The following is a 576,716-nucleotide window of genomic DNA, read 5'->3' on the forward strand; positions in this document are numbered from 1 at the left end:
AGTGTTAGTACTAGTGGTGTCTGTGTGATTGCCAATGTACCAATGTGAGAGCACAAGACGAGAAATATGTTTTTTCTGCTGAGCTGCGACTCTACCCAGAGCCTAGAAGCCTGCCTGCTGAGGGAGGCAAGGAGCTGACCTGGCAGGAGTAGAGACTACCCAGGTGAAGAAGGCCCGAGTATTCTTGGATGGGGATCAACCAGAGTAAATGACTGACTATAAGGGAGTGAAGATAAGAATGATCCAATATAGAAGGGCCCATCAGCCTTTCTGAAACATTTTATATCTGAATAGCCACAAGACTTCTGTCGATCTTAAGCATCATATGAAAGTGGCAGTCTGCCACGACTGAGAGACTGGTGCTTCCGCTGCCAAAGTCTGAGTCAGATAGCTCATTCAATGCCAATGTTGGAGACCTGATGAACCACAATTGTCAAAGAACATCTTAAGATCAACATTAGTCCGGAGGTTGCATTTATCGTAGAAGCGTCCCCTCTACACTTGGCATAGGTAGGCACCCAACGTTGGTGATGATTGCTGCTGTAGAAGCCGCTACAATGCAAATGCAAAGTTGCAAGTTCTGAGTGAAGCTACATCCACAACAGTACAGGCTGTACCACAAGAGTGGGACCACTCAACATTCAGAATGAGAGACTAACTGCAAATCAAGATCTGCAGAGGAACTTTAGCTGAACTGTTGGGCGCAAGCATGCCTTGGGGTGATCCTCAAATATTGCACCTGTGCCAGATCAGTGTAATATTATGCATTTTGAGAGAGATTATAGATGTTTCAAAACTCCCTGAGAGGGGGAGGATCCAAAGGGTGTAATGCCTTGTGGAAGATTGCGAACAGGACTACATCACTATTTTTTGTGTTGCTTAGCACATGTAATAACACATATTATAATTACTTATATGTGAAGTGTGTCTTTATGTTAAGTTTGATTATAGTTAGTGATTCTTTAGTTATAGTTAACCATATGTAAAGTAAGTTAACATTAAGTTGTCCACAGTAAAAGTAGGCCTAATTTAACAATTATGGCTGAACATTGAAAATGTGGTTTTGGCTCTTGTGTGTTAGCTCACTTTTATTCTTGTTTCAGGGACCAAACTAACTGAAGTAGTTTGAATAGTGAATACATTGATTTGTATGACAACATGGAATTTGAATGGTAATGAACCTGAATAAATGGTTTCATGCACCTGTGACAAGAACAGTATGACCAGGATGTACCAGCCAGTACAGGATATCTTGTGAAGTCCATGCAGGTGTGAGCTTTCTTTGTGTGATGCCTGCAAAGGAGAACAAAGACGCTTTATAGCGAAATGCTAGACTTTGATTAATTCCTGACTGTAGGGGCCTGTAAGGATTTGTATTTCACTTTAGAAATTGTCTGTTTAATTTAGCTTTGTTGGGTTAGTTTGATTCGGATTGACCTTGTCCCCTTTTGAATGTAAATGCTCCTATCTATTCTTCTGAGATCAGATGCCACTTCCCTCATGAAACTCTATGCTGATTTTGCCCTACTCATAGAGTCTATCTTTCAAGCAAATCTATTCTTTTTTGCATTATTGAACATTCATTTGTTCCATCTTTTAGAGACTTTGGACCTCATTTACGAGGAAATGGTGCAGCATGGTGCCACAAGCAATTTTGCTGCGCTGAGCTGTGTAGTTTCCAAAATGCAGGGATGAGTCATATTTACCAGAATAAGGTGCTTGCTTGTGTTTTCCTCTTCGCTGGTGCTAAATTATGGACCTAGTGCTAATGGAGCTGCACTTGAACCTTGGTGCAAGGATGCCTGCGTTGCAAGGGTGATTGTTTATGTGCAGGAAGGGACACCTTCCTGCCCAAATACAATCATTAAGGGTGATTTGCTCCTTCTACGAGTGCTATAGAATGCAGCACACATAGAAAGAGCAAAAAACAAGGAGAAATAAAAGTATTTATCCTCGTTGCACCACTTCAACACCACCCCTAAGGAGGTGTTAGTTTTTGGCACTGCCTCAGATGTACGTTTCCTTGTAAATCTGGGGCAGTGTCAAAAAGCAATGGGTGTTCCATGGATATGCCAACAGCACACCCATTGCACACCCCTTTGTAGCAAAAAAATGCATTAGGGCGTCCCATATTTACAAGACCTTGTTAAGCCATGAAAAGTGGCTTAATGCCGCCTTGTAAATATGGAGCAGGATAGAGCTCCACCAGAGCGTCACAAAAAGTGACGCTCCGGTGGCTCAAGGGACTTGTAAATGAGCCCCTTTGTTTGCTGACACCTGCTGCTTAAAATTCCCCAACCCTTCTTTGAGCTTTAGCTTAGTTTTAGGTAGTTTCCCTTCAGGACACCCAAATATTATTAAATTTTCATATGGCTATTTTTAATTACCTTGTCTTTGTATTTGCTATTTTGACCAGCTTTGGATTAATCAGACTAACTTGTAACCAAATGATTATTGTTTTATGACTAACGTGACTGATTTGTGTTTGTGGCTTTGCTAATCTGCTCATAAACCTTCATGGTTTGAAAACATACTACTTTCTACTGTGCTTATGGGGCAAAACGCGCTTCACTGTCATGCATATATTGTTGAATGGTTGCTGTTATGCCTCAAATCGACAAAAAGGTCCATCCACTTGAGTGCAACTTGTACTTGAATTAGAACCTAGACTTTGCATGGTGCAAACACAGTCTCCAGCTACTTCAAGAGGAAAGATGCTGTCACTCCTGGTGACTGACACTGCCTGTTTGATCTCTGCCGTTAAGGAATCTTCGAACAAAACAATGACTGAAGTTGGTGCGATATGTTTGTAGCCCACCAGATGGCAGCATGACGTCAGGAAAGCTCTGGCAAACGAACAACGTTAGTTTTTTTCGTAGGCATCTCTAAGGCATCGAAGTCCTTTCAATGAGCACTAGTTACATTACAGAAGGACATTTTACATGGCACAGGGAAGTCAAGTGATCTGCCCAGTGTCACTGGTATATGAGCTAACACTGAGCCTAGACGCTGGTTCGTCAGTTTTGTTTGAGGACGTGGTGTGTCCTTATTGTTATGTTCGGGCTGTACCACTATGAGGGGTCCTTGCCCTCTCCTAGCTGACTGTTTTTCCTGAGCAGCATATTGCATGCCCCTGCCGTAAGGGGCCAATTTAATAAAATGGCCAGTGGTTTCGTGCTAAAGGCAATTATCACTAACATCCCACTGCGTACGTGTGGTTTGTGACCGAGTCACGAGTAGGGTACCCCCCCTACCCTATACTCCAGAGGACCCAACACTTATTAAGAGATTGTTTATTTTTCGTTTTTCATTATTAATGTACAAGTTACTTACCTTCAGTAACGAAATATCTGGTAGAGACATATTCTAGTTGCAGATTCCTTACCTTAGAATTTTCCACCAGGCGTCAGACTGGATCCAGAGATATTTCTTCAAGCAATACCCTTGCGCATCGGTAGGTGGCGTCAGTCGACTCCGTAGGCGTTGCGGCCACCGTGATGACGTTGGGAGTAGTACATAGACGCCTCCCTTGCAACGTGATGTCAGTTTCTTTTAACGACTTTCCACGCCAGAGCGCAGAACCGCTAAGAACACTGAGATTGGTGCGCCAGAGCTAAGGACATGTCCCTAGAAAGCAGTTCGCAAGCGGAGTGGATGGGTGGGCGGTAAGGAATCTGCAACTAGACTATGGCCCTCATTCTGACCCTGGCGGTCGGTGATAATGCGGCGGCCAAGCCGCCAACAGGCCGGCGGTCCAAAATATGCAATTCTGACCCTGGCGGGAACCGCCAACACAGCCCGCCGCATTAACACTCCGCCCGCCACGGCGGAACAAACAAACAGCGCGGAGGTCCCCGCCAACAGCCAGGCGGCAGACAATGTACCGCCCACCCTATCACGACCCACCAATCCGCCACCTTTTCCGGGGCGGGAGCACCGCCGATAAAAACACGGCGGAAACAGACTACGAACGGGAAAACGCTCACCTCTACGCACTCCACGCGAGATTCCGGCAGTATGGAACCCGAGTTGCAGGTCATCCCCGCACTCCTATACCTGCTCCTGTACCAGGAGCACGCCAGGCGGCGCGGAAGACATCGGTGAGTACTGCACCTACGACACAGGGGAGGGAAAAGATTACCGGCACACACCCACCCACCCATACCCACTACAACACACACATCAATGCATTCCCACAGATCACTGTCACAACCCACAAACCCCCCCCTCCGAAATAATGCAAAGACCAAAAGAAGAGATCATAAACGGGCAGATATATTGAAATATGGACACCAGTAATCCCAATAAATAAATAAACTATGTACAAAATATATACAGCTACTAAATGTAGTCCAACCACTGTCCGTGGACCACAGGGGTCCTGTGCAAAGGGGCAAGGCCCAGTCCCACGACAAGAACTCCACGGAGAGAACACTGCAGGGGCATCAGAAAGAAAATAGGACAGGCACCTCAGGGGGAAGCGAAGGGGGGGCACCTCAGCCACTTGAGTACACAACGCCAGATCCACGAGGGGACTCCATGACCACTGGCCCATCCTGGGGAGAGCAAAGCCACAGTCCATACAGTCCATACAGTGGGTGGCCTGCCCACTGGGCCATCCTGGGGAGTGCAAAGCCACAGTCCATACAGTCCATACAGTGGGTGGCCTGCCCACTGGGCCATCCTGGGGAGTGCAAAGCCACAGTCCATACAGTGGGTGGCCTGCCCACTGGGCCATCCTGGGGAGTGCAAAGCCACAGTCCATACAGTCCATACAGTGGGTGGCCTGCCCACTGGGCCATCCTGGGGAGTGCAAAGCCACAGTCCATACAGTCCATACAGTGGGTGGCCTGCCCACTGGGCCATCCTGGGGAGTGCAAAGCCACAGTCTATACAGTCCATACAGTGGGTGGCCTGCCCACTGGGCCATCCTGGGGAGTGCAAAGCCACAGTCCATACAGTCCCACAGTCCATACAGTCCATACAGTGGGTGGCCTGCCCACTGGGCCATCCTGGGGAGAGCAAAGCCACAGTCCAAACAGTCCATAACAGACTCCACTGCCACTGGAAGAGGCATGTTGGCCAGAGGACATCCTGCAGCCCTGCCCGAGACAGATCCTGCCCTGCCACGTCTGCCAAAGGGCCAGCGGTTCTTGCCTGGAAGGGCCCAGTTCAGCGCTTCTTGCCTTGAAGGGCCCAGTTCAGCGCTTCTTGCCTTGAAGGGCCCAGTTCAGCGGGTCTTGCCTTGAAGGGCCCAGTTCAGCGGTGCTTGAGACGGCGGTCCCCAGCGGAGCGGTGCTGGAGACGGCGGGGCCCAGTTCAGCGGTGCTTGAGACGGCAGGGCCCAGTTCAGCGGTGCTTGAGACGGCGGGGCCCAGTTCAGCGGTGCTTGAGACGGCGGGGCCCAGTTCAGCGGTTCTTGAGACGGCGGTCCCCAGCGGAGCGGTTCTTGAGACGGCGGTCCCCAGCGGAGCGGTGCTGGAGACGGCGGGGCCCAGTTCAGCGGTGCTTGAGACGGCGGGGCCCAGTTCAGCGGTGCTTGAGACGGCGGGGCCCAGTTCAGCGGTGCTTGAGACGGCGGGGCCCAGTTCAGCGGTTCTTGAGACGGCGGTCCCCAGCGGAGCGGTGCTGGAGACGGCGGGGCCCAGTTCAGCGGTGCTTGAGACGGCGGGGCCCAGTTCAGCGGTGCTTGAGACGGCGGGGCCCAGTTCAGCGGTGCTTGAGACGGCGGGGCCCAGTTCAGCGGTTCTTGAGACGGCGGTCCCCAGCGGAGCGGTGCTGGAGACGGCGGGGCCCAGTTCAGCGGTGCTTGAGACGGCGGGGCCCAGTTCAGCGGTGCTTGAGACGGCGGGGCCCAGTTCAGCGGTTCTTGAGACGGCGGGGCCCAGTTCAGCGGTTCTTGAGACGGCGGTCCCCAGCGGAGCGGTGCTGGAGACGGCGGGGCCCAGTTCAGCGGTGCTTGAGACGGCGGCCGGTCTATGGCCAACTGCTCATTGCCTGGTGGTGCCCTCCTGGGCAGCGGGGATGGTGCTCCTTCAATGCCCACCTGGGCTGTGGGTGGTGGGGCCCTCCTGGCCAGCTGGGCTGGGTCCTCCCTGGGCAGCGGCTATAGGGGTGGTGGGCTCCTCCTGGGCAGCAGGCCTGCAGCCTGACCTCTCCGACTTGCTGCCCTTGCCCTCCTTAGTCGGGAGTCTGTGGCCCTTTCCTCCCTTTGGAGCTGTGGCTGGTGACTGTGTCTGGGTGGTGTCCGGGGGGGATGTAGAAGCCGGGCTCCTGCGGCGCCCCTTCCGCCTTCTGCTCCTCTTCCCAGGGGGTGGGCTGGCTGTCCCCTTGCTGCTGGGCGAAGATCCAGACATGCGGGCTGGTGGGCTCCAATACCCCTGCACCCTTGTCAAGGGGGCTGCAGGGCTGGTGGTGGCTGAGGTGCTCTTCTTACCCCGACGAGAAGGAGGGGGGGGCTCAGGGTCAGGAAAGAAGTTAGCAGTGGCGAGGAAGAGTTTCTTGGGACAATGGAGAGTGGTAGGTACAGTGGGAATGGGAGTGGAGGGAGAGGATGTGGTTGTAGGTGAGTCACGTTTGCTGTCTTTGGGTGCAGGTGCAGGAGGGATAGGCTGTCGTGAGGTGGATGGCTGTTGGGTGGGTGGGTGGCTGCGTTTGTGTGGTGTGGAAGAGGGGGTGACAGACACAGTGGGAGAGGACACAGGGGACGTGTAAATGGCAGTGGGGGTGGTGACTGCACGTGTGCGGACTGGAGTGGAGGGTGTGCTGGTGATGGAAACACTGGCTGATGGTGAGGTGAATGGAGGTGTGAGTGTAGACGTCACAGGGAGGGAGGAGGGAGACGAGGAGGTGGGGGTCACAGAGGTGGTAGTGACTGTTGGCATGTCTGCATCGGAATGTTGCGTGTGTGAATGTCTGCGTGATCTGTGGTGCTTATGTTTGGATGAGCTTCTCTTGGGTGTTGAGGTGTGTGCAGGCTGGTCTGATGGTGTGGGTGGGACAGGCAGAGGAACAGGAGACTGGGAGGAGGGAGTTAGTAGAGGGAGGCAGGAGACAGGGACAATGGCTGCCGTTAGTGCTGAGGCCAGAGCCTGGAACGATCGCTGATGGGCAGCCTGACCCGAATGAATGCCCTCCAGGTACGCATTGCTGCGATGAACCTCCCTCTCCACCCCCTGGATGGCATTCAAAAGGGTAGTCTGCCCAACAATGAGCGTTCGGAGGAGGTCAATGACCTCCTCACTGAGGGCAGCGGGGGTAACAGGGGCAGGGCCTGAGGTGCCTGGGGCGAAGGAGATGCCCGGCTTCCTGGCAGAGCGGGCACGGGGCGAACGCTGAAGGGCTGCTGGGAGGGCGGAGATGGTGCGCTGGGTGGCGGCTGTACCTGTAATGGCGGGGGGCACGGATGGTGCCACCCCCGCAAGGGAGCTCCCTTCCGAGGACGTGTCCGTGTCGCTGCAGGCTCCAGTCGTCCCCGTTGAGGAGCTCCCCTCGCCCTCCGTCTCACTGGTCCAGTCAGACTCTGTGGCATGGCCCTCCTGGGCCATGTGAGATGCAGCTCCCTCCTGCCCCGATGCCACTTCTCCTCCGCCTGATGATGCTGATGCACACAAGCACAGAAAGACAAACAAAAAGGGGGGGGAGAGAGAAATAAAGGGATATTGAGTACATGGATCTCCGGTACAGTTAGCGGACATGACAGACACAGATGCCCCCTGCACTAAGTTGCGCACTTGGGGTCCGCTACGCATTCCGTGGAACATGCCCTACACGCCTAGAGTTGACAACTGCACCCATGGATGACACGGCCCAGGGATGGCTGTACTGACAAACTACTGAGGGTGGTGGCTGGGGACACAGGGGCTTACGGGGGTGCCCAGCCTACAGATATCGCCCTGGCCTAGGGGGACCCACAGCCCTCCTCCCCCACCCAGACACCTCCACTGCTCGACAACAGAGTAGATAATGCTTGTACTCACCCCCTTGTGTCTGCTGTGCTGCCCTCACGCGCCCATCCAAATCAGGGTAGGCCACCGCCAGGATCCGGAACATCAGGGGGGTCAGTTGACGGCAGGCACCCCGCCTACGTTGGGAGGCCATCCCCAGCAGAGACTCGGCGGTCTTCTTGGTCCCGCGGCGGATGTCCTCCCACCTCTTGCGGCAGTGGGTGCCCCGTCCATGGTGGACCCCCAGGGTCCGGACTTCCTTGGCGATGGCACGCCAAATCCCGATCTTCTCATGGGCGCGGACCTATGTGACACGTACAGGGAGGGAGAAATACCACGTTCAAGTTTGTCTGCATTTTCGTTGCCAGTGGCCCAACGCCCCCCATCCCCGCCAGGCCCCCCGCCATGCCCCCCGCCAGCCCCAACATGCCCCCCATCCCCGCCAGGCCTCCCGCCAGCCCCAACATGCCCCCCATCCCCGCCAGGCCCCCCGCTAGCCCCAACATGCCCCCCATCCCCGCTAGGCCCCCCGCCAGCCCCAACATGCCCCCCATCCCCACCAGGCCCCCCGCCATGCCCCCCGCCAGCCCCAACATGCCCCCATCCCCGCCAGGCCCCCCGCCAGCCCCAACATGCCCCCCATCCCTGCCAGGCCCCCCGCCAGGCCCCCCGCCAGCCCCAACATGCCCCCCATCCCCGCCAGGCCCCCCGCCATGCCCCCCGCCAGGCCCCCCGCCAGCCCCAACATGCCCCCCCCATCCCCGCCAGGCCCCCCGCCATGCCCCCCACCAGGCCCAACATGCCCCCCATCCCCGCCAGGCCCCCCGCCAGCCCCAACATGCCCCCCCATCCCCGCCAGGCCCCCCGCCAGGCCCCCAAGCCAGCCAGTGGCCCCAAATCCAGATTGAATTAAACTCACTTGTTGGTCTGGAGGACCGTAGAGTAGCGCATACTGGGGGAGGACCCCATCCACAAGTTTCTCCAACTCCTCTCCAGTGAAGGCAGGGGCCCTTTCCCCAGGCGCAGCAGCCATTGTCCCTTCCAGACCGAGGTCACAGCAACACATGCAGTATAGGTCCTCTCCTGTGAAAGTTCAAGTTGCAAGTGGATAAGTAGATAGAAAATGGTGGTCACGTCCGCGGCGGTGCGTACCACGGCGGTGCGTCCCGCCACCGCCGGTGCCCTTCACCATTGGCTCCTGAAACCCATAGGCTTCAATGTTAACCAATGCGGCTTCGCGCTGCGGTCTTCGCCCGCCGCCCGCCGCGGTGTGCCACGCCAGCGCATTGACCTCACATCCCATTGTCACACTTCACAGATCAGGCAGCCGCCATTTCGAGGGTCCACATGGCTCAATTTCAACTGCGTCACACAGGCCTAGGCCTTGCATAGCCACTCAGACACGCCATTCACTGCATAGAGAATCGTTTACTGTGCTAGCTGTGAGTACGTACCTGTGGGTTGCTTGACTGTGTGCTCCATGTTGTCCTTCCTAGGCACCGTCCGCTGGGTTTGGCGAGGAGACGGATGAATCCTCCCGTGTACCGACCGCTGGTGGACCTGTCGACAATGGAAGAACGCCACATTATCCTGACCTACCGTCTTAACCGTGCCACTATACATGAACTGTGTGCCCAGCTGGAGCCCGACCTGATGTCCCCCATCCGCCAACCCACAGGGATTCCCCCTCTGGTGCAGGTCCTGTCAGTACTCCATTTCTTGGCAAGTGGGTCATTTCAGACAACAGTGGGAATTGCTTCTGGGGTGTCTCAGCCCATGTTTTCGAAGGTGTTATCCAGAGTGTTGTCTGCCCTGATGAAATACGTGAGGAGCTACATCCTTTTCCCTGAGGTGGGCGAATTGGCTGCAGTGAAAGGTGATTTCTATGCCCTTGGACATATTCCCAACGTCATTGGTGCCATTGATGGGACCCATGTGGCTTTGGTTCCCCCAAGAGACAGGGAGCAGGTGTACAGGAACAGAAAAAGTTACCATTCAATGAACATCCAGGTGGTGTGTTTGGCTGACCAGTACATCTCGCATGTAAATGCCAAATTCCCAGGGTCAGTGCATGACGCCTACATCCTGAGGAATAGCAGCATCCCTTACGTGATGGAACAGCTAGAGAGACACCGTGTATGGCTATTGGGGGACTCTGGGTACCCCAACCTGTCGTGGCTACTGACCCCAGTAAGGAATCCCCGGACCAGGGCAGAGGAACGGTACAATGAGGCCCATGGGCGTACTAGGAGGGTGATCGAACGCACCTTTGGCCTCCTAAAGGCCAGGTTTCGGTGCCTGCGTATGACAGGTGGATCCCTAATGTACTCACCTAAGAAGGTGTGTCACATCATCGTGGCCTGCTGCATGCTTCACAACCTGGCTTTGCGCCGCCAGGTGCCTTTCCTGCAGGAGGATGGTCGAGACGGTGGTGTTGTGGCAGCGGTGGAACCTGAGGAGAGTGACGAGGAGGAAGACGGCGGGGCTGAAACAGACAACAGGGACAGAATCATTGAACAGTACTTCCAATAGGACACAGGTAACAATTCAAAGATAATTTAGTAAATGTGAACTACTCTCCTGCATCTCTGCTGCCTGTCTATTTGCCCCAGTGTATGATGACTGAGTTGTGGCTTTTCCCTCCCTATTTCAGATCTGGGGTCCCCACTATGAGTCCTGTGCTTCGTTTCCCCATGGACTACAGCTTTGTGGCAGCTGTTTGTTGACTTCACTATGTACAAGGACATATTTGCACTGTCATGTCAATTACAATATTTTGAAATCACAGCCAGACTCCAGATAGTTTTGTGCAAAATAGGTGTTTATTTAAGTGCTCAAAATGGGATGGGTGGTTTCAAGTGGGTGGGGGCTATGGTGAAGGAATGTCCATGGCAGAGTCCAGAGTAACAGTCACACAGGTGCATTGTCCAGAGGCCTGTGGAGAGATGGAGCATGGGCAGTTCAAGGATGGACAGGGTGACAATGTGGGACAGTGGGATGACATCAGGTGGTATCCTTTGCTGGCGGGGGTCTTGACATCCTACTCTGTCTTCTTGCGAGATCTCAGGGCCCTCTTGCGGGGTGGTTCTTCTCCTGCAGGAGGTGGGGGTCTGGTGGGCTGCTGCTGTGCGGGGGCCTCCTGTCCACTAGCGCCGGCGGAGGTGGTTGGCTGTTCTTGGTCCAGGCTAGTGGCAGGGGCCCTTTGGTGTTGTTGAGTGTCCGTCCTGGTGTTGATGAGGTCCTGCAGCAGCCCTACCATGGTAACCAGGGTGGAGGTGAGGGCTCTGATGTCCTCCCTGTACCCCCGATAGTGTTCCTCCTGCAGTACCTGGATCTCCTGGAACCGGGCCAGTACCGTCGCCATCGTCTCCTGGGAGCGGTTGTATGCTCCCATGATGGTGGTGAGGGCCTCGTGGAGAGTGGGTTCCCTGGGCCCGTCCCCCCCCTGTCGCACAGCTGCCCTCCGAGTTGCCCTGTTTCCCTGGGCCTCTGCCCCCTGGCCGGTGTGCCCACTACCACTGCCCCCAGGTCCCTGTTGTTGTTGGGGTGGTGGGTTATCCTGGGTGCCCTGTAGTGGTAGACACACCGCAGATTGACGCGCCATGGAGACAGAGGCATGGGCCCGCTGGGTGGGAGCTGTGCTGGTGTTCCCAGAGGGGTTTGGGTCTGTAGTGGCCTGGGCCTGTGTGAGGGGAACCGACTGTCCAGAGGTCCCCGATGGTCCGGGCTGGTCATCGGTGTCCAGGTCGACAGAGCTGCTGTCATCGCTGACGGCCTCTTGGGTGGGGGGGGGTGGAGAATTCTGGGCCCTCCGCGGCGGTGTGTTGACGGTCGGGTCCTGCAGGGGTATAGAGGTATGGTTATAGTTTCAATGTGTGGCATATGGGTGTATCTGTGGCTTCCCGTGTCCCCAAGTGCTGGCATTCGTGTGTGGGGGCTTTGGTGAGGGTGGCTTGTGGGGGGGATGTGTATATGCATTGGGCATGCTTTGGTGATGGGTGTCCATGCTTAGTGGACGCATGCAGGCCTAGGTTTTTGGATGTGTGGGTTGTGATGGTGAGACATTGGCAGGGAATAGGTGTGCTGGGGGTGGGGTTGAGGATGGTGGTGGGGGTGAGGATGGTGGTGGGGGTGAGGGTGGGGGTGAGGATGGGGGTGGGGGTGAGGGTGGGGTTCGAGGATGGGGGTGAGGGTTGGGGTATGATTTGGCATGCAGGTGGGGGGGAAGCAGTATTGAAGCTTCAACTTACCAGTATCCATTCCTCCGCCGACTCCTGCGAGGCCGTCAGGATGCAGGATGTTCAAGACTTCCTCCTCCCATGTTGTAAATTGTGGGGGTTGAGGTGGGGGTCCTCCGCCAGTCTTCTGCACGGCGATGTTGTGCCTGGATACCATGGAACGCACCTTCCCCCGTAGGTCGTTCCATCGCTTCCTGATGTCTTCCCGATTTCTGGGGTGCTGTCCCACAGCGTTGACCCTGTCGACAATCCTCTGCCATAGCTCCGTCCTCCGGGCAATGCTGGTGTATTGGATCTGTGTGCCGAACAGCTGGGGCTCTACCCGAACGATTTCCTCCACCATGACCCTGAGTTCTTCGTCTGAGAAGCGGGGGTGTCTTTGGGGTGCCATGGGGTGGTGTGTATGATGTGTGGGGTGGAGTATGTGTAGTTAAGTGTGTTGAGTGTGGTGGTGTGTGTTGTTTTGTGTGTGGATAGTGTGTGGGTGATGGTGTTGAGTGGCTGTGGCTGCTAGTTTGTGGATGGTGGTGTCTCGCTCTGGCCTTCTTTCAGAATTTTTGGTCGTAGGGGTTTGTGGGTGATGTGGGTGTGTGTTTTATATTGTATTGTGTGTGTGGGAGTGGTGTGTGTATGTGTATCAGGTGTGTGGAATTCAAATCGGCCAATGTGGCTGAGTTTTGTTCGTTTGTGTGTATTCTGACCGCGGCGGTGTGTCCCGCCAATGGAATACCGCGTTTGAAAGACCGCCGCGTGGATTCGTGGGTCGTAATGGCATGGGCGTATTTCTGTTGGCGTGACGGTGGAGGTTTTGTCACCTCCACTTTTCCGCCGACCGCTGGTCTGGCGGTCTGTTGTGGCTGTCGGATTTTCGGAGGTTTGCCTTCTGCGGGTCAGAATGACCGTGGCGGGTTTCCGCGACCGCGGCGGGATTATGGAGGATTTCTGACCGGCGGTAGGCGCCTTTTACCGCCGAGGTCAGAATGACCACCTTTGTCTCTGTCAGATATTTAGTTACCGAAGGTAAGTAACTTGTACATCTGATAGAGATTTCTAGTTGCAGATTCCTTACCTTAGAATAGATACTGAAGCAATGCCATCCTCGGTGGTGGGCTGCAAACCAAGATCATACTAGAAAGTCCTGTAGGACTGAGCGACCAAAATAGCCGTCTCGACTGTCCAAGCAGTAGTGCTTAGCAAACATGTGCAGGGATGCCCACGTAGCTGCCTGGCAGATATCCAGGATAGGAACTCCGCATGCTAACGCAGTGGAAGCAGCAGTTTCTCTGGCAGACTGAGAACGCAAGCCTTCAGGAGGTTGCCTCTTGGCCAAAGCGTAGCACATTTTGATGCAAAGAAGCACCCATCGAGAGATGGTACGCTTTTTCACTGCCTTCCCTTTTTTTCGCACCCACATAGCCAACGAAGAGTTGATTGTCCACCCGGAAATCTTTAGTACAATTGAGGTAGAACCCCAACACTCTTTTTGGGTCCAGACGGTGGAATCTCTCCTCCTCATGGGAAGGATGTGGGGGTGTGTAGAAGGTAGGCAAAGTGATGGACTGTGATGGACTGGCCTACATGAAATGGTGTAACCTCCTTAGGAAGGAAGGAAGCTCTATTGCGTAACACTACTTTGTCAGCATGTACAGACAAGTACGGGGGTTTTGAGGAGAAGGCTTCAAGCTCACTCACTCTGCGAGCAGAGGTGATAGCAACCAGAAAGACAGTTTTGAATGTGAGGAGCCGCTAGGGACAATTATGCATTGGCTCAAAGGGGGTACACATCAAATAAGTAAGTACAAGATTAAGGTCCCACTGCGGCATGATAAATGGAGTGGGAGACAATAAGTGGGTTAGCCCTTTTAAGAACCTACTCACAATAGGAGATTTAAAGAGTGAGGGCTGATCAGGTAGCCTAAGAAAGGCGGAAATGGCAGATAAATACCCTTTAAGGGTGCCCAAAGCAGAGCCCTACTGAGCTAAAGAAAGAATGAATAGAAGAACCTCTGACAGAGGGGCAGAAAGGGGATCAACAGATTTGTTGGTACACCATGCCACAAATTTATTCCAACAACAGGCGTATACAGTTTTAGTTGATGGACGCCTGGCTGGCAAGATAACATTGCAGACTTCGGGTGGAAGGGCAAAAGCCGTCAACTGTTGCCGCTCAATCTCCATGCATGAAGGTGGAGGTTGGACAGTTCGGGTGAAGAACCGTCCCCTGTTGCTGCGACAGAAGACCCACCCGAAGAGGCAGTCTGAGTGGAGGATCGATGGACATGCTCAATAGCTCTGGATACCACACTGTTCGAGCCCAGTCCTGGGCCACCAAGATGACTTGGGTCCGGTCGTTCTTGTCAATAATCGATCCGGCGCCGGGGAAGGTCTCGAGGGCGCGACCGGCGCCGGTGCGGATCCGCACACGGATCCGGAGGTGGCCTCTGTGGCACGGAACCCGAAGGCCCCTCTGCCGAACCCCTTGGGCCCAAAGGCACCATATCGGGGTCGGCCCACCCAAATATGAGGCACAAGGCCTCGTAAAACTCTTTTAGTTGGACGGGGGTTGCTCGGGCTCCGGGAAACTCGGAGGATGGAGGCCTAGTGCGTGGATGCTCTTCCCGTGTCACCTCGGCCGATTGAAGGGGCAAAGTCGGAGAGTGATGGGACTTCAACTTCTTCTTACCTTGACCCGAGGATTTAGAAGAAGACGAGTGGTGATGACTCCGCAACCGATCTCGTGACCTTCCTCTCGCGCGAGACCGGGACCTACACGGAGTTGAGTGCTGGGCTGCCATTAGCTTTAGGGACCGCTCCATCAAAGCCTTTGGGTGCATGGCCTGACACTCGGAGCACGACTTTGGGTCGTGGTCACGCCAGAGGTACCACAGACAAACGCGATGATGGTCCGTCACTGGCACCGTCCGATGGCAGTCCTCACAAGGCTTGAACCCGGTCTTCGTGGACATCTCGACGCACCAAATTCACAGACAAAAATCTTCGACAAAACGGTCAAATTCGGCCCAAAAACAGCCTAGGGTAGCTCTTCTCCGGATTAGCGCGTGGCGCGGAAAGAAAAGAACTGACGTCACTGTGCGAGGGCGGCGTCTATTTACTACTCCTGACATCATCACAGTGACCACAACGCCTACGAAGCCTGCAGAGTGACCAACGCCACCTACCGACGTGCAAGGGTATTGCTCGAAGAAAAATCTCCAGATCCAGTCTGACACCTGGGGGAAAATTCTAAGGTAAGGAATCTGCAACCAGAAGTCTCTATCAGATACATATTTAATAATAAGTATTTTCATTTTAATCAATGTGTTTTGTGTTAACATGGCGACTACGTAACAGCGGCATTCCAACAACTCTTTATTTATTTCCATTTAGATATTCATGCCTTATTTATATTGAAAATTGAATAGACTTGTTTTAAAACAAAAAAGATATTGTAATTAGCCAGTGTTTCTCTGTTGGAGATATTTGATTCCGTTCTTTCGACATTATACTCTTGAAGATTGATGTATGTACTTTTAAGAGATGAAAAAGGGTGGGAAAACAGTTGCTGAGACCGACCAGGCACATTTATGTAAACATAATGAGCTGATCTTTTTAATTTTATGAATACACAACAGTAAAATAGCACATATCTCTAGAGCTAAATAGGAAAATGCTACATCTGCAGACCTCTAGGCATCACTCGTGTCAACCGAAAATGACAAAAAAATAACTAAACAATTAAACAAATGTTACAGCAAAGCCAAACGTGGTTTCTTCTCAAAACATAACAATCTCAGGATATGTACACAGCAAAATAAGGTAGTTCACTTCACACAACAACGAATCATACGTTGGAACTTGAGAGTCGTAACAATAATTGAAGGTACGCCAGTCATCTTGGAAAGCTGAAGAAATATAAAGCACTGTAAAAAACATTCCTAGAGGTCTCCCTTGCATGGACATGTATGGGTCGACATTTTTATAGTAATAGTGAGCCTCTACATATGCATGCACACATTTGGGTAACCATCCTGGAATGCTGTTCATCATACTTTATTATTTTACCGATCCAGTGTGGTTTGGAATGGTAAAAAAATAAGGTGTGCAGGGAATGCCACACACATTAAGATGAGTGTGCAGCCTGGTAGCTGCATGCTTGGACTAGTGGGCGCATGCAAACGAACAAAAAATGTGCACTGGCACAAAAAATAAGTGTGGGTTATTTCAGGTGTCTATGCTGAGTTACATTTCTGGATGCACAAGTGGACAACACACATATAAGAACCCAGCCCAACGGACAAAGGGCGTTAAAGCACATATACCCAGCACACACTGAGGCACATATTCAGTCACAGGTGCCAGCTCCTTTTAAGGAGCGGAAGGGCATTGACCCACTGCTTTCTTCCACAATCCACCCTGGAAAGAAAAATATCTACTGTTAACTGTTAATTCAAATTTTTGGTGATTTTAAATATTCGTGTTTGGTGGGGCTGCAGTTATTTGTATTGGTAATCCCATTAAGAAGGGGAGAGGTATGCCTGTCATAAAGAGCAAAAAGTGCACATGACAGACTGACCGGTTTCTGCACTCGGCCAGCCTGAAATGCGTACTTCAGGCTTCTCAGCTTCTAAATTCACTCTGCTTAGACAGCAGGGAACAGGCCAGCTAACGCAGCTTTCTGTTTCTTCAGTAGGGGGCCTTATTGCCTTGTCCATCTAATCTCAGCCCCGTTTTGTTGCTATTTAATGAATTAAATAGCATGAGAGCTACATCGGCCTTGGCTCTTTGGACCTCAGGAAGCTCCAACTTGGGCACGCCACATCCAACAGTGCAGGGGCAGGAAGCGTACACAACATGGCCAATTATTAAGCTTCTTTATTTTAAAGCAAACAGTGATTAGCCAATGTGATTTTTGTCATCCCCTTCTGGGCTTCCTTCAGGAAGTATGTGCACGGACCTCAGAAATCCTTGCTGACAGCAGAACTGTCCATGTGGCGGGCGTCCCAAAAACATGGGCAAACTTTGCTTTCTTTTCTCCTAGTGCTGCTACGTGGTGACACACACTGCAGACAAGTAAAGAGCTTCTGCCAACATACCAGACAAGTACACATTAGTGTTGTTATTTCAAATGAAATAGCCAAGATGTGAGATGGGTGTGCATCCTGCTAATAAACATTAGCTGAGTTGGACTGCCTTTTAAGAAAAAAACACAGTGTGTGAAAAAGGCATCTTGAGAAACGCCCTCTCAACATGTTCACATTTTTTCACCACTTGCTAAATGGGAACTGAATATTTCGTGTGGCACATTAGAACTTGCCTTCCTACCCGATCAGAATCATGTTTTGGCATCATGTTAATGTGAAGCATGTCTGCATACAGTGGCCTGCCCAGTGAATGTGGAGACAGTGTCCGTTACCCACGGAACCCCCTCGGGTCCAGTGGTGTCACTCGCTTTGCTCACTTGGTGACAGTTAAAGGTCACTTTTATGCCCAACTACTTTCAAAAGCCACCAGCCACCACTGGTTTTTAGCTTTTTTTGCTATTAGTATTATTATAGGTAGTAGTAGTAGTAATAGTACTACGACTACTACTACTTGTTTTTTTTTGCATGTGATCCTGGATTTAATGCAGCCATTCTAAAACCAGTAATATTCAACCTGGGCCTTTAAATATGCCTCTTTTTGCTATAATTGATTTAAAATCAAAATGAAACTAAGATGCCGCACGTTGCCCTTCTTGTCTATTTGATTCCACTTACAATTTCTTGTTAAAACATATCTAGAAATGCACCTCTTGCAAGTACTGTTCGGCCAGTTGTATTCACATACTCCATGTTTCACCATCTTCAATTTAACTCCTGGACTGCCTTCTTTTTGCTCTCTCCCATGCAACCTTGGTGAGAGTTTAAAACATCCAGCTACAGACTTCGGGGGTCATTTTGACCCTGGCAGCCAGCGGTAAGGTGGCGGGCACACCGCCAACAGGCTGGGGGTGTCCCGCCAGCTATTATGACTGTGGCGCAAAAGCCACGGCCATACCACCGGCCCCTCCACTTTACCGCCAGGTCTCCGCCTGGCGGTCATAATCCCTAGGGCAGCGGTGCAAGCACCGCTGCCCTGGGGATTATCAGTCCCCTACCGCCAGCCTGTCCGTGGCGGTAAACACTGCCATGGAAAGGCTGACGGTAAGGGGACTTGGGGTGCCCCTGGGGGCCCCTGCACTGCCCATGCACTTGGCATGGGCAGTGCAGGGGCCCCCAGGCATAGCCCCATCGCACATTTCACTGCCTGAATTTCGGGCAGTGAAATGTGCGACGGGTGCTACTGCACCCGCTGCACATCAGCATTGCCGCCTGCTCTATTACGAGCCGGCAGCAATGTTGATGTGACATTTCCGCTGGGCCAGCGGAAATGTCATAATAGGGAGGCAGGAATACCGCCGGCAATTGCGGTATTCTGTCTCCCGCGGCCTCGGCGGTCTTCAAGGAAGACCGCAGAGGTCGTAAAGACCCCCTTCATTCTTACAAGCTTCGATTGTTGACTTGGCCATCTCTGCATGATCACACTCAAACATTTTACCTTCACCCTTCATGTTTTCTGATGATGTGTGTGCTTAATGGAACTTGAAGACTGAGAAACCACATTGGAAGAAGCCAAATCATGGAAATCAATTTTAAGAAAAGGCAATTTTAAAGAAATAAAAGGAATACAAAATTAAAGGAAACATTTAAAGGGAAGATACTTTTAAGGAGAAATCCAAAATTACATTAAACTTGGGTGTTTACTGTTTAGGACTACTGCTGGGTTTTTGGGATCAGGGATAGGTAATGTTTAAGTTAATGAGGGTTTTTTAGAGGTCAGGAATAATTGAAGTTCTGGCATTTAAAGGCATTTTAGGGATCAGAAATTGGATGGAGTGTTGAGGTGGTGGGATTTTTTTAGGGCTCCCAGATGAGTAGTGTTTAGGTGTTTGATGTGTTTTTGCTTTCAGGGATGGGTGGAGTGAAAGGCTGATGAGGGGTCTTAGGGTTCATGGATGGGCAGAGTTTAGGGTTGGTGAGGATTTTTAAGGTTTATTTATGAGTAGCAGCTGGGGTGGTGAAGAGTTTTTTGGGTTCAGGATATGGTGGAGTTTAGGGTGGTGAATGATTGTACTACAATCAGGAGTGGCTCGTGGTGAGTTGATGGGGTGGGCGGTGCGCAGCGGGTGGAGAAAAAATAATAAAAAACATTTACCTGATTCCCCGCCGCTGCCACCACCGTGCCGCTCCTCTGCCTCCACTGCAGCTGCAGGCACAGGCTCCCAGCCTGACCTGTGGCCAATCCGAATGCTGCTGTCAATGCACTGGCAGCATGACAGCAGCATTTGTATTAGCCGGAGTGCTAAAGCCAGGGTGCGCTGAGGCAGAGTGGGAGTCTCTGCTTGCTGTCACCAACCCGGCAACACAGTGTTGGATTGGAGACAGCACCCTGCGCATGTGTGTTTGGCCGGCCCGAGACGGCTGGCCAAACCTACATGCGCACTGAGGGGAGTGCTGTACACTCCCCCTCTGTGCTCGCTATAGCCCTTGGCCCTTCCCCTTTCATAATAAAATGATAAGAAACATAGTTTATTATCATTTTATTGTAAACATTTTGCAGCTGCTGGCTGGCGGGGGGGGCAACGCTCCTCCGCCATAACGGAGGAGCTGCGCCTGATTATGATCCAAGGATGGGTGAAGTTTAGATGTAGGAGGGGTTTTTTGAGTTCAGGGATGAGTAGTTTAGAGTGATTAGGATTTCTTTTGGGCCATGGATAGAGGGTTTTAAGGGCGGGGAGAGTTTTTAAGGATTAAGGAATCAGTGGAATTTGGGTGTGCTGATGTCTTTTAAGAAGTATGGGATGAGTGGGGTTTAGGCGAAGAAAGGGATATTTATGATTAATAAGTGGGGGGAATTATGGTAGCAAGTGATTTTATGGTTCAAGGAATGTGGATTTTTGGGGTAGAATGGACTTTTATGCTTCAGGGATGATTGTAGTTTAGATGTGGGAAAGGGCTTTAAGGGGCCGGGATTGCTAGTTCTTAGGGGTTGTGAGGGGTCAGCGATGGATGGTGTTTATGGGTGGTGAAGTGTCAGCAAGTTATAAGCTTTCATAGTAACTGTTTAACAACGTAAAAGGTGTAAATATGCAATAATGAAGTAAAGCCTTGAAATAAAGTTCTGCAACAACATTCTTCCTGAAAGTAAGATTTGCAACTATTGCATTTACACTTAGACAATAAGAATTCAAGAGCCAATTTCAACTAAAAAGACATTCTATAAATTGGTTTCTATGAAAATATAAATGCCTTTGCACTTTACCCTTGCTAACTAGTGATAAAATGCTTATACTGTCCCCCTAAAACATGGCACAATTAGCTTACACATGACTGATGCATTTAATTTAAGTCCCTCATATATGGTACCATGGGTACCCAGGGCCTGTGACTTAAATGCTACTGGTAAGTAGCAGCACTCATTGTGCCACACAATAAAAGAAGCCTTTTAAAACATATCTCAGACCTGCAATTTCAACTGGTGGCACAATTGCAAACATCCAATTTTACCTGGCGAAATAAACCTTTTGCCAGGCCTAAACTTTCCTTTTTAACACATATAAGCCACCCCTGGAGTAGCCCTAGACTGACCACAGGGCATGGTTCACTGCATTTAAGAAGCAGGACACATGTTTTTAGGTTTTAAAAAATCCTGGTGGTGAGAAACTACTACATTTTTTTTCACAACTGTAAGGTCTACCTCTCCTATAGGCTAACATTGGGTTACCTTATTACATTTAATAAGTGCTAACTTTTGATTGGGAGCAGGTTGAAATTTTGTATTTGTATTCAAATGAATTGTAATTTAACATTTAATCGTGAAATCGGATTTTACATTACAACTTTGAAAATGTCACTTTTAGAAAGTTGCCATTTCCATACTCTAAACTTTTGAGGTCTTCTTTGAGTGTCCAGCTGCCTGGGCCTGTTAATTGCTCCCCTGTCAGGAATGTGTATTGGGCCCTGACAGCAAACAATTAGACCTGGGCATATCTGGGAGAGGTCCAATCTGCCAGGATGGGAGGGGCAGAGCTGTCCCTGCCCCACTTACATTTCAAAGGGCTGCCTCCAGCACTCCCACAAAATAATTTGACATCAGCTTTGGTCAACCTAGACTTGTTGGAGCCTGGGCAGGGTAGGAAAGGGGAAGCAAAGAACTTTCCAGAACAATTTGTGGAGGTGGACTAGAAGTAATCCGACTTCAAAGGGTAGCACCAGGTATAAAGGTATAAATGTTGGACCTCCTAAGCCACTCATCATTACACTCCTGGATCTGTGGACATTACAAAAGAAGGACTGCATTTTTCCCTAGAGGACTTCCCTGCTGCTGGAGGTCTGCTTTGTCTTCAGAGGGCTGCTCTGCTGCTGTGAGGGGACTGCCATGCTTCTTGAGGCCAGCCTTGTTCCCCAGAGGACGGCTCTGCTGCTTGAGGCTGACTTTGTTCTTCAAGGGACCGCCCTGCTGCTTGAGATCCTCCCTGCTTTCTGAGATGAAAGGAGATACCCTGAAACTGATCCCAGGATGCTTGTTTCCGGTCCAGGGAGGACTTGGCCTGACAGTTCAGGCTGGACTGTTCCCATGGGGAACAGGGTCAAGACTGATTTGCATATCAGCAAAAGAATTGATGGATTAAACCCAGATCTGTGATTTGGGGTGAATGTTTGATTGGTTCCACATTCGGTCCATCATTTGTGTTTGTCTGCTTTCTGAGAAGGCAGAGTGGACCCATTCTCTTCTTTCCTGAGCAACCTGAGTGACTTCAAGTGTCATTTGGCTGACCTCCTGTTCTGAGCTAGAGGGACACAACAGGCTGCAGATGCATCCCTGTACTGCCCAACTGACCTAGTACAACTGGCCCAGCCTGGACTTGCAACTCTACCTGCCAAGACATGCAAATGGACCTGTCTATGCCCTGTTGCCCTTTACGGGAGTGAGTTCCTAATCCCCAAGAGGGAGGTGCCTCCCAGATCCTTGGCTTGCATCAGTTGTGCTCCTCCTATGAAATCATGAAGTTTTGAACTATGTGTGCAAGACTTTGAGATGGTAGTTGTAGGAAAGTGGAGTATTATGTGGTGTGGGGGTTAGTTCTCACCATGTAATATTCTCACAATACCCCAAAGGTGGTCCTTAGATTCACACTAGTAAATCCTTCCCTAAGTCCTGATAGCGTATCAAAGAGCAGTCAAGCTTTACCTAGGGCAGGGGTCGTTAAACTGGGGGGACTGCATATGATCCCAGTGGGGGTGCCAGGTTCTATCCAAAAGAAGCATTATGCTGATACCAGGGCTTTGTTTTAAGCTAAAACATGGCCAGCAGTAAACCGTTTGGTAATGGGCCATCACTAACATGTTTTGTTATTTGTATCCAAGCTCGGAGTATATGCCAAAAGGGAAGGGACTCTAAATACTCTTCAAAATCCCAGCCATCACTTCTAATAATCTTGAACACTGTGAATACTTTTACACACTAGTGGGGCCTGCCTAGCCAGAATAGTATGTGTAGCATCATGTATTTGATTGCATTTTTAAAAGAGTAAAAGAACAACTGCAATGTTTAAATAAGTCTCTTCATATGTAAACATTGGCAATTCATTTGGAACAATTGTAAAAAAATTGGTGGGGGCCATGATGCGTTTTTTTACCCATTGGAGCATAGAAACATTTGAAGACAACTGACTTAGAGGAACATGTGTTAAGCATTTTAGAGCACCAATCTGGACAATAAGTCATTGACATGACTAGAAAAAAATCTGTCACCAGTTTATAAAAATAGAGCTTATTTTTATCTTAATTTAGACAACAAAACAAACAGAATTGCATAAGTATAATTTTGATTTTTTAGAAGTAAAATTAAGTCACAGCAAAAATGGCATTTAAATGTTGCATTGAAATCCATGGAGAAAACACCACTGTCTGCAAAACAGTCCTTAAGGAACGAGTTACATGGAACCTTTGCAGGGTAAAGGTTGTGCATTTCCTAGGACCAGATCATGACAGTCAGTTCAGTTTTACTTGGCCTGTGGTGTACAGGTGAAGAGTTGTCCAGGCTGTCTGTGGTGCTTACCGGGATTCACGGTGGTGCTGATTTTACCACTCACCCTGCAGTGCTAACAAAGGGATGCAAAGTCTCAGCTGGGGTTGGGTTGCAGATGTTGGATCAAGGCTGCACGATGTGCCCTGCACTTGCAGCGTTGAGTGTGGGGGTTACCGGACTAGCAACCACAAGCCTTGGTAGCAGTAAAGGAGCAGAAAAGCTTTGGGAATTTCACAGGGTCCGGTGGAGCAACGCATCGGCCTCTAACTTGAGGACAGGCAATACTACAACTCCCAGAAGACACTGGACCACCTGGCTTTCATCAATCCCATGGCAGGCCCGATAGCCTATGACTCTTCGGATCCTGTGCGCGTTTTTACCCGCAGTTTGCAAGGGACTAGTGCCACTAGTCGAAGGGAGACTGAGGGTGTTTTCAGCTTCCACAGGTGTCAATCTGGCCAGGAGTGTTGAGTTTCAGCCAAGGATAAGGGTGTTCATGCTGTTCCCTGCCTTTTGCCTCAGGGACAGAGTATCCCTCTTTTGCTTTGTTGCAGTAGGCAAAGTCTGGTCCTTCCTTGAAGTTGGTCGATCAGGTCTGAGGCTCTGGTGTGAGGGGTGTCCCTTAAATCCTGGATTTAGGGGAGTTAGGGGTGTGGAGACTAGTGGCCAATGGGCAGCTAGCTCCTACAGCTAATCGGACCCTGAGGTGACCACATCCGGTGGTTTAGGTCACATTTTCCTACCCAAAACCATGCATTCTGCCACTCCTAATATGGCAGAAATTAAAATGTAGTGTACAGACTGAGCTGCTTACCCTAGAGGTGTGGTCAGCCTGCGGGGGTTGTGCACTATCCTGCATACCTAATTTCCCTCCTGACCACAAGCAAATGTGCCCGGGGGAGGGGGAGGGCTGTTTCCTCCACTGGGGACAGCACAGATGGCTATCAGAGGTGGTGAAGCCTTTGAAGCTCACTGCCCTGATGTGCCTATTCACTAACCTGGCAGTGGTGGGGGGGAGATGTGACCTCCTTCCTGCCTCAACCTTTGTCTCTGACTACCTGGGAGTGCACACACTACCTGGCATGAGGTCAGGAGCCTGTCCTTGTGGCAGCAAGTGTGGGCTGACCATCCAAAGCACAAAGAAGGTGGGCAAACTGATGGGCAACTTCAAGTGTGCCACCTGGGTGCATGCCAGCCCTCCCTTGACACCAGATTCGTGTTGGGGTAGAGAAATCATGTTGTTTGACACCAAAATTGATGAATCTAAGCAGTACCTTAATGGCGCTATCGACCCGAGTCAGCTTAAGGCTCATGTTAACCTATGAACCAGCCTGCACATCTCGTGTCCTTGAATGGAAAGAACACTATGGAGGCATTTCGGCTTCTGCTTACATGCCTGCACCTTAAAAATAATGCACCATGCCTCCTGGGCTGCAGAGGCCTTCCTTTGGGGTGTCTGACATATATGTAAGGCAGTGCATTGGACTGTGCCACTCATGGTGTGGGCACAGTTGAACTCAAGCAATTTGCACTGCTCTGGCAGTCTGCAATGGCACTTCCACAATCAGCAATTTGTGTGGGTCACCTTCGGTAGCACAAACTCGTGCTGCAGACCTGGGGACCCCTTTACCACCTCTGCCCTGCATACCCTGGGTACCATTTACCAGGAGTGGATAAGAGGGCAAATTGCTTGCCAATCAGGGAATTACCAAGTCGACAAAACAATTAAGGGAGAGAGCAAAACCACTGGGGCCTAGTTAGCAGGCTTCCAGTTCACTAACAGAGTCATACACAACAGCATTTGGACAAAACGTGGTGGTGACCATACGTAAAGAGGCACTTTCCTACAGTAACTTTTTAACTAAGACTAACTTGGTTCCTGTATCTAGCCCGCACTACATTGTGGTTGACCTAACCTTGTGACTTTGTCCTGGTTAAGCGTGACCAGAATCCATCAGTGCTTTCTGCTTCATGGTGCTATTTTTGCTTAAACCTTTAAATTTGCACATCTCCGTTTCCACTTATTGGACTTATGTTGTTTTGGCTAATTTTATTTATTAAATTTTACTCTCCTGTTCTAATTTAGCGTGGGATATTTCTTGTGTTGTGTTTTCACTTTGTTACTGTTAGTGTGCCGGATAAATACTTTACACTTTACCACTAAGTTAAGCCTGATTGCTTTTGCACCAAGCTACTATGGGGTTAAGTACAGGTTAATTTAGCCACTTTTGTAGTTCACCCTGACACATTGTGGTTGTTGCTTGAGAAAGGTTCTCACCCACCTCAATCAAAAACCCAATTTCATACATCAACTATATACACTTTCCCAAAAATACTGTCTCATTATTTATTTTTTTATCACAAAACCTTCTGCTATGTTGATTGACTACCTTTCACACAATGCCTTCAATTTGATGCTAACCATTTACAGAAGAGCTGCTTTAAGCTATGCTCAAAGTGGTCAATGGCCCTGTACCTCCATCTTCCATGTGGCCCCTGGCAACGTTATTGAAACATAAATCATGACCCACAACTCTTACAAGCCCAATCACTGAAATACCAATAACACCACCCCAGCTGCCTGTCTACCACTGTCTATCTGTAACTCACAATGCATTCTACCTTAGCTCTCGCACTCTGCCTCACCCGTCAGTGTAAGCTACCTCTCTGTCTCCCGCTATGTATGGTTCTCTCTAACTCTATCTCTTGCTACCTTTCTGCCTTACTCTAAAATCGTACCTATCTCTCCACCTCTTTTTCCGTATCTCAGTCTCCCTCTTTATAGTTTAGAAGTATTTGTGGCTAGTGTACCTTTCTCTCTTTAACATGCTCCTCTACATCGTCTATCTCTCTACCTTCCTTCCACCTCTGCTTCAGTTGTCTTGATATACCATTCCTCTGTCTTTTCTTGCCTTGCATTTAACCCATTTCTAAGCAGAGTCTCAATTCACTATCTAGCAAGATAGGTTAATACATAAATACAGAAGAAAATAATCAAGGGAGGGAGATAAAATGAATGAGAGAATTAACAGATTTTACCGTATGGAATGGTCAAAATCCGCAAATCATTGCTTTGATTTTTACTTTTAAAGCAAAGATGACGATTGTGAAGGGTGATTTATTTGTGATTACAAATATTCAGCGAATACGAGCTATGCTCACATGTCTGATTTTAGTAATATGCAATAATACACTGACCACTAACATCTGTTATACATTCTCACCAGGAAACAAGTGGTAAGTCTCTTCGAATAATGACCATAAAGTAACTGTGTACCAGGAAAAGTCTTCCAAAAATAGCAATGATGCCAGCAGGGGCTGAGCCCAAGAAAGAGGTCCCTACAGATTGGTTCCCTAAGGGAGGCTTTCTCTATTCATCCTTTTTTGAGAATGTAGAGTTCTGAAAGATTAACTAGAAGGGGTAGTTCCCCTTTATGATTCGGTTCAGGATACCCCACTGGAATTTGATTTGATTACAAAGACTGGGTATTTGAATGCTACTGAGACAATAAATGCAACTGAATCAAATAAACAGGGAGAAAATGAATTCCCCCCTTTTATGGAAGAAACACAAAGGATCAGAATCAAAAACCTTACTTCCTTTGGATGATACTCTCCCAGATGTTATAGTAATGCTGCCTCAGTCCTCCCCAAATATAACATCTGGTACTAACAGAGGTACTTTAGAGCTGTTTAACAGCATGCTAAGCAGTAATCCATCAAAAGATCAGGACCTCTCGGGTAGTCCTGATCAATGCTTAGAGGGCTCTTTCTGCAACCTAGGTGAATATGTCAAACATTCGGAAGTCTCCGAGCATTTCTGGGAATACACAAATCAATCCTCAAACCGCTGAAAAGACAACACAATTCAGATCATTTTCTATGAGCGCCTTCTCCTGCTCTAAATGTCCTCAAGTAATCTTTTGCCACTGACTAATCCAATAATAGAGAAAACCCTGCGGTTTGGCCAGAACCATCTGTTGGTCATGGTTCAGGTACCTACCCCCATGCTACAATGTCCAATGACTCAGGGAAAAGCAAACCTGGAGTAAATATGGCAACTCAAGCTAGTTTATCAGATGTTAAAAGCTCCAACTCAATCAAAACCCTTCGTAGGTAATCAAGTTAACTTGAAACAGTTTTTTCCTTAAGCAAACTCTTTTCAGAGGATTAATCAACAAATCCATTTCAAGTCGTAATGCTGGCTTGCTATACCATTTTCGAAAAACGATACAGGCAGAATGCTAGAGACAAGCAAAGCAGGAGGAAAAAAGGACACATAAAAAGACCCAATGCAGATCAAATTTTAATCTGCCATCAGGGAGTATATTGGGTGAAAAAACAGCCTAACAAAGTGGTTCCCAATCTGTGCGCTGCGGCTCCCTGGTGCGTCGTCAAAACTAGCCAGGGGCGCCGCACACAGTTTGGGAACCACTTGGAGGTGCTTTGAATCGGTAGCTTTCATCATGGTATTTATTGTAAACAGAACACCCTGCATTAACTATTGTGACCAGCAGAGGACGCCAAAGTACCATTAATAATATCCCTATGACAAAAGAACAAAAATAGTTTCCAATAAATGATTTTCAGCAACCTGAACTAGAGAATAAAGAAGACAAACTGTAAATAGTGTAGGAACAGGTAAATAGAGAAAGACATGAGACTCCAGAGCGCCCAGCCTCTGTGAAAAATCTGAATGTGGGAACAATGAAACCAGAGTTCATTTCTCTGGAGCTGACAAAGCAAGATGGATACCAGAAAGACATAGGGGGTTATTCTGACCCTGGCGGCCGGTGGCCGCCAGGGCCACCGACCACGGGAGCACTGCCAACAGGCTGGCGGTGCTCCCACGAGCATTCTGACCGCGGCGGTTCAGCCGCGGTCAGAAGCAGAAAGTCGGCGGTCTCCCGCCGACTTTCCGCTGCTCGGGGGAATCCTCCATGGCGGCGGAGCGCGCTCCACCGCCATGGGGATTCTGACACCCCCTACCGCCATCCTGTTCATGGCGGGAAACCCGCCATGAACAGGATGGCCCGTAGGGGGTGCCGCGGGGCCCCCGTAAGAGGGCCCCGAAAAGTATTTCAGTGTCTGCTTAGCAGACACTGAAATACGCGACGGGTGCAACTGCACCCGTCGCACCCCTGCAACTACGCCGGCTCAATTCTGAGCCGGCGTCCTCGTTGCAGGGGCATTTCCTCTGGGCCGGCGGGCGCTCTTTTGGAGAGCGCCCGCCGGCCCAGAGGAAATGTCTGAATGGCCGCCGCGGTCTTTTGACCGCGGTGCGGTCATTCAGCGGCGGTACCCTGGCGGACGGCCTCCGCCGTCCGCCAGGGTCAGGATGAGGCCCATAATGTATGAAGGTGTCTGAGAAGAAAAGAGAATATCCAAGAAAAACTGAAAAATAATAACTGACCCATTCTAGCACAGGAAGGAGATGTCAGAAGCAGCCGCCACCAGTCACCAGTCACCAGTTTTGTCAAAGGAGGAGATGTGGCCTAGCAGTTAGAGCTGTTGACTTTAGAACTGGGGAACCAGGCTGGAGTCCTGGCGTCGGCTACCATCCTTTGATTCTGTGCAAATTACTTAATCTCATCAGTGCCTATTTAAAAAAAAAAAGCCTGACCCTATGTAGTGTCATCTGGTGCTCTTCTAAAGCTCTCTAATGCCCTCATGAGTTTCGACTCCATTAATTTCCAGGCTAAAAATGGTAGTACTCCCGAGGCTGGAATTACGTTCCCCCACCTGCCAAAAAAAAGTAACATAATGGGGAGCCATGGCCAACACGGCCATTAGGTCAAAGGAGTCGGGGATCGAAAAAGTTTGGGAACCACTGAAAGTTATGTTTAATGACAGTTCTGTGGCGCACATAGCAAGGCCATTGTTAGAAATGTGGTCTCTGGCAGTCAGTTTACACTCTGCCCAAGCAGGGACCCTCACTCTAGTCAGGGTAAGGGAGAAACACCTAGGATAACCCCCTTGGTAGCTTGGCACAATCAGTCAGGCTTATCTCAAAGGCAATGTGTAAAGTATTTGTACTATCGCACACAGTAACACAGTGAAAACACCACAAAAGCAGTGTAGAAAAATAGCCAATATTTATCTGAGTAAAACAAGACCAAAATGAAAATAATTCCAACATACAAAAGCAAAGTTATGATTTTTTAGAGATTAAACTTCAATATGGTGCTTAGAAACACAAATGCTTCAAATTGGTGATATCATGGCATCGTGATGGAGTTGTTCCCACCAATTTGACGCCATTGGCACTGGTCAAGGAGTTGCATGGACCCCCAGATACAGTACCTTGTGAAAATGAGGAAACAAGCCAGTGCACAGAGTCGGGGATTGAGGCATTGCTGTATCCGGTGCGGCATCTGTTCCGGTGCTGCGGAGCAAAGAAGTGGAGGCGTCGGTGCAAGGTATCAGGTCCTTGCTGTGGAGGTGCAGCAGCATTGGTGCGAAGCGTAAGATCCTTGCACTTCCGGCAGGGTCGATATCCGTCGTTTGTGACATGGTGCGGTGACCTCACAGGGTTGTGGTCATGACACAAGACTGTAGGAGCCGTGGCAGAAGCGGGTGTCACGTACATCGGTGACACATCACTTCAGAACTCACTGAGTCGTGGACTTCGGCAAGGCTGCCGTGGCGTCAGGTCTCCCGGGTCATGTCACTCCAGAAGGGGAACCACGGCTTCAGTAGCAGGCGGCGTCACTGGATCCAACAGGGACGTCAGTCTGGGTGGCGTCCGAGGTCCGTGCACTTGGTTTTTCTTGGTTTTTCACCAGCTTCTCCTTTCAAGGGCCCAGGGACTGGATTAGGCAAGGATGCCTGATCTAACAGCCAAATCTACAAGCCCACATAGAGCCACCTTGCATGGCTTTTCATGTCCTTGTAACTATAGCCCATGGTCTTTCTGTCTTCACTGTTGTGTGATTCCACCCCTCCTGTGTGGACTGGCCATAAAAAGTTGGACAGAGAATGCAATGTCAGCAACTACAGTAGAACTGTGCACCTGAAATGCATTTGGCAGGTTTATCATCCCCAGCCATGGTCATCTATGAATCCACTATCACATATTTTCACAGACTTTGGCATTTTGGCCATGGCTCCTCTGTCAGCCCATCTATCATGTGGTCCATTTACGCCTGGCAATATATTTACCTTGACATTAGTCAGAGGCAACTGGACATGCTACAATTCAAATCTAGCTTCCTGAACTATCCTTTATATGACTTATGTTTCCTTTGTGTTAGGGATGCACATTGAACATGGCATTGTATACAGTATCCTACATCACACACAATCCTTGTACTATTCAATAAGCTTACCGGATGAAGCTCACTGGTAATATTTGGATCATTGAAGCTCTCCACCTCTCTGACTGTTTATGGGTCTGGTCTACCTACAAGACATAACATGATACATTGCACTGTAAATGTAGAATGCATATACTGTCGGCAAGTGAAGCACAGTACATATGAATAGCAATTGGCTATGTAACTCTTCAGGTTAGAATGAAACAAAAAAGGCACAGTTGACATGCCTTAATGACACATATCTGTAAGACAGGCTGAAGTGTACACACACATATGAGGAGCCAAAGCATGCATCTGGTGGCCAGATTGTGGAACAGATCTAATACCTAACTACTACAAAATGTCACAAGGGTAGCTAACTTTCATGTCTCTGTTCACTTAACGAACTCATATAGTTGACCACATCCACCAGCGATGTTGTAGTTGGTGGATTGTCTACTCACTGTGGAACAGATTAATCATATGTTGCTGTACCTTCCCCCACCAGGTCTTCCACTCCTGCATGTCGTATCCTTGGATCACCCATCCACCACAAGCTATAATGTTGGGGAGATAGTGGGTTATGAGCTACAGGAAGCCTCTAAACTCCTGGGCAATCATATTCTGTGCCCTTCCCAGACATGTCCTTCCTCAACAACAGTCTGACCCCCCAAAATCCTAAAATACCCACAAAACCCACAACTACCTAAGAACAATAAAACCCCAAAAGACATACACCCGAAAATACACGGTGCAAAACAATACATTAAACAAATACAAAACACAAATTAAACTTTAGAGACAGTAAAGGAACAGCACACACTACAACAATTGCAAAAAAGACACCAAGGCACTCTCTAGCATAGCCAAAACACAACCAGTACCAAGCACAGACAGAAAGATTGTGGGGCAAAGTGAAAGTAACTTAATAGTTTCTGGTTTGCAGCAGGCCAGAGCCATTGCTTCATTTCCTGGGTGGATACGTCACACTTTTAGCTAATGCGTCATTTTTTTGATGCTTGCAATTGATATATAGCCAATGCATGAATTACACATCACCTGAAAAGGCACCATGCGGTCATTCTGATGCATCATTTGGGGAGCATCACATCCACCTGATGCAATAGCTGCAAAAATTCAAGCATCACAGCATTACACGATTGCATCTTTTTTTTTAATGTGTAATCTTTGTTGAAATGCATATAAACGAGTACATATATCAGTGTATTGCATAGGACTAATGGGAGGGCATTCTTGTTGTATATGAATGTGTTAGATGTGCATGTTGAGAGTGCCTATATGTGTGACTAATTGTATCACTGGTGAGCCACTACCTATAGTGGACATTTCATCTATTTATGTAACACAGCTTACAAGAGGTGCAAGCTGTACTAAGTCTGAAAATGCACACAATTTAAATTTTGCACTAAGGCTAGGTTTGGGGCGGAGTTGCATTGTCCTGGTGGCTGCACAATGAAGTATTACATGGATAATTTTTTCACAACGGCTCCAAGTTGCACTGTGCAGGCTGCACCGAACTGCCATTTCATGTGCTACAGAGATCAACTTTCAGACTAATCATTATCGCTATGCAGTAAAGCAAGGCAAGTTGATGCACTGCATTTTGTGGTATGGAGAGGGCATAAATCTATCATGAACATGAAGAGGAAATGATTTGCCTGGGTCTTCTTGCACTGATGCAGTGCAGGAAGACTAGCACCAACGCAGACAACCTTGCAGCACGGTGCAAGGCTGTCTGTGCTGTTTGCACAATTGTTTATGTGGTGGAAGGGACCCCTTCCTGCACAAAAACATTAAATTAAGTTGTTTCTTTTTACCTTTGTGTGCTGCATAATACCATTCACATGGAACTAGTCAATGACAATGGCTCTCAGTACGAGTTTGGAGGGCGGTGGAGGCTGCACGCCAAACTCGTACCTCCATCAGGCTGCCTGTGCGGCTTGAACACCTTCGGCCCTATTAGGAGTTCACCGCAGGGCCGGAGGGTGGAAACATCGTTTCCGCCTGCCGGCCCTGCAGTGAACAGGGCCTTAATATTGATGCCGGTTTGTAATGGAGCCGACGCCAATGTGGCGGTGCGGCGTGTGCAGCAGCACCCGTCGCACTTTCCACTGCCCATAATTTGGGCAGTGGAAAGCGCAACTGGGCTGTCCATGGGGCCCTTGCACTGCCCATGCCTAGTGCAAAGGCAGTGCAGGGGCCCCATGTGCCCCCGGCACCCTCGTTCTGCCAGCCTTTGCATGGTGGGGCTACCGCCATGCAAAGACTGGCGGAAAGGGAACTTGGAGGATTCCAACTGCTGAGACCACCAGGCTGTTTGCTGGCAGAAACCTGGCGTGTCGGCATTCCGACCGTGGGGGATCTGCCATGGTTGTAATGTTGCGGTCGGACCGCCACTTTGGTGGCAGTCCTACCACAACCATGACCCTGGTGGTCTGGTGACCGTCAGGGTCATAATGAGGCCCAATGTCACAGGCATATTTCTCTCATGGTCATACCATCCTCAGTGATGCACTGGTAAAGTTTCAATCCATGGGTTACATACCTTATATAATCAGTTATTGCCTGAAATCCATGGGTGGATGCATGATCGTTCTCCACATGGAACACATTTCTGAACGCAATGTAATGCACTTCATCACTGGATTCAGATTTGGATCAATTTATTTTAGGCACATACAAGGGGTGTCAGATTGCCACTTCCCTGGCTTCTGGATTGAATGTGGACTTTTTGGTTAATGGATACATAACAGCAGTGGTGCAATGGTACCACAAAATGGTAAGCGACTGAGGCTGGAATGTTCTAATTTCTTGACACTATGCTGTTCAAATAGAAGGAACCTGCCCCACAGATAACTTCCTTTCTTGACTGTTGTGATGCACAGGACTCTGACTCATACTGTTTGTGTAATGCAAAGCAAACATCTACAACTGTGCATGACCTCATGATCATTGGGTAAGGCAAGAAAGCATGAAGCACAGCTTGAGTTGGTATCAAGGCAGTGTGGTATGTGTGTTGCAGTGTGTGTTGACAGACAGACTCATGGAGTTTGACACTGACCTAGGTCCTTAAGATCACATGAACCTGGTGTGGGGCCCAATATCCACAGAAGAGCCATAACAAGGTGAATCTTTTTAAAACATGGTTGTCTTACAATTTACAGTGTGTGTGGCAACATGCAGCACACATGGTACATGCCAAACGAAACCATGTATGGTTTATGTACATGAAGCTGCATAGTTGACTTTGATGGAAGTTGGTGTCAGATTGGATGACGGCATTTTCCTTTTATGCTACTCCATGTTTTAATACTAAAAGTTACTTTACTCATCCTGGATATCCATGTGTGTTGGCTGTCAAAGCACCCTGCAAGTCACACACATGACACAGAGTAGGTCAAGGCATTATTGATGTGCCTTGATTTATATGATAGCCATGAGGCCAGGATGTGCCACACAGGCTGATTTCACATGCCCTCATGGATATGTTAAGGAGCGTGTGCCACCTGAGGTCCATGTCCATATGTGCATACCAGAGGAAACGAGATAGAGAGAAAGAGAGAGTGCTGTGGGAATGAGAAAGTGGGAAAGAGACAAAAAAAGAAAAAGCGTTTGTGTGTGTGTGTGAGAGAGAGAGAAAATACGATTGTGTGGGAGAGAGGATGTGTGTATGTCCGTGAGAACATGCATATGTGAGAGAGCATGTGAAACTTTCAATAATAGCTGCAAACTAATTAATAATCAAAACTGTGCAAACACGATGAATTCAAAAGCACGCCCTGCTATATTTAAGCACGTTTTGAAAATTACTAACCAAAGTAACACTGCAAACACCAGATTAAACTGATGCGCGCAGTGCTATATTTAAGTACGTTTTAAAAATTACTAAATGAAAAAACTGAAAACACGAGATGAAAAGCAAAGAGCACACTGCGATGTTGACCTGACATGGTGTAAATGTAAAATAAAATTGATCTGAATGTTTCTGTGAGTGATGTGTGTGAGACAGAGTACGAGTGTGTAAGAGAGTGCACTTCTGTGTGGGAGAAAAGATGTGTGTGTATGTGCGTGAGAGCATGTATGTGTGAGAAAGCATGTATGTGTCATGAGGACCAATGTAACAGCATGGAAACTTTGCATGATATCGCTGCAGAGTAATTAATAACCGCAACTGTGCAAACATTAAATAAATATAATTATTAACCAAAACTGTGCAAACATTAAATAACAATAAAGCAAGGCGCGCACTATCTTAAAGCACGTTAAAAAAAAATATTAACCAAAGCTGTGCAAACACAAGTTAAAGGCAACGCACGCAGAGCACCAAAAATATAAAAAAATTTAAACCGGCTCTAAACATACTGATTGCCACAGTGCAACTACAAATACAAAAAAAAAAAAAGTTCCACAAACATATAAAAAGGAAACCTGTGTGTGAAGATTGTACTTGGTCGCTGCACTTTGGGAGGGATAAACACAAAAGGAGGCATGATAACTGCATGCCCGAAACCAATAGCAAACAAAGAATACAATTATGACAAGCACACAGCCAATAAGAAGCCAAGAGCTGGGCATAGAGCCCATAGAGCAATTACATCAGTCTGAGAGACAGCGCATGCGTGCTGCCTAGGCTCGACCTAAAAAAGAACGTAACACATATAATTGTCTTTAAAACCTCACAGTGGGTATCACATAACTGCACACAAAAACAAACAAAGCTACATTAAGTGAAACTGTGCTAGCAGTGTGATTTGAATTTTTTAATTGTCCATTATTTTTTAGCAACGTAGTTAATTATAAAATACTTCAAAAATGTAGGTCACATTTAAAAGCTCTACAACTCTACTCTTTCATTTCTGTCACACATCAGAAAACAAAGAAGTCTTCTCTCGAAATACTGAACCCTTGTTTTGAAAGAAAACGCTAAGTTATTTGCTAAAAAGGAACACTTTAATATGTAGAAATGCCAGGTCCTCAGCTCTCTTACATACATTCTTATTCATTTATAAAATATGTACCTGTTAAAAAATCACAATAGCTTGTTTCAAACGTTTTCCAACTAGGTCCGCTGAAACAAATCAGTGCTGGATTACAATCAAGTTTTCTAAGATTGTTTCCAAAACATAGAAAAAAATGAATTGACTCAAAGAAATGAAAACTTTACATTAAAGACTCTATAGAGAAAATACTGTATTAATGCAATGTACCTATTAACAACTTAAAGTACATAACCATAGACATTATGATAAATTGGTTTATTAAAATTGTTGGTTAGTAAAATTAAAAATGTATTAGGAGATAATTTGCAACGGGGGCTCAGAAATTTCGACTGCCTAGGGGCCTCCACAGGGTTTAAACCAGGACTGGACAGGATGCTACAGTAGAATTGGTCTTGAGTTCACCATTTCAATTATCTAAGTGAGCTTCTGATGAAGCATGAATATATTAAGGAAGAGAACAATAAATGACCTACATCATCACCAAGGCCAGACTGGGAACCCAAAGCAGCCCTGGCAAAATTTGTCAGAATAGCCCCTATGGGGTGCATAGCGAATGAGCTTGACCACTACAATGGGGCTTGAGGGGGTTCTGCCCCACCAAGAAAATTTGGGGAAAAAATGGCAAAAACTGTGACTTCTGCAACACATTTTCATTAAATATTCAACTGTGTTAGTTTTTAAAACACAGTAAATGATGACCTTAGAGTGCATCAGGATACCACATTCTTTATTGGGGATCTTCAATTAATCCCTCACCACCACCCTCTATTGGTGCTTCTCTCTTTTCTCCATAGCCCCTCTCTCACATGTATTTCATCTGTTTTCTAGTGCCTCTCTTACCAGTGTAAGGTGTTGGAGCACTTTACATCACACGCACATACAGAGACATTGAATCATACATTTGTAAATCACTGTATAGAAAATGTTACATAAGACAAAGGGGACTTCAAGATGTAGGATTCACATCAACCCTACTGGTAGGCATTTTTTAAGAGTGCTTGTTCTGGGGAAGCATAAACTCGGGATTCAGAATGTAACACATTGGTTATAGTTGAGTTTACTAACAATTTATTTCTACCCAAACAAGCCCTTTTTAGCAAAATTAGGATAATCAAAGACAGGGATAAAACACATAACTTTCTAACCTGTACAATGCAGTTTGCATGCAGCTCTTCAATCACAGTTCTTAGCTCACTGTGCTGGAATATGATTGTAACTTATGAAACTGCACAGTAACACAAGGATTTCTGTGAAAGAAGCAGTATTCCATTCAGAATTGCACATACAATACTGTTCTGTGACCTGCATAGTGCACATTCTTTGCAGCAGGCATATTAACCCTCTTTGCTACCTTGCATGAGTAAAAACTGCCACTAGACAAAATTCTGATCTCTCTCCAGTAGGTGCATTAATCAGACCAGAGTATCTTGGCACATTTATTGTTGCCTAAAGACCCGTTGGATACACAAAAAACTCTGCACTGTTTTTAAAACTGCTGTACTGCTCCAAAACCGGCTCCCAGTAACAAAAATGCCTCCCCACCCTTCCAGCCTCCTGGGGAAACACGTGGTACCCGGTGGCCAGTCTGGCCTTGATCACCACCCAAAGATCAGCCAATGGTTTAGTGAGGCTTAATCTAAACGCTAACAGACGTTGTTCATTCTTTTTTAAACATTTCCTTGATAAATGTCTCTTAAAATGTGGTTCTCTTACTTGAAACTCCATGGCATCACTATCATGACGGAAGCCTTTAGAGCTTCCCATTTCTCATGAAGTTACCTTTATATGTCTCCATGGACCATTTTCCATGAGCTTTGTCAACTGTGCGGAAACAGAGCTGCACAATTTTGCACCATCTGTGCTATTGGTTGAATAAGGAATGGAACAAACAGATTCCCCAAAATTATTTCAAGTGCGAGAGATGTAATGTAGTTAAGCGATGTTCACTTCCTTTGTTCAGCATTCAAATAACATCAGATGCAAATATGAGATCATTTTATTCCTTATTACCACACCCATCTCAAATATAGGTAGCAATTAAGTCTGCAAATAATCTTTCTTCCTGATTTGACTTTTCCAATCCCTTGAATCTAATCATTTTATTTTTTACCTGATAGCACCTCGCCAAGAGCATCAGTATATAAGTCTAGTTATTTTCTGAACTGCAGTCATTGGTACTGTGAAGGTCCTGGGGATTGTGAATGTTTTTTCAACTCCTTAACACAATCAATTCCTTATATAGAGTTTCTCCCAATCTCAGTATACCCCCTACTGCACCTCAATAAAACTGGACATCATTTGATTGAAAGTGCTTGAACATCATTGGATTGGAAGGCCTATGACATGACTGGTTCAAGTTTTAAAACCTTACATCAGCCACTGAACGCCAAAAGTAAAGCATGATGAAATAACAACAAATTCAATTTGATTCTTACTTGCATTATGTGAAACATAGACATTTTCGAGGAATTGTTAATTTTAATCAACACATGTCACTTCCAGTGTCACTTATTGGCCATAAGGAACGTTCAAAACAAAACGTGTTAGTTTAAATGAACTATTCTGTGGGAGTTACACGTGAAAGATGTCGAATTCCATCCAACAAGGAAAATGCTTTATTAATACGATTTGGACCACTGAACAACAGTGGAGTAGCAACACTGCATTTGCGCTTTTGCAGTCAAGGAGTCTGGTTCAGTGCCAACAGTTGGACAGTGAAGAGTAGTCATAATTAGGTGTAGATGGCCAACTCGCACCAATATAATAGGATCAATTAAACATTTTATTCACAGAATGCCGTGCAGATCTGACCAATCTTGTAGAAAGAAAAGTAAAGTAGAGTTTCTTTACACAAATACACTAGGAGAGTGGTACTTTTGCAGTACAACCTACTCTTTTGCTTAGCATTGTGCTGAAATGTCCATGACCAGTAAATCAAGAAAACAATTGAAGATGAGTGGTGTTTTGATGAGATCTTCCACACAGTCCATTTTACTGAGATCCTCTGCAGACTGTCTTTTGTGAGAAATATCACCAAGATAGTTTTAGCAAGAGAAATAGACTTGCTTTTAGATGATTTTTAGAGGGGACTAGTGAATCTTTTTTAGTCACAGACTTTTATAGATACAGTGTTTGGGGCCAGTTACACAAACCATATGTGCAGTACTGATACGAATAATGCTGCAAATCGGAACAGACTGGTAAAAAAAACTTGTATACCCTTATAATAGGCAATATGTGGTTAAATAACATACCCGTATTTCTGCCATTTTTTTATTCATTGTGTTTTCTTTAAGAAGGGACAGGAAATAGTGAAGTAATTTAAGTTCTAACTTTGGAAAACTGTTGCTGCCCAGACCCTACTGGCAGGATAAAGTTAAAACATGTAAAAAGAATGTGACAGTGCACATTCTGCCTCCAACTGCATGTCGGTTCTAACAGCCCAATGCACAATCCCAATCACTCTTTTTCAATAAACCTCCCTCTTGCTGGCTTCAGTAGATGTCCGTTTGGGATGCGACTGGATATTCTGATAGACAGTCGTCTCCGTTAACTTTCCTTTTTGCAGGTTCATAGGGTAATCCTCCAAGTGATACCTGTCCTAAAACAAAAGAAAATGCAATTATTATTTCCCGTCACCTTTCAAAACTTTTTACTACACAGCTTCTGGTATTTCTGTAACATTCATTGGTTTATTTTGACTACTGAACATGTGGCAACAAGCTCAAACCTCATAGTGAACTTAAAACAGATCAGTGTGTTTATCTTCACCAGAACTGAATTCGTTATGATTAATTACATAGAAGTAAAGTAAAAACACTTGTTTAAAAATCCCCTGAAAGGTTCTATACTTGCTTTGTGAACATCCACAATTGTTTTGTTAGGGTTCCTCATGATGCTTATAAATATCAGCTTTAATGTAACCAGTAATGCCATACTATACAAGCATAATTGTAAAGCATTGTGCTATTATTTATTTTTCAACCCATTCAATGTATCAATAATATTTATTTCATGGATCTCAGAAGGATGAAAGGTTTGGTGGACTCACTAAGATTCGAACCTTTGACCATTTGTTCAAGTACCAACTCCTACACAAGGAACATTAGTCCAATAACCCATCAGAATTGAAATAGGAAGCTTGCTGTGGCATCGTTTAGTGGTAGACATCTAACCTTAACTTCAAATCAAAATGTAATTTAGTTTGACAGCCTAAGGTTTAGTTTTAACCTTGGTCTGACAGTCAGGCGTAAGTTACTGTCAGATGGAGGAGCCGGCTCAAGTGATGGACTTGAAGAAAAGGGCACTTAAAGGGCAAAGATAAAGGGGTTGAAGTAAAGGTCATAACACTGATAAAGACAGAGTCGAAGTAATGATAAATATTGATGATGGCGTTAGAAGTAAATGGGATGAAGCAATGGTAGGTAGAATTAGTCAGGTTGAAGTACTTCTATAGTATAAAACTACCATAGGTAGGTGCCTTGCAATCTATGTGGTTTTACCCGTTTACTCAGTTATCTTTTGAAAGTTTTTTTATAGCTAGTTTTTGTATAAACAGCCCTATACAGAGACTTTCATAATTTATCTTTATTATTAATATGTATACAACACGTTCAAATATTTACACATACATTTACAACATCACGTCTTTTGCATAAAAACTGGTATTGGCATAAAAATGATTCATGGTTGTTGGACCTGGCCCTTTTACAGGGTTATTCCCCAGACTTTTTGCCTTTTGCCTCCTTATTTCTCTGACTTTTGTTGGCTGATGTTATGACTCTGAGCACTTTTTCACTGCTAACCAGTGCTAATGTGCATGTGCTCTCCCTTGGAAAATTGGTATGATTGGCTTATACCTCATTAGCATATCTATTTACCTATAAATCCCTTGTAAAGTGGTATCCCTATACCCATGGCCTGCAAATTAAATGCTACTAGTGGGCCTGCAGTGCTGCTTGCGCCACCCACTGAAGTAGCCTTTCAAACCTGTCTCAGGCCTGCTAGCGCAGGGCCTGTGTGCGCAGTTTTGTGCCACAGAGACCTGGCATCTAAATGTACTTGCCAGGCCCAGAACTCCCCTTTTACTACATGTAAGTCACGCCTAAGGTACGCCCTAGCTAGCCCTATGTGCAGGGTGCCATGTATGCAGAAAGCAGGACATGTGCCAGGTTGCGTGGCCTGTCCTGGTAGTGACAAACAGCCTAGCGTGATGTCTCACTGCTGTGAGTGCTGCCTTCTTATAGGATTGCATTAGAAATGTCCTGCCTTATGTGTAAGGGGTATTGTCTGATTTATGAGGGGGAGCGTAGGCATGTTAGGTATGGTGGTAATGGTGGTAAGAAATGCTGTTTACTGGTGTAGATGTATCTTTTATTACTATTACAGAAATGCCACTTCTAGAAAGTGAGTATTTCTCTGTGCTTATGACTCTGGTGTTTTGAGCTTGACTCCAATCCACGTCTGGGTAGACTGAGAGTTGGGGCTTTGTGCATACTTTTCAGATAGCCTGTACACAGGGAGGGTAGAGGTGTCACAGAGGTGCATCTACATATTGTATGGTCTTCCTGGGCTGAGAGAAGGGAGAGGTGGGGAACCTGCATTTGTAAAGCCTGTGCACTGGCCTCGCACAATAGGGTAATTTACCCCCCACTGATGTTTGGAGCCTGTGCTGGAGGAGAGAAAGGGCACTCCCAGTACCAGTTGTAACTGGTTGGAACCCCCTCTCCTCATTGTAAGAGACACTGCAAACTGAGTATAAGTACAGGGGAATTTTCCCCACAATTTGGACATTCTTGGAACTGAACAAAAGGCTGCTGGGAGGGCTCACCAGGAACCGCCATGGACTGCTGCTGTTGTGCTGACCTGTGACCCACAGGAGGAACTGCCACTGCGTGCATTCACTTTGTGCTGGCCTGTTGCTGGGCCCCACTGTCCTGTGCTCTACGTTGTGTCTCCCAGGGACTGGGTGCTGTGCCCCTGCCTCCCTTCCCACCTTGCTCTTCAGCGCAAAGGAGCGCTGTGCCCTGATTACAGAGCGCACAAGGAGCACTTTTTCTATTTGAACCCCTTTTGGGCACCTGGAGAAGCGCCTTGCTGAGTCCTCCAAACGCGCCAGAAGAAGTGCCCTGTCGTTTTTCCACAAAGCGCGCCTGGAGGAGTGTTTCTAAGGGTCCTTGGAGGGAGAATCACCACTGCAACCCGGATTACTCAAGGGCGTCTGAAACGCGCATCTTCCCGTGCCCCTGGGGCACAACACAGTGCAGATTGGAGCAACCGAGCTCCCAACAGTACCCCTGGAGCGCAGGAGCAAGTCTAGTGGTGCTCCCGAGGCACAGACTGGCATCACTTTTGGTTGCGCTTTCACCGCGGCGGCCCAGAAAGAGTTCAGGAGCAGTACGCGCACCACGTAGGGTGCGTATGCTCCCAGAGCGGAGTGAAGCACAGGCTCTGAAGAAATTGCGGTGCACACCTTCTCCTTTCCCTCTTGACGGAAGGGGTTTCCAGCCTTGGGAGGTTCTTCCTCCCGAGAGGCAGTTCATCTTGTTGCAAGACGCAGGCCGCAGGCCGCAGGAAGCAGAAAGGGAGTTCCATTCCCCCCCAGCCACTGCCTTAGGGGCACAATCAACCCGTAACTTACCTGGCATTGTTTGATGGCCCCCCCTTGGTGGTAGGGCCAGTGGAGGGTGGGGGTCTCTGAACTCGCGGGCCCCACAAGGGGCCCGTTAAGTAAATTAGAGAGGGTGCTGACCGCTCCTCTCCCGCAGGAGCCGAACTTGGCCCCCCTTGAGTGCACAGGGGCGCCGGAGACCCAACCTTATCCTTCCAGGCACTAGGAGGGCCTTGTTCTACAGAATCAGGTACTTTTGAGGACACTGGGAGGGTGGTATGCTCCAGGTTTATGTTTCTAAGGACATATATTTGCTACAATGTCCTGTTGCGGGTATGCTACGCTCATGTATGTTTTTTTTTTCACGTCTTGCCATAAAATTTTATAATGTTCCTGATATAGGCCTTTATGATATTTTCTATGACAAGTGCATTTATTGACTGTGATTCCTGACTACTGCTTATGTTGCAGAATCCTGAGTACTTACATGTTCTAATGTGATAACTGCTTATCCTTGCAGACTATTAGTAGCTTGTGTAACATTCTGACAACTGCTAAGGTAGCAGGGTATTACTGACGTGTAATGTTTGGTCTTATTATGTTTTGTGCAATACAGTTTATTTTTACATAGCTCAGTATTGTGTTTACTTTGTGGTGTACATACTGCGTTACGTGTGTTGTGCAAACGCTTCACACATTGCCTCCAGGTTTGGCCTGACTGCTCGTGCCAAGCTACCAAGAGGGTGAGCAGGGGTGTTATCTCGGATGTGTAACTCCCTTGCCCTAACTAGAGTGGGAGGGTTTTGCACGGCTTAGGCGCATACCCTAGCCAACCAGAAACCCCATTTTTAACAATGGTGATTAGTCATTAGGGGCAGGCAATGGAATAGTGAAGTCCAATCAGTATTTCAGAATTAAAAATGAATAATCAAATTGCCTTCAGTGAAATGCATTTTATATAAAGTAGCCACACTGTGAGAAACTGGGGCTGATTGCAGAGGCCCCCTAACTTTTTGCCCCCATTTTCCACTTTATGCTGGTGTTTTCCTGACTCTGATGGTGCCCTGGGTACTGCTAACCAGTCCCAGGGCCTGTGCTCTGTATAAAATGGATATGCAAATTAGGCTAATTATAATTGGCTAAGTAAACCTACCTATAAGTCCCTAGTATATGGTAGGGCATGTAGGTTTAGGGACCACAGCATAGGTGGTGCACACCTAGGTGCATTGCTGAGGTGCCCAGTGTCATTTTAAAAGCAGGCCTGCCTTGCTGGCTGCTTTTAAATTAAAGTTATATGCAAATTCGACTTTGGAATTAAAGGTACTTCCAAAGTCTTAAACTACCTTATTTTTACATATAAGTCACCCCTAAGGTGTGCCCTATGTGCCCCTATGGCTGGGTGCCATGTAACTATAAGCAGGGACTTTATAAAAATAGATTTATAAGCCCTGGTGAGGTAAAAACAGCCAAATTCGTTTTTCCCTCATTGAAGTAAATGGCCTTCATAGGCTAGATTGGGCAGACTTTATTTAAAATTTTAAAGTCTCCTTAAGTGTTACATACCAAGAATTTGGTATCAAATTGATTGTTATAATAAATCCCACAACTTCCAGTTGTTGGATTTAATATAACTAGTGCAGGTAAAAAGTTTAGACTTTACCCAAAAAGTTGCCAATTTCAGCTCTGCATTGTTTTTGCTGCTGTGCTCTGATTGGCCAGCCTGCAGCAGCTTCTGCCAGGCTACTTTAATGAGGTGTGAAGTGGCCTGACTTCACACAAAGGAATGTGCTTGGGGGAGATAATCTCCCCTCAGCAGATGGGGAAGCAGGAAGGGGGAGGGCTGCCAAACTGGTCTTCAAAGGCAGAGAAGGACATCTGGAGCACCCAGCAACACCCCCACATCCTGCAACCCCAGACAGCTAGGTGCCCCCTTGATTAGATTAGGAGAGGGCAGGAGAGGGGTGTGTTTATGATTTTTAGCCACACCAGTGGGTGGGCTCAGCCAGATCTCTCCTCCAAAAATCAGATTCATCCATTTTGGATTTTTAGAGACTGTTGCCTTCTGGGATGGATTTTTGCCACACTTCCCAGGAAGTGGTCATCACAGGGGGACGACCCTGTCCCTGATTGGAGGACCAGGGCCCCCCTGCTTTTCACCCAGGAGCAAGGATAAAACTGGCAGACCTGCACCCACGCCTCAGATCCCCACCAAATTTCAAGAAGAAAGAACTACAAGGAGAAGAAGGACTGCCCTGCTGGACCCCTGGCCTGCACCTGGACCCTGCACTCAGAAAGACTGCACCAGCTGCACACTTGGGCTTCACCACAAGAAGGACTTTGCCTGGCTTCCACTGGTTCAAGGAGGGACTCCCTGTTTGCTACAGGTGAAAAATTGCTAACCAGAGTCCCCTGCACCAACTCCCGAAAAAGTGACCAGCTGACCACTGTCCAGTGGCCAAAAAGGAGTTTGTGCCAGGTGCATTCTGGGAGTTGAAGTCCGCACTTCCCAAGGACCATCACAGAACTTCTGGACCCTTGGGGTGAGCTGTGGACCCCAAAAGAACCTTAAAAGAACATCTGGGTGAAGCCCCAGAAGTTTGGAAAAGATTGGAGAAATTTTGGAAAAAAGCTCCATAAAGTGACCGACCCGACGCGGAAATTCTAGCCGGCTTGCCTCAACCGCGACCCGGCCTGACTTCGTGGTTCGTCCCGGTAAAGAAAAACATCCAAAAAAGAGACTAAGTCCGAACGTAAAAAGTTGACCGGGACCTTCCAGCCATCGTATCCGAGAAGGGCTCCACGGACGTCGGATCAAGATCCAGGTTTACCCCGGTCGAAGGATTTTCATCTCGAAAAAACGACTAAGTCCGAAGGTAAAAATCACCACCGAGGAAACCGACTTCGCGTATCCGGACAAGGGCTCCAGGAGGTCGGATCCAACTGGCAGGTTCGTCCCGGTGAAGAAAAACTTCAAAATAAAGACTAAGTCAGAAGGTAACTTTTTAACCGAGGCTTCCCGCGACCTGTAGCCGAGCAGGGCTCCATCGCGGTCGGCCTGAAAGTTTGACTTTGTCCCGGTCCTGGTGCAACCAGATGACCCGATTGGCGCTTTTTGTTTCTATGCGCTAGAAAATAATAATACTTTAAAAATTCATATCTCCGGTTCCCCTGAACCGATTTTAATCGTTTTTGTGTCATTTTAAAGATAAAAATATAAGCTATTTTTATAAATTGGTTTTGGATTTTTAAACTGTTTCCTGTGTTTTATTTAATTACTGTTGTGTGATATTTGAATGCTTTACACTTTGTCTCCTAAGTTAAGCCTTTATGCTCGATGCCAAGCTACCAAGGGTAGAGCTGGGATTAATTTACTGAGACCTAACTGTACTTTTGTGGAGGTTTGTGGCTTGTTGCTAGGTGTAGGTACCTACCTGCCCTACCAATAACCCATTTTCCAACACACACACACTAACACAAAGACACATATTCTCCCTCTCTTTGAGAGGAGCCATTTCCAGTGCACGACGCAACTTCACAGAACTAAAAAAAACAACAGTGTATCAGATGTTCTTCTTTTTTTCTTAAGGTACAGTGCTCTGTTCATGGTGGCAAAGTATGTGTGTGTATGGCAGTGAAGGGGCAAATCAAAGCAGACATCAAAAGGTTTCTACAACAGACCATTCTCCTTCTTTGCAGCTGTGCTGATTTGGTTTGATTTAGATATTGGTGGCTGGATTACTCCGTCACATTGGTGACAGATATCCCGTCCACTAAACTCTAAATCCCATAATTTCCTATGGGATTTAGATTTTGGCAGATGGGATATTCTTCATCGTTGTGAAGGAGTAATCCGTCCACCAATAGCTAAATCAGCCACTAACATTTAGGGCCGGATTTAGAGTTTGGCGGAGCGGGTTACTCCGTTACAAACGTCCGCTATCCCGTCTGCCATATTACAATTCAATTATAGTCTATGGAACTTGTATTATGGCAGATGGGATATCAGTCACGTTTGTGACAGAGTAACCCCTCTGCCAAACTCTAAATCAGGCCCCTTGTTGATAAACATTTCAGGGCTGAAACTCTAAAAGGATGGGCTGGAGGAGGAAAAGCTCTTTCCTGACCCCAGCTCAGCCAGAGGGGAGGGACCCTGGGTTGGGAGACCAGTTACAGGGGGGCACCTCTGAACTGGTGGGTGAGCTGACCAGGACGACTGACACCAGCTCCCTGGCAGTTCTGGATTCTGGGGGTGCCAATCCTTCTTGTAGGAGGCGTAACCCTAGAAGGAGGGCCAATAGGAGAGACTCTCCCCTGACCAATGTTCAGGTTATGGGACCAGTCCATAGCCTAGAAGACCAGTGGCGGGGGGTAACTCCTAAACGTGTGGGAAGGAGAGTGGAGAGAGAATGCTAGAGAGAATGCCAAGCACCTGGGGGTCCCGACCCCCCACTCAGAAAGGTTTCAGAGACCAGAGGCCCCGGGATGGCCTGGGACCTGGCTCTGGCCACAGACAACTAAGACGCCTTCATGGGTTAGCTTAGATTGTCTGGAGAGCATAGACTGAGGGATTCAACTGGGTTCAGATTGGCATAGAACTGGATCATGCCCCTGCAGTTGTGGGCCAGGGTCCTGGTTCTATCGCCCCAAGCAGGAAAGTCCATCAAGGTATTGATTGGTCTCCCCTGGCTTTAGGCTGATAGGGGGTCATGTTGGACCTGGCCCTTTTACAGGGTCATTCCACAGACTTTTTGCCTCCTTATTTTTCTGACCTTTGTTGGCTGACGTTATGACTCTGATCACTTTTTCACTGCTCCTTGGAAAATTGGTACGAATGCCTTATACCTCATAAGCATATCTAATTTACCTAGAGGTCCCTTGTAATGTGGTATCCCTATACCTAGGGCCTGTAAATTAAATGCTACTAGTGGACCTGCAAAGCTGCTTGCACCACCCACTGAGGTAGCCTTTCAAACCTATCTCAGGCCTGCTCGTGCAGGACCTGTGTGCGCAGTTTTCTGCAACAGGGACCTGGCATCTAAATTTACTTGCCAGGCCCAGAACTCCCCTTTTACTACATGTAAGTCACCCCTAAGGTACGTCCTAGCTAGCCCTATGGGCAGGGTGCCATGCATGTGGAAGGCAGGACATGCGCCAGGTTGCGTGGCCTGTCCTGGTAGTGACAAACAGCCTAACTTGGTGTCTCACTGTTGTGAGTGCTGGCTTGTCATAGAATTGCATTAGAAATCCCTGCCTTATGTGTAAGGGGTATTGGGGGTCATTCTGACCTCAGCGGTAAAAGGCGCTTACCGCCGGTCAGAAGACCGCCATAATACCGCCGCGGCGGCGGTATGCCGCTACGGTCATTCTGACCCACAACTGCCAAACCTCCAAAAATCCGAACTCCACTGCAGTCCGCCACATCAGCGGTCAGTGGTAAACTGGAGATGACCAAACCTCCACCGCCACGCCAACAGAAATACGCCCATGCCATTACGACCCACGAATCCACGCGGCGGTCTTTCAAACGCGGTATTCCATTGGCCGTACACACCGCCGCGGTCAAAATACACACCCAGCACCAAAACACAGCCACATTGGACAATTTGAAATACACACACCTGAAACACATACACACACCACTCCCACACAATCAATACGATATAAAACACACACCCACATCACCCACAAACCCCTACAACCAAAGATCAGAGACGAAGGAGAGAGAGACACATCATAGAATATAGAGCTATACACACAGAGGCACACTACACCATCACACACACCACATAGAAGCACAAAGCACCACACACCAACACACTCATCACCACATACACCACCCCACACCTCATCCACACCACCCCATGGCACCCCAAAGGCACCCACGGTTTTCGGACCAAGAAGGTGGAGGAAATTATAAGAGTTGAACCCCAGCTCTTCGGCTCACAGGTGCAGCACACCACTATAGCCAGGAAGGCGGAGCTATGGCAGCGGATCGTGAACAGGGTCAACGCGGTGGGACAGCATCCCAGAAATCGGGAGGACATCCGCAAACGCTGGAACGACCTACGGGGGAAGGTGCGCTCGATGGTGTCAAGGCACAACATCGCGGTGCAGAAGACTGGCGGCGGACCCCCACCCACCCCACCAGAATTCACAGCATGGGAGCAAGAGGTCTTGAACATCCTGCATCCTGAGGGCCTCGCTGGAGTAGCCGGAGGAATGGACTCTGGTAAGTCGAATCTCAACTACTTCATCCCCCCCACCCACCAGCATGCCAACCCACACCCTCACCCCCAACCCCCCATCACACATCCTCCCTGAGAATGTCTCTCCAGCACAACCCACCCAACCCAACACCAACCCCTGCATGCCACCACAAACTATGGACACCCATCACCTAAGCATGACCACTGCACATACCCATCCCCCCCCCACAAACCACCCTCACAACACCTCCCCCAAGGGAATGCCAGCACTGGGGGACAAGGGCACCCATAAATCGTACGCAATTGCACACACAGAAACAATAACCATACTCTCTTACCCCATGCAGGACCCGAACGCCAACACACCGGTCAGGAGGGTCCAGAAATGTCCATCCCACCCCCGGAACAGGCCCCCAGTGATGACAGCAGCTCTGTCGACCTTGAACCTGATGACCAGCCCGGACCATCAGGGACCTCTGGGCAGTGGGTTCCCCACACACAGACACAGGCCACAGCAGACCCAACCCCCTCTGGGAACACCAGCACAGCTCCCACCCAGCGGGCCCATGCCTCTGTCTCTAGGACAGGTCAATCAGCGGTGTGTCTGCCACTACAGGGCACCCAGGCTAACCCACCACCCCAACAACAACAGGGACCTGGGGGCAGTGGTAGTGGGCACACCGTCCAGGGGACAGAGGCCGGGGGAAACCAGGCAACTCGGAGGGCTGCTGTGCGACAGGGGGGGGAGGAAAGGCCCAGGGAACCCACTCTCCTAGAGGCCCTCACCACCATCATGGGAGCCTACCACCACTCCCAAGAGACGATGGCGACGGTACTGGCCAGGTTCACGGAGATCCAGGCACAGCAGGAGGAACGCTACATGGGGATCAGAGACGAGCTTAGGAACATCGGGACCGCAATGGGGACCATCGTCCTGGCCCTCAACCGGATAGAAGACACGTTGCGGGACCATGTGGCACCACACAGGGCCCCTGTCACTAGCCCGGACCAGGAACAGCCTACCACCTCCGCCGGCGCTAGTGGACAGGAGGTCCCCACACCCCACACAACGTCAGGCCACCAGAACCCCACCTCCTGCTGAAGAACAACCACCCCGCAAGAGGAGCCTGAGATAAAAAAAAAAGACAGAGTAGGATGCCAAGACCCCCGCCAGCATGAGATACCCCCTGAAGTCATCCCACTGTCCCACATTGCCACCCTGTCCAACCTTGAACTGCCCCTGCTCCATCCTTCCACCGGCATATGGACAATGCACCTGTGAGACTGAGAACTGGACTCTGCCATGGACATTACTCCACCCCCACCCATCACCGTCTTACTATCATGGACCAATATCTAGCACTAAAAATAAATCACTTATTTCACAGAAATCAGTTTGGAGTCATGCTGTATTATTTACAAAAGTAGTACACATTACAGTTCAATTTGTGTTCTGTCAATTGGTGATGACAACATACCAATGTCAATACGCTGTAGTTCATGGGCAAACCAAGCAGAAGTCACGCACTGAGTCACACAGCACTGAGAAGGGAAGGGAAAATCAAAAATTAGTTAAAAAGAGCTGGGGGGAAATAGAGAAAGTAGAGATGCAGGAGGCTCTAAGTAAATGTGAAATGGCGTGGATGATTCTTACCTGTGGGCTACTGAAAATACTGTTGTATAACAGTTTCCCTGTTGTCTGTGTTCTCCCCGTCGTCTTCCTCCTCTTCACTCTCCACAGGCTCCACGGCTTCTACAACACCACCATCTGGACCATCCTCCTGCAGGAAAGGCACCTGGCGTCGCAAAGCCAGGTTGTGCAGCATACAGCAGGCCACGATGATATGGCACACCTTCTTTGGTGAGTACATTAGGGATCCACCTGTCATATGCAGGCACCTAAACCTGGCCTTCAGGAGGCCGAAGGTCCGCTCGATCACCCTCCTAGTACGCCCATGGGCATCATTGTACCGTTCCTCTGCCCTTGTCCTGGGATTCCTCACTGGGGTCAGTAGCCACGGCAGGTTGGGTTAACCAGAGTCACCTATTAGCCACACATGCTGTCTGTGTAGCTGTTCCATCACATAAGGGATGCTGCTATTACGCATGATATACGCGTCACGCACTTACCCAGGGAACTTGGCATTTACATGGGAGATGTACTGGTCTGCCAAACAGACCACCTGGACATTCATAGAATGGTAATTTTTCCTGTTTCTGTACACCTGCTCATCGTCATTTGGGGGTACTAAAGCCACATGCGTCCCATCAATGGCACCAATGATGTTGGGGATATGTCCAAGGGCATAGAAATCAGCCTTCACTGTAGGCAAATCACCCTCCTCTGGGAAAATGATGTAGCTCTGCATGAGTTTCATCAGGGCAGACAACACTCTGGACAAAATCTTGGAAAACATAGGCTGAGACATTCCAGATGACATGGCCACTGTTGTCTGGAATGAGCCACTTGCCAAAAAATGGAGCACAGACTGAACCTGCACTAGAGGGGGAATTCCTGTGGGTTGGCGGATGAGGGACATCAGGGCTGGCTCCAGCTGGGCACACAGTTCATGGATAGTGGTTCGGTCAAGTCGGTATCGGAGTATAATATGGCGTTCTTCCATTGTCGACAGGTCCACCAGCGGCCGGTACACGCGAGGATTCCTCCTTCTCATCGCAAGTCCCAGCGGACGGTGCCTAGGAAGGAGAATATGGAGCACAGAGTCAATCAACTCACAGGTACGTTCACCACAGCTTGCACAGTACACGATAATGTATGGATTGCTATGCTTGTATGTGTGGCAATGCAAGGCCTAGGCCTGTGTGACGCAGTTGAAATTAAGCCATGTGGGCCCTTGAAATGGCGGCTGCCTGACCTGTGAAGTGGGACAATGGGATGTGAGGTCACTGTGCTGGCGTGGCACACCGTGGCAGTAGGCGGCTGAAGACCGCTGTGCGAAGACGCATTGGTTAACAATGATCCCTATGGGTTTCATGAGCCAATGACGATGTGCGCCGGCGGTCGCGGTACGCACCGCCGCGGTACGCACCGCCGCGGACGTGACCGCCATTTTCTATCTGCTTAATCACTCGAGACCTGATCATCCACAGGAGAGGACCTATACTGCAAGTGCTGCTGTGAACTCGGTCTGGAAGTGACAATGGCTGCTGCGACTGGGGAAAGGGCCCCTGCCTTCACGTCTGAAGAGTTGGAGAAACTTGTGGATGGGGTCCTCCCCCAGTATGCGCTACTCTACGGTCCTCCAGACCAACAGGTAAGTACACTGAGTGCACATTGAATGGGTTATGCCTGTGTGGAGTGGCGTGGATGTAAGTTGGTGGGGTGGGGAGAAAATGAGGAGTGCAACGCACGGCAGATGAGAGAATGTGCCACATGGCAAGGTTGGGGAGGGGGGGGCATTCACATCTAACATGCAGAAAAATGACGTTTTTTCTTTCCCACCCTGTACATGTCAAACAGGTCAGCGCCCATCAGAAAATCGACATTTGGCGTGCCATCGCCAAGGAAGTCCGGGCCCTGGGGGTCTACACCAGACGGGGCACCCACTGCCGCAAGAGGTAGGAGGACATCCGCCGCGGAACCAGAAAGACCGCCGAGTCACTGCTGGGGATGGCCTCCCGACCTAGGAGGGGTGCCAGTCGTACCCTGACCCCCCTGATGTCCCGGATCCTGGCGGTGGCCTACCCTGATTTGGATGGGCGCTTGAGGACATCACAGCAGACACAAGGGGGTGAGTATCTGCACATTCTGCTATCTTTACGCGCAGTTGAGGCGTCTGGGTGGGGGAGGAGGGCTGTGGGTGACAGTAGGCCAGGGCGCTTTCTGTAGTGTAGTCCCCTCCCTTAGACATGGCCCTGTGCCCCCGCCCCCCACCTCTGTAGGGTGCCAAGTACAGCTATCCATAGTCCTGCATCACACATGTGCGCGTTTGTTGTCCCTAGACCTGTTGGCTCAGTCAGAAGTACTGAGTAGTGTACCCCGATTGCGCGGCTTAGTGCATGAGTGTAGGAAAGTACCATCTTGCCTGGCATGTTACCCCCATTTTTCACTGTATATATGTTGTTTTAGTTGTATGTGTCACTGGGACCCTGTTCACCAGGGCCCCAGTGCTCATAAGTGTGCCTGAATGTGTTACCTGTGTAGTGACTAACTGTCTCACTGAGGCTCTGCTAATCAGAACCTCAGTGGTTATGCTCTCTCATTTCTTTCTAAATTGTCACTAACAGGCTAGGGACCAATTTTACCAATTTACATTGGCTTACTGGAACACCCTTATAATTCCCTAGTATATGGTACTGAGGTACCCAGGGTATTGGGGTTCCAGGAGATCCCTATGGGCTGCAGCATTTCTTTTGCCACCCATAGGGAGCTCTGACAATTCTTACACAGGCCTGCCACTGCAACCTGGTGAAATAACGTCCACGTTATTTCACAGCCATTTTACACTGCACTTAAGTAACTTATAAGTCACCTATATGTCTAACCTTTACCTGGTAAAGGTTAGGTGCAAAGTTACTAAGTGTGAGGGCACCCTGGCACTAGCCAAGGTGCCCCCACATTGTTCAGAGCCAATTCCCTGAACTTTGTGAGTGCGGGGACACCATTACACGCGTGCACTACATATAGGTCAATACCTATATGTAGCTTCACAATGGTAACTCCGAATATGGCCATGTAACATGTCTAAGATCATGGAATTGCCCCCTCTATGCCATCCTGGCATTGTTGGCACAATTCGATGATCCCAGTGGCCTGTAGCACAGACCCTGGTACTGCCAAACTGCCTTTTCTGGGGTTTCACTGCAGCTGCTGCTGCTGCCAACCCCTCAGACAGGTTTCTGCCCCCCTGGGGTCAAGCCAGGCTTGTCCCAGGATGGCAGAACAAAGGACTTCTTCTGAGAGAGGGTGTTACACCCTCTCCCTTTGGAAAATGGTGTGAAGGCAGGGGAGGAGTAGCCTCCCCCAGCCTCTGGGAATGCTTTCTTGGGCACAGATGTGCCCAATTCTGCATAAGCCAGTCTACACCGGTTCAGGGACCCCTTAGCCCCTGCTCTGGCGCGAAACTGGACAAAGGAAAGGGGAGTGACCACTCCCCTGACCTGCACCTCCCCTGGGAGGTGTCCAGAGCTCCTCCAGTGTGCTCCAGACCTCTGCCATCTTGGAAACAGAGGTGCTGCCAGCACACTGGACTGCTCTGAGTGGCCAGTGCCACCAGGTGACGTCAGAGACTCCTTTTGATAGGCTCCTTCAGGTGTTAGTAGCCTATCCTCTCTCCTAAGTAGCCAAACCTTCTTTTCTGGCTATTTAGGGTCTCTGTCTCTGGGGAAACTTTAGATAACGAATGCAAGAGCTCATCAGAGTTCCTCTGCATCTCTCTCTTCACCTTCTGATAAGGAATCGACTGCTGACCGCGCTGGAAGCCTGCAAAACTGCAACAAAGTAGCTAAGACGACTACTGCAACTCTGTAACGCTGATCCTGCCGCCTTCTCGACTGTTTTCCTGCTTGTGCATGTAGTGGGGGTAGTCTGCCTCCTCTCTGCACCAGAAGCTCCGAAGAAATCTCCCGTGGGTCGACGGAAACTTCCCCCTGCAACCGCAGGCACCAAAAAGCTGCATTACCGGTCCCTTGGGTCTCCTCTCAGCACGACGAGCGAGGTCCCTCGAATCCAGCAACTCTGTCCAAGTGACCCCCACAGTCTAGTGACTCTTCAGTCCAAGTTTGGTGGAGGTAAGTCCTTGCCTCACCTCGCTGGGCTGCATTGCTGGGAACCGCGACTTTTGCAGCTACTCCGGCCCCTGTGCACTTCCGGCAGAAATCCTTTGTGCACAGCCAAGCCTGGGTCCACGGCACTTTAACCTGCATTGCACGACTTTCTAATTTGGTCTCCGGCGACGTGGGACTCCTTTGTGCAACTTCGGTGAGCACCATTTCACGCATCCTTGTAGTGCCTGTTTCTGGCACTTCTCCGGGTGCTACCTACTTCAGAGAGGGCTTCCTTTCTTGCTTGACGTCCCCTCTCTTTCCTGGTCCAATTTGCGACCTCCTGGTCCCTCCTGGGCCACAGCAGCATCCAAAAACTCTAATCACACAATTTGCAGCTAGCAAGGCTTGTTGGCGTTCTTTTGGCGGGAAAACACTTCTACACAACTTTACACGGCAAGAGGGATCCGTCCTCCAAAGGGGAAGTCTCTAGCCCTTTTCGTTCCTGCAGAAACTGCAGCTTCTTCTGTCCAGTAGAAGCTTCTTTGCACCCGCAGCTGGCATTTCCTGGGCATCTGCCCATCTCCGACTTGCTTGTGACTTTTGGACTTGGTCCCCTTGTTCCACAGGTACCCTAGATTGGAAATCCACAGTTGTTGCATTGTTGGTTGGTGTCTTTCCTGCATAATTCCTTTATCACGACTTCTTTGTCTTTTGGGGAACTTTAGTGCACTTTGCACTCACTTTTCAGGGTCTTGGGGAGGGCTATTTTCCTAACTCTCACTATTTTCTAATAGTCCCAGCGACCCTCTACAAGGTCACATCGGTTTGGGGTCCATTCGTGGTTCACATTCCACTTTTGGAGTATATGGTTTGTGTTGCCCCTATCCTTATGTGTCCCCATTGCATCCTATTGTAACTATACATTGTTTGCACTGTTTTCTAAGACTATACTGCATATTTTTGGTATTGTGTACATATAACTTGTGTATAATTGCTATCCTCATACTGAGGGTACTCACTGAGATACTTTGGCATATTGGCATAAAAATAAAGTACCTTTATTTTTAGTATATCTGTGTATTGTGTTTTCTTATGAGATTGTGCAAGTGACACTTGTGGTACTGTAGTAGCTTCACACGTCTCCTAGTTCAGCCTAAGCTGCTCTGCTAAGCTACCATTATCTATCAGCCTATGCTGCTAGACACCCTATACACTAATAAGGGATAACTGGGCCTGGTGCAAGGTGCAAGTACCCCTTGGTACTCACTACAAGCCAGTCCAGCCTCCTACAATGAGGCACCTGTGTCTGTCCTCTCCGCCAACGGTGTACAAAAGGCATGCACTCAACCTGTTTTTATTTCTCCCCCCACCCTTTTTCTTCAAAATCTTGTACATGTGTGCATTAGCATCATCAGGCGGAGGAGATTTGGCATCGGAGCACGAGGGAGCTGCAAGTCACAAGGCCCCGGTGGGCACTGGAACAGACACCGAGGGCACCAGTGATCCGGAGGGCGAGGGGAGCACCACAACGGGGACCCGTGAAGACACCAGCGACACGGACACGTCCTCGGTTGGGAGCTCCCTAGCGGTGGCGGCAACATCCGGGCCCCCGCCTCTACAGGTACAGCCGCCACCCAGCGCACCAGCACCGCCCTCCCAGCAGCCCCTCAGCCTTCGCTCCGTGCCCGCTCGCCCAGGAAGGCAGGCGTCTCCTTTGCCCCTGGCACCTCAGCCCCTGCCCCTGTTACCCCTGCTGCCCTCAGTGAAGAGGTCATTGACCTCCTTCAGACCATCATTGTTGGGCAGACTACCCTTTTGAATGCCATCCAGGGGGTGGAAAGGGAGGTACATCGGAGCAATGCCTACCTGGAGGGCATTCATTCGGGTCAGGCTGCCCATCAACGATCGTTCAATGCTCTGGCCTCAGCACTGACGGCAGCCATTGTCCCTGTCTCCAGTCTCCCTCTTCTAACTGCCTCCACCCTTTCTCTGTCTCCTGTTCGTCAGCCTATCCCATCCACACCATCAGACCAGCCTGCACACACCTCAACACCCAAGAGCAGCTCATCCAGACACAAGCACCACCGATCCCACAAACACTCACCCAAGCAACACCCAGATGCAGACATTCCAACAGTCACTACCTCCTCTGTGTCCCCCTCCTCCTCGTCTCCCTCCTCCCTCCCTGTGACGTCTACAGTCACACCTGCATGCACACCACCATCAGCCAGTGCTTCCATCACCAGCACACCCTCCACTACAGTCCGCACACTTGCTGTCACCACCCCCACTGCCATTTACACGTCTCCGGTGTCCTCTCCCACTGTGTCTGTCACCCCCTCTTCCAAGACACACAAACGCAGGCAGACACCCAAACAACAGGCATCCAAGTCACGCCAGCCTACGTCACACTCACCTGCACCCAAGGACAGCACACCTGACTCTCCTACAACCACATCCTCTTCCTCCACTCCCATCACCACTACTCCTACCTTTTACCTTGGTCCTAAAAAAGTTTACCTCTCTAACCTTAACCTCTTTCCCTCCCCTGACCCACCCCCTCCATCTGCTAAGAGTCCCAAGAGCACCTCAGCCACCACCAGCCCAGCTTCGAGTGTCAAAGTGGTGCATGGGTTATGGAGTCCACCCTTTGGCGGCAGTGACACTTCAGTCAGCAGCAAGGGGACAGCCAGCCCCCCCCCAGGCAAGAGGACCCGGAAACTAAAGGGCCGCCGTGAGAGGACTGTCACGGCTGCCCCCAAGGAGCTAACTACGGCCACTTCACCTGCCACAACATCCAGGGGAGGCAAGGGCCTGAGAGCACCATCTAAGGAGCGAAAGGGCAGCAGGGCGGAGAGGTCAGCCAGCAGGAGCGCGGAGCAGGAGGGCCCCACAAGCCCCATCCCGGCTGCAAGGGACGACACCAAAGGGCCCAGGACTCCGTCCCCGAAGGGGCCTGCCACTGCACGGTCGGAGGGCGAGTGAGCAGGGTGTCCAGGCCAGGTCTGGCTCCCTAGACTTACTGGAAGAGCACCGCTGAACAGGGCCCCGCCGTGAAGACAGGCACCGCTGAACAGGGCCCCGCCGTGAAGACAGGCACCGCTGAACAGGGCCACGCCGTGCAGAAGAGCACCGCTGAACAGGGCCCCGCCGTGAAGACAGGCACCGCTGAACAGGGCCCCGCCGTGCAGAAGAGCACCGCTGAACAGGGCCCCGCCGTGAAGACAGGCACCGCTGAACAGGGCCCCGCCGTGAAGACAGGCACCGCTGAACAGGGCCCCGCTGTGCAGAAGAGCACCGCTGAACAGGGCCCCGCCGTGAAGACAGGCACCGCTGAACAGGGCCCCGCCGTGCAGAAGAGCACCGCTGAACAGGGCCCGCCATGCAGAAGAGCACCGCTGAACAGGGCCCCGCCGTGAAGACAGGCACCGCTCCGCTGGGCCCCGCCGTCTCAAGCACCGCTCCGCTGGGCCCTTCCTCTCAAGCACCGCTCCGCTGGGCCCTTCCTCTCAAGCACCGCTCCGCTGGGCCCTTCATCTCAAGCACCGCTCTGCTGGGCCCCTCATCTCAAGCACCGCTCTGCTGGGCCCCGCCGTCTCAAGCACCGCTCCGCTGGGCCCTTCCTCTCAAGCACCGCTCCGCTGGGCCCTTCATCTCAAGCACCGCTCCGCTGGGCCCTCCTGTCAAGCACCGCTCCGCTGGGCCCTTCCTCTCAAGCACCGCTCCGCTGGGCCCTTCATCTCAAGCACCGCTCCGCCGGGCCCTTCCTGCAAGCACTGTTCACGGTTCACTGTGCCCACCATGCATCCTCCTTGACCAGTGGAGAAATTTATCCACCTGATGGACTGTGGCTTTGCACTCCCCAGGATGGTACAGTGGGCAAGCCACCCACTGTAGAGACATTGAGAGACTGTGGCTTTGCACTCCCCAGGATGGTACAGTGGGCAAGCCACCCACTGTAGAGACATTGAGAGACTGTGGCTTTGCAATCCCCAGGATGGTACAGTGGGCATGGTGGGCCCTTCGTGGATCTGGCGTCGTGGACTCATGTGGCTGTGGTGCCCCCCCTTCCCTTCCCCCTGAGGTGCCTGTAGTTTTGTCACCAGATGCCCCTGCAGTGTTCTCTCCAAAGGACTCAGGTCTCCTGTGTGGGCTTTGCCCTTGTGTCGCTACACTTTGGCCCACGGACAATTCGAAATTGGTAACATGTGCAGGACTAATTGCTTCGGTTATCCACTGCTGTGTATATAGACTTTTTAAAATGTAAATATTTTTGCTAGTTGACCAATACTTATCAGAGGCTATTTTGTACATAAATTTTTATTCCCAATTTGATTCTGTCATTGCATTTTTTACGGGGGTTTGGGTGGTGTCACTGTGACTTGTTGCTCTGCATTGGTGTGTACATATTGGGAGGGGGTGGGGGTCGCATATGTGTGTGCCCGTAACCTTTCGTCCTCCCCCCTCCCGTGTGTCGTAGGTGCAGTACTCACCGTTGACGTCTGCGCCGGAGTTCGTACTCGTGGTAGATGAGCAGGTAGACGAGAGCAGGTATGATGTTCAATTCGGGTTCCATGCTGTCCTCCTTCTTCGTGGAGTGCGTAGAGGTGAGCGTTTTCCCGTTTGTAGTCTATTTTCCGCCGTGTTTTTATCGGCGGTGCTCCCGCCCCGGAAAAGGTGGCGGATTGGTGAGTTGTAATACTGTGGGCGGTACATTGTCTTCCGCCTGCCTGTTGGCGGTGACCGCCGCGCTGTTTGTTTGTACCGCCGTGGCGGTCGGAGTGTTAAAGTGGCGGGCTGTGTTGGCGGTTCCCGCCAGGGTCAGAATTCCATTTTTTGGACCGCCAGCCTGTTGGCGGGTTGGCCGCCGCTTTATCACCGACCGCCAGGGTTAGAATCAGCCCCATTGTCTGATTTATGAGGGGTAGCGTAGGCATGTTTGTTATGGTTGTGATAGTGTTAAAAAAATGCTGCCTGCTGGTGTAGGTTTAATTTGTATTACTATTACAGAAATGCCACTTCTAGAAAGCATGCATTTATCTGTGATTATGACTCTGGGCTTTTTGCATCTTGACTCCAATCCACGTCTGGGCAGACTGACAGTTCAGGTTTTGTGCGTACTTTTCAGACAGCCTGTACACAGGGAGGGTGGAGGTGTCACAGAGGTGCATCTACATATTGTATAGTCTTCCTGGGCTGAGAGAAGGGAGAGGCGGGCACACCTGCATTTGTAAAGGCTGTGCCCTTGCCTCACACAATAGGGTTGTTTACCCCCCACTGATGTTTGGAGCCTATGCTGGAGGAGAGAAGGGGCACTCCTAGAACCAGTTGGAACTGGTTGGAACCCCTTCTACTCCTCCTTGTAAAACACACTGTAAAATTAGTATAAGTACAGGGGAATTTTCCCCACAATTTAGACATTCTTGAACCTTGAAGAAGCTTACCTGAAGCTGGACACTGGACGCTGCTGAATGGACTCACCAGGGCCCACTGTGGACTGCTGCTGCTGTGCTGATCTGTGACCTGCCTGGTCACTAGGAGGAATTGCCACTGCTTCCATCCACTTGTTGCGCTGGCCTGTGGCTGGGTTCGCCAGCCATGTGCCCCTTCTTTATTTTTGTCTCCAGAGGAAGGGTGTAGTGGGTCCTGGCTCCTGTAACTTACTGCAGCACAAGGAGTGCTGCTTTGATGGCTTAGCGCTTGGAGAGTGATCCTGTGTGACCTCTGTGCGCTTTTACAAGCACATCCTGGTTGCCAAAAATCACCGCCGCAACCCGGGTGTTCCAACTCTGAGAAGCGCGAGCGTCACGCGCTCCCTAGTGCCCCCGGGGCACAGAGAAAGGAAACTGGAACAAGCGAGCTCCTATCGGTGCCCCTGAGATCAGGATCGCTCTAAGGAGCACCCCCGGAGCACCACCAGGCTCATGTTTGTGAGACTCGTCATGGCAGCGGCCCGGGGAGAAGGCCTCGAGAAATGCTGGGGTACCACATCTTGCACATCAGGTAGAGTGGGTGGGAAGCCTCACCTGAGGCCCCCGCTCCACCAGGCCCCAATGACATCCAGGACTTCAGGGTGGAGAAGGAGGCCTCAACGGAGGCTCTCCACCCCGCCCCATTTGTTTTACCACTCGAGAACCGCGGGTGGGTGAAAGCCTCATCGGAGAGTCCCCCGCACCGCAGGATCCCTCGGTTCCCCCTTTGTGAACGGGGGTTGTCCTCTGTTTTCCCTTTCCTCCCTTGTTGGAGGGCCCCTAGCGGCCTAGGAGGGAACCCAAAGTACCACGGGACCCAAGAGGGGCTCCCATCGAAGAATCGGAGAGGGCGCAGACTGCCCCTCTCCCACATGAGCAACACACTGCCCCCGTTTGGCGCAGGGAGCCGCCGGGGACCCCCCCTGCCTATCCACATCACAGCACTAGAGGTGCCTTGGCATGATAAACCAGGTACTTTTCGGACCGCTCATAATGAGTCTAATGTTCCTAGTATGGGCCTTTTGAATGGATTAAGATAACCTGTGTTTTTCCGTGCCATACATGTACGGATGTGCCTTTTAAGGTACAGACATGTTGGTTTGTGATGATTACTTGCCATATGTGCTATAATGTTCCTAGGATGTGTTTATGACAAGTGCATACCTTTATTTACTGATTTTCCTGACTACTGCTTATGTTGCAGAATCCTGAGTACTTACGTGTTCTAATGTGGCAACTGCTTATTCTTGCAGAGTATTAGTAACTTGTGTAACTTTCTGCCAACTGCTAAGGTAGCAGGGTATTACTGACGTGTAATGTTTGGTCTAATTATGTTTTCTGCAATACAGTTTATTTCTACGTAGCTCAGTGTTGTGTTTACTTTGTGGTGTACATTTTGCGTCACGTGTGTTGTGTGTGTTGTGCCAATGCTTTACACATTGTCTCCAGGTTAGGCCTAACTGCTCGTGCCAAGCTACCAAGGGGGTGAGCAGGGGTTATCTTGGACGTGTAGCTCCCTTGCCCTGACTAGAGTGGATGGGTTCTGCCTGGCTTAGGTGCATACCCTAACCAACCATAAACCCCATTTCTAACACCGTCACCTTTCAAAACTTTTTACTACACAGTTTCTGGTATTTCTGTAACATTCATTGGTTTATTTTGACTGATGAACATGTGGCAACAAGCTCAAACCTCAAGGTGAACATAAAACAGATGAGTGTGTTCATCTTCACCAGGAACTGAATTTGTTATAAATAATTAGATACAAGTAAAGTAAAACAAATTGTTTAAAATCCCCTGGAAGTTACTTCATTCCATTCTTTACTTGCTTTGTGAACATCCACAATTGTTTTGCTAGGGTTCCTCGCAATGCTTATACATATCAACTTTAATGTAACCAGTAATGTCATACCATACAAGCATAATTGTAAAGCATTGTGCTGTTATTTATTTTTCAACCTATTCAATGTATCAATAATATTTATTTCATAGATCTTAGAAGGATGAATGGTTTGGTGGACTCACGAAGATTCGAACCTTTGACCATTTGTTCAAGTACAGATCCCTACACAAGGTACATTAGTCCATTAATCCATCAGAATTTAAATACAAGGCTTGCTGTGGCATTGTTTAGTGGTAGATATCCAACCTTAACTTCAAATCATTATGTAATTTATTTTGACAGCCTAAGGTTTAGTTTTAACCTTGGTCTGACAGTCAGGCTTACGTTACTGTCAGATGGAGGTGCAGGTTGAAGTGATGGACATGAAAAGGGCACTTAAAGGGAAAAGATAAAGGAGTTGAAGGAATGGCCAGAGCATATAATGGATTGAAGTAAAGGTCATAACAATGATAAGGAGGGAATCGAAGTAATGATGGATATTGATAATGGTGGTTAGAAGTAAGGGGGATGAAGCAGTGGTAGGCAGAATTAATCTGGTTGAAGTACTGATATACTAGAAAGCCACCCTAAATAGGTGCATTGCAATCTATGTGGTTCAAAACATTTACTCAGTTATCCTTTGACAGTTTATCTTTAGTTAGTTTTTGTATAAACAGCCCTATACAGAGATGCTCATAATTTATCTTTATCATTAATATGTATACAACACATACAAATAAATGGACATACATTTACAAAATCACGTCTTTTGCATAACAACTGGTATTGGCATAAAATTGATTCATGGTGATTAGTAATTAGGGGCTGTTAGAAATGGGGTCTTTGGTTGACTGTCAGGTTACGCCCTGTTCAAGCAAGGACCCTCACTCTAGTCAGGGTAAAAGAGAATCACCCTCAGCTAACCCCTGCTTACCCCCTTGGTAGCTTGGCAGAGCAGTAGGCTTAACCTCAGAGTGCTAGGTGTAAAGTATTTGTACCAACACACACAGTAACTTAATGAAAACACTAAAAAATGACAACACCAGTTTAGGAAAATAGGAAATATTTATCTAAACAAAACAAGACCAAAACGACAAAAATCCGACATACACAAGTCAAGTTATGAATTTTTAGAGATTAAACTCAAAAATAGCACTTAGAAACTTTTATGCTTCGATCAGATGTTAACACGGCGTTGTGACGGAGTTCGTTCCCAACAAGCCGACACCAGCGGCGCAGGACATGGAGTCGTGTAGACCCCCAAGTACAGTACCATTGGTGAAGAATGAAAACAAGCCGATGCGCAAATTCGGGGATCGCGGCGTCTGTGTGAAACGTTGAATCCGTGCACTTCGAGCAGCGTCAGTCACGACGTGGTGCGGCGACTTCCACGGAGTCGCGGGCTTCAGCGGGGCTGCTGCGGCGTCGGGCCTGCGAAGAGCGTCGCGTTCCAGCAAAGGTAACGGCGTCAGGTGCAGGCGGCGTTACCGGATTCAGCAGCGGCGTCGGTCCGGAGTCGTCCGAAGTCGATTTCTTTGGATTTCCACCAGCTTTCCTTTCAAGGGCCCAGGAACTGGATAGGGCACCACTTGTCGGGGTAGGAGTCCCTCCAGAGACTCCGGGTGCTGGCAGAGAGAAGTCTTTGCTGTCCCTGAGACTTCAAATAACAGGAGGCAAGCTCTAACTCAAGCCCTTGGAGATTTCTTCACAAGATGGAAGGCACACAAAGTCCAGTCTTTGCCCTCTTACTCTGGCAGAAGCAGCACTGCAGGAAAGCTCCACAAAGCACAGTCACAGGCAGGGCAGCACTTCTTCCTCAGCTATCAGCTCTTCTCCAGGCAGAGGTTCCTCTTGGTTCCAGAAGTGTTTCTAAAGTCTGTAGATTTGGGTGCCCTTCTTATACCCATTTTAGTCTTTGAAGTCACCTTTCTTCAAAGGGGACTCACACCTACTTGTGAAATCCTGCCTTGCCCAGGCAAGGCCTCAGACACACACCAGGGGGTTGGAGCCTGCATTGTCAGAGGCAGGCACAGTCCTTTCAGAGGAGAGTGACCACTCCACCCCTCCCTCCTAGCAGAGATGGCTAATCATGAAATGCAGGTTACACCCCAGCTCCCTTTGCGTCACTGTCTAGTGTGAGATGAAAAACAACCCAACTGTCAACCTGACCCAGACAGGGAATCCACAAACACGGCAGAGTCACAGAATGGTTTAAGCAGGAAAATGCTCACTTTCTAAAAGTAGCATTTTCAAACCACAATCTTAAAACCAACTTTACTAAAAGATGTATTTTTAAATTGTGAGTTCAGGGACCCCAAACTCCACATGTCCATCTACTCTCTAGGGGAATCTACACTTTAATCATATTTAAAGGTAGCCCCCATGTTATCCTATGAGAGAGACAGGCCTTGCAACAGTGAAAAACAAAGTTGGCAGTATTTCACTGTCAGGACATATAAACCATATTACTATATGTCCTACCTGATCCATACACTGCACCCTGCCCTTGGGGCTACCTACGGCCTACCTTAGGGGTGCCTTACATGTAAGAAAAAGGAAGGTTTAGGCCTGGCAAGTGGGTACACTTGCCAAGTCGAATTTACAGTTTAAAAATACACACACAGGCACTGCAGTGGCAGGTCTGAGACATGATTACAGAGCTACTTATGTAGGTGGCACAACCAGTGCTGCAGGCCCACTAGTAGCATTTGATTTACAGGCCCTGGCACCTCTAGTGCACTTTACTAGGGACTTACTAGTAAATCAAATATGCCAATCACGGATAAACCAATCACATACACATTTTACAGAGAGAGCATATGCAATTTACACTGGTTAGCAGTGGTAAAGTGCCCAGAGTTCAAAAGCCAACAGCAACAGTTCAGAAAAAATAGGAGGCAGGAGGCAAAAAGATTGAGGATGACCCTGCATAAGCATAAAAGTCCAACAGGGGCAGACAACAGAAGAGTGAAGTTCAATCAGTATTTCAGAATTAAAAATGAATAATCAAAGTGCCATCAGTGAAATGCGTTTTGTATAAAGTAGCCCCACACACACCAACACAAATACATATATATTCTCTCTCTCTTTGAGAGGAGCCAATGTGGTTTTCCCATCATTTGACAACTCTGAAGAGGAAATGTAGGCATCTAGAGAGGAAATGGATGAAATCCTTAAAACAGGAAGACAGGGAAGGGTATAGACAAGCAATCAGGCATTACCATGGAGATATAAGGCTAGCGCAAGCCACCTATTATGGGGATAAGATTAAACAGGTTTCGGGATCCCCGAAAGAAATCTTTCGGGTGTTAAAGGAGATGCTTTACTGTCCTACTTGTCCTGAAGCAACGGTAGCATCAGAGGAACATAGTAACAACTTGGCCACATTCTTCTTACAGAAGATTGAGGATATCTATAAGAATTTCCCAGGGGAAGGAGGTGACAATGTCTGATCAGACCAGTGAGAGTAATGATGGCTCTGCCATTTTACAGTGTTTCTCACCTATCTCGGAAGAAAGCACTGCTTTGCTTCTGAGCAAACTGAAATCTGGTTCTCCTTTAGAGCCAGCTCTCCCTCACATACTAACTCTTGGAGCACCTGCCACAACATCTGTTATAACTGGGCTTTTGAATAGCTCCTCACAAAGTGGCAGGGTCCCTGAACAATGGACGCATGCAGTGGTCAAACCCCTGCTAAAAAAAACTAACCTAGATGGGGCAGAATTCAACAACTACTGTATAGGCCGATATCACTTCTTCCAACTATGACAAAAATAATTGACAAACATGTCAATACGCAAATTTCCAGCTTTCTTGAAGATCATAACATCCTGCATCCCACGCAAATGGGCTTTAGACCAGCCCACAGCACTGAATCGGCCATGACAGCTGTTACAGAAGAAGCTAGAAAACGGATGGATCAGGGTCTGGTAACAGCTATCATAATGCTGGATTCAAGTGCCGCATTTGATACCGTTAATCATGGTCTCTTGATCCAAAGAATGGAAAAAGCTGGAATTAAAGGCCAGGCACTTAAATGGATGAGATCTTTTCTTCAAAATAGATCCTTTCAGGTTTTAGATCGCTCTTTTTAACGGAACAGTTTAGATCACATTGTGGGGTACCCCAGGGCTCATCGTTGAGTCCTACTCTTTTTAATATTTATATGGCTCTACTAGCAGATTTAGTGGAACCCTTTGGTTTGTCCCTGATATCCTATGCCGACGACACGCAGTTGGTGGTGTCCTTTTCTCCGGTCAAGGCTGCAGACAACTCAGATTTGCCAGCTTGCTTGCAAGCTGTCTCGAGTTTGATGACTGATATCAGGCTCCAACTTAACAAAGAAAAGACAGATATAATGTTCCTGGGAAAGCTTTCCAACCCGGCGAAGAATATTCTGCCGGCTATACAGCTGGAACATCTACCCCATCCGAAGGATCATATTAAAGCCCTAGCAAGTTGCTTAGATTCCAAACTAACACTAGAGTACCAAGCTAGGATGCTCTCCGCCTCCTGTTTTGGATTATTGAGGTTACTTCGAAAGGTTATTGGTTTGCTTCCTCCCCTGGCCAGAAGACTTACGCTACAGGCCCTTATTTTATCTAGGCTGGACTATGGTAATAGTCTTTTTCTGGGCTCACAGGAATATGTGATCAAGAAACTGCAAACAGTAAAAAATGCAGCTGCTCGGTTACTGTTTAACATGCCAAAGTATACATCGGCAAAGCAAGTTTTGACCACCTTGCATTGGCAGCAAGTAGGGAAAAGAATTAAGTTTAAATCTTTGTGTGTTTTTCACAGAGCCCTATATAATAGAGGCCCACATCAATTGAAAACTTTAGTTTCATTTTATGTCTCTACGAGAGCTCTAAGATCTTCTTCCAAAGCCATAGTCGTGCTCCCCAAAGTAAAAAAATCAAGATGGGGTGGTAGATCGCTGAAATATCAGGGAGCCAAATTGTGGAATTTGCTTTACCTTAGCATCCGGGTGATTAGGAAGGAGTTGGAATTTCAGAAGGCCATTAAAATCTGGCTTTTCTAATTCTAATTTAGTATTTAATTCCAACTATTATTCTTGATGATCCAGTATTTTCCTGCTTGCTATGAGGCCAGTCTCCTTCTTGGTGATACGAAGCCTCCGGGTAGTTTGGCGCTATATAAAATACAAGAACATAACATAACAATGCCAATGTTTTTAAGGTACAGTCCTATGTACATAGTGGCAAAGTGTGTCCGCATGGCAATGAAGGAATAAATCAAACCAGTCATCAAAAAGTTCAGACAATAGGCCATGCTCCTTCTTTGAAGCTCCGTTGATTTAGGTCCTGATTTAGATATTGGTGGCTGGATTACTTTGTCATAGTGGTGACGTATATCCTGTCCACCGAAATCTAAATTCCATTATTTCATATGGGATTTGGATTTCAGCGGATGGGATATTCATCATCGTTGTAATGGAGTAACTGTCCATCAACATCTAAATCAGCCACTAAGACTTAGGGCCTGATTTAAAGTTTGGCGGAGGGGGTTACTCCGTCACAAACGTCTGCCGAATTATAATTCCATTATAGCCTTTGGAACTTGTATTATGGCGGACGGGATATCAGTCACATTTGTGAGGAAGTAACCCCTGCCAAACTCTAAATCAGGCCCCTAGTTGATAAATATTTCAGGGCTGATTCTCAAAGTACTTATGAATACTAGGAAGTTACACTGTGAGTGTTCTCTTATGTGCCCTAACATGCTTTTATGATTTGACTTTGAAACATTTAACTCTCTATTAGTAAGAGTCAAACAAGGGAACTCTCCTTTCGTACAAATTGTATATGAATATTCCATCAATATCCTCATTTTATTCCCACTGCAGATGTTTGGGTGTGAATTAAAAAAAAACAGTATATAAAAAAGGAGCACTACTTTACACACTCCAAAATGGCTATTTGCCTAGGCCACTTATTTTGTACATAATGTTTCTTTACAGGTGCATACCTGAAGGTGACTATCCTTTGGTTCAGAAGTATCATTCTACAACCTCATAGAGCTTGTACTGTGCATTAATAACAACCAAATTATCAATTTTTTAAATCCATGTTTATATAGCTTTAACCATTAATGATTTCTGTTTAAACTTTTTGTTTTCTTACATTTCTTTATTGGTTTCACAATTTAAACACATTAATAGCAGCGGGCCAAAACCCAGCCCGGTACACAGTATTAACATACCGGAGGTCCCCAAACACACCCACTGTGCCCTCAGAGTCCAAATTTGAAATGAAGAATGACTGCATAACAAAATGCTTTTCAACAACACCCCAATATGTGACATTATCCCGCACCCAGGGGAAGGTGAACAAAGCATAAGGACAATGCTGTCCAGCAACCATCAAGGAGGCACTCGCACAATAGTAGCAAAAACAACACAGAAGTCCAGTGTGCCTCCATCCTAATACGTAGCTGATCGCTCTGCTGCAGTTTCTAGAGCCTCATCTCGTGGGGAGGGGTTCTTTGGTTGTTTTTCGCCTACAAGATGAGGTAGTGGTCTCAGCACACCAACTCCTGCATAGAGCCACACCTTCTATGGGTCTTCGCTGGAACATCAGATTCAGCCTTTGGTCACTTTAAAATTATAAGGAGCCAACCCTTTATCTCCGGGGCATCCGGTGACTTCCAGGCCATAGCAATTTGTCTGTTGTACAGTATAAATGCCAAATCAAAGAACCTGTGAAGGTATTTATTACCCTTGGCACATGGACTGTTAGAAATGGAGTCTCCGGTTGGCAGTCAGTTTGTACTCTGTCCAAGCAGGGACCTTCACTCTTGTCACGGTAAGGGAGGTACACCCCTCAGATAACCTCTGCTCACCCTCTTGGTAGATTGGCACAAGCAGTCAGTGTAAGAGGCTAGCTTGGGTTATAGTGGGTACCTGATGGTACTTACACCTTGTGCCAGGTCCAGTTATCCCTTATTAGTAGATTAGTAGTCTTCTAGCATCTTAGGCTGATAGAGGTAGCTATAGAAGAGCAGCTTAGGCTGAACTAGGAGACATACAAAGCTTCTACTATACCACTTATATCTTATAGGTACTATATCATGAGAAACACAATACTGAGGGTTGCTAAAAATAAAGTTACTTTATTTTAGTGACAATGTGCCAAAATATCTCAGAGGATATATTCCCTTAGGAGGTAACTAAAATGAACAAAATATACAGACAAACCAAAATCAGGTTAGTAAAACAGTCAGAAAGTAGTGCAACACTGTAGAATACAACAGGATGCAATGGGCCTAGGGGCATCACAAACCATATACTAAGAAAGTGGAATGCGAACCACAAATGGACCCCTAGGCTAGTGTAGAGGGTCACTAGGAGTGTAAGAAAACACTAAGGGTGTCCAAGATACCCCACCCCAAGACCCTGAAAAGTAGGAGTAAAGTGATACTACTTCCCCAGAAACACACTAAACTCATGATAGAGGATTCTGCAAAGACCACAACAGACTGTAAGGCACTGAAGATGGATTCCTGGATCTGAGGACCTGCAAAGGAAGGGGACCAAGTGCAAGAGTCGTGAAAGTGTCTATGTGGGGGCAGGAGCCCACTAAACCCCGGATGAAGGTGCAAAATGGATGCCTCTGGATGGAAGAAGCTGAAGATTCTGCAACAACAAAAGGTGCTAGGATTTTCTCCTTTGTAAAGAAGATGTCCTGTGGAGTGCTGGAGGATGCAGAGTTGTTTCTTTGGAGAAAGACCACAAACAAACCTTGCTAGCTGCAAAGGTCACAGTTGAAGAAAAAGGGTGCTGCCTGGGCCCAGAAAGGACCAGGACGTCGCCACTTAGGAGAGGAGACAGAGGGGGCCCTCAGCAATGCAGAGAGTCCATGCAAAAGAAGTCCTTGAACACCGCTTCAAGAAGACTGAGCACATTGGTCATCTCAACACTACAAAAGAGGGTCCCACGAAGTTGGAGGTCAATTCAGAGAGTTGAGCAATGCAGGATGGAGTGCTGGGGACCTGGGCTAGGCTGTGCACAAAGGATTCCTTGCAAAAGTGAACAGAAGCCCCAGCAGCTGTAGTTCACGCTGTGCACAGGATTACTGTCTGGAGAGGGAAGGCAAGGACTTACCTCCTCCAAATTTGGGCAGTTGGACCACTGGACAGTCTGGGTCACTTAGGTCCACCACCCGTGTTCCAGGGGCCACGCTCGTCACGATGAGAGGGGTCCCACAGTACCGGTGATGCCAAAGTTTGGTGCCTGCTGGAGCGGTGGGAAGATTCCGTCAACCCACGGAAGATTTCTTCATGGCTTCCAGTGCAGGGTGAAGGCAGACAGCCCTAAGAGCATGCACCACCAGGAAACAGTTGAGAAAGCCGGCAGGATTAGGCGCTACAATGTCGCTGGTAGTCTTTTTGCTACTTCATTGCAGTTTTGCAAGCATCCTGGAGCAGTCAGCAGTCGATCCTTGGCAGAAGTTGTAGAGAGAGGTGCAGAGGAACTCTGGTGAATTCTTGCAAGTCGTTATCTGAGGAAAAGCCCAAAGGAGAGACCCTAAATAGCCCTCAGAGGAGGATTGGCCACCTAGTCAGGTAAGCACCTATCAGGAGGGGTCTCTGACGTCACCTGCAGGCACTGGCCACTCAGAGGCCTCCACTGTGCCCTCACCTCTGGATTCAAGATGGCAGAGGTCTGGGACACACTGGAGGAGCTCTGGGCACCACCCCTGGGGTGATGATGGACAGGGGAGTGGTCACTCCCCTTTCCTTTGTCCAGGTTCACACCAGAGCAGGGACTGGGGGTTCCCTGAATCGGTGTAGAGCGGCTTATGCAAGGAGGGCACCATCTGTGCCCTTCAAAGCATTTCCAGGGGCTGGGAGAGGCTACTCCTCCCCAGCCCTTAACACCTATTTCCAAAGGGAGAGGGTGTAACACCCTCTCTCAGAGGAAATCCTTTCTTCTGCCTTCCTGGGACTGGGCTGCCCAGACCCCAGGAGGGCAGAACCCTGTATGTGGGGTGGCAGCAGCGGTAGCTGCAGAGAAAACCCCAGAGAGCTGGTTTGGCAGTACCCGGGGTCCACAGTGGAGCCCATGGATGCATGGGATTCGCACCTCAATACCAGATTTGGCATGGGCGGACAATTCCATGATCTTAGACATGTTACGTGGCCATATTCAGGGTTACCACTGTGAAGCTACATATAGGTATTGACTTATATGTAGTGCACACGTGTAATGGTGTCCCCGCACTCACAAAGTCCGGGAAATTGCCCTGAACTATGTGGGGGCACCTTTGCTAGTGCAAGGGTGCCCTCACACTTAGTAACTTTGCACCTAACCTTCACTAAGGGAGGGTTAAAATATAGGTGACTTATAAGTTACTGAAGTGCAGTGTAAAATGGCTGTGAAATAACGTGTGCGTTATTTCACTCAGGCTGCAGTGGCAGTCCTGTGTAAGATTTTTTCTGAGCCCCCAATGGGTGGCAAAATAAATGCTGCAGCCCGTTGGGTTCTCCTGGAACCCCAATACCCTGGGTACCTCAGTACCATATACTAGGGAATTATAAGGGTGTTCCAGTGTGCTAATTAGAATTGGTGAAAATGGTCACTAGCCTATAGTGACAATTTTAAAGGCAGAGAGAGCATAAGCAATGATGCTCTGGTTAGCAGTGCCTCAGTGACATAGTTAGTCACTACACAAGTACAGACATTCAGGCCACAAACTATGAGCACTGGGGTCCTGGCTAGCAGGATTCCAGTGAGACAGGCAAAAATAAACTAACATACACGTAAAAATGGGGGTAACATGCCAGGCAAGATGGTACTTTCCTACAGTCAGGCTTATCTCATAGTCATGTGTAAAGTATTTGTACCAACACACACTAATACAGTGAAAACACTACAAAATGGACAGATCCTACGTTTAGAAAAATAGTTAATATTTATCTAAGCAAAAGAAGACCAATACAATAAAACTTCAACATATACTGGTAAAGATATGAATTTTTCAAGATTAAACACAAAAATAATGCCTGGAGGCACAAATGCTGCAATTTGGTGTAATGATAGTGTGACGGAGTCATTTCTCACAATGCGACACCACTGGTGCGGGTTACTGAGTCGCACAGACCCCTAGGTACAGTACCTTACGCAACAGTGAAAAAACAGGCCAGTGCACGAAGTTGAGGAGCGAGGCGTCACTGGATCCGATGCAGCGTCAATTCCAGTGCTGCGGGCTGAAGGAGCAGAGGTGTCTGTGAGAGGTGTCCGGTCCTTGCTGCAGAGCCGTGGGGGTGAGGTGGCGTCGGAGCAAGGTGTTGGTCCTTTACATCTCCAGCAGGGTCAATGTCCAACGGGGTCAAGACACTGTGGGTCAACCTCATGGGGTCGTGATCACGTCACAGGAACACAAGCGCTACAGTGGAGTTGGGTGTCACGAACGTCGGTGATATGACACTCCGATCTCACGAGTCCTCAGGACATCAGCGGCTACAGCCATTTGTGGCCTGCGTTGTCGTGAGGGTGTCGTGCTTCAGCAAGGTCCACAGATTCAGGTGTAGGTGGCGTCAAAGGTTTCGTGCAGCGGAGTCATTGCGAAGTCGCTCAGTGTCGTCCAATGTCATTTCACTGGGATTTTTACCAGTTTTCACTTCCAGGGGTCCAGGAACTGGAATGGCACCACTTGGCAAGCTAAAGTCCACAGCCAGTGAACTCAGAGACTGGTTGGTGAAGTCTTTGCTGTCCTTGAGACTTCAAAATAGGAGGCGAGCTCAGTCCAAGCCCTTGGAGATACCTCTCAACCAGGAATATATCACAAAGTCCAGTCTTTGTCCTCATTCAGGCAGAAGCAGCAACTGCAAGCCAACCCTGCAAAGCATAGTCACAGGCAAAGGGACAGTACTCCTCCTCCAGCTCGTCAGCTCTTCTCCTTGGCAGAGGTTCCTCCTGAGTCCAGAAGTAATCTAAAAATCTGGGGTTTGGGGTCCACTACTTACACCCCTTTCTACCTTTGTAGTGGGCAAACTTCAAAGGGAAGTCTACTTTGTTCACAAGACCTTGCCTTGCCCAAGCCAGGAACCAGACACACACCGGGGGGTTGGAGACTGCATTGTGTGAGGGCAGGCACAGCCCTTTCAGGTGTAAGTGACCACTCCTCCCTCCAGCCAAACCCAGATGGCCCATCAGGATATGTAGGTTACACCCCGGCATGCTTTGTGTCACTGTCTAGTGGAGATGCACAAACAGCCCAAATGTCAGTCTGACCCAGACAAGGAATCCACAAACAGAATGGTTTATACAAGAAAATGCCTCCCTTTTAAAAGTGGAACTTTCAAACTTACAATCTAAAAAACAACTGTATTTTTAAATTGTGAGGTAAGAGACCCCAAACTCCAATCTCTATCTGCTCCCAAAGGGAAACTAACATTAAACGTTATTTAAAGGCATCCCCCATGTTAACCTGTGAGAGAGATAGACCTTGCAACAGTGAAAACCCAATTTGACAGTATTTTACTGTTAGGACATGCAAAAACAAACCAGCACATGTCCTACCTTTAACATACAACGCACCCTGCCCAGGGGCTACCTAGGCCCTGCCTTCGGGGTGCCTTACATGTACAAAAATGGGAAGGTTTGGGCCTGGCAAGTGGGGACACTTGCCAGGTCGAATTGGCAGTTTAAGACTGCACACACAGTCACTGAAGTGGCAGTTCTAAGCCATGTTTACAGGGCTACTCGCGGGTGGCACAATCAGTCCTGCAGGCCCACTATCAACATTTAATTTACAGGCCCTGGGCACCTCTAGTGCACTTTACTAGGGACTTACTAGTAAATCAAATATGCTAATCATGGAAAAGCCAATTACACATACAATTTGCACAGAGAGCATATGCACTTTAGCACTGGTTAGCAGTGGTAAAGTGCCCAGAGTCCTAAAGCCAACAAAAAGAGGTCAGAAAAAATAGGAGGAAGGAGGAAAAACATTTGGGAACGACCATGCAAAAAGGGCCAGGTCCAACATGGACTAACGCCCAACAAGCACGATTCCGGAGTGGACACCACCACACCCTCATCCAGTGTGGAGGCAGTTCGCACAACCTCGTCCCACACCTGCCCAATCACCAGCACACACACACACCATATGAAGAAAGTCTGCTTCCAACACCCCACATCTGGGGCACCCAGAATGGGCAGCCGGGTACATGCGCGCTATGTGTCATGGTGTGAGGTACATTTGATGGAGATAGTTCAATTGGGTATTTTGAAAGCATGGGTTGTGAGATAACCCTTGACTTATTGCAGGGCCTGGGTCCATTGTTGTAGGAAGGTAGGCTCTTTCTAGCCTTGTTACCCTCACTTTTGGCCTGTTTGTGAGTATATGTCAGGGTGTTTTTACTGTCTCACTGGGATCCTGCTATCAAGGACCCCAGTGTTCATAGTGAAAACCCTAAAGTTCACTCTTAATGAAATAAAGCTGATTGTCTTGTCAGGATGCACTGTGACCAATGGAAGCGAAACTACCGGAATATAACATTGTTTGGATGGGTTAAGCATTCTTTTGATTAAAAAATCTACTATGGGTCCTGAACAACTGAGCCAAGAACTACCACATCATCACTTAACTCTCAGTGGTATTCTGGGTCAGGCACTCCAAGGCTTCTTGGGGGGACGTAAGGGCAAAGTGTACCTAAGTATATAACTCTGAATACCTCCAGCAACCCCAATAAATTAATGTACATCCAGATAGTCAATTAGATACTCACTTGTATGACATAAGTAGTATTTATAAATGAACACAAGGTAAAATATGGGGAGACAAACAATATGAACAGTCTTCTTAAGATTGGAATTCTCGTACTGTCCTGGTAATAGTTGTTACTCATTTATGTGAGGCAACATTCACACTAGGCCCCACTAGAGTAGGATTCTTAGAAGTTCCATACTGGCTTTCTAGAAGTCAAAGTGCCACAGTGCCATAGCCTTATTAGTCAGAGCAAGATTCCCAGAGGTCTGCAGCCCAACGATTAGTCTTACCCGCGTCCACTGCTGTTGCAATATGCGAGACCCCAGAAGCTTTAAGCAGTCTAGCGTCACAGTAGACTGGATCAGATGCTGCTGAAGAGCTGTGGCTTCTTCGCTGCTGGCAAGGCACCTGGCATCCACAGTGGTGATGCTGTAGGTTTCTCAGATCCTGAAAGCAGGTCTTGGGCAGTTACTTGGTCTCCATTGCTCAAGTCAATGCTCTGGGCGTGCAGGTGAGAAACCTCCGCTCTTCATTGTCACACACTGCACCTGACGGACGGCCCTCATGCTTTGCAGCGGTGTGTCAGGGTGATGGTCCTTGCTCTTCACAGCAGTCCCCTCTGGCATTTGGGGTCGCTGTCTAGTATGGCACTAGGGCAAATGGCCTTATTGGTGTGTTAATGCTTTGACTTCTCCATGGCCCCCTCTACCATATGGGGTCACTAACTTGGGTGGGCAGCCAGATCGGTGAGGCACTTTTCTTCACTGTGGCCCCCTTGGAAACAGGGTTGCCAAATTGAATGGGTGAAAGGGGAGATTGGTGCTGCAACACTCATCTTTACTGCGGTCCCTTCTGCCATACGGAGTTGCTGACTTAGGCCGCACACAGGTAGATGGCCCAATTATTGTGGCAATGCCTTTCTTCTTGGCAGCCCCTGTAGATTTGACCCGCAAAGGCCTGATGGCCCAATCGTGCGGCAGTCCCTCACAACCATAAATCTCTCCCGCCGCTTCAGTTGCCCACTCAACCGGAAACCCACTGGCCCTTGCTCTATCCAGGTACTCTCCCCCTCCTCACAGAGTCCTCAGATCCTGGCAGGAAGGCCGATGCTGGCATTCTACACTCCTTGGTAAATGATCTTGATTCTTCTGGGTGATGTCCTTTTACCCAACTAGTAGACGTTGGTCTCCAGCCCTGATCAAAAAAGGCAAAAGCCTTGCTGAGCTTCTCTATGTTGATGTACAGTCTCAGCTGGCTACTTGAAAGTGTACCGTTTGGGAAATTCAAGCTCCCCTTTTTTTAATCAATTTAAAGACACAGATGGGGTTCACTCCCTTTCTCTTGGGAATCTGTGGGGTGGGTGTTGCTTCCTTTGAAGTGCCCACTCATATGTTCTGTCCATTATCCAGGAAGCAGACCGTCCCGGAAGGAGCATCTCCAACCTTGATAGCCCCACAACACAGGCCATTGGAGTGTCTCGAGGATTGCACCTAAATGTCAATCCAAGGGAGTAGCCAGAAAATTAAAGACATTTTCAGAAAGGAATGTTCCTCTAAAAATGACAGTCAAAGCTTTTCTCGCACTCATTGACGACTTAGCACTCCCTGTAAAGATATATCATGCCAGGACTGTAGATAACTCCATTCCACTGGGAAAATATTTGCAGTCCATGTTTTCCTTCAACGGACCACTAAAATGTAGAACTTTAGTTTACTTGGTTCAACTGATGTGTGCCTCTTTCTCCCAGAAGGCACTGGTCTAGTAAAGGGATGATCATTACTGGGACATGGTGCTCAACCCCATGACATGGAGTTCTTATATCATAGCCTCAGAGAGAAGGCTGAGTGAATGAGAGTCTTTGACAGGCAAAGAGTGGTGCTGAAGCAGATGTTTCAACAAGAATTATTAATGAATATTCATTTATTCTGAGTGATGAAATTGTGTACAAAATGTAATAACGTAGGAAAAGTAATGCACGCACTTGAAAATGTAACCATGAAGAGTGGCCGCCAGTGTACTTATTAATGGCTTACTAAAATGAAATATTGAGCCTATGTTTAATTAATGTAGTTTTATGTCATATTTAAGGTTATGGCTTATGTATTAGTCGTATTAATTGAAAGCCTTAACTTGGCATAGTTGCACGGCCTCATGTCAAGCTGCATTTCTTAACACCCATCTAAAATAAATGCCTAGACAATTAAACTGTGAATTTCCACTGTACTGTCATAGTGTGTTCGTAGCTAAAAGTTTTCTCATGAGAACTGCTCACTAGAAGATGCTGTTCTTGCAACTTGCAACATAACAAATGTAACATGTGTAAGACTGACTTTCCCAGAGGAGAACAATAACTACACGGACTGGAGTATAAGCTGCAACAATATTGTTACCTGACAAACCGGATGATGAGGACATTACTAAATGGATCCATCCTAAACATGTGAACCGAGAACTGGAAGAATCTTTAGATTTGTGATTTTAGTTTTATTGGACAAAGTGCTAATATGTGATCCCTTGACCAATAGGGTTATGGGGAGTAGTTTTAGGAAATCTAACTTAGCCGCACTACACTGAGGAGAACTCAGCCATTTGTCATTTTGCCATTTGCTACCGCCATTCTTTACGAACTGCTCAACGAGTCACTTTGGCTCCAGTATTTGACTAATCGCGTCTTGAGAAGAGACGTGCTTAACTTTAATGCTTAAAAGACTTTTGTCCTTTCAGAACTTTGCCTGATGCCTCCCTGATCAACTGATGCCCTGGGGACGATGACTGACACCTCTTGCTGATCTGCTAAGGATTAGGTATATGGATGTAATGTGTGTCATTCATGCTTCTTTTTCTTTCTAGGTACCAACCCCAATATTTTATAGAGCTACAGTTAGATGTTTTCCAAATCTGTGCTGACTAAATTGTTTTGCATGAAGCCCAGCATCATGATGCTAATCTGATGTCAGTTAAGGAGCTCTCTAATGAAGACTGCTATATAAAATATCGATTGAGGTCTTTATTTTGCTGAATTTAAATGTATAGGATATCGTTTGAGCAGATATTCTTGCTATAAATTTGTACCGTAATATCAGAATGTGTAGTAGTTCAAGCCTTAATTAGATTGCGTTTCTTTGGACGTTTTGGACCGCCAGTATTGTTTCTGTATGCTTATTATTTGATTTTGAGACTAACCTACGTGACCTTAGCATCGTTAATAAAGGGAAAGAAATATTCTAACTTTAAACTACAGGTGTGGTTATTCATGACTGAAAGATCATGGTGCGTTAATTACTGACTCCTATTGATCACTAATGATATTGATTATTGTTGATAAGAATTGATAATTGATTGCTGATTTGTGATGGTACGAGCCTATATGGTGGGAACATCTCACGCGTTATTCAAAAGGTCCATCGATAAATTTGTGCCCCCTTGTAAGTTTACTTATTAAGGTCCGACTCGCAATCAGGAGATGGTAGCAGACTGATGGTGTGTCTCCTCACGAGCCCATCGCAGAAGCTCAGGTTTTGTATTGAGAAGTTGCAGATGCCCACAAAGATAGTAACAGCTTGAAGGCTTGTCTCCTTAAGAGCCCATCATAGATATTCAGAGTAGGTTTGGATTTATTTTTTGATGATACAAATTGGAGAGAAAATGTGTCCCTAGGTCCCTGAAATGACTTTCCAAGAATCTCGGATCCCACCAATAGTTGTTTGAGGATGTTCTTGGCGTTATAGTGATAGTGTGAATGAAGTAGGTTTTGCTCTTGCACAGCTTATGCAAATTGCAGGTGAATTGTGAGGTTTGTGAGGGTTTTGGGAGTTTGCATACTCCAAATGAAGTTGTAGAAGGAGTGGGCGTACTCCGCAGTGTGAGAGTAGGAAAGTCATTGAACTTCATATGTGTGTGGCGCTTTGTGCTAAAAAATTGTCCACATGGTTGTTGATGTACGGACCCTGCGTGGTCTAAGACACTGGAGTACATGGAAAAGTGTATGAGACACTTGGTTTTATGTTGTAATTTGTCTGATTTAATAGGTTGATCAGGCGTGGTCGACAAGTCAGATTGTGAGTTAAAGTGAGTGAAAGAAATTTCCGACTGAGACATTGGCGAATCCTATGTGCACCTGGACAGACCAAGTGGTAAGTTGAGAGTCAAATTTGCGGGTCGAATTTAGCTTGAGAATCAGGGAATCTGAGAAGAAAGGAGTAGCTGCAAGAGCGAGAGCCATCATCAAAAAATCTGTAAAGATCCGAAGCAACTGCATTACCTTTCCTGTAGTAAACCAGCAAATTGGGGTTTTGGTATTTGGTTAGTGCTTGCAGTATTTTGCATTAGTTTGTGTGAAAAATTGAGTTGGGAGGACAAGCTGTGATAATTTGTAGGCCATAGTACATGTGAGTGTGACATCATTGGAGCCTTGCTGGGATAGGTTGGTTAGTGAGAAGGGTCATGCATGGATTGGAAGCCGTCCTTGAGGCGCAATTGGTTGAGAAGTTAGGTAAAGAGAACTCTGGGATTAAAAGTCACTTCCTGATTTAATTTTTGAACATAATAAAAGTGAAAAGATGATATTTTTCATGGCTTTAAAAAGTGCCTTGAGGGGAGATACATACATTCCAGCAAGCATAGGGGAGATTGCACCCCGAGGGTACACCAGCTTACAATGTAATGAAAGAAAAGGGTGTTGCGCCATGTCTTTGGCTAAAGCAATGGTGCAAAGTGACAGAGAAAGAGAGAAATTTAGCATTTCCTCAAAACTGGACTTTCAATTTGAATATTTTAGGGAATCTAAGGATGATGCTGTACAAGGCAAAGCCTTTGCCGAGGCCAGCACAGTTTGAGGCTTTATCGACCTGGGAGCTAGTAGCCCGACAGCAACAACAACAGAAATTCGAGAGGAGAATGAGAAAAGCAGAAAAACATTTACAGAGGTGAGATGGGACGATTCGCAGAGGATTTGGAGGATTGAAACACTACAGGGAATTAAGTTGTTTCCAGTGATCACACACGACATTGAGAGAGAAGGAAGGAAATCTACAAAAAAGACAGACAGAAGCCCTTCTGAGAGTAGGGAGGCTAGTAAATCTTAAACAGTGGAGGAAGAGTCAGACGATGATGAATTTTTTTACACCTTTAAGGAATCCTCCACCACCATATGCAGCCCATGAGTGGTCCAAGTACCAGTGCTGATCCTTTAGCCCCAACACAAGTTAGTGGGTTAGCAAGTCTGGTGTAGGTTAATCCTGTCCCGACACAGGGTCCGATGCAGAGTAGTCTTATCGCGCCTACTACTCCAGTAGTACAAAATCAGGTGCAACCGCCTCCGGTCCGGAGAATTTACCCTGATGTGCCTATTTTAGAAACGCCCACCAACCTGATAGTGCCAGCGGGACAGACTTATGCGAGACCAATTTTGGTTCAGACAGAACCAACTCCACTTTTGCTACCCCAAGTGCAGCCACAAGCCATGCCGAGATTCACTCCAGTAGCAGCGACACAGTCAGATATGTCATCAATGATGAATCAGAATATGGAAGTTAGTCTCCCACAGAACTTAGGTACCAGACCAACCCCAGATGCTATATTGCTACCTATTACTGTTAGTCCGGCTTTACCCCTATTTGCACAAAAGAAACCTATTGTATGTGAACAGGGAGTAACGACACAAAATGCAATGGGCGGAGGGCGTACTGAGAACGCTCAAGTAGTCTCTCCTGTGGGACAGATCTTTGATGGATTGAGGTCTTTGCTGGATCTTAGCCCATTCGGAGTACCTCAGGATACCATGGAAGGGTCAAACATTAATCAGAGTTTGAAACTACTGACACCGCAGACCCTAAAATGAAGCTGTGCAGCAGGTATCACCTGTCCAAGCCAGCAATATCTTGTTGCAAGGGTTGACAGTTCAGCAGTTGATTGAATGGTTAGATAAACTGAATACCCCAGAGAGTGCTCTGAAGGGAGAGGAGTACTTGAATTACGTTAGGTTAAGCATGGAAGCAGTAGAGTTTATTGAGGGAATTATGGGTGTGAATAGGTTAGAATCCTACACCAAAGTAGAATTGAGATATCTGTGCCTGAAGATTACAAAGGAAGTGAGCAATGTACATCAAAAGTTAGCAGACCTGGCAGAAAAATACGGCATAGAAATAGAGAAAACAAAGCATTTGAAAAGGAGCTACAGGTTAGATTTTGAATCTAAAGATTTTGAACACATGAGATCTGCGGGAACGAAAGCACACCTTAGAGAGTTGCTTCAAGGTGCTCAGCTTTGGGGAGCATTAGACAAATGGGAAGGCAAATGGGTAAAGAAAAGAGATAAGAAAAAAGGAGATTCGGAAGAGCTGACTGCCAATGTGCAGCAGGATAAGGAAACAATAAAGATGTTACCAATGAGGGAGATTCCGGGAGGGAATTTTGTTCATGTCGCTTGGAGCAGAGGTGACATTTTGTCATTTACGAATGATTACCCCAGATTGAGAGAAAAGCCGATAGAATGGTATCAGCAGTCAGACAGGTTCATGAAGCTTGCAAAATGCCTTTGGGAAGATTTGAACACTCTCTTAGAGATTGTGGTTCCAGCTGATCTATGGATAGAGTGTAAAAGGAGTATAGATTGGCTGACAAAGGAACCAGAGAGAGATAAAAACACAGGTGCACCATCTCCTGAAGTAATGAAATATTACATGGTGATTGAATTCCTGAAGACAAGAATTTTGCCCAAAAACATTGATAGGCAGAGAATTGACAGGACAGCTCAGGAAGCAAAAGAGTCTATACATGCGTAGTATGAGAGATTGTTGCAGGTGTTAAAGCATTACAGTGGTACAGAGACAATTGAGGCAAAGGACATGATTCATTTTGTGTTCAGATTAGTGAAAGGATTGAAACCTTTAATTAGCCAGATGATTATGAGTCATTTGATTTGCTGGCAGGCAAAACTGATTGATGAGGTATTGCAGTATGCAAAATACTGTAGTAATGACATTGAAATGAAGCAGAAAAAGCTAAAAGAAAAGGCGATGGTGATGCAGATTAGAGTGTCCCAGACAGGCATACAGGGAAATTTTCAGCAACAGCTGCCACAGCAGCAGCAGGTAAATATGGTGCTTCAGACCCAGGTGAGAGGTAGAGGCCACGGAGGTAATATGAATCGTGGTCCAGACTTGGGTACTGTAGTAGTTCAGAATGATGTGCAGGAAATGAAGAAATTGTTGCCTTGTCATACTTGCGGAGCCGTCAGACATTGGAAATGGGAGTGTCCGATGTTGATGCAGGAAGGTAATGTTCAGCAAACTAATGATGTCAATAAATTCCAGAACATGAGAGGACCGAGAATGAAAGGTCCAAATCCAAATTTCCAAAATAATGTGAATCCAATGCAGAATTGTCAACCCATGCAGCAGGTGCAAATGCCACATGTCTAAATGACACAGTTGCAGCCTATGCAACAGCCGGTTCCCATGGTACCTAGACAGCAAATCCAAATACCTCAAGCCCCAATGGAGCAGCAGCACGTGATGCCTCCTGAACAGGTCACAGGTCAGAGGCCTGGCCAGAGTAAGATTGGAATGAACGATGATTGGGTGAGTGAGAGTTCAGAGGAAGAAGAATGTTTGCTTGCAGCTTCATTGGAAGTAGATCAAAGGGGTCCCTATGTAAAGGGAAAAGTCGTGGGTCACAGAATTTAATTCCTAGATGACACAGGAGCTACACACTCTAGAGTGAGAAGTGAAGAAGTTCCAAACTTGCCCCTTTCAGGAAAGACGGTCTAGGTTGTAGGAGTAGCGAATCAGTGTTTGACCAATCCAATCACAGAACCAGTTCAGGTTAAAATTGGCAACTTTACAGGAATGCATAGATTTGTGATTCAAGTCCAGTATCCCTATTGGGAAGACACAAGGTGCTTGATTACCTGTTTAAATGATGGAATCAAGATTCAGACAAATAGTGACGATGAAGATGGCCAATCCCCAGAGACAGAGTATGAGACAGTAAATGGGAAATATCCTCTAATTGATTTATTTCCTGATGTTCACAGTAAAAGAGCGTCACCCTGATATACAGGGAACAGTTAAGGAGAAAGTGTGGGATCTGATAGGGAAAGAGATTGGTTTGATAATAGGAGTTGAGCCGATTAAAGTTTCTGTGAAGCCATTTGCAGTTTTTCCCCAGATTCCCCAGTACCACATGCCACAAGATATCCTTATGAAGGTTGCCCAAATAATTGCAGACTTTGTGAATCAAAGGAGTTTTGAAAGAAGTATTGAGCAATCCATGTAATTCACCAAAAATTGGGATTGAAAAAGCCCTGTGGGAAAGTTCGAATTGTTCAGGATTTGAGAAAAATAAATGATATTGTGATCAACTGTTGCCCCGTTGTGCCAAACCCAGCTGTGATAATGTTTCAGATACCATGTGATTCTGAGTGGTTCACAGTCATTGATTTGTCGCAAGCTTTCTTTTCTGTGCTTCTTCACGAGGACAGACAATTTCTCTTTTGTTTAAAACTTTTGGACTGAGTTTACAATTGGTGTCGAATCCATCAAGGCTTTTTCGGAATCACCCAAAAACTCTATTTGGGAGCGAATAGAGATGCGTGAGGGCTCTTGCTCCTTAAGAATCAGGCCCCCCTGAGTTTCTCTATTTTTTGGAACAGTGTACCTTTCTGTTTTTGTGATTAACGACATTGGGAGCTGTACACTGGACCACTAACCTCCCGGTCCCGCCCCCCTCTTTTGTCTTGTTTTCAGAATCACCTTCTATATTCAATCAGATCTTGAAAAAGAATTTGGAGTCGTTGGAATTGCCTTTCCAATCGACCTTGGTACAGTACACTGAACAAGGAACAAGCGTAAGTATGACTTGATTGCCCTGTTGAACCATTTGGGAAAGAATGGACATAAAGGGGGTCATTCTGACCTCGGCGGTAAAAGGCACTTACCGCCGGTCAGAAGACCGCCACAACACCGCCGCGGTAGCGGTAAACCGCCACGGTCATTATGACCCGCAACTGGCAAACCGCCAAAAACCCGACATCCACACAAGTCCGCCACACCAAAGGTCAGCAAAAAAATGGCGATGAGCAAACCTCCACCGTCACGCCAACAGAAATACGCCCATACCATTCCGACCCACGAATCCACGCGGTGGTCTTTCAACCGCGGTATTCCATTGGCGGTACACACCGCCGCGCTCAAAATACACACACACTTACAAAACACAACCACATTGGACAATTTGAAATACACACACCTGATACACATACACACACCACACCCACACACCCATTACAATTTAAACACACACCCACATCACCCACAAACCCTTACTACCACAATTGCGACTGAAGGCCAGAGAGAGACTGAACAGCTTAGAGTAGACCATAACACAGAGGCTAAACACAACATCACCCACACAATTACAACGCACAAAACACCATACACCACCACACACATCACACTCCACAACACATACAACATCCCTCACCTCATCCACACCACCCCATGGCACCCCAAAGACACCCCAGGTTCTCTGACGCAGAACTCAGGGTCATGGTGGAGGAAATAGTACGTGTAGAGCCCCAGCTATTTGGGGCACAGGTGCAGCACACCACAATTGCTAGGAAGATGGAGCTATGGCAAAGGATAGTCGACAGGGTCAACGCGGTGGGATAGCATCCACGCAATCGGGATGACATCAAGAAGAGATGGAATGACCTACGGGGGAAGGTGCGTTCCATGGTATCAAGGCCCAACATTGCGGTGCAGAAGACTGGCGGCGGACCCCCACCTACTCCCCCAGATTTCACAGCATGGGAGGAGGAAGTCTTAAACATCCTGCATCCTGAGGGCCTCGCAGGAGTACGCGGAGGAATGGACTCTGGTAAGTCAAATCTTAACTACTACTTCCCACCCCCACCCCACCTGCATGCCAGCACATACCCCCACCCTCACCCCCACCCCCATCACAACAACTCCTTGCAAATGTCCCACCATCACAACCCACCCATCCCAACACCTAGACCTGCATGCGACCACAAAGCATGGACACCCATCACCAAAGCATGCCCACTGCACACACACATCACCCCCACAAGCCACCCTCACAAAAGCCCCCACAAGGGAATGCCTGCACTTGGGTACACGGACACCCACCCATCACACGATATGCCACAAACAGAAACAATAACCATACCCTTATACCCCTGCAGGACCCGAACGCCACCACACCGCCACAGAGGGTACAGAGATGTCCATCCCACCCCCAGAAGAGGCCCCCAGCGATGACAGCAGCTCTGTCGACCTGGACCCAGATGACCAGCCCGGCCCATCGGGGACCTCTGGACAGTGGGTTCCCCACACACAGCCACAGGCTACAGCAGAACGAACCCCCTCTGGGAACACCAGCACAGCTCCCACCCAGCGGGCCCATGCCTCTGTCTCCAGGACACGTCAATCAGCGGTGTGTCCGCCACTACAGGGCACCCAGGTTGACCCACCACCCCAACAACAACAGGGACCTGGGGGCAGTGGTAGTGGGCGCACCGTCCAGGGGACAGAGGCCCAGGGAAACAGGGGAACTGGGAGGGCTGCTGTGCGACGGGGGGGGGACAGGCCCAGGGAACCCACTCTCCAAGAGGCCCTCACCACCATCATGGGAGCATACCACCACTCCCAGGAGACGATAGCGACGGTACTGGCCAGGTTCCAGGAGATCCAGGCACAGCAGGAGGAACGGTACATGGGGTTCAGAGACGAACTCAGGAACATTAGTTCCGCAATGGGGACCATAGTCCTGGCCCCCAACCAGATAGTCACCACATTGCAGGACCATGTGGCACCTCAAAGGGCCCGTCACTAGCCTGGACCACGAACAGCCTACCACCTCCGCCAGCGCTAGTGGACAGGAGGCCCCCACACAACGACAGGCCACCAGAACCCCACCTCCTGCTGAAGAACAACCACCCCGCAAGCGGAACCTGAGATCTCACAAGAAGACAGAGTAGGATTGCAAGACCCCCGCCAGCATAAGATACCCCCTGATGTCATCCCACTGTCCCACATTGTCACCCTGTCCAACCTTAAACTGCCCCTGCTCCATCCTTCCACAGGCATATGGACAATGCACCTGTGAGACTGAAAACTGGACTCTGCCATGGACATTACTCCACCCCAACCCATCACCGTTTTACTATCATGTACCTATATGTAGCACTTTAAATAAATCACTTATTGCACGTACAATAACAGGAGTCTGCTCATATTTTACTATTATGTATCACCCATAACGGTGCTATTATGTTCTGTGACATTGTGATGACAACATACCAATGACAACAAGGTGTAGTCCATGGGCAAACAAATCAGAAGTCACGCAGTTGGTCAAACAGCTCTGAAAAGTGAATGGAAAGTCACAATTCAGTTAAGAGGAAATGGTGGGGAACACAGAAAGTAGAGATGCAGGAGGCCTGAAGTAAATGTAAAATGGCGTGGGTGATTCTTACCTGTGTGCTACTGAAAATACTGTTGAATAACTGTGTCCCTGTTGTCCGTGTCGTCCCCGTCGTCTTCCTCCTCTTCACTCTCCACAGGCTCCACAGCTGCTACAACACCACCATCCAGACCATCCTCATGCAGGAAAGGCACCTGGCGTCGCAATGCAAGATTGTGAAGCATACAGCAGGCCACGATGATATGGCACACCTTCTTTGGTGAGTACATTAGGGATCCACCTGTCATATGCAGGCACCTAAACCTGGCCTTCAGGAGCCCGAAGGTCCTTTCTATTATCCTCCTAGTTCGCCCATGGGCCTCATTGTACCATTCCTATGCCCTGGTCCGGGGATTCCTCACTGGGGTCAATAGCCAGGAGAGGTTGGGGTAACCAGAGTCACCTAATAACCACACACGGTGTCTCTGTAGCTGTTCCATCACATAAGGGATGCTGCTATTTTGCATAACATACGCGTCATGCACTGACCCAGGGAACTTGGCATTTACATGGGAGATGTACTGGTCAGCCAAACAGATCACCTCGAATGATAACTTTTTCTGTTTCTGTACACCTGCTCACTGTCTTTGGGGGGAACCAAAGCCACATGGGTCCCATCAATGGCACCAATGATGTTGGGGATATGTCCAAGGGCATAGAAATCACCCTTCACTGTAGCCAAATCATCCTCCTCAGGGAAAACAATGTAGCTCCGCATGTATTTCATCAGGGCAGACAACACTCTGGATAAAACCTTAGAAAACATAGGCTGAGACATCCCTGATGACATGGCCACTGTTGTCTGAAAAGACCCACTTGCCAAAAAATGGAGTACTGACAGAACCTGCACCAGAGGGGGAATCCCTGTGGGTTGGCGGATGGGGGACATCAGGTCTGGCTTGTATGTGTGGCAATGCAAGGCCTAGGCCTGTGTGACGCAGTAGAAATTAAGCCATGTGGGCCCTTGAAATGGCGGCTGCCTGACCTGAGAAGTGTGACAGTGGGATGTGAGGTCAATGCGCTGGCGTGGCACACCGTGGCGGTAGGCGGTCGAAGACCGCGGTGTGAAGGCGCATTGGTTAACATTGAACCCTATGGGTTTCATTAGCCAATGACGATGTGCGCCGGCGGTCTCGGTATGCACCGCGGCGGTACGCACCACCGCGGGCGTGACCGCCATTTTCTAGCTGCTTAATCACTCGAGACCTGATCATCCACAGGAGAGGACCTATACTGCAAGTGCTGCTGTGACCTCGGTCTGGAAGATACAATGGCTGCTGCGACTGGGGAAAGGGCCCCTGCTTTCACTTCTGAAGAGTTGGAGGAACTTGTGGATGGGGTCCTCCCCCAGTATGCGCTACTCTACGGTCCTCCAGACCAACAGGTAAGTACACTGGGTGCACGTTGAATGGGCTATGCCTGTGTTGGGTAGGGTGGATGTAAGATGGTGGGGAGGGGAGCGAATGAGGAGGGCAACGCACGACAGATGAGAGCATGTGCCACATGGCAAGGTTGGGGAGGGGGGGGCCAATCACATCTAACATGCAGAAAACTGATGATATTTCCTTTCCCACCCTGTACATGTCAAATAGGTCAGCGCCCATCAGAAAGTCGACATTTGGCGTGCCATCGCCAAGGACGTCCGGGCCCTGGGGGTCCACAACAGACGGGGCAACCACTGCCGAAAGAGGTGGGAGGACATCCGCCGCGGGACCAGGAAGACCGCCGAGTCACTGCTGGGGATGGCCTTCCAACGTAGGAGGGGTGCCAGTCGTACCTTGACCCCCCTGATGTCCCGGATCCTGGCAGTGGCCTACCCCGATTTGGATGGGCGCGTGAGGACATCACAGCAGACACAAGGGGGTGAGTATCAATCAATCAATCAATCAATCACATTTATAAAGCGCGCTACTCACCCATAAGGGTCTCAAGGCGCTGGGGGGGAGGGGGTCAGTGCTCGAAGAGCCAGGTCTTGAGCTGCCTTCTGAAGGGGAGGTGTTCGGGTATGGCGCGAAGGTGACTGGGCAGGGAGTTCCAGGTCTTCGCTGCCAGAAAAGAGAAGGATTTTCCTCCGGCGGTGGTTTTGCGGATGCGGGGAACGGCTGCCAAGGCCTGACCGGTGGAGCGCAGAGTGCGCGGAGGGGTGTAGAAGGAGACGCGGGAGTTGATGAGTTTGGGTCCGAGGTTGTAGAGGGCTTTGTGTGCGTGGGTGAGGAGTCTGAAGGTGATCCTCTTGTTGACCGGGAGCCAATGGAGTTTTCTCAGGTGTCCGGAGATGTGGTGGTGGCGAGGTATGTCCAGGATGAGTCGTGCTGCGGCGTTCTGGATCCGTTGAAGTTTCCTCTGCAGCTTGGTGGTGATGCCGGCGTACAGAGTGTTCCCGTAGTCCAGGCGGCTGGTGACGAGGGCGTGGGTGACGGTCTTCCTGGTGTCGATGGGGATCCAGCGGAAGATCTTGCGGAGCATGCGGAGGGTGTTGAAGCACGCTGAGGTCACCGAGTTGACCTGTCTGGTCATCGAGAGGGAGGAGTCCAGGATGAAGCCGAGGTTGCGTGCGTGGTTGGTCGGTTGGGGAGTGCTGCCTAGGGCGGGGGGCCACCAGGAGTCGTCCCATGCGGAGGGGGTAGGGCCGAGGATGAGGACCTCCGTTTTATCTGTGTTCAGTTTCAGTCGGCTGTCTGTCATCCAGGTCGCTACTTCCTTCATGCCGTCGTGCAGTCTGGTCCTTGCTGATGTGGGGTTGTTGGTGAGGGATAAGATGAGCTGGGTGTCGTCGGCGTAGGATATGATGTCGAGTCCGTGTTTGCGTGCGATGTTTGCCAGGGGGGTCATGTAGACGTTGAATAGGGTGGGGCTGAGGGAGGATCCTTGGGGTACGCCGCAGATGATCTCTGTGGCTGCGGATCTGAAGGGGGGGAGGCGGACTCTCTGGGTCCTTCCGGAGAGGAAGGAGATGACCCATTCCAGGGCCTTGCCTCTGATGCCGGCGCTGCAAAGGCGGTCTATCAGGGTGCAGTGGCAGACTGTGTCGAAGGCTGCAGAGAGATCCAGGAGAATGAGGGCCACGGTTTCACCCTTGTCGGTCAGGGCTCGGATGTCGTCCGTGGCTGCGATGAGGGCGGTTTCGGTGCTGTGGTTGGCCCTGAATCCGAACTGAGTGGAGTCGAGGGAGTCGGAGGTTTCCAGGGTGGCGGTGAGTTGAGCGTTGACGATTTTCTCAATCACTTTGGCGGGGAACGGTAGGAGGGAGATAGGCCGGAAGTTTTTGAGTTCCCGGGGGTCTGCTGTAGGTTTCTTTAAGAGGGCGTTGAGTTCTGCGTGTTTCCAGCTTTCAGGGAAGGTAGCAGTGGTGAGGGAGGCGTTGATGACGTCTCGGAGGTGGGGTGCGATGATGTTGTCAGCCTTGTTGTAAATGTGGTGAGGACAGGGGTCGGAGGGTGATCCCGAGTGGATCGAGTTCATGACGCGGGTGGTTTCCTCGGTGGTGGTAGGGTTCCAGGCGAGGATGGTGGAGATGTCGTTTGCGGCTTTCAGCACATTCTGCTATATTTGCGCGCAGTGGAGGTTTCTGGGTTGGGGAGGAGGGCTGTGGGTGACTTTAGGCCAGGGCGCTTTCTGTAGTCTAGTCCCCTCCTTTAGGCATGGCCCTGTGCCCCCGCCCCCCACCTCTGTAGGGTGCCAAGTACAGCTATCCATGGTCCAGCATCATCCATGTGTGCATTTGTTGTCCATAGACCTGTAGGCCTAGTCACAAGTACTGAGTAGTGTACCCCGATTGCGCGGCGTAGTGCAGGAGGCTTCTGTGTCTGTCCTCTCCGACAACGGTGTTGACAATGCATGCACTCAACCTGTCTTTATTTCTCCCCCCACCCTTGTTCTTTATCATCTTGTGCATGTGTGCATTAGCATCATCAGGCGGAGGAGAATTGGCATCGGAGCACGAGGGAGCTGCAACTCACATGGCCCCGGTGGGCCATGCTACAAACACCGAGGTCACCAGTGATACGGAGAGCGAGGGGAGCTCCACAACGGGGACCCGTGGAGACGTCAACGACACTGACACGTCCTCGGAAGGGAGCTCCCTTGCGGTGGCGGCAACATCCGTGCCCCCCGCCACAACAGGTACAGCCGCCACCCAGCGCACCAGCCCCGCCCTCCCAGCAGCCCCTCGGCCTTCGCTCCGTGCCCGCTCGCCCAAGAAAGCGGGCATCTCCTTCGCCCCAGGCACCTCAGGCCCTGCCCCAGTTACCCCTGCTGCCCTCAGAGAGGAGGTCATTGACCTCCTGAGGACACTCATTGTTGGGCAGTCTACCCTTTTGAATGCCATCCAGGGTGTGGAAAGCGAGGTGCATCGGAGCAATGCATACCTGGAGGGCATTCATTCGGGTCAGGCTGCCCATCAACGATCGTTCAATGCTCTGGCCTCCGCACTGACGGCAGCCATTGTCCCTGTTTCCAGCCTCCCTCTTCTAACTGCCTCCACCCAGTCCCAGTCTCCTGTTCCTCAGCCTATCCCATCCACACCATCTGACCAGCCTGCACACACCTCAACACCCAAGGGCAGCTCATCCAGACATAAGCACGACAGATCCCACAAGCATTCACCCAAGCAACATCCAGATGCAGACATGGCAACAGTCACTACCACCTCTGTGTCCCCCTCCTCCTCGTCTCCCTCCTCCCTCCCTGTGACGTCTCCACTCACACCTGCATGCACACCACCATCAGCCAGTACTTCCATCACCAGCACACCCTCCAGTACAGTCCGCACACATGCAGTCACCACCCCCACTGCCATTTACACGTCCCCTCGGTCCTCTCCCAGTGTGTCTGTCACCCCTTCTTCCAAACCACACAAACGCAGGCAGCCACCCACCCAACAGCCATCCACCTCACGACAGCCTACGTCACACGCACCTGCACCCAAAGACACCACACCTGACTCTCCTACAACCACATCCTCTTCCTCCACTCCGATTACCACTACACCTACCCGTCCCTGTCTTTCCAAATTGATTTTCCTTTCCAACCTTGACCTCTTTCCAACCACTGACCCACCCCCTCCATCTGGTAAGAGTCCTAAGAGCACCTCAGCCACCACCAGCCCTGCATCGAGGGCGAACATTGTGCACGGGTATTGGAGTCCACCTTTTCCCATTGCAGATACATCGGCCAGCAGCATGGGGACAGCCAGCCCACCCCCTGGGAAGAGAACCCGAAAAAAATAAAGGGCCGGCGCGAGAAGGCTGACACGGCTGCCACCAAGGAGCAAAGTCGTGGGCCGTCACCTGCCACAACATCAAGGGGAGGCAAGGGCCAGAGTGCCTCATCGAAGGAGGGCAAGGGCAGCAGGGCGGAGAAGTCAGCCAGCAGGCTCGCAGAGCAGGAGGGCCCCACCAGCCCCATACCGGGTGTGACGGAGGACACCCACGGGCCCAGGACTCCATCACAGGAGGGGCCAGCAACCGCATGCTCGGAGGGCGACTAAGCAGGGAGTCCTGGCCAGGCCTGGCTCCCTTGAAAGACAGGACAAGCACCGCTGAACAGGGCCCCGCCGTGAAGACAGGCACCGCTGAACAGGGCCCCGCCGTGAAGAAAGGCACCGCTGAACAGGGCCCCGCCGTGAAGAAAGGCACCGCTGAACAGGGCCCCGCCGTGAAGAAAGGCACCGCTGAACAGGGCCCCGCCGTGAAGAAAGGCACCGCTGAACAGGGCCCTTCCTGTCAAGCACCGCTCCGCTGGGCCCTTCCTGTCAAGCACCGCTCCGCTGGGCCCTTCCTGTCAAGCACCGCTCCGCTGGGCCCCGCCGTCTCAAGCACCGCCCCGCTGGGCCCTTCCTGTCAAGCACCGCTCCGCTGGGCCCTGCCGTCTCAAGCACCGCTCCGCTGGGCCCTTCCTGTCAAGCACCGCTCCGCTGGGCCCTTCCTGTCAAGCACCGCTCCGCTGGGCCCTTCCTGTCAAGCACCGCTCCGCTGGGCCCTTCCTGTCAAGCACCGCTCCGCTGGGCCCTTCCTGTCAAGCACCGCTCTGCTGGGCCCCGCCGTCTCAAGCACCGCTCTGCTGGGCCCCGCCGTCTCAAGCACCGCTCCGCTGGGCCCCGCCGTCTCAAGCACCGCTCCGCTGGGCCCCGCCGTCTCAAGCACCGCTCCGCTGGGCCCTTCCTGTCATGTACCGCTCCGCTGGGCCCTTCCTGTCAAGTACCGCTCCGCTGGGCCCTTCCTGTCAAGCACCGCTCCGCTGGGCCCTTCCTGTCAAGCACCGCTGGCCCATTGACAGTACCGGGTCTGTGTCGAGCTGGTGTTCACGCTGCACTCTGGGCACCCTGCCTCCTCCAATACCAGTGGAGTCGGGTATCCATTCGATGGACTGTGGCTTTACACTCCCCAGGATGGCACAGTGGGCAATCCACCCACTGTAGAGACTTGTGAGACTGTGGCTTTGCACTCCCCAGGATGGCACAGTGGGCAATCCACCCACTGTAGAGACTTGTGAGACTGTGGCTTTGCACTCCCCAGGATGGCACAGTGGGCAATCCACCCACTGTAGAGACTTGTGAGACTGTGGCTTTGCACTCCCCAGGATGGTACAGTGGGCATGGAGGCCCCTCGTGGATCTGGCGTCGTGGACTCATGTGGCTGAGGGGCCCCCCCTTCCCTTCCCCCTGAGGTGCCTGTACTTTTCTCATCTGATGCCCCAGCAGTGTTCTCTCCAACGGAATCTGGTCTCCTGTGTGGGCTTTGCCCATGTGTTTGTGGACATTGGCCCACGGACTGTGGTACTTTGACAAACTGAGCAGGACTTATTGACTATGTATATAGCTTTCGCACTGTTCATATTTTTTTATTTTAGATTTCATTAAGATAATTTTCCATGACTTCAATGAACCTATTTTATACATAAATTTAAATTATCATTTTAATTATGTCTTTGCATTTTTCCAGGGGGTTTGGGGGGTGTCACTCTGAGTTGTTGCTCTGCATTGGTGTGTAGATAGTTGGGGGGGGTGGGTGTGTCGCGTATGTGTGTGCCCGTAACCTTTTCTCGTCCCCCCTCCCCTGTGTCGTAGGTGCAGTACTCACCGTTGTCGTCTGCGCCGGCGTTCGTACTCGTGGTAGATGAGCAGGTAGACAATAGCTGGTAGGATGTTCAATTCGGGTTCCATGCTGTCCTCCGTCCTCGTGGAGTGTGTAGAGGTAAGCGTTTTCCCGTTCGTAGTCTGTTTCCGCCGTGTTTTTATTGGCGGGGCTCCCGCCCCGGAAAAGGTGGCGGATTGGTGAGTTGTGATAGGGTGGGCGGTACTTTGTCTGCCGCCTGCCTGTTGGCCGTGACCGCCGCGCTGTTTGTCTGTCCCGCCGTGGCGGTCTGAGTGTTAAAGTGGCGGGCTGTGTTGGCGGTTCCCGCCAGGGTCAGAATTAATTTTTTTTTACCACCTTCCTGTTGGCGGGTTGGCCGACGCTTTATCACCGACCGCCAGGGTTGGAATCACCCCCAAAGTGTCCAGCTGAAATTGCAGTATTGTCAGAAGGAAGTGAAATATTTGGGTCACTAGATTGAGAAAGGATTAAGGAAAATATCCTAGGAGAGAGTTACGACCATATTACAGATGAATCCACCGACCACACAGAGGGATGTCAGAATGTTCTTAGGGATGGTAGGTGACTGCCACCAATGGATTCCCAATTTTTCAGTCATTTCAAATCCATTGCAGAAGCTGACCCATAAAGAAGTCACCAATCCCACAGCGTTGGACCAGGATGGTATGAAAGCATTTACTGAGTTGCGAGAATGCATGTGCAGAGCTCCAGCTTTAGGTATGCCTGACTACACAAAACCATTCAAATTGTTTTGTCATGAGGGTGATGCATGTTCTTTGTCTGTCTTGACACAGGTCCATGGAGGTGTAAACCGGCCAGTAGCATATTTTTCAGCTACTTTGGACCCGGTTGCAGCAACCTTAGCAGGTTGTCTGTGTGTAGTTGCAGCGGTTGGACACAGCCTCACATCGTGTGAAGGTATGGTGATGGGACATCCTATTCTTTGGCAATAATGGTCCCTTAGTCAGTTGAAGTTCTCCTTATCCACACCAAGAGTCAATGTTTGACAGGTGCAAGATTGACTCGTTATGAGACAAGTATTTTAGGATCACCAAATGGGTCGCTGAAAAGATGTACAATGCTGAACCTGGCAAATTTACTTCCAAGTAAAAATGTTGAAATTGAAAAGTTAGAAGACATTGAGCATGATTGTCTTGAGGTAACTGAGTTGTGCACAAAACCGAGACCTAACATTAGAGATACTCGATTGGAAGAAAATGACCAAATTGTTTTTGTTGATGGTTCCTGTCTAAGAGACAATGCAGGGTTACTGAGAGCAGGATATGCTGTGTGCACAATTTCTGGTATCCTGGAAGCGTCCTGCCTTAAAGGAGTGTATTCTGCACAAGCAGTGGAACTGGTAGCCCTTACTAGAGCGTGCCATGTATCTGCTCAGATAAAAGTTACCATCTATATGGATAGCCAATATGGATTCGGAATACTTCATGATTTTGGCCAGTGGTCAAAGAGAGGTTTCATGACCTCTTCTGGTACACCAGTGAGAAATGGTGAGAGAATTAAAGAATTGCTACGAGCTATCCAAATGCCTGAAGAAATTGCCGTGGTGAAATGCAGTGCACATCTGAAGTCACAGGACTTCGTGGTAATGGATATGCGGATCAAGAAACAAGGTTTTACGCATTGAACTGTATATCGTTCAAGGATAAATGGGAACTTCTACCTGAGGAAGATGAGACATGTTAAAGTTATGCATTAAAATTGATTGATACAATGGAAGAATTGAAAATGTTGCAGAATAATGTTGGCAGGGAGGAAAAGCGTTCATTGTGCAAAATGCAGTGTGTACAAAGACAAGATAAATTGTGGGTTTTAGAAGAAGCAAAAATGGTTTTGCCTAATAGTCTGTTGTCTCAGATGGCTAGGTATTATCATGGTCAAGTACTTGTTGGGAGGGATGCTATAATTCGGTTGTTCAAGCATGATTTGTTCAATCCAAAATTTAGACAGGTTGCTGAAGCAGTTTGCCATTGTTGCATCATTTGCCATCAAATGAATGTGGGAAAGAGACAGTGGTTAATTTGAGCCACATTGGAAGAGCAGGAGGTTCATTCAGCAGAATGCAAGTTGATTTTATTGAGATGCCTGTTTGTGGAAGTTTGAGATATGTGCTGGTGATTGTTTGCATTTTCAGTCACTGGATTGAAGCTTACCCTACACGAAGAAATGACAGCCTCACAGTGGAGAAAATACTGCTTATGGAACTGATACCACGTTTCGGGTTTCCGATCTCTTTAGAATCAGATAGGAGTAGTCACTTCAACAATGAACTAATTAAATTATTGTGCACAGCATTGAAAATTGAGCGGAGTTGCATTGTAGTTACCGCCCAGAAGCATCAGGTCTAGTGAAACAGATGAATGGTACCCTGAAGTCAAGAGTTGCCAAAATGTGTGCATTCACAAATTTGAAATGGCCTGATGCATTGCCTTTAGTTCTGATGACAATGAGAAACACACCCGACCGGAAGACAGGATTTTCGCCGCATGAGATCCTTATGGGATGAGGTTGCCAGCGGTGCCTGCAAATGCACTTGTCAACATTACAGATGATATGGAGTTGGACTACTACAAAGGTCTGGCTGACGTGGTCTGCTCTTTCTCTCACCAGGTGGAAGTCACCACATTGCCATCAATCCATGACCCAGGGCACAGTCTAAGGTCCGGAAACACATGAGGAAAACGTGTATAGAACCTCATTGGAAGGGCCCGTTCCAGGTGGTCCTGACAACCACAGCTGTGAAGTGCGTTGGAGTTCCGAACTGGATCCACACCAGTCACACAAAGAAAGTGACATGTCCTTTAAACAGTGAAGACGCTGAGTTGTTGAAAGGCCCAACAATGACAGGACAAGTCTTAGGACCGGAAGAAGAAGAAAGAGGAACTGATCCTGATCTGAGGCCATTGAGGACGGTTTAGTCACACTTGTGAGAGACGAAGGAGAAAACATCCAAGGGGGTGACGGTGAACCTATCTCAATTGAGGCAGCAGGAGAGCCTAATCAGAGGAGGGCTTTCCCAGAAGCAGACGATTTTGAGAGACAAAAAGAGCATTTGCTAGACCCCGAGGGGGAAGGAGTTGAGGTGGATCAAAGCCAAAGTGGTCTAACTCCTCCTGTACCAGTTGCAGGTCCGTCAAGAGAAAACACCATAGAGCAAGAAGAAGAAGATTCGAGCTCAGTCCTGAAAAGAGCATTTGCCAAAGGTCCACTGAAAGGAGAAAAGTGGACAAAGTCACAAGCAAAGAGAAAGGAAGTGGTTGTCGAGACAACAATCGAAGAAGAAGTAGGCACAACAAGGAAGGAAGATCTGAGTGAAGGAGAGTTGCAAGGCGATCGAAAGTTGAACCGAAAGAGAATAGCAAGTCGAAGATACGCAGGTCCTGAATTGGCGTATGCAACTACAAGTGATTGGCAGAAAGAGTTTTTGGGGGTCATTCTAACTCTGGCGGGCGGCGGAGGCCGCCCGCCAGAGTTCCCCCCTCCAGAATACCGCACCGCGGTCATTAGACCGCTGCGGTTATTCTGTGTTTCCCGCTGGGCTGGCGGGTGACCGCCAGAAGGCCGCCCGCCAGCCCAGCGGGAAACCCCCTTCCCACGAGGAAGCCGGCTCTGAATGGAGCCGGCGGAGTGGGAAGGTGCGACGGGTGCAGTTGCACCCGTCGCGAATTTCAGTGTCTGCATGGCAGACACTGAAATTCTTTGTGGGGCCCTCTTACGGGGGCCCCTGCAGTGCCCATGCCATTGGCATGGGCACTGCAGGGGCCCCCAGGGGCCCCACGACACCCCATACCGCCATCCTGTTCCTGGCGGGTGAACCGCCAGGAACAGGATGGCGGTATGGGGTGTCTGAATCCCCATGGCGGCGCAGCAAGCTGCGCCGCCATGGAGGATTCATGTGGGCAGCGGAAAACCGGCGGGAGACCGCCGGTTTTCCTGTTCTGACCGCGGCCAAACCGCCGCAGTCAGAATGCCCTGCGGGGCACCGCCAGCCTGTTGGCGGTGCTCCCGCCGACCCTGGCCCCGGAGTTCAGAATCACCCCCTTTGTCTTTTTGTTTTGATTGAGAAGTTCCAGGTCCCTATTTAGGTACTTAAAGGAAGCTAATGAACTGAACTGTTGAAACAATCTGAGAAAAGTGCAAAGAGAAAAAGAGACTGTTGAAAGTAACCGGATAAGACTTTGACAACCCAATTTGACTTTTGAATCTTATTTTGACAAAGCTGCTAAACCAACTTTTGACAAAGGATCCTGGAAGTGAGACTGAAAGCTGTATATAACTGCTGAAAGAAGATTTTGTTTTTTATTTTTGCTGCAATTTTCTAAATTCCCCCTTCTGCTTTCTGATTCTTTACAGATCATGAGTAACATTAGCCAGCATGGTAGGAAAAATAGGCGCTGTAAATACATGAGCATTGGTTTGACAATTGTGTGTGGGATATTGTTTGTGGTGTTGATTGTGGGTATGATTGTTCTTGACAAGAGCAAAACTAACCATACTTCTGCTTTGGAAACGACTACTGCACTAACAGCTATAGAAATGTTTAAATTAGATGAGAATTATCTTCATAAGGGTACTAATGCAAATTGGGAACTTTCTTCTATTGTCTTCTATCACTTATTGAGTGAGTATGTTGAGACAATGGATGTGAAGAATTGTTTTGTGTGTACACAGATTCCTTCATCATTTCAAGAAGGAGTTACACATCATAGTTTGCCCCTCGCCTATGGAATAAGTTGTAGTTTGTTACTAACAAGGTTCTATAACCAGGAGTACATTCAGTACTTCTACTCAAACAATGATGTTGTGTTTTCGTTTGTTCCTATAATTAGGTATTTGAGTAGAGTAGCTAAAGATAATGACATAGTATTAGTTAGCGGTTTCTTTGAGCCTACATTGACATTTGATACGGCTTATGCACACCGCAACAACCTAACATGCTTGCTTACACCTTTAGAAAAAAGTTTCTTAAATCATACAGATGGCAGAAGAAAGGCGTTGAAGTAGAAGTTAGAGAAAGGCTTAGAGAAAAGGACTTACAAGAATGATTATTCTTATAGTGCAACTAAAACACAAGGGAAATTAGATCTAGATGCGCAACTCGTAGGAAAACTTTGTGTATATAGGCCTTAATCTTCCACTGATACTTTATTTGTGAGAATGAGTGAATGTAGACATGTGTTTTTGTTTCAGAGTAAGTGGACATTTATGCTGAATGGACAGGATCCAACAATTCCTGGGATATATTACATCCTTGGTCCTAATGCTTAGTATCCTCTTCCAAGAGGATGGTATGGCACATGCTATTTGAGAATAGTTTTCCCAAAGATTTTTCAATTGGATAACTTGAAAAGGTTTCCAAAAATGACTCCATTACATCACATGAGACAGAGGAGGGAGTCTCCTTCTGGTATAGTGGGAGATATATTTGAAGCAATAATTCCTTCGGCAGGAGTTGTTCTGAATTCAATAAAGATTCTAAAGTTGTCTACTATTGTTGATAACATGTTGACAAATTTTTCAGGGGCCGTACTCTGATAGGTACTCAACTTGCTGCTGAAAGAGCTGTGACTCTTCAAAATCACCTTGCTTTAGACATTCTTTTAGCGAAGGATGGTGGAGTTTGTAGAATGCTTGATTCTAGGCATTTTTGCTTGTACATTCTTGATAATAGTAAAGAAATTAGAAGCATACTTACTAATTTGACTAACGATAGTGCTGATTTGAAAGAATTAAAAGAACCAGGTGTTTGGGAGAAAGTTGGCAAAGGTTTTGCTTCGGTGGGAAATTGGCTCAGTAACGTTTTGAATGGGATATTATGAAAAATAATACAAGGAATATTAAGTGCTGTGATTTGCTTGATTGGAATATGGGAAATATGTAAATTGTGCAAACTAGTTAAATTAAAGAAGACAAAGAATAATAAGAGGAGGGAAGAAAAGAAAAGGGAAAAAGTGTTTAGGAAAAATTAGAAAAGGGAACGAAAGTATGCAGAAATTGAGCTGGAAACATTTTAGCTGATGCAAAAATTTATGTGGGAAGGCTTAGTGAGATGACACATTTAGTCATCAGAGGAGGGATTGCTGAAGCAGATGTTTTAAAAGAGAATTATTAATGAATATTCATGTATTCTGAGTGATGAAATTGCTTAGAAGATGTAATAACGTTGGAAAAATAATACAGGCATTTGAAATTGTAACCACAAAGAGTGGTCACCAATGTTAATATTGATATGAAATATTGAGCATTTGTTTTATTAAAGTAGTAGTATGTCATATTTAGGGTTATGCATTATGTACTAGCATTATTAATGGAAAGCCTTAACTTAGAGGAGATCTTGGCCTAGTTGCACAGCCTCAAGTCAAGATGCATTTCTTAAAACCGTCTAATAAATGTCTGCCTAAAGAATTAAACTGTGAATTTCCACTGGGCTATCATAATGTGCTCGTAGCTAAAAGTTTTCTCATGAGAACTGCTTACTAGGAGATGCTGTTCTTGCAACTTGCAACATAAGAAATGTAACGTGTAAGACTGACTTTCCCAGAGGTGAACAATAACTACACTGACTGGAGTATAAGCTGCAACAATATTGTTACCTGACGAGCCGGATGATTAGGACATTACTAAATTTACCAATCCTAAACATGTAAACCGAGAACTGGAAGAATCTTTAGATTTGTGATTTTAGTTTTATTGGACAAAGTGCTAACATGTGATCCCTTGACCAAAAGGAGTTTTGGGGAGTAGTTTTAGGAAATCTAACTTAGCCGCACTGCACTGAGAAGGACTCAGCCATTTGTCATTTTGCCATCTGCAATCCCCAATCTTTAAGAACTGCCCAACGAGTCACTTTGGCTCTAGTATTTGCCTAATTGCATGTTGAGAAGAGACGTGCTTAACTTTAATGCTTAAAAGACTTTTGTCCTTTCTGAGCTTTGCCTGATGCTGACCAACTGATGTAATGAGGACGAATACGGACACCTCCTCCTGATCCGCTAAGGATTAGGTATATGGATGTAATGATTTTTGTCATTCATGCTTCTTTTTCTTTCTAGGTACCCACTGCAATATTTTATAGAGCCATAGTTAGATGTTTTCCAAATTTGTGTTGACTAAATTGTTTTGCATGAAGCCCAACATGCTGATGCTAATCTGGTGTTAGTTAAGGCGCTCACTAATGAAGCTTGCTATGTGAAACAACAATTGAGGTCTTGACTTTGATGAATCTAAATGTATAGGATATCATTTGCGCAGATATTCTTGCTATTAATTTGTACCATAATATCAGAATGTGTAGTAGCTCAAGTCTCCATTAGATTGCGTTTCTTTAAACATTTCGGACCGCCAGTATTGTTTCTCTAGGTTTATCATTTGATTTTGAGACTAACCTATGTGACCTTAGCATTGTTAAAATAGGGAAATAAATATTCCAACTTTAAACTACAGGTGTGGTTATTCATGACCGAAAGATCATGGTGCGGTAATTACTGACTCCTATTGATCACTAATGATATTGATTATTGTTGATTATAGTTGATTAGAATTGATAATTAATTGCTGAATTGTGATGGTACGAGCCTATATTGTGGGAACATCTCAAGCGCTGGTCAAAAGGTCCATCGACCAATTTGCGTCTCCTTGTAAGTTTACTTATTAAGGTCTGACGCGCTATCACCTGTTTTCAACTTTATTATTCATCTGCAGCTGAAAGCAGACTTATTTGCCCATTCTCTAAGTGGGAGTCTTACATTATGAATTCAACTGAGAAAAAGGGGAGTCCCTGTGGTAGAGCAGAGCAGAGCAGGAAGCGGGGCTGTGTCTTAAAGAGCTTTCCCGCTCCCTACCTCTCATTGAGTTCTAAGCCAGGGGCAGCACATGCAGATTCTCCACCAAGTGGTTCACCACCATAATTAGATTGAAAACATATCAAAATAGTGGTTGCGTTTTACTTTAAATACATTGGCCCTCATTACAACCCTGGCGGTCGGTATTAAACCGGCGGTAATACTGCCAGCAGGCCGGAGGCAACAAAAATGGAATCATGCCCACGGCGGAAACCGCCAGCACAGACAGCCACTTTAACAGTCCGACTGCCACAGCGGTAGCAACAAACACCGCAGCAGTAACTGCCAACAAAGAGGCGGAAGACAATGTACCGCCCACCCCATTACAACCCGCCCATCCTTTGGCTTTTCCGTGGTTGTAGCAATGCCATCAAAAGCACGGCATAAACAGTACTTTGAAGGGAAACCACTCACCTCTCGACACTCAAGGAAGAACCAGGAAGCCATGGAGCCCAATCTGCAGGTCCTCCCCATGCTGGTGTACCTTCTCATATACCAGGAGTACCGACGGCGACCACGGTGAGTACTGCACCTAGCACATAGGGGCGGGAGGGAGGAAAAAGAGAGTGACACACACACGCAACACCCTCACCCCCACCTTCACCCATAACACCATACACACAAACACATGCAACAACATCACATATGTACCCAGTAACCCTCTGGAATAATGCAAGGGCAAAAGGAATGGAGTCAAAAGAGTGTAATAGAAGTAAGACTTAGAAATACGTTAATATTTAAAAAACAGTATCCTCAAAATATACAATATGTACAAAGGCGGGACAATGTCCACTCACAAATGTCTGTGGCCCACTGGGCCAAAATACATAGGCCAAGCCCACACTTGACTCCTGCCTCAATACGGAGAGAACACTGCAGGGGCATCAGTTTGAAAACACACAGGCACCTCAGGGGGAAGGAGGGGCACCTCAATCGGAAGATGGGACAACACCACTGCTCCTGGAGGGTGCTCCATGCCCACAGCGATGTCCTGGGGAGTGCAAGGCCACAGTCTCTCAAGTCTCACAAGTGGGTGCCCTTGGCAGATGGTGGTGTCACCTGGGGTCTGGCAGCTGGAGTCTTTGAGGTGGCCTTAGTGGGTGGTTGTGGCTCCTTCCCCTTGCTGGATGCTGTCCCCTTCTTCACCTTGCCAGGTGGCGAAATATTCCTTGCAATGGCAGGGGTTGGTGGCACACATTAGCTGGGCTGACGTGTGCCCCTTTGAGCCTCTGACAGCTGCAGGAACCACAGTGGATGTGGACTTGGTGGCTAAGGTGCTGGGCTGGGTTCTCGCCACCTGGGCCGAGTAGAAGGACAGGGGGGAGTGGTAGGGAAGAGTTCAATGTTTGCCAGGAAAAGCTTCTTAGGGACATTGGGGCGGGAAGAGGGTAAAGGTTTTGGAGTGGCGAAATAGGGAGTAGTTGTAGGAGGTGCCAGTCTGCTGTGTTTGGGTCCAGGTGCATTAACTGGATGCTGTTGTGAGATAGGTGGCTGTTGGGTGGGTGTGTGCTTGCGTTTGTGTACTTTGGGAGGACACAGTAGGCGAGGACACGGGATGAATGCATGGATGTGGGGGTGGTGACTGCCAGTGAGGGGTGTCTAGTGATGGGTGTGCTGGTGATGGAGGTAGTGTATGAGGATGTAGTGCATGCAGGTGTGAGTGGAGATGCTACTGGGAGGGAGGTAGACGATGTAGGAAAGTACCATCATGCGTGGCATGTTACCCCCATTTTTACTTGTGTGTCAGTTTGTTTTTGCCTGTCTCACTGGGATCCTGCTATCCAGGACCCCAGTGCTCATAGTTTGTGGCCTAAATATGTTCCCTGTGTGATGCCTAACTGTGTCAATGATGCTCTACTCACCAGAACCTCAGTGCTTATGCTCTCCCTGTCTTTTAAATTGTCACTGCAGGTTAGTGACCATTTTTACCAATTCTGATTGGCACACTGGAACACCCTTATAATTCCCTAGTATATGGTACCTAGGTACCCAGGGTATTGAGGTTTCAGGAGATCCCTATAGGCTGCAGCATTTCTTTTGCCACCCATAGGGAGCTCAGACAATTCTTACACAGGACTGCCACTGCAGCCTGAGTGAAATAATGTCCACGTTATTTCACAGCCAATTTACACTGCACTTAAGTAATTCATAAGTAACCTATATGTCTAATCCTCACTTGGTGAAGGTTAGGTGCAAAGTTACTAAGTGTGAGGGCACTCGGGCACTAGCCAAGGTACCCCCACATTGTTCAGGGCAATTTCCCCGGACTTTGTGAGTGCGGGGACACCATCACATGCGTGCACTACACATAGGTCAATACCTATATGTAGCTTCACAATGGTAACTCTGAATATGGCCATGTAACATGTCTAAGATCATGGAATTGCCCCCCTATGCCAAATCTGGTATTATGGTGCCAATCCCATGCATCCCGAGGCTCCAGCATAGAGCCCGGGTACTGCCAAACTAGGTCTCTGGGGTTTTCTCTGTAGCTACCACTGCTGCCAACCCTCAGACAGGTTTCTGCCCTCCTGGGGTCTGAGCAGCCCAGTCCCAGGAAGGCAGAACAAAGGACTTCCTCTGAGAGAGGGTGTTACACCCTCTCCCTTTGGAAATAGGTGTTAAGGACCTGAGAGGAGTAACCTTTCCTGGTCTCTGGGAATGCTTTGAAGTGCACAGATGGTGCACTCCTTGCATAAACCAGTCTACACGGTTCAAGGATCCCCCATTTCTGGCACGAAACTGGACAAAGGAAAGGGGAGTGACCACTCCCCTGTCCATCACCACCCCAGGGGTGGTGTCCAGAGCTCCTTAAGTGTGTCCTAGACCTCTGCCATCTTGAATGCAACGTGTGACGGCACAGTGGAGGCTTCTGAGTGGCCAGTGCCAGCAGGTGACGTCAGAGACTCCTCCTGATAGGTGTTCACCTGGTTAGGTGACCAATCCTCCTCTGAGGGCTATTTAGGGTCTCTCCTTCCGGATTCTCGTCAGATAACGAATGCAAGAGCTCACCAGAGTTCCTCTGCATCTCTCTCTTTGACTTTCGCCAAGGATCGATTTGCATTCCACTTTTGGAGTATATGGTTTGTGTTGCCTCTAGGCTTATTGCATCCGATTGTATTCTACAGTGTTTGCTAACTGTTTACTTACCTGATTTTGGTTTGTGTGTATATTTTGTGTATTGTACATACCTCCTAAGGGAGTATATCCTCTGAGATATTTTTGGCACATTGTCACTAAAATAAAGTACCTTTAGTTTTTGTAACTCTGAGTATTGTGTTTTTTATGATATAGTGCTGTATGATATAAGTGGTTTAGTAGGAGCTTTGCATGTCTCCTAGTTCAGCCTAAGCTGCTCTGTTATAGCTACCTCTATCAGCCTAAGCTGCTAGAACACTAGTAATCTACTAATAAGGGATAACTGGACCTGGCACAAGGTGTAAGTACCATCAGGTACCCACTATAAGCCAGGCCAGCCTCCTACAGATGAGGAGGAGGAGGAGGGGGACACAGTGGAGGCAGTGGATGTTGGTGTGTCTGCATGGGGATGGTGCTTGTGTGAGTGCCTGTGAGATGAAGTGTGGTGCTTGTGTTTGCCTGAGCCACTTCTGTGTGATGATTTGGCTGAATGTTGTTCTGAAGGTGTGCTTGGGATAGACTGGGGTCGAGGGGATTGGGACTGGGTAGAGGAAGTTGGAGAGGGGAGGGTAGAGACAGGAACAATTGCTGCCATCAGTGCGGAGGCCAGAGCCTGAAATGCTCTCTGTTGGGCCACCACACCAGAGTGAATGCCCTTCAGGTATGCATTTGTTTGTTGCAAATGCCTCTCGACACCCTGGATGGCATTCAGAATGGTTGACTGCCCAACAGTGAGGGTTCTCAGGAGGTCAATAGCCTCCTCACTAAGGGCAGCAGGGCTGACTGGGGCAGGGCCTGAGATGCCTGGGGCAAAGGAGATACCCACCCTCCTGCCTGAGCCGGCACGGGATACACGCTGAGGGGCTGTTGGGAGGGCGGTGCTGGTAGGAGGGGTGGTGGCTGTACCTGTTTTTGGGGTGGGTACAGAGGTGTCCGCCACTGCCAGGGAGCTTCCATCGGAGGAGGAGTCTCTGTCTGTAGTGTCTCCTCCTGTCTCCGTCGTGGTGCTCCCCTGGCTCTCCATCCCACTAGTGCCCTCACCCTCAGTGGATTCGGCCTCCAGGCCCATGTGGGATGCAGCTCCCTCCATCGCCAGTGCCTCTGCTCCTCCGCCAGATGATGATAATGCACACAAGGACAGGGTGACAAAACAAAAAGGGTGGGGGAGAGACAGAGGATACACTTTGTCAATGCTAGCAACAACACTACCATTGGCGTACACAACACACATGCACTACCAGTTACAGTGCTAGTCACCAGCCCATGGGGTACATAGCATAACACCATCAACTGCATACCTGAAACAAAGAGGGCCCTGACCAGTAGTAGATGCCCACTAACACCATTGGGGTTGGAGTACTTCAGAGCCTGCCCAACAAGTGACCTACCCTGCCATGTTTGCCCTGGCCCAGTGGCACCCACAGTCCACATCCCAACCCAGGTGCAAAGTCATGAATCTGAATTTGTACTCACCCCCTTGTGGCTTCTGTGATGCCCTCAAGTGCCCATCCAACTCCGGATAGGCCATCGCCAGGATGCGGAACATCAGAAGGGTCAGGGTACGACGGGCACGCCTTCCTCGTTGGGAGGCCAGCCCCAGGTGGGCCTCCGCCATCTTCCTTGCCCAGCGGCGCAGGTCCTCCCACCGTTTGCAGCAGTGGGTGCTCCGCCTGTCAAAGATCCCCAGGGCCCGCACCTCGTTGGTGATGACATGCCAAATACCCTTTTTCTGATGAGTGCTAACCTGCAGGAAAAATACAGTAGAAAAGGGATTAGTCCTACCATCCGGACCGTCACACTCATGGCCCACCATATCCCTCCCATCCCCTAACGCACATACATTGACCACCATACATGCAGCACTCTGCCCAGGAGCCCTCAGCCCCCCTACATGTGGCTTACAGACACAGCACTCCATACATTCATGGCCCACGCATCATGCTCAGTGTACTCAACTATTTGTCTGGAGGACCATAGAGTGAAGTGTACTGGGGAAGGACTGGGTTAGAACCCCATCCACCAGTCTCTCCAACTCCTCCGCAGTGAAAGCGGGGGCCCTTTCCCCAGACACATGAGCCATTGTCGGTTCCAGACACAGGTCACAGCAGCACTTGCAGTGTAGATCCTTTCCTGTTGAAGGTCAGGTAGCAAGTGAGTGAATAGATAGAAAATGGCAGTCACGTCCGTGGCGGTGCGCACTGTCCCCGCCGGCGTACATCGCCATTGGTTCCTGAAACCCATAGGGCCCAAAACGATAACCAATGCGAAGTTGGGCGGCGGTCATCAACCGCCTATCGCAGAGGCGCACAATAGAAAATGCTATCACTCTCTGAACGTGTAGATGGTGTGTTTGGCGGACCAGTACATCTCCCATGTCGATACTAAGTATCCTGGCTCTGTGCATGAAGCCTTTATCTCGAGGAACAGCAGCATTCCTTATGTGATGGCTCAACTCCAGAGGCACAGGGTGTGGCTAATAGGTGAGCCCAGGTCCCCAAACAGTATATGTTGGTGTATGGGGTTGGCCCTAAGGGTGAGGGTCTGGCTAACAGGTATCCCTCGATATTTGAAGGTTGGTTACCGCAACCTCTGATGGCTACTGACCCCAGTGAGGAATGGCAGGACAAGGGCAGAGGAACGTTACAATGAGGCACATGGGCGAACAAGGAGGATAATTGAGAGAACCCTCTGGCCTCCTGAAGGCCAGGTTCAGATGCCTCTATCTGACAGGTGGATCCCTGTACTACTCACCCAAGAAGGTGTGCCAGAGAGGTGTGCCAGATCATCGTTGCATGTTGCTCAACCTGGCCTTTAGACGCCAGGTGCCTTTTCTGCAGGAGGATGAGCCTGGAGATGGTCTTGTGGCAGCGGTGGATCCAGTGAGGAACAGGAGGCAGAGGACGAAGATGTGGACAACAGATGTTCTCTCATACAGCAGTACTTTCAGTGAGATACTGTAACTTCACTTTACATTTCAGTTTTCTGTTGAACATTGGAAATGGTATCATGTTTTACCTATTTCTATGGCCACTTACTGTACCCTTTGGCATCTCTATTTCCAGATCTCTGTGCCCCAATCTGGCACCTGGTGTTTTTACTGTGCCCACTACAGGTCATACCAATGTATATATAACTGTACATATGAATTGCAATATTTACAGATTGTTGAACTAATACATATTTCAATCTAATGACAGACTCCAGAATTGTATTTGTTCCAAGGGTGTTTATTTATTTGCAAATAAGTGGAGGGGGTATTGCAATGGGCTGGGTTGCTGATGGAGGAAAGTCCAGGGTAGAGTCCAGCCTATTTGTATCACAGGTGCATTGTCCAATAGGGCATAGGAAGGGGAGCAATGGCAGTTCAAGGTGGACAGGGTGACAGTGGGACAGAAGGGTGACAATCAGGAGAGTTTTATTTCCAGGTGGGGGTCTTGGCAATGTTCTCTGGCATCTGCCTGGATCGCAGGGACCGTTTGCAGGGTGGTTCTCCTTCTGCAGGGGGGGGGTGATGGTGGCCTGTTGTTCCAGTGGCGGTGCCTCCTGTCCACTAGCGCCGGCGGAGGTGGAGGGCTGTTCTTCGGTGTGGCTAGTGTCAGGGCCTGTTGGTGTGCCACTGCCTCCCTCATGGTGTTGGCCATGTCAGCCAGCACCCCTGCAGTGGTGACCAGGATGGTGTGGATGTGTTTGACGCCGTCCCTGATCCCCAGGTACTGTCCCTCCTGCAGCCGCTGGGTCTCCTGCAACTTGGCCAGTATGTGGCCCAAGGTCTCCTGGGAATAGTTGTATGCCCCTACGATCCCTGCAAGTGCCTCGTGGAGAGTGGGTTTCCTGGGCCTGTCCTCCCCCTGTCGCACAGGAGTCCTCCCAGCTTCCCTGTTGTCCTGTGCCTCTGTCCCCTGAACCGTGTGCCCACTGCCACTGACCCCAGGTCCCTGATTGCTTTGGATTTGTGGGGTTGCCTGGGGTCCCTGTAGTGGTGGACACACTGCTGATTGGTGTGTCCTGGGGACAGTGGTATGAGCCCGCTGGGTGGGTGCTCTGCTGGTGTTTCCTGAGGGGGGAGGCTCTGTGGCTGTGGAAGGGTAACCGACTGTCCAGAGGTCCCTGATGGGCCAGGTTGGTCATCGTGATCCAGGCGTGCAGAGCTGCTGTCATCACTCTGGGCCTCTTCTGTGGGGGGACTAGATGTTGGTGGCACCTCCTGTCCGGTGATGTTGAGTGGGGGACCTCTGTGGATGTAAATGCAGTGTTATTTTATCTGTGTGTACCATCATGTGCATGGGTGTGTTTCCCAGTATGGTTGTGATAGCCCTGACAGCTTTGCCTTGTGTGTGTGTGGTGATTTTGTGGGCTAGGTGTTTCTCTCTAATGGGCATGCTTCAGTGATGGGTGTCCATGAAGGTCTGTGATGGGGTCCATGCAATGGTGTTGCATTCAGGGCTTGGTATTGGGGTGGGTGGGTTGTGATGGTGGGGCATATGTGAGGTGGTGGAGTGCTTGGGGTCAGGGCAGGGGAAGGAGTTTGTGATGGCATGCAGGTAGGGTGGGGGATATAGTAGTAAAAAGATGACTTACCAGAGTCCGGTCCTCCTGCTACTCCTGCCAGGCCCTCAGGATGCATGATCGCCAAGACTTGTTCCTCCCATGTTGTTAGTTGTGGGGGAGGAGGTGGGGGTACACCGCAGTCCTCTGTACAGCTACCTGGTGTCTTGCAACCATGGAACGCACCTTCCCCCATAGGTCGTTCCACCTCTTCCTGATGTCATCTTTTGTTCTGGGGTGCTGTCCCACGGCGTTGACCCTGTCCATGATCCTCCACCATAGCTCCATCTTCCTTGCAATGGACGTCTGCTGCACCTGTGATCCGAATAGCTGTGGCTCTACCCGGATGATTTCCTCCACCATGACCCTTAGCTCCTCCTCTGAAAACATGGGGTGTCTTTGGGGTGCTTTGGATGTGATATGAGTAGTATGTGTGAGGATGTGTGGGGTGATGTGTTATGGTGTGTGCTGTGAGATGTGTGGATGGTGTATGTGTGATGGTGTTGTGTGGCTCAGACGGAGTGGGTGCTCCTGGCTTGTCTCTCTCTCTCTCTATCTCTCTCTGTTAGCAATCTTTTTTTTCATAGAAAGGGTTGTGGGTAATGTGGGTGTATGTTTTATGGTGATGTGGGTGTAGTGTGGGTATGTGTGTCAGGTGTGTGTAGTTTGAATTGTACAGTGTGATATAGTTTTGATAGTGTGTATGTATTTTGAGCGCAGTGGTGTGTACCGCCAATGGTTTACCGCAGTTGAATGACCGCCGCGATGATTAATGGGTCCTGATACTGTGGGCGTATTTCTGTTGGCGTAATGGTGTGGGTTTTGGTACCACCAGTTTATCACTGACCTTTGGTTTGGCGAACTTGTGTGGGTGTCTGTATAGTGGCAGTTTTCTCTGTGTGGGTCATAATATCCGTAGCGGTATGCGCCGCGGTCACGGTATGTTGGCGGCTGTCAGCACAGCAGTAGGCAGCATTTACCAACAAAGTTGTAATGAGGGCCACTGAGCCATCTTCCAGCATAAGTGTCTCACAGTTGACAGGCCTGCCAGAAAATGTTCTGGTCAGCCCAGGGCTGGCTTTGGTGCTGGTCGTGCCTAGTGCTACAATCTTTGTTCGTATAATATGAAATATCTGGCCCCAAGGGGGAAAAGTAGCCTTTAACTCCCACAGCAAACAATTTCTTTTAAAACCCTGTGTACCCTCAAGTTTGAAAGAATGTTATTTGAATAGCATTTTATTCAATTATTAACATGAATCAACATATTTAGGTGCTCCCAGGATAACGCGCAGTGAAACGTGATTAGTGAAATAAATATGTGCCAAGTTTTACATACAATATATACAAATTGTTGTTAAAAATGTATAAGGAGTGATCTTCACAAAGACCCCTTCAATCTAGGTGTCCGGAAGTCACTCATTCCAGTCAAGAATAATCCACAAGAATTAATGTTGACGTTTCAACCCCACAAAAAGAACCAATCATTAAATGGTCATCATCAGGACACAAGTCATATTTTTCTCAGGTAGCACCTAAAATGAACCAAAAGAATTTGAATCGGTCTTCTTACTCAGCAGTGCAATGCTTAGGTGAACAGTAGAGAATAATCCCTCAATAAAGACAGTTTACCCTCACAACACCAAATAATGAAAACTTTTTTGCTTTTCATTCCAATGTGTCCAATTCACAATTAATGATTACCCTAAATGAATAAGCAAAAACAGTAATTCCTATTATTTTCCTTAAAAGTCAAAACTATCTAAGGTCAGTAAGGTCAAATGGCCACGGCCAGGAACAGAAAAGTCTCACACCTACTTACCCTTTATCACAAAATCAAGTATGATTTTCTGCAATGATTAATATTTTATCTGTTGTGTATAATAAGCCTCCTCTAGCCCATAGGAATTGTTGCATAAATCCAAAATCAATCCCACTGACAGCCTGAAAAAATTATTAATAATCCTCACTAAGTGGATGTTCAGCACAGGTTTAACTGAGACCGAAAAATAGGTACGTCAAAGAAAGATATACAAAGAACTTATTTTACACTTCATGTCTCCTATTACTGTCCTGTAATCTAGTACTATGTCTGAAACAGCAAGCCTTAAGAGTTTATCCAGATGTAAGTCTGTTAGCTTATTTCTGAGTTTACTCTTCAACAGTCCCATTGTGGAAATCATACTTTCACATCCAGGGGTTTTCAACCAGCCGGAACGGAAGGGTGAGGGCTCTGATTTGAGAAAATCGCCTTTTTATCTCTGCAGAAATTTCTGCAAGATATGCACCAAGGTTTAGCGTTGGCAGCATTTCTTGTGCATTTGGCAAAGGAAGAGCTTCTGCTGGGAAAGAAGCGATTGCTTTAACAAAGCCACTTTTGCTAAACACACCTTTGAGTGCAATGGGAAGTTCTCAGTATATCCTGCGTGTTGTCGCGTTTTGTAGAGCCGTTCCAGATTATGGCCCTCATTATGACATTGGTGGTAAGTTCCACTTACTGCCATGCTGACTGCCACCAACATACCACCGGCCCGGCGGATTACCACTACCCATATTATGACACACTCATAGCAATCAGTCACTATACAGCCACACACACTAGTTCGCCAGCCCAAAGGTCAGTGATAAACTGGCGGTAGCAAAGCCCACACCGTTATGCCAACAGAACTACTCCCACAGCATTATGACCCACGAATAACCGCGGCGGACATTCAACTGTGGTAAACCATTGGCGGTTCATAACGCCGTGCTCAAAATACACACACTCATACAAAACTACACTACATTGGACAATTCAAACTACACACACCTGACACACATAAACACACCACACCCACGCCACTATAAAACACACACCCACATTACCCACAACCCTTTACGACTAAAAAATATTGACAACTGAGAGACACCAAAAGCACCCACAGAACCAGAGCTACAGAACACCATCACCCATACATCATCCACCCACCTTACAGCACACACCCCAACACATCACCCTCACACACACCACTCAAACTACACCCATGGAACACAAAGACACCCAGGTTCTCTGAGTAGGAGCTAAGGGTCATGGTGGAGGAAGTCATTCGGGTAGAGCCACAGCTTTTCGGATCACAGGTGCAGCAGACATCCATTGCCAGGAAGATGGAGCTATGGTGGAGAATCGTGGACAGGGTCAACACCGTGGGACAGCACCCAAGAACAAGGGATGACATCAGGAAGAGGTGGAATGACCTATGGGGAAGGTACATTCCGTGGTAGCAAGACACCAGATAGCAGTACAGAGGACTGGAGGTGGACCCCCACCTCCTCCTCCACAACTAACAACATGGGAGGAGCAATTCTTGGCAATCATGCATCCTGAGGGCCTGGCAGGAGTAGCAGGAGGACTGGACTCTGGTAAGTCAAATCTCTATTACTATCGCCCCGCTACCTGTGTGCCATCACAAACCCCCACCCTCACCCTCACTCCCCTCACTCCACCACCTCCCACACACCTCACCATCACAACGACCCCTCCCAAAACCAAGCCCTGTATGCAACACCAATGCATGGACACTCATCACAGACCTGCATGGACAACTATCACTAAAGCATGCCCACTAGAGACAATCACCTAGACCACCAAATCACTACTCACACAAGGCAAAGCTACAGGGCAACACACTCATGCACAAGATGTCCCATGCAGAAACAATACCACTGCATCTGCATCCCCACAGGTCCCCCAGCCAACGTCACCGGAGAGGAGGTGCCAGCAACATCCAGTCCCCCCAACCCCCCCAGAAGAGGCCCACAGTGATGACAGCAGCTCTGGTCGCCTGGATCTGGATGATGAACTTGGCCCATCAGGGACCTATGGACAGTCGGTTACCCACGGCACAGTACCATACCACCACAGAGCCTCCCCCTCAGGAAACACCAGCACAGCACCCACCCAGCGGGCCCATACCTCTGTCCCCAGGACACATCAATCAGCAGTGTGTCCACCACTACAGGGACCCTAGGACACCTCACAAACACAGGACGATCAGGGACCTGGGGTTAGTGGCAGTGGGCACACGGTTCTGGGGACAGAGGCACAGGACAGCCAGGAAGCTGGGAGGACTGCTGTGCGACAGGGCGAGGACAGGCCCACAGAACTGACTCTCCAGGAGGCACTCATCAACATCCTGGGAGCATACCACCATTCCCAGGAGATGATGGGCCAGATACTGTACAAGTTGCATGAGACCCAGCGGCTGCTGGAGGGAGAGTACCTGGGGATCAGGGAGGACCAGAAGGACATCCACACCACCCTGGTCACCATTGCAGGGATGCTGGCAGACATGGACAACACCATGAGGGAGGCAGTGGCACACCAACGGGCCCCTGACACTAGCCACACTGATGAACAGCCCTCCACCTCTGCTGCCACTAGTGGACAGGAGGCCCGCCAAAGGACCAAAAGACCACCAGCACCCCTCCCCCTGCAGAAGGAGAACCACCCCGCTTATGGTCCCTGTGATTCAGGCAGAAGCCAGAGACTATTGCCAAGACCCCCACCAGGAAAAAAGACTCTCCTGAATGACACCCTTGTGTCCCACTCTGTCACCCTGTCCACCTTGAACTGCCATTTTCACCTTCCTATGCCCCCTTGGACAATGCACCTGTGATATACATAGACTGGACTCTACTCTGGACTTACCTCCGCCATCACCCCAGCTCATGCAATACCCCCTCCACTTATTAGTACTTAAATAAACTCCCTTGGAAAAAAATACAAGTATAGAGTCTGTCAAATGATTGAACTAGGTATTCCTTTAACAAGCTGTAAGCATTGCAATACAACTGTACAGTTATGTATACATAGGTATGACCTGTAGTTGGCTGCAGTCAACACACCAGGAGCCAGAGTGGGGCAGAGATGTCTGAAAATAGAGATGCCAAAGAGTACAGTAAGTGGCCGTAGATTTGGGAGACTCTGCCTGCCATGTACAATGTCAACACAAAACTGTCAATGTAAGGTGAAGTTACAGTCTTACCTGTGTGTCACTGGAAGTACTGTCATGATTGCTGTTCTGTTTTTCTCATCCTTATCTTCTGCCTCCTCTTCTTCACTGTCCACAGGGTCCACTGCTACCACACGGCCATCTCCAGCCTCATCCTCCTGCAGAAAAGACACCTGGTTATGCAACATGCAGCATGCCACAATGATCTGGCAGACCTTCTTGGGTGAGTAGTAGAGGGATCCATCAGTTAGATGGAGGCAACGAAACCTGGCCCTCAGTAGGCCAAAGGTCCTCTTGATAATCCTTCTTGTCCGCCCATGTGCCTCATTGTAACGTTCCTCTGCCCTTGTCCTGGGATTCCTCACTGGGGTCAGTAGCCAGGAGAGGTTGGGCTAACCAGAGTCACCTGCAAATATTGAGGGATATCTGTTGGACACACACTAACCATTATGGCCAACACCATATCCATACACCAACATATGCTGGGTGGGAACCAGGGTTCACCTATTAGCCACACAACGTGCCTCTGGAGTTGAGCCATCACATATGGGATGCTGCTATTCCTCAGGATAAAGGCATCATGCACAGAGCCAGGATACTTTTCGTCAACATAGGAGGTTCGCCAGGCACACTATCTGCACATTCATGGAGTGAAAGCTGAACACCTGTTCATTTCTCCGGGGGGTGGGGGGAACAAATGCAATATGTGTACCATCAATAGCCCTAATTATGTTGGGGATATGTCTCATTGCACAGAAGCCTGCTTTCACTGTGGCCAAATTCTCCACCTGGGGTAAAACGATGTAGCTGTGCATGTGTTTAATCAGGGCAGACAACACTCTGGTCAGCACTATTGAGAACATTGGCTGAGACATTCCTGCTGCCAAGTCCACTGTCACTTGGAAGGAGCCAGTTGCCAAGAAATGGAGCACAGATAGGACTTGCACAAGAGCGGGGATCCCAGTGGGCTGACAGATAGCAGGTAGCAGGTCAGGCTCCAATTGGGCACACAGCTCTGTGATTGTGGCCCTGTCTAGTCTATAGGTGAGGATAATGTGCCTATCACCCATTGTTGCCAAGTCCACCAGGGGTCTGTACACGGGCGGGTGTCACCATCTCCTATTCATCCGCAGCGGTTGTAATCTAGGGGGCAAAATGGGGAGAAGCTGGTCAGTATTTCACATTTCCAAACACTACGCTGATTGCATGTTGTGACTGTAACAGTATGTTGTTGGATAGGCCCAAATGGTGCCTATGTGCACTGTGACGCAGTAGGTGCCATGGCCTGCCCACCCCCTGAAATGGCATCTGCCTGTCCTGTGTGGATGGACATGTAGAAATGAGGTAATGCCGCTGACGTTGTGCGCCGTTGCAGGAGGCGGTTGAGTACTGCACTGCAACTCCTCATTGGTTGTCATTGGGCCCTGTGGGGTACAGTGGCCAATGGTGATGTACGCCGGCAGCGACAATACGCACCGCGCAGATGTGACTGCTATTTTCTATCTGTTCACTCACTTGCTACCTGACCTTCAACAGGAGAGGACCTACACTGCAAGTGCTGCTGTGACCTGTGTCTGAAACTGAACATGGCTCGAGTCACTGGGAAAACGGCCCCTGCCTTCAGCACTGCTGAGTTGGAGAGACTGGTGGATGGGGTCAAACACCCAGTACCGAATGCTGTATGGGCCTCCAGACCAACAGGTGAGTACACTGTGAGCACGATGCATAGGGCATGAATGCATGGAGTGCTGTGTGTGAGGGTCTCGTGTGGCGGGCGTTGGTGGAAGGGCTCTGGGCAGCATGCTGCATGTATTAGGGCAATGTTTGTGCGTAAGGGGATGTGAGGGCTGTGGTGGGACATGAGTGTAACAGTCCGGACGGTCTGACTGATACCTTTTTTCAATGTATATTTTTCTGCAGGACAGCGCCCATCTGAAAAAGGGTATATGGGGTACCATCGCCAAGGACGTACGGACCCTGGGGATCTATGGCAGGCAGAGCACCCACTGTCGCAAACGGTGGGACGACCTGAGACACTGGGCAAGGAAGACGGCAGAGGCCCAGCTGGGGATGGCCGCCCAACGAGGAAGGGGTGCCCGTCGCCCCTGACCCCCCTGATGGCCTGCATACTGGTCGTGGCCTATCTGGAGCTGGATGCGTGCTTGAGGACATCACAGCAGCCACAAGGGGGTGAGTACAGTTCCCCAGTATACCACTATGCATAGTGGGGTGGTCTCCGGGTGGGGGATGTGGGCCTGTGGGTGCCCCTAGGCCAGGCCGGACATTGCAGGGTACGTCCCATGTTGGGTACGGTCTGATGTACACAACCTCTTACCAAGCTACTAGGCATCCACTACTGGGCAGGGGTCTGTGGGTATCAGGTATGTTACAATTGGCACAAGCTATCCCTGTCCATGGGCTGGTGACTAGCATTGTGACTATTAGTGCATTGCCTAGTGCATAGGGCTGTTCCCTGTGTGTGTGTGTGTGTGTGGTGTACGCCAACAGTGGTGTTGTTGTCACCATTGACCAAGTGTAGCCTTTGTCTCTCTCTCCCTTTTTGTTTTGTCACCCTGTCCATCTGGGCACTAGCATCATCTGGCAGAGGAGCAGAGGCACCGGGGACGGAGGGAGCTGTATTCCACATGGGCCAGGAGGCCGAATCCACCGACTGTGAGGGTAGCACCAGGGCGGAGACAGGAGGGGACAGTTATGAGAGTGATACCTCCTCCGATGGAAGCTCCCTGGTGGTGGCGGACACCTCTGTACCCACCCCAACTACAGGTACAGCCGCCAATCCCCTTACCAGCACCGCCCTCCCAGCAGCCCGTCAGCGAGTTTCCCGTGCCCGCTCACCCAGGAGGGTGGGCATCTCCTTCGCCCCAGGCACCTCAGGCCCTGCCACAGTTAGGCCTGCTGCCCTGAGTGAGGAGGCTATTGACCTCCTCTGATCCATCTCTGTTGGGAAGTCAACAATTGTGAATGCCATCCAGGGGCTGGCAGCCCATTTGCAACAAACAAATGCATTCCTGGAGGGCATTCACTCTGGCATGGTGGCCCAACAGGGATCAATCCAGGCTCTGGCCTCCTCTCTGATGGCAACCATTGTCCCTGTTTCTAGCCTTCCAACTTCCTCTACCCAGTCCCATTCCCCTCAACCCCAACCTATCACAACCACACAGGCAGACCAGCATGCACCCAGGACAACACACAGGAGTGGCTCAGGTAAACACAAGCACCACACATCATCCCACAGGCACTCACACAAACACCATCCAGATGCAGACATACCAACACCTGCTGCCTCCTCTGTGTCCACCTCCCTCCCAGTAGCATCCCCACTCACACCTGCATGCACTACATCCTCACCCACTACCTCCATCACCAGCACACCTATCACTACACACCCCTCACTGGCAGTCACCATCCCCACATCCATGCACACGTCCCCTGTGTCCTCTCCCACTGTTTGTGCCCCCTCCTCCCAAAATACCCAAACACAAGTACTCAGACACCCAACAGCCATCCACCTCACTACAGCATCCAGCCCATGCACCTGCACCCAAACTCAGAAGACAGACACCTCCTACAACCACTCACTCTTCCTCCACTCCCAAACCTTCACCCTCTTCCCGCCCCAATGTCCCTAAGAAACTTTTCCTCTCTGCTGTTGACCTCTTCCCTGCCCCTCCCTCCCCCGTCCTTCACGTCAGAACCTAAGCCACGGCCACAGTAGAGTTGACAGCTACTGCAGGTGGGAGAGGCTCCAGGGAACCAGGCAGCAGCACTGAAAGTGTGCCTGCACCAGGTTCGTCTAGGAAAGGCAAGAAGGCACCACCAGCTGCCAAAGGGAAGGGCAAGGAGGCACCACCAGCTGCCAAAGGGAAGGGCAAGGAAGGCACCACCAGCTGCCAAAGGGAAGGTCAAGGGGCTTGCACCAGCAGGCGGGCAAGGATGGCACCACCAGCTGCCAAAGGGAAGGTCAAGGGGCTTGCACCAGCAGGCAGGAAGGACAGGAGGCCTAGTGCTGGGACTGAGCCTCCACCACCAACCATGGTGGTACAGCTGTCTTAGTCTGCAGGAGATGGGCTGGATTCTCCCCCCACCTCCGGCACCAGCAGCAGCCGCCCCAGTGGGCAGCTGTCCAAGGCTGCAGGGGATGGGCTGGGGCCTCCCCACCACTGCCAGCACCACCACCGGCAGCAGCACCCTGAGTGGGCAGCCGTCCGAGGCTGCAGGGGATGGACTGGAGCTTCCCCCCACCACTGCCAGCACCGCCACCAGCACCACCGCCGGCAGTAGCACCTCCAGTGGGCAGCCATCCGAGGCTGCCAGGGATGGGCTGGAGCCTCCCCCCACCACAGCCAGCACCGCTACCAGCACAACTGCCAGAAGCAGCAGCCCCAGTGGGCAGCTGTCCGAGGCTGCAGGGGATGGGCTGGAGCCTCCCCCCACCACTGCCAGCCCCAACACCAGCCCCGCCACTATCACCACTGAGCAGCCATCACCGCCGGCGGGCAGTGTGTAGTCCTGCCTCCTTGGGATTTAGTGCATCCTGGACCCTGCAAATCCTGTGGGTGTGACACCCAGGTGAGAGACTGTGACCTTGTACTCCCCAAGTGCTGCATCACACAGGGCAGAATGCCCCCTCCAGATCCAGTCGTGGCTATATTGGTTAATGTCGACTTGGTGTCTGCAGGTGTGTCAGGTGTAGTGTCTGAGAAGGTGGGGGTGGTGGTGGAGTCTGTGCAGGTAGTGGGGGTTGGTATGTCTGCAGGTGGGTGTGTCTGTGTGCTTGCTGGTGGTGGGTCTTGTGGTGCTTGTGTTTGACTTTGGTACCCTTGGATGTTGAGGTGGATGCATGCTTGTCTGTCTGTGTGCTCTGGCTTGGACAGGGAAGAGGGGTGTGGGATTGGGAAGAGAAAGATGGAGGGGGACAGAAGACAAAGGGTGACTGGCTGCTGTCAGTGCGGAGGCCAGAGCCTGAAAGGATCTCTGTAGGCCAGCCAGTGCACAAAGTGTGGCGAAGGAGACACCTCCTGGGTGAGCGGGCATAGACTGCTGGGTGGGGAGCTACAGGGAGGGCGGTGGTAGTAATGGGGGTGGTGGGCAAAGATGGTGCTAGGGTGGTCCCAGATGGGTCCGCCACCGCCAAGTAGTGTCCACTGGAGGAGGATTCTGAAGATGATGATGGCGGCAAGATCCAGTCTCCCATGTGACATTCCCCTCGCCCTCAGGACCACTGAGTTCCTCGCTGTCGCTGCTTACAGCACTCCAGGTCCTGTGGCCAGCAGCATCCCCACTCATCTGTGCCCCATCTCCTTTGCCTGCCAATGCTGATGCACACAAATGGAGAGAGAGGGAAGGAGAGAGGGAGAGAAAGGGTTATCATATTCCTTACATACACACATGTAAACATGCATACCTACAGGTAACCGTGTCCAGGCTAGGCTATATCTTTTGGCATTACACACATCCTACATCACGTCACAACATGTTACAACTATCCACCCCTTTGTCATCCCTCACACCCACATCAGATTCTAAGTAAGTTAGCACGACTTGAGTAATCCAATTGGACACCTGTAAAGCCATGCAAGCATGCTACTCATGCCGAGGCAGAAGTAGATATATCAAGCATATTCCAGATCATATCTCTCCATACTCCTATCACCTATTGGAAGAGCAGGTGACTGATCAACACCTTATTATTATTGTCCTGAAACAACACCTGACCATTCCAACTCAATTACTAACGTCCGTTGAAACTGTAGACTACCCAATTCACAGATCACACAGCACCTGCCATACATATCACATTGCTGGCTGACCCCCTATACATAGATGGCACCATAGGTACCTGAACTGATGAAGCCACAACAAGTGGGACTCTCAAACAGGTGACAACGGATGTGTTGAATACATGTCTGGAGAACAGTAATGGCATGACATTCACACATTCACAGAGGAATATCTGCACACACAAAACACAGATACACCACATCACTTCATTAATGCATGTGCAGCTACAATGGCATACATGGAACCCATGACACATCCATAGTTAATCACGGAGTGCAGTGTCACAACAACTACACTTCAGACAGCCACTCTTGACATCATAGGGCCCCTACCATTCCACCTGACATGCAGTTACTGTTCTAGGACTTGACAACATGAGTAAACCAACATCACTCACACCATACCTGACATGATTATCTGTGCAAAACTCCAGACTGTACAAATTTCATACAAAACTTACATTTACACATGACTTACATATAGACGTACAAGACTGCCAGTGCATTTACAACATTTCCCATTACAACAAATACCTGCTTTAGAAATAGTGGTACAACAAGACCATCACTTCATGATCACCTGAGTGAAGCAATACCTGATCCTCACCTGACCCACAGAGATGGACCTCAGGTCACATCAGCTAGGCCAAGGGTACCACAGAGTGTCCCACTCCACATGTTGTGCCCCCAAGTAACCATTGAGAAATGATGTATGCAGCATATTACCAAGGTTGATAAGGAATTGGTAGGTCATTTGCACACATTCCATTGACATCGCATATTGTAAAAGGCTGGCTCTGCCAAGGCACTTACCTCCTCTATAACCAACCCATTGGAACAGAGATAAAATGCCCACATGTAAATCTCATGGCAAAGCATGATGAGTCAGACACCTATTCGTCCAGATATCTGTATCACCCAATGTTTTAACTTCATGGTTGTGCTACATAATTGGACTATCATGACAACATGACGTGTTGAGGGTATATGTGTGGATTTTACTGTGTAGCTACTCAGAGGTACATAGGTGTCAGATAACTATGGGTTGCTTGCTTAACGTGTGATCAGTGCAGGACTGCACAGTCACCCACACATTTTCACTTATGTATGTGCTATCAGTCCTATCCTACTCACATGTCAGCCAATGTGCTGCAATGATGGTGTATGATGTGCATTTCCATGTTCTGTAATGTTTGTCAGCAATGCTACGCATCCCCTGCACAAGTTAGTTGTCTGCCCCTATACCACGTGCTGCTGACGTGTGCCTACTGCATGACTTATTGTACACTCTCTCCTCTAAACATAGATATCCTGTCATGAGTGAAATGAGACAACCACCAGTGTTCCGTCCACTGGTAGACCTGGCAAGCTTGGAGGACAGGCTTTTCATCCAGACCTATTGTCTGAATCGCCAGACCATCATGGATCTATGTAGACAGTTGGAGCAAGATCTGATGCCAGCCTATCGCAATCAATATTGCATACTTCCTATTGGTCAAGTATTTTCAGTGCTGCACTTCCTGGCCACATGGTCTTTCCAGAATACTGTTGCCTTAACAGGGATGTCTCAGCCCATGTTCAGTCTGGTGCATTCTTGAAACACCTGGACAGCTACAAACGGTTTCCCCAAAGAGCGGATATGACCTATATGAAGACTGACCTTTATCAGATGGGACAGATACCTCATGTGGTAGGGGCCATTGATGGCACCCATGTATCCCATGTCCCTCCCAGTGTCAATGAACAGATGTATAGGAAGAAGAACTACCAATCTATCAACGTGCAGGTGGTGTGTCTGGCAGACCTGTACATCTCCCAAATGACAGCCAAGTTTCCTGGATCAGTGCATGACTCCTACATTATGCGGAACAGCAATGTCCCACACATGACGGTACAACTACTCACAGAGAGGGCCTGGCTGGTAGGTAACTATGCATTGTTATGTGTTTGCATGCCATGTGACCTGTCATCACAATCTGGCCACTCGCCGAACCTTCAATTTAAATTGTTCTATCATTGTGTTCACAGGTGACTCAGGCTATCCAAACCTTCCATGGCTGTTTACACTAGTGAGGTACCTAGCAATACCAGGCAAACTATGTTTCAATGAGGCCCATGGGAGGACAAGGCGTGTAATCAAGCAAACTTTCAGCCTCCTGAAGGCAAAATTCTCATGCCTGGACCTATCTGGAGGTACTCTCCTCTACTTGTCCCACAAGGTTTGCCAAATCATCGTTGCCTGCTGCATGCTCCGCAATTTAGCCCTGAGGCGTCGGGCACCATTGTTAGCTGATGACAGGGCGGCAGCTGTACCTGTGGCTGCACATGGTGATAATGCATGTGATGAAAAGCCAGAGAAAGAAGGAGCAGCTGACTGTAGGACTGAGCGCATCGATCTGTACTTCCAGTGACATACAGGTATGTGTAGAGGGCCTTTTTTTGAGCTAGTTTTCTTGCATTCCCCTATTCGCATCTCCTCCCACCCACTGGCTGTGGGATTCATCTGTGGGTCTGCTACCGTAGGCCTGAGGTACACATTGTCAGTAGTCAGTGGTGAATGAGTACAGTTCTGAGAGGTGTACATGATAGCTAGCTTCTTAAATGGATCTTGGAAGGGCCTGAGACTGGTACTGTATAGGTCCAATCTGGGTGCCCATGAATTGGATGCTACTACAATAGGCACGCAGTTGATTCACTGTATTTGCCCTTACTGTGTCATCATGCCTTCCATCCTGCTGGTACTGTCTGTCATGCTCTTATTGCAGATGGGACGACAGACTATACCCTGGTGTGATATCTGTCCAGTGACATTCCTGTTGTCATGTGTGTCCTGCTGAGGGAGCCTCAGTCTGTTGGCCATTACACTGCCAGTTCGAATCAGGTGGGAATTACCAAACCACTGTTTGGGAGAAGGAGAATTGTTGCTGTATCATTAATCACACATATACAGTAGCTGTGGCCTCAAGTGGGTTATTGTTCATGCAAATGTAGTGACACGTGAAATAAAGGTGAACAGCATAGCATACCTGGTGATGAGTTGAATCATGGTAGATGGATTGATGAGAGTAGCTGCTACAACAGTTGATCACACAGGTCCAGTGTACTTGTACCATGGGAAAATTGAGTTCTGTCTCAGAACAGTCAACAGGGTGTCTCAGTGGCACACAAGGGTGACAACTCAGCATCTGCTCCAGCCAGATGTCTGGATGGGCGTCCACATCTGTGTGGGGGTTCTTCAGCTACAGAGGGAGGGAGGGTTATCTGAGGCTTCGGGTTCCCCTGGCATTGCCTCCATTCCACTAGCTGGAGCTGATTTAGAGGGGGCAGATGTCACGTTGTTAGTGGAAGGGGCCTGATGGTGGGTTGCTAAAGCATGCAGCATGCTGGTCATGTCCCTCAGCACCCCTACTATGGAGGCTATGGCGGCATTGTGTGCCTGCCACTGCTGCATGACCGCCTGGTGGTATTCCCTCTCCAGCCTTTGATTTTCCCCTAAAATGGTGATCTATCCCAGACTGTCCTGAGAAGTTTGGCATGCTCCCATAACTTGGGAGATGGTGTCCTGGTCAGTGTAGTCCCTTTGGTGCCCCATTCTCTGGCCCACAGTATCCCTTCCACGCACCCTGCCCCCAGGTGCCTGTGCCCCTGGCATGGTGTGCCCACTCCCTGTGTTGGCAGGACCGTCATTGTCTCGGTTGTGAAGGCCCAACTCAGGCCCCTGTACTGTGGGGCACTCAACAGATTTGACTGTCCTTGGAACACATGTTGGTTGGCTGTGATGTTGTAGCAACTGGTGGGGGGGGGATTGATGTGGGCAGGGTGAGGCTGGGAGTCGTCGACTGACCAGGTGTCCCGGATGGGCCAGGTAGGTCGTCACTGTCCAAACATCCAGGCGTGTTGTCCTCACTGGGGCCTTCATCCTGAGGAGGTCTGGCAGGGTTTGGTATCCTCTCCATGGTGGAAATGGCAGGGTTACCTGTGGATAAGTAAGACACAGAGTACAGTTCAGTAAGTGTGTTTGGTTCCCTGTTTGTGAGATGCAGACAGTGGCTTACCATGATTCCCTGCAATGACAATGACAGATGCTGCATAGCATACCTTGGTAGTACATACAAGTCTGTGACTGGAGTACCAGACTCCATGTTGGGTGCTGTCATCAATGATTTGTACATATGGCACTGCTGATGAGCTCTGGTACTATCTAATAGTTGACATGACTATTCAACTCTGCTATCCTAGTGAGTAGTCAGGCTTGCTAGTCGTCACACAATGTGGCTGCACATTGCACCATGATGTCCCTTTAGGGACACAGCATGTTTGTATGCTAGGGTATAATTCCTGGTTCTGGAAGTTGTGCATGTGCATGGATTCTGCCATCTTACTTTCCAAACCATGGTCAGTCCATTGCAGGCTTGGGGATATGGATCAGTGGCCATTTTGAAATGCCACTGAGCTGTAGCTGTGTTTTGCCTTGCTTGCCATTGTGGTGTGCCACTGCATTGCTTTCATTGCCGTGTACTGGTCCTCAGTCGTACAGACTAGTTGATGTAGGTAGTGGAATGGTCATACATGCATGAAATGTGACGTGATGTGCAATTTCCAGGTTTTCACATTGATGGGTTGGTGCATTGTGGTAGTCGTAGTGATAGGATTAGCCTGTGGTATCGCTGCGTTTACCAAGGTCTATGTGGGGTTGGTGGCATGCAGGAGAGGGGCATTATGCGATTGGCAGGTGGGTGTAGTGGGACCTTCAGTGAATTAGGGTGTATTTGGGTGGTGAGGAAGCATGCAGGACACGACAATTGTGTGACATGGACATTCTGTGTAATTACCAGACTTCAGTACCCCAGTTATTCCAGTCAGGCCCTCAGGACGCAGTATGTCCAAGACCTTTTCCTCCCAACATGTGAACTGTGGAGGAGGAGGGGGGGCACCGCTAGTCTTCTGCACGGCTGACTGGTGTCTCGATGCCATGGAATGCACCTTCCCCCGTAGGTCGTTCCACCTCTTCCTGATGCCCTCCCTTGTGCGTGGGTGTCTGCCCACTGAGGTGGCCCTATTGACTATTCCTTGCCATAACTCCATTTTCCTGGCAATGGATATTTGCTAGACCTGAGATCCGAACAGTTGTGGCTCTACCCTGATTATTTCATCCACCATGACCCTTAACTCATCGTTGGTAAATAGTGTTTTTTTTTTGTCGGGACATGGTTGTGTTGTGTTGACAGTATGTGTGGGGGGGTGGTGTGTATGAAAGGGTGCAGTGTTCGGGTGATTGATGGGGAGTGGGTGGTGCGCTGTGTGAGGGATGGTCGGTTGTCATGGAATGTGTGCTCATTATGTGTGTATTGTGTTTTTGTTGCTGGTGTGGGCTTCGTGTGATGTGTATGTGCCTACTCTCTCTCAGTATTTTGGTTTTGTTGCAAAGGATTGTAGGTTGTGTGGGGGGGGTTTTATATAGCAGTGTGTGTCCAGTGTGTGGATGTGTGTCAGGTATTCGAACTGTCCAATGTGGTGGTGTGTTCTGTCAGTGGTGGTTTCTGACCGCGGCGTTTGGCACCACCAATGGTTTTCCACCATGGAAGAATCGCTGTGACAATCTGTGGCTCGTAATCTGGTGGGCGGATTTGTGTTGGGCTGGCAGTGCTGGAATCACCTCTTTCCTGTCCTCCAGTATCCTGGTGGTTTGGGATTTTTGGCTGTTGTTTGGCAGCCTTCACAATGTGGTCCGTAATACGCCGGTCAGATCACCACCAACATGGTGGTCTTTTGGCAGCCACCACTGCAGCCATCTTTCCAAAAGACTGCCAGAGTCTTAATCAGGCCCATAGTGCCTGATTTAGATACTGACGGACGAGTTACTCCGTCACAACAGTGATGGATATCCCATCTACCAATATATAAATCCCATTATATATTCTATGGGATTCAGATATTGGTGGACGGGATGTCTGTCTCCATTGTGACGGAGTAACTTGTCCGTCAATATTTAAATCAGGCAAATAGGCCCTCATTACAATATTGACAGTATATACCGCCTACCGCCGCTGTGACAGCCGCCAAAATACTGTCACCGCGGCTACCAGTCATCCACCGTACTATGAATGCAGCTGGATTTCCGCCAGAAGGATGGCGGAAATCTGGCTGCGGCCATGGTGGCATATGGCAGTAAGGCAGCAGCGCCATGCCAGTAGACCGCCGCAGACTGTATCATGACCCATGATACAGCCTGGCGATGTTCTGCTGGCAGACGCTGCTGCTAGCAGCAGAGTCCAGTCTCCTGCTGGAGGACTCCCTGATATCAGGTAAGTCAGGTGCTCCGACAAGGGAGGGGTGTGGGGGGTATGGTGTGTGTGGGGGTGTGTGTATATGTGTCTGTGCATGCATGTATGCAGGTGTGTGATGCGTGTTGTCTGTGTGTGTGTATGGATGTGTGAGTGCGTGTATGTTTTGTTGTGTGTCTGTGTGTGTGGGTGTGTGGGAATGGATGCATGCATGCGTTGATGAATGTGGGTATGAGTGTGTGTATGCGTGTGTTCGATGGTGCGTGTATGTCATGGAGGGGGTCTGGAGAGGGAGGGAGGGAGTGGGGGACTGGGGGGCGGGGTGGGGGTGGCGGGGAAAATCCCTATCAGTGACAGGGAGGGGATTCCATGTCACTGATAGTGCCTACCGCCATGGTTTTCGTGGCGGTAAGCATGCCATGAAAACCATGGCGGTAGGCGGGGTCATAATCCCGCGGGCAGGCAAGTGATGGCCGCCGGGCTGGAGAGTGAAATCTCCAGCCCGTCGGTTGTTACCACTGTGGCGGATGGTGTGGTACATTGGCGGTTTGGCTTGAGCCAAACCGCCAATGTCATATTATGGAGAATAGTACTGCCAGCCTATGGGCAGTACTTTTCTCCATTTTACCGCCATCCACCAGGGTTGTAATGGGGGTGATAGTCTTTGTCAGGGAGCCTCGGGGGAAGGATTGGCTGCTAAGCAGTGCCTGTCCAACTCTTGCCCCTAACCGCTCTGAGATGAAGCGGAACGGTTTCCCATTGATGAGAAGGGCTTCGAAAGCTGCCATCTGCTTTAAAAAAAAAAATAACTGGAAAAAAATAACAGATTCAGGCTTCTGACAGTGAAATAGCTATTGGTGAACTGCAAGTCAATCAGGCATTTAGGTGTCAGTGCACACACTGACTGAAAAACATCCTGGCACATAGGCCAAACCACATTCAGTGGTTCAGAATCTTGGTTTTATGTCCTAATTGGGTACTTTCCAATTGTATTATGTCAAAAAATTAGTGTTTTATTTTCTTTTCTTTTTCATTTTCTGTAAATGTTTATCATCCTCTATGACTGACATTAGTGTTTAAATACCATAGATTTGTTCATTTGAGAAGATCAGTTTGTCTAATTTTAAATCAGCTGTATCGATACACACATTTAGGAAGATGGATGTGCGGCCCATTTCAGCATGGTTAAGACAAAGGCTACTAATAGCACGTGCCATTAGAACCGATTAATGTATATAGGAAGGAATGGCCTTGTGAATGGTATGTTTATTCGTGTCTCGGCTGGTGGGGTCTGGGGTACACAAAAGAAGGCAGGGCAAACATCTTACAGTTTAGAAATTAAACTGGATGTGTTTAGCAATGATGCAATAATGCATAACATTATTAAGTAAAACGAGACTCACATTTAGACTAATGTTTTCCTAACAATATTAGATTGACATACCTGTAGAAGATTATAAGAATCAATTTGCATTTTGATGCGGGGAAAAAGGCAAAGGGGTAGATGTGTCTCTGTATGGGTACATGGATGCCTAACTGCTAATATTTTCATACCTGAAAACATCGTATCTCAGGTAGCAAGCAAATACAACACCAAAGTGGTGTGAATCAGATTAGCTCCCTTTTTTCTGGATATCTATTGAATGTTGAAAGAATTGCCAGCTTAGGATAAGGTAAGAAACAAGCCACCTATATTTAATGACACTGGTAAATAAGAATATTACTGTACTTATACATTATTATTTGGTAATCTTTATGTTTATTTATACTTTCAACATAGCTCTATCCTGTGACCCAAGATGCTGCTGACAAGCAATTTAAAAAGAAGGTGCCCCTGACTCTGTTGTCTACACTTAGTCAACACCACCTCTAAGATCATCTAGGACAGACGTAACAATCAGTTTTTTGCTATGTCCATCCCTGAATCCAATATGCAATGGATGAAGAAGGTTACTGGGGTCAATAAAATGTTGAAACTGCTTAAAACTTTCTAACTCTTCAACAAGTAATTGGAAGAGAACAATTAGTTAAACATTAGTAGGGTCTGAGGAGGAAAGCCGAGATTCCTTTGGAAGAGGGTTTATCAAGGATGCCTTTATGTAAACTAGCATCCTGCCTGCTTAAGGAAGAAGTGAAATAGTATCCACAGCGTTAGATGGAGCAAGTGGTTTCATATTATGAGGTGAGCAATGTCCTCGGGGAGCTGAAGGATTTTGAACTGGTTGCTCTCTGTATGACTTTGGACACTCAGGTTTAACACAAGGAGAAACTGTTGACATGGTCAATTTTGGAAATGCCCTCAAGAGAAAGTTGTACCAGAACTGTTGAGTTTACATGAGAGAAGGTGTCTTTTTCTATGGTGTCCCGATGCTGGATATTTTGTCAATAAAAATCTTCAAACTAAATGAAGCCATAGGGATGTTAGCCTTTTTTACTCTTGGGACTACAAGATTGTCAATAACGTTAAAACTGGGCTCTAGATGATTTGGAAGCTTGAGTGATGCGTAGTGAGTAGCATTTCAGTTTAGCCAACTGATCCCCTGGCTGTAGAGAGACAAAGAATGAGTGAACAGTTGTCTTTACTCAAAAGAGTAAATGATGCGCCAATGATTTCTGCCCTCCTACCAATAAGTTGAAACAGTTGCAATTCAGTGTTAAATCAAGAATTTGTTTAAGATAGATTTATTAGAGCACTTTTGGGGTTTAAACGGGACCACTTTGTTGAAGGATTCAGTGAGGCTGGGTTTAAACATTGCTTGTCAGGCATTTATGTCCTATGTCAACGAAAGAAAGAGCAGAATACCTGAAGCATTTCTCCGGGGGGTGGGGGGAACAAATGCAATATGTGTACCATCAATAGCCCTAATTATGTTGGGGATATGTCTCATTGCACAGAAGCCTGCTTTCACTGTGGCCAAATTCTCCACCTGGGGTAAAACGATGTAGCTGTGCATGTGTTTAATCAGGGCAGACAACACTCTGGTCAGCACTATTGAGAACATTGGCTGAGACATTCCTGCTGCCAAGTCCACTGTCACTTGGAAGGAGCCAGTTGCCAAGAAATGGAGCACAGATAGGACTTGCACAAGAGCGGGGATCCCAGTGGGCTGACAGATAGCAGGTAGCAGGTCAGGCTCCAATTGGGCACACAGCTCTGTGATTGTGGCCCTGTCTAGTCTACAGGTGAGGATAATGTGCCTATCACCCATTGTTGCCAAGTCCACCAGGGGTCTGTACACGGGGGGGTGTCACCATCTCCTATTCATCCGCAGCGGTTGTAATCTAGGGGGCAAAATGGGGAGAAGCTGGTCAGTATTCCACATTTCCAAACACTACGCTGATTGCATGTTGTGACTGTAACAGTATGTTGTTGGATAGGCCCAAATGGTGCCTATGTGCACTGTGACGCAGTAGGTGCCATGGCCTGCCCACCCCCTGAAATGGCATCTGCCTGTCCTGTGTGGATGGACATGTAGAAATGAGGTAATGCCGCTGACGTTGTGCGCCGTTGCAGGAGGCGGTTGAGTACTGCACTGCAACTCCTCATTGGTTGTCATTGGGCCCTGTGGGGTACAGTGGCCAATGGTGATGTACGCCGGCGGTGACAGTACGCACCGCGCAGATGTGACTGCTATTTTCTATCTGTTCACTCACTTGCTACCTGACCTTCAACAGGAGAGGACCTACACTGCAAGTGCTGCTGTGACCTGTGTCTGAAACTGAACATGGCTCGAGTCACTGGGAAAACGGCCCCTGCCTTCAGCACTGCTGAGTTGGAGAGACTGGTGGATGGGGTCAAACACCCAGTACCGAATGCTGTATGGGCCTCCAGACCAACAGGTGAGTACACTGTGAGCACGATGCATAGGGCATGAATGCATGGAGTGCTGTGTGTGAGGGTCTCGTGTGGCGGGCGTTGGTGGAAGGGCTCTGGGCAGCATGCTGCATGTATTAGGGCAATGTTTGTGCGTAAGGGGATGTGAGGGCTGTGGTGGGACATGAGTGTAACAGTCCGGACGGTCTGACTGATACCTTTTTTCAATGTATATTTTTCTGCAGGACAGCGCCCATCTGAAAAAGGGTATATGGGGTACCATCGCCAAGGACGTACGGACCCTGGGGATCTATGGCAGGCAGAGCACCCACTGTCGCAAACGGTGGGAGGACCTGAGACACTGGGCAAGGAAGACGGCAGAGGCCCAGCTGGGGATGGCCGCCCAACGAGGAAGGGGTGCCCGTCGCCCCTGACCCCCCTGATGGCCTGCATACTGGTCGTGGCCGATCTGGAGCTGGATGCGTGCTTGAGGACATCACAGCAGCCACAAGGGGGTGAGTACAGTTCCCCAGTATACCACTATGCATAGTGGGGTGGTCTCCGGGTGGGGGATGTGGGCCTGTGGGTGCCCCTAGGCCAGGCCGGACATTGCAGGGTACGTCCCATGTTGGGTACGGTCTGATGTACACAACATCTTACCAAGCTACTAGGCATCCACTACTGGGCAGGGGTCTGTGGGTATCAGGTATGTTACAATTGGCACAAGCTATCCCTGTCCATGGGCTGGTGACTAGCATTGTAACTATTAGTGCATTGCCTAGTGCATAGGGCTGTTCCCTGTGTGTGTGTGTGTGTGTGGTGTACGCCAACAGTGGTGTTGTTGTCACCATTGACCAAGTGTAGCCTTTGTTTCTCTCCCCCTTTTTGTTTTGTCACCCTGTCCATCTGGGCACTAGCATCATCTGGCAGAGGAGCAGAGGCACCGGGGACGGAGGGAGCTGTATTCCACATGGGCCAGGAGGCCGAATCCACCGACTGTGAGGGTAGCACCAGGGCGGAGACAGGAGGGGACAGTTATGAGAGTGATACCTCCTCCGATGGAAGCTCCCTGGTGGTGGCGGACACCTCTGTACCCACCCCAACTACAGGTACAGCCAGCCAATCCCCTTACCAGCACCGCCCTCCCAGCAGCCCGTCAGAGAGTTTCCCGTGCCCGCTCACCCAGGAGGGTGGGCATCTCCTTCGCACCAGGCACCTCAGGCCCTGCCACAGTTAGGCCTGCTGCCCTGAGTGAGGAGGCTATTGACCTCCTCTGATCCATCTCTGTTGGGAAGTCAACAATTGTGAATGCCATCCAGGGGCTGGCAGCCCATTTGCAACAAACAAATGCATTCCTGGAGGGCATTCACTCGGGCATGGTGGCCCAACAGGGATCAATCCAGGCTCTGGCCTCCTCTCTGATGGCAACCATTGTCCCTGTTTCTAGCCTTCCAACTTCCTCTACCCAGTCCGATTCCCCTCAACCCCAACCTATCACAACCACACAGGCAGACCAGCATGCACCCAGGACAACACACAGGAGTGGCTCAGGTAAACACAAGCACCACACATCATCCCACAGGCACTCACACAAACACCATCCAGATGCAGACATACCAACACCTGCTGCCTCCTCTGTGTCCACCTCCCTCCCAGTAGCGTCCCCACTCACACCTGTATGCACTACATCCTCATCCACTACCTCCATCACCAGCACACCTATCACTACACACCCCTCACTGGCAGTCACCATCCCCACATCCATGCACACGTCCCCTGTGTCCTCTACCACTGTTTGTGCCCCCTCCTCCCAAAATACCCAAACACAAGTACTCAGACACCCAACAGCCATCCACCTCACTACAGCATCCAGCCCATGCACCTGCACCCAAACTCAGAAGACAGACACCTCCTACAACCACTCACTCTTCCTCCACTCCCAAACCTTCACCCTCTTCCCGCCCCAATGTCCCTAAGAAACTTTTCCTCTCTGCTGTTGACCTCTTCCCTGCCCCTCCCTCCCCCGTCCTTCACGTCAGAACCTAAGCCACGGCCACAGTAGTGTTGACAGCTACTGCAGGTGGGAGAGGCTCCAGGGAACCAGGCAGCAGCACTGAAAGTGTGCCTGCACCAGGTTCGTCTAGGAAAGGCAAGAAGGCACCACCAGCTGCCAAAGGGAAGGGCAAGGAGGCACCACCAGCTGCCAAAGGGAAGGGCAAGGAAGGCACCACCAGCTGCCAAAGGGAAGGTCAAGGGGCTTGCACCAGCAGGCGGGCAAGGATGGCACCACCAGCTGCCAAAGGGAAGGTCAAGGGGCTTGCACCAGCAGGCAGGAAGGACAGGAGGCCTAGTGCTGGGACTGATACTGAGCCTCCACCACCAACCATGGTGGTACAGCTGTCTGAGTCTGCAGGAGATGGGCTGGATTCTCCCCCCACCTCCGGCACCAGCAGCAGCCGCCCCAGTGGGCAGCTGTCCAAGGCTGCAGGGGATGGGCTGGGGCCTCCCCACCACTGCCAGCACCACCACCGGCAGCAGCACCCTGAGTGGGCAGCCGTCCGAGGCTGCAGGGGATGGACTGGAGCTTCCCCCCACCACTGCCAGCACCGCCACCAGCACCACCGCCGGCAGTAGCACCTCCAGTGGGCAGCCATCCGAGGCTGCCAGGGATGGGCTGGAGCCTCCCCCCACTACAGCCAGCACCGCTACCAGCACAACTGCCAGAAGCAGCAGCCCCAGTGGGCAGCTGTCCGAGGCTGCAGGAGATGGGCTGGAGCCTCCCCCCACCACTGCCAGCCCCAACACCAGCCCCGCCACTATCACCACTGAGCAGCCATCACCGCCGGCGGGCAGTGTGTAGTCCTGCCTCCATGGAATTTAGTGCATCCTGGACCCTGCAAATCCTGTGGGTGTGACACCCAGGTGAGAGACTGTGACCTTGTACTCCCCAAGTGCTGCATCACACAGGGCAGAATGCCCCCTCCAGAACAAGTCGTGGCTATATTGGTTAATGTCGACTTGGTGTCTGCAGGTGTGTCAGGTGTAGTGTCTGAGAAGGTGGGGGTGGTGGTGGAGTCTGTGCAGGTAGTGGGGGTTGGTATGTCTGCAGGTGGGTGTGTCTGTGTGCTTGCTGGTGGTGGGTCTTGTGGTGCTTGTGTTTGACTTTGGTACCCTTGGATGTTGAGGTGGATGCATGCTTGTCTGTCTGTGTGCTCTGGCTTGGACAGGGAAGAGGGGTGTGGGATTGGGAAGAGAAAGATGGAGGGGGACAGAAGACAAAGGGTGACTGGCTGCTGTCAGTGCGGAGGCCAGAGCCTGAAAGGATCTCTGTAGGCCAGCCAGTGCACAAAGTGTGGCGAAGGAGACACCTCCTGGGTGAGCGGGCATAGACAGCTGGGTGGGGAGCTACAGGGAGGGCGGTGGTAGTAATGGGGGTGGTGGGCAAAGATGGTGCTAGGGTGGTCCCAGATGGGTCCGCCACCGCCAAGTAGTGTCCACTGGAGGAGGATTCTGAAGATGATGATGGCGGCAAGATCCAGTCTCCCATGTGACATTCCCCTCGCCCTCAGGACCACTGAGTTCCTCGCTGTCGCTGCTTGCAGCACTCCAGGTCCTGTGGCCAGCAGCATCCCCACTCATCTGTGCCCCATCTCCTTTGCCTGCCAATGCTGATGCACACAAATGGAGAGAGAGGGAAGGAGAGAGGGAGAGAAAGGGTTATCATATTCCTTACATACACACATGTAAACATGCATACCTACAGGTAACCGTGTCCAGGCTAGGCTATATCTTTTGGCATTACACACATCCTACATCACGTCACAACATGTTACAACTATCCACCCCTTTGTCATCCCTCACACCCACATCAGATTCTAAGTAAGTTAGCACGACTTGAGTAATCCAATTGGACACCTGTAAAGCCATGCAAGCATGCTACTCATGCCGAGGCAGAAGTAGATATATCAAGCATATTCCAGATCATATCTCTCCATACTCCTATCACCTATTGGAAGAGCAGGTGACTGATCACAACTTATTATTATTGTCCTGAAACAACACCTGACCATTCCAACTCAATTACTAACGTCCGTTGAAACTGTAGACTACCCAATTCACAGATCACACAGCACCTGCCATACATATCACATTGCTGGCTGACCCCCTATACATAGATGGCACCATAGGTACCTGAACTGATGAAGCCACAACAAGTGGGACTCTCAAACAGGTGACAACGGATGTGTTGAATACATGTCTGGAGAACAGTAATGGCATGACATTCACACATTCACAGAGGAATATCTGCACACACAAAACACAGATACACCACATCACTTCATTAATGCATGTGCAGCTACAATGGCATACATGGAACCCATGACACATCCATAGTTAATCACGGAGTGCAGTGTCACAACAACTACACTTCAGACAGCCACTCTTGACATCATAGGGCCCCTACCATTCCACCTGACATGCAGTTACTGTTCTAGGACTTGACAACATGAGTAAACCAACATCACTCACACCATACCTGACATGATTATCTGTGCAAAACTCCAGACTGTACAAATTTCATACAAAACTTACATTTACACATGACTTACATATAGACGTACAAGACTGCCAGTGCATTTACAACATTTCCCATTACAACAAATACCTGCTTTAGAAATAGTGGTACAACAAGACCATCACTTCATGATCACCTGAGTGAAGCAATACCTGATCCTCACCTGACCCACAGAGATGGACCTCAGGTCACATCAGCTAGGCCAAGGGTACCACAGAGTGTCCCACTCCACATGTTGTGCCCCCAAATAACCATTGAGAAATGATGTATGCAGCATATTACCAAGGTTGATAAGGAATTGGTAGGTCATTTGCACACATTCCATTGACATCGCATATTGTAAAAGGCTGGCTCTGCCAAGGCACTTACCTCCTCTATAACCAACCCATTGGAACAGAGATAAAATGCCCACATGTAAATCTCATGGCAAAGCATGATGAGTCAGACACCTATTCGTCCAGATATCTGTATCACCCAATGTTTTAACTTCATGGTTGTGCTACATAATTGGACTATCATGACAACATGACGAGGGTATATGTGTGGATTTTACTGTGTAGCTACTCAGAGGTACATAGGTGTCAGATAACTATGGGTTGCTTGCTTAACGTGTGATCAGTGCAGGACTGCACAGTCACCCACACATTTTCACTTATGTATGTGCTATCAGTCCTATCCTACTCACATGTCAGCCAATGTGCTGCAATGATGGTGTATGATGTGCATTTCCATGTTCTGTAATGTTTGTCAGCAATGCTACGCATCCCCTGCACAAGTTAGTTGTCTGCCCCTATACCACATGCTGCTGACGTGTGCCTACTGCATGACTTATTGTACACTCTCTCCTCTAAACATAGATATCCTGTCATGAGTGAAATGAGACAACCACCAGTGTTCCGTCCACTGGTAGACCTGGCAAGCTTGGAGGACAGGCTTGTCATCCAGACCTATTGTCTGAATCGCCAGACCATCATGGATCTATGTAGACAGTTGGAGCAAGATCTGATGCCAGCCTATCGCAATCAATATTGCATACTTCCTATTGGTCAAGTATTTTCAGTGCTGCACTTCCTGGCCACATGGTCTTTCCAGAATACTGTTGCCTTAACAGGGATGTCTCAGCCCATGTTCAGTCTGGTGCATTCTTGAAACACCTGGACAGCTACAAACGGTTTCCCCAAAGAGCGGATATGACCTATATGAAGACTGACCTTTATCAGATGGGACAGATACCTCATGTGGTAGGGGCCATTGATGGCACCCATGTATCCCATGTCCCTCCCAGTGTCAATGAACAGATGTATAGGAAGAAGAACTACCAATCTATCAACATGCAGGTGGTGTGTCTGGCAGACCTGTACATCTCCCAAATGACAGCCAAGTTTCCTGGATCAGTGCATGACTCCTACATTATGCGGAACAGCAATGTCCCACACCTGACGGTACAACTACGCACAGAGAGGGCCTGGCTGGTAGGTAACTATGCATTGTTATGTGTTTGCATGCCATGTGACCTGTCATCACAATCTGGCCACTCACCGAACCTTCAATTTAAATTGTTCTATCATTGTGTTCACAGGTGACTCAGGCTATCCAAACCTTCCATGGCTGTTGACACTAGTGAGGTACCTAGCAATACCAGGCAAACTATGTTTCAATGAGGCCCATGGGAGGACAAGGTGTGTAATCAAGCAAACTTTCAGCCTCCTGAAGGCAAAATTCTCATGCCTGGACCTATCTGGAGGTACTCTCCTCTACTTGTCCCACAAGGTTTGCCAAATCATCGTTGCCTGCTGCATGCTCTGCAATTTAGCCCTGAGGCGTCGGGCACCATTGTTAGCTGATGACAGGGCGGCAGCTGTACCTGTGGCTGCACATGGTGATAATGCATGTGATGAAAAGCCAGAGAAAGAAGGAGCAGCTGACTGTAGGACTGAGCGCATCGATCTGTACTTCCAGTGACATACAGGTATGTGTAGAGGGCCTTTTTTTGAGCTAGTTTTCTTGCATTCCCCTATTCGCATCTCCTCCCACCCACTGGCTGTGGGATTCATCTGTGGGTCTGCTACCGTAGGCCTGAGGTACACATTGTCAGTAGTCAGTGGTGAATGAGTACAGTTCTGAGAGGTGTACATGATAGCTAGCTTCTTAAATGGATCTTGGAAGGGCCTGAGACTGGTACTGTATAGGTCCAATCTGGGTGCCCATGAATTGGATGCTACTACAATAGGCACACAGTTGATTCACTGTATTTGCCCTTACTGTGTCATCATGCCTTCCATCCTGCTGGTACTGTCTGTCATGCTCTTATTGCAGATGGGACGACAGACTATACCCTGGTGTGATATCTGTCCAGTGACATTCCTGTTGTCATGTGTGTCCTGCTGAGGGAGCCTCAGTCTGTTGGCCATTACACTGCCAGTTCGAATCAGGTGGGAATTACCAAACCACTGTTTGGGAGAAGGAGAATTGTTGCTGTATCATTAATCACACATATACAGTAGCTGTGGCCTCAAGTGGGTTATTGTTCATTCAAATGTAGTGACACGTGAAATAAAGGTGAACAGCATAGCATACCTGGTGATGAGTTGAATCATGGTAGATGGATTGATGAGAGTAGCTGCTACAACAGTTGATCACACAGGTCCAGTGTACTTGTACCATGGGAAAATGGAGTTCTGTCTCAGAAAGGTCAACAAGGTGTCTCAGTGGCACACAAGGGTGACAACTCAGCATCTGCTCCAGCCGGATGTCTGGATGGGCGTCCACATCTGTGTGGGGGTTCTTCAGCTACAGAGGGAGGGAGGGTTATCTGAGGCTTGGGTTCCCCTGGCATTGCCTCCATTCCACTAGCTGGAGCTGATTTAGAGGGGGCAGATGTCACGTTGTTAGTGGAAGGGGCCTGATGGTGGGTTGCTAAAGCATGCAGCATGCTGGTCATGTCCCTCAGCACCCCTACTATGGAGGCTATGGCGGCATTGTGTGCCTGCCACTGCTGCATGACCGCCTGGTGGTATTCCCTCTGCAGCCTTTGATTTTCCCCTAAAATGGTGATCTATCCCAGACTGTCCTGAGAAGTTTGGCATGCTCCCATAACTTGGGAGATGGTGTCCTGGTCAGTGGAGTCCCTTTGGTGCCCCATTCTCTGGCCCACAGTATCCCTTCCACGCACCCTGCCCCCAGGTGCCTGTGCCCCTGCCATGGTGTGCCCACTGCCTGTGTTGGCAGGACCGTCGTTGTCTCGGTTGTGAAGGCCCAACTCAGGCCCCTGTACTGTGGGGCACTCAACAGATTTGACTGTCCTTGGAACACATGTTGGTTGGCTGTGATGTTGTAGCAACTGGTGGGGGGGGATTGATGTGGGCAGGGTGAGGCTGGGAGTCGTCGACTGACCAGGTGTCCCGGATGGGCCAGGTAGGTCGTCACTGTCCAAACATCCAGGCGTGTTGTCCTCACTGGGGCCTTCATCCTGAGGAGGTCTGGCAGGGTTTGGTATACTCTCCATGGTGGAAATGGCAGGGTTACCTGTGGATAAGTAAGACACAGAGTACAGTTCAGTAAGTGTGTTTGGTTCCCTGTTTGTGAGATGCAGACAGTGGCTTACCATGATTCCCTGCAATGACAATGACAGATGCTGCATAGCATACCTTGGTAGTACATACAAGTCTGTGACTGGAGTACCAGACTCCATGTTGGGTGCTGTCATCAATGATTTGTACATATGGCACTGCTGATGAGCTCTGGTACTATCTAATAGTTGACATGACTATTCAACTCTGCTATCCTAGTGAGTAGTCAGGCTTGCTAGTCGTCACACAATGTGGCTGCACATTGCACCATGATGTCCCTTTAGGGACACAGCATGTTTGTATGCTAGGGTATAATTCCTGGTTCTGGAAGTTGTGCATGTGCATGGATTCTGCCATCTTACTTTCCAAACCATGGTCAGTCCATTGCAGGCTTGGGGATATGGATCAGTGGCCATTTTGAAATGCCACTGAGCTGTAGCTGTGTTTTGCCTTGCTTGCCATTGTGGTGTGCCACTGCATTGCTTTCATTGCTGTGTACTGGCCCTCAGTCGTACAGACTAGTTGATGTAGGTAGTGGAATGGTCATACATGCATGAAATGTGACGTGATGTGCAATTTCCAGGTTTTCACATTGATGGGTTGGTGCATTGTGGTAGTCGTAGTGATAGGATTAGCCTGTGGTATCGCTGCGTTTACCAAGGTCTATGTGGGGTTGGTGGCATGCAGGAGAGGGGCATTATGCGATTGGCAGGTGGGTGTAGTGGGACCTTCAGTGAATTAGGGTGTATTTGGGTGGTGAGGAAGCATGCAGGACACGACAATTGTGTGACATGGACGTTCTGTGTAATTACCAGACTTCAGTCCCCCAGTTATTCCAGTCAGGCCCTCAGGACGCAGTATGTCCAAGACCTTTTCCTCCCAACATGTGAACTGTGGAGGAGGAAAGGGGGCACCGCTAGTCTTCTGCACGGCTGACTGGTGTCTCGATGCCATGGAATGCACCTTCCCCCGTAGGTCGTTCCACCTCTTCCTGATGCCCTCCCTTGTGCGTGGGTGTCTGCCCACTGAGGTGGCCCTATTGACTATTCCTTGCCATAACTCCATTTTCCTGGCAATGGATATTTGCTAGACCTGAGATCCGAACAGTTGTGGCTCTACCCTGATTATTTCATCCACCATGACCCTTAACTCATCGTTGGTAAATAGTGTTTTTTTTTTGTCGGGACATGGTTGTGTTGTGTTGACAGTATGTGTGGGGTGGTGGTGTGTATGAAAGGGTGCAGTGTTCGGGTGATTGATGGGGAGTGGGTGGTGCGCTGTGTGAGGGATGGTCGGTTGTCATGGAATGTGTGCTCATTATGTGTGTATTGTGTTTTTGTTGCTGGTGTGTGCTTCGTGTGATGTGTATGTGCCTACTCTCTCTTTCTCAGTATTGTGGTTTTGTTGCAAAGGATTGTAGGTTGTGTGGGGGGGGTTTTATATAGCAGTGTGTGTCCAGTGTGTGGATGTGTGTCAGGTATTCGAACTGTCCAATGTGGTGGTGTGTTCTGTCAGTGGTGGTTTCTGACCGCGGCGTTTGGCACCACCAATGGTTTTCCACCATGGAAGAATCGCTGTGACAATCTGTGGCTCGTAATCTGGTGGGCGGATTTGTGTTGGGCTGGCAGTGCTGGAATCACCAGTGTCCTGGTGGTTTGGGATTTTTGGCTGTTGTTTGGCAGCCTTCACAATGAGGTCCGTAATACGCCGGTCAGATCACCACCAACATGGTGGTCTTTTGGCAGCCACCACCGCAGCCATCTTTCCAAAAGACTGCCAAAGTCTTAATCAGGCCCATAGTGCCTGATTTAGATACTGACAGACGAGTTACTCCGTCACAACAGTGATGGATATCCCATCTGCCAATATATAAATCCCATTATATATTCTATGGGATTCAGATATTGGTGGACGGGATGTCTGTCTCCATTGTGACGGAGTAACTTGTCCGTCAATATTTAAATCAGGCAAATAGGCCCTCATTACAATATTGACAGTATATACCGCCTACCGCCGCTGTGACAGCCGCCAAAATACCGTCACCGCGGCTACCAGTCATCCACCGTACTATGAATGCAGCTGGATTTCCGCCAGAAGGATGGCGGAAATCTGGCTGCGGCCATGGTGGCATATGGCAGTAAGGCAGCAGCGCCATGCCAGTAGACCGCCGCAGACTGTATCATGACCCATGATACAGCCTGGCGATGTTCTGCTGGCAGACGCTGCTGCTAGCAGCAGAGTCCAGTCTCCTGCTGGAGGACTCCCTGATATCAGGTAAGTCAGGTGCTCCGACAAGGGAGGGGTGTGGGGGGTATGGTGTGTGTGGGGGTGTGTGTATATGTGTCTGTGCATGCATGTATGCAGGTGTGTGATGCGTGTTGTCTGTGTGTGTATGGATGTGTGAGTGCGTGTATGTTTTGTTGTGTGTCTGTGTGTGTGGGTGTGTGGGAATGGATGCATGCATGCGTTGATGAATGTGGGTATGAGTGTGTGTATGCGTGTGTTCGATGGTGCGTTTATGTCATGGAGGGGGTCTGGAGAGGGAGGGAGGGAGTGGGGGCCTGGGGGACGGGGTGGGGGTGGCGGGGAAAATCCCTATCAGTGACAGGGAGGGGATTCCATGTCACTGATAGTGCCTACCGCCATGGTTTTCGTGGCGGTAAGCATGCCATGAAAACCATGGCGGTTGGCGGGGTCATAATCCCGCGGGCAGGCAAGTGATGGCCGCCAGGCTGGAGAGTGAAATCTCCAGCCCGTCGGTTGTTACCACTGTGGCGGATGGTGTGGTACATTGGCGGTTTGGCTTGAGCCAAACCGCCAATGTCATATTATGGAGAATAGTACCGCCAGCCTATGGGCAGTACTTTTCTCCATTTTACCGCCATCCACCAGGGTTGTAATGAGGGTGATAGTCTTTGCCAGGGAGCCTCGGGGGAAGGATTGGCTGCTAAGCAGTGCCTGTCCAACTCTTGCCCCTAACCGCTCTGAGATGAAGCGGAACGGTTTCCCATTGATGAGAAGGGCTTCGAAAGCTGCCATCTGCTTTAAAAAAAAAAAAGAACTGGAAAAAAATAACAGATTCAGGCTTCTGACAGTGAAATAGCTATTGGTGAACTGCAAGTCAATCAGGCATTTAGGTGTCAGTGCACACACTGACTGAAAAACATCCTGGCACATAGGCCAAACCACATTCAGTGGTTCAGAATCTTGGTTTTATGTCCTAATTGGGTACTTTCCAATTGTATTATGTCAAAAAATTAGTGTTTTATTTTCTTTTCTTTTTCATTTTCTGTAAATGTTTATCATCCTCTATGACTGACATTAGTGTTTAAATACCATAGATTTGTTCATTTGAGAAGATCAGTTTGTCTAATTTTAAATCAGCTGTATCGATACACACATTTAGGAAGATGGATGTGCGGCCCATTTCAGCATGGTTAAGACAAAGGCTACTAATAGCACGTGCCATTAGAACCGATTAATGTATATAGGAAGGAATGGCCTTGTGAATGGTATGTTTATTCGTGTCTCGGCTGGTGGGGTCTGGGGTACACAAAAGAAGGCAGGGCAAACATCTTACAGTTTAGAAATTAAACTGGATGTGTTTAGCAATGATGCAATGATGCATAACATTATTAAGTAAAACGAGACTCACATTTAGACTAATGTTTTCCTAACAATATTAGATTGACATACCTGTAGAAGATTATAAGAATCAATTTGCATTTTGATGCGGGGAAAAAGGCAAAGGGGTAGATGTGTCTCTGTATGGGTACATGGATGCCTAACTGCTAATATTTTCATACCTGAAAACACCGTATCTCAGGTAGCAAGCAAATACAACACCAAAGTGGTGTGAATCAGATTAGCTCCTTTTTTCTGGATATCTATTGAATGTTGAAAGAATTGCCAGCTTAGGATAAGGTAAGAAACAAGCCACCTATATTTAATGACACTGGTAAATAAGAATATTACTGTACTTATACATTATTATGTGGTAATCTTTATGTTTATTTATACTTTCAACATAGCTCTATCCTGTGACCCAAGATGCTGCTGACAAGCAATTTAAAATGAAGGTGCCCCTGACTCTGTTGTCTACACTTAGTCAACACCACCTCTAAGATCATCTAGGACAGACGTAACAATCAGTTTTTTGCTATGTCCATCCCTGAATCCAATATGCAATGGATTAAGAAGGTTACTGGGGTCAATAAAATGTTGAAACTGCTTAAAACTTTCTAACTCTTCAACAAGTAATTGGAAGAGAACAATTAGTTAAACATTAGTAGGGTCTGAGGAGGAAAGCCGAGATTCCTTTGGAAGAGGGTTTATCAAGGCTGCCTTTATGTAAACTAGCATCCTGCCTGCTTAAGGAAGAAGTGAAATAGTATCCACAGCGTTAGATGGAGCAAGTGGTTTCATATTATGAGGTGAGCAATGTTCTCGGGGAGCTGAAGGATTTTGAACTGGTTGCTCTCTGTATGACTTTGGACACTCAGGTTTAACACAAGGAGAAACTGTTGACATGGTCAATTTTGGAAATGCCCTCAAGAGAAAGTTGTACCAGAACTGTTGAGTTTACATGAGAGAAGGTGTCTTTTTCTATGGTGTCCCGATGCTGGATATTTTGTCAATAAAAATCTTCAAACTAAATGAAGCCATAGGGATGTTAGCCTTTTTTACTCTTGGGACTACAAGATTGGCAATAACGTTAAAACTGGGCTCTAGATGATTTGGAAGCTTGAGTGATGCGTAGTGAGTAGCATTTCAGTTTAGCCAACTGATCCCCTGGCTGTAGAGAGACAAAGAATGAGTGAACAGTTGTCTTTACTCAAAAGAGTAAATGATGCGCCAATGATTTCTGCCCTCCTACCAATAAGTTGAAACAGTTGCAATTCAGTGTTAAATCAAGAATTTGTTTGAGATAGATTTATTAGAGCACTTTTGGGGTTTAAACGGGACCACTTTGTTGAAGGATTCAGTGAGGCTGGGTTTAAACATTGCTTGTCAGGCATTTATGTCCTATGTCAATGAGAGAAAGAGCAGAATACCTGAAGCAAGTGAGAGAGCCTCCTCAGATCATTCTAGGTAGAACGAACTCAAGTAGTTCTCAATGGCTGGACTCTGCTGCACAGGGGTATGATGCTCTTTGGGAATGTGCATGGATAAAGGGACTCCACACAATGATCATCTATGTCATCAAACTGTAGGGAAAAGCCGTACGCTGCATGTCAGATGAGATAAACGCCACATCGAGAAGGTGGCCCTAAAGTTAATGGGGTCATGATTGAATAATGAGAGAATATAAAGCTCTAATTCTTTTAAAAAGTTCTGTTAGGTGCTTTCTGAGGATTCCAACCAAAAGTTAAGTCTCCTAAGACAAACGTATATCTAATTTTCAATGCAAGTTACCAATTTCATCTAACAGAGTAGAAGGCAACTCAGTTGAGGTTCGGGAAAATGCTGCACCAGTAATACATTTTTTGTGAATGAACCCCATTCGCCTTGACATGTTAAAATGTACCCAGAAAATAGATTTTCAAGTTCTGTCATCCTGAGGGCTAAGAGAGTTATGCAGATAATGGCCTCCCACCCCCACATCAATGGGAGGCAAGCTCATCCACTTTCGTCAAACAGCACTCCAACTCCCAATGCTCAGTAGTCTGCTGGTTCTTTAAAGAAAAGATTCCATCCTTCTCTATTATGGTCCAGGGGCCACCAGATGCATCTACCTAAGTAGCACTTACCATTCTTGGGTACAAGACAAGGGCCCCCAGACCTGTCTTCTTTCAGGCAGACACAGTTGGACCTGTACAGCAACAAGTTCCTTTGCACCTGTTCTTGTAAAAGTCAAGTTGTGTGCTGAAGTGCTGGTGGAAGGATGCCTTTCTTACAATCTAGTAATTGGTGAGATAACCTTATCTTCTAGAACATTTGCACATTGAAACCAGCACACCTTTTCAGAACTTCCTTTGACTTTATTGTAAATTCATCCCAGAAATCCTTGCTCTAGGCATCTTTAGGCTTGGACAAAGTAGAGGGGTATTTACTGAAACTGGAGGTCCTATCCAGGGTGTAGCCAGCGATATATAGCTTTTATTAAATTTATTTCTAAGACATATTTAATAAAGATTCAGGGCTATAAACCTTTGCAAGTATTTAAACAGAGTGCAGATAATTTTCTTAGCCTTTCCAATATCCAGCTTATGAAAAAGACAACTTTAATTTCTAATGGGAAAGGCTACAGGAACCTGTACAGTGAAGTATCACTTTTAATCCAGTTACTGAAGGACATGCTTGTCTAAATACTGGGCATGTCTTTCCTTTTATATATTCTGTAGTCCTGTGCGAGGAGCTCCACTCCTCTCCGCTGGCAGAGCTAACAGAGTTTTTGGAACTCCACGCTCCGCTTGGAGTTATCCCAAAAATTCTGCTAGCCCGCCAGCAGAGTGGAGCTCACCTGATGCGGCTGCAACCCATTATGGGCTGCACAAGCGCAGAGAGTCTGCACTTGCGCTGCGCGGCCCATAACTGGGCTGCAGTGTGCACTGGAGCAGAGGGAGGCAGCTGCTGAAGGGAACTCGTTGCCGTCAGATAACAAGGAGAGGAGGACCCCCTGGAAAGTCCCAGGTAGGCCCTCGTCTGTTTGGTTGTCATTGTTTGTGCACACAGGTGCACAAACAAGGACTGAAATGGCAGCTTATGCTTCCTATGGGCTTGGCCTGAATTCAGGCCAGGGACGTAGGCAGAGAAAGCTGCTGTTTCAGACCTGTTGTGCACTGGCCTACCTTGGGTTATAGAAACCTAAGTGTGCTTGTGTGTTTGGCCGGCCTGAAACAGCCGGCCAAACACACATGTGCACTCTCCCCTCATCCCCCTCCCACAACTCATACCTACCCCACCCTGGACACACTGCTGGCTTAGTTAGCAGATGGAAGATAAAACGATAATTAAATATTATTTTATCTTTCATCTCCTGGCTTAGTCAGGGGGGGGTGACGCTTCTTCCTCATTGCGAAGGAGCCACTCCTGACTGCCGTCCACATATAGCATAAGACTTTAATGCCACTAGTGCACTTTTTATGCCATACTGCTGTGGTCTTTATTAAAGATCAGAGATGTTAATTGGAATTAACCATTTGTCGTTATATTTAGTGGTCAACACACAATAACTTGTGCTCTTTAACAATCTACCACACCATAGTGTTCAATATGCTGGTACATCAAGTCAAAAAAAGGATGTTAGAATGCCAAACGATGTATTACCCATGAGGAATAGCAGGGCACAGTCCATCCCAGTGATTTCAGCCTATTGAGAGTTTTCTCTGTGTTCTATATAACCAGTCCAGCCTTAAAAAAAGACAAGATCCACTGACTAATTTGACTCTGATCACGCCTTTCAACCAGGCAATGAAAGTGGCACGATATACTTCTCTAACCCTGTGTTTTCTACCTACCAGAGTAAAATAATTTCAAGTCGACATGCACAAGCCTATGTATGTCCACTAGTTGTAAGAAAAAGTTATGTTTTAAACTCTTTTTTTCTCTTTCGGCGTTAATATTTGCTTACACTCAAGAGCTTCCGGGAAACCCCTTTTCTGTTATGAAAAAGCCCTGCAGAACAGCTCTGTATATTACATATTTACATGTGCAAGTCCCACAAGCAGGCTCTCTTTTCTACACTTCCAAAATAGATGACGATTGAGTTAGATTCCACTAAACTCATTGCGCCCTCCTCAGATACCTCAGAGAACAGTCTATGATGAACACTTGAAAGTTTTCATGAATGCTGAAACAAAATATGTTTGTGAAAAGTAATGAATAATTATTGAATATGTAAAGTTTTGTTTTTTTGGTTCTGAATGATCCCCTTTCCCAATCAATGTGGAAGTATCTGAAGATGAATCCCAGCAGCTGTTGCCTGTTTAGGCAGCATAGAACTGTCAAATCAACAATCATGAGATGAAAAGTGAAAAGATAACAGTTTTAGATTGTCTCAAGCCGCATAGCCTCTTAAAAGCACAATTTTGAGCATCTTCTCATCCATTTGAGATACAAATAATTATTTCTGTCGAAGTCTGCAAATTATGAAGTAGACACTATCCTCTCCATTCCTCCCTAGTTTACACTTCTCATCCGAGCATCCCCCATAGTCACAGACATTTTTATAACCATTTTCAGTTTTTATATGTTTAATCTCAGTGTATTTCAAATCTGCAAAATGTTTTTAAACTTGTAAAATGCTTTTTAAGTTATTGTCCTTAGCATAAAGGGATGCTAGGAAGAAGGGTTTTGTAGTGACTGCCTTTGCTTCATCTTGAAAATAATGTTGAGTAAACTCTTTCATAGCTCAGCTCTCACAGTCTATGAAAATGAAGGGCTATTGCTCACATACACAGACATTCAATACGCAATTGCTCCTTGATTTGACACTATGAAAATAACAATATAGAATTGTGGTAGTAAAATTATAGGCCCTTATAAAGGATTGTCTTGAACGTAGAAAGAAACCCAAACACCCAGACAGGTCAGGCACAGCTAGCAACTGAACTGTCTCATTTAAATGGCTAGAACCCATATGTGTCACCATGGATTGTAAACATGTCATAAAAGCACTTACAGCATCAGCGTGGCTAAAGCTGCTAAAGTACCGTATAAAAAGCATACTTGCATGTGTTTGTGTATTTTCTTGGAAAAAAAAAACTTACATTAAAGAACACTATGGTTAAATGCCAAGATCAGTAACTTCTCAGGATCAAAAATATCACAGATAAATTACTAGAACAATTCTACAGTTAAAATTTACAATTGGTAGGATATCCAACTACTACCTCCACTGCAGGACATCACACATGACAATGTTATTCAGCAGTGGTAATTTTGGTTTTGGAATGATACACTTTATGGAAGCCAGGCCTACATCATGAGATATAGTGAGGGTAACAGGTAAAGAGATTTGCATGCACTCTCACCTCTCCAAGGAAAATATGTAGATATTGTCAAACGCTTGAGGATAACTTTGCAAATGCTACTGGTAAATGAAGCTGACTTTTTTTTTATAATGAGATAAAATATAATTTTCACCCTTTTTGAAATTGCCCCATCACTGGAAGAGAAACGAGTGCCTAAACCCAGGGCATCACAGAACCAGAAGAAAAGGTTTTCAACAGCAGATGTTGACTTCATTCAGGGCAGTACTTAACTACAATGGCAGATTGAGAAAAACCAGACTACACACCCATTCATAAAAAATTTGAGTCCATCCGTGGACTTCAGGAGTTTTATGACGAGATAAGCAAATGTTTTAAATTTAAACAGAAACATTACTTAACAAATTTACCCCAAACATGAGCTACCTTTGCCTTATTGATTTTCAGTGGACATTATGGGACTCTGCTATCACGCGTGAAAATGGAGTGACAGTGCATCTTTTGTATTCCATGGAGTTGAAAAGAATACACAGTAAGTGGTTCTTTTAAAATATCAATATGACGCCTGCTAATACTTAACATTGATATCCGACACGTAATGCATGACTTACTCATTATTAGTGGACAATGCCACTTTTCTTTTAAATTAATAACTCACTATTTTAAAATTTAAACCTACGTTCACCTTCCGCCATTTGTTTCTCAGCCTAAATTATGATTATACTTACATTATGACTATTAAGTATTTTAGGGCAGCATAATATGACTACACTTCATAATTATAATAGCACCACTCGAACACGGCATCATTGTGCCACCTACACAGCATCCAATGAGGCATATTTTTAATACCCAGTATACATTTTCATACACTTAGCAGAATTTGATAAGTGTTTTTGAAACTCAAAATTACCTCATGAGTATATTAAGTCATATAATAAAAGCTGAACGAATGTCAACAGATTTCTCAATGAGTACATTTTCTTTGTCACGTTTTTGTAACCTACACATATTGTTTTTTCATATTATATAACTTGCTATTTGTCTGTGTGAATACATACTGTATGTTTGTATTCTTGTAAATAACAGTGATTGCAGTCTTGATAAAGCTCGATGCCAACCGTTCTGGTGTGAAATGTGTTAGCTGAGCCTTTGTATGTACAGAACTCACTATTTTTGAGCCGAGACAACTATGCTTTTAATTATTCATGAGCTTGTGGTTAAAAAAATAATAATCTTACAATACGTAAAAGTAAGAAAAAGGTGCGCTTAAGAAGTAACTATCACATCTGTAAGTATGTGCCAGCTTCAGTATAGTTCATCACAAGGTACCAGCACTCCCAAAAATCTCCTTACAATAAGGAATCCACTACTTGTTTGTTTATTTTTTAGCATAAGCCCACTATGAATTTATTACCTTACTAAGACTCAACTATTCACCTTCGTGTTAAAACTTGCACCTCCTGAACAGGATGCATATTGCCTGTGACCACACAAGTATGAAATGTACACTATACAGGTATTTCAAGTATCGATTCACCGGGACAGCAGGTTGAAAGTGGTCACATTACCCAAAACTCACCTGCTCAATTACGCCCGGAGAAGTCGTATTGATCTCAGTGTATAGGGTCTCTCCAAGGCTGGTTTTCAGCAACTCAACATAAGTAGAAGCTTTATGAAATATTAGAGAACATATGTTAGTGCTGGCATTTAGGAGACATTTGTCAATCAATTATAACATTTTGTCAATGCAATTTAGCATGCGCCTGTCTTTTCAAGACTTTTTGATGCTTGTTTCGATTTAGAAAAAAAAGTTCTTAAGACTATACAACGACTGAGCGCATTCAGTGCATCAGACGGACGTGGTTGTTCCATTGAAGAAAATAATGTATAATTTTCGATTTCTGTTTCAGTAAAGAAGCTAAGTACACCTCAGAATGGTGGTGACTGGAATAGGACGCTCAAGAGGAAGAAGCTGCAGGATATAGGAACTTACAATAGTGCCGTGGTGAAAAGACAGAAAACATCAAGTAAGAGATGCCATTGCAGCAACATACCAGACCCAATATTCAAACGAAGCAAGGACTTTTGTTATGGAAGGTCGTGGTGACTTGGTGCTACCTGGCCATGGGTCATATTATGAAGAGCAAGTTACATTATAGAAGCAAAAGTAAAGGGGTTGTGTTTTAAAAATGTATAATAAATGTTGCAATGTGAAAGAATCTTACACACAACAGACTCATCTGCAAAGACCCCTACACATGCTTGGTGGCTCGCCCTCCTCTTCAAGATGTGAATCTTGGCAGCTCTTGCATGATTAGGAAGCAAAACACTGTCACACGCGTGTCATCCCTTACAATCACTTCATTATTTTCACCAGTGTGTGGCAAATAATATTGTTTGCATGTTTCGATGAATAAGTTACAGAGCCATTGAAAAGCGTACAAGAATAATTGTGCCCTATTTCACAAGAGGATTGCTTGCTTTCCTTTTTTTGATCAGTATAAATAACGTTTCTTCATTTTATTACCATTATTGAACGTGAGTCGGAAATCTCTTCACTCACTTTCTCAAGAGAATAATGCCAATTTTGCAGTTTATCAGAACTTACAAAGAAAAAACGTAGATCTGAAGCACCAATAACAAGCTTTATCAAAGCCAATATGTTTAGCCTACATTTTTTCAGTTAAAAACCAGACCTATTGGCTTTGCCATTTCTTGTTACTTTACTGTGTATACTGCAGGTTTCATGAGCAAACAAGATTAATTAAATTGGAACACATACGCTAATGCATGAAGATGCATGATCCATATTATCTTTCTGTTTTTTTTTGTGTTCGTTGTCTGGCAAAAAGCTATAGTCGGGGCTAAAAAATAATTGTTCAAGAATTGTATAGTAATCACATTTTCATAACCTAATGGATGAAGATGTCTGACTCATAGCCTCTTTACATATATTTTTTTGTGGGTCTGTAGCCGGGCGCCTCCGGACGCCGCGGCTTCGTCAGAGAAGACGGACGCCGACGGATACCCCGGGGGCATCCCAGGAACTCCTGACGTGATGACGTCTAACGTCATCCGTCAGGAAGAAATACGCAAACCAGAAGACGGACAAGAAACGGAGAGAAGAGAAGAGAGAGACGCCGACACCGCGAGGAGGACCTCCGAACACCGCAACCCCCTGCATCCGGAGGATAACCCTGCCGCGAGAGAAGGAAGACGTACAAAGAACGGAACACCCAGGACGCCTCCCGCCCCTGTACAAGACAAGTCGGGAGACTGCCTGCAAGCCGGCCGCGTCCCTGGAGGGGCGTGGCCCGACCAGGTACGGACGTACCAAGGGTGGAATTGGGGCTACGGGTGGCTGACTGGTCGAAAGGACAACCAGGAGAGGGAGTTAAGGTCCTGCAAAGAGGGGGAGGTGGTATAAATGGGACCCCAGACCCTGCCTATAACTACAACCACGACCTAACCCAGAACCAGCAAGGAAAGCTAAGAGACAGGGGTCACCCAGGAGGACACTATAAGGAACTAAGAGGCATAGCTTCACCTATTCCCCCCCCCCCCCACTTCCTCGTCCCTCACTTCCTACTAACCATAAAAGAAACAGGAGATAAATTATATTCCCCACTTACCTGTACCTTGTTTTTCTTTCTTCTTTATTTTGGGGAATCCGGTCCCACTGATCGCCGGGGGAACAAGGCCTCCCTCCACACCGGACCACGCCATCCCCGGAACTCTCGACCCTGAAGAAAGGGGATTCATATTGGTTTCTGGACTCTGACAACACCCCAAAGCTTTGCGAGACAAGCTAGTGTCCCCTCCGAGCAGATAGAAATAAAAACACTAACCCCTTAAAACCCTGAGTCTGTCGCCTTATTCCAATATCCTTTCGACTCGGGATAAAGAACCCGCTACAGTGGTGTCAGAAGTGGGATATTGGAATTGGCGACAAGGGCTTCCAGGAAAATGGAGGAACAGTGTAGCATGTCTGATATGATGCAACAGTTGGCCTCAGGACAAAGACACCTACAATTAGTGTGGGAAGAGCAACAAAAAGAGGCTAAGTTGGAAAGAGAGGCACTACAAAGCGCACTTAAAAGCCAGGCTACTATAATGGCCAACAACCAGTTGGTTCATGAAACCGCCATTAAAAATCTCACGGATACAATAGCCGCTACTCGCGTGCACCCAAATGTGCCTAGTTCAGTCCTACAACGATATCAAGAAGGTGAAGACCCCGATGCCTTTTTCACCAATTTTGAACGAGTTGCGACTTCCGCTACCTGGCCACCGGAGCGCTGGGGCCAATATATCGCCCCCTTATTAACGGGAACACTCCAAGCCGCGTATCAGGCGGTAAACCCCGGGGGAACAACCCCATATAAGGATATTAAAAAGAGCATCTTGGAACGGGTGGGATTTGACTCTGAACATTATCGTGTCCGATTTAGAAAGGCTAAATGGGGACCCTCCGAAAATCCCCGGGCTCTATACTTTAGGATTAAAGATCTGGGTCTCAAGTGGTTGGGGCCCATAGGGACTAATCGGGAAGCCACGGGGTCTTGAAAGGCCATACATACAACAACCTCAGTGTTTCAGCTGCGGAGAATGGGGTCACATCGCTCGCGGTTGCCCCCTGAAAACAGAGAAACCAGAACCCATGGAAATAGGGGTCACGAGGGGAAGGGTCTTTTACACTGGGAGAAGGGCAACCCCTTACAAAAAGACACTGCTTATCAATGGGAAACCCACGGTGGCCCTTATTGACTCAGGGTGTAGCCAGTCAGTAGTCAGGGCTGATTTAATTAATAAGAGTCTCCACACGTCAGGACTTACGGTATCAATCTGCTGTATTCACGGAGAAACCAGAGAATACCCCCTGATCTGGACAACCCTCATCTGGGAAGGAAAAGAAAACCCCATAAGGGTGGGGTTAGTAGAGCAGCTGGTTGAAGAGGCCATTATAGGAACTGACTTTTCGGAGTTTCCCAAACTCTTGGAGAGTGTTCGCCCGGCCGAAGAACCGAGTACCTGGTGGAAGGATGCTCCTTTTTCCAGCAGTCCTCTGTCACCTCCGACGGTGCGACCCAAACTCTCCCGGAAGGAAAAAAGAAGGATCAAGAAAACCTACAACTCAGACAACCCCAGTCCCGCGAGGGTAAAAACAGAGGTTTTTGCCCTTACTACTCTTCCCCCCTTCCGGACCTCTCAAAGAGAAGACCCCAGTCTAATTCACGCCTGGGGAAACGCACGACCACGGACCCCACAAGACAAGGGTCCCTCGTTCACTGTAATTAAGGATCTTTTATATCGAGTCACTAATCAGAACCAAGAAGAAAAAAAGCAGTTGATAGTTCCCGAACCTTACAGACAACAAGTCCTACACTTAGCGCACAGCCAGCCAGGGGGTGGCCATTATGGAAGGGAGAAAACAGAAGAATATTTGTTGAGGAAGTTTTATTGGCCGGGGTTTTTTTCACAGATTAGGAGGTTCTGCCAACAATGTCCAAAATGCCAATTGATTGATCCAGGTTCACGGAGAAAGGCCCCCTTGCAACCTCTTCCCATCATTGATGTTCCCTTCTCCAGAATAGGGATGGACCTGGTTGGCCCCCTTTTACCTTCATCCAGAGGTTATCGTTATATCTTGGTATTAGTGGACTACGCCACTAGATACCCTGAGGCTATTCCCCTCTCTAGTATTAGCACCAAGAGTGTCGCCCACGCCATGATTGGGTTCTTTTCCCGAATTGGGTTTCCGCGGGAGATCTTAACAGATCAAGGCACCCAATTCATGTCCAACTTGATGACACAAATATGTCAATTATTAGGGATTAAACAATTGCGGACGTCGGTCTATCATCCACAAACCGATGGTTTGGTGGAGAGATATAATCGTACCCTAAAGACACTACTAAAAAAATCCATCTCAGAGACAGGTAAGGACTGGGATAGAAAACTTCCCTTAGTCTTATACGCAATCAGGACCCACGAACAAGCATCTACAGGCCATAGTCCTTTTGAGTTGTTATTTGGGCGACAACCCAGGACCCTACTAGACATGGCCGCGGAAATGTGGGAAGAGGAAGGAGGAGAGAAGACCCTTCTAAACTATACCCGAGACTTAAAAACTCACCTACATACAGTATGGGAAAGCGTTAGGGAACACATGGAGAGGGCCCAGGACAAACAGAAAAGGAATTATGATCGGAATACCCAATTAAGGTCTTTTGCCATAGGAGAGAAAGTATTAATCCTTCTCCCCAGTTCAGACAACAAATTGTTAGCAAAATGGCAGGGACCATACCTTATAACAGGCATAGTAACACCCGTAACCTACAAAATTCAGCTCAACGATAATCCTAATAGATCACAGATCTTCCATGTTAATTTGTTAAAACGATGGGAAGAACCTCCAGCCGAACCAAGGACAGGATGTCTAGTTAACACTGTTAAGGAGTTGGAGATAGGATGGTGTCCCACTGATCCGCCTGGCGAAAGGGAAATTCCTGTCATAAATACAGACCTCTCTTGTCACCAAAATAGACAGTTAGGCAAACTCCTCTATAACCATATCCCGGTGTTCTCATCGATGCCCGGTAGGACCCGATTGGTATACCATCAAATCATCACCCCCCCAGGGAAAACAGTACGGTTAAGGCCGTATCGTATCCCTGAAGCTCGGAAAATCCTCGTAGAAAACGAAATAGAAAAAATGTTAGACCTAGACATCATAGAGCCTTCCCAAAGCCCCTGGTGTTCACCAGTGGTATTGGTACCCAAGCCTGACGGGTCTATACGCTTTTGTATTGACTTTAGACAAGTCAATTCCATATCCCAGTTTGACACCTATCCTCTCCCAAGGATAGACGAATTATTGGAAAGGTTAGGAAAAGCCAAATACATGTCCACCCTCGACTTGACCAAAGGGTATTGGCAGATTCCGTTGGCCCCCGGTGATAGGGGAAAAACGGCTTTCGCTACTCCCTCAGGGTTGTATCACTTTAAGGTACTTCCTTTTGGGTTACACGGCGCTCCTGCAACCTTCCAGCGTCTCATTGATACCATATTACGACCTCATAACAGATACGCGGCAGCCTATCTGGATGACATCGTTATCTTCAGTGAGACTTGGGAAGAACATTTGGTCCACCTCGACAGAATCTTCTCGGCTTTAAGGAAGGCTGGACTAACGGCCAATCCCGCCAAGAGCCGACTAGTTTTTAACGAGATCTCCTACCTGGGATATCACATTGGTAAAGGCATACTATGTCCACAAATGAATAAAATCGAAGCCATCCTACACACTAAGGCTCCCGCCACGAAGAAGGAGGTTCGTTCCTTTTTAGGATTAGTGGGGTACTATCGAAGGTTTATTCCTCACTACTCCAGTTTGGCGGCCCCCTTGACAGACCTATTAAAGAAAGGACAACCAAACAACATCACGATCCTAAACCCGATCCAACTGCGTAGTTACCATACTTTACAAAGGTGTCTCACCACTCAACCGATTTTACGGTGCCCTGAGTTTGATAGTCCCTTTCATCTCCAAACAGATGCCTCCGACGTCGGAGTAGGTGCCGTCCTTTTTCAAAAGGACGAAGACGGAATAAGCCACCCCGTTGTCTTCATTAGTCGTAAGTTACTTCCCAGAGAACAAAGGTATCCCATTATAGAGCGGAAGTGTCTTGCCATTAAATGGGCGATCGAAAGCCTCCAATATTACCTCTTAGGACGGCCTTTCCTGTTATATACAGATCATGCACCCCTTACCTGGCTCTCAAAATATAAGGATACCAATAATCGAATATTAAGATGGTTCATAGAACTCCAACCTTTCTCCTTCCAGGTTTGCCATCTCCCTGGTGACCTTATGGGTCAGGCTGACTATTTATCCCGGTTCCCGGGTCTTGCGGGGCTCGAACAGCCCCCTTCATGTGAGGGGATGTGTAGCCGGGCGCCTCCGGACGCCGCGGCTTCGTCAGAGAAGACGGACGCCGACGGATACCCCGGGGGCATCCCAGGAACTCCTGACGTGATGACGTCTAACGTCATCCGTCAGGAAGAAATACGCAAACCAGAAGACGGACAAGAAACGGAGAGAAGAGAAGAGAGAGACGCCGACACCGCGAGGAGGACCTCCGAACACCGCAACCCCCTGCATCCGGAGGATAACCCTGCCGCGAGAGAAGGAAGACGTACAAAGAACGGAACACCCAGGACGCCTCCCGCCCCTGTACAAGACAAGTCGGGAGACTGCCTGCAAGCCGGCCGCGTCCCTGGAGGGGCGTGGCCCGACCAGGTACGGACGTACCAAGGGTGGAATTGGGGCTACAGGTGGCTGACTGGGCGAAAGGACAACCAGGAGAGGGAGTTAAGGTCCTGCAAAGAGGGGGAGGTGGTATAAATGGGACCCCAGACCCTGCCTATAACTACAACCACGACCTAACCCAGAACCAGCGAGGAAAGCTAAGAGACAGGGGTCACCCAGGAGGACACTATAAGGAACTAAGAGGCATAGCTTCACCTATTCCCCCCCCACACTTCCTCGTCCCTCACTTCCTACTAACCATAAAAGAAACAGGAGATAAATTATATTCCCCACTTACCTGTACCTTGTTTTTCTTTCTTCTTTATTTTGGGGAATCCGGTCCCACTGATCGCCGGGGGAACAAGGCCTCCCTCCACACCGGACCACGCCATCCCCGGAACTCTCGACCCTGAAGAAAGGGGATTCATATTGGTTTCTGGACTCTGACAACACCCCAAAGCTTTGCGAGACAAGCTAGTGTCCCCTCCGAGCAGATAGAAATAAAAACACTAACCCCTTAAAACCCTGAGTCTGTCGCCTTATTCCAATATCCTTTCGACTCGGGATAAAGAACCCGCTACAGGGTCATTCGGGAATATGGGGTCCAGCAAACAGCTAAAGCTATCTATAGTCGGAGCTAAAAAATAATTATTGAAGAATTTTATAGAAAACGCTCTGTAACTGAACCTTTCTGATACCAATGCACACTAGTGTAATTATTCTCATTTCTCACTACACTGAGGGCCTGTTGCACCTGGCCCTTTTTGCAGGGTCATCCCCAATCTTTTTGCCTCCTTCCTCCTAATTTTTCTGACCTGTTTTTGTTGGCTTTAGGAGTCTGAACACTTCACCATTGCTATCCAGTGCTAAAGTGCATATGCTCTCTGTGTAAATTGTATTGTTGATTGGTTTATCCGTGACTGGCATATTTGATTTACTGGTAAGGCCCTAGTACAGTGCACTCGAGGTGCTCAGGGCCTGTAAATCAAATGCTACTAGTGGGCCTGCAGCACTGGTTGTGCCACCCACATTAGGAGCCCTGTAAACAGGGCTCAGACCTGCCACTGCAGTGTCTATGTGTGCAGTTTTAAACTGCCAGTTCGACTTGGCAAGTTTACCCACTTGCCAGGCCTAAACCTTCCCTTTTCTTACATGTCAGACACCCCTAAGGTAGGCCCTAGGTAGCCCCATGGGCAGGGTGCAGTGTATTTTTAAGGTAGGACATATACTAATGTGTTTTATATGTCCTGACAGTGAAATGCTGCCAAGTTCGGTTTTCACTGTTGCAAGGCCTATCTCTCTCATAGGTTAGCATAGAGGCTGCCTTTAAATATGATTAAAGCGTAGATTCTGTTTGGGAGAAGATAGACGTGTGGAATTTGGGGTCTCTGAACTCACAATTTAAAAATACATCTTTTAGTAAAGTTGGTTTTGAGATTGTGTGTTTGAAAATGCCACTTTTAAAAAGTAGGCATTTTCTTGCTTAAACCATTCTGTGACTCTGCCTGTTTATGGATTCCCTGTCTGGGTTAGTTTGACAGTTGGGCTGTTTGCACCTCTCTTTAGACAGTGAATCAAAGGGAGCTGGGGTGTAGCCTGCATATCCTGATGAGCCATCTGTGCTAGGAGGGAGGTGAGGAGTGGTCACTTACACCTGAAAGGGCCGTGCCTGCCCTTACACAATGCAGTCTCCAACCCCCTGGTGTGTGTCAGGGGCCTGGCCTCGGCAAGGGAGGATTTTAAAAACTAGCAAGACTTTCCTTTGAAGTAGGCCTACTTCGAAGACAGGAAAGGGTATAGGAATAGCACCCAAACACCTGAAAATTAGAGTACTTCTGGAGTCAAGAGCAACCTCTGGCAAGAAGAAGAGCTGAGGAAAAGTGCTGCCCTGCCTGTGACTGTGCTTTGTGGAGCTATCCTGCACTTGCTGCTTCTGCCTGTGAAAGGGGACAAAGACTGGACTTTGTTGTTCATTCCTGCTTGTGAAGAATCTCCAAGGGCTTGAACTGAGCTAGCCTCCTGTTATTGAAGTCTCACGACCATCAAAGACTTCCCCTGCCAGCACCAGGACTCTCTGCTGAGACTTCTGCCCTGCCAATTGGTTCCCTATCCAGTTCCTAGGCCCTTCAAAGGCGAAGCTGGCAGACCAAGACTTAAAATCAGCGCACAGACCGCCGTCCTAGGAAATTATCAACGTACCTTCCGGGACACGACTGAGAAACGACACCCCGCCGGCTTTGCGGCTGAAATATATACGCTCCAACTGCATTGCGGCTGGAAGATGGACACAACGCGGCTGGAGGAACGGCGTGCAACAACTGCTGACGGAGGCTGATAAAGTCGCAACCCACACAGCGGGGTTTTCTGATACCGTGCGGCCGGATTTCCGATGCAACATCGCTGGGCGCTGAAAAACAACACAAAGCGTGCCCTGACCTGAGGTGCCTGTTCTGACCGATGCCTCAGGCTCCTGCGGAGAGAAGAAACGACGCAAGCTGACTTGACCAGAGGAGGAACGACACCGGGTCTTGCTTGCAGGTGTGAAATCAACGCATCACTGGCCTTTTCTGACAAACACTCGCCCGTGCGGTGTTATTCTGATGCTACCCGGGCACTTTTGAGAGCTAAGTGCGCTCGCAGTTTTCTAAAGGATTTAAGACTTGTTTGCTTTTGAATTCGTAACTTGACTTGTGTATGTTGGATTTTTGGTGTTTTGGTCTTGTTTTGTTTTGCTAAATAATACCCATTTTTCTAAACCTGTGGTATCATTTTGTAGTGTTTTTACTGAGTTACTGTGTGAGTTGGTACAAATACTTTACACATTGCTTCTGAAGCTAAGCCTGTCTGCCCGTGCCAACTTACCAAGGGGGTGAGCAGGGTTCAACCAAGAGGGATTCTCCTTTACCCTGACTAAAGTGAGGGTCCTTGCTTGGACAGGGGGTAACCTGACTCCCAACCAAAGACCCTATTTGTAACAGGGCCTGATTCACAAAGGTGAACTTACACTGTTGTGTAAAATTATGATTGTTTTCTGTTCACAAAGATATTTTATTAGTAGTATCTTTATGACTGCGGAGTCTCTGCACATACAAAGACAGGGCAGTTCTATCATTTTATTTGCGGAGACTCCACAGTCGTAAAGAAACTATTAGTAAAATACATTTGTGAAGAGCAAACAATCGTAAACGTACACAAATGTGTGAGTGTACTGGTGTCTGAACAGGTAATTTCAATATAGTTTCAAGACTAACACATTGCTTCGCTCACAGAGTGTGCATGTCTGGAAGCCATTTTGAAATGGTCGTCATCACTTTGGGCATCGGTGCCTGCAGCCATAGACTCCTTGATGGCAGCAGTGGTGGACATGCAACAAGACAGCTGTATTTGTTTTCTTTCCTGTACTCCATAAGGAGATAATGAAATGCCCTGAAGGCAGATGGAAAGCCACTCACTTGTGGTTCCCACAGCAGCCAAGATCACAGAGCTACTTGTGTTCCATTTCTTCACTGATACCTCTCAGAGATGTGTAGCTGTGTTCCTCCCACAGGAAGCCAATTGAATTAATGTAATTGGAGACTGGAGGTGGTGTGTGCCCAGAGGCGTTAACTGGCTTTGCATGGAGTGAAGTTGCTACACATGTGTCTCTGCAGGACATATCAGGCTCCAGTTTACTAACTTGATGCCATACAAAGGATTCACCACCTGCTGAATTATACCTATTATGGCTCATATTATTGTAAAAACATCCAAATAATTTGCACCCATTTTTTAAACCTCAACAGCGGCATTAAAATAAAAGCTAGATAGTCCTGCAAGATTCAATAATGTGCTGCACACATTGCAACAACAGACGGACAATCCACTGAGCTACCTAAACAGGCACATGCTTCTGAATCTTAAATGTAGGAAATTAAAGGTCATCTCTTCATCTGCGCTGCAGCAAGGACCACTAATGAGGGATTTCCTAGCTGCCTTAAAACATTTCATTATCTCCTGGTGGTTTATAGCACAAACACATGTACAAACAAGAGTAATGGCTCACTGATGGCCCCCTAAGAAACATTTCTGCTGGATTTTCCAGGAACCAAAGATAGTGTCATGCCTAGAAAATATTCAAGTTAATACTACAGTAGATTTACTGGGTTAGGCAACATATGCCATGTCACGCTTTTACTTATTAACATCTGTGGGGGGCAAATGCCAGATCCCAGCGAGAAGCGAACTGACAAGACCATAGAGCAGATTTACTAATATTTCACGCAACACAGCAATGAAACATGCAGAGCAGAAAGGCACAATATCTACTAAATTACGATGCTCTTCTGCTCTCTCCTTGTCCTAGCACACTGTTCGCTGCCTAGCACCAATGATGGCACCCTTGATCCATGCTGCAAGAGTGCCTGCGTTATGTGCAGGATTGCTCTGTGCAGGAATGGATACCGTTGTGTACAACAAAACAATCCTTAGAGGCATATTCCTCTTTCCGTGTGTGATGCTGAATACATCACACATAGAAAGTGGAAGTAACAAGGGAAACTGAAGATATTTCTCATAGTTACTTCTTCAATGGTATGCGCACCATTTTGGCTCAAACCCAAGTTTACAAGTCTTTGTAAATCTGGGTTTGTGCCAAAATACATGGCTGGGTGCATGGGAATGCCCATGCTCCACCCATGTAATGTCTACCCAATACAAAATACTAGAGGGCAGTGCTGTGCACTGCATTGCGTTACTTCGTATTCACTAAACCACACAAACCCACACAAATCAAATTTGCTTGGCTTAAAAAATACTAAAACATATTTTGCGGTGGTGCTGCACCACAAAACTGCCAGGGAAAGGCTGGAGGATTAGGGATCATTATCCGAGGGGCTAATGATTCCGACCACCGCCAGACTTCCTGATGGAGGCAGCTTGGCGGTGAGTGAGAGCTGTCGATGGCGGCCCTCAAGGTGTTCTTTATGTGGCGGTGTGGCCCGCCATGCCGGCTGGTGGGTTTTCCCGCCACCGCCGGCATGGCGGGCCACACTGCCAACTTCATAATGACCACCTTAATTTAGTTTTGCACATGCTTTTAGTCATGAATTTAAACACCTCCAATGAAGTGTCTCAGAGCTACTTGAGACCTGTCCCAAAACCATAGTGTACTACAGCCCCCAGTCGTATATTATTGAATTTCAGTAGACGTATAAAGGAGAAAATTATTTCAGACTTTAGAAATCTTTTACTCGATCTACTACCGTCTAGATGTGTTGAGTTTGATATTTCCATACAATTTTAGAGTAATAATGTCAGAACAAAAACTGAAGTTGAAAATAGTTGGTTAAGATGGTTGCATAGGTGGTCCACTGTCCGACTTTTTGTTGCAGTTTTGCATAGCACAAACTCCACCCAAAGGTATTGGATCACTTCACATCAGCACCAGTTACATTACACAAGGACACATTCCATTCTTTGCCCAGAATCACAGAATAACAAGTTGATGCAAAGATTCGAACTTGGTTCTCTAGTGCCAATGTCGGCAGCTCTTGCCATAAAGCCACATCTTCTGCCCTATTTTTTCCATGAGCATATGACAAAATGATAATCAGGCATGATTGAAAATTGATGAGGATGCGTCCTGTTAATGTGGTTTATGTGCTCATTTTCACTATGAAACTGTATTGAAGTGTGGGTTAAGGATAGAGGCACAAGAAGTGTATGATTTGCACACGGCCGAACAGTTTGATAAAGTTTCGCTTGCTTCAAGCAAATAATGTAACTTCCCCAATATAGCAAGATTTGGTGGCTAGAATGTAAAAGGATTAGATGTCAAGTTCAAGGACTTAAATGTATTTAACCAGGCAACAATGCGTGGGGGTGTTCGCCAACCTCAATCAACTGTCTACCTTTTAGAAGGTTCCGGTAAGTTTTTTAAAGTGACAAACTACCTGAATAGACCCTAGTTCCAAAAACTCTTACTGTTTGAGGGAAGGAAATAAAGGCAGAAATCGTCTGTGAAAACACATGTTTGTGCCCCTGAGCAGTAGGTGGGTACTGCGCAGTAATTATGGTGGAAACGCTATTAGGGACCATGGACCTAATATACTATTTAATTCCTATTGAATAAAACAGGCGTCCATTTTCTCTGTACGTGGCTTTAATTGGAACAGAAATTCAGAGGTATATTAGTCAATAGCTCACACAAGCAAAATGATGTTGCTACAGCCAGTGGGGTCATTTGTTGCCTCACTATTAAAAACTCCACCCACGTTGCTGTCTAAAGGCCTATGTAGGTGAGAAATTTATGAACGCTGAACTTTCTACCTAGAACGTCTTGATTTGAAATGAACCTCCATTTTTAAGTGATCTCAGTTTGTAGATAGATATTAAAGGGCCAAAGTTGGACCCCAGTGTAGTAGCGTTCCTGACTTTAGCAGTGTATGGCATAAATGTTGTATGGTGCCATTTGTATACAACTGCAAACCCCTCACAAACTCCCACACCACATTCTGGACTTTTACGTAGATACCTACTCAGCTTGTGATACATGTTGGCAAGAATGCTGGTTTGTAGTGTAGACTATGTATATTTGATGCTAAGTGTGAGATTTAAAGATATGCTTCACCTGATTTTATTAGCTCTGGTGCATGAAGATGAATAGGAGTACATTCACCTTCATGCATAAGAGCGTCTATGTCTATGCATCCTATTAGCTGATGGCAGGTTATATATAAATCCCTTTTTATCATGTAGTCTGCGTTTTGTAGAGCATGTGTTAAGGAACAAACAGGTTTTTATTGCTTTCTAGGTTTCTCTGTGGTTATTAATTGTCTTTATTTGTGCCAGGAAGGTGTTCAAGAGCTTTTGCTTCTCTACAAAAAAGAGCTTCATCCAATGCAAGATTCTGAAATCATGCAAGTAATGAAGCTAGATCCCTTCTTCCTTGATTTCCACGTTCAGCTAAAATTGATGATTTGCTTTTCCAGTGGTTTAAAAGTGTATGTTTTAGATAGAGTTCACAGTAACTGTGTCATTAATGCTCCCTCTAATCCCGGTCTAGCTATTAATTCACTTGTATCTAATGAGAATAAATGTTCATTTCTGTGTGTGTTTATCTTATAAATAAATTATAAAATGACCTTCAAATATTCTGAGAAAGTGGTTCTCCCACATCTGGAAGAAGGCAGGATTCATAATATGTATCATTTTAGTTGTAATGTGTCTGATGCGGTTCAACTACTGATATGTCTGCTTTAGGCAACATCACTCTACAATGGACAGATCTTCTTGGCTCCAGTGTATAGCAACTTAAAGGCCATATTCACTACGCTGTTCTCTGGAGATTTGTGAACTGTCCCCATTCCTTCTAGCAACCTCCTGTCATGCTAAAAAACTAAACTGGAGGAAATCCATTTCTCTGGTATCCTACAGATCCCTGAATTTGCAAAAATCTGATAACTTTCCCTCTTCATTCAACATTACTATCGTCATTGCTGTTGATAACCCCATCACTAGATAATTTCCCATTACCATCAAAAGCTTAATCGCCTTCAACAGGAGGTTCTTCTCTAAACACTTACTCTGGTCTACGGTATGACCATATCCCATAATCTTCCCCCCGCAGCACTCTAAGCTGGTGTAAACTTTGATTTAAATCCCTAGTCAAAATAGCTGGAATATTCATTATACAATTTACTCCTATGGACCCCATTATCACCTCAGAAAGTGAGCCCATCATAACATTTCACAGCCAATCAGCTACATGTTGTAGAGTAGCTACATACTACAGGTAATGAACCACAGAGCCTTCAACCCACCCTTAGACAATGGCACAAATAGTTTATGCAATGATATTCTAACCAGGCGCATCTTCCAATCGAAGGATACAAGTATCTTGCCAGTTTCTTTAAAGTATTTCTTGGGTCTATTCATTGGCATCACCTGCAACACATTCAACATCCCAGAGAGTAGGATCATCCATTGCAATGCCGGCTCTGCTCATCAGGGACATCAGAAACTCTCATTAGAATTCCAATGATTTCATCACTTTTTTCAGATTCCATAACCCTTCCTTTATACAGTTCTTCTGTATGGATGCTTTTCTACATTCCAAGATATTTTAATAGATCAACAGATGTCAGTATCAGCAGTACAAGCAGGCTGTCCAGTTGGCAACCAGGCAACATGAAAATCAGCGATTTGTCTGAGTTAACTGTTAATGCGGATACCATTTCAATCTCTTCGTTCACTTGTAGGACCATGGCGATTGATAAATGGTCTGAAGTATACACTAGTACATCTTATACATTTTAAATTCTGACATGTAGAACTCCTTTAAAATCAAACCCCAAAGTTGCAATCCTCCAAGTCAGCACACATCAGTGCAACCTCGCCTGGTCCCTAATAAGTAAACTTACAAGGGGACACGTATAGGTCGATTAACCGTTTGGATCGCATGGAGTATCCTAGTCATGTAGTGACTATCGAAGACAACAATAATCAGCATAAACTAACATTAATGAACATCTTCTCATGAATAACCACAACTCGGTGAAGAGTTAAACAATTTTTATTTTCCTATTGATTACAATTCTAAATCATCTGATAATTCATCTTTATTCAATCAACTTAATTATTAATTTGTTAATGGAAAAACATCATAACATAACTTGAAGAAAACCTATCTGTAAATGCACCTACATACACCAAAAGAATACCATCATTAATAGCAGAGTTTAGCAAATAGCTTGTCAGTCATTTGTCACTGTCAACGTCACCCCTCTCAGCCTACCTAACCAAGATTAGCATCAGCAGTTGGGCTTCATGCAAAACAATTTAGAGAAAACATTAACTTGGAAAAAGATCTATCTAAGTGAGAATTCTATAATCAGCGCAGTTGGTACCTAGAAGAAAAGGCACAAATTGTCAGTCACATTTTCACAGCTACCTATCCAGAATGGATCAGCAACAAGTCAGTCTTCGTCTTCAGGTCATCAATTAGTCAGCCACACATCAGGCTCACAGAGTATGAGCCCAACCACAGAACCTTGGACAGCGTCTCCTGACGTCATCAATTCATCCATCGCATCTACTGTTTCAGCCCCTGGTCATTACTTTTTATTAGGGTCTCCCTGTCCATCCCCCTAATTCCTAATTGGTCAGTGAGTCAACAGATATGACTTTAACCTATAGTATTTGTTTACCAAATCTACCAATTTTAATATCAGTCCTTTCACAAGATGCGGATTGGTCCACTATACGATGTCCTCATCATCCGGCTCTTCAGGTATCAAATTTGTTGCATGTTCCTCTTCAGTCAGTGCTTCCATTGTTCAAGTCCTGGGAAAGTACATTTAGCCTACTCTACACATAATTGTATCAAATTGTTTTCATCTCCTGTCCGCCGGTACATTGCAGAAAATTCTAGCCAAGCAACTTCAACATCGGGCAGTACAGGGTCATAGCAGCTTTTTGCAAACGCGGTTATTATTTCTGCTCTCTGAGTGCAATGCCTAGGAAGACTAGGCCTTGTTTCAGCTAAATTAGCACTATAAATTAAAGCAAAACATAGGTTGTACATCTCAATATGACATATTACTACATTATTCTTGTATATTTTCATCATTTCATACAGTTTCAGTTATATTAGTATATTCTTTTCTCTACGATTAATTTCTCTACAAATCTTTTCATTATTCAAGCACATAAACATTGTTAATATTTGTCTAATTAGCATATCTGCTTCAAACGTCCCTCCTCTGATGACTAAATGTCATCCCACCTTTCTTTACCAACACTTTTATAGTTCAGTTTCTGTTGTATTTTGTCTTCTTCTTAAATGTTCCCTATAGATTCTTTCCCTAGGTTGTTCTTCCCTCCTCTGATTATTTTTAGACCGCCTTAATTTTATTCTTTGCCATAATTTACATATGCACCATAATCCTAATATACAAGCAATCACAATTAATATTCCATGTACAATTTTGAATAATACCCCATTCCAAATTTGACTAAACCAATTACCCACTGAAGCAAATCCATTTCCAACCTTCTCCCAAACCCTTGGTTCCGTCAATTCTTTCAAATCCTTACTTGAATTAGTTAAGTTAGTGAGTAAGTCACTTATCTCCTTATCATTATTGGAAATATATGAGCAGCAATGCCTAGCATTAATCATCCTACAAACTCCGCCGTCTTTCGCTAATCATATGTCTAAAGCTAGCCTATTTTGAAGCGTCATAGCTCCATCCGCAGCTAATTCAGTATCTAACAGGAGTATTGCCCCTGTAAAATTTGTCAGCATGTTATCCACAATAGTAGACAACTTCTGTATCTTTATTGCATTCAAAATTACTCCTACAGAAGGAATAACTGCACCAAAAATATCTCCTACAATTGCAGAAGAGGTTTCCCTCCTCTGTCGCTTATGATGTAATTGTCACTTTTGGAAACATATTTAAATCGTCTATCTGATAAATTTTAGGGAAAACTCTCCCCAAATAACACGTCCCAGACCATCCTCTAGGAAGACGGTAATAAGCATTAAGTCCACAAATATAGTAGATCCCAGAATCGCAGGGTCCTGACCATTCAGCATAAAAGTCCATTTACTCAAACACTAACACATGCCTACATTCACTCGCACCCACAAATGGTGTCAGTACGTGATTTTGACCTATATATACACAAAGATTCCCTACATGTAATGCATCTAAAGCTAACTTCCCTTGCGTTTTCATAGCAGTGTAAGCATAATCATTCTTATAAGTTCTCTTTTCTAATCCTTTCTCTAACTTCTCCTTCAGCGCCTTTCTCCTGTCATCAGTATGCCCGATAAAGCTCTTTTCTAATGGTGTAAGCAAACACATTAAGTTATTCCTGTGTGCGTATGTGGTCCCAAATGTTAATGTTGGGTCAAAGAAGCCTCTAACTAATACCATATCATGCTCCTTAGCTATTTTACTCAAATATCTAATAATAGGAACTAATGACAACACTAAATCATAGTTGGAATTAAAAGTATTGCATATACTCTTGGTTATAGAAGCTTGTTAGTAGCAAACTACAGCTTATGCCATATGTTAATGGCAGACTATGGTACTGTTAGACTTTTCATCCTTGGCATTATCTCCCTTAATTTTATGCCTCTGTTCCCCAGGTTGTTGATGTGTGCTGGACTCTGATTTTACTGTTTTTGTCACTCTGGGCACTTTACCACTGCTAACCAGTGCTAAAGTGCAAGTGCTCCTTTACAAAATGTGTATGTAATTGGCTTATCCATGATTGGCATATTTGATTTATTAGTAAGTCCCTAGTACAGTGCACTAGAGGTGCCCAGGGCCTGTAAGTCAAATGCTATTAGTGGGCCTGCAGCACTGGTTGTGCCACTCGCATAAGTAGCTCTTTAATCATGTCTCAGACCTGCCACTGCAGTGTCTGTGTGTGCAGTTTTAACTGTAAATTTGACTTGGCAAGTGCACACACTTGCCAGGCCCAAACCTTCCCTTTTATTACATGACAGACACCCCTAAGGTAGGCCCTAGGTAGCCCCAAGGGCAGGGTGCAGTGTATGGTTAAGGTAGGACATATAGTAATGCGTTTTATATGTCCTGACAGTGAAATACTGCTAAATTCGTTTTTCACTGTTGCAAGGCCTGTCCCTCTCATAGGTTAATATGGGGGCTACCTTTCAATATGATTAAAGTATAGATTCCCTTTGGGAGTGGATGGACATGTGGAGTTTGGGGTCTCGGAGCTCACAATTTAAAAATATATCTTTTAGTAAAGTTGATTTTAAGATTGTGTGTTTGAAAATGCCAATTTTAGAAAGTGAGCATTTTCTTGCTTACACCATTTTTGTGACTCTGCCTGTTTGTGGAATCCCTGTCTGGCTCAGTTTGACAGTTGGGCTGGTTGCACCTCACACTAGACAGTCACACAAAGGGAGCTGGGATATAGCCTGCATATTCTGATGAGCCATCTGTGCTAGGAGGGAGGAGTGGAGTGGTCACTCACACCTGAAAGGGCTGTGCCTGCCCTCACACAATGCAGTCTCCAACCCCCTGGTGAGTGTCTGGAGCCTGGCCAAGCCAGGATTTCACATTCAAAAGAGACTTTACTTTGAAGTAGGCCTACATCAAAGGAGAAAATGGGTCTAAGAAGGGCACCCAAAACTACAGATTTTAGAACACTTCTGGAAACCAAGATGAGCCTCTGCCTGGAGAAGAGCTGAGAAAGAAGAGCTGCCCTTCCTGTGACTATGCTTTGTGGAGCTATCCTGCAGTTGCTGCTTCTGCCAGAGTAAGAGGGCAAAGACTGGAATTTGTGTGCCTTCCATCTTGAGAACTCTCCAAGGGCTTGATTTAGAGCTTACCCTGCGTGGTTTTCGGATCATCGTGCGGCTGGATTTCCGACGCAAGTACCGCTGGGCATGTAAAAACAACGCAAGGCATGCCCGGACCCGAGAGTGCTCACCGGATCGACGCATCGCTCTCCTACGGAGAGAAGGAACGACTCACCCCGACCCGACGAAAGGAGAAACAACGCAAGGTCCAGCTCATGAGTGGAATCGACACATCGCAAGCCCTTTTTGACGCACACTTGCCCGTGCGGGGTTATTTTTGACGCACCCAAGGTACATTTTCACGCTAACAGTGTTAGTGTGTGTTTGAAACTACTTAAAGACTCTTTTTGATTTTTAATTGATAACTTGGCTTGTGTATGGTGTATTTTTTGTCGTTTTGGCCTTCTTTTGTTTAGATAAATATTTTCTATTTTTCTAAACTGGTGTGTCATTTTGTAGTGTTTTTATTAAGCTACTGTGTGTGTTGGTACAAATACTTTACACCTAGTACTCTGAAGTTAAGCCTACTGCTCTGCCAAGCTACCAAGGGGGTAAACAGTGGTTAGCTGAGGGTGATTATCTTTTACCCTGACTAGAGTGAGGGTCCTTGCTTGAACAGGGGGTAACCTGACTGCCAACCAAAGACCCCATTTCCAACACTGGTGATCAGCGGTTGGGATTTGGACTTGTATTTGTACTTGACGTACAGTAATTAAGTGTACACTACTGTTTTGAGTGCAGACCACTACGTGACCACATACTACTTGTTTGGTGATCTTTAGTTTTAATCTTTTGCTTGGATTTTTCCCTACAGCCATTTTTGTGGTAACCTTTGACTTCTGAACTTCATTCAGAACTTTTCTGCTTTTTGTAACTTTGCACATTTTTTGACTTCATCTTGTCCCAATCTGGAGATGCATCAGTTGGAGCTCCTTTTGACCTGGAGAAATTGGATAGCTATACCAAGGCTCAGTTAAAAGCGTTATGTAAAAGGTTTGACTGTCCCATTAAGAGCTCATCCAAGAAGGAGGAGCTGCAAAAGGTGCTGAGGGCTTGGGTGACAGCCAAGAGCACTGGAGGGGACACAGAGGATGAGGAAGATAAGGAGGAGGAATTGCAGTCCATACACAATGGTATTGTGGGTGGGCCGGTTATGTCCAGGGAGAGGGTCTCCAGGGTAGGTAGCAGTGTCTCATCTAAGGGTCTGGCCCCTGAAGAATTGCAGGACAGACAGGCAGCGAGGAAGCACCAGAGGGAGTTAGGGAAAATGAGGATGGCCCTAGAAGAGAAAAAGATGTTGTTGGTTCATGAGCTTAGCTTGAGACAAATGGATCAGAGGAGCCAGTCTAGTAGGGATGGTGGCAGCCACATCACAGTGCAGCCTGAAAGGAGGGTGCACATTCCTAAAGATCTTGTGAAGGATTATAAAAGGGAGGACAACATATACTTGTAGTTTAAGGGGTATGAGTCTGCTCTCCACATGAATCTGGTCCCTGAAGCTCATGGGGGGGGGTGGGTCGGGTCTGTGGAAGAACTTTGAGGTAGAGGGGAGGGATACACTGACAGCCCTAGGGGATGCTCAGAATCTCACCTATTCTGGCATGAAGGATGCCTTGCTTACAAGGTATGCTCTTACCCCTGAGCAATACAAGGATAAGTTTATGCCCTACAAGAAGAATCCCAAACATGGTTGGAATGTGTTGATTCTTATTACAGGTCACTGGATGGTTGGGTGAAGGGTAGTAAGGTAACTACGTATGAGAGGCTTTACAATCTGATTGCTTGGGAGCACTTGTATAGTGTATGTTTTCCAGAGCTGCGCCAGCATCTATTTGACAGCAAGCTGACTGACCGCAGGAAGCTTGCGCAGGAAGCAGACCGCTGGGAGAGCACCAGGCTCCAGAAGAGGTATGGGGGAGACCACGCCAAGGGTGGGCAGGGTCCCTCTCCGAAGAAAGGGTGGGTAAGGGTAAACAGGGGGAGTTCTCTAAAGGGCCCCAAACTGATTCCCAGGGTAAGGATTTCCAAGCCCCCAGTGAGAAGAAGCCTTGGTTCTCCAAAGGGAAGCCAGTGGCAGGTGGTCCCCCATGTAAGTGCTATGCATGTGTCCAGGTGGGTCATGTGAGAGGGACCCCAAATGCCCCAAAAGTACACCAGCACCCACTGGTGCGCCGTACCAGGGTTTGGCCAGTGTGGCGCTTGAGGAGGAGTTGGTTTCAGATGGGTGGGAACCAGCTGAGATGACCCTTGTCTCACTAGGGGACAGAGAGATAGTCCAGAGAACCCTAGTGCCTGAAAACACTTAGAAGTACAGGTAGTGGGTGACCATTAATGGACAGAGGGTATAGGCTCTGAGAGACACAGCAGCCAGCGTGACTACAGTGAGGAGTCAGCTGGTGTCTGAAGAGCAGATTGATCCCCGGGTACTTCACCAAGTAGTCGCAGTGGACAACTCAGAGCGCCTGTGCAGAGTGGCGCAGGTTCCCTTTGAATTGGGGAGGGGCTCTCCGGTTCCTTGAAGGTAGCTGTGAGTCCAACCATACCTGTTGATTGTTTGCTAGGCAGTGGCCTGGAGGATTCCCCTTGGAAGGAGGTGGAACACAGGTCTCACTTGGAGAAGTTGGGTTTGCCTGGGTGGGTATGCGTATCCACCCGGTCAATGGCAGCCCGTCAGGTAATCAAGAGCCCCTGGAGACTGAAACAGTGGCCCAGGGGACCGCCAAGAAGAGGAATGGCAGGTGGCAGGGGAAACCGGGCCCCAGAAGTTCCCACGGTCCGGGAGGAGGCAGAGCCTGAGGGTGACACCCCAGAGCCTACAGGGGAACAGGTGGCTGAACAGGAGGAGGTCACTGAGCTGTCGAAGTGGCAGCAGGAAGGGGGGCCCACCAGGGAAGCATTCTGTGTAGCACAGAAGACATGCCCTACTTTGGAGGATTTGCAGCAGCAGACTGCAGACCAGGCGGCTGGCAAGGAGTCAGGATCACACCTGATTTATTGGGAGGATGACCTCCTGTATAGCGAGCCTAAGGTTCCTGAGCCTGGGTCAGCCCGTGTGCTGGTGGCACCCCAGTGCTTTAGGGCCTTCCTACAAGGGTTGGCTCATGATGTGCCTTTAGCTGGACATTTGGGGCAGGACAAGACCTTTGAAATGCTTGTCACCCACTTTTACTGGCCCCTAATGCGCAGGCACTCAGATGCACATTGCAGGTCTTGTCAGACTTGCCAGGCAAGTGACAAGAGTGGGGGGAAATGTAAGACTCCCCTCTAACCTTTGCCTGTTTTCAGTACTCCCTTTGAGAGGCTAGGCATTGACACTGTAGGGCCTTTGGATCCAAAGACAGCCCTGGGCAACAGGTTTATCCTGGTCTTGGTGGACCATGCCACCCGGTACCCAGAAGCCATTCCTTTGAGATCAATCACTTCCCCTGTGATCGGTTGTGCTTTGATGGGGGGTTTTACCCGCATGGGGTTCCCCAAGGAAGTGGTATTTGATTGGGGTACCAGATTCATATTCACGTATATGATGTCTCTGTGGAAGGAGTGTGGTGTAAACTACAAGTTCGCCACCGCTTACCACCCCCAAAGTAATGGTCTGGTTGAGAGATTCAACCGCATCTTAAACGGCATGATCATGGGCCTGTCAGAGCCCTTGAGGCAGAAGTGGGACATCCTCTTGCGGTGCCTTCTTTTCGCCTACAGGGAGGTGACTCAAAAGGGACTTGGGTTTAGTCCCTTTGAGCTAATTTATGGCCACCCTGTGAGGGCTCCTTTGAGTCTGGTTAAGGAAGCTTTGGAGAAAGTTCCCAGTAAACCCCCCCAGGATGTATTCAGTTACATGCTAGCTCTGAGAAACCAGACTGCCCGTTTCAGGAGCCTTGCTCAGGAGACCCTGGAAGCAAGCCAAAAGGGCATGAAATGCTGGTATGACCAGAATGCCACTCTGGTCGAGTTTCAACCTGGACAGAAAGTATAGGTGATGGCACCAGTGGAGCCTAGGGCGCTCCAGGATAAGTGGACTGGGGCATTTGAGGTGGTGGAGCGCAAGAGTGAAGTCACCTACATGGTGGACTTGCGGTCTCCAAGGAACCCTTTAAGGGTCCTGCATGTCAACCGCTTCAAGCCACACTTTGAGCGGACTGAGCTGTCAATGCTCCTTGCGACAGATGAGGGGATAGAGGAGGAGAGTGAGCCTCTCCCTGACCTCCTGTCTGCAGGAGAAAAAGATGGGTCAGTGGAGGGAGTGATCCTCTCCCCCTCCCTGACTGAGGAACAGCAAGGTGACTGTTGCCACGTGTTGGGACAATTTTCCTCACAGTTTTACCTGACCCCAGGAGTCACATACTTGTGCACACATGGTATGGACACTGGGAACAGTACACCCATTAAACAGAAGGTTTACAAGGTGACTGACAGGGTCAGGACATGCAGTAAGGATGAGGTATCTAAGATGCTTGCCCTAGGGGTTATTGAGCACTCCAGCAGTCTGGGGGCCAGCCCAGTGGTATTGGTCCCAAAGGCTGCTGCACCTGGTGCCACTCCAGAACTCAGGTTCTGTGTGGACTACCGGGGCCTCAATGCGGTCAGCAAGACAGACGCACACCCCATCCCCGAGCTGATGAACTCATTGACCAGCTGGGAGCTGCCAAGTACCTCAGTACGTTTGATTTAACATCTGGGTATTGGCAGATTGCCTTAACTGAGGGGGCCAAGGAGAGGTCAGCATTCTCTACCCCAGATGGAAACTTTCAATTTAAAGCGATGCCATTTGGGATGAAGAATGCCCCTGCCACCTTTCAGAGGTTGGTCAACCATGTGTTGGCTGGGCTGGATGAGTTCAGTGCAGCCTACCTGAATGACATTGCTGTGTTTAGTTCCACATGGGAGGAACACCTGCAGCACCTATGGAGAGTGTTAGAGGCCTTGCAGAAGGCAGGCCTCACTATTAAGGTGAGCAAGTGCCAAATAGGACAGGGTTCTGTGGAGTACTTAGGACACCAGATGGGGAGGGGCCAGGTGGCACCCCTACAGTCTCAGTGACACAATTCTGGCTTGGGAGCCTCCCAATACCCAGACTGAAGTGAGAGCCTTTTTAGGTCTCACAGGATACTACAGGAGGTTTGTTAAGGGATATGGTACCTTTGTTACCCCCTTAACTGAGCTGACTTAGAAGAAGCAACCCAGGAAAGTGATCTGGATAGATGATTGCCAGACCGCTTTTGATGCCCTGAAGGCTGCCATGTGCACAGCACCTGTGCTGAAGGCACCTGATTACTCCAAGGAGTTTGTTGTTGCTAACAGACGCCTCAGAGCATGGTATTGGAGCAGTACTCTCACAACTTAATGAAGAGGGCCTAGATCAACCCGTAGCCTTGATTAGCAGGAGATTACTACCCAGGGAAGGTAGGTGGAGTACCATAGAATGTGAAGCGTTTGCTGTGGTCTGGGCACTGAAGAAGCTATGACCCTACTTGTTTGGGACTCACTTCCGAGTTCAGACCGACCGCAGGCCCCTCAGATGGTTAATGCAGATGAGGGGTGAGAATCCAAAACTGTTGAGGTGGTCCATTTCCCTACAGGGGATGGACTTTATGGTGGAACACCGTCCTGGTACAGCACACGTCAATGCTGATGGTCTGTCTAGGTTCTTCCGCCTTAGTGATGAGAACTCCCATGAGGTTGGGTAGTTGCTCCCCACTTTCAGCGGACGGGGGACACGTGTTAGACTTTTCATCCATGGCGTGGTCTCCCTTAACTTTTTGCCTCTGTTCCCTAGGTTGTTGATGTGTGCTGGACTCTGATTTTACTGCTTTTGTCACTCTGGGCACTTTACCATTGCTAATCAGTGCTAAAGTGCAAGTGCGTTACAAAATGTGTATGTAATTGGTTTATCCATGATTGGCATATTTGAGTTATTAGTAAGTCCCTAGTTCAGTGCACTAGAGGTGCCTAGGCCTGTGAGTCAAATGCTACTAGTGGGCCTGCAGCATTGGTTGTGCCACCCACATACGTAGCTCTGTAATCATGTCTCAGATCTGCCACTCCAGTGTCTGTGTGTGCAGTTTTAACTGTAAATTTGACTTCTCAATTGTACCCACTTGCCGGGCCTAAACCTTCCCTTTTCTTACATGTCAGACACCCCTAAGGTAGGCCCTAGGTAGCCCCAAGGGCAGGGTGCAGTGTATGGTTAAGGTAGAACATATAGGCCCTCATTACAACATTGGTGGTAAATCCCGCCTACCGCCATGCAGAAGACCGCCAACACACCGCGGCGGCGGCGGAATTCCGCTACAGCTATTACGAGCCACAGCTCAGAAACTGCCAAAATCTAGACACCCACACAAGTTCACCACACCAAAGGTCAGTGATAAACTGGCGATAACAAAACCTCCACCGTCACGCCAACAAGAATACGCCCACACTATCACCACCACGAATCCACGCGGCAGTCTTTCAACCGTGGTAAACCATTGGCAGTACACACCGCTACGCTCAAAATACACACACATTTACAGCACACAACCACATTGGACAATTCCAAATACACACACCTACAATATAAAACACACACCCACATTACCCACAACCCCTTACAACCAAAGATTTTGACGAAGGCCAGAGAGACAGCAAAGCAAAGACAACACCAGCATACAGAGGCACACAACACCATCACACATACACATCCACGCACAAAACACCACACCCCCTAAACATCACCCCACACATCACACCACCCACACCACCCCATGTCACGCCAAAGACACCCCAGGTTTTCTGAGGAGGAGCTCAGAGTCATGGTGGAGGAAATCCTACGGGTAGAGCCACAGCTATTTGGCTCACAGGTACAGCACACATCCATAGCCAGGAAGATGGAGCTATGGCAAAGAATAGTGGACAGGGTCAACGCAGTGGGACAGCACCCAGAAATAGGGAGGACATCAGGAAGAGGTGGAACGACCTACGGGGGAAGGTGCGTTCCACGGTATCCAGGCACCACATCACAGTACAGCGGACTGGCGACGGACCCCCACCTCTTCCCCCTCAACTAACAACATGGGAGGAGCAAGTCTTGTCCATCTTGCATCCTGAGGGCCTCGGAGGAGTCGTTGGAGGAACGGACACTGGTAAGTCAAATCTTCACTATCATATCCCCCACCCTACCTGCATGCTATCATACACCTCCACCCTCACACCCTCCCCTATCACCCAAACTCCTCACTAATGTACCCATAACACCAACTACACATCCCAACCCCAAGACCTGCATGACACAACTAAGCATGGACACTCATCACTAAAGCATGCCCACTGCACATACCCAGAACACCCCCCAACCATCAGCACACAAGCCCCCACACAGGAATGCCTGCACTGAGGTTCACGCACACCCACCCATTATTGCACACCATGAAACACACACATGCAATAATCATGTATTCATACCACCGCAGGAACCCGAAGGAACTTCACCACACCAGAGGGTCCAGACAACACCTCTTCACCCCCAGAAGAGGCCCACAGTGACGAGAGCAGCTCTGACCAACTGGATCTTGATGACCAGCCCAGACCATCGTGGGCCTCAGGACAGTCGGTTCCCCTTGCCCAGCCACAGACCAACACTGAACTTCCACCCTCTGTTAACACCAGCACAGCACCCACCCAGCGGGCCCATACCTCCCTACCCAGGACAGGTCAATCAGCGGTGTGTCCACCACTACAGGGCACCCAGGCTAACCCAACACCCCAACAACAACAGGGACCTGGGGGCAGTGGTAGTGGGCACACAGTCCAGGGGACGGAGGCACAGGAACATAGGGGAACTGGGAGGGCTGCTGTGCGACAGAGGGAGGACAGGCCAAGGGAACCAACTCTCCAGGAGGCCCTCTCCTCCATCATGGGAGCATACCACCACTCCCAGGAGACGATGGCGACGGTCCTGGACAAGTTGCAGGAGACCCTGCGTCTACAGGAGGAGCAGTATTTGGGGTTCAGGGAGGAACTCAGGACCATCGGCTCCGCCCTGGGCACCATCGTAGGGGTGCTGACGGACATTCAAAAGACCTTGAGGGACACCGTGGCACTCCAAGGGGCCCCTGACACTAGGCAGGATGACGAACTGCCCACCACCTCCGCCGGCGCTAGTGGACAGGACGCCCCGCCACAGGACCACCACACCAGCACCCCATCCCCTGCAGACGGACAACCACCACGAAAGCGGGCCCTGAGATCCAGGAACAGGACAGAGCAAGATGGTAAGGCCCCCGCCAGGAAATAAGACCACCCTGATTGTTCCCCCACTGTCCCGCTTTGTTACCCTGTCCAAATCAGAACTAGCCCAGCTCCACTTCCAATGCCCAGATGGGCAGTGCACCTGTGAGACTAATAGACTGGACTCTGCCATGGACATTCCTCCACCATCACCCATCCCCATTTTACAACCCCCCTCATTTTTTTACACTTAAATAAACACCCTTGAAACACTAAACAAAATGGAGTCAGTCTATGTTTGTAATTTTGTATTATCAATTACAGTGTCATAATGGGTTACCCATTGGAAGGCAAACATACCAATGTCACACATCACAAGCCCTTCAAGGATGCAAGCAGTTGACACGTAGGTTACCACATTTGTGAAACTGAAATGGAAGGGGACAACTCAGTTAACAAATGGTGAGTGAATTTTCGGTACAGGATAGAGGTAGACGTGTGAAAGTTAATGTAATGTTAAACCTGAAAATGTACTCACCTGTGTTTCACTGGAAATATTGCTGTATGACTGACTCCCTGTTGTCGTTTTCTTCTTCCTCAGCGTCACCCGCATCACTGTCCACAGGCTCCACAGGCTCCACAGCTGCTACAACACCGTCATCTGGATCATCCTCCTATAGAAAAGGCACCTGGCGTCGCAATGGCAAATTATGGAGCATGGAGCAGGCGATGATGATGTCGCACACCTTCTTCGGTGAGTAGAATAGGGACCCACCTGTCATATGTAGGCACCTGAACCTGGCCTTCAGGAGGCCGAAGGTGCATTCGATAACCCTCCTAGTCCGCCCATGGGCCTCATTGTAGCGTTCCTCTGCCCTGGTCCTGGGATTCCTCACTGGAGTCAGTAGCCATGACAGGTTGGGGTACCCAGAGTCCCCCAATAGCCATACATGGTGCCTCTGGAGTTCACCCATCATATCAGGGATGCTACTATTGTGCAGGATGTGAGCATCATGCACAGAGCCAGGGAACATTGCATTTACCTGCGAGATGTACTGGTCTGCCAAACAGACCATCTGGACATTGGTCGAATGATAACTCTTCCTGTTCCTGTACACCTGTTCACTCCTGCGGGGGGGACCAGAGCTACATGGGTCCCATCAATGGCACCTATGACGTTGGGGATATGTCCAAGGGCATAGAAGTCACCTTTCACTGTAGGCAAATCCTCCACCTCAGGGAAAATGATGTATCTCCTTACGTGTTTCAGCAGGGCAGCCAACACTCTGGATAACACGTTGGAAAACATAGGCTGGGACATCCCTGATGCCATGGCCACTGTTGTCTGAAAAGACCCACTTGCAAGGAAATGGAGCACTGACAGCACCTGCACGTCAGGGGGGATTCCAGTCGGATGGCGGATTGGTGACATCAGGTCTGGCTCCAACTGGGTACATAGTTGCTGGATTGTGGCACGGTCAAACCTGTAGGTGACGATTAAATTTCTCTCTTCCATTGTCAACAGGTCCACCAGCGGTCGGTACACCGGAAGATTCCGCCATCTTCTCATATGTCCCAGCTGACGGTGCCTAAGAAGGACAACAGTGAAGAACCAGTCACTATTCCTCCAGGTATGTACCCACAGTTACACACAAGACTACACCAGACACAAAACCCTTCCTGTATGTGTGTTGAGTGTAGGCCTCGGTATGTGTGACGCAGTTGAAAATGAATCCATGTGGGCCCCTGAAATGGTGGCTGCCTGACCTCTAAACTGGGACAATGGGATTGTGGGGTAACAGCGCTGGCGTTGCACACTGTCGCGGTAGGCGGTCATAGACCGCGGCGCAATACTGCATTGGTTAACATTGGGCCCTATGGGTCCCAGGAGCCAATGAACAGGTGCACCGGCGGTGATGATGTGCACCGCCACGGACGTCACCGCCATTTTCTATCTGTTCAATCACTAGATACCTGACCATCGACAGGAGAGGACCTACACTGCTAGTGCTGCTGTGACCTCGGTCTGGAAGCGACGATGGCTGCTGCGTCTGGGGAAAGGGCCCCTGCCTTCACTGCACAGGAGTTGGAGAAACTTGTGGATGGGGTCCTCCCCCAGTACACGCTACTCTACGGTCGTCCAGACCAACAGGTTAGTACACAGGGAGCACGTTGTATGGGCTAGGCCTGGGTGGAGAGGGCTGGGTGGAAGAGGGAAGGGGGCAGAGTACATTGAACAGTAATGCATGGGAATGAATGGGCCACATGGCCAGAGTAGGGAGGGGGCCACTCACAATGACGGTACAGTTGGTAATGACTGTTCCTCTTCCCTTGTGCATGTCATGTAGGTCAGCGCCCACCAGAAGAGGGACATTTGGCGTGCCATCGCCAAGGAGGTCCGGACCCTGGGGGCCCACCAGAGACTGGGCACCCACTGCCGGAAGAGATGGGAGGACATTCGCTGCTGCAGCAAGAAGACGGCGGAGGCTCAGCTGGGGATGGCCTCCCAACGTGGGAGGGGGGCCCGTCGCACCATGACCCCCCTGATGTTCCGGATCCTGGAGGTGGCCTACCCGGACTTGGATGGGGGCTTAAGGACATCACAGCAGACACAAGGGGGTGAGTACAACCTCATTCTGCGGACTTTGCGTGCAGTGGAGGGGTCTGGGTGGGGGAGGTGGGCTGTGGGTGTCCCTAGGCCAGGTTGAGTTAGGTAGGCAAGGCCCCTCCATTATGTGGGCCATGTGGCACTCTACACCACCTCGGAAGAGTGGCAAGTTGAGGTATAGTTGCCCCTGTGGCATCCATGTGCGCAGATTTCCACCATTGCCATGTAGGCCATATCCTAGAAATTGCATGTGCAGAGGCCAGGAGCAGGGCGTTATGCATGGGCCTGCTGCGTCTGTCTTGTCCGCCAACGGTAGCGGTATGCCATGCACTGAAACTCTCTTTCTTCTGTCTCCCCCCCCCCTTTTCCTGCTCTCCCTGTCCTTTTGTACATCAGCATCATCAGGCGGAGGTACAGTGGCACCGGAGCATGAGGGAGCTGCATCCCACATGGCCTTGGAGGGCCACACCACAGACTCTGAATGCACCAGTGGGACGGAGGGCGAGGGGAGCTTCACGTCGGCCACCGGATCACCAACCAGTGACACAGACTCGTCTGCCGATGGGAGCTCCCCTGTGGTGGCGGCACCATCTGTGCGCCCCACTACTACAGGTACAGCCGCCACCTCCCCTACCAGCACCGCCCTCCCAGCAGCCCCTCAGCGTTCGCCCCGTGCCCGCTCACCCAGGAGGGTGGGCATCACCTTCGCCCCAGGCACCTCAGGCCCTGCCCCAGTCACCCCTGCTGCCCTCAGTGAGGAGGCCATTGACCTCCTCAGGTCACTCACTGTTGGGCAGTCTACCATTGTGAATGCCATCCAGGGTGTAGAACGAGAGTTGCAACAAAATGCATTCCTGGAGGGCATTCATTCTGGTCAGGCTGCACTTCAGCGAACCCTGCAATCTCTGGCCTCAGCACTGATGGCAGCCATTGTCCCTGTGTCCAGCCTCCCCCCTCCAACTTCCTCCACCCAGACCCAATCCCCTGTACCCCAGCCCATCCCAAGCACACCTACAGACCAGCATGCACACAAGTCAACACACACAAGTAGCTCAAGCAAACATAGGCACCACACACACCATAGGCACTCGTGCAAGCCTCACCCACATACAGACACAGCAACATACACTGTCTCCACTGCGTCCCTCTCCTCCTCTTCTCCCTCCTTCCTCCCAGTCTCATCTACACACACACCTGCATGCACCACATCTACAGTCACTAGGACTCGCACCAGGACACCCAGCACCACAAGCCGCTCACCTGCACTCACCACCTCCACTGCCATTTACACGTCCCCTGTGTCCTCTCCCATTGTGTCTATGACGCCCCCTCCCAAAGTACACAAACGCCGGCAATCACTCACCCAACATCCATCCACCTCAGGACAGCCTCCAGTACCTGCACCTGCACCCAAAACACCTAAAGTGACACCTCCTACAACCACCTCCTCTTCCTCGACTCCCAGACCCCCTCCAGCTAACCATCCCAGTGTCCGTCAGAAACTGTCCCTATGCCAAATTGACCTTTTTGCCCCCACCCCCCCCTCCAATTCATCAGTCCCATCGTAGCGCCTCAGCCAAAAAGCCTCCAGTACCAGTGGTGCGTGTTCCAGGTTTTTGGAGTGCACCGTCCACCAGGGCAGGCAGTAGGACCTGGAGCCAAGGCACTGGCAGCCCACCCCCTGTAAAGGCTCTGAAATTGGGGAGTGGACGACGGGACCGTGTCAAGACTCCTGGTGGGACAACAAGTGAAATGGGATCCAAGGCGATTGGTGAGTCAGCTGTAACTCATGGCCACTGTTGTCTGAAAAGACCCACTTGCAAGGAAATGGAGCACTGACAGCACCTGCACGTCAGGGGGGATTCCAGTCGGATGGCGGATTGGTGACATCAGGTCTGGCTCCAACTGGGTACATAGTTGCTGGATTGTGGCACGGTCAAACCTGTAGGTGACGATTAAATTTCTCTTGGTGGGGAAGGTCCAGAGGAAGTCTCCCCAGCCTGTTGTGAGTGTAACGGTGGAGAAGTGCGCCATCCTTTCCGGCGGTCCAGACACAACCACCAGCACCGTTGTCACTGGTCCAGACACCACCGCCAGAGTCACAGCCCAGGAGGGCCCAAGTATCGTCACTGGTCCACAGACCACCGCCAGAGTCACAGCCCAGGAGGGCACAAGTATCGTCACTGGTCCACAGACCACCGCCAGAGTCACAGCCCAGGAGGGCACAAGTATCGTCAGTGGTCCAGAGACCACCGCCAGAGTCACAGCCCAGGAGGGCACAAGTATCATCACTGGTCCACAGACCACCGCCAGAGTCACAGCCCAGGAGGGCCCAAGAATCGTTACTGGTCAGGAGACCACCGCCGGAGTCACAGCCCAGGAGGGGACAGGATGCCACAGCCCCGCTGGCCAATGATGTAACGTCATGCCAAACACCAATGTCCAGTGTGGAGATCGTCATGCCACACACCAATGTCCAGTATGGAGATCGTCATGCCACACACCAATGTCCAGTGTGGAGATCGTCATACCACACACCAATGTCCAGTATGGAGATCGTCATGCCACACACCAATGTCAGTATCAGAACCGCCATGTCAAAGCACCGCTGAACAGGGCAAAGACCGCCATGTCAAAGCACCGCTGAACAGGGCAAAGACCGCCATGGCAAAGCACCGCTGAACAGTCCTGAACCGCCACGGCAAAGCACCGCTGAACAGGGCAAAGACTGCCATGGCAAAGCACCGCTGAACAGGGCAAAGACCGCCATGGCAAAGCACCGCTGAACGGGGCATGCACCGTGTAGGAATGAATGTACCGCCACATCAGGCATCCTTATCCCATGTGCAGCTGGGACACTGACAGGACAGGAACTTTCACGGGGAGACTCATCCAGTCTGGGCACCAGTCCCCCTCCAGAACCAGTGGAGACCTGCATCTACTTGAGAGACTGTGGCTTTGCACTCCCCAGGATACATAAATGGGCATGGAGCCCAGTCGTGGATCTGGCTTTGCAGTCATGTGGCTGAGGTGCCCCCCTTCCCTTCCCCCTAAGGTGCCTGTAGTGTTTCTATCTGATGCCCTGGCAGTGTTCTCTCCGATTTTGGCCAGGTATCTATTGTGGGCCTCACCCATGCATTTTTGGACTGTTGGTGCACGGACATTGTTGTGTACATATCTGCACTACTTCTCGGATTGTATGTGTAAATAAGAGTGATTTAGAGATATATATCAGTTTATTTTTGTATGACATGTATATTGGCACATTACAATGTTTGACCGAAATTCGCTTTGTCTTTGCATTCTTCCGGGGGGATTGTGGGTTGTTAATGTGATATTTTTGACTGCATTGGTGTGTATGTTGTCTAATGCGTGGGTGGGGGTGTTTGGTGGGTGTCCCCCTGACTTTTGCCTCCCCCCTCCCCTGTGTCGTAGATGCAGTACTCACTGGTATCTTCTGCGCCTACGTCGCTGTTGGTCGTAAACGAGCAGAAAGACAAGGGCAGGTAGTATTTGGAGTTCCGGGTCCATGGAGTCGTCGTTCCTTGTGGGATGTGTTCAGGTGAGCGTTTTCCCATAGCAAAAGCTGTTTCCGCCGTGTTTTTATCCACAGTGAATCCGCCCTGGAAAAGGTGGCGGATTGGCGGCTTGTAATGGTGTGGGCGGTACATTGTCTTCCGCCTGTCTGTTGGCGGTGACCGCCGCGCTGCTTGTCTGTAACCCGTGGCAGGCGGTGTGTTTAAGTGGCTGTCTTTGTGGCGGTTTCCACCAGGGTCATAATTTCCTTTTTTTGTCCGCCGGCCTGTTTCCGGTATTACTGCAGCTTTAACACCGTCCGACAGGGTTGTAATGACCCCCTAAGTCTCTTCCCAGTAGGGATACTGGACTCGAGTCACATACTACAAACCTATGCAATCCCTGGTAATTACCAATCTCAACCTGCACTGGATCTATGATTGGATTTGTCAACAGTCTGTTTTCCACTCCCACAACTTGAACTGTTCTGCCTGAAAGAGGTAAATACAGGACTTCCACACTTCTTACTGTAGAGCGTGTAGCTCCTGTGTCCACCAAATCTGATCTACTTCTAAGGACGCTGCCAGCATACACGGTCCTTCATCCGAACTGTCACTCATCCTTTCTTGGTTTATTTCATCCTCACTGTAAAATAGGAATTGGTGTACTGTCATTACTTCTGTCTTGTCTCTGACCTGTGACCTGCTGAGTAACCATCATCTGTTGCTGTTCCATCGGGACTTGAGGTATCTGCATTTGCTATCTAGGTACCATGGGAACCTGCTGCTGTATTGATTGCAACTGTGTTAGTTGTGCACGTGGCACTTGCACCTGCTGCATGGGTTGGAAATTCTGCACTCGGTTCTGAACATTGGGAATAAATCCTTTCATTCTTGGTACTTTCACAGTTTGAAATGTACTGACATCACCACCTTGCTGAACAAAACCATCCTGCGCCATCAACGAACACTCCTGCTTCCAGTGTCCCACGTTTCGACACAAAAGACACAGTAACATCGTTTTCATCCCCTGCATGTCATTCTGAACTATCACAGTACCCAAATCCGGACCATGTGTCATGTCCATTCCACGACCTCTACCTCGCATCTGAGGCTGGAACAAAATAGTTCTCTGCTGCAGTGGCATCGGTTGTACTAAAGCTCCTTGCACTCCTGTCTGAGATGCCTTTATTTGCATCACCATTGCTTTTTCCTTCAGCTTTTTCTGCTTCAATTCATTCTCATCACTACAGTACTTCGCATGTTGCAACTCCTCATCAATCGGCTTTGCCTGCCAACAAATCAAACGGCTCTTAATCATCTGTCCTACTTCTGGTCTCAACCTTTCGACGAACCTGAACACAAAATGCAACATGTCTTTCGGCTCATTTGCTTCCTTACCACTGTACTCTTTAAACGCTTTCAGCAATCTCTCATAGTAGGTATGCTTCGACTCTTTAGTCTTTTGAACTGTTCGGTCAATTCTCTGCCATTCAATATTTTTGGGAGGAATTCTTGTCTTCAGGAACTCAGAAACCTTATAGTAATGTTTCATTACCTTAGGTGAGGGTGCACCCGTTACTCTATCCCTTTCTGGTTCACCTGTCGGCCAATCCACTGCTCTCTTAGATTTGACCCACAAATCAGCTGGAACCCCTATCTCCAATAATGTATTTAAGTCTTCCCACAGACATTGAGTTTCACACATCTGTCTGTCTGCTGATACCACTCAACCAGTTTGTCTCTCAGTTTTGAGTAATCATTTGTGAATGACAATATATCACTTCTGTGCCATGGGACATGAACAAACTGCCCTCCTGGAATTGCTCTCATCGGAAGCGCCTTCACTGATTCCCTTTCTTTCTGAACATCTTCGGACCCCTCTTGTGAATTTCGTTTTTGCTTATCCTTCTTCTTTGCCCATCTACCTTCCCACTTTTCCAATGCTCCTCAGATCTGAGCATTCTGCAACAATTCTTTTAAGTGAGCCTTCATTCCTGCTGATCTCATATGCTCAAAATCCTTTGCCTCAAAATCTACCCTGCAACTTTGTTTCAAATGCTTTGTTTTCTCAATATTGATGTCATGTTTTCCTGCCAATTTCTGATGTATTTTACTCACTTCCCTTGTAATTCTGGGGCACAAATGCCTAAGCTCTTCTTCTGTGTAGGATTCTAACCTGTTCACTGCCATTGTTCCCTCAACTAGCTCTGTTGCTTCTGTAGCTAACCTCACACAATTGATCTACTCTTCACCCTTGGATGTATTTTGAGGTGTATTTAGGCTGTCCAACCATTCACTCAATTGCTGAGCTGACAATCCCTGTAATGAGATGTTACTTGCATTCGGCACTGGTATCTGTTGCATCGCTGCACCTGGAGTTTGCGGCATCAAAAGTTTCAAACCTTGACTCGCATTCGGGCCATTTATTGCATCTGGAAGTGCCACAAGAGGACTAAGATCCATTAATGGTCTAGATCCATTTAAGGTCTGACCCACAGATGACATAATCTACACAGGATCACTCACTCCCCTTCTCACGAGGCTCTGTGACATTTCACTCTGATCTCCTGCACTTGCTTTCTTTTGTGCAAATAAAGGTATCGCTGGACCAACAGTAATCGATAGCGATATCACATCTGGAGCTGCCCTGACACTCACACCTTGTGGAAAAGTTACCCCCCATCGCCTGGTTCATTACTGGTGTAACATCTGACTGTGTTCCTGTTATCGGTGTAAACTTCGGCAAACCCTGTGGCTGTGCCGGAGGCAATAACATTGGAGTCGGCTCTGTCTGAAATAGCATTGGGCTCGGGAGCACTTGCTCCGATGGCACCACAAAGTTTGAAATCGTCTCAAGGACTGGCACATCTGTGGATGCATCTGCGCTTGGACCACAGTAGTAGTCCCCACATTAGTTGTACTCTGTACTACCCCTGGTAACTGTCCACTATCTGTTTGCACTGGTCCCTCTGTTCCCAATGCTTGTGCTGGAGCAGTTGTAGTGCACTAGTACTTGGACCCCCTGGTTGAGTCCCATAGGGTGGAGGTAGATCCCTCAACAACTGTGTAATAAGGTCCTCAACATCTAAGTCCTTGTCATCTACATAGGCTTTATCTTTTTATTTGTCTCTGCACTCACTCCCTTTAGCAGTATCTTCTTTCTCTGACACATCTTCCTCTGCGATTGCAGGAAACAACTTAATTCCCTGTAGCGTCTCTGTTCTCCACCTTTTCTGTTCCCAATCCCACCTAGCTTCTGCTAAGGATTTCTCCACTCTCTTTATTCTCCTCTTAAATTTCATCTCTTGTTGCTGTCTGGCCACTAGCTCCCAGACCGCCAAAGCCTCAAAGTGTGCTGGTCTCGGTAATGGCTTAGTCTCATATAGTGCCAGTCTCAATTCATCCAAAATTCTCAAATTAAATGTCCCATGCTCTGGAAACGCTAAAGCTCCTAACTTCTTTGTCATCTTGCACCACTGCTTTAACCAAAGACATGGTGTGACACCTCGCTCCTCCATCACAATATAAGCCAGAGAATTTTCCGATGGGGTTGGCTCCCCCACTGACACCTTAATGTAAGAATCACCCTTCATAGCACTTCTAAACACCTTGAAAGACTTCATTTTGTCTAATGTATTTATTTTGATTTAATAAGGAAATGTCTTTTACTCCCAAGATTCCCTTCACCCGCTTACTCAACCAATTGCCTCTTACGGACGGCTGCCAATCTGCTTGTGACTTCTTATCAACCAACCTATCCCAGCGCGGCACACTCTGACGTCACACTCACACACTGCGGCTGACAAAGTCTTGCAGCTTGTCCTCCTAAACTTCAACTCACACAACGAATGCAAATTATTGCGAGCAATTTAACCAAATACCACTAACTAAAACAAACCTGCTGGTTTACTACAGGAAGGGACACAATCGTTTCAGAGACCTTATGGATTTTCACTAATGGCCCTTTCGCTCATATAGCTATTCCTCTTTCTCAGTCTCCCACATTGGCAAGCAAAATTTGACCTGCGAATTTCACTCTCAGCTGATCAATGGGTCTGTCCTGGTGCACAAGGACTCGCCAAATCTCAGTAGAAATGTTCTCTTACTCATTTAACTTACACACCTGACTTGTTGACCACGCCCAATCAACCTACTAGACGAGACAGATTACAACATACAACCAAGTGTCTCCTACACTTGTCAATCTACTCCAGAGTCTTAGACCACGCAGGGTCCGTACATCACCAACAACCATGTGGATAATTTTTTAGCACAAAGCGCTACACACATGTGAAGTTCAACTACTTCCCTACTCTCATACTGTGGAGTATGCACACTCATACTAACCTAAACTGGAGTATGCAAACTCCCTACTTTATCGCACATACATCACAATTCACCTGCGATTTGCTCAAGTCTGTGCAAGCGCAACCTACCACTCTCATACTATCACAAGAACGCCAAGAACATACACATTCATTTCTGGGCTTAAAGTGACATCTCTTTGCTACAATTGCCATTTCAGAAAAACAAAATTCAAACCTCATTAAAAAAAAAAATACGAACAACTAACCCTAACTTAAACTACCACCATAACCAATAATCAACACACATTAGTTCTTCAAGGGAACTAACCATCAAGCTGCTACCAAAAACTGCAAGCGCACCTGGTCCTTAGTAAGTAAACTTACAAGGGGATGCATAGAGGTCGATGAATCTTTTGGATCACATGGAGTATCCTAGTCATGTAGTGACTGTCGAAGACAAAAATAATCAGCATAAACTACCATGAATGAACATCTTCTAATGAATAACCACAACTCGGTGAAGAGTTAAACTATTTTTATTTCCCTATTGATTACAATTCTAAATCATCTGTTAATTAATCTTTATTCAATCAATTAAATTATTAATTTGTTAATGGAAAAACATCATAACATAACTTGAAGAAAACATATAACCTTAAATGCACCTACATATGCCAAAAGAATACCATCATTAATAGCAGAGTTCAGCAAATAGGTCGTCAGTCATTTGTCACTGTCAACGTCACCCCTCTCAGCCTACCTACCCAAGATTAGCATCAGCATGTGGGGCTTCATGCAAAACAATTTAGAGAAAAAATGTATTTGGAAAAGGATCTATCTAAGTGAGAATTCTATAATCAGCGCAGTTGGTACATAGAAGAAAAGGCACAAATTGTCAGTCACATTTTCATTGCTACCTATCCCGGCTGGATCAGCAACAAGTCAGTCTTTGTCTTCAAGTCATCAATTAGTCAGCCATGCATCAGGCTCACAGAGTATGTGCCCAATGACAGAACCTCGGACAGTGTCTCCTGACGTCATCAATTCACCCCTCGCATCTCCTGTTTTAGCCCCTTGTCATGACTTTTTATTAGGGTCTCCCAGTCCATCCCCCCTAATTCCTAATTGGTCAGTCAGTCAGCAGATATGACTTTAACCCATAGTATTTGTTTACCAAATCAACCAATTTTAATATCAGTCCTTTCACAAGATGCGGATTGGTCCACTATATGATGTCCTCATCATCCGGCTCTTCAGGTATCGAAATTGTTGCATGTTTCTCTTCAATCAGTGCCTCCATTGTTCAAGTCCTGGGAAAGTACATTAGGCCTACTCTACACATTATTGTATCAAATTGTCTTCATCATCTCCTGTCCGCCGGTACATTGCAGAAAATTCTAGCTAAGCAACTTTAACATCGGGCAGTTCAGGGTCATAGCAGCTTCTTGCAAATGCGGTTATTATTTCTGTTCTCTGAGTGCGAGGCCTAGGAAAACTAGGCTTGTTTCAGCTAAGTTAGCACTATAAGTTAAAGTAAAACATAGGTTATACATCTCAATATGACATATTACTACATTATTCTTGTATTTTTTCATCATTTCATACAGTTTCAGTTATATTAGTACAATTTCGTATACATGGCTGTCATGCCCTGAGGGCACATTTTCAAATGTGCACGTTATTTTCTCTACGATTAATTTCTCTACAAACTTTTTATTATTCAAGCACATAAACATCATTAATAATTTTCTAATTAGCATATCTGCTTCAACATCAGTCAATCAGCTGCCAATGCGAAGATGAATGGGGAGAGAAAACTGCTTTGTCATTTACATCCAAATATTGAGGTGAGCCCTTAGGTCATCATGTTGATACATACCCCATCAGTAGGGCTATGTATAGCAACTTAACTGATTTCAGGAAAGTAGATCTCAAATTATACACTTTAAGGACTATACTCCTATATTCTCAACCTGTTGTAAGCCTTTCTGGTATCAAGACTAGCTAACATTCTAGGACTCTGCTCATTCTCTTGGTCTTCAATCGCACTCTTTTTCTAAATATACTCCTTCTGCCAGTATGGACCAGCCTATGATTCCCTGAAGTGATGATGGCTCTCTGATGTCTTCTATCTGGCCCACGTCATGTGCAGTGAACTCTATGGACAAAAGATATGGGTGTAAGAACCCTACAACTACGGCATGCTGGTCACAAACAAAGGCTGAATTTACAGGGGGTACAGTGGACAAATCACTGGTTCTAGGGCATGGCCAGAGATCATTACCTGTGACCAGAGCTGCGGCGCATGCTTGCAGGTGATTTCCAGAATGCTCTGAGGGTACGGGCATAGGACACAGGCAGTGGATGAAGGCCATACATTGTGTTCAAGGTCACTGCAGAGGGCATTTGGCAGTGAGTAATGGGCTCTATGGCCAAGTGGGGAGGAGAAATAATGTGCCTGAAGGCCATATCCTGCAAGCAGATGCTACTGCACACTACTAAAGGCAAAGTTGAAGGTCAAGAACATTAGGCCATGGTAATACATGATCTGGGTGCAGGAAATGACCAACGGTCACATCATGCATTTAAGGCCACAGCATATGAATGATGTCGGCATAGGTGGCTCTGCACTCAAGGTGAGTGGGGGCGGTTTGTGGCATAGGAGTATGGGGGGTAATTGGCTTAGACCAATTTGGTAATGTTTTAACAGCTTTAAACACTATGTAAAAACAATACTGTAATGTTCACAACGTTCCAAAATACTGCCCATTTGCCAAACAAATGAACACACTGGCTATGTTTGGGATATAGTGACACTGAAGGAGTAAGTGTATTGTATACTTCATCAATCAGTAAGGGGAGGTTCTGAAATAAACTGTTTAGGTAGGTTTTTGATTTTTAAAATATTTTTAATTAAATATTTTGTTTAATTTCAAAACAAAGTGATGTATGGATAAAGAAAAAAAGAAAAAAATATAATTTTTCCAAGCGAATGAAGTAAAACCTTTAAAAGATGCTGATGTCACACGCAAAACTGCTACCACAGCAACATCCCCAAGGCTTATTACTGGACAAACACCCTACCTTCAGATATGACATACAAGCTATCACTAGATCAGCAACATTCCAATTACACAAAGTCAAACAATTCAAGTGTGTTGAAACACCCTGAAATGCTGGATACTGCAGCCCAAATAATTTGAAAATAGTAGACTCACCCTCACAACTCTCATGTGGCTCTTGTGCATTACCAAGTGCTATACCCATCGATTTGTAAAACAAGAATTAAAGTTTTCCGGCAGATCAAAACCTGTCAGAAGGAGTAAGAAACTCTTAATTGGCATATCTTGCATGAAGAAGTGTACCCTTCACAGCTCCTTCTCAGACCAGGAATCTAGAATCTGGAATTTCCTCCCTAATGATATCAGAAATTCCAATTCAGTCACCGTTTTAGAAGTTTCTCATAAAACGGTACACGGTCAAATACCTAATTTCTTGAAAAAGCAGTTTAGCAGGTACAATACTATGATGTTAGATAAACCCATGTAACAGAGCGTATAGCACATAGATATGTAAGAATCAACTGCCCTCTGCATTTGTTTAGATGAAGACATTTATGTTCTTGCAAATTCACAAAAGCACTATGTAGAAACTGGCTTCCTATTATTCTTACAGTGTATGGGTCTAGTTACAAGTACGGTGGTCCATGGACCGCCGTACCTGCGGTGGCGGTCGGACCACCACAACCATGGCAGTCGGACCACCATATTACAATGCCACGGCTGTGGGGTAAGTCATTGTCAGCCATGGCGATGCCGAGTTCAGCACCACAGTGCTGATCACGACTTCTACCATCCTTTTCATGACTGAATCAGCACCATGAAAAGGCTGGCGGAAAGGCAGAAATTGGGCCACAGGTGGTCCCTGCACTGCCCATGCAATGGCAGACAGTGCGCATTCTGAGTGTGCTGTGTGTGGCAGTATTGGCCTTGGCTCTCTCTGAGAGCCAAAGCCAATGCCGTTGCACTGTTTCCGCCAGCCAGCCCGGCAGAAACCTCATAATATGGAGGTGGGGAGGCCGCTGGCCTGGTGGGGGCCTCCCCACCACTGTATTGGGGGCCAGCGGTCGGACCGCCAACATCGTAATCAGGCCCTATATTTTTTTTAGATGTTTCCTGTACCCGTGTTTCACCTTATTGAGCCTTTATCCTATACCTATGTAAATCATTGTACAGGCTGCTGTTTCTCTCTTACATTTTCCCTTGCTCTTGCAAATGATGTACCAACACTTTGTACAAAGTTGTTTAATGATAATTAAACTGCATATGCTCGTTTAGTATCAGAACAGCTTATGTTTATACCGCCTTACAGAATTTTGAATGTTTGTATGCTCTTCAGTATATCAAGTCAATCTCTTGCTGTACAGCATTCTGAAATACACCTCGGTCAATTCCGTGCTGTATAAAACAAAACAAAAGTAAATAAATAACTAAAATGGTGTGAGTCCTTAATATGATGGCAGAATATCGAAGGCATTTTAATTACTATGTAAAAATATAAATGCGTTTCTTTCCACTTTTAATTACTAAAATATAAATGTATTATTTGTTTATGCTATGGGTTGATGGGTTTTGCAGGTGTTTTGGAAGGGAAGATCTGAAAATCTACATATCTCAAATTGTTTGCTTCAAATATCCATTTTGTGTTTTTTTTTTGTTTTTAGTAAAACCTTTTGACATGTTTTATTATAAATAAACTACATTTGTTTCTCGTCCAAAAATAATTTATGATTTTTATTTTTAATTAAAAAAATGTTTCTAAAATTTTAGTTGTTACAACTTTAAAATATAAGAAATAAACTACTGAACTATTTATTGCTACAATTTATTTAACTATAATTTAATTTTTTTATTATTCATATAAATATTGTTAGTTATAATGGTTTTATTTTTAGTTAGTTTTATTTTGAGATCCGTTTGCTTTCAATTAGTAATACATTATTGATACAGATTTATTGTTTTTTTTTGTTTTTTATCTTTAATATTGATTAGTTTGGTGTGTGAACAGTAAATGTGACTCACAGGGAAAACTATTTTCTACAATGTTTATTTTGGTCTAGTGAATGCTTAATTTGCCCAGTCATAGTCCAACACTGTCAGTTTTGATAGTTTGGATTTAGAATATTAAATCTGAACCCTGTAGAGTCAAATCTTTCTACTATCCTGCTAGTTTGAGGAGGGAGTAGCAAATATGACCTGCAATACAAGTACAACACTTTTCTCAATATTCCATTACTTGGGAGTGGGAATAGTAAATCTGCCCACTCACATATATATGCATTTCCACCAATGCTGTTTGGACTGTAGTTGCAATAGTAAATCTGACCCAACTAAGTAAAAGCCTTTTCTCCAATGCTAGTTTGATTGGAGGTAGAATGGTAAATCTGACCCCTCTTAAATAGATGTGCCTTCCACAATTTTATTTAAACTAGATTAGGCATAGTAAATCTAATCCCACACTCCCAATTGTATGTTCATTTCTTAATAAGTAAAACCGAAAATTATTACAACATTGTTTCATATTTTTGTAGATTTATAAGACATGATTTTACATTGTTAAAAAAATGACAAATGTATTTGTGAAAACATTTAATGTAATTTATGGATTTTTTATGATTATCTGAAATTTAAAATACATATTTTCCTTAAAGACTAATTAAAAATAATGTATAAAATATATTTTTAAAACCCATTACAACCTTTTGAAATGTAAAATTAATTTTTATTAAATATATTTAATACTTTTAGATCAGTATTATTGGTTGCACTATATTTTATTATGCAATATTTTTGTTAATTCTAATTTTAATTTTAAAATGAAATTATATTTTATTATGTAATTTGTATAATAAAGTTTTTAACCTTGGATTTATTTGTAGGACGATATTTGAAACCAACATTTTTGTTACTGAAATTAGAAGTATGGGGTAACAATATTTTAATCTCAATATTTTGATGAGTCAATATTTTTATAATTGATATTCAGGGCTACAATCCAATAGAATAGAAAAATTACCAGGATATAAAATGAGGGTAATAGGCTCTGTAGTGCTTCTTTATTACTGGGTTTGCCAATTTACATGGCTCAACATGTCAGAGCAGCGTTGTTTATAGTCTACTCTACAGCCTGCCATACTCCACAATCACCTATATGCTATGTGGATTTTCAGTGACAGTCACTGGTGTCTTCTAGGTAGCCGTTTTCTTCTTGGCATATGGGTGCCACACTCTCCATTGATGCTAAGTATTAGTTCCAGCTGCAAGCTTAGTAGCTCACAATGGACTTTTCTACATATATTGTTAAAGGATTTTAATTCTAAGAGACATTTTATGTATATAATTAAAGAATATATAATAATATTCATGGGACAGTTTTTAGTTGCACCATAAGTACATAATGAACAAAGCCAATTAGAGTACCTTTCGCAAATATCTAGGATAATTAATCAGCTAGAATTGTGGGTACATTTGCCAGTCACACAATACTAATCAAATCTATCTTGCAGTGTTGCAGCACAAGGCACGGACATTCAAATGGCTCAGGGTATAAATCACACATATTTTTTCAGAACCAAGTTAGAGTATAGGAGTATAGTGGATGCATTAGGAACATCAAAGGTAATAATGGGGAAACATAAAGGTTGCAGCGCTCATATTAGAACAATTTTGCAGTTTCTACCTGTTGGAAATGGCCCTTTCTGCAGGGGGATCCACTTTTTGCCTTTGTCCTCCTAGTTTTTGCTGAATCCGTTTTTGTTGGCCTTAAGATGATTCTGGGCACTTTACCACTGCTAAGCAGAGCTAAAGTGCATGTGCTCTTTACTTAAACATGGTAACATTGGTTTACCCACCATTGGCATATTTAATTCACTTATAAGACCCTAGTAAAGTGCACTACAAGTGCCCAGGGCCTAGAAATCAAATGCTCTAGTGGCCCTGCAGCACTGATTATGCCACCCACTTTAGTAGCACTTTAAAACATGCCTCAGGCTGGCCACTGCAGAGCCTTTGTGTGCAGTTTAAAACTGCCATGTCGACCTGGCGAGTTAACTTACTTGCCATGCTGAAATCTTACTTTTTATGACATATAGGTCCCACCTAAGGTAGGCCCTGGGCAGCCCATGGGCAGGGTGCAGGCTAATTAAAAAAGTAGGACATGTACTTTTAAGGTTTGCATGTCCTGGTAGGGAAACACTCTTAAATTCATTTATCACTACTGCAAGGCCTATCGCTCTCATTGGATAACACAGGGATTGCCTTATTACATTTCTTAAGTGTTGTGCTGAGAAAAGGATTAAGGTACTTTTGCTCAGCTGGCCCTGCATGGGTTCTGTAGCCAGCCTGTCCTCCATCGTGGGCAGCCTGAACTCTTGACTTTGTCCCAATTCAGCGTGACCATTTTAACGCTTTGAGCGCTGTTGGACCTGGCTTTTTGACAGGGACATCCCCAAACTTTTTGCCTCCTTCCTCCTATTTTTTCTGACCTGTTGTTGTTGGCTTTTGACCTCTGAGCACTTTACCACTGCTAACCAGTGCTAAAGTGCATATGCTCTCTGTGTAAATTGTACTATTGATTGGTTTATCCATGATTGACTATTTAATTTACTTGTAAGTCCCTAGTAGAGTGCACTACATGTGCCTAGGGCATGTAGATTAACTGCTACTAGTGGGCCGCAGCACTGGTTGTGCCACCCACCTCAGTAGCCCCTTAACCTTGTCTCAGGCCTGCCATTGCAAGGCCTGTGTGTGCAGTTTCACTGCCACTTCGACTTGGCATTTAAAAGTACTTGCCAAGCCTAGAACTCCCCTTTTTCTACATATAAGTCATCCCTAATGTGTGCCCTAGGTAACCCCTAGAGCAGGGTGCTGTGTAGGTAAAAGGCAGGACATGTACCTGTGTAGTTATATGTCCTGGTAGTGTAAAACTCCTAAATTCGTTTTTTTCACTACTGTGAGGCCTGCTCCCTTCATAGGCTAACATTGGGGCTGCCCTCATACCCTGTTGAAGTGGCAGCTGCTGATCTGAAAGGAGCAGGAAGGTCATATTTAGTATGGCCAGAATGGTAATATAAAGTCCTGCTGACTGGTAAAGTCGGATTTAATATTACTATTCTAGAAATGCCACTTTTAGAAAGTGAGCATTTCTTTGCACTAAAATCTTGTTGTGCCCTTCAATCCACGTCTGGCTAGGTTTAGTTGACAGCTCCTTGTGCATTCACTCAGACACACCCCAAACACAGGGTACTCAGCCTCACTTGCAAACATCTGCATTTTGAATGGGTCTTCCTGGGCTGGGAGGGTGGAGGGCCTGCCCTCACACAAAGCACTGCCACACCCCCTACTGGGACTCTGGCAGACAGGATTGAACTGAAAGGGGGCTTGGTGCATTTCTTAGACACTCTTTGAAGTCACCCCCACTTCAAAGGCACAACTTAGTATAAAACAGGGCCTCTGCCCTACCTCATCAGACACTTGCTGGAGAAGAAACCTGAACCAGAAACTACATCCTGCCAAGAAGAACTGCCTGGCTGCTCAAAGGACTCCCCTGTCTGCTTTTCTACAAAGGACTGCTGCCTTGCTGTTGGCCTGCTGCCTTGCTGAACTCTGGTCTGGCTGTAAAAGTGCTCTCCAAGGGCTTGGATAGAGCTTGCCTCCTGTTCCTTGAAGTCTCAGGACCAAAAAGACTTCTCAGTTTCACTTGGATGCTCCGTTCGCCGAAATTTTCGACGCACAGCTTACTCCGCGGCAAGAAAAATGCCGCATACTGACGCTGATCGACGCGACGCCTTCGGGGCGACCGAAACTTTGGCGCACGGCCTCGCAAGGACCACGCCGCCCGACTTCTAAGAAGAAATCGACGCGACGCCTAACGTGAGCTCGAAACTTTGACGCACGGCCTCGCAAGGACAACGCCGCACGACTTCCAAGGAGAAATCGACGCGACGCCTGCCGTGAGACCAAAACTTCGACGCACGGCCGCGCAAGGACAACGCCGCCCGACTTCCAAGGAGAAATCGACGCAACGCCTGCCGTGACATCGAAACTTCGACGCGCAGCCCCACAGAACGACGCGCAGCCGGAAAACAAGCAGGAGAATCCACGCACAGACCCGGGACATCTGGTAATCCCCGCAATCCACATAGAGACTGTCCGCGCGCCGGAAAACGACGCACGACTTCCCCGCGTGGGAAATAACGACGCAAGTCTGTGTGTGCTGAGGAGAAATCGACGCACACACCATTTTTCCACGTATCTCTTCTCCTGTGGCCCTCTGAGGAGATTTCCCACTAGAAACCAGGTACTTTGTGCTTGAAAGACACTTTATTTGCTCTTTAATGACTTAAGACACTTTATATCACTTTTCAGTGATATCTTTACAAATTCATATTGCAACTTTGATCGTTTTGACCTGCAAATACCCAGATAAATATTATATATTTTTCTAAACACTGTGTGGTGTATTTTTGTGGTGTTATATTATGGTATTGTATGATTTATTGCACAAATGCTTTACACATTGCCTTCTAAGTTAAGCCTGACTGCTCGTGCCAAGCTACCGGAGGGTAAGCACAGGCTGATTTTGGATTGTGTGTGACTTACCCTGACTAGAGTGAGGGTTCTTGTTTGGACAGAGGGCAACCTGACTGCCAATCAAAAACCCCATTTCTAACAAGCGCTATTTGTTTCCAAATGCTATTTTTACATGTAATTTTTGAAAATGTATACCTTGACTTCTACTTATTGGATTTGTGTCATCTTGGTCTTGTTTTATTTATACAACAATCCTTTATTCTTTTAATCTGGTGTGAAGTTTTATGTGGTGTTTTCTCTGTGTTACTGTTTGATGTGTTGCATAAATACACATTATCTCTCAAATTAAGCCTCAATGCTCTGTGCGAACCAGAGGGTGAGCACAGGTTAAGTTTTGCTGTGTATCTGACATACCCTGACTAGGATTCCGGTTCCTGCTTGGACAAGGTGCATACGTCTGCCAACCAGAAACCCAATTCCTAACACTATGGAAGACTCTATAAAAACGAGGATGGATACACAATTGCAAAAGTTAAATTGAACATAGACCAAGTATGCTTAAATTCTTTATCTAAGTGAGAATCAGCCTCCTGGATACTCCTATATTGATCGATTCAATAACTACCGCAAAGAATGCTTTACTCAATGGCAAAGTCACCGATGAACATCTGCTTTCAACAGAATTTTTTAAAACCTTTTCAAACCAAATTCTACCATTAATCTCAAAAGTTATAAATGTTATATATAACAGACACAAAATTATCATCCTGCAAATATATTAAATTAGTAATTGTTTAAAACAAAAATGGTAAAACCACCAGAAAAGAGAAGATCATACTGACCTGATAAGATTTTAGCAGTGCAACTAGCTAAAGTAATAAAATAGCTGAAGTCTGAACAAAAACATGGTTTAAAACTAGTTGTTTTACCTATCAAACCAGCAACTCACCTAATACCTGGAACACAACAACCTCCTGAACACCTCTCAATCCGGATTCCGAGTCAACCACAACACAGAGACAGCTTTGATCGCAGCCACTGATGATAACAGGGCGTCCTGAATGGCGGTGGTACAGCAGCCCTCATCCTCCTGTAACTGTCAGCCACCTTCGGCACTGTCTCCCATCACATCCTTATCAACAGACTCCATCACATGAGAATCCAGGAAGACACCTTCAAATGGATCACCTCATACCTCACCAGAAGAACTCAAAGTATCCGCCTCCCACCATTCACCTCAGAACCCAAGAAGATCATATGCAGCGTCTCCTATGAATAGTCCCTCAGAACCACCCTCTTCAACATTAAGATGGCCCCCCGGCCAAAATCATAAGATCGCTCAGTCTCAACATCATCTCCTATGCCAACGACACCCAGCTCATCCTCTCACTGACAGAAAACCCCTAGACCATTAGAGAACAACGTCCAGAAATGTATGATGAATGTCACAGACTTGAAGAAGGACAGCTGTCTCAAGCACAACACTGACAAAACAGAAGTCCTCATATTTGGGAACAACACCTCTCCATGGAATGATGCATGGTGGCCTGCTGAACTCTGCCCATCCCCCTACCCTGACATATCCGGCCGAAACCTCAACATCATCTTAGAAAGCAAGCTCTATGTGAAGAAACAGGTAAACAGTCTCCTTTGCCTGCTTCCACACACTACGCAGCCTCCACAAGACCTTTAGGTGGCTCCCAGTCAACACCAGAAAGACTGTCAAGCAGGCTGGACTACAGAAACACGCTCTATGTAGGAATCAATGCACACACCCTGAAGAGACTACAGACAAAACAAAACTCAGGGCCCAGACTCCTCCTCGACCGACCCAGATGAAACCACACCACACCTTCAGAAGCTACACTGGCTCCTGATTCAGAAGAGATCTCAGTTCAATCTGTTGACTCACACATACAAAGCCCTGCAAAATGAAAGACCACAGTATGCATCAACAAATGCATGACCTTCCACCAATCATCCAAACACCTGTGGCCCACCTCCCTCTTCCTCGCAGCTACCCCACAGATCTGCCGTAGCAACAGCAGAGGATGCTCTTTCTTACTCCTAGAGGCCAAAGCCTGAAACAACCTTCTCCGGCACGTCAGGTCTGCCTCATTGAGCCAGCAATTCAGAAATGAACTCAAGGCCTGGCTGTTCAAATGAACATGTTACCTTGGAGCAGTTAGCAACTCCAGTGCCTTGAGACCCTCAAAGGCGATTTGCCCCTCTTTACGAATCCTGATTAATCCTGACTGATTGACCTTGTATATATCCTGACTGATTGACCTTGCATATTAATATAACCATTGAAACATGTGATATTGCTAAGGTGCAGGACCAGAAAGTTAGTACAACAGTCTTAGGTGCTGAAAAAACATTTTTTTATTGTCTGGATTTCATGTTTTCAACTTTTTATTGGTAGTTTATAAAAAAGCATTATAGGCTTTCAAGTATACAAAAACTCCCTAGCTGTATGAGAGGCTCAGTCCATTTGTTTTTAATTCTATTTTTGGGGTGCCATAGACAAGTGAATGCCGATCCAGATTATATCAACTGCACAGCAATGACTTTTATATTTTTCATTCATCCCTTTGTTGATAGGCATCAGAATATCTGATACAATACTTCGATCTTAATTTATAGAAAATTGTTTTCAATGCATGACAATGAGGATTATTAGAGAGCTACTCAATATATAAGTGACAAAGATGGAAGATGCTTCAAATACCCAAAATACACTGGTATCTAACGGTCGGTAAAGTATCTTCTCTCCCCGATATCGTTTACAATACAATGATACCCGCCACTTGGACTCATAAATCCACTCAAATACTGAGTCTGAATTACAGGGCACACATTATCCGTGAATTAGTTCTAACAGTACTTCTGTCATAAGGTCTAAAGTTATTTAATTTCAAAACTTCACTTTAAATGTCAAATAAGAAAATAAACTATTACAATGAATATTACCAAGGAAAATGGTGGGAAACGACCTAATGTTATGGACGAGAAGTCATGTATGGAGCAGAGGTTTTACCTGCTTTCATCCCTTCTTTTTTCTTTTTCTTCTTCTTCGTCTTCATCTTTAAGAAAATAAAAACCACAAGGATAGACAAAACGATGAGAGCAACCAGAATTATGAAATACCCAAGCATGCGCATCTCCAGAGGGGAATCTAGAATAAGAGAAAGACAAGTACATTGAATTGAAGCAGTTAGGAAGGCATGAACCCAGAGCTCACAAATTCGAACTATTGTATGAAAAATTGGCTTCTGGGTAAAACCCATCAAAAGAACAAGTTAAGATATATTATTGTTGTAAATTTGACATCTTGTAGCTCATTTGACTAATGCATCCACAACAGGAGTATACTGGCGCCAACAGTCACAGTAAAATCCCTGCTGGTCCACTTAGACTCTCATCCATCTGAGGTCGATACAATAAATAACATTGAATCGGGTAAAAATAAACTTATTTTATTAAGCATTAGACTGCCCCACGGAGGTGAATGTGCTCCTAGAAAACCCGTTTACTACATCAGTGTCGCATGGCCTTACTTGCAGTCGCCTAGGGAAGACTCTTGAAACGCTTCCATGGTTTTCATCGCAGACCATGGGTATCATAGTTTTGTTGAGAAGTACTACAGTATAGAAAAGGAATGTGCCTCTTTAAAACTCATGCCAAACTCAAACGTTCGTGGGTTTTCATGCTAAGGCCAAAGCAAACGTGGTGGAGCTTTACCAAGGTTGTTTATGTAGTTTATCTGTCGTTTTCTGGCAGATAAGTGTGTCTTAAGCAGCTTCTGGGAGCAGGTGCTGATGTGACACAATAATATGATCTGGATAAACTCTGAACCTAAAAACTAAATAAAATTACGTTTGTATTTTTAGGGGTAGAACATTCTAGATGAACAGGTACACAACGGTTAAAATCAGCCCAGGTTCATTAAATCATTTTTACAAATGTTTTCACTTTGTTTACTACTGATCCGAAGACCATTCTTCTACATTCGAAAAAGTGTTTACTTCGTACCCTATTACAAAGGCAGCAAAACAAGTGCAAAATCAGCGCAGGTGCAAAACTTTACATGGCCAGGCCCCCAAATGTCATTCAAGTTAGTTTACAGACATGGTCAAATCAGGGGGTTGGATTCAATTCAGAACAAGCACATCTTTACCATGCGGATGCTGATCGATTGGCTTTGTCAAAGCTTGCTTGGTTCACTGTGCTGGCCAAAAGCACTTAAAACATTGCCACCCACGCACTTGCAAGGACAACCATCTTGATATTTTTTCATGAAAAATAACAAATCATTCCAAGATGGCTACGCCCACATGCAACTGGAATGCTGTGATCTTGGAATACTTTCTTTATTAAATTAAAAAAGTTCCAAAATGCACGCCAGTGCTTTCACATCCATACATATTCATGATTCCAATATTGGAATTGTTTTCAATGCATGACAAAAAAAATAAGTTCAGCACTGCTGTAAATCCGAGTACATGTATGCACATGTACTATCTCACAAAGGGACCATTTGGTACCTTTATTTTGTTATTCTTTACTATTAATTTATAGCAGTGGTCGAAGTGCATAAAAAATTGTATGGGAACTGTGATGCAGCATGTAATAGGGGTGGGGCCAGTGAGTGTGGGGACAGGGTCAATGCTGCGGCTAAAAAAACGAAATATTCTGTACGTTTTTTGGTCTTTCACTTTCAGGTATCTACATATAAAATAATGTGCAATTTAAATGAAAAATAAATACAAGTTAGTCAGTGGGAACTACACTATAGTGCATTATGAAACCTCTATTATTAGCTGATAACTACACTGCAGAAGTCTATGTGTGTAACCAGAAAGAGACAGAAATGAAGCTTGTTGGATGCAGTGAACAATAGTGACTTGCGCATTTTTTGTGCAACAAGGTCCCAGCTTGTGACAGAAAACACTGTTAATATGTAAGTTATTATTTAGTTACACACAGCATGATAGGTTGCTACAAAACGCGCACATCCATTTAAGATATAAAGGTGCATCTAAAATAAAGAGTTTTGTAACAGCCTGCCTGTACGTAGTGCAATTTTGTAAAATGTGACTGTCCCTTAAAAGCACACATTTCACAGCTAAGCTGGTGACGCCTTTGCACTACCACTCAAAAATAATAAATCTGTGCTATCAAAAAGCTTCAAGTGATGCCATCAATCAAAGCTAATACCAGCTTCCAAGCAGCCTTTTTCATATTCAGATTAACTAGTTGCCCACATTTAAATTTCTTTCAGGCAAGCAGGGATCTTGGCAAGACGACTTTTTTCTTGTTTAGCTGTCTGCCTGCTTTCGGTTTCACAGCACAGGAGACTCTCTTGCTGACACTTAAACTGAAGCAACTAAGGTACTGGAATTAACAATCCCGGGATGGTATTCTTTTAATAAAAAGTAGGGGAACTGTTTGTCATAAATTTTAAAAAATGTTGGTACGTTGTGCCCCTGGGATCCCACCCACTTTGACCTCGGATTTACTAGTACAAAGATGGTGGATGCTCATTTTAGAACAGCAAATTAAGGAAACTAAGTGTGCCCTGGGATGGCAAGCAACTTGAGAGAATCTAGCATTCACAGTAGCAGTGTGCAGCTGCTACACTTAGCAGAATAATAATAAAAAAAAACCATAAAGCAGGTAGGGGTTAGAAATGGACAGAAGAAGCAAAGGTCTGGCAGGAAACCACTTGGCCCTGGAGCAGTATGCAGTTATTGAACCCTCCCGAAAACAATGTAAAAAAATAATGCTAATTAAAAAAAACACACCATGAAGCAGGGGTCAGAAATAGGAGGGCTGTGGAACAATGAACGCACAAGGTACAAGAGGCCCAGTAGCAGTCTGCTGCTGACTGGTCATTCCAAAATAAACATTAAAAAAAAAAAAACAGTGATATAAATGGGGGTAGAGGAACATAAGTAGGAGAGATAGGGAAGCAAAGAATGCGTGGTGTGCAGCTGGGTAGCAGTGTGCAGCTTTCAATCACTTGCAACAACAACTTTTTTTTAGCAAAACAATGAAGCAGGGCGGCACGCAGGGTGGTGGCAGGGAGAAATGGATCAGAGGGGTGGTCTTAAGCAGCATAGAGTGTGTGGTGAGAAAACAAGGAAAGAGGTGGTACAAGTCATCCACCCAGATGTCGAAGTGCATTAAAGAACGCATGGGAACTGTGATGGCGTGCATAATGGGGGCAGATGAGTGAGTGTGGGGGCAGGGTTTAAGGAGTGGCTAATGAAAGAAAATGTTCTGTAACTTTTTTCAGTCTTTCACTTTCAAGTAACTACATACAAAATAACACACAGATTAAATGAAAAATAAATGCAAGTTAAGTTAGTGGGAAATGCACCAGTGCTTAATTTGTGCTTGTTGTTTCCGGTGCTGAGCACCGACACTTATTTGTGAGGGCCGGGGCTTATTCTTATGCTTCAAGCATTTGCTGCAAGCAAAAGACACATATGGGAAAGACGGAAGAAGGAAAAACTAAAAAGCGTCATGAAGGGAGAAAGTAGAAAGTTGCAGGATAAGCTGAAGGGGCAGGGGTGGCCGTAAATGGATTGAAGAGGCCCGAGATGGCTTCAGGATTACGCTGCCTCAGTATTCAGTGCTGGCAGATTTAATTACAGCAGCCTCGTGTTTAAGAGAAGGGCTTTGAGCACCGGCACCTCTTTATTTACAAATTAAGCACTGAAATGCACTATCATACCTTTATTAGTTAATGCACTACAGAGGTCTGTGTTTGTAACTAGAGAGCCACAGAATTGAAACCCAGCTGGTGCCACAGATAATACTGACGTGTGTATGTTGAGTGTTACGAGTTCCTAGTTTGTGACAGAAAGCACTGTGAATATGTAATTCATTATTTTACACTTGCATTGCACACAGTAAAAGATAGACTGCTACAAAATGTGCAAATAGGTTTAAGATAAAAAAGTGCTTCTAAAATATAGACTGTACTTAGTGCAATTTATTTATAACTGTAAACTGTCTTTTAGAAGCACACACATTTTAGCTGTTAACTCCCTTGCAATACCATTCAAAAAGAATAAATCTGTGTCATTCGGAAGCTTAAAGTGAGTCCTTCAATTAAAGCCAGTACTGGCCTCCAAGCACCCTTTACTTTGTAGATTGACGGGCTGTGCACATTTACATATTTACATTTCTTCCAGGCAAGCAGCCACCATGGAAAAAAGGTTTTAGTTGTCTGCCCCTCCCTCTGTTTCACAACAAAGGTGACTCCCTGCCTTGCATTTCAAATGAGTCTCAACAATTAAGGGTATGACTAAATAACCCCACAATACCTGGGCTGAAAGCATTCAAAACAGCAACATGGTATCCTGTGGGGATTAATCACAGTATTAGCTTTTACCACAGTGAAAGAAATCAATTTAACACTGGGTCACTAGAATCAATCAAATGGCTTACTCAAATATTATTATATGATTATCTATGTAGTGTTTCCACTTCTCAAATAGGTCACTGGAGCTCAGTTGACAACAAATACATCAATTAAACAAAACAATAAATCTATTTTTTTTCAAAATGTCTCCTCTCTTCCTTGTATTACACCAGGACATGGTTGCACAATTCATTCAATGTGCACTCCCCATGGAGGCATTCATCAGAAAAATCACATTTCTGAGCAGACATGCCCTATCCTTATTTTAAAGTCTGTATAATTCCTTTGTTCTTTAAAATGTACAGCATTTCGGTTGTCTGAATTAACCATTCCGAGAACGATGCCTTTTAAACAAAATTAGGGGAGTTATTTTTTCTTAAATTACAAAAGTATGGGCAAATCTCGCCTCTCAGATCCTGCCCAGTTCCATCCCTGATCCAACCAAAATGATGGTGAGGAATTTAAAATCCAGGACCAGGTAAATGGCAGGAAAAGGAACGGGAGGAAAGTCAAAGCAAGAAGAACATCCAACTGAGATCAGGGGCCTAGCTGCCATTGGTAAAGCAGGTGCTGTGGCACAGGGTCTCAGAGCTCTGAGAAGCCCATTGAGCCTGATAACTACTGTATTTTACTACCACAACAACAGACAAGGGGCCATTTTTCTTGATAGCACCAGGGCCTGTGGCGGATAGAGAAACAGCGATTTAATCATAAGCACGGGGCTGAATAACATCTTGTGCACTGTACACTGTATTGTAGACACCACCAACTCATACGCACCACCAAAAGAGCACACTACAAGGAATGCATTGACAACAACTCCCAAAACAGCAAAGAACTCTTCACCATCATAAAAGAGCTATCCAAACCCAAAGCCAGCAACGTAGACCCCACACACACACAGCCCCTCTGCAACGCCCTCTCCAACCACTTCCACCACAAAATCCTGGACATACACAACAGCTTCATACCACACACTCCCACCACACACACCCATCACCCACCCAGCACAGACCCATGTCACGCCCCCCCAACCTACTTACCACCTGGGCCCCAACCACCGACGAAGGAACAGAAAAAAACATGAATTCCGTCCACTCTGGATCCCCCTCCGACCCCTGCCCTCATTGCATCTACAACAAAGCCAGCCCAACCATTGCCCCCATACTCCGCGACATAATCGATTTCTCATTCGACACCGCCACCTTCCCAGACCCCTGGAAACACACAGAAATCACCTCACTCCTAAAAAAGCCCAAAGCCGACCCGGAGGACCTCTCCAACTACTGCCCCATCTCCCTCCTCCCTTTCCCCGCAAAGGTCGCAGAGAAACTAGCTAACACCCGCCTATCCCACGTTCTTGAGAAAAACAACACACTTGACCCCTCCCAATCTGGGTTCCGCAAGAACCACAGCATGGAAACCGCCCTCATCGCATGTACTGACGACATCAGAACCAGAGTCGACAAGGGCGAGACCGTCGCACTCATCCTCCTAGACCTCTCTGCGGCCTTTGACACTGTCTGCCACCACACACTCCGCACACGCCTCCACAAGACAGGAATCCGACACAAAGACCTTGACTGGCTCATCTCCTTCCTCTGCGACAGAACCCAAAAAGTCAGCCTCCCACCCTTCCACTCCACTGCTACCAAAATCAAGGGTCCTCCCTCAGCCCCACCATCTTCAACATTTACATGATCCCTCTCGCCAACATCCTCCGACCACACGGAATCACCATCCTCTCCTACGCAGATGACACCCAACTCATCATCTCCCTCATCGGCAACCCCACCACCTCCAAAACCAAACTCCATGCTGCACTCCTTGACACCGCCACCTGGATGACAACAAATCACCTCAAGCTCAACTCCAACAAAACCGAAATCATCATCTTTGGCCCCAACAAAACCATATGGGATGACTCCTGGTGGCCCACCCCCCTAGGCCCTGCACCCACCCCCGCAAACGACGCACGCAACCTTTGTATCATCCTGGACCCCTCCCTTTCCATGACACAGCAAATCAATGCAGTCACCTCCTCCTGTTTCCACACACTCCGTACACTGAAAAAAACCTTCAAATGGATTCCCACAGAGACCAGGAAGACCGTCACCCACCACTCATCAGCCGCAGGCTAGACTACGGTAACGCCCTCTACGCCGGCACCACACTCAAACTCAAACACAAACTCCAGAGAATCCAGAACACAGCTACACGCCTCACCCTGGACCTCTCCCGCCACGAACACTTCTCACCACACCTCAAATCACTTCACTGGTTCCCCCCATAGACAAGAGGATCACTTTCAAGATCCTCATCCACGCACACAAATCCCTCCACAACACCGGCCCAACCTACCTCAACGAAAGAGTGAACTTCCACACTCCCACCCGCAACCTCCGATCTGCTGACCTCGCACTAGCCACAGTCCCCTGCATCCAACGCACCACATCAGGAGGCAGGTCCTTCTCTTACCTCGCCCTCAAAACCTGGAACTCCCTCTCCACCAACCTTCGCAAAACCAAAGACCTCCTGCTCTTCAGAAAGAACCTCAAGACATGGCTGTTCGAACAGTGACCCCCCTGCCCCCCCTTTATTTCCCCCAGTGCCTTGATACCCTCACGGGTGAGTAGCACGCTCTATACATTTTTTGATTGATTGAAGATGTCTCTAACAAAGACAGATCTTAAGTTACTAACTAAAATAAAACGATTGTCCCAATTGCCACAGTTTGGCATCTTAGTTGTCAGTCTCTGAAAAGAGACCAAAAGCTGAATGTGGCATGATGGTGCAAACCTTTTTGGATTTCTAAATCTTTATCGTTTTTATGTCTCATATAAATGTTAAACTCCTGTCTTACCCTTCTGATTTTCTGTTAATAAGATTTTTTTTTCTAAAGCCCCCTTAAAATAACAAAAAAATAGACTTTGCAGATGGCATCGCTCCAAGGTGGAGATAAGGGGCACTGACACAGAAACTTTGAGAATCTTGGGTAACTCCTGCCATGTCCAAGAAGGTTCTGTGGATGAGCATCTTTCACACATTCACAAACATTTAACCCATGTTAGCACCTTGATATAGTTAAACAGATTTCAACTATCAGTCTTGTCTACATCTATACATGGCCTGTTGGAAATGTACTGATAACTCATTTGTGAATGATTACAAACCGTTGTCAGTTGTTAGGCAGACCTGTCATGCAAAGCACTGTCATGCAAGACCACTTCGCATATGGTTGGCTTCCGCCTCTAATACTGTAGTCAAACTAAAATTAAGTTGGTTAAAGTGCGGGTGCAGAGTGATTACAAGAGGTTAGGATTATTCAAGCATTTCACTCCACATGTTTTTATGCAAAGTGAATCGAGTCTCCCTCAGTAGGAAGGGGTATGCCCAGAAGCAGGTCACAAAATCGCTGTGCCATTGTACCCAGCCACACCTCACAAATGAGGCAAAAAAAACTCAACCATTTCTGGTATTGCTTGTGTTCTCTCTGAGAGCGTGTGGTCTGGCATCCTGGGCTGAACTAGCCCTCACAGGGGTGGAGAGGGAGGGTATATGCATCTGATTGGTCCTTGTGGGTTACCACACAGACTACCAGGAAAAGGACACTGGTTTGCAACCCAGACTGAATACCAGTAACTGAAATTAATTCAAATATGTCACCTATCACTTGTTATGTAATGTATCTTATTTATATGGTTTGTAGTTGTTGTTGGGTATGCACATAATAGAGGGTAACAGAGGCTACTGTCGGCTGGGGGCCCAAACCATTCACGAGGCCCCACAGTCCTTCTGGGGGCTTCCAATCAGCCCATGCCCATTGAATATCTGTGAGATATGGGAGACTCACAGGACCTTCATCATTTTGCAAGGTGGGGGTGGAGGGGTCACTTTGATTACACCACTGGTGCATAAATATTTTACATGGCCTGATCTGCAGTGTAAAACACTTGCCATATTACATGCTATAGCAAGAAAGTTGTTATTCCAAACTAGAAACTATTTTTGTAGCAAAATGCTGATCCTGTAACTCTAAGTTGGTACTTATAAAAAACAAACATAGTTAGGGAGATTATGGAGCGCTATACTCCCAGTTCCTAATTGAGAGCTTGTTCTACAAGAACAGTGAGGGGACTCTGTGAGGCGTAGGACTCTAAACCAGAATCATCATAAGGAATTTGGGGGCCCCAACACGAAATATTTTGGGGGCCCCTGTTAGAAACAACTTTGAATATTATCACCAATTTTTGCTCATTCAAGCCCTTGGTTGTCTAATAATATTGAATTATACCTTAAAACAAATTATGCCTCTCCCAATAAAAATCAATCAATTTCCATGATTGTGGCTTTTTTCCTTTCCCAATGTGAGGTACACATATAAAGGATGCCTGTCTTAATTCTAGATTGTATGATTTGTGAATGGATGAGTGAGTGGCGGTGTTAATTAGACCTCAGGTCTTCTGAACAAAAATTGGTTTCCATTGCGCAGCGCCTGTGATGTCTGTCTCAGCATGCTTGTATACTCTCTCTGGCCCCTGCCATGAGCCTTTCAACCTGCTTTTGTGGAAAATCTTGAGACTATTCTTTTGTCCCAAATGATGGTTTCTGCTGACTGAGTGAAAATAACTAGCCCCTGTTTTATGACTGTCTCCCTCAGCAACAAGTGCAGCTCGGGCCAGTGTCTTTGATGAGACCAAGCCACAACTACCATCAATGTTGTATGAATCCTCAATTAACTCCTAACTGGTGGCACAGTTCCAGTGATGTGTGGCATCTGGGTATCCTTGAGTGCCACAAACAACAGCGATTATGTCTTCCTCGATCGTGAGGACCTTGGTAGCCCACTCCAAAAGGTGTGCAACCATGGGCTGCGCGCCACTGTAAAACCGGTTCTGAAACTAGTTTCCCTTTCTTGGCTCTGGCTCTACTCTGTCTAGCAGAAACAAAAGGCTTCCTGCATGGGAGTGTTGTCACAGCCTATAAAGGCGGCTTGACCTTTGAAGCCTGCTTTTAAGCTAAATCCCTCTGTAGCCCATCCTGTGGGACGGGTTCAACCCTACAGTGCGGCAACATCCTTCGTTCCTGGCCTGGGAGCCATTCACACGACTCCCAAGGTGGGCAGAATCTAGTCTCAGTCCTAGTTCCTCTGTACAGTCACTGGACCAGCTGAGTCAAAGAGTGGCAACTTTGGCAAAAGTTGCTAAATAAGGCTACTTAACTATCCTCAGCAAAAGCTAACATTTTAGGGCTTTGCAGTACAGACATATCAAAAATATATGTTGATCTTAACAATATACAGTTCCTTGCCATAGGGCTTCATAGGCATGCCTTAGCGGAGACTTATATACCTAGTTAAGGGACTTGTGCATTTTGTTGTGAATGGTAATGGCAATGTTGCGTGTGTAGTGCAAGCACAACCTCTCCAGCCTGCATTGGCAGCTGGAAGTTGTGTTTTCACTTTGTCACACACAGAATGGCACAACTATTGCTGCAGCTCTTGTGTGGACAACCAGCCTTACATGCCCTGAGACCATATACTAGGTACGTATAAGTAAGTCAGCACATGCAAATACCAAATAAAACCTATCATTTTGAAAAGTAAAGAACACTGTCACTGAGATCCGGGCAAATGAAAAACCTGCAGATAATAGTCCAAATGGGGGCAAAAATTGGGGAAAACCTGAAAAGAGCCTATTTCCTTACAACTATATTATGTTTAAAAATTCTCTGGTTGTTTGCAGTACTCTCCCACCATTGAGATGAGCAACCTCATGGTATAACTACTCACGCATTGCATCATTATTCTATATTGAGTATTGTGTTTTGTATTGTATAGTATCATGTTTTGCTTGTTTGTGACAGGAATGTGCCCTGCCTGATATTTGGCTGTGTTTCCCTGTCTTTATTGCTCTAATGCAATTAAATCTGGTACCTGTTTTTTATTTTCACCCTAGCAGTACACTAATCTAAGCTTGCACGCAGAGGACGAGGCCTGTCCTTGACCATGTGAGGTCCTGGACCTGTCCTGTGACCTGTGGGAGCACACAAAGCAGATGGAGACAAGAATATCTTGGGAAATCCAAGACAACTTTAGCTAGCAAGGAGCTACTGAATAGTCTTCCTGAGCACTGTCATTTGGTGGATGTGGGGGGTGATGGCTAGGACTGTGGTTTCTGTTGTGAGGTAGCCCCACAGCTCCCTTCTATGAGAAGCATCACTCTTTGCAAAGGGTTTGTCAGGACAGCAGTCTGAGGAGGACAATTGAAAGAAGAACCACACCAAATGGGTTCTGATAGAGACAACAGATCCACATCCCCTGTCCACAAGTTGTATATACATTTGGGACCCAAACCATCTCACTTGTTCCAGTTCCAATCTTATTGTGACCATGGAAGGGAGTGCTCTGCTGAGTACCCAAAGGTCTACTGTGCAAACAGGGCTATTGTTTTCCAGATAGCCATCTCCCAAAAATGATGGGACATCACCTGAAGTTTGAACCTTCGGCTAGACAAGCTGAGGACCTACTTGAATGACCTAGAAGTCTGCCTGCCTTCTGAGAGAGAGATGGCCCCGCAAGAGGATAGCCTATTCAAGAGAAGAGAAAACTACATGTCCCCATAGGCTGAATTACACCCAGAGAGAGCTGACTGCCAACAGCAACGTAATAGAGCAAACACAGATGTTGGCAGGAAGGGAACACTGTTCAGGGGCATCTAAGGGCCAGATGTAGGTAGAAAACATTTTGCGAGGTGCAAATTGCGAGTCCCAGCGACTCGCAATTTGCACCTCGCAAAATGTTATGCAGAAAGGTGTCTCAGACACCTTCTGCGACTCGCTATGGGGTCGCAAAGACCCACCTCATAAATATTTATGAGGTGGGTCGCAGTTTGCGACCCCATAGCGAGTCTAGGCACTCACCCGTGACTGCTTTGCAATAAAGCAGTTTTTTTCACTCTTTGCAGCCCGTTTTCCTTAAAGGAAAACGAGCTGCAAATAGAAAAAATACCGAAACCTTTTTGTTTCGGTTTTTTTCAGAGTAGGCAGTGCTCTGAAAAAATAATATTGTGAGCATTCACAAAGGGGAAGGGGTCCAATGGGGACCCCTTCCCGTTTGCGAATGAGTTACCATCCACTTCAAGTGGATGGTAACTGCGAGTTGATTTGCGACCACTTTCGCGGTCACAAATCAACTCTACATCGTGGTGCGACTCGCAAATAGGTAGGGAACACCCCTTCCTATTTGCGAGTCTGAAACACATTTTGCGAGTCGGTACTGACTCGCAAAATGTGTTTCAGCACCGCGTAGGGGCTTTTGCGCCTCGCAAATGGCGTTTTTCACCGTTTGCGAGGCGCAAAAGCCTTCTTACATCTGGCCCTAAGTTCCAACATAGTGGTCCTCTCCCACAGCTACTCTGTCTACGCCGTGACCAACGTCTCTGTTTGCCCTGTGGAGTGAGAGCCTTTGGAGAATGACTATATGTCTGTCTTCCCAATTAGGAAGGGAGGACATGGAGCCATTTTTTAACTGTCCTTCACTGCCAGGCAAACCTTGGCAGTGAGGGACAGTAAAATGCAAAACAAAATGCTCTCGCCGGCCATGAGAGGGGACTCCCATGGTGAGGGGAGCATTACTTTTTTATTTGCAAAAAAGAAAATCCCATTTCAGGATTGTGTGTCAATAGGTATTACAATGTATCGAAGCACTACAATGATGAATTTAGAACTAAAACTTTAATTAGAACATTTTAATTGTACTGCATTGCATATGCCATTAAATAACTTTATTAAAAGTATTGAAACTTGAAAAAATATAATTTGAAACTGTGCTCGTAAATTTTATATGCAGAAGTCAGACTGTCACTGGAAAGTCCTCAAAATCTCAAAATGCTTTTCTCCGTAGGAAAAGTAACTCTGAGTAACCAATTGACGACCAATATATGTTTAATGCAAAAATATACAAGGAACAAAAATATTCATCGGGCAGATTTGCAATTTCAATGAAGAAGTGCTTTTCTGCCTGAGCAGATGGAGCAAACAGTGCTAAATTAGCTTCAGGTTCTACCTTTTTGTCTACATTTTCTATAATGCAACAAGTGGAGGACTGCACACAGGGTCAAAATTGAAACTTAAGATAGCTGCTAACAAGCAAGTGCCTAGCTCTTCTCATGAACAGAATGTAAAAAGACCTTGGAATAAAGATACAGTGGAGTATGTTAGAAAGCTGAGTTCAATAATTCTGCAGTTTCACACTTGTCTATGCCATCTTCAAAATGATCCTGCGCCTACTTAGAGGAGTCAGGCTAAAAATGTGCAGAGTACAACACCAAAGTACAAGATGTCAGAACATTTACAATGTGTGTTACTAGCAAACATGCAAAGGGTTTGGTAGCACTTTAAGCAGGTGTAAGAGTGATTTCACATTCCCTCAATTTTTCACAGCGAGGTGACAACTTATAACACATTTATGACATTTCAGCATGAAATTCACTATCATTACATTTTCGTTGTCCGCTAAACTGTTACCATCATCATCAATATCAAGCATATAAGAAGGGGCAATTTATTTATTGTTGCAAATGCGTTCAAAGATGCACATGCAGAGTTTGTTGTTAGAATTGTTTCAATATTCTTCATACACTGCTTCCCAAATATTCTACTTATCCACATACTTCTATTCAAATCTAGGGTACTTTAAATTTCAAGTAGTTCCCTACCACTACTCTTGATGTCATTTATTTGATCATGGATGGTGAGAGAGGCTTTAGTTATGTGTTCAACAGTCCGATCCATGTATGACACAATTTCCACGCCCCCTTTGGTATGGAGGATGAAGTTCCATTCAGTGTCAGAACAGAAACTGAAGAAACAGAGAATAAGTGTTTGGCAGTAATGAAGTACAGCATCACCATTCAATTGCAAGTGTAACCAAGCAGAAGAAATAGGCAACATTATAGGGCATCCCATAACGAATTTGTAAGGCATTAGTTTAGTCCTTTGAGTTACATTGAACCCGACTAACCATAAAGCCAGGGCGAGGCATCAGGCTATTTCATTTGGGTCTTGGAACAGATTTTTGCCATCTTTTTCTTAAGTGGGCTATTTTTTCAGGCAGCTTTCCCAACTGACCTGGGCTGATAGGCACAGTGGAAATGTTGTTTGATTCATAAACTACCAATGAAATGAAGTGTGTCCCCAGTGACTCGAAAGGCATTATGGTATACTACAGTAGGGTCTATCACTGAACCACTGTCCAAATTTGTGGAAAAATTCCTGAAAGCAAGAGTGGTACAACTCCCTGCATATATCAAAGACACGGGTCACATTATTTCTAAACTGGAAGGAGTCAGTTTTAATCCAGATATTGAATTCTTGGTGACTATGGACATTGAGGCTTTGTATACGAATTTCCCCCAGTATGAAGCCCTGCAGGCAGTGCGTCAACTATTTCTTGAGGAGGGGATGACCGATCATCTGTTGTTTGTTCTTGACTGTCTAAAGATCGTCTTAGAAGGGAACTTTTTTGAATTTGATGGGAAAGTATACCAGCAAAAGAAGGGAGTGAGTATGGGGGCATCACGTGCCCCTAGTGTTGCTAATATCTATGTGGGTCTATTTGAACAGACCCACATTTATAATGAAGTGGCCCCCTTCTATGAGAACATCAGGCTATGGTCTAGGTATATAGACGACGTGTTTTTCATCTGGACAGGACATGAAGAAGAACTAAATGAATTCTGTCAATGGATCAACTTATGTGATACAAATCTCAATTTTTCCATACATAGAAGTAGGGATAAAATTGAGTTCCTTGATATTTGGATAAAAAATCATAACTCTCAGCTAGAAGTTTCATTATACACCAAATCTACAGCAAAGAACACTATTCTACATTTTGATAGTTATCACCCAAGATGCCAAAAACAAGGTGTTCCGTTCAGTCAATTTCTCCGGTTCCGCAGAAATTGTACAGAACTTAGTGAATACAACATACATGCAGATGTTCTCCAAAAAAACTGTTGCTTAGGGGTTATCCCAAGAGACTGATCAGGGAATCGTATAAACGCACAAAATATTTTAATAGAGAGAGTATGTTTCAACAACGGACAAAAGAAGTGAAAGCACAACTAGTTTGTGTTATTCAACATTCTAATATGAATGATAGAATCAGGAAAATTATCAACAGTAATTGGCAAATCCTGAATAGTGATCAAACTATTACTCCTCTAGATAGACCTATTCTGGCGTTTAAGAAAAATCAGAACATCCGCAACAAATTGGTTAAGGCAGCTTTACCGAAAGATAGTGGACTTAGTCAAAAGTCCATTACCGGATTAGCCCCAGTTAGGGGAAATCATAAGTGTGGGACCTGTAAAGCATGTCCTAAAGCTGTGGTGGGTGAATCACTAGTGTGGAATCAAAGGGAGTATAAGCTGAGTGATATGACCAATTGTAAAACATCCAACTGTATTTATTTGATTACCTGTCCCTGCCCGGCTGGGTATGTGGGTGAGACTGGATGCGAAATGAGAGTGAGAATTTCAGAACATCTGTCCAATATTCGCAATAAGAGAGAGGGGGCTCCCTTGGTACAACACTGGTTGAAAGAAAAACATTGTTTGGATGAATTGTCTTGGACAAGTCTTGAAAAAATTAAGGACATACCAGGGAAAGAAAGGGAGAACACAAGAAAAAAGCGGGAAGTCTTTTGGATTTTTATTTTGGATACACACTGTAATGGGCTTAATGAATGTACACCTTGGGAAAATGCGTTAGGTTGAAATGCCTCTAGGTATTCAGCATGTTTTTCCTGTCAAAAGTTAGAGGTTCCCCATTAGTCCTGTGAGACTATGACTATTTTATATATGGCCGACAGCTTTCTGTGTTATTTTCAAATTTCCCTTGTTTTCCCCTCTGGCATGTTAGGAGCTGACTGATCCCCGATGGCCATTATAACACAGCTGATAGTTTTTGCGGTTGTTCTCTGATTGGAAGTGAGTAGACCGAATATGAGTGGATGTGACTTAATGACTGTAACAGCGAGTCAAATCTGTGACTCTCTAGTCAAAGAGTCTTATTTTCATCTTTATGTTTATTACTAGTTTTCTTTTTATCCTTATTTTTTATTTTTTATTTTGATTTCTTTTATTCTTTAATTCTAGTATAAGTTCATTGTTTTTGATGTCCTCGAGGAAGTGCATCTCCATTAATATGAATCACTACATTTTGGGTGAACTGCTGTACCTATTGGAGTGCACCCTTACTCTGGCACTATTAGAACCAAAGGATATTCGTACTTGGAGCCACTATAAGATGGCCGACACTGTTTTTGTGAAAATCGGCAATCCCGCATTGATGTGGGTAGTCTCGCGTTCTTTTATTTGAGAACAGGAACTCGTTGCCTGACTTTAATATGGAGTCTGCACTATTCAGCAATATTTGCATTGGACGCTCGAAATTAGCGCCGTCTGCAAGAATCGGCGAAAGTTCAGGTATTTCCTTTAGTATGAAAATCAGCCTGCGCTGATAATAGACAGGGAACATATAGTTTTAGCGCTATCCATTTATTTTTCTTTAATATCTACAAAGCGATTTAGATTGCTGTGTTTGTGAGGTGTCTTACATCATTAGTGAGAACACGAGACTCTTGTATTGTCGGATTCCATGCGAACGGAGTTTCCGATTGAAATGAATGCGAAAAGATACACTATTTGGTAAAGGGACGCAAGTGATGAGTTATTGCTGACGAATCCTTCTATTTTGTTATTGTTTCCCTTGCCGTATGCAGCCAGAGGAGGTGTGTGAATTATTTGGAGGAACCCCCAGAGAAATTTCCTACTGTAAAGATCATTCTGGTTGGTGTAAGGAATCAGCTTTTGTTCTCCGGGTAGAGTCTTAGGATGTCTCACCCTTATTAGTTATTTAGTGTGTCTTGGCAAACTAAGTGAGGTAACTTCTTATATCTGGTTATGTGTTTTCATAAGGATTCACGTGCGAATAGAAGTAGAAATTATAAAACTGAACCTTGTTTGCATTATAATTGAGGAAACTCAGCAACACCATCGCCGGGTATTTATTCATTCATCTATTTCTTATTCTATGAATGTTGCTATTGGTGATTCTATACACAAGGGTGATAGTGGTGTCTTGTAATTATTTGTTTATTTCACTTCTATTGGTGATTTTTTATGTTTAATTTTTCATTGGATCACTTTTTATCCTATTTTATTTCACCTTATTATTTCTTTGTTTGGTATTTTGCATTTTTTGTTTTCCACTCTATTATTCATTGGTAGGGGATCTTGTTGGTATTAGTCACTGGTTGATAGTTGAATCTCAAGAATCTGGATCAAAATGTATTATCTTGTTCTATTTTTTGTGTCTATCAGGACTTATAATAATTGGAATGTTGAGAACCTCCTTAATCTGCGATATTATGCAATAAGGATTGGAAAGGAATGGCCCTGAAGAAGGCGGCTTGCTGAATTTGGTGGTAACCGCCGAAACGCGCGTAGGCTTTGTTCCTACTATTATTTGTTGTTTGGCTTTGTTCCTACTATTACTTGTGGCTTACATGGACCTTGAATTTATGGTGTCAAAATATTTATATTCCCAAAAATCTTTTTCTTTTATCAAACAAAATGGAGACACAATCAGGAATTGAATAGTAATATGATACTTGTGTGAATATAATTTCAGCTCCAGAAAAAGAAAGTGTATATTCTTTGCTTGTATTTCTTTGCACTGTATTTTTATATAAAATTGTTTTGTCTGATTTGTCAGTCCGTTTTTGTCTACCAATTTGTGTATAGGTGTAAATATTTGTAGAAATTCTTTTTGTGTTTTCCCATGTTTATTTTTATATATTTGTACATTTGAACATTGATATGTGCTTCTGTTTGACATACATTTGTAATAAATATTTCTTGTTTTGAAATTTTGTTATAGCTTAGCTGTTTCTTTTTATGTTGGATAAAAGTGAATATTGGTTGTAGCTCATTTGTTTTTTCTTGTACTCAAGTATTATTCCCTGGATGGGCTACTCATCACACCAGGGACCCTCGATAGTTTCTTTTCATTATGGTATACTATGCCTTGACTATACTATCTGTTGTTGCACATGAACATGTTTCAATCCACCCAGAAGACATTTAATAATCACAAGCACATACAGGGAAGCACATTTTAGCATTTGGGGTCCAAAAGAGCTTGATGGGCAGCAGGACTGGTCTCGATTCTCTAACAATTTAGAGAGACTTGCAGATGGCACAGGAATGACAGTAGTAATGGGTGACAGAAGGAAAGAAGGGTGCATACCAGTGGGTTCCAGCAACATAAAATATACCACCCTTCCATCATGGTCACCTCCATGGCACAACCGTGTGAGGTTGGGGAGCAGAAATTTGGTGCATTCACATGCCCTGAGCTGTTTCTCCGCACTCCTTCCTGGTCTCTTGTACAATTCTAATTTGTACTGTTTATCAACTTCTGAGGCTTGCTCCTTTATTAGAGATAGATGCTGTAAAGAAGAAAGGGGACACAAATCGATCTGCACAATAAACATAGGAACGCCATTGTTTAGAAATAAAACTGCTTCTTTAGGAGAAGAATCAGTAAGGGTATTTCCCCGAAAAACCACATCATGAGAATTTTGGTGGAAAGTGCTGGCAGAAGTGAGATAACCACTTTGCACTGATAGAAGCCCAAAGTATTTCGCTACCCAGAATGTGTACTTTGAGTATGCAACTACAGTTGGTTTTCCTCAGCAATGATACAAGCTCTGGTAAGGCCAACAAGCTCAGTGACCTGGGAAAATCTCACATTGGGGAGGTGGCTGATCTCGGAAACCTGACATAGTGCATACAGTGTATCCATCCAGCTACATGTTTGCCTTCATCATTTTAAGACATGAACCATCAGCAAATGGATAAATTCGCAAATTGGGCATCAATAAGATCAATGTGTAGTAGCGGTGTCATGTTCAGTTACCACAGAACAATTGTGGGTTTCGCAGAGATGCAGGGTTTAGATGTGTCAACAGATCAGTGTGATGTGGAAGCAGACAAGCTCAATATATCTTATCAGGTAATCTGTCAGTGGAATGGTATTGGGTTAGGTGGTAAGGACGAAGCAGCCACAATCTAAGGTCAAATTCAATATAATATTCTCAATGACTTTGACAAGATAGGCAGCAACAGGAACTAAGCAGAGACATGGAGGAAGCTATATAAGGTCTAAAGCACAAAAATATTATGTTCAGGGCTTTTTCTGATCACTATGATCTTGCACAAGCCAAGGGCAAATCCATATTGGACAATGCAGAGTAAATGGTTTTGTATAATCTGAGAACACCAAGGCAGGCTCGGAGGTAAGGGCTTGTTTTATTTGTGCAAATGCAGATTCATCTTCTTTACGACATTGCAAACCACCATGGAAAGGCTGGCAGTGAGAGGAGTTGTAATCAGCTAACTGCTGACATGATGTTGAGAACCATGTTCCTGGTGGATACGGCAGGTTCCCTGGTGGTACGCCCACCATGGTTGTAATTGGGTGGTCGGACTGCCCGGAGTGCGGTGGTCCGACAGTCACTGCAAGTGTGACGGTCCTCGGGCCGCCACACCAGTAATCAGGCCCTAAGTCTTTCATTAGAGCTTTACAAAGGATTGAAGAAGGCCCCAAATATCCTTGAAGAATTCTCCTCCATGCCAGTTGGGGTATGCTGAATGAGAAATTGAAAAGGAATGGACTCTGTTTGTGAATGGGTATGGAAAAGAAGGTAGAAGATAAATCCACCAAGACAAACCATTGGGCATTTGTGGAGCTATAGGAGAGGATGGTAGGAGGATCGGACACTGAGGAAGGCCAGGGATAGCCACATTAATAGTGGCCCTCAAATCTGTTCACATTGCTATTTCTCACCTTCTTTCATATGTAGAATAGGAATATACACCCGCTAACAATTGGTACCAAAACACCTTACTGGATAAGGTCTGCAATAACTGGTCAAATTCCCACTTCCGCTTCAGGCTTTTGAGGATATTGTGGAACACAGTGCAATTTTTAAAAATGTATTCTTGTTTTTTGGATGTTAGACCTGGCATCCTTTGTTGTGGTCTCCCCTAACCTTTTGCCTCAGCTTTCCAGGTTATTGCTATGTGCTGGACTCTGTTTTTGCTTCGCTGGGCACTTTACCAGTGCTGACCAGTGCTAAAGCCCAAGTGCTCCCTATGTGAAATTGTACGTGTAATTAGCTTTTCCATAATTGGCATATTTGATTTACTAGTAAGTCCCTAGTAAAGTGCACTGGAAGTGCCTAGGGCCTGTAACCCAAATGCTACTAGTAGGCCTGCAGCACTGACTGTGCCATCCACACAAGTAGCTCTGTAAACATGATTCAGGCCTGCCACTGCAGTGTCTGTGTGTGCAGTTTTAAACTGCCAATTCGACTTGGCCAGTGTACCCACTTGCCAAGCCTAAACCTTCCTGTTTCATACATGTAAGGCACCCCTAAGGTAGGCCCTAGGTAGCCCCATGGACAGAGTGCAGTGTATGTTAAAAGTGGGACATATACTGCTGTGTTTTACATGTCCTAACAGTGAAATACTGCTAAATTTGTTTTTCACTGTTGCAAGGCCATCTCTCTCATAGGTAACATAGGTGCTGCCTTTAAATATCCTTAAAGTGCAGTTTCCCTTTGAGAACAGATAGAAATGCAGAGTTTGGGGTCTCTGATCTCACAATTTAAAACACATCTTTGAGTGAAGTTGGTTTTTAGACTGTTAGTTTGAAAATGCCACTTTTAGAAAGTGGGCATTTTCTTGCTTTAACCATACTGTGACTCTTGATCTTTGTGGATTCCCTGTCTGGGTTAGACTGACAGTTGGGCTGTTTGTGCATCTCCTCTGAACAGTGACATGAAGGGAGCTGGGGTGTAGCCTGCCTATTGTGATGAGCCATCTGGGCTAGAGTGGAGGAAGGAGTGGTCACTTAAACCTGAATGGGCTGTGCCTGCCCTCACACAATGCAGTCTCCAAATCGAAGCATTTGTGTTTCTAAGCGCTATTTTTTGTGTTTAATCTTTGAAAATTCATAACTTTGCTTGTGTATGTTGGATTTTTCGAGCAGGAAATGACCACAGCACTCAGCAACGTACAAATTAGAAGAGTATAAGTAAAAGCTTGTATGTAGCAGTTTAGTAGGTAAATAATTCAGTATTCTTCTTGGTGTTCCAGTAGGCCTTTATTCGGATTAATATTTGTGAATCCCAAGGTACAGTCAAACAGGCACAGGATTGTTGGATTTGTGTCGTTTTGGTCTTGTTTTGTTTAGATAAATATTGGCTATTTGTCTAACATAGTGTTGAGTCATTCTGTAGAGTTTTAACTGTATTACTCTGTGTGTAGGTACAAATAATTTACACATTGTCCCTGGGTTAGGCCTTTTTTGCTCGTGCCAAGCTACCTAGGGGATGAGCAGGGGACACCCAGGTGTGTTTCTCCTTTGCCCTGGCTAGAGTGAGGGTCCTTACTTTGACAGAGGGTAACCCGACTGCCAACCAAAAAACAAATTTCTAACATCGGGCAAATAGAAAGACTGCACACGACATATTTAACCTTTGTGGACCATAAGGTGGAGGTCATTTGAGCAAGCCATTCAGACAGATATTTAGATAGTTTAGAAATACCAGCAGGGCTTTTACAGCCAGTTCGGCTTAATCGGGTAAGGACCTTGTCTTCCTTACTCTATGACACACTGAGGTACACTCTGGAGTATAGAAAACAGTGCAGTTTGATTTACACAGGATGCCACAACCCAACAGTTCAACTGGTAAGGTAGGGGTTAAAAGCAAAGCATACCTGTCTGTAATGGCACCAAGCATTATAGACAGGATTAGAAATGCAGCATGCAATGCTTTGATCCGAAATACCAATTGCATCTATGGAAAATCCTTGGAGAAATAATGAACAGAATTAAGAAGTTTGAGGGGGGATTGTCTTCCTGAGGCAAGTAGTAGTTGTTTTGTTGACAATCAACATAAATACCTTTCTGATCTATGGGAATTGAAGTATTAAGGGTACAGTCAACACTACACTCAAGCTTTCCTAGTTTCAGGTTACAGAATTTGTGAGACATGGTTTAATTCCATTGGGTGTTCCCAAGCGCATGATTTAATTCCAATGAGGTACGTTTGATACAACATTAGGACAATCCCTTTTGCATTGATGCAGCTGCCCACAGGCAAAGGACGACTGTTGGACCTGCCCTCTCTGGAGGGTCACACTCAAATGGTTTGCCTTTTACCTTTCACTTTTTTGCTGACATTGTTTTTGCTTGCTTTAGGGACACTGCTGTCAGTGCTAAAGTGCTTGCGCTCTCACCTAAAACTTGGCTTATACTCAAATGGCATATTTTATTTACTTATAAGTCCCCTGTAGAGTGGTATCCCATATACCCAGCGCCTGTAAATGGCATGCTACTAGTCGGCCTATAGCACTTATTGTGCCACCGACTAAAGCAGCACTTGAAAACATGTTGCAGGCATGCCACTGCAGCCTGCAATTAGTGTTAAACTGCATGTTGACTTGGTATTGAAACCCTCTTCCCAAACCCTAAACTCCCCTTTATTACATATGTCACCCCAAAGGTAGGCTGTGGGAAGCCCATAGTGCACGGTGCTGTGTAATTAAAAGGTTAGCCATGTACTTTTAGGTTTTACCTGTCCTGGTAATGGAAAACTCTTAAATTCATTTTTCACTATTGTGAGGCATACCTCACCCTTAGGAAAACAAATGATGATTCTTTATAACATTTAATAAGCTGTCATTTGCAAATGGGACCAGGTAGATTTATCTTGATTGGTGTCTATGAAATTGTAATGGTAAGCACTCTTTAATACTAAAGTTGGATTTTTTGTTACAATTTTGAAAATGACACTTTTAGAAATTTTGCATTTTTCTGCTCTTAGCCCTTTGTGCCTGCAGCCTGTCCTGGGTCACATGACTGGCTGAAGCTGACAGTTAGGCTTTGAGAATTCCCTTGCGAATTAGACTTTGATAATTCCTTTGTGAATTCCTCCCAGACCCTCACAGGTGATTTGCCACACTTTATAAAACCTTGACTGATTGACTGAAGTGTGTCTCAGTGGGCCATCTGCAGGCAGGATGGGGGTGGAGCTGAGCACAGCCCCACTTACTACTGAGTAGCCTGGGCTCTACCTTCACACAAAGGGCATATCAGCCCTGCATTGTCACTGCAGCCAGCTTGGAGCTAGGGCAGGGGAGCCAGGAAAATCCATGCACTTCAAAGAACCTGTCCAGAAGCTTCTTTCACCTTCCAGAAGAAAGCCACCAGGGTATAAAGGTAAGACCTTCAGACCCACTCTTCAGAACACCTCTGGACCTGTGGATACTCTGACAAGAAGAAGGAATGATGTGCTGCTGAAAGGATTGCCACTCTGATGGACTGCTGCTCTAAAGAAACTGTTGCCCTGGTGTTCTGACCTGCTGTCCTCTTGCCTGGCGAAGGGGGTCTGGAGCTGCAACATCACCCTTGAACCCAGGATACCAAAGAGACTCCAAGGGCTAGTATGTTGGCCTCCTCATCGCAGCCTCAGGGACATAAGGCTCCCTAATTAACTGTGTCAGCTGCTGGACCCAGCTGAAGTGAATTCCTGACCGTAAGTGGTGCCCCTCAGGTCCTCGACCCTTGGTGTGGCTCTGAGAGCTGCAATCAAGCTTTTGGGCTCTTTGTGACTGTGAACGGGCCCATTTGCACCGAGATGTTGCCATTCCTACCTTGAATCAGGGTAAAGCTTCATCAGCTCAACCCTTTGCGTTACAGCATCGATCACTCACGGGGACCGCCAACATGTAGTTCCACTAAATCCCACCGTGACACCTGGCCTGCTCTTCGCACTATGCCAGCAGCCTCCTGTGGCACTCTCTCTGCTCCTTGAGTACCCTCCTCCCTCACCGTGAATGGGACTCTTAGCACCAATTTAAGAAGGTAAATCTTCAGCAGTATAACCTAGTGACAGTAGCTGACTTGCCTGAATTTTTGATTTTGACCCTGTCAGCGCGACCAGATATACATAGTTGGAGCATTGTGTTTTTGGTGCTATTTTCACTAAAATCTTTAAAAATTCATAACTCGGGTTCTAAGGATTCAATTTTTGTTGTTTTATGTCAATTAATTTATTAAAATGCACTCTATTTTTCTAAATTGATTTGGACTTTTCTTGTGTTGTGTTTTCAATTTATAACTGTTTGTGTGCTGCACAAATACTTTACTCATTCCCTCTAAGTTAAACCTGACTACTTTTTGTGCCCAGGGTTAAGTGCAGATTAATTTAATTACTTTTTGTTGGTCACCCTGCAAGGGACACTGAAGGATCTAATCAGTTAGCTTCTGGACTTGGAGTTGAACTACTTCGGAGAATTCGCTGCTATACTTTGAAAAAAGAATGTGTTATCTTCAACCCATGTTTGCATCTTCTCAACAAAGAATATCTTAACAAAGAACTACATAGCTCATCAGTATATCACATCACATATTCCTGTATAAGACCTTGTACACCTTTCTAAAACACACTCTAAAACGCTATACAGGGAACATAACAGTAGTACAATAAATTGGTTTATGCCACAAAAACTAACAAATGCATAACTTGTGGGTCACTGCCTGAAGCCTGTCTCTGGGCTTGGACAAACCTGCCATAGGTAAATGTAGTGTCACGTGCTCTGTGTACCAAGATGTTAAAAATAAGGCCAGGCAGAGTATCTGTGGTATGGATAAATAAGAGCGTATAGGTACATTTATGAGGTAAAGCAGTCAATTTCTTCAATATGAAGGGCATACTCCTTGCTATACAATTATTTAATTTGAGAGTCGGGTGGCAGTGGATGTGGTTAATGTATATATTTTATTTTTTGAGGAATACTTTACCGTCTGGTTTCTCTCATAACATTATACTTATGTAAACACAATACCACCACATGCCTACTGTTTGGAAAATCACCACATTTAGCAATTAGGCTTCGCAAGGGCAGCACACACCTCATGACCAGATCTGTCAGCATCAGGGTAGCTTCTTCAAGTCTCACATAGCTTTCACATAAGAGGCTTTCTGCCCTCCTAGCTACATTCCCACAGCCTTCCTCCTGCCTAAGGTGGCTATCTCCATGTAACACTCCGCAGAGCTCTTTACAAGGTGCAAGCCAGTTCCGTTACTCTTGCCAACAATATTTTTTGTGCAGGCTGTGGCTGAGGGTGTGAGGAAGATCTCTTGCAGTTTTCTATTTAGGACAAGGGCCCTCTCATTACAACCTGGGCGGGCGGCGGAGGCCGCCCACCAAGGTTTGATCGCCGAGCGGCCGCTTATGCAGCCGCAATCCCGTCAGCCGCATTACAACATCCCCGCTGGGCCGGCAGGGATGTCGGGTGTAACATTGGAGCAGGCTCCTAATGGAGCTGGAGGTGTTGCGACCATGCGACAGGTGCAGCTGCACCCGTGGCGCTTTTCACTGTCTGCTGTGCAGACAGTGAAAAGCGGGGTGGGGCTGTGCCTGGGGGCCCCTGCACTGCCCATGCCAGTGGCCCCACGACTCCCCTTCCCACCAACCTTTCCATGGCGGTCTCTACCACCATGGACAGCCTGGGCGGAAGGGGAGTCATAATATCCCAGGCAGCTCTGCAAGCAGCGCTACCCTGGCGAATTAAAACCGCCGGGACAACCATGGTGGGAAACCGCTGCGGTCGTAATACGCCAGATTGTACCGCCAGCCTGTTGGCGGTACAATCGCCAAAACAGCCCTTGCGGTCTTTGACCGCCAGGGTTGTAATGAGGCCCAAGGTTCCTAGCCCCAAGGACAAGCATAGTGAATTGTCAAATCTTTCTACATAGGGGAAATGTCTTACTGACAAATGATTGTTTTGATCCCCATCTCAAGTTTTGGTGCACATCGGAAAAAGCCTCCCTCCAACCAAGAGTCCCTGACAACCCGCACTTTCTCTGAATGTGTTATTATGTTTTCTCCATTTACCAGTATTTCTGTTTTATATACATAATCAAGTTAAAGTCAAATTTACTATATTCAGTTACTGAAAACCATAAAAGCACACATTATTAAAGAACAATATAATAGCATAAAAACACTTGTAAAAAGTGTTCCAAAGAACAACTAAAATGCCATTAAAAATACATGGAAAATAAATAGCAAAAACTGATAAATAACATTCGCGACACAGACGCTGAACGCAAACAATTGTCTGCAGCCCAGTATTCCAGCCAATGCTGAAGTTGAATGTGGAGGCGTCGCTAATGACAGATTAATTCAAAACAAGGTCGTTTCTGGGCTCTCTGGCAAATCAGAGGTATTTTGTACTGAGCTGATGGTAACATCACACATCTGTAAAGGAAAATGTTGTGGTAAAGTTTCGCCAACTGGGCTATATTGGTATTTAACTATTCCAGCCTAATGAGATAAACCAGTATATTAACATTGCCTAAAATGTGGATATCCATGAATGGAATACATTACCCTACCAAAATCACAAGTCCACCACGTGTCCTCGGTGACTGCATCCCTAAAACAGGGGCTATCATGAAAAAACATTGCTTAGCCACATTACCTGTAAAATGAGGCATGACTGTGACGGCCAAATCAGTTACTATGACCTGAACAGTGGTGTACAGACCCAGACACGAGAATGAACATTCAAGGGAGCAGATGCATTTTAGACAACAGCAACTCAATGTTTCAATATTCACATTCAGTGATTCTCAAACTGTATAATTAGTTCATGCCTAACAACCTACAGCAAACCATATTTGACAACTGTAATCCCTAATACATACATTTTCAAAATGATTTAATTAATGATTACGATGTATAATTGGTTAACCTTGCCGCACCAATGGACACCATCTCTTTCTTCCGCCTACCTCATGGGTTTAAATTCATATTAGATCTTAGGATGTAATGGCCACATCGACCTGAGAGCTCTGAGACTGTCATCCCACCCTACTTGCCCCATCTGTAGATCCCAATCTGCATAGTGGAGAATCTGTTACTGAATATGAAATCTCTGGTGTGGCAAATACCCTTTCGGCAAACTTGAATGCTGAATGGACCATCATGATGCTGTAAACTGTTAGGCATTCATTGTTTTATTGCGCAGAAACAAACTGGGGTATTCCTTTGTGAAACAAAAAGAAAAGTTTTTGATGTGATGAGTGTTCTTCATGGGTGTACAGCAAATGTCAGTCTATTCCTGCCAGGAGCTGCCAAGCCTGTCATGGTGATGCAAGGTATGAAAATATCAGTGGTGGAAGCCTCTATTACGCTGAGTTTCTGCCACTCTGAGCAAGTGGCCCACTGGCTGCTGGAAAAATGTTTCTGGCAGGGGAGCTGTTGAAGCTCTACTGTACGAATCACAGTGGTCACACCACATCTCAATGAGGCCACAGAATTGTGGGTTTGACAGGATTTAGGTTCCCATTGATTTATAACATGTCTCCTTCTCTATCCACCCTTAAAGGAGCCCCCAAGTCTCCTTCTACAGTGTTGTCCCTCTGCTGTTTTTTTCCAGTTGTGCGCCCTTGGCGGCTATATAGTTCTTAATGAGTGGTCTACAAACAGCCCTGGCAAACATGTTCATGCCAGCCTACTCCCTACCTACATCACGTTCCACTCATGATTGTCTTTCTCCATATGCCCCTGTTGTTCTGGCTGCTATAAGTCCCGGGGACAGTGAGAATGACTAAGGAGGTGACCCGGGAGGTTCCCGGTGGCTCCTGTTCACCCATTCTGGGAAAGGACCAATGGAATACATGGTCTGTCCTGTCAAGCCCTTTTCTTAATGTCTCAGCAGTACATCGTCTCACTGGAAGTGCTTATGTGCCCTGTTGAACTCAGTACCCAGTCATCATTGTTTTTTTTTTTTAGAAGTGTGGCTGGCAAAAGAATACCATGCCTTAAAGCATGTGAATCAAAAGAACCTGAGAAAACACACAATACTTTACATGAAGGACCACAGTAGGACCTCAGGAACTAGCAGAGGCATTAATCCACTTTCTGTCTCTGACAGCAGTGTCATCTATTTCAACATTTGTATCTAAATCTGCTTTAAAGCCTTTACTATTAAAGTTTACTAGAAAAACATTACTATATGTTTACCCTCGACACCTTGCTGATTGACCTTCAGCTGCCATCTAATAAGCTAATAAACACAAGACCTGTCTGTAGGGCAGTGCTGAAACACTATATAGTAAGACAAAGAAGAGCAACTTACCTCTCGGGCAAACATTGAAAGTGGAGGTGTTCTTCTGGTCAGCTGGATTGCTGACCAGGCAAAAGTATTCAGAGTCCATTAAGTTTCCACTGAGTGACAAGTGGAGTTTTTGTCCAGCAGAGATGTTCTGGTACTGTGTTGAGTCTTTAGTTTCTCTCTTTATCCAGAGGAAATTCAAATAATTTTCAGTGGAGATACGACAGACCAGAGTGACATTGCATCTGTCAGAGGTGTTACTCAGTGATTCCTTTTCTATATGTGGGACGGGAACGGGATCTGTTATAAAATATTCACAGAAATAAGACTCTTGTAGTTTCTACATTTTAGATCTGGCATATGGATCACAATATAGCAATGATCAGCGCACTGTGCTTACCATGATCAAGTTTTGCCAAGAATCAATCAACAAACTGAAGGTAAATACACCGATTCAATGTAACCCAAAGTCAGAGAGTGTGCAATCAGCCCAGTACCTTAGTGCTACAGTCTAGGATCTTCTCTACCTGCCAGATCATTGAATTGTTTGTATTAGCATCTTTTAAGAGCTAGAGCAGACTGGAAAGGTATGCCTTTTAATAGTTTGATAGAATACTTTTCATCTTTGTGAACTGTAGTGGCAGGACACTCAGAATGTGGATTTGCTTTGTTCTTGGAATGAGAACAGTCAAAGAGTTTGTAAGATAAGGACATGTTATCTGAAAAGGCTCCAACTACAAACCAGGAAGGAAAGTGGCGCATTGTGATCTATCCTGTTTATGTTAAAGATATCTTCAGATGAGAACTACTGTGAGCTTATGAAGCTTAGGTTGAACTGGCATAAGGTGACCAAATGTGTCCAATCCAGTCTTGTAGGAGAGTTCTAGCTCTCCTTGAAACATAAAGGTAATAAGGAGAAATCCACTGCCAGAGTCATGACGCCTCAACACATCACACCAATTCCCTAGTACACTTTGACTGATACTGGTTACAAAGGATAAAAAACATCTTTTACTTGCATAAACCTCAACACATCTCCAATGAATATGATGAAAATAGGTGAGTGAAGAAATGAGAATTACCAGTCAAATCAAAACATGAAATTCTCCTACTAAGGAGGCGCGGATAAGTGTCAAGGACTAGAAAGAAACGGCATTTAGATTAATATCTAATCCACATTACGCAGACTGTTGACTCAACTCCCACCATCGAATGAGTTTACGAGGAATGTTAAATTTCAATATTATCAGAGGCATCTGGAGTGGGAAAAATGCTAGATGTTATCTATAAGAGTAAATATATATTACTTGAAAGCAGGAGTATTAAATTCCCTCGAAAACCTGAGAAAAGCATGCAACGACCCGCTATGTATGTATACGATTCTGTTTTCATTTATTTTACAGAATAGACAATCGAAGGTTGACTAAAGATGTTCGCAATTTATATATGATGCATTGCAAACTCTTGCACATGAAGCTGATCTTGTATTTAATTCCCCAGTACACAAGTGATGTAGAGATCTACTTTATAATTGCTATCATTTATTTGATTGTTATTAAAGCTGATATTATTTTTAACTGAATTTATGATCATAGCATTGTATTGGGATATAATGCATTGTATTACTTTGTACTGTCAACTGACATGGCCACCTGTTAGCTTTTTCCAATTTCCTTATGGCCACAGTCCTTAAGGTTTTTTTTTTTTAATTCTTCGTTATTTTATGAAAAATAAGAACACCAATACCAACACAGATAACCAATACAGCAACCTGGTTATATAGTAGGTTTGCCATCATATATATTAGTCTTGTCATCATTTATATACATGATATTCTACCCATTCATTATACATCATAGGGGTCGTCAGTCACCAACATGTGACATCCGCTTGATGTCTCCTGGTGCTTCTGCCCCTTCTGTTACATACCCGATCTTGTTCTGCTCTCCTACTCTAATGGTGAAGCTCCCCAGGACTCCTCTTGCCCCTTTATTTGTTCACTGGCCTGTGAAGGGCCATTCTCTGAAGACATTATCTATATGTGAATCATTTTCGCCCACTCTTCCAAGACATCTTCAATGTTCTCATCCCTCTGCAGCTCTCTCATACATCACTCTTCAGCCATTGCCACTCTGACAGATCACTTGACCAGTTCTGAACACCTTAGGAGCTCTGGATGCAATCAAATGCATGGTTTATTAGCAACCACGGGGCTACAAATCTGTTCTAATCTTGCACTGCTTCTTAAATTTGGATATCAATCCAATAGGCAAATGGTTCCCAAACTTTTTGGATCCATTGCCCACTTTTTAGAACAGCAAACCTTTGCTATCCACCTATCGGTGATGGACAAGAGGAGGGGGATCTTTTAATGTAACTAACGCAGTGTGTGGTAGCGAGCTGTCATTTACAGACAGAGCATTTTCTATTTAAGTGATCACTATCTGAACAGAAATATAGCTTTACTGATAAACCTATATAGAACAAACATGACAATGTGCGGAAATCGGGTTTCTGTGACTACTTAGCACTTGTGCCTCACTGAGTAAAGGCTCTTGATTTGCTTTGTTCCTATTAAAATCTCTGTTTCCACCACACTTCAGAATTACAACAAAATGCTCTTCATTTTGCATTTTCAAACTACATTTTTTTGTGTGTTGCAAAAAGAAAAAAAATATTCTCAATTTGCAGTCTGAGAAGAAAAAGTAAACACCAACACCATAAACAGCAATTTGTCAGAAACCATAGGGACTGTCATTTGACCTCTGTCTTTGAAGCACCACATGTGAAAGATAAACACTTTGGTGTTCCACCAAAAATCGTCTAGCAACCCACCAGTGCGTGAAACCCAGAGTTTGGGAAACAAGGCAATTGGAAATACTACAGTCCTTAATGATTGACTGAAAAGGGAAGGAGAGAAATGATTAAATCAGCCTAAGGACTAAAACAGAACACAGCAGGAGTAGGGTACATTTTAAGTTATTAGATGCAGTTTTTAGTCCCTTCGCAATAAATTATAACGCCAACTCAAAACAGGCACATTTTAATTGCTTTAATCAATAGAGAGCATTAGCTCTACTCTCCCTGACCATGCGCTTGGCCTTCACCATCTCGTTGACTTCTAAGCATGAAGACAGCAGTGGGATCCGCACACATCTGTGGGATCAACAATTGCTCGGGTTGTCAGATTTAGTACCTGACGCCTCCACTTTCGGTTAAAGGGATTCACTAGAGACCTCTTAGGGGTTTCCATGCCCTTGTGTCCCCCAAAGATAGCTGGGCAACTAAACACACAGCTCATGCTTTCACAGAATGACAGTTAAACAAGAAATGCCTTTGTCAGCAGGTTCAGCGTCTCCGCAAACTGTTTCCTACCACAGCCCACCTTCAGGTGGAAGGGAAACTCAGAACACGGACCTTTTGCCAATTAATATGAACGTTTTAATATACTGCTGGTGACCTGAGGCACAGACATTATTGTGAAAATAACATCTTTTATTTTTCAAAATGTAGGAGACACCATAGGTCTCTTTCACTAAAAATAGAGTCCACAGATAGTCTTAAAGAGGCTACATTGCTCGTTGGGAGACTGAACTTCATGAGGAGCCACCCTCCATGTAGTCCAGTATCTAAAGTTCCTTTGGGCGTCTTTCAAGTTATTTCTTTTATGATAGTATACAGAAAAAGCACACAAATTAGTTGAGTTGACAATAAATAGTATTCTTGTATTAGTGAAGCATAAATGAATAGATGCAGAAAAAAGTAACACTGGTGCATGAGCAGTTTGGTAATTGATGTAAAGAAAAGTTGCTAAAAAAATAAAAAGAGCATCACCACTCAGCGCTAGACCTAAATAGCGCTATCTTTTTCTATGTTTACTGGGAAAATGAAAGTATCTTTAAAGGTCTTTAGTGACCACTGCGTGAAAGTGAGTTGTGTCATAAACCAGAGTATCACCCTCTTTTTTTTTACTGTATCTCGTCATTCACACCAACCTGTCTGGATGTGGTGTGAAATGTCTTTATCTAGGGGCCAGCACAAAGATTTACTCTGATGGTCTTGAATATTCATGCACAGGAACAGAAGAGGATGGAGGAGGTATGGTGTAATATTGGTGCCGGCTAGACAGGCTCTTTAGCTCTCAGAGCTGTGCATTATGTTAAACACTTAAGTAAAAAACCGAAAGACTGTTTCCCATGGAAACCAGTCTTGCTGTTGTTGGCAGCAATCTTTAAAGCTTGGCATATACATTTCTTGTTGGCCCTCAGCAATCTTGCGAGGCATGCTTGATACATTGTTGCACAAGTGGAACTTGATGTTGATACTTAGAATTCCTACAAAGCTGATTTGTGAAGCCCCTGCCTTGCACAGCGTTCATTTCAGATGCTGTAATGATGTTATGAGTGATGTCATAGAACATGTCATGATTGATGCAAAATGAGGTGAAATGAGCAGCGCATGGTGAGGGAGCGAGTTATATACTCTTTAGGGCACACATTATTGTTAATTGAGATAACTATAACTGGCAAAGTTTACTGTTTTTCAAGTTTAAAATGTTATGTAGTCACAGAAATTTCCACCTAACTATATTTTCACTTTAAAATTGTTTTTAGCGAATTTCTAAGTTTTTTAAATGCAAATTAAGATATTACCATACCTAACTATATCGTCACTTTAACCCTTAGTTTTTTCAGTGAATTTCTAGTATTTTATTGCCATACTTAACTCCCATCCAAGGCTGCATCTGTGCCCAGAAACTGTGTCCAATCCCTCGCGGGCAAGTAAGCCCATGCCGTGGCATGTGGTTGTCTGCAGGGCCTGGCCTATGGCCAGGCCCAGCATCCAACCACTTGCTGGCAGCCAACCCAATGCCACACAAGGACTTCGTCCATGCACAGTGTGTGGATGGCTGCAAGGCGACCTTTCATACTGCTGGTGCCAAACTGCCTGTTCTGCCCCTGAACCATCGGCAGCTGGGCTAAGACACGCGGGATGAGCACACGGCCTAGGTGTTGTTTTAAGTAAGACAGACCTATTGACAATGTCAAAGGATCAGAATACCAAAATATAAAAATGTGAGCCAATTGAATATCCAGGCCCCAGGGAACCAATCCCTCAGGGTCTTAGGTGGATGCCCCATTGCCCACCTGGGGCACCCACAAGACACAACATTGGGGTTTGTGGTGGGAGCCCAAGGGTCACCCGCAGGCACCCATACTGGGAGCAGCGGGAGACGTCATCAGGTGCAGGTCGTTTTCTATGCTCCCGCCAGGCAGGAGCAATCTGGGTTTAGGTAAGAAAAATGTCTTATCAAATCCAGTGAGAGCATTTTTGCCACTCTTGCCAGTTGGGAGCAGACACGTTTTCCCTGCCTGCACTGTTGTGGACAGGGAAACAGTGTCCCAGGAGTGGGTTGCCAGGGACACAGTGATTGAGTTGGCCCTAGGAGATGAGGTCTCTGGGGTTTTAGGAAGCTGGGCGAAGGGGGCAAGGTAGGAAAATGATTAAAAAACATTGCTATTTGAATCACAGTGATCCAGATATCAGTCATCATCTAGGAGAAGATCAACTGATCACTTTTAGAAAAGCTTCATCATTCAAGAATATATTAATACATAGCCATTTCAGTCCTAAAACTCGGACACAAGCCTGGTTAACACATGAAATTCTAGGGTTTAAAGGACGTGGCAAAAGCAAAGCATGCAATATCGCCTACAACACAAAAGAATTTGAGGACACTAAGGGACCCATGTATGTACCTATTTTCTCATTGCAAAATCGGGCCGTTAGCGACGAGAAAAATGCTTTTTGGTATGTACAGACCCATTTTTGCGATTTGGTAATCTATTTACTGAATCGCAAAAAGGGTTTGACAGTCGCAATTAGGAAGGGGTGTGCCCTTCCTAATTGCGAGTCGCAGTCCAAAGTATGATTGTTTTATGACCGTGAATGCGGTCACAAAACAGTAGCAGTTAGCACCAGTCTTAAATTGGTGCTAACCTATTCGCAAAAGGGAAGGGTCCCCAGGGGACCCCTTTGTGAATGGCAGCAAAAATATTTTTTCAGAGCAGGCAGTGGTCCCAACGGACCACTGCCTGCTCTGAAAAAATGAAAAGAAAACCTTTCATTTTTGTTTTTGAAATGCATCTCATTTTCCTTTAAGGAAAAATGGCTGCATTTAAAAAAAACTGCTTTATTTAAAAGCAGTCACAGACATGGTGGTCTGCTGTCTCCAGCAGGCCACCATCCCTGTGAGGGTGGCCAGTCCCAATGGGGCTGCAAATTGAGACCTACCTCATGAATATTCATGAGGTAGGTCATTAGCGACCCCATTGCGAATCGCAAACAGTTTAAAGTACACTGTTATACATAAGGTTTTGCGGCTCGCAATTTGCGACTCGCAAACGAGTCGCAAATTGCAAGCTGCAAAACTCGGGGTCGTACATCTGGCCCTAAGAGATCCTCAGCATTTTGTTTTGTTGCTGCAAAATTACAATGGGATACCCCACCCATCATGCTGAGGCCACCCAGCAGGGTTGGGGGCCCCTGATGGAGGCTGCATATGGATTTTCGTGTTGGTATGTAGGGGCATGACCCACTGGCCTCCGTATAAGCTTGGGCATTTATCCTAAATTATTCGCAAGAGGAGGTGAAAAAGGGATATATGAGCGAGGTTGGACCTCTCTTTCAGCAGCTTCAGGCTTCCTTGTGTTTTTTGGAACGGTGATGGCAACAGCGCCGGTAAAGTGATGTTTTCTGAACAAGTATTAGAACCGTATTGGAACACGTGGCCATTTTATTGTGACACTGGATGCAGTGTGATTATTGATGTGAATTACAATTGTGGAGTTCTTTAACACTGTTCATCAAGATGCTGATAAAACTCTGCAGTATGGAATGCAAACATTATCAGCGCATTATGGGAGACGCATGCTGTTAATAGTGAGTCACATGATTTATGATGTAAAAGCACTTGCTTCACGAACGCCTGAAACCATTTACCAGTGATAGAGGATTTTTAGCCGAAAAGCGTTAGGACTAGTACTTTGTGGACGCTGTTACTTCTTTTTGAAGAAAAGCAGGGATGTGAACTGGAACTGGGCCTCTGTATTACGTTTTGTTGCTGCAATATTACAAAGGGACACTGTAGTGGCAGAGTACAAAGGATTACACGTAGAAGTCCATTTGGGTCTGTTGATGAAGGTTTATTTGTTTCTGTCCAGCAAAGACCCCAACCACCGGCACTCTCAACTGACACCTCTCTCTCTACCTACGGTTTGTTCTATTCACTCCCTCTCAAACATTCCTTTATGGAATCCGAGCAGATTCCATAACAAGCATAAGACACCATCCCACCTCCCTCACTTCACCATAAAACAAATTAACTTTCATTCTTTCAATTTAAACTTAACTCTTAAATTGTAAAATTGACATACATGGACAAAACATAAATTTTGTAGAGAAGTGTACATAATATGCATATCATCACAATAACTTTACAATACATAATCCTTCATATAAGAAGGGCTTTTCCGAACACGTTGAGGTCTGTATCCTTGCACGGAGTTACTTCTTGAAGAGTTACTTCATGACATCCTCACTTCGAAATCATTCTCACTAACTGGAATAAACTTTGCGAGACTGTTCAGGTTCCACACTCTATGATTATCCAGCTTCACCACATTCCTAAATACTTTAATCACCCTGAAAGGTTGACTGAATTTAGATTAACCCAGTTTCTTAGGTGACTTTATCTTCACCCAGTCTCCCACTTTCACTACTGTCTCTTTAACCGCCTTTCTGTCATCAAACAACACCTTTCTATGCAACATTTTCTCCTTCTCTCTCTCTCTCCACTCTCCAGTTTCATCAACTTGATTGTCCACCAAAAATCGTTTCTCAGAAACCCATAAGGGCATAATGTGAGTGTTAGGTCTCCTTCCTCTGAACAATTGAAACTAAGAAATCACAGTGGATGAATGTGGAGCAAAGCGATACTCGTTCACCTTTTTTCTTATAGCAACCTCTGAATTGCTACTTGAAGTCAATGCCAACTGTATACTCTCTTTTAAGACCTTAATAAATATTTCCACAACACCATTACTTTCTGGATGGTATAGGGCAGCCCTTTTATGTCTCACACCTCTGTCTTAAAGAAATTTCTCCATCTCACTTGAGGTAAATTGTACACCATTGTACAAAAGAACTGAAGCAGGAAAACCTTCTTTCTCAAATAAACTTTCCAAAAATCCAATGACCACCCTAGATTCCACTGAATTCACAATTATCACTTCTGGCCAACGTGAATACATGTCAATACACACTAACACATACCTGTCAAAAGAGTTAATCTTTATGGGTCCCAAGATGTCAATCGCTATATCTGACCATGGACCACTAGCTTGCTCTCTTAAAACCATCGGTTGTGTCCTACACTTCAAGCCTTTATCACACTTAGAGCACTCAACATAATTCCTAACTAACCTTTCAATCTCTATATCCATGGCAGGCCACCAATATCCTTCCTTCACTCTTTCCTTTGTTTTGGCTATGCCCATATGACTAGCATGGGCATGCCTCTTCAACACATACCTTACACCAACAGGTGGAATAAACTTTGTGCCCCTCATGAGTAGTCCGTTCCTTACTGATAATTCATTTCTAACTTGCCAAAATCCTCTCACACATTCTTCACACTTATTCTTCTCGCACCAACCATTACATACACTAGACATAACTTTCATCAAAACCTCATCCTTCTTCAACTCATCCCTCCACTGCTCCTCAGACACAATCCCTTCAGAAATCTCACAAACTTTAATTTCCTCTTCAGAGTCCTCACCACCCTCATCCAACTTGCTTTCCACATCCACCATCCTTGAAAGGCAATCTGCCACCACATTATCTACACCAGGAATATACGCTACTTCAAAACTAAATTCCTGCAGTGCCACAACCCATTTCCGTATCCTATGTGACACTAAATCAATCCCTTTCTTACCAAACACTTCTTTCATTGGTTTGTGATCTGTCTTAACCAAAAATGTCCTTCCCCACAAAAACGTTCTCAACTTGCGTACTGACCAATACACGGCAAGCGCCTCCTTTTCTACCACCTAATAGTTATACTCTGCTCCTCTCAATGCACGTGATATAAATAATATCGTCAGTTCCACTCATTCTTTTTGTGCATTAGAACTGCTCCCAATCCTTTAGAGCTTGCATCAGTCACTACCCAAGTTTCGTCCCTACTATCAAAACTACCCGGATTTGGAGCAGAATTCAGGCATTGTTTCAAGAAACAAAATTCTTCCTCACACTTCTCTATCCATAGGAATTCCTCCCCTTTTCGCAAGGGTTCTCTCATAGACGTAGTTCTTTGAGCCATATTAGAAATAGATTTACTATAAAACTCAGTCATGCCCAATGCTTCAATACGTCCTCCTTACTTTAAGGTGTTCTCAGTCTACTAATAGTATTAACCAGGTCCAATACCTGTACTACTTACAACATGACCGAAGTACTCAATCTCTCCTACATCAAACTTAAATTTCTTTGTCTTCAGGGTCAAACCTGTATCTCTCAGTCTGGACAATACTGCTTTCACCCGCACATCATGCTCCTTTCCACACGACCCCACAATCAACACATCATCATGGTATACTCTTACACCCTCCAGAATACCCAGAACATGTTCGATAATTCTCTGAAACACTGCAGCAGCAGAAATCAGACCAAAAGGTATTCTTGCATACTTGAACGTACAAAACGGTGTGACAAAAGCAGTTAATTCTTGGCAGTCTGGATGTAACCTTATTTGATGGTATGCAGACGCTAAATCTAAGGACGAGAAGTGCTTGGTACCATCTAAGAAGCACAAGAATTCACATGTATTAGGCAGAGGGTAGTGATCCACAACTACCATTTTGTTCAACTCTCTCAAACCTACGCATAATCTTACTCCACCATTAGCCTTGGGTGCCATAACCACAGGCGACAACCACTCTGTAGCCTCCCCCTCCTGTATAATCCCTTCACTGACCAACCTATCCAATTCCATCTTCATGCTGTCACGTACTGACAACGGTACCCCTCTAACTTTAGCTACCCCTGGACTTGCATTGGATTTCAGTTTTAATAGATGTAAATAATTCTTAAGTCATCCAATCTTCTCGGTAAACACTTCCGGAAACTCTTTCGTCCATCTTACACTACCTTCTAGACCAACAATTGGCTTACTTTCCTCTAGCACATTAACTGAATCAACACACGCACAGCTACCCATATGCTTTCTACTGCATTAATATCACACTGGTGTAACCAGCTTATTAATGAATCACCCTTCATGGAAACATAGATCTTTCCCGGAATAATCATGTCACCAAACTTGATGGTTCCCCAAAAATATCCCAACAGACGTATTGGAACACCCCCATAACCTCTAGGTTTGATATCTGGCTTAAACATTTGAACACACCCGGCCAACTCCTGTTCATAAAACGTTTTCGGAATCAAAGTTATCTTAGCTCCAGAATCAAAGAGCTTTTTTACCACACTCCCGTTGACCTTGACTTGTTCCACTGGACCATTCGGAGAAAATCCTTTGACTTGAAAAATATTATACTTTTCATCCGGATCACTTTCACTTAAATCTATTTCTTGAACCTTCTTCAACTCCTTTACAGATCTACAACATCTTGTGAAGTGTCCTTTCCTTCCACGAGGTTTACACGTAGCTTTCCACCCAGGAAATCCTTTGTTGTTTGCAAAGTGACCTTCATTGCCACATCTGAAACATTTTCCTTGCTGAGATCTACTGGTGATTTTATTAGTCTCGGTTCCTTTGTTAGTGAATTTAGACTTTTGTACACTGTGTACAAAATCTCCTTTTCTACTTTCAAGATTATTAGTGGCCAAGGGCATTTCCTTCTTTAAAACTTCAGTACAGGCTTTCAAATGTTCAAAGTTCTTTGCAGCAATCAACACGTCTTGTAGAGATGGATTGTCTTTATGTCACATGCCCTCCCAGGCCTTTTCATAACAGATACCCAGCATTAACTGATGTCTTAGTCTTTCCTCTAAAGATGCCCCAAAATGACATGTGGAAGCCAACTTGCGCAATTCTGTGATATACTGTTCAATTGTTTCCCCTGAACGTTGAATGCGTCGCCCAAAGTGAAACCTTTCAAGTACTGTACTAACCTTTGGAAGATAGTGTAAGTCCAATTTCTTAATACAAATTTCAAATTCGTTCAGGTTTGTGGCTTCTTGGTCTTGAAGGTCTGGAAGATGTTCAAAAACTTCCTGTCCTTCCGACCCCAAACAATGCATTAAAAGAGAGGTTTTCCTTTCGGCACTTAATGCCGCTCCACAAACCCTGGCATAATGCGAGAACACCTTCTTCCACTTCAACCACAGAATTGGTGGTTCCCCTGGTGAGGACAAGAAAAATGCTGGTGCTGGTACATTATGCATTTCCAAATAGATGGTAAGAAGAGAAAAAAATATATATATATTTGAAACGCTGAACACTGAAACAACAAAGGGAAAAAAATACAAGAATTTGTTTTCCTTTTCTTCTCTCTTTTTTTTTTTTTTGAATAATATCCTTTTCCCAAGTTAATCTAGATCCAGCATATCTAGATAATTGACCAGAATATCCAAAATGTGATGAAAGGAACCAAGAAGAAAAAAAAAAAACATGGCAACCAGAATTATCCAATTGCAGCAGAGGTCAGTGTACTAGCACACTGACACAGGAAATGCAGTCCTTTGTTAGTTTCCCCTTTCTCTTTTTTAAATTTTTTTATACCACCCCCCTGTAACCTGGAATCAGTGCACAGTATTACTTCAGCGTCCGGAGTCTCCGACAATCTTGACGAGCTCTAGGTAAGAAGCGTGCATGTTGCGAGGCTTCTCTCAAGCAGTTTTTTTAACTCGAGGGTAAGCGCGAGGCTGCAGGTGGCCATTTAAGTTATAGGTGAATACTCTCCTTAAGTTTTATTTTAAAGTCATCTTCGATAGTGCGCTAATGCGATGGTGAAATACTTTAAAAAATCTCAGCACGGAAAAAAAAACGCCAAATAACCGCACAACTCACAGCCTTAGTGACGAGATCCAGAGATTCCGAATTGAGGTTTCTTGGTGTTAGGGTCGTGCTTGTTGGGGTTTGTCAAGCACTTGTCGCCAAGTGTATTGGTGGAATACAAAGGGTCACACATAGAAGTCCATTTGGGTCTGTTGATTAAGGTTTATTCGTTTCTGTTCAGCAAAGACCCCAACCACCGGCACTCTCAACCGACACCTCTCTGTCTACCTCTGTTTCGTTATATTCACTCCCTCTCAAACATTCCTTTATGGAATCCTAGCAGATTCCATAACAAGCATAAGACACCACAGATACCCCACCCTTCACTTTGAGGCCCCCCTGCAGGTTTTGGGACCCCTGATGGAGGCTGCATATGGATTATCTGTTGATAAGTAGGGGCATGACCTGCTGGCCTCGGTATACTGTAACATTGGACATTTATCCGGAATTATTCACAAGCAGATGTGAGAAAGGGATATGAGAGAGGGAATGGACCTCTCTTTTAGCAGCTTCAGACTTCCTTGTGTTTTTTGGAACTACGATGACAATAGCTCCGGTAAAGTGTTGTTGGCAGAAAAAGTATATGAACTGTACTGGAACACGTGGCCATTTTATTGTGACATTCAATGCAGTTTGATTATTGATGTGAATTACAATTGTGGAGTTATTTAATGCTATCCAGCAAGATGGTGATAAAACTCTGCAGTAAAGAATGCAAACACTATCAGCGTATTATGGGAGACGCATGCTGTTAGTAGGGAGTCACATGATTTATGATTTAAAAGCACTTGCTTCATGAATACCTTAAACAACTTACCACTTATCTGTGATTAAGTCTTTTTACTGAAAAGCATCAGGACTAGGACTTTGTGGAAGCTGGTATTTCATTTTGAATAAAAGCTGGGATGTGAACTGGAATTGGGCTTCAGCATTTTATTATGTTGCGCAATATTACAATGGGATACTCCACCCATCATGTAGAGGCCACCCTGCAGGGTTAGGGGCCCCTGATGGAGAATAAATAAATATATATATATATATATATATATATGTGTATTTACATTTTTTTACTGAATAAAACAAAGGTTACAGGGACATCATAGTTAGGAAATAGAGGTGAAAAAAACAAAGAAATTGAATTAAAAAAACAAAGGTTATAGGGATGTTATAGTTAGGGTCACATTTTAAATGTACAAAACCATGGAAATTCAGCTGTTCTAGTTAGTTATTTCAAGTAACTATAACTTGCGCCCTAAAGCAACTATAACTCACGTCCCCCAAATGCACACTTATTTGATCAATAATTTTACTGGACATGTTCCGATGATATTATCAATGATGTTATGAAATATGTCTTGAGTGCTGCAATTTGTGGGATAATTAGCAGTGCAGGGCCACGTGACTCCCCTCCCCAGCCCGATATCGGCCCCATAGACCCCATCCCCCGGACTCCGCCCATTTGCGCTGGGTCCGCCCCAGGGACCAAGTCACAATTTTGGAGATTGCAGGGGGGAAGCCTGAAGGCCTCTGTGGTCCAAACCAGCACCAGTGATGTCATAAATGATGTCACGGAACATGCCATGAGTGATGTGAAATATGAGGTCATTAGCAGTGCATGGCGGGGCACAGGTTATAGTTAGCTCTGCTAACTATGATGAATTTATGTGTTTTTTTTTTAGTTCAAAACATTAATGTCATTGACATAGTCAACTGTTATTTTAACCATAGTTTTTTCAGTGAATTTCTAAGGTTTTTAGTTTTTTTAAACATAAACAAAATTTTTTATTCACACATGACTATAACGTTACTTTAAATATTGTTTTTTAGTGAATTTTTGTAGGTTTTTTTTTTAACATAAATTAATATTTTGTTTCCATACTTTAAGCCAATGCCCCAACTCAGAGCTTGGCCTGCTGCCAGAAGCTGCAGCAAACCCCGACAGGAATGCACATGGCCTTCAGCCGTGTACAGAATGGGGTTGGCAAAGCAACCTGGAGGAAGCCAAACCTCCAGCAAGCAGTCAATCCACCCTGCACATGGCCTTTCGTCAAGTGCATTTTTAGGATGGATGCAGGGCGTGTGCCTGCAGCAAGGCATTGCTTTCAACACCCGCAGGCAGCCAATGCCATGGTGCGCACACCCTCTGGCCTTGCGCAGCAGTTGTTGGCCACAGGTCCCAGCCTCCCCCAGGCGCTGTGGCCAAACCCCAGAAGGCTGCCAACTCCACACCATGCACAGCCTTCGGCGTGTGCAGCGGAGAGTTGGACTTCCAGCCCTGGGGACCCCATTCCCTGGAGCCAAACCATATAAATCAAGGGGGGGGGGCATGCAGCCACCCCCCTCTCCAACCTTTAATTGGCCTTGGGACTCCTCCATGGCCCATTCCAATAAAGATCAGAGGGGGGCACCTGGACCCCCTCCCAGAGCCTTCAAATACCCTGGGGACTCTATCCCCTGGGGCCAAATGCATTTAAATAGGAGAGGAGGATGTGAGGCCCTCTCCCCGAGCCTAAACAGACTAAAGTGGAAGGGCAATCGTCATCACTGATGACATCACTGATTTTTCTGCTTTCCTTCTCTTATCTTATGAACGAGCTTACAAAACGTCTATGGAATGCAATTCTAGTTTAAAGAAGACATTTATTGTTATTATTACTTCACCACGAGGTTCCTGAAAGACGAAATTAGTAGGTTGGAAGCACACATTTAAAAGTAGTCACAGCAATGAAAGCAAAATATATCAAAGTACTTCTCAGTTGCCGGGCAAAGCCCCATGCCCGAATGGCTTCCCGCCGAGATTTTTAAAAACTTCAAAGAGACACTGGCTCCCCATTTATTAAATATGTATCTAGAGGCTCGTGAGCAGGGAGTGTTCCCCCCTAGATCTACGGAGGGCTGAGATTGCAGTAATACACAAAGGGGGAAGACCCAAAGATAGATGTGCCTCATACAGGCCGATATCCCTGTTAAATGTTGAGGTAAAGGTTTTGGCCAGTGTACTGGCATCCCGGATGCTTGGAGACATTTCTTCATTAGTTCACATGGATCAGACCGGCTTTATGCCTGGAAGTTCCACAAGACACAACTTGAGAAGAGCGCACATATGGTTGGCCACAGTGATGAATCGCCCGGAGCCTCACTTATTTCTTGCCCTAGATGCGGAGAAGACCTTTGATGCAGTGCACTGGCCATTTCTGGTGGCGACCTTAAAACGATTTGGGTTTGGTCCAAATTATATTGAGTGGGTACAGTTGCTTTATTCAAGGCCCACGGCAATGGTCAGGGCGAACGGAGTCATCTCCTCAGAGTTCCCCATTGAGAGAGGCACGAGGCAGGGGTGCCCTTTGTCCCCCCTGCTGTTCGCCCTTACTCTAGAATCTCCAGCGTGCAAGATCAGAAACTCCGCAGGCATATATGGCTTTGGAGTGAAACCGGGAGGAGGGGAGGAGGAGCACATCTCCCTGTACGCGGATGACGTCCTCCTCTATATCGCCCGTCCTGAGGTGACCCTCCTGAGATTGTTTCTCTTGATAGAGGAGTATGGAAGGCACTCAGGATACTGCATTAATTGGCAAAATTCGATCTTATACTCACCACAACAGGGAGTATCTTTGCCACCGCTGCCGATGCAGCTGCATTGCACAGAGGAGGGATTCCAATACTTAGGCATTTACGTCACTCATGAAGCTGACAGATGCCATGGGCGTAACCTCGAGAGGATAGTAAGGGAATGTATTAATGACTTTAATATATGGAAAACATTACCTCTGACATTGATGGGCTGGGTGGCAATGGTTAAAATGATTTCCTTACCAAAGTTCTTATATGCTTTACAAAATACATATTACCAAATTCCCCCCGGCCAATTTAGAGCCATAGACAGAAACATTTGATTTTTCCTATGGGAAGGGAAACACCCATGAATAGCCCTCACAACGCTGCAACGAAGCCAATATGTAGGTGGATTGTCCCTATCTGATATTGAGGCATACTATTGGGCAGCTCATCTTATTAATGTCAATGACTGGTTATATGCCACAGATCAACACCCCACCTTCCGACTGGAGCGGCTACAATGGGAGGGAAGGTCATGTAGACAATTTCTATATGAGGGTACTGGGTTTGGACACCTCACTCCAGCCACGAGGTTGACCCTGCTGGCCTGGAAAAGAGCCAATAAGAAGATAGGATGGTATAGGCGCCCCACTAGGGAAACCCCATTATGGGAGGGAGGATGGTTAAAGGAAATTAAGATATTTAAGGGCTTCAAGGGTTGGGAAAGGATTGGAATTTCTAAAATTTGGGATCTGATACTGAATGGAGACCTTATGCCCTTTGAGGCTCTTCAACAGGAATAAGCCCTGAGCAGAACGCAATATTTCCAATATATGCGGCTGAGACATGCTGTGTCTCAGGACGGGAAATTTTGGACAACTCCCCCCTGGAGGGCCGCTTGCTAACAAATAAAATAATGGAGAAAGCGACATCGGCAGTATATGAGACCATCAATAATAATATGCCAAATACGCTGGTAACCCTGCGTACTAAACAGGAGAAAGACCTGGGACCAATGGAAGACATAGATTGGGAGACTGCATTGATGTTTCCAAGGGAAATGGCAATTAGGTCTAGACTTCGCCGGATACAATTTAAAATTCTACACAGAGTGTACTATGACCCGCACAGACTATATTCAATGGGGAGGGCCAGACATCCAAATTGTGCCAGAGGCTGTAGTAAGGTTGGTTCCTTCTTTCACGTTGTGTGGGACTGCCCCATGATTAGGGAGTTCTGGAAAGAGGTGCTGGGAGAACTTTCAGGGGTTCTGACTGAGCAGATCCCCCCAGATCCCAAATACATACTGCTAGGCACACCCAATGATATAGATCTACCCCGGAGGAAGCTTTTGCCATGCGGACTTGGATTGATGGTAGCTAAAAGAGATATAGCCCGACTATGGGGAGCTCAAAGCTGCCCGACTGAGCGCCTGGAGAAAGGGCATGGACGGATTTATGATGGGGGAAAAAACTACATACACAAATAGAGGATGCCCACAGAAATTCCAAAAGATATGGGGGGATTGGATCACATATTATTCCCTAGAGCTATAGTAAAGGTCCGACCATGGACCCTAAGGGGAACAAGAGAGATATGTGACCGCTTAGCACTCCCAGTATGATTACAGAGACTGATTAGAGGGATAAAGGAAAAGTACTAATCGATGGGACTGCTCATGTGCTGGTGGGTGCCATATAGGGTGTTGGGGGGAGGTGGGAGAGGTTGCTTTTCGTTTCCAATATATTTGCATGTTTTTTTCTGAATAAGAGTCATTGCTTATGTTTTTTACCCCTTTGGATATGTTAAGTCCTGGTTTAAAAGCAAATTAAAAAACAAAATTATTAAAGAAAAAGTACTTCTCAGTTGCAATATACACAGCAAATACATGTGATTATATTATAGCATAACTTCAAAGCAAAGCATAAAAGTCAAAATTGCATCACCGTAGGGCCTATCACTCCGCTTCATTTTCTAAGGGCTGCAAGTTGATGACTCCGGTTCAACTGCGAGAAATAGATTTTCCACCCAAACGGGAGACAGGCAACTGACGTCCGTTCCTGTCTGAAGTCAAGATCCTCCTCCTCTCGCTGCTGCCCAGGGCAATCGTTCAAGCTCAGTGTGGGAATTGAATGAACTTGGAGAGTGGGCAGTTCTCCAAACTTCACTCGTTCCCAGACTGGATTGAGAGGTAAACACAAAATCTCCGCTCTCTTATCAGCTAGGGTTTGGGGTGAAAAACACAGCTTGTTCAACCATGTGGAAAAACACAGCTTAGAAAAACACAGCTCATCTGTAATGTCTCAACTGCAATGTCTAACGCCACATTAAAGCCAATAGGCAGCTAACCTAAATACCAAATGTAATGTCTAAAGCCATGTTAAAGCCAATAGGCAGCTAAACTGAATACAGAATGTAATGGCTAATGCCATGTTAAAGCCAATAGGCAGCTAAACTGAATACAGAATGTAATGTGCTACTGGTGAACATTGAGCAACTAATATGCGCAGTGGTGAAACACAGTCATTGGTCAAACACAATAGCATCACACTGATAACATCAATTATGACATCATCCAATGAGTGTGTTAGTTTGTTTTATAGTTTACAGGTAGGCGGATAGCCACCATATTACTTTTCTACCTAATTTTGTTCGGCCTGTATCCATCTAATGGGTGTAAGTGTTTACAAACCACAAGTGCTCCTAAGGCATCATAGGTGTATAGAGGCATTGAACATGTTATAAATCGTTGTGTAACTGTGTGCAGGTGACAGTTGATGACTTGTGTTCAGTAACTATATATTTAGTGACATATATGTATATATATATATATATATATATATATATATATATATATATACTTATACTGAAAAAAAAATAAAGGTTACAGGGACGTTATAGCTAGGTTCTGAATTTACTCGCACAAAACCTTAGAAATTCAGCAGTTATAATTAGAGTTATTTCAAGTAACTATAACTGGCGCCCTAAAGTAACTAGAAAATGTACCCTCGCCATGCACAGTTTTCTGATAAATCATTTTATTTCAAATGTTGTATTAATAATATCAAAGATGCCACAGAATGTGTCATCAGTGATAGAAAATGTGGAGTAATTAGCTGCACATGGTGGAGGCGCGAGATATAGTTACCTTAGGGCGCGAGTTATAGTTTCTTGAAACATCCCTGTAACCTTTGTTTTTTTCAGTGAATTCTGTACTATTTTAGGACGCACAGATATGAATATAAGCGCCTTTTGCCAGGCCCAGCTGCCAACCTTCCTGCATGCACCCGAACCCAAGATGCCAAAGGCAAACGCCGTGCAAAGCATGAGTTTGAATACATTGGGCATTTTTTTCTCCGGGCTCACAAATCCTCAAGTGGATTTGTGAATCTGGAATCCGTGGATCCGTGGATCCGCAGAACCGAGAATCGGGTGAAAAAATATAAATTGGGCAATTTTTGCCCACGGGTGGTCCCAAAGGAACCCCTCTATGTGTCCTGTGGGGTCAGGATACCTGTATCCTGACCTCTTATGTGTTTTTTCCCTCTTCTTTTCCAACCCTGAGCCGATGTGATAAACTAAGTGGCTGCCGCAACTTTTCTGTCAAGTTGCGGCCAGCCAATCAGCGCCTTGCTTATCCGAATCCGCTGCACTAGATATCTATATTTTTTGGCCTTGAATTACTCCAAAACTACTGAACGGATTTATACCATACCAAATAAAGCGTGATTTGCAGAACAGAATCTAGCTTTGTGACAAATTTGGTGTAATTCTGTTTAGCGGTTCGGGCGGTAGGCATGTCTAAAGAATTAAAAATTCCCATAGACACCGGATGGTGAAAAAGTGTTGTGGGACACCACCTTTATTTTGGCCCCTGCTTCGTGGATCACCCCAAAACTTTGAAGACAGCAGCTGAACTGACCAAAGTACACGTTTTGAAAATGTCATGAAGATTCGTCAAGTGGTGCCAAATTATTGGCAATACAAAAAACGCTCCATCTATGGAAAAATGGTCCTAATTATAACTACCTACTGGCGACTACCACTAGATAAACAAAACTTTGTAAAAAAAGAAAAAAGTCTATCCATATCAGTTCCTTCCTGGAAAGTTTTTGGGGTGGTCCGTCAAGCATGAGCCGAGAAAAAGGGTTGTTTCCCCATTCAGTTTTCATATGAAAATTTAACAACAATACTGCAAACACATTGAAAAAAATTACACCAAATTTGGTGCCAAGCTAGATCTTGGTTCAGAAAGGGTCCTCTGTTGATTGGTGTAAATCCATTCAGTACTTTTTGAGAAATTAATCCTCATAAACTTTGTATTTTTTCACACCGCAGAGGATTTGCAGAGCTGACATATCTCAAGATGAGATTTGATTGGCTGCCACCATATCAACAATTATGTACCAGTAGCCATCTTGGGACTTGGGACTCACTCCCAAGTCCTAAAAAAAGAGGTTAAAAAAAGGTAAAGGGACAAGGAAGGGATATTCTACTTCCTTAGCCCTGGTATCGCTGTTCAGTTGTCCTGGAGCCAAAGGCATAGCTTTTTAAAAAGTTTGCTGCAAACTTGTGGTGAATTCACGGCAAAATTAAAAAACAATAGGGTGGACACCAGCTCAAGTGAACCTGGGATTGGGGGGCGGTGTGGCAGCAATATTTTTATATTTAGAAGAGGGACCCATGCCCCCCCTTCCGGAGCCTCTTTGTGGCCCGAGGACCCCACCTCCTGGGCCCATATGTAAAATGAAGGGGCGGGGATTATGCCCCCCCTGGGGCAGAATATGAAAGAAACAGAAGAGGGGAATGCAGCCCCTCCAAGACTCGCGAGTGCCATTGGGACCCTATCCCCAGTGGTGATTTTTTTTAAAAAGGGAAAGGTGGCATGCAGCCCTCCCTACCAAGCCTGTTCAGGCCCGAGGACCTCATCCCCTATGGCTGACTTTATTTAGTATGGGGAGGATGGCTGCACACTCCCCTGCGCAATGCGATATCAGCCCCGGGGACCCCATCTCCCTGGGGCCCTATACTTAAGTGTCCTAGGGAGCCCACCCCTAGGAAGCGGTGGTCCCAAGTCCAAGCGAGTTTGGATATACCCTGCACACGCTCTCCTGGGCAGGAAAAAATACGTTTTCTCCTGCCCTGCAGGAGAAGTTAAAAATGCTGCTCCCACTTAAGTAGGAGCAAAGAAAGGTAGCCAGCTCCCACTAGCACCCAGTATGGTGCTGGCTGCAGAGACAGTAGCGGTTGCATGGGCCTTAGGGCTCCCCCATACAGCACCCCTCGAAAATGGTGCTGTGTGCGCCCAGGGTGGGAACCGGGCACCGACCGACAATAAAATAAAGGCCAGCATACGCCAGCTGAGACAGCTGTGGCCACTGGGGTTGTGGGGTTCCCTCCACGACCCCCAATCAAAATAGCACTCTGGGTGCCCAGGTGGGCACCACATCTACAATAAAATAATGTATGGCTCCCCCCAGGGGAGTCAGCTATGGCTTCAGTGGCCCTGGGGCATCCTCCCCAGCCTCCAACAAAAATGGCTGAATAGGTGCCCCAGGTGGACACCAACTTAACACAAAAATGACAGCTCCCACCGGCACCCACAAAGAGTGCAGCCTGGGGAGCCAAATGGGGTTGTGGGGGGCCTAGGACTTTCAATGGAAAATAAAGATGTGGGTGCCCCTGGCGGGCATGAGCATATGCACAAAAATGTAGAAAAAATATTGATAATAAATGAGCGCCAGAGCCACTCATTTATTATTCACTGCTCCGGCAAGAAGTGCCCCATAAAGCTCAAGGGCTTTTTTAAATAAATATTTTCTTTCTGGTGGTGCCCCTAAAGGAGGCAATGCCATGACCAAACCTTTTTTTTAAGTTGTGGGGTGGTGCAGGATGTACAGCAGCCCCCCAGCAACATTATAAAATCGGTAAGTCTCCTGGATCATTTAAATTCATGACAAAGGAAACCATATTACCATATTTTCTAAAAGCATTCCTAGCTGGAGTTCTATTCTCTACAGCTGAAGTGCTAGGCCCTTTTGTGGCCGTTTTTATAATTACATTTTGTGGGCTGAAAAATTTTAATAGAAAGACGGTCATATTTATTTTATTTTTTTAATTAAAAAAATAAGATCAAAATGTCTTCCTTTTAACATTTTTAAGCCCACAAAAATGCAATCATAAAAGCAATGATAAAAGAGAGACTCGGACACATGTTATTAAACTTTTTTATAACAATCACTTTTATTAATCGTTGAATTGAGTGAATTAATGAAATGTACATTTCATTATCAGTTATTTTTTTATAAACATGATAGATCTGCTCTATATATATATTGACATACTCACCCCTTACACCTAGCAATCGGCCACCAACCCCTACTTAGGTCCAGTTAGGTCTCATAAATTAAACCCCAACTCAACCCTTGGTAGCTTGGCAACGAGCGACAAGGCTTAACTTAGGAGACAAGTGTGTAAAGCATTTAAAAATCACAAAACAGTAAATAAGTAAAACACAATAAAAATCAGACACTAATTTATAAACATCGATTATATTTTTATATTTAAAATGACACCAAAATGATTAAAATCGGAGAAGGGGAACTAGAGATATGATTTTTTAAAATAATTAATGGTTGGTAGCGCATAGAAGCAACTAGCGATCAAAGGTTTAAAAAGGTCAAAGCTTAGACTTCAGGCCACCCATGAGGTAACATTATAACACTTACTTTCAGAAGTGTTTCTTGATTCAGGAAAGTGGTCCATAGCATCAGCCAAGGGTTCAGAGGCTCTGGTTTGCCTCTTGGGGCTCTTACAACTCCCACAATACACCACTTCAACTTATGGAGTTGCTCCAAACGTCTCAAAACTTCTAGATCTTCTTCCAGAGATCCTTTTTGGGTCCTTGAAGTGTCCACAACTTTATCCAAGGTTCCAGAAGCTCTGAGCGGCTCCTTGGGAGCTGGGACTACAATTCCCAGAATGCACCTGGTCGAAATCCTCAAACGGCCACTGTACGCTGGTCAGCTGGGCTCTGCTAGCAGGGCTTGATGCAGGGGACTCTGGCCAGCTCCTTTGTACCTGTAGCAAACAAGGAGTCCCTTCTTGAAGCAGTAGAAGATTACAACTCAGTGAAATTCCGCAGAGTTGGAGTTTCATGATCCGCGGAGTCCTGAATGTGCCAGATCTTGGACGCGCAAAGCAGGACCCGACCCTGCTTAGCGCTTCGGAGATTGGGCGCATTCAGGAGAGGGCCACAGAAGCTACTGTTTCAGATCTCTTTTGCACCGGACTGTCCTGTGTGCAGTGCAAACAGAGCAGGCCGGTGCACAAGAGGCCTGAAATCATAGCTTTCTTTCACTGCCCACAGCTCTGGCCTAAATTCAGGCCATGGCGGTCGGCAGCCAAAGCTGCCAGGCCGGTGCACAAGAGACCTGAAACTGCAGCTTTCTTTTACTGCCCACGGCCCTGGCCCAAATTCAGGTCAGGGCCATAGGCAGCAAAAGCTGCCATTTTAATCCTTATTTGTACACCTGAGTCTTCCAGGGGGTCCTTCTCTCTCCTCGTCGACATCATCCTCTCCGAGTCTGCAGCGGCTGCCTCCCTCTGGCCTCTGCTAGTGGGCTTCGGTGCACAGCACTGCCCAGTTATGGGCTGCACAGCGCAGCACAGGCTGGCAGGGCTAGTGGAGCTTTTCAACAAACTTCATGCTCCAAGCGGATCGCAGAATTCCAAAAACTCCATTAGCTCCACCAGCGGAGTGGAGCTCCCCGCACACCCCTAGTAGTGACTCTTTGACAAATTCGATTAGCTTGCCTGAGTGCTGCCAGGCCCTGCAAGACCAACCACACCCCTAGAAAGATGTGCTGTGAGATGTGGGGCACTTGCAGAGTGTTGGGCGCAGGGTATGGCCTTAAAAGCCATGCCCGAGTCCAGCCCCCTGCTGCGCACGGCTGAAGGTCACATGCAGGGGCTGGTAGACGGCTTCCAATGTGTCGAACTCAAGAGGCCCTGAACCCATCCCACACCACACACAGCAGTGGACTTTTACTTTATGTTTTTAAAACAAACTAGAATTTTATTTCAGAAAACAAAGATTAAAGTGATGTCATAATTAGGTGTAGTAATAATATATTACTTTGCATTAAAACAACCTCAGAAATTAATTGAAAAAAACTAAGGTTAACCATAACTAATCTTAAACCTTATGTTTTTTTTTTCCAATGAATTTGTATGCATTTTTATGTGTCTAATGAGATAATGTTATTTATTCAAAACAAATCCCTTTCAGGGTTAGAGTGATGCATAAATTATGCAAAAAAGAATAGAGAACTCTGGGTAGTTCCCAGGTGTAGGTGGAGAGCAGCTCTAGTAAGAAGCACCCTGCAACACCAGTGACACTCTAGATTTGCTCACCTCAAATGTCTGTTTATCTAGCAAAGTTTTAAAGCATTGGATCAGCACAGTCCTATCCATGCCGAGCTAGATAGTGACAAAGGCCCTCATTACAACCCTGGCGGTAAATCCCGATTTCTGCCGTGCTGAAGACCGCCAACATACCGTTGCGGCGGCAGAATTCCGCTAGAGGTATTACACCCCACAGCTAGGAATCTGACACAATACAGACACCCACACAAGTGCGCCACACCAAAGGTCAGTGATAAACTGGCGATACCAAAACCCACGCCGTCTCGCCAACAAGAAAAAGCCCAAACTATTATGACCCACGAATCAACGCAGCGGTCTTTCAATTGCGGTAATCCATTGGTGGTACACACCGCCGTGCTCAAAATTCACACACAATTACAAAACACTACTACATTGGACAATTCGAAACACACACACCTGATACACATACACACACCACACCCCATCCAATATAAAGCACACACCCACATCACCCACAATCCCTTATAACCAAAAATTTGAAAGAAGACCAGAGAGAGAGATTAGCTAACACAACACCAGCATCCACAGACACACAACACCATCACTTATACAACATCCATGCACCTCACACAACACACACCAACACATCCCCTCACACATCACAACAAATAGCACTTCACACATCACCCACACCAAATCATGGCACCACAAAGACACCCCAGGTTTTCTGAGGAGGAGCTCAGGGTCATGGTGGAGGAAATCATCCGGGTATAGTCACAGCTATTCGGATCACAGGTGCAGCAGACATCCATTGCAAGGAAGATGGAGCTATGGCAGAGAATTGTCGACAGGGTCAACGCAGTGGGACAGCATCCAAGAACACAGGATGACATCAGGAAGAGGTGGAACGACATACGGGGGAAGGTACGTTCTGTGGTATCTAGACACCAGATTGCTGTACAGAGGACTGGCGGTGGACCCCCACCTCCTCCCCCACAACTAACAACATAGGAGGAGCAAGTCTTGGCGATCATGCTTCCTGAGCGCCTCGCAGGAGTAGCAGGAAGACTGGACTCTGGTAAGTCATAGCTTTACTACTACATCCCCCCAACCCCACCTGCATGCCATCACATACTCCCACTCTTACCTCACCCCGTCACACCATCAACTCCATATGTCCCACTATCACAACCCACACATCTTAATACCAAGGCCCTGCATGCAACACCTTTGCATGGTCCAGTACAGATACCCACACACACCGCAAAACAACTATCACAAAAAGGCAAACTCAATGACCAAGCACAGGAGTAGAGGGTACCACACCTAATGCACAAGATGGCACACACATATACTAAAATTATGCATTTACACCCCATCAGGACCCATACCCAATGTCACCGGACAGGTGCCAAACATATCCAGTCCCCCCACAGAAGAGGCCCACAGTGATGACAGCAGCTCTGCACGCCTTGATCAAGATGACCAGCCCGGCCCATCAGGGACCTCAGGACAGTTGGTTCCCCGGACACAGTCCCAAACCACCACAGAGCCTCCCCCCTCAGGAAACACCAGCACAGCACCCACCCAGTGGGCTCATCCCTCTGTCCCGAGGACACGTCAATCAACAGTGTGTCCACCAGTACAGGGAACCCAGGCAAACCACCAAACCCAAGACAATCAGGGACCTGGGGTCAGTGGCAGTGGGCACAGTTCAATGGACAGAGGCACAGGATAACAGTGAAGCTGGGAGGACTGCTGTGCAACAGGGGGAGGACAGGCCCAGGGAACCCACTCTCCACGAGGCACTCTCCAACATCATGGGAGCATACCATCATTCCCAGGAGACCATGGGCACGGTACTGGCCACGTTTCAGGAGACCCAGCGGCTGCAGGAGGAGCACTACCTTGGGATCAGGGAGGACTTGAAGTCCATTAACACCACCCTGGTCACCATAGCAGGGGTGCTGGCAGATCTTGTCAACACCATGAGGGACACAGTGGCACACCAACGGGCCCCTGACACTAGCCTGGATGATGAACAGCCCTCCACCTCCACCGGCGCTAGTGGACAGGAGGCACCGCCACAGGAACAACAGGCCACCAGCACCCCACCCCCTGTAGAAGGAGAACCACCCCAGAAACAGTCCCTGAGATCCAGGAACAAGACAGAGAACATTGCCAAGACCCCCACCAGGAAATGAGACCCTCCTGAATGTCACCCTTCTGTCCCACTTTGTCATCCTGTCCACCTTAAACTGCCATTGCTCCACTTCCTATGCCACACTGGACAATGCCCCTGTGATACAAATAGCCTGGACTCTGCCATGGACATTCCTCCACCATCACCCGAGCCCATTTCACACACCCCTCCACTTATTTTCACAGAAATACACCCTTGAATCACCAAACAATCTGGAGTCAGTCTGTGCTTTCACAAATGGATAATTGCAACATCTCTGGAATATAGCAATGTCAATGTACTTGTTCACATACCAATGTTACACAGCTGTAGGCCAGCAGTAAACATAGCAGAGGGCACAAATTGGGACCCAGATCTGTGAAATGGAAAGCCAAAGTGACAAGTCAGGGTCCATACACAGAGTGAAAAAGGCAGACTTATGCTAGCTACTACAATAGTATGAGATGTGGGAAGCAGTTCCATCTTCTTACCTGTGTCTCACTGGAAGTATTGCATGATGATGTTGTTTTGGTTGTCTACATCTTCTTCTTCTGCCTCCTCTTCTTCACCGTCCACAGGCTCCACAGCTGCCACAAGACCAACATCAGGCCCATCCTCCTGCAGAAAAGGCACCTGGCGTCGCAAAGCCAGGTTGTGCAACATACAGCAGGCCACAATTATCTGGCACACCTTCTTCGGTGAGTAGTATAGGGATCAACCTGTAAGATGGAGGCACCGGAATCTGGCCTTCAGGAGGCCGAAGGTGCGCTCTATAATCCTCCAAGTTCACCCACGTGCCTCATTGTAGCGTTCCTCTGCCCTTGTCCTGGGATTTCTCACTGGGGTCAGTAGCCATGACAGGTTGGGGTAACCAGAGTCACCTGCAAATATCGAGGGACAACTGTTAGACATCCTCCAAACATTAGGGAATCTCCCATACCCAGACACTAAATGGAACTGTGCGGGGACTTTAGGCTCACCTATTAGCCACACACAGTGCCTCTAGAGTTGCCTCATCACATACGGGATGCTGCTATTTCTCAAAATGTAAGCGTCATGCACTGAGCCCGGATACTTGACATTCACATGGGAGATGTACTGGTCTGCCAAACACACCATCTGCACATTCATAGAATGGTAGCTTTTCCGGTTTCTGTACACCTGTTCATTCCTGCAGGGGGGCGAACAAATGCCACATGTGTACCATCAATGGCATCAATGATGTTGGGGATATGTCCCAGGGCATAAAAGTCACCTTTCACTGTGTGCAAATCCTCCACTTGAGGGAAAACAATGTAGCTGTGCATGTGTTTCAGCAGTGCAGACCAAACTCTGGACAACATGTTAGAGAACATTGGCTGGGACATCCCTGATTTAATGGCCACTGTTGTTTGAAGAGATCCACTGGCCAGGAAATGGAGTACAGACAGGACCTGCACTAGAGGGGGGATTCCTGTGGGATGGCGGATAGCAGAAATCAGGTCAGGCTCCAACTGGGCACACAATTCCTGGATTGTTGCACAATCAAGTCTGTAAGTGATAATTATGTGTCTGTCTTCCATTGTCGACAGGTCCACCATGGGTCTGTACACCGGAGGATGCCGCCATCTCATCACCAGCCCAAGCAGACTTGCCCTATGGAGGAGAACGGTGATCAGAGGGTCATACAACACTTAGGTATCACAATGCTTTTTGCAAAAACGTTACAATTTCTCCATGTTCCTTTGTCTGTCCGTATTCCTGGCCTAAATAGGTGTGACGCAGTTATTTGGCCTGCCATGTGGCCCCCTGAAATGGTGGCTGCCTGACCTGTAAGGTGGGACAAGGGGAAATGAGATAACTGCACTGGCTTTGGACACCATCGCGGTAGGCGGTCAAAGACCACGGCGCAATTCAGCATTGGTTAACATTGGGCACTATGGGTTCCAGGAGCCAATGACGATGTACGCCAGCGGTGCTGGTACGCACCACCGCGGACGTGGCCACCATTTTCTAACTGTTCCCTCACTTGATACCTGATCTTCAACAGGAGAGGACCTGCACTGCAAGTGCTGCTGTGACCTTTGTCTGGAAGCGACGACGGCTACAGTGTTTGGGGAAAGGGCCCCTGCCTTCCCTTTGGAGGAGTTGGAGAAACTAGTGGATGGGGTCCTCCCCCAGTACACTCAACTGTACGGTCCTCCAGACAAACAGGTGAGTACACTGTGAGCATGGTGGTTGGCACATGATTGTATGGAGTGTCGTGGATCGAAGAGGGTGGGGAGGGGGACAAGCCAGCATGTGAGGATAGTGTGTGTATTTGTATGTCTGGGCCAGAGTGGGAGGTGTTTAGGCAATGCGTGAGAAGAAATGTACAGGATAGTAACATCCATTCTTACTTCACTTTTCCTCTAGGTCAGCACCCACCAGAAGAAGGGTATTTGGCATGCCATCGCCAAGGACGTGCGGACCCTGGGGGTCTACCATAGACGGAGCACCCACTGCCGGAAAAGATGGGAGGACATGCGTCGCTGGAACAAGAAGACGGCGAAGGCCCAGCTGGGGATCGCCTCCCAACGTGGAAGGGGTGCCCGTCGCACCATGACTCACCTGATGTTCTGGATCCTGGCGGTGGCATATCCGGAGTTGGATGGGCGCTTGAGGGCATCACACAGCCACGCTTTACGAGGTGACTGGGTGGGGGAAGTGGCCTGTGGGTTCCCCTAGGCCAGGGCGAACTTGGTAGGGTAGGTCTCTTGTTAAGCAGGCTCTGTGGCACTCCAACCCCAATAGTGGTAGTAGCCATCTACACCTAGTCAGACTCCTGTTGGTTCCAGGTGTGCCGCAAATGGGCTTCGGCATCGTCCTCCATGGGCAGGTGATTTTCCTAGGAACTGTTAGTGCATGGCTTAGTGCATAGGGCTGCTCCCTGTGTGTTGTGTCTGGCAACGGTAGTGGTGTTGCATGCACTGACCATGTGTCTTTTCTGTCTCCCCCCCTTTTGGATTTGTCACCCTGTTCTTGCGTGCATTAGCATCATCTGGCGGAGGAGCAGTGGCACCGGAGCAGGAGGGAGCTGCATCCCACATGGCCCTGGAGAGTGAAGTAACAGAGTCTGAAGGCACCAGTGGGACGGAGGGCGAGGGGAGCTCCATGACGGGGACAGGAGCATACACCAGCGACTGCAACTCCTCCTCTGATGGGAGCTCCCTTGCGGTGGCGGGCACCTCTGTGCCCACGGCATCAACAAGTACAGCCGCCACCCGCCCTCCCAGAAGCCCCTCAGCGTGTGTCCTGTGCCCGCTCACCCAGGAGGGTGGGCATCTCCTTCGCCCCAGGCAGCTCAGGCCCTGCCCCAGTCAGCCCTGCTGCCCTCAGTGAGGAGGCTATTGACCTCCTGAGATCTCTCACTGTTGGGCAATCTACAATTTTGAATGCCATACAGGGTGTTGAGAGGGATTTGTAACAAACAAATGCATACCTGGAGGGCATTCATTCTGGCCAGGCGGCCCAACAGAGAGTATTTCAGGCTCTGGCCACAGCACTGATGGCAGCCACTGTCCCTGTGTACAGCCTCCCCCTTCCAACTTCCTCCACCCCGACCAAATCCCCTGTACCTCAGCCTATTCCAAGCACACCATCAGACCAGCATGCACACTCATCAACACACAAGAGTGGACATGGCAAACATAAGCACCACACATCTCACAGGCACTCACACAAGCAGCATACCCATGCAACACAGCAACATACACTGCCTCTACTGTGTCCCCCTCCTCCTCCATCCCTGTCTCGTCTACACTCACACCTGCATGCACTACATCCTTAGCCACTACCTCCATCACCAGCACGCCCACCACCACACACCGCTCACGTGCAATCACCACCCCCACTACCATTCACACATCCCCTGTGTCCTCTCCCAGTGTGTCTGTGAGCCCTCCTCCCAAAGTACACAAACTCAGGCACACAACCACACAACAGACATCCACCTCACAACAGCCTCCGACCCATGCACCTTCACCCAAATTCAGGAAACGTACACCTCCTACAACCACTACCTCTTCCTTCACTCCCAAACCCCCTCCATCTTCCCGTCCCAGTGTGTCTAAGAAACCTTTCCTGGCTAACATTGACCTCTTCTCTACACCTCTCCCCGTCCTTCCCCTAGGGCCAGGCTTTCCAGGTCCCAGCCCAGCACCTCAGCCACCAAATCCCCAAGCACAGTGGTGCCAGCAACTCCGGTCTCATCGCCACCCATCAGGGCTGCCAGTGTGCCACCTAGTGAGGACAAGGAGCAGGCCATTCCACCACCTGCCAAGGTGAAGAAGGTGCCCACATGCCGGAGGGAGAAGCCGCACCTACCAGCAAGCAAGGGCTCCTCCAAGCCAAAAAGGGACAGTGGCAAGACACCAGCAGCAACAGCAAAGGTGGGGAAGGGACACAAGCCGAAGAGCAGGTCAGGACAGGGCACGGTGGCTCCGACTGAGGGACCAGAGTCACCCCTTCTGTCAACCACTACACCAACCTGTACGGCGGTGGACACCCCCACCTGCACCTCCACCAGCACCGCCACCAGTACCACCACCAGCACCACCACCTGCACGTCTGCTGCCTCAGCAACAGTGCCCAGCATCATTCCCAGTGGGCAGCTGTCCGAGGCTGCAGGGGACGTCCTGCTGTGTCCCTCAACAGGTGCAGACACATGCACCACTGCCAGCACCTCCGCCACAGACACCGCTGCAAGCCCCGCCACCAGCCCCGCGACGTGCTCAGACAGTGCCACCACAGCGGACATGGCAATCATCCCCAGTGGGCAGCCGTCCGAGGCTGCAGGAGGTGTCCTGGACCATGCCCAGCTTCCTTGAGGCATGACTGTCAGCACTGTTTGCACCTGCAGGTGGCAGGCGAAGTCGCAGCAGGCTGGAGTGTGTCTCTGCCTCCATGGCGTATCATGCTACCTGTTCCCAGGCAATCTCGTGGCACACACACCCAGGTAAGGGAATGGGACCTGCCACACTGCATGTGAAGGACTCTGGGCACCAAGCCCCCTCCAGAACCAGTGGAGAAAAGCATCACTACCTCAGTCCTTGGCAAGATGAAGCACTCTGGGCACCAAGCCCCCTTCAGAACCAGTGGAGAAAAGCATCCACTACCTCAGTCCTTGGCAGGATGAAGCACTCTGGGTACCAAGCCCCCTCCAGAACCAGTGGAGACTGACATCCACTTGTGAGACTGTGGCTTTGCACGCCCCAGGACAGAGCACTGGGCAAACCACCCACTGGAAAGACTTGAGAGACTGTGGCTTTGCACTCCCCAGAATACAGCAATGGGCATGGAGCCCCCTCGTGGAGCAGTGGCATTGTGCGTTCATCCGGCTGAGGAGCCCCCTGAGGTTCCTGTTTTATTTCGATCTGATGCCCCTGCAGTGTTCTCTGCGTTTCGAGTCAGGTATCTTGTGTGGGCTTTGCCCATGCATTTTGTGACATTGATCCACGGACGATGTTTGAGTAATATCTGGACTTGTGTAGTTGGTGTACTTATTTGTATATACTGATTTTTTAACTTGCACTTTCTGATATTTAATAGATTGCACTCGTTACATCCATTTCCTTTTGTCCTGGCGTTCTTCCAGAGGGTGAGGGGGTGTATTTCTAATGTTGCTGCATGTATTTGTGTGTATGGTGTTGTGGGTAAGGGTGAGGGTGGGGGTTTTGCGTGTTGCCTGTGTGTGTGTCACTATCTTTTCCCTCCCACCCTCCCCTGTGTTGTAGGTGCAGTACTCACCGTGGTCGTCGACGGCGTCTTTCCTTCTCCTGATGCAGAAGGAGGAAGACCAGCATGGGCAGGACTTGTAGTTCGGGCTCCATGGCATCCTAGTTCCTCGTTGGGTGTTGAGAGGTGAGTGGTTTCCTATCTGTGTACTGTTTCTGCCGTGCATTTGATAGCGTTGGTACCGCCCCGGAAAAGGTGGCAGATAGGCCTCTTGTAATACAGTGGGCGGTACATTGTCTTCCGCCTGTCTGTTGGTGGTTACCGCCAAAGTGTTTGTTTCTACCGCCGTGGCGGTCGGAGTGTTAAAGTGGCTGTCTATGTTGGCGATTTTTTTGATCGTGATTACATTTTTTTTTCTGCCGACCTGTTGGTGGTATTACCGCTGCTTTAACACCGACCACCATGGTTGTAATGAGGGCCAAGTATTTTGCCATTTGTACAGCAAAGTCTTTAAGCATAGGATTGACACAGTGTCAACCTTGCCGACCTGTAAAATGACAAAAGCCATTTACCACTCCAGGCACAGTATTACAGCTTTGGACTGGTAAAATACCATCCAAGCCAACCTGGAATGAGTAAAAGCAACCCCTGACACATGTTTTGCTCTCATTAGAGCTCATGAGAGAGCTGTTTAATAGAGTATTAATTCTTTAGATGTTTGTTTTGGTACTGCAGCACTTTCATGATAGTGAAAGTTGAATATGACTGTCATAGTCATCTGAGTGATCAATTTGCTTTCATGCAGTGCCAATACATCTTTTCAGGTATGATTGTGATATAATAGAGCAATATGGCACTACAGTGTCTTATGGTGGCTTCATAGTAGATGGTAAGTAAATAATAGACTACAACAGTGATATTGGATTTTATTTAATAAACATAACACAATGTCAATCCTACATTGTTTTCATTTTTATGTGTTTTCAGACAAAACTACAATTTCTGGCATACTACTATGTCATTTATAATATTGACAGTCCAAGATTATCATGTTGTGGTAGTCATCATGAGACACTAGGGAAAAACAAATCAATTTGATTGTGAAAAAACCCATGGATGCTGTGCATATCCACAGAGAATGAGAAAACACCTTCAGGCAATTCATTCCAACACCAGGTTGGCACATGTGAAAAGAAGGCATCAGAAGGAGCTAGAAGAAGCTGAAGGCAGGACGATTGTCAGTGGCCACTTCTTTGGTTAATGCAACACCTTCTGGTTCATCAGCACCTCCACCAACAACCGGTGCATTTGACCACTACCTGCTCTTCCTACCTGGGTACTGATACATCTTTTCAGACAGTATCACACTATAATGGCAGTGCCGTGGCATACTGTCTCCTCTGCCATACTGTCATTGTTGTTGGAGAGAGAAATATAACAATTCAATGTAGGCTTGTCCTGACTTACCAGTGTCCTCCCCAAAAGCCTTAGGTTTATTTTTTACCCTTGTTGTCTTCTTCTGTCCTGTTGAGACTATTGCTTTGGTTTGGTTGTGTTTACCTTCTAAACAAAAGCCAGAAAAGTATCTAAAAACAAAAACAATTAAAAAAATATTTTTTCAGAAGTAACTAAATGTCTCAAAAGATAGTTTCTATGAATATTAACCATATTTCAAAATCAAAATCATCTGTATTTTGACACTATCAATACAGGCCATAAAAGCACTTAATATAATCAATAGGGGAGGAGAGGAACATCCCCACTGAAAACTAAGATCCCAGGGTATTTAAGTTCAACTCTCAGAGGAACCCACATACTCGACCGTCCTCCAACAGCGGCAGACCCACAACATCTCGCAGCGGCACTGAAGGCGCAAAGGACTCTTATACATCGGCATGCCGAAATAGCGCAGTCCAGGCACGCACTGTGTAAGCCACAGTGTCCACCCCACGCAGCCTGGGTCTGGTCAAAACACCAATCACCCGCGATAGCCTGCCTAGCCACACTGCATCACATTCAGGAGCTAAGTGTGGCAAATATCGTATAGGGTGCAGCCAGAAATGTGCAAAGTGGGCTTGCGTGCAATTGTAATAGAGTTCTAGATCCAGGGCCGCCACACCACCCTGTTCAAACAGAAGTGTCAGGTTTTCCCTATGAAATTCTGGGCTGCCGGCCAGCCCAAGCAAGAGCCACAAGCGCGGACTTAAGCCTCTTCATAAAGCTGGTTGTAACGACGAGAGGTAGATTGATGAACAAATATAGGAATTTGGGCAGAGTGACCAACAAAAAGTAGATTTGTCACTATCAGACTCTGACCTATCTGAAACAGAAATTAAAAATGCCATTACCAAGCTTCCTAAAAATAAGGCCCCTGGCCCGTATGACTTTTCAATAGAATTTTATTCAACTTTTGCATCTATTTTAGTTCCAAAGCTATTAACACTTATACAATATTTCATCAAAAGATCAGGCAAAGGGCACTTTTTCTGAAGCTATGTTGTGTTTGATTCCTAAAAAGGATAAGGATTTATCCAAATGTGGTAATTATAGACCTATATCCCTTATTAATGTTGACTGTAAAATCTTTGCAAAAGTCCTAGCCTTACGGATTAATCATTTTATCGCAGACTTAATAGACATTCATCAGTCAGGTTTTGTTAAGGGGCGGTACATAACGGATAATTCTAGAACTTTTCTCAATATTATCCATCTTGCCTCTAAGTCCAGGGACCCTATAGCTAACATAACTGTAGATGCTGAAAAAGCCTTTGATCGAGTTTGTTGGGCTTTGATGTTTGGAGCATTAAAATGGCATAGTTTTAGTCCTTATATTATTAAACTTATAAGAAGTTTATACTCTTCACCCTCTACATCAATTTTAGTCAATGGTAAACAATCCCATTACTTCCTCCTGCACAGAGGCACTAGACAAGGCTGTCCTCTGTCACCTGTAATTTATATTAGCACTTGAGCCCCTTCTAGAGAAAATACGTAGGTCATCTGATTTTTATGGTTTTAAGCATAAAGAAACTGAGATTAAATACACAGTTTATTCTGACAACATTTTACTTTTTATCTCTAATCCTCAAAAGACTATACCGGAACTTAATACAAGAATACTCAAGTGTCTCAGGTTATAAGCATAATGTAGACAAATCAGAGGTTTTGCCATTAAATGCTTATTGTCTACCAGACATGTTTAAAGATACTGGTTTTACTTGGAACTCTAAGCATATCAAATGCCTGGGCATATCCTATTCCAACTCTCTTAAAGACACTATTCAAACTAATCTCAAAGAGGTAGAGTCAAAGATTTCGAAATTACTTGACGGATGGTATCCTCTTTATTTAACGTGGTGGGGAAGAATGGCCACAATTAAAATGATGTTGTTGCCCATTTTTTATTTTTATTTATCTATGCTCCCAGTTAAACTTCCTTCTAGTTTTTTTAAAGCTATAAATGCATTATTTATGAAATTTTTATGGAACAAACTTAAATCTCGCATATCTCTAGTCAAACTGCAGGAACCTAGAGATAATGGAGGTGTACATTTTCCGTGCCTTAGAAGATACCACAATGCATTTCTTTTAAAACAAATATGGTTGTCCCTCTCTCCCACTTTTCATAAAGGGACCTCTCTATGGAGTCGATTGGAACACTCACAAATTACACCATTTACATTTAGAGATGCAGTTCGGCTTTCAAAACCTCCTAAATCTCTTTTCTCTCCAATAATAACTCATTCTATTTCTGTTGCCAAGCCATTACTTCTTGTCTCTCACTCCTCATATGAGAGCCTTAGGCAAACCCCTATATGGTACAATAATGATATTACATTTCATAATAGAAGTTTAGTATGGAAAGAGTGGATGCACAAAGGCATTATAACTTTAGATCATTTCATTTTAGATAATGCTGTACTTTAACTTCAAGATATTCAACGGACATTTCATATCTCCTCTTATTACGATGTGCAATACCAAACTCTCTTTGCTATCCTCTATAACTTGTTGTCTCAATCTTTGGAGGCTCCCTCTTCTACACAGCCTATTTCCCAACCTCATAAGTTTTCCTAACAAGTCCCAGCATCCTTTATATACAGAACCCTTACACATACCAGTCTTGTGAGACCAAAGTCTAAAATAGAATTAGCATGGGAGCAGGATTTGAATCAAAACATTCCTATATATACATGGAAAAAAATATGGTCAAAACTCCATACAACCTCCCGTTCAGCATCTACAACCCAAATGTATTTTACTTTTATAATAGGTTGTACTATACTCGTGTAGATCTTTACAAATTTAAACTTACTACAGATAGAAAGTGTTGGTCATGCTCTAAAGAAAACAGCCATTATATGCACATGTTTTTTGAGTGCCCTTCAGTTCATACTTTTTGGGAACAAGTTTGGGATAAAGTCAATCAGATTTTGTCCATCAATGCACCTTTCAATATATTACATATTTGTTTGGGTAGTACTTCGTCTATTTGGCATTCCCAACCACTGCTTGGAAAATTGGATGATTTGCTCATTGCTAGTGCACTGCAAACTATAACTTCTAATTGGAAAGATACCACGTAAATATCTGTTGTAGCTTGGTGGAATCTGATTTGTTATAATCGCAGAATGGATCGAGCAAATGCTAATACTACTCAACTGTTAATTAAAAGGGACAAGCTTTGGCTTCCTCTCACCTCTTTTCTTTCACAACACAAAACCTTTCATACTACTGTTAATACTTAATGGTTGGTTTATTGTAAATATCTGATTTTTAATTTGCATTGTTTACATTTTTCTTTTCTTTCCTTTCTCTCTTTTCTTTCTTTCTTTACTAAAACATAACAAAAAATGCTATTATTCTATGGTACAATATTCTATTCTGGTTGTGTATATAAATTGTTTTTATAGGTATAATTATCTTTATGAGTATTTTTTTTTGTTACAATGTATTTAGCCTATTGTACTAGTGTATGCTAACTTATTCAATAGAGCATTATTAAACAAAAAAAAAGAATAAAAGTCATTGAAGACGCGTCTGATCTCCTCAGTGCCAGAATGATGCGCTCCAGTCGAGTCGGTCAGCTCTTCAATATAAATGCCTATCCACAGCTTACGGAGCATTGCTACCAGCATTCTGCCAGCCCTCTCACCCTCACCACATCTCCTCGCCATAGCATCTCTCCCTAGAAAGCAACCTCGCGAAGTGCTGCCTCCTCATACGGTGTCATCTTTTCTCTCAGTTCAGCTAGGAGGCCGCCGGACCCGTCAGAGGCCAATCGTTGTTCTAGGTCAGCAAGCTGGGCTTCCAAATTCGCCAAGTCCGGCATTAGCGCCTTCAGCACCCCGTGTTGTTTGGAAAGGCAGAGCCAGTGAATTACTACATTAAAAGCCTCCCACATGGTGCCCGCCGAGGATACAGATCCCTGATTATCAGCAAAGTAGTCCACTATAGCGTCACGTATCTCATCCCTGAAAGCCTGCTCTCTCATTGCACCATAGGACAACCTCCACATAAATGCACGACTGGGGCCCCCAGGAATAAGAAGCTGCAGCATGACCGGCGAATGATCCGACAAGGTGCGGGGCTTATGCTCAATGGACTCCGTCCAGACCTCTACATCCCTGGTACCAAGCCATCTGTCTATTCGGGACCAACTACCATACATGTAATTGATACAAGTGACCTCCCTGTCCGTTCCGTGTTTCATCCTCCATAAGTCTACCAAAGCACCCTCGGCCATGATAAGAGACAGGGCCTTAGCAGCCGCCACATGTTGTAGCCTGGCCTGGCTCTCCCGGTCTGCCTCAAAATCCAGTACCACGTTGAAGTCCCCCCACAACAGGGACCCGGAACCCAGCGAGCCAATCAGCCGCCATATTTCCCCAAAGAAATCGGGGCCATTTATATTTGGACCATAGATGGACATAAACCGAAATGGCCTATCTCGCAATGTCCCCGCAACATGACATTATGACCATTCGGATCAGCGAGCACCTTTTCAGTACGCCATTGCAGCCCTTTCCGAATCAGGATCACCATGCCCTGTGCATACCTCGACTACACCGCAACATGACACTCACCAATCCAGCCAGCCTTCACCTGGTGTTTCGTGGCCTCCACCAGATGAGTCTCCTGCAGCATACAGATGTCTTTCGCATGGCGCTGCATAAAGGCAAATAGCATTCAGATCTTACGCCCTTCATTCAGCCCACAGACATTCAAAGTGAAGAGTCACAGCGTACAGGAGTCACGTTTTTTGGTGCCAGCCCAATAGTCTACCAGAACACACAACTCCCCATTCCACTACAATTTAGGCATTGGCTGCATGAAGGTGAAGGAGCAGGAGAGGAAGGAAGAAATCAGGAAGAGCAAACTAAGTGCAAAACAATCCAAACCCCCACCCACGCTGACCCCCCCCCAATAGGGTCAGTACTGCAATCTCCCCACACCCAAAAACATATCCCACAACATGGTAATAAACAACTTGAATGGACTCATGCAATGGGGCAACAGCGAGGCCATCCGAGAACTGTCCTGAATGGGATGGGTGGGCAGGGGGACTCACAGTGTAAAGTGTATAGCAAAACAGGCTGCACCAGTAGTTATATTTCCAACAAATTAGTCAAGCCCCAAGACACAGAGCAGGGCAGCGGGGACCCCCCAACAGCAAAACAGTTTCAGTCATTGTCACTGAGAGCATCACCCTCTCCGTCAGCAGCTCGCAGGCAGTCCAGAGTCACCTTTTTGGGGACAGATTTAGCATATTTGACAGCCAGTTTCAGATCAGTGAAAAAGTGCAGCTTACCCTTATCCTGCACTTGTAATTTAGCAGGATAAATGAGGGAATATTTGGCATCGGTCTGGCTCAGAGTGCTTTTGGCCGGCAACAAGGCCTTACGGGCCGCCTGCACCCCAGGAGTGTAGTCTGGGAAGATACTCAGTTCAGTATTTTCAGTATTATTGTAAATCACAGGACAATGCTTCCTGGCCAATCTGAGTATTGTGTCCCTAGCTCTGTAATTCAGTAAGCGTACATTGTCCGCAGCGGCTGTCTCGGCCCCAGAGATGTATGGGCCCTCTCCACCACCAATACCTGGGAGACCTCACCAGGGAACAGTGCAGAGAGCATGGTCTCAACATAGTCCTCCATTCGGCCCATGGCTGTTGACTCCGGAAGGCCCAAAATGCAGATGTTATTACGGTGGGAGCGGGCCTCAAGGTCCTCATTTTTGTTCCGGATCACCTCCAACACGCGCTCCATGTGCAGCAACTTTTCTCCATCGCCACGTCGACTGTCTTCCAGATCCGAGGTGTGTGATTCCACTTGCTCAAAGCAGGCGTTGTGACCATCTACCCGTTCCTTTAAACAATCCATTTGTTCACTCAAGTGGTCCAACTTGGCATCAATGTTGGCCAGACTATGGGGGTAATTACAACCCTGGCGGTCCAAGACCGCCAGGGCTGTTTTGACGGAAGCAGCACCAACAGGCTGGGGTGCTTCTAAGGTAATTACGGTCGCACCGCCGTGGATGGCGGTTTTCCGCCACATTTGCCCCAGCGGTGATAATCCGCCAGGGCAGCACTGCTTGCGGCGCTGCCCAGGGGATTATGAGTCCCCATACCGCCAGCCTTTTCCTGGTGGTTTGAACTGCCAGGAAAAGGCTGGCAGTACGGGGAGTCGCGGGGCCCCTGGGGGCCCCTTCACTGCCCATGCCACTGGCATGGGCAGTGTAGGGGCCCCAAGACAGGGCCCCTTGCAGCTTTTCACTGTCTGCATAGCAGACAGTGAAAAGCGCGACGGGTGCAACTGCACCCGTCGCACGGCTGCAACACCGCCGGCTCGTGTGTTGCGGCCGAGATTCCCGCTGGGCCGGCAGGGATCTCAAAATGACCCCAGCGGGAGTGTGGCTGCATTGGTGGCCGCCAGGCGGTCAGCCGCCCGCCAAGGTCATAATGACGGCCTATGTTTGAGGTCTAAGAATATAGCCTTCACGGAAGACGCAGAGGCCTCCTCCTCCAGCGACAGATCATCTGCCGGCCGGCCTGGCCGCTCTTCTTTTTCCCCCCATCAAATGGGAGCTTAGGCTGTTTCTAGTCCACCTTCCCTATCTTCTCCGCAAGTCGTCCCAGGCAGATAGCCAAAGAAACGCCCACCACACCTCACCGGAATCAATCGCCAGGTAAATAGGGGCCGCTGGGGGCAGAAGAACCCCACAGGCAATCGCTCCTGCTCGTCGCTCCCACCATTGCAGTGAAAAGGGGGCACTGAACACCAGGACAGGCCCATGTCTGCTACTGCATGGACAGGCCACAGCCCCGGAGGTCCAGCACCACAGCCCGCGGCAGCAACACTCTCCCCCACGGGGCAACGCGGCTTGACCCCAACGCCGATCAGGCCCCACAGGTCACCGACAATCGGGGCTCCAACGAAGTGTAGGGCGGCAGATGCCACCAGCCCCCAAACCCACAAACAGGTCGAAGGCTAACACCCCCGCGGAGGTCCGCGGCCTGACCAAGCCGCCGACCGGGCCACGCAGGAGCACAACGTCAGGGCGCCGACACGGGGAGGCACCAGAGCTGCCACCAGATCCCCGGCCCACGATTGTGGGGGCAAGAGAGGGAAGAGGGGGGAGGGCCGCCCCCTGCGCCACTCACCAGCTCTGGCCTCCAGCCACCAGAGGAGCGAGAGCCGCTGAGGCTCGTGTGCAATGCGCAAAGTCAGGTCCAGCGCATCCTCCGCTGCTGATCCAGCATCTCCCCATCAGTGCAGCAGCCTCCCAGAGCTTCTCTGTGCGGATCCCTGCAAGGATGGTGAGGCGGGCAGCAGGTCGGCTAGGATCAAAAGCAGATTTATTCCCCCACCCGGCAGACCCTCACAGTGTGGCGGCCATCTTGCAGTACGGCCAGGCCAGGCCACGCCAACCGCACCAACCACATTTTTAGACAAATACAGACTGTTGAGGCAAGGGTGGAAAGTGAGTCAACAGGGTACTGTGGGCAGTGGCAGGGATACAAGGGGACGGAAGGAGGACAAGGAAGAGCAAAGAGACAGAGGATCCACCAAAGGAAACAAAAGAATAGAAGGAGAGGGAACACAGGCCATCGTGGTAAGAGTCAGGGAGGGCCTGCCTATGGAGCAATAATGGACTGTGAGGTGGTAAATACATTCACCTCTCTGATAGGGCTCTTTCAGAGACAGAGAGAACTGCTTTGTTTTGACTCTCTTTCTCCCCTTCATCAGGTTTTATTTCTGGGGGACATCCATTGACTTGTTCAAATTGATAGGGAAGTTGCAATTTAAAAAATGGCACTGTCTTAAATGTATGGTAACAACTAATGATAGCAATATCAAAAGAAAACATTGGAAAAGATATCAATGATCTAACGATTGGGGACACTGACATGTTGATGACTCTACATGTTTTAGAAAAGAGTGAGCCTGGTGATGTGACTGCTTTCAATACTGAAGCCTTGCCTGATGAATTGGGCAATGAATATGATTACCTTTATCGAAAATAAGTTTCAATCTAAACCTACATTGCTACCCAGATGCCGTATGCTGCAATAGATAAATACCTTTAAAAAAAAGATAACCAATAAACTCATGAGATAGATGAGAACTACTTGAGTTACCAAATGGTATTCGACCCAAGATCAGAGGCAGGCAATAGATCCTCTTGCCCAAGTCAATACTATTGTTATCCACCCCATGGAAAAAGGGGGCAACATTGTGATACTTTCTAGAGCAATGCATATTGATGAGGCAAACAGACAATTAGGTGACAACAATCGTTATGAAGTTGTAGTTAGAGAGACCTACAACAAAACTATCATCAACTAGCCCATGTTGGAAGAATGGAAGGACGCGGGCTTGTCATGCCATTAGTGGAAAGAATATAGAAATTTGAGAAGGGAAATCTGTCTCTCTGTGATATATCTGCTTGCAAAGATACATAAAAATAAGACCAGTCCCCCGGGTAAACCTATAGTATCTTCAAGGAGCAGTGTGCTTGAGAACACCTTAAAATATGTTTATTCAGTGGGCGTGGCTAAGGGCGTCAATATGGCAGACGCACTCTAGGAGTGCTCCGGACCTCTCCGTCATCCGCCCTGTTAAGCCGTCTGCCCCCAAGACGTTCCTGGGCGGCGCTCCGTCTGTTGAGGAGCGGCGGAGGCGGAAGGCGGGCCGGGATCCCTCGCAGGGTCTGGTTTTGCAGCCTGGGGCCATGTCTGTGGGGCGCCAGGAGAGAGCGAGGAGTCCTGCTGGAACTGCGGGGTGCGTTCCGTGCCTCGGCCCGGGAGATTCGGAGAGTGTGGTCAGGCCCCTCTGATAGGCTTACTGGGCCTTGCGCCGGTGAGTCAGGCAGGTGGTCCCCCAAGGAGTGGGGGGCTCTTCGAACACGGCAGCCTGGGGGAGGGGCACAGAGGACAGCGCCTGCTCCTGAGTGTCCCCCACGAGGCGGGAAGAGGCCGCGGTGGCCACAGGGACACCTGGGCCCCCCCTTGCCCCCTTCATCCTTCTTCTCTACTCGCTCCCCTCCCTGGAGTGTGTACGGGGCTGGGATCAGGCCAGGGGGCTGGGTGAGGCCTGAGGAGTGGGGCCGCGCCACAGGACGCGGTCGGGCCCCAGGCGGTTTAACTTCTGGTGCGGCCTGGCCAGGGGAGGGCCTCGCCGCGGGAGTGGTGAAGGACAGGCGAAGTGAAGCAGCGGCAGGTTTGGGCCGGGTCCCAGGTCCTTGGGCTTTTCGGGCCTGCAGCTGAGCCGGAAGAACGGTGTAGTGGCGGCACAATCGGACAGCGGACAGCGGTGTGGAGTGAGGCGCAGGGGTGAGCTGAGATGCAAGAGGACAGACGCAGCGGTTGACAGTGATCTGGGTCGGGACCTGTGCCTGCTGGATCGGCGCCAGAGAGGGGCGGAGTATGCCCCCTTAGAGGCCGCGGCGACCCGGCCTGAACTGGAGTGGTTCTCCGGCTCCCAGAGGCGAGCGGGCATCGGCCGGGCGAATGTCTTTGGAGGCCCCTGGTGAGTCGGGCCTGACTCGGTGAAGGCCATGGGGCTCCGTCTCGGGGTCCTGGACAGAGCTCGGCGTGTTTAAAAGCCACTGACTCGGAGACGGCGATGGGGAAGGACAAAGCACGTAAACAGCCTCCAGCATCCCAGCAGCGTATTGACCATTTGCCAAGCAGACCCCTTCGCAGGAGGTGTGCGCTGCGACCCCGGAGACGATGGCGACAGATGGGGTCCATACTACCCTACAAGCTATCCAATCCTCACAGTTGGCGGTCGAGACCAAGGTCGGAGAGGTGCGAGAGGACGTGGGCCTGCTGCGGCAAGACCTGCGAGCCGCAGTGGGTCATATCAAGGAGGTGGAAGACCAACTTTCCCAGGCCGAAGATGAGATCACAGATCTTAAAGTCAAAGTGGCACAGTTGCAAACACGTACTGGTGAGCTGCACCACAGAGTGGAAGATGCGGAAAATCGAGCCAGACGCAACAAGATGCGTTTTGTGGGCTTTCCTGAAGATGCAGAGATAGGGCGCGCAGTTGACTTCTTGGAAAGTTGAATAAAGTCGTGGGTCCCTGCCCAGAAACTCTCCCCCTGGTTCGCCATTGAACGCGTGCACAGGGCCCTGGCGGACCTTCATTGGGACAATCATAAGATCCTCATATTTCCTGACTGCACCCGGGAGGTGCAGGCCAGGAGGCGTTCATATGAAGGGGTCAAACAGAAGCTCCACGCGATGCAGCTGACCTACATGCTCCTTTTCCCCGCTCGTCTCAAGGTTCTCCACAACGGAAAATCCTTCTTCTTTGAGTCACCGAAGGTGGCTTGGGACTGGCTTACGGAGGAGCACTGAGTGGCCCGGAAGAGCTCCTCTGGGTCGAACGGGGAGAGGCAGGTGCCCGTGCCCAGTGGTTCCCCAGGGGCTGGGGGGCGCGGGCGGACCCGGTCCCGCAGGAGGAGGCGGAGCGGCCTGCGTGGAGAGTTGACAAAGGACGACCGGGCGGGCCTAAACCAGCCAGTGGAGGGGGCTACGCCAGAGGTCCTTGGAAGCGAGGGTCAGGTGCAGTCCCAGGAGGGCGAGCACCTCAGCCAGTCCCCTTGGATTTCTTGTGGCTGATCTCTTGGGGCTCCGTCCTGGCAGAGAGAGTCTGGGCGTCGATGTTTGTACAACATTGGATTTGGGGCGGCAGAGGGCCGTATTGCAATTCTCCGACATACAGGAGGGGTCCACCACTCCACGCTTATGAATTACAACCTGTATTTACAGTTTTGGGTGACAGATGCTTCGGGGTTGGAAGTATGGGGTGGGGGGCTGTTGGGGGGCAAGGGGGGAATGTTCATACATTGTTGCCTACGGTTGGGCGCCTATCATGTTTTTCCATGTTTGGTCCACTGGTCACAAAGGGAGGTTAAGGCAGGGGCACAGCACGGGAAGCTGTCACATAGGTATCTACACTGGATCAGTCTAAACGGGTCCTCTCATGGAATGTGAATGGGCTCTTAGATAAAATTAAACGGTCGGCAGTGTTTTCCTCCATCCGCAGGTCTACCCCATCCGTGGTTATGCTTCAGGAAACTCATCTGTTGGGTACAAGGTGCCTGGTGCTTATAAAGGGGGGTACGACAGAGTCTATCATGCCGATTTTCCAGGGGCTCGAGAGGAGTGGTGACCTTGCCGCTAGTGGTGGCAGATTCCAGTCTGCTTGGAGGGTGCCCAATTAATCTCCTAAGTGTTTACGCCCCTCCGGGTGCGCAAGAGCAGTTTTTTGTGTCCCTTGGAGAGGTGGTGGCAGGACTTCCCCCAGGTCTGACCGTGTTGGGTGGGGACTTTAACTCCGTCGTGGACCCTGAGGATGAATTCACGGGCCCCCCGTCCTTGAGTCGCAGAGTGGGGGTGTCCGGTTTGCGAAGATGGAAGGATGGTCTGGGTTTTTGCGATGTGTGGCGAGTTTGGCACCCCCTTTTGCGGCAGTACACACATACATCGGCGGCGCACCACACGCACTTGCGAATTGATCTCTTTCTAGCACCCGCCTTCGATGTACCCCGATTCACGGGCGTGGAGATCCTTCCGCATGGGGTATCGGATCATATACCGCTCCTCCTTCATCTAGACGGAGGGTGTCCTGGAAGTCAACCGGTGTGGCGACTCAACACCTGGTGTCTGCAGGACGGCGAGAATGCCCAGGAATTGGGCGGCCAGCTCTCCGAGTTTTTTTAGCATAACCTGGCATCCTTTGGGGGGCATGTAAATCCACAGTTAGGGGGCATGCTGGGCAGCTCCTCCGAGCAAGAGAGCGCACACGTAACCATAGAATATCGATACTTGAGGCGAAGGCCAACTTGACGGGTCGGCGGGGACGGAGGTGGCGCAGCAGTTGGTCTGGGTACGGGAGGAGATCTAGCACGTAACGCTTGAGACCACGAAGCATATCCCTCTCTACGCTCCTCTTCGGCTTGGCGATGGAGCTGCTGGCAAAACTAATTCGGGAGGATCCCCTGGTCGAGGGTTGGTTGTGGCCTACCGGGAGGGAGGACGGTATAGCGTTGAATGCGGACGATGTCCTTTTGTACATGGCTAACCCGGCCAGTAGTGGCCCCAGGGTGATGCAGCTTCTGGGACTGTTTGCTGGGGGGTGGATGGTCGGACCCCGCCTATCAGCTGGAGCTCCTGTCGATTGGTTTCCCTGACTTGTTCGGGATGCTCTATGGGGCCCCTGTGTCCTGTGGGATTCCCGAGGTGACAAGGGTGGTGCTTATAGGGCGGAGGGTGGCGCAGCGCTCGTCGGGGTGATGGTGTTGGCTTAGCCAACAAACCCCATTGTGGCAGGGTGCTTCGCTAAGGGAGGTCTAGGTGCTCCAGGGGTTCCATAGGTGGGATCTTATTGGCATATCTGTACTCGGAGACATCTGGGCGGGCACACACATGCGGTCCTTCCAGGAACTTCACCAGCAATTCTCACTCAGTCAGACCCAGTTCCATAAATACTAGCAGCTCCGTAACGCTCTTCAGGTGCATCTTTGAGTGGGGTCGGTTCTCCCAGAATTTAGTCCTGTGGAAACCAAGACACTTATGGGACATTTTGGCAAAGGGTGGGTGTTGCGTACATAGCGCATGTTGACTACTAATATATCGCAGCCACTTGATATGCTTCATGCAAGATGGGAACATTGGGTGGGTCCGATGACGGAGGAGGATTGGAAAGACTTCCTGATGGCTCCGAGACTATTGACTATGTCCTCACAACTGAGACTGGAGCAGACTAATTTTCTTCATGCAGCATATTTCTCGCCTGGAAGGCTGTACGCGGCCGGCCTTAGGCGGCAGGCGGAGTGCCCACGGTGTGCAAGCCCATCTGCAGACTTTTTTCATATGGTGTGGACATGCCCCAAGATCATTGTCTACGCAATGGTAGCGGAGGTGTCCCGGGTGTCGCAGGAGGAGATGGAGCCCGCTCCCATACCTGTCCAGCTGGGAGTTCTCGAGGGAGTGGGCTCCAGCAGGGCAGATTGCGCTTTTGTAGGGATGGCTTGTTTGGTGGCTGTTGGAAAATGGGTTATTGGTAAGGGCAGGTAGGTACCTACACTTAGCAACAAGCCACTAACCTCCACTAAGGGCCAGTTAGGTCTCAGTAAATTAACCCCAGCTCAACCCTTGGTAGCTTGGCAACGAGCGTCAAGGCTTAACTTAGGAGACAGAGTGTAAAGCATTCAAATATAAAAAAACAGTAATTAAATAAAACACAGGAAACAGTTTAAAAATCCAAAACCAATTGATAAAGATAGATTATATTTTTATCTTTAAAATGACACCAAAACGAATAAAATCAGATAAGGGGAACCGGAGATATGAATTTTTAAAGAATGATTATTTTTTAGTGCCTAGAAACAAAAAGCGCCAATCGGGTCATCTGGTTGCACCTCGACCGGGGCAAAGTCAGAGTTTAAGGCCGACCGCGATGGAGCCCTGCTCGGCTACAGGCCGCGGGAGGCCTCGGTTAAAAGTTTACCTTCACACTTAGGGGGTCATTCTGACCCTGGCGGTCGTTGACCGCCAGGGTCAACCACCACGGGAGCACCGCCAACAGGCTGGCGGTGTTCCCAAGGGCATTCTGACCACGGCGGTTCAGCCGCAGCCAGAAAGGGAAAACCGGCGGTCTCCCGCCGGTTTTCCGCTGCCCTGAGGAATCCTCCATGGCGGCGCAGCTTGCTGCGCCGCCATGGGGATTCCGACCCCCTCACCGCCATCCTGTTCCTGGCGGTTTTCACCGCCAGGAACAGGATGGCGGTGAGGGGTGTTGTGGGGCCCCTGGGGGCCCCTGCAGTGCCCATGCCAATGGCATGGGCACTGCAGGGGCCCCCGTAAGAGGGCCCCACAAAGATTTTCAGTGTGTGCCATGCAGACACTGAAAATCGCGACGGGTGCAACTGCACCCGTCGCACCCTTCCCACTCCGCCGGCTCTATTCAGAGCCGGCTTCCTCGTGGGAAGGGGTTTCCCGCTGGGCTGGCGGGCGGCCTTCTGGCGGTCGCCCGCCAGCCCAGCGGGAAACACAGAATAACCGCGGCGGTCTTCTGACCGCGGTGCGGTATTCTGTTGGGGGAACTTTGGCGGGCGGCCTCCGCCGCCCGCCAAAGTTAGAATGACCCCCTTAGTCTTTTTTTCAAAGATTTTCTTCAGCGGGACGAACCTGCCAGTCCAATCCGACCTCCTGGAGCCCTTCTCCGGATACGCGATGCTGGAATCCTCGGTGGAGATTTTTACCTTCGGACTTAGTCGTTTTTTCGAGGTGAAAATCCTTCGACCGGGGTAAACCTGGATCTTGATCCGACGTCCATGGAGCCCTTCTCGGATACGATGGCTGGGAGGTCCTGGTCAACTTTTTACCTTCGGACTTAGTCTCTTTTTCAGAGGTTTTTCTTTACCGGGACGAACCAGCAAATCAGGCCGGGTCGCGGTTGAGGCAAGCCGGCTAGAGTTGCCGCGGCGTGTCAGTCCCTCTATGGAGCTTTTTTACAAAAATTCTCCAAACTTCTCCAAACTTCTGGGGCTTCTCCCAGATGTCCTTTTAAGGTTCTTTTGGGGTCCACAGCTCACCCCAAGGGTCCAGAAGTTCTGAGATGGTCCATGGGGGGTGCGGACTACAACTCCCAGAATGCACCTGGCGCAAACTCCTTTTTGGCCACTGGGCAGTGGTCAGCTGGTCGCTTTCTTCAGGAGTTGGTGCAGGGGATTCTGGATAGCAATTTTTCACCTGTAGCAAACAGGGAGTCCCTCCTTGAACCAGTTGAAGCCAGGCAAAGTCCTTCTTGTGGTGAAGCCCAAGTGTGCAGCTGGTGCAGTCCTTCTGAGTGCAGGTTCCAGGTGCAGGCCAGGGGTCCAGCAGGGCAGTCCTTCTTCTCCTTTGGTTCTTCCTTGTTGGAATCTGATGGGGATCTGAGGTGTGGGTGCAGGTCTGCCATTTTTATCCTTGCTCCTGGGTGAAAAGCAGGGGGGTCCTGGTTCTCCAATCAGGTGCAGGGTCATTCCCCCTGTGATGACCACTTCCTGGGAAGTGTGGCAAAAATCAATCCCAGGAGGCAACATTCTCTAAAAATCCATCATGGCTGAATCTGATTTTTGGAGGTTACATCTGGCTGAGCCCACCCACTGGTGTGGCTAAAAATCATAAACACACCCCTCTCCTGCCCTCTCCTAATCTAATCAAGGGGGCACCTAGTTGTCTGGGGTTGCAGGATGTGGGGGTGTTGCTTGTTGCTCCAAATGTCCTTCTCTGCCTTTGAAGACCAGTTTGGCAGCCCTCCCCCTTCCTGCCTCACCATCTGCTGAGGGGAGATTCCTTCCCACAGGCACATTCCTTTGTGTAAAGCCAGGCCACTTCACACCTCATCAAAGCAGCTTGGCCAAGCTGCTCAGGCTGGCCAATCAGAGCACAGCAGCAAAAACAATGCAGGGCTGAAATTGTCGCGCCGCACCGCGCGGCGCGAGCCAAGCGTTCGGCACAAGCCGGCGTTCAGCTCGGGCCGCGCTTCGCGTCTTTAAGACGCGGCGCGCTCCGAGCCTTTCCTGCACCCTACGAGGCCCCAAGGCTTACTTGGGGCCTCGGGCTGCTCTCTCCCTCTGTTTTGTTGGGGTCTCCTGACCCCTCTTACCTGTTTGGGCTCCTTTTCTTCTTTCTTCTGTCTTCTTTCTTTTTGGGTCTGTTTCTTACTCTTTCCTTTATGTCTTTTCCCCTTCCCAGGTTACCCTTGTCTTCCCAGCATTCCTCCTTCCCTATTCTCTATGGTTTCTGCTCCAGTCTATTCTATCTACTTTTCCCTATCCAAGATGGTGTCCTTTTTCTTCCTGTGGGTCGCTTCCTGTTTTATGGTATTTAAGGGTGGTGTTTTCTTTTCCTCTTTGCGCTGCAACACTCTCTGTTCAGTTAGTGTCCTCGCTCCTGATTTCCTAGCCTTTGGCTCTGGATTTCGCCATTTCTGTGTTATTACGTCAGTTCTTTTTGATTCCTGTTCCTCTGTTCTTGTTTCAGGAATCCTCTGCGAATCTTCTTGGAGGTTTTTTCCTCTTCTTCTGAAGGGGTTTTTTCCCTCTGGCGCTACTTTCTCACGGTCACGGTCTGTCCTTGGCGTTTCCTTTGCCTACAGCACCGTGGCTACCAGAAAGAGTCGCCCCTTTTTGGGCCAAAGTCGAACTCTCAAGATCCACGCCTCAAGATCTGCAAACTCCAGGCGCAAGCAGCACGTGAGTCGTGACAGATTGCAGCGCCTAACCATCCCGACGTCTTCTAACACCATGGAAGACACTGTGGTAGCTGCTGCAGATCCGGATCAAGCTCTTCTAACTACAATTCAGCAACAAGCTCAAGAATTACAGCAACTACGTAGTGAGAATGCTGCGCTGCGACAGGCTTTGGCTTTCCGTAGTGGTGATGTTCCGACGCTCTCCGCCTCTACCCATCGTTTTTCTGGTGAACCAACCAAGCTGCGTGAGTTCCTTGATTCCTTAACAGTGTACTTCGCCTTCCGACCCACCCAATTCTCCCATGACAGAACAAAGGTGGGTTATCTCATCAGTGCCTTATCTGGTCCTGCCTTGGCCTGGGCAACCCCGATGGTATCATCTAACGATCCGGTATTGTCGGATTATTCCGCCTTTGTGAACCGCTTCAAGCTGATGTTTAGTCGTCCGGGATTGGAGGCTTCAGCGGAAGAAGCCTTATGCGATATTCATCAAGGTTCACAAGATGTCCTTCAATACATTACACGCTTTCGTCAACTAGCGGCAGAGACCACCTGGGTTGGAACGTACTTTGGTGACTTTGTTTTGTAGAGGACTCAAAGAAGAAATAAAAGATGAACTAGTACATTCCACCAGAGTGGAAGATCTTCGTGGCCTGATGGATCAAGCCCTCTCCATCGAGTATCGCCTTCAGGAACGGAGAGCAGAGAAGAGAAAGAGCAGAGGGTCTTTTCAACCAAGCACCTCACGAGTTTTTCCGCATCGTTCTGAGGAACCTCGCCCTCCTGTCAGAGACACCGAAGGAGAAACCATGCAGGTGGATACAACTCGAGGCCCTCTCTCCGCTAGCGAACGAGAAGATAGACGAAAGAAGGGTTTGTGTTTATACTGCGGTTCTGCCGGCCACATACTGCGTACCTGTCCAGTACGTCCATCAAGGCCATCGGGAAACGCCGCTTCCCGTCCTCTGTAAGAAGGGAGGGGACGGGATTAGCAGCTATACCTTCCATCAGTTCTTTCAATGACAATACCACATCCTTGTTCATTTTACCAGTCATGTTACAATTACCTGATGGCCGTCAAGAGAAGACTATGGCACTACTAGATTGTGGAGCTAGTGGTATTTATATGGATAAGAAGTGGGCCACTACTCAACAAGTTCCTATACAACCTAAGGAGATTCCAGAACAAGTACACACGGTGGACGGATCTTTGATATCATCGGGTCCAGTTGATACAACTACCCTGATGCTGAATCTACAGATCGGTAACGATCAGGAACACATCTCCTTTGATCTTATAACTTCCCCCAACCATACCATCATTCTTGGAATCCCGTGGTTCATCAGACATAATCCATATGTGAACTGGGCTACCCGGACGGTTTCCTTGTCTTCACAGTTCTGTCACGAGCACTGTTTTGCTTCAGACAAGTATTGGTCGCCTAAGAGATCAATAATCACGGAGGGTACTACCGGTTCGACCATAAATACAGTCCAAGGAGTTCCTGAACACTATTTGGATTTTCAAGATGTCTTCCAAAAACCTTCCAAACCTGTGTTACCTCCACATCGAGATTACGATTGTGCTATTCCCTTGGAACCTGGCACTATCGTTCCTTTTGGCAGGATGTATTCCCTCACGGAAACTGAAAAGGAAGTACTAAAGGAGTATTTGGATGAAAATATTCAAAGTGGTCTTATTGTTCCATCGTCTTCTCCGGCCGGGGCTCCTCTCTTTTTCGTACCCAAGAAGACAAAGGATCTTCGCCCTTGCCTGGATTTTTGAGGCCTGAATAAAATAACTATTAAAGATCGTTATCCTTTGCCTCTCATAAGGGACATTTTAGAGGCAGTCAGAGGGGCCCAACGGTTTACCAAACTAGATCTACGGGGAGCCTACCACCTTTTACGCATTAAAGAAGGAGATGAGTGGAAAACGGCCTTTAGGACTCCATTTGGTCACTTTGAATACAGGGTAATGCCTTTCGGTCTTACTAATGCCCCGGCAATCTTTCAGAGATTTATGGACTCAGTATTCTCGGATCTCCTGAATCAGACAGTTGTAATCTACCTTGATGATATTCTTATTTATTCTAGAAATCCCGAACTCCATTCTTCCCATGTGAAACAAGTCCTTCAACGACTCCGGGCACATCAACTATTTTGCAAACCCGAAAAGTGTGAGTTTGACAAGACGGAAGTCAAATATCTAGGATATCATTTAAGTACCACCGGTGTAGCTATGGATCAAGAAAAGGTACAAGCTATTCTAGATTGGCCTTCTCCATCTTCTATTAAAGAAACACAATGCTTTCTAGGATTAGCGAACTTCTATCGACAATTCATCGCAGACTTTGCAAAACAAACTAGCCATATAACTCACACTTTAAAGAAGGAAAATCTTATTAAAGGGTTTGTCTGGACTAAAGCTGCCGAAACAGCCTTTCAGGATTTAAAGAAGGCATTTACACAAGCTCCCATCTTAAGACATCCAGATACCAACAAACAATTTATTGTCGTCACCGATGCTTCTGAAAAAGCCATTGGTGCCGTCCTACTCCAACAACAAGAGGATGATGGTCTTTAACATCCTGTTTTCTATTTGTCTCATATACTCTCTATTGCAGAACAACATTACTCAGTACTGGAAAGAGAATTGTTGGCTCTGAAAACAGCTTGTATTGAATGGAGACAGTTTCTGATGGGTTCCAAGGAACCTTTTGAAGTGAGAACAGACCACCGAAACTTACAATGTTTACGAAATTTCGTATGCCAAAATAGTCGTCAAGCTCGTTGGGCCTTCTTCTTCAGCCAGTATGATTTCTACATTACATATATTCCTGGCTCCCAAAACATTCTGGCTGATGCTCTGTCGCGTCGTTATCCAGATTGTACTCCTGTCCCAGCTCAACCCCTACTGGAACCTAATAAGATCATTGGGGTAGCTCAGTCTTTTCTGGAGGAGGTACAACTGGAATACTCCAATCTATCTGATGATGAAGTAGAGAACTTAAGGCCTCTTTTACATAAGAGACAAGGATACTATTATTATCACGATCTGTTATTCATCCCTACTAACAGAGTTAGAGAAAAGGCATTACAAATGTGTCATGATTCACCGGTTGCTGGTCATAGAGGCATCAAGGCCACACAAGAACTGTTATCACGATTTTTCTGGTGGCCTACCTGGAAACAGGATATTGAAACATACGTTCAGGTTTGTCTCACATGCGCTCAAGTCAAGATTCCCCGAACCAGACCTGCAGGATTACTCCAGCCCTTGCCGGTTCCGCCAACTCCATGGCACACCATCTCTACTGATTTTATGTGTTCGTTACCACTTTCAGCAGGAAACCGGGTAATCATGGTCACTGTGGACTCCTTTACTAAGATGGCTCACTTCACTGCCTTGAAAAAGCTACCTACATCCCAAGAATTAAGCCAGATATTCATCGAACATATCTTCCGTCTTCATGGACTTCCTCATACTATTATATCTGATAGAGAACCTCAGTACATTTCCCGGTTTTGGAGGTATTTTTGTAAAACATCGATAGAGCTCTGTCATCGGGCTTCCATCCTCAGACCAATGGACAGACCGAGCGTCTGAACCAAGGCTTAGAACCATACCTTCGTTGTTTTTGCAACTCAACTCAAGGCAACTGGAACACTTATCTCCCTATTGCTGAATTCTCTTACAATAATTCAGTCCATAGTGCCTCCAAGACCACTCCTTTTTTCTGTTCTTATGGTTTTCATCCTACCTCTTTTCCTACTTCTTCTCGGTCTCCCACTCCCTTGCCCGCTATTACTCATTTTTCCAAACGTCTTCTACAAATCCATAGACTGATTCGTTCTAATCTCTTACACACCAAGAGATATATGAAGAAAGTAGCAGACAAGAAACGTAGGGCCACTCCGGACTACCATCCACAGGATAAAGTTTGGCTTTCTTCAAAATTCTTACCCTCACGTCTTTCTCAGAACAAATTCACACCTCGCTACTACGGGCCTTTCCGTATTCTCCAGTTGCTTAATCCTGTCACTGTCCGTCTTCACTTGCCTCACACGTGGAAGATTCATCCAGTCTTCCATGTCTCCCAACTCAAACCTTATGTACCAGATCCGTATTCTCGTCAGTTTTCCTGTCCTCCTCCTGTCTTAGTGGATGATGTTCCTGAATATGAGGTTCAGGAGATTTGTGACTCTCGTCTTTTTCACACCCGTCTGCAGTATCTGATTCATTGGAAGGGTTATCCTCTCAGTGAATGTTCTTGGGAAGATGCATCTTCTGTTCATGCTCCTCTTCTGACTCAGCGCTTTCACCGTTTATTTCCTTTCAAACCAGGGCCTTCGGGAGGGGGGCCTACTGTTGCGCCGCACCGCGCGGCGCGAGCCGAGCGTTCGGCACAAGCCGCGCGTTCGGCTCGGGCCGCGCTTCGCGTCTTTAAGACGCAGCGCGCCCCGAGCCTTTCCTGCACCCTACGAGGCCCCAAGGCTTACTTGGGGCCTCGCGCTGCTCTCTCCCTCCGTTTTGTTGGGGTCTCCTGACCCCTCTTACCTGTTTGGGCTCCTTTTCTTCTTTCTTCTGTCTTCTTTCTTTTTGGGTCTGTTTCTTACTCTTTCCTTTATGTCTTTTCCCCTTCCCAGGTTACCCTTGTCTTCCCAGCATTCCTCCTTCCCTATTCTCTATGGTTTCTGCTCCAGTCTATTCTATCTACTTTTCCCTATCCAAGATGGTGTCCTTTTTCTTCCTGTGGGTCACTTCCTGTTTTATGGTATTTAAGGGTGGTGTTTTCTTTTCCTCTTTGCGCTGCAACACTCTCTGTTCAGTTAGTGTCCTCGCTCCTGATTTCCTAGCCTTTGGCTCTGGATTTGGCCATTTCTGTGTTATTACGTCAGTTCTTTTTGATTCCTGTTCCTCTGTTCTTGTTTCAGGAATCCTCTGCGAATCTTCTTGGAGGTTTTTTCCTCTTCTTCTGAAGGGGTTTTTTCCCTCTGGCGCTACTTTCTCACGGTCACGGTCTGTCCTTGGCGTTTCCTTTGCCTACAGCACCGTGGCTACCAGAAAGAGTCGCCCCTTTTTGGGCCAAAGTCGAACTCTCAAGATCCACGCCTCAAGATCTGCAAACTCCAGGCGCAAGCAGCACGTGAGTCGTGACAGAAATTGGCAACTTTTCAGGTAAAGTTTAAAACTCTTTCCCTGAACAAGTTATATTAAATCCCACAACTGGAAGTTGTGGGATTTATTACAACAATTAATTTGATACCAAATTCTTGGTATGCATCATTTAAGGAGACTTTAAAAATTAAAATAAAGTCTCCCCACTCTAGCCTATGAAGGCCATTTACTACAATGAGGGAAAAACGAATTTGGCTGTTTTTACCTCACCAGGGCTTAAAAAACTATTTTTATAAAGTCCCTGCTTATAGTTACATGGCACCCAGCCCTAGGGGCACATAGGGCACATCTTAGGGGTGACTTATATGTAAAAATAGGGCAGTTTGAGACTTTGGAACTACTTTTAATTCCAAAGTCGAATTTGCATATAACTTTAATTTAAAAGCAGCCAGCAAGGCAGGCCTGCCTTTAAAATGACACTGGGCACCTCAGTAGTGCACCTATGGGTGCACTACCTATGCTGTGGTCCCTAAACCTACATGCCCTACCATATACTAGGGACTTATAGGTAGGTTAACTTAGCCAATTATAATTAGCCTAATTTGCATATCCATTTTACACAGAGCACTGGCCCTGGGACTGGTAAGCAGTACCCAGAGCACAGCCAAGAGTCAGTAACCACCAGTACCTGTCCAAAAAGTGTGGGGGTGACCAGGGCAAAAAGGAGGACTTTCCTACACTGCCCCCCCCCCCAGATGAAAGGTGATGGGTACTAACCTACACCCTGGTAGTCCTCATCAGCTAAGTGGAAAAACCTGGAAAGGCCATCTGCATTGGCATGGGCAGTCCCAGGTCTGTGCTCCACTGTGAAGTCCATCCCCTGTAGGGAAATGGACCACCTTAACAGTTTTGGGTTCTCCCCCCTCATCTGCATCAACCATCTGAGAGGTCTGTGGTCAGTTTGTACACGGAAGTGAGTGCCAAACAAGTAAGGCCTCAACTTCTTCAGGGACCAGACCACAGCAAAGGCCTCCCTCTCAATGGCACTCCATCTTTTCTCTCTGGGGAGTAGTCGCCTGCTGATGAAGGCAACTGGCTGATCTTGGCCCTCTTCATTAACTTGTGCTAACACTGCCCCAATCCCTTCCTCTGAAGCATCTGTTTGCACTATAAACTCCTTGCTATAGTCAGGGGTCAGTAACACTGGTGCTGAACACATAGCCTGTTTTAGGGTGTCAAAAGCTTTCTGACACTCTGGGGTCCAAATGACCTTCTTGGGCTGTTTCTTGGAGGTAAGCTCAGTCAGAGGGGCCACCATGGTCCCATAATTCTGAACAAACCTCCGGTAGTACCCAGTCAGGCCAAGAAAGGCCCAAACCTGAGTCTGGGTTTTAGGAGACTCCCAATCCAGGATAGTCTGGATCTTGGGTTGGAGAGGTTGTACATGGCCTCCACCAACAAGGTGGCCCAGGTACACAACTGAGCTTTGCCCTATCTGGCACTTGCTTGCCTTGATAGTCAGGCCTGCTTGAAGCAGGGCCTGAAGCACTTCCTTCAGGTGGACCAGGTGGTCCTCCCAGGTGGAACTAAATACAGCTATATCATCCAGATAAGCTGCACTGAAAGATTCCAACCCAGACAGGACTCTATTCACCAACCGTTGGAAGGTGGCAGGAGCATTTTTTAGGCCAAAGGGCATCACCTTGAACTGAAAGTGGCCCTCTGGTGTGGAAAATGCTGACCTCTCCTTAGCTCCTGGACTTAAGGCAATCTGCCAGTATCCTGAGGTCAGATCAAACGTGCTCAGGAATTTGGCAGCCCCCAACCTATCAATGAGCTCATCAGCTCTAGGTATGGGGTGAGCATCAGTCCTGGTGACTGCGTTCAGACCTCTGTAGTCCACACAAAATCTCAATTCTTTCTTCCCACCTTGGGGATTAGGTTTGGGCACCAGTACCACTGGACTGGACCAAGGACTGTCAGAGGGCTCAATTACCTTGAGCTCCAACATCTTAGCCACTTCAGCTTTGATGTTGGCCTTGACCTGGTCAGACAGCCTGTACAGCTTGTTCTTGACAGGCAAGCTGTCACCAGTGTCAACGTCATGGACACACCAATTGGTGAGTCCAGGGGTCAGGGAGAACAGACTAGCAAACTGTTCCAAAACTTGTTTGCAGTCTTTTTGTTGCTGGTCTGTCAACTTGGGAGAGAGTACCACTCCCTCCACTGACCCATCTTGTGCATTTGAGGACAGGAGGTCTGTCAGAGGTTCACTCTCCTCCTCCTTCCCTTCATCAGTGACCATCAGCATGGTCATGTCTGCCCTGTCCTGGTGGGGTTTCAGCCTGTTAACGTGCAGGATCCGATGAGGATTCCTGGGGGTGCCAAGGTCCACCAAGTAGGTGACCTCACCCTTTTTCTCCAGAATTGGATAGGGCCCAGTCCATTTGGCATGAAGTGCCCTAGGAGCCATGGGCTCCAAAACCCACACCAGCTGTCCTGGGTGATACTCAGGCATGGTAGCCTTCTGATCATGCCAGAGCTTCATGAGCTCCTGGCTGGCCTCCAGGTTTCTGCTTGCCTTCTTCATGTACTCAGCCATGCGTGACCGCAGGCCCAGCACATAATCTAGCACATTCTCCTTGGACTCTCTGAGAGGCTTTTCCCAAGACTCTCTCACCAAGCACAATGGGCCTCTTACAGGGTGCCCAAACAGTAACTCAAAGGGGCTGAATCCAACCCCCTTCTGTGGCACCTCTCTGTAGGCAAACAGCAGGCATGGGAGGAGAACATCCCATCTCCTCCTGAGTTTGTCAGACAAACCCATGATCATGCCCTTCAGGGTCTTATTACATCTTTCCACCAGACCATTGGTCTGTGGATGATAGGGGGTGGTGAACTTATAAGTAACACCGCACTCATCCCACATGGCTTTCAGATAGGCTGACATAAAGTTTGTGCCCCTATCTGAGACCACCTCCTTTGGGAACCCCACTCTGGTGAACACACCAAGTAGGGCCCTAGCCACTGTGGGAGCAGTGACTGTCCGGAGGGGTATTGCCTCAGGGTACCTGGTGGCATGGTCCACAACCACCAAAATGTACCTGTTACCTGAGGCAGTTGTGGGTCTAGGGGACCAACAATGTCAATCCCCACCCGCTCAAAGGGAGTCCCAACCACTGGCAGTGGTATCAAGGGAGCCTTTGGCTTGCCCCCTGTCTTGCCACTGGCTTGGCAGGTGACACAGGAGCTGCAAAACTCCTTGACTTTTTCTGACATTTGGGGCCAATAAAAATGGTTGACCAGCCTGTTCCAGGTCTTGGTCTGTCCCAAATGTCCAGCTAAGGGGATATCATGGCTTAAGGTAAGGAGGAATTCTCTATACTTCTGGGGGACCACTACTCTCCTGGTGGCCCCTGGTTTGAGGGCCCTTGCCTCAGTGTAGAGAACTCCATCCTCCCAGTAAACCTTGTGGGTCCCACTGGTATCCCCTTGTTCTTGCCTGGCAGCAGTCTGCCTCAGGCCCTCAAGAGTGGGGCACTCTCTTTGTCCCTGGCACAACTCTTCAAGTCAGGCAGAGCTTGCAGGGGAAGTGTCCCTCCCTCAGAGGTCAGATCCTCCCCCTCAGGGTTGGATTCCTCCTGACCCTCTGTACTTGTAGGGGCTGGCAAGCCAGACCCAGTGCCCTTTCTCTTCTTCTTGGAGGCTTGGCCCATTGTTCCAGGGTCCAAGTGTCCAGCTCTTCCCTGTTGTGCGGCCTGTGACCTGGTCACAGCACACACCCATTCAGGGAGGTCCAGCATCTGTGCATGGACCCTTCTCTCCACCTCTGACCATTCAGATGCTTCAAGATCATTTCCCAGCAGACACTCTACTGGGAGGGCAGGAGCTACAGCTACCTTCTTAGGGCCAGTCACACCTCCCCATTCCAGACTCACCATGGCCATGGGATGGAGTTTGGTCCTGCTATCTGCATAAATCACTTGGTGGAAGACACCAGGTAAGACCTGTTCTGGAGAAACCAGATTCTCTGTGACCATGGTCACAATGGCTCCTGTATCTCTCAGAGCTTCCACCTCAGTCCCATTGACTTTAGGCCTCTGCCTATACCTCTCCATGCTGGGAGGTAAGGTGGCCATAGTTGCAATGTCCACCCCACCCACGGATACTAAGGTGACCTCTGTGTACCCTGATCCCAGCCCTGGGCCAACTTCCACCCCCAACCCTACACTAGCAATCCCCTGGGATTGCCCACCAGTGGGGGGCTTCTTGGAGCAGATAGCATCTCCTCTTTTGTGTCCAGGTTGATGACACTCAAAACACTTGCCGGCCTTAGCAAGCTCCTGAAACTTTCCTGCTTTAGCAGGATCATAATTCTTTCCCTGATACCCTTTCCCCTTAGAAGTGGAATGGCTCGGGGCTCCCCCACCCTGAGAAGTTTTTGGGGACTCTTGTAAGGACTCTTTGGGCTTTTTATCATCTTTGCCTTGGTTCTTCCCCTATGAAGAACCATGTCCTCCCTTTTTCTGATCACCCCCTGGGGGTTTCTGGTTAACCCTAGTTCTTAACCAGTCATCTGCTGCCTCCCCCAGCTCTCTGGGGTTGGTCAACTTAGAGTCAACTAGATACTGGCGGAGCTTCTCTTGCACACAATTGGTTAGAAGGTGCTCCCTCATAATCAAATTGTACAGCCCCTCAAAGGTACTTACCTTGTTGCCCTGTATCCAGCCCTCCAGTGCTTTTACTGAAATGTCCACAAAGTCCACCCAGGACTGGGTGCTTGTCTTTTGGGTGTCCCTAAACTTGAGCCTATACTGCTCTGGGGTCAGACCAAACTTTTTAGTCAAGCATCTCTTCATACTGGGGTATGAGTCTGCCTCCTCCCCCCTTAAGGTTAGGAGTCTATCCCTCCCAGAGTTGGGAACCAACTCCCAAAGAAGTGAACCCCAGTACTGAGGCTTGACTCTCCTCATCTGGAGGGCCCTCTCAAAGGCCCCCAGCCACTTATCTATATCATCCCCCTCTACATAGGCAGGAACCACCCCTTTGGGTAATCTGGGGCAAAAACCCCCACCCAGGGACACCTCAGCTTCTTTGTCGCTGCCACCATCTCTTTTCTCTTCCCTTGCCCACTTTTTCTTTTCTAGGGCCAGCTTCTCTGCCTCCAAAGCTATGAATGCTAGCTGGGCCTCCAGCTCTCTTTCCCTGAGGGACAGGTTCTCTCCTCCTGAAGGGACCCCATTCCCCCAACTAGCTTTGGGTCTGCCCCTAGTGACTTTATGTAATGAGGACCGGTCTTCCTCCTCCTCACTTAGGCTCAGATGCCCTCCCTCCCCTGAGTGGTTGGAGCTAGTATCCTCCCCTTATTCACCCTCCTCTGGAACTTCTTCTGAGTCTACCTCTTGGGCCTCAGCCCATGCTGTCAGGGATTTGATCAGGACATGCTTCCTGAGGTCAGTGGTTGCAGGCAACCCTCTTTCAGTACACAACCCCCTAAGCTGGACTACTGTCATTGTGGGTAGGCTAGCCAGATCAAGCTCCATGGTTCCCTAGTTTTGTGTCAACAAAACTTTTTGCAAAAATTGGAAACAAGGATTTAGAAAAATCACAAAAATTCAATAATTGAAATTAATCCAAATTAAAAATTAAAAACAATTTTTGCACTAGGACAATTTAAAGGATTTTTAATTTGTTTTACTTAAAACTGTAACGTGATACTGAACACAAGTACAGGATCCCACCACTGCTCACCAAAAATGTTGGAAAATGGGTTATTGGTAAGGGCAGGTAGGTACCTACACTTAGCAACAAGCCACTAACCTCCACTAAGGTCCAGTTAGGTCTCAGTAAATTAACCCCAGCTCAACCCTTGGTAGCTTGGCAACAAGCGTCAAGGCTTAACTTAGGAGACAGAGGCCCTCATTCTAACCTTGGCGGACGGCGGAGGCCGTCCGCCAAGGTACCGCCGTCAGAACACCGCACCGCGGTCGAAAGACCGCTGCAGTGATTCTGAGATTTGCCCTGGGCTGGCGGGCGGCCGCCAAAAGGCCGCCCGCCAGCCCAGGGCAAATCAACCTTCCCACTAGGATGCCGGCTCAGAATTGAGCCGGCGGAGTGGGAAGGTGCGACGGGTGCAGTTTGCACCCGTCGCGTATTTCAGTGTCTGCTAGGCAGACACTGAAATACACAGTGGGGCCCTCTTACGGGGGCCCCTGCCGTGCCCATGCCATTGGCATGGGCACGGCAGGGGCCCCCAGGGGCCCCGCGGCACCCCCTACCGCCATCCTGTTCCAACAGGATGGCGGTAGGGGGTGTCAGAATCCCCCATGGCGGCGCAGCTGGGGGATTCCAAGGGCAGCGGTAAACCGGAGGGAGACGGCCGGTTTACCCTTTCTGGCCGCGGCTGAACCGCCGCAGTCAGAATGCCCTTAGGAGCACCGCCAGCCTGTTGGCGGTGCTCCCGCGGTCATTCGCCCTGGCGGTATTTACCGCCAGGGTTAGAATGACCGCCAGAGTGTAAAGCATTCAAATATCAAAAAACAGTAATTAAATAAAACACAGGAAACAGTTTAAAAATCCAAAACCAATTTATCAAAATAGATTATATTTTTATCTTTATAATGACACCAAAACGAATAAAATCAGATAAGGGGAACCGGAGATATGAATTTTTAAAGAATTTTTTTTTTTTTAGTGCCTAGAAACAAAAAGCGCCAATCGGGTCATCTGGTTGCACCTCGACCGAGGCAAAGTCAGAGTTTAAGGCCGACCGCGATGGAGCCCTGCTCGGCTACAGGCCGCGGGAGGCCTCGGTTAAAAGTTTACCTTCACACTTAGTCTTTTTTTCGAAGATTTTCTTCAGCGGGACGAACCTGCCAGTCCAATCCGACCTCCTGGAGCCCTTCTCCGGATACGCGATGCTGGAATCCTCGGTGGAGATTTTTACCTTCGGACTTAGTCGTTTTTTCGAGGTGAAAATCCTTCGACCGGGGTAAACCTGGATCTTGATCCGACGTCCATGGAGCCCTTCTCGGACACGATGGCTGGGAGATCCCGGTCAACTTTTTACCTTCAGACTTAGTCTCTTTTTCTGAGGTTTTTCTTTACCGGGATGAACCAGCAAATCAGGCCGGGTTGCGGTTGAGGCAAGCCGGCTAGAGTTGCCGCGGCGGGTCGGTCCCTCTATGGAGCTTTTTTACAAAAATGCTCCAAACTTATCCAAACTTCTGGGGCTTCTCCCAGATGTCCTTTTAAGGTTCTTTTGGGGTCCACAGCTCACCCCAAGGGTCCAGAAGTTCTGAGATTGTCCATGGGGGGTGCGGACTACAACTCCCAGAATGCACCTGGCGCAAACTCCTTTTTGGCCACTGGGCAGTGGTCAGCTGGTCGCTTTCTTCAGGAGTTTGTGTAGGGGACTCTGGATAGCAATTTTTCACCTGTAGCAAACAGGGAGTCCCTCCTTGAACCAGTTGAAGCCAGGCAAAGTCCTTCTTGTGGTGAAGCCCAAGTGTGCAGCTGGTGCAGTCCTTCTGAGTGCAGGTTCCAGGTGCAGGCCAGGGGTCCAGCAGGGCGGTCCTTCTTCTCCTTTGGTTCTTCCTTGTTGGAATCTGATGGGGATCTGAGGTGTGGGTGCAGGTCTGCCAGTTTTATCCTTGCTCCTGGGTGAAAAGCAGGGGGGTCCTGGTTCTCCAATCAGGTGCAGGGTCATTCCCCCTGTGATGACCACTTCATGGGAAGTGTGGCAAAAATCAATCCCAGGAGGCAACATTCTCTAAAAATCCATCATGGCTGAATCTGATTTTTGGAGGTTACATCTGGCTGAGCCCACCCACTGGTGTGGCTAAAAATCATAAACACACCCCTCTCCTGCCCTCTCCTAATCTAATCAAGGGGGCACCTAGTAGTCTGGGGTTGCAGGATGTGGGGGTGTTGCTGGTTGCTCCAAATGTCCTTCTCTGCCTTTGAAGACCAGTTTGGCAGCCCTCCCCCTTCCTGCCTCACCATCTGCTGAGGGGAGATTCCTTCCCACAGGCACATTCCTTTGTGTAAAGCCAGGCCACTTCACACCTCATCAAAGCAGCTTGGCCAAGCTGCTCAGGCTGGCCAATCAGAGCACAGCAGCAAAAACAATGCAGGGCTGAAATTGGCAACTTTTCAGGTAAAGTTTAAAACTCTTTCCCTGAACAAGTTATATTAAATCCCACAACTGGAAGTTGTGGGATTTATTACAACAATTCATTTGATACCAAATTCTTGGTATGCATCATTTAAGGAGACTTTAAACATTAAAATAAAGTCTCCCCATTCTATCCTATGAAGGCCATTTACTACAATGAGGGAAAAACGAATTTGGCTGTTTTTACCTCACCAGGGCTTAAAAAAATATTTTTATAAAGTCCCTGCTTATAGTTACATGGCACCCAGCCCTAGGGGCACATAGGGCACATCTTAGGGGTGACTTATATGTAAAAATAAGGCAGTTTGAGACTTTGGAACTACTTTTAATTCCAAAGTCGAATTTGCATATAACTTTAATTTAAAAGTATCCAGCAAGGCAGGCCTGCCTTTAAAATGACACTGGGCACCTCAGCAGTGCACCTATGGGTGCACTACCTATGCTGTGGTTCCTAAACCTACATGCCCTACCATATACTAGGGACTTATAGGTAGGTTAACTTAGCCAATTATAATTAGCCTAATTTGCATATCCATTTTACACAGAGCACTGGCCCTGGGACTGGTAAGCAGTACCCAGGGCACAGCCAAGAGTCAGTAACCACCAGTACCTGTCCAAAAAGTGTGGGGGTGACCAGGGCAAAAAGGAGGACTTTCCTACAGTGGCCAAAAGGGACATTGCCTGGGGCTGGAGAGCGGAGTCGACCTCTATGCTAGCGAAGTGGCGCCAAGGGGTGGACTGGTGCACCTCTCAAGAAAAACTGGTGTACAAAGCACAGGGCTGTCCGGCCAAACATGAGTGGGTGTGGGAGATGGATGGGATCCTGGGAGGAAGACCTGGGGTGTGATCCCTAGGCGTGAGCGGGACGTAGCACACCCAAGACTTTATGCAGAATATATGGGGATTGTAAATCCAATACAAACGATCTGTGTAGTGCTCATCCAGCAGAAGTGTATTGTGGCCAGTGGTGTTCTGCCTTATTGGCTTTTTGTTCAGTAATAAAATCAATAAAGCTGTTTTATAAAAAACAAAAAAGATGTTTATTCTATTTTAAGGGACTTTTGGCCAGATGTAGTAAGAAATGGGTTTGGGACTCGCAATTTGCAAGTCGCAAACCCATATGCAGAATGGTGTCCCTGACACCATCTGCGAATCGCAAGGGGGTCGCAAAGACCCACCTCATTAATACTAATAAGATGGGTCGCAATTTGCGACCCCCTTGCGATTCCCTGCACTCACAGGGATGGTGGCCTGCTTGAGACAACAGACCACCATGTCTGTGACTGCTTTGTTAATAAAGCAGTTTTTTTTGTATTGCAGCCCGTTTTCCTTAAAGGAAAACTAGTTGCAATACACTCAAGAAAATGAAACAATTTGGACCACTGCCTGCTCTGAAAAAATAATTTTAGAGCCATTCACAAAGCAGAAGGGGTCCCATGGGGACCCCTTCCCTTTTGCGAATGGGTTAGCACACACTCCACATGGGTGCTAACTGCTAATTGCTTTGCGACCGCATTCGTGGTCACAAAGCGATGCTGCATCGCAATGCGAATCGCAAATAGGAAGGTGAACACCCCTTCCTATTTGCAAGTCGCATTTCCATTTTGCAAAATGGGAATGTGCATCGTGATGCGCATTTTGCATGGCGCAAACTGCGAATTTCGCAGTTTGCGCCATGCAAAACGGTTCGTACATCTGGCCCTTTGTAACTAACCTTCCTTCATGTATAGGAGATATCAAAGACTTCATATATAGGATTGAAGATCTTGCATAGGACGATGAGTTTCTGTCCATGACACTGGACGTGATTCCCTCTACAAGATTACCCAACATGAAGAGGGTATACACACATGTAGACATTTGCTTAGAGCAAGACCATTAATATATAGCTCCCGCTACATGATTATTGAAAATGATTGTGGGCATACGTGCATGTAGACACTTCCTTAGATCCAGACCTTTAAGATATTTCGCTCATACTGAGATGGTTACTGACATGATTAGTGTTAGAAATGGGGTCTCTAGTTGGCAGTGGTTTGCACTCTGTCCAAGTAGGGACCCTTCCTTTTAATCAGGTTGTAGGGATTACACGGCTAAGATAACCCCTGCTCACCACCTTGGTAGCTTGGCATGAGCAAACATGCTTATCTCAGGGGCAATGTGTAAAGCAGTTGTACATACCACACACAGTAACACAGTGAAAACACTCCAAATGGACACCACACCAGCTTAGAAAAAATAAATCATCTTTATCTAAACTAAACAGGACCAAAATGACAAAAATCCAACATACATAACTCAAAATTTAATTTCTTAAAAGTTTTAGGCAATTCTATTCATAGAACTCTATGGATGAGAGGATTTTGCACACAGTACCTTTGGGTCGGTCAAGATCCAAGGCAGAAACAACCGCAAGGAAGAAAGCATCAAAAAGCACAGGGATGCACGGGTTCCTGAGTCCACGGGGCGGCATTGCGTCAATTCTGCTGTGCGCAGGAGAAGTGTTGCGCCAAATCCAGTCTGTAAGGGGAAGTGAGGCATTGAATTTTGAGGCAGTTCCTTACAAGGGTGCTGCGTTGTAAACTTGGATGCACATGTGAAAGGGGTGAAAATCCATAAGCGCTGAGGGTTGATGCGGTGGCATCAAACAAGCGCTGTGTTGATTTCTTCAGCCGCACGCCAAAGACCTGTCGATTCTCCAGCCACATAGCAGGGCCTGCAGCGGAGTCAGTGCAAGGGTCTCAGGTCTCAGAGGCACAAGACGCTGGACTTGGGCTGTTAAAGTTCTTTGGTCGCTCACAGGTGCTGCATTGATTTCTTCAGCCGCACATCGGTAATGCGTGGAAATTTCTCCATCACAATGGTGTACTGTCGGAAATGCAGGAGCTGAAGGAGCAATGCGTCCATTTCTTCGGCTGCACAGCAGCGATGCGTTGAAATATCTTCCGCACGGCAGTGTTGTGTCAGAAACACAGGTGCTGGAGGAGCAATGTATCGAATTTGTAGATTTGTGCAGCAGGGACAACCACCAAGGGCCCAGAACTGGAATGGGCACCGCTTAGCAGGTCAGAACTCCCAGCAGTGGAGTTCAGGGGTGCAGTAGGTGAAGTCTTTTCATCCCTAAGGCTTCTTAACAGGAGGCAAGCTCAGTGTGAGCCCTTGGAGAAACTTCACAAGTAGGATATACAGCAAAGTCCAGTCTTTGTCCTCTCCAAAGCAGAAACAGCAATTGCAGAATAACCAGGCAAACCAACACACAGCAAAGGGGCAGTAGCCCTCCTCACAGCTATTCTCCTTGGCAGAATCTCCTTTTAAACCAGATGTTTTCTAACAGTCTGAGGTTTTGGGTCCACTACTTATAATCATGTCTGCCCTTGAAGTAGGTAAACTTCAAAGGAAAGTCTGTTGTTCACAATATCCTGTTGTGCCCAGGCTGGCTCCAGACACACTCCAGAGGGATGCAGAAATCATTGTGAGAGGACAGGCACAGTCCTAGCCAGGTGTCAGTGACAACTCCTCCCACCACTCTAGCTCAAGAAGACACATCAGCCGGGTGATAGGCCATCAGGATATGCAGGGTACACCTCAGCTCCCTTTGTGTGTCTGTCTAGAGTATATACATGACCAGCCCCTTTCAGTGTAAACCAGATGTTGATCCACAGGCAGGCAGAAGCAGAGAATGGTTAGGCAAGTAATTGCCCACTTTGTAAAAGTGGCATTTTCAAACATGCAAGTTAAAAACCACCTTTGCTAGAAGGTGTATTTTTAAATTGTGAATTCAGAGACTCCAAACTCAACATCTCCATCTGCTCCCAATGGGAAATTTTACTTGAGAGTTATTTCAGGTCAGTGCCCAGGTTAACCTATGGGAGAGCTAGGCCTTGCAATAGTGAAAAATGACTTAGTGAAATCTTGCCAATCAGGACATTTAAAACATACCAGTATGTGTTCTACCTTTTAAATACACTGCACCCTGCCCAGGGAGCTACTTTGGGCATACCCTAGGGGTGCCATACATGTACTAAAAAGGAAGGGTAGGGCACTTGCCAGGTCAACATGGCAGTTTAAAACTGCACACACAAACACTGAAATGGCAGGTCTGAGATGTGTTTACAGGGCTACCTTTGTGGGTGGCACAATCAGTGTTGCAGGCCCACTAGCGGCATTTGATTTACAGGCCCTGGGCACACCTAGTGCACTATACTAGGGACTTAGTAGTAAATCAAATATAACAATCATGGATAGCCAACCATAATCACAAGTTAAGCAGAAAGCATATGCATTTTAGCACTGGTCAGCAGTGGTAAAGTGCCCAGAGTCCTGGAACCAATAAAAAGAGGGTCAGAAAAATAGGAGACAAAAGGCAACCTGTCCGGGGGTAAACCTGCAAAAAGCACCAGGTCCAACAATTAGATATTTAAAAAGAAAAAACATTTTTCTTTTTAATGCTACTCTGTACAGACAGCATCCTAGGACCGCCCTGGTCACCTACTTTGCCCCAGCTTTGCTAACATTTTTATAGGCTGGTTGGAGAAGTAGGTGCCCATCAATGAGGTGACCTTGGATGACATGCAGCATGTTGTTCTCTGGTTCAGATACATAAACAACTTGTGTGTTATCTAGTGAGGATCTGAGAGCTAGGGAGTTTGCTGACAAACTCAAGAGAAATACGCTCAACCTAGATATCACATTCAACATTAGCCCTTCAAGAATAGAATTCCTGGGTGTTATAGTGGAACTGATGAATTGCAAAGCCTCTTCATAAAACCCACAGCAGACAACAGTCTTCTTCATGCCCTCAGCAGTCACCCTGAGACCCTTAAATGGAGTATTCAGTTTGGGGAACTAATGAGAGACAAAAGGGACTGCAATACAGATGAGGCCTACCAAAATGAATTCAGGGTGATGGTTGCCAGGTTTAGGGAGAGGTTACCCTGAACGGGTTCTCAATAAAGCCACTGATAGAGCCAAGGAGACTGACAGGACTAAGTTCCTTTTTGACAACAGGGTAGACAGTGATATGTAGATTTCTGAAAGCAAATGCATGGTCATGACATATAATGCTTGTTCTAAAACAGTACTGAGAGTGATCCACAAAATTGGAACACTAGAACATTCTGAAGTGTGACCCCACTCTTTGCGACGTGTTAGGCGACAAGCCTAATGTTACACGTCTTAAAGGTCAGTCCCTCAGAAACTTTCTGATGCATAGTGATATCACTCTCACCAATTGAACTAGGGAACATAAACTGAACGATTTTTACCTCTGCAGCAGATAAAGTGTATCAACAGTTGTAGTGTGAAGCTGTAGGAGGTCCCCATGGTAGAGGCAGCAGAAACACTGAGCAGTTTCTTGCAAGCAGTTCCAAATACATGATTTATATACTAACATGTACATGCAATACAAATATATGTGGGGAGCAGCATCCATATGGCTAAGTAAAATATTTTGGAACACATGAGGGACATTGATCATAATGACCCCTATTACCCTGTAGTGAGACACTTCAAAGAGGTACAATTTGGGACAGATCTAAATTAAAATGTATTGCCATTTAACAGATACCCTGGAATAGCAGGAAAGGTAATAGGACTTAAAACGTCAGGAAAAAACTGTCAAAAATACACTATTGACTTGGAAACGAAAAGTTCTAGAGGTCTTAACACTCAAGAAGAGCCCAAGGTGCATCTGGGTTCTGCCCAGGGTTCAACTTGGGTTCTGCACATTGTCATCTGGTTTCTGTCTGGGTTGTAATCTGTTTAGATGTTTGAATTTACTCTAGGAGGAATTAAAGGGGGGACTTGAGGAGTCATGATGGACAATCATGATTGGTTCCCATAACGTTTCTTCTGATTCACAAGGCATGTCAGCAGATTGCAACACAGATAAGAATATTTCTCTTCTTTTGTTACTTTGCTGTTTGTTTTTTCACTGTTTTGTTACTGGGTTTATCTCTAGTGTTGGACAGCCTGAGTTTTACATGTATGATGTGCATGGGTAGTTTGTTTCATTAAAGAATAAACATTGGTTATAGCAGACTTGACGTGGAGATTCGAGATTTGTCCACTTGGGCCTCATTATGAACATTCACTTGGATGCACAACATTTAAAATATCTACGATGATACAATTTAATTTATTTATGAGGATTGTTAGAAATGGGGTCTTTGGTTGGCAGTCAGGTTACCCCCTGTCCAAGCAAGGACCCTCACTCTAGACAGGGTAAGTCACACACAATCCAAATTATCCTGTGCCCACCCTCTGGTAGCTTGGCACTGAGCAGTCAGTCTTAACTTAGAAGGCAATGTGTAAAGTACTTGTGTAATAAATCATACAATACCACAATATAACACCACAAAAATACACCACACAGTGTTTTGAAAAATATATATAATATTTATCTGAATAAATGCAGGTTAAAACAATTAAAGATGAAATAAGCATATGTAGGGATATCACAGAAAGTGATATCATGTGTCTTTAGAGGTAAAAGATTACTGGAAAAGCAATAAAAAGTGTCAGTTCTCCTAGAAACAACAAGTGTCTCTTGCAGGGCAAAGTACCTGGTTTGCGTTGAAAAATCCTCGCACAGGACCTTAGAGGAGGAGATGCATGGAAGACAATGAGTGTATGTCGGTTTCGCCCCTTTGCACAGGGACTTGCGTCGTTATTTTCCACGCAGGGAAGACGTTGCGTCAATTTTCGGCACGCAGACTTGGATCCTCTTCGGGTTGCAGGGTTTTCAAACGCCCGGGGATGATGCCAGGAATCCTGGGCTTGCAGAGCAAAGTCACAAGGGCTGTTTCGTTTCCGGTAGGCGATGCGTGGAATTTTCTTCCGCACGGCAGGTGCTGCGTCGATTCCTCTAAGGAAGTCGGGCGTCGTCGTTCTGAGTCGGCTTGAGTCGATCCAGTAGGGCTGTGTGTTGAAGTTCCAGCCGTGTCGCTGGCGCTGCATCGATCTTCTGTTGCAAAGTCGGGCTGCGTCGTTCCGAGCAGGCTGTGCATCGTTATTGGCAGGCGTGCGTAAAATTTTCACTGCACTGGGATTTCAGCTGCATGAGACAAGTCTTTTTGATCCGGAGACTTCAGGGAACAGTAGGCAAGCTCCAAGCCCTTGGAGAGCACTTCTGCAGCAAAGCAAGAGAGCAGCAAGACAGCAGGGCAACAGCAAGGCAGCAGTCCTCTTCAGAAAGCAGTCAGGTGAGTCCTTTGGGCAGCCAGGCAGTTCTTCTTGTCAGGGTGCAGGTTCTGGTTCAGGTTTCTTCTCCAGGAAGTGTGGGCCAGATGTAGGAAACTGTTTGCGAGTCGCAAATCGCAGTTTCCTATGCAGAAATGCATTTTGCGAGTCGGGACCGATTCGCAAAATGCATTTCGGAATCGCAAATAGGAAGGGGTGTTCCCTTCCTATTTGCGATTCGCAGTGGTATGCAATACCATTTGCGACCGCATATGCAGTCGCAAATGGTGTCGCAGTTACCATCCACTTGAAGTGGATGGTAACCCACTCGCAAATTGGAAGGGGTCCCCTTTGTGAATGGACCACAAATTATTTGTTCAGGGCAGGTAGTGGTCCAAGGGACCACTACCTGCCCTGAAAAAATACCGAAACTAAAGGTTTTGGATTTTTTTTGAAGTGCAGCTCGTTTTCCTTTAAGGAAAACGGGCTACACTTAAAAAAAAAAACTGCTTTATTTATAAGCAGTCACGAACATGGAGGTCTGCTGACTACAGCAGGCCTCCATGTTTGCGAGTGACCAAAGTCGCTATGGGGCCGCAATTTGCGACCCACCTCATTAATATTAATGAGGTGGGTCTTTGCGACTCCATAGCGACTTGCAGACGGTGTCTGAGACACCGTTCTCCATTGCAAATTGCGAGTTGCAATTTGCGAGTCGGAAGGACTTGCAAATTGCAACTCGCAATTTGCAATATTGCTACATCTGGCCCTGTCTGAGGTGGTAGGGCAGAGGCCCTGTTTTTATACCCAAATGTGCCTTCGAAGTGGGGAGACTTCAAAGAGTGGCTTAGAAAGTGCACCAGGTCACCTTTCAGTTCAATCCTGTCTGCCAGGGTCCCAGTAGGGTGTGTGGCAGTCCTTTGTGTGAGAGCAGGCCCTCCCCCCTCCCAGCCCAGGAAGACCCATTCAAAATACAGATGTATGCAATTGAGGCTGAGTATCCTGTGTTTGGGGTGTGTCTGAGTGTATGCACAAGGAGCTGTCAACTAAACCCAGCCGGACGTGGATTGTAAGGCAGAGAAAGATTTAAGTGCAGAGAAATGCTCACTTTCTAAAAGTGGCATTCCTAAAATAGTAATATTAAATCCAACTTCACCAGGATTTTGTATTACCATTCTGGCCATACTAAATATGACCTTCCTACTCTTTTAAAATCAGCAGCTACCACTCAAACAATGTATGAGGGCAGCCCCAATGTTAGCCTATGAAGGGAGCAGGCCTCACAGTAATGTAAAACGAATTTAGGAGTTTTACACTACCAGGACATATAAACTACACAGGTACATGTCCTGCCTTTTACCTAAACAGCACCCTGCCCTTGGGGTTACCTAGGGCACACCTTAGGTGTGACTTATATGTAGAAAAAGGGGAGTTTTAGGCTTGGCAAGTACTTTTAAATGCCAAGTCGAATTGACAGTGAAACTGCACACCCAGGCCTTGCAATGGCAGGCCTGAGAGAAGGTTAAGGGGCTACTGAAGAGGGTGGCACAATCAGTGCTGCAGGCCAACTAGTAGCTTTTAATCTACAATCCCTGGGCACATATAGTGCACTCTGCTAGGGACTTATAAGTAAATTAAATAGCCCAATTGGGTGTGATCCAATGTTACCATGTTTAAAGAGAGAGAGCATATGTACTTTAGCACTGGTTAGCCCTAACCAGCAAAAACAGTATCTCAAAAGTGGTGGGAGGCAAGCAAAAAGTTAGGGGTGACCACCTTAAGGCTGTCAGGTCTAACAAGGATATATAACCCTTGCCTGACATCATGATATTCAACAATATGCAAACATTTTTGCATTACATCTGCACCCATTTTAGATCTGGTGTGTGATCCCTACTTGATTCAATGAATATGACCCTTGCCATGCACTGTTAACTATCCCCATATTACATCACTTAGGACATCTTCTATGACATGATTGATAATATCACTGCAACACTTGCAATGAAATTATTGATGAGAATACTATACATGGCAGGGGCGCAAGTTAGAGTTACCTTAAGACACAAGTTATAGTTACTTGAGATAATGAGTGAATTTCTGTTTTTTTTGTTTAAAACATTACGTCATTACTGAACATTTCACCTAACTATACTGTTACTTTGGCCTTTGCTTCTTTCAGTAATTGGATAGATCGATAGAGTTAGCAGAGAAAGAAATTCTTCCTATTATTACACCTTAATGACTTAGCACTCGTTTGACGAATCTCTACAAAAAGTTTCCAGAACTATTCCTTACTGAATGTTGGTGAATCATGGAAAGTATTACATTTACATAGGCTTTTGTGCTAGTGTGTATATGCATATATGGGCAAACCTGTGAGTGTCCAACTACACATACACACACACACACACATATATGTATAAAAATATATATATATATATATATATATATATATATATATATATATATATATATATATATATATATATATAAATATATATATGACAAGCACTTCAATACGGCGTGACCTTCCCGCACCTAACCGCCGGTGGTGCTGAATAGATGACGCGCGCCACCGCATCTATAAGTCCACACTTTCTTCTTATATCCAGAAATACGGCACTCCACTGGTGAGGAAAGTATAAAAACAAATTTATTGACGCACAGGAATGCGTTTCGGCATTTCTGCCTTTGTCAACCTGATGATCGTCATGTTTTGTTTCCTTATATATCACATGATCGCTTTAGCAAAACAACACTCAGTAGATATAAAGACATTTTTTTCACTTAAATATTTCATTCTATCAATTTCTAAATTCCTTAGAATAATATCTCTTGCTATTAACAATGATTTTCAATCATTTTAACAAAAATATGATTTGTGAAAACACCCGAACAGAAAACATAACAATGTTGACGGTCACATAATTACCCGTATTCTAAGTCTATATCGCTTACATTGCGATGATTTCCACTTCTATAGACACTTTAGTATTTATAATCCAATAAAGACATTTCTTAAATATAATGTGGAGATCATAATTATCAGCCATCTCCCCAAACTTGATTTATAACATTTATCACAAACATAATTCTACTATTTTAAATGTGTATTCAAAATTCATATTTATTTAAATGTTGTCTGTAACATGTAAATATATATATTCCTGACTGTCAACGCATTTTGTATGAGTCCAAAGGTAGTTTGAGTTTTTCATTCCATTTTGTATCAAATGACCTTTCCATAAATATAATATATATTGATATGTTATTGTAACCAACTGCTAAATTATTGTAATGGATTTCTTGAAAGCATGACCTAAGTGTTTTCCAATTACATTTTTATTTCTATTCTTTATTCATTTGCATACCCTCTTCTCACTACATCTAAAGACATATTGGTTTCACTGCAAATGTGTATAAAGTTCTTCGCTACTGTTGAGTGCATTTGGTTCCTTGGTATCAAGGGCTAATATATATCTTGACTCTAGCGTCCTCAATTTCTTTTCTCTGTCTCCTCCTCTGATATCTTTTGCTATCCCATTTATCACACTATATCTTAACACATCCACCTTGCCATCATGTATTTCATGAATGTGGCATGCAACCGTATAGGTATCATCTTAGTTTTGGATAGCTCTTAAATGTTGTAAAATGTGTTAATGAGCTTGTAACTTAGAGCTTCCTACATACATTTTGGGGCAACTACATCTTAAAATGTATATTACAAATTCACTTTTGCATGTGTATCATCCCCTGATCTTATGGACTGTTTTGCGTCCCATCACCAATGATTTGATGTTCTCTCAATTTTTACATGCTTTGCATTTGGAACATTTATAAAATCCATTTTGTTGGTTTAGCCAAGTATTACTTGTTTCTTGTTTTCTAATGCCACTTTTCACCGATACATCTTTCATAGATTTTCCTTTTCTATAAGTTAACTGTGATCTTTTCAGTATTTGTGCACCCATCACTAGATCACTTTTCAACATATGCCAATGTTTTTGCAATATCTTTCTTACTTGTGTATTTGCAGTATTATATTTCATTATAAACCTATAACTTCCTTGTCCCTTCTTCCGCTTTTTCCTTTCATTTTCTTCTACATTAAATAGGAGGGAATCTCTAGGACATGAATTCACTTTTCTACTGGCTGCCTCTAATGTTGCATTAGAGTAGCCTCTCATTTTTAATCTCACCATCATGTCTTGTTGCACTGTATTAAAATTTGTTTCCATACTGCATATTCTCTTGGCTCTTAATAGCTCTCCTAAAGGGATACTTTCTTTTAAAGGTTGAGGATGGAAACTAGCCGCATGTAATATGCTAGCTCCCGCAGTGGGCTTTTTATATACAGTGGTCTCCATTTTTCCATTTTCTATCCTAATTTTAACATCTATATATCTCAGCCAAATTATGATTTAGTTGTTCCATTTATCTAAACTTGTAGAACCTTTAAATCAAGCAATGGATGATCGATTGAGAAAAGCAGAGGAAGACATTGTCCAAAAGAAAGCGTGTAAATTCAATATAGATAAAATGGATTATGAAACAGGACAGATCTACACGTTTGCAAAAAAAAAAAAGACAGAAACTAAATGGGTCCCATATGAAGGAGTTGAATTCAACAATTGGAGGTAAAAATTTTGATATAAGTGAAAGTTCAGATACAGATGCAGACGAATCGATAAGAATGAAATCACATACCACCTTGAAAGAAGAATTTGATTTTTTAAGAAGAGATCGGAGAACCAATCATAGACCATGACGAGGAAGTGGCAGGTCAAAAGGAAGAGGCAGAGGAAGAAGAGACGAGGTGGTAAGAGAACTCATATATAAGAACAAGAGAAAATTACCTGAAGCAACAAGCAATATTGATGGACAATAAGACCGTTCTTAATTTATCCAAGTGTATACTGGATGAAGAGGACCTAAAGAATCTATCATTGGGACTATCATTTTGTGAGGTCAATGGATCTGAGCATGTGCAAAGTAGAATAAACATTTTCCTTTTTGTGAGAACATAAAAATTGATGAAAATTCAAAAACTTAAAAGAAATCATTGCAACAAACTGGACAAGACACAAATTATGATCATGATAATTTATTAATTGAAGACATTTCTCTGATGAAAGAATTATGGGAGTTAGAAGAGAATGCTATGGAATCTATTGATGAGATGAGAATAGTCGAGAAATTGGAATAAGCAGGTGTAAAAATAGACGAGGAAGGAGGATCATGTTTAAGACCAAGATCAAAAACTATACCAGGTTATTGTGGAGATTTAATAGACCAGTTTGCGGAAACAGTAACTAAAGAATTGAAAATACTAAGACTGAAAGAAATGACGAAAATTATAAAGTCTAAAAATAGTTATACAAAAACTTTGCAGAAATTGTCAAATAACTCACAAGTAGTAATCAGGAGCTCAGTTAAGGGAGGCAATGTTGTGATTTGGCCTTTAACAGGACTATATGGATGAAGCATACAGGCAATTAAATGATGAAACCTGCTATAAAAGAGTGGATATGAAATATGTGGAAAATATAATAATAACATTTGACAAAGAAATACATTTGTTTTTATACTTTCCTCGCTTGTGGAGTGCTGTACTTCCGGATGTAAGAAGAAAGTATGGGTATAAATGTCACTTACCCAGTGTACATCTGTTCGTGTCATGTTCTGCTGCAGATTCACATGCTGTGCATATGGATTCAGACATCTAGTGTTGGGCTCGGAGTGTTACAAGTTGTTTTTCTTCGAAGAAGTCTTTTTGAGTCACGGGATCGAGTGACTCCTCCTCTTCGGTTCCATTGTGCATGGGCATCGACTCCATTGTTAGATTGTTTTCCCGCAGAGGGCAAAGGAAGGAGTGGTAGAGTATATAGGTAAAAGTAAGAGATGTCCATGCAAATGTAAATGTATGTACAAATGTGTTAACTTAAACAACTACAGGCTTCCGGGGAGGAGGGAAGGTGCATGTGAATCTGTAGCAGAACATGTCACGAACAGATGTACACTGGGTAAGTGACATTTTCCGTTCTATGGCATGTGTAGCTGCAGATACACATGCTGTGCATAGACTGTAAAGCAGTTTGTCCTCCCAAAAAATAGCAGTGGCTAGCCTTTAGGAATTGAAGTTGTTTGAAATAATGTTCTTAGAACAGCTTGACCTACTGTGGCTTGTTGTTGTGATAATAAGTCTACACAGTAGTATTTAGTGAATGTATGTGTGTTGACCATGTAGCTGCTTTACATATTTCAGCCATTGGTATATTCCCTAAAAATTCCCTAAAAATGCCATTGTTGCAACTTTCCTTTGTGTAGAATGTGCTTTGGGAGTAATTAAAAGCTGTATTTTTGCTTTGATATAACATGTTTGGATGCACCTTATAATCCATCTAGCTAAACCTTGTTTTGATATAGGATTGCCTGTATGTGGTTGTTGGAAAGCTACAAAGAGTTGTTTAGTCTTTCTAAATGGTTTAGTTCTGTCTATATTGTACATTAAAGCTCTTTCGATGTCCAATGTATGTAGAGCTCTTTCTGCCACAGAATCTGGCCATAGAAAGAAGACTGTCAGTTCCACTGTTTGATTAATATGAAATGGTGATACAACATTTGGTAGAAACTTTTTTTCTTAGTACAACTTCATGTTTGTGTACTTGGAAGAAAGGTTCCTCAAGAGTAAAGGCTTGGATTTCACTTACTCTTCTTAAAGAAGTAATTGCCACTAGGAAGGCAACTTTCCATGTTAGAAATTGAATTTGACAAGTGCATTGGCTCAAATGATGGACCCATAAGTCTTGTAAGCACTATATTTCCAAGATGGAACTGATGGTGTTCTGGGTGGAATTATGCGTTTTAAGCCTTCCATGAAAGCTTTGATGACAGGAACTCTAAATAAAGAGCTGTTGTATATTTTGTAAATATGCAGAAATTTCAGTAAGATTTTTTTTATGGAAGAGAATGCTAAATTAGATTTTTGTAAATGAAGTAAATAGCATACATTATCTTGTATTGATGCCGTAAAAGGGTCTATATTTTTAGACTGACAGTAATATACAAATCTTTTCCATTTGTTGGCATAACACTGTCTAGTAGTGGGTTTTCTGCTTGTTTAATAACTTCCATACATTCTGATGGGAGTTGTAAATATCGAAACTCTATGACCTCAGGAGCCACATTTCTATATTGAGAGCTTTGGATTTGGATGTCTGATTTGCTCTCTGTTTTGTGTCAACAGATCTGGTCTGCATGGGAGTTTGGAGTGTGTACTACCGATAGATCTAGTAATGTTGTGTACCACGGCTGACGTGCCCATGTTGGTGCTATGAGTATCATGGTGAGTGACATTTGATGCAACTTGTTGACTAGAAACAGAAGGTTTGGGAGAGGGGGAAAAGCATACGCAAATATCCCTGACCAATTGATCCATAGAGCATTGCCCTTGAGGGCATCTGGATGCGAAGTTTTGGCATTTTGTGTTTTTGCTTGTTGCGAACAGGTCTATGTTTGGTGTTCCCCACTTTTGAAAGTACTTTTGAACTACATGAGGATGAATCTCCCATTTGTGAGTTTGTTGGTGATTTCTGCCGAGGATATCTGCCAACTGATTGTCTATCCCTGGGATGTACTGTGCTAATAGATGAATTTGGTTGTGGATTGCCCATTTCGAAATTTTTTGGGCTAGGAGGGACAGTTGGGATGAATGTGTTCCTCCCTGTTTGTTGAGATAATACATGGTTGTCATGTTGTCTGTTTTGATAAGAACATTCTGTGTGAGAAGAGGTTGAAAAGCTTTGAGGGCTAGAAAGCTAGCTAAAAACTCCAAGTGGTTTATGTGTAGCTGTTTCTGTTTGACATCCTATTGTCCTTGAATGTTGTGATTGTTTGGTTGAGCTCCCCAAGCAATATGTCTGTTGTAATTATGGTCTGAGGCACAGGGTCTTGAAATGACTGCCCCTTGATTAGATTGGTAGAATTCCACCACTGAAGGGACATATATGTTTGGTGGTCTATCAACACTAGATCTTGGAGTTGACTGTGTGCCTGTGACCATTGTTGTGCAAGACACTGTTGTAAGGGCCGCAGGTTTAATCTTGCGTGTGGGACAGTCGCAATGCAGGATGCCATAATTCCTAGAATTTTCATGACAAATCTTACAGTGTATTGTTGATTTGGTTGTAATTGTGGAATTAGATTTTGAACAGTTTGTATCCTTTGTGTGTTTGGATATGCTAGAGCTTGTTGAGTATTTAGTATCGCACCTAAATACGGTTGTAGTTGTGCTTGTTGGAGGTGTGATTTTTGGGAGGAAACACGTCCGAACCCGATTGCGGAAAGAAAACAATCTAACAATGGAGTCGATGCCCATGCGCAATGGAACTGAAGAGGGGAAGTCACTTGATCTCGTGACTTGAAAAGACTTCTTCGAGGAAGAACAACTTGTAACACTCCAAGCCCAACACTAGATGTCGGAATCCAGATGCACAGCATGTGTATCTGCAGCTACACATGCTATCGAACATATATATATATATATATATATATATATATATATATATATATATATATACACACACATATATATATCATCCTTACTAAAATTATACTGTATATAAAATAGATATGTTTCTGTGTAACTGATATAAGTATGATGCATGACATGGTATATAAAATATATATGTATAGATGAGTGTGTTTATGCGGGTTTGTGCTCCTTAATTAAATAATACAGATATGCTTTAGTATGTAAAGAGGATTATAGGTAGGGTACCTATGATAGTATACCTATATATTTTACATATTAAAAAAAAATTAAACCTTCTGTGTGTATTTATGAATAACCTACATGTGTACGTCTGACCATGTAAGTATTACTACATGAATGTGGCTGAGGCTATCTTTAAAAAAAGGCTTAAGACCTGGCTTTTTTCATAGTAAGTTGCCACTTGCATCTGTTTCTTTCATAGACTGTGTAGCGTTGGGACACTCTTGAGTAGCTGTGCGCTCTATACATTTCTATCACTATCCCTTGACGACACCAAAAAAAGGGGGGGGCATCCAGGGAGTGTCAGAAATGGGGCCATCAGAAATCCCAACTACTCTATCAGTGGCACGAGGAAAGGTGTGTTGATAAGAGGTAGGGGGCAAGAACGAGGGTGCCCTGCGTCAGTCCTACACCGTTACCCCATGTCCAGACAGGCCCCACAGCAAAAGGGAGAGAAGGACTCCAAGCCAAGACAACAATACAGAAGCCACTGCATCAGGCTCCACCCTCTAAGGGAAATAGCAGCTTTGGGGGCCAAAACATTCCACACCCAGCTCACCTCCACATCCAGAGAGGGTGGGGAGCCCCAACCACAGGCCAGTGTAAAGAGGCACAAGGGCTCTTGTCGTCAACATGCTCCACACAGGGCCACCATCACTCTGCCTCAGGTGGTGCTGTGGGTACCCATAGGCCTGCAGGGCCCCACCGATTGAAGATAATGAGGGGGCACCAGCCCCATCAGGCTCACCACCTGTTTTGGCTCACTAATGACCAAGATGAAACATTCATGCACTTACAAAAAATCTCTGGAATGCGCTTCTTAGTCTAAAGAAGACATTTATTAAATCACTCTGCAAGGTTCATAGAGTAGATTAGCCTGCTGAAAGCACACATTTAAAAATGGTCAGAGCAATAAAATATGTACAAATGATTCTCAACTGCAATATAAACAGCAAATGTATATATATATATATATATATATATATATATATATATATATAAAAAATCACAATGCAAAGCAGATAACAAGAATTAAAAATGCATTACATGAAACACAGGTAAATCTGCGTCATCTCCCTCCTTATCAGCATCAGACCGCCAGATCCCAGAATCCATCATGGAGAGAGAGAGAGATCAATTATCCTCACAGGAAGGATGACACATCTCAGCGTCCTGAGCATGTCCTAGATCTGAGTCACTCCCGGTCCATTTGGTCTCGGCCTCTTATATACTTTAAACGAACCAGAGAGGAGGATTCTTGAAACCTCCTCCCACTACGTAAGTTTAGTAAAAAAATATGCTGGCTACTTCAGGTCAGTTTTGAAAACAACACGTCTGGAATTGGCCAAGATCCCATTGTGCCCTCTCTCAAAACAAATCCGTTTCTGCATACCTGCAAGGTACGTAGAGGAGATTAGCCTTCTGAAAGCACACGTTTAAAAATGGTCACAGCAATGAATAAAAACATGTACAAATGATTCTCCACTGCAATATACACAGCAAATGTATATCTACTGTATATGCATGTATATATGTCACAATGCAAAGCAGATAACAATAATTAAAAATGCATCACCATGAGGCACGGGTAAATCTGCGTCATCTCCCTCCTTATCAGCATCAGACCGCCAGATGCCAGAATCCATTGTGGAGAGAGAGAGATCAATTATCCTCACGGGAAGGATGACACACCTCAGCATTCTGAGCATGTCCGACATCTGAGTCACTCCCTGGTCTATCCGGTTTCAGCCTCTTATATACTTTAAACGAACAAGAGAGGAGGATTCTAGAAACCTCCTCCCACTACGTAAGTTTATTATTAAAAAAGGCTGGCTACTTCAGGTCAGTTTTGAAAAGAACACGTCTGGAATTGGCCAAGGTGCCCTCTCTCAAAACAAAACCATTCACTGTCTACCATAAACATCATCCTAGTACATTCTTATCAGCCTAAGCCCTTGGTGAGAAAGAACAGGCAAACATGCAGAATAAAAACATCAGCACATTGTATAACGTGGGTATAGAAAAATACTTGCAGCTTTTAACGTGGCGGTGGCTAATGCTACAATAAAGTCAATAGGCATAATGAAGCTGGTGGTCACTAATGTGACGGTGTGCTGCTAGGCTAAGTGCAAAGTGAAGTCAGTGGTAAAAACACAAATATCATTACACCGCCACAGCCACGGCGAATGTCAATGCGGCTACTGCAAACAAAGTGGTGCCGCCATGTTTAAGTGCAGTCCAGCGTGGGGAAAGGTGATCTCCATGCACCGGCCTCACTGAGCCACCACAGGTGGGCTCGTTGGGCCCACAGACCCCCGATGTGAAAAGCCCAGCAAGGGGCACCAGCCCTGTGAAGCTCACTGCCGCGGCCGATAATTATTGCAGCTGTAGTAGGCTAATCAGTGCGACCACTTTGGTCTCCACTAATGCTGCGTATAGGTGATGTAGCAGTCCCGTAGAACCGGTATGGGACTCCCAGCTACATCTGGGTACTCCCCTGGGGTTCCGAGCACCTCAGGAAGCCTCCTCCATTGGAGTGGGGAGGGAACAGCTGCTGATCATGGTTGGGGGACTCGTGGGTGGCAAGGAGCTCAGCCAGCTGGGTCCTCAAAGCATGCCGGCTGGCTCCCTCTCCAGTTTAGGGCATGTGTTACAGTTACTTGAGATAACTAACTATAACTGCTGAATTTCCATTGTTTTGTGTGTAAATTCTAAATCTAACTATAACTTCCCTTTAACCTTTGTTTTTTTTACTGAATTTCTACGTTTTTTTTAAAAACATCGGTGGTTGCCCACAGGGCCTATCCTGATACCAGTCCCTGCCGCCAACACCCTGCATTCAGTCTCTGAAAGGCAGCCAACTCAAGAGGGGCATGCCACCCCTGGGTCATTTTTTGCCCCGAAGACCGCATCCCCCCGTGCCTGTCACATTTTACATAAGTGAAAGGGGTACAAGGCCCACCTCCCCGGGCCACATTTTGGTCCCAGGAACCACATCTTCCAAGGCCCAGGCTTACTGCAAATGTTTGATATGTTCAGCATTCCAATCATGATCGGATCCTTTTGCTTTAGTAACCTTAAGTAGGAAGGGGAGCCCAGATGTTGGTCCTGTGCTCACTGTGCCACTGGATTCAAACTAGCCTGGCTGATGACAGGTGATACCCCATAACCTGCTCCAGGATGCTTGTTTCTGGTCCAGGGAGTACCTGGCCTAGAATTTCGGGCTGGACTTTTCCCATGGGGAATCGGGTCAAGACTGATTTGTATATGGCTGGGTCCAAACTGGGGTGACGTGGTGAGCAAAAAATACAATGGATTAAACCCAGATCTGTGACTGGGGGTCAATGTTTAATTTGTTCAGCATTCCGTCCATCATCAGTTCTTTTATTTTTTTCCATTCTAACAGGGAAGGGTATGCCCAGACATGGGTCCTGTGGTCACTGTGACACTGGATTCAAGCTAGCCTTGCTAGTGAGAGGTTATACCCTGAAACAGGTTCCAGGATGCTTGTTTCCAGTCCAGAGAGGACCTGGCCTGGCAGTTTGGGCTGGACTGTTACCATGGGGAACAGGGTCAAGACTGATTTACATATGGCTGGGTTCAAACAGTTGTGGCATTGTGAGCAAAGAAATTATGGATTAAACCTGGATCTGTGACTGGGGGTGAATGTTTGATTTGTTCAGCATTCTGTCCATCATCTGTTCCTTTTAGTTTTGTAAAGGCAGTCATTAGCCAATTAAACACTGGCGTGTCACCCCCAAGTAATTCGGCATACTACTAAATTACAGTGGTACACCATGGCCCAAAACTTCAGTAGGGAACAGATTTGTGATTCTACTGGGTTACTCTTGTGTTACACATAATGTTGCAAGGACTGCGCAATACTTACATAAACTTTACCCAACACCGACAGGCCACCATGCATCTCCCAACTTTGCTTGGAACATCTATAGAAAGACAATGCAGCACAAGCCATTGTCTTATGTTACGCAGCACACCATAATATACAATCCCCTATAATTTCAACTACATCCGTATGCTTCTACACTCTACAGCACTACACTATATACCACTTCAGTCTAAGCTATTCCACTGTACGCCTCTTGTGTACACCACTCCACTGTACGTAACTCCACTCTAATCCACTATGTGCTATTCCACTCTACACCACTCCACTGTATGGCACTCCACTCTACACTATTCCACTATATGCCATTCCATTCTTTGACACTTCACTCTATGCTACTCCACTGTACCCCACTCCAGTATTTGCCACACCACTGTATGCTACTCCACTATAAGCTATTGCATTGTATGCCATTTCACTGTACACCACTCAAATGTACACCAATACACTTTACATCACTATGCTATTCCATTGGACACCACTCCTCTCTATGGTATTCCATTTTACCATACTACACTACACTGCACTGTAAAATGATCTAGTATACTCCACTGTACTCTACTCTAGGCTATTACACTGTACACCACTTCATTCTATGACAATAGACTCTACCCTATTACATTGAATGCAACTCCACTGTATGCCACTCCACTGTATGATATTCCACTCTACCCCACTCCACTGTATGCCACGCCAGTCTACCATACTCCTCTGCAAACCACTCAACTCTACACTATTCCATTCTATGCCACTGCAATGTATGCTACTTAACTGTATGCTATTCTACTATGTGCCAGTCCACTCTACTACCCTCCACTGTACGCTATTCCACTTTACCCCACTCCACTGTACACTATTCCACTGTATGCCAATGCACTATACACTACTCCAGTCTGCAACACTATAATGTACGCCACTCTACTTTACAACACTGCATTCTATGCTTTTCAATTGGATTCCACTCCACTCAACTCCACTATATGCTATTACACGCTATACCACTCCACTGTACACCACTTCACTGTGTCACTCTACTCCATGCTATTACACTGTATGCCACTCCACTGTACTACACACTACACTATTCCACTGTACCTCACTCCACTGTACGCTATTACATTGTACACCACCCAGCTTTACGCCACTCAAATATATGCTATTCTACTGTACACCACTGTAGATCACAGCACTCTGCTCTATTTCACTGTATGAAACTCCATGGCACTCCAGTGTATGCTATTCCACTGTACGCAGTTCCACTTTATGTCACTACACTGTACTGTCCTCCACTATATATAACTCACTCGAAGAAACTCTACTATTCTCTATGCCACTCTACTATACTCTACTTCACTCTATCCTCTTACACTCCACCTTCTAAATTTGTATTCAGCTTTATGCCCACACGCTCTATTGCATAACACTCTGACACTATGAAACACTGTATGGCACAGCACTCAACTCTACTGTACTAGACGCCACTCCAATTTATAACAGTTTACGCAACTTTTCACTACTTCATTGTAGGTCACTCCCCTCTATGCTAATCCAATATACCACACTCCACTGTGTGCCTCTTCACTGTACAACTCTCCACTGGACACTTTTCTACTATATGCGAATCCATTCTTCTAAACTCCATGGAATTCCACTATATGCTACTCCACCAGACAGTTTGCAACACCACTCTACGGAGCTCCACTCTCTTCCATTCTTTATAAATCTGCTCTATAAAGCTTTTTGGCACTCTACAAGGCGCTGCTTCACTTTATCTCCATTCACTACACTGCCCAAATCTAGACTCTGCTTTGTGCCCGTATACTCGATTGAACTATACTCTAGGCCACTATACAACACTTTTCAGTACTCTATGACACAGCACTCCTCTCTACTCAGTGTGATGCATCTCCAATTTATAACAGTTTACTCGACTGTACTCTATGCCACTACACTATAATCCCCTTCAGGCCACTCTATGACACGCTAACACGCATATTACACTTTAACCCACACTATGTCATGTTACTCCACTTGACCTTACTCCACTTCACTGTACGATACTTTACCTCACCCTACACCACTGTCCAACTATTTACTCTACATAACTCAAATGTACAACATACTACTGTGCTCTATGAAATTCCACTCTACAACACTCTACTACACTGTATCAGACTCTATCACACTCCACTGTACTCTAATGCAGGCCATTCCACTCTACAATACTCTACAACATTGCAAAACTCTCCTCCATTGTACTGTACGCCACTCCAATTAATGACATCTTAATAAATAACATTCAACACTATGATTTCAAAAACATTTTTATTAAAAAATAAAAATAATTTACAATCAAATCATTTAAATGAGAATGAAAATTTAAATTAAAATCATTTACATTAAATGAAAAACCCAAAAGTTAGGGATAAGCAATAGTATGGAAAAAATATGTATTGCTTCCATACAAACCTCGCTTAAACAACACAAACATTTCAAATTCTAAAGTTATAGATGTCATTTATGCAGCACTTTCAAATTACTGTATGTTGCAGACCTCCATATAGAGTGTTACTTATAACTAAAATTGTAAATGTATGCACCACTTTCAAATGACTATACGTCACACACCTCTGTACACAGTGTTGTTACCTTACTCACCACGCAACCTTAACTTTAACTCACCACTCCACCATGTACTGTGCTCTGACAAATCATCTTATTTAAGATGCCAAAAGGGTTGTTATGAAAGCTATATGTTCACATGGCATACGTGATGTAATATGCAAGCATATAACCAGTGCAGTTGGTCCAGTTCTGAGTCCTAAGAGCCTGTTTCAAGTGAACCCTGAGAATTAATGGAAGAAATTATTATTTGGTCCTGGTTAGTCTCAATCTTTATTAGATCAAATGGTTAGGCTTATTTAAGAGCTACCATTTCTTTTTCAATACGTCTAGGCAATTTTCAGACTGAGACATGGAGAAAGGAGATTGGTCCATTGGAAGCTGCTGGTAGAGTGAAACGTATGAGAGGACTGTGGTTGTGTATCTAGGTGTATCTAGGTGTTAGGCTCGTGTTTGTGCATGGGCTGTGTGTGTATGTGCTTATATATTTTCCTACCTGGCCAAGTGGGAATCTAAGGACAGAACGTGGTTAGGGCAACAGTCCATTTTTGGTAACAACAATTGTGGTGTTTGGAGTCCCAACTGCGGAGCACTTTTTATTTTTCATCATTTGTATTATCTATCTGTGCCAAGTGGAGGTACTTGATTTGTTTATTTGATAGATTTCCAAATAAACACTGAGAAATCTTTGTTACCCCTCTTTCAAGAAGATCCAGAGTGAATGGCTGCTACCAAACACAAAGAGCTCGTAGGTCTTCTCACTGGGGACAGGATCTTTACCCTACTCTTTCTATCAGCACAAGACCAAAAAGGACTTCCAAAGAAGAAAAAAGAATGAACTGCTCAATAATAATAAATATGGATATTAAAAAGTAGTTTTTCCTCAATTCATCAGGAGCACAATTAGACTGTGTCTGTCAGAATCAGGGGGCACGTGCATGTTCAGTGCTCTTAATTGTTCCTCAGTGGGTATCAGTGAGCTATGGGCATTCCACTGTTACCACTATGCTCCGAAAGAGTAGTCAGGCAGCCAGCTTCGAAAAACCTACTTAAAATTATTTCTACTGCTGCAGACATGCTCTTGCTGACAATCCACAGTCGAGCTTCGGCTTAGTTAGCTTTATAAAAATAAATGCTTTGGGAATTTCAAAAGTGAATGGACCAAGAGGAAATATTTAAATGAGTCACTCACCATAGACGTTGAGCCGAAATTCCTTTTCCTCATTAAGTCCATTTTCATACTGAACCTCAGCTCTATATATCCCGCTGTCATTCTTTGTCACAGTAGTTATCCTTAGAGTTGCTGCATTCTCCATTTCTAGTCTCTGAGTAATTGTAGGACTGGCAAGATGGAATGCCTCAAATTTCTGGCCTTTTGAGTCACCAAGGCGTACCTTATTAAACAATTTCCAACGCACCTCAAGGATACTTAGTCCTTGTGGTATTTTAAGAGGAAGCAGGACTGAACCTCCCACAATTCCATTGACATCAAGCGGGGATTCTTGTGCCCGACCAAAGATGATGCCTAGGTAAAAAAAGGAAATTTAGAGATTTCGAATAAAATTAAAGATGCAAAGTACCGATCTGAAAAGATGCCACAATCTAAAACTTGAAAATGCATTCAGTGCATTTGATGCACCCCTGTGCTGTTGTGACATGTAGCAATTGTAAAATAATCACATATTTATATTTAAACCTGTCACACACCGCTTGAAAGTGGTTGGTTTGCCCCACAACCTATTAACCCTGCAACAACGCATGGCTTGTACTTAACTGCCAAATTCAGCTTAATAATGCAACAAAGCTCAAGACCTACATTGCACATAAAACAAATGCCACCTGGGACCTATTTATCATGCTCCATAATGTAAAAACCTTGGTACTAGAATCTGATATTGAGGCAAGTATATGGGGATTAGTCTTATTTCATCTTGATGGTAGCAAAGCTGTGCTGGCGTACACCCGAGAGACCACCTTCCACCCAAACTTGAGACCCGGGAAGCAGTGGGTATAACTAAACGGTCCTGTAGTGGATATAACCTTTCATTCAATGGGGTCACATGTAGTCAGTCTTCCAGGGCACTCTTCAATGGCACATGACATAGACTACATGGTACAGCAGTACAGCAAGGATAAAATACATTCACCCTTTCTGTTAACATCTTTGACATGTCCAAGTGGCCCAACTGCTCCATTGAGGTGTACAATTTCACTGGCATTCTGATGATACTAAGCTTGTGATACTCAACTTATTTTTTACTCTAAATAGTGCCCAAAAGTCTCTGAAGTCTTTTAATGGAAGGTATCATCATTGTCAAGTTATTTTGGTGAACAACTTCCTCTAGATAAATCCAAGCAAAACCAAGATCGCATTTACCTCCACTTCACTGGTTGTGGAACGGGTAACAACACCATGGCGAGATATAATAGTCAGCCCTCAGATCCTTCGACAGTTCTGTGAAATTGAGGAGTTCCCTTGGGCAGTACCGTTTTCCGAGAAGCCCAATTCATGTGGCCCACATGTTTCATCCACCCTGGCCTTCTAAAAATGTTTCTTCCCTTCACTGATCCCGCTTTGCTTTCTCCATCAGTGAACGCTATTATTCAATGACATCTTGACTACACAAATTCGATTTACCTCAAACCTCCAGGCAATATATTATGTCAATTGCAACTTGCTTAGGGTGCTGTGGCCTAAGGGCCAGATGTAGGAACAATGGAAATTACGACTTGCAATTTGCGAGTCTGTGCGACTCGCAAATTGCAAATCGCAATTTGCTATGCAGAAAGGTGTCTCAGACACCTTCTGCAACTCGCAATGGGGTCTCAAAGACCCACCTCATTAATATTAATGAGGTGGGTCGCAGTTTGCGACCCCATTGCGAGTATGGGCACTCACTGGGATGGTGGCCTGCTGGAGACAGCAGACCACCATGTCCGTGACTGCTTTTTAATAAAGCAGTTTTTTTTTTCCATGTGCAGCCCGTTTTCCTTAAAGGAAAACGAGCTGCACTTAGAAAAAAAAAACTGAAACCTTTAGTTTCGATTTTTTTCAGAGAAGGCAGTGGTCCATTGGACCACTGCCTGCTCTGAAAAAATATTTTTGTGTCCATTCACAAAGGGGAAGGGGTCCCATTGGGACCCCTTCCCGTTTGCGACTGGGTTACCATCCACTTCAAGTGGTAACTGCGATTTCATTTGCATAGCATTGCGAGTCGCAAATAGGAAGGGAACACCCCTTCCTATTTGCGAGTCGGAAATGCATTTTGCATAGCAAAGCGGCTTTTGCGCCTCGCAAACAGCGTTTTTCGCCGTTTGTGAATCGCAAAACCCTTCGTACATCTGGCCCTAAGTGCTTATCGCAAAGGTTAACAGTACTGCGATCTGTAAACTGGCTACCCATTAGATCTTAGATCACCTTTAAGATTTTAATACATGCCCATGAAACCCTCCACCTCAGATCACCCTTCTTCTGGCCAGTGCAGTTTCCTTCAGTCAACAGGCGCAACCACTCAGATCGGCAGTGCAAATATTGCGTGCCACCAGTACGACCAGAACGTCTGTGATGTACACCACCTTGAACTCTCTCCCTTTGAGTCTGAGGGCAGAAACAAGTCTACTCTCTTTTAGATGCCAGCTCAAAACATGGCTAATTAACAATTAGGTTTCTTCCACCCTTTTTCCTGGTCGCTGTAAGATTCTAAGGCCCATATTTATACTTTTTGACGCACAACTGTGCCAACGCAGTTGTGCGTCAAACATTTTACCGCCGGCTAACGCCATTCCAACGCACCATGCGGGGGCCTTATTAATGGAATGGCGTTAGCCGGCGCTGCGGACTGGTGTGCGTAAAAAAAAATGACTCGCACCAGGCAGCGCCGGCGTATGGGAAAATGGGGGTTGTGCATCAAAAAACGGTGCAAGTCCGGTCTGAGGCAAAATTCAGGCCTCAAACCCGATTTGCGCCATTTTTTTTTACGCCCAACCTCCATTGGCATGACTCCTGTTTTAGCAAAGACAGGAGTCATGCCCAATGGCCATGCCCAGGGGACTTATGTCCCCTGGGCATGGTCATTGGGCATTGTGGCATGTAGGGGGGCCCAAATCAGGCCCCCCCTATGCCACAAAAAAAACCGGAAAAAAATACTTACCCGAACTTACCTTTACTTCCCTGGGATGGGTCCCTCCATCCTTGGGTGTCCTCCTGGGGTGGGCAAGGGTGGCATGGGGTGTCCCTTCCGAGCCCACAGGTCCCTTAACGCCTGCCCTGACCCAGGCGTTAAAAAACGGCGCACATCAGGCTGTGCGCCGTTTTTTAAGGCCCACCCCCTCCTGTGCGTCAAAATGACGCCACAGTATAAATAAGGGGCACAGGCCATAAAGTCATTTTTTGGAAGGGAACGCCTACCTTGCATATAATTAACGCAAGGGTGGTTCCCCCTTCCAAAAAATGACTGTGACTCCACAGTCAGAGCACAGAACTCCGCACATAAAAAAGATAGACCTGTGTTCTTTTTTTCATGCGCAGCGGTCTTAGTCCCAACTACAGTCATTATGATGCTATTAAATTGCAGCTTTGTGAATACCGAATGTTAGACCGGTCAGTCTTGGGGTGGTCTTTTTCTGAACGTTTTGCCTACCTACCTCAATTTTTTGCTGGATTTTTTGTTGTTGTTGTCCTTATGACTCCGTGCCCTTTACCAGTGCTAAAGTGCTTGGGCTAACTCCCCTAAACATGGATCGATTTCCATATACCTAATTGGCGTATTTAATTTAATTATGAGTCCCTTGTAGAACGATATACCATATATCCAGGGACTGTAAATTAGGTGCTACTAGTGGCCCTGAAATTACTATTGTGCCCCTCACTTAGGTAGCTCTCAAAACCATGTCCCATGCATTTCCATTGCAGCCTGAATGCAGTGTTGCACTGCAATGCTGACCTAGCCTCTAAACCCACTTGCTAAGCCTTATACTCCCCTATAAGTCACCTATAAGGTAGTCCCTAGTTAACCCATGGGGAAGGGTGCTGTGTCATTAAAAAGTTGGACATGTAGTTTTAATTTTTACATGTCCTGGTAGTGAAAAATGTAATAAGCTGTATTTACCAATTGAGAGTAGGTAGATAAGTTATGTTTGGGGCCTATGAAACTGCAATGATAAACCCTCTTTAATGGTAAAGTCATTTTTTTAATTACAATTTTGAAAACGCCACTTTTAGAAAGTTGTCATTTTCCGGCTGTTAGTCCTTTTGAGCCTGTAGCCTGCTCTGGGTCACATGACTGGGGATAACTGATAGACTTTGTGAATTCCTCCCAGACAGTCACACAACAGAGGGATTAGGTTTGCCTGAATTGGCCATCTGCCGGCAGGACAAGGGGGCAGAGCTGAGCACAGCCCCATTTACAACTGAATAGCCTGAGCCTTGCCTCTACACAAAGGGCCCAACAACCCTATATTGTCACTGCAAACAGAATGAAGCCAGGAGAAGGAATTGGGAAACTCCATGCACTTCAAAGAACCTTTACAGAAGCGTCTCCCACCATCCAGAAGAAGCACACCAGAGTATAAAAATAGGACCTTCAGACCCACTCTTCAGTTCACTACTGGACTTGCTGAAGGTCTCTTAGAGGACTGTCTGCTGCTGTGGCCTGCTGTACTCTCTGCAAAACTGCTGCTGTACCTGGAAGGACTGCTTTGCTGCCTGAAGCCTGCCTTGAACCCTCAGATTCCAGCCCTGCTGTTGAGCCCTGCATTTCTGCACCCAGGACAACCAGAAGTGACTTCAATGGCTAGTTTGCTGGCCTCCTTTTCAGAGTCACAAGGACATAACAGGCTCCCACCATCTTAAACCCAAACCTAAACCCAGCCTGAGTGAGTCCTGAATCCCTAAGAGGGGTCCCATTAGTCCTGGACCCTTGGTCGTGGTGCTATAGGTGCCCACATTGGCCATAAAGTGCTCTGAGAAACAGGAGGAGACCTTGACCAACCTGCTCGCCTATGCGTTCAAGGTGCATTGCTGGTCAGAGTGACTTTGTGGCTTCTCCTGCTACGTACATCTTTGCAACAGGAAATCAGTTTCAGCAGTCCTTCGCCAAACTGTCTTTGGCTACGGACATCTGCTTCACCGCACTGGAGTTTTCGACTTCCATTTCGGCGACTAAGTCTGAACATAGAAATCTTCACCGGGGCTTTGACCCAAGGCCATTTGACTATGACATTTCCTACTTGGACATCTTCTTCAGCTTTGTGCCACTGAACTATACCTTCTTAGCCATTTTTCTGCAGAAATGTTTCTACGTCTGAAGGTAAGCGATGACCAGGCCAAATCCACTTCTTGTATCTGAACCGAGCTCCTTTGTGGTCGACCTTAACCTTAACTTTCGACTTTGACACAGTCTTGTGCGACTAGATGTCGGTAGACGGTTGCGCTTTGATCTTTTAAGAACTATTTTTAACCTTAAATTTTAAAACTCATAACTCTGGTTCTACTGATTGGATTTTTGGTGTTTTGGTGTCAAATAATTTATTAAAATGCACTCTTTTTTCCTAAATTGATTTGGGGCTTTTATTGTGTGTTCATTTTATTACTGTCTGTGTGCATAAAAACTTTACACATTGCCTCCAAGTTAAGCTTGACTGCTGTTTGTGCTACGGGATAAGCACAGGTTAATATAGTGATTTTTTATGGTTCACCTAACAAGGGATTGTTGCTGTTGCATGACTAGCACTCAAATCGTAGTCAAGCAACTAAAAAATCTCACGCCAACAGAGTAAACTTAGACAAACATGTACGTTTACCTTTACCAGTGTAAGCATCTGTCTTCACCACATGATAGCCAAATGTTATACTACCAATGTCTTTATTTAACCTATTGGCTTGTCATATGAGTTCAGGGTTTATTCACCCTAATTGCTTGTAATAGGGTTTAGAGTAATCCTTGTCTAGTTTGTTTTTTTCCAGTCAAAATAGTCTGACAAAGTGCCATTTAGTTGAACTCTAGCTTGAGGATGTGTATAGAAAGCCATGACCATTCTAACCAAGTCTTTTCCAAGGTTAAATGTATGCCTAACCGCTTTCAAAAATGGCCAGGCTATTTTGTCAAAACCCTCATCATTATCAAGAGCACAGCAACCTCAAGGGAATTTAACAGAGGAAAGTTCTCAATGACATGACAGAAAAGTCTGGAAATATTGCTTAATTATGTATTTTTGACAAAACCTACTTGAGTGGGATTAATTGATTTAGGACTCAAATGTTCCAATCAAGGACTAGGACTTTGGCATACATGTTACACTCTATACTGATAAAGAAAATAGTTTTATATTTTTTTGGGAGAGAAAAATCTTTCCCTTTCTTTGAGGTACCCACTATCACTGTTTCAGCCGGGGATCCCAGTAATTTCCCCAGTAGAGGAAAAGGACTGATATAGGTGCATCAATGGGGAATCTAATAGAGTCCAGATCAACTCAAAAAATGAAGTCATATTTCCATCAGGTCCTGGAACTTTGTTAGATTTCAAGCTGCTTGATTACTGTCCAGACTTCTTCTGGAGAAATAGGTGTGTTCAGTGAAAGCTATTCTCCTCAGTAATGGTAGGCAGATCTAGTTTGTCAAGGAAGTCTTTGCATCTCACTATTGGTTGCTATGGTTTAGGTAAGTCTAGAATTGTTTAAAAGTTTCAGCTATCTAGTCAAGATTAATTTGGGTCCTGCCACTTGAGTCTTTAATACTAGTGATCAAGGACTAATGCTTTTCTTTTTTTGATTCCAGACACCTGCTTTTGCACTGAGTTCTCGATTATATTAATACTTGTTTTGTTTAAATTAGTTAGTAATGAATTGTCAGAAGTGGAATACCTGTGCTGGAGTTGAAGAAGTTTGATTTCTTTCTCTAATTGGTTTGAAAATGTATTGGACAGTTTCTTTATAAATGATCTGATGCTAATAACAGATATGCTAATAGTAGCTTTTAATGCTTACCACCTGGTGAGGAGAGAGGTATCCCTGTCTGAATTTGAATCAAGAAATTAATGGATGTCAACACATATTTTGTCACTATGGGCCACATGTACGTACATTTTGCGACTCGCAAATCGTTTGCTGCGCTTTTTGGGACAGTGCAAAACGCGAAATGGTATGTACAATTGCCATTTCGGAGTCCCAATTAGCGATGCAACCAATTACTGAATCGCAAACATTTGTGACTCTAGTTTGTGACTCGCAATTAAGAAATCACAATTTGTGAGTCGCAAACTGAATGTACAAGGCAGTCCCAATTGCGAATAGTCGCAAATAGCCCATTTTGCACACCCAGATTAGCAATGATTCCAAACAGGTGGTAACCAGAACCAAAGTATAAAAGCAGACCCAGAAGGCATCTGGGTTTTTCAAAATAGCTGCACTCTACATGATTGCATGGGGGAGGCGAGTCCAGGCTGCCCAGCAGAGGAGGAGGAGGCGGAGACAGAAGAGGATATTCAGAACCAGGCAGACCATATTTCAACAGACTGAGGAGGAAATATATGACAAATACAGACTGAGCAGCTCAGTCATTTTAGAGATTATTGAACATCTGAAACCTGAGCTAGAACGTCAAACCTTGCGCAGCTGCTCCATCCCCACACATGTGCAAGTGCTGTGCTCACTGCACCTCTCGGCCTCGGGTAGCTACCAGGGGGTGATTGCAATTGTTGGTGGGGTGTCCCAAAGTGCCCTGTCACAATTCTTTAGATGGTTCTTAGATGCCATACTCGCACACATGTCCAGCTACATATACCTTCCCAGGAATGAGGAGGATATATACAACACCAAATTGGACTCCTACAGAAACGCAAACTTTCCCCATGTAATAGGGTGTGTGTATGGGACACATATAACCATATGTCCTCCTGCAAATCTGGAAGATGGGTTCCGCAATAGAAAATGTACTCACTCACTCAACATCCAGGCGGTATGTGATGCCCATAATGTCATAACTGATATAGTGGCAAAATTTCCAGGGAGCGTACATGATGCATACATATTCAGGCACAGTGGGATACACCATCGCCTAGAACAGGGCGAGTTTGGTGAAGGATATTTATTAGGTACTGTCTAGTACACACCAATGTCAGAAATACATTTCAATGCATAACCATGTGAAGCTATGATTATATATGCTGTTTTTTTACACAGGTGAGAGTGCATATGCTCTGAGGCCATGGATACTCACCCCATATCTAACACCTGCCAATCAGAATGAGAGGCGCTACAACACTGGACATCAGCGAACCAGAACCGTCATTGAGAGGACTTTTGGCATGTTGAAGTCACGTTTTAGATGCCTGCACAAAAGTGGAGGTGCACTCCAGTATGCCCCAGAGATTGCAGGAAATATTGTGGCACCATGTGCCGTCCTACACAGTATAGCAACCAAACGTGGGCTACATCTCACCCTAGATGACACAGATTCTGAGGATGAGGAGCAGGAGCCACCACAACGACAGCCTGTGGATGGTAGCATTGCAATGGAGGGCAGACAGAGACAGGATCACATAGCAACTCATTACTTTGGCAGGTAAGTGGCAACCGTTACAGCACTCACAGATGTAAGACACACATAGCCAGATTGTGCAAAACAAAACTTTCCTTTAATGTCAAGAGTGTATTATGGAAATGGGGGCGTATAGCTAGCAGTAAAGAAGTATAATGTAACGAAGTCTTACACATTATTTTCATGTGCCTTAGGCTAAACCCACGGAGACAACATCACACCTTCCTACGGCTACGTCCACCATGGCCTGTGCCTGGTTGGTCCACTGCTGTCTGGCGGGCACTGCTACTATGCAGGATGCAGGCGTCTCAGGCAGAAACACTGCTTACGCTTGATATGTCCTCACTGTCCTGAGGGGTGTCACCAATACCTCTTGCTGCCTGAATGAGGTAAACTGCAGCAGTAATGCGCCCTAGTCTCCTTGCCACATCTCCAGCAAAATGGCCTAGTTCTACCTGGAGCATGACAGTGCGCCTTGACAGGCAGGTAGTTGTGGTGGCTAGGCGGCTAATGGACATACTGAGCTGGTCCCAACATGCAGCTGTGTTGCGCTTTCTGCGCCTTGCATGGGCCTGATCCGCAACCATTTCCCTACACAGGTCATTGATGGCGGTGGTGAGGTTGACCATGTTGGTGTTCATGGTGGATAATTGGTTCTCAACATTTCCAAATCCCTGTGTGAGGGTTTGTTGCATTCGGTGCAGGTTCTGGTTCATCATCCGCATGTGTTTGTTCTGCAGGTGGTGACTGCTCAGTAGGGATGCCTCCAGTCCAATGAATTGTTCTGCTGTGACATCCTCCTCACCTGCATCATGTGTTAGACGACGCCTTCTACGCCCAGACCCAGCTGTTCGCAGTGGCCGACTCTGACCCCTCTGTTGCCCCGGTGTCAGGTTTCCTGCCTCATTGTCCACATCGGTCTCCTCTGTGGTCTCACATGCATGGTGGACAATCGGTGTGGCACAGCACTTCCCTGTGGAAATGCTGACTGCCTCACCTGCTGTCATGGGGGCATCATCATCTCCCTCTACACTAGGGTCATAGGTGGATACTTGAGGAAGACCTGTGGGACACAGGGAATACACTGTCAGTGCCTCTCAGATGGGTGGTTTATCAAAATAAATATTCCTAAAAAGTAAGACTACTGTAATACATTACCCATAATGCACTGACCTTGAGGTTGGCATATAGGCATGGAAAACATTTGGATAATGCATGCTTTTGTGGACTGTGGTTGTGTGCATGGTGTCTTGAATAGTGTGATTAAGTTAGATTTGCTACATACTTTTGGAGGTTCCAGGGGCTGACTGTCCAGGTCCCCAATTCCTACAACAGCCTCTGGCTCCAGAGTAGTCTCCACCATGCGCTCTATTGCTGTGAGTGGTGGTACTGTGGATGGTCCCCCACCTGTTCCATGTGCGTCCTCCAACCGCTCTGCAACCCTTTCTTTGGTTCTGGACCTGCATCCATACCTTCTTTTGCGCACCTCCTTGATGTGGCATTTATCCTGCTTTGTATGTCCAGCCAAATCTTCTTTTTTTCGTGAGTCAGGGACACTCATTACTGCCTTCCCAAACAGGACCTCATGGTGTAGGCAGCACTCCTCAGTGAGGACCTCCAACTCTTTATCAGAGAATTGAAGCTTTCTCTTCCTGCCTGCCGTTTTTGCCTCCTTAATTTGACTTGATATGGGTGCAGTTGCTCCTCTCAGCTGGGTGTGCCTCTGCTGTATGTGCTGGCTAGACTCCTCCCACTTCCATGGGGGTACATCCTGGTTCTGAGGTCATCATCTAGCACCAGGAACTGTTTTTTCTCTTTTCTGTTGCACCCATTCGCTAATTGCGACACAGTTGCAATTTGCGATTCTGATGCACATCCATGTGCAATTTAGGAAATTGCAATTTGCGATGCGACTCGGCACCGAATCGCAAAATTGATTTGCGATTTGTTTTTTCTTACATCCCGGTTTGTGAGTAGGAAATAGCGATTCGCATTGAGTCGCTATTTCCGACTCGCAGATTGTTTGCTTCGTACATGTGGCCCTTTGTTCTTTAACATTCATAGTTTCATCATTCAGCCTAAAAAGGTTGTGCTCATTAAGGAGAGCACCCCATATGACACATAAGGACACAAAAGTGATCAGAGATGTGTCTGGGTTAATTGATAGTTATACTGAGATATTGTGTATGTACCTGAGATCAGTAAATAGTCTATTCTAGAATACGAAAAGGTGGAGGGGGAGAAAATTTAAAAATTCTTGTGTTTCTGCATGTCACTGAGACTCCAGACATCTTTTAGATTAAACCTTGAACATATATTATTCATGAATTCATGTGCTTAGAGGTCAATGTTTACATCTTAAGGCTCTATCAAGAGTACAGTCTGTGGGTAGGTTGAAGTCTTCCCCAAACAGACTCAATATATTATGAAGTATGAAAGTCATATTAGTAAACAAATCCCTCCAAGAGTCTTGGTGGTCCCCATTTAGTGCATACCTTTTAATAAAGTAGACTGTGTTACCTTCTTTACACATTTTAGAGAGTATGCATCTACCATCACCACCTAACATGTTGGATGTGATAGAGACAGTAGCTTTCTTGGCAACTATGGTTAGGGCACTATTTTTCTTTCCAATCACTGGAGAGCTAGCTACATCACTTATCAACAGAAGAATGTAGGTTCTTTATCTTGAATTTTACTTTCTTGGAGTAAAGTAAAGTCATCTTTCATATTGTAGAGATAATTATTGATTTTGCGTCTTTAAATTGGGTGGGTAAGACCTTTCGTGTTTAATGAAAGAATGGTGAGATTATTTTTAAACTGAGCCATATTTTGAAACAGTGGATAATAATATTCAAATACATCTACCTGAGAGTCTAAAAAAAAGAGTTGTCACTTAGAAGTTGAAATGAGATGCAGTATTTTAGAGAGTAGTTATATGACTCTATACATAGAGACTATTATCACCCGGAAGCTGAACAAGAGAGGAATAGTAGAAAATGTAAGAGAGAAAAAGTGACTAAGAAACAAAACAGAGTCATATTTCCTGAACATCAAGGTTCAAACAAAGTCAAAATCGCTAGACAAAAAAGATAGCTCAGGAATCATTCAAGGAAACATGAAACATTGACGGACCCGCACAAGTGAGTTCTACATTTCTGGCTCTGAGTCTTGGTTACAGAGCAGAAAAAACTGTCTTTCATACTGTCCACCATAGATTTCAAGTCGCCCTGGAATATATATATTGTATTTCCTTTCCAGAGTAAGTGGTAGTTTTTCCTCATATAATTCATGTATGCTGGAATCTGAGGGGCTTACATACTGTTGGCCTCAGGTATTTCCAATTCAAAATTGGTCTTGTCGGAATCCTATGGGCTCTTTCCATTTCAAAGACCTTTTTAAAGGGTAGGCCAGTCATTTGGGCAATCCAGGATTCCCTAAAAGTGTTACAAGCATTGAGGTGCTGACTTTCTGAGCCTTCTAGTAGTCCAAAAAATACATAGATTGCTCTTCCTACGTCAATCCTCCAAGTCTAATATGTATTTTTGTGGTGAGAATGACTTATCGAGTAGATGGTGAGCTGAATTAATTGTGATATCTGGTTGCATTGCATCCACACTGGTTTTACTCAATTTGACTAGGTTATGAAGTTCCTCAAATGTTTTAAATATTGTTTCCATGGTGTTTGTGGGGTCAGTTCTAGGTTTGACTAGGGAGCCCTTGATTGGTGCTCCTGCTTTCATTCTCTTCATACCCAGCTTCCATTCTTTTTGTTACTTCTCTGCCACTATGAAAATTAAGATGTTCTCTTAGCAGAAATAATTGTATTCCAAAATAATCACTGAACCACCGTAGAGAAACAATGAGAACACCTGAAGAACATTATTAGGATGAGGATGAGGTACAGACAGTTGGCCAAGTCAGGGCAGAATGTGGCATATATATTGAATTCAGTGAAGAAGCACCCAAAAGGAGGTCTTCAAAACCAATGAGGGAAGAGATTTTGGTTTGGCGTGAATTTATAGCCCAAACAATACTAAAGTAGCCTAGTTCCCATGACAAATAGAAGATTGGGCTATACTGAGGAAATCAGTTGGAAACCATATTTATTGAGCAGAAAAGCTGCCCAAGCATTGAAACATGACCAAAGCAGTGATTAGAGTACACTAATGAAAGTGAGGCAGCACTATTCTATAATCATAGACACCAGTTCTATTTTGATAGGATCATGTAGCCCAAAAAACCAAAGATAGCCAAATATCGATCACAAAAGTCTCCTAATGTAGCAACCAGGCCAAAAAAAAACATAGTTTTCTCACTTTGTTGCCTTGGCATCCAGGATAGAGTAGGATGTGACGCATATCTCTGTGGATTGAGGTGAGTCAGAATGGACAAGAGACAATGGAGTTTCAATTCAGCACTTATGAGTTCCCTCTGAAGCCCGCATTCAAAAGGACATCCTCCCCTTGCTGGTTTCTTTAATTTGGTCGTATGAGAACAGTGCCAGGTTGCAGGATGTTGCCAAAATCCCCTGTTGGAGCGAGCTGCCGATTCAAGACCATTTTGATCAGCAAGTTTGGCATACCCCAATTGTTAATAATTTCTAAACACATATTACGATTCAGAAAAACCTCTCTTCCAGAACACAAAATGGGATTAGCACATATGTAAAAGAGGTTGTGTGTTAGAAAACCCTGCATTTTACCAAATCAGAGGGTTTGTGACAGTAAAATTGCTTTTTTAAATCTGGCCGTAAGTTCCAGCTCCTGCCTTTGGTTCTTTATTAGTTCCAATGCTTAGCCCTCATCTTACTGACTCCCTTCTATTTATTGTCCCACTCAATCAGTGGGCTCTGTTGTTAACTGCCAACTCCTAGCAGTCCACAAAGGAACCTGTGCTTCTTCTCTGTTCTGCTTACTTGGCCCTCTACATTTAATCACCCTGTTTGCAAATCTCAGGCCCACACTTGCTCTCTCAGTGTTGAAGACATCTCTTGAATCTCTTCTCCTCCAGCTTGAAACCTGTAAGATCTGTCTCAGAACCCCTCCCTTTCAAAAAAGTATGTCCTGAAATGCACCGTATGCCACTGATGCAGATATCTCTGTATGGTAAAGTGTAGGGAAAAGTGTAAAAGTTTAAGAAAACTGGTAAAATATTTGATGTAAATTATTGATGTTAAATATTTCTATATGTATTTGTAGAACAATATAAGATATTACAGCATGAACAACTTAATTTCAAATTCAAGTGTAAAAATCTTGATATAAAAAGTTAAATAATTTTTTTTTCGAAGCTTAAATTCCAAAAAACCCTAAAGAAATAAAAATATATTTTTGTTATATATTAACAATTATTAAAAGTGATGTATAGAATTAGTTAACAGTAATTTATTTTCATGTTATGAAAAGTTACATTAAATGTTTAATTTAAATATAATTTATTTAAACAAGTTAAATTGATATAAAATATATATTTTTTTTTTACAGTTAAATAAATGTAATTTATTTATATTTTTAAATGGTCTAATTAACTTAATTTACTATTGATTTCAAGGGACTTTCATTTTAAATCACTACCTCCTTTACGTTCTATGGGAGGGTGTTCCAGTATCAGTGTGGTGCTAGACTCACTCTAGATGTTAGAGTGCTTTATTTTATTAATAAAGTTTTACTGAAGTTTAGCAGAATGGAAAGAAAAGCTTACTTACAGAATCACTTATTTAAGAGAGCTTGTCATAGACTATCACCAAAAAACAGTTATTGCTCTGGTAAACAGTGATGAAAATAACAACCGATGGTCCATAGCCAGACCCAGCAAACTAATACCATTACCCCTCCATCCCCTTCCCCTGTTGTCATGCTACATTCCAGTAACTGACACAAGATAGGTTCGGAACAAATGGTCTGTGGTGTAGCCATCAGTGGTTCAGGGTTGTCTCCAGGGTATAATTAGTACATCAAGCCACTGCATTCCTGGAGCTGGGCACTCCCTGCGGTTCCTTTAATACGACAACATAGCAGACCAAGCACACGTCATTCTCCAGCATATCATCCCTACAAACCTGCTTCATTTCCACTTTTTTGCGACTGCGCATACAGAAACGTCTTATAACCATGCTTGTAAACATGAGGGTGATCAGGCTGAATCACTTAATTGCTTTACATCCCTTTGCCAGCACCAGACCAAGGAGGACAAACCTCCTACTCATTTTTTTTCTGTGCAGGAGAGGGAAGCAGGCCAAGCACCACCTGACAGATCTCATGCGGCACCGCCCATACCGAGGCCCTATTTAGGATTTACAGTATTTCCTGCCAATATGGGGCTGGGATGGGCAAGATCAAGCTATATGTGTTAGGTCCGCTGCCGGGGCCCCTCATTGCACGCAGCAGGCAGCTCGAGTGATGCATATAGCATGCAAAGTTTTTGGAGTAAGGTATGTTTGGTGTGTATATTTATATTGCAGCAGCTTGAATTGTGCATTGGAACTGACTGTCTGCACTCCTTCATGAACGTTTACCTAATCTTTAGTTGTTAGGGGTTCCCCCAATATCTCCTCCCACTTGGTTTGTATGGCAAGAATCAGAGGCAGTAGATCATCACGTAGCACTATGTAGATGTGGGAGATCATCCTGGGGCCATTGCCTATATCTAGTAGGGTAGTGGAGTGGGGCGGTGAATTGGGAAAGGTCGGTCACACTGCACGAGCTGTGGACGAACTCTTAATATATTGAAGGTATTGTCCTGTACCCAATAAAAAGGATTCTATGTTTTTTTCCCTTGTAATGAAATGCCCCCCAGTGCAGAGGTCCCCCATAGTGTCACAACCTCAGTCCCTCCATCTGTGCACAAACATGGAATCAGCAATCTTTAGGAAGGGTTCCACAATCTACAACAGCATGTCTGGGGCATATGGTCTGAACCAAATTACTCTTCGAACCACTCCCTCCCAATTATCAGCAATGAATTGAATAATATAAAGAAATGTGGAAAAGACTGGTGATCCACTCATTAGCAGGGCCGGTAGGGATCATCGATCATGGTGTAACTTAGGAGTCATTTTTCCCAGTTGTCCTCTGGGTCTAGCCAGTGGAACATGTGTTGCAAGTGGGTAACCATGTAGTAGAGTTCAAGGTGCTGCACCTCGAGACCCCCCGGGTCCCAGGTCCTCTTCAGTTTGCCAAATCTGACACACCTATGTTTATGCCCATAAAGTAGGTCTACTATAAGTCTATCCAAGGTGTGAAAGTAATGCCTGGGGATCGCCCATAGGGTGCTCTTGCGTGTATAGAGGCAATGGAGTGATATGATCATTTTTGCAATAGCTATCCTGTCCATGAGGGACAGAGGTAGATCCATCCAAAATCAGATTGATGCACAGAGCCCTTCCTCCATCCTCCGAATATTGAGGGCCAGATATGTTGGGGCCGTGTGTTTCAATTGGACACACAAATATCTTACATCGACTGTAGTCCAGGGGAACTTAGGAAGTGTCTCGACCAGGACCCCCACCAGTGTCCCCAATTGGAATAACTGGGAGGGCTCCAAGATCAGCCCTCCTGAATGAACCCTGGCACAAGGGCCAGAATAAAGAAGACAACCACATTGTATATATCTGGGGCCCAACTCCATTTTTTGCAATATATGCCATAGATAGGTCCAGTTTATGGAATCAAATGCCTGTTCAATGTCCAATAATGCAAGAGTGTATGCATCTTCTTGGGGTTGTGGGGCATGGTATACATGAGACAAGCATCGCAGATTATGAAGGATGTTAAGTTTTGGGATGAATCCCAATTGGTCCGTGTGTATTAACCCTGGTAGCTAAAGCAGTATAAGAGTGCTGCCAGCTCACTGCTAAGAAGTTTCAGGTCTATGTTTAGGAGAGGTATTGGTTTACATGCTGAGGTGACCATCAGGTCCCTGTGCGGTTTTGGCACCAATTTGATTAATGCCTCACGCATTGTGTGGGTGAATACGTGATAGAACTCCACGGACAGACCATCACTGTCTGGTGTTTTTGCAGGTTTGAGGTGTCAGATCTCAGCAAGTATCTCCTACCAGGTGAGTTGGCTGTCTAAGGTCTCCCTGGCTTCTAGGTTGAGGGTTGGGAGCGATATATCTGCTAGAAATTCCTGGAGTCTATCTAATGGGTGGTTTAGCCGTTCACTATATGCATTACCTATATGGGCATATAATACCATATTAATGGCCTTCTGTGTACAGACCAGGATGACTGTGTCATTATATGAAGTGATCGTGCTGTCAGACCGTGGCGGGCTTCCGTAAACTAATAACTGCTGCGCTCGGCTCGTTGCGAGCGGGAGATGAAACCAGCGACTGAAATTGACAGTAAGATTGACTCTCTATCATTCAGAATGGATAGGATGACTGAAAGGCTGGACAAACATGCAGAGCGCTTAGACCAGTCGGAGAGACGCATTTCAGACATAGAGGATAGCCAGTCAAACATGATCTCCACCCAGACAAACGTGAGTAAGACGATGGTGGCTTTGCAGACGAAAGTAGAAGATTTAGAAGCTGGATCACGCAGAAATAACCTCCGCTTAGTGGGCATTGCAGAGTCCACAGATATTGACAACATGGAAGCATACGTAGAACGTCTACTTGCTAAGCTGCTGGGACGCAACACGTTTTCTAATATATTTGTGGTCGAGAGGGCACACCGTTCGCTGGCGACCTGGCCACTCCCGGGGGCCCCACCGAGGCCCATAATAGCCAAACTGCTGAACTACAGAGACCGAGATGTGGCATTGCGGCAAGCAAGAGAACTCAAAACACTTCAACATGAAGTAATGACAATCTCGATCTAGCCAGACTTTACACAACAAGTGCAAGAGGCAAGAAGACAATTCCTCAAAGGGAAACGACTGTTGCGGATCTACAACTGGAATACCGCATGTTATATCCGGCCAAACTACGCGTGATGGTGGATGGGAAGCCGCTCCTCTTCACAGACCATAAACTATTCACCGAATTCCTAAAGTGACGTATGGCCGGGGGTGTGGGGGTGGAGTGAGAAATTGAGACTGTTGTGACCAGAATACTCAGACCACAGTTTGAGGATGCGAGACAGAGCCTGCGATGGCTGAGGGAGGGACTCATGAGGATGACAATGCCACAGAAACAACTAACGCAAAAAGAACAAGTGATGGACGGAATGCTGAACAATGTCAAACATTCACCCCCAGTACAGAGATCTGGACCTAAATCCCTTGTTTCTTTGCCACCCATGCCATCCCAGTTTGACCCAGCTATATGCAAATCAGTCTTGACCCTGTTCCCCATGGGGACAGTCCAGCCTGAACTGCCAAGCCAGGAACTCCTTGAACTGGAAACAAGCATCCTAGGACTGGTTTCAGTGTATCACCCTTCATCAGCCAGGATAGCTTGATTCCAGTGACATGGGGAGCACAGGACCCACGTCTGGGCATACCCTTCCCACTTGGGGCAACAAATGCAAAAAGAACAAGTGATGGATGGAATGTTGAACAATGTCAAAGATTCACATCCCAGTACAGAGATCTGGACCTAAATCCATCGTTTTTTTGCCACCCATGCCATTCCAGTTTGGACCCAGCTATATGCAAATCAGTCTTGACCCTGTTTCCCATGGGAATAGTCTAGCCCGAACTGCCAAGCCAGGTCCTCTCTGGACTGGAAACAAGCATCCTAGGATAGGTTTCAGGGTATCACCCTTCATCAGCCCGGCTAGCTTGATTCCAGTGGCATGGGGAAACAACTAACAGCATGCTGTGGACAGTCTGGCCTGCACATTAAACTCTGGCAGTTGAAAAGAGAAGCTAGATAAAAATGTGTTGGTGGGGGTGCTGCAGAATAGGACATGCAGAGACAAGATACTAGGCCAAATAGATAAGGCAGGTGGCCGGCTCAAGGCGGAAGGTAGGACCAGCCGGACAACATCCATCCTAGTGTGTGGAGCACTTACCGAATCGAGGGGAAGTTACCTGCTCAATGGGCGGGTGGAGGAGATACACAATTGAGGACGGGTGAATTGGGGTAATGCCTGCCGTGGGTGGGGGGGACTTACCAGGGGTTACTAGTTGGGATTGTTGTATTAGTAGAGCAATTGCAGACTCTCACACAACACAAGGCAGATACAATAGCATATACACCAAGTGGCGAATGACAGATTATCATTCAAAACCAGACATCGGTAAGGGTTTAGAAACTGTGAGAATGATAACATGGAATATTCGAGGTATAAACGATGCCAGAAAAGGGAGGAAGGTGGTGGCCTACCTTCAGAGGCATAACGTGGACCTAGCAGTATTGCAGGAAACACACCTGATGCCAGATAGCGCCATGCTTACCCCCAGGAGAATGCAGGGACAGATTCTAGCAGCAGGGTTTACGTCCCATTCTAGGGGGTACTGATATGGACAGCAAAACATTCTGGATTCAGTCTCCAGGGGCTCTCAAAGGACCCCAATGGCAGGTATATAGTGGCACTCTGCAGCAAAGGGGACCTCATGTTCCTCATGATTTGGATTTATGGCCCCAACTTTGATAACCCCCAATTTTATTCTGACCTAGCTACCAGGGTGGCTACCTGGGCAGCCCTTCTAAAGATATAGGGAGGTGATTTCAATTGCACCTTAGACCCTCTACACAACAGGTCGGGGAACCCATAGAAAACCGTCCTCTGCAGCCAAGGCGGTAAACAGAATAGCGAGAGAGATGGGGCTTGTGGATATATGGCGACATAGACACCCCACTGGGGGGGTTCACCCACTACTCGAGAGTACATGATTTACATACACAAATTTACCTCTGGTTGGCCTCTAGGAACATCACCAACCGCACACATGTGATAGACCCCTGGACCAGAACATACTCGGATCATGCACCAGTCCCAATAGAGATAGCTGTGGGCCCCCCAAAAAAAGAAATCCCCCCGTTCACATGGAGGTTTCGCCCATATTCGCTTTTAGACTCGGCATTTCGCAATGACTTAGCTACTGTAATAAAATAATTTTTTCAGGTAAATGTCGGCTCCGTAGACACTATGTGCACGGTATGGGAAACATTCAAAATGTACACCCGAGGGATTACCATAGAAAAACATGCAGGGATACTGAAATCAATTCATGGGTGTTTGGCCCATTTGGAGAAAGAAATTGCGCAGCTAGAGGAGGAACACTTGCTCACAGCCGACAGACACCTCCTGAGCTATATACATGACAAGGTAGTAGAATTTCAAGAAACAGCACTCACAGAAGTACAACACATTGGAAAATATGCGACGGTCCGTATCTACGGGGAGGGAGAAAGACCAGGTGCGGTACTAGTGGGCATAGGACGCCCCAGCAGAGGGAAAGCCACAATTATAGCAATACAGGATGAGGACGGTAGCATGATCACAGATCAGGAGCAAATAGGTTCCGAGAGTGTTCTGCGGCCCTCTACACATCTAAACTTGCCCCAAGCCCTGATGCCACATTGGATTACCTGATGCACGTTGAAATGGCATGGTTGTCGGATGCAGATAAGGAGTCCCTTATGGCGCCTCTGACCACTGCGGAGCTGCGCAGGGCCCTCACGGGTATGGCAGAAGTGAAGGCCCCAGGGCCAGATGAGATAACAGTAAATTTCTATAAAGTCTTCCAGGATCTATTACTCCCACACCTGAAGGCAGTGTATGAGGAGATGGCGGGAGCCGGGGTGATGCCGCCCTCAATGCGAGAGGCAATGCTCATTGCGTTACTGAAACCTGGCAAATCTCTATTGCAATGCTCATCCTATAGGCCATTATCATTAAATAATGTTGATCCCAAAATCTACGTTAAAATTCAGGTGGACCGGTTGGCCACACTTATGCCCAAATTAATTAAATCAGAGAAATCTGGGTTTATCCCAGGCCGCAATCTCACAGCAAATCCCTGCACTGTGTATGGCGGCATGCAGAACTTGAACAACTGAGATGAGAGCTGTGGCGGTCTTCCTTGACACAGAGAAGGCCTTCGATTCTGTAGAGTGGCACTTTTTGATGGCGGTCCTCAAGCATTTGGGTATGGGAGACGTCTTCTCACAATTAGTGCACGTCTTATACAAAAAGCCATCGGCTAGGATCAGGATAAATGGCTCAGTATCGGATCCACTACACATTACAAGGGGTACAAGACAGGGGTGTCCGTTGTCACCCCTGCTGTACGCTATTGAAGCAGAACCACTCGCTTGTGCATTACAGGCGTACCATGGACATCGTGGCCTCAGATTCCAGAGATACAACTTAGTGATCTCCACATATGCCGATGATACATTCCTATATATCCAAGACCCGAATCGCAATCTAGCACTGATATTACGAGACATTATAAAGTATGATGCCCTCTCTGGTCTGCGAATCAACTGAGACAAATCCATTGTGTTCCCCCTGAAGCCAGCCACGACTCCCATAGACATGGACTTTCCCCTTAAGTGGGAAACAGGATCAGTCAGATATTTAGGAATCCAAATCCACACTGACCCCAATGTAGTAATGACGGATAACTATGATGCAGCAATTAAAACGCTGAGGAAAGATGTAGAGAGATGGATCAGATTGCTGCTCTCGTTGTTGGGACGAAAGCCCTCATGAAGATGGTGGTGCTCCCGAGATTTCTATTCCTCTTCCAAAATATTCCTATGCTATTGCCGAGGGCAGTCTTTGCAACCGTGCTCATAAGACTGGCCTGGGCGGGGAAACAGCAGAGAGTGCAGTGGCGGGTGTTTACCCTGCCATATGAGTTGGGTGGACTGAATGCATCTGATCTAGAGATGTATCATAAGGTAACCCACGCCATGTTTGCTCACACCTAGATACATGGCTCTCAGGAATTGCCATATCTAAAAATAGAACGTGAGATGGCTGCCCCACACTTCTTGCCCAACAAGATATTTCAACCCCCATCCAACTGGTACGGGGCGTTTGCTTCCCTAAACACTACAGTACATGCCTGGCATGGTCTGATGACCAGAAAGGGGCTCTCTTTGTTGTACTTCCCTTGCGCACCCCTGGAGTGGTGTGCGTGGTATGCATTGGATGGTGACAGAAAAGCAGTGGAGGCAATGCACAAATTAAATATTACGAAGATGGGAGATTTTTTTCATGAGGGCGGTATGCACATCTGGACAATGATAACAGAGCAGGTGCGGGCTCCGACCCTACTTATGCAATATCATTATTACAGAGCCAGACATAAAATGGTTGCTATTTCAGGTGAGGAGCTGCAGGAACCACCAGACATGAATTCTCTCTCTATGATTATTACGGATTCGCAACCCAGTCAGTTAGTGTCTAGACTTTATACGATATTGCTGCTCAATGACACGTAGGATCTCCCTAAATGGCAGGCATCATTTCATACACTTCAAATACATAAACAGGGTATACTATACACCCCTTAAACTTTATAAAGACGGATTACGTAAGGAGGCTGCATGCCCTAGATGTGGTGAAGACAGGTGCGTTTCTTGCATATGGCATGGACCTGTAGGGGCATACAACATTTCTGGGGTAAAATATTTGCAGAGTTAGAAACTATAGGAGGACAGCAACTGGCACGTACACCCATCCTGGCGCTGCTGAATTACGATAGGGAGGTGCAGAAAGCGGATCAATGCTTGATATATATGGGGATATTGCTGGCAAAGCGTAGGATAGCCATGAGATGGGATCAAGGGCCACTACCGACGGTAAAGGAATGGCACACTGATATGCTATACTGCAACACACAAACAGATACATATAATGAGCTAATACCTCCAATCAGCAGACCTAAACAATACTGGGGAGCTTGTAACAAATACCTAATTGGTAAGGAATCAGGGGAACCCGAGGGAGGCGGAATGCAGGATACAGATTGAGATAGCTCCACTGGATACGCTGTGGGTTTCTAAAGGGCTCTGGGTGTCATAGGATGAAGGAGACATGAAATGTATTGAAGGTGGAGAGCTCAGGAGGATAGTGGGGGAGACCTAATGGTATCATACTGCTTCTGTCTAAACTCACTGATGTAATAAGAGACGGTACAGGTTGGATAATACTTGATCACTGGATACACACTAAAATTGTAATGTGTGACGCGTAATTGCATCTTGTTTAAGAGTTACAACATAAAAGCATAAATAAAGATACAAAAAAATAGATCTGGGTAATCGACATTTGGAGCATACACACTTACAAAGCATATCTCACGCCATCCAGGGTCCCATGCCAGATGACGTAGTGGCCCTCGGGGTCAACGAGTTGACTCTTGTGGCAGAACGGGACATCTAGAGCCACCCATAAGATACCCACTCTGGGGTAACCAAAGTATCAGGTAGCATTTATCTATTCCAGCTAACGTTAACGTAGGCAAGGAATGTAGTCACCTCACACATGTCACTTTGAAGAATGCGACGGACACTTTGTATTGTTTCAGATAAACATAGACACATTTGTGTTTCTCAAATTGAGCACATTCCAGGTGATAAGTTTTGTTATGTGAGCCCGCCATACATCATAGGTATCATACATACTCAGGCTCTCACTCGGTGCAATCTTGCAGGCACACAATCCATAGCCGATATGAACTGACCGACAATCAGGTCCCATATGCAAAAGGGCAAAGTATACTTCTCAAATCAACAAAGATGTGGAAACCAGAATATTCCTCGAACTTCCCCCATCCTCTTGGGCAGTGTAACAAACCTACCATGTCAAGTCAATGACAAGTTGCGAGTCGACGAACACCACCCCATTTTTTAATTAACAAAAAAGACAAACAGTGCAAGTTGAACATCCCCCTTCGGACCTTTCCTCCCAAGAACCTTGTGCTTCGCAAGAGGTTAGGTCGTCAGGGAAGGTGCGAGGCCGAGGCACTCAAGCTCTCCTCCTGTGGCATTAGGAAACTCCATGCACTTCAAGAACCTTTGCAGAAGCTTGTCTCACCATCAAAGAGTAGTACACAAGAGTATAAAAATAGGACTTTCAGACCCATTCTTTAGTTCACTACTGAACTTGTGGAAGTACCCATAGAGGACTGCCTGCCGCTGTGGCCTGCTGTACACTCTGCAAGACTGCTGCTGTACCTGAAGGACTGCTTTGCCGCCTGAAGCCTGCCTTGACCCTCAGATTCCAGCCTTCCTGCTGGCCCTGCATCTACATCTCTGCACCCAGGACAACCAAAAGTGACTTCAATGGCCAGTTTGCTGGCCTCCTTTTCAGAGCCATAGGGACATTACAGGCTTCGACCATCTTAAAACCACACCTAGACCCAGCCTGAGTGAGTTCTGAATCCCCAAGAGGTGCCCCATTAGTCCTGGACCCCTGGTCATGGTGCTATAGGTGCCCACATTGGCCACAAAGTTCTCTGAGAACCAGGAGGAGATCTTGCCTATCCGTCCGAGGTGCATCACTGGTCAGAGTGACTTTGTGGCTTCTCCTGCTACGGACTTCTTTGCAACAGGAAATCAGTTTCAGCAGTCCTTCAACAAAGGGGTATCCAACCTTGTGGAACTGTCTTCAGCTACAGCCATCTGCTTCACCGTACTGGAGTTTTTGACTTCCATTTCGGCGACTAAGTCTGAACATAGAAATCTTCACTGCAGCTTTGATCCAAGGCCATCTGACGATGACACTTCCTCTGTGGACATCTTAAGCTTTGCTCCACTGAACTTTACCTCCTTAGCCATTTTTCAGCAGAAATATTTCAACATCCGAAGGTAAGAGATGACCAGGCCAAATCCACTTAGTGTATCTGAACCACGCTCCTTCGTGGTTGAGCTTAACTTTGACTTTCGACTTTGACACAGTCTTGTGCGACTAGAGGTCCACAGTTGCGCTTTGATCTTTTAAGTGCTATTTTAAACCTTAAATTTAAAAACTCATAACTCTGGTTCTACTGATTGGATTTTGGTTGTTTTGGTGTCAAATCATTTATTAAAATGTACTCTTTTTTTCTAAATTGTTTGGGGCTTTTATTGTGTTCACGTTATTACTGTTTGTGTGCATAAAATCTTTAAACATTGCCTTCAAGTTAAGCTTGACTGCTGCTTGTGCCAAGTTAACCAGGTTTAAGCACAGATTAATATAGTGACTTTTGATGGTTCACCCAGCAAGTGATTGTGGCTATTGCATGACTAGCGCCCACAACGCAGTAAAGCAACTAACAATTTCTCACACCGTAAGAGGAAACTTAGACCAACATGTAAGTTTACCTTTGTGAATCAACCCCTTGATGGCTGTTTCCTTGATGTCACATTGCATCACTCTTCACTTTCACCATAGACAACATAAAAATATAACAAGAGAGAGAAAGAAAAAAGCAGAGCTGGAGAGAAGGTCTCTCTCTCTTCCCTATGTGAAGCACAAGCAGTGCTTTTGTACAAAATGTGTTGGGCAGACCCAGGTTTGCAGCGGGCACACCCTTGTGTTCTATTTCACTTATTCAACTAAGCAAGATTCTACATTTTCCAACATCCTCCGACTCGACTCTCATTTGCCTTTTTCTATCTCTTTCCCTGGTGATATTCCTACAGACTTCCCTCTCAGGTGGAAATCATGGTGCACTATTCACCTTGAAGGACTGTCTTAACTCCCTCCTCTCTAAAATGCATCTAGATCTATAGCCCCTAGATATTACACAGGTTTGTCTTAACCAACAATTCCAGCCTCCGAGTCACTCATTAGCATACAAGTTAAGATTAAACTAAATTACGGTGAGAGTCTGATAATAGTCAGGCCTTCTCTACCATAGACAGGTTAAGTGACCATCTTTACAACATATGCTCTGTTTAATCTCCCACAACATCAATCTATCCCCATCAGCAGTTTGACTACTGACAGTTGCAGAACCAAGGCCCATATTTAGTAGGACACTAGTCATAAAATGCAATTGCTCACTACATACTGACTTTTTGTGACCAGTATTTTATTTTGTGAACCATCTAAGTACTCATAGATCTGTTCACAAAAGAAAGAACCACAGAGGGTCAAAGAGCAACCTGCCTATTGTGAACAGTAAACAACTGGAAATGTAAAAAAAAATATGTTGTTGGAAAACATCAGTGAGAGGTTACAGGGAACACTGCCTAAAACCTCTGACGTGCCACAAGCGAACTGTGAATCATATAACATCCCAACTTGGGAGTCGGTAACTGATCAATGGTTAGTGACTGCAATTACAGTTGCAAAGCATTGATGTACAGGTTTCCGAATTGCAGTCTGGAAGGAACGCCCTTAACACTTTCCTTCCAACTGATGATTGGATAATGATTTATTTCTTTTTTAGTTTAAAATGTTTTATAAGTTGTGAAGAATGCCAAGAAACATATTACATGCACATTAAGCAATCTCAATGTCAAATATGTACAGACGGGTATACTGTATTGAGTCATTATTGTTTCACGTCACAAAGAGAATAACAATGAATAGCAGAAAATGAAAATAGGAAGCAAGGAAGGGTTAAAAATAGAAATGAGAATACCGTGGAATAGGTTTAAGAGATAATCTTGCTGACACAACACATAGAGCTATAAATCCATTATTCATGTGGGTTTGTTTTGTTCAAAATATGAGTCCATTTCTTCTCAGATGGGTCTAGTTGTATATTTACATGGACGTTGCTGGAGTGTAATATTGTCCACATCTCTCCTATAAGTCAATAATTCTTTCCAAGCTTGAAAAAAACCTTGATTGAGCTTCTCCAATTGCTGAGAATGATCTTGCAACCACTGATGAGTAGGTTCAGAAGATGTCTGTCATTGGTATTTGGGATAAGTGGATCTTGAAGTCCTGCTTAGTAAGTATGAAAAGCAACATGTGGATTTGATATCAAGACAACTCGGATATATATGATTTGCCAAAAGTCTTAAGTAAATGACAATAACCAACCTAGGTGCTAAACCATCAGTCATAACATTACAATTGAAACATACTGGACTATCTTGTAAGTTAATTTTGTGCAATGTGGGGGAGTCTAGAAAGTCCTATGTGATAAGTGGAATTTAGTTTCAGACAGGAAGGGTGTGATGTGTATTTAAATCTAGACAACTAAATATCTTTCCAGTTAATACTTGGTGAAGTGAATGCTCCCATGTGGTATTGTAGAAGTCAAAATTGTGGTAGTTTTCTGGAGAAGAAGGAAATAGTTTTTCAAAACAAAATGGTCACTACAATTACATGAAGATATATAATTCAATATAGCTGGAAATGCATATGACAATTAGTTTACGGGTGGTGGCCTTCAATTTAAGGAACTGATAACATTCTAAGTGTGTAAGTGATACGTATGTTGGAGGTTTGAAAAAGTAAAAAGAGACTATTTCTATTCTAATTGATTCAAGTGCTCCAAGTGGGCCAATTGATGTGAGAACCATCTATTTTGACAGATCTATTGTTCCAAATCAGTGCTAGATAGGAATTTTTACGTTTTGTGATCGATTTTGTGTTAACAGATAACTTCATTCTTTTTGAATGGTGAAAAATGTCAGTTGGGAGGTAGAGTCATATTTGAAGATATTAAAAAATAAATCAAACTGGAGTGTTGTATAATCTGTTCCTCTGTCTCTAGCAGGATTGGTGATATTCATCCAATTGTGATAACCATCTAGAGCTCTGTTTGAAAAGAAATCCTGAGTAGCATAAGGTAAAGTCAGCCAATTTAACCCACCCCCCAAGTGTTGGGATGATCTACATCTTTCTCAATTTAATATTTATATATAATTTGTCCCTATTTAAAGTATACCCTCAAACATGGGACAATATTTTGATGTGTTGGCTCTCATTGTACCAATAAGACTGATGGATTTGGGTGACAACATCACCAGCTGGGGGAAACTGAGTCCATTTCCACACCTTGTGACAACAGTTAGCTTCACCCTTTCGGTCAGCTAGCAGTACCTCACCAGCACTAAAGGTGGCAGTGATTTGTGGAATCCGTGCACATGACATTCTGATTTCACAGAGGAAATTGTGGTGTAACAGATCTCCTCCTTTTCTCTCAGTTACATTTGTCTCATTCAAGCGAAGACAAACAGAAGCAGAAGTTGGTTCAAGATATTTTATTGAATCAATCACGTTCTAGATAAAATGGCATGTATTGCAATGATTAGGATGCTAAAACTTAATAATACCAATGTGGTGACAAAGAAAGTGAAGCATAAGAAAATTCCCACCATACTGGGAGAATGCTAGGTTTTGGAATTCCTACCTATGCTATTAAAGTACTATTTTACAGCACAGCAGTGTTAGCCCTAATCCGCCCTTCAGGATCCCTAGGAAGACATTATCTCCCATACCTGAATATGATAGTAACAAAGAGGGCTGTCACTCTACTGAGAGTCCTCTCACAGGTAGTTGGAAAAGGCATCAAGTCTCAGTAAACAGCTGTAACTCAGCGACAATATGCAGTGGCAATTTTTATGGCTGCCACTCTCCCTCTAACGTATAGGGGGCACAGATATGTTTTATAATAAAACAGCTGGTGCTCAAGGAAAAATGCCCTAATGTGAAAACACATATGTTTCTGTGAATTGGCAGAGATTGTGGTGTTCCAAGGCTGCCTCCAATATGTTGTGCCAACAACATTTTGGAGGCAGCCTTGAGCAAAGCACAGAACGAGAATGCCAGAATAAAAGCAATAAAAAACAGTTTCTGTGCTAAAAAATGCATGAGATAAAGGAAAATAAAACATCCCCACAGAAGAGAGCTTCTACTCAGAAAATAAAATGGATTGTAACTATTTTAATGCACAGAAAAAGCTGCTGAAATAATCTCACAACACCTTCAATCATGCTAGACAAGGCCAGAATAGAGTTTCCCACACTTTCTGTAAAAAACAATATATCGTCAGTGTAAGCATCTGTCTTCACCACATGATAACCATCCATAATACCAATGTCTTTATTTAACCTAATTGCTTGTAATCAGAGTTCAGGGTTTATTCACCCTAATTGCTTGTAATTAGGGTTTGGAGTAAAGGGGCCATCTTTGTCTAGTTTATTTTTTTCAGTCAAAATAGTCTGACAAAGTGCAATTTAGTTGAACTCTAGCATGGGGATGTGTATAGAAAGCCATGACCATTCTAACAAAGTCTTTACCAAGGTTACATTTATGCATAACTGCTTTCAAAAATAGCTAGGCTACTTTGTCAAAGCCCTTCTCATCATCAAGAGCTACAGCAACCTCAAGGGAATTTAACAGAGGAAAGTTCTCCATAACATAAGAGAAAAGTCGGTTAATATTGCTTAATAATGTATTTTTGACAAAACCTACTTGAGTGGGGTGACTTGATTTAGGGCTCAAATGTTCTAATCAAGTAGCAAGGACTTATGGCATGCATTTTACACTCTATACCAGTGGTCTCCAAACTTTTTGACGCCGCAACACCCAGTTGAAAAGTAAAAATCATTGGCCCCCCCCCCTCCAGATTTTTTCACAATTATTTTATAAAGATGGCAATGTTTAAATATGTATAGACGTATTTAAACATTGCAGTTAAGTACTGTTACCTTTTTAAAAATGCAATAACATGCTTCTGCTTAAAACAAAGGCCTGTTATCTGTATAATGCTTCTTTTGGCCAGAGTCTTGAGCCCCCCTGGGATCACTTAAGGCCCCCCGAGAAGGGTCGGCCCCCTAGTTTGAAGACCTCTGCTCTATACTGATAAAGGCAATCATTTTATAGGTTTTTTTCGGGAGAGAAAATTATTTCCCTTTTCAAAAGTTTCAGCTATCTAGTCAGGATTAATTTGGGTCCTGCTGTTTGAGACTTTAATACTAGTGATGAAGGATTTATTTTGTTTAAATTTCAAATTAAAGACCGGCATCTTACTAGCCGGGTTGGCCCACACAATCTAATGCTTATCTGTTTTTGAATCCAGCCATCTGCTTTTGCACGGAGTTCTCGGTTATATTCATACTTTTATTGTTTAAATTAGTTAGTAATGAATTATCAGAAGTGGAATACCTGTGCTGGAGTTGAAGAAGTTTAATTTCTTTCTCTAATTGGATCAAAGATTTTTTGGGCAGTTTCTTTATAAATGATCTGGTGCTAATAATGGATAGGTTAATAGTAGATTTTAATGCTTACCACCTGGTGAGGAGGGAGGCATCCCTGACTGAATTTGAATCAAGAAATTGATGGAAGTCAACACAGATTTTGTCACTAAGTTCATTACCATTCATAATTTCATCATTCAGCCTACAAAGGTTGTGCTTTTTAAGGGGAGCACCCCATATGACACATAAATATCCAAATGTGATCAGAGATGTGTCTGTGTTAATTGATCGTTATACTGAGATATTGTGTATGTGCCTGAGATCAGTAAATAGTCTATTCGAGAATAAGAAAGGTGGAGGGAGGGAAATGTTTTAATTCTGATGTTTCTGGGTGTCACTGAGACGCCAGACATCTTTTAGATTAAACCTTGAACATAGATTCTTCATGAGTGTTTGTGCTTTATGAGGTCAGTGTTTACATCCTGAGGCTCTAGCAAGAGTAAAGTCTATGGAAAGGTTGAAGCCTCCCCCAAATAGACTAAATATATTATGAAGTATGAAAATCATATTAGTAACCAAATCCCTCCAAGAGTCTTGGTGGTCACCATTTAGTGCATACATGTTAATAAAGTAGGAGGTGTTGCCTTTTTATCACATTTGAGAGATGTCCATCTACCATCAGCACCTAATTTGTTGAATATAACAGAGACATTAGCTTTCTTGGCAACTATGGTTAGAGCACCATTGTTCTTTCCAATCCCTGGAGAACTAGCTGTATCACTTATCCATTTATTAACAAAAGAATGTAGCTTCTTTATCTTCAACTTTACTTTCTTGGAGTAAAGTCTTTCATATTGTAGAGATAATCATTGAATTTGCGTCTCTTAATTGGTTGGTTAAGACCTTTCATGTTTAATGAAAGAATGGTGAGATTATTTTTAAACTGAGCCATATTTTGAAGCAGTGGATAATATTAGTCAAATTCATCTACCTGAGAATCTGAAAAAAGAGTTGTCACTTGAAAGTTGAAATGAGGAGCAGTTATATTACTCTATACATAGAGAGCACTATTATCACCCGGGAGCAGAACAAGAGAGGAACAGTAGCAAATGAAAGAGAGAGAAAGTGACTAAGAAACGAAACAGGATCATATTTCCTGAACAACAAGTTTCAAACAAAGAAAAAACTTGAGAATACACAAAAACATTCATAAAATTATTCAAGCAGAACATCAGATCCCAATATCTATAACTCCTCCCTAGTCAAACTGGGTTTTAGAATGGACGCATCCACGTCCAACTATTGTAGTTCATACAAGAAAATCCTCTGTTCATCACCAGACAAAAAGATACATGAGGAATCATTCAGGGAAACATGAAACATTGATGGACCTGCACAAGAGCGTTCTACATTTCTGGCTCTGAGTCTTGGTTACAAAGCTAAAAAGCAGGCATTCCTACTGTCCACCATAGATTTCAAGTAGCCATGGAAGATATATATTTTATTGCCTTTCCAGAGTAAGTGTTTGTTTTTCCTCATATAGTTAGGTATCAGTTCTATATTCTGGAATCTGGGGGGCTTAGATACTGTTGGCCTCAGGGCTTTCCTATTCAAAATTGGTTTTGTCAGAACCCCATGGGCCCTTTCCATTTCAAAGACCCTTTTAAAGGTTAGACTAGTCATTTGGGCAATCCAGATTTATTGAAAAGTGTTACAAGCATTGAGGTGCTGACTCTCTGAGCCTTCTGGTAGTCTAAAAATAAATTGATTGCTCCTCCTATGTCAATCCTCCAAGTCTGATACGCCTTTTGTGTTGTGAGAATGACTTATCCAGGAGATGGTGAGTTGCTGAATTAATTGTCTGCTGCTGCTATTCTGCTGTTGATCTATTTGATTGTGTTGTTTATTGTAGAGAAATCTGGTTGCACAATGGTTTTAGTCAATTTGACTAGGTCATGTACTTCCTCAAATGTTTTAAATGTTGTTTCCGTGGTGCTTGTGGGGTCAGTTCTAGGTTTGACTGGGGAGCCCGGGATTGGTGCTTCTGCTTTCGTTCTCTTCATACCCGGCTTTCGCTCTTTTTGTTAATTCTCTCCCATTATGAAAATTAAGACGTTCTCTTGGTGGAAATAACTAGATGAAAAACTGGAAAGCCTCAGCATTCGTTCACAATTTCCATCATGACAAATAACCAATGAATGGACACCCCTCGGATACTATGCTTTCCACCACTGGGGAGCTAAATGGCACTGCCCTCAATTTGATCCTTCAGACCTCTGCAGAGACTAGATTGGCTCTGGAAAATAAAGTAGATACAATGGCAACTGAAGTTGGACTACTGCCAGACTTCAGATCATGGAAAGAAATATGGAACAGCCTTGCAAGAGTTGCCACCGCAGTTAATAGATTCCGTAGAAAAGTAACCAATCAGCTGGACAGAGTTCATTTGTTAGTGGAAAGAGCAGAAGATCCAGAGGGCTGCTCCCAACACAGTAGTATTTTCATCAGTCTACCGGAGTCTCAGAAGACTCTGACCGCACCAAGTTCAATGAGTTAATTGAGGATTGGCTTTTCAAACAAGTGTCACCCACTGGCCTTTACCAATTCTTCCCTGTTGAGGGTGTGCACCATGCCCTGGGAACTGCCAGCCCAGTGATAACCAAAATACTAAACCTGTGAGAAATGGACACCTTCCTACACATGGCAAGACAGACCGGACGCCTGACCTTTGAGAGTGCACACATCATGTCATTCCTGAACTACACACTAGTCGTGCAGCACTGTCAGGCCTTATTTATGGAAGGAAAGCGCAAACTCAGAGACTTGGGCGCCCCAAATACTATTTGCAAACTAGACTGAAGATTACCCTAAATCAGAGCATGAGCTTCTTCACAAAGCAAGAAGCGGAGTAGGATGGGTGGAACAAAAGAAACAAATGCCGTCCACTGAACACATCTCCACCCTCTTACAGAAAAAGTTTACTCACCCTCAGAGTCAACCTACTTGAGTCCAGTGTGCTCCGTGATGGCCCCCTTCTCAGCATATCACCTCCATTGCCCCTTTGATGGCTCATTCACAGCTAGTGTAGATTTCAGTGCTTTCCATGACCACTTAACTCTACAACCCTGAGGCAAGCTCCATACATGATATCACTGACTCTCCATCTGATAGAAACTTAGACAACACCTTTTTAAGTACCTTTTCATTCATACCTTGCTCTATTATGCCGCGAACAGTGGATACATTTGTGTTCACCTGATTTTGTATCAATGCCTTCTTTTGTCAAATGCATGCACCTGAATGCTAGATTATGCACTTAACAATTTTGCTCCCTAATATCTGCGTTGGTTGTGTTCAAATGTGATTTGTTCCTCCTGTCTGATTGATCACAAGATTGTCATACAGTCTCAACCCATTGCCAACAACCCTGCATGTAATGTTTTCTCATCTATCAGATTTATCTCAACTCTCTCCACACAAGTGGGACAAGTGATGGGGTTGGGTTGGACAGGATTCTCTGAGTGTTTACCCCAAGACTCTCCTGGTTGGGGCACCAGTAGCCACCATGACTCACATATGCATGCATACAGAAACCCTGTTAACTTAGGATTTGGTTTACTCTTCCTTTTAGCCATAGTTTCCCACCTTAATGGGCTTAAACTTCTCCCATAGACTTTACCATTAATTTCTGTTCCTAGTTTCTGTGTTTGGGCAGTGGAGTTAGATACACAGTTTCAACAGCCTGCTCCTTGTGTTGTTCTAAGATATTTTGGGACTCATGGGTGACTGTGCTGTCCCAATAACAGCACTCCTGCCCGTTTCTAGCTTTTCTCACTATGCTTAAACTACCCCAGTTACCTGGAATGTGGGGGGCATAACATCAACTGAAAAACAATATGATATTCACACTTTTCTTAAATGCAGGGGCACCCATATTGCTTTTTTTCCAAGTAAAACATTTGGCACACTGTAGAATTCCCGAAACACATGGCAATCACAATTCCTAGCAAGACTTTCCACCCAACTCCTTAGTTGTTTCCACCTTCTTGGATCAGGAGGGGCGATTTTAACAGCATGCTAAATGTTCACTTGGATTGGTTGTAACCTCCACTGCTTCATAACCCCATGTCCTGCAACACTGAATTTCTAACACAGTGAACGTTTCACTGGTCCTTGGGAGATGTATGGAGGGACCTATACCCAGACAGGGGAGAGTACTCTTTTTATTCTCTCCCTCGTGTCCTCCATGTCTGAGTGGTTCGATTTGTATGCCCAACTGCTGTGAAACTCCAGGTCTCTAACAATGAGAATGTTGGCAAGATGATAAGACCATATTCCCTTATTCCTCCATAACACCGAGTGGTATATATCTCACTGGTCTGGACCAGAAGGTTGCAACCCTCCGCACTGAAGGACTCAGTCTTTTGCAAACAAATTTGAGAATCTATAACCCACTATTTCTGCGACAATAGCAGCACAGCTTCCTCCACCTGATACAGTGGCATCTCTTTTTAAATCACTAATAAGAGGGCAGTGCATAAGATGAGTGTTTGGGGCTGGAAGAACAATATTTGCCGAACCATAAATGTTACCTAGGAGACCTCTAATGGGCATCTCTTGTTGAAGGTTCATTCAAGTCACCCCTTCTGCCTAACAGAGAGCGTCACACTCAACTTATTGAATCACTGTGCTGCATAGATTCTAAAATGCACATGGCCGAAACATACTCTGAAGGTGATGCATTTTGAAAGGCTTGTTGCACGGCTGGACAAACATGATACTACAAAGACACCCAACCTTTCCCTTCATATCTCCCCAGAAAGTTTGTGCACTCCAAGAAGCTATTCACTCTGCCTTTCGCATACACTATGGCACCCAGTACGAACCTACGGCCTCCCACAAACAATCCCACAGTGTAGAGTGCTTGGAAGGGTTAGCCTTAACCTTTCCATGGGTTCCAGCTCAGCACATGGAGGATATGGAAGAGCCAATCACAGAACAGGAGATTCAATGCGCTAACTGGGACTTTGCAACTTTTAAGTCACCAGGCTTAGACAACTTTCCAGTAGAATTCTACAGCACCTATTTGGAGCTGTTGGTCCCAAAATTGACTGAATTGTCATGCACTGCTCTACAGGAAGAGACATTGGCCCTCATTCTGACCTTGGCGGTCTTTTCACAAGACCGCCGAGTTACCGCCGCGGTGAAGACCGCCGACCGCGGCGGTATGCCGCTGTGCGTATTCCGACCGCTGGGAGCGTTCCCCTGGGAAACCGCCAGCAGCCACACTGGCGGTCGGAGGGAAAGTGGAGACTGGTCAACCTCCACCGCCACGCCAGCAGAACACCGCCCACAGAATTACGACCCACATATCTGTGTGGTGGTCTTCTGTTGGCGGTCAGCTCCCCATGGCTCCCGTCGCCTCCCGGAGGACCAACACACAAGGTAAGTTGATCGTCCGTTAGGGGAGGGGGTGGGGGGGTGTTGTGTGATGTGTGCGTGCATGGGGGTGTGCGTGTGAGTGTGTAGAGGGGGTGTGTGAGTGCGTGTATGCGGGCGGGGGGTGCTGCTGTGTCTATGGGTAATGTGTGCAGTTCGGCGGGTGCGCATGTCTGCATGTATGTGTGCGGGTATGTGTCCCCATTGTGTATGTGTGTGTGTAGGGGGTGTGTGCATGTCGGGGTGCATGTATGTGCATGTCGAGGGTGGGGGTGGGGAGGGGGTTCGTACCACCTCTGGGTGGTGGCAGGGGGGTGGAGGGTGTGGGGGGAGGACTCGTGGGGGGTGGGGGAGACCCCTATCAGTGCCAGGGAAGGAATTCCCTGGCCCCGATAGTGCCTACCGCCATGGTTCGCATGGCGGTTCCCGACCGCCAGAAACCGCGGCGGTAAGCAGGGTCATGATACCGTTGGCGGTCTTGGGACGACCGCCGGGCCGGAGTGCGCAAACTCCAGCCCGGCGGTCATGACCGCCGTGGCGGTCGGAGTGGGGAAGTGGCAGTCGATCGCGGCGGTGACCGCCGCGTTCAGAATGCCATTTTTTTGACCGCTGGTCTGTTCGCGGTCCGACCGCCACCTCTCCGCCGACCGCCAAGGTCAGAATGAGGGCCATTATCTCCTTCTACGCTATTGGTCCCAAAATTTACAGAATTGTAATGCACTGTTCTACAGGAAGGAACATTATCTACTTTTATGAGGGAAGATCTGATGGTTTTCATTTCCAAACCCAGTCGGAACCCTTTAGACGTGCCAGGCACAGGCCTTCTCATCAATGACTACAACAGCCTCAGTAAAATCTTGGCGACCAGACTATTAGAGATTATGCTGACGTTGATCTACTCTGATCAAAGTGCTTTAACCCTGAAAGGTCGATGTCCCTCAACATTCTCCTGCTCCATGAACAACCAGAAGAAGTGCCTTCTCACAGGTCCTTTGCTACTTGTCTGGTGCTGGACTGGAAAAAGCTTTCAACATGATAGGGTGGGACTCCATGTTCATTGTGCCACAGAGGTCTGGACTATACTGCAAGTTGATACGCATGATCATATTACTATGCACCCACCTAGTTGTCAGAGTTAGAATTCGCCAACTTCACTCCACCACCATTCCCGTAAGGTGGGGAACATAACATCTGCTTTTACCCCTGTTATTTGTAATGGTGAAAGAGCTTTTGGCCTTCCATCTTCAGCAGAAAGGTCGAGATTGGGGCATCCCACTACATAATGAAATCCATATGGTGTCCTTCTGTTGATCTATTTCAAAGGCATTTGTTTCGGCATATCGACTGTGAAACAAGTCCTAAAACACTAAATAAAAGCCTCAGGCTTTGGGGTCAGCTGGTTAAAATCCTGCTTATTCCTCATTAGTCCTAGTTGCCACAACTTTTACATAGTTATAGACGAGCAGCTGATCACATGGGAGCCCTTGACTTTCGGTTACCTCTGTATGAATGTATACCATACTTACAAAAACTTGATTGATTTGTACTATAAGTTGAATTATATCCTTCCTTAGATCCCAAGTTATGTTTTGGAGTGTCTTCCCTTGACCGTTAAGAGTCAAGTAGGTTGTACCAAAATATTAACCCTAGAGTGATTATTATTTTCCCACCTCCTAACTCATATACCCAAGAACGTGTTGCAGCTCTTAAATGGCTCAATGGGTGATTTATTTTGGAATAATGGAAGACACTGGGTTGCATTAGCTAAGCGGAAACTTCCTCCACACCAGGGTAGTTATGGTGCTCCAGATTTCGGGCATTATTACCTTGCACACAGCTTCAGTGGCCCGCCTGCTGGCTTGCTGGTCGTCATGCGTCATGTACTTGAGGTGGGAGACACTGGTAAATAGGGAACATTAAATATATTTCAGAAAAACATTTTATCCAGATCTCTTTTGCCAAGACCCTCAAATAAGCTGTTATGCTCAGCAATCTCAGGGCCCAAAACTTATCTTCAAGTAACCAAACATATACACCTGAACCCCTTGGAAATTATCCACACCTTCAGGATGAATGTCACAGACAGAACATGTTAAACGTGTGAGAATTCTGGAATCGATTGTGTGGGTGATCTATTCCAAGATGGTGCTTTGATCCTATTTGACAAACTAGTTAAACAGTTTTGCCTGCTGGCGGGCTACTTTTTTCACATATAAGCTCCTTAACCTGACTTTAAGCTCTTTATGGGGGATAACCGATACTGAGCCTCCAACCCATCCACTGGCTGAAACAATGTTTCCTATTGGCTTGAGTGAGACTAATATCCTGGCTAGTTAGAGCAATACCAGATTGTTCGACAGATCCTTTGGCAAACTTGTGCAAGAAATGGAAGGATGATATAGGTCACCCTTTTATCCAGAAAAAGTGGGATGAACTATTTTACCACTCCCACAGTCTCTTGTAATGCAGGATCCCAGTATAATCAATTTATTATTCATCACCGTGCCTACCTGACTCCGGCAAGATAAGGGAAAATCTGTGCATCCTCTAGCATGTTTGGAATGTCAGGTGAGTGTTGTTCGATTGCTTTGATGTTTAGCTGAATGAGAATTCCTTACACCAACAGTTGTGGCTGGCTGGTGAAGGGCGCATCACGTTGAGCTGAGTGCGGTTTCAATAAAGTCTCATAAATCTAATTAAGGTCAGCGTTGTTACTACAGATTTTGGCTACTATGGAGCACCAGTACAGCCATCCATCTACTCAATGCTACGCAATGTGAACATACGCAGCGTCATCCCAATAAGGCTGTCAGTTATTTGTTTAAACTGTCGCTCTGCATCATTGCTTCTCTTCTCTTCATTTTGCTTCGTTTCACTTCAAGTACTTTGCCTCCAGTTCATCAAATTCTTTCTTAAAGCATCATGGACACATTTCGTAAGAGAACTGGTTTATGCGCATGAGCTCAGCAGTGCCTGGGTATCGGTGCGAGCACTTACAGTTTAAGAAGGCAACGTCACATGTAGTTGACGTTCAGAAGCTCATCTTTCAGTCAACAAAACTGAGGAGGGACTACTGGTTATGTATGCAATCTCCATAGCAACCCTGCACACAAATTACCCGATTTGTTTATAAATTGGCACCGTAACCAAAAAACAAGAACGGTCTCACTGTCAACATCAGGGCAGTGCGCGCTCTACGGGCGACTAGAATGCAAAAACCTAATAATTTCAAGCTAACATAATTTATGCATTGTGCTGATATGATGTTGTTTAACCTTTTGCATTGCAGAGTTTAATCCTGAGGACTTATGTTCAGCATGCACAAAAATACTGTTCACATGTAATGTACTGCTGCAGGCTTTCAGACTGTGTCAGGGTGTGGTCCCTTTCCAGGGCCTTCTAGAAGCTTTCCCTGCAGCATGCCTGGGCGTGGTTGGTGGGCTGGGCTCAGACTCTATGAAAGGGAGCCAGCCCAGCTCCACGTGCTTACTACTCAGAGGTCCCGGTGCAGAGCAGCAGCAACTTCCAGAGCTCCTGTTCCGGCGGCCTACTTTGATCCTCCAGGCCTTGCCCTTTTTTCACTTTCATTGGTGATCCTAGTTCAGGGCGGTAAGACGGAGGTCGGGCTGGGCCCCCGACCCCGTTATCGAAGACTCTCGAGTTCGGCCTAATCTTTGTATGATAATCTATAGTACTCTTGTGCGTGTGAATGTGCGCTTGGTTGTTTCGTGGCATTTGCATACTGATACTAGAATCAGCAAGACGCACAATTTGTTTTCTTGTGTGTTAACTCTTGATATTTATTGTGCACTACTGTTTTATGTCATTTACAAAGGTAGCATTCGAATCAGCAAGTCGCGCAATTCTTTTCTCGTGCTTAATTCTTGTTATTCATTGTGCGCTACCATCCCTAGGCAGTTACATGATTCGAATCAGCAAGATGCGTGATTCGTTTTCTCGTGTTTTAACCCTTGATATTCATTGTGCGCTACCATTCCTTGGCAGTTACATGGTGGCATTCGAATCTGCAAGACGCGCAATTCTTTCCTCGTGCTTAATTCATGTTATTCATCGTGCGCTACCATTCCTTGGCAGTTACATGGTGGCATTCAAATCGTCAAGACGCGCGATTCATTTTCTTGTGCTTTAACCCTTGATATTCATTGTGTGCTACCATTCCTTGGCAGTTACATGGTGGCATTTGAATCGGCAAGACGCGCGATTCATTTCTCGTACTTAATTCATGATGTTCATTGTACACTATCATTCCTAGGCAGTTACATGGTGGTACTCGAATCGGCAAGATGCGCAATTCATTTCCTGTGCTTAAAATCACGGTTTTCATTACGTGCTACCATTTTAAGGCATTTACTTGGTGGCTTTTGAGTTCAATCAATCAATAGTTTATTCGGTCCAGATTTTGGACCATTTGTGAAGTTAAAAGTAATCATACATACAAAAAGATAGAAGCCATAAACCATTGCATAATAAGAAAAATAAAAAAGACATTGGCAATTAATACAGAAAAAAAAAGTTCATAAAACTACATAAAAAGTTTCATAAATAATTAAGACAAGACTCTCAAAATAGTCTCTGGATCTTACCCTATGCAAGACGCTGAATGCTAAAATGATGCTAATCAGTTGTTAAAAGCATAAAAAACATTCTAAAACTGGTTTATACATAAAATAAGACATAAAAACTACATACAATAGTTCCTGGTAGCAAAAGTTAGAAGTCAACCAGTGAAAAATGATGCCCTAAGTTAATCAATTCTATTGAATAAGTTGATCAAATAAATTGCATCTTGCCATTTATAAAATTATATATGCTGAGGAGCTATAGGTCGCTTCAGTTGGGGTAACCCACTAGACCGCATGCTCGGGGATACAGTCTTTTATCCTCGATAGGTCGCACTAATAGTTTTATTTTAAATCCCAGACTAATATAACAGGGTACTAGTTTGCTAACTTCTAGACCGTTCTTCAACCGGTGGATTAAGATCTATAGTGATCCTACTGCGGATTTTCCATGCTGCTGCCAAATATTTAGAAACAGAACTCACTATCAGCATGGAAGTATCATATTTGCATATTCTATATTCACTGTTACGGTTTTGTGATAACAGTGTTTTGCACAGAGGGGTAATCCACTTCCCTCGAGGGCATTTGTACAGAGGACAGAAAAATAGGACATGCTCAGAAGTTTCCTTGCATAGATGGCAGTTTATGCATTTGTCAGATAAGGAACTATTGGTCGACCAGCAAGCCGTGAAGCTGTTGACTGCCAATGTTCCATATCTGAACTGAAGTAATAAAGAGCGAGCACGGGCTGGTATAGGGAGATCCAGGCCGCTTTAAGGCAGATGTTCGTGCTTAACCAGCAGAAACTCTGCTGTCAGCCGACCTAACCCATTTGAGCCGAGAGATTCCTCATAGATCTTTTCCCAATAACGGTCTTTGATCAGGCGTTTAGCGTTACCAGGAATCATTTCGGGATTCTCCCAATAATGGGATAAATTCAGTTTAACCCAAGCCGCTTTCATCTCCCTTAGCCACCGTACTTTTTCCCATCCATAGCAAGGTGGCAATAGTTCTTTAACTGCTGACCTGAAGGGTTCGAGTTCATCCGTTTTCCATAGTCTGACCTAGTACAGAAGTGGTCTTAAGTATGCTGTATCTTTAATACTATTTAGACCCAGGTCCAGTCTTAGGGGGAGCATCGGCGTGCCCTTCCCTAGTCTGGATATGTGTCTAAGGAAATTATTTTCTTTGATTTGAAGAGTGTCCATTTGTCTGTGAGATCCCCAAAGTTCTGCTCCATATAGGGCCGCGGCACGGATTTGGGCTTTGTATATTTCAGAGATGAGGGTCAGAGGGGGGCTTGTTGCAGTGCTAGCTTTACGTCCTATCACTCCACATCTTTGGCTGATTGTTAATGCCCCTTTCCTTATAGCTGGATCCCAGCTGCCCTTATCAGATAGTCTGATGCCCAAATAATCGTATTCCATTACCCTCTTCAAAAGAATTGAATCCATCTTTATATTTGCTCTAAGCTTCTTGTACGGGGCACTGTATATCATCAGTTTAGTTTTCTTAAGATTTATGTCTAACCCGTAATCTCTGCAGAATACACCGAACTGGTTAACCAGATTCTGGATTCCCATGGATGATTTAGACAGGAGACTAGTGTCATCTGCATAAAGTAAGCATGGAACTTTGGTCCCGGACAGCTTTGGGGAATCATTAGTGCAATTTGCTAAGTACTTAATACAATTATTTATGTATAGAAGAAAAAGGGTTGGGGCCAAAACACACCCCTGTCTGACTCCCCTCTCAATAGCCACTGATTCTGTTAGATCACCATTCTTGCCGCTTCTAATTTGAGCATAAGTATTCTCGTGTAGTCGGGTGATAAGTTTCAAAAGGCCATGTGGGACACCCATATTGGCTAGTGTCAGCCATAACTGGTTTCTAGGGACCAAATCAAACGCGGCTCTAAGATCAATAAAAACTACAAAAAGGTTGCCCCCTCCTATTTCCACAGTCTTCCATTTTATTGTTAAAAATCTTAGCACCTGATCTATGGTACTAACTGCTGGCCTGAACCCTGCTTGCAAATCAGAAATGGCATTGGTTTCCAGAATCCATTCTTCTAGACGGGACAAAATTTGCTTTGCAAAAAGTTTTTGGAAGTTGTCGAGTAAGGAGATTGGGCGGTAGTTAACAGGGTTAGAGGGGTTACCTTTCTTAAAGATGGGAACTATCTCTGCTCCTATCCAGGAGCTCGGGACAGGTGCTCCTGCAGTTACCGCATTGGAAATGAGGTTCAGATATGGGGCCCATATATCTGGGTTTGTCTTGTATAAATCGCCTGGTATTTTATCAAGGCCGGGGGCCTTTCCCCATTTCAATGAAGCGATCGCAGCCTTAGTTTCTGCCAGGGTAAATTCAATTTTGGGGGTCTCAGTAATCATGGTATGGGTCAATTCCCTGGAAGTAACACCAGTGATCCCAGAATATCATCAGGAAAAATGATCTGTCCACTCTACAGGGAGTATTGAGGCACCAGGCGAACAATTAGGTTCTTCGCTGGCATCAGCCACCAATTTCCAAAATTTCGAGGTGTCATTTATTTTAGCAGACTCCAGGAGGGAGACCCATCTAGATTCATCCCATGTCCTACGGGCTCTACCTTGTTCCTGTTTATAATCTTTCCTGGCTTCCATTATATGATCTGACTGGCCTCCTCTTAAAGCTCTCAGCAGTTTATGCTGTGCTTCCCTGCATGCGGCGTTGAACCACCTTGCGTTACACTTCTTTTTAACTTCTTTTGCAGACTCTTTAGGCTGGCTTTTGAGTTGGCAAGTCGCGTGATTTATTTCTCGAGTCTAATTTATGTTATTCATGGTGCACAATCATCCTATGGCATTTTTACTACCTATGTGAAAGTCTGCAATTTGCACAATTCATGTTCCAGCAATTTGAGAGAACAAAGAGCCAGGGTTCTAGATGTAATGTTGTGTGTTCCTAATATGTTTCTCAAACACGATTCATATGGTGGTTTAGAAACCATTCAGATTGTTTCCTGATCCTCATGCAAAGGATAATTCTTGAATTTGAAAATTGCATTTAACCTTTCTTGATTCCCTCACAGGTATCCAGTCATCTTGAAGCCTAGTCATTTTAAGTCTATGCTTAGGTTGTCCATGTTTTCAGAACGACAATGCTTAGAGTCATAGCCTAGTATTGATTCATATGATGTAATTTTGATATTGTGTGTTTTAACCTTTTTGCTTCCTACAGGTCTCCTTCCCAGCTGTTCCCTTCCTAATCCCCTTTTCCCCACTTGGACTCTCTTAGACTCTGTGACAGTTCTAATCAGAGTATTGGAGCTGTCTTGTGGTGGAAGTGTTGGGAACGTGCATTGACCCTGAGGATCTGGTGACTCTGACACTCACAATAATTTTTTTCTTTACACAAAGTTATAGATATCCATTCGAGAAAGTAATATTGTGGACCAATATATATTTAACACGTGTTAAACAAAATAGATTTACAATTAAATAATTTATATAAAGGAGTTTTCTTGTTTCTTAGCATTACCTTTTTGAATCATTTATGGATATTTCTACGATTTCGCCACCCCCACAATTCTTATCTCATAAAGGTGTACCAAATATTGAATGGGAAGAGTGGGTGGATATTTTTGATAATTATTTGGAAGCTTTAGATGGTCAAGAATTTAGCTCTAGGAGGAAAAAAGCAATATTATTAAACTCATTAGGAAAAGAAGGCCAACACATTTTCAAATATTTAACAGTGGCTATGGGTGATGCAGGACAAGTAATTGAAGACGAGTTCGTAGAAGCAAAAAGAAGACTTGAACTAAGGTTCTCCAGCACAAATATAGTTATGAGATGCTATAAGTTTTAAACTCAACCCCAAACAGAAGGAGAATCCATTGGTGAATTTGTAACACATATTAGAAAGTTGTCCATGAAATGTAAATTTGGGACTATGATGGACGAAATTATTAGAGATCAGTTGGTTGCACAATGGGCAATGAGAGACCCGTCATTAAAGGATGCCATTGAAGTAGCTAAAGTGATAGAAGAATCAGATGACTGCATGCATGAAATTAACAAAAAAGAAGTGAAGGAAGAAAGTCAAGTTTCTAAGGGCCATATGTACAAACACATTTTCCAATAGACACAGAATGGGTAAAACCATTTGCTACACCTGGCCCTAAAAGTTCAAAATATAGTACTCCTGCTAAGTCCTTTTGTAAAGTTTGTAGCAAGTATGGAAGCCCATACCACAATTTTGAGTATAGCTATTGTTGTGCTTTAGGGAGAGAGTGAAGAATTTGTGGTTGTAAAGGCCAATTTGCCAGAATGTGTACAGATAAGCATGTCAAGAAAGGAAAAGTAGCAATTGTGTCTGAAGAAATCACTGACACATCTGATACAGTGGCAGACAAAGTTTATTGTGTCAATGAGCAAATTGAGGTGATTGGAAGGAAAAATAGACCAAAAGCACAATTCATCATCAGGGGAAAGGAAGTTGAGTTGATGATTGATTCAGGGTTATTGTATACCATAATTCCAAAGGATCTAGTTACTACTGTGTGGCAACTTGTACGTTTATTACCTAAAGGTATTAATCGGGGGGTATTAAGGTAAAAAAATTGACATAATTGGTTGCATGTTGACAGACATTGGGTTGCAGGAAAGACAACAGACAAATAAGGGGAAAAGTGTATTTAGCAAAATCTGACCCTCCAAAATTAGGCTGGTTTCACCAGTATGATCTAAATGTTGTTCTAAGTCACCGTGCACATCAACAAATAATGGTGGTGGAGAATAAGTCGTGTGATGATATTTTGCAAGACCAACGAAGAGTCTTCAGAGAAGAAATGGGAGAATTACTTGGATACGTACACAATATTGAATTTTAAAAAAGTGCCATTCCTGCACAGCATTAAGTGAGAAGAGTTCCCATATTAGTGAGAGAAGAAATTAAAAGAATTGTTGAAAGAAATGCTGCACAATAGAGTAATTGAACCAGTGGAAACTGCATAGTGGATCTCCCCTGTGTGATCATGAAAAAAGCAATGGACATTTAAGGTTTTGTGTGGACTTGAGAGACTTGAATCAAAATATTATAACAGACAATTTTCCATAACCAAATATTAATGAACTTGTTTTGCTAATGAAGGGCCAGATGTATCATACAACTGATTTGCGATTCTCAAATAGCGATTTTTAAGAAATCGCTATTTCAGAAATTCAAAAAGGTATGTATGATTTTTGCAATTCGGTAATAGTGATTTCTTAAAAATTGCATATGCTATTACCGAATCGCTAATAGAGAATCTGTCCCCATTCGCACCTAAGGGCCTGTAGGTCCATATTTGTGAATTTTTTACATGTCGCAAATTGCAAATTCCCGTTAGGAATTTGCAATTTGGGAAATGCAAACCCCAGGGTGCTGGGGGCCTAAGGCCCCCTCTGCTGCACCCCCAAAAATATTTAAGGACATGTAAGGCGCACACATGCCAAAGGGGCATGTGCAAATTACATGTCATTTTTAAAAAATGCATTTTTAATGCATTTTTAAAAATTGCACATGGTTACCACCAAATTGAATTTGGTGGTAATTGCATTACCTAAATGCCCAATTCGCATTTAGGAAATGCTCGTTACAATGGCGTAAGAAATTGCAAATAAGGAATCCTTATTTGTGATTTCTTAATTAGAATTGCAATTTGCGATTCCCTAAAGGAGGTCGCAAATGAGGAATCCTTATTTGCCATTTCTCATTTAGAGAATCGCAAATTGCGATTCTCTAAATGTGGTCGCAATTTTAAGGAATCGCTATTTTAGCAATTCCTTAAAATTGCACTAGGAATGCCTTTCTTACATTCATAAAGGCGATTTTGCATTCGCAAACGGCCGAATTTTGCGATTCGCACCATTTGCGAATGCAAAATTCTTTGATGCATCTGGCACGAAAAGAGCAAACTTTTTCTCTAAACTTGACCTTAAGGGCACCTATCACCAAATAAGGCTGCATGTGAAATCTAAACATTTAAGAGCATTTATCATGATGGAGGGAACCTATCAATTCTCAAAAATGTTGTTTGGTTTGTCATCAGCTGCAAATGTCTTTCAGAGAATGATGAAGGAACTGTTTCAGGATGTAGACAATGTTATCTATTTCCAAGATGACATACTGGTCTTTGGAGATAGTGTGGAAAAATAAAATTATACATTGAAACTTGCTTTGGAAAGAATAGCTACTGCTGGTATGACTCTTCGCGAAGAGAAATGTGAATTCTTGGTGGCTGAAATAGAATACTCAGGACATACTCTAACAGCTGAAGGAGTGAAGCTTAAGAGAGATTTGTTGAATCCCATAAGTTCCCCACCTAAACCCACAGATAAATACCAACTTCGCTCTTTCTTAGGCCTGGCTGAATTTTACTCAAAGTTTGTAAAAGATTTTACCATTAAAACTGAGAATTAAAAAAAACAAAAAACTGTTGCTGAAAGGTCATACATTTACCAGGAATGACAAACAAGAAGAATGTTTCTGTCAATTAAAGATGAAGTGTGTAAGGCACTCATCCTAGCTCCATACAACACTAAAGAGAACACAATTGTGACCGTGGATGCAAATGAAGTTAGGATAGTTGTGATCTTGGCTCCATTACGTGGATCACAAGAGAAAACTGTAGCCTTTGCATCTCGTACAATGACTGCTACTGAACGTCATTATACAGTGATAGAGAAAGAAGTATTAGCAGCTGTGTGGGGTTTGGAATATTTAAGAACATATATATAAGGGGCAAAAATGAAATTTTACGTTCTAATCACAAACCACTTATGAAGATTCTAAGCCCCGGTGGAGCAGGGTATGGATCGGCTAGATAGGCTAGGTTGGCTTCACGCTTACAGGATTACAATTACTGTATTGAGTGCATTCAAGGATGTAAAAAAACACAAGGTGACTGTGTATCTCACATACCAGTTGATTAAAGGAGTGTAGATGAAGATAATGTCATCAGGAGAGACCATGAAGATGCTGTAGCCAGTGTTGATGATGTGATGTCATGGACATATGGTGCCATAACCGAAGCAGAATGGCCTACAGCCATGCTGAATGATGAAGTTCTTAAACAATTTGTTGAAATGATAAGACAGGGTAAAAGGAAAGAGAGTGCAATACCTGTTGGTGTAAGACCTTTCTGCAAAATAATTGATGCGTTGTATGAAGTGGAAGGGAAAATTGTACTGTGTGGGGACAAAATGATTCCTCCAAATGATGTTCGAAAGAGTCTGTTTAAGATGGCTCATGAAGGGCACTTTAGACAGACAGTAACCAAGAAAAGATTAAGAATGGAATATTGGTGGCCTTGTAAGAGGCTGGCCTGGCTTGTAGTGGGTACCCGAGGTACTTACACCTTGTGCCAGGTCCAGTTATCCCTTATTAGTGTAGAAGAGATGTTTCTAGCAGCTAAGGCTGATAGAAGGTAGCTATGGCAAAGCAGCTTAGGCTGAACTATGAGACATGTAAAGCTCCTACTATACCACTGGTGTCATATGCACAATATCATAAGAAAACACAATACACAGAAGTACTAAAAATAAAGGTACTTTATTTTTATGACAATATGCCAAAAGGATCTCAGTGAGTACCCTCAGTATGAGGATAAGATATATACACAAGATATATGCACACAAACCAAAATTATGCAGGTAATAGCAAGAAAAGTAATGCAAGCAGTGTAAAGTTACAGTAGATTGCAATAGGAGCACATAGGTTTAGGGGCAACACAAACCATATACTCCAAAAGTGGAATGCAAACCACGAATAGACCCCAAACCTATGTGAGCTTGTAGAGACTGTAAGAAAACAGTGAGGGTTAGAAAAATAGCCCACCCCAAGACCCTGAAAGGTAGGTGTAAAGTGCACCTACTACCCCCAGAGAGCACAGAAGTCGTGATAGGGGGTTTATGCAGGAAGAACAAACACCAGCAATGCAACAACAGTGGATTTCCGGACCTGAGTTCCTGTAAGACAAGGGGACCAAGTCCAATAGTCACAACAGTGTCGAGAGTGGGCAGGAGCCCAGGAAATGCCAGCTGAGGATGCAAGGAAGCTGCCACCTGTTGGAAGAAGCTTGGAGTTCTGCAAGAAAGAAGAGGACTAGGAACTTCCCCTTTGGAGGATGGATGTCCCACGTCACGATGAAGCTTGCAGAGGTGTTCCTATGCAAAAAAGCCTTGCTAGCTGCAAGGGTTGCGGTAGAGGTTTTTGGGTGCTGCTGTGGCCCAGGAGGGACCAGGATGTCGCCACTTGGAGGAAGAGACAGAGGGGGCGACCCGCAAGTCAGGGAGCCCTCACAGAAGTAGGCAGCACCCGCAGAAGTACCTGAACAGGCACTTGGAAGAAGAGTGAACCGGAGTCCACGCGAAGTCACAAAAGGGAATTCCACGACGCCGGAGGACAACTCCGAAGGTTGTGCACTGCAGGTTAGAGTGTCGGGGACCCAGGCTTGGCTGTGCACGAAGGAAATCCTGGAAGAGTGCACAGGAGCTGGAGCAGCTGCAAATCACGCGGTACCCAGCAGTGCAGTCTAGTGTGGGGAGGCAAGGACTAACCTTCACCAAACTTGGACTGAAGAGTCACTGAACTGTTGGAGTCACTTGGACAGAGTTGCTGAGTTCCAGGGACCACGCTCGTCGTGCTGAGAGGGGGCCCAGAGGACCAGTGATGCAGTCTTTTGGTGCCTGCGGTTGCAGGGGGAAGATTCCGTCGACCCACGGGAGATTTCTTCAGAGCTCCTGGTGCAGAGAGGAGGCAGGCTACCCCCAGAGCATGCACCACCTGGAAACAGTCGAGAAAGCCGGCAGGATGAAGCGATACAAGGTTGCTAGTAGTCGTCTTGCTACTTTGTTGCGGTTTTGCAGGCATCCTGAGCAGTCAGTGGTCGATCCTTTGGCAGAAGGTGAAGAGGGAGATGCAGAGGAACTCTGATGAGCTCTTGCATTCGTTATCTGGTGAGATCCCCAAAGCAGAGACCCTAAATAGCCAGAAAAGGAGGTTTGGCTACCTAGGAAGGAGGATTGGCTACCAAGAGAGGTAAGGTATCAGAAGGAGCCTCTGACGTCACCTGCTTGCCCTGGCCACTCAGAGCAGTCCAGTGTGCCACAGACACCTCTGTTTCCAAGATGGCAGAGGTCTGGGACACACTGAAGGAGCTCTGGGCACCTCCCCTGAGAGGTACAGGTCAGGGGAGTGGTCACCCCCTTTTCCTTTGTCCAGTTTCGCACCAGAGCAGGGCTGGGGGATCCCTGAACCGGTGTAGACTGGCTTATGCAGAGATGGGCACCATCTGTGCCCATCAAAGCATTTCCAGAGGCTGGGGGAGGCTACTCCTCCCCAGCCTTCACACCTATTTCCAAAGGGAGAGGGTGTTACAACCTCTCTCAGAGGAAGTCCTTTGTTCTGCCTTCCTGGGTCAGGGCTGCCTGGACCCCAGGAGGGCAGAAACCTGTCTAAAGGGTTGGCAGCAGCTGCAGTGGAGACCCCGGAAAGGCAGTTTGGCAGTACCCGGGTAGTATGCTAGAGACCCGGGGATCATGGAATTGTCTCCCCAATGCCAGAATGACATTGGGGTGACAATTCCATGATCTTAGACATGTTACATGGCCATGTTCGGATTTACCATTGTGACGCTGTACTTAGGTAGTGACCTATGTACAGTGCACACGTGTAATGGTGTCCCCGCACTCACAAAGTCCGGGGAATTTGCCCTGAACGATGTGGAGGCACCTTGGCTAGTGCCAGGGTGCCCACACACTAAGTAACTTTGCACCCAACCTTCACCAGGTGAAGGTTAGACATATAGGTGACTTATAAGTTACTTAAGTGCAGTGGTAAATGGCTGTGAAATAACGTGGACGTGATTTCACTCAGGCCGCAGTGGCAGGCCTGTGTAAGAATTGTTAGAGCTCCCTATGGGTGGCAAAAGAAATGCTGCAGCTCATAGGAATCTCCTGGAACCCTAATACCCTGGGTACCTCAGTACCATATACTAGGGAATTATATGGGTGTACTAGTATGCCAATGTGAATTGGTAAATTTTGTCACTAGCCTGTTAGTGACAAATTTGGAAAGCAGAGAGAGCATAACCACTGAAGTTCTGGTTAGCAGAGCCTCAGTGAGACAGTTAGGCATCACACAGGGAACACATACAGGGCACATACTTATGAGCACTGGGGCACTTTCTGGCAGGGTCCCAGTGACACATAGACTAAAACAACATATATACAGTGAAATATGGGGGTAACATGCCAGGCAAGATGGTACTTTCCTACAGGCCTGCAATAGCTAATGATATTGTGGAATGGGTGGAGCAGTGTACAAATAGAATGGACGAAGAATGCTTGATCTACGATTTAACATGGGCATATCAGTCCCACAGAAAATTCTAGACCTAAACAAGTTTCTTTTGTGAAAATGAGGGGCCGGACACATATTACCAAACTGAATCCTTCATGGGTACAAAGTTTGTTAGAAAGAGGGGTTAAACAAATACTGTTGAACTGTTAGAAAGTACGAGTACAGGAAGAATTCAACCAGTTGGTTTAGTAAAAGATAAGGAAGAGCTTATCAAGAAAGGATTGACAAGATTTCGAGGACCGTTTGAAGTGAAGGAGGTTCATAGGTGGCATGTTGTGTTAAAAAATGGAGAACATTGGAACTTGAGGAGAGTTGACAAATATGGAAAGGAAGGAATTGACAGGAGTCTGAATGAAGAGGATGTTTGTAATGGATATATGATGATAGGGAACGAGGAATGGTTGGGGAACGAAGTAATGTTGGGAGCTAAGCAAAGTGAAAGGCACGTTAGTGACTTTAATTTACAATGCAATAATCACATACATGCATTTGGTGCGAGTTATAGTCCGATAGATAAGAGTATTCCTAGTAGAATTCCTAGATTGTGAAAAGGTCCAAAATATTTATCAGACAATGTAAAGTAATTTAGGTGAGTTATACAAGAATTGCGTATGTTGCATTATATTTATATTTCGGTATTTCTAAGCATTTTAAAATAGTAATTCCATAGTTGGATTTATGTTTGCTTCATTTGTTTTTGTAATTTTCAAAGGAGAAAGATGTGTTTATGCAAAGGCTCATTTAATGTTTGAAATGTCAGGTTAGTGTTGTTGATTGTCTTGGTGATCAGCAGGACGAGAGTTCCTTACCCCGGCAGTTGCAGCTGGCTGGTGAAGGGAACATCACGTTAAGCTGAGTGCAGTTTCAATAAAGTTTCAGAAAGCTAATTAAGGTCAGCGTCATTACTACAGCTTCCTAATTTGGGAATAGGACAAGGTAACATATAAGAGTAAGGACAAGTTACAGAGGCTTTCAGTGACCCCCGAGATTGCATGCCTGATTCTAGTCGCACAGACAAAGGTATTTTTTTGTTGTGACAGTATGATTCTTAGGTACATTTTTGGGGGTTTCATTGTCATTCCCTTTATATCGCCAGACCCCCCCCCCCCCCCACCACCTGCAATTCTACAAAGTGGGTGCTCTTTGCACAATGAAACCCGGCAACACAATGAGATTGATTAGTTTGTCGTATTTTAAAGTACAATCTCACCAAAGTAATGTCCTTACTATAACTCTTCCTACGATTGATCCATTCATTTCAGTGGGGCGGTAGCAGCAGTACTGCGCTTCAACCTGGACTTTTGCCCACCCAAATTCCTTTGGATATTACCTGAATGAATCTGCATGATCCAAAGCTGCTCAAAAAGGAATATCGTGTGGCAAAATAGGTGGAAAAACCAGTTGCCCACTATTCTCAATGAGAAACTCAGAATCAGGAGAAAAATCACTCCGGATAAACTTGTTTTGAGCTCAAGGGAATTGCAGCAATCAAAATGAGACCATTAGGTGTACTGTCTCACACTCGGCCTACTTACCATAGGACACTTGCAGAACCATCAAAATGAGTCAATTTCCTGAAGACTGGATGTGCCTAAAATATGCAGTCAATATATATCATAATTGGCTGCGCCAAATTTCCCTAGGACACTCATTGAACCATCACAAATCAGTTCCCGCCCTTTGCCCGGAGACATGACCTTCTCAAAATATTTCAGAATTGACTGTACCTTGTTTCCGTGGAAAATTCTGAAAGCATTTGTAATGAGCTCAAACCCGTTCCCGGGTGACAAGATCTTCCCAAACTAAACCACAAATGAACCGACTTGAACATTTTCACCAGATTTTGGAAATCAGTGCAGCTGTCCTTGAAGAGCAGGGTAAGCAGTGTAGCTGTCCTTGTAGAGCAGTGTAAGCAGTGGAGATGACTTAGTCTAGAAGTGGTAAAGCTTTGCCCAAACTCTGAATACATACTAGACAGGAAGATAGTCTCGAACGACCACTGACTAATTCTCTTCTCTATCTGAAATTCATCACATCACTGCTGCTAAACTTGTGACACAGGTTTATTTGCTGCTTTGAACATGGAGAAATATCACAAATGTTTATTAATAATAAATAAACACCCATGCACACGCAAAGCAGTTACAATAGCAACCTCAAGGAAAATGACAGCTTATTTTTTCCATCACATGATTCCGCAATGTGACCATAGGGACGGATATCCTTGGGTGTATGCTGCAGCGTGCAAACAGAGAAAGCAAAAAAACTGCAAGGAAACTGAAATAGGCTTAGGCAGATATCTGAATTGCGGTCTTCAATTCCACTGCATGAGAGTTTATTTCACTCTTACAATCTATATTAGCTCCACAGCAATAAAACGTCGTTGTCACAAATGGGTATATTTCAGCTTATTTCATTTACTAAACGTTTAAACCCTTATTCTATCACAAAACACTAATTCACTGCATAACACTAAACTAGACCCCCACAAAAAATATTTTTTATTCCATCTGCACTAAACACATTCAAAGAATAGATCGCCATGCATTCAGAGATGTGTTACAAGGTGGTGGAGTGTGTGAGCTGTAGATAAAATAAACCTGTAATGGCTGAATTCATGGTGGACACTTAGTTAAATATAAGTTTGGAGTTCAACTGTTCCACGGGATTTCATGGAGTTGTTGACGCGTGTGTTTTAACAAGAAATATTAATACAAAACTTACATATATTGTGTGATTAAGCTGCTTAGAAAATGTGTTTTACGTAGTAAAATAATGCACGCACTCGAAATGTGCACACAGAGAGTGGTTACCAATATATACGAAGACTAATGAAATTGCTTATTAATGTTGAAATGTTATCCATTATGTTCTAATTTTGTAGTAGTATATTGTAATTAAGGTTTCATGTTAAGAGTTTGCTTCATATTAATAAAGGCCTAACTTAGCAAGGGCTTTGACCTAGCTGCCTAGCCTCATATTTGAATTGTATTACTAAATGGTTTAATGCTGTTTTTCCTGAAGGACGTGAAGCTAGTAGAATTCTTTTCTCATGTGAACCAGCTTGCTAGAAGGCTATGTTCTTGCTAAATGCAACAGTGTAATTCGTAACAGGTGCAAGGTTAACCATACTAGGAGAAGACAATGAAGACACTGACTGGAATATGAATTGTAACATTTGCTACCTGACATTCCAACCGTTGAAGACGTCAATGAAATGGACCAACCCGTGACATGGGAACTGTGAACTGTCGAAAGTTCTAGGAAGGTGTTTGCAAATTATTGGACAAAGATATCATTGCACGAAAATTAATCCAATGGGGAATTGGGGGATAGTTTGACAGTTTTGACTTAATGTCTGTGCGCAAGGAGAAATCAGCCATTCCATTTTTGCCATTATCCATTCTACTTCGAAACCATTCTTGTTTGTTCTTCTAGCCCATTCCAATCTAGCATTCGACCGAGCCACCTTTCCGGACACCTCTGTCTATTCTCTAGTGTTTGTTCTGATATTTTGAACCATCCTCTACCCCATTCTTGCCCGATGCTAACTTCTCCTCTACCTGAGGGAAGTGATCATTCCTTAGCTATGCTATCTTATGCATCTTGAAAGAGACTCTTGCTTACCTAATACTAAAGACTTGCCCCGTCCTAACTCTGCTGATGGTGAATCGACTGATGTCATGAGGACGAAGACTGATGCTACTTGCTGATCTGATGGATTGGTAACTATCCAATGCAAATTGTGATTGTCTGTTTGCCTTTTCTTTCTAGGTACCAACTGCTAATTTTGATAGAGGCCTTAGTTCAGATGTTTTCTAAATTTGTGTTGCTAAATTATTTTGCATGAAGCCCAACATGCTAATGCTAATTCGTGCTTAGTTGAGGTGTTCACAGAGATTATACGCAAATAGACAAATGACTGAGTTATTGCTTTGTTGATTCATGTACTAATGAGACTCTGCTAAGCTGCTTCACATTAATTATATGCATCATAATCTGAACGTATATAATCCATGTATTGATTCTAATGTGTTTTATTGCTGATGAGATTAACCTCCATGATATTAGATTGTTAACAATAGGGAAATAAATGTTCTAACTCCTAATTAAACTGGTGTGGTTATTCATGACTGAAAGGTAATGGTGTTTTCAATTATTGATTCCTATTGATTGTTTATTGATTATTGATTGGTTAGTGCTAAATGTTCATTAACTTATTGAATGATGAGGGTAAAAGGGTAGTTTCGTACTGGGAAGTCTCCAAACGCGGTCCAAAGGTTCATAGACCTGATTGCGTCCCCTTGTAAGTTTAATTATTAAGGCTCCGACGTGCTAACAGAGTTCACCTCATACCAGAGGCTCCATATTAGAAGGTAAACTTGCTGTGGGCTGATATTTTCTACCAGTCTGAAAGTTAACAGGACTCTGTTTTCCACAGGTACTACGTGGCCAGCGGTACTTGTGTGAGCACCATCTTATGTGTACCTTTATCCATGGCAGTATTTTCCCTCTCTTCCAGGGAACAATGATGATTTACTCCTTGCTCTTCTGCTCTGGGCCCCCAAGCTATAAACGCAGCCCAATGCTTTGATTATATTACCCAATGGAACAAACCTTTCCCAACACCTAAAGATGACTTCTTCAGCTCGGGCAAACTCTATCTCAAAGCTGACTTCTTCATGGCACAATACAGAATGCAGGAGCTTCTGTGGGGTACATCTATTTAAAAATCTGGCTCCAGGCCAAACGTTGTGTGCTGTGCTCTCCCAGAGAGTATAAGACTGTTTACCCCTACGTAATGTGACTTCTAAATCTCATTGTGGATTTCCTGGAAAACCTAGAGAGGATTGCTGTTGGTAACTCTTTTTGTGGCCGTATTTAATCATTTTAGTACATCCAGCGGCCTCTGTAGACTCCACAACCCCAGACTTTTGCATAAAAATCCGTTCTCTTTAAAAAATCCTCCTGTTCAGTTACCAATCACAACGTACGCAAAGACTCTGTTGTACTGGCACAAATTGGCAGGGCGGGAGGGACCTATGAACTGTAGCGAGGGAGTAGAACTCATAATAATGCAATTACCAAGTAAGTAATTGAGACATTACCTTAGTGTTCTTCCTTCGCTTAAATGCATGATGAAATTAGATTTACCAATCAATAAAACAGCCAGTCAACTGAGGAACAGACAAATAATCCCAACACCAACTGTTTATTTGGCAGAAAAGAACAGAAACATACTTTATAGCATTATCCTCTATTGCTTCTTAGAAGACAACACCATAGAAACAAACACATTATCCAGTAGCTTATATGGGCACTACGGATTGTGATTAACAAAAATCATTGTCAAAGCCCAAGTCACTACTCTGCACATTTCAATTATAGAAGCTCCCTGCAACTCAGCTACAAATATCAACAGGCTTCAAGTTGATCTGCCTTGTATCCCTACAGTAGAAGGAACCTGACCCACTGCGCTGTACGCTGTTATCAAGGTTCTTATACAATGACTCAGAGAAGCTGTGGAGGGTTTACTTTCTCTTTTAACATATCCAAAATTCTATGCAAATAAACCAAGAGAGCACTTTTTACATCTAAACAGTGAAGTTTTCTCCTCTTCATCCGAAGAAGGATTAGAAAAGAAGGCAAATAAGATTAACTCATCATCCCAATGAAAAGGAGAGTTAAATTTTGGAGTTAAAGAAGACTAGTAAAATCAAGACCACCCTTTCCTGAAAGATCTTACAAAAAGGAGCCTTATGTGACAAACTTTCAAGTTCACCTAACCTTCTTGCTGATAAAATGAGCACTTAAAGAACATTTTCAAAGTCAGCAACTTGAAATCCATCTGCTCTAGAGGCTCAGAAGATGGCAGTTAATGCTCTCAGCGCTAACTCTTAATCCCATGACGGAAAATGCCGTTGATACGAATGAAAGATATTGGCCAACCCTTTAAATGATGAAGTAACAGACACTTGTCATCCCTATGGTTCCCCCAAGAACTTCTAAATGCATAAATTGTAGCCCTTTGAACTTTTAAGGTTGCTATCTTCAATCCCATTGAAGCCCCATGTGTGAGATATGGTAAAATATGACCTAGATCTGCCAGAGTAGTATCCAAATCCCTTGTGTTGCACCAGCTGCTAAAAGATCTACAATGCCTAGCATAAGATTTGAGGGTAGACCCTCTGCGAGACGCCTGCAGCATCACAGCCAAGTCATCTGAAAGACCCATTCTCTGTAGCTTCCACAGGGAGATCTGAATTAACAATAGAAAGAGGAGAAGAGAGGGATTGACCAACATTCTCCACTCCTCAGAGTCCATCAGATTCCTCAGCAGAGGAAACTAATTTAAGCAGGCCATACCAGAACTATTCTGGAGGATGAACCTCATTAGCTGATTCAAGCGGAACCTTGTCCAGGACCCTATAAACACTATGGCTGCAAAATCTCTCTGTACCCGCATCAACAATGCCATTCTTGGTGCTCCCAATGATGTCAGGTTATGAATGTGTGAAAGATTTTTTTGAATACTGGTAATGAAACAGTGTCCAAGGCGGTTTGAAATATTTGTCCCTATAAAACAGATGTCTTGAAAACTGGATAAGTTGGTTGCCTCCCTATTCACCAGAAAGCCATGCTGCTGAAAAGTTCTGATTACTTTTTTTGTTTGACAAGCCACCAGATCCTTTGATGCTGCCTACACCAGCTAATTATCCGGGTAAAGATGAAAGACCACCCTCTTTTTTTGCATCAATTTTTTTTTTTCATGTGAATAAGATATGACATTAACCAATCAACATCGGCCAATGATGTTAGGAAAGGAACAGGGACAGCTTAAGTCAAAGGCAGGCGATGTCTCCAGCTCGGAGACAGCAATATTGGTGTGTGGCAACAAGGGCATTATAGTTGAGGGGACTCAGACCTGAGAAATCCAGTTCTGTGTTGCTGTGTGGGGTTAAAGTGAAGTGGATGTGCTGGTCTAAAACTGTGTCAAAGAATACCTGAGAAAGGAGGTGAGATTGGGGAAGCAGGGAAAAGGTGTAGTAGTCCGGTTGAACTAATGCATATACTGAGCTGTATACAGGCATTAAGGCATACAAGGATTGAACGGGAACGTGGAAGTCCCTGCAATTCATAGTACAACCGGCTAGGCAAGCACAACTGTTAATATAAGGGCAGAACACTGTTGCCAATCTTGTCACAGACATGAACATTCAACAATGATCTATAAACCATAACAGCAAGTACGTGGGGCCTGGAGCCCTCGCCAATCCTCCCTGCCTGTCCTGCAGTGGTGCTAGGCTATTTAGGTGTGTTGGGTATCTGTGGGCAAAGAGGGTAGTGGTAGAATGATTATTTCCATTGTGGGAGTCCTCCGGGAGACAGAGAAAAAAGAACAGTGTCCACCCGGGAGGGAAGGGGGAGAGTGAGGAGGAGAGACATGAGGGGGAACATGATGCAGTGTGGTGTTGTGTGACAGAAGAAGGTCAGTCAGGGCAATTAAAAGGTCCAGAAGGGGTCTTTGTAGGCCAGGGTCCATGTGTCTTAAATAGAAGGGGAATTTAGGATATGGTTGGGCATAGTGGTTTAAGTCCTTTGGGCCTCCGTCTCTAGGGTTTGCCTAGTCCACGAGCAAAGAGGTGTGGGGGAAGGTGATTAACCCCTAGCCATCGGAGAGGGATGGAGAAGAGCGTTACATGGTCTGGTCTCACCACAGACATTTGTCAAAAGATATCCCATACCGTCTCGTAGACCTCCCATTTGTCCGAAAGTAAATATTTTGTGTAAGGCCTACTTATGGAGTTCTATAGTCCATTCCATATGTGTACAATGTGGGCTAGCACCAGTAATGCAGTAAACAGATCATCACCACTGCCAGCATAGCCAACCATGCAGTGGCTATGCTCACCCATCTCAAACACATCAGCTATACTGTGGTGCATGGCCAAGTAGGCAGAGGGTTTCAGAAATCTTTGGGTGGAGTTGTTGCATGTATGCCCATACAGCATACGAGTAAAACCAGTAAGATTGGAGGCCCTGGCAACTCCACAGGAAATGGGATATATCACAATCGACTTTCAACTGTCTCCAGCAGCTGCTGTTGGGTAGCAGCCATGCCTGGTGAATTCTATGCTTGGTCCAGTACCAGTGCTGAAGGACTTTGAAGTACAGGAATTTAAGGTGAGACTCTCAGAGGAGGTGTGGGTCTGACTGCGGGTAGGTCCAGAGTGTGCATTTTTTATGAGGGCTCCTTATAACGCAGAAACCAGCCTTGTGTGTCCGCCCTAGAGTCAGAGCTACTGCAAAATGGGTGAGGCTGAGAAATCCACTGGTTGGGTGGCTGAGCATCGACACAACCAGTGGGTCAGCTGACAGTATCTCCAGAGGTCTGACGGAGAGAGATAAACCTCGCCCTTTAGCATTGGAAATGGTTTAAGCATGCCCTCACTGAGGAGATGATTGATGTAGAGCACCACCTTTGCACTTCACGTGGCCCAGTAAAACAGTTTGCTAGAGATGCAAAGAGATGCATTGTACAGCGGCGTCTTACTGTGGAGTCACAAGTCAATACCAAATAGTTTATGGGTGCTGCCACGCCATAAATGTGTCCACAAGAACCGGTTTGCTCTGCCAGGGAGGATGAGAGGGTGGTAAATAGCAGAGGTGATGAGCACGAAGGGCCAGTAAGATGGTGCTCAATCCACACCCACCTTGGTTTCTCTGCTGAGCAGACCAGGTAAGGTGCAAGCTGGGAGAGGTGGAAGGCCAGACTGTAAGAGAAGAAATGAGGCAGATGGATGCCCCCTGCCTTTATGTTGGGCCAGGCATGGAAGCCCTCAATCTTGGGCAGCAACAACTCCATATATACAACCTGATGTTCGCCCATAACCCAGGAGAAGCATACAGGGGACTCTCAGGGGCAGCATACTGAAAACGTCATTATCTTAGGTGCACCATCATCTTCACAGTTTGCAAATTGCTCCACAGGGATAGGTTCAGGTGCTGCCATTTGAGGAATTACTGTTTGAACTGTGCCTAAAGGGGGATTAGATTATCTTCCACAATCCATCAGAGGCTCCTGTCCACACGGATGCCGGGGAACCTGAGCCCCTTCGATACCCATCTCATCTCCTGGCCACAAAGGCATGTCTTAGTGTTCCCCTTGGGCAGCTGAAAGGCCTCGCACTTTGCCCAGTTAATTTTGTATTCTGATATACCTTAGAAGTAATTTATAACGGACATAGCTGCAGTCAATGAGGAGTTTGGATGGGAGAGGAGGAGGAAGATGTTGTCCTCATTAAGTAGCACCTTCATTGCGGTTTCTCCGATGGTTACGCCATGCATGTCCAGTGAGCCAGAGACAAGGGTTCTAGTGCCATTAGAAAGAGCAAATGTGATAGCCCACAGCCTTGTTGAGAGCCCATGAGGATCTGAAGTGCACTCAAGAGAAAGCCCCTGCATTTAACTGCAGCCAAGGCTGTGTCTTATAGGGGCTGGACCTTTGTGATGAAGTGGTCCCCGAGGCCTATTTTAGTTATCCCCCTTAAGAGGTAAGGCACCTCCACCCAATCAAATGCTTTTGTAGCATCGAGGGAGAGCACCAGCTTCTCTTCCAAGTCCTCCCTGACATGCCACAGGACATGGGTGAGGTTCCGTGATTGATCATGCGAGGTGCGACCCAGGACAAAACCAGTTTAGAACCAATGGATCAGTTGAGTGATAACCTTTCCAAGTCTCAATGCCAGGATTTTAGCAAGGATTTTGAGATCTATATTGATCAATGAGATTGGGTGATAGCTGGCACAGGGGAATAACTTCTAGCTCTCATTAAGGTTGACTGTGATGTTGGTCTTCTTGGAAATCAATCCCAAGGAGCCACTCTCCACTGCCTCTTGTATGCTTGAGTCAAGAAGGGTGCCGTAGATGTTTGCCCATTTTTATAAAACTCCACAGGGAATCAATTTTTTCCTGGGGCTTTACAGCTGGAGAGTGCTGCTATGGCCTCTGTCACTTCCTTTTCTGTAATGACGCCTTCCAGATACAACTCAACTGCTATACTGGGTAGGCAAAATGGCACCTGAAAAATCACCAATCTGCGCTAAGGAGGCAAAAGATTCTGGGTTATATAGTTCCAAATAGAATGTCACAAACCATTCCACTATTTCCAGGAGGTGGATCAGGAGAGCACCACTTGCATCCTGGATGTCTGTGACCGACATCTGTGAATTGCATTGACGCAATTGGGCAGCAAGCAATCTTCCTGCTTTTTCTCCCTGGTCAGATTTGTGCCATTTAAGTTAAGTTTCAAAAGCGCTTTTACAGCTGCTGAGGTAAAGAAGGTGTTCAGAAGTGTTAGATCCGGCTCCAGCGCTCTGCGTCTGAGACCCTGTGTATTAGAGGCCCTTCACCACCTCCTCTGCAATCCAGAGGTCCTCTTGAGCCTGAACTTTGGAGACAGCAGAGTCTTGCAACAGGACCCTCCCTCTGGGTCACCTTCTCCACAGCTTAGAGGGTCCATATTGAGCTGATGGAGACATTATTATCCTTCAAAAATGAATGAATGTGGCTCCAGATGGCTTTTTGTTGTGTCCATGAAGAGTGAAGGCAAAAGCTCGTCTCTGCCATTGGTGAGGTGGGGAGAGGGGCAGGGTGACTGTACCAAACTGTAAGTCCAAGCAGACCATGCCCTAATTTGTAATAGACGGCTCCTGAATAGCACAACCCATAACTGACAGTAGGAGCGGGGTGCCTGAGTAAAAAGTAATGAAAACAAGATTGAGTGCCATGAGGGCAGGAGAGGAAAGTATATTCCTTATTTGCGGGGTGCAGAAGGTACCACACGTCTACCAGAAAATGGTCTGACAGAAGATCGAGCAGGACCGCTCTGTACAGTCTTGTTTGAAGTACAAAGCCACCTGTACTGTCCAGAATTGGGTCTAGAGTTAAGTTCCAGTAACCGCTCAGAAGTAGAGGGGTGCAGCTAGAGGCCAAGAGCATCTGAGAACGACTGGTCGAAAAGCGGGTCTTATCGACGTTGGGTGCATTTACTGAACCACGGACCAGTGTTCTATCAGAAAGTGATTTTTGTTGCAAAGACCTAACGATCTGCCTTGTCTGCCCAGGTCTTGAACACCTTCCAGGAGAGGTTGCGTCTGAGGAGAAAGGCTACCCCGCATTTTTTAGAGAAGCTGCATGAGGGTGAGGGTACACCGTTGGTCCCTGTTTGGCGACTGCTATTGTCCTGTTTAAGTTTCAGTGACTCTTCAGGGGTGAGGTGTGTTTCTTGAAGGAGGGCAATATGGCTGTGTCATTCTTAATTAATGCAGAACTTATCTGCGCTTGATGTAGTGTGTCAGGCTGTTAACATTCAGTGTGGCAATCGTGGAGGGCGTGGACAGATTCAAATAGGTGTCTCGGAGAGTAGATGCACTGGTAAAGATTCTTGTGTGTGTGTGTGAGGCTGAAGATGCAAAGTCAACAAAGGGGGCATTCTTGTGAGGGGGAGGATAGAGAAGAGCCTTGAGGGGAGAGGAGTGCTGGGGGGTAAAGAGCTGGGCAAATAAGGAAGGGTGTGAGGAAACCTTCTGTGGTGGCCTGAGCTAAGACCTCGCCATCGGCGCTCGCTCACCTGCAGGCCACGAATTGGAAGAAGCGGTGTATCCTGAGGGAGGGGGAGCCATCAAGGTCACCACAGTCCATGTCCATGGGGCAGCGTGTTGGGCAGAAAAGGGCGGAGCCTGCCATGACGAGCCAGGAGCTGCATGAAGGTGTGGGGTGCAAAGGGAGATATACTTGGGAGCTGGGGGCTCAAAAGGCAACCGGTCCCACATGGGGGTGGGGGGGGTTCCAGCATTAAAGGAGATTCTGTGACTATGCACTTTCCTCCCAGAGGGGGTCGGGACTGTTCTAAACTCTGTCATCCAGTAAGAGTCAAGCACCTATCTAGCAGAAGGTGTCTTCAGAACAAGACCCAGAGACTAGTGAGGAATATGGAATCAGCCAAGTTCAGAGAATAAGTGGCACCCCAAAGAAGGACAGTCCCTCGCCATGGGCCATCCTAGTCATCGCTGTGGAGGGTTCAAGAGGGAGCACACTAAGGATCAGATTCCTCATCCATTTTGGGAGCTGAAGATTGCTTGAGGTGGAAATGAGTCTTGTCCCTAACTCTTTCCCTATTCAGATCTTCCACCATCTGATTGAGGCATCCATGCTCTGATTCCTGGGCAGTGATAATGTTGTTGGTGTGAGTTGGGCAGAACCATGCTGACTTCTCCATAGGTGGGTTTTTGGAGGCACCTAAAAGGGCCCTCATATCAATTTAGGAGACCTCAAAGTCATCCAGGAAGGATTGTAAGTCAATTGTGTGGATGAAGTTGTTGTTCTTTCTATCGCAGGTGACCCACATACATGCTGGGTCCAAAAATCAATATTTCAGATATCAATGTCGGAGTCTGGGTGGAAGGGCGAGAAACTTTGTGGCCTGATGTTGACGGCTAGAGATTAATCAGCAGAAGGGCAGATATGATGGCCATCAAAGAGCAATGGGGTCAGACAGTGCTTCACCACCTAATGTGGTTCTGGCCTGTTGGTGGTGGAGGTCAGGCAAGGCAATCGATCAGACCCTGTCGAGCGGGACTGGATACTATGTGCTCTCTGAAATTCTAGTGGTTCAGAAAAGTAGGATGACAGTAACTAGGGCAGGAAATTCCTGAAGAACATGTCTTCTCCCTCCAGTCCATCTGGAACAATGAAAATGCAGATCTTACCTTTCCGAATCTGTGATTTTCTGGATTAGGAAGCCTGTGTCTCTGAATCTAAAAACCTGAATACTATGGCCCTCATTCCGACCCTGGCGGTATGAAACCGCCGGGGTGGAGGGCAACGGAAGCACCGCCAACAGGCTGGCGGTGCTTCCAGGGCTATTCTGACCGCGGCGGTAAAGCCACGGTCAGAAAAGGGGATCCGGCGGTTTCCCGCCGGATTTCCCCTGGCCCAAGGAATCCTCCATGGCGGCGCTGCTTGCAGCGCCGCCATGGGGATTCCGACCCCCTTCCCGCCAGCCTGTTCCTGGCGGTAAAACCCGCCAGGAACAGGATGGTGGGAACGGGTGTCGTAGGGCCCCTGGGGGCAGTGCAGGGGCCCCCTAACAGGGCCCCACAAAGATTTTCACTGTCTGCTTAGCAGACAGTGAAAATCGCGACGGGTGCCACTGCACCCGTCGCACCCCTGCAACTCCGCTAGCTCCATTCGGAGCTGGCTTCCTCGTTGCAGGGTCTTTCCCGCTGGGCCGGCGGGCGCTCCTTTGGCGGGCACCCGCCAGCCCAGCGGGAAAGCCAGAATGGCCGCCGTGGTCTTTTGACCGTGGTGCGGTCATTCGGCGGTGACCGCATGGCGGGCGATGACCGCCTATGTTTCCATGTGCCCCAACCGTTAGTCAAGGTTGTTCAGGAGGGAGTGAAAAGTGGTCATCTCGATACACAGAGAGTTAACTTCCATAGTGAGATATGTCATTTTGCCATCTATGGTTGAGAGGGTAGCTCCAATGGCCAAGATCTTCCTCAATAAGGCTTCCCTGTCTGTAGCTGGGACCTGTGGAAGCTTGAAAAACGGTGAAGACTGGATCGGATGCTTGTGATGGCTACCATCTCAGAAAAAAGCAATTGGTGGACTGCCCACTTGTTCTTCAGTATGGAGAGGGCAGGGAACTCTGATGATCGGTTGCCTGCAACTAGTTGGGTGGACTTGGTGTCTCAGAGATCAAGGGGAAAAAATAGGCAGAGAGCCTCCTGCAGTCATCCATAGTGGCGCAGGAGGGCGCCTGCCTCTGGGCAATATGTGATCACAACCAGAGCCCAGAGGGGCGGGGGGCTATTTTGAATTCTGGTGCCCTGGCCAAGCGTGATGAGGTCTCAAGGTGACCTGTGTGGCTGCAACAATGTTTTGGCTATCTGCAGGTATGTGGAGTGGTTGGCTTGGGTTACACTGGCCAGGGTCAGACAGGTGATCCTTTGCCCCTCCACCTGGGTGTCTCCTCACTGCTCCTGGGTCAGGTGCAACCTCAAGCGTGTAATGGGTCTATTGCAGGACCCACGGGAGAAGGCTAGCAGTTGCAGCAGGGCCACAAAGAAGAAGAGAAGAAGGGGAAAGCAGACGCATGCCTAGAGAGACGTACTCACAGGTCGTTGCTGCCCTTAGCATTGCTAGCGGTGCTGGCTCCTCATTCCATGGGGGGCTGCTGCAGATGGAGTGAGTGCTGCAGAGATTAGTTTGTGCTATGCCCAGAGGGGCCCAGACCTAAATATTGATGTGTGGCTTGGGCTGCCAGATCTTATTTTGTAGGTGCAGTGTGGGGGTGGGCATACAGGGTTTCCCTGGAGGTCTGCTCTGGCTCAATTGTGAAGGGGGATCAGTCCAGGCACCTGGGGGCAGGAGAGTGCTCCTCTTCAGCTCTGAGTCCATCTTGAAAGTCCTCAGCATCCGGATAGCTCCCGACTCCTCACAGTGGCTGGCCCAGTTGCAGCAGGCGGCATTGTCTATTGGCATGGGGCCCAGAAGTGTGCTACATCTTCTATTCAGTCAGTTTTGGGGAGCTCTGGGAGAACAGCACCTCACTGGAACTTCAGCAGGTTGTGCCCATCTTGGTGGGGATCTAGCTCTGCTTCTCAAACACCCCCTTTTGATGTAAAACCAACACTTGTGAACCAACACTTTGTGAATGCCCCTGGATTTTAAATCAAAGGGTATAACCCAAAATTGAAAGTACTGGTTTTCTATGGCAGGGTTCTCCAATGTCGGTCCTGGAGGGCCAGATCCATGCCAGATTTTTAGCATATCCACGTTTAAAAAAAAAATGTAGTTATCTTAAAAATCTGGCATGGACCCAGCCCTACAGGACCAATTTTGGAAAACCCTGCTTGATGGAAAACCTTAAGAACCGCTATTGAGAGCATCTGATAGAAATGTGGAGATATGCATGTCTGTTCCACAAATTATATTGCATAACAATTTCTGATGACATCCAACAGGCATGCATTCATTATAGTCTATTCCCAAACCTGAAGAAAGAACTGAGTTATTGACCGATCTTGGGCTCCATTGTTGTCAGGATGACTTCATATCTTTGACCCTGGCTGCTTGAAATATTCTCTTTTAGAATAGGGCTTCCTTTACAGGTATTTTCTCTTCTTATCAGATCAGGACTTTTACTCCTTCTTAGTAGATGACCTAGCAGAGAAAACCCCAGGACTACTTATGAGGGGTTGAAGATTTCCCCTTATAAGGCAGCACGTGATTATGATCTTTAAAAAGCTTAGTGATCATAACATCCTGTTGAGAACCAAATAGCATTTTGTTATCTAAAGGAAACTTTAAGAGGACAGACCTCCTGCTGCATCAGTTTTTCACTCAGACATTCATACATTTCTTCAAGCTGAAACTACTGCACCTGCTGCCATGGCCATAGTTTCGGTAATATCAAAGCCAATGTCTTCAATAACAGTACTGATCGCAACTCAAGCATCACTAATAAGTCATCAAAGTCCTTTCGGTATGAAATCCAACAACTTATCAAAGTCTCTAACCATGGTTTGTGCTACATAAGTTGAGTGTGTGCCTGCTTTTAAAGCTACATTTTCAGCTGAGAAAGCTCTCCTCAAGCCTAAGTCAACCTTCTTATTTGTTGGATCCACTGGGGCACAGTCTTCTGGATTCAAAGATGCTTTCCTAAATAGTGGCACAAGAATGGAATCAACCTTAAATGAATGGGGCAAAGCATCCTCTGACTGTTCCATCATATAAGGTTTCTAGAGGAATCTAGGAATAGAACCCTTATCCAAATCCCTCCAGTCAGGCAAAACCATCTCCTTAATCTCACTGTGAAAAGGCATTGAAAGAGACGGAGGCTAAACATATTGAGGGAACATATCTGCCTTGTCTCTCCCAGACTGCAAAAGGGAAAACCTCAAATTTTCTCACACACACACCACGATCTCAGTCATTTCTTCTCTTCTAGCTTATTTCCCAGAAGACGTTGTTGTTCTGAGAAGTTTGTGTGAGCAATTGTGTCCATTCCTTCCTGTGTATGTTTGTGTGTGTGTGTCTTTAGGAATATTCTTCTGTACGTTTTGTGTGCCTTTCTGCATATAGTTAATAACGCTTATACATTGATTAATTTTAGATGGACATGTTGCATACTTTAGAAATGTTTGTGGATGTGTTTACTTGTATATGCTTATGTTAGTTTTCGAATGCCTTTTTGCATATGCGTATTTTCCTTCACCTGTTTATATTGGTATACACTCATGCATATATTTTAGTATGAGTACCCCTCTCCAGCAGTATATTTAGTATGAGTACTCCTCTCCAGCAGTATCGGGCCTGCTTCGTAGGTGGCTTTCTGCATTTGTGTGATTTACATACCTTCTTGCATGTATTTAGTTAATTTGCTGCTTCTTGCTCATGCTTGCATATGTGTGTGCTTAAGTGTGTGCATGCCTGTATATTCTCCTTTCTTGTTTGCGAGCTGCTCCTGGTCTTGCTCTTGGTAAATGTTTGATCACAACAAATGAGTGACAGTCCCCAAAAATGAGTGTAGCATGCTCTCACCAACTCACATTAAGCACTGTGTTTTGACATTTAGACTCCTTCATACAGCATCGATCTTAGTATTTTTCACTGTGGCAAGTCTCTTTTATCAAATAGATTTACAAATGTGTTTGCAAGTTGTCATCTTGTCTAAAAGGTTCCAAAATAACTTTTCGAGTTCTACAGAAGTAAAACACACACACCGTTGTTCTTTTGTGTAGACTACTACCCGATATTAATTGTTACATTCATTGCTATTTAAGTAGTTTCCTATGGAATGTATTGCCTAGTGTTATAATTGGCATCAGTTTAGCTTTTGTTAGAAGGTGTCTATTTACTTGTTACGCCTTATTAAGGGGTGTAAACTTTAAAAAACATATGTATGTTTGTGTACTGTAATATTTTCTATAGAATATCTCTAGCATTCCTTTAGGCAGATGTGCACATAATTTCCTCTGAGCCGATTAAAGGCACAACCAACAGGGCAGACCTTATAGCTCTGGCCTAAGGTATTCAATTGTCATTTTTATTGGGCTTCAATGCAATTTAGAGTGTCTTTAGCTCATTTCACTTTAGTTTCTGTTTTGTAAGATGTAGCAAACAATGTTCTTGTAGATACCTTAATGTGCAGAACTGTCAGTTCTTAGAATTTACTACTAAAAGGGTGATATGTAGGTCATTGTGTGTGTGTATTTTTAATGAGGTAACTAACCAAACTCCTCACTATGTAGTCATATTGTTGGGCAAGAAAGTGACCTTCATTTTCAGTAATAACTTTGTGGCACTGTTTAAGGAGCTACTCCAGCTCTTGTTAACCTTTAGTGCCATGCAAATAGAAGGCATGTGACTGACAAAAACGTGCTCAGCAGGACAAAAAAATTGCAAAGATGTATTTTCTATAGTTAACTTTATTTTATTTTGCCAGGTCTTCCATTTTCACTGTGCACTCATGTTTTCTTTTGTTTTTGCTGGTGGGTGCTGGTCTCAAAAAAATTAGGTCTATCGTACTGCAAAGCGACTCAGTTTCTCTCATGTGTAATTTCTAAAATTATGATTTAATGCATAATTGTGCAGTACACTCAAATCCACCCACTCCAAACCACCCCAATCCGCTCCACTCCAATCCACTTCAATACATCCCACCTCACACCACACCAACCCCTCTCACTCGATCCAGTCCACTCCAGACCAATCCAATCTACCCCACTTCAATCCAATCCACTCACCCCAATCCAATTCACCACACTCCAATCCTCTCAACCCACCCCACTACAGTCCACCCCACTCCAATCCAAAACAATCTGCCCCACTCCAGTCCAAAACAATCAGCCCCACTCCAATCCAAAACAATTTGCCTCACTCCAGTCAGCCCCACTTCAACCCAGAACAATCTGCCCCACTCCAATCCAAAACAGCCCACTCCACTCCTCCCCATTCCAAACCACCCCACCCCTCCCCAATCCAATCCACCCAATCCAATCTACCTCATTCCAAACTACCCCACTTCAATCCAATCTGCTCCACTCAAACTCACCCACCCCACCCCAATTCACTCCACTTCACCCCACCCCTCTCCAGTCCATCCCAGTCAATCCAATCTATCTAGCCCACCACACTCCAATCCACCTCACTCCAATCCAATCCAATCCAATCCACCCCACTCGAATTCAGTCCACCCCTTTCAAGTGTGACGCCCTTCCATTCTAATTAACCCCACTCCAAACCACCCTACTGTAATCCAAATTACCCCACCCTAATTCAATACACCCCATCCAGTCCACCAACTCCAATCCAAGGCACTCTAACCCAATCCAATCCACCTGAATCCAATTCACCCACTACCTCAATCCAATCCAACCCAGTCCATCATAATCCATTCCACGCCACTCAACAACACTCTATGACACTCTGCCACTGAACTCTGCTCCCCTCTAATCCACTCTATGACACTCTACTCCAGCAAATCCTGTCTTGGACACTCTGCTCCTCCCATTCCACTCTCGGACACTGGCAACTGCCACATAGCAACAATTCACATAAATACAGTCAATGTCATTGCCATAATTCCAATCATCATAAATTCATTCACTGCCACACAGTTCTACGCAACACAATTTCACTCCACACATCTCCATTCCACGCCCCATAATTCAACTCAACAACACATTTACCACAACACACCATGCCACAAACTTCAACACCGCATAATTAAACTCCACAACATACCTCTACACAACATAAGATACCATTCCACATAATTACACTCCAACACACAAGCCCATCCACATAATTCCAGTACACTCAAATACCACATAATTGCTATTTACATACAACATAATTGCACTACATAAATCCACTCCACACCACACATTTCCATGCCACACTATTCCACAACAATTCCAATTCAACCCGCACAAATCCACTTCTCATCACATGGGTAAAAGACATTGTAATTTACAACGCCAGTAGCTCCAACTCTCGCAAAAGCGAGACTTATTGGCATTGCCAATGATTGTTTATTCTTACTTTCTCTTAATGCTTTCTTCGTTCCTCATCTTTTCCTTTTGTGTCGTCTCTTGCTTTGTGTCAAAGTCCGATGACGAACAATAAATCCATAGCTCCAAAAATTAAAGCCGGCGGTGGGTGCGACTGCACCGAAGGTGCCTGAATAATTCTTACTCCTGATTTGGTAGCGGGAGACGGATCAAATCTCTCACGCGAGTGAATGTGGACACGATACACAGATTAAGGTTGGAGGAACAGTACATTTCTTTGTAATACTGCCGGGCCGATGCACGCACATTTTTGTTTGTAAAAATGCACCTTGGTGCAAGTGTGGCAACTACGTCTTAGTGGCTGTGGGCGAGCCAAAAAATAATAATAGGGCGAACCAGTGCTTAATTTGGAAATAAAAGGTGCAGGTGCCCAAAGCCCTCCTCTTAAACACGCGGCAGCTGCAGTTAAATGTGTGGACACGGAATACTGAGGGCCGTAATCCTGAAGCCATCTCGGGCCTCTTCAATCCATATAAAGCCACTCGCTGCCCCTTCAGCTCACTCTTGCAGCTTTCTACTTTTCTTCCTTTGAGACGCTTTTTCGTTTTTCTCTTCCTCCGTCTTTCCCATACGTGTCTTTTGCTCGCAGCAAATGCTTGAGGCGAGAAGGGTAAGCCCCGGCCCTCAAAAATAAGTGCCGGTGCTCAGTACCGGAAACAACAAGCACAAATTAAGCAGTGGGGCGAGCCGAGCCATGAGTCTGGCTGCCTTCTAAGAGCTCCTATGCGAGATGATCCCTGGAAATACTTGACATCTCAATCATGCAACAAACATCATGTAGAAATATGATGTATTTTGAAAATAAAATAAAGTATTGCTTTAACAAGCAGGCGAAGGCTTAGTTGAGACAGCGTAGCACCGAGTATCTGTTCTCAGGCACTGGCTCTGCTTGCGCCACAAAAACGTAATGATGATACATACTACCCTCTGGAGCTGCACTGGGGCTGCCGGGGCTAGTCAGAGCTGGAAAAGACCGTCCAGTTGTGTGTGCTCTTGCACCCTCACAGGTCCCTCCCGCCCACCAAGACAAGCCATCAATGGTCCAAGACCACCTCTGTGGAGGACTCCGAGAGCCAGCAAGGTGTGGCCACCCCAGGCAGTCCGTGGGTTCGGCAACACACCCCCGGAATACACAAATGTGACACCATTTTACAACACGCGCGCACGCCAACTCTCTGAGTCAATGCACATGTGGTGGGTGCCCTGTGAACTTTTCAAATAGCAACGGCAGTACTCGCTTCAGCAGAGTACCTGAATAGACTGCAAGCGCGGGACGTTTACGCAACGCTGAAAAAGAGACATTTTAACAAATGTCTTTTAAACTATGCGACCATTACCTGAAAACAGTAGCGTCATGAGTAAGAAAAGGAATCCTGTAGTTTTTCTGTAGTTGAGGGACCCTTCCATTGTGAGCGATGTCAGAAGCAGCGAGAGGCTGCGCTCATTCTAGCAGAAGGGCGTGTCTCTGAGCAGGGGCCGGACTGGTGGCGCCCTGTGCACAATCTTTTTTGCCGCATCTGCTCATGACTTCCTCTCCGATTCCCGCACTACCACCAGGCAAAAGTGCCCCTCAGCCTTCCATAGTTCCCCTCTCACAGACATTACATTTGTTTTAAGGCTCTGATAAAAACCAGCTTTACTAATCCACTCAGCTATCCACATAAAATACAGATCAGCATGCACATTAACCCTCTGCGCCAGGCTGGGGCAGAAACGTTTTTAGTAACGTTTGATCCGTTTGAGGTAGAAAGCTTTTTTTGTTAAAATCTACAGAGTATGCTGCTGATTATGAATTATGTGGCAAATGCGGCAAACACCTACAGCTGCAAAATTGCATAATTCCAGTGCCCTGACATCATCCCCATCAATAGTATTTTATTAGTAGTTTAGCGAGGGGCACAGAGTGAAAACGATTTTTTGAGCACTAGTTTCTTTCTGGTTTCTAGTCGATGTTCACATGGCAGTTTTCTGCACATTTTTTCACTAGTTTTGATCCAGCAAACACCTGCAAAAATAATTTGTGCTGTGTAACTCCACATTCAGGTATGTCTAACCCACACCTACTGAATGAGAAGAGCGGGCACCAAGGCACACTTATGTAGTTGTTTATGCACCAAAAGAAGCCGAATTGGCATTCAAGAACACTTGCATCTTAGCACAGCATGAGCCGTCCTTCGTTGTAACTTCTGTTTGATCGGGCTGTGGATTGTGGCTACAGCCTCCCATTATTGTATTGTATTGTAATCGTATTTATATAGCGCTTATTACCCCTGACGAGGCGTCAAAGCGCTTTTCGATGAGTAGCACGCTACTCCGGAACCCAACAAGAATTAGTGATGGATTAGTATCGTTTAATAATGAGTACGGTTTTAGTATTATTATGAGTTAATTTGAGCCGTGGATATGAGAGTTTGTTAGTTAGATTGACTGGAGTAATGGAGGGGTGGAGGAGGAAAGAAATCCAGAAGTGTTAATTTGGGAGTATATCCTTCATTTACTCAACCCAAAGGCTTGGGATGAATAAAGGGGGGCGGAGGGGGAAGAGTATGTGGAAGGGTTAGGGAGAGCATAGTAGCAGGGTGAGATGAATGCAGGAGAATTTAGTAGGGTTGTGTGGGAGTTCACAGAGGTAGAGTGAGGTTTGGTGAGTTAGATGTGGAGGTGGAGGGAAGAGCTTAGGCAGAGATATTTAGGAGATGAAAGTGGTAGAAGGGATTTGGGATGAGTCAGAGTGAGGATGGAAGATAGTTTGATAGAGACATGACATAAGAGTGATGAGTAGATAAGTTTGATAAGATGAGAGCAGGAATCCATAGATATCTAGTATAACAACCCACCCAGGAGCCATGCAATGATCCACGAACATGCCAAGCACAGAAACAACATATACACATATATATATATATATATATCTACACACACATGAATACACACACATATGCACATACAATACATAATTAGAATCATGGGTAAAAAATACTTAGACAGGTTTAAAGAGTGTGTGTGTATTTTATTGTTATAACAGTAGCAATACATATTTTCAAAATAAACTATAAATAAATAGAAATATACATATAAACTGAGAAAAATATTTATCCACAAAGGCATATGCAGTTCATAGTTGTTTGAAAAAGGTGGTTATGAAGGAAAGAGCCAACTCTTGAGTAGTTTTCTGAAGACAAGAAAGTTATCTGTGGCTCTTATAGTTGGGGGTAATGAATTCCATAGTTTGGCTGCTTGGACGGAGAGGATGTTCCACCTATAGTCTTTTTCTTGTATGGTGGTGTTCTAAGGCGGGGTGCCAGTCTTGAGCGGAGGGTTCTTTGTTGGATGTATTTGGTAATTTTCTTTCTGATAAAAAGCGGCCCTGTTCCATGTATAGCTTTGTGGGTGATACAAAGCAGCTTGAAAGTTATAAACGTTTTTTCTTATTTTTTCCCAAAACGCCTTCGCAATTTGAGAATTTTTACTTAATAATTACACCTTGTACCGATAATTAAACCATGTAACAGGTTGTCAACCTTCATACGTCGTTTTTAAGTTTTTTTATGTTAGCCATTTAAATGGGGCAAACCAATGAGGAATTTACCACTGCACAGAAACAATATATTTTAGGTATGTGCTAGCAAAAGCTATGAAACTTGTAAAGGATGCCATCTCTGCCTCTCTATGGTAATCGCAACTGATCACTTCCCATTCGTTGCAGCAGCAAAGACACTTGTTCAGGGTTTGTCAGCCTAAGAACATTGTCCTTAAATCATCCACAAAGATTGGAAAAAATACCCATACTGTAGCAATAAACAAGAGCTGTTTACTCCCATTCCGCTTCCTTGTCCCGGTGCTTTTCATATGAGAGTGCCACACCTTCTCAAACAAGCCCAGGGCCTGCACTAGGGTGGTGCGACCGGTGCAACCGCACCAGGTGACGACTTCAGGTGGGGGCGCCTTGTTTGCAAGTGTATTATGATTTTAAACGCACCTGCTGCCAGTTCCTTGCCTCCAGCAATTTTTAGTCAACAATAAAAATGTCAAGATAACTCCGGTTATTAACATTCTTCCAGGAGAGAGATCGGAACTTTTGACTCATCCTAAGGTAGAGGAGAAGGTTGATGGGCCTGCTGCAAAGAATACGTACCATGCAAATCAGAAAGTGCGTATAATGAAAAGCGGTCCATGGGTTACTGTGACAGTTCATTTTGTTAGTTAAAATCCTAAGAAAGAACTGCAAGGTATTGATTAGAGGTTATGACTTTTCCCCAAGTTTTTTATTATCCTAATGCTGCAAAAGGGGTCCATGCATGTGGAAATCATTTTTTTCTTAATAAAGAGAACCCCCAATCCTGGTGTCACATTTTAAATTTTAAATTTCTGAGTTTTTGCTTCTGTAGACCATGCACTCAAACTATACTGAGTACCAGTATCGATGACATGACACCTATACCTTGTAGTCCTCTGTCTTATGTAACATATCCTTTACACACGTTTGAGTGATTGTCTCTGCGCTCTAACGCCCTACATTGGTCCGAGTAGTGCTATAAAACTAATTAAATGCATCTGAGAGTGGTAATGGAGACTTGAGAGGTACTGTTAAAGGATGGTGGTTGGGGAATCAATGGCGGAGGTGGTCATTGCGGGGCAACAACAAACATTGTCGCACTTAGTGCCAACAGCCCTAAAGCTGGCCCTGAACTAGCCCTACAGTCTGAAGCTCTCTAACCTGAAAGTATGTGGTATTTCTATAGTGTGAACTTAACCAAAAGGCACCAGAGCACTGTACAGAGTCAGAAACAAGCATAAAGCCAATGAGTGAACAGAGAGGTGTAGCTAGTTTGTGAACTGTTAATGCCTTGCGACGTAGTGCTCTTTAACCTGGTGTGTTTCCAACTTTTTCCTAAATTGGAAGAGTGTTGGGGCCAATCTGAAGTATTTGGGAATGCTGTTCCAGATTCTGGGTGCATAGATGGAAAAGGCCTGCTGCATTTTTTTATTTTTTTTAGATACTTCTTAGTCTGCAGTTTGATGGTGTCCTGGTTGAGTGTGTGTGCCGAGAACCACCAGAGATGGTCAGCTTGTCTGCAAGACAAGTAGCGGTGCTGGTGGTGTTGGCATTATAAACGATGCAGCCAATTTTGAAGATGATGCAGGCCAGTAAGGGGAGCCAATAGAGTTCCATCTGGTTGGTTGTGATGTGATCATATTTCTTTAGGCCAGAGATGAGTTGTGCTGCAAGGTGTAGGCAATCCCTGAAGGCTGCTAATGGGACTTTACCATCATCAAGATGCAAGGGTAAAAGTGCTTGGATAGCAGTTCTGAGGCAGCTTTCTGGAAAAAATATGTTTACATTCTTTGGAAGACAGAGCTGCTACTCAACAGTCTTTTTTTTTGGCAATGTGTTTCTTCAGGGTGAGATTGGCTTCCATGGAGAATCCAAGTAACTTGGCATTCAGTGAAAGTTGAGGTTCAAAGTCATGAAGGTACATGTCATTAAAACAGGTTTGTACTATTTCCTGTTTGTTCATGGCAAATAACAGGAATTCTGTCTTGGCTGCATTGAGCTTCAGATAGGCACAGGACATCCAGGTCTGAATAATGTGCAGGCGGTGTATGTAAAAATATTAAATAAATAATATAGTGATACATAAATATTGTGTCATGAATATCGAGATGTCAAAAATATAGTTGACAGGAATATTGAAATTAAGACTATTGTTTTAACCCCTTCGCTGACAGGCCTTTTCCCCCTCCTGTGCCGAGCCTTTTTTTGGCTATTTGGTGCAGTTCGCGCTTAGGCCCTCATAACTTTTTGTTCACATAAGCTACCCACGCCAAATTTGCGTCCTTTTTGTCCAACATCGTAGGGATTCTAGAAGTACCCAGACTTTGTGGGTTCCTCAGAAGGAGGCCAAGAAATTAGCCAAAATACAGTGAAAATTTCGTTTTTCAAAAAAAAAATAGGAAAAAGGGTCTGCAGAAGAAGGTTTGTGGTTTTTTCCCTGAAAATGGCATCAACAAAGGGTTTGCAATGCTAAAATCACCAGTTTCCCAGCTTTCAGGAACAGGCACACTTGAATCAGAAAACCCAATTTTTCAACACAATTTTGGCATTTTACTGGGACATACCCCATTTTTAAAAATTTTTGTGCTTTCAGCCTCCTTCCAGTCAGTGACAGAAATGGGCATGAAACCAATGCTGGATCCCAGAAACCGCAACATTTCTAAAAGGTAGACAAAATTCTGAATTCAGCAAGGGGTAATTTGTGTAGATCCTACAAGGGTTTCCTACAGAAAATAACAACTGAAAAAGAAAAATATTGAAATTGAGGTGAAAAAAATATCAATTTTTCTCTACGTTTTACTCTGTAACTTTTTCCTGCAATGTCAGATTTTCGAAAGCAATATACCGTTATGTCTGCTGGACTTCTCTGGTTGCGGGGATATATAGGGCTTGTAGGTTCATCAAGAACCCTAGGTACCCAGAGCCAATAAATGAGCTGCACCTTGCAGTGTGTTTTCATTCTAAACCGGGTATACAGCAATTCATTTGCTGAAATATAAAGAGTGAAAAATAGCTATCAAGAAAACCTATGTATTTCCAAAAAGGGCACAAGATAAGGTTTTGAGGAGCAGTGGTTATTTGCACAACTCTGAATTACGGGGTGACCATACTAGCATGTGAATTACAGGGCATTTCCCAAATAGATGTCTTTTTTACACACTCTCTTATATTTGGAAGGAAAAAATATAGAGAAAGACAAGGGGCAATAACACTTGTTTGTGCTAATCTATGTTCCCCCAAGTCTCCCAATAAAAATGATACCTCACTTGTGTGGGTAGGCCTAGCGCCCGCAACAGGAAACGCCCCAAAACGCAACGTGGACACGTCACATTTTTTTAAAGAAAACAGAGGTGTTTTTTGCAAAGTGCCTACCTGTAGATTTTGGCCTCAAGCTCAGCCGGCACCTAGGGAAACCTACCAAACTTGTGCATTTTTGAAAATTAGAGACCTTGGGGAATCCAAGATGGGGTGACTTGTGGGGCTCTGACCAGGTTCTGTTACCCAGAATCCTTTGCAAACCTCAAAATTTGGCTAAAAAAATACATTTTCCTCACATTTCGGTGACAGAAAGTTCTGGAATCTGAGAGGAGCCACATATTTCCTTCCACCCAGCGTTCCCCCAAGTCTACCGATAAAAATGATACCTCACTTGTGTGGGTAGGCCTAGCGCCCGTGACAGGAAACGCCCCAAAACACAACGTGGACACATCACATTTTTTTAAAGAAAACAGAGGTGTTTTTTGCAAAGTGCCTACCTGTAGCTTTTGGCCTCTAGCTCAGCCGGCACCCAGGGAAACCTACTAAACCGGTGCATTTTTGAAAAGTAGAGACCTAGGGGAATCCAAGATGGGGTGACTTGTGGAGCTCTGACCAGGTTCTGTTACCCAGAATCCTTTGCATACCTCAAAATGTGGCTAAAAAAAACACATTTTCCTCAAATTTCGGTGACAGAAAGTTCTGGAATCTGAGAGGAGCCACAAATTTCCTTCCACCCAGCGTTCCCTCAAGTCTCCCGATAAAAATGATACCTCACTTGTGTGGGTAGGCTTAGCGCCCGCGACAAGAAATGGCCCAAAACACAACGTGGACACATCACATTTTTTCATAGAAAACAGTGCCTACCTGTGGATTTTGGCCTCTAGCTCAGCAGGCACCTGGGGAAACCTAGCAAACCAGCGCATTTTAGAAAACTAGAAACCCACGGGAATCCAAGATGGGGTGACTTGTGGGGCTCTGACCAGGTTCTGTTACCCAGAATCCTTTGCAAACCTCAAAATTTGGCTAAAAAAACAAGTGTTCCTCACATTTCGGTGACAGAAAGTTCTGGAATCTGAGAGGAGCCACAAATTTCCTTCCACCCAGCGTTCCCCCAAGTCTCCCGATAAAAATTATACCTCACTTGTGTGGGTAGGCCTAGCGCCCGCGACAGGAAATGGCCCAAAACACAACGTGGACACATCACATTTTTTCATAGAAAACAGTGCCTCCCTGTGGATTCTGGCCTCTAGCTCAGCCGGCACCTGGGGAAACCTAGAAAACCAGCGCATTTTTGAAAACTAGAAACCCAGGGGAATCAAAGATGGGGTGACTTGTGGGGCTCTGACCAGGTTCTGTTACCCAGAATCCTTTGCAAACCTCAAAATGTGGCTAAAAAAACACATTTTCCTCACATTTCGGTGACAGAAAGTTCTGGAATCTGAGAGGAGCCTCAAATTTCCTTCCACACAGTGTTCCCCCAAGTCTCCCGATAAAAATGATACCTCACTTGTGTGGGTAGGCCCAGCGCCCGCGACAGGAAATGGCCCAAAACACAACGTGGACATATCACATTTTTTCATCGAAAACAGTGCCTACCTGTGGATTTTGGCCTCTAGCTCAGCCGGCACCTGGGGAAACCTAGAAAACCAGCGCATTTTTGAAAACTAGAAACCCAGGGGAATCAAAGATGGGGTGACTTCTGGGGCTCTGACCAGGTTCTGTTACCCAGAATCCTTTGCAAACCTCAAAATTTGGCTAAAAAAAACACGTTTTCCTCACATTTCGGTGACAGAAAGTTCTGGAATCTGAGAGGAGCCACAAATTTCCTTCCACCCAGTGTTCCCATAAGTCTCCCGATAAAAATGATACCTCACTTGTGTGGGTAGGCCTAGCGCCCGCGACAGGAAATGGCCCAAAACACAACGTGGACATATCACATTTTTTCATCGAAAAAGATGCCTACCTGTGGATTTTGGCCTCTATCTCAGCCGGCCCCGGGGGCGGCAGAAATGGCCTAAAAAAAATCTGTCCCCCATCCCCCCGGGAGCGACCCTTGCCTATGGGGTCGCTCCCCTGCGTGACATTGGCGCCCCAAAAAAAAATCCCCAGTGCCTAGTGGTTTCTGCCCCCTTGGGGGCAGGTTGACCTAAAATTGACCAATCAGCCCCCTAGGGGGGCAGAAATGGTCTAAATACAATTTGGCCCCCAGGGGAGCGACCCTTGCCTAATGGGTCGCTCGCCATCTCTAAAAAAACAAACAAACAAAAAAAAAAACACAAAAAAAAAATTTGTCCTGGCGCCTAGAGGTTTCTGCACAAGGTCGCTCCCCTTGCGTGACGGCGCAAAAAAAAAAAATCCCTGGTGCCTAGTGGTTTCTGCCCCCCTTGGGGGCAGATTGACCTACAATCGGCCAATTTGCCCCCCAAGGGGGGCAGAAATGGTCTAAATACAATTTGCCCCTCAGGGGAGCGACCCTTGCCTAATGGGTCACTCCCAATCTCTAAAAAAACAAACAAACAAAAAACAAAACACAAAAAAACAATTTGCCCTGGCGCCTAGAGGTTTCTGCCCCCCCTGGGGGCAGATCGGCCTAATACCAATAGGCCGATCTGCCCCCAGGGGGGCAGAAATGGCCTAAAATAAATTTGCCCCTCCAACCCCCCGGGGAGGGACCCTTGTCTACAAGGTCGCTCCCCTTGCGTGACGGCGCAAAAAAAAGATCCCTGGTGCCTAGTGGTTTCTGCCCCCCTTGGGGGCAGATTGACCTACAATCGGCCAATCTGCCCCCAAGGGGGGCAGAAATGTTCTAAATACAATTTGCCCCTCAGGGGAGCGACCCTTGCCTAATGGGTTGCACCCAATCTCTAAAAAAACAAACAAACAAAAAAAAAAACACAAAAAACAGTTTGCCCTGGCGCCGAGAGGTTTCTGCCCCCCCCTGGGGGCAGATCGGCCTAATACCAATAGGCCGATGGCCTAAAATAAATTTGCCCCCCCCAACCCCCCCGGGGAGCGACCCTTGCCTACAAGGTCGCTCCCCTTGCGTGACGGCGCAAAAAAAAGATCCCTGGTGCCTAGAGGTTTCTGCCCCCTTTGGGGGCAGATTGACATACAATCGGCCAATCTGCCCCCATGGGGGGCAGAAATGGTCTAAATACAATTTGCCCCCCAGGGGAGCGACCCTTGCCTAATGGGTCGCTCCCCATCTCTAAAAAAACAAACAAAAAAAAAAAACACAAAATAACAATTTGCCCTGGCGCCTAGAGGTTTCTGCCCCCCCCGGGGGCAGATCGGCCTAATACCAATAGGCCGATCTGCCCCCAGGGGGGGCAGAAATGGCCTAAAATAAATTTGCCCCCCCACACACCCCTGGGGAGCGACCCTTGCCTACAAGGTCGCTCCCCTTGCGTGACGGTGCAAAAAAAAGATCCCTGGTGCCTAGTGGTTTCTGCCCCCCCTTGGGGGCAGATTGACCTAAAATCGGCCGATCTGCCCCCAAAGCGGGCAGAAATGGCCTAAATACAATTTGCCCCTCCAGGGGAGCGACCCTTGCCAAAGGGGACGCTCCCCATCTGTAAAACAAAACAACAAAAAAAATCCCTGGTGCCTAGTGGTTTTTGCCCCCGTGAGGGCAGATCGGCCTAATAAAAATAGGCTGATCTGCCCCCATGGGGGGCAGAAATGGCCTAAAATAAATTTGCCCCCCAGGGGAACGACCCTTCCCTAAGGGGTCGCTCCCCTTACGTGAAAAACAAACCAACAAAAAAAACTTGCTGGTGTCTAGTGGTTTCTGCCCCCCTTGGGGGCAGATTGGCCTCATAAAAATAGGCCAATCTGCCCCCAAGGGGGGCTGAAATGGCCTAAATATAATTTGCCCCCTATGGGAGCGACCCTTGCCTAAGGGGTCGCTCCCCACCTCAAAAAACAAAAACTAAACAAAAAAAATAAAAAACATTTTTTATCCCTGGTGCCCCAGGGGGGGCAGAAAAGGCCTTAAAAAAAAAAGCCCCCCCTGGGAGCGACCCTTGCCCAAGGGGTCGCTCCCTTTTGTCAGTTTCATAAATAAAAAATACATCCCTGGTGTCAAGTGGGTGTTTTGACAGCCGGATTGCTTTACAATCCGGCTGCCAAAACGCAGAGAGAGACTTCAAAGGGAAGGAAATACATTTCCTTCCCTTTGAAGCCTCTCTGCCTCCTCCCCATGATCGGAAGAGAAATGCTTTGCATTTCTCTTCCGATCGTCGTGCTGGAAGCTCAGCCTCAGGAGGAGGTATTGTGATTGTCAGCGCGTGCTCGCGCGCAGACGTCACAGGGGGGGTGGGGGGTGTCGGGGGTGGAAGGGGAAGGGCTTCCCCTTCCATCCCTGACTTGGGGGGGTGGGGGGGAACCCCACAGAGGGAGCGCTAGCGCTCCCTCTAGGCTGGGTGCCCAGGACGTAATGGCTATGTCCTGGGCACAGCAGCACTGTGCCGTAGGACATAACCATTACGTCCTCAGCACAGAAGGGGTTGAGTGTTGTTTTTAATACTACTATTCAAATATATAGTTTGTGAAAATACTGTATAATATATAATGTTTATGGGTTAATCTATACTTTTGTTTGTAATGTGTGTTCTTTACTTGCATCTTTATTGTTGTGTTTGTAAGTTTTGTACAGTTTTTAGTTATTCTTAAACATTTACAAAATTAAATTATCATAAATTTGATTAATGTTTATAATTAGTGTCTGTGTGATTGTTATAAGAGCGGGATGTTGGGTTTTTAGGGAAAATGGGTGGGGAAACTATTAAAATATGTGAATAATACTTTGCTCGTGAGTCAAATTATATATAATATATAATTGTTAAAATGTGTGATTTTGCTTTTTAATTATAAGTAATTTAACATACGTTTTTTACTCCATGTAAATTTTGTGTAATAGTTTTTAAAAAAATTACATTTGTGTGCATGAAATTAAATGACTTTTGAATATTCTTAACATAATTTATATTTTTTGCAATAACAAAATGATACAGTTGAATTTTTAGCATAATATTTAGTTTGGATTTGCAAACATTTACTTACTATTTTTTATTTATTAAAATATATTCACAATCTATAATGTTTTTGTTTTACTCTAAAATCAGTAATAATGTACATTCGTATTAAATAATTTGTGTATAAAATATGTAAGATTTATGTTTTAAAATGTAATATTTTTCCATGCATTTTAAATCTTGTTTTTTATATGTTTAATATGTAATTTCTGTGAGTTAAATTTCCTTTCTTTATTTTTCAGGTGGAGTGGAAGGGACTCGATTAACCTGGCTCTGCCGTGGTGTGGAGAGTGTGCCTCTGCTGGGGCACCCTTTCCTACTCTTCCAGAGGAGAATTGGTGAATTACTGTACATGGGCTGGCTCTGGAGGTTACTTCTTTTCTTTTTCATTGTTACTTGCATTCAGTGTGTCAGGAATGTGTTGTAACTGCTAAGGTGAGAACACACTTTGGCTGTATCTGAGTCTGTGGAGTAGACAGTGATAACACACAGCACTGTCTGATCTTGGTGCATGCCTGGTATCTGAACCTGCATCACCTCTCTCTTGGCCCACTTGGGCAATACCTGTTTGGGGGTTCCATGTGCCCTCCTGGGTGAGAAATGTGCATCCTGAACCTCTGATCAGCGTGTAAATTATTTCCTGTTGGTGTTTGACCGCAATAAGCCCACGTTTGATGACATGGGAAAATGTCATGACTTTTTAGATTTAGACACTGTACTGACATGCATAAAGCTGATGCCATGAAATGCACTTTTGTGGATTACCCTTTTGATTTGGTTAAATAGTATACACAAATATTTTTTTGTGAAGTACATCAGAGTGGCTCTTAGTGGACTTTCTCTTTGGGTGTACATACATATATCTATATCTATATATATATATATATATATATATATATATATATATATATATAGATATATATATCAATCATTGTACTCCAAAACAGGTTGGATGTGTCATCAATGTGCCTTTGAATTTTGTTACGGTTATTATATTTTTGGTAAATTGGTTGCCTGACACACTGTGACGTGCATGTGTTTCTTTACTCTGAAGATGCTCGGAGATGGTGGAAGCAATAAATATATATATATATATATATAAGATGCCCTAGATACAATGGAAAAGAAATTGGATACACATGAAACGGATGTGGAAAAACACAAAGCAAGAAAACTCAACAGAAATCGCAGTGACAATGCAAGTGGCAGAATTTACACGTTTGCCAGAAAGTAAGATGCTTTGAGAAATTAAGGTACAACGGAAAAGACAGTGGAAGGAGTGGATAATGGAGAAACAGATGGCAGCTCTGAAATAAGCTCTATGGATGAGTGTTTATCAACTGTTGGTTTGGATGTTTCCAAGGAAATGAGATTGATTCAAACAAGTATGCAACAGATAGGCAGAGTAAGAACTGGCACTCATAACAGGGGCAGAGGCAGAGGAAGAGGAAAATCCAGAGGGGCAGAGGACAATGGAAAGCCAAAAACAGGAAATGAAAAGAAAAGGTAAAATCATTAATGAAAAGGTATAAAGGAAGATTATCTAGTGGTTAATTTATCTTTGAAAAATGGAACTGAAACCCAAAGCAAAGTGTTGAATAAAGGTTTGCCATTTTTTCCCAATGTAAAATGAAATCTACCTAATGTATGGATTGAACTGTACAAATTTGTATGCAAATTTAAGGAAGCATTTTTAACACATCTGTCTGCCTCCCAGAAAGAGAAATCTAACAACACTGGTCATTACTGGTAAGGATCTTCCTACTCTGAGAACACTCAAGTAACTGGAAGATACTTTAGAAGAACACTTGTCTAATGTTTTCCCTGAAATTACAGATGTACAGACTTGTGAAAAAGCAGGGATCTCTACTTGGGAAGGAGACAATAGTGGCCTCAAACCAAATCATATTTTAATCCCCAACTCCCTGCTGTCAACAAGATAGATGTGTTCCATGAGCTCATGGTGGAATAAATCAATCATCTTGCATTAAGAGATAAAACTTACAGCAAGAAACAAAACTTGACACTAGTGGAATATAGAGCCATCAACGAATTGTGAGAGGATGATCAAATTCTGATTAAGCCATCAGATAAAGGTGGCAGCATTGTCATCCTGGACCATAACAAGCATTTATTAGAGGCAGAAAGACAACTAAGAAATAGAGAGCATTACATCTTACTAGAAGAGAATCCATTGAAACATGTTATTTTTGAAATCCATGAGAGATTAGGAGAATGGATGGACCTTGATTTGATTGATGAAAATGTATATTAAATTTGAAAGTGGATCACCCTATTGTCTCCACAATATACTTTCTTCCAAAGATTCAGGAATATTTACAAGAACCACCTGGTCGTCCCAAAGTCAGCAATATTGGATCCTTATTAAAGAACACATCAAGATTTATTGATATTTTTCTAATTAAACATGTAGCATCCCTCAGCTCCTATATTCGAGAGGCAACGGATATCTTGAATACATTTAGGGAAGTCCCCTGGCCGGATAACTATTTACTTGGCACGATTGATGCCTCTCTCTACACATTAGTTCGGCATGATGATGGCTTCACTGCTTACAAATATTTCCTGCGGGTCAGTTCTGTGGGTCATCTGGAACACTCTGGTATGTTACTTGAAATGATCAAATTCTGTCTCACTCAAAATTTCTTCTTATTCCATGGCAAAATGTAGTTACAGAAACAACTAACTGCCATGGGGACTTCTTTTCCTCCAACGTATGCCAACCTCCTTATAGGCATTTGAGAAGCAGAATCTGTCTGGACAGATGATAATCAATTAGCGTTACAACATGTGACACTCTGTACCAGATTTATAGAAAACTTATTTCTGATCTGGGAAGAAGGTAGAGAAAAATTGGAAATGTTCAACCAATCATTAAATGGAAATGTCTACATTTTACATACACCATCAGCTCAGATAACATCACCTTCTTGAACATTGAAGTCCTTGTAAAAAATGGGAAGATCTGTAATAATATCCACCGTAAACCAACATCAAGTAACATACGTCATGCCATCAGTAGGCACTCAAAAACCCTGAAATGGAGTATCTCCCATGAGGAGATGTTGCGAGCAAAACAAAATTGCTTAGAGTTGAAAGATCTGCATGTACAAATATCTGAAATGATGGGAAGATTCCTCCAAAGAGGTTACCCCTTGGAAGTATTAGGAGATGCAGAAAAGAGAGTCAAACAACGATCAAGGGAGGAACTGTTAGTAGTTCGTACAATAACAATAGAGAATGAAGAACCTGCACACATGATTTTAGACTTCAACTTGAAGCATAAAGAACTGGGGCAAATATTATACAGAACCTGAAAAATTGTCAAATCGGATGATCAACTGAGAACAGTTCTACTGGAGCATCCCAGTATAACATATTGTAGAAGACCCTCATTAGGGTTTCTCATATCCAGTAGTCAAACACTTCTGGGAACATTATGAAAGTAATGTAAGGGAGTTGAGATACTGTGGAATTAAACATGTGAAACTGAATGAGAGAGGTGGCAATCGTGAATTAACATTGAGAAGGCTGGAATCTCGCATGATTATATTAATAGGGACCGAAACACCAATGGGGCATAATTCTGATCCTGAATTGCATGTACATCTTTAATAAGAACAGTCTAGGTCATGTTCCTATAAAATCTGAAGCAGTAGAAATGTGACTTCCAGGGGCCATGTGAAGATAAGATCTTGTTAAAATTACTAATGGGCTACTATGTTCTAGGCAAGATGTATGGATCATCTAAAGATGCACTATGTATTATGCATTTCATGTCTCATGTACCTGTAAGTGAGAATATATATAACTGAAAGCAGCATATTGGGTAGCATATTATAAGTTACATTTTGAGATGCTCAATTATGCACATTTATTCCGAAATATTTAGTGTTCATTGGTGCAAACTTATTGTTAGACCTGACAGCCTTAGGGTGGTCACCCCTAACTTTATTTTTGCCTCCCTCCACTTTTTAGATACTGTTTTTGCTGGTTTTAAGACTCTGCATACTTTACCACTGCTGACCAGTGCTAAAGTGCATATGCTCTCTCCCTTTAAACATGGAAACAGTGGTTCACACCTAATTGGGCTATTTAATTTACTCAGAATTCCCTAGTAGAGTGCACTATATGTGCCCAAGGCCTATAGATTAAAAGCTACTAGTGGGCCTGCAGCACTAATTGTGCCAATTTTACTTGGCATTTAAAAGTACTTGCCAAGCCTAAAACTCCTCTTTTTCTACATATAAGTACCCCTAAGGTGTGTCCTGGGTAACCCCTAGGGCAGGGTGCTGTGTAGACAAAAGGCAGGGCATGTACCTATGTAGTTTACATGTCCTGGTAGTGTAAAACTCCTAAATTCGTTTTTACACTGCTGTGAGGCCTGCTCCCTTCATAGACTAACATTGGGGCTGCCCTCATACATTGTTTGAGTGGTAGCTGCTGATCTGAAAGGAGTAGGAAGGTCATATTTAGTATGGCCAGAATGGTGATACAAAATCCTGCTGACTGGTGAAGTTGGATTTAATATTACTATTTTAGGAATGCCACTTTTGGAAAGTGAGCATTTCTCTGCACTTAAATCTTTCTGTGCCTTACAATCCACGTCTGGCTGGGGTTAGTTGACAGCTCCTTGTGCATTCACTCAGACAGACCCCAAACACAGGATACTCAGCCTCACTTGCATACATCTGCATTTTGAATGGGTCTTCCTGGGCTGGGAGGGTCTGCCCTCACACAGAGGACTGCCACACACCCTACTGGGACCCTGGCAGACACGATTGAACTGAAAGAGGACCTTGTGCACTTCTAAGCCACCCTTTGAAGTCTCCCTCACTTCAAAGGCATATTTGGGTATATAAACAGGGCCTCTGCCCCACCAACACAGACACTTCCTGGAGAAGAGAACCTGAACCAGAACATGCATCCTGCTAAGAAGACCTGCCTGGCTGCTCAAAGGACTCACCTGTCTGCTTTCTGTGAAGGACTGCTGCCTTGCTGTTGCCCTGCTGCCTTGCTGCTCTCTGGCTGTGGTAAAGAAGTGCTCTCCAAGGGCTTCGATAGAGCTTGCCTCCTGTACCCTGATGTCTCAGGACCAAAAAGACTTCACCTCTGCAAGAAGGACTCCTTGTGCGGCGAAATTCAACGCACAGGTTGTCAGAAATGACGCACAGCCTGCACCGCAGTGAAAATTTCACTGCATGCTGAACCGGAACGATGCAGCCCGACTTTGCAATGAGAAGATCAACGCAGCGCCAGCGTAGCGACAGGAAATTTGACGCACGGCCCACTGGATCGACGCACAGGCGAGTCAGAATGACGCAGCCCGACTTCCAGAGAGGAATCGACACAGCGCCTGCAGTGCATTAGAAAATTTGATGTAACGCCCACTGGATCGACGCAGCCCCTGTGACTTCGTCCTGTCAGCACCGGAAATCCACGCATTGTCCCCGGGGTGACTGAAAACCCCGCACCCCGAAGAGGATCCATGAACGAGCGCCGGAAATCGTCGCACAGCCATCCCTGCGTGAAAACTAAAGGATGCCCTTTTTGTTTCCATGCGTCTCCTCCTCTGCGGTTCTTTGGGGAGATTTTTCACGTAACCAGGTACTTTGTGCTTGAAAGAGACTTTGTTTGCTTTTAAAAGACTTAAGACACTTTATATCACTTTTCAGTGATATCTTAACATTTACTTTTTGCATTTTAATTGATTTGACCTGCATTTATCCAGATAAATATTATAAATTTTTCTAAACACTGTGTGGTGTATTTTTGTGGTGCTATATGGTGTTATTGTATGATTTAGTGCACAAATACTTTACACATTCTAAGTTAAGCCTGAATGCTCAGTGCCAATCTACCAGAGGGGGGGCACAGGATAATATGGATTGTGTGTGACTTACCCTGACTAGAATGAGGGTCCTTGCTTGGACAGGAGGTAACCTGACTGCCAACCAAAGACCCCATTTCTAACCTTGGTGATCAGCAGTGAGGATAGGACTTGTATTTGTGCAGTGACATACAGTAGCTAAGTATTTCACTACCTACCCACAGTTAAAGATCAACTTGATTTTTTTCTTTTTGCAATTTCATTTTTTTCCTGACAATTTTGAAAACTAAAATCCTCACTCAACATGTCTCAGGCTGGGTCTCACGCAGGAGATTTTTTACATGGCCCTATTGGAGACATATACTGTCAAAGAGCTGAAAGGGTTCTGCAGGGAGAAGTACCCATCCCAGGTGCCTCCAGAAAGGAGGAATTTCAAGTGGCGCGGAGGGCCTGGGTAGAAGCCCATTTAGAGGAGGATGGTGATGAGGAGGAGCCAGAAGATGGCTCCCCAGAGGATTTTTTGCCATCAGTAGATGATGTTAGCACTGCAATTGTGCCCCTGCCAAACCAGGGAGCAATGTCTCTGATCAAGGCCTGACCGCAGAGGAAAGGAGAGAGGAGAGAGAGTTTCTATTGCAAATGCCATGTCTGACAATTGAGGCCCAACAGGAAGAAACGAGGGCAGAGAGAGCTTTGGCTGAGAATAAACTTTTGTTGGCTCATGAACTGAGTCTCAAGGAGCTGGATCTTAAGGCGAAGCAGTCTGAGTCCAGCAGTACTGGTGGCAGCATACAGGCAGGACCTGCTGGAGAAAAGAAGGTTCGTATACCCAAAAATGTTGTGCCCAGGTTTGTGGTGGGAGATGACAGTGATAAATGGCTAGCTACTTATGAAGTTGCACTAAGGGCTCAAGGGGTTCCTGAAGAGCAATGGGGTACAGTTATGTGGGAGTATGTGCCAGCAATTGGGAGGGACACACTTCTCACATTGGACCCAAAGGACCAAAACACATACTCACACATGAAGGCCATTTTACTTGCCAAGTTTGGGCTGACCCCTATGAAATACAGTCAGAGGTTCAGGGACAGCACCAAATAGTCCACACAAACATGGGTAAATGTCTTTGACTTTTCCCGTAAGGCACTGAATGGATGGTTGCGGGGCTACAGAGTAAATGATTACACAGGATTGTATAATTTGATTCTGAGAGAGCAAATGCTCAGTCCTTGTTTTACAGAGTTGCGCCAGCACCTAGTAGACAGTAAGCTGACCGATCCCAGGAAGCTTGCTGAGGAGGCAGACCGCTGGGCTAGCACCAGAGTGTCCAGAAAGGTATCTAGGGGGCACACCCACAAAGGTGGTCAGGGTTCCCATCAGCAGAAAGAGGGGGGAGAAAAACTTAAAAACAAGGAGTTCTCAAAAGGCCCTCAAAATAGTTCCCAAGTGAATAGTGGTAACCAGTCCCGATCTGATTCCAAAAGGAAGGGGTTAATTGACCATAAGACAGGGAGGTTTGTACCCCAATCAGTGCAGTAAGTATGGGCACTCTGAGGGTGACTCAAAGTATCCCAAGAAGGCACAGCCCCCCAAAGGAGGGCAGACACCTGGGTTGGCTAGCATAGGGCTTGGGGAGGAGGTAGTCCCAGATAGTTTTGGGGAGCAGATAGAGGTAACCCTAGTGTCCCTGGGGGATGCAGAGCTCTTGCCAAAAAACCCACATGCCGGCCAATACTTCCAAGCATAGGCAGTGGGTCACCATCAATGGGTAAAGTGTGAAGGCTCTGCGTGACACAGGAGCCAGCATGACCACTGTCAGGGGTCAGCTGGTATCAGCAGAGCAGGTCCTCCCAAATACATTCCACCAAGTCATAGTCGCCGACAATCGTGAGAGACACCTACCGGTAGCTTTGGTTCCCTTTGAGTGAGGGGGTCTCTGGTACTCTATCAGTAGCTGTGAGTCCTGCCATGCCTGTAGATTGTCTGTTAGACAACGACCTTGAGCACACTACCTGGAAGGAGGTCGAGCTAAGGTCTCACTTGGAGCTGTTGGAATTGCCTGAGTGGTTCTGCATGGCCACACAGTTCATGGCTGCCTGGGAGGGAAGTCAAGGGCACCTGGAGCCTGGAACAGTGGCCCAGACAACTGCCAAGAGGAGGGGCAAGGGTCGCGGGAAACCGGTCCCAGAAGTTCCTGCAGTGGTTGACAGGGTTTCCTGAGGAGGAGGCCCCTGAGCCAACTGGGGAAGACATTGCCGCCCTAGGGGAACTACCTGAGCTTGCTGGCTGGCAAGTTGAGGGTGGGCTCACCAGGGAGGAATTCTGCAAGGCGCAGAAAGAATGTCCCACTCTAGACGGCATGAGGCAACAGGCCCCAGCCCAGGCAGCAGGGGAAGCTTCTGGCGATCACCATATATATTGGAAGAATGATCTCCTTTACAGTGAGCCTAAGGTTCCGGCCATTTGGGCAGTGCATGCGCTGGTGGTCCCGCTGTGTTATCGGACCTTCCTACTGGGTCTGGCTCACAACATCCACCTGGCAGGACATTTGGAGCAAGACAAGACCTTTGCCAGGCTTGTCACCAACTTCTATTGGCCCTGGGTGAGGACAAACTCAGTTGCGTTCTGTAGGTCCTGTCCTACCTGCCAGGCCAGTGGGAAAACAGGGAAAAGGCTAAAAGCCCCCTTGATCCCACTCCCTGTCGTTGGCACCCTCTTTGAAATGGTGGGCATCGACATTGTTGGTCCATTGGACCCCAAAACTGCCCTAGGCAACAGGTTCATCCTGGTTCTGGTGGACCATGCCACTCATTACCCAGAGGCAATCCCTCTGAGGACCGTAACTGCACCGGTGGTGACCAGAACTCTAATGGGGATAGTTATCCGTGTTGGATTCCCAAAGGAGATTGTGTCTGACAGAGGCACTAACTTCATGTCTGCATACATGAAGTCCATGTGGGATGCGTGTGGTGTTACCTACAAGTTTACCACACCCTATCACCCCCAATCTAATGGTTTTGTGGAGAGATTCAACAAGACCTTGAAAGGCATGATCACCGGGCTCCCTAAGGCATTAGTGGGACGTCCTCTTACCATGTTTTCTCTTTACTTACAGAGATGTACCCCAGAAGGGGGGGAATCAGTTCCTTTAAGCTTCTCTATGGGTACCCTGTCAGGGAACCCTTAAACATTGTCAAGGAGGGGTGGGAGAAAGCTCCCAAGGCACCCCCTCAGAATGTGGTCAGTTACATGCTGGCCCTCCGCAACCAGATCCACCGCTTCTGGAAAACGACCAAAAGTAACCTTGAGGCCAGTCAAGAGGTAATGAAACGCTGGTATGACCAGAAGGCCACCCTGGTGGAGTTTCAACCTGGAGACAAAGTGTGGGTGATGGAGCCAGTAGAGCCTAGAGCTCTCCAGGACCACTGGTCTGGCCCATTTGAAGTGAATGAGCGAAAAGGGAAGGGCACTTACCTAGTGTACCTCCAATCCCCTAGGAACCCCGTAAGGGTGCTCCATGTCAACCGACTGAAGCCTCACTTTGAGAGGATGGAGGTCAACATGCTTCTGGTGACAGATGAGGGTGTGGAGGAAGAGAGTGAACCACTTCCTGACCAAAGAAGGTGATGGGCCAGTGGAGGGTGTCATTCTCTCTGACTCCCTGACCCTAGGCCAGAGAGGGGACTGCTACCAGTTACTGGAACAGTACGCCTCCCTGTTTTTCCTCACCCCTGGACTCACACACTTGTGTGTCCATGATATTGACACAGGAGACAGTCCCCATGTAAAGAACAAAATGTACAGGTTGTCAGATAAGGTGAAGGCCAGCATCAAAGAGGGAGTCTCCAAGATGTTGGCTCTAGGGGTTATTGAGAAGTCTAGTAGTCCCTGGGCCAGCCCTGTGGTGCTGGTACCCAAGGCTGCTGCACCTGGTGCCACACCAGAACTTCGGTTCTGCGTGGACTACCGGGGTCTCAATTCAGTAACACGGACTGAGGCTCACCCCATCCCCCGAACTCATGAGCTGATAGACAGGCTCGGCGCATCCAAGTTCCTCAATACTTTTGATCTCACATCAGGGTACTGGCAGATCGCCTTGACTGAGGGGGCTAAAGAGAGATCTGCATTTTCCACACCTGAGGGCTATTACCAATTACGGGTGGTGCCGTTTGGGTTCAAAAATGCCCCGCTACCTTCCAACGGTTGGTCAACGGGGTCCTAGCTGCCAAGGATGCCTTCGGCGCAGACTACCTGGACGGCATTGCCGTCTACAGTGACAGCTGGGAGGAACACCTGCTTCAACTCAAGGAGGTGCTTCAAGCTCTGCAACAGGCAGGCCTGACCATCAAGGCCAGTAAGTGCCAGATTGGGCAGGGTTCCATGGTGTATTTAGGAAACCTAGTAGGCGGTGGCAAGGTGCAGCCACTCCAGGCCAAGATTGAAACTATCAAGGCCTGGCAACCACCTAGAACACAAACAGAGGTGAGGGCCTTCTTTGGCCTCACTGGGCATTACCGCAGATTTGTCAAGGGCTATGGAACCATGGTGACACCCTTGATGGAACTCACTTCCAAAAAGCAACCTAGGTTGGTGAATTGGACAAAGGCTTGTCAGAAAGCCTTTGACTCCCTGAAGGAAGCCATGTGCATAGCTCCCATGCTCACGGCTCCTGACTACTCCAAGGAATTTATCGTACAGACAGAAGCTTCAGAGCATGGCATAGGGGCAGTCCTAGCACACCTAAATGAGGAGGGCCTAGACCAACCAGTAGTCTTTATTAGCAGAAGACTATTACCACGGGAACAGAGGTGGCGTGTTATTGAAAGAGAAGCATTTGCTGTAGTCTGGGCACTGAAGAAGCTATACCTGTTTGGGGCTCACTTCCGGGTTCAGAAAGACCACAGGCCCCTCAGATGGCTCATGCAGATGAGGGGTGAGAATCCTAAACTGTTGAGGTGGTCCATTTCCCTACAGGGGATGGACTTTACGGTGGAGCATTGTCAGGGGATTGACCACGCCAACGCTGATGGTCTCTCCAGATACTTCCGCCTTAGCGATGAGAGCTCCCAGGGGGCTGGGTAGCTCTCCCCACTTTCAGCTGGGGGGGACACGTTAGACCTGGCAACCTTAGGGTGGTCACCCCTAACTTTTTGCCTGCCTCCCCCCACTTTTTAGATACTGTTTTTGTTGGTTTTAGACTCTGCACACTTTACCACTGCTAACCAGTACAGGTTCATGTAAAAAATCTCTGCAACGAACTACAGAGGAGGAGATGCGTGGAAACAAAAGGGGTGTGCGTCGATTTCTCAGGCCGCACACGGCTATGTGTTATTTAGTTTTCAAGCAGGGACGGCTGTGTGTCGATTTCCGGTGCTCGGTTATGGATCTTCTTTGGGTTGTGGGGTTTTCAGTCACCCTGGGGGCGCTGTGTGGATTTCCGGTGCTGACAGGACGAAGTCATAGGGGCTGCATCGTTCCGGCTCAGCTGTACGTCGAATTTCCGGTCGATACGCTGCTGCTGCATTGATCTTCTTGTTGCAAAGTCGGGCTGCATCGTTCCGGTTCGGCATGCAGTGAAATTTTCACCACGGTGCAGGATGTGCATCGTTTCTGGCAGGCTATGCGTCAAATTTCGCCACAACAAGGGGTCCTTTTTGCAGAGGTGAAGTCTTTTTGGTCCTGAGACATCAGGGTACAGGAGGCAAGCTCAATCCAAGCCCTTGGAGAGCACTTCTTCACCACAGCCAGAGAGCAGCAAGGCAGCAGTGCAACAGCAAGGCAGCAGTCCTTCACAGAAAGCAGACAGGTGAGTCCTTTGAGCAGCCAGGCAGGTTGTCTTGGCAGGATGCAGGTTCTGGTTAAGGTTCTCTTCTCCAGGAAGTGTCTGCGTTGGCAGGGACAGAGGCCCTGTTTATATACCCAAATGTGCCTTTGAATGGGGGGGAGACTTCAAAGAGTGGTTTAGAAGTGCACAAGGTCCCCTTTCAGTTCAATCGTGTCTGCCAGGGTCCCCTGTTCAGCGGTGCTTCTCACGGCGGGGCCCTGTTCAGCGGTGCCTGTCTTGGCGGGGCCCTGTTCAGCGGTGCTTCTCACAGCGGGGCCCTGTTCAGCGGTGCCTGTCTTGGTGGGGCCCTGTTCAGTGGTGCTTCTCACGGCGGCCCCTGTTCAGCGGTGCCTGTCTTGTGTTTCGAGGGAACCACACCTGGCCAATACTTCCCGCTCAGTCAGCATCGGACCTTTCCGTTGCGGGGCCCTCCTGTGATGGAGTCCTGGGCCCCTGGGTGTCCTCCGACACACCCGGAATGGGGCTGGTTGGGCCCTCCTGGCCAGGTCGGCTGCTGCCTGACTTCTCTGCCCTGCTGCCCTTGCCCTCCTTGGCAGAATCTCTGTGGCCCTTGCCTCCCTTACTGGATGTGGCAGCTGACGGGGCAAGGCTACTGTCCTTGGGGGCAGCCGTCTCAGGCCTGTCGCGCCGGCCCTTCACTTTCTTGGTTCTCTTCCCAGGGGGGGCTGGCTGTCCCCTTGCTGCTGGCCGATGTTCCTGCCCTAGGAGCTGGCGGACTCTAAAAGCCATGCACTATGGTCTTCGGAGATGCAGGGCTGGTGGTGGCTGAGGTGTTTTTGGAACTCTTACGAGATGGAGGGGGTGGGTCAGGTGATGGAAAGAGGTTCAATTTTGACAGGAAAAGCTTTTTGGGAGCAATGGGAAGGGTAGCTGGAGTGGGTATGGGTGTGGAGGAAGAGGATGTGGTTGGAGGAGAGTCAAGTGTGCTGTCTTTGGGTGCAGGTACTTGTGACGGAGGCTGTCGTGAGGTGGATGGCTGTTGGGTGGGTGCCTGCCTGCCTGCGTTTGTGTGGTTTGGAAGAGGGGGTGACAGACACACTGGGAGAGGACACAGGGGACGTGTACATGGCAGTGGGGGTGGTGACTGCACGTGTGCGGACTGGTCTGGAGGGTGTGCTGGTGATGGACGTACTGGCTGATGGTGGTGTGCATGCAGGTGTGAGTGGAGACGTCACAGGGAGGGAGGAGGGAGACGAGGAGGTGGGGGACACAGAGGAGGTAGTGGCTGTTGGCATGTCTGCATCTGGATGTTGCTTGGGTGAATGTTTGTGTGATCTGTGGTGCTTATGTCTGGATGAGCTGCCCTTGGGTGTTGAGGTGTGTGCAGGCTGGTCTGTAGGTGTGGATGGGATAGGCAGAGGAACAGGGGAGTGGGACTGGGTGGAGGGAGTTGGAAGAGGGAGGCTGGAGACAGGGACAATGGCTGCCGTCAGTGCTGAGGCCAGAGCGTTGAACGATCGCTGCTGGGCAGCCTGACCCGAATGAAGGACCTCCAGGTATGCATTGCTTTGATGCACCTCCCTCTCCACACCCTGGATGGCATTCAAAAGGGTAGACTGCCCAACAATGATGGTCCTCAGGAGGTCAATGACCTCCTCACTGAGGGCAGCAGGGGTGACTGGGGCAGGGCCTGAGGTGCCTGGGGCGAAGGAGATGGCCGGCTTCCTGGCCGTGCGGGGACGGGCCAAACGTTGAGGGGCTGCTGGGAGGGCGGAGCTGGTGCGCTGGGTGGCGGCTGTACCTGTAGTATCGGTGGGCACGGATGTTGCCGCCACCGCAAGGGAGCTCCCATCCGAGGACGTGTCGGTGTCGCTGACGTCTGCACGGATCCCAGTGGTGGAGCCCCCCTCGCCCTCCGTCTCACTGGTCAACTCGGAGTCGGTTGCATGGCCCTCCGGGGCCATGTGAGATGCAGCTCCCTCTTGCGCCGATGCCACTTCTCCTCCGCCTGATGATGCTAATGCACACATTAACAGAATGACAAAGAAAATGGGGGGGGGTGGAGAAATAAAGACAAGTTGAGTGCATGCATTGGGGACACCGTTGGCGGAGAGGACAGACACAGAAGCCCCCTGCACTACGCTGCGTACTTGGGGTACACTACTCAATCACTGGGACATGCCCTACAAGCCTATGGGCGACAACTGCCCACATAGAAAACACAGGTCCATGACAAGCTTTACTAGGCACCCTACAGAGGTGGGGGGCGGGGGCACAGGGCCATGCCTCACGGAGGGGCCTAGCCTAAAGAAATCGCCCTGGCCTAGGGATACCCACAGCCCTCCTCCCCCACCCAGGCACCTCCACTGCGCGGAAAGATAGCTGAATGTGCTGGTACTCACCCCCTTGTGTCTGCTGTGATGTCCTCAGGCGCCCATCCAAATCGGGGTAGGCCACCGCCAGGATCCGGGACATCAGGGGGGTCAAGATACGACTGGCACCCCTCCTAGGTTGGGAGGCCATCCCCAGCAGAGCCTCGGCGGTCTTCCTGCTCCCGCGGCGGATGTCCTCCCACCTCTTGCGGCAGTGGGTGCCCCGTCTGTTGTGGACCCCCAGGGCCTGGACGTTCTTGGCGATGGCACGCCAAATCTCGATCTTCTGATGGGCGCTGACCTATGTGACATGTACAGGGGGGGAAAAGAAACATCATCACTTTTCTGCATGGTGGATGTGAGTGGCCCCCCCTCCCCAACCTTGCCATGTGGCACATGCTCTCATCTGTCGTGCGATGCATTCCTCATTCGCTCCCCTCCCCTCCATCGTACATCCACCCCACTCATCCCAGGCATTGGCCACTAAGCATTGGCCCCTGTGTACTCACCTGTTGGTCTGGAGGACCGTAGAGTAGCGCATACTGGGGGAGGACCCCGTCCACGAGCTTCTCCAACTCTTCGGAACTGAAGGCGGGGGCCCTTTCCCCAGTCGCAGCAGCCATTATCACTTCCAGACCGAGGTCACAGCAGCACTTGCAGTATAGGTCCTCTCCTGTGGATGATCAGGTCTCGAGTGATTAAGCAGATAGAAAATGGCGGTTACGGCCGCGGCGGTGCGTACCGCGACCGCCGGCGCACATCGCCATTGGCTCCTGAAACCCATAGGGTTCAATGTTATCCAGCTTTGCGCTGCGGTCTTAAACCGCCTACCGCTACGGTGTGCCACGCCAGCGCAATGAGCTCACATCACATTGTCACACTTCACAGGTCAGGCAGCCACCATTTCAAGGGCCCACATGGCTTAATTCCTACTGCGTCACACATGCCTAGGCCTTGCACCGACACTCATACAAGCCATTCACTGCATAGAGATTCGTGTACTGTGCAATCTGTGGAAACGTACATGTGGGTTGATTGACTCTGTGCTCCATGTTGTCCTTCCTAGGCACCGTCCGCTGGGACTTGCGAGGAGACGGAGGAATGTTCCCGTGTACAGACCGCTGGTGGACCTGTCGACAATGGAAGAACGACATATCATACTCACCTACAGACTTAACCGTGCCACTATACAGGAACTGTGTGCCCAGCTGGAGCCAGACCTGATGTCACCCATCCGCCAACCCACAGGGATTCCACCTCTAGTGCAGGTGCTGTCAGTACTCCATTTTTTGGCTAGTGGATCATTTCAAACTACAGTGGCCATTTCATCTGGGATGTCTCAGCCTATGTTTTCCAAGGTATTGTCCAGAGTGTTGTCTGCCCTGATGAAATACATGCGGAGCTACATCATTTTCCCTGAGGTGAGGGAATTGCCTACAGTGAAGGGTGATTTCTATGCCCTTAGACACATTCCCAACATCATTGGTGCCATTGATGGGACCCATGTGGCTTTGGTCCCCCCAAAAGACAGTGAACAGGTGTACAGGAACCGAAAAAGTTTTCATTCCATGAATGTCCAGGTGGTCTGTTTGGCTGACCAGTACATCTCCCATGTGAATGCCAAGTTCCCAGGGTCAGTGCATGACGCGTACGTCATGCGAAATAGCAGCATCCCTTATGTGATGGAACAGCTACAGAGACAGCGTGTGTGGCTAATTGGTGACTCTGGTTACCCCAACCTGCCGTGGCTACTGACCCCAGTGAGGAATCCCAGGACAAGGGCAGAGGAACGGTACAATGATGCCCATGGGCGTACTAGGAGGGTGATCGAGCGGACCTTCGGCCTCCAAAAGGCCAGGTTTAGGTGCCTGCATATGACAGGTGGATCCCTAATGTACTCACCAAAGAAGGTGTGTCATATCATTGTGGCCTGCTGCATGCTTCACAACCTGGCTTTGCGACGCCAGGTGCCTTTCCTGCAGGAGGATGGTCCAGATGGTGGTGTTGTGGCCGCTGTGGAGCCTGCGGAGAGTGAAGAGGAGGAAGACAAAGAGGACGACACAGACAACAGGGACAGAGTGATACTGCAGTATTTCCAGTAACACACAGGTAAGAATCTACTCCAGCATTTAAAAATATCTGTAACAGTACTGGCTCTCTACTGTCTGACCTTTCCCCCCAATGTATGGTAACTTAGTTGTGGATTTCACTTCCTATTTCAGTGATCTGGTCCCCACGGAGTGCCCTCTGGTTTATTTCCCCATGGACTACTGCTGTGTGACACTGGTATGTTGTCATCACAATGTAACTGGACATTTTTGGTTGGTTATGTCTAATACATTTGGTTTAAAAAAAATAAATAGCAGACTCCAGATGGTTTTTGTGCAATAATTGTGTTTATTGAAGTGAAAAAATTGGTGAATAGTTCAAAAAGGGTGATGGGTGATGGTGGAGGCATGGCAGAGTCCAGACTCTCGTTTGCACAGGTGCATTGTCCATATGCCTGTGGAAGGTGGAGCAGGGGCAGTTCAAGGTTGGACAGGGTGAACAAGTGGGACAGTGGGATGGCATCCGGGGGTATCCGTGCATGGCGGGGGTCTTGACATCCTACTCTGTCTTCGTCCTAGATCTCAGGCCTTTCTTGCGGGGTGGTTCTTGTTCTGCAGGTTGTGGGGTCCGGGTGGCCCGTTGCTGTTGTGTCGGGGCCTCCTGACCACTAGCGCCGGCGGAGGTGGTGGGCTGTTCTTCCTCCATGCTAGTGGCAGGGGCCCTTTGGGGGGCCACATGGTCCCGCAATGTGGTGACAATCTGGTTGAGTGCCACCACGATTGTACCCATTGCGGATCTGATGCTGCGCAGTTCTTCCCGGAACCCCATGTACTGTTCCTCCTGCATGGCCTGGATCTCCTGGAACCTGGCCAGGACCGTCGCCATCGTCTCTTGGGAGTGGTGGTACGCTCCCATGATGGTGGTGAGGGCCTTTCGGACAGTGGGTTCCCTAGGCCAGTCCTCCCTCTGTCGCACAGCAGCCCTCCTAGTTCCCCTTTGTTCCTGGGCCTCTGTCCCCTGGACGGTGTGCCCACTACCACTGCCCCCAGGTCCCTGTTGTTGTTGGGGTGGTGGGTTACCCTGGGTGCCCTGTAGGGGTAGACACACCGCTGCTTGACCTATCCTGGAGACAGAGGCATGGGCCCGCTGGGTGGGTGCTGTGCTGGTGTTTCCAGAGGGGGGTAGGTCTGCTGTGGCCTGTGGCTGCCTGAGGGGAACCGAGTGTCCAGAGGTCCCCGATGGTCCGGGCTGGTCATCAGGTTCCAGGTCGACAGAGCTGCTGTCATCACTGGAGTTCTGTTCTGGGGGTGGGATGGACATTTCTGGACCCTCCTGGCCGGTGTGTTGGCGTTCGGGTCCTGCAGGGGTAAAAGAGTATGGTTATTGGTTCTGTGTGTGCCATGGCGTGCGATTTGTGTGTGCCCTTGTTCCCCAGTGCTGGCATTCCCTTGTGGGAGGAGTTATGAGGGTGGTTTGTGGGGGGGGGGGGTGGGTATGTGCAGTGGTCATGCTTAGGTGATGGGTGTCCATGGTTTGTGGTGGCATTCAGGGGTTGGTGTTGGGTTGGGTGGGTTGTGCTGGTGAGACCTTAGCAGGGAGGATGTGTGATGGGGGGTTGGGGGTGTGGGTTGGCATGCTGGTGGTTGGGGGGGATGAAGTAGTTGAGATTAGACTTACCAGAGTCCATTCCTCCGCCTACTCCAGCGAGGCCCTCAGGATGCAGGATGTTCAAGACCTCTTGCTCCCATGCTGTGAATTCGGGTGGAGTGGGTGGGGGTCCGCCGCCAGTCTTCTGCACAGCGATGTTGTATCTTGACACCATCGACCGCACCTTCCCCCGTAGGTCGTTCCAGCGCTTTCGGATGTCTTCCCTATTTCTGGGACGCTGTCCCACAGCGTTGACCCTGTCGACGATCCTTTGCCATAGCTCCGCCTTCCTGGCTATTGTGGTGTGCTGCACCTGTGTGCAGAAGAGCTGGGGCTCTACCCTAATTATTTCCTCCACCATGACCCTGAGTTCTTGGTCCGAGAACCTGGGGTGCCTTTGGGGTGCCATGGGGTGGTGTGGATGAGGTGTGGGGTGGTGTATGTGGGGATGAGTGTGGTGGTGTGTGGTGTTTTGTGCGTAGATGTGGTGTGGGTGATGATGTTGGGTTCCTGTCTGTGTTGTGGTTTGCGTTCCCTGTGCTCTCTCTCTGTGTATTGCGCCTTGTCTCTGAATTTCGATTTGTGGGGGTTTGTGGGTGATGTGGGTGTGTGTTTTATATCGTATTGATTGTGTGGGAGTGGTGCATGTATGTGTTTCAGGTGTGTGTATTTCAAATTGTCCAATGTGGCTGTGTTTTGGTGCTGGGTGTGTATTTTGACCGCGCCGGTGTGTACCGCCAATGGAATACCGCGTTTGAATGACCGCCGCATGGATTCGTGGGTTGTAATGGCATGGGCGTATTTCTGTTGGTGTGACGGTGGAGGTTTGGTCATCTCCAGTTTATCGCTGACCGCTGATGTGGCGGACTGCAGTGGGGGTCGGGTTTTTGGCGGTTTGGCAGTTGTGGGTCAGAATGACCGTGGCGGTTTACCGCGGCCGCGGCGGTGTTATGGCGGTCTTCTGACCGGCGGTGTTATGGCGGTCCTCTGACCGGCGGTAAGTGCCTTTTACCGCTGAGGTCAGAATGACCCCCTTTATATCACTTTTCAGTGATATCTCAACGTTTACTTATTGCATTTTAATAATTTTGACCTGCATTTATCCAGATAAATATTATATATTTTTCTAAACACTGTGTGGTGTATTTTTGTGGTGCTATAGTGTGGTATTGTATGATTTATTGCACAAATACTTTACACATTACCTTCTAAGTTAAGCCTGACTGCTCAGTGCCAAGCTACCAGAGGGTGGGCACAGGATAATTTGAATTGTGTGTGACTTACCTGACTAGAGTGGAGATTCTTGCTTGGACAGGGGGTAACGTGACTGCCAACCAAAGACCCCATTTCTAACACTTATCATTAGGAGAATACATTAGGGCCTGATTAGTCTTCTGCACATTTGCACTTTTGTATAGTATGAACTACAACACAATTCATGATTGCTGCTAATGCATATACACTTTCCTTTTGCAACTTTTAGAAACAGGGCTTTTGAAAAAGCACTTTTTCTGGACTCTTGACTGCTGCAAGCATTAATGGACTTTTCATTTCTCCTATGAGAAAGGCATATATGATATGAATACCTGAGTTGGTACTTTAAACCTTATGTCTTAAGAGTCTTGGGGAGATTTGTTTACAAGCACAATTTGAAAAAGTGAGGGAGAAATGTTATATCTAAGTAAAATGACATTTGATAAGTCTATCTTCCAAATATTATTTTGAACAACTGTTAGCAATTTATGCACTTACTGATGAACTGTGACACTCATGCCTACCTGACACTGAATATGGACCATCCTGTTTTCAGGTAGCAAACATTGTTAAATTGCACGTAGTAATTTTATAGTGGCATAGGATGATGATGCTTTAAATAGATTGGAATGGAAACATCAAGGGGCATTAATAGGCAAGACTCTGCAAGGATGAAACAAATATTATAATGCAACTTGCTTTAAGAATGTGTTTATTGTTCATATATTTATTTGTCTGCATGAGTTTTAAATGGTATTTCTTTCTGTTAAATGAAGAAGCACAAATGTTCCTTCTTTCTTAGGAATGTACTTCACAGTTATTTGCAAAAAGTGTAATTAAGTATTCTTAATAATTGTTTCTCCTTTAAACATGGACACTGTGGAAAAATGGCATCAGCACTGTGACATAGGTTCTAAACTTTGTACCCTCTAGTGCTCATGTGAGTTAACTTGAACAAAGGACTATCGGGTAATAGTTTCCTTAAAAACATTGTCTAATTGTGAGACTCCATGGCTCAGTTGAAGGCAGGAGCCGAAACACGTCGGACAGTTTTTCCTGTACACGCTTGACAAGAATGCAATAAAAAACTCAAGGTGAAATCTTGAGTTGTCTGTGACATTCGTCCGCCTACATTAATGGTCGGATTTTGATATATATATATATCACCTAGTGGCGGTCACCACTACGTAGTTATAGTTAAGACCTAGTTTCAATATAAAAAGCGTTTTTTTACTTGCCTATATCTTTGGTGCCACTTGACAAATCTTCATGAAACTTTCCAAAATAATTTGCCTGTCTGGAAAGTTTTGGAGTGATCCACCCAGAAGGGGCCGAAAAAAAAGAGGGTTCCCAAAACACATTTTCCCCATTCATCGTTCCATAGGGATTTTGAACAGCGGTAGCGCCAAAACTACTTGACGGAATTACCGCAAATTTGGCAGAAAGGTAGGTCGTGGTCCACAAAGTGACCTTTTTTGTTTGGTGTAAATCAGTTCAGTAGTTTTTGAGAAATGAAGGAGAAAACAAATTTGTATGTTTAGTAACGTGAAGGATTCGCGCCCCCTCCTGATCTCCTGCTGAGATCTGATTGATTGATAACACTTCAACAATAGAAGCTGTTGAAGTGTTGTCAGCTATCTTGGGACTCACCGAGTCGCAGAAAGAAAAGTAAAAAATGTTGAAAAGGGGCCAAGATATGAACTCTTTGACCCCTTAGCTCTGGTGGTGGCGTCCCAAAGGGCTTAAAAGCCTTTTTTTATCTTTACGGACAGAGTCGCAGTAAAAAAAATGAAGCTCTTCGTTATTATAGAGCACCCCCCGTGGGCCAAGTCCTGGGGGCATTTGGTTAAAAACACGGGGGGAGGTCTCCTGGCCCCGTCCCACTGCTCCGGGGACTGCCACCTCCCTGAGGCTTATGATAAATATGCAGGAGGCCACATGCCCCCGCTGCCCCGGGGATCACCACCTCCCCAGGGCTGTAATTGAATATGCAGTGGGCAGCACACATAACACTCATGGAGCCACTCATGACCCTGGGGACCACCAGCCCCTGGGCCGGCTCCTGCTACATCCCAGGGTGCCCACCCCTGGGACATAGCTATTTGTTGTGGTTTAGCTGCAGCTCTCAGGCTGCAGCCAAGCCACAACAAACAGTTTCCGGGTTTTAACAGTGGGGCCTGTCAAGCAGGTCCCCCTGTCAAAATCTGAAGCTTTCATCTCTGTCCCTTGCATATGTGCAGAGGACAGAGATGAAATGCTTTGGCAAGTAGGGAGCTGCTGCTAAAGTGACTCCCTGCTTGCTGAAGCAATGTCACTGTGAGGGAAGCCTCAAGGCTTCTCCCGAAGTGCCAAATAGCCCGTAAAGGGCATTTTGTAACTTAAAAAATAAATTGTACTGACTGTGAGGGAGCCCTTGCGGGACCTTCACACTGGGCCCTCGGGGTTCGAGTCCAGCCAGACTCGCATTCCTGAATTTTTTAGAAAGAGAGATACATTTTTTTATTTGAAATTGTACAGAAATATCTAATTCTAAGTATATCATATATCAAAGCCTAAAAATCTCTCTCTGACTCTCCCTCTTACTTTCTTTCTCTCTCTTTCAATCAATTTCCCCCACTCACACACCCACTCAGTGTAATGAAATTAAGTATGTTTGACCACTGACTTTGTGTTTCACCACTGTGCACATCAATTGTTCAATGTTCACCAGTTGCATATTACATTTTGTATTCAGTTCAGCTGCCTATTGGCTTTTTCGGGGCATTAGACATTGCAGTTGAGACATTGCAGATGAGCTGTGTTTTTGCACATAGTAAACTAAGCTCGTGTTTTTTGTATTTTCTCTTACCGAACACGATAGCATGATAAGGAAGCGCATATTTTGTGTTTTTCTCTAGTGCAGGGAAGGACTTGGCCTTGGGAGAGACAGCCTTGAGAACATGGCCAACTTTCAACGTTGTTTCTTCCAACTCTGACCTATAGTAGCCAGCATGTTTTGAATATTCTATAAAAAGGTGTCCCTGGGCAGCAGCAAGGGGAATTTTCCCAGACTTCAGTCAGGAGTGGACGTCAACTGCCTGACCTTTTCCCGTGAGGGTGGAAAAACTCTTCATCAACTTGCTGGCATGAGAAAGATGAAGAGCAGTAATAGGCCCTGCTGTGATGAATTTTGACTTTATTCTTTGCTTGGCAGTTATGCTATAATATAATCACATATATTTGCTGTGTATATTGCAGTTGAGAATCACTTTGATATATTTTCCGTTCATTGCTGTGACTATTTTTAAACGTGTGCCTCCAACCTACTAATCTCCTCTCTCAGGAACCTCGTGGTAAAGTAATAATAATTGTCTTCTTTAAACTAAGAAGAGCATTCCAGAGATTTTTGTCAGCTCGGTCATTAGTGAAAGCAAAACACTCAGACTCTCACACACCCACTCACAGTCCCACTGACCGCATCATGCACCCACTCACAGATATACGCACACATTGTCGCAACCAATAAGACACTGATGTACACACTTTCACACCCAGACAGACACTCTCACAGCTACTTTCACACCCACACCCTCTCACACCAATTCTGAGACCCAGAGAGGCCACAGCCAACTTCCACCATGTACAGCCAAAGGGCCATGCACAGCATGGTGTTGGGTTGTTAGGGGGGTTGGTTGCAGGGTCTATCTGCAGGCCAGGTCTTGCAGGCAACCTCCACTGCACATGGCAAAAGGCAGTGCACAGTGCAAAGTTGGGTACTTTTATGGGGTTGGCCACAGAGCCTGGCCACAGCATAGAAACTCACTTTAAAAAACAAAGGTTACAGGGAAGTTATAGTTAGGCTCATATTTTAAACATACAAAACCATGGAAATTCACCAATTATAGTTAGTTACCTCAAGTAACTATAATTCATTCCCCAAGGTAACTATAACTTGTGCCCTTGCCATGCACTGCTAATGACCCCACACATTATGGAACTCATGACATCTTTGATAACATCATTGATAAAATCAATGTAATATTTGTAATAAAATGTTTCATGAAATAACTGTGCTTGGTGGGGCAGGAGTTATAGTTGCCTTACGGCAAGAGTTATAGTTACTTGAGGTAACTCTATGACTGGTGAATTTCTATGGTTTCGTACATTTAAGCTGTGAGCCTAACTATAACGTCCCTGTAACATTTGGTTTATTAAGTGAGTATACAGTATATATATATATACATATATATATATATATACACACATATTCACCTGAAAAAAACAAAGGGTACTGGGGCATTATAGTTAGGGGAATAGAGTTTAAAAAATCTTTGAAATTCACTGAAAAAAACAAAGGTTACAAGAAAGTTATAATGAGTTCACATTTCAGACATACACAATCATTGAAATTCTGCAGTTACCTGAGCTAACTATAATTAACACCCCCACAATGCACTGCTTATCGCCTCACATATTACTTCACTCATGAGATTGTTGGTGACATCACTGATGACATCCTGTGAGTGTTAATAGTAGGTCTTGGCGGAGTTCCGCTACATAGAACTCCATGAAGTGACCAAAAAACTCCCTTGCGCTATGCGGAGTTCTGCAAGTGGCAGAGTGCATTAGGTCATGTTGTTTGCGCTGATTTTTAGCACCGGGTTTTTGTTGTGTGCTGAAAAATCAGCGCAAATAGTACCACATGCAGTGCAAGAGGGCGCTGCTTCTTTTCTGCCACTTGAGTAGATTTTCTACTCGAGCCACAACATCCTCAACGCGAACTGAAGATTGGTAGTGACCATTCATGACCGTGCGCGTTGAGAAATCTTGCTGGGGGGTGGTGATTTTCCTCGCTTAACGTTGGCAAGCGCGAACGAGGAAAAAACTCCAGAAGGTCTTCTGAACTTAGCGCTGTACGCGGAGCACAGAGTGGGAAAAACTCGGCAAACTCCGCAAGCGAAGCGGAGTTCACCCCCCACTCCTAGTTAATAGTTTTAAGGCTGTGTGACTGAATGTCTGAGCAGGTCTATGGTAGAGTATATGATTGAGTCAGGTATTGTATGGGAGATTCAATGGATGCTAAAATGTCTGTATGCGCAAATAACGGAGTTTGTGAGTGGATGGATTAATAGAATTATTGGTGGTGTGAGGGGCTGTACAACTGACTGAGTGTGTAAGTCCTTGTATCAGTGTGTTACAGACTTTGTTTCTGATTGCATACATGAATGACTGAATTAACTAGTGAATATCTGTGTGACTGAGTTAGTGGAGTAGTGTCTTGATGGAGATGTCCATTAATGTCAGATTTCCTTCATGACCAAATTTGTGGCTCTGTAAGTAGCTGATTCAATGATTGAAGGGTGTGTGAGTGAGTGGATGAGTCAGTGAGTGGGTGTATAACTGTCTCTATGGCTGAGTGGCTGTATGAGTTGTTGTATGAGTGTGTAAGTGGATGTTTACTGGCTCTGGTAGTGAGCGACTCGTTGAGTCAGTGGCTGAAGGGATAGTGAGTGTGTGTAAGAGAATCTATACACAAGTTGTTACTTATTTATAGGAGAGTAAGTGGATGTGTGAGTAACTGTTATAGGAAGTGATTTGGAGTGATAGTATCTGTCTCGACCAATCAGCGGGTGTTTAAGTGTTTGTACATATGAGTGCTTAGGTGTATCTATGGCTGAGTGTTTTCAAAGTTCAAATTTCTTTTTCAGTGCTTATGTAGCGGTATATATGACAGCTTAGCTGAGTGTGTGGAGGAGCGATTCCTAGTATGGTTATTAACTGGGTATCCTAGTGGCTTTATGGTATTGGTATAGTTTTATTTCACTGTCAAAATGAACAATTGGTGTGGAAGTGCCTTTATGGGTGGGTGACTGGGTGTGTGAGTTGATGTGTAATTGTGTTAAATTAGTGAATAAGTGGTGCATGGATGAGTGGGTTGGTGTATTACTGCTGTGTGGACAAAAGAGATGTATTGTGTGAGTAATGAGGTGTGAGTATGAATGAGAATGTTAGTTATTGATTGTCTGTGTGAATGTCAGATTGTATGGGGGTATCTGTGGATGCGTTCGTTTTTTTTGTGCATGATATCATCAGTGATGTAATCAGTGATGTAATTTGAGATGTCATCAGGGATGTCACTGACGATGTCATGAGTGATGTTATATGTGAGGTGATACGTGGTTCATTGTGGGACATAAGTTGAAGTTAGCTCAGTTAACTATAACTGCAGAATTTCAATGGTTTTGTATGTCTGAAATGTGAACTAACTAACTATAACGTTCTTGTAACCTTTCTTTTTTTCTGTGAATTTCTATGTTTTTCTAAATGTTATTTCTAAACAAAGAAATATCCCTGTATCTGCTGCTTTTTCATGAGAGTTTATTAATAATTGCTATGGTGAAGTTTGTATGTTTCTGTGTGTTATTGTAAAGAAGGCTTTGAGTAGTGTTATTACTTCTGGAGCAGTGAATTTCACCATGACATGTTATATGACCAAAACATGCTGCCGAACATTGGTGTCATACAATCCTGCATTCCCACACAGAGCTGCTTTTAGTGATAAGTATATTGTAGGTCTCTAACTGGGAAATTAAGTAATGTGGATGTGTTTTATTTCTTTTAGGGAGTTGCATAAGCAGCGCAAAGCTTTGCGCACAGTACGCAATGTCAGCACGAATTTTAAGTGTGTAAAATACACATATACACAAGTGATTAATATTTAGCTTGATATGGTACGTTTACTACTGTGGTTAATTAACTACCATAACAGCAGTTAAAAAACATATTAATGGTGTATGTAGTACTTTTTCGGGAGCCGCAATGGAGTCGCGCACCAATTGTGCTCGTAGTTCTGGGTTCGTGCAGGGAATGCAACGTCGTCGAATTTTTTTACATACAGAATTAACATATATAGGCTTTATTGATGGTTACACTAAATAAAGAGGTTTATCAACATATTAAAACAAGCAATAACCACAAACAATAAATACAGTTTAACCAACTTTTAAACAATTTTTTGGGAGTCATGTTTATGTCGTGGCAGGTATGCAGGTACGCTGTGACGTCCACATCCCACGTGACCTTGAAAAAGCAATCCTATTGGCTAAAGTCCTTTCCATCTGCTACAGTGAGAGGTCCCACCCATTACAATTTACCTTTGGGAGTGGCTGTGTGTTTTCACTCTTCTGTGCAGCATCCCATACTCAATCCTTGTGGCATGGTGAATTTTGTGGTTTGCTTGCTTTTTAGAGATGGCAGCTTCCGCAGACAAGCAGTAAGTGGAGGATGTCACTATTGTGGAGGAAGAAGAGGAACATCCCAAGAAAAGACAGGAGAGCATTGTATGGGAATTTTTCTCCTTTCCAGAAAGAGAAAACAAAAGTAAATGCCTGGAAGTTGACATGTACTCTTTGCAAAAAGGTGTTGTCCAGAGGAAGTGAAAGAAAATATTCCTGTGGAACATCAAGCAAGTTTAAACACCTCGAAAATGCACTGAACTTGACTGGCAAGAGCACAAATGCAGAGGCTGGAGAGGGAAGGTGATTCTCCTGCATCTGCTGACCAGCCAGGGAAATCATATGGTGCTTTCCTGTAGTTCCTTCTACAATAGCGGGATTTGCTGAAGTTGAGATTTCTTATCGCAAATGTGACAAAGTGTTCAGTGTTGCTGAACAAGCTATTCCAACTCTGAAGGCAACAATCAATGCACACATATGTTAAAATCACTGTTCTTTTCCTTCTGCTTTTGCAGAGTACCCAAGTTGTTTTGCTTTCTGTTGCAGGTAATGTTCATTTTTTTAAGGAATGACCACTAAAAAATAAAAAAATAAAAAGTTGAAAAAACACAAAAAACACACAAAACTCACAAAAACAAGAAAAAACAACTGCTCTTCTTAGAACCACATCTTTTATTATAAAATTAAAATTGCATGACTGATTTGAAGGGTGATGATTGTGTGTATGAAAGATTGCGCAGTTCACTCATGCTATGTATGAACTACTGAATGAATGAGTGACTTCCTGCATAAGTAGCTGTATGTGTGTTGACTGTGAGCATGAATCTCTAAATGACTGAGTGAATGGGTGCATCAATACCTGTATTAGAGAGTGACTGGCTGCATGATTAAGTGTATAGGTAATTGAATGAGTAGGTGCGTGAGTGGACAGGTGGCTGACTGAGTGTGTGAGTGTACATATGGCTGAGTAACAGGGTGTGTCAGTTGTGTATGGGTGAGTGAATAATTGTGTCTGTATGGGTGAGTGATGGGGTACGTGACTGCCTCTATGGGTAACCAGTAGTGTGTGAGTTGCTAAATGGATAAGTGAATGGGTGTGTGAGTTGCTATATGGGTGAGAGATTGGGTCTGTGAATACCTGTAAGGTTGAGTGAATGGCTCCATCAGTGGTTGTATGGGTCAGTGAGTGGGTGCAATAACGGTTGTATGGGTAAATGACTGGCTGTGTGATTACCTCTACAGGTAAGTTAATGAGTGCATGATGGGCTGTATGAGTCACTGCCTCAGGGCATGAGTAACTATAAGCATTACTTGATTAGCGGATGGGTGGTTGTATAAATGCGTCGAAGGGTGTTTCATTGATTTTTGCATGCGTAACTAGGTCCATCAGTGGTATATATGTGAGTAAATAGGAGCATGTGTAAATGCATGTGTGGCTGAATCGCACTTAGGTGACTGTATATGTGAGTGATAGGGTGTATGCATGCCTTTACATCTTACTAACTGATTATATCAGTGGCTGCATGCGTAACTACATAGGTGTGTGAGCGGTTGTGTAGAGAAGTCATTACAAATGGGAGGCACTATACGGGTAAGTGATTGGATATGTGTAACCGGGCTGTTCTCCACCCGGTTACTAGCGCCACGGAGGGAACGACCGAAGGGTGCCCCGGGGGCACCGAGCAGTGTGCACCGAAAGCAGAACACCAGGGAAACCCAGATAACCGGGTTTCCCACGACTGAAAAGATGGACGACAGACGCCCAAGAGAAAGAGCCGGGAGACGGAGGTCCAGAGAGAAGAGAGAGCACGATCAGAGAACCCAGGAGAACACCGCGAGGAAGGAACTGGAGAAACAGCGGAGCGACGCGAGGAAGGGACAAACCTGACGATTCGGGGCTCAGAGACCCCTAGAAAATTCATCTACTGCCACGTCCCCAGAGGGGCGTGGCTCATGCTCATGCAGGTACGTTCCTGCTTGTGGAGATGCTACCAGGCTATCCACAGTAGGGAGGAGGGAGCGAACGTTGGGAAGGGAGAGGCAGGAATATTTAAACCACTCCCGGCCGAGAGTAGAGGGCTAGTGCCCAACTCCTGCTCTAAGGCACTATTTTGTTTGGTCTAACCCTCTCTAACCCACAGTATTAAAATGCAAAGAGGACTATGAAACTAACAGTCCCCCTACCTCTGCCTGAGAAAATTATATCTTTTTTTTCCCTTCTCTTGTATTTATAAAGGCATGACGATTTTTTGTCACAGCACTGTGGGTGAACTCCTGTGTTGGGCTGGTAATTAGCACCACAACCCTCCCACCTCACCGCACCTCCCCCTTCTAACCCTATAAACGGGAACCCTCAACAACAACCCCCTTATCTTTCCTTTTTTTTTGTTCCCTTTCTTGACCGTCTCCAACACCGTAGGACCTTCGATTCTTTGGTACAACCGGAGACCAAGTCACCAGTAAGATCCACCTGAAAAGAAGAAAAGAACGGATGAGCGACTGAAGATAGGGATTCATGAGAATCATTCCGTTATCCTAGAAAATAACTGAGAATTAAATAAAGTAGACTGTTTAAGGAAAACATACCTAAGAGAAATAAACGTATCAAATTGCAAACCCTACTATCTCAGCTTGTCTGAGCTCTGTTCGAGTAACGCCATACCCACACCTCATACAGTGGTGTCAGAAGTAGGATAAGAGCGGCGGACAGAGAGAGAAAAGTGTTCTGGATACCATGGAGGTGAAGCCGTCGATCGAGGACAGCACCATCTCCAAGTCGTGTGGGAAGAACACCAAAGAGAGGCCAACTTAGCGAGAAAGTCCCGAACCAACAGCCTCAATGTTTCAGCTATGGAGAATGGGGGCATATTGCCCAAATGTGTCCCCACAAAGAAGAGAAACCAGAGCCCATGGAGATTGGCATGACAAGAGGAATAGTCCTATATACGGGAAAGGAAACGTCAAAATAAACCAAACGAATAGTCGTTAATGGACATGTGATCACAGCCTTGGTAGACTCTGGGTGTAGCCAGTCCGTCATTCGGGCCAGTCTAGTAGATCCACAGCCTCAAACGTCCCCGAAGATTGTCTCTATCTGTTGTATACATGGGGAGCTGAGGGAATATCCCCTCATCTCTGTTCTCCCCGAATGGGGGAACGAAAAGATAGAGTAGAAATGGGAGTCATTGACCCCTTAGTAGAAGAGTGTATTGTGGGTACAGACTATTGACTTGATAGACAGTATACAAGAGACGACCCAATTGGGAAGATGTTGGGAAGAAGTACCTTTCACAGAGATCCCATAAAACCAGGAGAAGAGAGGTACAAACCCAGTAGGAAAGAGAAGAGAGAGGGAAAGAAGTTAAACCACCTAAAGGAAAAACAGAACGAACCGGTGGACAGGCCAACCATAGCAGTCACTGCCATACCCCCTTTACGCAGTAGCCAACGGGAGGACTCTACCCTCCAAAATGCCTGGAAAGTGGCTAAACCTGAGATCACAGGAGAGGTGGGTCCCTATTTTGTCATACAAAAAGGTCTCCCATATTGGGTCACAAACTATAATAACGGAGAGAAAAAACAGTTAGTGATTCCAGAACCCTATCGCATCCAAGCATTACAATTAGCGCACAGTCAAATGGGAGGGGGACATTTTGGTAGAGACAAAACAGAAGAATATCTTTTGTGCTGCTTCTATTGGCTGGGTGTAAATGCCCATATTCTGCGTTTTTGTCAGCAATGCCAGAGATGCCAATTGGTAGATCCGGGACCCAAAAAGAAAGCACCCCTATATCCGCTACCCGTCATTGATATATCATTCTCGAGAGTAGGTATGAACCTAGTGGGACCCCTCATTCCCTCATCAAAGGGATACACCTACATTCTAGTCTTCGTAGAATATGCAACAGGTTACACGGAAGCAATACCCCTTTCCAGCATGACCACCAAAAACGTGGCTCAGGCTATGGTCGGGTTCTTTTCGCGAGTCGGGTTTTCAAAGGAGATTCTAACCGACCAGGGGACCCCATTCATGTCACACCTGATGACTCAAATCTGTCAGATAATAGGAGTCAAACTTCTCAGGACCTCTGTCTACCATCCCCAAACAGATGGCCTTGTAGAGAGGTACAACCGTACCCTAAAGTCCCTCTTAAAAAAAACCATTTCCGAATCCGGGAGAGATTTGGATAAAAAATTGCCCTTAGTCCTGTACGCGATAAGGACTCATGTCCAGGCCTCTACAGGCCATAGCCTGTTTGAGATGGTCTTCGGACGACAACCACGGACCCTCCTCGATATGGCTGCAGAACTTTGGGAGGAAGGGGGTGAAAAAGCTATATTAGAGTGTACACAGCAACTGAAGTCACAATTACAGACAGTATAGGAAGATGTACGGACACATCTTGATAAAGCCCAGAGTAAACAAAAACATTATTATGACCAGGGCACTCAACTAAGACAACTACAACCGGGTGATAAAGTCCTTATATTACTCCCCAGTTTGGACAATAGGTTGCTAGCTAAGTGGCAAGGACCTTATAGCGTAGTGGGACCCGTCACACCTGTCACCTATATGATTGAGGTGTCAAAGAATCCTAGAAAAACGCAAATTTATCACATTAATCTGTTAAAAAAATGGGAAGATCCCAAACCATTGTTTCATCATGTGTCCACTGGGTTCCTAGAAACCCAGACAAAGGAATTAGGTATTGAACTTTGCCCCACAGATCAAGACCAGGGTAGTGAGGAACCACGGATAAATCCCTCCCTACTATCTCATCAACAAGAACAACTAAGGGCTCTCCTCCACCAGCGCGAAGGGTTTATCTCTTCAAAACCTAGACGGACCAGTTTAACCTAACATCATATTAAAACCCCATCTGGGGTTTGTACCAAATCCCAGAAGCACGGAAACATTTAGTTGAGCAAGAAGTAGAAAAGATGTTGCACATGGGGATAATAGAACCCTAGGTGAGCCTGTGGTGCTCCCTAGTTGTCCTTGTACCAAAGCCAGACGGCTTGGTTCGCTTTTGTATTGACATCAGGCAGTTAAACGCTATATCCCATTTTTACACCTGTCCGATTCCCCGAGTAGATGAGTTGCTAGAAAGACTGGGGAAAGCCCGTTACATTTCCACTCTGGACTTGACTAAAGGTTATTGGCAGATACCTTTGGCCCATGAGGACAGTGAAAAAAGGGCCTTTTCCACACCCTCAGGGCTCTATCACTTCAACGTACTCCCATTTGGGCTACACGGGGCTCCCGCGACCTTTCAGAGGCTCATGGATCAACTAATACGGCCCCATAGTAATTACGCTGGCGCCTATTTATACAACACAGTAGTCTATATCGAATCCTGGGATGAACACCTAGCCCACCTAGATAAAATATTCTAGCTATTACATGCTGCAGGGCTCACTGCCAACCTAGCCTGTAAAGAAATCGCATATCTGGGCTACCACATAGGAAAGGGGCAGATTAAGCCACAAAAAAATAAGGTAGAGGCCATTCTACAAATTCCTACCCCATCCACAAAAAAGGAAGTACGCTCTTTCCTCGGACTAGTAGGGTACTACAGAAGATTTATACCCCACTATTCAACCTTAGCCGCCCCTTTGACCGACCTATTGTGAAAAGGACAGCCCGCAAAGATAACAACCTTAACGCCGATCCAGCTACACAGATATAATACCCTACAAAAAAGCCTCACCACCAAACCTGTATTATGTTGCACGGATTTCGATAAACCGTTCTACCTACAAACGGGTACCTCGGATGTAGGTATAGGAGCCGTACTCTTTCAAAAAGATGAATCTGACAACAACCACCCCATTGTGTTTATTAGCCATAAACTCCTGCCCCGTGAACAACGTTATCCTATAATAGAGGGGGAGTGCCTAGCCATAAAATGGGCCATTGAGAACCTTCAATATTATCTTCTAGGACACCCATTCATTTTGTATACGGACCACGCTCCCCTTACTTGGTTGCCCAGTCATAACAACACCAATGCACAATTATTGCGCTGGTTTATGGAACTGCAAACCTTTTCCTTTCAGGTGCACCATATCCCAGGAGCTCAACAATGCACTTCAGATTACTTGTCAAGATACCCCATGAGCTTGGAACTCCAACAGTCCCTCTCTAGGGGAGAGATGTGTGACCGGGCTGTTCTCCACCCGGTTACTAGCGCTACAGAGGGAACGACCGAAGAGTGCCCCGGGGGCACCGAGCAGCATGAGCCGGAAGCAGAACACCAGGGAAACCCGGATATCTGGGTTTTCCACGACAGAAAAGACGGGCGACAGATGCCCAAGAGGGAGAGACGGAGGTCCTGAGAGAAGAGAGAGTGCGATCAAAGAACCCAGGAGAACGCCACAAGGAAGGAACAGGAGAAACAGCGGAGCGACGCGAGGAAAAGACAAACCTGACAATCCGGGGCTCGGAGACCCCTAGAAGATTCATCTCCCACCAGGTCCCCGGAGGGGCATAGCTCATGCAGGAACGTTCCTGCTTGCGGTGACGCTACCAGGCAATCCACGGGAGGGAGGGCCCAAACTCCTGCACTAAGGCCCTATTTTGTTTGGTTTAACCCTCTCTAAGCCACGATATTAAAATGCTAGGAGGACAGTGAAACTAACAGTCCTCCTACCTCTGCCTGAGAAAAGTAAAACATTTTTTTCCCCTTCTCTTGTATTTATTATGGCATGATGATTTTTGGTCACAGCACTGTGGGTGAACTCCTGTGTTGGGCTGGTAATTAGCACCACAAACCTCCCACTTCACCGCACCTCCCGCTTTCTAACCCTATAAATGGGAACCCTCAAAGACACCCCCCTTACCTTTACTTTTGTTTTTCCCTTCCTTGACCGCCTCTAAGGCCGTCGGACCTTTGATTCTTCGGTACAACCGGAGACCACGTCACCAGTAAGATTCACCTGAAAAGAAGAAATGAACGGACGAGTGACCGAAGAAAGGGATTCGTGAGAATCATTCCACTATCCTAGAAAAGAACTGAGAATTAAATAAAGTGGACTGTTTAAGGAACACATACTTAAGAGAAATAAACGTATCAAATTGCAAACCCTACTATCTTGGCTTTTCTGAGCTCTGTTCGAGTAACACCATACCCACACCTTGTACAATATGTCATTCTCTAGTATATTAAATGCATGTGAGGAAGGCTACCTGTATGGCTGAGTACATGGGTGAATAGGTGCATGTATGCATCACAGATAAGTTGCATTTGTGGTTGTTTTAGTGAGTATGTGGATAAGTACATATAATGGAAGAGTTATAGGGTGTATCAGTGGTGTAGATTTTACTGACTGGGGGTTTGAGTGCCTCAGTAAGTGTATGATTGGATACATAAGTAAGATCATGCATAAGAGAAAGGATGTATGAGTTCCTGTACATGAGGGTGCATAGGTACATGTGGGGATTGATAGGTGTGTGGGGGGTAGATCACTTGGTGTATGAATTACTCAATGGGAGGATGAGTGAAGCATTGTGTGAGGACTGAGTGCATGAGTGTTGTATACTTTAGTTAATGAGTGTATGAGTGTGCATACAGGTGAATGACTAGGTGCATCAGTGACTGCATGTGTAACTGATAGTGTGCATTAGTGTGTGTATCGTAAATGACTGGTTGCATAGGTAGATATTAGAACATTGGAATGTTGGGAGCTTCATTGGAGATAGTGGAGTGCTGTGGGCTTTTACTGGGTGGTAAAAGCCCAGAGCGACAACATTCCAATGTTCTTTGATCATAGCCACAGCTGTGAACAAAAGCCTCATGGAGCCCGAGGGGATTCCAATCCCCTCGGGTTCGATGAGGACTTTGTTTTCTTTATTAGAACATTCTGCCCTCTAGTAGAAAATGTTCTCATAGTCTTATAACCCTTTGTAGCTGGGCTATACCAGTAATTAAAGTCCTGCTCCCTCATAATGGCCTGACTCGAACACTGGAGCGGGCCTTTAATCGCCGGTATAGCCCACTACAGCGGGCTCTAGGGCTTTATTAAGGTTGGTGAATATCTGTAATAGTAATGTTATGGATGAGAGAGAGTTGGTACTGGATGGATAAGTAACTGGATGCATGAGTACATTTATATCTCATATATTACTACATAACTAGTATACAGCTAAATTGATACAGTAGTAATATATGGATGAGATGATCAGTGTATGGCTATCGTATATATGTGAGTGAGTCATACTATATCTGTATGAATGAGTAAGGAAACGAGTGAATGTATGTATAAGTGATGCATATGCAGTAACATGAGTACTCACTAGATACACTGAGTAATTGTGTGTCACACAATATAGAACTCAGAAACCAGAACACTCATTATGTAAGGCATACAAATTGCTCCCTAAGATTGAACAATTGTTAATATATGCCACAAAATAGTTTGCAGACTGTGTACTATCTTCTGTACTTAGATGTTTTTTTCTCCCTAGAGACTGCTGAGAAAAGAATATAAATATGTTACTTTGAAGCCCTCAAAACATCTTAAAACAAATTAGTGTACATTTATTATCCTATAGCATATTTCACAATGTACTAAAATATTTCAGTTTCATGTTTTTATGTTCTCAGCTTCTTTATACTAGTACCTACATACAGAGTACTGTATAATCATCATTGAACAGTGGGGAAAAAAAATTATTGCAGAAAAAACCCTGTATCTCTACAGTACAGAATTACGTGTAAGTAATACTGTAAATTGCATTCACTACAATTTTCATTATATTTGATAAAGACACACATTTGTTACAGTAATCAAAAGATCATGTGTAAAAAACGAATTTGGTAATATTATGCCTGGTACAAAAGTACTAAGAAATATAGGCCCTCATTACAATATTAGCGGTAAAAGGCGCTTACCGCCGTGCAGAAGACCGCCAACACGCAGCCGCGGAAATCCGCCACGGTCATTATGACCCACTGCCCGGAACCCGCCAAAATTCAGACACCCACACAAGTCCGCCACACCAAAGGTCAGTGATAAACTGGCGAAAACAAAACCGTCACGCCAACAGAAATACACCCACACTATCACGACACACGAATCCACGCGGCGGTCTTTCAACCGCGGTATTCCATTGGCGGTACACACCGCCGCGCTCAAAATACGCACACTCTTACAAAACACAGCCACATTGGACAATTCGAAATACACACACCTGATACACATACACACACCACTCCCACACACCCAATACTATATAAAACACACACCCACATCACCCACAAACCCCTACGACCACAATTCACGAACGAAGGCCAGAGAGAGACACCAGTATCAACAAACTAGCATCCACAGTCACACAACACCATCACCCACACAACTTCCACGCACCTCACACAACACACCACTACATATCACCACACTTATCACCACACACTCCACCCCACACATCACCTACACCACACCATGGCACGGCAAAGACACCTCAGATTCTCGGAGGAGGAGCTCAGGGTCATGGTGGAGGAAATCGTCCGGGTAGAGCCACAGCTATTCGGAGCACAGGTGCAGCACACCTAAATTGCAAGGAAGATGGAGCTATGGCGAAGAATAGTCGACAGATTCAACGCAGTGGGACAACACCCAAGAAATCGGGAGGACATCAGGAAAAGGTGGAACAACCTACGGGGGAAGGTGCATTCCGTGGTCTCAAGACACCACCTGGCGGTTCAGCGGACTGGCGGCGGACCCCCACCTTCTCCCCCACAACTAACAACATGGGAGGAGCAGGTCTTGGCGATTCTGCCTCATGAGGGCCTCACAGGAGTTGGTGGAGGAATGGACTCTGGTAAGTCAAATCTTAACTATTACATCCCCCACCCTACCTGCATGCTATCACATACCCCACCCTCACTCCCATCACTCCATCACCTCACATATGCCCCACTATCACAAACCACACATCCCAACACCAAGCCCTGCATGCAACAAGAAAGCATGGACACCCATCACTAAAGCATGCCCACTGCACATACCCTTACACCCCCCTAAACCATCATCACACAAGCTCCCACACAGGAATGCCAGCACTGGGGTACACGGTCACCCACCTATTGCACACCATTACACACACAGATGCAATAATCATGCCTTTACACCCCTGCAGGACCACTACCCAACGTCACCAGACAGGAGGGTACAGACATGTCCACTTCACCCACAGAAGAGGCCCACAGTGATGACTGCACCTCTGTCCAACTGGATCTAGATGACCAGCCCGGACCATCATGGGCCTCGGGATAGTCGGTTCCCCTCACACTTGCACAGGCCACCACAGACCTTCCCCCCTCTGAAAACACCAGCACAGCACCCACCCAGCGGGCCCATACCTCCGTCCCCAGGACACGTCAATCAGCTGTGTGTCCACCACTACAGGGAACCGAGGATAACCCACCACCCCAACAACAACAGGGACCTGGGGGCAGTGGCATTGGGCACACGGTCCAGGGGACGGAGACACAGGAACACAGGGGAACTGGAAGGGCTGCCGTGCGACATGGGGCGGACAGGCCAAGGGAACCCACTCTCCACGAGGCCCTCTACTCCATCATGGGAGCATACCACCACTCCCAAGAGACGATGGCAACGGTCCTAGCCAAGTTTCAGGAGACCCAGCGCATGTGGGAGGAACAGTATTTGGGCTTCAGGGAGGAACTCAGAACCATCAGCTCCACCCTGGGCACCATCGTAGGGGTGCTGAAGGAAGTACTAAACACCAGGAGGGACACCGTGGCACTCCAAGGGGCCCCTGGCACTAGCATGGACGATGAACTGCCCACCACCTCCGCCGGCGCTAGTGGACAGGACACCCCGCCACAGGACCATCACACCAGCACCCCAACCCCTGCAGACAGAGAACCACCCGGCAAACGGTCCCTGAGATCCAGGAACAAGACAGAGCACGATGCCAAGACCCCCGCCAAGAAATGAGACCACCCTGATTGTCATCCAACTGTCCCACTTTGTCACCCTGTCCATATTTAAACTGCCCAGCTCCACTTCCTATGCCCATATGGGCAATGCACCTGTGGGACTAATAGACTGGACTCTGCCATGGACATTACTCCACCATCACCCCTCACCATTTAACTTCCCCCTCCAATTATTTTGCATTCAAATAAACACACCTAAAGCACATAATGATCTGGAGTCTGTCTGTGATTTCGAAATTGTGTATTTGCAATTACAGTGACAAAATGTTCTTGAAATAGTAATGTCAACATACCTATGTCACACAGCTCTAGTCCATGAGGAATCTAAGCAGATGACACACGTTGGAACCCACATCTGTGAAACCGTAAGGGAAAGTGACAACTCAGTGACCGTACACTGGGTGAAAACGACACAGTAGAGAGGTAGTAGTGTAAAAGTACATGTAGTAGGCAGGAATGTATTCTCACCTGTGTTGCACTGGAAATATTGCTGGATCACTGAGTCCCTGTTCTGCATGTCTTCTTCCTCTGCTTCCCCCTCATCACTGTCCACAGGCTCCACAGGTGCCACAACACCGCCATCTGGACCATCCTCCTGCAGAAAAGGCACCTGGTGTCGCAAAGCCAAGTTGTGAAGCATTCAGCAGGCCACGATGATCTGGCACACCTTCTTTGGTGAGTAGAACAGGGATCCACTTGTCATATGGAGGCACCTGAACCTGACCTTCAAGAGGCCAAAGGTCTGCTCGATCACCCTCCTAGCTCGCCCATGGGCCTCATTGTAGCGTTCCTCTGCCCTTGTCCTGGGATTCCTCACTGGGGTCAGTAGCCGTGACAGGTTGGGGTAACCAGAGTCACCTGCAAATGGCGAGGGACAACTGTTAGACACACACTAACTCTTAGGGACATCCCCAGACAACCATTCCCACTGTCTTGCTTCCAGGGGCTCACCTAATAGCCACACACGGTGCCTCTGGAGTTGACCCATCACATAAGGGATGCTGCTGTTACGCAGGATGTAGGCATCATGCACTGAGCCAGGGAACATGGCATTCACATCGGAGATGTACTGGTCAGCCAAACATACCATCTGTACTTTCATGGAATGATAACTCTTCCGGTTTCTGTACACCTGTTCACTCCTGTGGGGGACCAAAGCCACATGGGTCCCATCAATGGCACCTATGATGTTGGGGATATGTCCAAGGGCGTAGAAGTCACCTTTCACTGTAGGCAAATCCTCCACCTGAGGAAAAACGATGTAGCTCCGCATGTGTTTCAGCAGGGCAGACAACACTCTGGACAATACGTTGGAAAACATAGGCTGGGGCATCCCTGATGCTATGGCCACTGTTGTTTGAAAAGACCCACTTGCAAGGAAATGGAGTACTGACAGCACCTGCACTTGAGGGCGTATTCCTGTGGGATGGCGGATAGCTGAAATCAGGTCTGGCTCCAACTGGGTACACAGTTCCTGGATTGTGGAACGGTCAAACCTGTAGGTGATTATCAAATGTCGCTCCTCCATTGTCGACAGGTCCACCAGCGGTCGGTACACCGGAGGATTCCGCCATCTCCTCACATGTCCCAGCGGACGGTGCCTATGAAGGACAACAGCAACCACAGAGTCAATCAACTCAGAGGTAAGTACCCACAGTTTACACAGAACACCAATCTTACACAAAATGTGGCCTGTATGTGTGTTGAGACTAGGCCTAGGTATGTGTGATGCAGTTGGAAATTAGGCCATGTGGGCCCCTGAAATGGCAGCTGCCTGACCCCTAAAGTGGGACAATGGGATGTGAGGTAACTGCGCTGGCGTTGTACACCGTCGCGGTAGGCGGTCGAAGACCGCGGCGCAATGCTGCATTGGTTAACATTGGACCCTATGGGTCCCAGGAGCCAATGACGATGTACACCAGCGGTGATGGTACGAACCGCCGCGGACGTGACCGCCGCGGATGTGAGCGCCATTTTCTATCACTTCAATCCTGATCTTCGACAGGAGAGGACCTACACTGCAATTGCTGCTGTGACCTCGGTCTGGAAGAGACAATGGCTCGTGCGTCTGGGGAAAGGGCCCCTGCCTTCACATCGGAGGAGTTGGAGAAGCTCGTGGACGGGGTCCTCCCCCAGTACACGCTACTCTACGGTCCTCCAGACAAACAAGTAAGTACACAGGGAGCATGTTGTATGGGCCTGTGTGGAGAGGGCTGGATGTAAGAAGGAAGGGGGCAGAGATCTGCGTGCATGAAAGACGGTGGTTGCATGTGCCACATGGCAAGGGTAGGGATGGGGGCCACTCACTTTGACGGTGCAGTTGGTAATGACTTCTCTTCTTTCCTTGTACATTTCATGTAGGTCACGCCCACCAGAAGAAAGATATTTGGCGTGCCATCGCCAAGGATGTCTGGACCCTGGGGGTCTACCACAGACGGAGCACCCACTGCCGGAAAAGATGGGAGGACATTCGCCGCTGGAGCAAGAAGACGGCGGAGGCACAGCTGGGGATGGCCTCCCAACGTGGGAGGGGTGACCGTCGAACCATGACCCCCCTGATGTTCAGGATCCTGGCGGTGGCCTACCCGGAGTTGGATGGGCGCTTAAGGGCATCACAGCAGACACAAGGGGGTGAGTACACTATCATTCAGCTGACTTTGCGCGCAGTGGAGTTGTCTGGGTGGGGGAGGAGGGCTGTGGGTTTCCCTAGGCCAGGGAGAGTTCCGTAGGCTAGGCCCCTCCGTAAAGCATGGTCCTGTGGCCCCCCACCCCACCTCTGTAGAGTGCCAAGTACAGCTATTCATGCCCCTGTGTCATCTAAGTGTGCAGATGTCGTCCATAGCCTTGTAGGCCATTTCCCAGGAATTGCACTGTAGAGCCCAAGAGCGCGGCGTAGTGCAGGGGGCTTCTGTGTCTGTCTTGTCTGCCAACGGTAGCGGTAAGCCATGCACTCAACATGTCTTTCTTCTGTCTCCCCCCCCTTTTTGTGGTCTCCCTGTTCTTGTGTGCATTAGCATCATCAGGCGGAGGAGCAGTGGCAGTGGCACCGGAGCACGAGGGAGCTGCATCCCACATGGCCATGGAGGGCCACACTTCGTACTCAGAATTCACCAGTGGGACGGAGGGCGAGGGGAGCTCCACGGCAGGGACAGGAGCTGAGACCAGTGACACGGACACATCCTCTGATGGGAGTTACCTTGTGGTGGCGGCAACATCTGTGCCCTCCGCATCTACAGGTACAGCCGCCACCCCCCCACGAGCACCACCCTCCTAGCAGCCCCTCAGCCTTTGCCCGTGCCCGCTCACCCAGGAGGGTGGGCATCACCTTCGCCCCAGGCACCTCAGGCCCTGCCCCAGTCACCCCTGCTGCCCTCAGTGAGGAGGCCATTGACCTCCGCAGGTCCCTCACTGTTGGGCAGTTCACCATTTTGAATGCCATCCAGGGTGTAGAAAGGCAGTTGCAACAAACCAATGCATTCCTGGAGGGCATTCATTCTGGTCAGGCGGTCCTTCACCGAGCCTTTCAAACTCTGGCCTCAGCACTGATGGCAGCCATTGTCCCTGTCTCTAGCCTCCCCCCTCCAACTTCCTCCACTCAGACCCAATCCCCTGTACCTCTGCCTATCCCAAGCACACCATCAGACCTGCCTGCACACACCTCACCACACAAGGGAAGCTCAGGCAAACATAAGCACCACACATCGCACCGGCACTCACGCAAGCATCAGACACATGCAGACACACCAACATCCACTACCTCCACTGTGTCCCCCTCCTCGTCGTCTCCCTCCTCCCTCCCACTCTCGTCTACAAACACACCTGCATGCACTACCTCTACAGCCACTACGTCCCTCACCAGCACACCCACCAGCACACCCCGCTCACGTGCAGTCACCACCCCCACTACCATTCACATGTCCCCTGTGTCCTCTCCCAGTGTGTCTGTGACGCCCCCTCCCAAGATACACAAACGCAGGCACACACCCACCCAACAGCCATCCACCTCACGACAGCCTCCAGCGCATGCACCTGCACCCAAAGTCACCAAACGTACACCTACTACTACCACCACCTCTTCCTCCACTCCCAAACCCCCTCCAGCTACCCGTCCCAGTGTATCCCAAAAACTTTTCCTGTCCAGCCTTGACCTTTTTCCCACACCTCCCCCACTCTGTCCATCTCATAGGTCCCGTACTAGCACCTCAGCCACAACATCTCCGGGACCAGTGGTGCCTGTAGTCACAGGTATGTGGAGTGCACCGTCCACCAGGACAGCCAGTGTGTCACGGAGCCACAGCACAGCCAGTTCCCCCCCTGTGAAGCAGCAGAAGTTGGCCAGTGCCCGGCGGGAGAGGGGGAAGACTCCAGCCACCCAAGCCGCTCCCAGGGGTCCCGGTGGGAGTGTGGACTCAGCTGTGACACCTCCCAAGGTGGGGAAGGGCCACAAGAAACCCGGCAAGTCTGGGAAGAGCAGCACGGCGGAGAAGACCACTATCATACCCGCTGCCCAGGAGGGCTCCGCCAGTCCCATCCCAGCTGCCCAGGAGGGCCCCGCCAGCCCAGCTGGGCCATGAAGGACCGCCAACTCAAGCACCGCTGAACAGGGCAAGCACCGCTGAACAGGGCACCGCCAAATCAAGCACCGCTGAATAGGGCAAGCACCGCTGAATAGGGTACCTCCAAATCAAGCACCGCTGAACAGGGTACCACCAAATCAATCACAGCTGAACAGGGCACCACCAACTCAAGCACAGCTGAACATGGCACCGCCAAATCAAGCACCGCTGAACAGGGCACCGCCAACTCAAGCACCGCTGAACAGGGCACCGCCAAATCAAGCACTGCTGAACAGGGCACCGCCAAATCAAGCACCGCTGAACAGGGAAAGCACCGCTGAACAGGGCACCGGCAACTCAAGCACCGCTGAACAGGGCACCGGCAACTCAAGCAACGCTAAACAGGGCACCGCCAAATCAAGCACCGCTGAACAGGGCAAGCACCGCTGAACAGGGCACCGCCAAGTCAAGCACCGCTGAACAGGGCACCGCCAAATCAAGCACTGCTGAACAGGGCACCGCCAAATCAAGCACCGCTGACCAGGGCAAGCACCGCTGAACAGGGCACCGCCAACTCAAGCACCGCTGAACAGGGCACTGCCAAATCAAGCACCGCTGAACAGGGCAAGCACCGCTGAACAGGGCACCGCCAAATCAAGCACCGCTGAACAGGGCACCGCCAACTCAAGCAACGCTGAACAGGGCACCGCCAAATCAAGCACGGCTGAACAGGGCAAGCACCGCTGAACAGGGCACCGCCAACTCAAGCACCGCTGAACAGGGCACCGCCAAATCAAGCACCGCTGAACAGGGCACCACCAACTCAAGTACCGCTGAACAGGGCACCGCCAACTCAAGCAACGCTGAACAGGGCACCGCCAACTCAAGCACCGCTAGCCCATGAGCGGCAGGGGCACTGACGCAACTGGGACCGTCACGGGGTGAGTGATGCACTCTGGGCACCAGTCCCTCTCCAGAACCAGTGGAGACATGCATCCACTACCTCTGTCCTTCACAGGATGAAGCACTCTGGGCACCAGTCCCCCTCCAGAACCAGTGGAGACATCCATCCACTACCTCTGTCCTTCACAGGATGAAGCACTCTGGGCACCAGTCCCCCTCCAGAACCAGTGGAGACATGCATCCACTACCTCTGTCCTTCACAGGATGAAGCACTCTGGGCACCAGTCCCCCTCCAGAACCAGTGGAGAATGTTATCCACTTGAGAGACTGTGGCTTTGCACTCCCCAGGATTGAACAGTGGGCAAACCACCCACTGTAGAGACTTGTGAGACTGTGGCTTTGTACTCCCCAGGATAATGCAGTGGGCAAACCACCCACTGGAGAGACTTGAGAGACTGTGGCTTTGCACTCCCCAGGATAATGCAGTGGGCAACCCACCCACTGTAGAGACTTGAGGACCTTGGCTTTGCACTCCCCAGGATTGAACAGTGGGAAAACCACCCACTGTAGAGACTTGAGAGACTGTGGCTTTGCACTCCCCAGGATTGAACAGTGGGCATTGAGCCCCCTCGTGGATCTGGCGTCATGCACTCATCCGGCTGAGGTGCCCCCCCTTCCCTTCCCCCTGAGGGGCCTGTTGTTTTTCTATCTGATGCCCCTGCAGTGTTCTCTCTGTTTTGATCTGGTATCGAGTGTGGGCCTTGCCCATGCATTTTGAGCCCAGTGGTCCACGGACTATAAATGGTGCAATACCTGGACTACTATTCTTGGTATATATTTTGTTAATAGTGTAAATATGTATATTTTTGCATACTGCATTTTACTAGATTACAATGTTTACACTCATTTCCTTTTGTCTTTGCATTCTTCCGGGGGGTTGGGGGATGTAACTATAATGTATAGGTATGTATTAGTGTGTGTGTTGTAGTGGGTGAGGGTGGGGGTGGGGGTGTTGCGTGTCCCTGTTTTTTGCCTCCCCCCTCCCCTGTGTCGTAGGGGCAGTACTCACCCTGGTCTTTGCCGCCGGCATTCGTGCTCCTGGTACAGGAGCAGGAAGACTATCGCAGGTAGGATTTGGAGTTCCGGTTCCATGGTGTCCTCGTTCCTCGTGGAGTGTGATGTGGGGAGCGTTTTCCCTTCGAAATTCCCGTTTCTGCCGTGTTTTTATCCGCAGTGAATCCGCCCCGGAAAGGGTGGCGGATTGGCCTGTCATAATAGTGTGGGTGGTACATTGTCTCCCGCCTGTCTGTTGGCGGTGACTCCCGCGCTGTTTGTTTGTACCACCGTGGCGGTCGGAGTGTTAAAGTGGCTGTCTTTGTTGGTGGTTTAATGGGGTTATAATGGGTTGTAATGAGCACCCATATGTCTTTATTGAACCATTTGTATGTATTATCAAGTTCTTTTAATATACAGAGAAGTACATCACATGATATTTATCATTCACAAAGAAAACAACACAAAACCAAAACATTGACACATACACATCTTACAAAAAATACAACACACAAAATTTACATAAACCAAGGTCATCACTTGCTTGCCTAGTAATAAATATATATATACAACAGGTGGTGTGCATATCTTCATTCAGTCCGTGATCCACCTAGAGATAGCCAAAATGAAGTTAGTTCTAGAAACAGATTCTCCTTCAGACCTTTCCTTCTCAAATATTTAAAAGAAAGTCCTTTCTTTATGGTGGCTCATCTAGGAAATAACTGATTGATGTGTTTTGGCCTCTTTACCCTTTGAGGCTCCTTCAGGACTGTCAGAAGACGAGAGACAAAAACGAAAAAAACACATCCAAATAAATTATGTAAATTGTAAGTATTGTGTTCTCCTGTGTAATGTCATGTTTTATTAGTAGAGCCTTAAATATGTCAGTGCTACTTCCATGCAAACACTTATATCATATACTTTGTCCAAATCATAAATACCCAAGTGCTCTCAAAACCTCACTAGATATCCATTGACAACAGATGTATGCCCAAGTGCCATAAAAAGCCATGTTTGATGTTCATTACCACCATATGTGTACTGCACAGCTGTGAATTAATTCACAAAAAGTGTCCAAAATCCCAGAAACTTTAGTTACCCCATCAGTAATCATATATTTAATTAATCATCTTGTTATGCCCATGCAGCATTTCCAATTACATGCTCTTACCCTTCCAAGTCAGGAAATACATATGGAGAAAGAAACACTGAAACAAATCCGTAGAGACAACGGGTGAACCAAAATTGCACCCTCAGAGTCCGCCAACATCTACTAAGTCAATCTCCTTTCTAGAACCAAAAACATATCGACAGGCATGTTGCATAATCCTCTATATTTGTATACATATCTCTGCGATAATGTCAGTGCAAGCTGTATTATGAACCACTCACCCACGTGTGTAGGCGCCAAAAAAAAAATGACAATGAATATAATTATTGTCTGCGTCAAGTCCGCTTGTTACTCTCGTTAAACTGGTTGTGGATCCAAGAAAGACACATTGAAGGCATGAACGGACCAGTGTTTTCCAGATTTTGAGACCCATCCTAAGCCCAAAGCTGTCGACATTCAAGTCCAAACTCAGCCCAACGTAGACTAGAATCAGCCCAAAATCGAGCCCAAAGTTGCAACCTTCAAAGTATGCAAAAAACAGCCTTCAGGAAACATTCTGACCATAATCTAATTTCAGTTTAATATGTGTATAATGGGAGGAGTTTCATTTGGCTCATATGCACTTCTGCAATCATGTCTAAATTCTAAAAATAATAACTAATTTTGAAGCTCGGTCTCCTGTACGACCTTCTAACTGGCACTTACATCACTAAAAACCAGAACCTGGCACTGATGAATGAATGTTACAAGGACAGACTATTACCTATTTTAATTAAGTGAAAAGTCAAAAATGTTGAAACTCTTCAAGTAATGTGGCTCCTAAAACAGTATAATTAACCAGTATATTTAATGGATCTTGAAAGATTAATACCACACAATAATACACATATTAAAAAATCACCATGGGGTTAAAGCAATTCCAGCACAACTGGTTTTGCAAGCTGGTAGGGTCATCACAGTATGACAGGAGCCACGTTTCTTCTAGTTAAAATGTAAGAAGGCCAGAAAGGTGATAGTCACTTACTCTGATGAGATCCCTGTCCTCCACTCCAAAGTCCTTCAACTTTATGGGTCAAATCTGTTTATTGGTTTAAGATGTAAGAAACACATTACACAGCTCTGCACCTACAACCTTCTCGGCCAGCAGCGAATAACATCATCTGTCATACTGTATAGTCCCCAGTGAGGGTTCCGGTAGAGAGAATTGATATAGCCTGGACTAAATGCAATATTGTCCCTCTCACATCAGACAGTAGTAGACAAGAGCGGGTATCATAAAAAAGGAAACCAGCAAGAAAGAAAAAGAGAAGAGGAAAGTCTGATAGACCTGAGAAAACGAAATAGAGCAACATAACTCCTCCCATCAACACTCAGCCATATTCCTCCTCTTCGCCCACCCGAGCTCCCGCCCCACCATCCACCAGGGCTGTATTGCATGACCCCTACCTAATCCCTGTGCACCTCCACCCCGTTCAGGTGCCACTAAGCAACCGCAGCACTCTTAAATATGCAGGACAGGTAAGTTCATTACATTCCGTGGATAGAATCTGAATAAAGGGTCTCCACAGAACGTCTGTTTCGTCTGCTCTCTGACTGGCCACTGAGGTTAATTTCTCCATCGCTAAGATATACCAGAGTTTATAAAGCCAGGAGGTATAGCTCGGAACCTTATCCGTGCCCCAAAGACTGAGAATCACCTCATGTGCTGCATTGAGGGCAAGAGCGATCTGTGAACCCCTCAAGGACCGGAGGGGGAAGGTAAGAGGGTTGGGTAAAACCAAAATAGTATATGTCGGGAACCTCAGGATCTCTGCGTGGAATACTCTGTCTATGTCATCCAGGATGCTACGCCAATATCTTGTCAGCTTCGGGCAGTGCCACAGTAAGTGAATGAGTGTGCCTGTGTTTCCACACCCCCTCCAGCAGAGTCCAGATTTAGTGGGGTCCCACTCACGAACCCTCGCGGGGATGTAGCACCATGAAGTAGCTATCTTGTAGGCCGTTTTAGCCCCTGGTATATAGTGAGCTGTGTGGTGTGCCCTGAAATATATGCCCTCCCACTCTTCCTTGGTCAGTTCTCTCTCAATCTCCCTCTCCCATTGTTTCTGCCCGTTCGTCTTGGTGAGTGGTATGGCCCTAAGGAGATGCGCGTAAATTTCAGATATCAGCCTCTTATCATCCTTTTTCCCTACAAGCCATTTCTCAAATGCTGTGAGCGTTCTATTTACTAGGGGTTTAACCGTTGGCTGCAGTACCCAGTGTCGGACCAGGTAATACGTCATTCTATCTCCTTCTGTTAAATCATAGGTCTCCCTCAACTGGTCAGAGGGGATAATACCATCTATGTCAAATAGACTCCCTACTCTTTTACACCCCCTTTCCTGCAAACGCTGAAAGCCCTCTCAATGCAGACCGGGGACAAACTCAGATTTGCACATATCGGTGTCATGGGGGAAGGGAAAGTCGTCAGACCGCATCTGGTCGCCACCGCATCCCACACCCCAAGGATCGCGCCTGTGATAGGGGATGAGTAAAGTCCTGTCACTCTGTGCCTACGTCACAGCCAGGGTTACTTACAGATATGAGACCCGGCAACTGCCTGGTCCATTAAGCACCAGTGCATCTCCGTCAACGGGCGGCTCCACTCCAATAAAAAAACGCAACTGAGCCGCCTGGTAATACTTTAACAGTCAAGGAACCGCCAGTCCCCCATCTAGCTTTGAACAGTATAAGGTGTGGCGTGGGATCTGCACAGGTTTTCGACCCCAAATAAAATTCAAAATCGCCTTCTGAACCGTGGCTATGGTGTTAGGCGGCGGAGTCAGAGGAAGCGTCTGAAACAGATAGAGTATGCGTGGCAAAATGGTCATCTTGATTGTGGCGATCCTGCCGGACCAAGATAGGTTGTGCTTCCCGCACAGTTCTAAGTCTTTTAGTACCTCTCTGGAGAGGGCAGCATAATTCAAGCGGGACGTCTTTGAGGTCGTCTTCTCTAAGACTATGCCCAGGTACAGGATGTGCGACGATGCCCACAGAAAAGGGAATCTAGAACGCAGTTCCTTCTCGTGGTCCGGGGAGACTGACAGGTTTAGGATCTGAGATTTCTGTATATTCACCTTGAACCCCGAGACCGTACTGAATGCATGAAAAGCGCCTGTAAACGCTGGGAGCGAGGTCATGGGCTCTGCCAACGTAAGAATCACATCATCAGCGTAGAGACTGATCAGGTGGTGATCACCCACAAATTTGATGCCTGTAACTCGAGGCTCAGCTCGAAGTCTTTGTGCCAAGGGCTCCATGTAGAGAGCAAACAGGAGCGGGGAGAGCGGGCACTCCTGCCTCGTTCCTCTTCTTATCGGGAATGGCAGCGATACCGTTCCGTTAATGCGGACTGCCGCACTGGGCTCATGATAGACACATTTGATCCAAGTCAGGAGTGTCGGCCCAACCCCAAAGCGCTCCAGCACCAGGAAAAGATACGGCAAATGCACCTTATCAAACACCTTCTCCGTGTCGATAGTAAGAAGGAGAGATTTCCTATGCAACCTGTGCGTTTATCTATCAGGTGTAGAAGCCATTTCGTACTATCCCCACATTGCCAATGGGGTATGAGACACGCCTGGTCTGGGTCTATAAGCCCAGGCATATATGGGTTGAGACGCTGCGCTAATATGCCCGTAAACAGTTGGCATCTATGTTTTGAAGCGAAATGGGGCAGTATGATCCACACTCCTCCGGATCCTTCCCGGGTTTATGAATAACTGTAATGAGGGCTTCGAGCATACTGGGAGCAAGGGTCTTGGTCTCCGTAAAATAATTAAACAGCTGGGTGAGTATGGGACCAGCTCCGGACAAAATGTTTTGTAAAAAAGCGGGGTAAAGCCGTCCGGGCCGGGCGACCTCCCCACCTTCAGATGCGAGATAGCCGAAATCACCTCCTCCAACCGAATAGGCTGGTCAAGGAGATCTGCAGCCTGCTCCCTGAGTGGCATAACTTCGCAATCAGAAAGGAAGGAGGAGGGGTCGAGAGCAATGGTCGTGTCCTCTGTATACAACACCCAGTAAAAATCTGAAAAGGCTTTCGCAATTTGCATGTCAGTATGCGCCTCCCCTCGAGAGGGGGAATGCACCATCTTTACAGCAGAGGTGTGCCTCTGAGCCCTTAACTTCTGAGCCAGGAGTTTCCCGCATCTATCGCCCCCTATGTAATACTTATGTTTAAGTCGCGCTAACGCATATTCCGCTCTATCCCAATCCAACCTCTTCAGCCGCAAGCGCACCTTCTCTATCTCCCTCCAAACTATGGGAGCTCCAGTTTGCTTATGAGTGTGCTCCAGAGCAGCTACTCTGCGCTCGAGCGCCTCCCTCCGGTCCCTACAGGCCTTATTTTCTTTAGTCGAGAGGGAAATCACCTCCCCCTGTATGACCACTTTAAGCACCTCCCAAAGTGTCTATAAACTCGTTAGCCTGTTATCATTCTGGTCAAGATAATCTCTGATCGCTTGTCTCACAGCGTCTGCCATATCTTGGGACTGCAAAATCGTGTCACGGAAGAGCCATCCAGGACCCTGGGCTCGACTGAGACCCAGGTGGACCGTCACTGAGACAGGAGCATGATCCGCCAGAGCCCTGGGCTCTATCGAAGTCTCCCGAATCCTTGAACGGAATTCTGAGGAGGCTAAAAAATAATCTATACATGCGTAAGTTTTTGTGACGGCTAAATAAAACGAATAATCTTGGAGGCCTGGATGGGTTGTTCGCCAAATATCCTCCAAGTCACAATCAGCCAGCCACTGCAACCCGGCTGATGTCAAAGCCCCAGACTGCCCATATCGCTGTCCCGATCTATCCAAGTCATTGTCCATGACAATATTAAAATCCCCACCCACAAGTAGCACCCTGTCCGGGGTTGTGAGTGTCGGGGATAAAGCCTGCTTTATGAAACTTTCTTGTTGAGTGTTTGGTGCGTATATAGTTGCAATTGTGAAACTGAAAGAGTCTATACGGACTCTCAGAGCCAGGTATCTGCCCTTAACCTCATGGATCTTAGCAATTACTTCCCCAGGGAAGGACCTCGAAAACCAAATCGCCACCCCACCATGCTTAGAGGGAGCGGAAGACCAGTACTGCAGGGGGAACCATCTAGAGAGCACGCGATAAACATCAGTAGCCAGCAAATGTGTTTCTTGTATCAAACAAACGTGGCACCCAGAGCGCACTAAGAAGGATAAGACTGCTAGCCTCTTGAAAGGATTATTCAAGCCTCGGACATTGAGGCTCATACACTTAAGATTCAGACACATAGAAGAAGGCAAGAAGCCATGACAGCTGACCTCCACGGTGGGGCAGGGTTCAGGAACAATCCCAGGTAGGGCAAGCACAGGATGTCATAGCGGGCTCCAGTGGAGAGTGTGATTCTTGTAGGGGGAGTAAATTGAAACTAGACAAGAAGGTACAACAGGTGCATAACAACAAACATTCAAGTCCTTTACAGAAAGTCCATTGCAAGGTAGGGCTCCAAACCAAGGTCCGGAACATTCACGTGGCCCATTCCTGGCATTCAGAAGCCCCACCACCCAAGCCCAGTTCTAGTCCTGCGCACATCATTTCCGCAGGGCAGCCCACGGGCACCCCCACCGGCTACCAACTGTAATCAGAATCTATGGGCCGGTACCAGCAGTGACACTATGCAGAACGGCTTGTCTCTCCCGAGCCCGCTCCCTAGACGATGGTCGTGACGGCCTCCGCTTCCTTTCTTTCCTCCGCCATCCCGACTGACGTGCAGCGGGCCCCCCATCTGCTGTTCCAGCTCTCCAGACACAAAACCCTTCGGGCCTCCTACAGCGTCTTCACCTGTCGCGTCTGGTCTCCCCATCGGAAGACGAGTCTAAAGGGATGACCCAATGTGTAGGGCGTGGAATTGGCTCGGAGGTGATCCATAATGGGCTTGAGCTCTCTACGTCTCTTCAGCATCAGCACACAGAGGTCCTGATAGAGCTGCAGGCTGTGCCCTCGAAACTGGATCTGAAGAAGATTCTGCGCTCGTTGGAGAATAGCTTCTTTGGTCATAAAATTGTGTACGCACGCTAAAATATCTGGAGGGCACACGCCAGCACTCCCTGTCCAGCCCACCCTGTGGGCCCGATCCATTGTAATCTCGTGCGTGTCTTCAGAAGCCAAGAGGGAGCGAAACAAGGCTGTAAAAAACTATCTGATGTCATCTCCCTTGGCCCCGTGCGGCACCCCTCTGATGCGGATATTATGGCACCTATATCGGTTTTCCAAGTCCTCGGTCGTGATCTGCAGTTGTTCCTGGTGTTCACGCAATCTGAGAATTTCCTGTTGAAGTTGTTCGACCTCCTCACCTCTAGAAATCTCATTATTGTCCTTGCTGGACACTCGTTCCCCCAGGAAGGTGATATTAGTCCGTAGCTCTCGCATCTCCTGGGAGATATCTCTACGAAGTTCTTGCAGATCCACCCTCAACGGGTTGAACAATGAAGTAAGGAAGCCTTTTGTAACCAGGGACTCACCATCGGACTCTGTCTCACCCTGGCCCTCGGACCCCCACACCGGGGCTGTGACCACAGCCTGCTTGCTCTGCGATGGGTGCGATCTCGTCAGCATCTCACTTACTGACTGCTCCCTTTTAGGTTTGGCAGATATCATTGTCACTCTCAACGCCCTATAAAACCTCCGCTCCATCCACCACAGGTGGCCACGCTCCACTGATCCCCCTATCTCCTGCCGCGCCCGACCAGTTCCTCCAAGCCCCTCAGTCCAGCGTGTCACCACGCTTCTCGCCCTCAGGGCCGCCGTTCACCGCCGCGGGCAGAGCCAAGGGGGCCAGTCACCACGTCCCAGCACCCTGGGACCCCCGCCAGCCAAATCCGGACCCAATAGGTCTCCCAGGTCCGGCAGGCCCCAGCCACACAGCGCGGCCTCCCGCCGACACCTCGCAACACCGCGGGCCGATCAGTCCCGCCGAGTTCTTCCTTTGCCCCTGTTTTGAAAATGCACCAGGGACCACAGGCCCATCACACCAGAGGGCAGCAGGGTGGCTCAGCACTCCATATTGGCCCCTCCGGGTTCCGCAGGGCCACCCTCCAGCAACCCCCGGGCTCTCTTTGTGCGGGGGGGCTCAGGGCATGCACAGTCAACGCGCACTCACTCACTCCTCCGCCCCGACCCGTTACCTGCACGGCCTTTTCCTCGCCGCCTACTCCGCTCCTGAATGCGAGGCTGCCGCCTCAGGCAGGCTCGGACCAAGCTGTCCTCGCTCTCCGCAGCTCTCAGGGCCGAAGGCACGGCCCAGCCTCCAGCACCAGCCACATGCCTGCTCCTGAAGGCCAGTGCACAACATTTTTGTCTCAAACTCTCTGCCTGTCATAGTGCTTTCTCCGTGCTCCTTACCGGTAAGGAAAAAAATCAAGTATCTGCTTTTCTGATGTCTGATCCTGCAGTAGCACACTTTCAAACCCCATACATGACAATAGACTCAATCAGACCTCAATAGAAATCAATAGGAGTTATACATTCTCCCGATTATTTTTCTAAAACCTCCTACCTTCCTCTTCTAAAATGCTGGCATGTTTGAGATTGTTGGACTATTCAACGTCAACCACTTGGAGTCAGTAGTAAACTTACAAGCTGTACACTGTTGACATCTAAAGTGGCCTGTAAAAGGTGGCAAACCTACTTTTGTGGCAGGTTCTTTGGTTTCTGTTCTGTTAGCTTTTACCAGCCAGTCTCTAAGATTTGTATCTCTCTTAAAAGATACCAAATGCTTGTGGAGACCAAATTGGAGCAGTATTTTCCAATTTCGTAAGATAATATTCTTTACTTCTTGCTTTCTGATTAAATGCTAGCACACATGTCAAAGAGCAACTTTGAGATTTTTGTTTTGGCCCCAGGAGCGTTCCATGTGGGGTAAACCAGGCCCTTTTCATAGCAGCTTTTGCCAGTAGCTTGCGATAGCCTTTTTGTAAAAGCTTCTTACATAAAATATTTACATAATCAAAATAATCATCTTTAAGCATGGAGGGCTACATGTACTGAAGACTGGATTTGCCACTCGCAAATTGTGAGTCAGAGTGACTCGCAATTTGCAAGTCGCAAAACCTTATGTTGAACAGTGTCAATGACACTGTTTGCGATTCACATGGGGGTCGCAAATGCCCTACCTCATGAATATTCATGAGGTAGGTCGCAATTTGCAACCCCCTTGGAAATGGCCGCCCTGACAGGGATGGCGGCCTGCTGGAGACAGCAGACCACCATGTCTGTGACTGCTTTCAAATAAAGCATTTTTTTTTTTTTAATACAGCCCGTTTTCCTTAAATGAAAACGAGATGCATTTCAAAAACAAAAAATGAAACGTTTTTTTTTCATTTTTTCAGAGCAGGCAGTGGTCCGCGGTCACAAAACAATCATACATGGACTGCGACTCGCAATTAGGAAGGGAACGCCCCTTCCTAATTGTGACTCGCAATCCCTTTTTGAGATTTGGTAAATAGCTTTCAGAATCGCAAAAATGGGTTTGATTCACGGTTCGCTGTTTGCGATGTGCAAAATGCTACATACGTGTAGCCCGGAGTTCCTCCTAATACAGAATTAAAGTACATAGGAACCATGATTTTAAATGGAAGAAGGGCACCTAACATTCCAGACTACTCGCTATGGTCTGACGGGTTCTTTAATTATCGATTATGTAATAATCACCTATCTGCTATTTGATTGTGTAGTAGAAATGGAGCCTGTGAAGGTGATTGATCCACAGTGATCATGAGTCTTGTGGACCACAATGGCTCTTCCTTCTAAACATATCAGAATGGTCATTCGAAACTATAGATGGTTTAATTGATATTCATAAAAAAGTGAGGCTTCTTTGGCTTTTAATAATTTAATTCTTATTATTAATAATAATTAATAATAATAATTTACTTTCTTCTTACCTCATCCCTTCTGCTGACGTTCCTCCTGATAACCCCATTTGTTTTAATGATTTTTTTCCTTGGAGCAACATACGAAAAATTAGACAAAAGAATAACCTTGTTTTCAAAACACCGCAACAAGACGTTGAAGAAGTCCTGCTGTCAAAGGAATTAAATAAATTGATCATAATCAAGTCCTTGCATTTTTACCAGACTGTTTCCAACATAGGGGGTCATTCCGACTCCCGCCAGCGGCGGTAACCGCACGCCCGGCGGGAGCCGCCGAATGACCGCACCGCGGTCAAAAGACCGCAGCGGTCATTCTGAGTTTCCCGCTGGGCTGGCGGGCGACCGCCAGAAGGCCGCCCGCCCGCCCAGCGGGAGACCCTCTTCCATGAGGATGCCGGCTCCGAATGGAGCCGGCGGAGTGGAAGGGGTGCGACGGGTGCAGTTGCACCCGTCGCGAATTTCAGTGTCTGCCGCGGTCAGAATGCCCCCGGAAGCACCGCCAGCCTGTTGGCGGTGCTTCCGCGGTCGTTGGTCAGAATGACCCCCATAGATTTTTAACTAAGAAACAAATTGGATATGAGCTAAGCAGAGAAAGAGACACTAGGAAATGAAGTGGTACCAACTCTTCTGTGCTGCTCAGGAAAACAACTCTAGATCCTTCTGATGCACAGTAGCCTTAAATTGTGGGCAGAAAGTAAAATCGTCCATAAATCCAATTTCTTTACATGTCTGGATGGATTAAAGTTCAAATTTATATAAGAAGAACGCAAACTCTGGCCCTTATAAGCGTAATGTGATTTCTTAGTTGGATACTGTGCCCCCATATAATAATAAATGAGTAGGCTACATAAGAAAGGGAACACCATCTGCTGTTATAGGTCCTGATGAAATCACGATCCCCACACTAAAGCAAAATACAGAGACAAGGGCTCAAAATTTGAGGCTTCCATTTGAGTGTTGCTATGCTATTGAGTACACTTCAAAATCCAGGAAATGTAGTATTATTGTTCCACAACATAAAAAAGGAAATTTAATTCAGCTCTCACAATCAGAGCTCATAAATTAGGAGCTCTGCAATTAGCAATAACTCGCTTGGAAAAAAATCTTATGTCGTTTTTCGCTGATAGCTAATAAGGTATGTAAGGGAATGTTTATTAGATAGTATTTTTATTATGTTTTTATACTTAGGAACTGATGGAGCCAGTCAACCACAAATGGGACTCTGTAACTTTTGTTAGTGCTATTGGTTCTCCAAATAAGTGCCTCCCTGGTAAACTGCAAAATTTTGTCAAATTGATGTTTAGAAGATAGCCTCACATTTAAAATAATTTAAATAACTCCCGTAGGTGTATCTAATATGTGTCCTCTTTGCTGCAACTGTGTCTTATTCTGAGCCCTTGGTTGTAGATGATTCTGCACTTAGAGTGGTGTGGGTAGCTGGAAGTCCAGTTTAGATACAAATGAGCATCTGTAAGCTAGTTGTACAGATTAGTTACAACCTTTTGTTCATAAATGGTGAGTAGCACATTCAGAAAAGGGAGGTGACACATGTCTTCAGTATTCCTGCTGGTTAATTTGATTTTAGCATGTAAACTATTGATATAAGCTGTACATTTTTCCAACTTTCTGCTTCTTGCATTCCATACTATAAATATGTCATCAATGTATCTGTAGTGTAATGCTAAAAGGAGCAAGTATAGGGTGATCTAGTTTTCCCATGAAGATACTCTCATAGTAGGGCCCATGAAAGTTCCTTGAATCTCAAGATAGTGTTTACCATTTAAGGTAAAATTGTTGAATTTAAGGATAACTCTTGCAAAGTTGGTAGGCATTTTGGTTGATGGCTTTTTCACATACTGGTGTGACAGCACCAGTCTAGCTGTTAAGTTATGTTAATTTCACTTACAGAGGACAAGTTTACCAAAAGATTTTTTGGGGCTTAAGCAAATAACAGAATGAAGGTGCAGTATCAACTAAGTGGAGGAGATGTTTAATGTGAATACTCCTGTATAAAAAGTAATGTTTTAATGTTTTATGAATTAGATTAAGAACAGATTTATGGCAGATGCAATAAGAGAGGGAAATCCAGATGGGAAAGGCTGTTACTGCAAAACTGCATCAGCTGAATTTACCTTTCCGAAATCTAGGTATTATGAAGACATTGGAATAATCAGATCTCAGGTTTCATGGAGAAGGCTTCTTCTCCATCTTCATTTCTATACAATCAGGAGTAAAGCCCCTCAAGCTCTTAAATATTTTACACCGGATTTTAAAATCAATCCGTTGTTTTATTCGGAGTCAATGGAGTTTTTTCACCAAAGGAGTGGCATGTGTCCATCATAGAAGTTGCTATATTAATCGAGTTAGCTCGATTTGAGTGATGTGTAGTCTATGAAAAGTATTTTAGGTAATCTTAGGTAGATGGAGTTGGTGTAGACCAATCCTGGGATAACCACCACTGTCTCGTAGGCTCTCATTATTCTAATGAGACTACTGGATTTTGAGCAGCAGAATCACCCGCGGTGTGGGAGACTAAGGGGGTCATTCCAACCCTGGCGGTCGGTGTTAAAGCGGCGGCTAACCCGCCAACAGGCTGGCGGTTAAAAAAATGGAATTCTGACCCTGGCGGAAACCGCCAACAGAGACCGCCACTTTAACACTCCGACCGCCACGGCGGGACAAACAAACAGCGCAGCGGTCACCGCCAACAGACAGGTGGGAGTCAATGTACCGCCCACCCTATCACAACGAACCAATCCGCCACCTTTTCCGGGGCGGTAGCCCCGCCGATAAAAACATGGCGGAAACAGCCATTTCGAACGGAAAACGCTCACCTCCATACACCCCACGAGGAATCTGGACAGCATGGAACCCGAACTACACATCCTCCCAGCTATTGTATTCCTGCTCCTCTACCAGGAGCATGAACGCCGGCGCAGAAGACAACGGTGAGTACTACACCTACGACACAGGGGAGGGGGGAGGGAAAAATATTACGGGGACACACATACGCGACACCCCCACCCCCACCCTCACCCACTACAACACACACATCAATGCATAGCAATACATCACAGTTACCCCCCTAAACCCCCCGGAAGAATGCAAATACAAAAATAAATGATCATAAAATTTGAATTATATTGTAAGGCTGAGTATAAAATATATCAAACATCTATAACTATATATACATAAATTGTCCTGTCTGATATGTGTATCAGCCATTGTTCGTGGGCCACTGGGCCAAAACACATGGGCAAAGCCCACGCAGGATACCTGACTCCAACGGAGAGAACACTGCAGGGGCATCAGATAGGAAAACTACAGGCACCTCAGGGGAAAGGGAAGGGGGGGCACCTCAGCCAGATGAGTCCACGATGCCAGATCCACGAGGGGCCTCCATGGCCACTGTGCCATCCTGGGGAGTGCAAAGCCACAGTCTCTCAAGTCTCTACAGTGGGTGGGTTGCCCACTGTGCCATCCTGGGGAGTGCAAAGCCACAGTCTCTCAAGTCTCTACAGTGGGTGGGTTGCCCACTGTGCCATCCTGGGGAGTGCAAAGACACAGTCTCACAAGTGGATGACATCTCCACTGGTACTGGAGAGGGACTAGTGCCCAGAGTGCTTCGTGCAGCCCTGCCCGACAGAGATGCGGGCCTGCCCCTTCCGCCAATGGGCCAGCGGTTCATGAGATGAAGGGCCCAGTTCAGCGTTGCTTTAGACAGCGGTGCCCAGCGGAGCGGTGCTTGAGATGAAGGGCCCAGCGGAGCGGTGCTTGAGATGAAGGGCCCAGCGGAGCGGTGCTTGAGATGAAGGGCCCAGTTCAGCGGTGCTTGAGACGGCAGTGCCCTGTTCAGCAGTGCTTGAGACGGTGGTGCCCAGTTCAGCGGTGCTTGAGACGGCGGTGCTGCTTGACTTGAAGGGCCCAGTTCAGCGGTGCTTGAGATGGCGGTGCCCTGTTCAGCGGTGCTTGAGACGGCGGTGCCCAGTTCAGCGGTGCTTGAGACGGCGGTGCCCTGTTCAGCGGTGCTTGACTTGAAGGGCCCAGTTCAGCGGTGCTTGAGACGGCGGTGCCCAGTTCAGCGGTGCTTGAGACGGCGGTGCCCTGTTCAGCGGTGCTTGAGACGGCGGTGCCCTGTTCAGCGGTGCTTGAGACGGCGGTGCCCTGTTCAGCGGTGCTTGAGACGGCAGTGCCCTGTTCAGCAGTGCTTGACTTGAAGGGCCCAGTTCAGCGGTGCTTGAGACGGCGGTGCCCTGTTCAGCGGTGTTTGAGACGGCGGTGCCCTGTTCAGCGGTGCTTGACTTGAAGGGCCCAGTTCAGCGGTGCTTGAGACGGCGGTGCCCTGTTCAGCGGTGCTTGAGACGGCGGTGCCCTGTTCAGCAGTGCTTGACTTGAAGGGCCCAGTTCAGTGGTGCTTGAGACGGCGGTGCCCTGTTCAGCGGTGCTTGAGACGGCGGTGCCCAGTTCAGCGGTGCTTGAGACGGCGGTGCCCTGTTCAGCGGTGCTTGACTTGAAGGGCCCAGTTCAGCGGTGCTTGACTTGAAGGGCCCAGTTCAGCGGTGCTTGAGACGGCGGTGCCCTGTTCAGCGGTGCTTGAGACGGCGGTGCCCAGTTCAGCGGTGCTTGAGACGGCGGTGCCCTGTTCAGCGGTGCTTGACTTGAAGGGCCCAGTTCAGCGGTGCTTGACTTGAAGGGCCCAGTTCAGCGGTGCTTGAGATGGCGGTGCCCTGTTCAGCGGTGATTGACTTGAAGGGCCCAGTTCAGCGGTGCTTGACTTGAAGGGCCCAGTTCAGCGGTGCTTGAGACGGTGGTGCCCTGTTCAGCGGTGCTTGAGACGGCGGTGCCCTGTTCAGCGGTGCTTGACTTGAAGGGCCCTGCTCAGCGGTGCTTGACTTGAAGGGCCCTGTTCAGCGGTGCTTGACTTGAAGGGCCCAGTTCAGAAGTGCTTGACTTGAAGGGCCCAGTTCAGCGGTGCTTGAGACAGCGGTGCCCTGTTCAGCGGTGCTTGAGACGGCGGTGCCCTGTTCAGCGGTGCTTGACTTGAAGGGCCCTGTTCAGCGGTGCTTGACTTGAAGGGCCCAGTTCAGCGGTGCTTGACTTGAAGGGCCCAGTTCAGCGGTGCTTGAGACGGTGGTGCCCAGTTCAGCGGTGCTTGAGACGGCGGTGCTGCTTGACTTGAAGGGCCCAGTTCAGCGGTGCTTGAGATGGCGGTGCCCTGTTCAGCGGTGCTTGAGACGGCGGTGCCCAGTTCAGCGGTGCTTGAGACGGCGGTGCCCTGTTCAGCGGTGCTTGACTTGAAGGGCCCAGTTCAGCGGTGCTTGAGACGGCGGTGCCCAGTTCAGCGGTGCTTGAGACGGCGGTGCCCTGTTCAGCGGTGCTTGAGACGGCGGTGCCCTGTTCAGCGGTGCTTGAGACGGCGGTGCCCTGTTCAGCGGTGCTTGAGACGGCAGTGCCCTGTTCAGCAGTGCTTGACTTGAAGGGCCCAGTTCAGCGGTGCTTGAGACGGCGGTGCCCTGTTCAGCGGTGTTTGAGACGGCGGTGCCCTGTTCAGCGGTGCTTGACTTGAAGGGCCCAGTTCAGCGGTGCTTGAGACGGCGGTGCCCTGTTCAGCGGTGCTTGAGACGGCGGTGCCCTGTTCAGCAGTGCTTGACTTGAAGGGCCCAGTTCAGTGGTGCTTGAGACGGCGGTGCCCTGTTCAGCGGTGCTTGAGACGGCGGTGCCCAGTTCAGCGGTGCTTGAGACGGCGGTGCCCTGTTCAGCGGTGCTTGACTTGAAGGGCCCAGTTCAGCGGTGCTTGACTTGAAGGGCCCAGTTCAGCGGTGCTTGAGACGGCGGTGCCCTGTTCAGCGGTGCTTGACTTGAAGGGCCCAGTTCAGCGGTGCTTGACTTGAAGGGCCCAGTTCAGCGGTGCTTGAGACGGCGATGCCCTGTTCAGCGGTGATTGACTTGAAGGGCCCAGTTCAGCTGTGCTTGACTTGAAGGGCCCAGTTCAGCGGTGCTTGAGACGGCGGTGCCCTGTTCAGCGGTGCTTGACTTGAAGGGCCCTGTTCAGCGGTGCTTGACTTGAAGGGCCCTGTTCAGCGGTGCTTGACTTGAAGGGCCCAGTTCAGAAGTGCTTGACTTGAAGGGCCCAGTTCAGCGGTGCTTGAGACAGCGGTGCCCTGTTCAGCGGTGCTTGAGACGGCGGTGCCCTGTTCAGCGGTGCTTGACTTGAAGGGCCCTGTTCAGCGGTGCTTGACTTGAAGGGCCCAGTTCAGCGGTGCTTGACTTGAAGGGCCCAGTTCAGCGGTGCTTGAGACGGCGGTGCCCTGTTCAGCGGTGCTTGAGACGGGGGTGCCCAGTTCAGCGGTGCTTGAGACGGCGGTGCCCTGTTCAGCGGTGCTTGACTTGAAGGGCCCAGTTCAGCGGTGCTTGAGACGGCGGTGCCCTGTTCAGCAGTGCTTGAGACGGCGGTGCCCTGTTCAGCAGTGCTTGAGACGGCGGTGCCCAGTTCAGCGGTGCTTGAGACGGCGGTGCCCTGTTCAGCGGTGCTTGACTTGAAGGGCCCAGTTCAGCGGTGCTTGACTTGAAGGGCCCAGTTCAGCGGTGCTTGAGACGGCGGTGCCCAGTTCAGCGGTGCTTGAGATGGCGGTGCCCTGTTCAGCGGTGATTGACTTGAAGGGCCCAGTTCAGCGTTGCTTGACTTGAAGGGCCCAGTTCAGCGGTGCTTGAGACGGCGGTGCCCTGTTCAGCGGTGCTTGAGACGGCGGTGCCCTGTTCAGCGGTGCTTGAGACGGCGGTGCCCTGTTCAGCGGTGCTTGAGACGGCAGTGCCCTGTTCAGCAGTGCTTGACTTGAAGGGCCCAGTTCAGCGGTGCTTGAGACGGCGGTGCCCTGTTCAGCGGTGTTTGAGACGGCGGTGCCCTGTTCAGCGGTGCTTGACTTGAAGGGCCCAGTTCAGCGGTGCTTGAGACGGCGGTGCCCTGTTCAGCGGTGCTTGAGACGGCGGTGCCCTGTTCAGCGGTGCTTGAGACGGCGGTGCCCTGTTCAGCAGTGCTTGACTTGAAGGGCCCAGTTCAGTGGTGCTTGAGACGGCGGTGCCCTGTTCAGCGGTGCTTGAGACGGCGGTGCCCAGTTCAGCGGTGCTTGAGACGGCGGTGCCCTGTTCAGCGGTGCTTGACTTGAAGGGCCCAGTTCAGCGGTGCTTGACTTGAAGGGCCCAGTTCAGCGGTGCTTGAGACGGCGGTGCCCTGTTCAGCGGTGCTTGAGAAGGCGGTGCCCAGTTCAGCGGTGCTTGAGACGGCGGTGCCCTATTCAGCGGTGCTTGACTTGAAGGGCCCAGTTCAGCGGTGCTTGACTTGAAGGGCCCAGTTCAGCGGTGCTTGAGACGGCGGTGCCCTGTTCAGCAGTGATTGACTTGAAGGGCCCAGTTCAGCGGTGCTTGACTTGAAGGGCCCAGTTCAGCGGTGCTTGAGACGGCGGTGCCCTGTTCAGCGGTGCTTGAGACGGCGGTGCCCTGTTCAGCGGTGCTTGACTTGAAGGGCCCTGTTCAGCGGTGCTTGACTTGAAGGGCCCTGTTCAGCGGTGCTTGACTTGAAGGGCCCAGTTCAGCAGTGCTTGACTTGAAGGGCCCAGTTCAGCGGTGCTTGACTTGAAGGGCCCAGTTCAGCGGTGCTTGAGACGGCGGTGCCCTGTTCAGCGGTGTTTGAGACGGGGGTGCCCAGTTCAGCGGTGCTTGAGACGGCGGTGCCCTGTTCAGCGGTGCTTGACTTGAAGGGCCCAGTTCAGCGGTGCTTGAGACGGCGGTGCCCTGTTCAGCAGTGCTTGAGACGGCGGTGCCCAGTTCAGCGGTGCTTGAGACGGCGGTGCCCTGTTCAGCGGTGCTTGACTTGAAGGGCCCAGTTCAGCGGTGCTTGACTTGAAGGGCCCAGTTCAGCGGTGCTTGAGACGGCGGTGCCCTGTTCAGCGGTGCTTGAGACGGCGGTGCCCAGTTCAGCGGTGCTTGAGACGGCGGTGCCCTGTTCAGCGGTGCTTGACTTGAAGGGCCCAGTTCAGCGGTGCTTGACTTGAAGGGCCCAGTTCAGCGGTGCTTGAGACGGCGGTGCCCTGTTCAGCGGTGATTGACTTGAAGGGCCCAGTTCAGCGTTGCTTGACTTGAAGGGCCCAGTTCAGCGGTGCTTGAGACGGCGGTGCCCTGTTCAGCGGTGCTTGAGACGGCGGTGCCCTGTTCAGCGGTGCTTGACTTGAAGGGCCCTGTTCAGCTGTGCTTGACTTGAAGGGCCCAGTTCAGCAGTGCTTGACTTGAAGGGCCCAGTTCAGCAGTGCTTGAGACAGTGGTGCCCTGTTCAGCTGTGCTTGAGACGGCGGTGCCCTGTTCAGCGGTGCTTGACTTGAAGGGCCCTGTTCAGCGGTGCTTGACTTGAAGGGCCCAGTTCAGCGGTGCTTGACTTGAAGGGCCCAGTTCAGCGGTGCTTGAGACGGCGGTGCCCTGTTCAGCGGTGCTTGAGACGGGGGTGCCCAGTTCAGCGGTGCTTGAGACGGCGGTGCCCTGTTCAGCGGTGCTTGACTTGAAGGGCCCAGTTCAGCGGTGCTTGAGACGGCGGTGCCCTGTTCAGCGGTGCTTGAGACGGCGGTGCCCAGTTCAGCGGTGCTTGAGACGGCGGTGCCCTGTTCAGCGGTGCTTGACTTGAAGGGCCCTGTTCAGCGGTGCTTGACTTGAAGGGCCCAGTTCAGCGGTGCTTGACTTGAAGGGCCCAGTTCAGCGGTGCTTGAGACGGCGGTGCCCTGTTCAGCGGTGCTTGAGACGGCGGTGCCCTGTTCAGCGGTGCTTGAGACGGCGGTGCCCTGTTCAGCGGTGCTTGACCTGAAGGGCCCAGTTCAGCGGTGCTTGACTTGAAGGGCCCAGTTCAGCGGTGCTTGAGACGGCGGTGCCCTGTTCAGCGGTGCTTGACTTGAAGGGCCCTGTTCAGCTGTGCTTGACTTGAAGGGCCCAGTTCAGCGGTGCTTGACTTGAAGGGCACAGTTCATCGGTCCTTGAGACGGCGTTGCCCTGTTCAGCGGTGCTTGAGACGGCGGTGCCCAGTTCAGCGGTGATTGAGAGAAAGGGCCCAATGCAGCGGTGCTTGAGATGAGTGTCCAGGTCAGCAGATCCGGCGATGGCATGGATGTCACTCACCACCTGACATGTGGCTGGCGGGGCCTTCCTGCCCATCTGTCTGTTGGCTTGCGGGGCCTCCTGGGCTGCAGTACCGGGCCTCTGGGCGTCCTCCTGCACACCTGGGATGGGGCTGGTGGGGCCCTCCTGGCGAGCTGTCTTGCTGCCGGACTTGTCGGGCGTGCTGTCCTTCCCACCCTTCCCTGGTCGTCTGTGGCCCTTTCCAACCTTTGGCGGTGTGCCAGGTGGCACCCCACTTCCTGACGGAGCCAGGGTAGGGATTTTGGTCTCTGGTGTCGTTGGCCTCTCACGCCGGGCACTGGCAATTTTTGGCTGCTTTTCCGGAGGTGGGCTGGCCGTGCCTTGGCTCCTAGCAGAACTAGCTGCCCTTGAGGGTGGGGGACTCCACAGTCCTTGGACAACAGTCTTGATAGGTCCTGGTTTTGTGGTGGCTGAGGTGCTTATTGGATTCTTATGAGATGGACGGGGTGGGGGAGTTGTTGGAAAGAGGTCAAGTTTGGAAAAGAAAAGCAATTTAGAAAGAGAGGGACGGGTAGGTGTAGTGGGTATGGGAGTGGAGGAAGAGGATGTTGTTGTAGGAGAGTGAAGTCTGGTGTCTTTGGGTGCTGGTGCTTGGGCTGGAGGCTGTCGTGAGGTGGATGGCTGTTGGGTGGGTGGCTGCCTGCGTTTGCGTGGTTTGGAAGAGTGGGTGACAGACACACTGGGAGAGGACACAGGGGATGTGTAAATGGTAGTGGGGGTGGTGACTGCACGTGTGCGGAGTGTTCTGGTGGGTGTGCTGGTGATGGACGAAGTGGCTGAAGATGTTGTGCATGCAAGTGTGAGTGGAGACGTCACAGGGAGGGAGGAGGGAGACGAGGAGGAGGGGGACACAGAGGAGGCAGTGGCTGTTGGTATGTCTGCATGTGGATGTTGCTTGTGTGAATGCTTGTGTGATGTGTGGTGCTTATGTCTGGATGAGCTTCCCTTGGGTGTTGAGGTGTGTGCAGGCTGGTGTGATGGTGTGTCTGGGATAGGCAGAGGTACAGGGGATTGGGTATGGGTGGAGGAAGTTGGAGGGGGGAGGCTAGAGACAGGGACAATGGCTGCCGTCAGTGCTGAGGCCAGAGCGTTGAACGATCGCTGATGGGCAGCCTGACCAGAATGAATGCCCTCCAGGTATGCATTACTCCGGTGCACCTCCCTTTCTACACCCTGGATGGCATTCAAAAGGGTAGACTGCCCAACAATGATGGTCCTAAGGAGGTCAATGACCTCCTCACTGAGGGCAGCAGGGCTGACAGGGGCAGGGCCTGAGGTGCCTGGGGCGAAGGAGATGCCCACCTTCCTGGGTGAGCGGGCATGGGGCAAACGCTGAGGGGCTGCTGGGAGGGTGGTGCTGGTGCGCTGGGTGGCGGCTGTACCTGTTGTTGCGGGGGGCACGGATGTTGCCGCCACCACAAGGGAGCTCCCTTCAGAGGACGAGTCGCTGTCACTGACATCAGCACGTGTCCCCGCTGTGGAGCTCCCCTCGCCCTCCGTCCCACTGGTGTACTCAGAGTCAGTTGCATGGCCCTCTAGGGCCATGTGGGATGCAGCTCCCTCGTGCTCCGATGCCACTTCTCCTCCGCCTGATGATGCTAATGCACACATGAACAGGAAGACCACAAAAAAGGGGGGGGGAGAAATAAAGACATGTTGAGTACATGCATAGGCGACACCATTGGCGGAGAGGACAGACACAGAAGCCCCCTGCACTACGCTGCGCACTTGGGGTCGACTACTCAATCAGTGGGATATGGCCTACAAGCCTATGGACAACAACTGCACACATAGATGACACAGGGCCATGAATAGCTGTACTTGGCACCCTACAGAGGTGGGGGGGCGGGGGCACAGGGCCATACCCCACGGAGGGGCCTAGCCTACAGAAATCGCCCTGGCCTAGGGATACCCACAGCCCTCCTCCCCCACCCAGACACCTCCACTGCGCGCAAAGTTACCAGAATGTGTTTGTACTCACCCCCTTGTGTCTGCTGTGTTGTCCTCATGCACCCATCCAAATCGGGGTAGGCCACCGCCAGGATCCGGAACATCAGGGGGGTCAAAGTACGACTGGCACCCCTCCTACGTTGGGAGGCCATCCCCAGCTGAGCTTCCGCCGTCTTCCTGCTCCAGCGTCGGATGTCCTCCCACCTCTTCCGGCAGTGGGTGCCCCGTCTGTTGTGGACCCCCAGGGTCCGGACGTCCTTGGCGATGGTACGCCAAATAGCGACTTTCTGGTGGGCGCTGACCTATGTGACATGTACAGGGGGAGAAAAAAAATCATCACCTTCTGCATGCTCGATGTGAATGGCCCCCCATCCCCACCCTTGCCATGTGGCACATGCTCTCATCTGTCGTTTGATGCATGCCTCAATCGCTCCCCTCCCCTCCCCACCATCTTTCATCCACCCGACTCAACACAGGCATTGGCCACAAAGCATGGTCCCAGTGTACTTACCTGTTGGTCTCGAGGACCGTAGAGTAGCGCATACTGGGGGAGGACCCCATCCACGAGTTTCTCCAATTCTTCAGAAGTGAAGGCAGGGGCCCTTTCCCCAGTCGCAGCAGCCATTGTCTCTTCCAGACCGAGGTCACAGCAGCACTTGCAGTGTAGGTCCTCTCCTGTCGAAGATCAGGTATCGAGTGATTAAGTAGATAGAAAATGGCGGTCACGCCCACGGCGGTGCGTACCGCGGCGGTGCGTACCGCGACCGCCGGCCCACATCGTCATTGGCTCGTGAAACCCATAGGGTTCAATGTTAACCAATGCGGCTTTGCGCCGCGGTCTTCGACCGCCTACCGCCACGGTGTGCCACGTCAGCGCATTGACCTCACATCCCACTGTCGCACTTCACAGGTCAGGCAGCCGCCATTTCAAGGGCCCACATGGCTTAACTACTACTGCGTCACACATACCTAGGCCTTGCATCAACACTCATACAAGCCATTCAATGCATTGTGAATCGTGTTGTGTGAAAGCTGTGGGAACGTACCTGTGGGTTGATTGACTCTGTGCTCGCTGTTGTCCTTCATAGGCACCGTCCGCTGGGACATGCGAGGAGATGGAGGAATCTTCCCGTGTACAGACCGCTGGTGGACCTGTCGACAATGCAGGAACGACATGTCATACTGACATACAGGCTTGACCGAGCCACTATACAGGAACTGTGTGCCCAGCTGGAGCCAGACCTGATGTCACCCATCCGCCAACCCACAGGGATCCCCCCTCTAGTGCAGGTGCTGTCAGTACTCCATTTCTTTGCAAGTGGGTCATTTCAAACAACAGTGGCCATTATCATCAGGGATGTCCCAGCCCATGTTTTCCAAGGTGTTGTCCAGAGTGTTGTCTGCCCTGCTCAAACACATGCGGAGCCACATCATTTTCCCTGAGCTGGGGGATTTGCTTACAGTGAAGGCTGATTTCTATGCCCTTGGATATATTCCCCACATCATTGGTGCCATTGATGGGACACATGTTGCTTTGGTCCCCCCCAGCAGGAGTGAACAGGTGTACAGGAACAGGAAGAGTTATCATTCCATGAATGTCCAGATGGTGTGTTTGGCAGACCAGTACATCTCCCATGTTAATGCCAAGTTCCCTGGGTCAGTGCATGACGCCTACATCCTGCGGAATAGCAGCATCCCATATGTGATGGGTGAACTCCAGAGGCACCGGGTGTGGCTATTAGGGGACTCTGGTTACCCCAACCTGTCCTGGCTATTGACCCCAGTGAGGAATCCCAGGACCAGGGCAGAGGAACGGTACAATGAGGCCCATGGGCGTACTAGGAGGGTGATTGAGCGAACCTTTGGCCTCCTGAAGGCCAGGTTCAGGTGCCTCCATATGACAGGTGGATCCCTGATGTACTCACCAAAGAAGGTGTGCCAGATCATCGTGGCCTGCTGTATGCTTCACAACCTGGCTTTGCGACGCCAGGTGCCTTTTCTGCAGGAGGATGGTCCAGATGGTGGTGTTGTAGCAGCTGTGGAGCCTGTGGAGAGTGAAGAGGAGGAAGGCGAAGAGGACGACATGGAGAACAGGAACACAGTAATACAGCAGTATTTTCAATGACACACAGGTAAGAGTACACACCGGCATATTACATTTACTTAAAGACTTCTACCTCTCTACTGTCTGACTTTTTCCCCCAGTGTATGGTAACTGTGTTGTGACTTTCCCTTCCGTTTTCAGAGATGTGGGCCCCACTGCGTGACATCTGCTTTGTTTCCCCATGGACTACAGCTGTGTGACAGCGGTTTGTTGGCATCACAATGTGTATGAAGATTTTGGCAATGTCATGTACAATACATTTGTTAAAATCACAGCCAGACTCCAGATTGTTTCTGTGCAATAAGTGTGTTTATTCAAGTGCTCTAAATTGGATGGGTGGTTGCAAATCGGTGAGGGGTGATGGTGGAGGATTGTCCATGGCAGAGTCCAGACTATCAGAATCACAGGTCCATTGTCCAAATGCCTGTGGAAAGTGGAGCAGGGGCAGTTTAAATTTGGACAGGGTGTCAATGTGAAACAGTGGGATGACAATCAGGGCGGTATCCTTTGCTGGCGGGGGTCTTGACATCTTACTCTGTCTTCTTCCTGGATCTCAGGGCCCGCTTGCGGGGTGGTTCTCCTTCTGCGGGGGGTGGGGTTCTGGTGGCCTGTTGGTCTTGTGTCGGGGCCTCCTGTCCACTAGCGCTGGTGGAGGTGGTAGGCAGTTCTTGGTCCATGCTAGTGACAGGGGCCCTTTGAGGTGCCACAGTGTCCCTCAGTGTGGTGACTACCTGATTCAGGGCCACTACGATGGTACCCATGGCGGAACTGATGTTTCTGAGTTCCTCCCTGAACCCCATATACTGTTGCTCCTGCAGAAGCTGGATCTCCTGAAACCTGGCTAGTACCGTCGCCATCGTCTCCTGGGAGTGGTGGTATGCTCCCATGATGGAGGAGAGGGCCTCGTGGAGAGTGGGTTCCCTTGGCCTGTCCCCCCCCTGTTGCACAGCAGCCCTCCCAGTTACCCTGTTTCCCTGGGCCTCTGTCCCCTGGACCGTGTGCCCACTACCACTGCCCCCAGGTCCCTGTTGTTGTTGGGGTGTTGGGTTAGCCTGGGTTCCCTGTAGTGGTGGACATACCGCTGATTGACGTGTCCTGGGGACAGAGGTATGGGCCCGCTGGGTGGGTGCTGTGCTGGTGTTCTCAGAGGGGGGAAGGTCTGCTGTGGCCTGTGGCTGTCTGAGGGGAACCGACTGTCCCGAGGTCCCCGATGGACCGGGCTGGTCATCTAGATCCAGGGAGACAGAACTGCTGTCCTCACTGTGGGCCTCTTCTGGGGGTGGAGTGGACATTTGTGGACCCTCCTGCGCGGTGACGTGGCGTTTGGGTCCTGCAGGGGTATAAAAGTATGGTTATTGCTTCTGTGTGTGCCAATGGCATGCAATGGGTGGGTGCCCGTGTACCCCAGTGCTGGCATTTCTTTGTGGGGGCTGTTGTGACGGTGGTTTGGGGGGGATGTGTATGTGCAGTGGGCATGCTTTGGTGATGGGTGTCCATGCTTTGTGGTCGCATGCAGGGCTAGGTTTTGGGATGGATGGGTTGTGATGGTGAAACATTTGCAAGGAGTAGGTGTGATGGGGGTGGGGGTGAGGGTGGGGGTATGAGTTGGCATGCTGGTGGGGTGGGGGGGATGAAGTAGTGAAGATTTCACTTACCAGAGTCCATTCCTCCAGCTACTCCTGCGAGGCCCTCAGGATGCAGGATGTTCAAGACCTGCTCCTCCCATGCTGTAAATTCTGGGGGAGTAGGTGGGGGTCCGCCGCCAGTCCACTGCTCCGCGAAGTTGTGCCTGGATACCATGGAACGCACCTTCCCCCGTAGGTCGTTCCAGCGCTTTCTGATGTCGTCCCTATTTCTTGGGTGCTGTCCCACAGAGTTGACCCTGTCGACTATTCTGCTCCATAGCTCCATCTTCCTAGAAATGGTGGTGTGCTGCACCTGTGTCCCGAACAGCTGTGGCTCTACTCGTACAATTTCCTCCACCATGACCCTGAGTTCATCATCTGAGAACCTGGGGTGTCTTCGCGGTGCCATGGGGTGGTGTGGGTGATGTGTGGGGTGGATTGTGTGGTGCTAAGTGTGGTGATGTGTATTGTTGTGTTGTGTGAAGTGCATGCTACTATTGCTGGGTGACAGTGAATTGGGCGTCTGGGTGCTCGGATGTCTTTTCTCGGTGAGTGTTCACGAATCTGTAGGAGTGGAGGTTTGTGGGTGATGTGGGTGTGTGTTTAATATTGTGTTGGGTGTGTGGGAGTGGTGTGTGTATGTGTATCAGGTGTGTGTATTTTGAATTGTCCAATGTGGTAGTGTTCTGTACAAGTATGTGTATTTCAATGAAATACCGCGGTTGAAAGACCGCCGCATGGATTTGTGTGTCGTGATAGTGTGAGCGTATTTCTGTTGGCGTGACGGTGGAGGTTTGGTCATCGCCAGTTTCTCGCTGCCCTTTGGTGTGGCAGACTTTTCTGGATGTCGGGATTTTGGCGGTTTGCCTGTTGTGGGTCAGAATGACCGTGGCGGTTTACCGCGGCGGTGTTATGGCGGTCTTCTGTCTGGCGGTAAGCGCCTTTTACCGCCAAGGTTGGAATGACCCCCTAAGTCTAACCCCCTGCGGGTGACACCTGTCGCTCCAGTCCGGGTTTTGCCCTGGCTAACTAGCAGTGCCTCATCCCAACCAAAGGATAGTGATGATTGGGCAACCGAGCGCATGACATACTTGGCTTGTCAGGGAAGTCGTGGTCACTCAGGTCTCATCCGGTTCTCTCATTTACAACTTAGTCTCATATATAAGTGACAAACAGAAGAAGTATATGTTTCAATAATGAGTTTAATAAAACAACTGCATCTTAGATAGCAAAGCATGAGCTGCAATAACCAGGACGACACAACATGACAGTATTAGAATTGTGACTAGAAGAGTGAAGCATAAAAACAACGCTATCATATTGTCACTATGATCAGTGGGACTAAGCCCTACCTAAGCTATGATAGAGCACAGCATGTTAAGCTCTAATTCTGCCCTTCACGTTCCCCTGGGAAGACATCAACCCCCATACCTGAGCAAAGGCCTGTGGTCTGTGTTAACATCTGTAGCGAAGCATTCGTCAATCAGCATACAGTTGTGGTTCCCTGGCTGGAATCTCCCTCTAACGTGTAAGGGACAAGGAAGCGTTTTTATTATAACATAGCTGATGTTCTGAGAAAATGTCCCTACCTAAGGATGTGTATTTTCTACGAATGTTGGAGACTAAAGTTCTACCACGTTCACCGGCAATCTACCGTGCTGTAGCCTTGGAAGAAGCACAGAGTGATCAAGAATGTCTTGTTTGAGAACAGGGTGCTGGCCTAGGCAAAAACAGTTAGATAGACAGAAATAAAACAAGACTGTAAAAATAGTTATTGTAACAATAATAAGACGGGGCTGAATAAAATATATCTAGGGTAAAGTGTACAGCGGCCTAGTTTGTTAAAATAACGTGCATGGAGCTATAACTAAAATGGCTACACAACACCACATTACAGTAATTTTTCTTGCCTCAATTGGGAAAAGTAAGATTATTTTCCTGAACATCTTCAGCATAAATCTACATTTTCATACCACTGATCGTACCTATGCTTTCATAAATAGACGTCTATCTACTACAACTTACAGGCCTTTGGATGATATTTTTGTCTCAGGTACCAATCCCATCTCTGTGGGCTAGTGTAGATGGTTCCATAAGTTTGTCTTGTTGTTTAATATGACAATTTTGGTTTTGTCTATGTTTAGTTTTAAATGATTCAAACTCATCCAGCTCCCAATAAAACACATCATGCTTTGAAATTCAAGATGGGAGGCCGATGTTCCATCTAAGCGAATCAGTAATTGAGATTTAGTGGCGTAGTTGTAGAATCTATAGCCTTCTGATGCTAATCCTTTGATTGTTGGTTTGACCTATAGATTGAATAGGTGGGGGCATAACAAAGACCTTGAGGGACACACTATATGACAGTTGCCTTTGCAGCAAAATGTCCAAAGTGAACTGTCTGAGTGGGATCTGTTAAATCTGATTTGATCCGAATCAGAAATGACACTTGAAAGCCCGCCTCTTTCACATGGTCAACTCAAATTTTATGGTTGACCATGTGAAAGGCAACTGACAAATTCAATAGGACCAAGGCTGAGACTAATCTCTGATCATTGTCCCAACTCAAATCATCAATTACTGAAGGGATTACTGATTCAGTGCTATGCATATCACAGACACCAGCTTGGAGGGGGTGGAAAAAGTCACACAACTGTAAATGATTATATATTTCTTGAGCTACAGAAGCTTCTAGAATTATGGCTATAAATGAGTGTTAATATATGAGCCTGCAGTTGTTTAGCGTGGGGGTGTTTTTCCCACTGCGTTTTAGTGGGGGGAGCACCACTGCACTCTTAAATGCATCCAACACTATGCCTTGGGCCAAGAACTTGTCAAGGAGACTCCTCAAGGGATTGTTAATTATCAAGGCACAGATATTATGATTGCTGGAGGGCAGGGATCCTCAGGTGAACTGGAATTAACCTGTGTCATAAGATTGTGAACTCACTCATTGTCTTGCTTGGAATGAAGACAAGACAGTGGGATTCTTGTGCATCTTGTCCTCAGAGCAATTGCTAGTGTTCTTGGTTATGCTATTTTGATACGGTTTGTTTTGTTTACAAATAAATCATGAAGCCTGTTGCAGAACTGCTGAGTCAGAATCTAGCTGTGAAGTCAGGTTCTTCAAAATGTTAAAGATATATTTTTGTTTATTTTAGCCCTCTAAAAATGTGATTGAATAATAACAAGGCTTAGCATAAAGTAATTTGATTGTGTAATGTTCTATTTCAGCTAAGAATTTAATTTTGCTCTAATTATTAGAATTTTTCCAAGTGACACAGCTCTAGTTTGGCATCTTTGAGCTCCTGTCAGAACCACTCAAAGTGAGATAATTCTCTGTTTGCAGGCGCTATAGTCTGTTATAATGGGTAAGGTTTGCTTTAGTGTTGACATAGCTTCTGTGTTGATTTTGCACCATTTGCTTTTAAATTTCGTTTCTTACTTTCAGCGCGATTTATAAGTGCTTACCGAAATACCGAAATAAATCATGAAGTGACCCAAATAAATACAAGGTTGAACATTTATGTTTACTAAATCCAGAGTATGTGTCCAAACTAGACCTAATGGGTGTTCTCAATTGTTTATTGGACTAGTAATGTGTTGGTGAAGATACAAAGACACAATTAGTTCGACAAATTCATGATCTTTAATACCAGTGCTGAAATCGTCAACCCTGTAATTGAAGTCAATAATTATGAGCATCTGTGAATAATTTGTTAAGCGGGAGCAGAGTGATTCATGAAATGTTTATTGAAAAGTAACCATGTTGCAAGGAGGGCGGTAAGTAATTGAGCAGGTTATTGAATAATAGTCAGATCGATTCTGAAGAGTAATAAATCTTCAATTGGGGCAATTTTATGATAGAAGGTTGTATGCCTTGATCCATGATTTCTGCAACTTCACCAGAATAGTACTCTTCAGTTTTTGCTTCTAGTAAGGCCGTATAGATTCCTAATAAATTGAATATTTCTACCTTGTCTTTAACTAAAGAGCGTGAGTTGACATTAGTCACTCTGATTGCTCCCTGTGAGCATGGACTGGCATGCAACATGAGCCATGAGAAGGCTATTAAATGCGGATTTATTTATTATTGCCTAATTAGCTAATATGCCATTTGTCAGGACAGAATTTCCATAGGAAAGGCATTTTTGTTTTCTTAAACATTTTGCCACTGTTCAATTAATCTGCATTAAAGGTTTAATCCCCTTTGTGTTCTTCATGGCAAGTTTTGTGCTGTTCCGTCAAGAGAGGTCCAAGAAAAAGGAGAAATGGAAGATCCCCAAATTGCCATTTCCTATTTTAATTAACATAGAATTATTTGATGCTGAAAAAAATCTCTATATGAATTATACCACAGTTTGTATGAAGGTGGATGTTAGAAATGGGGTCTTTGGTTGACAGTCAGGTTACCCCCTGTTCAAGCAAGGACCCTCACTCTAGTCAGGGTAAAAGAGAATCACCCTCAGCTAACCCCTGCTTACCCCCTTGGTAGCTTGGAAGAGCAGTAGGCTTAACTTTCAGAGTGGTAGGTGTAAAGTATTTGTACCAACACACACAGTAACTTAATGAAAACACTACAAAATGACACAACACCAGTTTAGAAAAATAGGAAATATTTATCTAAACAAAACAAGACTAAAACGACAAAAATCCAACATACACAAGTCAAGTTATGAATTTTTAAAGATTAAACTCAAAAATAGCGCTTCGAAACAAAAATGCTTCGATGAGGTGTTAACACGGCGTCATGACGGAGTAGTTCCCAACAAGCTGACACCAGCGGCGCCTGACACGGAGTCGCATAGACCCCCAAGTACAGTACCTTTGGTGAAGAGTGAAAACAAGCCGATAAGCGAAGTTGGGGATCGCGGCGTCTGTGCGAAATGTTGAATCCCCTCACTTTGAGCGGCGTCGGTCACGATGTGGTGCGGCGACTTCCACGGAGTCGGGGAATTCAGCGAGGCTGCAGCGGCGTCGGGCCTGCGAAGAGCGTCGCGTTCCAGCGAAGGTCACGGCGTTGGGTGCAGGCGGTGTCACCGGATTCAGCAGCGGCGTCGGTCCGAAGTCGTCCGAAGTCGATTTCCTTGGATTTCCACCAGCTTTCCTTTCAAGGGCCCAGGGACTGGATAGGGCACCACTTGTCAGAGCAGGAGTCTCTACAGAGACTCCAGGTGCTGGCAGAGAGAAGTCTTTGCTGTCCCTGAGACTTCAAACAACAGGAGGCAAGTTCTAAATCAAGCCCTTGGAGATTTCTACACAAGATGGAAGGCACACAAAGTCCAGTCTTTGCCCTCTTACTCTGGCAGAAGCAGCACTGCAGGAAAGCTCCACAAAGCACAGTCACAGGCAGGGCAGCACTTCTTCCTCAGCTATTCAGCTCTTCTCCAGGCAGAGGTTCCTCTTGGTTCCAGAAGTGTTTCTAAAGTTTGTGGTTTTGGGTGCCCTTCTTATACCCAATTTCTCCTTTGAAGTAGGCCTACTTCAAAGTAAAGTCTTTCTGAATGTGAAATCCTGCCTTGCCCATGCCAGGCCCCAGACACTCACCATGGGGTCAGAGACTGCATTGTGTGAGGACAGGCACAGCCCTTTCAGGTGTAAGTGACCCCTCCTCCTCTCCCTCCTAGAACAGATGGCTCGTCAGGAAATGCAGACTACACCCCAGCTCCTTTTGTGTCACTGTCTAGTGTGAGGTGCAACCAGCCCAACTGTCAAACTGACCGAGACAGGGAATCCACAAACAGGCAGAGTCACAGAAATGGTATAAGCAAGAAAATGCTCACTTTCTAAAAGTGGCATTTTCAAACGCACAATCTTAAAATCAACTTTACTAAAAGATGTATTTTTAAATTGTGAGCTCAGAGACCCCAAACTCCACATGTCCATCCACTCCCAAAGGGAATCTACACTTTAATCCGATTTAAAGGTAGCCCCCACGTCAACCTATGAGAGGGACAGGCCTTGCAACAGTGAAAAACAAATTTAGCAATATTTCACTGTCAGGACATATAAAACACATTACTATACGTCCTACCTTAACCATACACTGCACCCTGCCCTTGGGGCTACCTAGGGCCTACCTTAGGGGTGCCTTACATGTAAGAATAGGGAAGGTTTAGGCCTGGCAAGTGGGTACACTTGCCAATTCGAATTTACAGTGCACATTTACACACACAGACACTGCAATGGCAGGTCTGAGACATGATTACAGGGTTACTTGTGTGGGTGGCACAACCAGTGCTGCAGGCCCACTAGTAACATTTGATTTACAGGCCCTGGGCACCTCTAGTGCACTTTACTAGGGACTTAACAGTAAAACAAATATGGCAATCATGGAGAACCAATTACATACACATTTTAAACAGGAGCACTTGCACTTTAGCACTGGTTAGCAGTGGTAAAGTGCCCAGAGAAATAAAAACAGCAAAATCAGAGTCCAGCACACACCAATAACCTGGGGAACAGAGGCAAAAAGTTAAGGGAGACCACGCCAAGGATGAAAAGTCTAACAGTGGACCTTTACTCAAGGATTGTGCTTTTGTAGCTTTTGCAATAACCTGGGGAACCGAGGCAAAAAGTTAAGGGAGACCACGCCAAGGATGAAAAGTCTAACAGTGGACATTTACTCAAGGATTGTGCTTTTGTAGCTTTTGTGTAAATCTGTTGGACAGTGTTAAAAACAATTAGTGTTTAAATAGATGCTTGGATTGGGCATGAACAAGTTACATTTTAGAGATACCTGAACTATTAATTTGCTGATCTTCTGCGGAGTCACAAATCCATGGAGGATTCATGACTCAAATCCAAATAGTAGTCTAATTGGTAAGTGGTAACAGAAAAAAACAGTTTCATTCCCTACTAGCCAGCAAGGAGAAAAAAAAGAAACAAAGAAGAAGGGCTTTAGGGCACGGAGTGAGTATACCCTGATCATCATGTGACCGGGGCCAAAAGGGACCACCCCAGTATTAACATAGAAAAGTAAAAAATATATATTTTTATCCAGGGATTTAAAAATACTATGCTGGATTCATGGATTGTGCACCCTTCTTGGGCCCTCCTAGGCCTTGGAATACGCACATTCAGCATAAGAATCATTAATCATTCAAATAAAAAAAAGAACATCAGAAATTTGAGCATTTTTCCCCACACTTGGCCAATGGCCACATATTAGGGGTGGTCTCACATGGTGGGGGTGGCAGCAGATACTGCTGCAGTGCCAGCCCTGTGGCCATCCCACCGCAGAGCATGACAGAAGGAGGTTGGGGCACAGGGCCTAGACAAAGGCAAGATTCTGCAAACGGTTGAGCTGCACACTTTGAAAGGCCATCTGATGCAGAGTGTGGCCATCCACAGAGAGTTGGGTGTAGGCCCTGGTCAGAGGTCTGGCCCTGCAGCCATCCGCCATTGAACATTTACAAACATTTTAATGGCATCTGTTTCACTAATGCTAAGCTCAGGAGCATTTCATTTGGTGTGATAAATATACATATATATATATTTATATATATATATATATATATATATATATATATATATATATATATATATATATATATATATATATATATATATATATACACATATATATCCTAGTGGCAGTTGCCACGGCTTGTCTGCTGTTTCAGAGAAAAAGCATTTTTTGTGTTGCTAATAACCTTGGCACTATTTGATGAATCAAATTGAAACTTTCCAAAAGGTGCTCCTTTTATTCTAGTTGATCTGTGGAACATTTTAGGGTGATCTCTCAAGCGAGGGCCGGCAAAAGAGGGGGCCCCAAAATGAAAAATCTTCATGCATTTTCTGTAGACTTCTTTAGACTTCTTTAGACCAGCTACAGCAAAACCTGCTTAACAGAATTACACCAAATGTGGTAGGAAGCTAGATCTTGGTCCATGTATTGTGTTTGGTGTAAATCAGTTCAGTAGTTTTGGAGACATTAAAGACAAACATAAGTGTATATATGGATGATTGTGCCTGCAACAGTCTCAAGAGACTCTCATGGGAGTGGCAATTTAAAAATGGAGCATTCTGATTGGCCCAGGGAGCTTTATTTCCCTTGTGCCATCTACCTCCCACTGAAGTGAGGGCTTTGATTGGCTGCCAGCAACATGTGAAAAAAGTTGCTGGCAGCCATTAAAGGCCCTGGGGAAAATAATAATATAAGGGGCAGGATAGGGATACTTTAATCCCCTAGGCCCCATTGGGGGTGATAAAGAGGGAACCCCCATGGGGCCAAAATAAAATGGCCACAAATGCTGCAATCCCACAGGACTCCTATGGAATAAAAGAAAACTCAAAACAAAATGGCTCCTTGGCCACACTTACTATCTTTATGCTCAGTGGTGCCCACCCCCAGGCTGTATTCATAAAGCAGAGGAGAGTGTATGCCCCCCTCCCCCGGGCCTCCGAGGCCGTGGTGAGCCCACCCCCAGAGCTGAAAGGATGGGACAGCGTGGTCTCCCTCTCCATGCCTCCAGAGGTCTGGGGAAGCCCATCTCCTGGCCAGAATTACTTTATATGGGGAGGTGGGAGACACAAAAATCCCTGTGAAGCCCACCGTTGGCAGCAAACTTTAACAAAATGGAGGGGAGGGCTGCACGGCGGCCTCCCGAGCAATAAAAGGCCCCAGAGAGCCCTCCCTGGGGCCGATTAGTTTAAGGGAAGGTGGTCACACAGCCCCTCTCCCTGAGCCATTAGTGACAACAGGTTGCTGGTATTAATTGGCAAGAGCGGTGTAATCTCACCATCCTGTAGGAGTAGAAGGGGAGGGTGAACATGAACACAGGACAGCTGAAAATAAATAGTATTTGTTTCTCCTTAACAAGCTGTTTTGATTCCGCACATTTTTGTTTAGGTGGGAGGGGCAAAGGAGTTAGATGAAAAGCTTGATGCCTTCCACGCACGTGTTGGCTGGTCGAGGTCTTTCGCGCACTGGAAGCTTAAGCCAGGGCTCTGACAATATTGCGGTGGGTGTGGTCAATGTTCCTTTACAAGTATAGGTTTATTTTTTGGGGTGTTATTGTAATGACTCAGGGCGTGTATGGAGCAGTACCATTAATCTAAATAGCCGGTGGTGGGAAAGGCCTGCTGAGGTAATGATAGAGTGGGTGTGTCACTGACCTCTGTATTCCACCCAGCAACTGTTGTTGGTCATTGAGAGTGGCAAGGTGATGTTCAGTGTAGCCTCCTTTTAGGTTAAGCAGAGATGTCAGAGCATGCTGAAGTGTTTTACTTTTGTTTATTCTTGAATTCAGTCTACACAGTTTTTTCCAAGAGAAAAGTGACAGAGTTTGTTGTGTGATGTTGTGCACACCGCAGGAGAGTAATCAGCATAACAGCAGCAAGCCAACTCAGTTTTTATTGAGCAGTGCACTCTATTTTGCATTGCATCCCAGGTCAACCCTGTTCTCCTTTCTACCAGGAGTTCAGGGTTAACAGGGGGTCAAAGCTGAGCTCACATGGACGATTAGAAACCAGCAGAAATTTTCTTGCTGGCCTAGAGCAGCAAGGAAGCCAGCTCGATTTGAATTTGAATTTTTTGCTCTCTTTGCGAACCCTGCTCTTACTCATGGCAGTTTCCAATTGAAGTGCCAGCCAGTGCGAAGAACTGTCACTACTGCCACCACAGACTCCAGAGTAAAGGACCATCCTAGTCTAAACAAGGCGAGGAAGTCAATAAAGCGACATCACTCATTTAACTAACCTCCTCTTATCATCCTGTACAGTAGGTTTTAAATAGATTAATTAAGTATTTATTGTGCTACATATGTACGCCACAGTAACTAAGTGAGCACAGCTTAATTAAGTTACAATTTTGAATGTGCGGTATATTCAGAATTGCTCCAGCTCAATGAATCGTGGATTTCAATCAATCATGGATTTATAGAGCACGGCTAATCACCCATAGGCTCTCAAGGCGCTGTATTTGGGCTTGCTACTTAGTCGAAGAGCCAGGTCTTGAGGTCCTTCCTGAACTGCTTCAGTGATGCAGCTGCCTGAGCTTGAGAGGTAGTGTGTTCCATGTCTGGGCTGCTAGGTTGGAGAAGGATCCTTCTCCTGCTTTACTTTTCTAGATCTTGGGTACAGCTGCAAGGGCGAGCTGGGAGAAATGGAGAAGTCTATTAGGTACGTAGAAGGTGAGGCAGTGGTTGAGGTATGTTGTGCAGTGCCTTGCAGGTATGGATCAGGAGTTTATATGTGTTGCATTTGTTGACTGGGAGCCAGTGTAGGTTTCTGAGGTGAGAGAAGGTGTGGCTGTGTCGGGCTTTACTAGGAAAGTAGTGAAAATAGCATGCACCAATCTCCTCCGGAAACTCAAACTGTAACACAAGTAAGGCCTACCCTGGACAAGAGAGCAATCAATCCCCAGTGTATATTTTGACTAATACTTGTGTGGGTTTAAAGTGAATAATACATGAAAAACTGTATGAAAGCCATTTATGACATGCCAGATGGGGAAACATTTGACTTGCACAACTCCACACACTGGATATTGCCATTTAATACTAGCTAGTGCACACACAATTGATCTGTAGTGTAATATGCTCTGGCAAAAATTATAATGAATGAGCCTATGCTCGCTGGTTTTCATTAATTGAAATGACATGCAGGGCAAGGAATTCCATGTGGTGAATGATTTTAGTGTATATATAGTGTTTTATTCCAGATTTTTGTGTGTATTATTTTTTCCCAAAACTCTGCATATATCTCAGTTTCACTTCCTCTACCCATTGTGAGACCTAAAGCACCTTGTGGGTGGTGTAGCCTTACTTCTTGCAGAGTCATTTTATCTCAGAATGCAAGGTATGGTTTTCAAGGTGTGTCGGGCGAGGAACTCACACATTCACATTCCCTCTTATTGAAATAGGTTGCCTTGGGGGATGGGGTCCTCAGGGCTGATTATGGTTTGGGGAGGGTGCCACACAGCCCTATCCCCTTTATTTTTTTTAATGGGCACAGGGATTGGGTCCCCAGGGCCTAACAAGGTTCAGGAAGGGTGTGTGCGTGGCTCCCCTCCCCTTTTAGCATAAATAGACAACCTTGGCTGATGGGGTCCACAGGACCTAAAGAAGCTTTAAGAGGGGGTCGCAGGATCCCCTCCCCTTTAGTAAAAAAAACACCCTAGGATAGGATCCCTAGGGCCAGGCCCAATGGCCAACCCCCTGCCACGCATGGACGAAGGCTGTGTGCAGAATTAGGTTGGCTGCCTTTGGGGGGGTTGGCTACAGGGCCAGGTCTTGTGTCCAAATTCCCACTGTGAAGGGCCAAAGGGCTTGCACATCTTGGCGTTGGCTGGTTGTGGAAGTTGGCTGCAGGCTAGGCCCTGTGTCCAATCACCCACTGTGCATTACCAAAGGCCATGCATATTGTGGGGTTGGCTGCCTTTATGGGGTTTATCCACAGGGGCTGACCTGAGGCACTTGTTTTTAATGTAGCCCCCAGGTCATCCAGGTCTCTGGGCCATGCATATTGGGCTCATTAAAAATGGAGGGGGATGCACGGGCCCCCCTTCAAAGGTTTTTTTTAAGCCCCACGACCACCACCTCTACAGTGTTTGTTTAAAAAAACATATATGGGGAGCTGTGTGGATCCTCCCCACAAGGCACCTGGAACCACCACCTCTCCCGGGCTTTTTCTACAAAGGATGGTGCCCACACAAACTCCCCTCCTGGGGCTGTATGAAGCCCTGAGGACCACCACGTCCCCGGGCCCTTTAAACCTTTTACAGAAGAGAGGGGTGCAACTCCCTCCCAGGACATATACAGCCTGGGGATCACCACCTCACCAGGGCAGGCTTGTACAGAAAAAATGAGGGGAGGCAGCACATAGAGCCATTAATGGCCCTGTGAACTGCAACTCCCCCAGGGCTGGCTTCTGCTATCTTCTGAGGTGCCCACCATCGGTAGATAGCTGTTTGCTTTTGCTTGGCGGGAGCTGTGACATCTCCCACCAAGCAAAATCAAACATTCCACCTCCCACAAACGGGAGCTGTCAAAATGCTCACACTTGCTGGAAGCGGAGTTTTCATCTCTTCACTTCTGTGAAGTACTGATCATCCTAATTTATTGCGCATGGTCAAAACAAAGCGAGTGTTTTTCTCTGCATTTCCACCTTTTTTGTGTTCAAAACATTGTATTGGTATATTGAGGTGAAAAAACAACAATTAAGTAACATAGAGACCAGGGGATACACTTAGATAGATAATATAATGGAAATCAATTGTTATCCATGTACATATATTGTATAAATTATCAGAGAGCTAACAAGGCTGACATAAGGGTAGATCACATATACAAATAGGACGAATTAGAGCAACCATTGATAAAGTTTGTAATCCTATATGTTTAGAATGGTTATTACATGGAACAATGCGTATCTGCTAGTCAAACAGGAGATGCTATCTACTTGGGAAGGGAATTGAAAGGAGAAAGGGGTAAAAAAAAAAGAGTGGGGCTATGGTATGTAGGTATTACTAGGTATGTCTAGTCTATATTGTGGTTGTATAGAAGCATTAAGAAATGCACTAAGTGGGATTTTCTTATTTTTCCATTGAGTGGTCTAATGTTTGCCACATATTATTCGGTGTCTTTTGAAAGCATGAGGGCGATTCGAATAGCTTATTAGCTCCTCTTATATAGGTTACCAATGACCACCATGTGTGAGGGGAAACATATTTGAGAGATTTCCAATCTGCTAAAATAACCTTATTTGCAATGGTTAGAAGAAAATCCAATAAGACTATGTCGTTCTCATCAAGATTGGGTCTAATTGAGATACTCCAAGGACCTAGAATGATTAGTGGGAAACCTGAAAAATTATCTGTAAGCCTTGATGGCAGTGTTTGCATCCTTGCTTTTTTTCGAGTGCAGTACCTCAAGTAGTGACAGTGATTAGTGGGTTCTTTCTTGTCACTGGCTGCTGAGACCAGAGATCATGATCTCCCTTTTAAAAACTGCAAGTATGTCAAATGACCTAGAAGCCCTGCCTTTTGGCCTCACTCCATATACATTAGTGGTATGCAACATCTTCCCGCCATTTTCCCAGGATGATGGACAGCCTATTAAAAGGATCCCACAAGCGTGTTTCCAGCTGATTTTGGAGACACAGGCCATCATTAGGACTTCGGTGGTGCTGGCGGCATGATTGCTGTTGTATTAGGAGTTTTCCGCTTGGCCAGTGGACGAAACATGCGTTTCTGCCCGCTGGCCCAGCGGAAAACTCACCACAGCATTGAAGCCGGCTCGTAATGGAGCCAGCGGCAATGTTGAGGTGCATTGGGTGCAGCAGCACCCGTCGTGCATTTAACTTCTCGTAATTTGGACAGTGAAGTGCGTGATGGGGCTGTGCATGGGCCCCCTGCACTGCCCATGCCAAGTGCATGGGCAGTGCAGGGGCCCCCAGGGACCCCCCGGCCCCGTCATTCCGCCAGCCTTTCTGTGGTGGTGTTTACTGCTATGGAAAGGCTGGCAGATGGGGACTCGTAATCCCCAGGGCACCACTGCTTGCAGCGCTGCCCTGGCGGCATACAACCGCCAGGACCGCCAGGACCGCCAGGACCGCCAGGACCGTCAGGCTGCAGGCTGGCTGCAGCCTGGCGGTGTCAGCGGTATGACCATGGCAGATCAGCCAGGGTCATAATGGGGAGGTCAGACCACCCTGTCCGCGGCGGTCCAACCACCATCGCCAGGCTAGTGGTCTTAAGACCGCCAGCTTCGTAATGAGAGCCACATTCTTGATGCATAGAAATATTATCAAATCTCCACCAGACAAAGAAGCACTTCTTGAGTGGTGAGGGGTTGGGTGGTTATAGGGGTAGGCTGCAGGTCATGCCTGGTGTGGCTTTGGGTGGTTATGTGGCAGTAGCTTCAGGGGGTCACATCCCCACCATGCACAGTTTTCTGCTAAATAATTTTACTGCAAATGTTAGATTGATTTTATCAATGATGTGATTAAAGATGTCATTAGTGAGGTAATATGTTGGGTAATTAGCAGTGCATGGTGAGGGTGTGAGTTATAGTTACCTTAGGGCACGAGTTATAGTAACTTGAGCTAACCATAACTATAACTGCTGAATTTCCTTGCCTGTGGCTGTGCACGTTGGGGGATGGCTGCATGGTTGCAGCCAACCCACTATAACTATCCAACCCTATGCCACGCATGGCCTTTGGCGGAGCACAACGGGGGTTTATTGCGGGGCCAAACCTGCATGCATAAGTCTCTGAGTAGGTCTGTGACTGTGTGCATGAGTACCTAAATCGGTCTGTCAGTGGGTACATGGGTCTCTGAGTGGATCTGTGAGTGGGTGCATGAGTCTCTGTGTGGTTGCGTGAGTGGATGCATGACTCTTTGAGTGGGTCTGTGAGTGGATGCATGACTGTCTCAGTGCGTCTGTGAGTAGTATGTTGGTGTCTGAGTGGGTCTGTAAATGGGTGCATGAGTGTCTGAGTGGGTGTGTGAATGGGCGCATGAGGGTCTCAGTGGGTCTGTGAGTAGGTGTGTAAGGGTCTGAGTGGGTCTGTGAATGGGTGCGTAAATGTCTGAGTGGGTCTGTGATTGGCTGCATGAGTTGCCTGAGTGGGTCTGTGAGTGAGTGCATGGGTCTCCGAGTGGGTCTGTGAGCAGGTGTCTGAGTCTCTGAGTGGGTGTGTGAGTGGGTGTAAGTCTCTGAGTGGGTGTGTGAGTGGATGCACGAGTCTCTGAGTGGGTGAATGAGTCTCTGGGTGCATCTATGAGTGAATTAATTAGGGTCTGACTGAGTCAGTGAATGGTTTTTTTAATTTCTGTGTTATTCACAAATTTGTTGTGACGATACACGGAGGGTGTGCTGATGGTCACGGCAAATTCATGAATATCGCGTGTGGGAAAAATATCTGTTTCTCTACATAATATACACCTCAATGGACCCTCAAAGTCCCCTATATGCCAAACATAGGGCCAGGGTACCTCTACCCTGACCCCTTATGGCACTATTGATTTTATTTTTCTGTCCCGTTACCTAAAATGGTGTGCGAACTTTCTGCTCAGGTTGCAGCTAGCCAATCATAGCATTCTTATTCATGCACGTATTCACGATTTTGCAGTGATAATTGCAAATTTGTTGCAAAAGATCCGCAGAACTGGATATACTATTTTTTTTCCCTTTAATACTTTAATATCTCGAACATTACTGAATGAATTTACACCAAATAACAAAAAGCTCAGTATGCAGAACAAAATCTAGCTTTCTGCCAAATTTGTGCAATTCCATCCAGTGGTCTAGGCTGTACTCGTGTTCAAAGCTCCTATGGGAATTAACATGGGAATCACACATTTTGGACCCCCTTTTTCTCTGCCCCTGCTTGACAAATCACCCCGAAACATTCCATGTGCAACAAGAATCACTGGCACACTTTGCTTGGAATAATTGGTGAAGATTCGTCAAACGTCCCCAAAGATATAGGCAAGTCAAAAAATGCTTTTCCTATGGAAACATGGTCCTAACTATAACTACCTACTGGCGAAAGCCAGTAGTTAATATATATATATATATATATATATATACATATATATATATATATGTATATATATATATATATATATATACTTCACTGAAAAAAAACAAATGTTAGTTTGGCTGACATTTCAAATTTACAAAACCATAGTCAATTCAGCAGTTACAGTTACCAGCCCTAACTATAACTTACACCCCCTCAATGCACTGCTTATAACCTCACATATTACATCACTCATAACATGGTCAGTGACATCACTGATGACATCACTAATGACATCCTTCGTGGTTTTCCATTGAATGTGTAAGGTCTTCTTAATTCAATTTCCTAACCATAACATACCTGTAATCTATGTATTTTTCAGTGATTTTTATAGGGTTTTTTAAATGCAGTGTGGGGGGGGGGCTGGTTGGCCAGAAGGCCTGACCTATGGCCAGGCCCCTTGGCCCACACCAATTTAAATATTCACCCCGTATCTGTAATGATGGACGTTAGCAAGAGCTATTAGTATAGGTTTGAAGGACTGCTCTAGGAGAAGTCACTGGTATTAACCGATGTCCCTACAGTTTATAGAAGAAGGTACCAAGACTGAGGGTTTTGTGCTGCCCAAGGGAAAACCAGCACGACCTTAGGGGAGTGGATAATTCTCTTGCCCCCAGTGAACTCCATGCATGGATCAAATTAGTATCACCATCTATATCGAAATAAGCTGAATAGTTTCTTACAAGTCAATGGTCAAAGAACTTGAAACTATGCTGCATGAATGGAAAAGTCATGGCTATCACGGTTCAACTTTTTATATTTTGAGATAGACAACAGTGTTTAGTCAGCTGGTCTTACACCCTGAGACGATTGGTACTGTTTAAAGTGCTACTTCAAGAAAGAAGTGATCTCTCTTTTAATATACATTGTATGTCATTTAGAGGGTCTTGAAATGGATGTGTTTCTCCATAGGGAGGCAATGAAATGCAAGTCTGACTACGGAGATTAAATCATTTCAATCACCTAGCTAGAGACCACATTGCATCATGTTGTAGACAAAGTAACATTGTTAACATCATTAACATAGCATTTAAAAAACAAAACAGTTGGCAATATATAGGTGAGACTCGCCAGCTAAAAATGTCTGAACACTTTGAGGATGTTAATAATAACAAAAGATTTTCTTGAGAAGTCTATGGCTTGGATTATGAATGCCCGTGTATGGGATGGGGTATTTTCTGCACCTGGTAAGCACTATTACTCCAGGGTGAGGCATTAAATGTGTTCCTAGTATAAACGTTACATTTAGAAATGATGCATTCAACAATATATTCTGTATGTTTAGGAATTCAAAACTGAAAACATTTACCAAGGGAAAATTGCCAGATTTGTGGTGTTTACCAAGAAACTTTGAATTCTGAGTTAACCGGAATAACAGGGTGTATTTGAATTCAGCACTATACTTTTGGTCAGTGAATAAAGTAGTAAAATGCTGGACTGACTGCTCTGTCAATCTGACGATCCATTGTGAGACTGCACTCCATGCAGATTCCAAGATTTATTTATTTTGTACCTGGCAACCACCGGAGCCTAGCAAGGGGTGCAAATGTTATTTTGCTCAGTAGGTAGGTGAGCACCCACCATCATGACTGTGCTCCTTCCAGCTTCAGACAATCCATGTAGGTCCAGGTATTAGTTTTCCACTGGAGGTTTGTGAATACTTAATCTCTAACTATAATGAATCTAAACTGGAATTTAGCTTAATCACTTCTGAGTTAGGATATATTTCCTAGAGTGTTTTGTCAACATTTATTTGTTTCCTGCTATGACTATACATATAGGAAATAGAATTTTGCAGGACCATTCTGTATCTCTATCTGTGTGTATCTTCTTGATAAGAAATAGAATTAAAAAAACATAGAAATTCAATTAAAAAGCCAAAGGTTAGAGAGACACTATAATTAGTTTCAGATTTTACTCACACAAAACCATAGAAATTCAGCAGTTATCGTTATGGTTAGCTCAAGTAACTATAACTCGTGCCCTAAGATAACTATAACACCCGCCATTCACAGTTTTCTCCTCAATTTTACTGGAAATGTTACATTGATATTATCAATAATATTATCAAAGATGTCATGAGTCCCCCTGGCACTACACCAGGGAAAAAAGCATTAGTTAAAAAAAATTTGAAGAAAATCGCTGTGCATTTGCAAATCCATGGCACAAAAAACCCAAACAAGCACGGTTTCTCATGCTTGTTTTTAGTTTAGCCCGCGGGTAGGCCAGGTCCTGGGAGCATACGGATATATCCAAAAAAAAGGAGGGGGTGCACAAAGCATCCCTAAGGCTCTGTGCACCACCTCCCCAAGACTTTTCCATTGGAAACAAGGTCCTAATTATGACTACCTACAGGCGGTCTATATATATACCATATATATATATATATATATATATGATATTGCACTGAGTATTTCTAGTTACGTCAGAGTTTCCACAGGAATAGAGGTTTTTGTTTTGCTAATAACATTGCCACTGTTTGATGAACCTTCACAAAACTCCAATAAAAAGCTCATTCACCATAACTCCTTCATGGAGCATTTCGACTGGACCCATCAAGTGGGAACTGAGAAAAACAGGGTCCCAAACATTGTATGGCCATAAGAAATGTTGTGAAATTATACTGATAAAAAAAGCTAAGCAGAATGACACCAGATTTGTCAGAAAGTTAGAACTTTACTCAGAAAGTGTGCTTTTTTTGATTTGGTGGGAAACATTTCATTTGTTTTTGAGAAATTTTGTGTTTAAACAGGCAGTTAAGTGGTCCAGAAAGGCCTTTAAAATAAGGTGTACCTGGGCTGGTGGTCCTGAGGGTGTCTTGCTGTACCGTAAATTTAGAATCTCTGATTAGCTGATTTTTTCTTCCATCTGCCTTTTTTGTCCCACAGGCAGGACTGTTACCGGTCCTGCAGTACAGAGCAATCTCATTGGCTAGCTGCAACTTTGAAGAAAATGTTTCCAGCAATACAGGTACAATGTAGCCCTTTGGACAGTAAACAAATTTAGAAGAGGCAATGTGACTCAAATCCTCGTCAATGACATAAGACACATAACAATGTTTTCCAATATGATAAAACACCAACAAACAACCCCTTAGAATACATAAAGGAGACAAGTAAATGACATATGGAAAATCTAGAAGGTACCGAAAGTAAGCAATATAAAAACCATAATATGGAACCAAGGCACAAAAAACTTTAGCTATCTTGACAACCTGGCGTCCAAATGGTTAGGGAAACACCCGCCTGCTAGGAGTTTCAAAACTGTGGATACAGGAGGGGTAAACTCTACAGACGGGGACCTTCAACAACCAAGGAGCTCCAAGAAATGTACTGGAGGGAACATGTTGAAGTACAGGAGGCATAATACTCCCAAAGTACGATGCCATGGTATGAGGTTTACGCTAGGGGTTGGGTGTGGAAAGATTATACTTTCAAGATAAGCAGTAGGGTGTCATATACTTCATACTCCATGCATGCAAAAATGGTGATAGGGAGGCTAAAGACCAAAGGTAATGGTTAGAATCCCAGTGGATGAAACTAATGAAGGGGGGAGTTATATGGGAACCAAAGAAAGAAGAAAAAGGGAGGATGTAACACAGGACAAAAGCAAAGTGCCCAGGAGTGACTGCCTATCAGCCTAGCAGACCCAAAGCCAGCCAAAAAATGGCAGACCGATTTGGTAGTTGAGTTCAAACTTGTCCTGTACCTTGTACATTATTCTCTTATAGGAGGCAGCTTTGTACATTTCAGTAAGCCATTCACCATGAAAGGGTAAGCGATGGCATTTCCAATGGGGGATAATACAGATTTTAGCTACATTCAAAGTGGTAGAGAGAAAGCATTTCTTATGAATCTCGGGACACAAAATTCAGGTAAATCATGTAGCATGATCAGTTTCTACGTCAAAGGGAGGGGCATGTCTAGGGTCTCAGTGAGGGTGTGTCCTATCCATTGTTACAGTTCAAGTAAGGATGGGCAGCCATGAAGGACATGCAAGATGTCTAACCTGTTTGGCCAAAGCACCACAAGTTCGAGTCTAGAAGCAGGCCTGCTGCTTGCAGTTTGTCCAGATTCAGTACCAGTCCTGAATAGTATTGAACAAACAGAATTTCATCCGGGACTCCCGCACCCCTTTGTCCAAGTCAGCAAGCTTAGTCAAAATCAGTGTGTGCACAATGTAATGTATCCTGGCATCTGACAACTAATTGTGACATGAGGGGTAGGCGTACTAGTGGGATGTCAATAGACTGTATATGCCAGCCATGACGTGTTTGAAAAGGCGCCAGTGGTGTAGATACCACTTTATAGATAAATCGCAGATGGCCCAAAGCGGTTTTCTTAGCCTTCTCTGTAAGCAAAACTGAATATGTCTCCATTTTTGTGAAAACAGTTCAACGAAATTTCTACTGCAGTGATGAGGTAATAACCATGCTCTGTAAAATTGTTAACATGACATGACATAACATTCCAAGGCACAAAGGTAGTTACATCAATGGCATATACCCCGTAAAAGACACTCATAGATATTTGAAGAATTAGCAGCACCTAGAAAAGTGCAGTTTCTCATAATTGTTTCTTTTTAATTATGGACTTAATTGTCTTGCTGAAATTTCGGTACTTTTAAAGTACTAACAGATTGAGGTGTGTGATGAAGTGGCTTTAACACATTTCCAACCACAATCTTTATCTCACTCTGAAACTATGTGAGATGATTCTCGTAGACGCGCAGGTTTGTGGTATTTCAGTAGACAGTGTTTCGTCGACCACTTCATTCAACTGGGTGTCACGTTTGAAAGCCAGTACTTCTCAGCCCATACGAAGGTGGAAATTGGTCTTCAGAGGTCTGCAGGCCCACACCAAAGGCTCGAGGGAAAGATGTATCGTGGCACGCTATGCTGTGCTGTGGTTCACGCCTACACTAGTCAAAGCTTCTGTACATTGGTCACTTCTTTGAAGCAGGCTGGGCAACCACAGTTATGTGAGTGTATGTGGTGTACATGGCTTTCTCCGCAAAATATCACATGTATAGAAACAACATTTTTAAAAAGCTATTTTTAAATAGTATGCAGTAATAACCAAGGTATATTTACTATTCGTTTTAATTTGAAACAAATAGATAGGGTCAGATTTAGAGATTGACTGACAATGTACTCCATCACAAACGGAGTACACGTAGAGCTGGACAGACCTTAAGTATTCTATTGACGAAGCCCATGTTGGCACCGTCAACAGAATACTTCCTCTGATAGCCCTGCGGCGTATGGGCTGTTGGAGGAAGCACATTAAGCATTCCACACTATTTTGGGTCGATGGTGTAATGATTTTTTCCCTGTTTGTACCACCAGGACAAACCTGATAGTGAGGCACAGGAAAAAAACAAAACAATAATGAGTCACACACCCTGGTAGAAAACTCCTAGGATGTGGAGGTCATTCGTTTTTCGGTTTTCAACAAAAAAAAGAAAGTCAAAGCTTTGGTTTACAGCCATTAAAATCAATAACAGCCATACACCAAACCTTTCGTACATCGAAAGAAATCGCTGTGACTGTAGTTCCCTTGCTTTCACTGTACAGGGGCGACCCCACAGCTGTCACTCATCTCTAAATTTGGGAGACAGGGTACGCCTGGGAGGGTGGAGGTAATCTTCTCTGCCGTCGGAACAGACAGTAGTCAATTTGCTATATTTTAATACATGCCCTTGGTAAATACTATACATTTAAAATAAGTATATGGTTTGGAATGATAACGTTTGAAGGGATAAACAGTGTTATGGACTGTCACGTTTATTTATAAAAACCAGGGGGAGCGGGGGCATTTAGTTTTGCCCTCTATATTTAAATATCCACAATTTGATGCAGAAAAACTAATTGATTTAGTATATAAAAGCTGACAGAAAAGAGCAGGACCCTATCAGATTCCATTCTAAGCGACATTTCTGAGAAACTGAGATCCAGTTTACCTGGATGTGTCCAGGTGATGCACTAACAAAAGGAAACATTCAGGGGGCTCACACACTTTCAGTTAGCTTTATCCTGCAAGAGAGCTCAGTCCAGCAGCAGAGCGAGAGAGAGTGAGTGTGTGGGTTTTTGTTAGAGTGTACATGCAAAAAACATAGGTGAAATCTAACAGTCACTTCACCATACCTGACTGAAAGTACCCGCGCCCAACTTTTTATCAGAAAATGCAATTATTAGGGGAGTGTAACATCCCATACACCGCCCCTGAAGCTACACCCCTGGAATAGACACATTTTCAGAATCACTAAGAAATCCAAGGGATTTACCATAACCAATGTCTTTGCTGAGAGTGAATTTCATACTTTAACAGTTTGTATGGCAAAGGGAGTTCCACACACGTTATGTCAATTTCTGGAAGTATTTCTTGAGTTTCATCTATAAAATTGTTGGTTGTTTCCTCTTTATTGCCTTGTGCATCATGCACACTAGTTTGAAGATAGATCTCCTGGCAACAGGCGGTCACTGGAGAGTCTTCCGACCTGGTGGCATGTGGACATGGATCTTAAGGTGGAGAAGTTGTCTTTCTGCTGAATTTTGAATTGTTTGGAGTCATCTCATAGTAGATATTGATACTGTAGTCTATAGTCCATTGGCATAATGCAGACATGATAAGGTGTGTGAGGTGGTTGCTGGAGCTTTTGCAAGAAACCAAGATGAAGGAAAATGCATTGGAATCATCTTGTAGTTTAGAATGTGGATTTGATCAATTGATTACCATGTCGGACCATGGCGAGTGCTGACCTCGCAATAATACCTAGATTCTGTTTCTCAGAGGAAGTGTTTGGTGGAGGTTCTTCACATTGTTAGAGGGGGTATAGGTTTTCTATTCCCCATTTGTTAGGATTTCAGTTTTTGTGGCACTGAATTTGAGGTGAGGTTCTATCATCCATCAGTCGATAGCTTTGAGGTAATCATCTAAATTTGAGAATTAGATTGTTTGATTTACCCAGCTTGAGGATTACTTATGAACCATCAGCAGAGCAGTATCAGGGGAAGGAGACAGAATTGATGAGTTCTAGGAATGGCTTAATATAGTCATTGAGCAAAAGCAGTAAGATAATTTATCCCTGCAGAACTTCTATGTAGAGATGATGCGTGACCTGTCTTTAAGGTATAAGTTGATCCTGTCAAGAATATTTCCTTTGATGCCTCTTACATTTATTCTCCTGAGTACGATTTTGCGATATATGCTATTAAATACTCCTGAGGAGGGAAAGAGAATGAGTGCTGCCACTCTCTCCTTTTTCAGTGTATTTTAGGTCATCCAACATGGAGATATGAGTGGAGTCAGCATCTTTCCTGGATGGAAGCCTTTTTGAAGATAATGTAATGAAGGCTTTTCTCTGTGTGTCCTGAGATCTTTGATAAGGTTGCCCTTTCTCTCAGTTTCCCACGGAATGGTCTACGGGAAATAGATCTGTAGTTGCTGTGTGAATTGGGTTCAAGTTATTCATCTTAAATAGTGTTATATTTCTGATGTTTTGCATTCTAAGTGAATCATGGCAGTGGTTAGTGACTTCCTCATGAAAATAAACCTAGTAATTGCTACTGAGGTTGATAGCAGAGTGTATTTGAATATCTTTAGGGAACAACGGTCTGATGGTACACCAACTGGGACTACTTGATCTCGCTGGCTCACGTAAGTCTGTGAGAGACAGTTGCAGCAATAATATCTGGTCTGCTTGTCTAGGTAATTGCACTAACAATCATTTTTAGAGCACACTATTCACCCAACAAAACCCAGTTAATAAACCTTATATCATGAAAAGGTAACTTAACACCAAGAAAGGTTAAAAATTATGACTGACAGGTTACATGTAGATGTTTGCACTGGGTACAAAAATCACTGGGTCATTTTACCTAAATGTAACTTGCGACCTATAGACTAAATAAGGACCTTGCCACAAAAATCATTAACCCAGTGATGTATCACATACAACAAAGAAATATTTGACCTACAGATTACTTATAAATATCTGCAACACATGGCCCTCTTAGCTATTTAATGAGGTAAACTGTCTATATCTAAAGGTTTTGTGTAGGTCTCTACAGCAATTGAATTAAGTAGGCAAGTTATCTCTCTAGTAGTATTGCCTTTAACCATGATCCATCCTGTAGGCACATTAACTCCTTATGCAATCTTAACATTAAATCTATTTGTAACCAAGTAAGTAAGACGGAACAGCTTTACTTTCCCCTATTTCCATCCAGCACCGGTTTTAACTGTCCTTCACTTGACATACAAATTTCAGCTCAAATCTATTACATGTTTGACCCTAACATACAATTTGTCTCCACTAACAGTTGTCCTGTTTTTGTTCAGAAATACAGTTTAATTGGTTTGATGTTTGTTCACCACATTTGCACCTTAAATTGTGCATCATTTTTAAGGTCAAAATAAAACCATCTAAATGTGTCTCACATTTGTAAGGAAAATGTTTCTTCAATAGCTGCTTCATTTGTTTCCAACTATTGTTAGATTTGAACTAAAATGCAACTCCTTTCCTCCCACAAATACTATGGTTTTATTCATATAATTAGACTCTCCTGTTTTCAATTTCTATTTGTTGTGCAATCAAGTTACTTTATTTGAGTGTTTTCAATGTTTCCAAAAATCGGAAAAATCAGTGGTTATCAGTGTTCATTCTTTTTTACTCTTTCAAAATCATGTGGATAGTGTTTTTAAAGTGCTTGTGTAAAACATTTATATGTACCTCCTTTGCTCATTCATTCCTTTTTTCAATTAATGCTCTCTTTTTTCCAGCTCCTAGACTCAATTCATCAAAGACTTTAATTTAATTTGTTCCTTCAAGAAACTTTTCATTATTTCTCCCTCATTCCACCATGCTTGTCTAAATTCCTAACACTTAAAGCCCTCTTAAAAAAGGTCCAGTCCCATCCATTTCAAGGAGGTTTGTGTTTAAAGATATGTTTGCACCTCATTAAGATTTGATTGTAGCAGTTTAAATATACGTGGAGGACATTTAACACACATTCTTGCTTCCGTGTTCTTCAAGCAAATAACAAAGATCTGCTGAATTAAGATTTTCTACTTAGGACATGAGATATAAATAATGTGGAGTGCTCAGTTATTTCAAACCAATGACACACTGTCCTATTCTTTGCCTGAGACACCAGGAAAGAACTGAACTAATAAATGAACTCTGACTGTCTGATTCAGGCCTATTCCTGTTCTACATAGAGACATCTGCCAAGGAATTGATATCCACAAACAGCAAACAGTGTTGCTCTATGAAGTGGTAGTAAGTTAGCAAAGAAACTTCATGGCCCGTGTAATGAGTCATTTGTTTGCACAGTTCACACTGTAAATAAAGTTCTATATATTGTTAATGTGTGCCTTTTGGAATTTTGAGTGGGAAAGCACCAGTATCTCTAAGCATAGAGTTTTACAAAGCATGTGGACCTTTTGATTGCAGTGAGGGGACTGCCTTCCTCTTGGAACATTGTGACAGTGGTACAATGCACTTTACCTTCGTGTTCTGTGTACTACTCTAATTAATTTTCCATCTGGGTGGGAAAGAATGATCACAGCTCAATAGCTTTCTATTAAACGAGGTCCAAACAGTGGTTTTTGTGGGTGATGTTACCAAGTGTTAAACCTTGTTTTGGCACCATAAGTTAGAAGTTTCAGTTTGACACATAGGCATTGCGAATGAAGATTGAAGTTGGTGATCCTGGGGATGTATCATGAACACATCCCAAGTCAGTACAGAAGCACCTGTTTTTTTCTGACTCTGGGCTCTATGCAGCACGTACTAAGAAACTCAGAGGAGTGGTTACCTAGTCATATTTCCAAGCTATACTGTGTGCAGCTCATACAGCAACTCATAGCTTTTCTCAGTTAATGTATTTGCTCAAAAGCAGTAATGTTTCACAAAACCAGCACATAGATTCTTTCTGGGCATGTGCATGGGTACAGAATAAGTCAACGATATGGCCTCTGATCCTTTTGCATGAGGGGATGCTGCTGTTACAAGCATGCTTTTAAGACCATCACAGTGTAAGCCCAACAGCAGCAGTGTTATGTGTAGAGATCTATTAGAGGATATTGATTTTGGGGCATCGGTAGGCACAATGATTATTGTTAAACCAATACTGAACTGGAGCTTTCAGAAAAAAAAGCTCTAGCCAATTCTCAGTGAATAAGGACAACTTCACGGAAGTGCTACTTGCTCTAGACTGAGACAATGCTCTGAGTTTAGCTGTGTACCTGCTTCCCTCTACACAACAACATACAGTGAATAGTGAGCTAAAGTCGTACAAGTTGAGCCATGCTTCCAAAAGAGGAGTGGATGTCATTTGTCGGGGTCTTTAGACCTTGCAGATGGTGGCAGGGACATATTAAAGAGCTTACCACAGCCCAAGTGGGTCAAAACTGGAGCATCCATGACAGAAAAGTGCTTGGAGGTAGAGGTTGCACTGATACTGCTTGACTCTAAAGGGTGCCATAGCTGTAAAAGTGAGGTAAAATTCCAATGTTTTCCAGTTTTTACTAAAAAACAAATATTTCCTTCAGTGATGTGATCAGTTATAATTGGCTTTAACTGAAAACTGGAAACCCTATGTATAATTTAAAATTAGGCCTTAGTGGAGTGCGAGGAGTCGCGCTACATGGAACACTGCGACGTGACTGAAAACCTCTTCCATGCTACGTGGAGTTCCGCTAGCAGGCAGAGTTCTCTGTTGTGCCTGTTCACATTGCATTTGATGTAAAACGCAATGTGAAGTACGTACTTGCGTTCAAAATTGCGCTTAAACATTACTACGTGGTTCGCATAGGCACGGCGATCTTGTTTTTCACTCTGTTTATGGTGCTGGGCCTTTCACTTCAATCTGTTTCCAATCTTTGTAATCCGACACCCCACACTTGATCTACCGCTATTTATTTTAATTTATTGTATTATTGTGTGCTTTTCTGTCTCAGTATTTTTTCGGTGTTTTACTTTTTTTGTGTTTTTGTGACTTTTTGTATTTTTGTTTATTTTTCCCTTATTTCTTCCTTCCTTTTCCTCCTGTTTCTTTTCTCCTACCCCAGTACCCTGCCCAGCACTGCACCACAGTAAATCAGACGCGCAACAGCGGCCGCCACCCTTGTGGGCGGTGCCACTGTCAAGGGGTGCAGCCTCTGCCTATCTTCAGCGAGGGGGAGGTGGCAGCAGTGTTTTTTTGTGTTCAGTGCCACCTCCTCACCTTGCTGGCAGCAGGCGGCAGGCCTGGAAGCGGTTACTCCCTGATGGGCTAGGGTGCGCCGGTTGGTCAGGGCCACCACCTAGGCCCAGCCCACCACCCAGCAGCTGATACACCGCTAGGTGGATATCATCGACAGCAAGCAGGATCTGCTCGACTTGCTAGGTGTCGAGATCCGGGGCTTATAGAATTGTATATGATGGTGGTTGAAAGCAAAGAAAATACACTATTAGTATTTCACAAGTCTATAATGTTATTTGAACAAGAAGAATGTGTGCCCCTCTAGGAGTGCCTAGCATCATAAGCCTTAAGTCTTTCACAAAAAACCATTAGAGAGACTCTAATAACCCTCATAATCTAAATCTTTTAGCAAAGCGTACTACCATGTTGGTGTATCTAATTTGAAAACCAGCCCTGCTAAAAATGTTAGTCACAGCAGGTTTGCAGCAAAGAAAGGCCATCTTATGCTCTCTTTTTGATAATTTAGTGCTACAATTTTATATATTACAAAGAACATCCTAAAACACAGTGTTCCAATAAGAGGACACCACTTCTACGTTCTTCTGAAGAGGCATGGGTTTACTACAAATCTATAATAAAGATCTATGATAAAGCAAATCTATAATTGACAGTCCATGTAAAATATGTGAGTTTTTACAGATAAAGGCTTTTTGAAAAACCCAACGTGACCCTTTACAGATAAAAGTGACCTGTACACATCAAAGAGAACAGAGATCGACAGGACTGCATAAATCTGACACATCACTTCTATTTGCCAAGGACTTTTGCAGGGTGTTGTGGACCGCTGCAAGATAAAGAGAGAAATAATTTAATATTAAGGGTTCTAAGCTTAACTGTAATTGTGAATAGATATACCTTAAAGAAAACTCTGTGTAAACAACTCTCTTCTCATTCATGTGAAAATGGTAATTCCGAAGAACTAAGCTTACAAAGAATGAGTATGTCAACTACATATACATTTACTCGCAGTTCTTTCTGTGATTTGAATAACTGACAAGACAGCAGGTATTTCTGTTTGGGTTGCTATGTTGTACAATATTGCACATGTTCCTACTATCTTGCAGCTTGTCTCTGGTGTATACTAGAGTGCCCCTCCATTTTTATAGAGACAGCAGAAACAACTTTTCAACAGTCCAAATGTATGCTATATCACAAACTGTGTAGATTTATGAGCAGCATCATAGCACTGCTCACTTGGTGTTGCAGGGTTAAAATACAGTGTTAAAACATAGGAGTGTAAAGCATGAGTACTGTCTCCTACAATGTAAAAATGTGAAGTACTTTAGAAACAAAATGGATGACCATGTTCAGCATATGTCTGTGTAATATGTTAAAAGTTACCAAGGAAATATCAGTCTCCAAATTCTTCTCTAAAAATGTGTGCAAAATAGAAATTCAGTATCTCGAGTCTCAAAAATGCAGAATCTTTAAGCACTCATTATGCTAAAACAGCAAAGTGAATGCCTTTTGTGCATACAAAAAGGACTTTTTTTTATTTACAAATTGCCTTATTTAGCTGTTTGGGCCATTAGCAAACTCAAAAATCCTTTGTACATCTAGCCTTTTATATTCTATTGTGCACTATGAGTGATAACTTCTACTTGACTTCAGCAGAACGTTCAAATAACAACACTGTTATCATTCTGTTTTCCCCACTCGTTTCAATTTGTATATGTATACTAGCACATTAATATCTTGAGCATGACATTTGTTGGAAAGTGGACTATTGGTAAGGACAGGTAAGTACCTACACTTAGCAATAGGCCACTAACCCCAACTAGGCTCAGATAGCTCTCAATAAATTAACGCCCGCTCAACCCTTGGTGGCTTGGCAACAAGCAATAAGGTTTAACTTAGGAGACAAAGGCCTTCTTTATGATTTTAGCGGTAAATGGCGCTTACTGCCATGCTGATGGCTGCCAACTTACAGCCGCACTGGCGAATATCCGTTCACCATATTATGAAGCCCACACCCCAATCCGTCAGAATACAGCCACATACACAAATCCACTAGACCAAAGGTCAGTGATAAACTGGCAGTCCCAAAACCCACACCGTTACGCCAACAGAACAACGCACATCACATTATGACCCACGAATCACCACGCGGACATTCAATGGCGGTAAACCATGGGTGACACACCTGAACACCCATACACACCCCACACCCACGCACCCACCCCACTATAAAACATACACCCAAATTACCCACAACCGTTACCCAACAACTATTGCCACCCCGAGACTGAGAAGAAGAGCACAGAGACAACTAGACACACCCACCACTCACACCCATACACCCCTCAAGCATTACGCATCACACACCCCACCACATTACCCAACAAACCCTCACCAACACGCATCACACAACCCCCATGGCACCACAAAGGCACCCCCATTTCTCTGAGGAGGACTTAAGGGCCATGGTAGAGGAAATCGTCAGGTTAGAGCTACAGCTCTTTGGAGCACAGGTGCAGCAGATATCAATAGCAAGGAAGATGGAGCTATGGCGGAGAATCGTGGACAGGGTCAACGCTGTGGGACAGCATCCAAGAACAAGGGATGACATCAGGAAGAGGTGGAGCGACCTATGGGGGAAGGTACGTTCCATTGCAGAAAGACACCAACTCGCCATACAGAGGACTGGCGGTGGATTCCCACCTTCTCCCCCACAACTCACAGCATGGGAGGAGCAAGTCTTGGAATGACTGCATCCTTAGGGACTCGGCGGAGTTGGAGGAGGACTGCACACTGGTAAGTTTACTTTTAACAATTATCACCCCCCCATACCTGCATGCCATCACACACCCTCACCCTCACTACCATCACTCCACCACATCCCACACACTGCACCATCACATCTCACTAATCCCAATGCCAAGCCCTGCATGTTGTACCAGTGCATGGACACCACTCCCAGCCCTGCATGGACACTCATCACCAAAGCACACACAGCATAGGGAAACTAACATAACCACAATACTCCAACATACACAAGCAAAAGCTGGCAGGGGGAAAACAACCATAAAGGGAAAGCTACAGAAGTACAAATGTCAGACACCTGAAGCATACTACATCAGTAACTCTGGACTTCAGGATCTGGACGATCTACCTGGCCCATCATGGACCACTGAACAGCCGGTCACCCAATCCCACTCACAGACCTCCACAGAGCCTCCCCCATCAGGAACCAACTCCATAGCACCCACCCAGTGTACCTACACCTCTGTCCCCAGGACACGTCAATCAGCAGTGTGCCCACCTGTACAGGGACCCCAGGCCACACTGTGCCCCCAAGACAATCAAGGACCTGGGGCCAATGGCAGTGGGCACACCGTTCAGGGGACAGAGGCACAGGCCAAAAGGGACACTGGGGGGACTGCTGTGTGCCAGGGGGAGGACAGGAGCAGGGAATCGACTCTCCAGGAGGCACTCTCCGAGATCCTGGGAGCCTACCAACATTCCCAGGACATGATGGGCTAGATGCTAGGCAACGTGCAGGAGAACAGGCGGCTGCAGGAGGGATAGTATCAGGGGATCAGGGAGGACTTGCAGGCCATTAACAACACCCTGATCTCCATAGCAGGGGTGCTGGAAGATATGGCTAACATCATGAGGGAGGCAACAGCACACCAGTAGCCCCCTGCCACTAGCCATTCATCTGAACAGCCCTCCACTTCCGCTGCCGCTAGTGGCCAGGAGGCCCTGCCACAGGATCAACTGGCCACCAGCACCCCTCCCCCTACAGAAGGTAAACCACGCCACAAACGTTCCCTGTGAACCAAACAGAAGCCTGAGACACTTGCCAAGACCACCACCAGGAAATGAGACTCTCCTGATTGTCCCCCTTGTGTCCCACTCAGTCACCTTGTCCACCTTGAACTGCCATTCCTCCCCTTCCTGTGTCTCCATGGTCAGTGAACCTGTACTACAAACAGACTGGAACAATACCCTGGACTTTCCTCCATCATCACCCCATTCCATTCCATTGAACGTTCTCCTCTATATTTTAGCACAACAATAAACACCCTTGAATAAAACTCGACTACTAGTATTTCATGTATTGCAAATTTGTATTGATTGAAACAGCTACAACCATTGCAAATGAACTGTACATAGAATGAGCATAGACTTAATGGCCTGTAGCAAGCTGTTGTGATCACACCAGGGGAATGTTGTCATATCACCAACATCTGCAAAATGAATATCCATAGGTAACAGTATGTCGGGCAAAGAAGTGGGTAATGCCAGCATGCCAATGCCACACAGAACACACCAATAGTTATAGAAAAGTGAAGTTGCACAGTCTCACCTGTGTGTCATTGGAAGTACTGACATATCACTGATGTTCTGTTGTCCACATCCTCATCCTCTGCCTCCTCATCCTCACTGTCCTCAGGGTCCACTGCTGCCACAGGGGCATCTCCAGTCTCCTCCTCCTGCAGAAAAGGTACATGGGGTCTGAGGGCCAGGTTGTGCAACATGCAGCATGCCACTACTATCTAGCAGACCTTCTTGGGTGAGTAACTCAGGGATCAACCTGTCAGATGGAGACACCTGAACCTGTCCTTCAGAAGGCCAAAGGTCCTTTCAATTATCCTTCTGGTTTGCCCATGTGCCTCATTATAACATTCTTCTGCCCTTGTCCTGGCGTTCCTCACAGGGGTCAGCAGCCATGATAGGTTTGGGTAACCAGAGTCACCTGCAAATATTGAGGGACACCATTTAGCCACACACTATCCTATATGGCCAACAACATAGGTATACAGCAACATATACTGGGTGGGAACCAGGACTCACCTATTAGCCACAACCTGTGCCTCTGTAGTTGGGACATCACATTTTGGATGCTGCTATTCCTCAGGACAAAGGCATCGTGCACCGACCCAGGGTACTTAGCATTGACGTGGGAGATGTACTGGTCCGCCAAGCACACCATCTGCAAATTCATGGAGTGGAAACTCTTACGATTCATGAACACCTGTTCATTCTGGCAGGGGACAAATGCAGTATGTGTTCCGACAATTGCCCCAATTATATTGGGGATATGTCCCATTGCATAAAACCTGGCCTTCACAGTGGCCAAATACTCAGCCTGGGGGAAAGCAATGTAGCTGCACATGTGTTTTATCAGGGCAGACAAGACTCTTGTTAGCACGATTGAGAACATTGTCTGTGACATTGCTGCTGCTTCCAAAACCCACTGTCACTTGGAAAGAACCAGTTGCCAGGAAATGGAAAACTGATAGCACTTGCATAAGAGGGGGGATCCCAGTGGGATTACAGATAGCTGATATCAGGTCAGGTTCCAATTGGGCACACATTTCTGTGATTGTGACCCTGTCCAGTCTATAGGTGAGTATTATGTGCCTGTCCTCCAGTGTAGCCAAGTCCACCAGGGGTCTGTACACAGGGGTATATTTCCATCTCCTATTCATCCACAAACTGTACATTGGAGCCACAACATCAGTCCACAATGTACAAACATGTTATGGGACAGTGTCATTAATGAAGTACGTGATCCTGTGACGCAGCAATTATCAATAGGCCTGTTCACCCCCCCCTGAAATGGCGAACACCTGTCCTGTGTGGAGGGGCAAGTGGAAGTGAGGTAATGCCGCCAAAGTTGTGCGCTGTGGCGGTAGGCGGTCGTGAACCGCTGTGCAATTCCTCATTGGTTTATAGTGGGCCCTATGGGGTGAAGTGGCCAATGGGGATCTACGCCAGTGGTGATGCTATGCACCGCCGTGGACGTCACCACCATTTTCGATCTGATTCCTCACTTGTTTCCTGACCTTCCATAGGAGAGGACCTACACTGCATGTGCTGCTGTGACCTGTGTCTGGAACCTACTATGGCCCGTGTGACCGGGGAAAGGGCACCCTTTCACCTCTGAGGAGTTGGAGCGACTAGTGGATGGGGTCCTACCCCATTATGGACTGCAGTATGGGCCTCCAGACAAACAGGTGAATACACTGTGGGCACAATGCATGTGGCATGAATGCATGGAGTTGTGTGTGAAGGCCTTGTGTAAGGGGGTAGGTGGATGTCCCCTTGGCGGTGTATATGTTGTGGGCTGGGCTATGTGTGTGCCAGTGGTGATGCAAACAGGTATGGTCGGCCATTTGTGGGACAGGCTGGACTGTTTGTCTAATGGTGTTCTGTCTGTATTGCCTCTGCAGGTCAGCGCCCATCAAAAGAAGGTAATATGGTGTGCCATCTCCAAAGAGGTGCAGACCATGGGGGTCTATGGCAGGTGGAGCACCCACTGTCGGAAACGGTGGGAGGACCTGAGAAGCTGGCCATGGAAGACTGCGGAGGCCCAGCTGGGGATGGCCTCCCAACGAGGAAGGAGTGCCCGTCGGACCTTACCCCACTGATGGCCCGCATACTGGCAGTGGCCTACCCTGAGCTGGATGGGCGCTTGAGGGCATCACAGCAGCCACAAAGGGGTGAGTACAGTGGCTATCATTACAACTTACGGCTGGTGGGGTGGTATCCGGGTGGTGGGTGTGTGTCCTTGGGTGCCCCTAGGCCAGTCCAGATATTGCAGCATAGGTCCTCGGGTGGCTAAGGGTTTGAATGTAAAATACTGCTTACCTAGATTGTTAGTATTCACTTTTGGGCAGAGCTGCGTGGGTCCCAGGTGTGCTGCTGTTGGTGGTGTGTGCCCCTCCTCATTCCTTGGTGGCTAGCAATTTCACTGGTAGTGCCATGCATAGTGCATAGGCCGGTTCCCTGTGTGTGAGGGTGCTGTGTATGCCAACGGTGTTATTGGTCTAGTCAAACGGTGGGAGGACCTGAGACGCTGGGCAAGGAGGACGGCGGAGACCCAGCTGTCGATGCCCCTGATGTTCTGCATACTGGTGGAGGCCTATCTAGAGCTGGATGGGGCATTGAGGGCATCACAGCAGCCACAAGGGGGTGAGTACAGTTTCACATTATACTACTTTTGCGTGGTCTTCGGGTGGGGGATGTGAGCCTGTTGGTGCCCCTAGGCCAGGCCGGACATTGCAGGGTAGGTTCCATGTTGGGCAGGGGCTGATGAACTCCACCTCCAACCAAGCTAGTGGGCATCCACTACTGGGCAGGGGTCTGTGGGTCTCAGGTATGCTGTAATTGGCGTTAGGTATCACTGTCCATGTCCTGGTGACTAGCATTGTGACTGGTAGTAAATTGACCAGTGCGTAGGGAGGTTCCCTGTGTGTGTGTGTGTCATGTACGCCAACGGTGGTGTTGTTGCTGCCATTGACCAAGTGTATCCTTTGTCTCTTCCCCCCTTTCTTGTTTTTTCATCCTGTCCTTATGTGCATTAGCATCATCTGGCGGAGGAGCAGAGGCACCAGCGACAGAGGGAGCTGCATCCCACAGGACCCTAGAGGCAGAGTCCACCGACACTGAGGGCACCAGTGGGATGAAGGGGGAGGGGAGCACCATGGCGGAGACTGGAGGGGACAAGACAGACTCTGATACCTCCTCCGATGGGAGCTCCTTGGTGGTGGCGGACACCTCTGTGACCACCCCAGCTGCAGGTACAACCTCCACCCTGTACCAGCACCACCCTCCCAGTAGCCCCTCAGCGAGTTGCCTGTGCCCACTCACCCAGGAGGGGTGGGCATCTCCTTCGCCCGAAGCACCTCAGGCCCTGCCCCAGTGAGCCCTGCTGCCCTGAGTGAGGAGGCTATTGACCTCCTGAGATCTATCTCTGTAGGGCAATCAACCATTGTGAATGCCATCCAGGGGCTGGCATCCCTGATGCAGCAATGCAATGCATTCCTGGTGGGCATTCACGGTGGATTGGCGTCCCAACAGAGATCAATTCAGGCTCTGGCCTTCTCTCTGATGGCAACCATTGTCCCTGTTTCAGCCGAAACACCTCCAACGTCCACTTCCCAGTCCCCTTCTTCTCAACCCCAACCCATCCCAAGCACACAGACAGGCATGCATGCACACAAGACAACACCCAAGAGTGGCACAGGCGGACCACACTTCATCCCACAGGCACTCACACAAACACCATTCAGTTGCAGACATGACAACATCCACTGTCTCCACTGTCTCCCCCTCCTCCTCCACCTCCCACCCAGTTACGTCTAGACTCACACCTGCATGCACTACATCAATATCCACTACCAGCATCATCACCACACCAAGCAGAACACACACCTCACTGGCAGACACCTCCACAACATCCATGCACGCGTCCCCTGTGTCCTCTACCACCGTGTCTTTCCCCCCTCCTAAAGGACAGAAACACAAGCACTCGGACACCTAACAGCCATCCTCCTCACAACAGCATACAGCCCATGCACCTGCACCCAAATCCAGCAGACAGTCACCTCGACCAACCACTCCCTCACCCTCCACTCCCATTACTCCTCCCTCTTCCCACCCCAACGTACCTAAAAAGCTTTTCCTTTCCACGGCTGACCTCTTCCCTACCCCTCCCCCCTGTCCTGCACATATGGGCCTGGTAGCAAGGACCCAGCCCAGCACCTCAGCCAAACAGTCTACGAGGCCAGTGGCAGCACCACCTACTCGTTGTGGTAGGGATTTCAGACCAATAATACTGAAGGGGAAGGAGGCAGCACAACCTGGGATGAAAGGGAAGAGTCCGGCACCAGCTGTGAAGAAGGGGAAGGAGCCTGCACCAGCTGCGAAGAAGGGGAGGGAGCCTGCACCAGCTGCTAAGAAGGGGAAGGAGCCTGCACCAGCTGGAAAGAAAGGGAAGGAGCCTGCACAAGCTGGAATGAAGGGGAAGGAGCCTGCACCAGCTGGAAACAAAAGGGAAAGAGCATGCACCACCAGGCAGAGGGGGAAAGAGCCCATTCACCTCTGCCAGGAAGGGTAAGGGATCCCCAACCCATGACCAGGAGGAAAGGAGGCAATCTACACCAGCGGAAGTTGTCAGTCAAACACTGCCACCACCAGCAGCTGTCACAGGTCCCCCACCGCCAGCAGTGGTTGTGCAGCCATCACAGAGTGCAGGGGCTTACCAGGAGCCTCTCACAACCACCACCACAGTGCAGGCTTTCCGCCAGTAGACACCATGTAGTCCAGCCTCCAGGGCTCCCCAGGACAAAGCACAGGCCATGTGCCCCCTCCAGAACCAGTGGGCAAGACACCCACTTGAGAGACTGTGGCGTTGCACTCCCCATGTCCTGGCTGGCGTTGGTGTTCCAGGTGGAGCATAACGTAGAAGATCATCGGGAAGACTTGCACTTCGGGTTCCATGGCGACGTGGTTCTTCCCTGTGTCTCCAATGGTGAATCCTTTGTCTTTTGTTCTCTGTTTCTGCCAGGCTTTTGATGGCGTTGGTACCGCTATGGAAAAGGTGGCAAATTGCAGGGTCAAAATATGGTGGGTGATACTTTGTCTCCGCCTGGTTGTAGGCAGCTACCGCTGTGGTGACTGTTGTTTCCGCCCGTCGGTCGGTGTGGTACATTGGCTGTCTATCAGAGATATCACTGCCATTGTCATAATTTGGCGGTACTACCGCCACTTTACCACCCACCGCTGGGGCAAAGTCAAGTTTAAGGCTGACCGCCATGGAGCTCTGCTCAGCTGCAGCAAGTGGGAGGCCTTGGTCAAAAGTTTACCTTCATACTTAGTCGTTTTCTTGAAAATTTTCTTCAGCGGGACAAAGTTGCCAGTCTGATACGACCTCCCTGGAGCCCTTCCTCAGATACGCGTCACAGGAGACCTCGGTGAAGATTTCTATGTTCGGACTTAGACGATTTTTGGGGACAAAAAACCTTTGACTGGGCCATCCTGAATCTTGATCTGAAGTCCCTGGAGCCCCCTCTTTGGATGCACTGCGTGGGAGGTCCGGGTCAACTTTCTGTGTTCGGACTTAGTCACTTTTTTGAAGATTTTCTTCAGCTGGACGAATCAGCAAGTCAGGCCGGGTCGCGGATGAGGCAAGCCGGCTAGACTCACCACGGCCGGTCGGTCCCTCTATGGAGCTTTTTCCAAAAAGTTCACCAATCTTCTCCAAACTTCTGGATCATCTGCCAAAAGGTCTTTGAAGGTCCTTTATAGTCCACTGCTCACTCCAAAGTTCCAGAAGCTCTGAGTTGCTCCTTTAGGGTGCGGAATTCAACTCACAGAATGCACCTGGCTCAACTCCAAAACAGCCACTGGACAGTTGTCAGCTGGTCAGTTTCTTCAGGATTTGATGCAGGGGACTCTGATTAGCTATTTTTCAACTGTAGCAAACAGGGAATCCCTCCTTGAACCAGTTGAAGCCAGGCAAAGTCCTCCTTGTGGTGAAGCCAAGTGTGCAGCAGGTACAGTCCTTCTGAGTGCAGTGTCCAGGTGCAGGTCAGGGGTCCAGCAGGGCAGTCCTTCGTCTTCTGATGTTCTTCCTTGTGAGGATCTGAGGTGCAGCTCTGTGATATTTATCCTTGCTCCTGGGTGAAAAACAGAGGGGGTCCTGGGTATCCAATCACAGGTACACTCCTTCCCCCTTTGATGACCACTTCTTGGGAAGTGTGGCAAAAATCAGTCCCAGGAAGCAACATTCCTCACAAATCCCACATGGCTGGAAGTGATTTTTAGAGCTTATATCTGGCTGAGCCCGCCCACTGGTGTGGCTATAAATTGTAAACACACCCCTCTCCTGCCCTCTCCTAATCTAATTGAGAAGGCACCTAATTGTTGGGATGCTCCAAATGTCCTTCCCTGCCTTTGAAGACCAGTTTGGCCGCCCTCCCCCTTCCTTTTTCCCCATCTTCTGAGACAGAACTCCTCCCCCAGGCACATCCTTTGTGTCCAGCCCAGGCCACTTCACACCTCATCAAGGCAGCCTGGCCAGGCTGCCAGAGGCTGGCCAATCAGAGAAGGGCACTACAGAGCTGAAGTTGGCAACTTTCCCTGTAGAGTTTTAAAACTCTTTACCTGAACTAGTTATATTAAATTCAACAATTGTAAGATGTGGGATGTATTATAACAATTGCTTTAGCACCAAACAACTCAAGGTATCTGACACTTAAGGGGATTTTATTAATTAAAATAAAGTCTCCCCATTTTAGCCTATAACGGCCATTCACTACAGTGAGTGAAAAACAAATTTTACTCTTCTACCTCACCAAGGCTTATAAAACAACTTTTGTAAAGTCCCTCGTATAGTTATAAGGCACCCAACCCTAGGGGCACAGAGCACACATCTTAGGGGTGACATATATGTAAAAATAAGGTAGTTTAAGACTTTGGAAGTACTTTTAATTCCAAAGTCGAATTTGCATATAACTTAAATTTTAAAGCAGCCAGCAAGGCAGGCCTGCCTTTAAAATGACACCAGATTTAAGCTAGCGTGGCTGATGAAGAGTAATACCCTGAAACCAGTCCCAGGATACTTGTTTCTGGTCCTGGCCTTGCAGTTCGGGCTGGACTGTTCCCATGGGGAACAGGGTCAAGACTGTCAGTCAAAGTCAGTCAAAATAACTTTATTCGGCATGTTGCCATAAAAGTACACATGCATACATATAAATCATCATAAAATACAATACTTATTGCATAATTCAAAAAGCAAGACTCTTCAATCTGCAGGTCTATGGAATCTATACGTACCACTTAAGCCTACTAAATATAAAATAATAAATACTTATAAAATCGTATACAACAATAAAACAGTATTTGGATTCCATTAATAAATAATCACATTGCTAATTCATATCGATTCCTAATGGTAATAGCGGATTTGATAAAACTTAAAATTGAGTTGCATATTTGTTTGGACGAGAAGCTTTGAATGCCAATCAATCCTTCTTTATAAGAGAAAGTGTGCAAATTACGCAAAATAGGTAATAAAAAGGTTTCCCTAGGAGCTGAATGGAGTTTACAAAATAAAATAAAGTGACAAGTACTTTGTTTCGAGAAATTGTCACAAGGGCATGGCGGTAATGTTTTTTCCCACACGCATTTTGTTGGAAACGCCACTCTAAAATGTATCATATTGAGTCTAAAAAGTACAAGTAAAGAGTATAGGGATGGGATCAGAAACCAAACAAAATAAGGTTCTATCGAATGTGATGATGGAATTTGTACATATACATCAAAAGAACTCAATTTCTCTGCCACTTGGTATATAAGATTCGTAGCGTACTCTTTATATCGGGATTTAACAATTTCCTTTGCATTGGCGGGCAAGAGCTCTGGTTTAAAATACATAGACTCCAAGTCCAAGTTTCGAAAGCAGTTATGAACAAAATTTAACCATGGAATTTTGTTATGGTTTGCTAATGAAATACAATCTTTTACACAATCATGTGTTAAAGTAGCCGCCGGATTTGACCATACTTTTATCCATAACAGAAGGGGGGCAATATCTATCAAATCTGTAATGTAGCCGATTCCCAAATCCTCATGGCATATAATATTCGCTACATTCTTGGGTACCATAAGTAGCCGGTGAAGACATTTATTCTCTGCCCGTTGTAATGTACTTGAACTGGTATATCCCCAGAGGCCACCCCCATAAATCGCCGCCGAGACACATTTGGATTTATAAAGCATGATGATCTGATGAACCGGTCTATGCCCCAATCTACAGGCAAAACGAAATATTGCTTAAACATTTCTTTCCATTTGTTGAAGCTTAAAATTCAAATGGAATTTCTATGACAGAGAGGAACTTAGGTACAATCCTAAGTAGCAAAAGTCTTTTACCTTTGTTAAGGTGTTCCCCCCCCATTGTAAAACTTTTAGTGCGTGTGTTTTTAGGACCGCAAATCATAACATGTGACTTTTTAAAATTAACTTTCTGATCAAGGTCTTGTGTGCGCGTTAAAAAAAGGTCCAAGAGGTTCTGTAGGCCGTTGGCCGTGCGGGCAATTAAAACGGCATCATCAGCATACAATAAAATTGGCAATTGTCTAAAACCCATCTTTGGAAAATCCTTACCATTTTGAGCTAAGTAGCTATACTAGCCATTTATGTACAACAGAAATAAGAAAGATGCCAAAGTGCAGCCCTGTCTAACACCCCGATTAGATTCAAGGGGATGGGATCTTTCGCCATGTTGTCCAAACTGAATTGCAATAGTAAGGTCATAATATACACGTTTGATCAGATCCAACAAATCTTGCTCAACCCCCATTATGTCCATTATTTCCCACAGTTTTACTCTATCCACCATATCAAATGCACTGGACAGGTCTATAAAGGCTAGGTGGATAGATTCCCTTTTTGCAATAACATATTTGCTAAGGATAAGGTGTAAGTTTATGGCCTGATCCACTGTGCCTAATGCAGGCCTAAACCCATATTGAATTGGCGATAGATTGTTTGTCCTTGCCACCCACTCCTCAAGCCGATTGAAAATGACACTCCCCAGAATCTTTGCCGTGGAGTCAATGAGAGAAATGGCTCTATAGCAAAAGGGGTCAAGCCTATTGCCCTATTTGAATATGGGGACAATTATTGCCGTTAGCCATGAGGAAGGGATAGAACTTTGAATAGCGCTGTTCAGAACGTTTGTGATTAACGGAACCCACAAATCAGGTAAAAATTTGAATAAATCCGCTGGAACCCCATCGGGGCCAGGAGCTTTCCTTAATTTCATTTTATTTATTGCTGTAGTGATCTCATGTGTCTCAAGTAAAATTCCACTCTTAATTGGAATGGGAGTAGCTGGACATGAGAGGCCACATACCTCCGCACCATGATTAATGTTATTTGCGGACTGAAATACGGATGAAAAATGTTCTGCCCAGACCCCCTCTGGTATCAGACAGTCTTCCTCCCTATTTACCTGTCCTGAAAAATATGGATGATTAACCACCTTCCAAAATTGAGAGGGATCCCTCAATTCTGTGGCTGCCATGAGATCTTTCCATGCGTTGGTGTGTATTTCATTCTTCCTCTCCTCGAGGACTGACTTATATCGGCCCCTAGCCTGTTTAACTAAATCACGACTGAATGGTATAGATTTAATAGCTGTTTTTTAAATCTCTGTGGGCGGCCGTACAGGCCGAATTAAACCAACGTTGAAGTTTTATGCCTTTAGAATGTTCAGCACACGTCAGTGTCTCAGAAATAGCACAGCTTAAATACTCAAAAGCAGTTATAAGATGGGCGCAAGTGGATTGCAGAGACAAGCAGGTATTGATATGGACCTTATTTTGTGTTATAAGGTTCTCATGAAAGGTATTACTCTCTCCCATCTCATACGGGGGCCAAAATTTCTTTTAAAAAACACTTTTCCCTTGCATACTGTCCTAGGTGAAATTACCTTAGTTTTAAAAGCTAATTTAATACTCAAGGGATTGTGGTCACTAGCACAATGGGATCAAGACTGATTTGCATATGACTGGGTCCAAACTGGAATGGCATGGCAAGTAATAAAACTGATGGATTAAACCCAGATCTGTGACTGGGGGTGAATGTTTGATTTGCTGTGCATGCCGTCCATCATCTGTTGTTTTTGCATTTGCTGCTTCGTGGGAAGGGTATGGCCAGACATGGGTCCTGTGTTTGCTATGCCACCACATTCAAGCTATCCTGGCTGATTAAGGGTGTTACCCTGAAACTGGTCCCAGGATGCTTGTTTCTGGTACAGGGAAGATCTGGCCTGGTATTTCGGGCTGGACTATTCCCATGGGGATCAGGGTCAAGGCTGATTTGCATATGGCTGGGTCCAAACTGGAATGGCATGGCAAGCAAAAAAACTGGTGGATTAAACACAGATCTGTGACTGAGGGGGAATTTTTGCTTTGCTCTGCATTTTGCCCATCATCTGTTGTTTTTGCATTTACAATGACACTGGGCACCTCAGCAGTGCACCTATGGGTGCACTACCTATGCTGTGGTCCCTAGCCGTACATGCCCACCATATACTAGTGACTTATAGGTAGGTTGATACTGCCAATTTTAATTAATCTAGTTTGCATATCCACTTTACACAGAGCACTGGCTCTGGGACTGGTAAGCAGTAACCCCCAGTATCTGTCCAAAACGTTTGGGGGTGACCAGGGCAAAAAGGAGGACCTTCCTACATTATTCACATATTTATGTTAAATATAGTGCAATCTAAGAATCCTTTCTGTTATGCCCCAGGACAACCCAAAGTCTGTACCTACCTCAGTCCTAAAACAGTTCAGATAAATGTTTCAGAAAATAGTTCAAAGTTCACTTTCATCAACAACATGATTTTCAGAATAGTTCTCAGTATTTCCAATGTCCATCAAAGTAAACCTTTGGGATGCAATAAGTCTCAGCAAGGAAAATTCAAGATCCATTTTACGAGGTACTGAAAACATCAACATTGTATGATGATTGCCTAACCAAGGACACCATTAACCACAGGGCGAATTATATACCTGAGAATCAAAGATGGGCCACTTCTCTCCAGCATAAGCAAGAGTCTGTGGCCTGCTTGAAATCTTATTCCATTGTCTGTATGCTGCCACCTTAGACATTCACTTAATTTGCGCAGCTTCAGTTCAGACCCTACCAACATTGCGTGATGACTGTTAGCCTTTTCTTCTCTGAAAGCATCTCAGTACTATTGAGTTTGGATTAATGTTTCCTGGCAGTCCAGCCATCCTGAGAGGTAAACAAGCAGTTGTCAGCTACACTTTCTGAAGATTGTTTTTTCAATTTGTGAATTGATTGTTTAAAATTACTATGCTAACTTCTAATAAAAATACAAAGGCATTATATTAAATATCAATAATAACAGAAGGCAAAGACTATCCGATAGCAACAAAGCCCTTCAAAAGAAAGTCACACCGGATACAAGTTCTGAGCAATGTTCAGTAGTAGAGACAGATCTAGAGAAGGGGACTACATGAGGAGAGAAACCCTTGATTTCAGATATTCAAGGAGGTGGAATTTAAGACTGAGGAGAGAAAAACAAAGAAACCCAAAAGAAGAAGGAGCAGGCAAAGGAGAAGATTCCATGAAAACGACAACGCACCATCCTCCAGTGGGAAGTTAACACACAAGAAGTAGAAAATACTAAAGCTATCATTAATTTAACAGACATTATTCAGAGAAAAGCGAAAGGGCAATTCGGAGCACTTCGACTCTCATTATGCCTAGAAAAATCCATCAATTATAGATAAAATAGAGTGAATACATATACAGGACTTTAAGCTACAAAAATCAACTGTCAAAAATTGAGAAGACAACAAATGAGAAGCCTGACAGGCGAATCACAAAAAAACTAAATCTTGAAGAGCTCTGACCTTCAGCTCATTAAGGAGCTAAGAGAGCTGGAAATGAAAGTCTAGGGATAAAAGAAATATTTACAGAGGGAGAAATGATAGAACCTTTAGGATTGGATATATATGGGGAAGCCCCAACAAAATTTAAACCAACATATACATTTTATCCTATTCTACCAAGAGATGGTATTATTATTAACGCAGAGCTAGTAATGCAAGAGATAAACTCACTGTACCATAATTGTGGACACAAGAAACACCAGACTTATGGGCAAATACAATTGAAACCAAGGAAGAAGATAAAAAATAGACAACACATGGTTGTTAGAAGAGCAGACAAAGTGAGAAACACAGTACTCTGGCCCCTAAAGATATACAAAGAAAAGGCGTACAAATAACTAAATGACACTGGCTGCTACAAGAGAACCAGAAATGCAAAAATACAAGACGTCAGAATTGAATATCACAAACAGCTGTATACTTGTAAAGGTCAAAGATTACTGAACCAGGAAGAATATTTTTTTCTTAAGAAAGATCACCAAAAAACTCCAGCTTTCTACCTCATTCCAAAAGTCCATAATAATGAGAGTTCACCACCTAGCAGCCCCATAATATCAGCCATAGATAGATTGTGTAAAATCACAACCATCATATGTGAAGCACACAAGTGTTTTGTGAAGCAAATTTTGTCGTAGTTTGGACTCTTGCTCTGAGCAAGACTGCTGGTCTCAGGATGACAGTACTTTCGTTTGTAGGTGACTAAGGGCCTCATTCTCACCCTGGCGGTAATTACCGCCAGGGCGGCGGTCGGCGGTAGCACCGCCAACAGGCTGGCGGTGCTCCGCCGGGCATTCTGACCGCGGCGGTACAGCCGCGGCCAGAAGCGGAAAGCCGGCGGGCTACCGCCGACTTTCCGCTGCCCGTCTGAATCCTCCATGGCGGCGGAGCGCGCTCCGCCGCCATGGGGATTCAGACACCCCCTACCGCCATCCTGTTCATGGCGGCTCTCCCGCCATGAACAGGATGGCGGTAGGGGGTGCCGCGGGGCCCCTGGGGGCCCCTGCCGTGCCCATGCCAATGGCATGGGCACGGCAGGGGCCCCCGTAAGAGGGCCCCAAAAAGTATTTCAGTGTCTGCCCAGCAGACACTGAAATACGCGACGGGTGCAACTGCACCCGTCGCACCTTCCCACTCCGCCGGCTCAATTCTGAGCCGGCATCCTAGTGGGAAGGTTGATTTGCCCTGGGCTGGCGGGCGGCCTTTTGGCGGCCGCCTGCCAGCCCAGGGCAAATGTCAGAATCACCGCCGCGGTCTTTCGACCGCGGTGCGGTGTTCTGACGGCGGTACCTTGGCGGACGGCCTCCGCCGTCCGCCAAGGTCAGAATGACCGCCTAAGTCTCTTCCTACAACTAGTTGTAACTGTTGTCCAAACCTTATCGGCTTACTAGCAGTACCTCACCAGAAACACAATAGTAAAAGTTGATTTGTAGCAGTCGCTTACGCATGGACTCAAAGTAAGATCTCTCAGGGTTGTCGTGGTTAAACGGAAATTACCCTTTTCTCACAGATTTATTATGTCTCATACAAACAAAGGCAATAACACAGATGCAGTGAAATTATAATAGTTTCTATTCAACATAACTGCAATTTGTGATAAGTTGCATGAACTGCAATGATTAGGATAATGAATATACCAAGCAACAGTATTGTGAAGAAGAGAGTCATTGTTATAAAGACCACCACCATTGTGCAATATATAAAAGAAATATATGTATATGTTTAAGATGGAATATGCCCTAATACCCTAAGGAGAATAGGTCTAACCTCCTTCCTAAAAGGAGAGCTGGGTTCGTTAAACCTAATCTGCCAAAGCCGTGTCCATGAGAGGAGCCCCCAACCCTTGTTACCTTGGAATGAGGTCTCTATCTCAGACTCCGCAGGGACACGAAGACTGGGTCAGCGTCAAGATGACTGCAGCATCGGTATCAGCGATGGTGGCGATGCCCTCTGGTCGGAATCCCTCTGATTATCTGTCTAAAGTGTGTTGTATTTATACAGATCTACAAGGTCCCCTGACATAAGTGTTATTCATAACAATAGATAACAGGCATGCTTGGGACGGCAATTAATATCAACAATCCCTCGAAAGTATAGAGAGGGAAAATCCCTAAGTGTGAATACCTACTGTATGTTTGTCTCTCGTGCTTGATCTTGACGCCTTGGCACATTGACACTGATAATAGAACCCATAACAAATGGCCTAACTATAAACAAGGCCGCCATCTTAAAGGAAATAAATAATTAAATGGACTAAGACAGAGCAAGCTAAGTAGGTTAAAAGTCACTGGGTGACGGGGGCACGAGTTTACAAGCCTACGGCTAAGCTAACTCTTGTTATCCCATTAAAACAAACTAGGATTCACTACACCCTCCCCATTGCCGTAACAGGTATGATGAAGGTAAAGCAACCCAAACGCTAAAAAAGCTGCTACTGAACTAAAAGCCAAAAAACAAAAATGAAAACTCAAGCTAAAAAATGTACTTAATGACAAACTAATTGCTGTGTGTTAAAATTTGTTTTAAAAAACATACAGAGATGTTAATATCAACCATGACAAGTATAGCAAACTTTTAGTATAATCGCTTATTTTAGAACCGGGAACTGGTAAGCAAATTCATCAAATCATGTATTATATGCAGGATCTTGAAGAATGTCATCGAAGTCACCATTCAAGGATCTTAAAAATGAGTCAACATCGTCTGAAGTGAAATCGAGAGCTGGACGGAAAAACTGATCCACAGAGCAGAAGTGAGCCACATTCATCCGTGTATCGACACTCGCTGCAGCGTCCTCATCCATATTAGATCTTATAACAGAAGGCTCATAGGTGGCCTCGCGGAGCAACCTCAGTCTCAAGGGGCATGACCGTGTATGAACCCTCATCGGGGACATCAGCAGTTCGTGGTCCACAGGAGATGTCGGTGCAACAGCAAGACAGACCATAGGCAGATGTTCAAAGAGACACCATATGCAGCGGAACACCCGTTGCATACACCAGAGTAGAGGCCGGAATGACAATGACCAGTCAAACTCCAGTTCCACCAGCAAAGGTGTACCGAAGATCCGAACCATGCGTTTACGGCACAGCGGGGTTGACGGGAGCGGCTCCATTGCTCTGTCGCTGGAAAAAAACAACCACCGCGAATCAGAAAAAATAGCAGTAGCAGTCCACCAATTAAAGCCAAAATAATCGGAAAGCCACAAAACACACTTGAAAAGAGAGAATGGATGGCTGATGGGATGACTCCGAAGACAGTCTGGAAGATGGACATGAAAAACAACCCCAACAGCCTTAAATAAATGAACAATCCCAGTTGTGCTTGAAGCATTGAATATTCTGGATACCAACTCTCCAAAGTGTTTGGGGAAATCGGTATTTAAAAGGGATTGTATCTCGGCTGATGATCTCGCAATCTGGAGAGCATACGTCTCTTTTGCGGATGTCAAGGCGACCTGTTTCTGAAACAATAGCGCCTTTAGTCTACTCAACTTGTCATAGTTCACATTAATAGTATCAATGTGGGGCCACATTTCAGATACTTGTATCTCTCGTGTGGGGGGAAACAAAACATGGCCACAACACGTTACGACCTTCGTGACTGAGATTGCGTAGGCAATTCCAGGTCGCAAGCCGCAACAGCTGTCATCGCTCAGTAGAACATAACTCCCATTAGAAAGTACATGAAACACTGAACGAATCAAGGGGACGGGAGTACCCTTCAGAAAACAGGCCAAATGTGCGAACCCGCATTGCAAAGACCGTGAAGAGACACCTGTTTGCAAATCATGGAATGACGAACCGAAGTCTCACATTCACTTCCGCTAAGAAAGACCTCCTGTTCACCGTTCAAACATCGATACTCAAAGGGCAACTCCCACTCTTCCTTAATAAAGCTATCTCCTAGCCGTTCATATCGTCCCACTGCAAGATGTTTCAGGCAGCTCGAGAAACGAAAGGTCGAAAACGGTAAATTAATAATGCAGTGTAAGAGCCAGATAGTGGAAGGACTCTCTGCTACCGTGAAGGGCAACTTATCTAACTTCTCTACTTGAAGCAAGGTGAAACGAGCCTCCCTTTTAGCCATTGTCTCCTGTTCCCTGGGAAAATTAAAAGCAGTGAATAGTTCACTCCCATTAATGTATTTCCATGGAATTTGGCCACTTCTCAGTGTCTGTAATGCCCAACCCAGCTGCATGATGGAACGTAGCTGTGTTTGCCCATGATATAACCGGGACAATTCAGTCTGAGTGATATCAATAGCAGACGACACTATATTTGACAGTGAATAAATCCTGTTGGACAGTGTGTTCATGCCATTGTCGACAACAGCCAATGTTTTTCCCAAATTCTCCTTATCAAGTTGCCTTAAACGTGCAGCAGACTCAATTTAAGAAAGTTTCCAAATTTCATTATACATAGCATATAAAAATCCTGTAAGTCTATACTATCAGAAAGAGTGTTCAGGTGTTGTTTAACCGCTGTTAAAGTGTTTGTCTGCACCCATTGCTAGCACAGCTTACCCACACTGTATGTTGTAATTATACCAGTATGTTGACCTGATAGAAAGCGAGGGTCTGGCCTATGAATGGAAAAACCCCCTGAAGAGTTCAAAAAACGCCTTTGACACTCATCAGTGTCGGTGGGCCATACCAACCATCCGCTGGGACGGGAAAGTGAAGAATTATAAGCACCAGCCTTAACCATTGCATCTAGCCTGTCCTCTGAAATATTAAGAAAGTGTTGCCAATCTCTAAATTTTGTCGGAGTAGGGATACTGGGTGTGTTCAGATCTTTAATTTTTGCTAACCCCAGACATGATGTCTGCTCAACAGTGTCATTTAAAAAAATCATTAGCACAGGAATCAAGCAAGCTCGAAACAAAGCCTCCCTACCCTGTATTTGCCAATCTTGTGTTCCCCATACACTCTTCAGATTGATAGTGTTCTTCCAATATTCGTAACCCTCAATCGAGAGCCGGAAACAAAAGGATCTGAATAAATCAGTTTTGTATCTGTTAGCAAAAGTTTTCTAAATTGCGCTGTAGGTAATTTAAAATAATATGATTCAGCTTTCTTTGTATCATGCCCAGAAAAGTATGTGAATTTGTCACTGAAATACTTTGGACTCCCCACCTGTGGTGTTGAATAATGTTCCCATTGTGTGTAGTTAAAGAGAGGCCTATATCTAGTTGCACGGTGCAGGTAGTGATGTCCCCAATTGTTATAGCAGAACATTTCCCCATAATTCAATGTATAATCATATACATCATCACTTCCAAAAGCGGAGTAGTCCTTCATTTCAGTTAGCATTGAATCAACTGTTTGGACATCCCAATCATCAGAGACAACATTAGGTGTAATAACATCAGACATTGAAATTTTGAACACGTATGGTATTTGAATTATCTCTGTAGGCCCATATATATCGAACGGAACTTTGTCCCATACAATCCCATCAGGAATCGGAATAGCTGTAATATTGACAGGGGACAAATCACGTCGGACCTTATGTGATGAATGATGTGGTGTTAAAATTTCATCAACAGGCTCCACAGAGGAGCGATCAGCGATATAGTGACCATTAATTAGTAAAAAGAAAACATTCACAAAACCAATCCATAAAAATAATGCAATGAATGTCAAACAGAACCAGAGATAGTTCCATGGAATTATCAAATAGTTCTCCTTAAGCTATTGATAGAATTTGCTACTTCTCGAAAGTTTGTCAGTCTCAGTTGAGGATGAATCCTAAGAAAAATCATCAATGTCTATAAAATAGCCAGAGGAAGTCTCTGCAAACACAGGACCCGTCGAATTCTCATCCATTGCTCGTGGAAGTTCTTGATAGACAACGTTATTAGCCGTGGAAGTGTTCGTGTAAAACACAGCCAAATCCTGAAGCGGGGTGGTCTCCGAAGTTGTTACTGGAACCAACAAAAGTTCATTTTCCGCCCTCCCCATGGTCGAGGAAGTGTTTGGAACAGCAGTTGACATAGTTGCATAGTCAGTAGTAGTGATATTCATCCTACTATGTAGATGGATGTCCTGTTGGGTAGTGAGAGGGGATCGGGAACTTCCCAAGGGACCTCCCGGTCTACTGTGAAGAATCGGCCACAAGGTGTAATTTGATGTCATCAATGGAGATGAATCTGTTTGATTTGGAACCAGACAATGGTGGAAGGATGACAGTGCTGGTGCCTTTTATCCCCAAGACCTGTACAGGTGCTCTGTATGATGGACCAAACTCTTTTTTCACAGTGATCTTCTCACAAACCAGATCCCCAACGTTAGGAATCCAGCCAGTCGAAGTTTTCGCCAATTCCCTTATTACCAAGGTGGCAGCACTTGTAGATGATTTATCATCACAGAATTGTTGAAGCTCCTGTAAAACAGCGAGACGTTCTTTTATGTCAAATGGTGTTTCTGCTGCCACCATACCAGGGGCATCAAGATCGGGGACATACATAGGTGTCCCAAAGAGAACCTGATATGGAGACTTTCCCCCCAAAGACCGTCTTGGCAGATTATTCAGTGCTCTCTGGACCCCATATAGGTGATGTAACCAACTGCGGCCTGAACCTAATACTCGAGCTGTTAAGGACTGCTTTAGATCACTATTCCGCCTCTCCACGACCGAATTTCCCTCGGGATGGTATGGTGAGGATTAATGGAGTTCAACACCCATCTCATGGTGTCCCTGAAAGCTTTAGAGGCAAATGCAGGGCCCTTGTCCGAATGGAATGCTGCAACCGCATATGTGCCGATAAAGATCAGCAAATCTTTTATAACAGTCCGGGCGTCAGCCGACCGCTGTGGCCATACCCACAGGAATCTAGAACAGGAATCTACAGCCACTAAAATGTATTTATATGCACCATCAGGCTGCAAGGGACCACAATGCTCCAGGTATACACAATGGAGTGGCTTGTCTGACACTAAGAGAGATGTCTGCGGAGGGCGTTTGATACTTGAGCCCTTAATCTGCTGACAAATGTCACAGCAAAGGACATAGGTGGTCATTCTGACCTCGGCGGTAAAAGGCGCTTACCGCAGGTCAGAAGACCGCCATAACACCGCCGCGGCCGCGGTAAACCGCCACGGTCATTCTGACCCGCAACAGCCAAACCGCCAAAAACCCGACATCCACAGAAGCCCGCCACACCAACGGGCAGAGAAAAACTGGCGATGACCAAACCTCCACCGTCACGCCAACAGAAATACGCCCATGCCATTCCGACCCACGAATCCACGCGGCGGTCATTCAACCGCGGTATTCCATTGGCGGTACACACCGCCGCAGTCAAAATACACACCCAGGTCCAACACACAGCCACATTGGACAATTTGAAATCCACACACCTGATACACATACAAACACCACTCCCACACATCCAATCAACTATAAAACACACACCCACATCACCCACAAACTCCCACGACTAGAAATTCGGAGAGAAGGCGAGAGAGAGAGAGAGAGCACAGCTATCGAAAACCCCAACACACAGAGGAACACAACATCATCACCCACACTACATCCACGCACAAAACACCACACACCACCACACACACCACACTCATCCCCGCAAACACCACCCCACACCTCATCCACACCACCCCATGGCACCCCAAAGACACCCCAGGTTCTCAGACGCAGAACTCAGGGTCATGGTGGAGGAAATACTGCGGGTAGAGCCCCAGCTCTTCGGGACACAGGTGCAGCACACCACCATTGCCAGGAAGATGGAGCTATGGCAAAGGATAGTCGACAGGGTCAACGCTGTGGGACAGCATCCACAAAATAGGGAGGACATCCGAAAGCGGTGGAACGACCTACGCGGGAAGGTGCGTTCAATGGTGTCTCGACACAACATCGCGGTACAGAAGACTGGCGGCGGACCCCCACCACAACCCCCAGAATTTACAGCATGGGAGGAACAAGTCTTGAACATCCTGCATCCTGAGGGCCTCGCAGAAGTAGGTGGAGGAATGGACTCTGGTAAGTCTAATCTCAACTACTTCATCCCCCCCACCCACCAGCATGCCAACACACACCCCCACCCTCACCCCCAACCCCCCATCACACATCCTCCTTGCTAATGTCTCACCAGCACAACCCACCCATCCCAACACCAAGCCCTGCATGCCACCACAAACCACGGACACCCATCACCTAAGCATGCCCACTGCACATACCCATCCCCCCCACAAACCACCCTCACAACACCTCCCCCAAGGGAATACCAGCACTGGGGTACAAGGGCACCCACACATTGCACGCTATGGCACACACAGAAGCAATAACCATACTCTTATACCCCTGCAGGACCCGAACGCCACCACACCGCCCAGGAGGGTCCAGAAATGTCCATCCCACCCCCAGAACAGGCCCCCAGTGATGACAGCAGCTCTGTCGACCTGGAACCAGATGACCAGCCTGGCCCATCGGGGACCTCTGGACAGTCGGTTCCCCTCAGACAGCCACAGGCCACAGCAGACCTACCCCCCTCTGGGAACACAAGCACAGCACCCACCCAGCGGGCCCATGCCTCTGTTTCCAGGACAGGTCAATCAGCGGTGTGTCCACCACTACAGGGCACCCAGGTTAACCCACCACCCCAACAACAACAGGGACCTGGGGGCAGTGGTAGTGGGCACACGGTCCAGGGGACAGAGGCCCAGGAACACAGGGGAACTGGGAGGGCTGCTGTGCGACAGAGGGAGGACAGGCCCATGGAACCCACTCTCCACGAGGCCCTCACCTCCATCATGGGAGCATACAACCACTCCCAGGAGACGATGGCGACGGACCTGGCCAGGTTCCAGGAGATCCAGGTTCTGAAGGAGGAACAGTACATGGGGTTCTGGGAAGAACTCCGAAACATTAATTCCGCAATGGGTACCATCGTCGTAGCACTCAACCTGATTGTCACCACATTGCGGGACCATGTGGCACCACAAAGGGCCCCTGTCACTAGCATGGACGAAGAACAGCCGACCACCTCCGCTGGCGCTAGTGGACAGGAGGCCCCTACACAACAGCAACGGGCCACCCGAACCCCACCCCCTGCAGAAGAAGAACCACCCCGCAAGAGGGGCCTGAGATCACGTAAGAAGACAGAGTAGGATGTCAAGACCCCCGCCAGGAAAGGATACCCCCTGTGGTCATCCCACTGTCCCACTTGTTCACCCTGTCCAACCTTAAACTGCCCCTGCTCCACCTTCCACAGGCATATGGACAATGCACCTGTGAGACTGAGAGTCTGGACTCTGCCATGGACAGTTCTCCACCATCACCCATCACCGTTTCCAACCAATTCCCCAATTTTAGCACTTAAATAAACACACTTATTGCACAAAATTCATCTGGAGTCTGCCTGTTTTTTTAAACAAATGTATTAGACATAACCGTTCAAAATTGTCCAGTTACATTGTGATGACAACATACCACTGTCACACAGCTGTAGTCCTTGGGGAAACAAAGCAGAGGTCACGCCGTGGGGCCCACATCTCTGAAATTGGAAGGGAAACTCAAACTCAGTTACCATACACTGGGGGGAAAGGTCAGGCAGTAGAGAGCCAGTAGTCTTAAAGTTAATTTAAAATGCTGGTGTTGAATCTTACCTGTGTGTTACTGAAAATACTGCTGTATTACTGTGTTCCTGTTGTCTGTGTCGTCCTCTTTGTCTTCCTCCTCTTCACTCTCCGCAGGCTCCACTGCTGCCACAACACCAACATCTGGACCATCCTCCTGCAGGAAAGGCACCTGGTGTCGCAAAGCCAGGTTGTGAAGCATACAGCAGGCCACGATGATATGGCACACCTTCCTTGGTGAGTACATTAGGGATCCACCTGTCATATGCAGGCACCTAAACCTGGCCTTCAGGAGGCCGTGTCCGCTCGATCACCCTCCTAGTACGCCCATGGGCATCATTGTACCGTTCCTCTGCCCTTGTCCTGGGATTCCTCACTTGGGTCAGTAGCCACAGCAGGTTGGGGTAACCAGAGTCACCAATTAGCCACACACGGTGTCTCTGAAGTAGTTCCATCACGTAAGGGATGCTGCTATTTCGCATGACGTACGCGTCATGCACTGACCCAGGGAACTTGGCATTTACATGGGAGATGTACTGGTCAGCCAAACAGACCACCTGGACATTCATGGAATGATAACTTTTTCTGCTCCTGTACACCTGTTCACTTTCTCTGGGGGGGACCAAAGCCACATGGGTCCCATCAATGGCACCAATGATGTTGGGAATATGTCCAAGGGCATAGAAATCACCCTTCACTGTAGGCAAATCCCCCACCTCAGGGAAAATGATGTAGCTCCGCATGTATTTCATCAGGGCAGACAACACTCTGGACAACACCTTTGAAAACATAGGCTGAGACATCCCTGAAGAAATGGCCACTGTAGTTTGAAATGACCCACTTGCCAAAAAATGGAGTACTGACAGAACCTGCACTAGAGGGGGGATCCCTGTGGGTTGGCGGATGGGTGACATCAGGTCTGGCTCCAACTGGGCACACAGTTCCCGTATAGTGGCTCTGTCAAGCCTGTGGGGGTCATTCCGACCGCCAGGGCCGGGGACCACGTAAGCACCGCCAACAGGCTGGCAGTGCTTCCTGGGCCATTCTGACCACGGCGGTAAAGCCGCGGTCAGAAAAGGGGAACCGGCGGTTTCCCGCCGGTTTTCCCCTGGCCTAGGGAATCCTCCATGGCGGCGCTGCTTGCCGCGCCGCCATGGGGATTCCGACCCCCTTCCCGCCATCCCGTTCCTGGCGGTTTTTACCCTGTACCTTTACCTGTTAGGGGGCCCCTGCACTGCCCATGCCAGTGGCATGGGCAGTGCAGGGGCACCAGGGGCCCCATAATGATTTTCAGTGTCTGCTTTGCAGACACTGAAAATCGCGACGGGTGCCACTGCACCCGTCGCACCCCAGCAAATCCGCCGGCTCCATTCGGAGCCGGCTTCATCGTTGCTGGGTCTTTCCCGCTGTGCCGGCGGTCGGCCTTTTGGCGGTCGCCCGCCGGCCCAGCGGGAAAGCCAGAATGGCCGCTGTGGTCTTTTGACCGCAGTGCGGTCATTCGGCGGTGACCGCATGGCGGGCGGCGACCGCCGCCCGCCGCCGTCAGAATGACCGCCTGTATGTCTGTATGCAATGTCTTTCTTCCATTGTCGACAGGTCCACCAGCGGTCTGTACACGGGAACATTCCTCCGTCTCCTCGCAAGTCCCAGCGGACGGTGCCTAGGAAGGACAACAGCGAGCACAGAGTCAATCAACCCACAGGTACGTTCCCACAGCATGCACAGTACAAGATTCTCTATGCAGTGAATGGCTTCTATGAGTGTCGATGCAAGGCCTAGGCATGTGTGACGCAGTAGGAATTAAGCCATGTGGGCCCTTGAAATGGCAGCTGCCTGACCTGTGAAGTGCGACAGTGGGATGTGAGGTCAATGCGCTGGCGTGGCACACCGTTGCGGTAGGCGGTCGAAGACCGCGGCGCAAAGCCGCATTGGTTAACATTGAACCCTATGGCTTTCAGGAGCCAATGACCATGTGCGCCGGAGGTCGCGGTACGCATCGCCGCGGTACGCACCGCCGCGGGCGTGACCGCCATTGCCTATCTGCTTAATCACTCGATACCTGATCATCCACAGGAGATGACCTATACTGCAAGTGCTGCTGTGAACTCGGTCTGGAAGAGACAATGGCTCAAGCGACTGGGGAAAGGGCCCCTGCCTTCACTTCTGAAGAATTTGACAAACTCGTGGATGGGGTCCTCCCCCAGTATGCGCTACTCTACGGTCCTCCAGACCAACAGGTAAGTCCACTGGGAGCATGCTTTGTGGGCAATGCCTGTGTTGAGTGGGGTGGATGAACAATGGTGGGGAGGGGAGCGAATGAGGCATGCATCGCACAACAGATGAGAGCATGTGCCACATGGCAAGGGTGGGGAGGGGGGGCCACTCACATCGAGCATGCAGAAAATGATGATATTTATTTTCCCCCCCTGTACATGTCACATAGGTCAGCGCCCATCAGAAGATCGACATTTGGCGTGCCATTGTCAAGGACGTCCGGACCCTGGGGGTCCACAACAGACGGGGCACCCACTGCCGAAAGAGGTGGGAGGACATCCCCCGCGGGAGCAGAAAGACCGCGGAGGTTCTGCTGGGGACGGCCTCCCAACCTAGGAGGGGTGCCACACGGCAATTGACCCCCCCTGATGTCCCGGATCCTGGCGGTGGCCTATCCCGATTTGGATGGACTCGTGAGGACATCACAGCAGACACAAGGGGGTGAGTACAAGCATAATCTGCTATATTAGCGCAGAGTGGAGGTGTCTGGGTGGGGGAGGAGGGCTGTGGGTATCTCTAGGCCAGGGCGATTTCTGTAGGCTAGGCCCTTCCATAAGGCATGGCCCTGTGCCCCCGCCCCCACCTCTGTAGGGTGCTAAGTACAGCTATCCATGGCCCTGGGTCACCTATGTGTGCATTTGTCCTCCATAGGCCTGTAGGCCAAGTCCCAATAATTGACAAGTGTACACCGAGTGCGCGGTGTAGTACAGGGGGCTTCTGTGTCTGTCCTCTCCGCCAACGGTGTCACCAATGCATGCACTCAACATGTCTTTATTTCCCCCCCCCCCTTTTTTTGGTCTTCCTGTTCATGTGTGCATTAGCATCATCAGGCGGAGGAGAAGTGGCATCGGAGCACGAGGGAGCTGCATCTCACATGGCCTCGGAGGGCCATGCAACCTACTCCGAGTTCACCAGTGAGACGGAGGGCGAGGGGAGCTCCACAACGGGGACCCGTGGAGACGTCAGCGACACAGACACGTCCTCGGAAGGGAGCTCCCTTGTGGTGGCGGCAACATCCGTGCCCACCGCTACAACAGGTACAGCCGCCACCCAGCGCACCAGCTCCGCCCTCCCAGCAGCCCCTCAGCGTTTGCCCCGTGCCCGCTCAGCCAGGAAGCCGGGCATCTCCTTCGCCCCAGGCACCTCAGGCCCTGCCCCAGTTACCCCTGCTGCCCTCAGTGAGGAGATCATTGACCTCCTCCAGACGCTCATTGTTGGGCAGTCTACCCTTTTGAATGCCATCCAGGGTGTAGAAAGGGAGGTGCACCGGAGCAATGCATACCTGGAGGGCATTCATTCGGGTCAGGCTGCCCATCAGCGATGGTTCAACGCTCTGGCCTCAGCACGGACGGCAGCCATTGTCCCTGTCTCCTGCTTCCCCCCTCCAATTTCCTCATCCCAGTCCCACTCCCCTGTTCCTCTGCCTATCTCAGCCACACCTACAGACCAGCCTGCACACACCTCAACACCCAAGAACAGCTCATCAAGACATAAGCACCACAGATCACACAAGCATTCACACAAGCAACATCCACATGCAGACATGCCAACAACCACTGCCTCCTCTGTGTCCCCCTCCTCCTCGTCTCCCTCCTCCCTCCCTGTGACGACTCCACTCACACCTGCATGCACACCACCATCAGCCAGTGCGTCCATCACCACCACACCCACCAGAACACTCCGCACACGTGCAGTCACCACCCCCACTGCCATTTACACGTCCCCTATGTCCTCTCCCAGTGTGTCTGTCCCCCCCTCTTCCAAAACACAAAAACGCAGGCAGCCACCAACCCAACAGCCATCCACCTCACGACAGCCTCCGTCACAAGCACCTGCACCCAAAGACACCACACTTGACTCTCCTACAACCACATCCTCTCCCTCCACTCCCATACCCACTGCACCTACCCTTCCCACTGCTCCTAAAAAGTTTTTCCTCTCCAAAATTAACCTCTTTGCATCACCTGACCCACCCCCTCCATCTCGTAAGAGTCCAATCAGCACCTCAGCCACCACAAGCCCTGGACCTACAAGGACCATAGTCCAGGGCTATTGGAGTCCACCAGCTTCTAGGGCAGCAACATCGGCCAGCAGCAAGGGGACAGCCAGCCCACCCCCTGGGAAAAAAACGAATAAAGGAAAGGGCCGGCGCGAGAGGCCAGAGACGGCAGCCCCCAAAGGCACTACTCTGGCACCGTCACCTGGCACATCCACAAAGGGAGGCAAGGGCCCCAGAGAATCGGCAAAGGAGGGCAAGGGCAGCACGGCGGACAAGTCCGGCAGCAGGCGAGCTGCCCAGGAGGGCCCCACCAGCCCCATACCGGGTGTGAAGGAGGACACCCACGGGCCCAGGACTCCAGCACAGGAGGGCCCCGCAAGCGAAAGGTCGGATGGTGAGTGAGCGGTAAATATTGGCTGGATCTGGTGCCCTGGGAACACATCACAAGCACCGCTGAACAGGGCCCCGCCGTGTCAAGCACCACTGAACAGGGCCCTTCAAGACCAGCACTGCTGAACAGGGCACCGCCGTCTCAAGCACCGCTGAACAGGACCCTTCAAGACAAGCACTGCTGAACAGGGCCCCGCCGTGACAAGCACCGCTGAACAGGGCCCTTCAAGACAAGCACCGCTGAACAGGGCCCCACAAGCACCGCTGAACAGGCCCCGCCGAACAGGGCCCTTCAAGACAAGCACCGCTGAACAGGGCACCGCCGTGCCAAGCACCGCTGAACAGGGCCCTTCAAAACAAGCACCGCTGAACAGGGCACCGCCGTCTCAAGCACCGCTGAACAGGGCCCTTCAAGACAAGCACCGCTGAACAGGGCCCCGCCGTGTCAAGCACCGCTGAACAGGGCCCTTCAAGACAAGCACCGCTGAACAGGGCACCGCCGTCTCAAGCACCGCTGAACAGGGCCCGCTGTGACAAGCACCGCTGAACAGGGTCCTTCAAGACAAGCACCGCTGAACAGGGCCCCGCCGTGACAAGCACCGCTGAACAGGGCCCTTCAAGACAAGCACCGCTGATCAGGGCCCTTCAAGACAAGCACCGCTGAACAGGGCCCCGCTGTGACAAGCACCGCTGAACAGGGCCCTTCAAGACAAGCACCGCTGAACAGGGCCCCGCCGAGTCAAGCACCGCTGAACAGGGCTCTTCAAGACAAGCACCGCTGAACAGGGCACCAGCGTCTCAAGCACCGCTGAACAGGACCCTTCCTGTCAAGCACCGCTGAACAGGGTCCCACCGTGACAAGCACCGCTGAACAGGGCCCTTCAAGACAAGCACCGCTGAACAGGGCCCTCTGTGACAAGCACCGCTGAACAGGGCCCTTCAAGACAAGCACCGCTGAACAGGGCCCCGCCGTGACAAGCACCGCTGAACAGGGCCCTTCAAGACAAGCACCGCTGAACAGGGACCCGCCGTGTCAAGCACCGCTGAACAGGGCCCTTCAAGACAAACACCGCTGAACAGGGCCCCGCCGTGACAAGCACCGCTGAACAGGGCCCTTCAAGACAAGCACCGCTCAACAGGGCCCGCCGTGTCAAGCACCGCTGAACAGGGCCCTTCAAGACAAGCACTGCTGAACAGGGGCCCGCCGTCTCAAGCACCGCTGAACAGGGCCCCGCCGTCTCAAGCACCACTGAACAGGACCCTTCAATTCAAGCACCGCTGGGCCCTTCCTCTCAAGCACCGCTCCGCTGGACACCGCCGTCTCTGAACAGCTCCGCTGGGCCCTTCATCTCAAGCACCGCTCCGCTGGGCCCTTCCTGTCAAGCACCGCTCCGCTGGGCCCTTCATCTCAAGCACCTGCACCCAAAGACACCACACTTGACTCTCCTACAACCACATCCTCTCCCTCCACTCCCATACCCACTGCACCTACCCTTCCCACTGCTCCTAAAAAGTTTTTCCTCTCCAAAATTAACCTCTTTGCATCACCTGACCCACCCCCTCCATCTCATAAGAGTCCAATCAGCACCTCAGCCACCACAAGCCCTGGACCTACAAGGACCATAGTCCAGGGCTATTGGAGTCCACCAGCTTCTAGGGCAGCAACATCGGCCAGCAGCAAGGGGACAGCCAGCCCACCCCCTGGGAAAAAAACGAAAAAAGGAAAGGGCCAGCGCGAGAGGCAGAGACGGCAGCCCCCAAAGGCACTACCCTGGCACCGTCACCTGGCACATCCACAAAGGGAGGCAAGGGCCCCAGAGAATCGGCAAAGGAGGGCAAGGGCAGCACGGCGGACAAGTCCGGCAGCAGGCGAGCTGCCCAGGAGGGCCCCACCAGCCCCATACCGGGTGTGAAGGAGGACACCCACGGGCCCAGGACTCCAGCACAGGAGGGCCCCGCAAGCGAAAGGTCCGATGGCGAGTGAGCGGTAAATATTGGCTGGATCTGGTGCCCTGGGAACACATCACAAGCACCGCTGAACAGGACCCAGCCGTGTCAAGCACCACTGAACAGGGCCCTTCAAGACCAGCACTGCTGAACAGGGCACCGCCGTCTCAAGCACCGCTGAACAGGACCCTTCAAGACAAGCACTGCTGAACAGGGCCCGCCGTGACAAGCACCGCTGAACAGGGCCCTTCAAGACAAGCACCGCTGAACAGGGCCCCGCCGTGACAAGCACCGCTGAACAGGGCCCTTCAAGACAAGCACCGCTGAACAGGGCCCCACAAGCACCGCTGAACAGACCCCGCTGAACAGGGCCCTTCTAGACAAGCACCGCTGAACAGGGCACCGCCGTGTCAAGCACCGCTGAACAGGGCCCTTCAAGACAAGCACCGCTGAACAGGGCCCCGCCGTGTCAAGCACCGCTGAACAGGGCCCTTCAAGACAAGCACCGCTGAACAGGGCACCGCCGTCTCAAGCACCGCTGAACAGGGCCCGCTGTGACAAGCACCGCTGAACAGGGTCCTTCAAGACAAGCACCGCTGAACAGGGCCCCGCCGTGACAAGCACCGCTGAACAGGGCCCTTCAAGACAAGCACCGCTGAACAGGGCCCTTCAAGTCAAGCACCGCTGAACAGGGCACCTCCGTCTCAAGCACCGCTGAACAGGGCACCGCCGTCTCAAGCACCGCTGAACTGGGCCCTTCAAGTCAAGCACCGCTGAACTGGGCCCTTCAAGTCAAGCACCGCTGAACAGGGCACCGCCGTCTCAAGCACCGCTGAACAGGGCACCGCCGTCTCAAGCACCGCTGAACAGGGCACCGCTGTCTCAAGCACCGCTGAACTGGGCCCTTCAAGTCAAGCACCGCTGAACAGGGCCCTTCAAGTCAAGCACCGCTGAACAGGGCTCTTCAAGACAAGCACCGCTGAAGAGGGCACCAGCGTCTCAAGCACCGCTGAACAGGACCCTTCAAGAAAAGCACTGCTGAACAGGGTCCCACCGTGACAAGCACCGCTGAACAGGGCCCTTCAAGACAAGCACCGCTGAACAGGGCCCGCTGTGACAAGCACCGCTGAACAGGGCCCTTCAAGACAAGCACCGCTGAACAGGGCACCGCCGTGACAAACACCGCTGAACAGGGCCCCGCCGTGACAAGCACCGCTGAACAGGGCCCTTCAAGACAAGCACCGCTGAACAGGGCCCCACCGTGTCAAGCACCGCTGAACAGGGCCCTTCAAGACAAGCACCGCTGAACAGGGCACCGACGTCTCAAGCACCGCTGAACAGGAACCTTCAAGACAAGCACCGCTGAACAGGGCCCCGCCGTGACAAGCACCGCTGAACAGGGCCCTTCAAGACAAGCACCGCTGAACAGGGCCCCGCCGTGTCAAGCACCGCTAAACAGGGCCCTTCAAGACAAGCACCGCTGAACAGGGCACCGCCGTGTCAAGCACCGCTGAACAGGGCCCTTCAAGACAAGCACCGCTGAACAGGGCACCGCCGTCTCAAGCACCGCTGAACAGGACCCTTCAAGACAAGCACCGCTGAACAGGGCCCCGCCGTGTCAAGCACCGCTGAACAGGGCCCTTCAAGACAAGCACCGCTGAACAGGGCACCGCCGTCTCAAGTACCGCTGAACAGGACCCTTCAAGACAAGCACCGCTGAACAGGGCCCCGCCGTGACAAGCACCGCTGAACAGGGCCCTTCAAGACAAGCACCGCTGAACAGGGCCCCGCCGTCTCAAGCACCGCTGAACAGGGCCCGCCGTCTCAAGCACCACTGAACAGGACCCTTCAAGACAAGCACCGCTGGGCCCTTCCTCTCAAGCACCGCTCCGCTGGGCACCGCCGTCTCTGAACAGCTCCGCTGGGCCCTTCATCTCAAGCACCGCTCCGCTGGGCCCTTCCTGTCAAGCACCGCTCCGCTGGGCCCTTCCTCTCAAGCACCGCTCCGCTGGGCCCTTCCTCTCAAGCACCGCTCCGCTGGGCACCGCCGTCTCTGAACCGCTCCGCTGGGCCCTTCAAGACAAGCACCGCTGAACAGGGCCCGCCGTGACAAGCACCGCTGAACAGGGCCCTTCAAGACAAGCACCGCTGAACAGGGCCCGCCGTGACAAGCACCGCTGAACAGGGCCCTTCAAGACAAGCACCGCTGAACAGGGTCCCGCCGTCTCAAGCACCGCTGAACAGGGCCCCGCCGTCTCAAGCACCACTGAACAGGACCCTTCAAGACAAGCACCGCTGGGCCCTTCCTCTCAAGCACCGCTCCGCTGGGCACCGCTGTCTCTGAACAGCTCCGCTGGGCCCTTCATCTCAAGCACCGCTCCGCTGGGCCCTTCCTGTCAAGCACCGCTCCGCTGGGCCCTTCATCTCAAGCACCGCTCCGCTGGGCCCTTCCTGTCAAGCACCGCTCCCCTGGGCCCTTCCTGTCAAGCACCGCTCCCCTGGGCCCTTCCTGTCAAGCACCGCTCCGCTGGGCCCTTCCTGTCAAGCACCACTCCGCTGGGCCCTTCCTCTCAAGCACCGCTCCGCTGGGCCCTTCCTCTCAAGCACCGCTCCGCTGGGCACCGCCGTCTCTGAACCGCTCCGCTGGGCCCTTTATCTCAAGCACCGCTCCGCTGGGCCCTTCCTCTCAAGCACCGCTCCGCTGGGCCCTTCCTCTCAAGCACCGCTCCGCTGGGCCCTTCATCTCAAGCACCGCTCCGCTGGGCCCTTCCTCTCAAGCACCGCTCCGCTGGGCCCTTCCTCTCAAGCACCGCTCCGCTGGGCCCTTCATCACAAGCACCGCTCCGCTGGGCCCTTCCTCTCAAGCACCGCTCCGCTGGGCACCGCCGTCTCTGAACTGCTCCGCTGGGCCCTTCATCTCAAGCACCGCTCCGCTGGGCCCTTCCTGTCAAGCACCGCTCCGCTGGGCCCTTCCTCTCAAGCACCGCTCCGCTGGGCCCTTCCTCTCATGCACCGCTCCGCTGGGCACCGCCGTCTCTGAACCGCTGCGCTGGGCCCTTCATCTCAAGCACCGCTCCGCTGGGCCCTTCCTGTCAAGCACCGCTCCGCTGGGCCCTTCCTCTCAAGCACCGCTCCGCTGGGCCCTTCATCTCAAGCACCGCTCCGCTGGGCCCTTCCTCTCAAGCACCGCTCCGCTGGGCCCTTCCTCTCAAGCACCGCTCCGCTGGGCACCGCCGTCTCTGAACCGCTCCGCTGGGCCCTTCATCTCAAGCACAGCTCCGCTGGGCCCTTCCTGTCAAGCACCGCTCCGCTGGGCCCTTCCTCTCAAGCACCGCTCCGCTGGGCCCTTCCTCTCAAGCACCGCTCCGCTGGGCCCTTCTTGTCAAGCACCGCTACGCTGGGCCCTTCCTCTCAAGCACCGCTCCGCTGGGCACCGCCGTCTCTGAACCGCTCCGCTGGGCCCTTCCTCTCAAGCACCGCTCCGCTGGGCACCGCCGTCTCTGAACCGCTCCGCTGAGCCCTTCATCTCAAGCACTGCTCCGCTGGGCCCTTCCTGTCAAGCACCGCTCCGCTGGGCACCGCCGTCTCTGAATCGCTCCGCTGGGCCATTCCTGTCAAGCACCGCTCCGCTGGGCCCTTCCTGTCAAGCACCGCTCCCCTGGGCCCTTCATCTCAAGCACCGCTCCGCTGGGCCCTTCCTCTCAAGCACCGCTCCGCTGGGCCCTTCCTGTCAAGCACCGCTACGCTGGGCCCTTCCTGTCAAGCACGGCTCCACTGGGCCCTTCCACTCAAGCACCGCTGGTCCAATGGCGGAAGGGGCAGGCCCGGATCTGCGTCGGGCAGGGCTTCACGAAGCACTCTGGGCACCATGCCTCCTCCAGAACCAGTGGAGTCTGTAATCCACTTGATAGACTGTGGCTTTGCACTCCCCAGGATGGTACAGTGGGCAATCCACCCACTATAGAGACTTGTGAGACTGTGGCTTTGCACTCCCCAGGATGGTACAGTGGGCAATCCACCGACTGTAGAGACTTGTGAGACTGTGGCTTTGCACTCCCCAGGATGGTACAGTGGGCAATCCACCGACTGTAGAGACTTGTGAGACTGTGGCTTTGCACTCCCCAGGATGGTACAGTGGGCAATCCACCCACTGTAGAGACTTGTGAGACTGTGGCTTTGCACTCCCCAGGATTGAACAGTGGCCATGGAGGCCCCTCGTGGATCTGGCGTCGTGGACTCATCTGGCTGAGGTGCCCCCCCTTCCCTTCCCCCTGAGGTGCCTGTAGTTTTACTATCTGATGCCCCTGCAGTGTTCTCTCCAATGGAATCGGGTCTCGTGTGTGGGCTTTGCCCATGTGTTTAGGCCCATTGGCCCACGGACAATGGCAGATAGCCAATATGGGCCGGACGTTTGACCTATGTATACATTGTTCATGTTGTAATATATTTTATTTATATATTTCATATTTCACTTAACTTCAGATATGCTATAATATACTTCAATTTTAATGATCATTTTATTTTGTCTTTGAATTCTTCCGGGGGGGTTAGGGGGTGTTACTCTGAGTTGTTGCTCTGCATTGATGTGTGTGTTGTAGTGGGTGAGGGTGGGGATGGGTGTGTCGCGTATGTGTGGCCGTAATTTTTTGCCTCCCCCCCCCTGTGTCATAGGTGCAGTACTCACCGTTATCGTCTGCGCCGGCGTTCGTGCTCCTGGTAGAGGAGCAGGAAGACAATGGCTGGGAGGATGTGTAGTTCCGGTTCCATGCTGAGCAGATTCCTCGTGGAGTGTGTAGAGGTGAGCGTTTTCCGTTCGAAAAGTCTGTTTCCGCCGTGTTTTTATCGGCGGGGCAACCGCCCCGGAAAAGGTGGCGGATTGGTGGGTCGTGATAGGGTGGGCGGTACATTGTCTCCCGCCTGGCTTTTGGCGGTGACCGACGCGCTGTTTGTTTGTCCCGCCGTGGCGGTCGGAGTGTTAAAGTGGCGGGCTGTGTTGGCGGTTCCCACCAAGGTCAGAATTCCATTTTTTGGACCGTCAGCCTGTTGGCGGGTTGGCCGCCGCATTAACACCGACCGCCAGGGTCAGAATGAGGGCCATACTGTTTAGTCCGTCTGCATAGACCAGGCCACCAGTACCGTTGTTGTAGAATGGTGATAGTGGCCTGTATACCAGCATGTGCAGAAGCGACACCCTCATGTGCAGCTGTAATCAGCTCTAATCTTTGGTCTTCATTGGGGATCACTCGATCACCTACCTCAGGAATTGTTGCAAAAGCAACATTCTGTGCACTGATATGATAAGTATAGTTCGTAGGGTATCCTTTCGGAAGGGCCTTGCCTGCAGCCGAAGCTTTAACGGCAATCAGTATTTCATTATCCAACCTCATCCGAGAACGAGTCACTGCAGCCACAGAAGCCATAGCTACTGATGCTTTGGCTGCTTCATCAGCCAATGTATTGCCAGCAACGTGTATTCCTACACGTTGGTGTCCTAATGTATGAACTACATGGACACATTTAAGCTTATCTTTAAGATCAGCCACTCTTCCCCACAACATTTTGTGTTTAATGGTGTTCCCTTTAGAATCTCTAAACCCGTTCAGTTTCCAATGATTGAGATATTCATTGTATGACTGGACGCAGTAATATGAATCACAGACGATCAAAGTCTGTGTTCCTGGCTCAGAATGTTCGAGCGCTAGAAGAAGAGCTTTAAGCTCGGCCAACTGGGCTGTGCAGTCCCCTAAGGTCTGAGTGTAGGTATTGTGAGGATGGAAAACCCCTTTTTCCATTACTCCGCACAGGGCTGCGCAAGCTGCCGAGTATTGATGTTTAGTACCCACAGCCGGTTGTGCCGATCCGTCAGTATAAATGATGGTATTATAACTGTCTATTGGCAATATATGTAGAGGAGCAGGGTACTCCTGTTCATACTGGAGAAATTCTTGTGTCTGAAGTCTTGGGTCAAACACATAATCAACATCAGTGGCGGTCAGAGACGTTGCCTATTGAATCCAGCGTGGATGTAATGCCTTAGCGTTTGGAACGCTCGCTTTAGTGACAGCCTCTAAGGCTGGCACCGGGGAGACAACAATAATGCGTTTCCCCTGGGCAAGTGGCCTCTCCTTCATGACGGCCATCTGAACTGCTGTCAGAATTTTTTCAGTAGGAGCAAAACGTTTCTCAACATTGGAGTACAAATGTGATTTGTATGCTATCGGCACTGTGTCACCCTCATTAAAGGTGACATAGATAAATCCAAGGGCACCAGCTATTATTCTGATGACCAAATTTGTTTTATTGTCACGTGTGTATAAGTGTCTAGCTTCCAGCATGTCCCGTTGTATGTCCCTAAGGATGTGTATGTGTTCAATCGTCCATCGCCTGCTAGAAAAATTGGGCTGAATTAAGTCATACAGAGGCTTGATGCGTTCAGCATAATCTGGAATGTATGTTCTGCCAAAATTAAAGAAACCCAGTAATGACTGTAATTTCTTAAGCGTGTTTGGAGGATGTAGCTGAGCACACTTTTCTAGGAAGTGTGGGGCCAGGCTCTTCCCCTCGTTTGATAGCTCATATACTAGGAACAATACACTAAGAAAGGCTATCTTGCTTTTTTTAAATAAAATTTATAGCCGAATGCTGCAAAATCCCAAAATTATCCGATCGACCCTTGCAAGATGAATGTCGAGGGTGTCGTCAGTGAGATAGATATCATCCACATAGGATAATGCATCGGAATCAAGCTCGTGCAAGATTGATGTTAAACGGGCCGAAAACAGTCCTGGGCTGTTTTTATAGCCTTGGGGCAAACGACAAAAGCGTTCCTGAGAGCCAAAGGAAAATGCACTTAGGTCCCTACTTTCATGTGCTAAATTCTGGCAGAAAAACCCATTAGATATATCCAATGTAGTTTTATATTTTTTACGCACTATATTATTGATCAGCGCTGTGCTGTGTGAATTTTGTATAGCATATGTGCGTGTATGACTATTCAAGTGTCTATAATCAACCACTATTCTATATGAATGATCAGGTTTTGCAACGGGAAATAACGGATTATTAATTGCCGATGTACAGGGCTCAATTACCCCCTGGTATTCAAGTTGTGACAGTATCTCTGTCACTGGAGCTTTCGCTTCATGTTTAACAGGGTATTGTAGCTGCGGGTGCGGTGTAGACCTAACGGGAATAACATGACAAGGAGAGTCCTTGTCCCAACCTACATGATTACGGTATAATGCAGGTGCCTACGCTAAAGCCCATTCAGCAGCATAGGCTTTTTTGGAACAAGATCGGAGAAAGAAGGCAAAATGAAATCTTTCCCATGTGGGAGCTTGCGGACATGTACAGGTGGCCAGTCTCTCTCGGCCAACAGGATATCACTAGTAAGTTCATCCCAAAATATTACACTAATAATGCGTTCCACGTCTCCATCTATCTGAATTGTTAAATCATAAACCCGATCGGGTGGGAGAACGCGACCATCCGCCGTCTCAACTGCGATGTAATCGTTAGTTGCTGTCGCATCCAGATGATCTTTCAGATTCTGCCGACATATCGTGACCTCTGCCGCGCTGTCCAACAGAGTCACTGCCCACCTCTTGTTCCTCAACAGTGTTCTCAATACTACTGGCATTTTTAACTGTCAGTGCTGCCACTTTCTTCTTTTTAAATTGTGGCTTTTGCTGAGGAGTCTTTTCTTCTTTTTTAATGGTAGACTGCGGCGAGTCTTTCTTTTCTTTCACGTATTCTGGACGTCGATCTTGACGGCCCCCTCTCTCGCTACGTTTATCCGGTGCGTCCTAAAAGGAACGAGAAGGACGTGAATCAGTATATCTGTCTGGAGTTCTAATGTTATCCCTATTCCTGAGATTATACCTCCTTTCGGAGTACTCCGGATGTGGAGAATCAGCTCTTTTATTTCTTCTGTCTTTGAAATCTTTTTGTTTGTCCCACCGCTTTTTAGAGCCCTTTTGTGCTTGCTTTGTACCTTCTTTACGGGCGGTACTCGGTATGTCCAATTTTTTAGGTTTGGCTCCCAAACCATCCCGTCCTATACTAGTATAGGTATCGGAGATTATTTTCGGTAGCTGTCTCTCTTGTTCCATATTTGGAGTTTCCCGGAGACGCTGGCGTATTGCCAGTGCCACCGCTTCCCCTTTAATATTACTTAGTATTATCGAGGAGACGGCGTCAAAGTTACGCATCAATTTCATCCCCAGATCCAGGGCCGGTGCAGCCCCATGCTCATTTTGTATTTGTTTTAACACTTCCTGTAAATTGGCAAGTGTAGGGGTACCATGTGTGGTAGTATAAACGGCAGCAAAGACTGTACCCCAAGTGGCACATTCATCCACTGAGGGAACCATCCCGAACGGCAAGCACATAGTGAGCAATCTATGTTTCTCCTGTGGCCCCGTATGGGGGAACACAGCTTCCAGCTGATTTGTTCTCTGAGCAATCCAGAACAGTATTTTTTCCCGTTCCGTGGGCACTTTACCCATAATAGTATGCACTATTTGTGGATTAATCCCAGTAGCCAATTGATATCCACCAGGTACTGGTGGTGCTGGACGCGCTGGTGTAGTGTTCAATGTTCGCATTACGAACTGAACCAATCGTCTATATGCCACTAATTCATTATATAATATTCGTAAATCTGCGATCGGCATAGTCTGTATGCCTGGGTGAGGTGTATATGTGGCAAACATGGGCCATGTAGGCCCTTCATTACTTAAAGGACCTAGCCTCACTCGTCGTAGTACATGCAGTAGGGCGCCTTCAAACCAGTTCTGATGCTCTTGATATGTGAGCGATATTTCATGATACTGGTATGCTTTGTATCTTACGGGTACGTTCGCAATGTCATAAGTGTGAAATGTGTGCGTTCGTTGGTCAGCCTCAGGAAAGGCAACCCAACAGTAAAACGTTTCTGTTTGGTAGGCTTCAGTCGCTTCCATAATCAGAGTAACATCCCCGCCCTCTTCTGTAAGGCCATGCGCTAATAAATGTTGTGTAAGTGCATCTCTAGCATTTGCAGGAATGTCTATGGTATTAGCCATAGTTGTTTAGAGAAACGGAACACCAAAATAGGGGAAGTTTTTCCTTTTGTGAGTTTGAGCTCGAACAACCTACAGCCTAATTAGGTATTACCTGTTTGGCTGAGGAGGATTCTCCCAAAGACCACGGACGTCTCCGTATAATGGTACTGAGGGTACCTGTTGTCTGTGAGACAGTGATAGTCAGGGTATCCGTAAATTAGTGCCTAAACACCATCGTTGGTGGCGCCATGTCGTAGTTTGGACTCTTGCTCTGAGCAAGACTGCTGGTCTCAGAATGACAGTACTTTCATTTGTAGGTGACTAAGGGGGTCATTCCGACCTTGGCGGGCGGCAACCGCCGCCCGCCAGGTGGAAACTGCCATGCGGCCGCCAGGCGGAAACCGCCATGGCCTCCAATTCGGCCGCACTCACGCAGACCCCATTCCGACATTCCTGCTGGGCCGGCAGGCGCAAACCAAGTTTGCGCCCGCCGGCCCAGCGGGAATGAGGCTGCAACACAGGAGCCGGCTCCGAATGGAGCCGGCGGTGTTGCGGCCGTGCGACGGGTGCACTTGCACCCGTCGCGCTTTTCACTGTCTGCTATGCAGACAGTGAAAAGCTGGCCGGGGCCCTGTTAGGGGGCCCCTGCACTGCCCGTGGCATGGGCAGTGCAGGGGCCCCCAGGGGCCCCAGGACACCCCTTACCGCCAGCCTCTTCCTGGTGGTGAAAACTGCCAGAAACAGGCTGGCGGTAAGGGGGTCATAATCCCCAGGGCAGCGCTGCTTGCAGCCCTGCCCTGGCGGATTATCCCAGCCGGGGCTGAAATGGCAGTAAACCGCCGGCCCCGGCGGTCCGACCGTGGCTCTACCGCCGCGGTCGGAATAGGCAAGGAAGCACCGCCAGCCTGTTGGCGGTGCTTCTGTCATTCTTGCCCTGGCGGTCACGGACCGCCAGAGTCAGAATGACCCCCTATGTCTCTTCCTACAACTAGTTGTAACTGTTGTCCAAACCTTACCGGCTTACTAGCAATACCTCACCAGAAACACAATAGTAAAAGGTGATTTGTAGCAGTCGGTTACGCATGGACTCAAAGTAAGATCTCTCAGGGTTGTCGTGGTTAAACGGAAATTACCCTTTTCTCACAGATTTATTATGTCTCATACAATCAAAGGTAATAACACAGATGCAGTGAAATTATAATAGTTTTTATTCAACATAACTGCATTTTGTGATAAGTTGCATGAACTGCAATGATTAGGATAATGAATAAACCAAGCAACAGTATTGTGAAGAAGAGAGTCATTGTTATAAAGACCCCCACCATTGTGCAATATATAAAAGAAATATATGTATATGTTTAAGATGGAATATGCCCTAATACCCTAAGGAGAATAGGTCTAACCTCCTACCTAAAAGGAGAGCTGGGTTCGTTAAACCTAATCTGCCAAAGCCGTGTCCATGAGAGGAGCCCCCAACCCTCGTTACCTTGGAATGAGGTCTCTATCTCAGACTCCGCAGGGACACGAAGACTGGGTCAGCGTCAAGATGACTGCAGCATCGGTATCAGCGATGGTGGCGATGCCCTCTGGTCGGAATCCCTCTGATTATCTGTCTAAAGTGTGTTGTATTTATACAGATCTACAAGGTCCCCTGACATAAGTGTTATTCATAACAATAGATAACAGGCATGCTTGGGACGGCAATTAATATCAACAATCCCTCGAAAGTATAGAGAGGGAAAATCCCTAAGTGTGAATACCTACTGTATGTTTGTCTTTCATGCTTGATCTTGACTCCTTGGCGCAGTGACACTGATAATAGAACCCATAACAAATGGCCTAACTATAAACAAGGCCGCCATCTTAAAGGAAATAAATAATTAAATGGACTAAGACAGAGCAAGCTAAGTAGGTTAAAAGTCACTGGGTGACGGGGCACGAGTTTACAAGCCTACGGCTAAGCTAACTCCTGTTATCCCGTTAAAACAAACTAGGATTCACTACAATTTATGACATTACATGTTAGAAGGACTATATACTTATGACATTTGATGTAATATCACTTCACACCAGCATGCATCATGAAGATGGACTGTTTTTAAACATTTTTGTTGCACATATATATGTGTGTTTGTATATATCTATATCTATATCTATATATCTACATAGGTCCCAGACCTCTTCCCACCTCCGATGGGAGCCGGCATTGCTCCCAAATGCAGGGAGCTGTTAAATATGCACCTCTCTGCATGCAGGAGAAATCTTTCATATGTTTCCCTGCCCGCATGACAGTGGTCAGGAAAACAGATGAAAGCTCCGCTCCAAGCAACCAGGAGTAGTTTTCATGCTCTTGCTTGCTGGGAGTGAAGTTAGCATTTGCTCTTGCTTGGCAAGAGCTGTCACAGTTTCCGACATGTGAAAGCAAACAGATATCTCCGGAGGGTGGGCACCTCAGGAAGTAGCAGGAGCCGGCCCTGGGGGGAGTGGGGTGGTCCCCAGGGTCATTAAAAGCTCAAGAAGTGGGGCTGCACCCCGCACCTTAAATTGGCAGGGCCAGCCCCGGGGAAGCAGTGGTCTTTGAGGCCATATATGGCTCAGAAAGGGGGCTGCATGGCCTTCCTCCCATTTGTAAATATGTAATTTGGGCCCAGGGAGGTGATGATCCCCAGGGCCCAGGCAGTGTGTATGTTACCCCTGCATTTTTCTTAATTCAGCCACAGGGAGGTGGTGGTTTCTGGGGCATATTAAAGCCCAAGAAGGGGGGTCCACGCGGCCCCCCTCCTTTTATTTAATTGAGCTCCAAAGAGCCTGATGGAGGTGGGTCAGTGCGGCCACCCTCCGATATTAACATAAAGCCACGGTGAGTTGGTGGTCCCCGGGCCTCAAAAGAGCCCTAGGAGAGGGGCTCCATGCGGTCACCAGCAGGTAGTTATAGATAGGACCTAGTTTTCATAGGAAAAGCGTTTTTTGTTTTGCCAATAACTTTGGCGCCATTTGACGAATCTTCACGAGGCATGTATCTAGTCTGATGTCATGAGCATCTTGAGGTTTGTTATAAAGGTTTGAAAAAAGTATAACATTTCTGAAATTGTGTAGCTAGTTATTTGGCAAAATGAATTAAATGACCATCTGTATAAAATGTACCTGTTTTTTATAATTTTTGATTGATAGGTAATTATCAAAAGTATGAATTTGGAAATTGATTTGTTTGTTTGTAAAGAAAAAGACCTGTTCTTTTTTTAAGTTGGTATTATAAACATATCTTAAATTTTGTATTTTTATCTTAACCTCAATATCAGGGGATGATATATAGAGCTTTTCAGTTTTGGAAATTTGCATTTTCCAAAATATTATGTTTTGGGTTGAATAGTATATTTTCATTTGGCATGATAGAGATAGTAACCTTTTATAAGCCTTTAAAGCATCTCAATTAATAATTTTAGAAGTAACACTTGGTTGATTATCATGTCAGTGTTCAGAAATAGCAGATCATTTTTTGCGATTTTCATCAGGTACTCCAACATCTGAATTCAGTCTCCATTTAGGCATCTGCGTGGGAGTATCAACAAGAGTTAAATTAAAGAAGATTAAGACATGGACTGAGGCAGTTATGGGTTCTATTTTAGGATTTGAAAATAAATGGCATAAATTCATGAAGGAGAGTAAATAATTTATACAGGAGTATGTAAAATGAGCATTAGAATAAGAAGCAAAATCGTTATCCGTAGCATCAGTGAGTCTCCAATGATCAATTTATTTAACATTGGCTAAAATGTTTTTAATAGGGTATATTATTTTGGGGGACAAAATTTCACTGTTGAAGTTCTATCTAAAAGTGTGTCCGAAATTGTATTAAATTCTCCTCCTAGAATATGAGGTACATTTCCAATATTAATAATTTCTGAATAAATTAATTAAAAAAAATTAGGATCATCTTGTGTAGGAGCGGAAATATTAAAGAAATAAAGAGTAAATTTGTCAATTAATGTTTGGACATACACATAACGTCCATCAGAATTATGTTTGAAATTTAAAATAGTAACTTGTAACTTATGACAGAAAAATATAGGCACCTACCCCATTTTTTTTTCTCCCATGTGCAGGAAATTAGGCTATATTACAAAGCCATGACCTATATGTTAGAATATTATCATCCATGCAAATTTCTTGTAGAAAACATATGTCCACTTTGCATGTTGGTGAATAATCAAATATTTTCCTTCTTTTAAATGGGTGGCATTAACCTTTAACATGTAAAGAAGCAATTTTGAAAGTATTTCTATTTCTCATTTTAACAATAATAATTAGGACTATGGAAAATAAGTAAGACAACCCTATCTAAATACAATGAATATACAGACTAGGGAGCCCATATATAAAAAAGAACACACATTATACAAGACAGACAAAAACAGGTTTAGTCTTAAAGGAAGAACACACTAAGGGGGTGATTCTGACCGCGGCGGACGGCGGTCGCCGCCCGCCAAGCGGTTCCCGCCGAAAGACCGCTCCGCGGTCAAAAGACCGCAGCGGTCATTCTGGCTTTCCCATTGGGCTGGCGGGCGACCGCCGAAAGACCGCCCGCCAGCCCAGCGGGAAACACCCGTCCCACGAGGAAGCCGGCTCAGAATGGAGCCGGCGGAGTGGGAAGGTGCGACGGGTGCAGTTGCACCCGTCGCGAATTTCAGTGTCTGCAAAGCAGACACTGAAATTCTTTGTGGGTCCCTCTTACGGGGGCCCCTGCAGTGCCCATGCCATTGGCATGGGCACTGCAGGGGCCCCCAGGGGCCCCACGGCACCCCATACCGCCATCCTGTTCATGGCGGGCGAACCGCCAGGAACAGGATTGCGGTAAGCGGTGTCAGAATCCCCATGGCGGCGCAGCAAGCTGCGCCGCCATGGCGGATTCCCATGGGCAGCGGAAAGTCGGCGGTACCCCGCCGGCTTTCCGCTTCTGGCCGCGGCTGTACCACCGCGGTCAGAATGCCCGGCGGTGCACCGCCAGCCTGTTGGCGGTGCTACCGCCAACCTCCGCCTTGGCGGTAATTACCGCCAGGGTCAGAATGACCCCCTAAATTATATATTGTGACAGCAATGGTAAAATCCAAGAAAGAGAGAGGGCATCATGTACCTGATAAAGAAAAGTACAGTGGTTACAAGAGTTGCATGGCTGAAAAAAACTTTGTGCCAGTCATAGAGGCTGATGCATGAAGATTCAAATAAGTAATTAAGTTTGTGCATGAAGGTGAAGCATTTTTCTATATTCTCAAGATTGATGGATTATGAACTCCATATTTGGAACCTGCTTCTCAGAGTTAAGGACAGATGTCAGAAATTGCTTATGTAATGCAACATATTATTTTGCAAAGTCTTTGTGTATTTAGATTTTATTTCCTTCCACCATTATGTATAGAATTTCCCTGACAACTTCATGTATCATTATAAGGTGGTAGTGATGTAACACTTTAAATATGACTTGTTTGTGGTTTAGATTAGTTTGGTTTACAACACAAGTCCATGCAGTAAGCTTTATCAATCTCAAACTTCTCAGAAAGTTATAATTTCAATATTGATAGCAATAGATTTTCCAGAAAGGCTCTGCAAATAATTAATTGTAAACATAGCATAAGATCTAGTTCAGGTGTTCCAGGTGTCAGAAGACTGGATGTTTATGTCGGTAATCCCCAATAACATTACTCTTTTTAAAAGTGCTGTTTAGTACATTTCATAGTAGTATTAGAACACTGATTGCTGGGTATTATGCCCATTACATGGTTGGATGGAAAGGTTAAATAGAGGTGAAGCAAGATGGTGAGCATGTAGTGCCATTGGCTACAGGCCCCGCCCCCCAGTGCCATGTGAATGGGCGTCCATTGCAGAGGACGCGGTTCTGCGGTGGTGACGCAGTCCAGAAAGAAGGCAACAAGGCTCCAGGAGGCTCGATTTCTTTGCGAGAGCCTCTTGGAGCTTTTTATTATGGGGAGTAAATGCGGCTGGTACCTCGGCAAAAAAGGTGTGCTGGGGGGGCATAGGACCTGCCCCCCAGGCTGTGTCCTGTGTATCCTGGCCTTTCCGGGGAGACCTCTATTCCGTCTTGGAGAGGGAGACGTAGAAATATGGATTAAGACGATAAGGAGTATCGGTGCACTGGCTGATGATCGGGCCAGGGGTGTTGCTTGGCTCTTACAAAGTGGATATGGCACATAAAAATGTACGGACTGCAGGAGAAAAGTCAGAGAAAGGTAAGAATATAAAACTGGTGGTCGCCTAATGAGTGGGGCTCGACAGAAGCATACTGCGAAGGACTGGAGCAGTGGTGGCCCTGCAGTTAGGCTGTCTGTGACAGGACTGGTTAAATTAAGCAACAAAACTGGCGGTGGGATTTCTGAGGATGTGGATGGTATGGTTAGCATGGATCAGACCAACCGTCGACTGAAGGACAGGCTGCAGCCCACTATCACTAATTTCTGTACTAGTGGGGGACAAAAGAATGGAAGTGCAGGGCCCTCCGCCTCGTCTGACGATACGTTAATGAGTGCAGTAGAGAACTGACAAAGCTGATGGCAGAGCTACCGCAGGCTGGAGTAATGTCTTCAGGGGATGTCTTGGAGGCGGGTAAGCTACACCCAGGGGTGAAGAGTCAGCCAGCTGAAACTAGGTGTTTAGCAGATCTGACTGGAGCAACCACCAGCAGGGTTAGTTTTTGGGAGATACACCCACAAAACGAAATCTATAAAGAGGGCATTCAAGATATTGTTGATAAACTGTCAGAGTCTCATTTCAATAGAAGTAGCACCAGAAGGAGCCAATTCCAGATGGGGTCCAAATCACAGAAGGACAGGATGAAGAGACAGGAAAGACTGAATGGAACAGGAAGAATATGGACTGGTCTAAGGAAGGAGGAGATACGTTCTATTCACTTACCGAAGATTCAGAGGCCATCAGTAGTGGCTGTAACCAAAGTGAGGATGAATAATGTCTCTCATCAGAAAATGAGACTAACCTATCACCGGCTATGGGCCCTACAGTAAAACAGCAGCAGCGTCAGTGCAAATGCACAAAAGTGAGATCTGGCTCAGAAGCTGGGACAGTTGATTCAGGACAGGAGGCAGTAACCCTTAAATGGAACTATTCAGGAATCAGACTTTCAAGTCAAGAGAAGGGTCCTGAGACTCTCATTTGCCAATTATGTCATAGGAGAGAATAGACAGGATAAATCTACAGGCAATACAGTTAGTACAGATAATACAATGTTACAATTGATTATGGCATGATAAAGGAACTGCAAACTGAAACCCGGACAGAGAGTCGGAGGGCCCGGATGGCTACTAAACAGCTGCATGTCACTGTGCGGAAGGCCGCTAAGACCTGTGGGGAAATAGAATAGAAATTGAATACAATGGAGAGCTGAGCTTCTATAACGAAGGCAGATGTTGAGGTACTGAAGGAGCAGGTAGAATCACAAGGAGGCCAATTAACTGATATCATGTGGAAGCTGGAAGATTATGAAAACCGGCAAAGGAGGAATAATGTGCATTCATTAGGCATAGAAGAAGGGGCAAGGGGCAATGATGTCAGGACATTTATGATTAATCTGCTATGGAAAGCCTTCCCAGAACTCATGAAATGGGACTGAGAGATGTAAGTACAGAGGGTTCATCGTTTTCCCCCAATCAGGTGTGGGAGAGAACATAGCCCCGAGCCCAAACATCCAAGAGCCATTTTTTTGTTTTTTTCACAAGACAAGCTATTTTTTAAAAGGCCCGCCCTGATGTTCCACGATGTGTGGACAATATCACTTTGTTTATTCAACCAGACTACTGTCATGTAACTGTGGAGCACAGATGGAGGTTACGGCAACTGATCAAGCCCTATCAGGATGCAGGGGGGGAGGCCTTCTTGTTGGCCCTTGCAGGGTTAAAAACTATAATCAAAAGAAGGACCAGAGTAGTTATTTCTGAGATTCAGGCAAAAGAGTATCTGAATGAAATGAATTTGCAGAATCTGCAGAAGCCTGAGCAGAGAAAAAAAGGAGACTGAGCAGTAATATGAATGTGTGTTAGGTTGGGGGGGTAAGCCCGGTTGGATAATTAATCTGAGGCTGGAGGGTCTCCTCCTGGTGTTTTTTCAAAGGAATTAGGGACCTTTCTCCCCTCTACCCCCTTTTTGTACAGTTTTGGTGTGAGCACGGTTGGCCTGGGAGGGGTCTGAGGGGGGCATTCAGGGAGCCATCTTTCAGACCAGTGACGGTCTGATTTCTTCCTTTGTTGGAGGGTAGAGGGAGGTGGAGGAATGGCCGGGGCAGGGAAACGGGGAGGGGCAGGAAAGGGGAGGAGGATTGGGAGGGAGGATGGATGGGGGGTAGAGGACAGGAATTTATAAAAGGGATGCTTGAGAATTGGCTATTGCAGAGGATGAGAAGGTAGGAAGATATTACGGGAAATAAAAAAGATAAAAATAATAAGGTACAAAAAAATGATGAAGGATGGTTTATGGTGCAGGAAGTCGGCAGTCAGACTCAGCTAAATGCATACTGCAGGAAGATAAATGCAAATATTCATAAATGTGGGAGTTCTAGGGTATTATCTGGTAGGCAATGGGCAAATGGCTAAACTGCAGATTGCATCTATAAATATTTGTGGGTTAAATAATGCCTAGAAAAGACAAAAGATAGATGAGGACATGAAAATATTATGAAAGGACATATATTGCCTACAGGAAACACATGTAGAATACTGCAATAAATCTATATTAGACACCTTCGGGATGAAGGTAGTGAAATGCACCAAACAGAACGCTAAAACTAAAGTGGTTGCTATAATGCATGACAAATTGCAGATAAATATGGAAGATGGATTGTGGCAGAGTGTCAGTTTAGCAAAGGGTGTTTTACTTTGTGCTCTCAATATGGTTCAATGATGGACGATCCAGTAGCGCTGGATTTCTTGGCAGTTGAATTAACGAAATGGTGTGCCCCGTAGATAGTATGTGGAGATTTAAACTTTAATGGCTCTTGGGATGGTTTAAAGGAATTGACGGATATCAACCCTAATAGCTATTTTGGGCGTAGAACTACAGTCTTTAAAGCCTGTAAAAGGAAATAGGATTGGTCAATGTCTGTCCAAAACTGACTGTATCATATCCTGGATACACGTATTATTCAGCTCCACATAGGAAACTGGCCCGACTGGATTATTTTTTATCCCCCCAGAGTTGTTAACAGGGGCACATATGGAGATATACTCACGGTTTATGTCAGACCACAATAAGTTAATATTAGAAATAAATATGGGGAGTCTTAAAAGCAGTAGGAGGGGTTGCACTTTTGAGAGGGGACTGCTGAGTGACCCAGGATACCTGCGTCATATGAATATATGGCCACAGGAGTTTCTTGAAATAAGTAGGGGGACTGCCTCAGTGGAAATCGTACGGGATACTGTAAGGCAGGGATACGTGGAGAAACTTTCAACTTCAGCCTAAGGGGATGGAAGCATCTGATTAGAGAAGCATACTCAAAGCTTAGAGCAGCAGAAAATCAACCTACCCTAGCTATTAAGGGGGGTATGGATGTTAATGTAGCCTTACAGAATATTGCAATTGCCAAAGCAGCAATTAATGAAATTTCTGCAAAAAGGGTGGCCGAAAAGAACCTCTCAAGGCGTATAGGTTGTTATGAATATAGCGAAAAGGTGGGGTGCCTATTGGCAGTACGAGCTCATCAGAAGGCAGCCGCTGGTATTGTTAGAGAAATTAGAGACCCGTAGGGAGGGTTGGTCTCAGATCCCGAGGATATCAGGGAAGCTTTACGCATGTATTATGCAGAACATTATAGGACAACTCTTCCAGTGGATGAGCAATCTATGAATACGTTTTTAAGTAATGTAGAGGCAGGTAGAATCACACAGAATGAACAGCAGGGACTATGGGATAAGATAACGATGGAGGAGCTCAAGGAGGTGATCCGAGGTCTACCCTCCGGAAAAGCCGTAGCAACAGACGCAAGCCCTCTGGAATTCTAGAAGGACTTTAGGACTGTACTACTACAAGTAATGCTGGAACTCTTCACTCAGATACAACAAGGTGGTAAATCTCCCGCTTCCTGAGCAATTGCTAACATAGGCCCTCATTATGAACATGGCGGTTCAGACTGCCATGTCGGGGGTGGCAGAAATCACCGCCACCGGCATGGCGGTCTGGACTGCCATATTATTAACAAGGGAGGACCGCCACAGGTGGCCCTCTGCCACCGCCAGGCTACCACGGACAGACAGCCTGATGATGGCGGATTTCTTTACGGGGCTCAGGGGGCCCCGTGCACAGCCCCGTCGCGCAGGGTGATTAGCGCGACGGGTGCTGCTGAACCCGCTGCACTGCGGCATTGACGATGGCTTCATGTGGAGCCGTTGGCAATGTCCAGGCCGAGCATTCCACTGGGCGGGCAGGTGGAAACACTGTTTCTCAAGGGGTCTCAAGGGGGTTGCGGTCTATGATAAGACCGCTAGCATGAACGCAGCAGGAATCCCGTCTGTTCATAATGACCCCCATAGTAGTATTTCTGAAAAAGGGGAAAACTCCGCAAAACCCTAGCTCACATTGACCCTTTACATTAATAAATAGGGATGTCAAAATGTATTCTGAAATTTATGCATCCCGTTTAACTACTGTTATTAGTAAATTAGTTACACAGAATCAACACGGGGTTTGTCCCAGGGTGAGATACTACTGACCATATCAGAAGAGTCATTACGCTGTTTGATGCTACCAAAGTCACTAAAAAACCCATGGTTGTGGCCTTGTTTGATGCAGAAAAGGCTTTCAGCAGGGTAAACTGGGATTATTTGTGTAAAGTTCTGGGGGTGTATGGACTGGGAAGCAATTTTATTATGGCAGTAAAAGTTATTTATAGGTATCTGAATGCCCAGATACAATTCATGGGAGGTCAATCCAACATTATACAAATTGGATGAGGTACTAGAAAGGGGTGTCCATGCTCCCCACTATTGTTCGCACTGTATATTGTCCCTCTGCTTGTATTTTGTAAGTTTGCGCCGTTTTTGCATCAAAAAGCAGCGCAAATGCCGCGCTAAAAAAGTATAAATATGGGCCTAACTGTGTCACTGAGGCTCTGCTAATCAGGACCTCAGTGCTTATGCTCTCTTTGCCTTTAAATTTGTCACCATATGCTAGTGACCACTTTTACCAATTTCAATATGCACACTGGAATACCCTTATAATTCTCTAGTAAATGGTATCTAGGTACCCAGGGTATTGGGGTTCCAGGAGATCCCTATGTGCTGCAGCATTTCTTTTGCCACCCATAGGGAGCTCAGACAAACCTTTACACAGGCTGCCATTGCAATCTGAGTGAAATAACGCACACGTTATTGCACAGCCATTTTTCACTGCACTTAAGTAACTTATAAGTCACCTATATGTCTAACCTTCACTTGCTGAAGGTTAGGTGCAAAGTTACTAAGTGTGAGAGCACCCTTGCACTAGCACAGGTGCCCCCACATAGTTCAGGGCCATTTCTCCGGACTTTGTGAGTGCAGGGACACCATTACACGCGTGCACTACATCTAGGTCAATACCAATATGTAGCTTCACAATGGTAACTCTGAATATGGCCAAGTAACATGTCTAAGATCATGGAATTGTCCCCCTGTTCCAAATCTGGTATTGGGGAGCCAATTCCATGCACCCCCAGGGCTCCACTATGGACCCCGGGTTCTGCCAAACCAGCTCTCTAGGCTTTTTCTCTACAGCTACCACTGCTGCCACCCCACAGACAGGGTTGTGCCCTCCTGGGGTCTGGGCTGCCCAGTCCCAGGAAGGCAGAAAAAGAATTTCCTCTGAGAGAGGGTGTTACACCCTCTCCCTTTGGAAATAGGTGTTAAAGGCTGGGGAGGGGGAGCCTCTCCCAGCCTCTGGAAATGCTGTGAAGGGCACAGATGGCACCCTCCTTGTATAAGCCAGTCTTCTCCTGCTCTGGCGCGAAACTGGACAAAGAAAAGGGGAGTGACCACTCCCCTGTCCATCACCACCACAGAGGTGGTGCCCAGAGCTCCTCCAGTGTGTCTCAGACCTCTCCCATCTTGTTTCCAGAGGTGCAAGGGCACTTGGGAGGCCTCTGAGTGGCCAGTGCCACCAGGTGACATCAGAGACCCCTCCTGATAGGTGCTTACCTAACTAGGTGGCCAATCCTCCTCTGAGGGCTATTTAATGTCTCTCCAGTGAGCTTTTCCTCAGATAACCACTTGCAAGAATTCATCAGAGTTCCTCTGCACCTCTCTCTTTGACTTATCCCAAGGATCGACCACTGACTGCTCCAGGACGCCTGCAAAACTGTAACAAAGTAGCAAGAAGGCTACCAGCAATATTGTAGCACCTAATCCTGCTGGCTTTCTCAACTGTTTCCTGGTGGTGCATGCTTTGGGGCTGCCTGCCTTCATCCTGCACTGGAAGCCACGAAGAAATCTCCGTGGGTCGACGGAATCTTCCCCCTGCTTCAGCAGGCACCAAACTTCAGCTTAACCGGTACTCTGAGACCCCTCTCATCCTGACGAGCGTGGCCCCTGGAACACAGGTGGTGGACCCAAGTGACCCAGACTGTCCAGTGGTCCAGCTGTCCAAATTTGGAGGAGGTAAGTCCTTGCCTCCCCTCTCCAGACAGTAATCCTGTGCACCACGTGAACTGCAGCTACAAGGGCTTCTGTGCACATTTCCACAAAATCCTGCATGCACAGCGAAGCCTAGGTCCCCAGCACTCTGTCCTGCGATACTCAGCTCCATGAGTTGATCTTCGGTGTCGTGGGACCTCCTTTTGCAGTGTTGAGACGACTGCTGTGTTCAGTCTTCTTGAACCTGTGTTCAAGGACTTCTGCAGTGCTAACTGCTTGTGTGTGGTCTCTCTATGTTGCTGAGGGCCCCCTCTGTCTCCTCTCCCAAGTGGTGACATCCTGGTCCTTCCTGGGCCCGGGCAGCACCCTTTTTCTTCAACCACAACTCTTGCAGCTAGCAAGGCTTGTTTGTGGTATTTTACCAAGAAAAGAACTCTGCATCCTCCAGCACACCGTGGGACATCTTCAGCACAATGGAGAAGTTTCTAGCACCTTGTGTTGTTGCAGAATCTTCCACTTCTTCCATCCAGAGGCCAGGCTTTAGTGGGCTCCTGCCCCCCTGGACACTTTAGCGACTCTTGGATTTGGTCCCCTTCTTTTGCAGGTCTTCAGGTCCAGGAATCCGTCTTCAGTGCTTTGCAGTCTGTTGTGGTCTTTGCAAAATCCTTTATCACAGCTTTAGTGTGTTTCTGGGGAAATAGTAGTACTTTACTCCTACTTTCCAGGGTCTTGGGGTGGGGTATCTTGGACACCCTTAGTGTTTTTTTACACTCCCAGCAACCCTCTACACACTACACTAGGCCAGGGGTCCATTCGTGGTTCGCATTCCACTTTCTTAGTATATGGTTTGTATTGCCCCTAGGCCTATTGCATCCTATTGTGTTCTAGAGTGTTTGCACTACTTTCTGACTGTTTTGCTTACCTGATTTGGTTTGTGTGTATATTTTGTGTATTTTACTTACCTCCTAACGGAGTATATCCTCTGTGATATTTTTGGCACATTGTCACTAAAGTACCTTTATTTTTTAGTAACTCTGAGTATTGTCTTTCTTATGCTATAGTACGTATATGATATAAGTGGTATAGTAGGAGCTTTGCATGTCTCCTAGTTCAGCCTTGGCTGCTCTGCTATAGCTACCTCTACCAAGCTGCTAGAACACTACTAATCTACTAATAAGGGATAACTGGAGCTGGCACAAGGTGTAAGTACCATTGGTACACACTATAAGCCAGGCCAGCCTCCTACAGTATACCACTACATGTGACACCCGAAGGGTGGACTATGCAGTGTATTTAGGGATTGATATTAGCTCCACTGTGGAACAGATAGTTAATCTAAATTTGACTGCCATTTTAGGGAAAGCTAAACAAGATTTTAGTAGGTGGAACAATCTGTACATGTCCATAATGGGGCGATGCAATATGATTAAAATGGGATTCATTTCCAAGGTTCTGTATTTGTTCGGGACAATCTCACTTGACTTGAAAAAGTCATGGTTCATAGCAATGGATAAGTTAATAATAAGATTTATTCGCGCATCTGGCAAGATCAAAAGAGCAAGCATGTATCTGACTCTAAGTAGGGAGAAGGGGGATGGTACCTAACAAATTTAAAATTGTATCAACTGGCAGCCGCCTTTCAATATATGAGCCAGTTGATGACAAGTAGAGAAAGTGTGGCAGGGGCAGGATATTCGCCAAATATTTATGAACTATTAATTGGCCTGATGTCTAATTGTGGATTGCTGGCATTGTTAGAGCCCAGCTCCTAAAGAAAGTGCAGTTTAAGGTATTAGAGGCCGCTCTTAAATGCTGGAACCCTTGGTGGAAAGAAAGCACGACTCAGTAGGTTTAACCGATATATGCCAATTCACAACAATCCCTCCCTCCCAGAGATATCTAGGGATAGATGCATAGCAAAATGGAGTTTGCAGGGGGTTCAAAGGCTAGGAGATTTTTTTGAGGGAATTGGGATGAGGACATTTGAGGACCACCAGGAGAGGTATGGACTTGAGCAAGGGGATTTTTTTTTTTAAATGCCTGCAAGTTAGAGATTTTCTATGTAGGAAAACCGGCGGGCTGGCAGGGTTTGCAAAGAGACCCCTCATGGAGATGATGACAGGTGGAGCTCAGTTGTCAATAAGTTCATTGTACTCAATATTTCTATCAGAGCAGCTCAACGATCTTAAGAAATATAGCGAGAAGTGGAAGCTTGTGTAATATCGGAGATGCTACATTTTGTGAATCCCTTGAACTCAGTTGTACTATTTTGATGTCATCAGCACTGCAGAAACAGATATTATAAAACAATATATGATTTATATTTCACTTCATCTAAAATAACTCAGTGGGGGAGGACGAAGGGGATGCATTGCCCGAGATGTCAGGCTTTCAGGATAGATCTCATACATAGGTTTGCTACTTGTATAAGATTAGATTCACTAAAGCGGGAGGTTAAACATTGTTTAACAGAGGTTGTAAAATATGATGTGGAACTCAATCCGGACATTTTGGTTTTAGGAAAATCAGAGGTGGCAGAAACTGCAGGACAAAAGTCCTTTATTTTTTTGTCAATGGCTGTCTATCGATTATGTGTAGCTACCGCAGTGCTGGACCCACAACCCCCATCATTTCAGCAATGGTTGAGACACTTCCTTTCTATATATCAGCGAGAGATAGCATTATACCAACATAAGGGGAGGAAGGCTAGACTAAGGGGCAGGTAATATGGGGGCTGCTCGGAGACTGGGTCAGTTTTAGGCAGTTCGTAATTACTGAATAAATGGAGGTTGGGAATAAATAAATAAATAATTACATAGTTAGCGATTTACATATAAGTGGGGGTTTGTTCTATTTAGCTCTGTTTTGCTTAGGATTTACACGGGTTAGCTACTTCCACCGGTGATATAATATGCATTTTTTCCTTTATATGTATGTATTAAGGCAAAAAGCACTTTATCCCTAATATATTGTATTGTATTATACCGTATGGGAGTTTTTCTTCTTCCCTTTGTGTAATGAATTGTTTCTCATGCATCCAATAAAAAGAATTGTATTTAAAAAAAAAGGAAGGGTTAAATACAATGTAGATTCCTCCAAATTTTTATTATCTCTTAGAGAGCTGTACTTTCTTCAGTGAGGTAGCTTCTACAGAAATGGGCCAATCCTCCTATGTGACTAAGGCCCTCATTACAACCCTGGCAGTGAGTGATTAAATGGCGGTAATACCACCAACAGGCTGGCGGTAAGTACTGCCAAATTATGACCATGGCGGTCATAACTCCCATAGACAGCCAATGTACCACACCAACCGCCAGGGAGGAAAAAACACTCACCATGGCGGTAGCCGTCAACAGCCATGGTAGACGACAAAGTACCGCCCACAATATCATGACACACGAATCTGCCACCTTTTCTGGGGCAGTACCAATGCCATCAAAAGCCTGGTGGAAACTGAGCTCAGAAGAGAAAGGACTTACCATCGGAGACACAGGGAAGAACAATGCCGCCATGGTTCCCGAACTTCAAGTCTTCCCGAGTCTCTACTACGTAATCCTTCACCTGGAACACCAACGTCAATGAAGACGACGACAGTGAGTACAGTTGCCTAGCACACTAGTGAGGGAGGGAGGAAAATGAGAGTGACCCACACATGCAAAACACACACCCGACACACACACACACACCATACACACAACCAGCTGCAGATGTAAACCAATGGCACACAGCAGAATAACACAAGGACCAGAGTACAGATGTACAGAAAATGTATTAGCATAGCAAAACCCACCACACAAACCAATTATATACAAATGTTCACAAAGGGCCAATGCCCAGTCCAAAGTCATAAGGGCACACAAGTCCACAGGGCACAGTCCAAGGCCCAACTTGTATCCCGACATCATCCGGAGAGAAAACTGCAGGGGCACAGTCTCTGAGCTGGGGAACATGCCCACTGGTTCTGGAAGGGGCTCCATGCCCATGTACCATTGCTGGGAAGTGCAAGGTCACAGTCTCTGATCTGGGGAACATGCCCACTGGACCTGGAGGGTTCTCTATGTCCATGTACCATTTTTGGGGAGTGTAAGGTCACATTCTATGATCTGGGGAACATGCCCACTGGTCCTGGAGGAGGTGTTGGCTCCTTACTCTTCCTGGCTGTAGGTCTTGTGGGCTCCTTCCCCTTCCTGGCTGTAGGTTTTGTGGGCTCCTTCCCCTTTCTGGCTGTTGGAGTGGACTCACTCACAGCCCTGCCTCCACGACTAGGAGGTGCCTCCACTGTCCCGGTGGACTGTTTGGCTGAGGTGCTGAGATGGTTGGTTGGCACACTGGTTCTATGGGCAGGACAGGGGTGAAGGGGAGGGAAGAGGTCAAGTTGGGCAAGGAAAAACATCTTAGGAATGGTGGGGCGGGAGGAGGGATGGAAGTGGAGGCTGAGGGAGTGGTTGTTGGAGGTGTACATCTGCTGGACTTGGGTGCAGGTGCAGAGGCAGTGTGAGTGAGTGAGGTGGATGGCTGCTGGGTGTCTGAGTGCTTACGTTTGTTTCCTTTAGGAGGGGGGACAGACACGGTGGGATAGGACACAGGGGACAAGTGGATGGATGTTGTGGAGGTGAATGCTAGTGAGGTGTGGTGATGCTGGTGGTGGATGTTGATGTAGTGCATGCAGGTGTGAGTGTGGATGTGATTGGGAGGGAAGGGAGGAGAAGGAGGGGGAGACAGTGGATGTTGTTGTGCGTGCAACTGTATGGTGTTTACTTGAGTGCTTGTGGGATGAAGTGTGCTGTTTGTGTTTGTCTGTGCCACTCTTGGGTGTTGTCTTGTGTGCATGCCCCTTTGGATGTGTGCCTGGGATGGGTTGGGGTTGAGGAGAATGGGACTGGGAAGTGGAAGTTGGACAGGGTCATGGTAGAAAGAGGGACAATGTCTGCCATCAGAGATGAGGCCAGAGCCTGAATCGATCTCTGTTGGGCCGCCAGTCCATAGTGAATGCCCTCCAGGAATGCATTGTATTGCTGCATCTGGGATGCCAGCCTCTGGATGGCATTCACAATGGTTGATTGCTCTACAGAGATGGATCTCAGGAGGTCAATAGCCTCCTCACTCAGGGCAGCAGGGCTAACTGGGGCAGGGCCTGAGGTGCCTCGGCGAAGGTGATGCCCACCCTCCTGGGTGAGCAGGCACGGGCAACTCACTGAGGGGCTACTGTGAAGGCGGTGGTGGTACAGGGGTGGAGGCTGTACCTGCCGCTGGGGTGGTCACAGAGGTGTCTGTCACCACCAGGGAGCTTCCATCAGAGGAGGTATCTGAGTCTGTGTTGTCTCCTCCAGTCTCCGCCGTGGTGCTCCCCTCGCCCTGTCCCACTGGTTCCATCTGCGTCGGTGAACTCCTGGGTCCTGTGGGATGCAGCTCCCTCTCTCGACGGTGCCCCTACTCCTCCGCCAGATGATGGTAATGTACACAAGGACAGGATGACAAAACGAAGAAAGGGGGGGAGACAAAGGATACACTGGGTCAATGGCTGCACCAGCAACACTATTGGCATCCACATCACCGTCACACACAGGGAACAGGCTTAGGCACTATGCATTGCACTACCAGTGAAATAGCTAGTCACTAAGGCAAGATGAGGACCACACACCGCCAACTGCAGCACTCCTGGGACCCATGACGCTCTGGCTGAAATGGACTGCTAACAAGCTAGGTTACCTGTATGTGCTCTACACCCTTTAGCCTTCAGTTGACCCATGCAGCAATGTCTGGCCCGGACACCACCCCACCAGCCAAATTATGTATTGATACCCACTGTACTCACCCCTTTGTGGCTGCTGTGATTCCCTCAAGTGCCCATCCAGCTCAGGATAGGTCACTGCCAGTATGAGGGCCATCAAGGGGGTCAGGGTCCAACGTACACCCCTTCCTTGTTGGGAGGCCATCCCCAGTTGGTCTGGAGGCCCATTCAGCTGTCCGTACAGCGGTAGGACCCCATCCACAGTCGCTTCAACTCCTCCGAAGTGAAGACTGGGGCCCTTTCCCTGGTCACACGGGCCATGGTTGGTTCCAGACACAGGTCACAGCAGCACACACAGTGTAGGTGTTCTCCTGCTGAAGGTCAGGAAACAAGTGAGGAATCAAATAGAAGATGGCGGTCACGTCCACAGTGGTGTACACCGTAACCGCCGGCGTAGATCCCCATTGGCCACTGTACTCCATAGAGAACCAATGAAGAATTGCACGTCAGTGGAAGATCGCCTTCCGTCACAACACCCAACATCGGCGTAATTACCTCACTTCCACCTGTCCTTCCATACAGGTTAGGCGTTCGCCATTTCAGGGAGGAGGGAAACAGGCCCATCGACAATTACTACATCACAGATTAGAATGGCACATACTTTGCCACTTCGCCATTTACACTGTCCCAATACATAAGTGCACTATGTGGACTGCAGTTGTGGTTTTGTTGTTCTAATTGTGACAGCCTACTCAATTTTGCATCCCTTAGATACCTACCGCTGCGGATGAATAGGAGGTGGAGACATACTCCCGTGTACTGACCTCTGGTGGGCTTGGCTACACTGGAGGAGAGGCATATAATACTCACCAATAGACTGGCAGGGCCACAATCACAGAGCTGTGTGCCCAGTTGAAGCCTGGCCTGATATCAGCTATCCGTCATCCCACTGGGATCCCCCTGTTGTGCAAGTTCTATCAATGCTCCATTTCCTGGCTCTTTCCAAGTGACAGTGGGCTTGGCAGCAGGAATGTCACAGCCAACATTTTCAATCCTGCTGGCAAGAGTTATGTCTGCCCTGTTAAAACACATGTGCAGCTACATAGATTTCCCCCAGGTGGAAGATTTGGCCACTGTGAAGGCCGGATTCTATGCAATGAGACATACCAATTAGCACATTATTGGTGCTATTGACGGGACACATATTGTGTTTGCCCCCCCGCCAGAATGAACAGGTGTTCAGGAATCGTAAGAGTTTCCACTCAATGAATGTGCAGATGGTGCGCCTAGCAGACCATTACATCTCCCACGTCAATGCTAAGTATCCTGGGTCGGTTCATGATGCCTTTGTTCTGAGGAATAGCAGCATCCCTAATGTGATGGCCCAACTACAGAGACATAGGGTGTGGCTATTAGGTGAGCCTTGGTCCCTACCCACTGTAGGTTAGTGTATGCCTCTTGTGTCAACCCCATGGGTTTGCTTGTGGCTAAATGTTGTCCCTCAATACTTGCAGGTGACTCTGGCTACCCAAACCTATGGTGGCTGCTGACTCCTGTGAGGAATGCCAGGACAGGGGCAGAGGAATGTTATAATGAGGCACATGGGCAAACCAGACGGATCATCGAGAGGCCCTTCGGCCTCCTGAAGGCCACGTTCAGGTGCCTCCATCTGATAGGTGGATCCCTGTGCTACTCACCCCAGAAGGTCTGCCAGATAGTAGTGGCATGCTGCGTGTTGCACAACCTGGCCCTTAGATGCCATGTACCTTTTCTGCAGGAGGAGGAGACTGGAGATGCCCCTGTGGCAGCAGAAGACTCTGAGGGTGAAAAGGCTGAGGATGAGGACAACATAACATCAGTTATCCGTCAGTTCTTGCAGTTTAACATTTCTATGACTAATGGTGTATTCTGTGTGGCTTTGGCATGATGGCATTTACTTCCTTTTACCTCTACTTACTGTCAACTACGGTTTGTCATTTTGCAGATGTTGGTGATATCACAACTGTGTACTTATGTGCTGACTACAGCAAGCCACAGGTCATAATTTCTGTGCTCTCACAATGTACAGTACATTTGCAATGCATGAAACTGTTTCCATAAATACACATTTTCAACACAGGACACAGAAGTAGTCGAGTTGTGTCCAAGCGTGTTTATTGCAGCGCTAAGCAATTGAGGGGGAAAGTGCAAAGAAATGGGGTGATGGTGAAGGAAAGTCCAGGGTATTGTTCCAGTCTGTTTGTAGCACAGGTACAGTGTCCAAGGGGCCATAGGAAGGGGAGTAAAGGCAGTTCATAGTGGACAAGGTGACAGTGTGGGACACAAGGGGGATGATCAGGAGAGTCTAATTTCCTGGTGGTGGTCTTGGCAAGTGTCTCTGGCTTCTGTCTGGGTCACAGGGAACATTTGTGGGGTTGTTCATCTTCTGCAGGAGGAGGGATGCTGGTGGCCTGTGGGTCCTGTGGTAGGGCCTCCTGCCCACTAGCGCCAGCGGAAGTGGAGGGATGGTCGATGGATTGGCTAGTGGTAGGGGCCCGCTAGTGTGATGTTGCCTCCCTCATGATGTTGGCCATGTCTGCCAGCACCCCTGCTATGGAAATCAGGTTGGTGTTGATGGCCTGCAAATCCTCCCTGATCCCCGGATACTGTCCCTCCTGCAGCCGCCTGTTCTCCTGCACGTTGTCTAGGATCTGGCCATCTTGTCCTGGGAATGTTGGTAGGCTCCCAGGATCTCGGAGAGTGCCTCCTGGAGAGTCAGTTACCTGGTCCTGTCCTCCCCCTCGCGCACAGCTGCCCTCCCAGTGTCCCTGTTGGCCTGTGCCTCTGTCCCCTGAATGGTGTGCCCACTGCCACTGACCCCTGATTGTCTTGGGGGCGAGGTGTGGCCTGGGGTCCCTGTACGGGTGGGCACACTGCTGATTGATGTGTCCTAGGGACAGAGGTGTGGGTACGCTGGGTGGGTGCTGTGATGTTGGATCCTGATGGGGGAGGCTCTGTGGTGGTCTGTGAGTGGGCTTGGGTGACCTGCTGTCCAGTGGTCCCTGATGGGCCATGTAGGTCATCCAGATCCAGAGTTACTGTCATTACTGGGGGCATCTTCTTTTTGGGGACTGGATAGTCGTGGCACCTCCTCTCCACTGACATTGGCTGAGGTACCTGTGGGGATGTAAGTGATGTATTATGCTTCGTGTGTATGACATATTGTACATCCCTTGCTTCCCCTCTATGGTTGCTGTTGCCCTGCCACCTTTTGTTTGTGTATGGTGATGTATTGTGTGATTGTTAGTTCCCCTATGCTGTGCATGCTTTGTGGTGGGTGTCCATTCAGGGCTTGGAGGGCTGTCCATGCATTGGTATATCATGCAGGGCTTGGTATTGGGGTTAGTCATATGTGTAGGTGCAGTGTGTGGGATGGAGAGGAGTGATGTGAGTGAGGGTGAGGGTGTGAGATGGCATGCAGGTATGGGGATGTGTGACATGTAGTAAATGTTGACTTGCCAATGTCCAGTCCTCCGGCTACTCCTGTGAGTCCCTCAGGAAGCAGTAATGCCAGTACTTGCTCCTCCCTTGCTGTGAACTGTGGGGGAGGAGGTAGGGGTCCACCGCCAACCCTCTGTATGGCGAGCTGGTAACTTGCCGCTATGGAACGTACCTTCCCCCGTAGGTCGTTCCACCTCTTCCTGATGTCATCCCTTATTCTTGGGTGCTGTCCCACGGCATTCACCCTGTCCACAATTCTCCGCCAGAGCTCCATCTTTCGGGCAATGGAAATCTGCTATACCTGTGCTCCAAACAGCTGTGCCTCTACCCTGAAAATTTCCTCCACCATGACCCTTAACTCCTCCCCAGTGAAACGGGGGTGCCTTTGTGATGCCATGGGTGTTGTATGTGTTGGTGAGAGTTTGTTGAGTAATGTGGTGGGGTGTGTGATGTGGGGTGCGTGAGGGATGTATGGGTGTAAGTGGTGTGTGTGTATTGTCTCTGTGATGTCGGTGACTAACTCTTGCAGTCTTTTGGTGTTGGCAAAAGGTTGTGGGTAATGTGGGTGTGTGTTTTATAGTGGTGTGGGTGTGGTGTGTGTATGAATGTCAGGTATAAGTTTTTAGTATTGCCCAATGTAGTGTAGTTTTGTTTGTGGGTGTCCAGTTTGAGCGCGGCGATATGTACCGCCAATGGTTTACTGCATTGAATGTCCGCCGTGGTGATTCAGGGGTCATAATGTGGTGGACGTTGTTTTGTTGGCGTAACTGTATGGGTGTTGGTACCGCCACTTTAGCATTGACCTTTGGGCTGCCGGATTTGTGTGTGTGGCTGTATTCTGTCGGATTGGTGAATGTGTGTCATAATATGGCGAACGGATACCCGCCACCACGGTGGTACGTGGGCAGCAAGCAGCATTTACCACCAATGTCATAATAAGGGCCAAAATCTTATTGTATGCACCATTTCTATTTCAAAATCTGCTGATAACCATTTGTAAAGAAGCCTTTCAACTTAGACACACACGTCTTTCATGGTTCAATACATGTTTAATGATTCTTAATGGAACACAAATGCCTATAAAATAATTAATGCATCTTTGCTCCTGCCCTCTATTCCATCAAATTCACAATACAATGCTTCCTCCATGTGGTCCTTTGCATCATTCCTAGACAATATCTCTTTTTATTGCATATTTGATCCATACATGTTCACCATAAGTACTTATGTAATGCAACAGTTTATTTTGCAAAGTCTTTGTGTATATAGATTTTATTTCCTTCTACCATTATGTATGGAATTTCCCTGACAGCTTCACATATCACTATGAGGAGGTGGTGATGTAACATTTTAAATAAATGACTTGTAGTTTAGATTGGTTTACAATGCGAGTCACTGCATATGCAAGTCTATGCAGTGAGCTTCATCAATCTCAAACTTCCTATTGGTGTGGTAACCTGAGCACTCTAAAAGTTCTTAGACTTTTGAGTGATCTAGCTTCTCCTGAGAAAAATGTTAACTGTGGGGTTCATTGTTTTTAGAAAATCCTCCTTTAATCCGCAATAATATTACATGGGACCTTTTCCATTCCCAAAACAAACCATAATCTATGGTACCAGGCTAGAATCATCAGCAGATCCTTTTTTCGCCATTTTCCCAGGAATGTTTGCTTAGCCATGAGTTGCAACATCAATAACAGTTCACTAGATCTGAGTTCAGGTCAAGCATCAACCCAGTAATGTGCTAAGCTCTAATGAAGAGACCATGGTGCCTGTGATTTGGGGGTATATCACCTAAGATCTCCAACCAGTAACAGATGAATTTAGGGTAATTGCACATAATGAGAGATTAAGTCACTTGCCCCACAATCCTTCCAACACGAGTAAAGATCTAGGGGAATAATGCCATTTGCACAATGGCTTCAAGCTCAGTTCCCTTTGCTATGAGCAGCTCTAATGGAAGTATCATGTATAAATTCAGCAAAGTCTGTATGTCTACAAAGGATGATTTATCTCTTCCAGGGGCAGTGTAAATTCCATTTGAAGGTTTGTTGTATTGCCTGCAAATATTTTGATACAGTCTTGATGGCAGGTCTTAGTCTGTCTGTTGGCAGATGTTTTTTTTTTCTAAATGGGTCAGTACTCTTGAAGTTCCTAACTTGATAGACTGGTGCAACTCACAATGGCATAAGAGGATATAGCGCAGCTGTTCTCTTTCTCCTATGTCAAATCTTGTTAAATGTGCTTGAAATAAGTAATTGTGCCTTTGCTTATAAGGTCAGCAATTTATTATGTTGACTGCTCTCCCTCTGTTCAAATGCCACATGAGTCATTGCAGGCTGGAAATTGGAATTCCGAATTCCTAAAGGGAAAAGACCAAATTACCAAACCACATCTTGTACTACTTGCATCCCATAGTCTCTATCACATACTAAAATCTATAAAGCCGGCTAACTTTCCTACTCTATAACTTCTCTTTATTCATGGAAGTTCCCAGTTGACCAACCTCCTAGAACATGGTCTAGAAACCACCAATGGCATTCCGATTCCCCCCTCACAGATGTCGACACATAACTCACAACTAGGCTGTTATAAAATAACTTACTTAGGGTCTGATTTAGATCTTGGAGAAGGGTAATATTACGTCGCAAACATGACAGATATCCCGTCCGCCATATTATGATCTGATTATATTCTATGGAGATTGCAATACGGCGGACGGGATATCAGTCCTGTTTGTGATGAAGTATTCCATCTGCTGAGATCTAAAGGTCAATAGTTCACCACAAACAATCCACAAATATTTTATAAATGTCAACTTAGATTTGAATGGGAAAAGCCACTTTCTGTGCCTGAGTGTGTTAGGGGAAACTGTTTGATACCAGACAACCAGTTTCAGCTGGTGGCTTTTGAAAGTGGTGGAGCATAAATATAACCTTTAACTGTCACTGAGTGAGCAAAGCGAGTTACACCAATGGACCCTGTTCTGCTTTTGTTCTTATCTCGTAATCAGAGCTTACAGAACATATCAAGAATGCACTTCTGAGTTCAAAGAAGACTTTTATTGTTGTTAATTCTTCCCCACCCACAAGTTCGTAAGAGACGAATTAATAGATTTCAAGCACAATTTAAATGAAAACAAAATATATTTGCAATGTACACAGTAGGTTATATATATAAGATATTGAATGCAAAGCAAAACAAATACTTCACAGTGTGAGAAACTATTTACAGCTTCATCTTTCTAGGGTCTGCAAGTTGATGACTCCAGTCAACTGCGAGAAAGAGATTTATCTACCCACACGGGAGGCTGGCAACTGGCGCCAAGTTCCAGTCCGAAGTCAGGCAGATTCGAATCTAATTCTCTGAAGCCTGTGTCATCCGTTACAAAAGGTGTGCCCCCTCCTCTCAGACTCGGGAAAACTACGCAAGCCTTTGGAGACTGGCCAGATCTCCTAGACTGCTCCTCTTCACAGGCTTGAGCCGACAGGAAAAACACCACATGTACTCTCTCTTATCAGGTCTAGTCTGGTGTGAGAAAAACATCTTGGTTCATCTTGGTTCATCTTGTGGCAAAAACACAGCTTGGAAAAATACAGCTTGGATTCTCAACTACAATGTCTAACTCCACGTTAAAGGCAATAGGCAGCTAACCTAAATATCAAATGCAATATCTAATGTCATTTCAAAGCCAATAGGCAGCTGATCTGAATACAAAATGCAATGTCTAATATCATGTCAAAGCCAATAGGCAGCTGAGCTGAATACAAAATGTAATATATAATATCATGTCAAAGCCAATAGGCAGCTAAGGTGGATACAGAATGTAATATCTAATAGCATGTCAAAGCCAATAAGCAGCTAAACTAAATACATCATGTCAAAGCCAATAGGCAGATAAACTGAATACAGCATGTCAAAGCCAATAGGCAGAATACAGAATGTAATGGCTAATGCAATGTCAAAGCCAATAGGCGGCTAAATTGAATACAGCATATCAAAGCCAATAGGCGGCTAGGCTGAACAAAACATATAATGTGCTACTGGTGAACATTGAGCAACTAATATGCGCAGTGGTGAAACACAAAGTCATTGGTCAAACTCCATTATTAGCATCACATTCCATCCTTTGACCAATGAATTTTTGTTTCACATATCTCTTGTTTCAAACAAAAACAAAAAAAAAATCAGCACAAAAAAAAATACATTATCAGCAAATCAGATTTGAATGATCAAAGCAATCCCTGTAAAGCAATAGAAGTGGATTAACATACAGATCTCATAACCTTTCACATCAGATACATCTACACAGAAAAGACTGAAACTTTTATACTCTGCAATTTGATGTAGCATGAGTACTACTCATGTAAAGGTGCACGGTCCACCTGAAAGGTTTGCTGGAAGGTAAGCAAAAGTCAGAGTTCCAAAAAAAAAAAAAAACACAGCTTAGTTCCAGTGGAAGAATGCAATCAAACAAGTTGAACTTGAACTGAAGGCGCAGTTTGCGCAAAATGGATCCATGGTGATGGCACTTTGCTCAGCCAGGTTCAGGTTGGGGGTTCGGTCCCTTCCCCGACCCCACACGCACGCACCCGGGGGACCACACTGCACACTCAGGGACAGTGGCGAAACGTGGTAGGATCTGCAAAAGAAACAAGTATGACTTTTCTTGCAAATAACATTTGTCATTTAAAATGTACCCTTCCTCTTTCTTTCCCTGTTTTATAATCAGCAGGACGTTTTTGGGGCCCTTTATTATATTTTCTGCAGGTTCTGGAGGGTCACTTGGGGCTTCAACCCACACATCAGCACTGAGGTTTTTATCTGCTGCGCCACAGCTTCCCTTTTATTGCACTGTCAGAAGGGCTGGGGCAGACTCATTCTTTAACAAACCTCCATTCACTGCATTTTTGAAAATTTGGGCCATTCTGTCTCCAATTTGTATGAATGAATCAGATTCTCTTCTAGATATCAGCATAATTTTGATTTTTCCTTGGTAATCTGCAGCAATCACTCCCCCTAAAACCTGATCAATTTGCCATTTCTGTCCTGGTAACTTTCCTCTCCCCAACTGCTCTGTGACTGCTTGCCTGACAGATTGCTCTGGTGCGTGCTGCACAGTTTTTATCAAATCTAGGGGAATGTGCATCCCTCTCATCTCTGCCCACCTGTAAGTGGCTTTTTCTCTCAGCTGTTCACATTTCTGGGGAACCCACTTAGCCATCCCCACTAAGGCAGAATTCTGGGTGTACCCTTCTCTCTCTGAATTTTTCTCTTTAACATCTGCAAGGGAATTGAACCAGTTAGGTGCAAGCCCAGTGTAAAACCAAACAGCTAAACCATTGGTAATGAACCAAGAATCAGTGTAAAAATGACACATCTCACGTAGCTCTTGCTTTAAAATCTGACACACATTGTACAACGCTGTTCCTTCTCCTGTGCCATAAAACAACATTTCAGTCAATGAATCATTAGTAAAACCAACATGCTTTTTATCTTCAGTGGACACGAATTCAAATGGTGCACTCAATTTCACTAGTGACTCTTTTACCTGTGGTACTCTAGCCCTGTCTTGCAAGTACCAGATCCAGTGTATGATTCTAGCTAGGGGCACTATTTTTCCCTCTTGCACTGGGCAGAAACCTAAAGTCTGCATTATTTCATTTGCCAAATCACAAGCGCGCAGCTGCATATTATTTTTCACAGTGACCATATACCAAAGTGTTAGGATTTCACTCAAATGAGGGCTATTCAGTTCCCAAAAATCAAACAAGCTAATGAAACTCGGTGTCTCTTGCTCAGTGCAAACAGTAAGAAACTCTAAAATCTTTCTTTTTACTTGTGCATTTTGCAACGGTAACTCGTAAATCACATTCTGAGCTCTCTCGTTCTTGTCCGTGTTATCAGTTAAGGAATGCACTTTGACTGCCAAAAAACCTGGCTCACACGGAGGCTCAGAGCAGCTGGAAGCTGTCTTAACCCCCTCATTACTGGAATGGGAAAAGAAAGATTCTTCTAAAACAGCATTTTTATAACTTTCAGCATTATCTTGAATTAATGTATTCTGGCTAATTTGCTCACGTAAATTCTCATTTTCATGTTCCAACTGCCTACATTTCTCCTGCATTTCTCTGTAAGCAGATAAAGGTATCCAAACCTTTCTGTCATCATTGCTTCCAAAAGGCACATTTTCTAAATATGCTTTATCACCACAGAACATGTTTCTCAAAGCACCATCAGGCAGTTTATCTACACATGCATTTTCAAACATGGTCTGCCGTGCTTCTGTAATTCTCCAAACAACAAAAAACAATTACACTTTTAAATTGTGCACGTAGAAATCTATAATTCGCCTCAAAACCCCACTTACTTGTACCAAAATGTTCTGCTTTTGTTCTTATCTCGTAATCAGAGCTTACAGAACATATCAAGAATGCACTTCTGAGTTCAAAGAAGACTTTTATTGTTGTTAATTCTTCCCCACCCACAAGTTCGTAAGAGACGAATTAATAGATTTCAAGCACAATTTATATGAAAACATAATATATTTGCAATGTACACAGCAGGTTATATATATAAGATATTGAATGCAAAGCAAAACAAATACTTCACCGTGTGAGAAACTATTTACAGCTTCATCTTTCTAGGGTCTGCAAGTTGATGACTCCAGTCAACTGCGAGAAAGAGATTTATCTACCCACACGGGAGGCTGGCAACTGGCGCCAAGTTCCAGTCCGAAGTCAGGCAGATTCGAATCTAATTCTCTGTAGCCTGTGTCATCCGTTACAAAAGGTGTGCCCCCTCCTCTCAGACTCGGGAAAACTATGCAAGCCTTTGGAGACTGGCCAGATCTCCTAGACTGCTCCTCTTCTCAAGCTTGAGCCGACAGGAAAAACACCACATGAACTCTCTCTTATCAGGTCTAGTCTGGTGTGAGAAAAACATCTTGGTTCATCTTGTGGCAAAAACACAGCTTGGAAAAATACAGCTTGGATTCTCAACTGCAATGCTAACTCCACGTTAAAGGCAATAGGCAGCTAACCTAAATATCAAATGCAATATCTAATGTCATGTCAAAGCCAATAGGCAGCTGAGCTGAATACAAAATGTAATATATCATATCATGTCAAAGCCAATAGGCAGCTAAGGTGGATACAGAATGTAATATCTAATAGCATGTCAAAGCCAATAGGCAGCTAAACTGAATACATCATGTCAAAGCCAATAGGCAGATAAACTGAATACAGCATGTCAAAGCCAATAGGCAGAATACAGAATGTAATGGCTAATGCAATGTCAAAGCCAATAGGCGGCTAAATTGAATACAGCATATCAAAGCCAATAGGCGGCTAGGCTGAACAAAACATATAGGGGGTCATTCTGACCTCGGCGGTAAAAGGCACTTACCGCCGGTTAGAAGACCGCCATAACACCGCCGCGGCCGCGGTAAACCGCCACGGTCATTCTGACCCACAATTGCCAAACCTCCAAAAATCCGACCTCCACTGCAGTCCGCCACATCAGCGGCCAGCGATAAACTGGAGATGACCAAACCTCCACCGTCACGCCAACAGAAATACGCCCATGCCATTACGACCCACGAATCCACGCGGCGGTCATTGAAACGCGGTATTCCATTGGCGGTACACACCGCCGCGGTCAGAATACACACCCAGCACCAAAACACAGCCACATTGGACAATTTGAAATACACACACCTGAAACACATACAAACACCACTCCCACACAATCAATACGATATAAAACACACACCCAAATCACCCACAAACCCCCACAAACAGAAATTACGAGCCAAGGCGCAATACACTGAGAGAGAGCACAGGGAAGGCAAACGACAACACACACAGGAACACCACATCATCACCCACACCACATCTACGCACAAAGCACCACACACCACCACACTCATCACCACAAACACCAACCCACACCTCATCCACACCACCCCATGGCACCCCAAAGGCACCCCCGGTTTTCGGACCAAGAACTCAGGGTCATGGTGGAGGAAATAATAAGGGTAGAGCCCCAGCTCTTCGGCACACAGGTGCAGCACACCACAATAGCCAGGAAGGCGGAGCTATGGCAACGGATCGTAGACAGGGTCAACGCTGTGGGACAGCATCCCAGAAATCGGGAGGACATCCGCAAACGCTGGAACGACCTACGGGGGAAGGTGCGCTCAATGGTGTCAAGGCACAATATCGCTGTGCAGAAGACTGGCGGCGGACCCCCACCCACCCCACCCGAATTCACAGCATGGGAGCAAGAGGTCTTGAACATCCTGCATCCTGAGGGCCTCGCTGGAGTAGGCGGAGGAATGGACTCTGGTAAGTCGAATTTCAACTACTTCATCCCCCCCAACCACCAGCATGCCAACCCACACCCACACCCCCACCATCACCCCCAACCCCCATCACACATCCTCCCTGATAATGTCTCACCAGCACAACCCACCCAACCCAACACCAACCCCTGAATGCCAACACAAACCATGGACACCCATCACCTAAGCATGACCACTGCACATACCCATCCCCCCCCACAAACCACCCTCACAACTCCTCCCACAAGGGAATGCCAGCACTGGGGGACAAGGGCACACACAAATCGCACGCCATGGCACACACACAACCAATAACCATACTCTTTTACCCCTGCAGGACCCGAACGCCAACACACCGGCCAGGAGGGTCCAGAAATGTCCATCCCACCCCCAGAACAGGCCCCCAGTGATGACAGCAGCTCTGTCGACCTGGAACCTGATGACCAGCCCGGACCATCGGGGACCTCTGGGCAGTCGGTTCCCCTCAGGCAGCCACAGGTCACAGCAGACCTACCCCCCTCAGGAAACACCAGCACAGCACCCACCCAGCGGGCCCATGCCTCTGTCTCCAGGACAGGTCAAACAGCGGTGTGTCTACCACTACAGGGCACCCAGGGTAACCCACCACCCCAACAACAACAGGGACCTGGGGGCAGTGGTAGTGGGCACACCGTCCAGGGGACAGAGGCCCAGGAACAAAGGGGAACTGGGAGGGCTGCTGTGCGACAGAGGGAGGACAGGCCTAGGGAACCCTCTGTCCAAGAGGCCCTCACCACCATCATGGGAGGCTACCACCAATCCCAAGAGACGATGGCGACGGTCCTGGCCAGGTTCCAGGAGATCCAGGCACTGCAGGAGGAACTGTACATGGGGTTCCGGGACGAACTGCGCACCATCAGTTCCGCGATGGGTACAATCGTGGTGGCACTCAACCAGATTGTTACCACATTGCGGGACCTTGTGGCCTCCCAAAGGGCCCCTGCCACTAGCATGGACGAAGAACAGCCCACCACCTCCGCCGGCGCTAGTGGTCAGGAGGCCCCCACACAACAGCAACGGCCCACCCGGACCCCACCCCCTGCAGAACAGGAACCACCCCGCAAGAAAGGCCTGAGATCCAGGAAGAAGACAGAGTAGGATGTCAAGACCCCCGCCAGGAAAGGATCCCCCCGGATGTCATCCCACTGTCCCACTTGTTCACCCTGTCCAACCTAGAACTGCCCCTGCTCCACCTTCCACAGGAATATGGACAATGCACCTGTGCAAACGAGAGTCTGGACTCTGCCAAGGACATGCCTCCACCATCACCCATCACCCTTCTTGAACTATTCACCCATTTCATCACTTAAATCAACACAATTATTTCACCAAAACCATCTGGAGTCTGTAATTTATTTTCTTTAAACCAAATGTATTAGACATAACCAACCAAAAATGTCCAGTTACATTGTGATGACAACATACCAGTGTCACACAGCGGTAGTCCATGGGGAAAGAAACCAGAGGGCACTCCGTGGGGACCAGATCCCTGAAATAGGAAGGGAAATCCACAACTAAGATACCATACATTGGTGGGAAAGGTTAGACAGTAGAGAGCCTGTACTGTTACAGATAGTTTTAAATGCTGGAGTAAATTCATACCTGTGTGTCACTGGAAATACTGCTGTATCACTCTGTCCCTGTTGTCTGTGTCGTCCTCTTCGTCTTCCTCCTCTTCACTCTCCGCAGGCTCCACAGCTGCCACAACACCACCATCTGGACCATCCTCCTGCAGGAAAGGCACCTGGCGTCGCAAAGCCAGGTTGTGAAGCATGCAGCAGGCCACGATGATATGACACACCTTCCTTGGTGAGTACATCAGGGATCCCCCTGTCATATGCAGGCACCTAAACCTGGCCTTCAGGAGGCCGAAGGTCCGCTCGATTACCCTCCTAGTACGCCCATGGGCATCATTGTACCGTTCCTCTGCCCGGGTCCTGGGATTCCTCACTGGGGTCAATAGCCAAGGCAGGTTGGGGTAACCAGAGTCACCAATTAGCCACACACGCTGTCTCTGAAGTAGTTCCATCACGTAAGGGATGCTGCTATTTCACATGACGTACGCGTCATGCACTGACCCTGGGAACTTGGCATTTACATGGGAGATGTACTGGTCAGCCAAACAGACCACCTGGACATTCATAGAAGGAAAATTCTTTCGGTTCCTGTACACCTGTTCATCGTCTTTTGGGGGGACCAAAGCCACATGGGTACCATCAATGGCACCAATGATATTGGGAATGTGTCCAAGTGTAGTGTGGTTGCTTTTATGTATCCTTTATGCGTTAGCTTTGGGCGTTAGACCTTTGTGCATTTTGCCCTGGATGTATTTTATTTCGTTTGCTAGTAGCTTAGAGCCTCTGTGCACTTTGCTCTACGTGCTTTTTATTTTTCTACGTACTGTTATTTTCAGATAGCCAGTTCTACAGTGTTGTTTTTTATTCATATCACACTGTTTTGCATACTTCAGCACTGATGTTCTCCATAACACATTCACTCTGTGCTTCAGTCAAGGATACAGTCTGGTACATTGCCGATAGACGTGGTTGGAGTTTAGACTTGGCATTTCTGCGAAGGGACATCTTGTGATCACGCTGACATATAGGTTATAAAATAACTTCTTTGTCCCAATACACAGCAGAGGGAGATTCCTACCAGGGAACCACAACTAGATGCTGACTGCCTCGTTGCAGATGCTGAACCAAGATCACAGGCCTTTGCTCAGGTATGAAGACTAAAGTCTCCGCAGTGATACAGATAGGCAAGCTAGGCACTTAACATGCTGTGATCTAAATAGAACAAGCAGAGGGAGAGTAGAAACTATAATATACAATGAATGCTTTATTCTTGTGTTTTACTCTCTTGGTAACTATTTCAATCCTACTCTGTTGTATGGTTCTGGTTATTGCGGCTCATGCCTTATTCTCTAAAATACAGTCGTTTTATTAAAGCATTATATAAAACTTATACTGTCTTTGTCATTTGTATATGAGATCATATTGTAAATGAGAGAGTTGGTTTGGATCTGAGTGACCACGACTTCCCTGAGAAGCTCTAAAGATGTCATGCGCTCGGCTGCCCAATCATCTCTTCCCCGTGGGAGAAATGAGGCACTGCTAGTTAGCCGGCGCAAAAACCGGATGTAGGGTGACATAGTTCTTTACACGTGGGTCAGACTCAGTCCCCCACACCGTTATAGATCTTGCCGCCTAGAAATCCAGTAGTCTCATTTAGGATAATGAGAGCCCACGCGACATGGCGCCGCCAACGTTTGGTCTGGCTCTAATGTTTAGGTCCGGCTGACTCTCTCGATCTCATATATAATTTGACTCCTCGGTTCCGTAAACGGAGACGTCCGTGGGGCTGAGGGTTTCCGCCACCACGATAGTGGTTGGTTGTTCAAGCTTGAACTTTAAAAGGAAAACCCCGATATTGGTGTGCCTCTTTGGATCTTGAGCTATTTTTTGACAAATGGCAATTCCTGTTGTAGTTAATATAGCTATCAATATGCGTCACCCACTCACAGGACACCTGATTGCACATGGACTAACTGTCCAAGGGGGTCCAGTCACTTTTGTGGTGGATGCCCATGCAGCCTATAGAACAGAACTTTTTTATTCTTGGGTCGTGTTTCCAGCAGTTGATGGGGGTACGAATACATTTCATGAATATACAATTGCGAATGTCCCTGGACAATACAGGGCTTATGCATATTTAGAGATACCTCTCTCTTATCAAGAACACCATAATTGGCTTGATGGCGCCCTCCCACACACCGTGGCACAAGTTAGGCTAGGTCCGTTGAGTAATGATGGTCCAACCTGGCCTTTATTGGCCACTTATACACCATATCCTGCGGTTTTGGCAGTGGCTGATGTCCGTCGTTTATACGGGGACTTAACAAATATATACAGACGGTTAGTTCAGTTTGTAATGCAAAGCTTGAATACAAATGCAGCGCGAGCTGCCCCAGCGCACCCACAGGCGGTGGTTCCGGGTATTAATCCGGCCACTGTGCATTCGGTTATGGGTAAAATACCGGCTAAACGAGAGGAAACTCCATTTTGGCTGGCGCAAAAAATTAATACGCTGCAAGCGGTGTTTCCCCATACGGGCCCTCAGGATAAACATAGAATATTAACGATGTGTTTGCCGTATGGGATGGTTTCTCCGGTGGACCTTTGTAATACCTGGGGCACGGTTTTTGCCGCGCTCTACACAATGGCACATGGTACGCCGACATTGGCTAATTTACCAGAGGTACTTAAACAAATTCAAGATGAATATGGAGCTGCACCAGCCTTAGATTTGGGTATGCAGTTATTAGGCAATTTTGCCACAGTTTCTTCTATTATTTTGAGTAATCTCAAGGGAGAGGCTGTAGCACTAGCAGTGCGAATGCGTCTTCGGGACGTTCCACAGATTAATCAAGAGCGGGAACTTCCGAGAATAATAGCAGAAACCTATTCTAGTATCGGTCGTGATAGCCTAGGGGCTAGACCGCAAAAACCCCAGTTGCAGGGTAAAAATAATAAAGATAATGCTAAACAACAGCAATCTGAGGGTACAAAAAAGCACTGGGAAAAGAAACAGCACACACCTAAACAAAATGAGGGACAGTCTCCGCAACCGGAGACCCCGCAGAATAGGTATAATCTCAGGAATAGGGATAATTTGAAAACGCCTGATAGATATCAAAATACTGATACACGCCAATCTCGTTCCTTTCAGGACTCCTCAGAGAAGAGAAGTGAGAGAGGTGGGCGGTCAGAGCGGAGAACGGAGTACGTGAAACCAAGACAGGATTCACAACGCTCAGCTGAGGTTTCTGTTAAACAAGAAGAGAAACCGCTGCAACAAAAACAGCAGTTTAAAAAGAAGAAGGTGGCAGTAGTCTCTGTTAGACATGCCGCTCAAGAAGAGAGTTCTCTTGATGAACAAGACATGGGCGTTAGCACTGTTAGACAGCGCGGCAGAGGTCACAATAGTTCGCCGGAGTCTTCAAGAGCATCTGGAGGTGAAAGCAACTGATGACTTCATACAAGTCGAAATGGCGGATATGCGAGTCTCTGATCCTGATAGAGTATATTTAGTGACTCTGCGATTAGAAGGGGACATTGACCGCATTGTACATGCCCTTTTTTGGGACCATATGGTAAAGTCATATGATGTTCTACTGGCCGAACAGGATTGGCCACCTGACTTTGTTCGCGACTGTTCGGTTGGGGAGGATGTTATTACACCTTCCTTCTCACCACTTGTTCCGAGAGAACTGGCGGAGTCCTATAGTAAATTGTGGGCTCTGGCACAAGCTCCTGCCTTATATAGAAATAACGTGGGGTGGGATAAACAATCACCTTATCATGTAATTCCAATAAAGGGCGAACCTCAGCCACAACCACAGTATCCTATCAAATTTGAGGCTAGGGCATCGGTTAGACAAATTCTTATAGAATTGGAGTACCAGGGTGTAATTGAACCCTGTGTCTCGCCGATGAATAATCCCTTATTTCCAGTTTCTAAACCGGACCATTCATATAGGATAGTGGTGGATTACAGACATTTGAATAGTCATACACGCACATATGCGATACAAAATTCACATAGTGCAGCGCTTATGAACAATATAATGCGTAAAAAATATAAAACAACGTTGGATATCTCGAATGGGTTTTTCTGCCAAAATATAGCGCCCGAAAGTAGGGACTATACCAGTTTCAGTGCGTTTGGCTCTCAGAAAAAATTTTGTCGTTTGCCTCAGGGGTATAAAAACAGCCCAGAACTGTTTTCAGCTCGTGTGACAGAAATACTACACAAGTTGGACCCTGAAGCGTTATCATATGTTGATGAAATATATCTGACGGACGATGAGATTCTACAGCATCTAAGGCGTGTATCGCGCATTGTTGTGGGGTTTGCAGATATAGGCTATAAGTTTAATTTTAAGAAATCACACATTGCCTTCCTCAGTGTCATTTTCCTGGGATATGAGTTGTCAAGTGAGGGCAAGAGCTTAGCGCCACATTTTCTGGAGAAATGTGCTTTATTGCAGCCTCCAGATACGGTTCGGAAACTCCAGTCATTGTTGGGGTTTCTGAATTTTGGCAGAACGAACATTCCTGAATATGCTACGCGTATAAAACCTTTATACGAATTGATTCGCCCGAATTTTTCAAGTAGATTTTGGACGACTGAGCATACACGCATATTGCGAGAATTACAGGCCGATCTTTTATCAGTTAAACACTTACAAACACGGGACAATAAGGCACATTTAGTTATCAGGGTAATACCTGGGGCTGTTGGGTTTACATATGTCACTTTTAATGAGGGTGAGACAGTCCCGATAGCATACAAGTCTCACTTGTATTCTTCTGCAGAACAATGTTTTGCACAAACTGAGAAAATTCTCACTGCAGTACAGATAGCTGTGATTAAAGAAAGACCACTTGCCCAGGGCCAACGCATCATTGTCGTTTCCCCGGTTCCGGCCCTAGAGGTTGTTACTAAAGCGAGTGTTCCTAATTCGAAAGCTTTACACCCGCGATGGATCCAGTGGGCTACGTCTTTAACAGCCTCTGATGTAGATTACATATTTGACCCTAAACTGCAGACTCAAGAATTTCTACAATATGAAATAGAATACCCAGTCCCTGCTGGCACATTACCTATTGACCAGTACCAAGTGGTCATGTATACTGATGGTTCTGCGCAACCAGCGGTAGGGACTAAACAACAATATTCTGCTGCATGTGCGATGGTGAGTGGCGCGATGGAGGGGGACGTGTTCTGCCCCCGACATACTTATACTAAAACCTTGGGAGATTGTACGGCACAGCTGGCTGAGCTCAAAGCTCTATTGTTAGCGTTGGAGCATGCAGAGCGGACGATGTTGACCTTGTTGGTCTGTGACTCCTACTATTGTGTGCAGTCTTTCAATGAATATCTACACTATTGGAAGATGAATGGGTTTAGAGATTCTAAAGGCAACACCATTAAACATAAATAGTTGTGGGGTAAGGTTGCGGATCTGAAAGAGACGCTTCCTAATGTCCATGTTGTACATACACTGGGACACCAGCGCGTTGGAATACACGTTGCTGGAAATACTATGGCTGATGAAGCCGCGAAATCGGCAGTGGCTGTCGCCACTGTGGCCGCTGTAACTCATTCGAGTTCCAAACCAGACACAGAGATTTCGGCTGCCATAAAGGCTTCGGCTGATGGTACGCCCTTTCCTAAAGGATTTCCTTCCAAATATAGTTACTGCTTGAATAGTGCACTGAACGTTGTTGTTAATATTCCAGGCGTTGGTGTACGTGAAATACCAAATAAAATTGAGAGATCTCGATTAATTTCTGCAGCACATGAGGGGGCGGCATCTGCACATGCTGGTGTGGCTGCCACGATTTCACTTTTACAGGCGCGTTTCTGGTGGCCTGGTCTCTATAAAGAGACAAAGCAGTATGTCCTTTGTTGTGACATTTGTCAACAAATTAAAGCTTCGTCGGCTAAACGCCCGCAGCAGACACCCCTTCTGATTTCAAATAAACCTTTACAGTGTGTGTACTTGGATCATTGTGGTCCACTGGCACCAGATAGTGCATACAAATATATTTTGGTTGCTGTAGATTCGTGCTCCAGATTTGTGTGGGTCTGGCCACAGCGCTCGGCTGACGCTCGAACTGTTATTAAAGATTTGCGTACCTTTGTCGATACATTTGCAGTTGCGGCTTTTCATTCGGACCAGGGCCCTGCTTTTGCCTCTAAGGCATTCAGGGACGCCATGGCTTCGTTGGGGGTCCAGCTCCAATTCTCGTCTCCATTTCATCCCGCGGGAAATTCTGTCGTGGAGCGATTAAATCGTGATTTAAAGCAATCCTTAACGGCCAGAGTTATAGGTACGGGTCGTAGTCGGCTAGTCCACCTTTATGGAGTACAAAGAGCACTTAATAACTTGCCTAGACGGTCACTGGGGGGTCGTACTTCATATGAGTGCCTGTTTGGAACACGAATGTATGTTCCTGATCTAGATGGTCCTGGTGTGGAGGCGGCAGATACGCCCTTTGACATAAATGATCGTGTCACTGTTTTGCAGGATTTACAACAATTCCGTGAAGATAACTCTTCTGCGAATGCTGCCTCCTCAGGAATTAAGGACGAGCCAGTAACACCTACTGGTTGGATACCCAGGATTGGGGATCTAGTGCGTGAAAAGGTCGCAGTAAAGAAAGAATTTGGTCCTTCTTATCGAGCACCTGTCCCTGTGTTAGGGGTAAGCGGCACAAGAACTGTGATTTTACCGCCGCTGCGAGGGGCCAAAGGAAATCGCTTTGTTTCTATTGATAATGTCAAGTTACAACATGTGGCCGATTCTGCACAGCAGACCAAAAGGGACGCCCAGTAGTTCCGGAATCCCTCTCACTACTGGAGAAGAAGTCCCACTGCAGGTAATTTACACCGACACTGTTACCTCTCCGTGCTTGGGGAGGGTGGAAGATGATCTTGCGATTGTTCCACAGACAACGATTAATTTGGAATCTTGCGATCAGGTTGCTGTTCGGTCAACTGATGTTTCTGAACATGTGGTTTATAACGTGCCTCGGCGAGAGCCTCCATCTGCTCCTATGTTCACAGTTGCACCTTTTGCGAGAACTGCCTCTGGCTACTTTAACGACACTGATGATGTAGTGTCCGACTCCTCGTCCTCCGTGTCTTCGGTCCGAGGCCCATGTAAGCTGCTGTGTTGGCTTAAATACACATATTTTGTTTTTCCTTGGAACTATTTGTGGCTTTTTATGGCTGTCATGGCTATATTTTTATGGTTGGGGTTTGTGGTTACCTTTTTTCTAGTGATACATGGTCATTTTCTTCCTGATCGATCTGACATTGAACACGTCAAGACTGTGTTGAAACCACATTTTTCGTCTCACATGGTTCGCAGAGACTTCTCCAATGTAAACATTTCTGCGATACCGATTCCGGATGGGATTGTGTGGGATAAAGTAATGTTTGACATATATGGTCCCACTGAATTGATTCAAATACCGTATGTCCTCAAGTTGTCAATGAATGATATTGTTATACCAGGCATTGTCTCTGATGATTGGGATGTGAAGACAGTAGATTCTATGCTATCAGACTTGCAATATTATACTGTTTATGATGATGAAGATGCTTACCAGTTTAGAGATAATCATGGTGACATGTTTTGCTACAACTATTATGGACACCATTTTATTCACAAAGCTAGTAGCCCTAAGTCCATTTTTAATTATGTGCAATGGGAACATTGTTCAAATCCTCCACAAGGAAGTTCGAAAACTTATTGTGATAAATTTGCATATTTTTCTGGGCATGATCAACGAAATGCTAAGTCTTACTATTTCAAGGTTACTCCATATTCTAATAAACAAATGTTGTTGACCGATACTAAACTGTTATATTCTAATATGTTTGTTTCTAAACTTTCGGTCGAAGGATATGAGTATTGGTTTAGGACTATTGATCTAAAAAGTGTTTGGGGATCAAAAAATTGGCAGATGCAAGGCAGGGACACATTATTTAGGGCATGTATTATCCCTGTGCAAATGATTTTCCTCAATGACACAGTACAACAAACCAGTTGTCTAGGCTTGGCAACAATTAGAGTGTTTAATTTGCCTGGAATACCTGTCCCTTCCAAATTAAAGAATTGGCAGCACTATGTGAACGCTACTTTTGGTGAATTTACACATTGGGTCCAGAATGGTACGCTTAACGCTTCATTGTTACATCCCGGCGGGTGGTTATTATGGCCTGTAGACACTAATGAGTGTCATCAACGTTTTGTCACCTCTTCAGGGGGGTTCAGGACTAGTAGGGCAGACCCTCGTTATGTTTCACCAGAGCATGCTGACATTATAACTACATACAGCGTGGGAAAGCTTTGTCAGCAATGGTTGAAGATGTCCACGCTGGATGCAGTTAAGTTACACCTCACGTTACTGTCTAACGATACTGATTTACAAGATTTCTTGTCAGGTCCCAGGGTACCACGAAAGAAGAGGTTCATATATGAGGTTTATAATGAGATTTGGAAGCTTTCACAACAGGAGGCTGCAGCCCGATTGCGGCAGATTGATCAAGAGAATCTGATGCGAGCTTTGTCTGTTGTTGATAATGGCATGCATACACTTTCTGACCGTGTTTACACGATTGACAACATTGTTTCCTCTGCTATCGACATTATTAAATCAGATATGTCTTCTTTATATCATGGGCAGAGTCAGACACGGTCCATCATGCAGCTGGGTTGGACTCTTCAGATCTTGAAGGCAGGTCGCGTTCCATGGCAGCATATTCGCGCCAAAGAGATCTTTGTCTGTCTCGTTTAATTTGACTCGTCAACAACAACCGATGGCTAAAAAGGAAGCGACTTATGTTATGTTAAATATTGAAAAATTGGAGAAACTGCCTTTTACGGTTGCTGAGATTCCGTCAGCTGAATGGTTGATTCATGGAGTTATCAATATGCCTATTTCTACTCTACAATTTACTTCTTGTCTGAAACATATTCCGGTGGGTAGATATGAACTCTTGGGAGACAGTTATATACATGAGGTGTGGGACCTTCCCTTTCAGTACAGATGTGTTAATGGTTTGAGGGAGGTTTTTCTTAGCAGTAGCGAATGCGAAGCTTCTGTCAGCCATTCCATGGTTTGTAAACAGCTGTCCTTGCACGGAGCTTGTAATGCTTCGATTGCTAACTTAGCTTGTTATCTGAAAGGAGTTCCAGTCCCGGTGATTAAAAACACTTTCCAGGTGCTTCCTAACGGCAGTTACATTGTTCTCAACAGCGAGCGCTGCTGTGGCATTCGTGCCGGAATAGTTTACGTTGTCGTTGTCAGCAAGGCCGTTACGTGCTGCGGGAATGTGTTGTATCCCCCCACTCAAATTAGGGAGGTAGCGGACATCTGGCCTCATATTGCTACTTCCAAGGTTAATTTCGACAAGTTGAGTCGACTGAAAGCTTTATTGTTTCAAAAGCATGTAGCCCTTACATCTGCTAGCGAGACCTACGCACTTCAAGTGGCAAGGTCATCGGCAGAAATACAGTCCCTTTTAAATACTAACTTTCCGAGTCACTTTGGTGAACTTGTGGGACGTATATTTAATGCATCCAGAGCTACTGGTATTGCACATTTTTTCCAGGCCGTTGGTGTTGGTTTTGCTCACACCTTCTCTTCTATATTCGGTTTGATACCTTCGGCTATACATTCGATTTTCGGAAGCGTTTTTGGGGGTTTCCCAATTACTTTGGCTTTATTGGCTGGAGTTTTGCTGCTGTTGCTCTTCTTTCGCAATGGCTGTCCCGGCCCATCGAGATCCACTATTGCTGCTCCCATCAACACAGCTGTGTCGTGAACGCATGATGCAGCATTTTGGAGCAACACTCCTAGGCTACTTGGAGTGTGACTGGTCACTGTCATTCAGACCGGTCTTGGACTGTGTGCAACCCGTGTTTCGGTGCCTTTGGTGCTCGTTTGAACATGCACTGGCTCTCTGTCTCTCACTGCAGCGCCCTCCGGTGGTCGATCTTGATCTGTTGATGTTCCTGATTAGGGCTCATTCCCAGACTTGTGCACTTCGGTTGCGTTTGCTTCGTGAGGCAGTTTATGAGATTCCCTTCCTGGAGGAAGATGGGTTTGTCTCGTTCATTGGCCCTGCACGGGGTGCCGCCCTGAATGGTTTTGGGGCTTTGGAACACACCTGCTCCATGATACTTTGTGGCAGAGATCTCCCGATATTGACATACATCGAAGTGGAGGAATTCCTTCTCTCTATTGCTTCCAGTTGAACAATTGGATTTTCTCATCTCCTACTAAATTGACATTATATTATATTTGGCTTATTAATCAATTTTATGACTTTGCTGTCCTCTGAACTTGTCGAAATGGATCTATAATTTTAATTTTGCTTATATTCAGGGCATATTATTGTATTTTTAGAACCACTTGCTACCGACAAGGGGAGGGTGTAGTGTGGTTGGTTTTATGTATCCTTTATGCGTTAGCTTTGGGCGTTAGGCCTTTGTGCATTTTGCCCTGGATGTATTTTATTTCGTTTGCTAGTAGCTTAGAGCCTCTGTGCACTTTGCTCTACGTGCTTTTTATTTTTCTACGTACTGTTATTTTCAGATAGCCAGTTCTACGGTGTTGTTTTTTATTCATATCACACTGTTTTGCATACTTCAGCACTGATGTTCTCCATAACACATTCACTATGTGCTTCAGTCAAGGATACAGTCTGGTACATTGCCGATAGACGTGGTTGGAGTTTAGACTTGGCATTTCTGCGAAGGGACATCTTGTGATCACGCTGACATATAGGTTATAAAATAACTTCTTTGTCCCAATACACAGCAGAGGGAGATTCCTACCAGGGAACCACAACTAGATGCTGACTGCCTCGTTGCAGATGCTGAACCAAGATCACAGGCCTTTGCTCAGGTATGAAGACTAAAGTCTCCGCAGTGATACAGATAGGCAAGCTAGGCACTTAACATGCTGTGCTCTAAATAGAACAAGCAGAGGGAGAGTAGAAACTATAATATACAATGATTGCTTTATTCTTGTGTTTTACTCTCTTGGTAACTATTTCAATCCTACTCTGTTGTATGGTTCTGGTTATTGCGGCTCATGCCTTATTCTCTAAAATACAGTCGTTTTATTAAAGCATTATATAAAACTTATACTGTCTTTGTCATTTGTATATGAGATCATATTGTAAATGAGAGAGTTGGTTTGGATCTGAGTGACCACGACTTCCCTGAGAAGCTCTAAAGATGTCATGCGCTCGGCTGCCCAATCATCTCTTCCCCGTGGGAGAAATGAGGCACTGCTACTTAGCCGGAGCAAAAACCGTATTTAGGGTGACATAGTTCTTTACACGTGGGTCAGACTCAGTCCCCCACACCGTTATAGATCTTGCCGCCTAGAAATCCAGTAGTCTCATTTAGGATAATGAGAGCCCACGCGACACAAGGGCATAGAAATCACCCTTCACTGTAGGCAAGTCACCCACCTCAGGGAAAATGATGTAGCTCCGCATCTATTTCATCAGGGCAGACAACACTCTGGACAATACCTTGGAAAACATAGGTTGAGACATCCCAGAAGATATGGCCACTGTAGTTTGAAATGATCCTCTAGCCAAAAAATGGAGTACTGACAGAAACTGCACTAGAGGGGGGATCCCTGTGGGTTGGCGGATGGGTGACATCAGCTCTGGCTCCAGCTGGGCACACAGTTCCTGTATAGTGGCACGGTTGAGTCTGTAGGTCAGGATGACATGTCGTTCTTCCATTGTCGACAGGTCCACCAGCGGTCTGTACACAGGAACATTCCTCCGTCTCCTCGCAAGTCCCAGCGGACGGTGCCTAGGAAGGACAACAGCGAGCACAGAGTCAATCAACCCACAGGTCAGTTACCACAGCTTGCACAGTGCACGTTTCTCCCTGGAATGAATGGCTTGTATGAGTGTTGATGCAAGGCCTAGGCATGTGTGACGCAGTAGGAATTAAGCCATGTGGGCCCTTGAAATGGCGGCTGCCTGACCTGTGAAGTGTGACAATGAGAAGTGAGGTCATTGCTCTGGCGTGGCACACCGTGGCGGTAGGCGGTCGAAGACCGCGGCGCAAAGCCGCATTGGATAACATTGAGCCCTATGGGTTTCAGGAGCCAATGGCGATGTGCGCCGGCGGTCGCGGTACGCACCGCCGCGGTTCGCACCGCCGCGGCCGTAACCGCCATTTTCTATCTGCTTAATCACTCGAGACCTGATCATCCACAGGAGAGGACCTATACCGCAAGTGCTGCTGTGACCTCGGTCTGGAAGTGACAATGGCTGCTGCGACTGGGGAAAGGGCCCCCGCCTTCAGTTCCGAAGAGTTGGAGAAGCTCGTGGACGGGGTCCTCCCCCAGTATGCGCTACTCTACGGTCCTCCAGACCAACAGGTGAGTACACTGGGACCATGCTTAGTGGCCAATGCCTGGGATGAGTGGGGTGGATGTACAATGGAGAGGAGGGGAGCAAATGACGAATGCATGGCACGACAGATGAGAGCATGTGCCACATGGCAAGGTTGGGGAGGGGGGGCCACTCACACCCACCATGCAGAAAAGTGATGATGTTTTTTTCCTCCCCCTGTGTATGTCACATAGGTCAGCGCCCATCAGAAGATTGAGATTTGGCGTGCCATCGCCAAGGACGTCCGGGCCCTGGGGGTCCACAACAGACGGGGCACCCACTGCCACAAGAGGTGGGAGGACATCCGCAGCGGGAGCAGGAAGACCGGCGAGGCTCTGCTGGGGATGGCCTCCCAACCTAGGAGGGGTGCCAGTCGTACCTTGACCCCCCTGATGTCCCGGATCCTGGCGGTGGCCTACCCCGATTTGGATGGGCGCTTGAGGGCATCACAGCAGACACAAGGGGGTGAGTACACTCTCATTCTGATGACTTGGCGCGCAGTGGAGGTGTCTGGGTGGGGGAGGAGGGCTGTGGGTATCCCTAGGCCAGGGCGATTTCTGTAGGCTAGGCCCCTCCGTGAGGCATGGCCCTGTGCCCCCGCCCCCCACCTCTGTAGGGTGCCTAGTAACGCTATTCATGGACCTGTGTATTCTGTGTGGGCAGTTGTCGCCCATAGGCTTGTAAGGCATGTCCCAGTGAATGAGTCGTGTACCCCAAGTGCGCAGCGTAGTGCAGGGGGCTTCTGTGTCTGTCCTCTCCGCCAACGGTGTCCCCAATGCATGCACTCAACTTGTCTTTATTTCTCCACCCCACCCCCATTTTCTTTGTTTATCTGTCAATTTGTGCATTAGCATCATCAGGCGGAGGAGAAGTGGCATCGTCGCAAGAGGGAGCTGCATCTCACATGGCCCCGGAGGCCCATGCAACGGACTCCGAGGTGACCAGTGAGACGGAGGGCGAGGGGGGCTCCACGACGGGGACCCGTGCTGACGTCAGTGACAGCGACACGTCCTCGGATGGGAGCTCCCTTGCGGTGGCGGCAACATCCGTGCCCACCCAAAGTACAGGTACAGCCGCCACCCAGCGCACCAGCTCCGCCCTCCCAGCAGCCCCTTGTTGTTCGGCCCGTGCCCGCACGGCCAGGAGGCCGGCCATCTCCTTCGCCCCAGGCACCTCAGGTCCTGCCCCAGTCACCCCTGCTGCCCTCAGTGAGGAGTTCATTGACCTCCTGAGGACGATCATTGTTGGGCAGTCTACACTTTTGAATGCCATCCAGGGTGTGGAGAGGGAGGTGCATCAAAGCAATGCATACCTGGAGGGCCTTCATTCGGGTCAGGCTGCCCAGCAGCGATCGTTCAACGCTCTGGCCTCAGCACTGACGGCAGCGATTGTCCCTGTCTCCAGCCTCCCTCTTCTAACTGCCTCCACCCAGTCCCACTCCCCTGTTCCTGTGCCTATCCCATCCACACCTACAGACCAGCCTGCACACACCTCAACACCCAAGGGAAGCTCATCCAAACATAAGCACCACAAAACACACAAGCAACATCCAGATGCAGACATGCCAACAGCCACTACCTCCTCTGTGTCCCCCACCTCCTCGTCTCCCTCCTCCCTCCCTGTGACGTCTCCACTCACACCTGCATGCACACCACCATCAGCCAGTACACCCATCACCAGCACACCCTCCAGACCAGTCCGCACACCTGCAGTCACCCCCCCCCACTGCCATGTACACTTCCCCTGTGTCCTCTCCCAGTGTGTCTGTCACCCCCTCTTCCAAAACACACAAACGCAGGCAGGCACCCACCCAACAGCCATCCACCTCACGACAGCCTCCAGCCCAAGCACCTGCACCCACTGACACCAGACATGACTCACCTACAACCACATCCTCTTCCTCCACTCCCATACCCACTCTAGCTACCCTTCCCATGCCTCCTAAAAAATTCTTCCTCTCTAAAGTTAACCTCTTTCCCTCACCTGACCCACCCCCTCCATCTCGTAAGGGTTCCAAGAACACCTCAGCCACCACCAGCCCAGCAACTCCCAAAAAGGTCGTGCCTGGCTTCTGGAGTCCGCCCTTTCCTTGTGCAGGGACATCGTCCAGCAGCATTCACACAGCCAGCCCCCCCCCTGGGAAAAGAACCAAGAAACTGAAGGGCAGGCGCGACAGGCCTGATACGCCTGCCCCCAAGGAGAGTAGCCTTGCCCCGTCACCTGCCACATCGGGGAAGGGAGCCAAGGGCCACGGCGAGTCAGCCAAGGAGGGCAAGGGCAGCAAGGCAAAAAAGGCAGGGAGCAGCAGACCTGGCCAGGAGGGCCCCACCAGCCCCATTCCGGGGGTTTCGGAGGAGACCCAGGGCCCCAGGACTCCATCACAGGAGGGCCCCGCAACGGA

The 576,716-nt window shown here is 46.7% G+C and overlaps 1 protein-coding gene across 3 annotated transcripts; it reads right to left on the reverse strand.

Annotated features, from left to right (window-relative positions):
• Nucleotides 1-37,774: 37,774 nt before the first annotated feature.
• Nucleotides 37,775-382,999, reverse strand: LOC138267607 (SLAM family member 9-like). 3 transcript variants are annotated; one of them, XM_069216668.1, is made up of 6 exons: nucleotides 382,770-382,999; nucleotides 312,534-312,866; nucleotides 225,922-226,197; nucleotides 198,235-198,372; nucleotides 147,910-147,998; nucleotides 37,775-39,210 (listed from the first exon to the last, which is right to left on the reverse strand). In XM_069216668.1, exons 1-6 carry the CDS (start codon nucleotides 382,837-382,839, stop codon nucleotides 39,079-39,081), a joined length of 1,038 nt encoding a protein of 345 aa, XP_069072769.1. In that variant the 5' UTR covers nucleotides 382,840-382,999; the 3' UTR covers nucleotides 37,775-39,078. The 3 variants fall into 3 exon arrangements, with proteins under 3 accessions (XP_069072769.1, XP_069072771.1, XP_069072770.1); XM_069216670.1 differs by lacking the exon at nucleotides 225,922-226,197; XM_069216669.1 differs by lacking the exons at nucleotides 37,775-39,210; nucleotides 147,910-147,998 and adding an exon at nucleotides 189,761-190,061.
• Between the last annotated feature and the right edge of the window lie 193,717 nt (nucleotides 383,000-576,716).

The sequence above is a fragment of the Pleurodeles waltl genome, chromosome 12 (assembly GCF_031143425.1).
Source record: "Pleurodeles waltl isolate 20211129_DDA chromosome 12, aPleWal1.hap1.20221129, whole genome shotgun sequence".
In the NCBI taxonomy this organism is placed as follows: Eukaryota; Metazoa; Chordata; class Amphibia; order Caudata; family Salamandridae; genus Pleurodeles; species Pleurodeles waltl.

Excerpts from the sequence above, each read along its gene's own strand:
- LOC138267607 (XM_069216668.1), bottom strand. The coding sequence starts at position 382,839 with ATGGAAGGGTCCCTCAACTACAGAAAAACTACAGGATTCCTTTTCTTA. Across the intron at positions 312,867-382,769 it reads CATGACGCTACTGTTTTCAG|GCATCATCTTTGGTCGGGCA; the intron begins GTAATGGTCGCA and ends TTTTTTACCTAG. Across the intron at positions 147,999-198,234 it reads AAAAGAAGGGATGAAAGCAG|CTTCTACTTATGTTGAGTTG; the intron begins GTAAAACCTCTG and ends TATTTCATAAAG.